We start from the raw sequence: 500,043 nt of genomic DNA, 5'->3' as shown, positions 1-500,043 counted from the left end.
TTAGATGACAGGTAATTCCTGGGTGGCACATCAAAACACCTAAAAAGTCAGAGGAGAGAAAGAGGTCAAATATCTTATCCGTTATTTTTGTTCCTTTTAGAATAATTAGATCCAGTACACTACAACTCAGCTGTTTCCTATGGGGAAAATATTGCATTTAAACATCCATTCATTCTTTTAATATAAAGAAATGTAATACTGCAGGATCAAAATGTACCTAAAACATTAAGGGGGAGTTGTGAATTTAGAGTTCTCAATTCATTATGATTAAATTAATACACTGGAGTTTCTATACTTTTTTCTTGGTAGATTATCTGGTCTCCTTTTACTACAACTCAATTAAAATCAAAATTCTCATTAAGAATTTGAAACCCTATGGACAGTTTTGTAGGTGATATTAACCATAACATACAATAATTAAAGTTTATACCCTATGGTTATGATCTGCAACTCATTTTACAAGCATGCATCAACTGCCCAATCATCACAGACATTTGAAAATCTCTAAAATTTTTGTAGCTTAAAATTTTCTTCCAAAAAATACTCTCATCATGGACACACTAATTCCCAAATTTCAGTTTTTTAAGAAACCCCACACCTCTCAGTTGTAAAACCACAAAAAAAATCACATTTAAGTTATTTCAAATAGAAACAATGGTTTCATGACACAAGACATATTTTGCAGATTAACACCTCATGTCTAAAAGACTCATAGCTAAATATACATATATTTGGTTAACTATAGTTAAGCTATAGAAAGTTAAGCTATAGAAACCACTACTCATGATGTAGTTATTCAACTAGTATAAATCACTATGCTGGAAGTTTACTACAGTGGAATATTTGGTGGTAAGGATTTTAATTGCCATTTTTATTCCAGTTCATTTTACATTTAATTCCTAAGAGGCCAATTATTTTTTATGTCAAATATTTAGCATGAAATGAAAAAAACCTACTTCAGAAATAAAGTCAATAAATATAGGACAAGTAAGGAATAGTATATACATATTAACTACTATGTTCCTAGTGAATGTTGCTATAATATTTAAAGAACATAAAATTATATTTTGACTGATTTTAATTATATAATGATTATTCTTCTTAAATCAAATAATGTTTTTATCAGCTTTCTGATTCTCATATTTAAATGAAAGCTGCTTATTTTCAATTTGTAAGTGATCTCAAGTTTAAAATGTAACCTTAAACACACGCAGATCTCATGGTTCACTCCTTGGAGGTGATCCTTAGCAAGACAAAATAGGCAGCATTTCCCTCTCATTCCCACTCCGTGCTCTCCTAGTATCTGTTCACTATTACCCATTTCATTCACTTGCCCTCCCTGACTTACCATTGCCACTTGACCAGGTTTTCTTAAGATCTTTCTTTTCTGAAGCATCTATCCAAGAAAATCTGTAAGGCTATGCCTACACTGTAGTCTTCTTCCGGAAAAGCTCATGCAAATGAAGCGCAGGGTGGACTATCGCTGGGATTCATTTGCATAATTAATTAGCAGCTGTTTTTGCGCAAGAGGCTTTTGTGTAAAAAGGAGCTGTGTAGAAGGCTCCTTTTTGCGCAAAAACTCCCTCTTGTGCAAGAGCTGTTCTTCTTGAAAAAATGAGGAAGAACGGCTCTTGCGCAAGAGGGGGTTTTTGCACAAAAAGGAGCCACCTACAAAGCTCCTTTTTGCGCAAAAGCCTCTTGCATAAAAATGGCTGCTAATTAATTATGCAAATGAAGCACAGTGATATTCCACTCCGTGCTTCATTTGCATAAGTTTTTCCGGAAGAAGGCTACAGTGTAGATGTAGCTTAAGAGTGTTTAATCTATGCTGACAACTGTCTGGTTTTATGGAGTCAGAATGATCGTAGATAACCCCTTTTTTTAACCTCAGAAATGACACATTGTCCCCGCACCAACCACATTTTCCTCCTTGGCAACCTCTTCAGTTCAGCATATGCCTGGAACACTCCCCTGAAGCCCTGCTTCCCACAGTCCTCCCCACATACCTCTTACATGCCTCTGACTCCTCAGTTTCCTGGCCTGCTCCCATGCTCTGCTGCCCTCAGTATGAGTCACAGCATCTCTGCATTTTCTGTCCCTTGCTTAGCCCTTACTCTGTAAAAGAGGGATCCTGGCTGAGGTAGGCTTGGCATCAGGCTCACTTTTACCTATAAAGCCAATGGGAAATGGCAACCATCTTGTTAAGGGCAGCCAGTCACTTAAGTGCCACTGATGACACAGTCAGAGTGGCCATTTGGGATGAGAGAAAAACTAGAATTTAAAGGCAAAAATCAGAAAGCCGAGAGAACTCTTGAAAAGCCCCAAATACCACAAACTTGTGATGAAGTCCAAGAGTCAGTCCTAATACATACAGCAGCCCTCAGTGGGTTCCCACAAACACATGGTGAGTACGACATAATTACTTTTATTGGGGCTGCCAGAAAAAAAAGGGCAATCTCTGAAGGTCCAATTACTACTCTAAAAATCAAAAAAAAATTCCAAATCAAGTCGAGACAGACAAATGGAGGTTTATACAGATAGCCTCAGCCTCTCCCACTGCCCTATATCCTCTTCCTGCAGTGATTGCTCACTCCCTGCCAGCAACAGGCTGCTTCTGGCTCGCTCTCAGCTTTCCAGCCAGTCTTCTTTCCACAGCCAACTCCCATGCTCTTGTCTCCAACCTGCAGCTCCTGTTCACCAGCAGTCTCATAGTCTCTCTCTTTCTCTTGAACCAGGTTTCTCTGGCCCCACGATGACACTTCCCTTTCAGAACCCTCTACTGGCTACATATTAAATTAGATAATGTAGCTCATTAGCCTTAGCCCTGCCCACATCCCCAGCGTATTCTGTTGCATAAAAAAGCCGCCACCTGAGCTTACTTGATTTATATACAGGCAGTCCCTGGGTTACGTACAAGATAGGGACTGTAGGTTTGTTCTTAAGTTGAATTTGTACGTAAGTCGGAACTGGCGTCCAGATTCAGCCGCTGCTGAAACTGACCAGCGGCTGACTACAGGAAGCCGGAGGCAGAGTTTCTCTGCCCCGGGCTTCCTGGAATCAGCCGCTGATCAGTTTCAACAGCGGCTGAATCTGGACGCCTGGAACAGAGCAGCTGGGGTGCTGCCGGGTTGGTCCCCACAGAGCCGAGGTGCAGCGCTGCAGGGACCAATCCGGCAGCACCCCAGCTGCTCTGTTCCAGGTGTCCCCAAGTCAGCTGCTGCTGAAACTGATCAGCGGATGATTCTAGGAAGCAACTCTGCCTCCGGCTTCCTGTAGTCAGCCGCTGGTCAGTTTCAGCAGCGGCTGACTTGGGGATGCCTGGGGCAGAGCAGCTGGGGTGCTGTTGGACTGGTCCAGTAGTGCCGCTCCTCGGCGCTACTGGACCAACCTGGCAGCACCCCAGCTGCTCTGCCCCAGGCGTCCTGATTCAGCCACTTCTGAAACTGACCAGCAGCGGCTGAATCAGGACGCCTGGGGCGGAGCAGCTGGTGTGCTGCCGGTTTGGTCCAGTAGCGCCGAGGAGCGGCGTTGCGGGACCAACCCAGCAGCGCCCCAGCTGCTCTACCCCAGGCATCCGCGAGAAAAGCCTGGTCTGCTGGGGGGGGGGGTGCACTAGCTGCGCCCCCCCTCCCCCAGCAGACCAGGGAGATGCGGAGCAAAGCCGTGGAGGATGTGGGCGGCGGGACCACCCAGACGTGCCACGGTCCCGCTGCCCGCATCCTCCGTGGCTTTGCTCCGCATCTCCATGGTCTGCTGGGGGGCCCCCGTGTCCCACCACCCGCGTCCTCCGGGGCGAGAAAAGCCCCGTTCGTAAGTATGGATCCGACATAAGTCGGATCCGCGTAACTCGGGGACTGCCTGTACATGGATTTTCTAAAGCTACACCAAACCGTAAGGTCTAAGGTTTTAAACTGCAACTCATTGTGATCTTCGTCAAATTTTGTAATCTGTGTAACTCTCAAATTTACTGTAAGCTGCAACTTTGTAATCTTTTTAACTCTCTGCCACCTTGCTTGTAACTTTCTCTAAGATGCATTCTCCCCTAAGTGAATGGAGAGTGTGAGTGTGAGAGTGTGTTTGAAGAAGACTGGGAACAATGGAGCACATTTCAATTAGTCATCACAGTCTGGGCATGCTCCCTGATGAAGAGGTGAATGAGTCACAGGAGCCATTCAGACACTATATAAAGAGAGGAAGCACATGTGAGACTTTATTTTTCCTTCCTCTGCTCCTGAGAAGCTCCTCTCCAGTCTCTCTCCTCCTGATCAGCTTCACCAGCCATGATGAGCAGACAGACCCTCCAGGATCCACATGCCTTGGCTCCTTCTGCAACCCATATGTCTGTGTAAGAGTGTGTGTGTGTATGAGAGAGAGACAGAGAGAGAGATCTATCTTCTTTAGTTAAAACCTTTGGTGGCTGCTTTCTCCTCTTTAATTTTACCTAGAGGAAATAAACCTATACTAGTGTAACCCTGGGTGGTCTCAAGTGAGAATATTTTTGGGGTAACATATTCCATCTACTGCCTCCCAGACTCCTTTCTGTGCTTGCTCACAGGAGGAAACTTTAGTCCTGAGAGAACCCAGCCAGAAAACTACTACTCTCCCTGGCTGCAATGGAGTCAAGTTTCGCAACCACAAGCAGTAATAGCGAAAGGGGCACTGACTATCTGCAGCAGTGCCCTCTGCCCCAGCACTACAACCCTAATCCTGGCCCTGCTCCTCACTCCAGGCATTGTGACATGGCACGCCAAGACTGGGGAGCCGGGCAAAGCCATGTAGAACTGGAGCTGCCACTGCTGTGGAAGCACAGAGCAGACTCGCATTCCAGCCCTTGTGGATCACTGAGGAGGTGCTACAGACATAAATGCGGGGTGGCCTGGAAAGTTGCGTGATACACACATCTTCAGGAAACAGTGGTCTGTACAGGAGGCTGCATGCTACGACTTTCTTTCTAGACCGTAATATTACAGTGGGGGGATGTAGAAATGCCCATAGTGATCCTAGGCGATGTGGCTTACCCCTTGCAGGCATGGCTCATGAAGCCTTACATTGGCTTCCCAACTACACATACAAATAATCCCAACTATACATACAAAATGATGGGGACTAATTTAGCTATAACCACTCAAAGGAGAGCTCTTGGAGTCATTGTCGATAGTTCTCTGAAAACATCCACCAATGTACAGAGGCAGTCAAAAAAAGCAAACAGAATGTTAGGAATAATTTAAAAAGGGATAGAGAATAAGACAGAGAATATCCTATTGCCTCTATCTAAATGCATGATACACCCACATCTTGAATACTGAATCTAAATGTGGTAGTCTCATCTCAAAAAAGATACATTCTCATTAGAAAAGGTTCAGAAAAGTGCAACGAAAATGATTAGGGGTGTGGAATTGGTGTCATCTGAAGAGAGATTAAAAAGACTGGGACTTTTCAGATTAGAAGAAAGGAGACTAAGGGGCGATATGCTGGATAAAATCATGACAGATATGGAGACAGTTAATAAGGAAAAGTTATTTACTTGTTTCCATAACATAAAAACTGCATGAGCTCTAGCATGCACTCACCAAATGAAATTAATAGGTAGCAGGTTTAAAACAAACAAGAGGAAGTTTTTCTTTATGCAGCAGTTTTTCTTTATGCCTGTGGAACTCCTTGCCAGAGGATGTTGTGGAGACAAGGACTTTAACAGGATTCAAAAAAGAACTAGATAAATTCATGGAGATTAAGAACATCAATACTTATTGGCTGGGATAGGTAGGAATGTTGTCCCAAGCCTCTGATTGTCAGAGGCTGGAAATGGATGACAGGAGAGGGATCACTTGATGATTACCTGTTCTGTTCACTCTCCGTGGAGCATCTGGCATTGGTCACTATTGGAAGACAGGATACTGGGCCAGATGGACCTTTGGTCTGATCTAGTATGGTCGTTCTTACGTTCTGGCACCTGGACAGCAGTAAGGAGTAGTTGAACAACAGGCTAAACTGCTGCCAAATGGCTGTTGAATGTGCCTTTGGCAGACTGAAAGGGAGAAGGAGGAATCTCTATTGCAGACTGGACCTTTCGGAGGATCATATCCCCAAGGTGGTGGCCATATGCTGTTGCTTATATAACTTCTGTGCGAGTGAGGGTTCAGTTTTTGCCCAAGAGTGGAGCACTGAGGCACGGTGCTTAGGCTCTCACTTTGAACAGCCAGACATTCATGCTCTCAGAGGAGCACATAGGGTGGCCATCGATATCAGGGAAGCTCTGAGGAACCACTTTGACTATAAGGGAGCCTGACATTTCTGTGTGTTGGGGTTGCTTCCCTGCCTCTAAGTGAGGCATTCCCATGGAATCAAAGGGTTTAGGCCAGATCCATTGGTTTGTGTTGTTTAACCCAGAATAAATCCTGATGGAAACATGCATGACATTTGCCTTTCTTGATGTCTTGTGGCAGCGGATGGTAAGCGTTCTTCGAAAACCACACAACTGTGAGAGCTAACATTCAGCTCTCACAGCTGCTTTCACTGGGGCGTGGAGCATAGGGGGGAAAAACCATCACTAGACTGTGAGTGTGGGGGTGTAGTGGAAGGGTTGCTGGATAAAGAATTGCACCTCTGCAGCCATGAATGGTGATGTTGCAAGGGGCGGAGTAAAGAACTCTGCCTGGGAGGCCTTTGGTTCTGTTCTTATGTCATTTTGGTCCTGCATGAGCTCTAGCATATACTCAGAGGTCTCATTTCTGTGTTCTCTGGCCCTAGTTTGCCTCTGCTCCCTGTTCCTAGCTCATCTCAGCTTTCTCAGCTCTCTTTGCAGCTCTTTATTTTCCTGACTTGTTGAGTGATCCCACAAATCCTTCACCGGGTACATGTATTGTCACATGTGTGCACCTGTGTGAATGAATTTTGCAGCCTACGCTTTTACTTTTTTATTCCTTTTGCTAGCTTGTGCACACAAAAACATTGATGATATAAAATATGCGAGTATTCATCTCATAACAATTTTTAAAAGTGAAGGGAACTCTAAAAGAAATGTATTATATTTTAAAAAGTGAATATTGACCATTAACTGCAGAAGAGCCAATGCATCATACATTTCTTGCCAGCCTGTCTAGCCATAATATAAACTCTTTGTTGCAGACCCTTTCTTTTTATGTGTATGTCAGCCCCCTGGACCCCAATCTTAGCTGGTGGTTCTAGGCACCGTGACAGACTGCTGGCTAAGCCAGAGCTCTGCCACTACAGCCTGGCTGAAAAGTGAATTAGAACCAGCTCAGCAAGCCCAGGCCTGAAGGGCTATTAGAAGTAGATGTGGGCCTCATTAGCCAGAGGGCTAGATAAGACAGCCAGAAGGGAAGTGAAAGGAGTCAGGAGGAGGGAATAAAGGGAGGAGCCAGGGTGTGGCTGAGTGTGTGTCCCAGGTAGGAGGAGAAGCTGGCTGAGTTTGCTGTTATCCAAAAAGCTTTGTAAATAGAATGTGGTGGGAAACTGACAATAAAAGGCACGGGTGACTGCGCCAGAGAGGGTCTCTGACTGATTTGTGGACCAGAAGGTGTCCCAGGGCAAGGGGCCTGAGTGAGGACTTTGCCATAGCACTAAACAACAAGGCTACGTCTACACTGGCAGCTTCTTGCGCAAGAACTTTTTTGTGGAAGAGTTCTTGTGCAAAAACTCTTCCACAAGAGAGCATCTACACTGCCATGTGCTTTTGTGCAAGAGCATCCATGCCAGTGTCGATGCTCTCTTCTGAAAGAAAGCTCTGATGGCCATTTTAACCATAGAGGCTTCTTGTGCAAGAAATTCATGTTGCCTGTCTACACTGGCCTCTTCTGGAAGAACTCTTGCACAAGAGGGCTCATTCCTCGTGGGGAGAGGAATAACTCTTCCGGAAGAAGCCCTGTTTTACAACGCTAGACTGTAAATTTACTTCTGGAAGAACTCTCGTGCAGTGTAGACAGCCAGCAAGTTTTTGCGGAAGAACAGCTGTTCTTCCACAAGAAGCTGCCAGTGTAGACGTAGCCCCATTGTAATAATACATAGGATGGTTTGGAGCAGCTGCATTGGGCCCTGTGCTTTGGGAGGCTTCATGGTATCCAGGGAGGCATGGGTGATTACGGGGGTGGCATATGACTAGCAACAGAGGCCAGGCCTACTCTCACACTTACCGGCAGTGGTGGGACATGTGGGAAGTGGAGCAACCTAGCCCCAGCCCCAGCTCACTATGCTCCGCTTCTCCAAACAAGATGGCTGGAAGCCAGGCTTGGGGGAGCAGAGTGGTTTGGAGACAGATAGCCCTGCTTCCTGTCCTCTGGTAGCTCCCTTGGGGAGGGGGCTTGAGGAGAAGGGATGCAATGGGCCAGGAAGGGGCAGGGCAGAGCAGGGACTGGGGCTGTTCTGGGCCTCACATCTGCCTAAGGATGGCTCTGAGTGTACACGTTAGTGGGTGCTAGATGTGTACGCATCAATACACGTGTGTATCTGTATGTAGGTGTGGGAGTCTATTTCTACATATTGATTATATAGGTCTCTGGAAAGGTGCATTTCTGTGGTTGTGCTCTGCGGATTTGGATTTGGGCTCAGGAAGGCAGACAGTCTTGCCCCTGGGCAAGGTGGGGAGGGGCAGTCTCTGTGCTCTTGGCACATGGGCCTCAGGCAGAATGAGCAGGACTGGGGCAGCTGGCCCTCAGCGCTGCCGGAGTGTGGTGTGGCCCCTCCCCACAGCTGGTCCTTAGTGCTGCCTGGAGCGCTATGCTCGGGAGCCAACTGATAGGCCCTAGGGCTCTGGCCACTGGCAGCAGCCGAGAGCCTCAGGTCCTTTTGAATTGCCAGGTGCTGGGGCAACCTCCTCCCCCATCCCCCATCGTCGGTGGGACAGTTGGCCTCAGGAGTGGGCCTTTAATGGACCAATTCCCGCATGATAATGTGTGCAGGGGCAGGGCCTGAGAAAGGGCAGGAATCTCAGAGAAGGGGCAGGCCGTGGGTGGAGCAAAGATGTTGGCAACCCTACTAGGGTGGCTTTGCTCCCTCCTCTGCACTGTAACTAATAGTGCCTCTGTTCCTCTCCCTACACTGCATCCAGCCTCGGGAGGGGAATAGAAGAGGGACAAAAAGCCCTAGGAGGATCTTGGGTGAGTCTAGGGAGCAGAAGTGATGGGGGTACTGTAATTATCATAAAGTGTACCCCTTATTGTAAATTTAAATGTCAGATGAATGTCTAAGTTCCTGAGGTGTGAAGGAAAGTTGTTTATAACATTAATTTTATAACAAATTCAACAGAACCAGACAAGGAAGCCAGATTAGTCTAAACCAAAAAGGCCATGTTGATACAATCCAAGGACTGTTGAAATTATGCTAGGTAAAAATAGAAGATATGGTGCCAGAAATTAATAAAAGAAAAATCAGTGCAACACATTGAGCCCAATTGGTGGACAAAATAACAAAGGAATAAACTATTCTGCTATGTTTGTGTTTTATAAAAAGAGATTGAAAAAACATGATCATGTCAGGTCTTCTCATTTCCTACCCAACCTTGCTTCCTAGCTTGCCTTGAGGTATCAGATCAAAAATACACTTTTGATACTTTCTACACTATCTTTAGTAGAGACAAACAAAAACAAATGAAATCTGCTTACTTTCTCTAACATTCTCTTTGTTGCTGCCATTATCTATTCCATTTTAGTCAAATGTTTTCCAACAAAAATTAAGGCTGTCAAGCAATTAGAAAACTAATTGCAATTATCGATCACAGTGTTAAACAATAAAAGCATACCATTTCTTTAAACATTACGGATTATTTCTCTATTTTAAATTATACTGATTTCAATTAGAACACAGAACACAGTGTAAAGTGCTCTTGTTATATTTATTTTTAATTACAAATGTTTGAATTGTAAAAAACAAGAGCGCTAGCATTTTTCAATTGCCCCATTACAAGTACTATAGGGCAATCTCTATCATGAGAGAGGAACTTACAAATACATAATTATGTACAAAACAACCTCCCTGCATTCAAAAGCAAACTAAAGTCTTTGTGGCTATGTCTAGACTGCCACTTTTTATCAGAAAAAGGTATGCAAATTGTGCTCTGCAATTTGCGTACCTTTTTCCAATAGTTTTGTTGGAAGAGGTTTTTCCGAAATTTGGCCCGTCTATTTTGGGACAAATTTCAGAAAAACCTCCTCTTTCAGAAGCGCCGTTCTTCCTCATGGCATGAGGAAGAAAGGGCTTCCAAAAGAGTGCATATACTCTTACGTAAAAAATATTGAAAGAGCAGACGTGTTCTCTGGATATGGCGGAGTTTTTCCAGGATACCTCCGGTATGCCGGAAAAACTCCATAGTCTAGACGTAGCCAGAGTCTACAGAGTCCATTCAGCCCTACTTCCTGTTCAGCAAATCACTCAGACAAGTTTGTTTACATTCATGAGAGATAATGCTGATGCTTCTTGTTTCAATTGTCATCTGAAAATGAGACAATGGCACAGTTGTAGCCAGCACTGCAAGATATTTAGATGCCAGATGTGTTGAAGATTCATGCCTCCCTTCATGCTTCTTCAACCACCATTCTAGAGAACATGCATCCATGCTGCTGACGGGTTCTGCTCAGTAACAATCCAAAGCAGTGTGGACTGATACATGTTCATTTGCATTATCTGAACAAGATGCCACCAGCAGAAGGTGTGTGGAGTTTTTTTTGTTTCGATTCTGTAGTTTCCACATGGAATGTTGCTCTTTTAACACTTCTGAAAGCATGCTTCCGACCCTCGTCCCTCTTAGATTTTTGAAAGGCACTTCAGTTTCTTAAATCTTAGGCCAAATGGCTGCATCTATCTTTAGAAATCTCACATTGCTACTTTCTTTGCATGTTGTCAAGTCTGCAGTGAAAGTGTTATTAAAACAAACATATGCTAGGTCATCAACATATTGCAGAATGTGGGTAAAACAAAGTAGGAGACATACAATTCTCCCCCAAGGAATTCAGTCACAATGTTAATTAACTTTTTATTAAAATTAACGTCATCAGTATGTAAGCGTGTCCTCTGGGAATGTGGCCGAAGCATGAAGTGGCATATGAAAGTTTACAATGTAGATGCCTTGCAGTGCCGGCAAAAATACCACATGAAAGTCTTCTCATTTTCAGTTGACATTGTAAATAAGATGCAGGCAGCATTATCTCCCATAAATGTAAACAAACTTGTCTGTCTTCTTGGCGATTTGCAGAAAAAGAAGTGAGACTGAGTGGATTTGTAGGCACTAAAGTTTTACATAGTTTTATTTTTTAATGCAGTTATGTAACAATAAGTTGCTACTCTTTACAAAAGAAAGTTGCACACTCACAAATGAGACTGCACTACTGTACTTGTATGAAGTGAATTAAAAAATGCTATTGCTTTTCTAATTTGTACAGTGTAAATATTTGTAATAAAAATACATTGTACACTTTGTATTCTGTGTTGTAATTGAAAAATGATTAATAAATTTAAATTGGTACAGGCAGTCCCCGGGTTACGTACAAGATAGGGTCTGTAGGTTTGTTCTTAAGTTGAATCTGTATGTAAGTCGGAACTGGCGTCAGCCGCTGCTGAAACTGATCAGTTTCAACCGCGGCTGAATCTGGATGCCAGTTCTGACTTACATACAGATTCAACTTAAGAAACCCAGGCGTCCCCAAGTCAGCTGCTGCTGAAACTGATCAGCGGTGATTCCAGGAAGCCCGGGGCAGAGCAACTCTGCCTGGGGCTTCCTGTAGTCAGCCGCTGGTCAGTTTCAGCAGCGGCTGACTTGGGGACGCCTGGGGCAGAGCAGCTGGGGTGCTGCTGGGTTGCTCCAGTAGCGCGGCTCCTTGGCTCTACTGGAGCAACCCAGAAGCACCCCAGCTGCTCTGCCCCAGGCGTCCTGATTCAGCCGCTGCTGAAACTGACCAGCAGCGGCTGAATCAGGACGCCTGTGGCAGAGCAGCTGGGGTGCTGCTGGGTTGGTCCGGAGCGGCACTGCGGGACCAACCCGGCAGCCCCCAGCTGCTCTACCCCAGGGGTAAGCAAGAAAAGCCTGGTCTGCTGGGGGGGGGGCACTAGCTGCACCACCCCCCAGCAGACCAGGGGGACAGGAGCAAAGCCGCGGAGCACGCCCGCAGCGGGACAGCCCAAGCGCGCCTGGGCTGTCCCGCTGCGGGCGTGCTCCGCGGCTTTGCTCCTGTCCCCCTGGTCTGCTGGGGGGGTCCAGCAAAGCCGCTGGACTCCCCCAGCAGACCAGGGACACCAGAGCAAAGCCGCTGCCTGGGCGGCTTTGCTCGTTTGCCCGGGAGTAAAGCCGCCCAAGCGGCAGCTTTGCTCGGGTGTCCCTGGTCTGCTGGGGGGGTCCAGTGGCTTTGCTGGACCCCCGCCAGCAGACCAGGGGGACAGGAGCAAAGCCGCCCAGGCGGGGGGAGTCCCGCCACCTGGGCAGCTTTACTCCGGGACAAACGAGCAAAGCCGCCCAGGCAGCGGGACTCCACCCGCCTGGGCGGCTTTGCTCGGGTGTCCCTGGTCTGCTGGGGGGGTCCAGCGGCTTTGCTGGACCCCCCCAGCAGACCAGGGGGACAGGAGCAAAGCCACCCAGGCGGGGGGAATCCCGCTGCCTGGGCGGCTTTGCTCCGGGGCAAACGAGCAAAGCCGCCCAGGCAGCGGGACTCCTACCGCCTGGACGGCTTTGCTCGGGTGTCCCTGGTCTGCTGGGGGGGTCCAGTGGCTTTGCTGGACCCCCTCCCCAGCAGACCAGGGAGATCGGGAGAAGCTTTTCTCCCCTCGGAGGACACGGGTGGCGATCTGCCGCCCGTGAGCTCCAGGGCGAGAAAAGCCCCGTTCGTAAGTGCGGATCTGACATAAGTCGGATCTGCGTAAGTCGGGGACTGCCTGTATTCTATTGTTTAACAGTGAGATTAGAAACTGCAATTAATCATGGTTAATTTTTTAATTTTGATTTTTTAAAGTTAATTGCTTGAGTTAAGTATGATTGATAGACCTACTAAACCCATAATTTTAACATATGTGATTTTATTCTCTTTTATTAAGAAAGGGAATTTATAAAATTATTTTGGCATTTGTTTATTGATTCCAATCATGTACATGACTCAATATTTAACTCCATCATTGCTATTTGAACTGCATTTATTTCCATGTAAATTTTAGGTTATTTTAGAAATGTAACTAAGAGTACAATTTGAAAATAAGCAACTATTATCTGCCTACTGTTTAAAATTATGCATTTAGCTAATGTTTTTAAAACTGATACTGCTACAGTTACTAGAAGATAAGGTTACGTTTTAGAAGGATACGATTATTTGTGCCACTTTAAATAATGGATGACAAAGCATAAAAGTAATCATGATAATTATTCCACCCAGGATAGGTTAGGCTTTTTAGAATGCACTACTCAAATTTAAATGTAAGCATAGGAGAAAAATACAGTTATGATATGCACAGAGCAATCAAAAAAAATATCAGCACATTGAAAGAATAAAATGACAAAGAATATATGTGCAGCATTGCAGGAACTACCAAGTAACAACTACTACAATAACATGAGTGTGTTTTTGGGAGGGTGTATGTGAAAGAGATGTGGGCTGAGGGAGTGTGTGTAAGAGATTGCGTGCTGCCCCTTTAAGAGAATGGCACTCAGCAGTTTGAAGGAAATCTCCTTCAGACACAGCAGCCACCACCAGCAGTTCCATCCCAGTCCCGGTGAGCCCTATCTCCCTCACCTCGCTCTGCAGAGATGGGATATATGAGAAAGCAGCTACCAAGGGCTCCAAGGCAGGTGCTGTGGGGTTGCAGAAATGCAGATGCCAGAGGAGCAGCAGGGGAAGATGTGTCTCTGCTCTGGAGGTGTGCAACTGTAACTCACACCTAGCATGGTTCACTGTCCCAGGTAGTGGCACTTAGACCACTTACAGCGAAAGAAAAGAACAAGGGAGCTCTACAACATAAGCTGAGAAGCAGCTGGCTGTTAGCTCAAGTGATAGAAGCTCCTACATGGTGCTCCAGAAATCCCAGGTTCAAATTTGCTGTGGTAGTTACAGAGGCACTCCAGGATTTCACCAAGTTTGCACCTAAGGCCAACCCTCAGCTAAAAAGAAAATATCCAATCACACAGCAGGCCTGACCAGATCATAACCAAGCATGTGTTGTGGAAGACTTCCCAGCCAAAGCATACACTCAGAACCTTCCAACAGTGGATTTTAACCAACTCTTCTACCCTTCACCTTCATAACCTTAAACCATCTATTTGTCAAGAACAGGATTAAGTAAATTCCCTCAACACATCAGGAGTGGGAGTAAGATTAACCCTTTTCCTTTTCAAAGTAAGTTCTGAAAAATAAGACTAGTGATTTGCCTCCAGAAGAAGAAAGACTGCACACTCAGCCAGTTTCATTATACAGGCAGTCCCCAGGTTACATACAAGATAGGGACTGTAGGTTTGTTCTTAAGTTGAATTTGTATGTAAGTCGGAACTGGCATCCAGATTCAGCCGCTGTTGAAACTGACCAGCAGCAGCTGAATCGGACACGCCTGGGGCAGAGCAGCTGGGGAGCTGCTAGGTTGGTCCCACAGCATCGCTCCTCGGCGCTACTGGACCAACCCGGCAGCACCCCAGCTGCTCTGCCCCAGGTGTTCCCAAGTCAGCCGCTGCTGAAACTGACCAAAGGCTGACTACAGGAAGCCCGAGGCAGAGCTGCTCTGCCCCCAGCTTCCTGGAATCAGCTGCTGATCAGTTTCAACAGCAGCTGAATCTGGACGCCTGGGACAGAGCAGCTGGGGCACTGCCGGGTGCCAATAGGTTGGGCCAAGCAACAGACTAGTAATTATTCCATCAGCAGGGCATGTGTGTGTGTGTATGTGTATGTGTGTGTAAAGGCAAATGCTACTTTGTTATATTATCAATAAATGTGGCATGTTGCCTTATCCCGCGGAAAAAGACCCCGTGTGCTTCTTTTAAGCATAACTCTCACACTAGGAGACTTGTACCAGCTGAAGGATCAAGACTGGGAGGTTGTGGACCAGTCTCTCAGAGGGGATTGCTCGGCCCATGGTCATACCCATCTCAGGGACCAGCAACAAGGCTCACAGTTCCTGTCCTCCAACTGATCCTGGGAACTATAACATCACCCCAGCAATTCACAAAGTTGGTCCTGACATTCATGCCTGGTGGAGCACCTCTCTAAGGAGCTCTCGCAGGTAGCTGGCAGTCTGTCTCAACTCCCTCTGCTGGCACCCAGAATTTGGTGACCAGAGAGGGTTCCACTGAACCAGCCTCCCCATGTGGGCACCAATGACAGGACAACCCCCCCACGATGAGGAGTGGTGTGACTGGAGTGAGGAAGGACAGTATGGTCTCAAGGCAAGCTTACTCCTGGGACTGGGTGGCACCAGAATTGGCAGGAGGGCTTCAGAAGTCTACTACACCTGAAGTTAATGGAGGCCTTCCTCCGTGTATAGGCTTCCAGCAAGGAATGAGATGGGCTGCACCGCTCAGCATAAGTGATTCCTGAATGAGATGAAATGTCCAGCATGGGTCTTAGCTGGGCCCCAGCCCTATTCTTCCTCTTACAGGGAGTCCAACCCCTACAGGTCTTCTTGGTTGGATCTGAAGATAGGAACTGGTGCCGGCTAATAGACAGTGCAGGCAGGGCACTGAGCACTGATGGGTGCTGCTGCTTCAGCACTGAAGAGAGCACCAACTCCATTAGTCATGCTCTACATCTGGTTTCTCACTCCATTTTAATCCTTGCCTTAAAGGAAAGGTGGTTGAAGAAACAATAGGTAGGATTCAGCCAACTTACTAGGGCATTGTTCAGAATGGTAATTTTTGCCTTTCCACTGCCCCCGAGTGCTTAGTGGATCTGGGTTGGGCTGGTGGTTGAGAGGAAGAAGGACTGCAATGTGTAAACATGGTGTCCCTGCTTTTCACAGATACCTGTGAGGCTTCCCAAGGCCTGAACAGTGACTGAGGCAAGAATTGCTTTCTGGCAGACTGAAGGGCATACATGCCCAACGAGTCATGGATAGCCATCGGCTACGTCTACACTGGCCCCTTTTCCGGAAGGGGCATGTTAATTTCAGCTATCGTAGTAGGGAAATCCGCGGGGGATTTAAATATCCCCCGCGGCATTTAAATAAAAATGTCCGCCGCTTTTTTCCGGCTTTTAGAAGTAGGACTTTGAAGTAGGAATAAGAGCCTCCAGAAAAGGGCGCTTTTTCCGGAGGATCGGGGCCAGTGTAGACGCTCTTTTCCGGCTTTTCTAAAAGCCGGAAAAAAGCGGCGGACATTTTTATTTAAATGCCGCGGGGGATATTTAAATCCCCCGCGGATTTCCCTACTACGATAGCTGAAATTAACATGCCCCTTCCGGAAAAGGGGCCAGTGTAGACGAGCCCTTAGTGTCCTTCGATCTGTGTAGCCTGGCATCTGTTTGATCAGACAAGAGCCAAACTCCATCAAAGGGGAGATCGTGAATAGAGACCTACATCCCCTGGGAAAGGTCCACTGCTTGGAAACAGGAGCTGTGACATATCAATACTCTTGCTGCTGAGTCCCATGCCATTGCAGGGAGCATCTGGCTGATGCAGTCCCTTTCTCTACCAGGGTACCACACTTCTGAGCCTGACCCCGAGGATGTGAGTCCTAGAACTTTTGGAAGAGATTAAAATTGTATTGGCCCAGCAGGGCATGATGGCTTGTCACCTGGAATTGTAAACTGGCTGTGGAATAATTTTGCTACCAAATAAATCACATTTCTCGGCTTTTCTGTTCTCTTGCGTAGAGGCAATGACGAACTGTTAATCCTTCTTGTTGGCCTCTACCACCAACAGAGAGCCTGGAAAAAAGGTGAATATGAAAGATCCAAAAACCTTTGGCTGGGACAAAGCTTTTTTTCTTGGCCTGTTTCAAGGTGGATGACCCAGCGGATAGGGTCTTGAAGACCCCATTGTGTACAGGGAGACGAACCTGGGATGGTGCATGGAGACCAAGGAGAGATTGAAACTGGTGTCTTCCTGCTCAGCCATTTGCTGCACTTCCAGCCCCACATCTGCCTGAGAAGGATTTGATGTTCTTTAAAGTCAGCTGGGTGCTAGCCAGGGAAGGCCCTGCAACCATGTCATCTGGAGAAGATGAGGCAGCTGTCGCTGCCAGTGGAAGCACTGAGGGCTCAGCAGCTGCTGGAGAAGGAGGTTTGAGAGTGGGGACTGAATCTTCCACTCTGACCTTAGAGCATGCTTCCCGTACTGAGCTCAGTGCCAGTAAAGCTGTTGATATTTGCTCTAATGTAGACACCGATAGCCATGGCGAAAGGGGCATTGTCACCACTTGTGGAATGAGGTTTCCAGATTTCGAAACAAGCCATCTGTTATTTCAAAATAACGGAATTGCTGTGTAGATGCTTGCATTATTTTGAAATAATAGCCATTAAAAAATAAAACTGCTGTGTAGACACACCCATAATGGACCAGAATCTAAATAGGAGTCAACAGTGAGACACTCCTGCAGGAAAAGCAAACATGATTCTGGGATGCATTAACAGGAGTGATGTGAGCAAGACACAAGAAGTCATTCTTCCACTTTATTCTGCACAGATTAGGCCTCAGCTAGAGTACTGTGTCCAGTTCTGGGCACCACATTTCAAGAAAGATGTGGAGAAATTGGAGAAGGTCCAGAGAAGAGCAACAAAAATGATTAAACATATAGAAAACATGACCTGTGAGGGAAGACTGAAAGAACCGGGCTTGCTTGATTTGGAAAAAAGAGGGGACATGAGAGCCATTTTCAAGTACCTAAAAGGGTATCACAGGGAGGAGGGAGAAAAATAGTTCTCCTTGGCCTCTGATGATAGGACAAAAAGCAATGGGCTTAAATTGCAGCAGGGGAGGCTTAGGTTGAACATTTGGAAAAACTTTATAACCTCCCAGACAGTAACACCAGAATAAATTGCCTAGGGAGACTGTAGAATCTCCATCATTGGAGATGTTTAAGAGCCAGTTAGATAGGCATCTATCAGGGATAATGTAGACGGTGCTTGGTCCTGCTTTGAGGGAAGGGGATTGGACTCTGTGATCTCTTGAGGTCCCTTCCAGTTCTACTATTTTAGGCTCCTAAGCTCTCCAATATGGCCAAAATGTCAGTCATTGGCTGTGCTGCCATTACGGTGCCATGGAAGGCAGAGAAGTTTCTAGTGCTCAGTCTCATCATAGAGACTGGGGTAATGTGCTGAATTGGATCTCCCTACATGGGGGAACCACCCTCTCATAACCAGGGAGAAGCTGCCAATGCCTGGGCCTGTCTACTGGTGAATGCTGACTAGACATGACTGATTGGCAGACAACAGGGAGAACAGTGGCAGTACTGCAGAGGAGAAGAGGGGAATTGGCATGGGGGCAATCCCTAAAGCAAAAATCGCCAATGCTGCGCATGTGGGTATATACACACCTAAAATGGAACAGACATGAGCAAGCTCTTGAAGAAAGCACTGTTATCTTTTAAAAGGCAGTCACACGGTAGCAGTTCAAAGCACCAATCAAAATGCCAATGTGCATACAGTGAGTTTCTGCCCCAAAATGCTAAACAAACGAGACAAAATGTGATAGTTGAAGATATGGTAGTAAAATAGTTTTCAGCATTAAAGCTAGCTTCCACCAGAAAAGCCAGCCGAATTTCTAGAAGAACAATTACTATTTTACAGATTGAAAAAAAATCTCATAGCACATGCATTGATATATCTGGCCCAGTCTGAAGAAATGTAATGTACCATATTCAGACAGTTGCTATGATTTAAAAAGTTATGAAACTACTGTGTTATTTTTGAATATATGCACTACTTGTAAGCTCCTTCTCAAACGATGTTATCTTTAATCCATTCACATATTTTAGGACTCTGCCTTCTTGAAAAAAATCACATTTTTAGAGAATATAGATATGAAATCAGATATTGTGACTGCATCTTAATTTGTACCTCTCAACATCTGAAACTCTTTCCACATACGTTCTTATTGTGTTACTCAATTATTATACTAACTTTGAGGAGGGATTTGAAGTCTCATTGTGGTTTGAGGCCACCGAAGGCACACAGAACTTGGTGATCCATACTAAGTCTTACTGAAGACCCTGGGGAGCTCCAAAAGCTCATATACAGGCAGTCCCCGGGTTACATGGATCCGACTTACATCGGATCCCTACTTACAAACAGGGTGAGGCAACCCCGCACTAGCTGCTTCCCCCCAGCAGACCAGGGAGACGCGAAGCTAGCGCCCCCCCCAGCAGACCAGGGAGACGTGGAGCGGCTTCTCTCAGCAGACACCTCAGCTTGAGAATAAAGGACTGAGGGAAGTGAGGTGTGGGAGAATAAAACTGAGCTCTGGAGAAATGTTTGGCTAGAGTTTCCCCTACAATATGTACCAGTTCAGACTTACATACAAATTCAACTTAAGAACAAACCTACAGTCCCTATCTTGTACGTAACCCGGGGACTGCCTGTACTCTTCCTCACTGGACAAAGCAGTGGAGCATTAATGCTAAATTGAAACTAGTTTCCCCCATAAAAGCCAGTCCAATCCTGTATTGTCAGATGAATACGCTGCCTTCAACATGTCAAGATTTAATATTTTAAAAGCAAAGGCAAGCAGGAAAAATTTAAAATTACACTTAAGAATTTGAGGCAGCTGCTATAGATCATCAAGTTTTTTTTTCTTCACCCAATACCTCCAAGGGTATCGTGTTTAAATGGGAAAGGTGTTGTATTGCATTTCTGTATTGTGTTTAAATGAGAAGGATTCAGGCTCCACTATAAATATAGATATCTGATAGTTACTCCATTCGTTAGAATGATATGCTGGAAACAGATTTATAAAGCCACCATATGTGAATGGCAAAATAAGAGAAGTCAAATACATGACATGAAAAATAAAGACACAATGCGTCCTAAGAAAATGTTTAATTTTAATTTTATGGAAATACATTTTTTGTCTTTATTTCCATGATACAAAAATGTTAAATATCAAAGTTTCTGAAATCTACCAAAGCAGATCTTTATAATGAATAAAGGGCTGGTGCAGTTTGCAGGTTTGTCACAGGTTCCAAAAACATTTTTACAAATACACAAACCATGGAAAACCAGATCAAGACTTAAGAGTGGAAACAGCAAAGAAAACCCATTTCCCCCCAACATTAATTTTTTTTCGTAATTTTTTCCCAAGAGGACACAAGGATAGTATAGGTGTAGGACTAGTTTCCAGACAGATACTGGCTGAAGTCTTCCTCCTAGGCAGAAAGGGCAACACTGTAAGGTTTCCAGGGTAACTGGTAGGAAGCAGTAACCAATAGTGAGGTTTATCTGTTCAGGACTGCTGATAGCATACTGATATTCCCCGAACATATGATGAGAAGACTTGTGTGATAACTCCCCTCAAATACAGGACACAACCTAACAAAATTCATAATAGTGCTGATTCTTTATGTACATTTCACAGCGAACATGCCATAATAGTAACCAAAAGACATTTAGTCTTGTTTCTTAATCTAACATTATTTACGACAACAAAGATTTCACATGATCAGACAGAATTGTAATCTGGTTAATACATGAATAAAACTGACAGTGATTGTTCAGTCAACAGTTTAAAAAATTAAATTCATTTCCAGGAGACATACTTCTTTTTTCACACCACTTTTTATTTAAATAAAGTATGGCTTCCAAGTGGTATACTCTTGCAAATGCTTTGAATCAGATTCAAATTTTTATTAATACAGATGCTGGCTACCATGTGTCGGGAACTTCAAAGAGTTCTGTAGACCCACTTGTGATGCTTCCTAAGAGAAGAAAGAGATATTTACGACATTAAAAAGTATCATCTCAAAATATTTAAGTGGACTAAGCCACCTACAAATACAACAAGTTGTAGCTTTATACTTGCAATTCAGGGTAAATCCTCAAAGCAAAAATCTATATTCATACCATTATATTTCCACAGTCAATCCTAAATCAATCAAGGCTGACGCCTCCCACTGCCTTGTGGGTTAGCCCAGGAGGGTGGAAGGCTAAAGGAAGAAACCCGTGAAAGAAAATCCCTCACTGCTTTACAAGTAGTTTCAGGAGAATCAAAGGCTATGGGAGTAAACCCAAACAGAAAATCAGGAGCGGAGGCCCTAAGGTGGTTAGCAGGAAGGATGTGTCTAATCTGTTTTCCCGCATCTTCTACAATCAGTCCAGTTCCAAGCATATAGACTTTTGCCTTTCCTTTGGGCTTAACTGGAAGGATCGAGAGGGAGATAGTGTCCTTGGGCAATGCATGATCTCCATATTATCTGCCCAGGCAATGCAGCAGAAGACAAGATGGAGAGGACATCCATCCTTGCTATCAAGCATGGTCATAACAGAGAAAGCGGCAGATACCGGTTATAAGCCTTCCTAAATTAGGGATGAGGGTCACTTTCGATGGTGGGAGGAGTCATCGCACTCCACTAGTGCAGGCAGTCCCCGGACAGTTAGGTGCTGACCCACCTGAGACACGCTGGTCATTGGGAGCATGGGACTAGACCAAAATTCAAAAAGCAGATGAAATCACGTGCCTAGGAGTAACAGAAAAACTTCAAATTTCAGACTGAGAACGTGGAACTTAAGAACCATGTGTCCTGGACTTAGTAATAATTCCGACAATAAGACCATAATCATCAGAAAATCTGCGCTAATAGATCAACAACTCGTCAGGTTGAGCATCGATGTTGCTGCCCTTCAAGAGACTAGACTTGCCGATTACGGATCCATTAGAGAGCCCCACTACATTTTTTTTGGCAAGGAAAAAAATGATGAGAAACGCCTGCATGGAGTTGGTTTTGCCATTCGCAACTCGCTGCTCAAGTCTACAGACATGCCTAGTGCTGAATCTGAGTGCATTATGACTCTTCGACTGTTCACTGAATCAGTCAACATCATCAGTGCTTACGCACCAAATCTGACAACAAATAGCACAAATAAAGATCACTTTTATGACAGCTTGCAGAAAGTCTTTGATACTATCGCATCAGGTGAACAACTTTTCATCCTGGGAGACTTCAGAGTGGGCACTGATACTTCATCATGGCCTATTTGCCTGGGACATCATGGCATTGGAAAAATGAATGAGAATGGCCAAAGGCTACTTGAATTTTGTTCTATTAATGAACTCTGCATTACACACACCTTCTTTCCTGGAAAAGGCGGCCAGAAAGTTTCTTGGTGCCACTCATGGTTAGGCTACTGGCATCAACTAGATTTTGTCTTAGTGCGAAGAAAGGACCTAAACTGCGTAAAGTCCACATGTACCTATCATAGTGCTGACTGTGACACAGACCATTCCCCTCATTGTTAGTAAAACAAAACTGAAAGCAAAAAAAATCAATTGAAATACACTGAACAAAAAGCCAAAAATTAACTGCGTGAACACAAGGAATAGTGCTAAATGTAAAGCCTTTGCGAAAGCCTTTGCAAAAAAGTGGGAAGAGAATGCACATGCAGAATCAGTTGAAGAAACATGGCAAACTCTTTGCAGCGCTATTTATGAAGCAGCCCGTGAAGCTTTTGGCAAAAAAGTCATCCAATAAGGACTGGCTTGAGGAAAATGCTGACAGATTGAAGCCCCTCATAAAGCAGAAGAACGAAGCATATCTTGAATACATCAAGAATCCACCTGACAGCACGAAGGCCAAACTACAGCATGCAAAAGGCCTACTCCAGAGAGAGATCAGGTGCTGCATAAATCAGTACTGGATAGATATTTGCAACAACATCCAGGTTGCCTCCGATACAGAAAATGCAAGAATCATGTATGAAGGCCTTAGGAGAGATTTAGGTCCCAACATTACTAAGATTGCTCCCCTAAAAACTAAGGAGGGTATCTCAATTACAAACAAGAGCAATCAAATGGCCAAGACTGACTGAGCACTATTCAGAGCCGTATTCAGAGGAACGAAACATGTCAGAAACTGGAGACTTGATTCCCACTATGGAACAAATGCAAGAACTTGATGCCATGCCAAGCAAGCAGGAACTGATAGATGCTACAGACGCACTGTCAAGAGGAAAAGCACCAGGCATAGATTGCATTCCTAATGAAGTACTCAAGCACAACAAAGACTGTCTCATTCCCCCTCTTTATGACCTCCTTCTGAATTGCTGGATAAAGGGGGAAATACCACAAGATATGAAAGATGCAAATATTGTTCCCTCATACAAGAACAAAGCAGACAAGGGAGATTGTAACAACTATCGTGGCATCTCTCTCCTTAGCATCACAGGTAAAGCTTTTGTAAGAGTCATCTTAAGACACCTCCAACTGTTGGCTAATCACATACATCTAGAGTCATAGTGTGGTTTTTGTACAGGAAGATCGACCATCAATATTATCTTCTCCCTTTGCCAACTACAGGAGAAGTGCTGTGAGCAAAATATGCCACTTTATATCTCTTTAGTGGACCTCACAAAGGCATTCGACACTGTTAATCGACAAGGACTTTACCTTCTAGTTGAGAGAATAGGCTGCCCACCAAAACTATTGCAGCTGATTATAGCTTTTCATGAGGATATGAGAGCTACTATCCAGTTTGATGGATATACATCAGATAGCTTTCAGGTGAACACAGGAGTAAAGCAGAGCTGTGTTCTTGCTCCAATTCTATTTGGAATATTCTTCTCAGTCCTCCTAAGTTGTGCATTCAAGAACTCACATGGCAGCATCTACCTCCATACAAGATCTGATGGATCACTTTTCAATCTAGCTAGACTGCAGGCGAAAAGCAAGATAAAGAAAATGCTTATCAGAGAACTGCTCTTTGCTGCTGCTGCTGCTATTATAGCTCATAATGAAACAAAACTCCAGGATCTTATGGCCCAATTGTCAAGAACCTGTCAACAATTTGCTCTTACCATTAGTGTTAAGAAAACTGGTCCTTGCACAAGGTAACATGTATTATGCTAAATAACCATTTGGAAGTAGTTTTGAAGTTTTCCTACTTAGGTTCAACCATAACTTGTAACTTGTCATTAGATGCAGAAATTAACATTTGTATTGGAAAGGTGGCTACTACTTTCAGAAGACTAACAAAATGTGCATGGGCAAACTCAAAGCTCACAATTAGAACAAAGATACTTATCTACCAAGAATGTGTGCTGAGTGTTCTTCTCTATGGATCAGAAACATGGACAACCTATGCAAGCCAAGAAAAACAACTTAGCTCTTTCCATCTTTGTTGCTTACACAAAATTTTGAACATCAAATGTCAAGATAAAGTCCTGAATGAGAAAGTATTAGAAAGAACTGGAATATCAAGCATGGGAGCCATTCTGCATAATAGAAGGCTACGGTGACTGGGTCACGGGAAGAGAATGGACGATAACTGCATCCCAAAGAACATTTTGTACAGAGAACTAGCAGAGGGAACTAGACCAAAAGGATGCCCTAAACTCCATTTCAAGGACGGCTGCAAAGCTGCTTTGGTAAAGTTTTGGATAGACACAGATAGCTGGGAAAACCTGGCAATGGACAGAAATACTTGGCATCAACAACTCTGCGAAAGACAAAGCACTACGACAAGATTTTGACAGAAAACCAGAACAAGAAAAGAATGAAGAGGAAAGCACAGATGACAACAACTAACACTACTACAGCATGGAGCTGTACCTACTGCAGCCGAACATGCCTTTCTCGCATTGGTATATTGAGCCATACAAAACATTGCAAAAAGCGACCAGTTTAATGCTGCATCCCCACCATCTTTCGAGACATATGGAGGCCATACATACACAATCCTAAGTATGCAGGAACTATGAAAAGTACAATTTACAAACAAATGAGGCTTTGATGATGGAAAAATTATTAAATTACAGTCTTAACTTTTTTTGGGGGGGAGGGACATTTATGGGTTTTACAACTGCAGCACACACAACATGCATCACCAATCAAAAAATTCTGATTGTTTACGTGGCAATCAGACAAAACGTTCTCAAGAACAGTTTCTTAACATGTGATGGTTTTTGGTTAAAGTTTACTACATTTTTTAAATTGGGATTTTAAAAGACTCTGTAAGGTACCAGTTTAGACCAACAGTCAGAGACCCTGAGTCATACTATTTCACATTATGCAAAGGTATTTTACTTCAGAATGAGTTTACACAGCTGGATTTAGCAAGTCAGAAAATAATTTTAAACAGGAATCTTAACAGACCCTGCCTTGATTGCCTGGGTGCTCACAAGTACTAAAATAAGACAAGATGGAAGACAAGTGGAAACCCTTCTCACTAGATGCATTAAGCTAAAGCGATGATCCTGGCAAACATCAAGTGACATTTAAGTAGTAAAAGGAATTCATATTTTTATACATTTTGCAAATCAGTTCTAATTTTATTAGAACAGATGTAGCAGCATATTCAACAACAGCATTTAAATTATAATGAATAAAAATGTCAGTAGTGCTATTCTACCTCTTAGGAGCTGTACTACAACATGTGCTGTTCAATATTTGCATAAATGATCTGGAAACAAGGATCAAGAACGAGGTGGCAAAGTTTGCAAATGGTATTAAATTACCCAAAATAGTTAGGTACAGGGCTGACTTTGAAGAGTTTCAAAGGACTCTAACAAATCAGGATGATGGGCAACACAAGGGCAAGTGAAATTCAATGTTGATGAGTGCCAAATAGTGCACATTGGAAATTATTACTCCAACTATACGCAGAAAATAAGTTCTAAATTATCTGTTATCACTCAAGAAATATCTTTGAATCATTGTGTATAGTTCTCTGAAAACATATGCTAAGTGTGTAGTAGCAGTCAGTAAAACTAACAATGCTAGGAACCATTAGGAGAAGGACAAACACACAGCAGAAAATAACAGAATGCTACTTTTATAAATCCATGGTACTCCTATATCTTCAATAGTGTGAAGTTCTAGTAATTAACAACATAAAAATGAATGAATGAATGAATGAATGAATGAATGAATGAATGAATGAATGAATGAATGAATGAGAACTGGAAAAAAGCATAGAAGAGGGCAACACAAATTATTAGGGATATGCAACAACATTAAAAAGAATATTCTTAGAAAAGAAATTACTACCGCAGGGTAGCGGGTAATTATGAATGATTTGCAGAAAGTGAAGAGAGAAACATTATTTATTCCTTCTCATAATACAAGAACTGGGTGTCACCCAATTAAATTAATAGACAGCAGGTTTAAAAAAATCCACAAGAAAATACTTCTTCATACAAGACAGTGTCAATCTGTGGAACTTAACAGACGTTGTGAGAGCCAAAAGTATAACCGACTTAAAAAATTAGATAAACTAATGGAGAATAGGGTCCAGACATGGCAAAGGGGATTTCTACACTACAAGATAATGTTGAATTTATTAAAGCAGATTTTTAACACCCCACTTTGTAAAGCTGAATCTGCATGCTCTCATTGGACACGAGGTCAATTGAATGCATCTCCATTAGCAGGGTTCAACAAATCACTGAATCTACTCGCCCCATGGTGAGCAGATTTCAGCTGGTCGCCCCGTTTACCGACAGTGCGCACATGTGCAATGCGGGTCTTGCACATGCGCAGTGCAGGGCTGGCAAGAAGATTTCACCACCGTTTGTCAAGCTCTGTCCATTAGCATAGCTACCTTCGACTGACAACAATACAGTGTCGGTAGCCATCCCACATTTCCTGTGGCCCCTTTGCATTCTTGCTTAGGGGCCTAGTGCCTGATGGGACAAAAACATTGCAGTAGATGGTTCTGGGCTTTTTTCCCCATCAGCGTCCCATAATGCACTTATCTTGTTCTTTCTTCCTGCTTGAAAGTAATTGCAAACAATTTTTTTGCACCCTTTTCCCCTTGGTTATCTGTGCAGCTGCCATAGCAGGGCAAGCATGGATCCTGCTCAGGTTCAAACTGCCTTGGCAAGCATTGCAAACAACTCACACATTATGCTGTGGTAAATCCAGAGCCTAGCCAGGAGCTGCCAGAATGAGGAAGAATGTGAGGAAACTATGAACACAGACATGCATGAAGCTGCCGAGTGGAGCAATTGGCATATTCTGGCAGCAGTTGATCCTGTTGACAGTAGAACGCTGATCTGATCCTGCAAGACAAGCACAGTCTAGTGGGACCATATAGTTATGCAGCTATGGGACAATCATTGTTGGCTGCAAAACTTCACATGTGTAAGGCCCCTTTCACTGAACTTTGTGAATTGCTTTCCCCCATGTTGAAGCACAGCAATACTAGAATGTGACCTGCTCTGACAGCTGAGAAGTGCATAGCTCTGTAGAAACTTGCAATACCAGACTGCTACCAGTCAGCTGGGAATTAATTTAGAATGGGGAAATCTACAGTGGGGGCTGCTGTGATCCAAGCAGCCAGGGCAATTGATACCTTCTGCTAGGTAGAATAGTGACTCTGGGAAACCTGCAGGACATAACGGATGACTTTGCTGTGATAGGGTGATAGACAGAATGCACATCCCTATCTTGGCACCTGACCACCGTGCCAAAAAGTACATAAACAGCAATGGATACCTGTCAATTGTATTGCATGTGCTGGTGCATCACAAGGGCCATTTCATTGACATCAACGTGGGATGGCTGGGGAAAGTGCATGAAGTGCACATCTTCAGGAATTCCTTCAAAAAGTTGCAAGCTGGAATTTCCTTCTCAGGCCAGAAAATTAACATCAGAGGTGTTGAAATGTGAATAGGGATCCTCGGAGACCCAGTCTACCCTTTGCTCCTGTGGCTCATGAAACCTTACACTGGCAGCCTGAACCACAGTAAGGAGCAGTTCAACTCCAGGCTGAGCAGAGCATTGCAGAATGTACAAAATGTGCTTCTGTATATTTAAAAGCAAGGTTTCACAGTTTATTGAGTAGGTTAGATCTCAGCAAAAGCAACATTGCTATTATTGTAACAGCCATAATATCAGTGAAATAACAGGAAAAGTTTATTCCAGGGTGGCAGGGCTGAAACAGTGCCTAGCCACTAATTATGATCAGCCAGACACCAGGGCTACGTCTACACTACAAGGTTTTTTTGGCAGAAAATATGCTAATGAGGGACTTGTGAACAGGAGCTGTTAACAGGGAGTTTGGAGAGGAAGTTCTCAAGATAAAGGAGGAAGCTAATATAGGACCCTTAAGGGAGGCACTGAATAACAACTGAGGAATCTCTCAAAAGGAAGGCAGGTATGGATGGTGATAGCTCTGTTGTTACCTGCAAACATGTGCCATGTTTGTCTTCCCTCCCAGAAGAAAGAAGGTATTTCATCTGCACTAAGTGCAACCTGCTCACCATTTTGGAAGAAAAAATTAGAGGACTGGACGCCCAAGTATCGACCCTATGTTCTATCAGAGAGAATGAAGAATACCTCGATAGAATAGTAATAGAAAAGTAGCCGTGTTAGTTTTTCCTTTTGTTTTTGCAAGATCCGACTATTTAGCACTTTAAAGACTAACAAGATGGTTTATACGGTGATGAGCTTTCGTGGGCCAGACCCACTTCCTCAGATCACATTCTGGAAGAGAACTGCCATGACCATATATACCAAAGGAATACAATGAAAAAAGTAAACACATTATTCAACTGACAAATCAGATTTGTACTAAATTTGTACTGTACTAAATCTGATTTGTCAGTTTAAATGTTCACTTTTTTCATTGTATTCCTTTGGAATATATGGTCATGGCAATTCTCTTCCAGAATGTGATCTGAGGAAGTGGGTCTGGCCCACGAAAGCTCATCACCGTATAAACCATCTTGTTAGTATTTAAAGTGCTACATGGTTTCTCCTTTTGTTTTTCCTCGATAGAAGGCAGCATTTAATCCTGCAGCCACAGCAGGCTAAAGAGCCAGTCAGGGCAGTACAGGACAAGGAAGAAAATTGGCAGCATGTAACATCTAGAAGGAGAAGGCGGCCAACTCATGTATCCCCCATTCCTGCTTTCAGGCTCTCTCCACAGGCACTGCAGTGGAGAACGCTTTGGCAGGGACCTCTCAGGGAATAAACCAGGAGGGAACACCATCTACCAGAAGGCATGGGATGCACAGTCCTAGTAATGGGGGTTCCACAACCACCACCCCCAAAAAGAAGACGGATGGTGGTGGTCGGGGACTCCCTCTTAAGAGGTGTACTGTCTCCGTGGTATCAGTTCCATAGCTTCCCCTGCTTCATCCAGGTTGCCATGCACAATATCATTTTTTTCCGAATCATAGAGCATGACAGGGAGCAGGTGCTGACTGAATGTGCCCAGAAACTGGGACCTTATGCTACAATGATGCAAGATCACTTGGCTGCTGGCTTGGCATAGAAAGGTGTCTTCCTATAGAGGACAGAATAAGGCAGCCCTCCCCAAAAACCTTGTGCAAAGGATGAAAGAGTTCCTCTATGAGAGACCTGTAGAGATGTGCAGGGAGGATTCCTGCTCTATCTCCAGACACATTAAACTGTTCTGGGGAGCCCCATCTGTGTAAACAGAGTGATTGCTACAGATCAAATCTAGTTATCTTAACCCACTTGTGGCAGGATTAAAAATGTGAACTCACCAGAATTGCCCTCCCTGTCATCAGGGTACAACAGCAGTATGTCCTGGGAGGAGGAGGAGTGGCTCCCAATGCTGAAAAATGGTCTTGTCGGTGAGATTGGATGCTTCGCTTGCCTGCTGAGCATTTTTTCCCCTTCTCATCTACCATGTCCTCCTCATTGCTGTCTAAGGCTGCCTGAAGAGTCACATGGGTGGTATTCATAGACAGCTTTGGGACACTGGGAGGGTGCTCAGAGAAACAGCATGTTTGCAGCTTTGACCTAGACTGTCTGGCTGTCTTTTGTTTTCTGGTAGGCCTGCCTGAGCTCCTTTAATTTCATGTGACACTGCTGTATTCTTTTTCCACCACGATTTTGGAACAGATATCAGCATTTCTTTTGCTGCTTTGTAGTTCTGCCTCCACAGATTCCTCTCCCCACACAGCGATCTCATCCAGTATCTCCTACATGCTCCCTGCTGGAGCTTGTCTTCAACCATGGGCATTCGTAGTCAGGTGTGCTCGCCGTGCTGGCCAAAAAGGAAACAAGTTTCAGATTTTCCTGTGTACCTGGGAAAGCAGCAGAGTTGAAAGCTGGGGGCACTGTGGGTCACTTCCTAGAATCCAAGAACATTGACTTTCACAGTGCTGCTTCTGAACTACCCCAAAGTCAACAACACAAGGTCGAATTTAATGTTACTCATCTCAAGGAGTACCACCAGAAATTGACTTTAACCACTCAAAGTCAGTAAAACAGGTTCGGTGATGTATACTTGTTTAGAAAATTGAACTAACATGGCTAAGTTTGACAAACTCCCAGAGTACACGAGGCCTAAGATGATCAGGGACAACTCCATAATCTAGATGTCTCTAAATTTGCCATCCAGAAGCTGCACTGGATGACTGAGAATGGGGATCACTTGAAATTGCCTTATTCTGTTCATTCCCTCTGAAAAATCATGTGCTGGTCACTGTCAAAAGATGAGATACTGCACTACATGGTTCACTGGTCTTATCTTCTGGTACTAAGTTCTTACCTACCAACTGTGACTGTCCAATTCTGGTTCAAGGCAGTTGACAAGAGTTAAATGCTGAAAACTATAAAGCATTTCAGTTTCAAATTAATTTTGGAAAGAGAAATTATTGTTTTTACTGGTGGTCTTCATTTCCAAATAACTATTAGTGCCAAATGTAGCAGAGGGATTTTTTACACAATGGAGGGAATTCTTTTAACACGTTTCTGTGGGCAGAATGATCTAACATTATTCCATGTTTGCACAATATTGTTTTTTTGTGTCATGTCTGGAAGGAAGGGTGGCACTAAGAAAAATCTTAAAAGCTTGAGAGTTAGAGTAAATAATTTTATAAACTGATCAACTATTTGTCACTATCTCAGAATTTGAGGAGCACCATTGTAGGATGTGTCACCTACTCTAACATGTAAATTAACTTGATTCTGTTTAAGGACTGTCATTCACAATTTAAGAAACAGGAAAGTCCTTTTAGAAAAAACGTAAATGATTTATTAAAGAACAAAAACTGTCAAAAATGTACATGTTATTACTTTTTCCACTGGTATCCATATCATTAATGGTACAGCCAATATTTTTTAACAAAAGATAGGTTACAGCACTCCAAGTTAACAGCATTTACATCTATTTAGAATAGTAAGAAATGTTACGAATAAGAATTAGACATATGTATGATTTAGCACATTTTGGTAGCTTCCATTAATCTTTTCAGCTATAAAGTGCTGTGTTAAAGCCACTACAACAGTACTTATTTGGAAGTAACTTAGAGTGGACTTTTTTGACCTTGCTTTACACATTGACAGTAACTTCAGAACTTATTTCATACTTTAATGAAACCCTGAAACTATTTTGACGTGATCGCTGCTTTAAGTTAATTCTAAACTTTTATATTTTAACCCTAAACACTTAAGATTTAATAATTCAGTAGCTTTTGTAAGGCTAATAAAATTCAATTTTTGCCAAACATTAAGGTCTTGTTAATATTGCTTTGATGGAAAACAAGCCCAGAAAACTTTGGAACTTTTTTCTGTGTTTACATTTTTTTTTAAAGAGAGTAATACATACAATATTTTAATTCATTTTAAAGACTTTGAAACTGTAATGGGGAAAGTCTCCAAACTACATTCAGGAGATACTAAGTGACCATTGCTGTGACCTTGTAACAGCAAGTCCTGTCAGGCCCAACAGTCTCACTACACCTAACATATTGCTGTCACAGTATACGTATAAAGAACGTTGTGTAAGGTATCAAATGAAAGCTTATATCATACTGGTCATCAGGAATACTGTACAATGTGTATATGGGTGTTATTCAAGAAATTGTGTACACATTAAATTATGTAACCCTATGCAGGGTTCAGAAACCATTTTTCTCCAGATACAGCCTAGATTTCTTCTGTAAATTAAGCAGGATAAGCCTGATACAATGCAAGTTCATTTGCATCTGATGTAAACAGGAAGACTCAGGAGGATGAGAAAGCTACATAGAGTCAGCACACTGGAGCACAAGTAGTAAGTGACACTTCCAAAGGTTACATTTCATTAGTTTGCTGGACTATAAGAAGGGAGAATAAACCCTTTATTTAGCCATCACTGCGGAAGAGAAAAAAAAAAGCACAGTACTTTCTGCATGAAAACAGTCGGATTATGGCTCCAGGGGCTAGTGACACTGGGAGGTTTCTTCATGTCAAAAACTTTAGTCTAGACACACCCTCACAGTAGTTCTCAGGGCTAGGAAACTATTGTACTTCTAATAAGTAAGTGGCTTTTATATAAAATCTCAAAGGATAACCTGGAGTATCAATGGAACCTCAATGTTGAGTTTCTCATATGAATTAGAATGCAAATGAGATTTTACGTAGAAATTCTGGAGCTTAGTGCTCTTGAGATACAGTATTACCCTCTGGATAAGAATAATTAAAGTAAGAATTAAAGTGACATTTAATTAATACATTCTGTTGACTTTCAGAACACGAACAGGAAATTTAGCTTCTGATTTATAATTTATTATTTACTACAGGAATTAGATATAAAATAGAGCAGCTCTCTCAGAACCTCTTAGGAAACTGTAGATAACGTTAAGGTATCCCACTCTTAAATACAAATATAAAATTCATAGATTCTTAAATTGCAAGTCCAGAAGGGACCACTGTGAACATCTAATCTGATCTACAACATAACAGTTTATAAAACTCCCCCCACCACCAAAAAACAAATATTTCCAAGAACACATCCAATCTTGATTTAAAAATCTTCAGTGATGGAGGATCCACGACTACCCATGGTAAACTGGTCTGATGTTAAATTATCCACATTTTAAAATGTATGGTTAATGTCCAGTCTGAATCTGGCTTTCTTAGACTTTCAACCATTGGATTATGTTACATGGATCTTTGCTGCACTGAAAAGTCCTTTATTAAATATTTGTGGCCCATGTGGGTAATTATAGATTAATCAATTTTCTCTTTAACCACCTCTTCATTAAGCAACCAGACTTAGCTACTTGATTCTATTATTATATGGCAGGTTTGCTTTTCTAATCCTTTAATTGCTCTTGTGGCTTTTCTCTGAACCCTCTCCAGTTTATCCACATTGGATATAGTATTCCAGGAATGGTCACACCAGTGTTGAATACAGAGGTAAAATAATCACTCTTCTGCTACATCAAATTTTGTTTTAAGCACCCAAAAATCATGTTCATTCTTTTGAGCTCCCTGACACTATGGCCATGTTTAGCAGATTATACCCCATGACTCCCAAATCATTTTCAGAATCACTGTGTCCTAAGCAAAATGCAGGACAATGTAGCACTTTAAAGACTAACAAGATGGTTTATAAGATAATGAGCTTTCGTGGGCCAGACCCACTTCCTCAGATCAAATAGTGGAAGAAAATAGTCACAACCATATATACCAAAGGATACAATTTAAAAAAATGAACACATGAAAAGGACAAATCACATTTCAGAGCAGGAGGGGGATGCGGGGGGGGGGGGGAGGAAGGAAGGAAGGTAAGTGTCTGTGAATTGATATTAGAGGTGGGGAGAGTGGGATGTCTGTGAGCTAATGGTATTAGAGATGATAATTGGGGAAGCTATCTTGGTAATGGGTAAGATAGTTTGAGTATTTCTTCATTCCTTCCCGGAGAGTGTCAAATTTTAACATGAATGTGTCCTAAGAATGTGTCCTAAGAAAGCCCCCACAGCCTTTATACTTTATTCCTTGTCCTATACATGTACATTTAACTGTAACAGAGTGCATAATGGTTTTTTGGGTCCAGCTTGCCAAGTGATGTGCCTTCTTCATTAATGTACCACTTTTCCATTTTTTGTGTTCGCTGCAAACTATGTTTTCTTCCAGATTACTGATTAAGTTGTTAAAATACAGTGGGGCCAACAAAGGATGCCTATGGAGCCCCACTAAAAACTCTTTGATTATTCCCTGTTTACAAACTACATTTTGAGACCTGTTAGACAGCTTTTAATTCATTTAAAGTGTGCCATGTTAATTTTATATTATTCTAGTTTTTTTGAATCACAATAGCATGCAGTACCAAGTGACAGAAGTTTTAAGTATATTACATGAACACTTTTGCCTTATCACCTAAGCTTACAGTCTCATTAAAGATATCAAGTTATTTGACAGGATATTTCTTCCATAAACCCCTGTTGATTGACATTATATTACTCTCCTTCATTTATTAATTACATCCCAGAACAGCTACTCTATTACCAGGCATGGGGTCAATGTCAGACTGAGACCTATAATTACTTGGGTCCTCCTATTTACCTTTTAAAAATATTATTCCAACATTAACTTCTTTACAGTCTTCTGGAATGTCCCAGCATTCCAAAACGTATGAAAAATGAACATTAACAATCCAGTGAGCTCTTAGCTAGCTCTTAAAATCTTGCATGTAATCTAGACATATTACAATCAGCAGATTTGACTCACTTTAGTTTAACACTTTAGTTTTTCTGGAGTATTGTGTCCAGTTCTGGGCCCCCCAACTACAGAAAGGATATGGACGCATTGGAGAGGGTCCAGAGGGGGGCAACCAAAATAATTAGGGGGCTGGAGCACATGACCTATGAGGTGAGGGATTTGGGCATATGTAGTCTGCAAAAGAGAAGAGAGTGGGGGGGGGGGGGATTTGATAGCAGCCTTCAACTTCCTGAAGGGAGGTTCCAAGGTCTGATCTCTGACCTAGCCAGTCTGATTGATCTGAGAAATCCAGATACCTGAAAGTTCTGTGAAAGAACTAGAGGATCCTATGAATAGTACAATACTTAGAGCTGATAACTGAGGTGCAATCATACTGGGTTAGAGGTTCCATTTGCAGCTTTCTAAAGGAAATCCTGAATAGCAAGAATCCTAGGATCTCTTGGGTCTGTGCTGAGCTCTTGGACCAAACTCAGTCCATGTGGAGGAATAGGCTTTTAGCATGGAAACTTCCCCAGATGAAAATAGAATCCTGATAACTTTAAAAGATAGTTGCACTCAGCCTATCACTTTCCTTTCAACAGCTATGCTGTCAGATGAAGAGTATCTGGAACTGGATAGAGAGGTCATTGGAATCTGCAATTATCAGCTGTCAGTCACCCTTTCTTCTTCTTCTTGGATCACCTTCTCTAGGAGATGACATGGCAAGAATATGTGGCAAACCAATAGGCTACCTATGTAATAAGAGCATTTGTCCCATGGACTTGGAGTCAGCTTCACAGGTGAAGAATATTGGCCATTTTTCATTCTTGGAACTGGAAAACTAGTAAAATGAGGGGAAGACTGAACATCCATGAGTTCAGAGTGAAAGCTTCCTGGGTTCAGACATCACTTCAAGTAGCTGACTAACCTAATCTCATCTGTCTTTTGGTTCAGCTCTTTTCATGCCTATCACTTTCAGTGAAGGGAAAGTCTTGTCTGACCATTCTTTTGTCTTCACTGCTTCTGCAAGTACAGTTATGTTCCTTGTTCCTGTTTGGTTTAGTATGCAACCATGGTCATGTTTTCCTGTTGGATCCAAATAGGTCTGCCTTCTAGGTAGTTCTGGAATCCCAAAGTTAATTTAACAACTTAGAGAACTAAGATTTTGATGTTGTGATTCCCTTCTCTGGCCCAAGTGTGCCGCATCCTTTCACAAGCGGTGTCTGGAAGATATATGGGAAGACCCTTGTAGATGTTCTCTGGGAAAGTCCATCATCTTAGAAGATCTAGCATCTAATTGGGAACCAGTGACTGATCTTGCATTTGGTCCAGGGAATGCTCCCATCTTACCCCTGCTATGTGACCTCACCCATGGAGAGACCCATATGCAGAAGACCAAATGACTAGAGACACTGTGCTAAAGTTGGCCTGCATGCATTGTCAAACATAGATCCTAGATAAAGAAGTTACTCATGTCAAAGAACAATCGTTACTGCGAGATGTGTGTCCTCGTGTGTGGTCTACAGTTGGTGTGGTGCCCATCCTGGCACCACAGATTGTAGACTTTGAGAGCAGTGATCAGGTGGGCTGCGCATGCGCAAGGGACACAAACACTCCTGCCTTTGAAGTAGCCCGCTTCTCCTGTTTCTTCTTTGATGCCTTCATGGGCTGCTATAATTGCCTGAAGAAGTGGGGAGGAGGTGGGTAGTGGAGCACCAACGGGGACACACATCTCGAAGAAGAATAGTTACTGAACAAAGTGAGTAACTTCTCTTTCTTCAAGTGTCCTCGGGGGTAGTCCACAGTTGGTGACTGTGTAGCAGTGCCCATTCAGATGGACAGTGGGCTTCAATCAATTGCTACAGATTGTGGCAAGAACCAAGGTGGCTACTGCGGTATTTGTTGTGGAGCATGATAGAATAACGTAATGCTTTATGAAGGTGTGATTAGATGACCATGTTGCTGGCCTGTGTATTCCCTGGAGTGAGACTCCCTTTGGGATAGCAGCTGAGGTTGCCATAGCACTGGTAGTGTGGGCCTCGGGATTTGCTGGTAATGCCCTATTCTGGAGCAAGTAGCATGTAGTAATACATGATGTTATCAGCTTAGATATGCACTGGGAAGACAGTGGTTTTCCCTTGGACCTTTCAGCCAGGGATACCAACAATCTCTGGGGTGTTCAAAAGGACTGAGTCATATCCAGATAGAAGGCAACTACCCTTCTGATGTCCAAGGTGTGTAATATGCCTTCTTCTCTGGACAATATGGGTTTGGATAGAAAGTGGAAAGGATTATCAGTTCATTGATATGGAATTCTGAGGTCACTTTGGGTAAGAAGGATGGGTGTAGCTGCAGGATGACCTTGTGCTTGTGAAAAGTCATGTATGGAGGCCAGGACATGAGAGCTGCGAGTTTGCTGACCCTCCTTGCAGAAGTGATTGCCAGAAGGAACAATGCCTTCATGGTAAGAAAGGTAAGTGGTGCAGTTGCCAGTGGTTCAAAGAGTGGTCTTGTGAGTGAGTGTAGGACCAATTCTATGTCCTACCGGGAGGGGGGGTGGGGAGAATGGGTTTTCGAATCTTTTAGAGATGAGGTATGCAAATATGGAGAACCCAGCAATGGGTGAGTGGAAGGCTGTAATGATGGCCATGTGCACCTGGAGTGAGGAAACTGACAAATTTTGTTGTTTCAGGTACATGATGTATTCCAGTATTTGGTAGAGTGGCACCCTGGATGGTTCAATTGCTCTGTGTGCTCACCACTGTGTAAACCAGTGCCACTTTTATAGGTAAGTCTTGCATGTTGTTTGTCTCCTGCTATGCAGTAGAACATTTTTCACTTGTTGGGAGCACTGTTGCTCCGCTTCTGAGAACCAGATACGTACTAAGCCGTCAGGTACAGCGTTTGTGGTTGTGGATGAAGTACTGACTTCAGGTTCTGGGAGAGCAGATCTGGGCAGTTTGGAAGTGAGTAGGGAGGTTGTAGAGACAGGTGATAAAGACATGTGAACCATGTCTGTCAAGGCCAGACTGGGGCTATCAAGATAATTTGGGCCCATCCGTCTATCTTCCTGCGGACTCAGGGAACAAGCGGAATGGGTGGAAAGGTGCATAATAGGTGGGACCCTCAAGTGACAAGTATGACATTGCCAAGGGAGCCATATGCTATACCTGCTCTTGAGAAGTACTGGGAACATTTGGAGTTCTATCTGTGGTCACCCCTATCGGTGGAATGGCCTGTGGGCGATGTGGTCGCGTAGTTCCCACTCGTGTTCTGTGAGGAAGTTGTAGCTGAGGGTATCTGCCATAATGTTCTTGTCTCCAGGCAGGTATTCTGCTGAGAGGATAATTTTGTGGCGGATGCACCAATTCCAAAGCTTGATCGCCTCTGCACATACCGACTGGGATCTTGCAGCTCCTTGGAGGTTGATGTAAAAAAATCGCCATATTGTTGGTGAGGATACGCATGGAAGAGTCTTGGATGTAAGGGAGGAAGTGCTTGCATGTGTTCAGGACTGCTCAAAGCTCAAGAAGATTTATGTGCAGTTTTGACTCATCTTTGGACCATTTCCCTTGAGCAAACTGTTGTTGGTTGCAAACAACAACCAAACTGTTGTTACCATCCCATCAGTGAGGCATCCATCATAATTTGCTTGGACGGGTGGTCCCAATGGAAAGGCACCTCATTGCAGAGGTTGTGTGCCTGTGTTCACCACTGTAGGGAGTTGAGGACTTTTGGGGGAGGCAAAACATGCCTGGGGATCTGACGGCTGGCTGATGTGTACACTGAAGAAATCCACTGTTTCCAACACTGGAAACGCAGCCTTGTATACGGGACCACATATGTGGTAGCTGCCATATGCCCCATATATTTGAAGCAAATTATGATGGTTACTGTTTGCCTGGTGGTAACGATCGTAACGAGGTTTCTTATATTGTCGAAACAGTGGTTGGAGAGATAGGCTCGAGCTCTTGTGGAGTCTATACGACCCCCTATGAATTCCAAAGATTGTATGGGGCATACTATGGATTTCTGCTCATTGATAATGAAGCCTAGCGACTGAAGTGTAGTCTTTGTGAATGTGATCATATCTCTGATGGTCCATTGTGAGGGACCTTGGCTAAGACAATCATCTAGATAAGGGAATGTTGTGATCTCATTACGCCTTAGATATGCCACAGCCATCGTAAGGGTCTTGGAAAGATTCTGGGGGCAGAGGAGAGTCTGAACGGGAAGACTCTATTGCAAGTGGTCTGAGGCTACCATGAATCGTAGGAAGCACCTCTGTGTGGACGGATTGTGATGTGAAAATAAGCATCTTGAAGGTCGAGAGCTGCAAACCAATCCCCCCCGTCCAGTGCTGGAATTATTGTGGCAAGTGTGTCCATTTTGAAGCATTGCCTGCAAAGATTTGTTTAATTGGCACAGGTCCAAGATAGGTCTCCAACCTCCTATTCTCTTTTCAGTGAGAAAGTAGTTTGAATAAAACCCTCTCCCTTTGCATTTCTCAGGGACCTATTCTACAGCTCCTACTTTGAGAAGGTGTAGAACCTCCCGGTGGAGCAGCGTCTCGTGAGAGATCCCTCAAGGGGGAGGGAGAGGATGGGTGAGGTTGGAGGAATTGCCGTGAAGAAGATAGAATAACCACAGCTAATGATTTCTAGGACCCACCGATCTGTAATGATTGCTGCTCACTAATTGTAGAAATATATTATACTTGCCTGGTACTGTAATTGGGGGTAGGTCAGGCAGACCCTCAACCAAATCTTCAAACGTGCTGCCTCAAGGCCTGAGTTGCAGAAGAGTGGTTGTTTGGGGCTCTTTCGTTGGTTTCGAGGTCTGAAGTGGTTTTGCTCAAAGAGTCGGTATTGGTGTTGTCTAGCGAAGGTTGTGTCTATGTCATTGATACAGTGTGTAACATTTTCTTTGGTAAGGGGGCATATACATCCCCAATATGCAACGGGTAGTGCATGAATCTTTGCTGGAATGCAGTGCTTATCTGTACCTACAGCAAACAATTTTGCTTTGACGAATGGCAGGTCCTCTAGTTTGGCCAGGAGATCCTTAGGGACTCCCGTTGCTTGCAGTCAAGATGAACGTCTCATCACCATGGACACTGAGGTGAACCTAGCCACAGTGTCTGTGACATCCAGGGCCATTTGCAGCGCCATACGGGATATATTGTGATCCTCTTTAATGACTGCCTTGAGGATAGGTCTTTTATTCTTTGCAATATTGTGCATGAGTTGTTAATTTCGTGTAATTGTCAAAATCTTGATTTGCAAGCAGTGCTGTATAGTTAACTATATGTAGCTGGAGGGTTGATGAAGACTACACTTTTCTCCCAAACACATCCAGGTGTTTGTGGTCCTTGTCCTGTGTATGTGTTTTGTGTTGTGGGTTCTCGGACCTTTGGTTGGCAGTGTCAACCACTAAGGAGTTTGTTTGAGGGTGCAGGTAGAGAAAGTCCATTCTTTTAGATTAAACAAAATACTTCCTATTGGCCCTTTTATTAGTTGGAGGGGCCACAGCAGGTTTTTGCCAGACTTCATCGGCTGCCTCGAGGATTGCTTCATCTAAAGGCAGTGCAATTTTGGACTTTGCAGAAGGCTGTATATTCTTTAGGGGTTTGTGTTATTTCTCCTGAACCTCTGATAAAACTACCTCCTGACTGGTAGCCACCCTTTTAAATAGTCCTGGAATTGCTTGATATCATCAGTGGGTTCTGGGTTATTTGGAATAACCACTTCATCAGGAGCGGAGCATGAATTATCATTCGGTGCTATATCAGACCAGTGCACAGTAGGGTCATCCTCTAGATCCTTCCTCTAGATCTGAGCCCTCAGATGGGGAATGTGATGCATTTGAGTGCATGGAGGGCAGTGACCTTTTTGTGGATGTAGGCAGTGCAGTGGAGATGTATTGTGGTGCCCAATAACAATGGGGGGGGGGGGAACCATCGGCTGCGATGAGTGTCATAATGCCAATCAGTGTGCCACGGAGGATATTGATAATGTGGTGGTCTGTATCGTCCATAACATGTGCATGCCCTATCTGGGGAAGAGTGCTGCAAGGAGAACATGCTCCCTGCATCCCCGTGGTAGGCACTGAATTGTGATAAGGATGCTGACCATGGTGAGCCCCTTGTTCATAGCGGGGATGGAGAACAGTGTCGTGGTGAAAGCTCAAGAGGGGGCAGGGTCCTAGTCTCCCTGTCATGTCCTGGTGGTGCTTGTGTTTTGCGACCTGAGGAATGGCGGTGGAATGCAGACTTGTGACCCATTGCCGTGGTGGTGGCATGGGCGTAGCCGTGACCCCAAGGGATCTAGAGTTAGTGTAGAATGCTAGGGGGCAGCTGGAGCTAGCCCTGCTGGTTTTCTGTGCTACGGGCAAATGTGCTGTAGGTTGGCAATGTGCCGGGGATCTTGAGAGTGACCGTGGAGAGCCAGGTGCCATTAATGCCAGTGGTGCCTCTGTCACCACTGGGCTCTTGCTGGGTGCCCTTTTTGTGGTAGCTGGTTTTGAGGGCTGTTTCAAGGGCGTCTGAGCCCTTTATTGAGGAGGCTCAAGATTTTGCCGTGCCTGAAGTGCCTGGCTCTTCTCCTTTGCTAATTCTTGAGGGGAGAGAACAGGCTGGTGAGGGTCTAGTTTCTGAACATGTCCTCTGAGGTGAAGGGCTTGGAGGTTTGCTCTGAGGAGAAATTGTGCTCGAGCCCTCATTGCCCCCTTCATAATTATGGGGGTGTAGGGCTCTATCCATAGACTGCGTGTGCACTGTGAGCTCCCTTTCTTTGTGAGTTCTTGTTATGAGGCTACGGCAATAGACACATTTCTGAGGTACATGTGTGTCCCCCAAACAGCGTACACATTTGCTGTGGGCATCAGAGGCAGGCATAAATTCTCAGCATTTGCCATATCTCTTGTCCTTAGGAAAGTCTGGCATGTCTCCCAGAAGCTAGATGTAATTGTACAAGCAGCGCTGACTGCTTGCACTGGTGGCGGCAGCTTGTTTTGTTTTCTGTGTAAAGAGAAGGGAGTCCGGAGTGCCTCAGGAGTATCTATACTTATAAAGTGGCTCTGCTTTGTCTTGCAGAACGAGCTAAGGAGGAGAGAATTGAACTCCATCTCTGTCCAAGGGCGGTGAAGAAGGAACTGAGGAGAAGTGGTGCCGGGTCGAGCCTGACACCAACTGTGGAGCACCCATGGAGACATCACTCAAAGAAGAACTTGGATCTGTCTAGTGATGGGTAGCTCTTCAACCACTGGTCCCCACTCAGAGGTGAATTATGTTGGTCAAAGGAATCAGAGCTTTCCTGATATTATTGTGAAGCCATGCACATGGAGGTGATCCAGAGTCCAGGCTGCAAAACTGGTATGGTGACTGAGGCTATCAGCCACTTAAGACTCTTGGTGCAGAATATGGATCAGAAGGACATGCAGGCTTTTGCTGTTTAAGATGATACTTTATCTAGCTTTCCTTGGAAATTTTCCAAGATTCCCCATTCTTGGAAACAGTGCAACCAGGGTAATAGTGCAACCAAAACATTACTGTTCTGGTTTTGACAGAAAGGTTTGAAGCCTTTCTTCAATCTCAGCCACTAATATATCTTCAGTTTCCTCCCCTCCCCCCAATAGCTCCTCACTGGTAAGTTTGAATGTACAAGATATCCTCTTACAACATGTTATGACTATTCAGGGGCATAAAATGATAACTTTGTAGCCAATGGATTAGAATCCATTGCTTGTCATAAATCCCATCAAGTGTTTTAACAAGACTGGACCTGAGATGTCTTACTTCAAGAGCGATCATATCCCTAAAAGATAAGCCACTCTACCTCAAAGTAAACTTTCCTTATTAAGCACAAGAGAAAACTTTGATCTAAACAACTACAGCTGATGTTTTAAAATGGCTGTGCCCCATGTCATGACTTGTATGGTCTGTAGGGCCATTTGGACCCTTCTGAAGGGCTGTGACCATTGCAATGCACTCAGATGCCAAGCCAGGAAAAGTGAGTAGGCTTGAAAATATTCTTTAACCACCCCCAAAGCACTTAACAACAAATCAAGAATAGGATGAGAGTGAAGCCAATTGATACTTAACTGAAGCTGTGAAAGTAGAACACGTGGCAAGAAGGAAAAGGGGTGTAGCTAGAATAAGCTATGTTGCAGCTTTGAACTGCTTCCAGAAACTTGGATAAGAAGAATAGTCAATAAGTATCAAAATTGTGGGAGAAGTTGAGCATCAAGAACACTTTAATACTGTTACTTTTCCATGGAAAAATAAATGGTCAGATGGACATCAAGATTCTTAAAATGTGCCTTACTATTCTGAGTCTCACTGGGAGCATGAAAGAATGAGGCTCCATTTACAGATACACTCTACCAAACAACAAGAACTTATCCTGTGAAGTTGACAAAGAGATATTATTAGCTAAATACATTGCAGTTAACCATTTCTTCAAAGCACACACCAAGCCTGCAGGGTCAGCTGGGGAAGAATATGAAGTATAGTATGACAATATTATACCTCACATTCAGAACTCATCTCACGAAGAGGCTTTATTCAACATGGGATGCTTGATTTAATCACGAATTGATTCATACATTAAATCTATATGGGTATTTTTCACACTTAACCTACCAAGTTTCTCAGATCACTGAAATTAAAAAAAATTGTTTGACATTGTCAATCAAAAAAGGTTAATCCTATACACATTTATAGTGTATAAATTCACTTGAGGTAAGAGTCTGCACCATTTGTCATGCCACACTTTTCAGTGCTCATTCAATTTCAAAAGCTCGAGAAAAACCATGAGATCTCTTACTGGGATCTCTCCAAGAAAGGTATTTCCCCAATGATTTTAAAAATCAATTGCTTACACAATCAAAGTTAAGTTCTGAAAACCTTAAATGCCAAGATGGTTCTCTGTTTTACAGCTCCCAGAGTACATCTCAAGACAATATTTAGCTCTTCCATGTTTTTCAAACTTATCACCATCAGTTAGCCAAAGGAGATGAAAAATTCAACCTACACATTTTCTGCTTTTGTGAATTTGAGAAGCCCGATGTTTGAACATGTTTATGATTTAAATTCAAAATAACCCTATAAATGGAAATTGAGTTTTGCGGCCTCAGTTTGAAAATCTGAGGTCTGTACTACATTACATGGACACTAATAGGATTGGGAATGTTTACACAAGATCAAGTTAATAGGATCTATTAAACTACCTTATTTGCATGGCTGAAAGACTTGAGTGTTTCTGGTAATCTGAGAGGATACAAGTTCCTTGATTTAATTAAAAAATGAAATAAATAATGCTCGTAGATCTTACACAATTACTTTGAACACTTTAAAAAATAGAATTAAGGTTTTTTTAAATTATATTTAAGGTTAAATGCTTTATTGAAATATAGAAATGTTAATTGTCTAGCTGGACACTGCTGCCTTATTTCCTGTCAGACAATATTTGCACAGCACGTAATACAACAGAGCTTTGAGCGTGCCAGCCTCTGGATGATATCAGAGTATAAATGTTGTTAGATATAAAAAAAACTAAATTAAAGGAACAAAGATTGTAAAGTTACATGCTCAAAAGTTAAGAAATTCCAGAATTAAAAATTATTTCTGTAACCTTAATTTTGCCTCCTTTTCTCTATGCATAATGGAGTCTCCAATGATACAAATACATATTTTTTCCACAGGATTTCTGACATATACTGTGCCCAAGATGGACCTGCTCTGGATAAGAACCAGGGCTAGTAAAAAAGACTTGTCTGTAGAACCCTTGCCTCTTATGTGGCAAAAGCCAGGAGATGTCTATGAATAACGCAAAGGTGTGAAGGAATAAGGGAAGGTCTCATGGATAAGGCCAAAAAGGTGAATGGAATATTAGGCTGCCTTAGGAGGAGCACTGCCAGCAGATCTAAAGCAGTGATTATTCCCTTTTATTCGGCTCCGGTGAACCTACACCTGGATTATTGCATCCAGTTCTGGGCCCCCCACTATAGAAAAGATGTGGATGCATTGAAAAGGGTCTAGCAGAGGGCTACCAAAATGATTAGGAGGCCGGAGTGCGTGACCCATGAGGAGAGGCTGAGGGATTTGGGCTTATTTAGTCTGCAGAAGAGAAGAGTGAGGGGGTATTTGATAGCAGCCTTCAACTTCTGCCACATAAGAGGTTCCAAAGAGGATGGAGAGCGGCTGTTCACAGTAGTGACAGATGGCAGAACAAGGAGCAACAGTCTCAAGTTTCAATGGAAGAGGTCTAGCTTGGATATTAGGAAAAACTATTTCACTAGGAGGGTACTGAAGTATTGGAATGGGTTACCTAGGGAGGTGGGGGAATCTCCATCCCTAGAGGCGTTTAAGTCTCGGCTTGACAAAGCCCTGGCTGGGTTGATTTAGTTGGGATTGGTCCTGCCTTGGGGGCAGGGGGCTGGACTTGATGACCTCCTGAGGTCCCTTCTAGTTCTATGATTCTATGAAATTGGGTAGCCAAAATCAGTGCACAATTCTGACAATCTTTCTATACCTCAGTTGCCCATCTGCAAAAATGAAGATACCACCACCTCCATGGGGTGTTGTGAATTCATTAATATTTGTGATGCATTCATATACTACAATAATGAGGGTCACAGGAAAGTCTAAAGGAAATAATTCTGTATTCAGGTTAGAATTTGACTAGTGTGCAGTAAATAAGGTACAGTACATATGAGGCTAAAACAAAATAGCTGCTCATAGTGAGCACTGTCCATGCTGGACATTGATGAGGCATGGGTCCTATGGGAAAAAAAAAATCCTGTAATATTTCAAGGCAAATGTACAGAGGTGTCAAATTCAGGTTGCAAAGGCAACTGCAATTCTGATATTTTCTAAAGCGAAGTTACTGCACCCAAGGTGAGTAACTGTTGTTCTTTGAGGTGGTGTCCCCGCGGGTGCTCAACTATGGGTGCTGGGCTTGCTCCAGCACCCCACACGGAAGCTTGTAATGAGCAGTGTTCAGCCGGACCGCGCATGTGCCGCGGGCTCGCAGCTTTTGCGCTCTTTTCTGTCTCGCGCGGTCTGGCCCCCACCAGTTCCTTGAGACCGCCTCGTAGTCTGTAAGAGACAAAAGCAGAGAGAGAGAGAGGACTCTGAAGCGGGGAGGTGGGCGGGTAGTGGAGCACCCGCGGGGACACCAACTCGAAGAATGACAGTTACTGCACTGAAGGTGGGTAACTTCGCTTTCTTCTTCGGGGATGTCCCCACGAGTGCTCCACTATGGGTGACTGCGTAGCAGTAGTCGCCAGAATGGAAGGAGAGCAAGGAGTCCCTATTTATCTGCTGTGGAGAACACCGCAGTCACCACTGCCCCATCTGAACGAGTGATTAGAGAAATAGAAAAGTGTTTGGTGAAGGTCTCATGTGAGGACCAGGTCGCCGTCCTGCAGATGTCCTTCGGAGATACCCCTCTATGAAACGCTATAGATGTGGCCATGGCTCTAGTGGAGTGGGCGCGTGATTGGGATGGAAGGGGTAAGTCTTTCACTGCGTACGATTGCATTATGCATGAGGTTACGAGATTGGAAATCCTCTGGGAAGATAGGTGTTGACCCTTTGACCTCTGTGCCAAGGAGACGAATAAGTGGTCCGTACGCCTGAAAGGTTTAGTGGGATCTATGTAGAATGCTAAGGCCCTGTGGGTGTCCAAGGAGTGTAGGGCCGCTTCTCGTGGTGAGACGTGGGGCTTCGGGAAAAAGGTTGGCAGGATCACTGGTTGGTTGACATGGAAATATGAGACGATTTTGGGTATGAATCTTGCATGTAGTCTCAAGACTACTCCATCCTTACGGAAAATTGTATATGGTGGTGTGGCCATCATGGCGGAAAGCTCGCTCACTCTGCGTGACGACGTTAGGGCAAGCAGGAAAATGGTTTTCAAAGTGAGGAAATGCAAGGATACAGTCACCAGAGGCTCGAACGGCGGCCTCATTAGGGCATCGAGGACTACATCCAGGCTCCATACCGGTGGGACTGGGTCATGCGGTGGGGCCATGTTGGTAAGGCCCTTGAGAAATCTCTTAGTAGTAGGATGGGTGAAGACAGAAACGCCATCTATCCGTGATGTGAATGCCGAAATTGCTGCAAGGTGCACCCTGATGGAGGCTAACGCGAGGCCTTTGTTCTTTAGGTGCAATGCGTAGTCAGGAGGGGATCGACGGACATGTTGGATCGTGGTGGTTTGAGGTACACCAGGTGGAGAATCTGCGCCACTTGTGAAGGTAAGTTTTTCTCATGGTTTGTCATCCGTGTACTAGGACGTGCTAGACTGGAATGGAGCAGAGGGATTCGAATGGAGTCAGCCAGTTAGGAACCATGCTGTTAGGTTCATCATTTGTATCTGGAGGTGTTTCAGGCGTCCTCGGTCTTGTGTGAGGAGATTGTGGAGAGGCGGAAGGTGGATTGGTATCCGCGCGGAGAGACGGTGGAGGAAGGGAAACCAGTGCTGGCGAGGCCAGCCAGGAGCTATGAGGATTAGTGTTGCCCTGTCTGCCTTCAGCTTCTGAAGGACTTTGGGGGATCAGAGGTATGGAGGGAAAATGCTTACAGAAGGGGTCTCCCTGGGATGCGCGGCCTAAGCCCGCCCTGGTGCAGTACTTGCATCATTTTGTATTTGCGGGAGTTGCAAAGAGGTCCACTCAGGGAGTACCCCAACGTTGGAAGATCACGTGTAGGACGCCATCTTGCATTTCCCATTCATGCTTCACATGGAAGTGTTTGCTCAGGAAATCTGCCGTCACACGTTTGTGGTGCCAGGTAAGTAGGATGCCGTAGGTGTTATTCCGTGGCGAATGCACCAGTTCCTAAAGCGGATGGCTTCCATGCATAGGGAATGGCAGCGAGCGCTGCCTTGGGGATTCACGTAATATATGGCTGTGATGTTGTCCGTGAGTATCCTCACCGTGGTGTTTCGATGAGGAAGGATTTGCATGCGTTGAAAACGGTGCGTAGCTCTAGAAGGTTTATGTGTAGCCGTGCTTCTTGTGGGGACCATTGGCCTTGGACAGAGAGAGCCCATGTGAGCCCCCCCAGCCTAGCAGGGAGGCATCCATTGTGATTTCGTGGAGTGGCTCCTGCCAATGGAAAGGTATACCTGACAGTAGGTTTGTGTGGCTGGTCCACCATAGGAGTGATTGGAGAATGCCAGGTGGCGGCGTTACCAGCCTGTGGAGATCGTATCTGGTGTGGTCGTATACGAGAGTCAGCCAGTACTGAAGGGCGCACAGATGTAGTCTGGCGTATTTCACCATGTATGTTGTGGCGGCCATATGGCCCATCAGTCTGAGGCATGTGATGAGTGGAACGGTAGGGCTGACGGTGATGGTATGAATGAGGTCTTGGATGGCTTGAAACCTCTGTAAGAATAGGTACGCTCTGCCGGCAAGTGAGTCCAGGCAGGCCCCAATGAACTCGATGTTCTGAGTGGGGCACAAAACGGACTTTTGCTCGTTGAAAAGGAGTCTGAGCGACTGAAAGACTTGCCTCATGAGGTGAACCATGTGGGAAACCTCGTGTTCAGAAGGGCCCTTGAGTAGGCAATCGTCCAGGTAAGGGAAGAGGAGTACCCCTTGGCGTCTGAGGAAGGCCGTGACCACAGATAAAACCTTTGAAAACACTCTGGGGGCTGACAATAGCCCGAAGGGGAGGACCTTGTATTGAAAGCGGTCCTTTGCCACAACGAAGCGCAAGAACCTCGTGTGAGCTGGATGGATAGGGACGGGATGGGAGGGGTGGTTGGTGGGATGGCTATGAAAGGGACAGGGTAGCCAGATTGAACAAATCTCGAGGACCCATCTGTCCATAGTGATTTTTGCCCATTGATGTAGAAAGGGCCTCAGCCGGTGGTGAAAGAGCTGGGTTGTACAATTCATGATGCTGCCTGTGATTGTCTGCTCGCCCCGACCAACGCATCAAACCTGTTGCTTGTTGTTGGGAGGCATGTTCATCCTGCCATTTGGGTTTTGGCGTCGCTGAGGCCTCTGGCGAGAGCGTTGGATGTCGAAGGGCCTCTGTTGCTGGTGGTGTTGCTGCCACTGATGTAAGAGTAGTCATATCTGCACTGGTATGGGGAGTACCAGTGTCTCTTAAAGGGGGGGCATGTACATCCCCAGAGTTCGCAAGGTTGTTCGGGAGTCTTTAGAGGAGTGTAAGATTGAGTCAGTGGTCTCTGCAAAGAGCTTATCCTTGTCGAAGGATAAGTCCTCGACTTTGGCCTGTAGTTCCTTTGGAACTCCTGCCGCTTGAAGGAAAGAAGCTCTGCGCATAATAATGGCAGTAGCAGTGGAGCGAGCAACGGTATCAGCGACGTCTATGGCTATTTGGAGGGACGTTCTCGCTGATGTGTAGCCCTCTTGGATTACTGATCTCAGGATCGATTTCTTAGAATCAGGGAGATGATCCATGAAGGGGGTGAGGTGTGAAAACGTATCAACGGTGTGATTGGAGAGATGCACCGAGTAATTGGTGATTTTAAGGAGTAGCATTGCTGAAGTGTAGCCCAGGAAGTCAAGTCTCTTTACATCCCTGTCGGAGCCCTGTTGTTTGAGGTGTGGGGCTCTAGACCTCTGTTGAGCTGCGTCGACGACTAAGGAGTTGGCCTGTGGATGGGCAAAGAGGAATTCCATGCCCTTCGGTGGTACGAAATATTTCCTGTTGGCCTGTTTGTTGGTCGGAAGAGCCGATGCTGGAGCATGCCACACTTCATCAGCCAGTTCCAGGATGCCTTCATCAAGAGGAATGGCCAGAAGTGACCTATGCTGCGGTTGGAGATTCCTGAAAAGCTTGTGTTGCTTGTCTTTGAGTTCCTGCAGCAGGATCTCTTGTGTGCAAGAGTTGGAATTGACAGAGGTCATCTGGTGGAGAGCTGTCACCGAGCGTGACTGCCTCATCTTGCGGGGACGAGTCTGGGATGGAAGTCTCCAAAAGTTGGTCCGCGAAGGGGGTATGTACTGGCTCTGATGGATGGTGAGATGGTAATGGTGAATGGTGTGGAGGAGTAAGGGGAGCCGTAGTTGGAGAGCGCCTGCGTGAAGCATAGTCAAAGGCGGATCGCGATCGGCAAGAATACCCGCTGCGTGAATCTCGGGAGTAGCGGTTGCCATGCTGGTATGTGCCATGTCGCGGTGAACAGTGGTCATGGTAGGTAGAGTGGCTGAAATATCGATAGTGGTACGGGGAGCAGGGCGAACAGGAGCCGATGTGTGATGCTGGAGGAAGCAGGAGAAGCAGAGAGCTGCCTGTAGTAGTGCCTGCGATGAGAAGATGCAGCAGCTAGAAACGGAGAAGGCAGTCTGGAGGCGGCATGGGAAGACCCATGCCAGTGAGTGGACAGGCGTGGAGATCGCAGTGCCGGCAGAGGAGAGGATGGTGCTGGGGAGAGGAGGTGGGAGCAAGAGCAGCTGCAGCACGGAGACAGGAGAGGAGCAGGGCTCCGCAGTGGTTGTCTGGCGGCATGCGCTGAAGCGCTAGCCGCTGCATTGCTCTGCTCCAGTGGCTCAAGGGCAGGAGCAATCGGCGCCACAGCGGCAGCGGAACGAGTCGGCGCCATGTACTCCGGCACCGCGCTGGCAGTGGAGCGGGTCGGTGCCGTGTAGTCCGGCGCCATGCGGTGACTCAGAGGAGGTGCCAGTGCCATGATGGTCAGATCCGAGGCTGCTCTCGGAGCCAGCTCAGCACTCTGCGCCGGAGTGAAGGGAAGCGGCTGAGCTGGTGCTGTCTGGGGAGCCAGTGTTTGGGAAGCCTCCCATGGCCGCTTAGGCTTCGGAGCCGCTGAAGCAGAGGGACGTGGCTTTACATTGCCAGACGTCCCAGGTGTGTCTGCTTGATTTTCCCTGCCATTAAAGGCAGCTGGCAGGGATCTCGCTGGGGACAGCCTTGCCTTCTTTTGGAGTCCCGTAGTGGGGGAGGAAGCCCGGCATTGTGTGGCTGCTGATCAGAGTCAGCTTGCTGTGGTTGCAGGGCTTAGTCAAAGAGGAGCATGCGAAGGCACCTCTCTATCTTTTCTAGCCCTGGAGGTGAGTCTTGTACAATGGTACACTTCTGGGGGGATGCGAGATTCCCCCAGGCAACGGATGCACTCTGAATGGTTGTTGGAAGCTGGAGTTACATTTTTTAAAGCCGGTTGCAGACATTTTGCTGGCAGCCTGAGGCAACGTTGTGGGTGTGTGGTTTTTTTTGTTTGTTTTTTTGAAGCAGGAGAGAGACAGCTAGTTATTCAAATGTTGGTAACTTGGTGATAATGTCTCTGTTCTGTTGTCTTTGTTCCTTTTCTCTTTTTACTTTTTTTTTTAGGTGAACGCAACTATGTACAACGGGAAAACAGCTGAGAGGCGGGAGGTAAGAGCGGTATGCAGTTTCTGTTCTTACTCTCGATAGTTCTGTCTCCCCCCCCCCTTTTTTTTTTAAATAAGGAGAAAAAAGGATTGTATGTACAAGGGGGAACTAGAAGGAGTCTAGTTCAGCGAGTGAGCTAAGGAGCGCGGTACCAAGCGTCTGTAGCCTGAGGCAGTGAAGAGGAACTGGCGGGGGTCCGGACCACGCGAGACAGGAAAGAGCGCGAAAGCTGCGAGCCCGCGGCACATGCGTGGTCCGGCCAAACACTGCTCATCACAAGCTTCAGTCTGCGGTGCTGGGGCAAGCCCAGCACCCATAGTGGAGCACACACGGGGACATCCCCGAAGAAGAACAAAAGGTTTCAAATTCAAGCAGTCTAAAGTTCTTTGAACAGCTTTGGTGTGTGTCAAGTCCCAGGTTTTTAAAAGAGCGAACTGAAGAAAACTATTTCCATTCTGTGAAATTATACTGTCCTCTTTATGGGTTACCAACAGGATTGTAACTTTTGGTCAGTGATACACAGATATTTGGGTTTGGGAACTATTAGTTGGCTCTTCAGTGTGTCTCCTACAGCTCTCTGCTGCACATCATATTAAAACACTGCATGATTTAATTATCAACCCATTAAATTATTAACCAATCAAGATGCTTACACTATATTAACCAAATGTAGAACACTTGGCTATTCATTTTGAATTCAGAATTCAACATCTAAAAAATAGCAAACGAAGAACCGGTTACCAATCTCTCATAACCATTCTTCAAGATGGGTTGATCATGTCCATCTGGATATGTGTATGTGCACACCCCATGAACGACTGTCAATTTTTTTGACAATCTGATCAGCTGTTGAGACCCCTGGAGTGGTGCTGGTATGGTGGTGTACATATGCCCTTGCCGACCTGCCTCCTGCTCAGTTCCTTTTTGCTGGATTACTATGAAAGGAAAGCATTTCTACTACGGTGAGTGGCTATGGTGCAGGTTTCCAGGATCTCTCTTACTGGGTCTGAACACTGGAGTTCGATGGGGCTCAAGCATGGAATTTTCAGGCTGTGAGATGGAGGGACCTCAGTTTAGGGGTGCTGGGAGCCTGGTATAATCCTGACTGAGAAGGATTGGGCAATGAAGGGTCCAGCAGCTTCGTGAATCAATGCTGGTGCAGTCACGCCAGTGCTAGCAGGATTAACATTGCCCTGTACTGGTGGATCTTTAGGAGAACGGTGTGGATGAGTGGAAAGGGCAAGGAGGTATAAAGGAGATGGCTTAACCATCAGAGGTGAAAGGTGTCTGCCATGGAAATGAGGCTGTGGTTTATGAATGAGCAGAACATTGACAGTTGCTATTGTTCTGTGTGGGAAAGAGGTCCCAATGGGGAAACCCCCCACCTCTGGCTTGAAGGACCATTTGAGGCTGAGGAAAGAGCGGCTAATGTTCGTTTGCTCGCTTATCCTGCAGCCCTGGAGAGCAATGCCTGTAGGGCAGTGGTTCTTAAAGTGTGGTCTGTGGGCTCATAGCTCCCCCCACACCTGCAAGGGGATATCTGTGGCAGTGCTCCAGCCCTGTGCCCCTGCCTGTGAGGTTGGATCGCCAGTGCCAGCTTCCTGCTGGGGGGCGGGGGGGGAGGGCTAGGAAGGGGAGGGCAAGCATCACAGTATAGATCAAGCTTGCAGGTGGAAGGAAGTGGCTCTGCACGCTGCTATCATTTCAATGAGATTGCATGCAACCTTGAATGTGTCAAGCATGGAGGGAAGATCAAGGACATCCTCCAAGCCACCCTGATGGGTAAGTCCACTAGCACTGGGCTTGACACACTCATTCATGGAGCCAGAGTTGATGTGCCAGGGAGCGGTGTTGGTGCCTATGAGAAAAATACAACTTTAGCACCAAGAGATATTGTACCAATTCCGGTGCGATGTTGAATGTCATTGATGCCGGTTCTGCTGGTTCAGGCCACAGTGCTGCCTCCATGAAAAGGACCTTGAGAGAATTGTTTCTCTCCTTTTTGCTTCTGGGTCTGAAGCTCCAACAAATGGGACACTTGAGGCAAGTTTGGGTGGATCTCCCTTGGGCATAAACTTCACAAGCTTGCACAGGACATAAACTTCTGCAACTGTGACATGTCCCAGCCCAGGAAATAAAATGTGAGGGGAAACTCCCAAGTTCAAAAAGTAACTAACAGTAACTGCACTACTTATAACTAACCATAACAAGAACAAAAACTATCTGGGAAAAAGACCACTCGGCTAGCACTTGCACTGCAAAAGGGAGTCGCTCAAATGACTGTCACTGGAAGTAAGAAGGAAATGAGCGGGCATACCGGCACCACTCCAGGGGGCTACACACAGCTCACCCGACAGATACTGCTAGGGAAATCTTTCCGATAATGGTGCACACACACACACCTAGTGGAATGGACATGAGCAAGCACTCAAAAAAGAGCAATGAATTCATGCTATTTTGGCTCCCCTAGGTAATGCTGATCACTAATCTGGCACTTGAACCACTGAGTTCAGAGTATCACTGCTTTAGGTATACAGCATAAGCCTCTATCACTTGAATTAAAAAAGTAAATGATAGTAGATTATCTTCTACATGAACCAGCTACTAGAGTGGAACAAGAAGCTTTGCCAGTGAGTACCCCCTATAACTGCATGTAATATGCAATAATATGAGACTACATCACCATCAGCAGAGAAAGACCCACTCACTCCAAATTACTAATAATCAAATTATAATTGTGACTAGCTCAAAAATGAACCTGCAAATATATCTAAATAACTCACAAGATGTTTGAAAAGCCAAAAATCTGTTCTCTAGCAAGCTAATTCAAACCTTTACTTCAAAACACTCAAATTGTGGAAATCATAAAGCATTAATATGCAAAACAAATGAAAGAACACCCATATAAAGGGCTGGTCTATACGAGCATAGCTTCATTCCTTGGGGTAGGAAAAATCCACACCCTCATAAGACATAATTAAGTCGACTAACACCAAGTATAGGCAACACTAGGTTGATAGAAGAAATCTGATTGATATATACGTAATAGGCAACTGGAGAGGTGGATTACCTACTGGAAACTGTGGCATTCAATATATATACACCAGTGTTGTCTTCAAGTCATCATTGTCAAGTCCAAGTCGAATCTCAAGTCACTACAGTTTAAGTCTCAAGTCGAGTCTCGAGTCCCTAAAGTCACTTTCGAGTCAAGTCTCAAGTCGAGTCTCAAGTCTTAATTTAAAAAATGTCAAGTCACTTTTGTACAAGCCATCAATATCGGCATTGACAATTTTTTTAAAAAGTCCATTTAACAAAATTAGCGAGTCTCAAGTCACACACCATGAATCCGAGTTGAGTCTCAAGTCGAGTCGCCTAGGCGACTTAAGTCGGACTCAAGTCAACAACTCTGATATACACTGAAGCAAACATCTGCAGCACTGCAGTTCTTCAACTATAATGTTTTAAGAGCAGACACAGCCTAAGTTACCTTGTGCTATAGAGTGTGAGATGCAAATTAGAATAAAAACTAGTTGTAACAGAGCCCATATGGAAGATGCAGACAGATCACAAGATATGTTCATTTAAACAGAGCACTAGGCTTATTTTAGAGGCATGGAAAGGTTGATTTTGATTTATTTTTGTCTTTTTTCACAAATACAATTGACTTTCAATTTACACTTCTTCATATCAAGACAAGGAAGACATACATACCTACATTACATGGTAAAACAAAGTGCTCTTTTACGGTTTCAACACATCCAGAATTTGGCAGTATATAACCAAAAAGATTTTGTGCAACCTACAATTAAGTGGATTTTCTAAAATGTTCTACTCATCCTCTACTTTCCAACAGATATGAGAGCATCATAACACTGGTAACTTACATTTAGTTCCTTTAGCAATCAAGGGTGGTATTTAATATGGTACTGGCCCCTAAAAGCTTTTTGATACACTGTACATACAACCTAAAGATTTGTTTAAACTGTAGGTCATTTGCACAAAGCTACTCACTAAGCAAAGTGATTAATATGCAAAGCTTGAACCTCTGATGATGTGAAAATTTTGGCATGCCATCTGTGACTAAAATTGTACAGTTATTGAATAAACTCATTAGCAGTGTTCTCTTAACTAAGAAAATAGTATTTCCTTTCCACGACTATATTTCATTTTACTTTCATCCAGTATACTCATAATAGTGCACTCTGCCTTTCAAGTGTGTAATGATGTGACACCTGCATAAAAGTTAAGCAAAAATGTGTGCACATCACGACTGTTAAGGTTCCAGCTAAGTTTAGATCTGACATGTTTACCACGGTTAAATTATGTCCATAGATTCTACCAGTTCAGATGATTGTCCAGTACTAATATGGAAAACAAAGCAATAGTGGCTTAGTTAGGTTTCAAACTAAGTAATTCTGATAGGATGAATATGGAAAAAAGTCTTTATTACTTCTTACATTTAACAATTATATTTTATATGCTGCAAACATATCTATAAAAAGAAAAAAGTACAATGGATGACACCAAGGCTGTATAGGAAGGTTCTGTCACAATTCCTAATTTTTCTAACTTTACTGCTTCATCTAGATTCATCTGCTGGATTTGTTCCTTAAAGCACAAAAGTAACAATATCGCTATAAGCTTACGATATACCTTCCTTTGTAAGAGGTACATGCAAACAAACACACTCATTACCTGCTATTAATATCCAAACTTTGCAAGTCAGTTCAGCAGCCCTACTGCCTTTGAAAGAAGTACTCTTGTTCCCTTAATTAACAAAAGGTAAGTGCACACAACGAATGAGGAGGTCATCTAGTATTGATCCTATTTGTGAACAGGCTCTTAAGCCTTCATGAAGTGCCCAACACTACATTAATCCCAGAGACTATCAAATAAATCCATAATTGATTGCAAATACCTAAAAACAGAAGTTACTTAAACATGTTTATTACGAGACAGAGAAAGAGGAATATTTTTAATAAGGCACATTTTTACTCCAAATTAAAGTGCTGCAGCTTTGTAACAAATTTACCATTTAATATTTTACTGGGCTCTAAATTTTTATTCAGAGTAATAAGAAAAAAGTTTATAACATAACACCCACTTCACTATGCTCAAAATGTGAAGAGGTCTTCTACCTGCTGACAGAGAGGAAAGATGCTTCTTTAAGCCAGTTTCTGAGTTTGCTTATATTAAATCAGCACTGCCATTTTAGGAAATAGGGAGGGAACATGTAGTATCTTTATGGATGACCTGGTTCAAATTATGGGAAACTAAACATGATCAACAATGTGTACCCACGTGCTCCAATTGAAGGATATTTTGTGAGGTGGACAATATGGTGTGGAATATAGAGTTCAAGGTTGGAGATTCAGAAAACCTCAAGTTCAGATGACTGACCTGATGTGAAAAAACAACTAGGAGTGCTATACCACCTTAGAGACTAACAAATACATTATATATCATAAGCTTTTATGAGACATTATGAAAGTCCCTTCATTTATCTAACTCAGTTTTCACATCTGTAACATGCTATTTTTTTTAACCTACCTTCCATGCTATTTTAAGAAATCAGTTAACATTTGTGCAGTGCTTTGAACATTTAAAACTGTATTTAAGCGCTAAATAATATTTTAAAATAGTTCATGAACGTAACCAGAGAAGCTGGCAGATTTATTAAAAGCTGAGAATATTTTCAATCAATATAGAAGACCAGCTAACAAAAGGCAGCCAATGATGTGTCAACCTATATTGTGTCAATGCAACAAATAAGAGTTCATCCTCTCAAGCCAAGAACCTAGAACAAGAGGTTTGCATAACTAGTAAGTCTTACAATATGCACAGAAGATTTCCTGGACCGACTAGGGAAAAACTGAAGAATCATGCTTCAAGTACCAGAATTTTCAAATTCTGATACCATAACAAAAAGGGTGCTAAGATGACCATAGCTGTCAAGAAAGTGCAAGGGTCACACTAGGCCTCAAAATGACCAAAATTATCCCCTCAGAGGCCTTTATTTTATAACGGCAAGTTATCCTAGTAAATGACCAACTCTACTTCTCCAGTTCTTTCAGGCCCCAAAATCTAGGTGACAGATATTTCAGGTTTCTATCTTGTGGCATTTTTTTTTTCCAACATTGATCAATGCAATCCCACAGTCTGCAATTCAAAATGGGCTTTAAATTAAAACACTACCTTAAGATATATATGGAATATATATGTAAGGAATGTTTAACACTCAAAAGACAACTTGTACCCTGTTTAGGGTTAAGGTGGGTCTAACTGGAAAAAGGATAGAAATGAACTCTTAGCTTCAGAGTTCTTACCTGTTGGATCTTGCTCTTCCTTGACTTTTTTGAACTTTTTGGCTCTCTTCCTTCCCTCTGGAACACACTCTGCATAGCAATCTGTTTCATCAAGCTCTGTGCCTTGGATTTCTCTCTCTTCCATATCATCAGAGCAAGCTTCCTCTTGAATAGGGCTCATACTTCTTTTTCCCATTGTGCTGGTAGTTGTAAAACTAGCATTAAAAAAGCAAGACAACATGATCTGATAGAATGAATACAAAACGAGTATTTAATAAAGCAGGTGTTGCATATTAAAATTAGAAAGATTCATGGATCAACCATAAATTTTAGTAATCATCACAGTTCACCACATCAACTGCATAAATTGTCTGGAAAATAATGAAGTCTTAAAATAGAAAACGTGTCCACTTGCAATGTTCCATAAAACTTATATTCACAATTTCATCTTTTTAGATCTGTTCTTTTTACAGGAATATTTTATATTTTCCCCCTTCTTAAGATCAGGACATTTTTAGCTCCATAAAAACACTGATTGAAACTAGTTTCAAAGAGAACTGTATTTTATGAAGACACTGATAGTTTAACGCATCTTCAGACTCAGCTACAAAAGCAATCCCAGGGCACCACCAACAGATATTGAAAACTGAACTAGTTATTATAGCTCTGAGATGTATTTGAAATTAACACATTCTATATGCTCACTTTTTCATGTTTTCTTTGGATAAGTAATCTGAATAATATTTGTTAGGTAAAAGAGATGAAACCATCATCCATTTAAATCAAGTCTTAGGGCGTAAAGATTACCTGCATATAAAAATCTATACATCAAAATAAAACTGTACTTTCTCTTGTACCTCTATAGACTACTTACCCATAATATAATCTACATTCATCAAGACTTGATTAAAAACTAAGGTCTGAACAGAATAATTCCAACCATTTTATTCAGAATGCAGTGAAATTACACTGCACAAGACAGTTTCACCTTTTAATTCCACTGTAATTCGCCATTAGAGCAAAAAAGTGTAATATCATTAAAGTTACCTAGATCAAAGAATAATTTTGTAATGCAATTACTGTGCATCTGATTATTAGATGCTTACTCAAAATTACTTTTTAAATAAGCCATTTGACGATTATACTAAATTTATGCTTATGAAGCTTCAAGTTTCCTGTTAATTTAAAGTGACATCTCACGTTGCAGTATATACCAATTCCTAAATAAAAACCCTTACATAAACCAAAATGTTACATATTTGTTAAACATTAAAAAGCCTGATATCATATGTCTATTTTACACTTAATGACAAAGAAATATGGCTCCCCCACAATCCTTTAAAGGAATGTGTGTTTGGTTGTATTTTTTGGCTTCAAGGTGAAAAACATTTTGGCAGTGGATTCAGCAGAACTTCTCTTTAATTGAAAATGTCTTCTTTTTGGGATACCCAATGGTACTGAAATATAAAATATGACTAAACATCATGCTCTTAATTCTACTTCAGGATAATACACACGCTGCCTAGACTCAATTAATAGCTGGATTCTCCTCTCAATAGTCAGAGACAAGAGGCCTCCCTTAGGGTCTCTTAAAAGATCTCATGAAGTCGTACCATGACTACCATTGACAAGCACTTCAAGGCTAGTTAGCTACCACAGTTCAGTTTGAAACTTCATTCCAGCTCAAATGCCAAAGTCAACAATCCTCTAATTTCTAATCAGGCTTCTGGATCACGCATATATAACAAGACAACCAGCATACAAAGTTATTGAGTTTTCTAATCTAGAAGGCATTTTGAAAATAATGGCCAGACCTGTCTTGTATCCCCGTACAATTAATTTCCCAACCCAAATTTTCCAAAATCTGTCTATGGTACATTCAAGTCCAGCCAAAGGCTTTCAGCATTACCAGGGTTGGTACGGGTGCTGACTCTGCATGCATCATCGGTACCAGTCTGGTGATAGTGTGCACCATGAGTTCTGCAGGTACCGATGATGTGGTGTATTGCATCACCATTGGTTCAGCCAGTGCCTTGTTGGTCCTTTAGCCTTAAAAGGTTGAGGCTACCACAGCGCAAGACAGTTTTGAAGTCTAAGCTCCCTGGAACTTATCTATACCGGACGTGCCCAGAACCTGCCAGTCCAATGAGGATGGTGCTGTTGATACCAATGCAGGCTTATGAGTTGAAGGCCCCCTTTTTTAAGGGCAATTGGTGCCTGACAAAGTAAGGTTCTCTTGCTTGGCAATTTTTTTTTTTTTGGCAGGAAGGTCCTGAGGTGGTAAACAGGAATCTTGTTCCAAGGCCACAGTTGAAGATCTCTGGGAAGGTGGTGAATGGGACTCCGGCTCTGAAGCTGGTCTGACCAACTTTTCCATCAAGAGGAGCTTCACTTGGCAGTCCCATTCCTTCAGAGATCTTGCAGATAGGGTTTTTTGGGTTTTTTTGTGGTGGTGGCATTTCTGCAGTATATGATCCTCCCCCATGTATCTAATGCATTGAGCATGGCTTTAAGAAATTAGGGATAGAAAGCTTGCATGTGAGGGCATCTTTTGAAACCAGGGCAGTCCAGCATGCCGGAGGTCTGGTACAGAGGATTAAGTACAAGAACAAAAAGAAAGGCTTTTTTTTAAGGTTAAAATAAAGGTGGAGGGAGGAGGGCAGGTAAGTAAAATAATTGAGAGGAAATAGGAAAACTCACATCTGAGGTCCATAGTTGAAGAGAGCTGTTGGGTTCGAACCCAAGCCTAGGGTGGTAGAGAAGAAACTGAGATGGCTGACAACGCGCATGCCTGTATGCTTGCTATGCAGTGAGACAGCCCTATGCATGTGTGTCAGCACCCAGGGTACTGCTGCTAAAAGTATTCGACAATAAGTGCAGGGCACAGAAACACCTACAGCGGTGCACCCATGGGGACATTCCTCAAAGAAGAATAGTTCTCAATGATTGTTAACTTCAATTTGAGTATATTGGTTTCAGATCTTCAATTTTTTCACACATCTGTCAGATCCTCAGTTCAGGGACCTTTCTTTCTGTTTAACATGCAGCTGAGAACACAGACCATGCATGATCGTGTCAAATATATGTGCCTTATACAGGCCCTAGATTTCATTATTATAGGCAATTATATTATTCTATAAAATAGCTGAACCCAGCCAGTTCTTATTATGCACAGCATTTGTGCATAATCTCATACAATATTAACAAAGAAATTCTGAACTGCTAACTTGATGCAGCGTTTCAGCTCAAGAATAAATTTTTAAGGGAGAGCTGAATTTTCAGGTTAAGAATTTCAATTACAGGCAGTCCCCGACTGCGGGACCTCGCGGTCCTGCCGCCCATGTACTCCGGGGCTTTCTCCGCGTCTCCCTGGTCTGCAGACCAGAAAGACGCGGAGCAAAGCCGCGTAGGGGCTCGGGCAGTGAGGCAGCCCAGGCACGCCTGGGCTGCTCCGCTGCCGGCTTCCCCCGAGGCTTTGCCAGACCAGGGAGACTGGGAGCAAAGCCGCGGAGGACCCAGGCGGCGGGACCGCGGTGCGTCTTGGTCCACCGCCCGCGTCTTCCTGGTAGTACGGCTCCCTCCTCCCCCCCAGCAGACTAGGCTTTTCTCCAGACGCCTGTGGCAGAGCAGCTGGGGCACTGCCGGTTGGTCCCGCAGCGCCGCTCTGGGCGCTACTGGACCAACCCGGCAGCACCCCAGCTGCTCTGCCCCAGGAGTCCTGATTCAGCCGCTGCTGGTCAGTTTCAGCAGCGGCTGAATGAGGACGCCTGGGGTAGAGCAGATGGGGTGCTGCTGGGTTGGTCCAGCAGCGCTGAGGAGCGGCGCTACTGGAGCAATCTAGCAGCACCCCAGCTGCTCTGCCCCAGGCGTCTCCAAGTCAGCTGCTGCTGAAACTGACCAGCGCTGACTACGGGAAGCCCGAGGCAGAGTTGCTCTGCCCCGGGCTTCCTGGAATCAGCTGCTGATCAGTTTCATCAGCAGCTGACTTGGGGACGCTTGGGGTTCTTAAGTTGATTCTGTATGTAAGTCAGAACTGGCGGTCAGTTTCAGCAGCGGCTGAATCTGGACGCCAGTTCCGACTTACATACAGATTCAACTTAAGAACAAACCTACAGTCCCTATCTTGTACGTAACCCGGGGACTGCCTGTATAGGTTCTAAACAGCATCAGCCTCCTAGAATAAATTTGTACATAATTTTTAAAATACCACAAAAATTTCAGTTTGTTTCAAAATGTACATATACAGGGCTCAACAAATAATACAATCTACTTGCCCATGGTGAGTAGATTGTAACCCGGAAGAGCCGGGTTCGGGCAATCTGTGCATGCGCAGATCACCAGACAGCATGGCTGGCAAGTGGGGCTTGCTGCGGTTCGGCGAGCCCTGTACATATATACCTGTCATCTAAGCTAAGAATAGAAATTATAGTCAGAAGCCATCTGAAGAGGATTTTTTTAAATGTCTATTCCTTTATATATTGGTAAATCATTTTTGGTTCTCTTGTGTTTTTCTTATAAAACCACAAGCCAAGTTAAAGAAAAGAAAAACCTATTGGCAGGACAATGCTAGTCATCAAGACCCCAGTTTTGGGAATAGACTATTCCTTCCAGATCAGTGCTGATGAAAGTGTGCACGGCGGGTGAAATTCTCAGTCTCTTCAGTGAATGCAATTCCTTCCTCTTCCAGCTTTCACAGTGCATTGATCCACATTCAAGCAGTTTTATCAACCCTGAAAGAAGCTGAACAGATGAGAGCCAGTGGTACAAAGTGAAGAGATTAATATTAACTTCTAGCCAATTAAGCTGATCTCAATTCACAAAACTAGGAACATTTAGGGCCACTGTTAAATTCCAACAGTATCTCTAGTAACAACAAACAGAATTACTCAAGTTAAGTAACAGAATATGCTGGTTCTATAGTGCCAGATGATTAAAAAAAACAAAAATATCACCTTAGCAATACCATTTCAGATACTGAACAGGAAAAGTCTACTCGCTGTTGGCTGCCACAATTACTTTCCAAGGGACAGGGAAGGAGGACAACAATTTTGCAAGGTACAAAGATATTCTGACTAACTTCTTGGCTACTGTTTATGTGCACCAAAACTAAGAATTTGAACTTTACTGGCATTTCAGTCTGAATATTTTAGTTTAAACAGAATTGCTGTTGTGGGACGGAAACCATATACTCAAATACATCCTTCCTGTTCTTACTACGGCACCTTTTTATTTTTTAAAAACTGGTGGAAATTATAATGGTTGTCATTAATCTCATTTGAGTCAGACTAGGAACCTGGGAAATAAACCCTAAAGAATTAAGGCTACGCTACAAATCCTGAAATGGCATTGCATTGTTGACTTAGCCAAACAGAGCAAGAGGCACTTTTTAGTATAAAAATATTAAAATGTCTCAATTTTTATCCTATGGCTTAGCACTATTTTGCAAAGATGTGAAATGGTGCATTTAACATGAACATCAACTGGCAATTTATAATTTGCTAAGCACAATGTGCTCGGCACTGTGCAAAGCACAACAGGTCAGAATCAATCCTGCAGTTTACAATCTAAACAATGGCACTGAAACAAGGAAAGCTGATTTAGTGATAAACTATTAATGCTATCAAATACAACACTGAAGAGTATTTTCTCCAACTTTTCACTTATCTTTGTATTAATAGAAAACAACTTTTCCAGTGTGAAGCATTTGTTTTTTAAGTCCATATTATCCTTTTAACTTCATTCCTTTTGTATTATGTAGAAGGGTGTATTTTTAATATGGACAGCTTTCATTATAAGTGTAAGTACCACCATTAGTGTTAATGGGCATTAATGTGTGACTTTAGATCTACAGATGGGCTTTAGAATCCAGCCCCAAACACAAAAGCTCACATGTCAATTTTTACAACACTCAAAAAAAGAGATGCACTTGTGGGACAGAAGGTAAGTTATTTTCAACATTTTTCTTATATCGCATTAAGAGGCGAGATCCTTAAAGTCAAACCAGAAAAACAATTATATGACAACCAGTCACACATTGGAAAATGTCAAACTATATGAAAATATATTAATATTTTATACAATTGGATCAATAATTCATATGAAAGGCTTTGGGAAAATTTAAGTCCCTAGTAAGGAACATTTTGATATTAGCACAACTATATTACAAACAAAGTTGCTGCTTTTGGTGATGAACTGTAGCCAATTATCAAGTATTACTTAACCTGCTAATTTTATATGTACATATGTACATATGTAGAGGCAGGTATGTACAGGAAAAACTAATCACAATTGATACTTTATATATTTGCATTAGAATTAAAGTTTAACAGGTTGATAACATAAATCTACTTTTAAAAATATTGTTGTAAAAATTATTTCTGGGCTAACTCCTTGCTTCCCATATTTAATTCTGGGCAGAGTTTATCAGGTTCAGTCGTAAACCCCTGATAAATTGATATTTATAATGGAAATGCTGATAAATGATTATAGCAGCATGAACAATACCTAAATAACACTTCTAACAAACAGTAGAATCAAAATACGTGCAAAGAGAAACCACAAAGCAAAAAATAAAACAAAAATTTCAGTGGAATTAACCATTCAAGTTCACTAACAAATCTGAATTAGTAGCTTTTTAATATGCCAGCCAGATCCATAGTTAGATTTTTAATACATACACTCTTCCTACTACTGTAATTTTCCTATGATCAAGTTTTAAGTACACATTTCTCCTATCTACCAATTAAAATATATTAACCAAACATTAATTTGTGTAGTTGCCTCACAATGAGAAATTCTAAGTGCAGCTAGGCAGAATAAGTGACTTGGATTAAGAAGGTTTAATATACAAAACATGTAGATCTGAAGTATGAAGAAGTGGGCTGTGCCCAGGACAGCTCATGATACCATCTACATGTTTTGTTAGTCTATAAAGTGCTACCAGACTATTTGTTGTTTTGTTCTAGATTGATGCGTCATTAGAAGTGGTTTATGAACAAGTTGATAAATTAAACAACAATAAATCACAGGACCAGAAGAAAGAATGAAAAGTGAAACTACAGAGCTACTTTGGTTTGTAACTTATCCCTTTAAAATCAGGTGTGGGGAACCTAAGGCCTAGGGGGCTGGATATGGCCCCTACATTTCCTGGATCCAGGCCCTGAGGCTTGAGACTCCCCCCCAGCTTTGGGAAGCCCACTCTAGTGCTCCAGACTCCTTGCCATCCCCCCATGGGGCTGGAGCACACAAAATCTACTAGCCTGGGCCCTCTTAGGCTCTGATGTGCGAGGGGAATGTGAAGAGCATCGGTCTCCTTCTCAGTTGGGAGCCACATCAATGTGGGTTTGGGCTTTCTTTTCTTTGCTTCTCACTTGCGTGTAGCTCCTAACTGCTTTTTTTGTAGATCTCCCATACCCCCGGATACCAAAATGGTTCTCTTCCCCTGCTTTAAATCATCTTCTGTAACAAATGACTGGTGGATAGCTAATGTGAAATCAATTTTTAAAAAGGGTTCCAGAGGTGATCCAGGCACTTACAGGCCGGTAAATTGAATTTCGGTACTGGGCAAATTGGTTGAAACTACAGTAAAGCACGGAATTGTCAGACACATAAGTTGAACATAATTTGTTGAGAAAAAGTCAACATAACTCTTTGTAAAGAGAAATCATGTCTCACCAATATACTAGAATTCTTTGAGGCAGACAACAAGCATGTGGGTTAATGGGGATCCAATGGATATCATGTACTTAGATTTCCAGATAGCCTTTGACAATGTTCTATACCAAAAGCTTTTAAGCAAAGTAGGCTGTTATGGGATAAGAGGGAAGGTCTCCTCATGGACTGGTAACTGGTTAAAAAACAGTGGTGGTTGCCTGCAGCCCTGTGGTCACATGCAACCCATCAGGGTTCTACGCATGGCCTACAAGACATTTTGTTTTCCTAACAGTATTACTAAAGTGACATGCATGTGAATGGAGACACATGCTGATTGCACACAATGTGTCTAAATTAACTGTTAACATTCAAGAAAGAGATCTTGGAGTAATTATGGATAGTTCTCTGAAAACATCCACTCAATGTGCAGCATCAGTCAAAAAAGCAAACAGAACGTTGAGAATTATTAAGAAAGGGACAGAGAATATCTTTTGCCTCTATATAAATTCATGGTACACTCTCTTCTTGAGTACAGATTGCAGATTTGGTCACTTCATCTACAAAAAGATCTTGGCATTGGAAAAGCTGAGAAAAGAGTAACAAAAAAGATTAGGGGTATGGAATAGGGATGTCATCAAAAGTGTTTTTTGGTAAATGTGTAACTGCCCAATTTTTCAGTGGTTACTTGTTTACATATAGGGGAGGCTGGGGGGAGCCCCTTCTGCTGCCTGCAGCGAGGGGGAGAGAAGGTAGATGGCTCCGTAGGAGTCGATACACACAGGGAGCTACCTCGCCCTCCACACTACTGACTCTATCAGAGGCAGCAGCGGGTGGAGGTGGGAGGGCAGCCAGGGGTAGGATTAACCAATAAGCCCTGGCTTATCAATTAATCATGTAAATGACTACATACTAACATCCCAAGCATGGAATGCTGCCATATGAAGACAGATTAATAAAACTAGGACACTCCAGCTTGGAAAAGATGAGGGGATACAACAGAGGTCTATACATGGTAGGAAAAAGTGAAGAAGAATTATTTACTCCTTCTCATAACACAAGAACTAGGCGTCACCAAATTAAGTTAATAGGTAGCAGATTTAAAAACAAACAAAAGGAAGTATTTTATATCACAATGAACAACCTGTGGAACTCCTTTCCAAGACCAATACTAAAACAGGGTTAAAAAAAGCGCTAGATAAATTCATGGAGGATAGGTCCATCAATGGCTATTATCCAGGATGGGTAGGAATGGTGTCCCTCACCTCTGTTTGTCAGAAGTTGGGAATGGATGACAGGGGATGGCTCATTTGACAATCACCTGTTCTGTTCATTCCCTCTAGAGTTCCTGGCATTGCTAGACAGGATACTGGGCTAGATGGACTTTTTGTCTGATCCAGTATGGCTGTTATGATATTTTGCTCTATAAAAGAATGTATGTACCCATGAAGAAGTCACATCTGTAGTCTTCCTTGCTAGACAGCCCACTATCAACTCTTCAAGCCAGTAGACTTTAATTTGGGACATGGATTCTACTAATACGTGACTATGCAATACATTCTGCCCTTTAAAGATCAAAATACAAAAAATGCTATAAATCTGTCATTATGGGACTCATGACCCAGTCCAGCAGATCTTCAATGACAGAAGCTCAGCTGCAATAATGAAGTCCTAAACCATCTAGATACTCATGGTAAACAGGGCTAGGGATGTAAGCAACTAATCTACTGAGCGACACACTAGTCGACTAGTTGCTCCCCCCCACCTTGCTGCCTCTATCAGAAAGAGGCAGGGGGGAGGGAGGGGACAGGAGGCTAGGGGGAGCCAGCTTAAAAGCTGGTTCCCCCCAGCTCCGTGGGAGGGGATAGGGGTGTAGTGGTGGTGTTCCACGTTTGAAATGTACAAGAGTCCCTGCTGGGGCTCTTGCACATGTCAAAGCGGAAGTGCCGCATGGAGCCTCAGAGAGTCCCCCACTGGCAAAGGCTCTACGCGGTGTTACAATCATTTCAAAGGCAGAATGCCACATGACACTTCTGCCTTTGAAATGTAGCAACAGCCAGGCAGGCTCTTGCTGCATTTAAAAGTGAAAGCACCCTTATCGACAAATCAAACAGTCAATGGAAATTCCGTCAACTTTTCAACTAGTTGATTAATCTAACTTTAACATCCTTAAACAAGGCAGTATCAAAGTACCTCAAAAGCCTTCCAATATTATCTAAACTTATAGGAACTATAAACTGTGTGAAGATGTGTTACAGCAATTCAGTGTATTTTATTGTAGTAATTCTATTCCTAGATCAATTAATTTCACAGAAAGTAACTGAGGACTCAACCTTTAAAAGTCCTATAGTAAATCAACGTAACAAGCCTCTCTCATTATTCATGCTCTCTTATACTAAAGAAGACCTAACTACGGAACACAATTTTTTGGGTTAACTCCTTATGCCAACTCCCCCAAAGACTCTCTTGTGTTCTTCCATCTCTCCTAAACATTCCTCTCAAACTTTCCAATTCCAAGTGTGACAAGCAGCCAAAACACAACACACCTCTGTTGTGTTTATACTAAATATAATCACTCACCATAAGTATAAAACCTGTTTTTAAGGATGTTTTCATTGTGGAAAAAGAAGCCAGTTTTTCATATTGCAAAATCCAGCACATTCACGGATGGAGATGATGTGAGCTAGAAGTCACAACATTATTCATACAAAAGGAGAAAGAATCAGAAAAAGCCCAGTACCTCATGCTCCCTATTCATCCCCTTCCCATCCAGTAAACATGTCAGGTCAGCAGCTCCCTGAGATTTTTACAAAGTTTAAGAGGGAATCTACAAAATCGTGCAGCAGAGACTTTCAAGGAAAATACATCGATGATGTATAACAGTACAGTACACAATACAGTAACACCTAGAAGCCTCACGCCTACCCTAAAAAGTAGATGATCAATGAAGGAGTCTCATACAGAATTTCTTCCATTCTTCCTCACCACTTAGCTATACAGAAGCATTTGTCATTAAAATTGTTCAGTTGGCTGTTTCCCAGTGAATGAGAGATTATGTATTGCCCTGGGTAAGCACCTTGCAAAGTCAGCCACAAAACACAGACTACTGCACAAGAGAAAGCACCTAAGTTTCCAAATCCAAAGAATAGCCATCCAGAGCTGTTGAAATTAAAGATAAAATTTCTTTCCAATGTCCTATTATTATTACAGGCAGTCCCCAGGTTACATGGATCCGACTTACATCGGATCCCTACTTACAAACGGGGTGAAGCAACCCCGCACTAGCTGCTTCCCCCCAGCAGACCAGGGAGACACGAAGCTAGCGACCCCCCCGCCCCCCCCCTCCCGCCCCTCAGCAGACCAGGGAAACACGGAGCGGCTTTTGGGAGAATAAAACTGAGCTCTGGAGAAATGTTTGGCTCGAGTTTCCCCTACAATATGTACCAGTTCCGACTTACATACAAATTCAACTTAAGAACAAACCTACAGTCCCTATATCTTGTACGTAACCCGGGGCCTGCCTGTATTACTACTACTTATGAAAAGTTCTCACCTGTTAGCACAGTAATACCGACTGTGGGGAACGTATGATGTGTATTGCGTTTTTAATCGCTTTCTCTCCATCTCCTTCCAACTATCTTCTGTCCACTTCCTTTTTGCCTGATTCTCTTCATGCTTTTTCTCAACATATTCTGCATAGGTCTGGATCCTATAACTTTCAGCATACCTGCTGGTGTTTACAGCTATGGGGAAGAAAAGTGTTGGATATTATATACAGAACAGCCTTAAATATAGCCTCCCCTCCCCTGAAATAACTTTAAGAAGATGGAATGAACAGCTTGATCCACGAATGTATATAATTCAAAGATCAACTGTTAGTGGTAAAATGCAATAAGCTCCTTCTAATTTTATGATAAACACTTCAGGAATGAGAATGCACAAGAAACATTACAAGAAATATTATGAAACTGTAAAGGAGAACTTCCAAGTAAGGATGCCCACAATTTGCTGTCATCTCTCTAGGACAGGGAAGATGCAATTTTAGTTTGGAAGAATGGAGATTTCCACCCTTATCCCCAGGAGATTGAAGTTCAAACACGACACTCAGGGACACAACAGCCTACAGTACAGTAGAAGAACTTGCTCCATTCACATCCAAAGTGTGTGGGTTTTTTTTTTTTTTTTTTTAATAGCTGGACCCTATGGCAACTGCCCTTTCCCCTCCTCCCGCCCCGCCTTCTGCCTCCCATCAGCAAGCCTGAACACCCATCCTCCTTTGATGAAGAAAACAAACTGTTTCGCGCCTTCTTAATTCACATTGTTGCACATGAGAGAAGCATCAGGGGGTAGTCTGAAAAAACTGAACACACAAAAACAGTCTGGTAGCACTTTATAGTCTAACAAAACATGTAGATGGTATCATGAGCTTTTGTGGGCACAGCCCACTTCTTCACATGACCAGAGTGTTGGATGTCTAGGACCAACGTAAATAGGTGAGACCGGGGTGCAGGTGGAAGAAGGGAAAATGGGCAGAGGGGGAGAAGAGAACAAGAAAAGGCAGTGGGTAAAAAATATATCAAGGAAAAGTACTATTTGCACTGCTTAAAAAAATAGGCCTCACAAAAGGCTTAATTGGGTTCAAGTTTTTGTTTTGTTTTTTTTTTAAATGAGAAACCACCAAATCTTCAGTCATTATCCTTTCCAGAGTGTTCATTGGCAAGAAAAAGTCTTCCTGGATTTTTTCCTTTAAGTCTCATTACTTAACCCAGCAGGTTTATTTTGCAAGTTTGCCAGGAAAAGTCTACATTTACAGAACTTTTGATGAAACCTTGTTTTGATTGCTGCACAATACAACTTTAGTTGGGTTGCATTTTTTAGTATGCAAAATATTCATTAAAGAGGCACACAGTCACTCCTACTATCATAGCCATCTACTGCTGGGACTCCATTTCACTGAAACATGACTATCGATTTATGATGGAAAGATTTCTCTCAACACATGCAGAATTAGGATCACTTAAAAAACTATCCACTTTCATTGGCTGCCTTCACTCAGCAACAATTTACCAACGTTCTTTTGAGTCCCAATAGTTTTATAGCTCTGTCTTTAATCTGTAAACCCAGTTCTGGCCTGGAGCCATCACAATAATGGATGAATCAGCAAAATGAATTGACTGTAAACTGGAAACAGCAGAGAACACCAGTTTAACTGTTTAAAAGAAAGTATGTAGGAAGATCAGTTATAGACTACTTAAAATGTAATGTAAGTTATTCACGCACTTTGTGTAACTCAAATTCAATGAAGTTTATCACTGTTTTCAATAAACATGCAGGAAGATTACTGCTAGTCCATGTATTGAAACTGGCATGCATGCCTTAATCTCACAGTTACATATAGGCTGGGAAGCAGTATCAATGATGTAAAAGAAAAATAAATTTCAACAACTGAAGTTTGTATCCAATAGATATATTTAAAGTGCTCTGTAATTAATGATCCTTGTGCCACAAGTGGCATATATTAGTGCTGTTGATAGAACATGAATCTTTTACTACATGCATCGATAGCCCAACTAAAGCATATACTTATGTTATAGACTTTACACAGTGAACAGTTGAGATTCATATATAGAAAGTTTTAAGAACTGAAACAGCTAAAACTTTCTTCTATGATTTTCAGAAATGTCTGTGGTAAAGAAACAATTTTTAACTCTATTTGCAGCTATATTAGTAACAAAGCTTTGAGAATAGTATTCTGCATGCCACAATAGCACCAACATGCTACACATACTGCTGTCTCATTTTGCAACTTCTGCCTAATGGCATGTGTTTCCAAAAAGCTCAATCTCCCTGTAACACAGTAAGCTCTTTAAAAAAAGTTTTGCACTATTTCATTAGCTGAAAATGCTATACTCTCCCTTTCTAGATCTGAGTTGGTGAGTCTGGTTTAAGGCTATCAAGAGCAAGCAGTTAAGTTATACACCAAATTAAATCCATTAAATGATTATTTTAAAAAATCTAATTGCAAACACAACACTATGTTCTGAAGAACATTTTTAAACCAAAGCATCGCCCCCAGTTACTAGGCAGATTATTAAATAGACTGACTGAGCCTGAGTGATCTAAAAGGAATGTGCACAAACACAAAGATTTTCTCTTATTAAGTCATTGCCGTAGTACAAAACTAAAATCATGCCAGACAGCCACTGAAAATAGTGAGAATATGAAATACGCAAAGTGGTCTCAGCGCTAAATATACAATTAAATTTGTAGATATAAAAACTACACATAGTTTATATTACACACACAGAACTAAATTAAAGATTAAGGTTAGAAAAAGCAAGCACTGAAAAATTGGGAAACTGTAGAATAAGGATTACCAGAGGAACCTTAATTTGGCATCTTTTATGTATGCATTATGATGCTGTCATTAATTACATGCTCCTCCCCCTCCCCCCCACAAAACCCTAGACTCATTTACTGCACAGAATGTACACCATTCAACTAATGAGCAACTATTCAATATTTTGTATTACCCTCACTGAGCAATATGTAGCTAGCTGTAGGAGTTATTTGCTGCACACTATTCAAATCTTGTTCTGAACAAAGAATTATTTCCCCCTGGGCTTTCTATTGCACTCATCACTATGGTATCCAAATAATTTACAAATAGATTATTTGCACAAAACCTCTGCAAGGTGAAAGATGCATTTTACAGATGGAGATTTGAGGCAGAAACACAGAGTGTGTGTAAGGTCAACAGAAACTACAAATGTAGTTCAGGGCACTCAGCAGCAGGATGCTAGCTCTTTCAATATGCTGCAAAGCAGACTAACTCTTGGCAGCATCCACAGTACCTCTCACCTGCATACATCCGTCTTCTTCCCCTCCTCCCTGCAGCTCACACCTGACTCTAGCTCTGAGTGCCCAGTATCTATCATCCACTTCCCCTGCACACCACTGGCCCTCACCATCTGGGCACAGCAACTATCCCTCCATCTTCGCTGCACTCTGGCTCTAACCCTCAATATCACAATGTTCTTATAAACAATACATATCCAAAAACTGCGGAATAGCTTTGAAAATCCAAAATTACTATTTTGTTGTCTGTAAACAATCACCTCTGTCTGAAATCAAGCATTTGTAGAGGAATTTTTAAGCTTTCATGACACACTTCAGGCCTACATGCACCTCACTAGCCTTTGATCCGAGATTTTTGGTAGCAGCATCCATTTGCCCTGTACCAAAGAGGATCACACAAGTGAACTGTACTCAATTTCTTCACCACCACAAAATCCCTCAACAGAAACATTAACAGAGAGAATGAAGGGTGGGCAGCAGAGCACACCTCAAACAACTCCAGTTACTGTACCAGTCAGTAACCCTCCTTCTAGTATCAGAGGGGTAGCTGTGTTAGTCTTCTGAATGGGTGCTTCACTTCGGGCATCTACTGAACAGTACCCTCTTTTGAAGGGAGGAGCTTTGGTGCAGAATCCACAACTCAAAACAAGACTACAGTCCAAAAGGAAGCATGTATGCCTGAAGTGGAGCACCCACAAGGGGAGACCGCTCAAATAACTTCTTTGTAATTGGAATAAACATGGCACAGTGCCTTGCGAGTTGCGCAAATTTCTTTGCAAGCAATTTTTTATTTCATAACAAGTTTTGATGTTTCCGAAGATTGATACTATAACTGCAGGTTCAACAAACTTTTAATTTAAATGTCATAATGAAAATTAAGCTAATATGCTATGCTTCCTATTCTGACCTTTATTAAGCATTAGAAATCAACTCTGAGCCTATAAAAGAATGGACCACCAAAATGTGTGGAAAAGGTATTATTGAAGGTATTATCTGAAGCCTTGTAAATATCCGTAATTGGAACCTGCTTAAGCAACACATCCAAAGGACAAAGAAAGCTTGTAGACTGGCTAACTTAGAAAAAGGCTGTATATTTGTAGATTCATGACAAAAAATAATGCACCCAGAAATTCACCTCTAAAATCTGTGTGGAGACGGTAGACCCTTTGGATGTATCAGCAATTGAAATGGACCCTCTGGAAAACTTCCTAAATGGCTTGCTTGAGAATGTCACCATTCTACAGATATCCAAGATACCAAAGTAATATCCTCCCTGGTCTTTGTGGAACATGTGCACACATGAGAGATGGATGAATTTGATGATATGAAATTCAGATGACTAATTAGGTAACAATTTAGGATGAGAGTATAACAAAGCCTTATTGAGAAAAAAAATGTAAAAGAGGATCCAGCCTTTAAAATCCCAATTTCCCCAAATCTTTGTTTTCAAGGTAGGCCATCTGATCTTATTGATGTGTTCCTAGATGTGCCCCCAACGTAACAAAGATGTACCCGTTGTAGTAATGACTGGAAATGATGGAAAAAGGGGAGACCTGCACAGACCTTTCAAAAGTTCTTCAACCAATTGACAGTCTCATACTTCATGAGAGAGAACTGATAGGGTAGGATAAGAAAAGAAAAAGTTCAAGAGAGATCTTGTAAGATACTTCAGTACTAAGTTTAGATCCCCCCATAGAGGGGGATCTAAGAAAAACGGTTTCTCACTCTTGATGAATCTTAGTATCATAAGATGGGTAAAGACTGAGAATCCCTCAAGTAAGGAACAGAGGCCATTATAGCCAGTAATTGAACTCCATCAGAACTCATAGATAATCCTGATTTTATTTTTTAATTCCCATAATGTTTGTTGAGGGTGTGAACTATTCTGAATCACCCCTGGATATAGCAAAGACATAATTTTGCATGGTGTAGTACAAAGGCATAAGCTGCCTTATGTCCCAGAAATTGAGAATAATTTCTTGTTGAATCCTGGAATTATTGGTCCACTAGAAGCCAAAACATTTCATGAGATGGGTGAATTGCAATGTGAAAATATATATCCTGCAGATCCACGGCCAAAAACCTGTGCCCAAAGGTGGAATTATAGCAGCTTTTACAACATTGTGCAGAAGTTTTAAATCTACAATTCTCCATCCTGTTTTCCTTTGGGACCAAAAAATCTTTGGGAAGTAAAATTGCTCCACCTGTGCTGAGTAGGAGCTGGTTCTATAGTTCCTCAGCTTAGAAGGGAGGGGATTTCCTGTCTCAACAAGTGTTCCTGTGATAGGCCTAGGAAGAGAGACGGGGAAATGGGATGGCAGGGGGCAGGTAAAATAAGTAGAGTAACCACAACTTATGAACTCTAATACTCATTAGTTGGATGTAATATGCTCGCATGCACATAGAAAGTGAGAGAGTTGGCCCCCAAAGAAAGGGAAATTTGTAAAATGGTGTAGCTGGGGATGAGAGGCAGGTCTGTGAATGGCCTCAACCAGACTGTCAAAATAGATGTTTTGACTACGTGGATATCTGAGCAGCTCAATCAGATATGGCATGTGGTCTCTTTCTTTGAAACCTTGATTTCTTTCTTAGAGGCTCAGTAAGTCTCTAAATATCAGAAAACTGAAGTGAGTAGGATCTCTATGGTATCTGGGATCAACTAAACTGGTTTATTTTCAGGGGTAGGCCCATTGCAAGGTGCCATGCTATAAAACCCGTAAGCTTTCCCAGGCAGCCATCTAGCTATACACTTCATTGTGAAGCTACGCAAACTTCTTAACCATCTTCAACCACCTCACAAAGATGGTCTGCACCTGGTTCTCCTCTTCCAAGGCAACTATCCAAAAATAGGTAAACTAAGTTATCTGTCTCCATGGACAACTAACATAAGCAAGTGAAAGTCGGACAGTCCCATCACTAACATAAAAGGTATCTTATGCATAAAGAAGTTACATGACTAATGATGTAGAGTACAGTAGATACGTCTCCTAATATCCTCATCTCAGTAAACCTAATAGCTCAGCTATTTCATCTGTACAGAAATCTTGAGTTTGAAAACCTAGTAAGATTGCTCTACACATATGCAAAGCCACAAACGAACAAGATCAAGAAAATTGCTTGAAAAAGCAATTTTCTACTTTACTCCCAAGCATCATGAGTTAACTACCTCTTCAACTACTAGGCACAAACTGTGCTTTACATTCACCAGCTGATAGCTGTTTTATTCTAGTTGCCAAGCAATATGTCATTCTACTAGGGTACTGTAATAAACAGTCTTCAAACACAGTATGGCTCAGAGTGCTGAGTAGTTGTTCCATCAAGTGGCTATTTAGAGGCTGCAACTTCATAGTATGTATATTAATAGAATGTTTCCTATAAAAATACAAATTTGTTTTTTACAAGACCCACAAACTGATATACTAGAATATGAGAAAATATTAGAAAGTCAGCTCACTGAATTATTGGTGCTTATTTTTTGGTCATTCTCTTTTTACGGTTAACAATTTAGAATCTATTTCTGAAGATTTAGCAATTTAGGCAGTGACTGTTTAACTTTCTGAAGTTCTTGGGTATTTTAAAGCTCTTGCCTCCCAGCTCACTCTCAATCTATCGGCAGGAAGTTAAGACATCCCCACATTCCTTTAAATACTTAAGGTAAATAAGAAAAACTTGATTTATATAAAAGAATACGGATACGAAATAGCATTCTGAAAGATCAAAAAGGTGCACAGTGGGTTATACAGAGGCATGTTATATCTAAGTGAAACTGGAAATAATTATGAGAAACATTTGTGTGTTCTTTTAATACAGATGTTTGGGATTTAAACCATCCAGTTCTTTGGCTAGGTCACTGATTTTTATGTCCTCTGAATTATCCAGATGTAGTGACTCTTCCAGACTGATAACTTAGAGGGATGGTGGGGAAGAAAGTACAACAGTAGAGAGTTTACATATTTTTTTATTGGAACTTTATCTACACGAACAAGACTGAAAGCCCAAAGTTATTTTTATTTGTTCTTCTCGCCCTATCAGAAACAGAAGTTTCCAGTAATTTAAAAAAAGATTACTTACTTTTGTAAATCTTTTTCTGAGATGCATTGCTCAGATCTATTCCATACCCACTCTCCTTCACCTCTATCGGAGTAGCCAGCAAGAAGGAACTTAGGGGCTGACAGGTCAGTAGGGTCACAGGACACCACACCAGCATCATTCCAGGGGGTTTCACGTCAGACCCAATGGGTAGCCATGAAGGCAAAAGCTTCTGATAATCACGCACTCAGCATGCATACACTTGAATGGAATATATATGAGCAAGCACTTGAAGAGCAAAAAGAAAGTCTGACAAAGGCAACCTGTCAGTCAAATGTTGTATTTCTGCTCTGAAGCATGATGATGTGGGGAGGAGGCAACCAAGATGTTTCAATGGACTAAGGTAAGAATTCAACATAGAAAAATTTTATTTGTCCTGAATCATCTTCTCTATATGGCTAATTCGTCTTTGCTGAATCCATTTTAAGGTAAATATTAAGTATAGAAAATTCAAGCCCAAACTGTTATAATTTGGCAAAGTTATTAGCACAGTCTTATAACTGGAAGCGCTAGACAACCTAGAATCAAAGAATCCTAGAACTGGAAGGGACCTCAAGAGGCCATCGAGTCCAATCCCCTTAACTGTAAGCGCTACTACTAGCTATGCCAATAAGCAATATCCTAAGTTTCACTTGGAAACAGAATGGAGTAGGTCTGCTGGCACAAGCATGAGCCTGCCCTCTCCAACACAAAACTAAAAACAGGTGGCAACACTATCTAGAGCGGGCAACTGAGCTGAAAACACAACTGGCTCTGGTTCAGATGGAGTTACAGCTAGAAATAAAGATGTACTTCAAAGCTTTAACTGCTAATAATGATTTAAGCAAATTACAATAACGTTTAGATATACCAACACTAAGATGTGACAGATTAATAAATTATCTGGTAAGCATCACCCTCAATGGGTAATGCTCACAGGTTCTGGCTAGCCGGTAAGTGTTGGAAAGTGGAGCAGCTCCCCACCCGCCTGCCAAGGGCAGGATCTGCTCCAGCCACAGGATGCCCATGTACTAGGGGCTGCTCCAGCTGGGCTGGAGCAGGCTTAAGCACAGATCCCGCTTTAATTGGTCAGTTCATTAAACATTAGGTCAACCTAATGTTTAACCAGTTAACTGATTAACTGGGATTTGACAACTCTAACCAACACAGTTTTCCTTTTTTTAATTCCCAGATAAGCAGTGACAAATATCCTTCTGTTAAGTCAACTGTCGGCACAAAGTATTCCCTCCACTCTCACAGAATTAATGTAACAGACTTTTCTTCTGCCTTAAAGCATCCGAGCCAAGTTTGAAATGTGAACATTAACTCAGAGAAAACCACACCTATCAACTCTACATCTTTCCATCTTCCCCTCTCACTGTTTCAAAAAAGGTCTTCAGATTTCTCTTTAGTTAAAAAGGCCATTGTCCAATTTCCTTAATTCAGAGATAAAACTAGCTCAAAATCAGAAACTTGGAGTAATCTTTGAACAAATAAGGGTACAAATTAAAAATAGGCCCAAACCTTAGTCTCTGTTAAAAATAACTCAGGAAAGAATGCTGGGTTGCTGAATCTAATAACTCAAAAACCAGAGACTACTACTTTAGTCTCAAGTGCTAAAAAGGTAAGCTATTGGTTGCTCCTGGCAAACATCTATTTTTTGACTAATGGCTCAAGTTCCCAGGTTTTTTTCTTCCTGTTCTTCAACCTTTCATCAGTGGCATTTCAGAATTACCAACAAAGTCTCTGCATCTCTCACAAGAGCACACTGAACCCCTTCTTTCATTGTGCTTCAGAAATATTTATACATTTTAACTTGTTTTCATTTTATAAATCTTTAACAGTAGTTTAACTGTATAGAGTACACTATACATGCTGAGTAGAAATTTATATTTGAGAGTGTGTGTGCATGTCTGTGCATCTAAGAACTCCTAAACTATAAGAGCTAGGACCACCAAACTTTGGTATGCGATGTTCCTCTTAACATAACTTCAACCAAGGTAAAGGTTTGGTTGTGCCAGGAAATCAGGATGTGCCCAGAATGAGATTGTGTCTCATAAGAGAGAGACAATCATCAGGCAGGTGAAAGGGGCTAGCAGGCCCCCCCATCATCAAAGACTGCCCCAGTACTGAGCCTCCCAATCCCCAGGTGTACTTTAGTGAGGACAGGGAGGGGCCTAACACTCCGCTTCCCCATAGGTATGGGAACATTGCTAGCTGTTCCCCTTCATCAGAGAACAAGCAGAAAGTGCACAGTTGGCTGCATTCCTTACTCTGGATGGGGAAAGCCGGAGGCAGATGAACGTGCCCAACTGGGGAACCTGCATCCCTGGCCTGGCTGTGTCCACGAGAGCTGTAGTAGCCATAGAGAAATGTTCTGAGCTGGCCCCAAGCTGCTGCAGTGAGAGAGGACCAGAGTAGTCCTTTCTCCCCATGCGGTCTGCATACTGAACCATCATTCTCAGCCCCACTCCACAGCAATGAATCAAATCAAGAAAAACAAAAATTGATTTAAGGACCCCAGCAATACCAGGTAAATCTTTAGTATTCAAATAACTGATTATTTGGTTGTCTGACAACTCTGAAAAAGGAAAGATTTTCTGATTGACTCAAAAAACAACGTGAAAAAATTGTAAACAAAATATTGTTTAGATTTCAAGCTGGTTTTTTAAACCAAATTTAAGAACATTTTAAAATATTCGAGTTGAGAAGTGGAAATATTTTATTTTGGATTTGTTAGATTTGTTTTTTCCTTTTTTTGAGGGGGGGGGGAGGAAAGAAGGGTTTCCAACAGATTGAATTTAGTGAATTCCATACAGCAAGTTTTAGTTGATCCAATTCTGTGTCAATTCTGAAAATCAGTTCAGTTAAAATATTCCGAGATCTATCACAGATATAACTTAGATAAATCACAGATAACTTAGTTATATCATAGATATAGCTTACTGCTCAGAAGATTTTATAATTTAAGTAGAGTAAATCATACCCATTGTATCAGGAATACTTCACAAAACGGAGAATTTCTGACCAATTTTTCTTCAACAGCATTCTCCCATAATTCTTAAACTCATGGGCTATTCCTCTCTTGTCAGCTGTTTCTGGAAGCAGTTCAAAGCTGCAGCATCGCCTGTGCTACCCACACCTTCTCCTGCTTGGGGTTGTCAGATGACTCATTCCAAGTTTGTGAAACAAACTCTTGGAAAATTATTAGTAACAACTTCATCATACAATTAACTATATATGATGTGCCACTGCCCACACAATGATCCAAATAAAATTATGATCCTTGGCTTTAAAGCCATCCAGCATGGACAGAACTATGGGAGATGCTGCTAGCCTAAAGAAATGACTGAACATGAAATTCTCTGTGCTGCAGTCCAGCCCAGCACCATGCAGCTCACACATGCAGGAAGTAGTGACCAGTGACTGGAAGGGATTGACAACTGAACATACAAAAATAGGAAACACAACCTTGCCATTAGAGCAACTTAAGTTAAGGGGAGGTTATAGGTGGACTGCCACCTGAAACACCTTCTAGTCATAGGAGGCCTCTGTGGAGACAAGTGTGACCTTATAGCATTTGATAGAAATAATATGGGAAGACACAGTTAAGTGGTTGCTTTATAGGTCTCTGCAGTGCACGTGCACACTGTTATGGCCCATGAATCTTGTAGAATGTGCCTTGATTCTTTCCAGGCATGCCAGATGTCATTATGCCTCAACAATGCACAATCTGATCCACCTTCTCACTAGTCTGGCCAATCTCATTGCTCTGAAAAATCTGTATTCAAAATAACTGTTTTCAAAAAGCATGTCCACACTACAGGGAAGCCTCAAAATTAGTCTGAGGCAGGCTCCCTTAATGTGGAAGGCAACTTGACTTAGAGCCACAGGAAGCACTGGGGAATAATTACTCTGGGGAGTAGTTATTTCAGAATAGCAGTAGTGGAGTGTCCACACTACTGCTATTTCAAAATAAGCATTATTCCTCATGAAAAGCAGTAGTAATTTCAAAATAACCAGCCTCTCATTTTGAAGTAATGGATTTGGTAGTGTGGACTCTCCACTTGTTATTTTGAAATAAGAGGAGTTACTTCAAAATAATTCCCTAGTGTAGACCAGGGTTAAGAGACAGTAGGGTAGTAATGCATAAAACAGGTGCTGAGGCCAACTATGCAGCAGAGTATCTGTCCCCATGAACTTGAGGTCTGCTTCGAAGGTTAAGAATTTTGTCCTTTTTGTGTTCTAGCAATTAGCAAACAGTTTGACTGAGAGACACCAAAAAGTTACAATATCAAAGTGAAGACTTGCTGGCTATAGCCCCCAGCTTAAACTCCTCCAGCACATCACTGAATCTACAACCTATCCTGGAAAACAATCCTTCACTCTCAAAGGCCTGGGGAGACAGGCCAATCCTTGCCTACAGACAACCCCCTAAGCTGAAGTAAATCCATTCCAGAAGCCACATATCACACCTCAGATACACTGAGGAACCTACACCTGCAAAAAACCCTATTGACAACTCTCTCCACACATCTATACAAGCAACACCATCACAGGACCTAACAACATAAGCCACAACATCACGGACTCATATTATATTATAGGATGTGCAGTTGTATATGCCATCAAGTGCCAACAATGCCCCTTTGCAATGCATATTGACCAAACCGGACAGTCTCTACGACAAAGGATAAATGGATACAATCAGACATTAGAAATGATAGCACATAAAGGACGGGAACATTTTCACCTGCCTGGGCACTCAATCATGGATTTAAAAGTAGCAATTCTTCTACAAAGAAATTTCACCAGCCAATTACAGAGAAAGTGCAGAATTGGTATTCATCTCCAAATCTGACAATGTTTTCCTGGGCTTTAACAAAGATATTAACTGGATGTCACATTATAAAGCGAGTCTTCCCTGCATTTAACACCTGATTTTTCATCAAAAGCTAAGTATGGGACACTTCGAGCACACTTCAGTAGCCTCATTAACACCAGTCCTACAATTAACAGGTTTCTCCCCCTTCCCACCACTTCTTTTTCTGTTCTAAAATACGGGTTTATTTTTTTCCAGCTGATCTGATTAAGTGGGTTTTGCTCATGAAAGCTCATGATACTACATATATTTGTGTTAGTCTCTAAGGCACCACAGGACTACTTGTTCTTTTTAGAGAACAGATTTATTGGTCTACTTCTTTAAAACTCTGTTAATTTTTCTTAGTTTAAAATCAAACACAGGATCAAGAATTACTTGAATTCAATTAATAAATCAATAAAAGATCCAACAATTCCAGGACTGTCAAATAGAAATACCAACAAAAAAAATTGGCTCATGGCAGCTTCTCTTAGAAAGGTAAAACAGGAAACCTTTGAACCAATAATCTATTAGGGGAAGTTTAAAAACTTCATAAAAACGACGAAAGAGATGGGCTCACTTTCCCAGACAGGGTGAGGAAATGTGCTATTCTGAAGATCCTCAAAGCAGATCTGATACTTTGGTCAAGAGGAGCCAGCTGAAGTTGTTCAGGCCGTTATAATGATGCCTCCTGGGAGGCTTCTTTTGGAATTCTACCAGGCAAGTCCCACTTGGAGGAGGCCCCAAGACCAGGACATGCTGGAGAGATTATCTCTCATGGATGGCCTGGGAATGCTAAGGAGTTCCCCAGGAGCTGAAACTTGTTGGAGGAAAGGGAGGACTGATCCTCCCTACCACCCGTGCTGCCATCATGATCTTTGCTAGAAAAAGTGGCATAAAAGAAAAAAAGATAATTTTTCATTTACAAGTATATTTGTGAAGTCTCAATTTACTGGCCATAAGGTTAGGCAATATCTTTTTTTGTATTGTACCATGATTTATTAGGTAATTTCATGGCTGACACAAATACTGAGCAGCATTAGTTACATCTAGCCAAATATCTACATTTATGCACAGTCAGCATTTCTTTAAAACTATGAAGCCTTCTTTTCAAAGGCTGGGTGCATTCTTGGTTTCATTCAGTATGGGTTTGTGATTTTTCTCAAACAAAAAAATCATGTTCAGATAAGTCACTTGCTGATACAGTATGCCTTACCTAATGTTCACATTTATAGCTTTTAAGACTCAAGATCTAACTTGAAAACTAGTATTTTTATAATAAGGAAAATATAGGTCAAATATTAGCACTGAATCAGCCTGATGAATGCAAATATGTATACCAATAAAGGTGAGAAAAAGACACTATGTACCCTTCACATTGTACACACTTTCACATACTGAATATAAATATTTTGATATTCCTAAGAAACTTCTGAAAAAATTTCCTCTTGGCAATGAAAGCAGATGAATGATAGTACAAGCCATTAAATATTTCATACTGTGCATCTGATATGTAGAGTTTATTCCAAAATGGTTTCAATTCTTAAAAGATCCAGGTTTCTTAATTATTGAAAGGAATTCAACACATTTGACCTTTCACACTGTTTAAATACTTCAGGGATTGAAACAGAAGCTGAGAAATAAATGAATCTATTCCAAAAACAGCCACAAATCGGCCAGTTATAACATGTAAGATTGCCATTAAGATTACAGGCAGTCTCCGGGTTACGTACAAGATAGGGACTGTAGGTTTGTTCTTAAGTTGAATTTGTATGTAAGTCGGAACTGGTTCATATTGTAGGGGAGACTCTAGCCAAACATTTCTCCAGAGCTCAGTTTTATTCTCCCACACCTCACTTCCCTCAGTCCTTTATTCTCAAGCTGAGGTGTCTGCTGAGAAAAGCCGCTCCGCGTCTCCCTGGTCTGCTTGGGGGGGGCGCTAGCTTCGTGTCTCCCTGGTCTGCTGGGGGGAAGCAGCTAGTGCGGGGTTGCCTCACCCCGTTTGTAAGTAGGGATCCGATGTAAGTCGGATCCATGTAACCCGGGGACTGCCTGTACATGTTTTCAATAAATGCCAGGGACTTATATTTAAAGTTATCAGTCAAGCAACTGTATTTTGTGTACAATGTATATCAAACTGATGTGTTTAATTAACGTGAGTTGATAGCTGTGAATCTACAGCCAAAACAGGGTATTTTTTAAACAGAGAATTATAGAAATCTGCACCTGTGTATTCTCAAAGTGAGTCTACAACAGGAAAAATCAGATCTGTAATTCTCCACTAATGATAGCAATACTAGAAGCTGTAAAATAGACAGGGCACTGGCATTTTAGCAGTCTTCTAACCAGAGCAGCATTAGATAATGATAAATGTCTGGTGTCTGCCTACACTCCAGTTCCACTCTTGAGGAATGATAGGTCCAACTTATCCCTAGGATCGACTGACCCTGATTCAGTAAGCAAATCAGTTCATAGTTACAGTCAAGTACTCTTGATTAGGAGTGTAAATGGAAAAAGTATTCCATCTCATATCCAGTGTTTACTGGCACAGAAATGCTCTTGAAACAAAACACCAACCATTTACAGCAGTCCCCGAGTTACGTGGATCCGGCTTATGTCGGATCCCTATTTACGAACGGGGCTTTTCTCGCCGCGGAGGACGCGGGCGGCAGGACCACGTGGTCCCGCCGCCCGCGTCCTCCGCGGCTAGAAAAGCCGCTCTGCGTCTCCCTGGTCTGCTGAGGAGGTCCCTCCAGCAGACCAGGGAGACGCGGAGCAAAGCCGCGGAGGACGCAGGCGGTGGGACCGCGGCGCATCTGGGCGGTCCCACCGCCCGCGTCCTCCGCGGCAAGAAAAGCCTGGTCTGCTGGGGGAGGGGGGGGTGCAGCTAGTGCACCCCACCCCCCCAAGCAGACCAGGCTTTTCTCGCCGATGCCTGGGGTAGAGCAGCTGGGGGGCTGCCGGGTTGATGCCACAGCGCCGAGGTGCGGTGCTACTGGGCCAACCCAGCTGCTCTGCCCCAGGCGTCCCCAAGTCAGCCGCTGCTGAAACTGACCAGCGGCTGACTACAGGAAACTCGAGGCACAGCTGCTCTGCCCCGGGCTTCCTGGAATCAGCCGCTGATCTGTTTCAGCAGGAGCTGACTTGGGGACACCTGGGGTAGAGCAGCTGGGGTGCTGCCGGGTTGGTCCCGCCGCGCCAAGGGTCGGCGCTACCAGACCAACCCAGCAGCACTCCAGCTGCTCTGCCCCAGACGTGTCCGATTCAGCCGCTTCTGGTCAGTTTCAACAGCGGCTGAATCTGGACGCCTGGGACAGAGCAGCTGGGGTGCTGCCGGGTTGGTCCCGCCGTGCCAAGGGTCGGCGCTACCAGACCAACCCAGCAGCACCCCAGCTGCTCTACCCCAGGTGTCCCCAAGTCAGCTGCTGCTGAAACTGATCAGCGGCTGATTCCAGGAACCCTGGGGCAAAGCAGCTCTGCCTCGGGCTTCCTGTAGTCAGCCACTGGTCAGTTTCAGCAGCGGCTGAATCAGGGACACCTGGGGTACAATATGTACCAGTTCCAACTTACATACAAATTCAACTTAAGAACAAACCTACAGTCCCTATCTTGTACGTAACCCAGGGACTGCCTGTAGAACATTTCTTACCTCCCCAAGAAATAATTTAAATTAGTATAGATTTAAATGCTAAATTAAAATACTGTTAAAATCTTGGAGCTAAAAGCCTTTAAAATATTTTACAATGCATGTGTAATCAGACAAGATCCCCCAGCCTTTATTACTACTAGAAGCAATAATTAGCACATATATATTGCTTACCTTTAAGGCAGTTTACAAAAAGTGGCTGAGAATCACATCACTAAGTTCAGTAAATATCCTAAGAAACCCTTTGCTGTCACTCTAGAAGCTCAACTGTCTGCAGAGTCAACTTATGCTGCAGAATTTGATCATTTGATCTATTTTTTTTAAAAAAGCTTGCAATTATAAAGCTTAGAAATGAACCTTCATATTATGAACTTATGCAGTATCTCTGCCTGACTGCACAAATGGTTTCAAACAATAATTCTGAAGTACACAAAACACCTTGCATTCACTGTAATAGGAATAGAATTAAATCAACTCTATTAATATTAAAATTATTTCACTTCTAATCACTGTAGCAGAAATACCCAGCTAACACATTTGCTGACTATAGGATATCAGGGTGGTTGGTTGGCTCCTCGGGTTAGGTAAGGAATAATAATAATAATCAGGTAAGGAAGAAGAGTCACAAGACTGAAGTTCACTAGAACCATTGCTCTCCAGATTTAAATTTTCTCATAAGTGGTAAAGTTAGACTGAAAGATGGAAATGGAAACAACAAAATAGAGAAATTCCACCTAATACCCAATTCAGCCATCTCCATCCCATTCAGTTCTCAGCACTTAACAAGTGCAGGAGAATTAATAACTGAAGTGTGAATAGTGCAAAAAAATATTTCACAACTTGAGCTGTTGTACCTGCTCTAGCTAACTGTCCTCTTGCTGTCTAAATAAATTGAACTATTTAAAGCCCAAATGGGGAGAAAAAAATCTGATACTATAAATCCTATGTGATATCATGTATAAGGATACCAACAACAGGACAATGTAACATTACTCTTCACTTGGTATAGGTCCCTCAAACTGACATTTGAAAACAATACTAAAAAACCTGTCCAAACTAGGAAAATTCAGAGGTTTAAACTACCTTTAAACTAAGATGTTGTCTTTAAACTAAGATGTTGTCTTTAAAATGTTAAGACAATTGTCCAGATACAGTAGATACTCTAGAATACGGCTTTCATTAAATTGCAATCAAGTCTTAAAGAATCACACACTTCAGAAAAACTCTTGGAGTAAACAGCATCTCTAAACCAGGAATGGGCAATAATTTTTTGAGAGGAGGCCACTTAAATTTCGGAAGCAGTCACAGGCCAAGCAGGAAGGGGCAGGGTTTCAAGCGGAAGGATGGAGTTGAGAGCTACCCTACCAGGAGTTTTGCTGAGCTTGGGGGTCCCTGTACCCTGACTTCTGGCCAATGGAAGGGACCTGGAGCAGAAGGGGAGGTGCCAGGGCTAGCCTCCTCCCAGAGTTGTCTGGGTGGAAGCTTAAAATTCACATAACAGGACTCTCAGCTCCTGGCCCTGCTGCTAACCTATTGCCTGGCAACCTCCTGGCAGGCGCAAGCCCTTTGAATAGAAGCAGCTGAAAGGGGTCGCACAGCCCGGCTCCCAGGCAACACACTAGCAATAGGACCATGAACTGCCACGTGGGCTGGATCAAAGACCTAGGCAGGTGGAATCCAGCCCACTGACAGGCTTTTGCCCACCCCTAATATAAACTAATCTTAAAAGGAAGAGCACTGTAACCAGATATATTCTTGAATGTAAATCTCTGATTAAATAAAACAAAGTATTTGCAGATCATATTGCCTTACATCAGGGCCGTCCTTCGGATTTATGGTGACCTAGGCAGGATTATTAAACTGGTGCCCCTATGCCTGACTTGTTCTTCCACCTCTACTCCCTCCCCTTCACAGAGACCCCAGCAGCCAATCTCCTCCCTCAGACTATGCTGCAGGCAGCGCATTCAGCCCTCTCTAGGACCCAGCCCTGCTGTTACATGTGTAACCCTTCCACTGAGTAGGCCCAGCAGCAACCAGGGCCGGGTTCAATATCTAGGGGTCCATCTCACACAGAACCAGCTCAAGCTCCCACCCAGTAGCCTGGGAAATTCACACACCTCTGGGAACCTCTGCAAAGCAATGCTTCCCCACTCGCAAGCACAGAGTCTGAGTGAAGAAAAGAAACTTTTAATGAAATGGGAAAATACCACAACAGAGTTTAACTTACCCAAACTTTCTCCATATCCCACTTCAGACACCCCACTTACAGCTCTGTCCAGTCAATGCAGACCCTGACAAATCATCCAGATGACTCTCCTCCTTGAGCCTGAGGCTTGGCCACCTTTGTGCTGCTCCTGTAGTTCGCTGGCCACTCCGCCGGCTGCCTGCCGGTCATTCCCACCAGCCGCTCCACTGGCTACAATGGGTCTGGCTCCAGGCCAAACCAGTGATTTCAGCTCTTTAGCCACCACCTAGGCTGCCAAAAGATTCCAGCTTCCACTGGACTAGCAAAAAGACTCCTCATGGAGTCTGCTTTAGGTCTGTCCTTAAAACCAGGGGGAAAGGGGCAGGTTGAGCCAGTCTTACAATTCACACCTGGCAGGCATGAAGCAGGCTGATTGCACCCTCAAAAGCCCTTCCCCCCTGTGAAAGGCCACTTCAGTGTTTTAAAGGGGCAGTGCCACACTGCTTATCCTAGTCTCAGCTGTTCAGTGCTGCCCCCTTTGAAACACGGCACAGAATTTCAAAGGGACAGCACTGTGGAGCTCGGGTCAGTGGGGGACTCCCCAGCTGATCCCGGGCTCCGTGCAGCATTTCAGTGGAACCCGGGATCAGCTGCGGAGTCCTCAGCTGATCCCAGGTTCTGGGGAAATGCCACTAGGAACCCAGGGTCAGCAGGAGACTCCCAGCTGATCCCGGGCTCCACAGCACTTCGATGTTTCAAAGAGGCAGCACCACACAGCTGATCGCCGGCTCAGCTGTGCAGTGCTGCTGCTTTGAAGTACCTCTTCTCCCCCCGACCCCTTTTGCTGCCTCAACTAGTCAACTGACTAATCTATAAGCATTTACTAATTGGATAAATCAACTAGTCCTTAACATCCTTAGATAAGATAGCAATAGAGTTAGAGTAGAAGACAGGACAGAGTTAGAGTAATTGTAGAGTAGCAGTAGAGTAAGAATAATTGTTCTTTTTATGCAGGCAAATACTTGAAAATTGTTTTTGTGGGTGTTTCTAGAGGAGATCTTAAACTATTTAACTATCATACTTTTGCATCTACAACAATTCAACAATACAAAAATTCAACAATTTTTAAATCAGTGGCCTGGGAAGCCATATACAACTACTACTAAGTCAGCAGATTACCCAGAAATGGGAATGGTAGATGATGAAAAATGAGAAGTCACTAATATTATATGATTTAGATCTCTCTTTGTTAGGCACAGCAATATACATTTCAGTACAGCTAAAGGTAATGTTATACATCTACGAGCAAAGAATGCAGGCCATTCTTACAGAGGACTATCTTTGGAAGTAGCAACAATGAAAAAGATTTGGGATATTGACTATTTGGTACTGATTAAACTGCTACTGGAATATTGAATCCAGTTCTGGTGTCCACAATTCAAGAATTTGAAAAACTGCACAAGGCTGAGAGAAGAGCCACAAAATCTTAAAGGGATTAGAAAATACGCCTTATAGTGAAAAACTCCTTGCTCTCTATTTTGCTTATCAAAGATAATATTAAAGGAATACTTGATTAGAAGCTGAAGCTAGAGAAATTCAGACTGGAAACATCATCCACATTTTCAACAATGGAGGTAATTAACCACTGGAACAATTTACTATGGGTTGTATTGGATTTTCCATCAGTGGAAATGTTTATAGTCAAGACTGTATGTTTTCTGGGAAGATACGCTATAATTTAACAGGAAATAATTAGCCTGTGTTATACAGGAAGACAGACTAAAAGACCAGAATTGTCCCTTCTGGACTTACTTATTAAATCATGTGGCAGATTCAAGTTCAGAGTTACCTTTATTCAATTAAAACTACTAAAATACTTCAAGTAAGTTATATTAAATTAGTACTTTCACTTACCACTCAATTCTAAACTCAGAGACCTGTACTGAAGCGATGCTAATTTTATATGGCTGTTTTATAACCTCTCAATTTATATTCATTTCCATTACAATGATGCATGTATTTTACCTACTCTTGATAAAGCCATCCAATAGGTTGACAGCTCCTACTTAAGCATGACACTTCTGCACTTAAATGTACAGTTGGATGAGCTCTTTGCTGTTTTATTTATTTAAATTTAGATTTTTTTTGCGGTTTTATCTCTAGACATTAATGACCTATATTAAGAAGTTATCAAAAGCTTTTAGCTATGCATTTAATTTTCTATGATGAAGCCAATTACTACAAAAACTTAAACTTTCTAGAACTGAACCTGGCTGACCTATTAGAAACCAATAATGTTTCTCAACCAGCCAAACACCTGAGATTTTCATTGTTTTATTCTTAAAACATAAAAAAGTGGTTAGTAATGTTCCCTGTTCAGTGAGCACTGATTGCCACAGAACATATATGTAGGCACCTACTCAAACTGTACAAGATTAAATTATTTAAAAAAGGATCTGTTTAATGGATCTTAAATGGTGAATATACTAAAAATGTATTTCTTACCCACCACTTGCATCATAGAGTTACCGAACACCCATTTTCCGAAGAACAAAAAAAAATTTCTTACCCAATAATTTTCTTTCTACTAGCATCATCTCCAGCAATTGTGCTAAGTATGACTGGTGTCCTCCCATCCCCCTAAAGTTCTTGGAATCAATTCAAAAGTGTAGCACAGTGCTGGCCATACGAATGAATTATTCCAAAGTTGTGTAAAACTTGTAGCAAAAATATTCGTGACCACACTATTATGCCAGCTCATTAATTATATACTGTAAATGACTGTAATAATCAGTAATGGTAACAATCCACATACAGGAGACCCTCCTCCCCCCACACTTACCACCTAATTGGTTCCTGGAGAACCGTCGTAAGTCAAGCTGTCATTAAGTCAAACCCTTATTTCCCATAGGCACAATGTTATAAATGGGATTTCCATTCCTGGACTGCTTTGCCTCTTGGGAGTTTTAGTCCCCAGTGTGCCAGGCTTGAGAGGCCACGCTAGGCCAGAGCAGGGCGGTCATTAGGGACAGGCCACACAAATATCCCAGGCCCGCAGTGGCACTGATCATGGCCTGGGGCAAGGCCCCAACCTGGCGGGACACTAGTTCGAACACTGTCTGCTTTGCCTCCTGGGAGTTGTAGTCCCCAGGGCACCAGGCTGGAGAGGACACGCTGGGACAGAGCAGGGCAATCATAAATTGGGGGGGGGGAAGAGTTCGTAAGCCAGGCCATTGGCTGTGAAGCCATCCACTGTGAACGAGACTGTGGGAGATACCTAATCTTTTACTTTCTGCAGCCCAGAGTTTCCCACAATTACAGAACATGTGGGAAGTAGCAAGCAGTGAACTGGAGAGAGGAGAGAGGAAAAAAAAAATAGAACAAAATGAGACAGCACCCTCAGGATGTTACTGAATTACCACCTGACAGGAAGGTGCTGCAAAGGAGGGCTCTGGAGAAAAACAAAAGTTCATATTATGGTGTCTTAAGTTGTTAGCCAGTGACCAAGTGGCCAGTCTCCATCTTTCTCCAATAGAAACACAACTCACTTGAGACACAAAGTCACTATCACTCTTGTGGACTGTGCCTTGATTCGTTCTGACCCCCTCATTGAGCCTGTACACAATGTAAATCTTCATTGATCTTCTAATGTCTAGGACATGCCACAGTATCTATGCCGGGGTCTGACCTCCATTAGAATGAAGGAAGAAACGTGTTCTGTGATGTAACTCTTTCTTCCACACACTTTGGGGAGAAAGCACTGAAATTTTCAGCATCACCGTGTCATTGTAAAACATGCAGAGAGGTTCCACCACAGATAAAGCTTGCAGATCTAAAACTCACTACCAGACATAATGGCAAGGAGGAAACAGGTTTGATGGAGACACAGAACACTGATATTCAAGTCAGAAACTCAAGTAAATGAGTGGTAAAGGCCACATATGGGGAAGACTAATACGACTGATAACCTGCCCAACTTGACTACTCTGACAAATCTCAATTGGTGGGTTTCCTCAACCAATGAACATGAGGTCTCCTTTTTAGCCCCTTCAGGTTAAGGGTGATTGACTTCCCGCACCAACCCACCATAGTGCTCCTCTGATCGATAAAGAAGATAGAGAACAACAGTGAGAGCCTTTGTTCTAAAGGAATTCTTTCTATCAGTCCTATATTCAAGAGATAGGAAATGTCCTTCTAGAGAAGTTCATGCTTGGCAGCGTTTACTGATAGGCAACTGAATGAAAAAGATATGAGACTGAGTACATAACTCAAAGGAGTTTCTTTGATTCACTCTGTCTCTTACCCACTTGTCTGTGGTGAATGCAGATTGATTCACCGAAAAGTGAGAAATTCTGACTTCTGGAAACACATTTTGCTTGTTGCCAGGTCTTGGGGCCTGCAAGGCAACTTGTTCTCAGTGTATCCATCCTCTGTTACTTCTTTCACCCATCTTGCCCACCGGAGTGTCTGTCTAAAAGCAAACACTCAAAACACCCTTCTTTGAGGGCTCAGCAAAGAAGCAAGCACCTGCTTAGCTTTACCTGCATTTTTGGCCACTATCTTATTTAGTTTTTTCCCCAAAGAGGAGAGATATAAGGTTAACACAGGATTCCTTGTAGTGAACATCTACCTTCCAGACACAGAGCCATATAGGTTGCCTATCCTGGCCAAATTTTTCTTTAAAATGGTGGTGAAGTGAGGGTGATTTATGTGCTTCAGAGCACCCAGGACACCATAGCTCTCATGAAACAAAGCAAGTGCTTTGAGGATAGGGTCATAATTCAAAATGATCTGGACAAACCAGGGAAGTGTTCTGAAGTAAACAGGATAAAGTTTAATAAGGACCAAAGGCAAAAGTACTCCACTTAGGAAAGTTTCACATACAGTATGGGAAATGACGGTCTAGGAAGGAGCACTACAGTCAGGACCGCAAACTAAATTTAAGTCAACAGTGTGACACTGTTGCAAAAAAAGCAAACATGAATCTGGGATGCATTAACAGGAGTGTTATGAGCAACACAAGTAGTAATTCTTCCACTGTACTCTCCACTGATTAGGCCTCTATTGAAGTACGGTGTCCAGTTCTGGGCATCACATTTCAAGAAAGACGGAGAAATTGGAGAGGGTTGAGTGAAGAGCAAAAAAATACAATTAAAGGTCTAGAAAACATGCACTGAAAGAACTGGGTTTGTTTAGTTTGGAAAAGAGAAGACAGAGGGGACACAATAGCAGCTCTCAAATACCTAAAAGGGTGTCACGGGGAGGAGGGAGAAAAATTACTCTCCCTCACTTTTGATGATAGGATAAGCAGCAAAATGATTAAATTGAAGGGGGGGTTACGTTTGGATATTAGGAACAACTTCCTAACTATCATGGTTATATTTAAGAACAGGTTAAACAGACATATATCAGGTATGATCTGGATGGTGCTTGGGCCTGCAGTGAAGGCAGGAGACTGGAGTTCATGACATCTTGAGGTTCCTTCCAATTCTAGTATTCTGTGATGTGAGATTATCAGAGGGATAGCCGTGTTTGTCTCAATCTGCAAAAGCGGCGAGGAGTCCTGTGGCACCTTATAGACTAACTGAAGTGTTGGAGCATAAGCTTTCGTGGGCAAAGACCCACTTCATCAGATGCATGTAGTGGAAATTTCCAGAGGCAGGTATACATATGCAGGCCAGAATCAGGCTGGAGATAACAAGATGGATCCAATCAGGGAGGATGATGTGATGTGAGAGATTTTCCTAATATGGCCCAGGAACCTTAAAAATCCCTTATGGGGGGAGGGGGGGCTTCTGTTTTCCTGTCTATTGAATTCAAGAATCCCATTTCTGACAGGACAATCACATCCTCTGTGAAAGATGCAATTGCAGTATCAACCTTTGGAATATCAGTATAGTATGCTGGCTCCTACAGCTTATAATATCTACCATCATATTTGATAAGCATTCACACTTGTTAGGTTTCTCCCGCTGCTCTCTGATCACATGCTTGAAAGAGTGCAGGAGAATTGTGGCTTCGGGAAAACTTTGAAGAAAAAAGTTTGCCTTTAGGTTTAGCTAGAGAAGAAGAATTGAATCTGGATTTTGGATGCAACTTTTTAGCAGATGACCGCACATTTACTGGGGCATAAGTACTGTTATTTCGAATTCCCATCCCCCAAGTTCTGCTTGCATTCAACCTGAATGCATTCCTTCAGTAGAGAAGGAGTCTGCCTTCAATATTCCCTTTCAATTTATTTTTTTAATGTACATGAGCTTTGAGGGCTCTGTTGTCCTGCTGTGGTCAGAGTCCTCCCCCACCCCCAGCTTGTCTATACATGAACTCGGGGTCCCAATCTGACGAGAGGGAAGATGGGATCTCGGACTCAGATTGTGAAGAAGGGAAACTGTTTACGAGTCTTATTTTTCTCCCCAAAGAGCTCAGACCTTTTTTAGGATTGGTGGCTGTGGAAGGAAGAACACAAGGATCTTATTTTTGTAGTACTACTGTGTTATCCCAGGTTTTATCCCCTGGGCCACATGAATGGAATCCTCCTCCTTAGAGCCTTTCCCTGTTCTGCTCTGTCACCATCGTGATGTCCTCCCTGCCCCTCCATGGGAGATGGAGTTTCTTGGGGCAGCAGAGGACCCAGCATGCCTGACCAATGAAGAGCCCCATCCCCTACCAGAGGTAGGATTCGTGGACTGGGATCAGGTATGGCATTGACTGCAGAGCCTCAGAAAGCTGCCTCGCATATTTAAAACACCTTTCGATTTTGCCCACTTCTTCTATGGCTTCTCTGACATGCTTGAATGGGAAAACAGGTGAAAATAAGAGCTTGACTACCATTTGACTGTTGCCACCAGATCTTAAAGGAGAAGGGAACATGGCCAGCAGATCACAGAATCATAGATCCATAGAGCTGGAAGAGACCTCAGAAGGTCATCAAGTCCAGCCCCCTGCTCTAGGCAGGACCAATCCCAACTAACTCAACCCGGCCAGGGCTTTGTCAAGCCAAGACTTAAACACTTCTAGGGATTGAGACTCCACTACTTCCCTAGGTAACCCATTCCAGTGCTTCACCACTCTCCTAGTGAAATAGTTTTTCCTAATATCCAACCTGGACCTCTCCCACCACAACTTGAGACCATTCCTCCTTGTTCTGCCATCTGTCACTACTGAGAACAGCCTTTCTCCATCCTCTTTGGACCTCCCTTCAGGAAGTTGAAGGCTGCTATCAAATCCCTCCTCACTCTTCACTTCCGCAGACTAAACAGACCCAACTCCCTCAGCCTCTCCTCATAAGTCATATGCTCCAGCCCCCTAATCATTTTGGTTGACCTCCGCTGGACCCTCTCCAATGCATCTACATCCTTTTTGTAGTGGAGGGTCCCAGAACTGGACACAATACTCCAGATGTGGCCTCACCAGAGCCGAATAAAGGGGAATAATGACATCTCTGGATCTGCTGGCAATGCTCCTCTTAATGCAACCTAATATGCCATTAGCCTTCTTGGCTACAAGGGCACACTGTTGACTCATATCCAGCTTCTCATCCACTGTAACCCCCAGGTCCTTTTCTGCAGAACTACTACTTAGCTGGTTGGTCCCCAGCCTGTAACAATGCTTGGGATTCTTCTGTCCCAAGTGCAGGACTCTGCACTTGTCCTTGTTGAACCTCATCAGATTTCTTTTGGCCCAATCCTCCAATTTGTCTAAGTCACTCTGGAACCTATCTTTGTCCTCAACCATATCTACCTCTCCCCCTAGCTTAGTGTCATCTGCAAACTTGCAGAGGGTGCAATCCATCCCCTCATTCAGGTCATTAATAAAGATATTGAACAAAACCGGTCCTAGAACCGAACCTTGGGGCACTCCGCTAGAAACCTACCGCCATCCTGACATCGAGCCGTTGATCACTACCCACTGGGCCCGGCCTTCTATCCATCTTTCTATCCATCTTACCGTTCATTATCCAATCCACATTCCCTTAACTTGCTGGCAAGAATATTATGGGAGACCGTATCAAAAGCCTTGCTAAAGTTAACCATCCACTCATTTTCCCATGTCCACAGAGCCAGTTACCTCATCATAGATGCTAATCAGATTGGTCAGGCACGACTTTCCCTTTGTGAATCCATGCTGCCTATTCCTAATCACATTCCTCTCTTCCAAATGCCTCAAAATGAATTCCCTAAGGATCCCTTCCATGATTTTTCCAGGAACCAAGGTAAGACTGACCAGCCTATAGTTCCCTAGATCTTCCTTCTTCCCTTTTTTGAAGATGGGCACTACATTTGCCCTTTTCCAATCATCCGGGATTTCTCCCGATCTTCACGACTTTTCAAAGGTAACTGCCAAAGGCTCCACAATGACATTTGCCAACTCCCTCAGTATCCTCGGATGCATTAAGTCCGAACCCAAGGATTTGTGTACGGTTAGCTTTTCTAAATAGTTCCTAACCTGTTCTTTATCCACCAATGGCTGTCCATCTTCATCCCATCTTGCATCACTTAGCGCATTAGTCCAGGAGTCCATCTTGTCCATGAATACAGAATACTTCAGCTTTCCCCTCATCATCTGTCACTAGGTTACCTCCTTCATCCAGTAGGGGCCCCACTCTGATCACCTTCTTCTTGTTAACATGCCTGTAGAAACCTTTCTTGTTATCCTTCACATCCTTAGCCAGTCACAATTCCATTTGCGCTTTCACCTTCCTGATAACCCTCCAGCATTCTCGAGCTATACATTTAAACCCCTTCCTGGTCATTTGTCCAAGTTTCCACTTTTTGTAAGCTTCCTTTTTGTGCTTAAGTTCACCAAGGATTTCCCCCATAAGCCAATCCGGTCTCCTACCATATTTGCCTCTCTTGCTACGCATTGGGATGGTTTCTTTCTGTGCCTTCAATAAGGCTTCTTTAAAATACTACCAGTTGTCCTGAACTCCTTTCCCCTTCATATTAGCATCCCAGGGGATTCTGCCCATCAGATCTCTGAGGGAGTCAAAATCTGCTTTTTTTAAGTCCAAGGTGTGTATTTTACTACTCTCTTTTCTTCCTTTGGTCAGGATCCTGAAATCTACCATCTCATGATCACTGCTTCCCAGGTTGTCACCCACCTCTACTTCCCCTATTAGTTCCTCCTTGTTTGTGAGCAGAAAGTCAAGCTGCGCACGGCCCCTGGTCGGATCCTTCAGCACTTTTACCAAGAAGTTATCCTCAACATTGTCCAAAAACTTCCTGGATTGCCTGTGTACTGCCGTATTGGTTTCCCAACAGATGTCAGATGCTATGCTGTAGCTTTGAACTGCATCCAGAACTGCAGAAACAAACAACCCATGCATAGCAGAATTGTGGGGAATACTGGGCTGTCGACTGAATAAAATACAAGCTGACAGACACAAAGTACCCAGGAACTAATGAATAGCTCAGACAGGTTATTTACTTTTTTTATTTCTTACACTTAAAGCTTAATTAAAGTGGATATAATAGACTTTGCTTTGAAGCTATCCCAAGGGCTTTTCTCTCTCTCCTCAACTATTCACAGGCCATCTGAATATAGTCTAAACATACAACTAAAATTCCTACAAAGAAAAACGCACTCAAATTCTCTAGCAAAACTTATTTACATGTGAACGTCTGGAGATGAGAAACCAGCTTCATAAACAGATGAGGCTGGCAACCATCCATAAACAGAATAATCTAATCCGACTGGTTGGAAAGCTGAAGAGCCTAATATTACATGCCAAGAATTTGTTATGAAGGTTTTTTTTTATATTCTCTACTGATGTACAAGTTAATAGGACGGGCCACATTTATACTGGTTTGTCCTTTTAACCAAGTGTTCAAATAGTAAAAAACGTGAACTTAATATTTGATGGAAATATCTGCAAAAGCAAATGGCGCAGTAGGTAATCTTATAAGATGCCACAGGACTGCTCACTGTTATTACAGTTACAGACTAATACAACTATCCCTCAGACTTTTCGGCAAAGTACTTTCCCTTCCTATATCATATAAAAAGTCTCCCATATACACAGTGAAAGTAGCAATGACCACTGAACAACCAAAGTACTTTACAATTAAATATATGCCTCTAACTAAGGGTTTCAGATGGTAATTTACTATATTTATAGACTGAATGCTTCAAGGAGAAGGAAAAGTTACATAATGAGATAGATCTCATTCTCCAGAGAGCACCTGTAACTCCAGGAATAATTTGTATTATAACATGTATAAGGCAGATTAAAGAGATCTGATCACTGTCTTTTAGAAATACGTTTATTGTTATTAATTTGACAGTGTAATGAAGTAACACCAAATAGTTTCAGACAAAATTTATGAGCTAGCTAGAATCCAGAATTGATGAAAAAATATCTTCTAGTTAGATTTAATGTGAACTAAGTAATCAAACAATGTCATGTGACCAGTTTAACAGAAGAGGTCCATAAGGCAGATAAAAGGGCAGGCCTTCAATCAAGACTACCCAAGATATTAAGTGCCCTTTCTGGTAACTGTTGTTGCAGAGAAAACCTCTGCATTACAAAAAGCTACTCTGAAAACAATGAATTTGGCTTGTTCCACTACATTACACTACAGAATTATGTCAAGAATTAGGTCACTTGAATGATTTCGTTGGTTGAATATTCTTGGGTACGTTAGCATAATAATACTATTCAGAAGCAAATGATTTTGTACTTTGAAACATTAAGAATGTGGTAATGCTATACACATTTCAAAATAGGTTCATATACTGCCTATAAAAATAGTGCCCCCTCCTGTTGGCTTTCCATCAAAATACTTCAACATGTAAATATTTGTCAGTCTTTGGAGATAAACAGAAATAATTAAAAATTAACATGCTTTTTATGAACCACATAGATTTGAAAGTAAATTTTACATGTTTAAAAAGATAGAGTTCAAAAGCTCTCCCACTGATCAAGTATTTTTTTACTTTGCACTACATTTCTTTCAGAAACGTATCAGTAGTTTATAGATCAACTGGCTTCACAGATACAAAAGCGTTTTTGCTTCACATTTTTACAGTGGATTTTATTGTGTATTAGACTGCCGCACCTGAAGCTAAAACACTCCCAGCATGAAGATAAATAAGCTTTCAGTTCATCTGACACCCTCAAATCTACAGTTAACAGACTTACAAGTGACAGAAACAGCACAAAGATGAAAGAAAATTTCACATTAAGAAAAATCTTTTTAAAGCACTTGTTAATTAAGTTTGTCTTTGTATTAGTCTATCAATAGTAAATAGACACCTGAAATTAATTTTAAATAATCTAAATGTATTAGAATGTGAAGACTTGAAAAATTAGAAAAAACCTTTAGTTTAATCTTCTCTAAGAGCTCATTCCTGCAACTTAATTTGTAGTCTTCAGTGAAGATCCAAAGCAGCAAAGGTCCACTTGTTAAGAGCCAATTACAATCCTAGAGTTTAAAATACTAACCAGACTCTTCTTTAAAATCTGTTACAGATTGTGTTGCTCACCAATGCTGCCTGTAGTACTGATTGGCTACGTCTACACTGGCCCCTTTTCCAAAAGGGGCATGCTAATTTTCAACTTCAGAATAGGGAAATCCGCGGGGGATTTAAATATCCCCCGCGGGATTTAAATAAAGATGTCTGCCGCTTTTGTGCGTGCACACGCTATCATAACGAGACCAGTGAAAACTGACATTTCCTTAATTTGTAGCATATTCAGGTTTTTTACTTAACTAGATATCCACAGTATTCCCAGTGTTATTCTGAAATGAGGCTGTTGGACTATATCTCCATTTTACGCAAGAACAAAATCTTCAGTTTTTAATATGGCATAGAATTATATATTGGCAATACATAACTGTACTCAATATATTGGGGTAAGTGAATTCTGAAACTGATTAAGAGCTATTTAGAGCCTTCACCTACCAATGAAGAGTAAACATGTTCAAGGTGTGTCCTCCTGGAAGTGGATGAACTTCTCCCAGCCCTTCCTGGTAGTAATGGAAGAGACCTAAATTTTGGAGTTATAACTCTTACTTTTCCAACCCAGCAATGCCCGAGAGGAATTAGTCATCCACAGTAATAAGCAGCACATAAGATGTATTTTTACATGAAGATCACAAGCAATTAAATTATTAATATTGACATTGAGATTGATTTAAGTGAGTGGGGCAGATTTACACTTCTGGGCAATTACTCAAGATGTCTTCCTGAGGCTACGGACAATACTTCAATTTTGAGAATAAATTTCATTTTTTATTCTTTTGAAAGTGCTTCACTTCATGCAAATCTACTTTTAAAATAACAGCTTAGATTTTGCACCAATTAATAAAAATAGGATCAACTGTAAATAAGATTGAGCAAGTCAGTAAATCAAATACTAGCTACTTTCCCTTGAATACGACGGCACAAAATACACTGAGCAGCTAATGTATTAATGCCACAGTTTATGTTGTAATCTGCCACTAAGTAGTGCACACTTCTTGAACTAGGAAGTGGCAAAATACACTAAAATTCTACAATTCTGCAAGTTATTACGTCCTTCCCAGCCACCACACATATGACAATCACATTCTTGTACATAACTGAACTCTCTCTAAAGTATTTTTCAACTTGATCAGCGCATTTCACTGTAGAGTGAATTCAAGTTATGTATCAACACAAAAATGTGTCACACTTAATTTTTCACAAGACATTTAAACACTTTTGAGAACTTTAATTTTAAAGTTAAATAAGTTCTAAAAATCAATCTAAAAATCTGAAGTTTGACAACCATTCTATATCACAGTATTAGAGCTCTGATATTATTAAAGTATTTAATAATGGTTATATTAAGATGTTAATGCTCTGAGTAAGAACTCATCAGTTACAAATATTAATTGATGAAATACATTTAAATTAATTATCTATTTTCCTCTCCAATATAAAAGCCTTAAGAAAGTGATGATCATGTATGATAGCCATACAAAGCAAGAAATACTAAAATAAATACAACTAACTAGCTAATAATCTTAAAATATTAAAAATCTACCCAGTGTGCATTTAGACCAAGAACTGTTGCAGGTTCATTCCACCACAACTACAGTTCACAAAAAGTGTGAAATTCTTAGCTTTGTGACTCAACAGAGAAAATAAGGTAACCATCTTGACCATTACCTCCGATACTAGTTTTTTATAATTACCCATGTTCAAGTTTTAAAAGTGACTAAATCCAATCAATCAAAATGAGAAATACAAAAGTTCTAAGAATTCCAGGTTATGTAAATTCTAACTTCTGATATTTAAGATAACTAAAGTTTCTATAGTTTAAAAAAAGTAAGAAGTACTGTAATAAAATTAAGGAAGATCAGATTTAACAATCAGCCCAATGAAGCTGATATTGTTCTTTAACATTACATTAAAGATGTAAACAGTAATTAATCCCCACCTTATGTACAGTCTCACACAAAAATGTTTCTCATCCCTAAATAGCCTGGGGGCAGGGGAGCACAGGAAGCCTCCTCCGCTCTGCCCCCACTCTGCAAGTAGCAGACGACACTTAAAAGCACTACCTGCTGCTGGCAGGATGGGGGAGGCTTTTACCCCGGGGTCCTTCTCCTGCTTCCCTCTGGTACCAGGCTGCACTGCCCTGGGAGAGGACGAGCCCGGGGAGGAGGGTCCTGGCCAGACAGATCGCCAGCATGGAGAAAGGGGCCCAGCTGCACACAGGCTTTGCATGTAGGGAGGGCTGGACCACAGAGCTCTGCACAGCAACAGATGCAAACTTGCACATCTGGCTACAGAGTGATTCTCTGCCCTGGTTGTCCTGATTCATAAGAACCGCCACGCCTCCAGTGCTGCTGCCCCCCTTGCCCCACACAGGGGCTCCCCAGAGAATGAGTCACCCTGGGGCATGGGGCATTTGTGGGGCACCTTTGTGTCTGGTGCGGGGGTAAATATGTAAAGCTGGACAAGGAGTAAGACCGACGATGTCCCACCCTGTATATGTGCAGCCTCTTCCACTCGGGACGTTGCTGGGGTGCTAAGTATTCACAAACCAGATGCAAAAGACCTTAGGTCCTCTAGTGCAAAGTCTTATACTGAGCACAGGCTTGATCAAGCCCCATTGCTTGATACACTCCGCAGACCGGGGAACCACTATACCCAGGGACCTTCCCGTTTCCTGAAGGGATAGCCCCATGTTTCTTGCGGGCTGCTTGGTAGTGGTTGTTGAGGTGGTTTTTTTTTTTTTTTTTAAACTCTTTCTAGGTTGAGCAGGGAGTGTATGTGACATGGGACTGCCATGACAGACCTCGGTTCTGTTTGAACATGTCCCTCCTTACCAAGTAGGCTGATGTTCACTGAGCTAAAGGTTCTTAGCAAACTGCTGCCAGGACACACATTTGGTTCTGTGGCAGCATAAAGAACTAACAAGATTATAGGACAGATGCATCAGAAAACCCATTAATCAGAGAATCTCTTAGCCTAGAAGAGAAGCTGATGGGATAGAAAAGTGTGGGGGTGGGGGTGGGGGGGTAGTAAGTGGCTTATGGCATAGAACAAAGACAGCTGAAGATTTAAGACAACGCAAGAGTCCCTATGGCATTAGGAAGACTGGTGAGGAAGAGATCAGTGTAGGTCCACTGGTCACCTCCCTGATGGGATTTATTTTGTCAAGACCCTACAACCCAGTTCTACTGTTATTGCCAGTGAGTTCACTCTCTCCCTTGTTGGGACCTTGTACAATAACCAGACTGTTATATAATATGGAGCTGTATGGCTGGTCGCAGGTGTGTTTTCAAGCTGTCCAGTGCCCTGACACAAAGCTGCCTGGAAAGGGAGGGTGAAGTTGTGGCAAAGATAGGAAAGCAGTGTCATTAGTGCAAGCACCTAGACCAGGGGTGGGCAAAAGAGCCTCCGCAGGCGAGATGCAGCCCGCCTAGCGGATGGATCCGGCCCACAAGGCCCTGCCGCTCCCCCATCGCCAGGCCCTAATTGGGCTAGGGAGCACGCACGAAGCCTCCCCCCGTCCTGCCAGGAGCACGTGGCGCCTTTAAGCACCGTGTGCTGCTTGCAGGGCAGGGGCAGAGTGGAAGAGGCTTCGCATGCTCCCCCACCCCCAGGCCCTAATTAGCCTGGGGCAGGGGAGCACAGGAAGTCTCCTCCCACGCCAGGGGCATGGGCACCTAGGGAGAATGTGGGGGAGCAAAGGCACTGCCACATGCCCAGACCAATCATTGTCTGGGGGAGAGGAACCCAAAAGTATCTTTGCCCCACCCCTTCTGCTTGATGCCCTGCCCCTTCCTGTGCGGCCTGGAGCTATTTGAAAAATTTCCAAAGCAGCCCTGGCAAAAAATTATTGTCCACCTCTACTATAGAGACTACTAGTAGATAGGCTTAGTGAGGAAGAGAACAGAAAGAAAAGAAATAGAAAGCCATGAATATATGCATGTAGTCACGTGGATAGGAAAGACTGGAGGTTTTACTATAAGAATTACTCAGCTAACAACAGTAAAGGCCATAAACCCAACACGTGCTAGAGCTACAATGGTCTGGTCCTCCTCCGCATAATACTGCATGGCTTCATAGTGCTTTGCCCCTTGGAGCCTACCCACTCAGCTAGCTTTTATATAATACTCAGGAAACAAACTGGACAGGAGAACAAATAAGTTCTGAATTCCTGTTTATCTCAACTGGTTCTAATAGCTCAAAAGAAATCCCATATCTGTTGCATTGCTGAGATAGCTATGATACTCACACACAAAAAGAAATAATTGATACAAAGTGACAGCAGCTTATTAAGAGAAACACAGTGGCAAATTAAATTCCTACTTTGCCAGGCAGAAGGAAATTATGGACTGAAGAATTTTAGAAAAAAGCAATCATTTTTATGTCCATTTATTCTGCCAACATGTGAATCTTACAATGAGGTGAATCCAATAACACTTACCTATTTGTACTTGCTCTGGCTGGCTAAGTGACACAAATGCTGATGTATCATCAATCCAAGATACCTGAATATTACCTAAAATGCAGATAAAAAGAATCACTGCAATAGTTATGACATTTCACAGTTTAACAGGTTTACTCCATGTATAATGTGCCATGTGATGTATGAAGTCACATTCCTTATAGCAACTAGAGTCTGAGATGATTATGTCCATTTGAATCTTATTATAGTATATACACACCTCTTATGCACAAGACCCTTTTTTTTTTTAAATCACAAGAGCACGAAGCACTGAACATTCTCAAACGCTACTCATTTCCTTCATCAATACAGGCATTCAGGTGACAATGACAAGTGGGGAAGGAAGGTGAGTCACATATCTTTAAGTACAAAAGCTCCACTAAATCACTCCACATGCAGAAATTACTTAACTTACAGTAAGCATTTGCCCACAGGTATACCAAAAAGCTAACGAGTTGGGTGACTCCTATCTTAAAAAAACTACAGAGTAGTGATTGCTAAATGTCGGCACAAAACTCCAAGTAACTGGTCTACTTCTCAGAAATAGAGATTCCTTTTAAAATGAGCCATAGGAGCAAATGCCCTAGCTTGAAAAGGGAGAATTAATTTGCTTAATATGCAAGAAACCTTAATACAATCCAAAACCCATTTTGAGAGTGCCTAGATCGCAACAGACCGATTTTTTGAATTTATAACCAAAACCTACATCAAGCCTGCATAAGTTTCAGAATGACGGTTTATGAATAATGAGCAATCCTGTGGCACCTTGTAAACTAACAAATGTATTAGATCATGAGCTTTTGTGGGTAAAACCCACTTCATTAGATGAGTGGTTTGTTTTTAAAGTTACAGACTAATCATTATGACTCCAACTCATCTAAGGAAGTGGGTTTTACTCACAAAAGTTCATGACCTATTAAATTTGTTACTCTGTAAGGTGCCACAGGACAGCTTGTTTCTTTAAATTTACAGACTAACACTGCTATTCCTCAGACTATTCTTAATAATGTAATTAGAGTCTTGTCCTCATATTTATGTGTATAAAAAATAGTCTGTGGGAGATACAGGAGGCTTGGGAAAAATACTGGAGTGTATAAATTGACTTAAATGATAAACTGAAACTTGCGTAAAAACTACAGGTACAGCCTCAGTATCACAGTTATGGAACACAGCACATGGGAGGCCACCACCAAAGCCTGCATTTTATTCACTGTGAGCTGAAGTGACAGCTACTAAAAACGTAATTTACAGAGATTATAGCAAATACAATGAAAGATTCAAAAGAAGTTTCCTTTAAAAACAGCAGCAGCACATTAAAATCCCAAATTAGAAAGATTCTAACTATAAGTCAGTCTTGTTAAGAAATATGGATAGAGTGGTGCAGGCAAAAACAGAATGCTCCTCAGTCTGTGGATGATGCAAAGAAACAGCTGTCAAATGCACTCTAATAGAACTGTTGGGAATCCTGAGTATTTTAGGGACATTAAAGACAGTAAGAGGTGAGTATACCTCTGAATGGACTACAGTGAAAAACACTTAGCTGTATAGGTTAGGCTTGGTAAAGGCCTTTCTCCTCTGAATCAAAATCTGAAACGGCCATCAAATGCCTTTTATCAAAAATTAATCTCAATAATGTCAGTTCTAAGAAGATGAGTTCTAGATGCACAAAACCATGATTCTTTGAAATGATGTGTAGAAGATTTTCAAGTGGAAGAAGTAGCTGTATTGAACGGGTCAGCATGTCAGAAATAAAACTGATGTGCCCAATAGGATATTGCATTATCTGTGCCTTGTACCATGACACATTCCTGAGCACTGTGGAAATTAGTCGATTGTGGGTAGTACATACATGCTCCTTTTCCCACTGACTCAGAAATGCTGCGGTTAAGAGACTTCCCTCCACCACCACAATCACCCTGAGTTGTGGAATACTTTATCTAAAACAGGCATGTCCAAAGTCCGGCCCGCGGGCCAATTACGGCCCGTGTTCCGGTTTAATACGGCCCCACAGGTAATTTGGCAATATCTATCTTTTATGGCCCCCAACAAATCCATATGTATTGAGATGAAAACACTGTAAAATCTCAGTTAATGTCAGTTGGTCTAAATCAGTTATAAATATATTTGGACACAACATGTATACTTGGTGTTATGTTCCTGTTCATATTTTTTTAACTTAAAAGTTGACAGACAACCTTTATTACCAATAATATGTAATGTACTTTACAATGTTCCTGACATATATTTCAGCTTCCTGGATTTTTTTTTCATCTGGCCTTCAGATATGAAAGGCAGAGTGATTTAACACCTGTTTAGATTTGTCACCCATGAGACGAAATGAAAAGTATGCCGTTTGCAATAAACTTTGCATAAAATAGTTAATTTGCATTTAATTTTAATGGTTCAAAGAATGTCAGAGATTTGGGCTTATTTAGTCTACAGAAGAGAAGAGTGTGTGTGTGTGGGGGGGGGGGGAGCGGGATTTGATAGCAGCCTTAAACTTCCTGAAGGGAGGTTCCAAAGAGGATGGAAAGAGGATGTTCTCAGTAGTCCTAGATGGCAAAACAAGGAGCAATGGTCTCAAGCTACTGTGGGAGAGGTCTAGGTTGGATATTATGAAAAACTATTTCACCAGGAGGGTGGTGAAGCACTGGAATGGGTTACCTAGGAAGGTGGTGGAATCTCTATCCCTGGAGGTTTTTAAGTCTCAGCTTGACAAAGCCCTGGCTGGGATGATTTATTCATAGACTTTAAGGTCAGAAGGGATCATTATGATCATCTAGTCTGACCCCCTGCACAGTGCAGGCCACAGAATCTCACCCACCCCTCTTAGAATAATCCTCTCACCTATATCTCCGATATTGAAGCCTTCAAATACTTTGAAGGTCCCAAGATGCAGAGAGTCCTACAGCTGTGATCTGCGCCCCTTCTACAGAGGAAGGCGAAAAACCTCCAGGGTCTCTGCCAATCTACCCTGGAGGAAAATTCCTTCCCAACCCCAAATATGGCGATCAGCTAAACCCTAAGCATGTGGGCAAGACTCACCAGCCAGACACCCAGAAATTCTCTATAGTAACTCCTCTCATCCCTCCATTGACATATTTCCCACTGAAAATGAATGGTCAATTAGTTACCAAGATCATATTCTCTCATCAACCCATCCCCTTATCATAGAATCATAGAACTGGAAGAGATCTCAGAAAGTCATCAAGTCCAGCCCCCTGCTCTAGGCAGGACCAATCCCATCTAAATCAACCCGGCCAGGGATTTGTCAAGCCGAGACTTAAACACCTCTAGGGATGGAGACTCCACTACTTCCCTAGGTAACCCATTCCAGTGCTTCACCACCCTCCTAGTGAAATAGTTTTTCCTAATATCCAACCTGGACCTCTCCCACCACACCTTGAGACCATTGCTCCTTGTTCTGCCATCTGTCACTACTGAGAACAGCCTTTCTCCATCCTCTTTGGAACCTCCCTTAAGGAAGTTGAAGGCTGCTATCAAATCGCCCCTCACTCTTCGCTTCTGCAGACTAAACAGACCCAACTCCCTCAGCCTCTCCTCGTAGGTCATATGCTCCAGCCCCCTAATCATTTTGGTTGCCCTCCGCTGGACCCTCTCCAATGCGTCCGCATCTTTTTTGTAGTGGGGGCCCAGAACTGGACACAATACTCCAGATGTGGCCTTACCAACGCCGAATAAAGGGGAATAATGACATCTCTGGATCTGCTGGCAATGCTCCTCTTAATGCAACCTAATATGCCATTAGCCTTCTTGGCTACAAGGGCACACTGCTGACTCATATCCAGCTTCTCATCCACTGTAACCCCCAGATCCTTTTCTGCAGAACTACTACTTAGCTGGTTGGTCCCCAGCTTGTAACTATGCTTGGGATTCTTCCGTCCCAAGTGCAGGACTCTACATTTGTCCTTGTTGAATTTAGCTGAAATTGATCCTGGTTGGGGCAGAGGGCTGGACTTGATGACCTTCTGAGGTCTTTTCCAGGCCTATGATTTACATAATGCATTACCATCATATTGTCTCTATTGGGATCTTGGTAGTAGTTTGCCTAGTCTTCCCCTGAAAGAGGGGTAAGAAAGCTTTGCAGACTAGATTAACAGCTCTGAGTAGAAAAGTACATTTAATGTAACTGATTTGGTCTAAGATCACAGGGCCTTTACTACCCTAGAACATTTTTGCTGGTATAGCTGTGACGCTGAGCCTCCATTTTTTATGGAAATGTGTTTTATAATATGAATTTACATAACTCACATATGCTTTATGTAAAATGTGGCATGCAACCTCTCACTGAAAAGCTTGTAATCCACTTAATGTGTATTCGATTTGTGGGCATGTAACATTCTTGTATGGGATGTTAGATATAGAAAGCGTATACCTGTTTACTAATCTAGGTCTTCTAGTGAAAGCCATTAGTGGTACTTAAGAAAATTAACGGCCCAGGGCAATGATCTGTAAATCATCTTTTTCCTGTAAGTCTGTACTATGGTTGGTCCTGTCAAGATGTGTAGTTAGGTCACCTGATGCTGGAAGCCATTCTGAATGTAGTATTTTTCCATGTGTGTGTGAAAGGGTTGAAATTCAATGCAAAGGGTTCCCACTTTAGACAAAATCCAGAGAACCAAACAATAAAGGAGTTGGTAATTGGAACACATCCCCTGCTTACACCAAGATGACTACTGGAAAAATCTGAAGTTGAACAGAGGAAAGATCAAGCCTAAGCTACAAGGCTGCCTAGGTTTATGGGAAAAGAATTAAACCTGTTACATGCAATTCTTTATCCTAACAGTAGATTTAATTCTTTTCCCATAAACTAGGCAACCTCCTAGCCTGGGCTCAATCTTACCCCTGTTCAATTTCAGATTTGGCAGCCACTTAAATTTCTAGTTTTTATATTTAATAAAATCACTTTTTACTTATTAATGAACACAGTGTAAATAATTGTTATTTGGAGAGAACAACAGCTATGCATCTCTATTTCATTGATAAAAGGGAACAAACTTATGAGCTTTCTCTGTGTGAAACTTTTATGAAGAGTATGATGGATTTATCTGAGGTTTACTCCCAATGGGGCTCTACACAGGTTGTTGTGTTAAGGTCCTGTAACTGAGACGTCCCAGAGCAGAGCTGTTGTCAGTGTCTTTGTTACTTTGCTATGCCCTTAACTCCATTCCTCTGAAGAAGTGGGTTGTGCCCATGAATTCTCATGATACTTTTAGTCTCTAAGGTGCTACAGGACTATTTGTTTAAGTTTTTTCTGCTGTGCACTATTATCCCAATTCTGTGCCTTGCTGGGGGAGTCGGGGAGGGGCTAGTGCTTCTGGCTCAGAAGGACAGCATGACGGGGTGCTCCAGAGGACAGGTATGTGGACTCTGTGGTATTAGCAACCCATCAAGTGACAGTTTCAAGAGGATCTCTGTGACCCAACCCATCACAATAGCTATGTCAGAAAACCCTCATACTGTAGACACCATTTATACTGGTGTAAGAGTGCTTCTCCAGCCTACCTCAATTTACTACAAATCCAATTCCAAGGTAGGTCTCGAGGCACATGACTACAAACAGAAAAAAAGCAGCATACCCCAACAGACACGCTTTGTCTCAATTAATTAAAATTCAAATACAGCCGTTCTTGCTATAAGTCCAAAATACATTCCAAAAAACTTAGACATAAAATGAAACAACTTAAAGCAGGTAATTTTTTCCCCCACAGTTGACTTCCATTTGTACAAATTGGGGATTTTTTTTTGAGCCACTTAAGAGCAGGGAATTGGAGGACTTATGACATCAATTCCTACAAGTGTCAATGTATACTGGAGCGACTTATAATGAGGATGCCTTGTACAAATTAATCTTTTCAGATCACTACTGATGGAAATTCTGGAGTTTGATAACTTCAGCTTTCTAATCTATTCAAATAAGTTACAGAAAGCTTTTAGAAGCTCAGTCAGATAAATGGATGCTCTTTTTGCTGTGATTACATCTGACTGAGTTTATTATTCTTTAGTTTGCAAGTTAAGTACCATATCTTTGAGTGGTTAGCTGTTCAGGATGTAAATTACAATAATCTGAAGACACTCCTCACACACACACAAGAAATACAATTGATTCAGTATGTTTTCTGACATCCCGAAACTACATAACTGTTTAGGACTTTCATAGAAATTAGGTTAACCATCCTCTAAACAAAGTTTATCACTTAAGTGCATGTTCTTTGATATTTATACTACATGGCATTTCAAGAGGTTCTCTCTTCATTATTCTAATAATTCAGAATGCTTCAGAAATATGGATCTCTGCTCTCTTGTGGGCACAAGATACAGCAAAGTGGGGGAAATTATTCTACTAACTACTACTCTATTCTACTACTAACAGTTCTTTGAGTATAAAGATTAAGAATCAGGAAAAAGAGTTGAGTGCATAATATCCACATGTAATACAAGTTGGACTTCACTGGTCTGGCACCTTTGGGACCTGACTGGTCCGGGGTGAGGGACTTTTCCGGACGAGGGGAGATCATTTCAGGGTCCCCACCCCAACACCCCTCTCCCTGCCTCTCCGAGCAGCCTAGCTGAGCTATACGCCAGCTCCTGGTCCCTCTCCAGCCCAGCTAAGCTGTGCGCCCGCTCCTGGAGCTCCCTGGAGCCAGACATGAACCCCCCTGTAACATCCATCTTTCTTTGCCTGGAAGCATACAGGGCACACAGAGCAGTAAGATCAACATAGTCTTTGAAGCCTTGACAGGAGGCCCAGATATGCCAGCTCACAAGTGACCCTAGACAACTGTAAGCAGAGATAAGAGGGTGGTCGAACTAATCACTGGCGAAGAGGCTGCCGAGGAGTGCCCTTGACTGAAACCCATATTGATACGGTCACACACTCGTCTGGGGGGAGGAGGGGAAGAATCTCTCGCCCAGCAAAAAATGTCCAATACTCCTAATTTAGTTCTCTCTCTCTTACAAGTGTAAATTATTTGAAACTCCCTTATAAGAACTGGCGCCACAAAGACAGACCAGTACAATTTGGCATCTTAGAGAAGAAAGAGGATACGGACCCCTAGGGGTATAAAGATGGGTCCAGCAGCACACCCACTCTGAGCGTTAATCTGCCATCTACCTGCTGGCCAGGTTAGGTGTCTGACCTCCCGAGGTTCCATGGGGACACCCACCTCGTATTCGTCTTTCCGAGGAATTGAGGGACCGACCCTGGCCTGACCCGCTGGAGTCGAGAGGCACAGAAGGGGGTAAAAATTGTACCTGTATGTGTCCTTTGTTTAAGTATATACATAGTATTAGAGCTCTTTAAAGATTAAGCTGTCACTTGGTACCATTATTTTCTATCTTCCTTTTTCCTTTCTAACCATTTTAAGATCTGTATTTGCTAGCAGTTAAGAAGTAGAGCAATAGCCATTGTAACCACACGCTTTATAAGCCTTCTTAATAATCCTGTAACTGATTAAGTTTTAACCTGACTCCTTCAGTTGCTGTGACAGAATCAAGCACAGTTTAAAAGAACTCCAGCCGGTCATAAGGGACAGATATAGGGAGAGCTGGGGCGTCTGGATCATGTCGCTTCCAGAGAACAGATCCATGGGGCATCTCTCAACCTTCCCTAGGCTGCCTGCTGCGAAGGGATCCTGTATTCTAGCAGTCAAAGTCTGAGATGTAATAAGCTCTTCCTATAAACTTTGGGGTATCTGTCAGCCTGTTGCCTGCCTGCTGCGAAGGGACCCGGTCCTAGCGGTCAAAAACACAGACATTAAACTTCTCAGGGGCGCCCGTCAGTCTTCTCTAAGGCCACCCGCTGCGACAGGACCTTGTGTCCCAGCAGTTGAAGACTCGGGTGTCTCTCTCTCACACACACACACACACACACACACACACACACACACACACACAGTGCCCTAACCATCGGCTGACACTCCCCCACAGCCCAGCTGAGCCAGGCGCCCTCTCCTGCAGCCCAGCTGAGCCATGTGCCAGCTCCCCTCCCTCCCCCCCACACAAAGTGCATGAGGGACACTCTGGTCCTAGAACATACATGGTCATACCGGACCACGGATGTTGCCGGACAAGAGAACCCAGATTTTAGAGGTGTAATCTGTAAACATCACACTAGACAGAAGAAACCTTTTCCTGGCCAATTTAACCCTGCTCCAAATATATCTTATAACAGTTTATTGCACTCATGATCAAATGTCTCAGGGCGGTAGCTATGTCAGCCTATAACTTTAAAAACTAGTAGTTCTGTGGAACCACGGATATATCAGTCATGAGCCTTCGTGGGCACAATCCACTTCTTCAGATGACCATGAGTGGAGAAATGATAAATTCATATTAATTTTTTTCATTGGAATCCAGTTGGATGTTCATGTCTTACTTTTCAAGTCTTCTATTTGCATCCAATGCATTCTACAGTTCTACCCTTCATTACTGGATTCTAACACAACAGGTATTCATGTTCCCTAATATTTGTTCATTTCATCCCCTTTAATCCATCAGTACCAGGGATGTTAATAGATACTACTAGGTTAAATATTATTCAGGAATGAACATAAAACCCTACAATTTGAAGTGAGTGAACCCCAAAAGGAATTCTTATGCAATTACTCATGCTGATCAGCGACTCCATGAAAAGAAGTTTGCTAATGTTTTAACATACACTTAATCAAAGATCAGCTAACTGAAAATAAATAGACTCATAGAAGCAAAAGCAGCAGCAGCTAGGTCATCCAGCAAATCTGGTAAACATTTTTGATAAATGTTGTAAATATTGTGTGTTGCATGAGTATGGTGAAAGGATAATAGATGTCTGAAAAATAAGACACATCTGTGCTGCAAGTACAGAATCTAGCAAAAAACATAGCAGGTTGCCAACTTACATACAACAACACTAAGCCAAATATTTGACATTCAATAGAGTACAGAACACTAGCAGGAGGGCAGTGAGTCAATAGGAGTCCTCAGTTCTGAGACATTTAAACTGGCCAACTCTCTTCTACAATCTGAAAACTGATATAGTAATAGAGATGTAGCCGTGTTAGTCTAGTCTAGCTGAAACAAAAAATGAAGAAATTAGGCATGACCATATATACCAAAGGGATACTATCAAAAAAAGTGAACACATATAAAAAGGACAAATCAAATTTCAGAACGGGGGGGGGGGGGGGAGGGGGGGGAGTGAATGTCTGTGAGCTAGTGATATTAGAGGTGATAATTGGGAAAGCTATCTTTGTAATGGGTAAGATAATTGGAGTCTTTGTTAAGACCCAGGCGTAAAGTGTCAAATTTAAGCATGAATGGCAGTTCAGAGGTTTCTCTTTCAAGTCTGGTGTTAAAATGCCTTTGAAGCAGTATGCAGGTAATCAAGTCGTTGAGACAATGCCCTTTCTGGTTGAAATGGCAAGAAACTGTTTTTTGTTTTTGATACTGTCTGATATCCGTTTTGTGTGCACTGATTCTTTGGCAAAGCGTCTGAGAGGTTTGTCCAATGTACACAGCAGACAGACACTGTTGGCACATGACAAATTATATTTCTGGATGAGCAGGAATACGTGTTATTGATCTTATAACTGAATTGGTTAGGTCCAATAATGGTGTCAGCAGAGTAAATATGTGGACAAATCTGGCAACGGGGTTTGTTGCAAGAAAAAGTTCCAGGGTTGGTATTCGTGTGGTATGTCCTGTGGTTGTTGGTAAGAATCATCCTGAGGTTAGGTGGTTGTCTGTAGGAGACTATGGGTCTGTCTCCCAGAGCCTCTCGGAGCGTGGTATCCTGTTCTAGTATTGGTTGTAGTTTATTGATAATGTGTTGGATGGGTTTAAGTTGGGGGCTATAAGTGATGACAAGTGGTGTTCTATTGTTGGAAACCACAAAGATGCTAATTATCTTACTCATTACAAAGATAGCTTCCCCAATTATTACCTCTAATCTCATTAGCTCTCAGACATTCACTCCTCCCCCCCCATCTCCCCTCTGTTCTGAAATTTTATTTGTCCTTTTTATGTGTTCACTTTTTTTGATTGTATCCCTTTGGTATATATGGTCATGCCTATTTTCTTCCACAATTTGATCTGAGGAAGTGGGTCTGGCCCACGAAAGCTCATCACCTAATAAATCATCTTGTTAGTCTTTAAAGTGCTACATAGTCCTGTTTTGAAAACAGGACTATGTTAGCTTACCCTACAAATTACAAGTTATCCAACAGATTTCTCTCTCATTAAAAGTTTACACCCTTACTTTTAAGGGAAATGTATATTTGTTATTAAAATTAATTTTATCCAAATGGCAACAGATGAGACTTACACTTCTGAGAAAAATCTGCCATGTTAATACTTGGTCCCAATATTTAAGTTTTTAAGCTTCTTTTCCTTAATTAACATTATGAGACAACCCAAAACATAGGAATTTATCTTTTTGCACTATAACCCCTAAGTGAATTATACATTATCCACATATTATATATGGGAAGATGTGGCTAAGAGTCTCCACATTTTTCTATTAAAGATGGTTTCAAGTGCAGTTGGTGCAGCTGTGGCTGGGAGGGCAGGCCCCTAGCCCTACCCCCTGTGCTGAGGCTCTGCCTCCAAGGGAAGGTTAAGAGGTGGGGTAGCACACTGAGCATGCCTCCCCCAGGTGAAGGAAATGGGGCAGCATGCCAACCATATCCCAGCCTCCCCAGAGCACCAGGGAGGACAGAGAAGCAGGACAGAACACTGAGTGGTCCCCAACCTCCCTGGAGCACCAGGGAGGGGCAGAAAGAAGAGGGGAGCATGTGTGCAGCATAAGTCCCAGAGCATCATAGAAGGGAGGAGGCATGGCAGCATGCCGAGTGCTCCCCAGCTTTCCTCAAAGCACTGGAGAGGGGCAGAGGTGCGAGGGAAGTGTGAACACAGTGCAGCTTCTAGAGCACCAGGGGAGGAGAGGTGGTTGAGTGGTTCCAGCCTCCCCAGCCAAGAGCACGGGGGAGGGCAGGTGCTGGAGACAGCAACACTCCATCTCCAAAACACCTATTGGATGTGTTCTGGGTAGGGCTGTGGGTAGGGCAGGTTGGCAGTTTGGGAAGACAAAGCCTTCCCTCGCCTAAGTTAACGGATGCCCATATCTGGCTGACTACCATACAGGTCACACTGAAGCTGCAACCAACTTCTGGACATGAGCTCCAGGACAGCAGAAACAGTTTAAATCTTCATTTTGTGAGTACAGAGTTAGTGCAGGTTCTAGTACAAGGGTGGGCAAGAGGCTGCCAGTGGGCTGGATCCAGCCCGCTACGCCACTGAATCCAGCCCATGGCTGCCTCACTAGGACTCTTAATTACAGTGCAGCGGCAGCTGCTTTAAATGTGGCTGCTCTATTCTGGGAGCGAGGAGGGAGGCTTTGTGCATTGCTCCACCCCTCAGCAAAATCTCCGTTCCCACTGACAAATTTTCAACCAATAGCAGTTGAGATGTTGCAGGCAGCAGAGGCAGCCAATGAAGCCTCCTCCTTTCCTCCCCCCACTCTTTCACCCTGCCCAGAGCAGTGTGACATGGAGCAGGAACAGAATGGGAAAATGTATAATGACTTGTTCAACCTGTCCTAACATTTTTTTAATACATGCTGAATTCCTCCAGAGCATAAACCTATTTAAAAGTCTTAAAATACCAATTTTATTTTTGAAATGCAAAAGTTATAAAATTAAATTAAATATTTAGGACAAACATTAAAACACTTGCATAATTAATAAAGCTTGAAAACTTATGTTCAAGCATCAATGATGAATATCAATGATGAAAATATGAAGTACAGATGTGCAGAAATACATACTTTTTTCAATATATAAGAACATAACAACGGCCGTACTGGGTCAGACCAAAGGTCCATCTAGCCCAGTATCCTGTCTACCGACAGTGGCCAGCACCAGCTGCCCCAGAGAGGGTGGACCGAAGACAATGATCAAGCGATTTGTCTCCTGCCATCTCTCTCCAGCCTCTGACAGACAGAGGCCCAGGACACCATTTTATCCCCTGGCTAATAGCCTTTTATGGACCTAACCTCCATATTATTATCTAGCTTCTCTTTAAACTCTATTATAGTCCTAGCCTTCACAGCCTCCTCTGGCAAGGAGTTCCACAGGTTGACTACACGCTGTGTGAAGAAGAACTTTCTTTTATTAGTTTTGAACCTGCTCCCCATTAATTTCATTTGGTGTCCTCTAGTTCTTCTATTTAGGGAACTAATAAATAACTTTTCTTTATCGGCCCTTTCCACACCACTCATGATTTTATAGACCTTTATCATATCCCCCCTCAGTCTCCTCTTTTCTAAACTGAAAAGTCCCATTCTCTTTAACCTCTCCTCATATGGGACCCGTTCCAAACCCCTAATCATTTTAGTTGCCCTTTTCTGTACCCTTTCCAAGGCCAAAATATCTTTGAGGTGAGGAGACCACATCTGTACACAGTATTCAAGATGTGGGCGTACCATAGTTTTATACAGGGGCAGTAAGATATTCTGGGTCTTATTTTCTATCCCTTTCCTAATAATTCCTAGCATCCTATTTGCCTTTTTGACCGCCGCTGCACACTGCGTGGAAGTTTTCAGAGAACTGTCCACGATAACTCCACGATCTCTTTCATGATTTGTCGTAGCCAAATTAGCCCCCATCATACAGTACGTACAGTTGGGGTTATCCACATTAAATTTCATTTGCCATTTTGTTGCCCAATCACTCAGTTTGGTGAGATCTTCTTGGAGTCCCTCACAGTCTGCTTCTGTCTTGACTATCCTAAGCAGTTTGGTATCATCTGCAAACTTTACTACCTCACTGCTTTACCCCTTTTCTCCAGATCATTTATGAATAAGTTGAAAAGGATTGGTCCCAGGACTGACTCTTGTGGTACACCATTAGTTACCCCTCTCCAATCTGAAAATTTACCATTTATTCCTACCCTTTATATGTCTCAAATTTTGCTTCAAAGTGACTTTAAGAAGTTAAAGTCTTAGCTATATAATGCCTGAATTATTGAAATTGTATTTGTAAAAAATCTAATGTTATTTGTGCATTTCACATTTTGAACGTAACCAAACTTACACCATGGAAAAAGATTAACACTTTCCTCCCTCACTAAATAATTGTCTTACACTGGCAAAATGCTAGGTTTAGTCTGATTAAGTCCAACTCACTCAATCTAATTAGCAAGAACTAAACAAAGACTACCATAAAACATTGGTTAAGTATTATCAAGTGACACTGTTGAATCTATAATACCATTTCAATAGTTTAAAGAGAGAGATTTCTTTAGGCTCTGACCAACACTCATTATAGAAGTTTTAAAAATGTCATTCAGCCAGGGTTTATTTAAAAACAAAGGTAGCTGAAACATTTTAAAACCATGATAGCAAAACAGGGCAAATGGTAAACAATGAAGAGGACTGGTCACTGATACAGAGCAATCTAGATTGCTAAGGAAACTGGACAAAAGCAGACAATACATATTTTAATATAACTAAACAGAAAAGCATATACAGGCAGTCCCCGGGTTACATGAATCCGACTTACATCAGATCCCTACTTACAAACGGGGTGAGGCAACCCCGCACTAGCTGCTTCCCCCCAGCAGACCAGGGAGATGCGGAGCAGCTTTTCTCAGCAGACACCTCAGCTTGAGAATAAAGGACTGAGGGAAGGGAGGTGTGGGAGAATAAAACTGAGCTCTGGAGAAATGTTTGGCTAGAGTTTCCCCTACAATATGTACCAGTTCCGACTTACATACAAATTCAACTTAAGAACAAACCTACAGTCCCTATCTTGTACGTAACCCGGGGACTGCCTGTACATCCAGGAAGCAATGACTCAGAGATTTGGGGGACGGAGCAAACAATCACCCGAATAAGTTCCCAGTCTGATGTGATCAAAAGAACTAACCGTATATAGTCAAATATAAACCCATTCGTTTATAAGTCGACCCCCCCCCCAAACTTAGAAAAAAATGGTAAAAAGTCACTGACCCATTTATATACTGAATTCAGAGAACAGACATCCAAGTCCCAGATCCTCAGAGTCACTGACAGGCCCATAAGCAGGTGTGGTACAAAGGGTGCAAAAGCCCCCTAGCCCCCACAATTCCCTAAGTAAGCATGCTTCAGGTGGCCAGAGGAAGGCAGAAGCAGCATGCTGCCCAAGCCTCCCTCCCCCATACTCTAGCCAGTCAGAGAAAGACTGGGGCTGAATTCCCCACTTACTGGGAGTACTATGGAGGATACATTCACATACTTGTGGTCCACATTTACAAAACAATCGCGCACACACACACCGCAGAAATTGCTGCATATGGGCCTGACTCAGTTTTTAACATTTCCTGAGCAATGGGAAGTAATGCAGGCTGAAGGATTTGCTCATTGTTAAAGTGTTAAGTGTTATCAGTGCTATCAGTTAAGAGTCTCTCAACTGAGAGGCTCTGAGCTAGCAGCTAGCAAGAGATTCAGAGGGGTAGACTTGTTAGTCTGTAACTGGGGAAACTTAAATACAATAACTTCAGGGGATAGCCCACTTAAGTCTGTTACAGAAAAGAACAACAAATGGTCTGGTAGCACTTTAGACTAACAAAATATGTAGAGGATATCATGAGCTTTTGTGGGCACAAGCATCTGGTCTATAAAGTGCTACCAGACCATTTGTTGTTAAAACAATGAATAGTCTAGCAGCACCTTAGATTGGTCAGCTACTGATTTTCAACTCATGGTATAACTGCCATAAGTTTTATGCTTATGATACTTCAATAGACACAATTTATTGCAAAGAAAACTACTGTCTAAGAGAGATTTGAGAGAAAACTTTAGTAGCAAGGGAAATAATTTAATTTAGACTCAAATTATAAAAAAGGCATACATTCCCTAGTTAGGAGTGTTTCAAAACACTAGTACAAAGACTGATGCTAAAGAGCATGAGTAATCAAACATTTTTCAGAAGGATATTTCTAGAGAACTTCATTTTTAAAATGCAAGAAATAGCAAAGCAAAAAACTCTAGATTATACAAGTATTACAGGAAGACAAAACAGATCATCCAAGATCTAATTTCTTATGAAATATGTAATAATTTTACATATTTGTTTATAGCATTCTACTGAAAGTATGTGAATGCTCATCGTAAAAGGAAATGATTTTTTGAAAGAGAATCAAGCATGTTTATATGCAAAGAAATTAACATTTAACAAATAGAAATATTTGGAGAAATGGAGCAGTAAAAAAGTTTCTAAAATTTGTTTATAAGACCAAGTATTTTTTTTGGAAGCTTCACCTCACTTTTAGCACTTTATACAGAACTAGAGCACAACACATATTAACCAGAGATTAGATATTACCTCCAGAAACTGCAACAGAAGCAGCATCCTTGTTATGCTCTGAGAACAAAAAACTTGTAACACAGCTCTGTTGCCAATACAGTGGTAGACCTGCCACTGTGCACTAGGGGCTAAACTCAGATCCCATACCATCACCAGAACTGTGTAGTACCATAAAGATCCCTGAAACTACAGGAGGGGAGCTGCAAAGAGAGTCCTGAAAAAAAATGACACTCAGAATTAAAAACTAGAAGTTTAGGTGAAGCTGACCGTTACTTGATTGTGTTTGTTATATGAAAACTGAATGACTTCCAGCAAAATATTGTTGGTGCTTTTAAAGGCACAATATCACAAAATGAAATACTACTAAGTCAAATCAGATGGAAGAATTCATTTCAAAAGAAAAAAACACAAACAACAGGGAACTCTTTAAGATCATTTTATCAGATGTCCAAAAAGTCACAATTAAGATACAAAGCACATGGGCTTAAAGTGGAAGCGAAAGTACCTATAAAAATGGTAACTAAATAAATTAAAAAAGGAGAAGCTGGTAGCAATGGATATAAATTAGAAGCTAGCAATTGTAGAAAACTTATATGGAAAGTAAAAGGACAAAAATCTACATTCAGCAAAATTAAGGATAATAAGGAGCTATTCAAGCATGTTAGAAACTAAATGAGCCCTAACAATGGCACAGTCCATAACTAGATGAAAATGTAAGAAAAGACTGAAGTGTTAAACTACATGTTGTACTTAGGATGGGGTGGGGAAGTTGTATTCTTATACGAAGCAGCTATAATTTCCATTCCAAGGGCTTATCTAGTCTACACAAAAGTGTCGAAAGGTACTCCCCCTTTTTTGAAAAGCTGCTTTTCCTCAAAAAATTAGGTTTATGCAACTTTTCCAAAAAGGGGGGTTCGCTGAAAAAGCCGAGTCCAAACTACTTTCCTGCAGAATTTGCATATCCTCTTTCGACACTTGCATAAACTAGATAGGCCCCAAAAGTAACTTAGGTGCATATTAAACAAGAGTCTCTGAAGTTAAATACTTTCATGTCAGCAGGTTTGGATACCTTTCATCCAACAGTTTTAGGCGCTAGTCACGGAGTTCCCTGGACCATTAATGCTTCTTTTCAGTAAGTCTTCAAACATTACGGAAGTTCCAGAGGACTGACAAAGCAAATGTTCTAACAATATTTTTAAAAGATAAATGGGATGACCGGCAATAATAGGTCTGTCAGCTAACATTGACCTTGGCCAAACAAACAATAAGGAGCGAGAAGAATTAATAGTTAATAATGTTACTAAAAAAGAAAAAAAGATTAAATAAATAATGCCAATCATCAGAGGTTTACGAAAAACAGATTGTGTAACTTGACATGTTTTTGATTAAATTAAAAGTTCAATTGATGAAGGTAACAGTATTGTATTGATCTAATAAACTTCTATAAGACATTTGACTTGGTACTGCGCCTGACATTTTTATTAAAAACTAAAATGACTCAAAATAAATATCAGCATAAACTAAATAGATTAGAAACTGGCTACCAGGTCTCAAAATTTTAAAAGGGGGAAATCATGGTTATTTTGATGGGTTTTCAAGAGTGTCCTGTAAGGACTGGTTCTTGCCCTTATGCTATTTAACATTTTTTGCACAGCGACTTAGAATTAAAAGCCATACTTGATAAAGTTGCCAGATGACTGGAGAAGTAGTAAATAACAAAGAGTGGTCTGTGTCAGAGACCTGTTATCTGGATTGCTTGGTAAAATGGGCATAAACCATCAGTGTACATTTAAATATAACCAAATCTAAGACCATATATTTAGGAACAAAGAATGCAAGCCATCTCTAAAGGATGAGGGACTCTTATCTTGGGAAGCAGCAACTTTGAAATGAGACTCATGGGAGATAGTCAGCTGAAGGATAGTTCCCTCTGCAACTCTGTGGCCAAAAGAGCTAATGTGATCCCACTGATGTACAAAGAAGGGAATATCAAGTAAGAATAAATTATCAATACTGTATTTTGTACTGGTGCAAGTAGTACTAGAATTCTGTGTCCTGTTATGGTGTCCACAATTCAAGAAAGATGTTGGAAAATGGATAAAGGTTCAGAGAAAAGCCACAATGAACAGAGTGGAAAAAACACATGGGGGGGAGGGGGTCAATCTAATTTTCTTATCAAAGAGAAGGTTTAAGAGTAATGTGATCAATCTATAAATACCTACTCGAGGAACAGAAATTTGACACTGAAGAGATTGTCCAAATAATGGGCAGATTTAGATTGGAAATAAGGTACTTTTTTAAAAAATGGTGGAAGCAATTAAAGTACTGGAATATACCTAGGGCTGCGTGGTCCTTTTAAGAACATAAGAACTGCTATACTGGGTCAGACCAAAGGTCTATCTAGCCCAGTATCCTGTCTGCCAACAGTGGACACACTTTACATAGTCGATCTAAAGGTAGTAAAATGGATGTTCCCATTCTCCCTGTTCCCAGTTTCACAAATAGCAAGACTCTCAGATGTAGAATATGCTGCTCTTTGACTTTTCAAAACTCAGGAATGGCCAGGAGCCCATGGATAAGACCACCAACAGGAGTGGAATATGAGCTCCACTGAACAGAACACTGCTGAGCAGTTGCTAATAAGCCTACTGATTAATGTCTACTTCCTACCTCACCAGATTTGGTCATCTCTCACCATAACTTATCTTCACTCCTTTCCCAACTACATCTTGCCCTTTTTGTCCAAAACTACTCTATTTTTATTCTTCTTGCAACAAAACAAGTAGCCCTCCCTGCCTTCAGCAGAAGTTTTGATTTCTGATTTGCCATTTCCTTTTATCCAACTCCTGAACTTCTATCTATTTCAGCTTCCAAATTTAGGAGTTCTGCAACTCTCTCTACTGCTCATTTCCTTATTCAGTCTTATCACTCTCTATCCTAGCAGCTGATCAGTCTAGAGCTAGGATTGAATGTATAGACAGATCTGTTTAGATTGCCATTATAAAAGCAGGACAGTTTCCAAAGTCAGAAAGACTCAGCTCAATTACTTACCGAAGGCACTGAAAAGCTGGTAAAGATCACTAGTCTTCCACTCTTTTGGAAATGTAACATGAAGAACATGGTCTCGTTTTGGCTGCACTGCAAAATAAGAATGCATTTAAAAATGCAATCAGGTATTCATATAAGTTTGAATTGTTCATTTCAGAAAAAACAAACGTATGCTCTAACAATTTTTCATAGAAAACTGATACGTGATGTTCAAAATTATATGCAGTTAATGACGGGAGTACCATTACTGTCATTCTGAATGAAAATTTCAGCTTAAATCAAACTGGCCCATTTGTGATGCATTTGAAATAACTGTGTATGCAGCAGTAAATGCTCACAAATCATGTATGTGCATTTTTTGCCCAGAATTGCTCTTATGTAATTATGAAAATCCAGTCTCTTACATCTTTTCCACCAACTTCAAGGGAAACTAAACTTACTCTAAAACAGTTTTTAATTGTGTTTTCACACTGTACCAAAAATACAAATTAGAACATAAAACAATCCTCCTCATGTAATTTATCCCATTTAAGTTAAAATTGCAAAACCAAAGACCTGTTCCTTTATATTAACAATAAAAGTGGAGGAACACTGTAGGATGGAAATGATAATTATACCAGGACCCCTACCCATGCCAGGAAAATTATCTGGCTATTAGTAAATTAAATACCGAAATAGCAAGTGCAGGCTTTGACTGAACATACACCTTTCACAGGACTCTTGCCGTACATTTACTGAGTTTGTGCATGATTGTGACAAAAGCAGCTTTGTTTCATTTTCAGACACTCACATTTGGTAATTTCCTCATCCCAATAAAAGAAAAAAGAATAGGATATCAATACTTTAAAGAGGCAGATAATTTATACAATTTGCCATTTTATATATAAAAATCCAGAATATATTCTATTTGGCATATATCCTTGATGAAGAATTACTGAACATTGCCTGTTTTACTTTATTGATCTCTCCTTGCCAATTTCAAGGTCTACTCTCACAAAGAGTAGGGAATTGGTCTGGAAAGACTATTATTGGGATAACCTCAAGTGGCAAATATAATCCAGTGATGCCAACTTTCTGATTACTATCTGCTACTTCCTTCCAAATCTATAACATTCAAAGATTTAATCTAATGTATTATTTTGGGTTGGTTAAGTCGAACTCGGGTGGAAAGCCTTGCACGTTGGAGCTGGATGTGGCCTCCAGCTTGCCTGGATCCAACACCTCAAGGCTCAGAGCTCCCCTCAGCATTGGGGAGCCCACACTGGCACTCCAGTCACCTTCCCCTTACCCTGGAGCTAGAATACACAAAATACTACTAGCCTGTCGTCCCGTCCCCCGGCTCTGGTGTGTGAGGGGAATGCAAGGAATGCCTTTCTCCTTCTCAGTCGTGGGCCATGTCAGTGAGGATTTGTTTTTTATTTTTTGTTTCTCACTTATATGTAGCCCCTGACTGATTTTTCTGTGGGTCAGTGACCCCCAACCCAAAAAAGGTTTTCCACCCCTTGTCTAACTCTGCTCCAAGTTGTTCAGGAGAACACACATGAGTTAACATTACAGACTCTGTGCTATAAACCAGGAGTGTGAAGTTGAGTGCAACTGCCACCACTGCAAAATTGTGCTAAGGCAACATCTTAGCATTTCTGGTATCCTCTCCATGAGGATCCTATTAAGAATTCCTTATAAATCTGAGATTTTAAAAAATAAGAGCGAGTACCTTAATTTAAAAATTTAACTTTACTTTGGTCTGTACAGTACAGAAATGTACAGTTGTATATTTTAAGCTTTTGTTCGTCAACTTTCAGAACTGCTGATTATAAATATGTATTTTAATCTTAAATATATATTTTTTTAATTTTAGCACTATTTTACATTAAATATATTACTTGCTAGTTTCTGATCATTTTGGCTCCCGCTACACTGAATCCTGTACAATATAAGCCTTGTCCCTGACATAAGAAATTTAATCAAAAGATTTTCTACGAGGACAAGTAAATGCTATGTGCACTGATTTTAGTGTGCTCTATTAGACACTAAAATTGGCCCGGCCATTTTGAGCTAAAGGTTGGACCTCCCTAGTCTGGTACCCCTGGGAGCTGAGTAGTCCCGAAGAAAGGAGTTTGCCAGACCAGGGGAGATCAGGCCTGGGGCTTTCCCAGGACTTACCTCTTGTCCCTCAGCCCAATCAGTATGCCACCCCAGGCCAGCTGCTGGAGCTCTTATCAGGGTCAACAGCCCCCCTCTGGCTGGCAGGACTCCCTGTTCCTAGCAGTCAGCCCTGCTCTGACCCAGGGGGCTTGCTGCCCTTGCTGGCAGTGCTCAACTCCTGGCCAGAGGGGCACTCCTTCCACCTGCAGCCAGTCTGCTACACCAAGTAGAGCTCAGCTCCTAGCCAGTGGAATGCCCTTCCCCCTCGCCCTGCCCCATCCCGAAGGCTCCACTTTTCTGGCCAGCGTGGTTTCCTGCCCCAAGCCCTGCTCCTAATGGCCACTGCCATCAGCAGGGCTCTGCACCTCCAGTTACCAGCCCCACTCCATCTTCAAGCATACTGGCCTGGCTCCTTGCCCTCAGGCCATTGGCCCTGCAGGCTGCCAGGCTAGATGAGCTCCTAGCCGCTGGCAACCTCTGTGGCTTGCAGCTCTCTGGTCCAGTAACCTACCAGACCACAGATGTTGCTGGACCAAGAGAGTTCTGGACCACAGAGGTTCAACTTGTACTATAAGCATAAGGTATTAAAAATCCTAGCACAACCCAGAGAAGTCACTACATATGGCACAAAGGCTAGCTAGTTCTGGAAAATACACTTATACTGACAATTTAACTTCCCCTTCATAATGCAGTGCTAATGGAAACTACAGACCCATATAACAAGCAAGTCAATCTGGAGTGAAAAGAACAGGCTTAAGCACAAAGTATCAACATAACACTGATCAATGAAAAGTACAGATTGTGAAGTGTGGATACTAAGGTATATCTGAAAAACATGTTCATCTAATTAATTCATGTACAACAACTTTTCTCTTTTATGATAAGATATACAGAATTAAAATGAGGGGAATTTACAGGTAACATTGGATCGTGGCAACAAAAATCCTTCTACACCTTATATTGGCTGTATATTGGTTATTGCTTTTTCTATATTTTTGTAATTAAGATGGCCACCAAAATCCACAATTAGCACCTTTGAACTGATCCTTCTAATCTGCATTTAAATCTAGCCGTACACTTCCTAGAATAGAGCCAAGGCTCCGTAACTCATGTTCTTCAAGATGTGTTGCTCATGTCCACTCAACATAGGTGTGCGTGCTCACCACATGCACTAGTGCTGGAAGTTTTTCCTTAAGCACTATCTGTAGGAGCCAAGGTCCCCTAAGTGGCACACACATGCCACACTATATAGGGCACTCCCTAGCCTCTCCCACCTCAGTTCCTTCTTGCCAGAACTTCAGAAAGGAAGAGGGTGGGAAGCTGAATGGACATAAGCAAAGATGAAATAAAGGGGATGCACCCTGGTGCACTGCTCAGGTAAGAGCGGGCTGCAATCCAGCAACAGTCTGGGCGCTTGATCTGGAGCAGGCAATTTAAAGATGCCTGATGAGAGCACATTGTAAGGGAGGTGCCCACACTCCCAGCTTGCTTATTGTGTGGTCATGGTGGCCCAGCCCCACTCCAAGAGGGGGAGCAGCAACAGCCCCTGTGCGGTTACAGCAGCCCAGCCAAAGTCCAAAGGCAGGCCCTGGGTCTGGCCACAAGAGGGGCTGGGGGCAGCTCTGCTTTGACTTCACTCCTGCAGAGGGCAGAACAGACTCCTGTCTTGCTGTGGCTGCGGTGGCCCGATCCTGGCCACAGTCTAGCCTCCATCTTCCATGGAAGGGGCTGGCGACAGCTCCACTCCTACCTCAGTGGGGTAAAGGGCAGAATTGGCTCCTGTCCCGCCACAGCTGCAACAGACCAGCTATAGCGCCAATCCTGGGGCATGCCCTCCATGTGGCCTCACTCCTGCCACAGTGTGGGGGGTGGGGAAGCAAATTAGCTCCTACCCAGTTGAGGCAGCCCGGGCTTGACCCAAACCCTGGACAAGGCCCTGTGGTCTGGCCCCATCTGCCAGGGGAACGGCTGGCGGCAGCCCCATCCCGCCATGGTGGCCTGGCCCCGCACCTGCTGACACACATAGGAGAGAAGGGGTAATTGGCCATAGTGATCCTGGCTTGGCCCCTGTCCAGCTGCAGCAGCCTAGTAAGTTAGCCTGACTCCAGCCCCTCCCCCCCCCACACACACTTCCTCCAATCCCCAGTCCTCTGCCCTGCCTTATGCAAACTCCCCCCCCCACAGCCTCAAACCCCCTGCCCTGTGCCCCTCGTACACCCTGTGACGGCGCGTTGGGAGTCCCCTGTCTCCTGCACCCCGAAATGGCACAAACAGACTGCACCAGCCGGTGAAATAGAGAAAGTTTATTGCCTCTCCAGGATACAGCACAGCACAGATGTAATCTGGTCACAGAGCTGGGCTAGGATGCCTCAGGCCCCCTTGAGATGGGGGAGACTGGGCCCCTAAACTCCAGCCCCTTTCCCTAGGCTGTCTCCTCCATGCTCCCAGACAGCAACTAACTCTCACTCTTCCAGCCCTGCCCCCCCAGCCAGGGCAGCATTCCACCTTCCTTTGTTCCTCTCCATGGGGGGTGTCTGGCCATACCGATTGAGAGGTCCCTTTGCATAGTGACTCATCCTGTTTTGCTGGGTTGTGGTACCCACGGCAGCCAGTGGGGGTTACCCCAGAGCCAGCAGCATAGAAACCAGCTAGGTACCCCCACTACATCACACACCCCAACCCTGACTTCTGCACAAACGTCCACAGCCCATCCCGCTGCCCTGAGCTCCCTACACTCCAATTTCTTACAGTTATGGTTGTATTACACCCTTCCTGCCCTGAGCTCACCCTCCGCAAGTGGAGGCAGATTGTGACAGGACAGTACCTGTAAAAAATGTAAGTTACTTTCACCCCTGCATGTAAGCAACACTTCTCAAAGAACACCAGTTATGGAACAGGTAACAGTCTTTTCTTCTTCGAGTGCCTGCTCGCTTCCATTTAACATAAGTGACTGCAAGCCATGTCTGCCAAAGTGGGTAGGAGTTGAGGACATGCAGACTGCAGTATAGCTCTGCCGAGTGCTGCATCCTCCCTAGCTTGTTGTGCGATGGTGTAGCATGACGTAAATATGGATGACCATTTCGCTGCTCAACAGATATCTTGGATCGCAATAGGAGTGAGAAAGGCTTGCGAAGAAGTTTAAGCCCTAGTGGAGTGGTCCCTGATCAACATGGAGGGCTGGACCCTTGCCAACTTGTAGTATGTACAGATACAAGAGGTAATCCATTTGGAGAGCCTCTGGGAAAATGTCATATTCTCCCCTCCCTCCCCCATTCAGGCCACGAAGAGCACAGAACCACTGAAACAGGAAGGCATCTGGCAAAGAGCCCCCGCTTGAGACTGAACTGGGAGCAAAATGTTGCCTCTCACATGCTCCTTCATCTCAAACAGGTCCACTGGGGGGAGCCCCACTCATGGAAGAGAGAGATGACTATATCAGGGTGAAGAGCCCACTTGTGGTAAGAAGAGAATTCTCTGCTGAGACCATCCATGACCACATTCCGCACCTCAGGAAAGTGACATGCCTCCAACATGAAGTTGTGGAGAGCACCAAAATCTCAGCGGCACATTGCTTCCTTGACAACCTCTAGGGAACAGGCACCTCCTTGCCTGTTGAACTAGTACATGATGGCTGTATTTTCAGTGAAGACACACACCACCCTGCCTAAGAGATGAGGAACACATGCCACGCACACATTTCTGATCACCCTGAGCTTCTTGAGGTTTATGTACAACGTCACCTCTATGGACCACTCTCACTGGGTCCAAACAGTACCCATGAGCCCTCCCCACAATCAGAAGTGTTGGCTCCTAGCTCTCTCGAGTGCAGCTGCTGGTGAAGGGGTTTCCAGACATGATGTATTCTGATGGTCCACTACCCGAGGGTTTGCAGGATGTGATGCAGAACCATCACCACCCTTGTCAGTGAATGTCTGGCTGGATGCCTGCCACAGGTGGAGGGGCCTCATCTTGAGCCTGGCAAAGGGTTCAAAATAAGTGCAAGCTGTCACGTGCCCCAGAATTTGCTGACACACCTGCACTGTAGTCATCGGTATGTGAGCAAGTTTTGAACCTCTCTGAGGGAGTGATGCCCTGGCTTGAGTGGAATCCAAAAAAGCACCAATGAACTCTAACCTTTTAGTCTGCACTAACACTGGTTTATTTTCATTCATCAGGAGGCTGAGTCTGGAAGAAAAGAAATGGGGAGGATCCATTGAGTCTGGTGTGCTGTCCTTGGGCACATCCTCAAAGGGCTGGGGGAGGACCTTGGCTGGGGGCTTAGGCTGGCTGGTAGACTGCTGGCTAGAATGAGAATGTTGGCCCTGCTTTTTCCTGAAAGCCTGTAGGTGGGAGGAGGCAGTATCATGCTGAAAATAGGGCCCTTTTGACAGTGAGGACTGAGGCTTGAACTTCTTCCTCTGTCCCTGGGATATACAGGCCCAGGATCTTTAGGATAGTTCAGGATTCCTTAAGCTTGAGCAGTTTATTGTCTGTTTGAGCTACAAACAGAGCACCCATGTCAAAGGGTAGGTCCTGGACAGGAGTTCTGTGCCTACAGGAAAAGGGCTGAGAGGAGGAGCCAAGCTGCCTTCCCACATGGAGATGGCTGATGCCATGGAGTGAGCTACTGAGTCTGCTGCAGCAGAAGCCACCTGCAGCACTGCCATGGCCACAGAAGAACCCTCCTCCAGCAGGGCTCTGAACTCTTTTTGTAGGCCTTCTGGAAGGGAAGTCTCAAGCTCCGCCATTGCCTGCCACATGTTCACGTTGTAGATGGCAAATAAAGCCTGGTGGTTCGCCACCCTGAGCTGGAAGCTGGCCAAGGAATAATGTTTTCAAGCAACCAAGTCCAAGTGTATTAAGTCTATTCCTGGAAGTAGGGGCAGGCTGGCCCTGGCATTCCTCATGATTCACCAATTCCACCACTAGCGAACTAGGAGGTGGGTGGGTATACAAGTACTCCTTGCCTTGGCAGGAACAAAGTACCTCCACTCCAGCAACTCTGAGATCAGCAGAATAGACAAAAGCATCTGCCACATGACCTTGGCAATCTTGGCTATCACCCTGAGGTAGAGCCACTCCCAGGATGCTCTCCTGCACCTCCTCCGCAGGAAGGCCCAAGCCAACTGCCATCCTTCTCAGGAGGTCCTGATGGGTCCTCATATCCTCTAAGGGTACTACTGGAGGAGAAGCCATTATCACTTCATGTAGCTAGGAGGAAGAGGAGGCTTGATCAAACCAATTTTCCTCTGGAGAGAAGGGGTTGGTCGCTTGCCAAGTCCCCCATCCGTAAGATGGTTGTTGCCACTGCTTCAGCTGGATGCGCACAAGAAGCTGAAGGAACCAAGGGAGCTTGCAATGTTCCAGTCACCAAGCAAGTAACTTGGAATCCCCAGGGGGTCCCTGGGCACCACTGAGCCTGCCATTGCAACTGAGGCCATCATGGGGCCTGCCATTGCAACTGAGGCTTCCAGGCTCTCTCCTCTGCAGAAGAGAGTGGGAGCTTGCTGTGCTTATCAACTGAAGGCCAGACAGCAGCTTTTCTCTATGCTGAGAACCAGTCAGTGCCGGGGGTGGTGGTACCAGCATGGCCTGGAAGACCTGTCATATGGAGGAAAGACGAACCTACAGTAACAGGGACAGGAGCTTGGTGCTGCCTGGGCCTTCTCTTGGGAGTTATCAGCTGACTGAGTGCCCGTCTTGCCCTTGTCCTTGCGAAGGCCCTGGGCCTTCTCCACCCAATTTCTTTGGGTGCCTGGCTAGAGCCAGTGACAAAAAATGGTGCTCAGTTGTTGACACTGGAGGAGCACTGTGCACCAATGCCCCAGTGCCAAGTCCAAACACTGGTCCTGTGGAGCTAGCATAGACTCCATTAGTAAGGCCTGGAGTCAAATTCCCCATTCTTTAATAGTTCTGGAATGGAAGGATCTGCAGACGCAGCGCCTTCCCAATACATGTCCTTCCTCCAGACAGTGAAGGCATTCAGCATGCAGATCGCTTACTGCCATAGGCCCACAGCAGGGGTGGCCAGATAAAGAGCCACAATAGCAGTGGAGAGAGTGAAGAGCCGGAGAAAAGTTGTTGAGACAACAAAACAGAAAACACGCCACACTGGGGGAAAAATAGGTGCTGGTACATCCGTCCCAGGGCATGGCCCTTTTTGGGAGGGGAGGGGGGGGGCTCAACAACTTTGTCCTGGCTCTTCACACGATCTCCACTGCTACTGTGGCTCACAAAAAAGCACTGGGAAGTGGTGAGAGGTGCAAGCTCTGGGAGGGAAGTAGAGAAGAGGATGGTGGGTCAGGGAGGGGGCTCCAGGCTGGAAACTGTTGGGGTCAGGGGGAGGGTGGGGTGCTGAGCAAGCCACAGGCTTGTGGCTGTGAGGGTGAAGGAGTTTGGGCTGGGGTGCATAAGGGGCTCAGGGCAGGAAGGCTGGGAGTATGATGGGCTCAGGACACAGATTTGCAGGAGTGTTGTGGCAGAAGACTGGGGGTGTGGGGTGCAGGAGTTCAGGGATGAGAGAGGCTCAGGACAGGGGGTTCCAGTGTATGATAGGCTCAGGTTTGGGATCTGGGGTGGTGCAGGAGTGTTATGATGCTGAGGCCAGATGGAGACTTGGCCCCAATTGGGGGCTTGTTGGCCAGGCTTCATTTTTAAATAAAATATGATGTCAAACACAAAATATTCCAGCGTTGTCTTTATTTATGAGGGGGGCGGCAAACCTTTTTTGAGTTAGGGGTGACTGACCCACAGTCAGTCGGGGCCACACAACTGAGATGCAAAAAAACAACCCTTCCAAAACCCCACAAGCCTTACTAATGTGCCCCCAACTGTGCTGGTGGGGGCAGGGGACAGGGTGCTGGGACAGGGTGCTGGGGCAGGGTACGCATGGGGGGGGGTCTAGCCAGGGGGAGGGGACAGAGACAGCTGGGGCCAGTACCTGGGGATCCTGGGTCTCAGGAAGCGCGCTGGCTGCTCTTCCCTCCCCCCACCCCGCTCTAACCCAATCCCCCTCCCCTTCCTCAGAGCTAGGCACACCCCCCCCCAACCCAATCTCCCTCCCCAGAGCCAGGTGCCGGCCCCCCTCTATAACAATCCCACTCCCCTCCCACCCCAACCTAATTCTCAGGTCCCGGAGGTGGAGCCACCAGTACAGCCATACGCGTCTCCCTCCAGGCGCTGGGGCACATGCGCTGAGCAGCTGGCCTTGAGACATGCTGGCTGGGATGCCATGTGCACATTCCCCCGTCCCCGAACTCAACCCCCCTTCTTCTCCCTCCCCCCAACCTAATTCTCAGGTCCCAGAGCCACCGCCACTACAGCTGCACGTCTCCATCCAGGTGCGTGCACCGAGCGGCTAGCACACCATGCGCACCCCCCCCACCAACTCAATCCCCCTCCCGTCCCCTTCCCCAGAGCCAGACACCTCCTCTCCCCACTCTAACCCAATCCCCCTCCCCCACTAACCTTATACCCAGGTCCTGGAGCCGCCGCTAGTGCTGCCGCCACAGCACCCAGAGCCGCTGCCTGTGCTCAGCAGCCAGCTGCTAGCACATGCAGGCTGGGATGCTGTGTGCGACCCGGCCTACACATGCAGGATATGATGTAGTGCACTAGGGGACGTGAGCAGAATGGCCTGGGCCGTGATTACGCATGCGGCTCACAGCAGCCCAGCCGTGAGAGAAGCGGACCTAAGCGGTTCCAGGTTCCATCTCAGTTCTGTCAGGAGCCGCAATTTTTTCTTCGCAAGACAGTTGGCCATCCCTGGCGTACAGCATTTGGCGCAAGCTTTGAAGCCAGGGAAGCAGGGTATGCCCCATCTCAACGGTTCTCAACTTTTTTTTTTTTTTTTTTATAAAGCACACCCTTTTTCAAAAAAAGTTGTACCCCCAGTATACCTACAGTTTTCAGACACACAATTTTTTTCTACCATTGCAACACATTTGTTTTGGCAATCTAATTGTAGCTAGGTAGGCGATGAAATTTTTGGGTGTAAAAAGTACAAAAAATAATAAAGCACTATAAAACAAACAAATTCAGTTTTCTCCAAATTTCAGTTGTGTTGATGTACCCCCTACACTTCTCTTGAGTACGCCTTAAGGGTACTTGTACCACTGGTTGAGAAACACTGCCCCATCCCGCAGGAAAAGTGTCTAAGAGAATCAACAACATTAACTGAACTATTTACAGGTACTTAACTAATGGAGATAATCATCTACAACACAATAGGAGGAGAGGGGACAGGGAGTATCAGAATGTCATATGCGCAGCACTCCACAGGGCACTGGGACCCCAGTCATGATGGGTACTGAGTTAGGGAAAAAACTTCTAGCACCATGCATGTTGCAAGCACACTTATTTTGAATGGACATGAGCAAGCATTCAAAGAACTAATTTATGACAGTTAAATTAGATAGACTGTAAATCTATTACTTTGAACATCAAAACTAAACAGTGTGTTAGGTAGTGTTTCATGATATAAGTAGCATCAGCAGTTTCAATTTGTGATATGCTCATCTTAACCTAAAATTTGTATGAAAACAGTTTTGCATAAAAACATTAATCTATTCTATGGAAATCACTGAGATTATGATAGCTTCAGGTAGAACATAAATTGGCCTGACAGGTATGGCTCTACTGTAAGGAAAAGCATAACATTGTACACCTATTAATTTTACTGCTGAAAACAGCCACACCTGAAGTACAGTACAAACTAAAGCTAAGACACGCACACACCACCAACTTAAGGAAGATCTATTCCTTACTGTGCAATACAGTTGAGAGTGAGTATTTCAAAGAGTTTTATTTAATCTTTGCAACCCAAATAGTCTACCGTTAGGACTCTAAATTACCCTGTTCAAAATAAAGGTTTTAATAGCATATGTTCCCAAATTAGATTCCTATGTTCCATTCCACAGAGACAAAGGCACAAGGCTTCATAACTGAAGAGGGTGCACTCAGATCAGAGGTGCTGTTAGCTCTACATTTTGGTATCAAGGTAACACCTATAACTGTATTTTCAGCTAGCCTAATGCTATAAAAGTTATAATGTAGAGGATTCAATAACTCATCCTCAATCTTAACAAGTGATGAATATGAAGAGGCTTTCAAAGCAGTTATGCTTCATTATTTTTGTATTAAGAATACTCTATAAAAATAACTGCTTGTGAAATGACACAAATTTCTCTCACGGCTAGGCACTGGAGTTCATATCAGCAATAGGTTGCAATATGAGGGGTTAAATTTAAGAAATGAAAATATGGCAATGTTATTCTACTCCTAGAATATCTCTAGGGCCAGAACAATCCATGGATCAACTGTGCTAACTTAGAAGACCCAAGTGGTTTAAGCACCTGAAAGTCCTCCCTACAGAGACCAGTACAGGCAGTCCCCGGGTTACGTACAAGATAAGGACTGTAGGTTTGTGCTTAAGTTGAATCTGTATGTAAGTCGGAACTGGCCTCCAGATTCAGCCGCTGCTGAAACTGATCAGCAGCTGATTCCAGGAAGCCCCAGGGCAGGGGCTTCCTGTAGTCAGCCACTGGTCAGTTTCAGCAGCGGCTGACTTGGGGACGCCTGGGGCAGAGCAGCTGGGGTGCTGCTGGGTTGGTCCAGTAGCGCCGCCGCTCCTTGGCGCTACTGGACCAACCCAGCAGCACCCCAGCTGCTCTGCCCCAGGTTTCCTGATTCAGCCGCTGCTGAAACTGATCAGGTGCTGCCGGGTTGGTCCAGTAGCACCAAGGAGCGGTGCTGCAGAACCAACAGGCAGCGCCCCACCTGCTCTACCACAGGCCCGGGGCTTTTCTCCATGTGTCCCTGGTCTGCTGGGGGGGGGGGGGGGGGCGCGCGCCACTAGCTGCGCCCCACCCCCCAGCAGACCAGGGACACGGGGAGCTAAGCCGCAGTGGCGGCGGAGTCCCGCGCCTCCCCGGCTTTGCCAGAGCAAAGCCTCAGAGGCACGGGACCCCTCGCCTCCAGCAGACCCAGGGACACCTGGAGCAAAGCCGGGGAGACGGAGGGGTCCCGCGCCTCTGAGGCTTTGCTCTCGCAAAGCCTCAGAGGCGTGGGACTCCGCTGCCGCTGCCGCTTTGCTCCCGGTGCCTCTGGTCTGCTGGGGACCGTCTCCAGCAGACCAGGGACACCAGGAGCAAAGCGGCAGCGGAGTCCCGCGCCTCTGAGGCTTTGCCAGAGCAAGGCCTCAGAGGCGCGGGACCCCTCCGTCTCCCCAGCTTTGCTCCAGGTGTCCCTGGTCTGCTGGAGACGGTCCCCAGCAGACCAGGGGCACCCCGAGCAGCTTTTCTCGCCCCGGAGGTCGAGGTGGCAGGACCGCTGCGCTCTGGGCGGTCCCGCTGCCTGTGAGTTCCAGGGCAAGAAAGCCCCGTTTGTAAGTGCGGATCCGACATAAGTCAGATCCGCGTAACTCGGGGACTGCCTGTGGATATTACAGGAGATTAATTTTCATATAGCAAAGTATTGTTAAATCCCAGAATAAAGCCAGTCTACCCACCAAAGGTTGCCACAACACTGAAGTATAAGGCCAGATCCTCCAGTCAGTCAGTTTATTTCCTCTGAAAGGATCTAACTGCCTTCTGCACTAGAGAGTAGGTGCATCTACACAGCAGCTGGCTGATGCAATTCCCAATGCAAGTAGACATATACATCCTAGCTCTAATCACACTAGAGTACTAAAAATGACATTGCAGCAGTGGCAGTCAAGTGGTAGCCTGAATACAATCCCACCTGACACTCCAGTTAAGTTCATGGGCAACTAGTTTGAATTGTTGGTTACACAATAAATCGATAAGTGGTTCTGCTAAAGGAGCTTGAGAGCCAGCAGGCAGGCACGCCGGCTCAAACCCAGCTCACACTGGATCCAAGCAGCTACGCCGCTGTGGCTCTGCGTTTAAAGGAGCCAGCATACCTGTCCACCAGCTCCTAAAGTCCTTTAAATGTAGAGCAGCAGCAGGGGTAGCTGCCAGGACCCAGCCCACCAGCTCTCAAAATACTTTAAATGTAGAGCTGTGGGAGGAGGGGGTTGTATGTTGCTGATAGCGTAAATCAGTAAGCAGCCGCTTATGGGTTAACAGTTTAACCAGCTACGCTATTACATCCCTAGACTGACCCACTATTGGTGGCACCAGAGCCATGCTGCTCTTTTTAACGTGCAAGTATGAGCAGAGTTAGAATGTGCATGTCTACTCACTTTGGGAATCATAACACTCAGCTGCTGTGCAGATACAACCTTTCTGGTCCTTTTGATCTTTTAGTCTCTTTTTTGAGGAGTAACGTTAGCTCGAATCAAGGGGTTTGGTTTGAACTAACGCGTCCCAGCGCACACTTTCACTTTCAAAACAGCTGTTGATCGGAGTAACATGCCAGCGAGATCGTGCTAATAAAGCGTGGGATACTTAAATCCCCGCTTCATTGACTATTTCGAATGCCTACATTTTCATACCTAGTTCAAACTACTTAGTTTTGTCATTAGCAACTTCACAGCTTAGTACTCAGGTGTTGTCTCTTCATGATTCTAAGAGTTTACATTGATGTTGCTTATTTTCCAACTGCCTACTATTATACTAATATGACATGTGCATACTGTAATCGTATCAATAAAGCCATACAGTAAACTATCCCAATAACTAGGTCACATACTATATTCATATATGGTGACTGATCTTCCCTACAACCCTCTCAAACTAACCTTCTCTCTGAAATACTTAATTCCCTCCAGTCAGTGAAGTTAATGATGTTGCCACTGAAAGGTTCCAAGTGACAAAAGGTTATTTTTAGTCAGAATTATTCCATGCACAGAAAAAACTATTTTAAAGAAGGAGAGATGGCTATTATCAGTAAGATTTATTTTGAGAACAAAAGCAAGTGTTTTTCTTTTGAATGATATTCTTCCAAGTCACTAAGAATATTTGTTCTTCTAAAAAACTAAAAAAGATATGAGCAATCATATCAAGCTTTCCTACGTTAAAAAAAATATACTAATTTCATGTGAAAACTAGAATTTTTAACTCTGCTACTTTTATTGTGGATTATATATTTACTACTGCTGTAGCGCATATTAAGGCTATAACAGAATTGTGTTTTCAAGTGTCTGAAGAAAGGTGTAGGGCTCCAATGGTTTTTAAAGAAAACTTTAATCAGAGAGATGAAGAATTTTTAAGCTTCTATCAAATCAAGGATCAAAATCTTCCAATTCTTTTAACCAAATACATCAAGTCATGAAAGGTTCAGATCCCTAATGTATGCAAATATGATACAATGGCTTCCTTCAAAGTTACAACCTTGTATGAAAATGAACACAGCTACTTAATGAGCCCCTCTCCCAGAGGCTTAGAGCTGCCACACAGAGAGCTTCCTAGCTGGGGAGGAGCTTTCCCCACTAGAAGTTTCCTGCTTCAGACAAATGAACATGATGGTAGGAAAGGGGATATAAGGAGAGGGAGGGAGAAAATACATGATTGGGGTAGGTGGAGTGATTGGTTACTGTGTTACTGTTGGGGAGGTGGAGGTGGGGAGTTTGTTTATGGTGTGTTCTCCTGTACTGACTCCCACCTGCGATGCAGCTGCTGATGCCTGTAACTCTGAGAGGCAAGTTTCTACCCCAGCCAAGCTGGAGCTAGTTTAAGCAGATTGCACGGGCATACATAGGGAAAAGAAGGGGTACGTAGGTGGATGCTGACTTCTGTGCAGTGAGGTGGGGAAAAAGTGGAGTGTGCTTGGGGTGTCTTAACTTGCTCCCCTCTGGGCTGCAGGCAGCAATAGTCAGACCCTGTCTCAGTACAGCAGCCCTAGCTGGCTTGCAGACATAAGACTCTCTCCTGGGCTGCATTGGGGGGGGAGCAGATTGCGTGGGGGTAGGTCGGAGGAAGAAGAGGAGGTGGAGGAAGTAGGTGGGTGCAGGTGTCTGTGCAGTGAGGAGGTGGAGGGGAGTTTGGCATAACTTGCTTTCATCTGGGCTGCATCACATCTCAGCCCAGCAGCTCTAGCTGGGTTGCAGACATAGGACTCTCTTGAACTGAGGCAGAATGTTTGGGGTGGTGCCAAAATTTCAGATGGGTTAAAAGGTTTTAGGCTGCTCTTGAATACTGGAGGCAAAAGGCCTACCTTATGACATTTGCATGATTACATTTCAAACAAAGTTTACATTGGTGTTAATAGCTTAACGTAAGAAAGAAAAAATTCTTTTCGCAGAATTTTTTTGAGTGTTGCAGATTTCTGCAAACTCATCTAAATGATTTTTTTAAATTTTGTGTTACTAGTGAATACACAATAAATTGTTAAAACTGGAAGAACTTTACCACGAATTCAGTTTAGTTTGTTTGCCTTTTCTATTAGAGTTGGATTCCAGACAAGTATTCTGGGGCTTCTATTCTTTGAGACACACAAGATGAAAGATTCAAAACATAACATTTATCTGTTTTTATTGGTCTGTTTCACTTGCACAACATGGATGCTAAACACTCCCCAGAGAAAGTGTATAAGCCTCAGTGAATGCCTTTTATTCTCCTTTCCAGTCTCAGTAAATTCTATATTAATATCTTCTAGAGTAGGAGGACTATTTCTAGTTGAATCAGATTTGTTTAGCATCTTTAAGTAAAAACATAAAAATATGTACAGCTTTATGGCCATGTCTGATTTATTTATATGACCATTTTCAGTATGTCCCATCCTGGTGTGTTTACTAACATGAGTTATTAGAAAGGACGATAATACATGTACTCCAAGGGTAGTGTTAATTTTCTTTTTATTTCATTTCATATTAAACATTTTAAACATTGCTCCTTGTTAATTATCTCTTATTCTAAGATGAGATAACATGACGTTGGTAACTAATTGACCATTCATTATCAGTGGTAAATAGATCAATGGAGGGATGATAGGAATTACTACAGGCAGTCGCTGACTTACCCGGATCCGACTTATGTCGGATCCGCACTTACAAACGGGGCTTTTCTCACCCCGGAGCTCACGGGCGGCGGATCACCACCCGTGTCCTCCGGGGCGAGAAAAGCTTCTCCCGGTCTCCCTGGTCTGCTGGGGGGGGTCCAGCAAAGCCGCTCGACGCCCCCAGCAGACCAGGGACACCCGAGCAAAGCCGCCCAGGCGGGGGGAATACCGCTGCCTGGGCGGCTTTGCTCGTTTGCCCCGGAGCAAAGCCGCCCAGGCAGCGGGACTCCCCCCCCGGGCGGCTTTGCTCCTAATCCCCTGGTCTGCTGGGGGGGTCCAGCAAAGCCACTGGACCCCCCCAGCAGACCAGGGACACCCAAGCAAAGCCGCCGCCTGGGCGGCTTTGCTCCCGGGCAAACGAGCAAAGCCGCCCAGGCGGCGGCTTTGCTCTGGTGTCCCTGGTCTGCTGGGGGGGGGGGGTCCAGCGGCTTTGCTGGACCCCCCCTCCCCCCAGCAGACCAGGGCGACAGGAGCAAAGCCACGGAGCACGCCCGCAGCGGGACAGCCCGGGTGCGCTTGGGCTGTCCCGCTGCGGGCGTGCTCTGCGGCTTTGCTCCTGTCCCCCTAGTCTGCTGGGGGGGGGGCAGCTAGTGCCCCCCCAGCAGACCAGGCTTTTCTTGCCTACCCCTGGGGTAGAGCAGCTGGGGGCTGCCGGGTTGGTCCCGCAGCGCCGCTCCAGACCAACCCGGCAGCACCCCAGCTGCTCTGCCCCAGGCGTCCCCAAGTCAGCCGCTGCTGAAACTGACAAGCGGCTGACTACAGGAAGCCCGAGGCAGAGTTGCTCTGCCCCAAGCTTCCTGAAATCAGCCGCTGATCAGTTTCAGCAGCAGCTGACTTGGGGACGCCTGGGTTTCTTAAGTTGAATCTGTAAGTAAGTCAGAACTGGCATCCAGATTCAGCCACGGTTGAAACTGATTAGTTTCAGCAGCAGCTGACGCCAGTTCTGACTTACATACAGATTCAACTTAAGTACAAACCTACAGTCCCTATCTCGTATGTAACCCGGGGACTGCCTGTATAGAGAACTTTCTGGGTGTCTGGCTGGTGAGTCTTGCCCACATGCTCAGGGTTTAGCTGATCGCCATATTTGGGGTTGGGAAGGAATTTTCCTCCAGGGTAGATTGGCAAAGGCCCTGGAGGTTTTTTGCCTTCCTCTGTAGCATGGGGTACAGACACAGCTGGAGGATTCTCTGCATCTTGGGGTCTTCAAAGTATTTGTAGGCTTCAATATCTGAGATATAGGTGAGAGGATTATTCTAGGAGGGGGTGGGTGAGATTCTGTGGCCTGCACTGTTTAGGGGGTCAGACTAGATGATCATAATGGTCCCTTCTGACCTTAAAGTCTATGAGTCTATATGGTCTTCCATACCTATGGACTTTTAAAAATATAGTTATACCTAATTTTGTGCTTGTAGTGGGACACACTGCACATCTACCGACAACCTCAATATTGGTCGTGCACACAAGAAATTTCAACCTGCTTAAAATTTAACCCATCCAAGAATGGAAAATGTTAGAGGGAACACTGTTGTTCAACCTTTACTTACTGTAAGAGATGAGACAAAAAGGCTATTTTAAGACTAGACACTTTAAGATGGGCTACTTCACTTAAGCAAACATTAAATGATATAATATGACTGAAGCTGTTATCTTCAAATATCTTAAACTTGGTGCCACAAAGAGTTCACACTGATCTAGTCAAAACCCTTCTTAAACAGTATTTACTGTGTTTTGCGAATCCTCCAAAGTAACAATGATGATTAAGTTTTGTTTTATTTTTATAAAATGGACAAGCAGTATATTAATGTTCTTTTAAAGAATTCTGAATAGAGCTCAGATGTAATTTAAATCTCAAATTCTACCCATCAGATAATACAGTCTTACATTTGCTTCTACAGAGGACATATTTAACCAGTACAGTAGCAAGATAAAGGCAAAAGGAAAACATTACTTACAGTCTGGTCCTTCCAAATTGAGATATGGTATGTCCATTACCCTCATAAGAAATAACCTGAGGCAGAAAGGAGAAGTGTCACTTGCAAAGTTACACCACACAGCTCTCTTTAAAAGACTGTAATAAAGCTTAACAACACTCTGCGGTAGCCAGGAGTAGTATTAATCACCCTAAGCAGTGTAAACTACACATACTTGCAAAGCTTTAGTTCCAATAAATTTAAAAAAAGTGAAAAACTAACAGGTTCTCCAAGTTTAACACTGGCTTTATTTTCACTGTATGAAAACATATTAATCCATTCTGGACTTCAGAGCTGTACAGGCTGAAATCTGGTTATCTTAAACTCTAAAATGTAGCTATGTTCTTTTATTTTTATTCAACTATCACACAAGCAAATCATAAATCCACTAGGAAAGTGATTTCAGATATCACAATGCTGTAACGTTGAAGTGCTCAACCTGTAAGTCATGACCACACTCTCCTGTAGTCTGCAATTGAGTGGGCTAGAAAGAGCTCACACCAGTCGTCATGTCTGATCTTGGTTTTCCTCTGAAGTTATTCTCTTCACAAGGGGAGTAACCTTCTCTTCTTTGAAGAGTGTCACAGTGAGTGCTCCGCCTTAGGTGATTATGAAGCAGCAGAGGGAGGAAGGTTGTGTGGGTTAACTGTAGATAATACAACAATGGTCCCGTAGCACCTTAGAGACAAACCAAAAAAAATATATAGATGCTATGTCTATATATTTTTGGTTAGTCTCTAAGATGTTACAGGACTATTGTTTAATTTTTTTAAATTACAGACTAATATGGCTACCCCTCAGACTTATAGATAATACAGTGCATCTGAACTGTGTGTCGGCAGGGTCTCTATGGCCTAACACTTAGTGAAAATATGTGCTGACACCCAGGTGGACAAGCCATGGATGCTACCATTGCCCAGGTTGAGTGGGCCCAGGCTGCTGTGGCTCCTAATGGAAAATGACATGTGCTAGATGTTTGCATCCAGAGATCCTTTTGGACAGTCTATTCCAAAATGGGCATGCCTGAAATCTTCCTGTGGAGACAAAGAGTCTCAGAGACCTCCAGAAAGGTCTTGTCCTTTGTAAGTAAAAGGCAATTGCCCTACAGACATGTGAAGCATGGAAAGCTACCTCCCCATTATTAGTATGAGGCTTGGGAAGAAAAGGGTTAAGTATACAGATGTTCATTACAATGGGAAGAATTTGGGGTGCAGTGGAGGAGGACCATATCTTTGTGGAAGACAACATAAGGAAGGTGCGTCATGAGGGTCCCACGCTCACCCATTCTATGTGCTGAGGTGCTGGCCACTAAAAAGGACATTTTCATAGACAGGTGTAGCAGTGAGCAAGTGGCTGATCAGGGGTTCATAGGATTTGCATGTTATTGCCCTTAGTACTAGATTTAGGTTCCAAGCAGGAGGTGGGTCCTTCACTGGCCAGAAATTTTTTTAATCCCTTAACAAGCGTTTCTATACTAGGGTGAGCAAACACAGAGTAATCTCCAGCAGGGGTAGGATGGAGTCGAGTACTTTAATTGCAGCAAGGTGCACCCTCTTAAAGCTAAGGGATAGCCCTCATGTTCTTAAGGAGAATAAGGTATTGAAGAATTTGTGAAAAGTCAGCTGATGTGGGTGAGATGCTGCTTGTCACACCAAGCGAAATGGGGCCATTTATGTAAATATACTTTTCTTGTAGATATCTGCAACTGTTGTAGACTGATCTCTTGCACTGGTGTGGTGCATGCTGCTTCGAGTGGATTTAACCAACAAGGAGCCACATTCGGAGCTGTAGGGTTGGGCACTGGGACGAAGCAGTCCTCTGTTCTCAGTGAGGAGGCAGGGAACAGGTGGAAAGCATCAAGGAAGCACCAACCTCATGTGAAGGAGGTAAGGGAATCAGGTCTATCTGGGTCAGTGGCATGCCATTAGAATCACCCTTGCTCCGTCCTGTTTAATTTTGATTATTACTTATTGCAGTAGCAGGAAGGTTGGAAATGCACACAGTTGGGGCGCAACCCACTTTATTGTGAATGTGTCCCCCAAGAAATGAGGACCAACACCTGCTCTGAAGTAATATAAGGGGAATTTGGTATTTGAGATGTTCACAAATAAGTCTACAGTGGGATACCCCCAGCGTTTGAATTCAGTATCTAGCATGCTGGAATTGAGTTTCCACTCATGGTTGAGTGCAAAAATGTCTACTGAATTTGTCAGCAACGATACTGTCTGCCCGGGAGATAGGCTGTTATTAGATGGATGCTGCATGGAATGCACCATTCCCATAGCTGAGCCACTTCTAGACACAGAAGATAAGAGCATGCTTTGCTGTAATGGTTTATGTAAAACAGCGTTGCAAGATTGTCCATCAGTATCTGTACTGTTTTGTTTTGAATCAATGGAAGAAAGTGTTGGCATGCATTACGGACTGCTCCAAGTTCAAAGAGGTTGATGTGTAGCCTGAATTCCTCTTGAAACTATCGTGCTTGTATAGAGTGGTGGGTGATATGGGCTCCCCATCCAATTAGAGATGTGTCTGTAGTAATATTCATGCACAGAGGTGTCAGATCAAAGTTACTCCTCTGCAGGAGTTGTCCTGGATCGTCCACCAGAATGACAACTCCTTTATCTTGAAAGGCATGGAGAGATGTGTATATGGTGAACATGTGGTCTGTATATTGTGCATAGCCAAGACTGTAATGGTCTTGTGCAGAGAAATGCTTGTGGGACCACAAAGATAGCTGAAGCCATATGGCTTAAGAGTTAGAGGCAATGTTTTGCTGTAACCCATGGGCTGCTCTGTACTAAGGAAATCAGAAATTTACAACCATTGTAGACTTGAAGTGGAAGTGATGCTGTCACTGATGTGTAATTTAGATGAGTGCCTAGGGACTTCAAGAGGTGAGTGGGAGCCAGAGTGCACTTCTGGAGGTTTAGCTGAACAGGGCTCTGGTGATGGTGACAGCTCCTTCTGTCTCATTGTAAATAGGGCTTTTTAGTAGACAATTGTCCAGGTATGGGAAGATGACAATTCCCATTCTGCACAGATGTGCCGCCACCACTGCTAGGACCTCGGAGAAGACTCGAGGGGCCGGGGAGAGCCTGAACAGGAGCGCACTGTATTGAACTGGTAATTGTGAAAAACTAACGTAAGGTAACATCTGTGTTCAGGGTATGTAAAAATATGAAAGCATGGGGTCTGTAGGTCCAGATTAGAAAAACCAGTCTTTTTCCAAGGCAGGGATCATAGTGGCTAGAGCCACCATCTTGAAATGTTGCATGCAAATGAACCAGTTGAGAGTGACTTCATGAGAGGAGAGGGGTCCCTGAAGAGGGATGGGTAGGGGACTAATTGAAAAGGGGATACAGTAACCAGTTCACACTATTTTTAGCACCCATCTCTCCATGGTAATTTTCTGTGCTTGATAATAAGGAGGCTAGCCTGTTCCCAAATGGTGTGGGAAACTTAAATGATGCCTTGGAAAATTTGGGGTTGTCTGACCCTCAACCAACCCTTCCGAAGGTGAGACACAAAGTTGAGAGGCCGATGACTTTCAGCCTATTGCCTTTGTCTACATAGATGCTGTCTGCACTTATAATGCCTCTGTGGCTGCGTGAATGGTGTTGGTTTGTATCTCTGGCTGAAAAATCAACCTTATTTTCTTCTCGTCACAGGCAAGTGGATTTTCAGAGTTTTAAAAGTGGATCAGGACTCTTTATAGAGTATGGAGGGAGTCATCAGTGGAATCTGTGAAACACTTTGACCCTTCAAAGGGCAAGCCTTCATCACTGGCCTGGGCCTCCCTGGAAAACCCAGACAGTTGCAGCCAACATACCCGTCACATGACACGAAGTAGAAATGGACTGAATTGCTACGTCTGCTGAATTAAGCGCAGCTTCTAGAGCATCCGAGAGATAAGCACTCCCTTGTCAATATTAGACTTAAATTGCTCACGTTTATTGTCCAGAAAGTGCTCAATAAAAAATATAATTTGCTAAAATACTTTGTGGGTGTATTGAGCCAGCAGCACTGCATAATTAGCAGTCTGCAGTTGGAGAGCAGCTGAGGAGCATGATTTTAGATGGAGAAAATCCAACGTCTTCCAATCTCTGTCGTAAGGTGTTGTAGATACTGTGAACCAGAGGGCCAAACAACAAGCAGCACAAACAACTATGGATTTTGGGATAGGATATGAAAATAAAAAATTTGTTGCCTTGTGGTGCCACATCGGACTTTTTGTCCAACCTTTTACAAGATAGAGATATAATGACAAGGATTTGACATACAGTTTTTGCCAGATCCAGGAATGTAGGGTTTATGGGCAGGGTTAACTTGGCATTGGGAGAGACATGGAGAATACCTGTTAGCCTATGTTGGTTCTACAGTAAGTTTACCACTGGGATTTCCAAGGATTCTACTACTCTTGCATACAACTCCTGAAAGGACTTAAAATCATCTCTGACATAAGGGGTGGATACCTGATGGTGTCGTCGGGTGAGAAGGAAGATATAGATATTGGTGGAGGAGATTCAGGTGTTTGTTCCCCCTCTACTATGTCAGGGTCCCCCTTAAGAACATAATGGCCATACTGGGTCAGATCAAAGGTCCATCTAGTCTAGTATCCTGTCTTCCAACAGTACCCAATGCCAGATTCCCCAGAGGGAGAGAACACAACAGATAACCATCAAGTGATCCCTTTCCTGTCATCCATTTCCAACCTCTGACAGAGACTACAGAATTCTAAAAACCCCCAAAAATTCAAAAACCACTTATCTTGTCCTTATCACAAAAAATTCAAGCACCTAGAAGCAAGGAGTTAATCAGAACGTTCAATCTTACTGTCCACATAATGTACAAATCATACCAAGTACAGAGAAGTATGGACCATGCTATAACAATCTTGTGATCCAAATTCTATCTTTATCGCTAATCTCATGTCAATGATTCTAGATAACTTACTGGTGGTTTGGTGTGGGAAGCATCCTACATAGTGGATGGAATAAGATTACAGAAACCTTGTAAGAAAGATCAAAGTTCCTATCTGAGAGCTTCTTGAAGCAGCGCAGGAAGGACTCCTGCTCCATCTCCAGACATAACAAGCTATTCTGCCCCTCCCCCTCGCTGTACAGGCACAGAGCACACTGCATTAATCTGCTAATAGTAAGAAAAAAAACTGTGACAGGTCATGCTGGTAAGGGAGTGGCAATAGACATGAAATAAAATGTAGAATCCAAAGAAGTAAAAATAAATAAACCAAAACATTCCATAGAACCTCTAGAGGTAGTAATTCCATACTCCCCTCTATATAGCAGTAGGGATATATTATCGACCACCTGACCAGGATAGAGACAGGGACTATGAAATGCAAAGAGAGATTAGAAAAGCTATCAAAATAAAAAACTCAGTAATAGTTGGGGATTTCAACTATCCCCATATTGACTCGGTATGCATTACCTCAGGACAGGATGCAGACATTAAATTTCTTGATACCTTAAAATGACTGCTTCTTAGAGCAGTTGTTTCTGGAACCAACAAGAGGGGAGGCAATTCTAGATTTAGTCCCAAGTGGAGCACAGGATCTGCTCCAAGTGATAAAGATAACTGGATCACTTAGAAATAGGGACCATAATGTAATAAAATTTAAAAACCCTGTGGTGGGAAAAACACCTCCGCAGCCTAACACTGTAGAATATAATTTCAGTAAGGGAAAATAAACTACCCTTCTCATTTTTTGTGTAACAGAATGTGACGGCGCGTTGGGGGTCCCCTATCTCCTGCACCCCGAAATGGCACAAACAGACCGCACCAGCCGGTGGAATAGAGGAAGTTTATTGCCTCTCCAGGATACAGCACAGCACAGATGTAATCTGGTCACAGAGCTGGGCTAGGATGCCTCAGGCCCCCTTGAGTTGGGGGGAGACTGGGCCCCTAAACTCCAGCTCCTCTCCCTAGGCTGTCTCCTCCATGCTCACAGACAGCCAGCCACCAACTCACTAACTTCCAGCCCTGCCCCCCAGCCAGGGCAGCCTTCCACCTTCCTTTGTTCCTCTCCATGGGGGGTGTCTGGCCACTGGTTCAACAAGTTTGGCATTAGCTTTGCATAATGAGGTTTTCCCTGCTGGGTCTTGCTCCAGACAGCAGGGGTCACCACAGCCCAGCAAGTACACCCACTACGTCACACAGAAATTAAAATTATAGTGACTAAAGTAAAATCCCTGCAAGCTGCATGGAAACTTTTAAAAGACACCATAATAGAAGCCCAACTTAAATGTATACCACAAATTGGAAAAAAAAAAAACAGAGAACCAAAAAAGTGCCACCGTGTAAAAGAGGAAGTCAGAGATAAAAACTCATTTTTTAAAAAGTGGAAGTCAAATTAAGTATAAAAATATAATAAGTATAAATGTATTATACAAATTAAGTAGACAAATATAGTAAGACAAGCCAAAAAGGACAGCTAACCAAAAAAAAAAAGTACTTAAAAATATTTTGCTATTACATCAGAAGCAGGAATACTGCTACCAGTTGGACCCCAAACTAAATTCCGTATTGGTAACTCAATAAAAGTCAAGTGCTCACAAACTGCTCAGGCTTCCACCAGAAGTGTAGAACAGCAAGTGTTAAACAACTTCTCTGATGGCAAACACTGGAGAAAACTCTTACTATACAAGCAGCCTCAACACCAGTTAGCTAAGAATTATCCAGTTCATTCATTTACTCTTAGTAGACAGTTGTCAGTAAGTTAATTGTAGCAGATGCAAGCTTACTAAAATGCAGGAGAAAAGTTTAAACTAGAGTATTACAAATAGCTATTTAATATTAAGGCTACCCTCCCATAAATTCATTTTAAAAGCATATTTAGAAAGACAAATGGTAGCTGACAGCAATACTGAGGTGTCAAAAATTATGTATTCCCCAGAAATTCCTGAAGGCAAGAACCTGTATTCTTGAAAAAGCATTACTCTTAGAATTGAGACAGTCACACTAATATTTTTTTATAATACATTTCAAAATACAGCGTTAGTTAATATAAATCAATACAGTAAACTTCTGATAATCCGGCACCTTTAGGACCCAGGGGGTGCCGGATTATCAAACATGCCGGACTATCAGTCGTAGGGGGCTATGAGGAATCTGGGGTGGGGTGGGGGAGATGCAGGTGCAGCGCTGTGGGACCAATCCGGCAGCACCCCAGCTGCTCTGCCCCGGGCGTCCCCAAGTCAGCCGCTGCTGAAACTGACCAGCGACTGACTCAGGGAAGCCCAGGGCAGAGCAGCTCCAATTGTCCAGCTGCCTGGAGCACTTCCGGGTTCCAGGTGGTGCCAGACTATCAGGAGTGCCGGACCACTGGATGCTGGACAACTGGAGTTTTACTGTACTTGCATTTACACTTAAAATGCAGTTACATCAGCAGGAATGTGGTGCAACAAATGCTATCTGCTACACCTCTATTTTCACTTATATGCTTATAGTAGGAATGCAGAGTCAGTATCTTTTAGCCACAATTTGAAATTTCCTTGTCTGTTTCAGTGGCTTTCAGCATGGCCTATGAACATCTTGCAGGTGGGCCACGAGCTCACAGCTCACAAACACACACACACCCCTCACAGCAGAGAGCCTATGCTGGTGCTTCGGCCCCACGCCTCCCCGTGAAGTTGAAGCACTAGTGCCAGCTTCCCAATATGTAGGGAGAGGAGCCTCATAGGCTGGATGCAGCTCACAGAGAGAGGAAGCTGCTCTGACTGGGGGGAAATGGCAACACAGAAAACTGCTCCCCGGGCGGCTTTCCCCACTGCTTCCATAGGCTGAAATCACAGCCAATGGGAGCAACAGGAGGCGGTGCCAGGGAACAGCAGGGGGCACAGAGACAGATAAGCATCCCTCATCCCACTCATGCCATATCCCACAATTCTACCCTGCACCTATATCCTCCCTCTGAGACCACCCCTCAGCCCGCTCCTGCACTCTCTCTCCCGCACTTCCCGGCCAGACTGTGCACCTCTACTCCCTCCTGTACCTATTTTGTCATCACAGTTGGCTGGTGCACCATGGAAAGGTCTTCACTGAGTGAGAAGGGCCATGGGCCAAAAAGTTTAAGAACCACTGGTTGATTTGAAACTTCTTCAAACAAATAGGCATGCAAGAGTGTCACCTTATAATATAAAATAAATAAGTGGCCCCTGTGCTAAATTAACTAGATTCATGTAAACATGGATAAATAGAAATTTGCTTTCACTATATAACTCAAACTTGTTTATTTCAACTTTACCAGTAGAACTCGAACTTTTTTCCTATTAAGCATTTACAGTGTATAGCTAATGCAGGAACTTAAAAAGAAATAATGTCCCCTCTATACATCCATGGCCCCCACCCAGTTGATCACAAGGCTTTCGGGGATGCCCTCACTCCACCCCTCACTCCTCCCCAGCCCCAAGAAGCCCGTGCTGACAGTACCTCCAGCACGCTGCCTGAGCTATTGGAGCTGGTGCAGTCCCGGGACTCCTCCCCCGCCCCCTCTTCCCCAGCAGAAAGGCAGCTGGGGGAAGGAAGTCCCCATGAGCACCTTTCAGGTACCAAGCTAGCTGATGGGGGGCGGGGGGGAGGAGGAAATATCAGCCCGTGCACTTCCTGGATCCCCAGTTACTGACCAGAGCTGTCCCCTCCCCCGCCCAGAGCCCCACAAGTACCCTGCCTCAGCCCCCACCAACACACTGCCTCAGCCTGCCGCAACCTCCACCAGCGCCCTACCTTAGCACCCTGCCTCAATCCCCACCAGCATCCTGCCTTAGCACCCTGCCTCAACCCCCACCAGCAGCCTCAACCAGCACCCTGCCTCCTGACCAGGTCCTCACCAGAACCCTGCTCCTGCCCCCAGTCAGACCCCACCAGCACTTTGCCTCCTGGTCAGACTCCCTGCAACCCTGCCCAAACCCCCACCAACACCTTGCCCCTGCCCCCTGGCCAGACTCCCATCAGCATCCTGCCTCCTGGCCAGACCCCCACAAGCACCCTGCTCCTGCCCCCTCCCTCCTGGTCAGACACCTACCCCCAGCTTGCTCCTATACCCTATTTTCTACCCAGATTCTGTACACCATTCCTTTCCCAACTCACTGGCAGCCCTGTCCCATACATTGGTTCCCTCATTTTTGGCCCCACCACAGATTGTAAAGGGGTCCAGAAGAGTTAATCTGGCCTGGGGCTGGAGTGCCAGGGGAGTGAGTTGTCTCAGCTGGGGCCACATTAGTGAGGCTTGGGGGGTTTTAGAGGGGTTGTTTTTTGCATCTCACTTGTATGGCCCCAACTGACTTTTCTGGTGGTCAGTGATCCCCGACTCAAAACAGCTTCCCCACCCCCTCTCAAATAAAAACAATGCTGAAACACTGTTTGACTTTTTTTACTGAGAAATTGAGCCTGGCCCACAAGCCCCCCATGTGGCTGCAGCATCCTAACACTCCTGCACTTCCCCCAGACCTCAAATCTGGGCCTCTCATCCCCAAACTCCTGTACCCCCACATCCTCAGTCTTGTGCCACAACAGTCCTGCACCATTCACATGCTGCAATTCTGTGTCCTGAGCCCATCATACTCTCAGCCTCCCTGCCCTAAGCCCCTTACACATCCCAGCCCAAATTCCTGCACCCTCACATCCACAAGCCTGTGGCTTGTTCAACACCCCAACCCTCCATCTGACCCCAACACTCCCAACCTGAAGCCTCCTTCCTGAGCTAGCATCCCCTTCTCCACCTCCTCCGACATCAAAATTCCCTCCCAGAGCTTGCACCTCTCACCTCTTCCCACACCCGAATCCATCATTCCCAGCCCAGAGCCTGCACCTCCGGTCTCAACTCAGTGAGAGTGTATAAGGGCTGGGGATGAAGAGGACGGGAACAGAGAGGGCGGGGCCTCAAGGAAGAGGTGGGGTCTTGGGGGAAGGGATGGGATAGATCTTGGCTTCTCCTGACATTTAAAAAGTTATCTTAGGTTTAAAAAGTTTGGAGACCACTGCTATACATCATACTGGGTATATCCTAGTCTTTTTTGCATTTGACAGCAGCCATCTTTTAAGATCTTTGAATAAAAATGTCAATAGAAGTAATAAATCTTATTTCTGGGAAGAGTGTGTTAAAGTATCTCAACATCTCTATAATATTCCTATCTTACAAATAGAAAACAGACAAATCAGTGGTAGAACCAATAACCCATCATCTCCAATCCCACTCTGGCTCTAATTACTGAAGTAATACATAACATTTGCATCTAAATTTTCTAAAAATGGATTTTTTTAAATATCTGGAAAAATTCACAAACAGCGAAACAGGTTTACAATCTATATGGATTCTCAGTCTAACATTCATCAGCATGTTTGCTTTGAGCCCCGTATTTCAGTAATTTTAGATTTGCAGAGTCTTTTCAAGACTTTAAAAAGCCTCTCTAATAATTATATTTTATCTTTAAATGTTTAAATTTCATTTCTATTACTGACTTAAAATTCTTTCAATCCAGATATTTGCTGCAGAGCTCTCCAAGTCTCAAAAGACCCAAGATTTTTTAATCAGTTTCTGCATATTATGAAGAATATAACGACCCTCTTGAAATTTCTGTAAAAATGTATTTTAAATGTACAGCTACTGGGAGTGAGTGAATGTGCTAATGGCATATTGAATAATCTCTCAAAGTTTGGAGTGAGGTGTATGACCAGATTAAGTGATATTAGACTGATCGACACTGCAGCTAGCTCTCATTTACTTAGCTGAATGTATGCAGTAAGAGTGGTGTTCAATTCCAGTTAATCACTGATCTGCATTTTGTAGCCATTAGTATATCATAGATAATGGAAGAACTCAGAAAATGATCTGATTTATGGTCATTTTGAAATGGTAAAGAATTGAACGTAAGGGGAAATTCAAAAGTCTACTTAATGGGCTACAGCCACAAAAGGCCATAAGCAGCTGTCACTTGAGAAAAATACTGTAATTAAATTTCACAAAACCACTCAGCTTTTGCCAAATCCTGTAGACACCTAAATTTTTTCAGTAAAAGTTCTGTGTATGCCAGGCAACCATACATGTGAGCTCAAGTGCCAAGCACAAAACAGGAGAAGAGAGGGGTTCTTCAAGTGATGTTCCTGTAGGTGCTCCACTCTAAGTGTCATGTCACCTGACACCACAGATCAGAATTTTCAGTAGCACTAGCCAGTTGGGCCACCCATGTGCACTAAAAGCCTTGTGCTGTTCGTGCCCTGTGCTGCGTGCATGAGTCCTCACCCCTCCTCAGCACCTTCACTGCCACCCTCGGATTCAGACGGAACTCACCTCTCTCCTAGGAGACTTTACCTCAGAACTATTCAGTTAATTAGTGAGCTTTAATATCAGTTTTTAAAGTTAACTGTTACTAGTTATCATTGTAGTAGTTAGTTAATTGGTACCATTAAAAAAAACTCAGAGCCACATGGCATTTAAAAGAGAGAAGAAAATGAGAACAACTAAACGAGTTTCAACACAGACAGGAGGTATTTACTACTCCTGCCATGCTGGGCTGACCAGATTTTAACAAGTACAACAGCTGTTGTGAACCTATGCCCGCCTCGGAGGACACCCATCATGTATCAGGTGCCTCGGTGAGGCACACATTCCTCAAAAATGCCCTCAATGCACCAAACTCACATCCCGGGCTCATCAAGACAGGAAGATGCAGCTCCACATGCTCCTCGGACAAAGGTCTCCAGCCTTCTGACACTAGGGATTATGGCTCTCATTCCGAGCCTCCCAGAGCCGAAAAAAGACTGGGGGGAGGAAGGGGAATGTCTCCCACACCAAAGGCGGTGCCAAAAAAGAGTGTGTTTCTAATGCACTCTTTGCCAGCCTCTTCATCATAGATCAGCACCAGTGACAAATCGACAAAATCCACAGAACTGAAGCCCCAGCATGGGATATCGCGGGCACTGGTATCTGAACACCTGCCTACTATCCTAGCATCAGCAAAAATGCGAGACCCAGACAAGTCTTTCACACCATCTGCACTGCCACCACCAAGTGACTCACCAGAGCTGATGAAGGCTCAGTCTAAATCCCTGCATGTCTGCCACGCCAGAGAGCCCAGAACCAGCTTTCTCGCTGGCACCATTATCACTAGCATTGGCACTATGCTTACCAGCACCAATAGCGTGTCACTTCTGATCATTGAACATGCTTACCAGCACCAATAGCGTGTCACTTCTGATCATCGAACATGCTCACAACTTCCCAGACTAGCGAGGTGTACTTTCCCTTTGCTGCCCTCCATCTCGGGACTCCACCAGATCTCTGAGGTCCCCAGTACCATCAGTGTGGAGTGCTTTTGAAGAGGCCCAAATGAGTGTCTTCTCTTTGAGACACTCTTCACCAACCATATTGTGTTGTGACAAGTACGGACACGGCCATTCCTATGATCACCATCCTCCATGGATAATGGAATGGAAGTATCCGCCTTGATACTATAGGCACTGGACATCCTGCTGACAGAAATCAGTATCCAGGCATCATTCCAGTGCCCCACCTATGCCTTCTTCCAGGCAACTACCTTGTTCTCCCCACAGATGTACCCCAATGGATGTGGATCAGCAAGACACAGATTAGTGGAAGGTAACAGACTATAACACCCCAACCCTGATACTTCACCCATTGATGAGTCTTCCCCAGATGAGGCAATCATCCTGGGGGACGTTTCCCCCACTGATGACCTCAGCAGTTTCAAGAACTGTTCAAAAGATGGCCTCAATTCAACAGGTGAAGCTCACAGAGGTCCAAGAAAAACACACCACCTCCTGAAGCAACTCTAGCCTACTCAGAGGAAAAATTGCACTCCATATAGACGAGACTATTATGGAGGTGGCAGATGACATTTGGCAAACGCCCGCATCTGTCCCTCTCACTAACAAGCAAGCAAAGTATTTTATGCCTGGCAAAGGGCTAGGCTTTCTATTTATTCACCCACAACCCAACTCATTGGTGGCTGATGCTGCCCAATAGAGGTCCAAGTTGTCCCAATATCAAAATACTTCCCAAGATAAACGTTTGGACCTCTTTGGAAGAAAGATGTACTTGTCTTCCATACTCCAACGACGCATAGTGAACAATGCCACCCTCCTGGCTAACCATGATTTCAATAATTATTCCAGGTTAACTGACTTGATGGAACACTTGCCAGACAATAAAAGATAGGTGCTGAAGTCAATAGTTCAGGAGGGATACACCACGGCTCTCACAGACTTACAAATGGCCTTGGATGTGGCAGACTGCAAAGTCGATCACAACCTCCATCATCAAGAAGAGAGCCTCTTGGCTTCAATCTGCAGGAGTCCCCAAAGAGCTCCCAGGAAAGGTAGAAGACCTTCCCTTTGATAGGAGAAAACTTTTTGCCACAAAAACAGATGAGGTCCTTCATACCAGTAAAGATTCTCTGACAACACTGTGAACTTTAGGGATATATGCTCCTTCCTACTGACGAAAGAGATTCATGCCTTATCAACATCAGTGTGATTCCTCATACTGGAGAAACCAACACAGGCCTTTTGACCAGTCTCATCCTAGATCTCGTGTTCAGAGCAAGTGCCAGAATAACAACCGCTCCTCCACTTCCCTGTCCAACAAGCAGCAGGTTTGAAACCTAGGTCAGGGATCTGCATGACCTTTCCCGCCTCCATATTCAGGAACACACTGCTATCTTTCACCATCACTTGCGCCCATTCTACCATCACTGGGCTGCCATCACCACAGACCACTGGTCCTGGCAATAGTCATATCCAGCTACTCCATCCAATTCACTTCTCTCCCTTACACCCTCTTCCCCCTCCTTCCCATCCCTCTTGAGGGACCCCTCTCATGAGGGACACTTCCAAGGAAGGAGGTTCATCAGCTCCTCACAATAGGAGCAGTAGAGAGAGTTCCCGATCAGTTCATAGGCAAGGGGTTCTACGCCAACACTTCCTCACAGAGAAGTGCATGGGAAGATGGAGACCCACCCTAGATCTACGAAAGCTCAACACACACCTATGAAAACAGCAGTTCATGATAGCAACTCTAATGTTGATCATCCCAGCACTGGACAACTGGTAGGTCAAAGGGTGCAAACAAGATGCCTACTTCCACCCATCTCACAGATGATTCCTCCATTTTTTGTAGCATCGGAACATTTTCAGTACCAAGTCCTACCTTTTCGCCTCTCTTCAGCATGCAGGATATTTTCGAAGCCCCTGGCAGTTGTGGCTGCATACCTATGTCATCAGAGAGTGATAATCTTCCCTTATCTCGATGACTGCTTTATAAAAGGTTCATCCCAAGCAGAAACTCTTCACATGATATCTACCACCAGAAATGTGTTCAGTTCCCTAGATCTCATTATCAACAATCTAAAGTCACTCTTCAGCCATCTCAGTGTTTAGAGTTAATAAGCACTCACTTGATTCTCCCACTACTCAGGCCTACCTGCCAGTGCAGATTCCAGACAATACAGGACTTGGTCGCCACAGTTGTCAAAAGCCCTTTAGTAACAGTTCTGACATGTTTACAACTGATGGGCCATATGGCCACCATGACATACGTAGTGCAGCATGCTCATTTACATCTTCTCTGCCTCCCGCACTGGCTGGCATCTGTCTATGCCCCTTCAAAACACTGCATTCACAAACAAGTCTCTCCCCATCCACATGTCCTAACCTCCCTCAAATGGTGGACCATCCCAACCAATCTGCTGACAGGGGTTCTGTTTCAACGAGGCCAAATATCGACCCAGATCACAACCAACAACTCCAGGATTGGTTGGGGAGCAAAGCTGGATAATCTTTTTACTCATGGTCAATGGTGTGAGCACAAATCATCTCTAAAATATCAATATGCTAGAGCTCCACACTGTTGCCATTGCCTGCAAACACTTCCAATCATGCATAACCAGTTCTACTGTCAGAATACCGACAATGTAACAACCACGTACTATATCAATCACCAAGGCAGGGCTCGATCCCCTTTGTTATGCACGAAGGCATTCCACCTCTGGAGCGGATACATCACCAACTATACAACCCTAACTGTGTCGTGCCTGCCTGGAATCAACATTGCAGCAGACACCCTCAGCAGGATTTTCACCATAGACCACGAATACGAAATAGATCGATAGGTAATCAGGTCCATATTTCAAGACTGGGGATCTCCCCAGATACATCTTCATCTCTCGCACCAATGCCAAATGCCTGCAGTACTTCTCCAGAGCAGATATAGAACAGGGTTCCCTGGGTGATCTTTTCCTGATACTCTGGGAGGTTTACCTATTTTATGCCTTGCCCTCAATCCCACTTCTGAGATTCATCAGAAACATCAAAAGGGACCATGCCTGAGTAATTCTCATAGCCCGCTCCTGGTCCAGACAGATCTGGTTTCCCTAACTCTCTCAGATGTCTTTTCAACCTCTCTATCCCCTCCCCTGCCGGCCAAACCTACTTACCCAGAATGGGTAACTGCTGCACCATCATCCACAACACCATTGTGGAACTTGGAGTTGGTGTTGGATACATTATCTCAACCTCCTTTTGAACCCTTAGTGACTTGCTCATTGTGTCTCATGACCTCCAAAGTAGTTTTTCTTTTAGCAATGTCTGCTGGCAGGTTCAGTAACCTTGCAGCCCTTACAGCACTGCTATGGTACACGGTTTTTACTAAAGACAGCATTATGTTACATGCTCATCCATCTTTTTTAAACTAAAGTTGTGTTCGGACTTTCATATCAAAGAACCAATCATTGTACCTACCTTCTAACCAAAATCGCATTCATCCGCACAGGAAGCTCTCCTCCACACTTCAGATGTTAGGACGACTCTTTTTATAATAAAAAAAGAGCCTTCCGCACTTCTCAGCAACTCTGTGTCAACAGCCGAGTGATGCAAAGGCAGTCCACTCATCGCAATGCATATCTAACAGTCTCCTGTATCACACAGTGCTACACTCTACATCAACCTATCCAACCCAAAGCACACTCTACTAAGGTAGTAGCTACCTCCATGGCTTTCCTACAATGAGTTCTGCTCCGAGTTATTTGCCGTGCAGCCACATGGTCGTTGGACCATAACTTTATGAAACATTACACTATACTCCAGCATATTTCCAATAATGAGGCAGTGACCACAGCAGTGCTTTCCATTGTTAACGAAGGGTGACTCCAAAGCCAGCCATCCTTGCTTCAACTGATCACTGCTACGAAGTCACCTACAGTGAAGCACCCACAGGGACATCACTCAAAGAAGAAAAGGAAGTTATTCACCTTCTGCAGTAACAATGGTTCTTCGAGATGTGCCTCCGTGGGTGCTCCATTATCCACATTCCTCCCCTCTTCTTCAGCGGATTTCTCTTTGCTTCTCCTTTTTCAGACACTCGGCTATCCACGAAGGAATTGAGGAGGGGTCAGGCCATGCACATGAAGCACAGGGCATGAACGGCACAAGGCACCTCATGTACATGCAGAGCTCAACCAGCTAGTGCTACAGAAAACCCCCATCTTAGGCACCTCCAGTGAAGCACCCACGGGGATACACATCTCGAAGTATCATTGTTATTACATAAAAAGAGGAACTTCCTTTTCCACCTCCTAACTTGTCAGTGAGGCTGATCTGGTAAGAACGCAAAACCTTGCATAGCAGATCAGGACACTATAGATGAGCTTACACAAAACAGCTGAGATGGAATGACTACCTTCCTCAATCCTCATGTACTTACATGGGATGAAGGACAGTCCTAATTCAAGGGCACCTACCTACTCCCTCTAATGCTGGGGAGGGCAGGGGAGGCACTTGAATTATGAGAAACATCAATACGGATATACCGCCTCTCTACTAAACATTTATTTATTTAAATATTTTTATCCCGCCTTTCTATTTAAAATATTCAAAGTGGCTTACAAAAAAAACCCACAATACAAATATATATAAAATTTAAAATATGAGACCCCCAAAGGGACATAACCAGCTAAAAACATAGAGAGGAGGAACACACACATACAAACTCAAACATTAATAAAAGCATGAATAAAAAGGGTGGCTTTAGCCTGACGCCGAAACAACGCTAACATTGGCGCTGTTGCCTGTCAATTGTAAATCAAGATCTGGGACATTATAATTATAAAGGACATAAGATTTCAAAATGGAGTTTATGGACTGAAGGACATTTAAAATGGAACCCAAAGGAGCTGAGAGACTTTTGCCGCCAAAACTTAACAGCTGCACACAGCACATGGCTGTGCACACTGCACCACAGCGTTGCACACAGTGCGAAGATCTGCACTCGGCACCGATTTGTTTGCACCCAATATCATTTTGTGCACTAGAGACACTCAAGCGGTTTTCCCGCCTTGGGACCTTTATAAACTCAAGCCCCAGAGGAGATCAGGCTCTATTCCATCTCCACTCACTTGGTTTGATTCGTTCACCTGCCTGACCACTACAGCAGCCTGCCATTCCTGAGACCGTGGTGAAGGCCCAGGATATACTGTGGGACGGATCACCATCTCCAGTTGCTCTCAGGGTGCTTCGGCCCACCACTGTGGCAAATGCCCAGTACGGTGGACCCCAGCTACCTGTGTCCACAGTGTAACGCCTTTGGACTCCTCAGTGTTCCTCCCTTGAGGCTGCCAAGCAGCCAACAGGTAGCAGGTCCTGAGCCTCGGCTGTCACCTCAATCCTAGACAGACTGAGTATAGTTTATGTTCTCTTGTTAACTGTGCTATCCCCTATTATTTCAGAGGGTAAGAGGTTGGTTTTCTTTTACAGTGTTGTGTTCTGGGTTTATTCTTATGCTGTTATCTGTTGCATACAATATATTTCTTTTAAATTGGATATTGGAGTCTGCTTATTTTGGACTGGAGAAATCCATTGGTGACAGATATGGTGGTTTCCAGGTTAGACCACCTTCTGGGACAAAGGCATTTACCATCTAGTTGGCCCCTCACCAAATTTAGCTTACTAGTGCACCTTTGCTAGTAACACCATGTGAATATCCCGATGAAGAGAATTCCACAGCCTGGGAGCAAAAGCTGAGAATGCCCTGTTCCACGTAAATGTTAATCTTATTTCCACAAGTGGGGGGAACACGAAGCAAAGCCCCCCCACCTGACCTCAATCCCCAGGCAGGTTCATATGGGAGAAGATGGTACTTCAGATACCCCGGACCCAACTCATTTACGGCTTTATAGGTCATAACTAAAACCTTAAATTGTGTCCAGAAACACACCAGAAACCCAGTGCAGCTGCCGAAGCACTGGCATAATGTGCTCCGTATAACTATTGTTATAGTTAGAACTCGAACAGCCGCATTCTGGACCAGGTGAAGTTTCTGAAGGCTTTTTAGAAGCAACCCCACATAAAGTGCATTACAGTAATCCAGTCGGGACGTAACAAGAGCATGGATGACTGTGGCTAAGTCATGCTTGTTCAGTAAGGGTCGCAGCTCGCGGATCAAATGATGTTGCCCAAAGGCACTCCTGGCCACTGAAGAAATCTGATTTTCAAATGTTAAAGAAGGGTCCAGGAGGACTCCCAAGCTATGTACCTGTTCTTTCAGGGGAAGAGTGACCCCATCTAGATCAGGTGCCATGCCACATTCCCGAACAGATGGCCTCCTGATCCACATCCTAACCATTCGGCTGTAGCATATTCTGTTGCAGAGCTCCTTCTGTCCTTCCTAATGAACCTGTTCTGCTACGGAAAAGTAAAATAATTGAAGCAGGTCTCCTGCCTCTCAGGTGAGGGCTCTAGCCACTAGGACACTTAATGGCTTATTCTTGATCTCAATGACACTTATTATTTATTCAGTGGAAGATCTTCAGAGAGACTGAGGAAGCCCCACATCACAATATCATATTACCCAATGGTTATTTACTCACAAGACAAGCGTCATATCCTTGTTCAAATCCCATCTTCCCCTCAGGTACGCGGTGGGGACGGGTCTTGACCCAGGAGTCTCCCATATCCCCATTGAGTATTCTAATCACTGGGCTAAAAGTAATAATGGAGGTCCTCCTTCTCCCCCTCCTTTCCAGCTTCTTGATAAAATGCATAGATGCCTCAAGTCAAGCAAATGTTTGTGCTGCTGAGTGTCCCAATATAGGAGGGCACATCCCTACAGCCCAAATGTACGTATGCCTAACTCCGAAAGCTTAGAATGCAAACCTCATCCTGGCACCTCCCATGGACTAGTTTAGGCAAAGAGCTACCTAACATGCTGCCTTTCGTGAAACCCCTTCATAGGAGCCTCTCCACTCCTCACTGTATACAGAAACTAGGTTCCAAAATTAAGCTTTGTGAATTTCAGTCATTTTCTGAGTGCCAAAAAATCAGCTTTGATGATGCCCCATCACAATTCCCAAATTTATGACTCTCTCAACATGCCTCCAATATTCATTCCAATAAGGTGACTATTTGCAGATTTGGCTATTGCTTTCCAAAATGTGGTATCTTTCTGTTTACAACTCTCCCTAAGCTTCTGTAAAGAGATTCCTCATCACAACTTTACCAATTCACAAGCCATTAGAAGCACGAGAAGGAAGAACTACAGATAAAATAAGCAAAGCATCAGAAACGCACAAAATAACCTTTATTTCTAAAACATTCAATTAAATCTTTAAGATCTTCATGAACATCTAATCCAGAAATAAAAAATGCTGTGAATTAAAGATCCTATATATTTACTCTGAAAATTCAATGTACCTTGAAAAATATAGCCTGATACCTTAAATATTCAAAGATTTTGGTCCAGGTAAAGCAAAAGCTACATCAAAAACCTGCTCTGGATCCTATGGACATATTTCTAAGCTCCGCTATATCTATTTTTTAAGATCAGTGCAACAGTAAGCTTAATTAATTCCTCAGACTAATTCTTTGGTACCTAACTTAGAAGCTATTTTCATCACTTTGATTATTCCATAGAACCAGGTGAACATTTGCTATCTTAATATTCAGATGAATTACAGAATTACTTTTGCTCTCTTGTGCAAACTGTCAAGCATCTCCCCCTGTTCAGAAGAAATATTTAATGAATATATGGGTGTTTTTACCTTCTAATACCAACACGTTATAAAATTCTTAACACAAATGAGATGTCAATACTGAATTTTAAACGTTAAAAGTGCAAGTAATTAGTTTAAACAAAGGCTAGAGTTTTCAGCTCTACCTTCAGATTATAGGTTTTGTAATGTACATTGATTACTTACTTGTTAAAAAAAGGTTCAATGAGTTTTGATCTAGCAGATACATGACTTTTTGGAGGACTGAGAAATGAACCTAGTAAACAAAAAAGAAATTCAGCATATTATATACAGTGAAACAAGAGTGTAAAGGAATTGTTTTGAGGGGGAAAAAATATAGTACCTAGGTAGTTAGCCATGGAGATGAAACACAGTCCTGTTATGTAAGCATCATAGCCTGCTTCATGAAGTTGTTCAGAAGCTGTGTCATAACTTGGAAACCCTTCTGCACTTTCTGAGGAAGGAAAGTAATGTTTACCTAAGGATATCATGGCAGTGAAACAAAAGACCAGACTAACACGGCTACATCTCTATTACTATGACAGTGAAAGTTATACCTAACCAGAAACTCATGTTTGCTTTAAGTTTATAATGCACTATAGATCATTCTAGTCAGTTTTACAAAATACAAGCAATTTACAACTTTACTGACAGGAGCATACTTCTGGGAATCATTCCAATCCCACCAAATCAAAGATTGTACCACCAGACTCCCATATAGCCTTTTTCATCCAGAGATGCTCTGGACTGTTTTGTGACTTAAGATGCCAAATTTCCATTAAAACAACAGGAATAAGGTTAATCATCACCCAATTTTTTCTGATTTTCTGCAACATGACATATATAGTATGTAATTATTTCTCCATTGGTAGCAAACACACTATCTATGCCTTTTCAAAAATGCCTACCTGACATCAACATCTCCGAACATAATTAGGGCCAAATTTTAAAATATACATAAATGCCTAAATATACAAATAAATCACGTGGCATTCTGAACCTAAGTCAATTTTTAAGCACCTCAAATACATTTTAAAAGTTTAGCCTTGAAAGACTTACAAAGCCTATGTCCCAGTGGAAGCCAATCGGACTTAAAACTTTTCAAAATTATGCCAGAATAGTAGAGAAATGTGTGTCATTTAATTCGACCCTCACAAGCCCCCAACAATTGGGTAGTCTTTAAAACTTAACTTCTCAGTCTATAAAGACATCTAAACAGTTCAAGCAGGTTTTTTTGGCTGGGAAATTGGACTGGAAGGAGAGAAACAGCTGTTTAACACACCAATCAAGTGTGCTCAGACTAGCACAGTGGAAACTGAAGTCAAGCTTAATTATATTCACATTATTACAATTAAGGAATCTTTTTCACCACAAAAGTTATCAATTAACATGTGAGTACACTGCAGTATTTACAATATGGACATAAACAAGCGTAATAATATAATATGGCTAAAATATGTAAAGGAAGACTGTATGTAATATAATGAGCTGACTAACTGCCTTATGTAATATTTTCTCAGCATCTAACAAGGACACAAAATTCTTAGCATATTTAAATTTACCATCTACAAAAATGTTCCACCATATCGTAAGTATGCCAACGTTCCACAGACAAAACCAGTCCTTCCTTGAAAGAGTAGATTTCTAAGGAAAAATGTTAATACTACCTCACCAAAAGACACAGCTGACCTGTCTGAACAAGTTTAAATCAACAGTTAGCCTTTTATAGGTCTCACTGCATACCCATCAACATATTTTTACACATATCTAACAACTAACCTAAGTATTGCAATAATTTAAAACCATTTTGGCCTTGGAAACTCTGACCCAGGTCTACATCAACATCAAACTTTACAGTAGACATTTACTAAAAGTGAACCATAACATATCCACCAAACTTTGATGTAGAACACAAAATTTCATACAATCATTTGGTACTATATCAGCTAAAAGAACTCATCTAAGAGCCCATGTTGTGTAATCCCCAGGTTTGAAGAGCCTATAGTGAATACACTATGAAAGGTATATATGTGGAAATAGGAAACCATTTCATTTGGAGGGTGAAGCACTGGAATGGGTACCTGAGGTGGTGGTGGAATCTCCATCCCTAGAAGTTTTTAAGTCCCAGGTGGACAAAGTCCTGGCTGAGATGATTTAGTTGGGATTGCTCCTGCTTTCAGGAGGGAGTTGGATTCAACCTCCTGAGGTCTCTCCCAGACCTGTGATTCTATAATTAAATGTGGTGTACACCAGCACCTCCCTCTGCTTGGTTAATAGAATGATTATTACAGAAGGAAGTTCGAAAGCCTCTGGATTTCTGTTTTTCTTGAAGCCACCCAAATGCATTAAACTAAGTGCATTTGCTGTGCATATTTATAATGCTCTAACACCCAGTGACAGGGTGTATCAACCCTACACTGGGGCCAAAGGGGTTAAACTGACCTAGCTGGCTAGGAAGGCCCGACCCCCACAACCCTGCCAGGCATACTCCAACTGAAGGCTGGCTATAAAGGCCTCTGGAGCTGCTCAGTGAGGGCTGACTACTGCAGTGAAAGGAGGTGCCACAGGACCTCGGGGAAAGCACAGCCGGACCAAACAGCAGCAGAGGGACAGCAATAGAAGCCTCCAGATCAGTGTGTGAAGATGGAGAGGACTTCCTACAGAATATGTTTGTCAGAGGCTTGAAATGGATGGCACAAGACAAATCGCTTGATCATTGTCTTTGGTCCACCCTCTCTAGGTACTTGGTGCTGGCCACTGTTAGCAGACAGGCTACTAGGCTAGATGGACCTTTGGTCTGGCCCAGTATGGCCATTCTTATGTTCTTAGCTCAGCAAGGAGAATTGCTCCCCCAGAGCACAGCATACTGCGGTAGGATTCCCCATGGAGCTAGCAGTGGACCGCGCCACTGCTAACAGGGCCATGGACTGGGACCCAGGTCCCCCTAACAGCTCCTCAGATATCCCACAGACAGTGAAGCTTTGTTTATGATATATGGACTCTGTGGCTGCTGGGCCGTACCACCCTAACCCCAGGGCACTGTGTATTTCTGTGGCCATTAGCCATGTTACCCTGAACACAGGGGAATGTTTAGACTCTGTGGCCACTAGGCCTTATTACTGTACTGCAACCTGCATTCACATGGACTTTGTGGCTGATAGGCCACTCTTATCCTGAGCAGGAGTCCGAGAAGCCACAGAGGACCAGCTGCCAATCTCTCTGGCAGGTAGACAAGGTGCCCCTGAACACACCCATATAGCTTAAGGTAAAAGACACTCTCCTGCCTTTCAACGTTATGCTGTTGAATATTCCCCCCCCCCCCCCATATCAGCAGTTCATGCGTTCCATTCCAAAAAGCTAAAACCAGTCTGTGCCTTCTGATCATTTAACAGTACTTCTTTCATGCCACTGCCTTAGCCAAAACAATGCAGCTCCACAGTACTGAATGACATAGTAAGTTAGCATGAGTTCCAGTTATTACTGTATTTTTTCAAAGAGCCCAGCTAAGTACTACTTGTAATTAATTAAATAAGAGCATTTAGACTAATACACTTTAACCTTCTCTTTGAGTCACAGTACAAATTATTCACAGAAACCCAAGTTGCAGAACTAATGCCATCAGTAGAATGACAGAACAGCTGTTCACTGAAAAATTACTTTTTTAGTTTCCTCAAAATAAAGCTGAAGTATAATGTCTAAAACAACAACGAATAATGATTAACAAAAAGTATTATCATAGAATCATGAGAGGTAGGGTTGCCAGGTGTCCAGTATTCACCCGGACAGGAGTGAAAATTATTCTTTTTAACTTCTGAGGAAAGTAGAAGAAACAATGAGTTTAAATTGCATCAAGGGAGGTTTAGGTTGGATGTACGGAAGAACTTGCTAACTGTAAGGGTGATTTAACACTGGAATAAATTGCCTTAGGAGCTTTTTAAGAGCAGTGAGAAACACTTTTCAGGAATGGTATTTTCAGCTCCTGTCCACCTAAAATGTCCGGTATTTTCTGAAATTTTCCCCAGCCAGGAGGCGAAAATGCCAGGCACCTAGCAACCCTACAAACATTCAGCGCCATTTTGGGTTACTTGTAGTCTTTTTTTTTTTGCTCAACAACTTTGGTCCCCCCCCCCTTTTTTTTCCCCCTCCAACAGAATTTTTTTCCTTTTTGGGGGGGGAGGGGGTCAGTATTTTTGTTTCAACCATCTGGCAACCCTAACGAGAGGTCACGTCCTGTCCCTTGCACTCATAGAAAGACCAAGCACCAGCTAGACCACGGGTAGGCAAGATACCTCTCGTGGGCTGGATCTGGCCTGCCAAGCCACCAGATCCAGCCCATATATTCCCTTGCTGGGACCCTCAAGCATGCAGTAGCCGCTGATTTAAGCACAAGGCTGCTCTGTGCGCCCCTCTGCTCTGGAGGGAGGGAGAGGCTTCATGTGATCTGCCCGCTCCCAGCATATTCATCAGCTACTATTGGACAAAAACAGTCAGGCAGGCTGCACAAGCATTTCCTCCCTCCTGGAGCTGAGAGCCACATGGAGGGAGAAGCCTGCAGTTCTAAACATGAAGCCCAGCCTGCCTTGGAGGTGCTGCAGGAATGCTGGCCGAGAGATGCTTAGGTATCCCAGCCAGAGCCTGCCTCTGGCACTAAGGCCCCTCCTGTACCCTAACTCCCTTCCACCGGTCACCCTCCAAACCCTCAGCACCCCTCTGCACCAGGTCACAACTCCCTCCCAGTCCCTGTACCCTCTCCTACATTCCTCCCCCAGTCCAGAATCCTCTCCTGCACTTCAGTTTGTCCAAATCAATTTGAATTTACATCTTATCCTCCATGATCTAAATCACTGATGAAAATATTTAACAGAACCAGTCCCAAAACAGACCCCATGCGGAACCCCAATTCTTATGCCCTTCCAGGATTGTGAAACTACTCTGAGAATGGTTATCCAACCAGTTATCCATCCACCTTATGGTAGCCCCATCTAAGTTGTATTTACCTAGTTTATTGATAAGAATATCATGTGAGACCATATCAAATACCTTACTAAATTCTAGGTATAGCACGTCCACTGCTTCTCCCTTATCCACAAGATTCTTTATCCTATCAAAGAAAGCTATCCGATTGGTTTGACATGATTTGTTATTTACAAATCCATGCTGGCTGTTACCTATCACCTTATTATCTTCCAGGTGTTTGCAGAGTAAATCCTTAATTACTTGCTCCATTATCTTTCCTGGCACAGAAGTTAAACTGACTGGTCAATAGTTCCCTGGGTTGTTCTTATTTCCCTTTTTATAGATAGGCACTATATTTGTTCTTTTCCAGTGTTCCAGAATGTCTCCTGTCTTCCATGGTTTTTCAAAGATGATAGCTAAAGGGTCAGATACCACCTCTATCAGTTCCTTGAGTATTCTAGGATGCGTTTCATCAAGCCCTGGTGACTTGCAGACATCTAACTTTTCTAAGTGATTTTTAACTTGCTCTTTTTTTATTTTATCTTCTAAATCTACACCATTACGTATGTTAGTCAGTACCCATTATGTAAGACATTCCTTCATCAGCAGACTTCTTAGTGAAGACCGAAGCAAATAAGTCATTAAGCACCTTTGCCATTTCCAAGTTTCCTGTTACTGTTTCTCCCTCCTCACTGAGCAATGAGCGTACCCTGGCCTTAGTCTTCATCTTGCTTCTAACGTTTATAGAAAGTCATCTTGTTTCCTTTTGTGTCTAACTAGTTTGAGCTTATTTTGTGCCTTTGCCTTTCTAATCTGCCCCTGCATACCTGTATTGTTTGCATATATTTATCTTTCATAATTTGTCCTACTTTCCACTTTTTATATGACTCCTTTTTTATTTTTAGATCATGCAAAAAAAAAGTATGCCATATTGTCTGTCTTTCCTATGCAGTGGAATAGACTATTCTTTTGCACTTGGTGTCTTTCTAAAAACCTTTTTCCAACTGTTTTTCCTCTTAGATTTCAAGAAGGAAGATTTTAGCAAGCTCAGGGAGTTCGTAAGTAAGACCCCAAGGGAAGAAAGTCTATTACCTTTATATTGCTATTTTTACTTCTACCATTTCTTAGAATCATGATTATTATTTCATGATCACTTTCACCCAAGCTGCCTTCCACTTTCACATTTTCATCAAGTTTCTCCTCATATTTGTCAAAATAAAATCTAGAAGAGCATCTCCCATTGTAGCATTCTGCATCTTCTGGAATAAAAAATTGCCTCCAATACAGTCCAAGAATTTGTTGCATAATCTGGCTTTGCTATATTTTTCCCCAACTGTGTAGTTCAAGTCCTCCATCAACACCAAGTCCTGTGTTATGCATACAACACTGCATATATGTAACTCACTGACAATAACCAACTGGAGTTTAAAAACTCCATTTATTTAGAAATAAAGCATTTTACAAAACCAACTAAGGAATTAGCATACCAATCTGTTCTGTAAAAAGAAATCTAGCTCATGATTTAGGGCCATAGGGCAAATGTTTTCATGCATCCTTACCAACTTCTGGAGGATTGAATGGAATCTCTTTTAAACGTTTTTCCAGTTCCGCAAGGGATGTGTTGTTAATAATTTCCTAGAAACACAAGACAACATTGCATATGAGGACATCAGTGTCAAATGCATTTCCCCACATATCGAGATCAGATGGATTAGAGGTAATATTTGGGATTTAGTACTGCCATCTTGGTGTTCTCTACGGAGCTATACACAATCCAGTTCTACATACTAAGGGCCTAGAAAGAACAGTGTGCTCACATTCAAGTTTAAAGTTAACATACAAACAATTGTTACAATTATGCAATTCCTATCAAAACCCCTTTAGTTCTGACCAACGTAGAAACAACAGCAAACGTCAATAGTGAAGCACAATTTCTATCTAAAATCTGGCCCCTGCTGAAAAAGGAGCACAAACAGCAATACACAGAAATCAAGGTTTATAGCAGCATCAGGGAAGGTTATGCAATTACTACTGTGCATCTCTTGGACAGAAAGGATATAACGGACTGAAAATACTGGTACTAGAACTACTGAATTGTTTTTAAACCGATACACCCAGTAAAGAATGTACAGCAAGCTGAACAGTTACTTAATGGAGCAGCCAAGCAATAGAAATAGACTAAATGTACTTACCCTGGTGTATTGTGTTAGATTTATTAATTAGTTAGGCTAATCTTATACAGGTTGTACCACCCTTAACCAGGACTCCCTGGTCCAGCACAGACTACGGATGTTACTGGACCACACAGCCCAGAAAAAGGGAGGTCTGGCAGCAGGGCAGAAACACCCTAGGGGGGCACCAGCTACTCAATTGTGGGGGGGGGGAGGAGGGAGAATAGAGGCCCCACAAAGAGTTCTGTCTTCAAAAGAGGCCAGGGAGCTCCGGCCCCAGCTGCAGAGCTCCAGCCCCAGCACCAAGTGACTGCACAGCTCCGCCCCAGCTGCAGAGCTCCAGCCCTGCAGTAGCAGGACCACTGACATTGAGAGAGGCCGGGGCCAGGGGCAGCAGCAGGTACAGACTGGCACCCTAACCTGACAGCAGCATAGGCCAGGAGGGAGGAACCTTCCCTGGTCCAACAAATCCCCTCATTGAGGACCAGCAAGGTCCAACCAGTTCATTAGCTTACTTGACTGGCGTTGTAGAACACAACTAACTAGAAGATTTACCCAGTGTTGCTCGAATCCTTAACTTAATTTTTTTTCCCATTTAAATCATTGCTCTTAGGTGAGGCTAGGGATGAAGGATTCAATATGCAGGCTGCTCTAGGATAAGAGGACTATTACAGACCTCTCCACAGAAGGTTGGTGCAAGGTGATAAGCACCTCTCAAGGGGTACTGCAGTTCCGCAGGGCATAGCCGGGGGGGGAAGGGGAGAGTGCATGGCCCCTGTTGGGGCAAGACCGGGTTTGTTTGCCCCTATACTCCCCCAGAGTGAAAAATGCAGAAAACTGTGCACTCTCTCGTCAATCTCTCATGAAAACAAACATCCAGTAATACTCCCGTAAAAAGGGAGGAGGGCCTTCAGCCCCCATTGCCCTCCCTAAAGGAAGCCTGGGAGTGGGGCATGACCCACAGCCAGCCTCTTTCACCTGCCTGGTGATTCTGTCTTTTCTGTATGGTTTTATAAGAAGCAATCCCATTCCAGGCACATCCCATGTACCTAGCACAACCAAATCCTTACCTTACTTTTAGTTATGAGAAGAGGAAGCTGTATATAGATTTTGGTGGTCCTAGCTCTTACAATTTATGAGTTCTTGAACAGATATAGACACAGACAAACTCTCTCAAATATACAGAAGTAGTCACTGACACGTTACATAAAGATTCTCAAATCTGAAATGAAAAGACAATCCAGTCTAATTCATTAGATGGGTCACTAAATACTTTTTATTTATAATACTAGTCTCTCCATTGTACAAAGAAAAAAGCAGAAACTTGCTCAAGGTGATAACCACTGGCAGTCAGTAGAACTTAAATATACCTATTCAGCTCCATTATCATGTTACAACTTCAGCTATCCAGAAGATGCATACAAATTTTATGATTTTCATTTAACTCCTATGTTTCAAGACAATCATGGGAAGAACCAAAATGGACACAGAGAATGGAACGTTCTTGCTCAGAGAGACCATCCATCCATTGAAAAAGCAGGTGGCTATCATTGGGTGGGAAAGATTGCACTAGAACTACCTCAGACAAAAGCATTTCAAGAACAAAGTTTAGCCACCAGAGCTAAAAAGTATGACAAACAAGTTCTGCTATCTTGAAAACAATTTGGTAGGTTATTAATGTTTTTTTAAACACAGTTGTCAAAGCTTGAACTCATTTCTTGTACTGGCCCTCAAAAACCCTCATTAGGAACATGGGGCATATACACAAGTTATAGCATTGTTTCTATCCCTCCTTTACCTTCCCGCCCCCCCCCCCCCCGCCAACACAAAAACAACACACGCACGTGTAAAAATACAAAAGCAAATCTTACTGAAATATCTTAGCTAAATACAAAATCAACACATATTATCAAAGAATTAGTTTTCAAGTCACAAAGGCCTCCACATATATTTGGATTCAAACTGTAACTGCTCAAAAGGCTGAAATTCCTGCTACATTGTTTTGGTTTTGCTTGGGGGGGTAGGTGTTGTTTGGTTTTTTTAAATGCATTCAGAACTGGCGCCTCTCCCCCCCACAAAAAAATTCTGTAGTTACTATGGCAAAATATGCTGCACCTCCAGAAGCACCTGCTTCATCAGACCATTATTCACATTTAAAATGCACTCAGCCCTGGATAGGGTGGATTGATGTAAATCAAGTTAATTTAAATCTCTAAGAGAAAAATCAGTGATTTAAATCAGATTTCCCACTGACACTTCTTCACATTTCTTGAACAATGGTGCAAATCTGATCATAAGAATGGCCATACTGGTCAGACCAAAGGTCCACCTAGCCAAATATCCTTTCTTCCAAAAGTGGCCAATGCCATATGCCCAAAAGGAAGTGAACAGAACAGGTAATCAAGTGATCCCTCTCCAGTCATCTATTTCCAGCTTCTGACAAACAGAGCCTAGGGACACCTTTCTTACCCATCCTAGCAAACAGCCATTGCTTGACATAACTAAATGCATGCATGGAGGTTCTTTTTTAAACCTTGTTAGAAGTCCTGGTCTTCACAAACTCCTCTGGCAAGGAGTTCCACAGGCCAAACTTTCACTGTGTGAAGAAAAAATTCCTTTTGTTTGTTTTAAACTCTCTACCTATTAATTTTATTTAGTGGCCCCTAATTCTTATATTACGGGAACAAATAAGTAACTTTTCTTTATTCACATCAGTCAAGATTTTATAGACCTCTATCATATCCCCCCTGAGTCTCCTCTTTTCTAACCCGAACAGTCCCAGTCTTTTTAAGCTCTCTTCATATGGGACCCATTCCCAATCATTTTTGTTGCCTTTTTCTGAACCGTTGAGATGAGGCAACTACATCTGTATGCAGTATTCAAGTTGTGGGCACACCATGGATTTATATAGAGGCAGTAAGATGGCCTCTATCTTACTCTCTATCCCTTTTTAAACGATTACTAACATTCTGTTTTTTGACTGCCACTGCATATTGAATGGATGTTTTCAGGGAACTATCCACAATGACTCCAAGATCTCTCTCTTGAGTAGTTATAGCTAAATTAGTCCCCATCATTTTGAATATGTATTTGGGATTCTTTTCCCCCGGTGTGCATTAGTTTACATTTATCAATGTTACATTTCATTTGCCATTTTGTTGCCCAATCACTTAGTTTAGTGAGATCTTTTTGAAGCTCTTCACCATCTGCTTCACTCAACTATCTTGAGCAGTTTATAAATTACTGCACAGTGTCTATCTCCTAGAACTGGAAGGGACCTTGAAAGGTCATTGAGTCCAGTCCCCTGCCTTCACAGCAGGACCAAGTACCATCCCTGACAAATTTTTGCCCCAAATCCCTACATGGCATCCGCAAGGATTGAACTCACAACTCTGGTTTAGCAGGCCAATGCTCAAACCACTGAGCTATCCCTCCCCCCATTTTAGTATCATCTGCAAATTTTGCCGCCTCACCATTTACCCCTTTCTCCAGATCATTTATAAATAGGTTAAATATCATTTGTCTTAGAACAGACCCTTGGGGGATACCATAAGTTACTTCTCTCCATTCTCAAAACTTACCATTTATTACTACCCTTTGTTTCCTGTCTTTTAACCAGTTATCAATCCATGAGAGAATCTTCACTCTTATCCCACTATAACATGTTCATTTACAACTCAAGACAGCATTTTACAGCATCCAGGAGGGTTTAAACTTTGCATAATTTTTTAGATTAATTTTTATTACTTTAGGAAGTAGTACAAAATACTCATTACATGTGTCAAGCTGCAGATGCAACAGCAGTATATTAGGAACGGCAAGAACTCACATGCAAACACAACGGCACATTTTATTGAGCTAAATTTTAAATGTTATATAAAAAATTCACATTTGCAATTGCAGAAGTCTCCTGAGTTATCCACTTTTTTAATTTTAAAATTGTATTAACAATTGTGATTGTCAAGTCATCACAACACGAAATATATGGTGTCCTTAAAATGTCCATAACTAGCTTTCATCTTCCCCACTCTCATTGACATTTTGATTCACGGACAGAAACAGAAGTGTGAATTTTTCTGCTTTTTCAATTCCCAGGTAATTTCTTAGGTCTGAGTGAATAATACCAAACAATGAAAAACTTCTCTCTATGCCTGAACAGCAAGCTATTGCTGTGAAAATTTGGCTTAGCAACTGAAGAATCTCTGTTTCAAGGTGCCAGACGAATCATTTCCACCAAATCAGGGGAGTGACTGTGTTCAAATCATCATCTGTACAGATGTACTGATTAAACGGCTTTGCTTCAGCCCTGAAACGTATTATTACTGGTAAAACTGAGGAGTGATTTGGAGATGCCCATGCCATGGCAGCAACATCTTCTTCAGGAGTTAGGCATCTACCTTTGTATCTTTGGTTGAGAATGTTCACAAGAAAATAAAGTGGAATTAGTGCTTGAGCCATTCGTTTCTTTATTGCATGCAGTTTAACATTCTGCTGTGGTATTTCTTTCAACGATGTTTCTTGAAGTGCTTTCCAAATTTGAACAGCATAGGCAATGCAGGAGCAATTTCTCTGAAGTTTAAGGCTATGGATATAGGCTTCAGTATACTGAGCATATCCTCTACATTCCTCTTTAATCCAATGTTAGATACTTTGGATGAGACTTCTATTTTACCACAATTTTCTTCACCAGGGATGTTAAAATTGTTTGGTAAATGTGTACCTGCTGACATTTTCAGTGGGTACATGTTTATGGAGGGAGGGAGATAGAAGCATATGCTAACACACGCACACACAAAGGGTTGCTTTGCTTATTTTATGTATATAAATCAGAGAAAGTAATACTTATAACTATGCCTAAAAAATAAATAAATATATAGACACACACACACACACACACACACACACGCACGCACTCCTATACAGACAGAATGAGGCCATGAAGAAAACTTACAAAATTACTGGTTGCAATGTATTACCACAAATAAAATCCAGCAACAACTGTGATACAACACAGTATTAAACTGAACTCTACTGAACACTCAATTCAGCTGACATTTTAAAAGTCTCATGGTAAAATTATGTTTGAAAAAATCAAATGAGAAAAATGATGCACATGAAACTCAAAGCCCCCAAGCTATGTCTACACAGCAGCATTATCTCAGAATAACAGACACTATTCTGAAATAATGAAGAGTGCATCTATACAGAAAGCCTTTATTTCAAACAATGTCAAGCTGGAGGACTTGTTTCTCTGACTCATGGTAACCCTCACTTCATGAGGAGTAACAAAGTCAAAGGAAGAGTTCTTCCTTTGACTTCCTGCTGTGTAGACAGCACCGAAAGCCAAATTAAGCTATTTTGACTTCAGCTATATCAATTCAAACAACTGAAGTTGCATAGCTTAATTTGACTTAAGCCCTGCCATGAGGACTCTGGGGGTTTGTCTACTTCAGGCAAAAAGACCTGTTGTTGAAAGTATAGTTATCTAAGTAAGGACTGCAGGAACATGGTTCCCAAAGTTAAAGGACAATCATGATGATAATTTACAAGACATTTTCTTGTATTAACTCACAGTAGAAACCCTAGACCATTTTGGCAGAGTTAACTCAGGGTACGTCTACATTGCACAGCTATTTCGGGATACACCAGCGGTTTCCCGAAATAGCTACCCTGAGTCTACACAAACCACCTGTTATTTCAAAATAGTTTCTGAAATAATAGGCGCACTATTTCATCATCCTGGTAAATCTCACTGCATGAGGGATAAGGGATGGCTTGAAATAGCACATTATTTCAAAATTTGGCACTGTGCAGGCACACCAAATTTCAAAATAAGTTATTTTTCAATAGATTCAAAATAAGATACACAATTTGCAAAGCGCAAATTGCACATCTTATTTCGAGTTTAGGGTGCTGTGTAGACTCACCCTCAGAAGTTTACATCTGTCCAGGATCCAAAGCTAACTGCCCCAAACCAGCCGTTTGATAGAGTTTTTACCATGGAAGAATGGACTTTAAAATGTATCATAATGGGGTTTTTTAAAGCTCATTTTCTGTAGTTTTAGAAGAGCTAGATGACAGTTTTTACAAAGTATCAAGTCATCTTGCTACAGAGGTGATATTTATAAATGAAATATTCTAACAACTGTTGTACTATACCAAAATAATATTTTTATTTCAGTATTCAATACACACAAAAAAGACATAACTGTAGTAATTTACATTAGTAAGTTACCTTAAAAGGTTGCGTACTTGCCATCAGTTTAGTATCCAATAGTCTAAAAATGAAAATTAAGAGGTAAGAATAAAGTGTTTTGCTTTTATAAACAATATCGCCCATCACTCAAGAATATTTTGTTTTATTCACTGGTGAACAACATTAAGATGCTCAAAGTCAACAGACTAAGCCTGATAAAACAGTGAAACTACTAACATTAATAGCAAATAAACCTTGTTCTCTATTCAGTCAAGGTTCCCAACAATAATTTTCATACAAAGAAAAAATAATTTGTAAAGGCTTCTCTTTAATTAAGGAATATTCTGACAAGAGCAATGCAATCAGCAACATCATAAATATGAATTAAAATGCAGGCAGTAAAATTATTTTAAGATAAATTGTTCTATATCACTGTAAAGTGTGATTCAAGTCACAACCATAATTTTATGCTTAATTTAGCCAAAACATAGCTGGAATTTGACAGTTGGCAGCAGTGGAATAAACTGCTCAATTATAATCTGAAGATGAGCCTACCTGGGAAAGACACATGCCGCTAACTCCTTAAACTCACTTAGGTCCTAAAATTTAAAACAAAGTTGTGTTACTATCAAACCTAAACATTATATAAATTCTTATGGTAATCTACTATCCTGAAACAGATATTGATCCAGAGATTCCAACCCTATTATCCACTCAGATGTCTAAATTAAGGTCTAATGGCTATACTCTTTTCTATTTAATACTGAAGTGTACTTGGTTAATGCCTGCCCTTTTAATGCCTGCTGACACTGTTTTTATAGCATTATCTTTTAACTTTAGGTGTTTTTTACCTAAACCTCTACTCATCTCCAATATTTTGCTATGCAAAGGTAACTGAAAAGGTTGCTACAGAAGATGAGCAGAAACTTTTAACCATAAAGCTGAGTACAACCAAAATCTCACTTTCCATTAGAAGTGCTTTTCCCATCCCAATTTATCATACTAATAATGGCAGATATTACCAGTATTTGTCTGATATTAGATCCGATCAGCTACAGAAAAATTAAGAATTTAGGAAATATTTCTTAAATATATTATAGTAAATAATTAACTGAATGTTCATTTTCAGGAAATATTTTATTAGTGAAACGCTTATTAATTAACTGGCCATTTCTTAGAAGGGGACTGTATATGTCAACTCATTCTCTTCAACAGTGAGCCAATAAAGTCCATGAGCAAATGGTTATCTTGGGAAGGTTGAGAAAACCTATCTTCTGCATTCACACGGAAATGGTAGCAAACATGCTAGGACAGGTCCACTCTCTGCAGTCCACTCTCTGCAGTCCACTCTCTGCAGTCCACTCTCTGCAGAAGAGATGTACACAAGAACCGCATTCTATGTCCAATGAGGAAGGGAATAACAACGACACCTAAAACCCTATGAGGGGGCAGAACAGGCAACATCACTGCAATGTTCTGGAGAGCATCCCGACAAGTAAGAGGTTCTATTGCTGCCTGCCCTGCAGCCATAGTGTGCCTTCATGCTTTGCTGCTATGGCTCAGAGACCTGGCGCTAACACACAGCTCCAGCAAATTCAGGAAGGGGATGTGTCAGTCAGAGCTCACGCACTCCAAGCAGACAATAGGGAGTCTCAATCCACAGGTTGTATGCAATTCTACTGTATACAAATATATGTTGAGCAAGGTCTTTCATGAAAGCTTGTAATGTTCTGAACCTTCCAGCATGTATACGGGTGGATTACAAATATGCATACAGAATACTATGCTCATGAACTGTATTAAAACTTTGAATACACCTCACAGCCGACAAGTCGCCACCCATGGTGCAACCTAGGGATGTTAAATTTAGTTTAATCGACTAGTCGATTACTCCATAAGCAAGGGAGATGCAGCAGGGTTAGCTCTCGGTCCAGGAGCTAATCCCACTGTGGCTCTGCCTTTTAAATACATTAAGAGACTTTCAGTACTTACTACATTTAAAAAGCAGAGGCACAGCATCTGAGACTGGGTGCAAGCCAGCAATCAGCTGATTCCCAGCTCACTCCCAGTCCCCATTACCCTCCTGCCTCCCTTGCCCCCCCACCCGCCCCCTGAGACACTGCTGGAGGGAACCTGCTTAAAGCCGCTGATAGAGGCAGCAAAGGAGGGAAGGAGAGACAACTAGTCAAGGGACTAGTCAAGTGTCCGATAATAATCCGATTAGTCGCTTACATCCCTAGTACAACCCAAGAAGACAAATAATGGACCCTTGCAATTAATGGGAAGACAGATTTCCCAGTTACCCAGTAAAAGGAAATTTTCCTTGCTCTGAGAAACAATGAATTACCATAGCTAAGGGGGGAAATGGGAAGAGGGTAAGCAGAAGCAAGGAGCACTGAACTGTAGGAGTGTTTCAATAGCAGAAGGGATCGTAGCAGAAGGTGCTGCCTATGAATATGGCATCTCATCCCTTTGGCTAGGGGGAAATATGGGAAACTGTACCAAGGCAGCAGGCAATGTGCATTTGAAAAAGCAATGTATCCAATATAGAAAAGGAAAGCATGAAGTTGCATCTTTAAATGTATAGTCTGTAATTAGTTCGCTTCATCCTTACTATTTATCTTGGAATCTGTGGTTACTTTATTAAATACATTTTGTTAATTTTTATACCAAGGTCTCTGGTGTGCAAACTGTGCGCTGATAACGAAAGGCTTTTTTTCACACATTTAGGGGTGACAAACTAGAAGGGAAGAGTCCCTGTGTCTGGTCCTTAAGAACTTAAGTTAAACAGCAGTGGGGAGGCTCAGGATAAAAAAAGGCTGTTGAAGTCACCCTACAACAAGTTATGAAACTTGTAGAATCCAGGCTGAGCTTTGTTTGTTGGCTGGCTAATAGTGGCAGGGCTCTGAACCATAACAGTATAGCATTACGGCACCTAAAGTTACCACAGAGGTTGGTCTGATACCCAGAATATTAGACTACTAATTATTCCAAGTGCCTGAGAATCCCCACCACAAATACGAGTCCTAATTGACTCTATCCTTCTCTTTCAGGTGCCAAGTTGCTTCCATACCACAAGACAAAATAGCTCTAATGATGCTATTGGATTCTAGATCTCCTTATTTCCACAGGGAAAAAGAGGGCTAACCCAAGCTGCAAGTCATTTTGAAATTGTCACTTATCAGCATTAAAAGATGCAGACCCCTTTGGTCATTTGTAGGAGGTAGAAAAAAGCCTATACCATAATATAGTCATAATGAACAAAATCTGAGAACTTCAGAAATAACAGCCTCACTTGCACTTTAGTAACTAAAAAGGCCAAGTTATACCACTGTCTAAATATGATTTCTTCAGCAAGTCTTATGTGCCAACGTAATTCAAAAAGGGCACCACCCACTTCTCCCACATGTAATAACCCAATCCCATACACAGCACCCTACCAAAAGCCTCAAAGTTTATGATGCCTGTACTAGGCACAGGTGACCAATCTAAAACCAGATCTCTTGCTTCCTCAAAGACTAGTACTGTACCCTTACTCACCTACCACAAAGGCCATCTTAATAGATTAGGACTTAAATCATCAGAAAAAGGTGCTCTCCCACCTTACATATTCCAGTACAACAATTCCTATTCTTATAATCAATTTGATTTTATCCCCAACTTCTGCCATTATATTTCATAACACCATCTCCGTATCATAACTCTATTTCTACCTAGTATCACAGAAGATAACTTGCTTTTTAAAAAGCAACAGAAGAAAGTAAAACATTTCCATTAACACTAGAGGCCCTGTTAAGACAGAAAAAGCAAGGAATTTGAAAAGAAACAGTATAAAGAACCTAATTACCCACTCACTTACTGAAGTAGCATTGAGTGCCAAAAGCTCCAAGTACACAGTAAACTTCCTAGTTTAGTTTTATCAGAAACTAAACTTAAAATTTGATTTTCTACTACTTAAAACTATCAACTGCCATAGATCACAATAGCTCATCACTGAAAACAATTCTGCATTTAAACAATTACACTCTTCTACATACTCATTAATCATGCTCTATAGGAAAGTGACATTTCCAATTAGCTTTCTTGCACTGTAGATACTTAATGATATAGGATTCATAACTCAAAAGGGTCAATGTAATATATCTTTAGTCAGACTACAGTATACAGTTAGAGTGATTTCATAAGTATAGTTTTATACTCGGGTCTCTACATTAAAAATAGCTCAAGGACAATAAGGATATATGGTTGAAATTTTAGTGCTCTCAGGACAGACTTTAAAAAGTGGTTGAGGTATACAGTTAAGATGCTATAAAAATCACATACGAGAGTTGATTTTTATTTGCACTCAACTTGCATGTTTCAAGAACATATATCCTGAATTCTAACCACTTGAACTCTTGCTCCATAAACAGATGTTTTCAGAGAATTATCCACAATGTTTCCAAAATCTTTTTGCTGAGTGACAACAGCTACTTTAGAGCTCATCATTTTGTATGTCTAGTTGGGATTATGTTTTCTAATATACATTTTGCATTTGTCAACATTGCATTCCATCTACCATTTTGTTGCCCAGTCACCCAATTTTGTGAAGTCCTTTTGTAACACTTCACAGTCAGCTTTCAACTTAAACTTCTTGAGTAATTTAGTATCATCTGTAAATTTTGCCACCACATTGTTCACCTCTTCTTTCAGATCATTCATGACTATACTAAATAGCATTTGTCCCAGTATATATCCTTGGAAGACCCTACTATTGACCTCTCTCCATTGTGAAATCTATCTATTCCTACCTCGTTTCCCATCTTTTAACCTCCTACTTATCAAATTACAAGCTCTTTCCTCTCATTCCCTGATTGCTTACTTTGCTTAAAAGTCTTTGACCAGAGACCACTATATACACTGGATCCTTGTCCATGTGTCCAATGTTATGGAGACAGTCCTGATATTCTGGACTTGGTCTCATACAAGTGCCTCTTACCTCCACTTGCATCCCAATTTTTTCCACAGTTACTATCTGGTCACCCTAGCTGCCCCCTGCTCCCAAATGGATTCAAATAGATTGAGGCATTTCCCCCCCCCCCCTTACAAAAGCCATGTTGACTCATCATTCTATTCTTTATTATAATTTCAACCAACCCTCATAGGACTGAAATTAGGTTTATAGGCTTGTAACTGGTATGATGGCCTCTGGAGACTTCTTTAAAAATCAACACTATATGAGTTATCCAGACTTCTAGACTAAGTTAATTTAAGCAATATGTTATATATCACAGCAAGCAGTGCTGCAATTTCGTGTTTGAGTTTCTTCAGAATTCTTAAAATAAATACCATGTGGTCTTAAGATTTCATGTAACTGCTGTTCCACATCTCTTTTATTGACATCTCAAATCTGGGAGGGTTTCTCCGATCTGTCACTTAAAAAGACGGGTTCAGGTGTGGGAACTTCCCCTCCATTGCACCTCTATACTGTGGCACTTCATGCAAAGATACCTATTTACTAAATAGATGATGAAGATAATTGCAGCCCTAATGGCAAACTCAGTTTAAGATAACAATGAATCATGGGCTAGTATCTCCAGACAGCACACAGATTTCTAATTGCATATTAAGGATTCTACTTTATTTTGCTCAATTCATCCTAGTAAGCTCCCAGCCAGGATAGATTTCAGATTAATTACTTCAAATTTCAGAGACTGACAAGGGCACTTACTTCAGGTAGAGGACAGTAAAACTGGTGGATAGTGTGCATGACATCCAGTAGCATGTTGTGTCCAACAACAAGTTTGCCCTGAAGAAAGAGCCAATTATGTGTGAATGACTTTTCAAACTACTTTATAACAAAACAGGTTACAGAAAAGGCCCTGATACAGTTTTACTCGGTTTTCAATTCATTACATTTTAACTTCAACTAACATATTGAATCACAAGTATATTCTTTACAGTTCAATTATGTGATAATTATTTGGACAGTAGTGCTAATAGGTGGCAGCGGTATTTTGGCAGGCACCATGACTCCTAGAGTTTTGGTAAGCATAGCAAAACCATTTAAAATCTATTTTAAAAATGTAGGTAGAAAGTAATCAGTCTATCTTGACTGCTCCTTCTGTGGTTATGCTTTTTATCTTGTTAGAACCAAAACAAGAGCTACATCCTTTTTGAAAAAAAAGGAAATAACCCGTTGGAGGAGAGCCCGCACCAAAGGTCCAGAGTGCTCGGAAAAGATAGATGAGGAAGAGTGGAACAATGGTAGGGCAGCAGTAGAGCAATGCAGAAGGGGGGCAGTACTCCCCTGCCATTCTTCACTATACATCACCGCTGACTTAGAATCTCATTAACTGACACAGCAAATTGGCAGTATCCACTTTTTAAGATATTAATGAAGAGTTGTAGCAAAATCTCATATTAAAAGACATTTTAAAAATTAGATTACACTACATAAGGGGAAGTGAGGGCCCAATTCGGACTACCAAAGGCTTTTGGACCAACTTTGAAACCTTTTTATTTACTTTTTTTAATTTATTTTCTCTGGCCTAGACCTTGACTGCACCTTGACCAAGAAATCTGGACCTTGACAAAAAAATAATAGACTACTCCCAAACTACACTATTGTATATCAAAGCATTGCCACAACCAAAAACTTAAAGTTGTTAGCATGAGTTAAGTAGAGGCCTATACAGACACAAAATTTTTGTCCACAGATGCATACACCCGCAAAGCTGCAGGGCTCTAGTACGAACTGCAGCAGTGAAAACAGCAGCACGCTGGGCCACCACTCACAAGAGCCAACACCCAATCCAGGTAACTTCTTCAGTGCATATTTACCTGCCCCAGATCTGCACCCTGGATGTGCACCATACTTACTGAATGCTGCTTGAGGTCACAACATCTGCAAGCAACCCACATGCTCCCAGACACCAGACCAACATGCTGCTGGTTTTGACACTGGTTCATGGTAGAACCTAGCAGCTCCACAGATAAGCACTTTATATCCAAGCATACAAATTGTGTATCTATGCAGAGCTTTAAAGTTACATATATATGAGTCATAAGTCATTTTATTTGCTTAGCTGTATAATTTAACAGTAAAGAACCTCACACTCTTTGTGCATTAACAACTTTTTACCATAATAACATAGGGACTCCCTCTGAGACCTTTTCTACTCTGCTTATCCAGAATACTTCTAATTCTCTGGGATCTAAAATACTCAATTCAACTCAGATTTCATCACTAAGGTTCGTTTACTTGGCATATAGCAAAGCTACACTGAGCTTAGCAAACAAGAACAGAGGTTGGATGCAGGATGTATCACACCTCCAAATATTCATGGAAACCTTCATGTGTGCGCCCACACGTACATGTACACATACACACACTTGCATTTACTATACATCACATTTTTGTATTGGATTACTTGGCAAGAATGCTCTGTACATACATTATTGATGCTCAATCTCGTCTCGGCATTCCTAATCTATCTTGTTTATTGCTAATAAATGATTCCCTGAATGTGCTCCTCCTTATCTGAGCTGGCTCAGACACTGTCTCTTATCTTAGAGACCTATTATTTTAATTTAGGACAGAAGCTGTTTTCAGCCCGATGATCTATTTCTCTCTCTCTAACTCTGTCCTCCCAAGTAATTAGGACTCGCTCTAGGCTTTAATTACTTAGATCAGGCCAGGCCAGGCCTTAGCTATAAACTAAATGTGCATATGATAAAAAAAGTATTGGTTTAACTTACAGAATTAGCAATGGCATGAATGACCCTGGAAAATCCCACTGCATCGCTGAGTTCTTCCTGTAAGCAAAATTTCAGGTATAATTATGTGATGTATAAATGCAACTAACTGACAACACTGTCTGTATATTGTGACAAGATAATTTCCTTGCAACTCCATCTCAAATTAAGGTTCCCCGTTCTGTATTCTCCATTAGAGGATAATCAAATCAGATTCTAGGAAATGCAAATATTTGTGGAAATATTGTGGTCAAAGTAGGGCACTGGTCTCAGCTGTATCCTTAACGGTATAAATGAAGACAAGACAACTAGTGCCACAGATCGTCAACTACAAAATAAGCATGAACTGGCCTGAATGCTCTTGGAAATATCTAAGTCATGTGATATAAACTTTTCATAGCATTGCACACAATGGATCTAAAAATAAAACTGTTTTGTTGTATCAAATGTTTGTTTATTTCCATTTGAAAAAACTTTGTTTTTGCTATTAAGGCAAAAGTGAAACAAAACTTCAATGCCTACATTGTCAGGGAAAAACAATAGATTTTTTTAAACACTTCACTATTGCTTTAATTCTACTCTCACTGAAGTCAGTAAGACTTTTATAATTGTCTTCAATAAAAGCAGAATTAAGCCTCCATAGAATGCTTTTCAAAATTTCCCTGTAGTGGTATAAGTTACCAGAAAGCAAGCAGCAAAGAGTTGGCAGAGGATAAAAGAAGTTCCACAGAAAGTGTGTTGAGCTGAGTCAGAAAGGAGTGTTCAATATCAAGCCAAAGAGGCCCTTCACTTATAAGCAAATACTGAATGCTCAAATTATCTTGAATTTTTCAGTAATGGTTGCCTGATATCTTTCTACTAAGCACTAAAAAGTCAGACCCCAAAACCATCACCAAGACACAGACACTCATGACACAACCATTTGATATTTTAGATCTCATTCTAAGCTATCTGGAAGTGTTACAAAACCTATATACCAGTGGCCCCCAACCATTTGAAGCTGCTGGGCGCTAGGGGGCGTGGCCATTTGACTGCTGGGCACCAGGAGGAAGGGACACTTGCGCACCCAGGGGCGGGGCCACGTATACGCCACACCCCCATGAGCCACATGCCTGGGGCCAGCAACCCTATGTGCCATGTGGCCACGGGTGGGGCCACCCATTCACAGCAAGTTTGGGGCTAGCGTCCTCCAGAGCTGCGCGCCCAGGACCGGCACTCCCCCATAGTCGCACACCCAAAGCCAGCACTCCCCCCCAGTATCTACATGCCTGGGGGCAGGGAGGCCAATTTGCCGCGCCCCCGGGGGCCAGAGCACCCACTTCGCCACGTGCCCAGGGGCCGGCGCTCCCCATGCTCCATGCGCCCGGGTGGGGCCAGCCCTGGGCACTTGGCAAGTGCACACAAATGCAATGTGTTGGGGATCACTGCTATATACCATTCGTTCAAAACACGTATCTGTAAGTTACATGCTGTAACAATAAGATACTAAATTATTCTAAAATCAGCAAAACTGAATTAGGTATCTCTTTGGGTTGGAGGAAAGGACAACAGGACTTCACTATGTGTCCCTGATATCACAAGGGAGAAAAAGGGGACAACCTGACCAGAGCTAAGGTGGGAAACTACTGTACATGAAAGCTCTGATTGACCATGTATACCAGGGAAGGGAGGTAATTATACCCCATGCATACCAGAAGGAGAACACACACTCAGTCTGTCAGCAGGACCCATCTTCCTACTCATGGGATCAAAGTAGAACAAGTTTCATGATCTGCTGCTTGTACTGATTGCTTTTTTTCTATTTTGAATTGGAAAGGAATCTGACATCACCTTCTCACCTTGGTCAGAGACCAAGAGATGTAAGTAAGTAAATTACATGAAGATGTTGCAACTTAGGTAACACATGCAACAGGTGTCCAGTGCAGATACTCACTGGAGGTAATATGATTGCCTGAGAAAAAAAAGAGTTGGAAGTGGATTTCAGGGAATGAATCCCCTAAAGAAAGCTGGAAAAAGGAAGACGGGGTTCCAAACATCTGGTACCACTCCCCCCTTTTTCCTCAAGCCCTCTTTAATCCTTGTACAGTTTAATGGTGAGGTCCCAGCAACGGGTAGGGCTAATGGCAACCCTCCAAAGTGTTAATGATTAAGGAAAGAATCAATCTGCACTGCATGACTTATTGCCAGATTTATTAGAAGAATAAAATTGCAGCCTAAAGGAGTCAAATACATTACAGTTTGTTTTTCTTCCTATGTCATCAGAACCAAGGTAGTAGCCCTCTGACTGCTCTTAGAGCAAAACATTTTTACTGGACTAGTGTACAATAAGCAGTATTTTCACATTAACAGTATTACTTTAACAATGTACTGCTGCACAAGTTTGGTGCAGCAAATTTTACTTACAAGCATCCTAAGACTTACAATTACGGAGTACTTATATGTAAATGGAAGTATGCTTTTAAGTGTTTCGTATATGTAGAATCTTGAGATCTGGTAGACAAGGTTCACATAAGGATACCGATGTCTAAGCACTGGAATCCCAGTACAGGTTAAACCTCTATTAACTGGGACTGTCTGGTCTGCCGACATCTGTGGCATGGCATGGATATTGCAGGACCAGAGGTCTGGTGGAGAGCTGGTGGCCAGGAGTCCTTCAGTCTATGAAGCCCAGCACACAGCAGCAGGAGGGAAGCTCGCCTCCTGCTGGTAGCAAAGCCAGGGCTGGGAGGGGCTGGTGGCAGTGGGAGGGATAGGAAGACCTCCACAGTCCGGCAAAATCCCTCACTCTGGACCAATCAGGTCCTGAGGGTGCCAGACCAGGGAGGTCCAACCTGTAGTTGTGCTCATTCTAATGGCAGGAGGATCTCTTACTTTATCACTTATTAAACTTGAGAGCTATTAAGAACACTCTTTTCAACCTCAGCTTCTGAAGCTGCGGCTAGATAGGCTCTACTGTGACTAGCATTTGATGTCCTAAAGAAAAGAAATTACAAGCGCTAATAATCTATTAAAGCAGGCAATTAGGTATTTCAAGTCATATCTGGAATTCAAGTATCAGAGGGGTACCCGTGTTAGTCTGAAACTGCAAAAACAACGAGGAGTCCTGTGGTACCTTATAGACTAACAAATTTATTGGAGCATAAGTTTTCGAGGGCAAAGACCTACTTCGTCAGATGCACATAGTGGAAATTCCAGAGGCAGGTATAAGTATAAAGTATAAAGGGTATAAAGTATAAAGAGTACCAATCAAGAATAAGGCTAGAGATAACGAGGTCAATTCAGTCAGGGAGGATGAGGCCCACTTGTAGCAGCTGATGTGGAGGTGTGAAAACCAAGGGAGGAGAAACTGCTTTTGTAGTTGGCTAGCCATTCACAGTCTTTGTTTAATCCTAAACTGATGGTATCATATTTGCAGATGAACTATCGCTCAGCAGTTTCTCTTTGAAGTCTGCTCTTGAAATTATTTTGTTGCAGGATGGCTACCTTTAAATCAGCTACTGTGCGTCCAGGGAGATTGAAGTGTTCTACAGGTTTTTGTATATCACCATTCCTGATATCTGATTTGTGTCCGTTTATTCTCTTATTAGGGACTATCCAGTTTGGCCTACATATATAGCAGAGGGGCATTGTGGCACATGATGGCGTATATTACATTGGTAGACGTGCAGGTGAATGAACCCGTGATGGTGTCACTGGTGTAGATGTGGGCAGAGTTGGCACCAAGATTTGTTGCAGGGATTAGTTCCTGAGTTAGAATTACTGTGGTGTGGTGTATAGTTGCTGGTGAGAATTTGCTTCAGGTTGGTGGGTTGTCTGTGGGCGAGGACTGTCTTACCTCCCAAGGCCTGTGAAAGTGAGGGATCGTTGGTCAGGATGGGTTGTAGATCACTGATGATGCGTTGGAGAGGTTTTAGCTGAGGCCTGTAGGTGATGGCCAGTGGTGTTCTGTTGGTTTCTTTGTTGGGCTTGTCTTGTAGTAGGAGGCTTCTGGGTACACGTCTGTCTCTGTTAATCTGTTTCCTCACTTCTTTGGGTGGGTATTGTAGTTTCAAAGAATGCTTGGTGAAGATCTTGTAGGTGTTTGTCTCTGTCTGAGGGTTTGGAGCAAATGCTGTTGTACCTTAGTGGTTGGCTATAGACAATGGATCATGTGGTGTGTCCGGGATGGAAGCTGGAGGCATGAAGGTAGGTATAGCTGTCACTTTTTCAGTATAGGGTGTTGTTTATGTGAATGTCATTTATTTCCACTGCAGTGTCCAGGAAGTGGATATTTTGTGTAGACTGGTCCAGGCTGAGTTTGATGGTGGAGTGGAAATTGTTGAAATCAATTGTTAATATCTGGAACTGTATGCCCAGTTTGAGGACTATCATGAAAAGTGCTATTGAAGTCCTCTCTAATTCTCATTACAGAGAATAACTAAGGTAAATTAATGTTATGAGGGGTACAGTTTAAAAAAAAATTCAATCCATCCTTTCTTTTGACACCAACTCTATAAAAAAACAAGCTGTAACTTTAGTTTTTCACATCTCTGCTCTGAAAAGTGTTTCCTTTTATAATTTTCAAACTAGTCAACTATCCAATAAGCAAATGTTAGTCACTTTGCTCCGCCCCTCATGCTGCCCCTATCTGATAGAGGCAGTGGGGGGGGGAGGGGAAGGAGGAGAGGCAGAGGCAGAGGCAGGAAGAGGGGTAGTTCAAAGCAGCAGCACCGTTTGAAGCCTGGGGCTAGACCCTGGGCTCCACATGACACTGCTGCTTTGAAACACTGTGTGCAGCCCAGGTTGTTATACTTCAAAGGTGGAGGTGCCCTATCGACTTATCAAATAGTCAATGAAAAATGTATCGACTATTCGATCAATCAGTTACCCGATACTTACCATCCTTATTTCAGAATGCAGTTAGCTACTACTGAAGGTTTCCAAATCCTGTGGTGAGATTTTAAGAAATGAGTAGTGTAAACATCTTCTAGCTATGCTTGCTAAGATAAAAGTAACTTAATATACTTCATGGCAACAGCAGAGAGCCACAATGAGCCAGTACAAATATTATCCCACTGCCACAACACTGCTATTTAGTCAAGTGGATCCCTACTTTTTCCTTCCTCTGAAAGATCAGATATCACCAAAGCAAGAAACAAGATAGTGGGGCTTTGAAGTGGGGAAATTTCAGTGTCATAAGCGTGTGGAATTCAAGTTAGTCAGGTCTCTTCCCAAATTTCAACATTTTGAATAAAACCAACAGCATTTTCTTCAACTTAAGAACACGGACAGTAAAATTACCTGTTCTTTTGCTAGTTTCTGCTGTTCTCTTCTTCTGCGCTCTTCTTCATCTACCTTGCTAATGATAATGTATCTTTCCTTCTGAAAGTAGTAAGGTCAAAAGTAAATTATTTCAAGAACAGCTTGAAAAAAAGAAAGGTGAAAAGTTATAACAGTATCCCAACACGAATACAATCATGATTTTCTATCTACATTTCCAACGTAAAACTAAATTGCGTCCATTATATTCAGAGTTTAGCTGCAACAGTTTACTGTGTTTACCCCTTATTTTGTTCTAGGAGCTTATAATTTTAATAAGATTATCTAAGCTGAACGTTACATAACAAAGCCTAAGGGAAACGGTTTCAGTGGGTTTTTTTAATCCAGTATTTTCCGATGATCTGGGGGTTGCCTAGCTTTTTGGGGAGAAACATAATGCTTAACGCCTGCTGCAATTATTGTTCTATCATCAAACCGCTCAGATGACTAAGGATTCATGCTTGCACTGATACTCTCAATGTACTGAATGTAAGATTGATTAAGTATTTAAAATAACCATTACAGACTCCACTCACACACTTAATATATAAATAAGCTACATATTTGTATGCATACCTCATGAGTTTTGAAATCTGGCCACTAAGGCTGTTCAAAAATATTTTCTTAGTTTAATCAAAGTTTAAAAGTTTGCATAACAGTTTCAGCAGGCAAATTCAGAGCTGAAGCAGCATGTAATTTCATTAGGATGGAGATTTTGCTTACACAACACACACATTTAGGACAGTATGTTGTTAGTTAATTACCTTCTCTGTCTCCAGAGTTTCGACATGGATACCTTTTGGATACCTACAGCAAACAGTGAAACGTCAACTACAGTTTAGGACTAATTTTGTAGTTTGTATACTGAAACTCCACCTTCAAACAGACTAACATTTATACCTGCACAACTTATAGGAAGGATACAGATAGGCTAAATATTAAATACAAAAAATTGTTCAAGGCAGTTTTTAACCAAAATGAAGTGGGGAAATTCAAAGTACCACTATTCAATAATACAGCCTTCTTGTGTGTGTCAAGACTTCCAACAATTAGTATTATTTTTAGTTTCTAAATATTCTATGCCGATAGAGTTCTCACAGCTACAATTGTTCATCTAACTGAACTGCCTGACTTCAGTGCAATTAAATTAATCTGATGTTGGGTTAAGATGTTGCTTCTTATGCATTTTTTTTTCCCCCCAGAAAAAGCTTATTAAAAAAAATTACTAAGCTACCCATTCAGGAATGCATATCCACTGAAATTCCACAGGGAGCCCTCACTGTGCAGTATGGGTGCAGTCCAAACAGTTAAAAAGAAAAAAAAATCAGTCACAACAATGATAAAAATATTTTATCTGTAGATGCAGATATCCAAACACATATTTTAGAGTAACTTCCTCAGATACAATGAAAATGGTATGGAAAACATCGCGAAAAATGAGGAAGAATGGCTCTTGCGCAAGAGGGGGTTTTGTGCGAAAAGGAGCCGTCTACACAGCTTTTTGCGCAAAAGCCTCTTGCGCAAAAACAGCTGCTAATTATACAAATGAAGTGCGGCAATATTCTACTCCACGGTTCATTTGCATAAGCTTTTGCAGAAGAAGGCTGCAGTGTAGACATAACCTAAGTGTTTAGAGTAATATACTGTTACATCATTATAATCACTAATCTGCTATACTGTACTGTTCAATTTACATCTATTTAATAATTCTGAAGTGACAATAGAAATATGCTCGGTTTTTACAAAAAAATTCTAATGAACCATAAAAAACTTCAGTTTAGTCATATTAAAAGACTGCTTAAGAAAAGAAACTGAGTATGAGATAAATCACAGAACAGTTTTTCATCCTGATTTTTTTCAATGTTAAAAACAGCACAGATATAAAGTAAGGTAAGGATATACAGACGTGAAGACTACTAACTTACTTCCAGCTCAAGGTCTGATAAATTAATTTCCTCTGAAACCTTTAAAAACAGAAAAGAATAATGAGTATTTCAAAACTAACGACAAGTGTATATTCACTGCATGAACTTTTAACATAAAACAGTTCATGGTGTTATCACATTGTATCTTAAAGGACATTTAAAAGGCTAAAAACTAGTTAAAATTTCCAGATAAATTGATTTATACCTTATTGTTCACACACCTGCCCTTCTGATGAGAATGACATGACAAAAATTAATAGCTGACAGAACCAAGCAAAAATGTGTTTAAGTATTATTCACTCATGTCTATTTATGTGGAATAACTATTTCCTTTTTCATTTTTGTTAGTTAAGAAATAACTGTAATTCCAACGGTAGTGGGCCTAATACAATATTGCAATGTGTTTAATACCTCACATCAATCACCCCATATCACCAGCAACACACACAAAAAATATGTGAACACATGAAGAACACTGATTCCAGTGGAAAAAGCAGTTTAAAGAGCCATCTTGATAATCAATAGGAAGGGCACTTGAAGTTAAATAATTTAACTTAAATTCTAATTAAAGCATAATTTATGAAGAACACCTCTGTGATTCATAACATTTCACGATATATGTACATTTACAGTTATCTATTTCAAGTAATGCCAGATGCATACTGGTATGTGCTAATACCACCGCAGAATTTCAGGATTAACATTTGGAAGTTTAGACCTTTTAAACAAGAAAAGGTACCATAACTCCACAACAGCAAGCGTTTACTTCCAGCGCTCAAACAGTTTTTGCTACTGCTACTGAGGCATACATTTGTTAAGACACTGTGTGAAGACCTACAGAAAGAGGCTTTTCCTATACAGGTCAAACTGAATTTCTTATGGGGAAGACAGTTCAGAGTTCTGTTTGCCAGAGAGCTAGTGTTTCTTTTAAAAAACTGACCCTGTGCATGGATCCAACTGCAAATTACTGTTTTCTTCATTTTGTATTAAATCTTCTATTTGCTCCCTGGAGGAAATAGAGTAAGCAGATGATTTTTTGCATTTATTAGTACAACAGTATTTTCACAGAAGCATTTTGTGATACATAGCTATAGACAGACAGACACAGAAAAAGACAAGGCAAATCTTTTATAGGAGGGATTAACGAAATATTTAATAAATGTTTATTACATGTCTATATATTCTTTCATCTTTACACAGACAGTATAGTGATAAATACTAAATCTTGTGTAATTAAGAAATAAAAAACCCCAAAAATTAAGCATAGCAGACTTAAATGGCTTTGTATTTAAGGGCCAGAAAACACACAGCCATTGTTTTCCAACTAAGATCATAAACTGAAAACTGAATTATACTTTAGCTGTGATTATGAAAAACTGCCAAGCTCTTCTGAAAATCATCAAAAGCAGTGTTCCCTGTAAACTGAGCGCTTGGACAGCCACCCAGGAGAAATTCAAACACTACTTAGCTGATTAGCAGAACGCCCACAGATGGTAGTGTGTGTTTCTATTAGTGGGGCACATCTCCACTGCTTTGGTGCATGTAACAAAATTGATTCCACACAGAGATGGAAAAAATGAGGGGGAACATTGATCAAGAGGCTAACAAATGTAACCAACAATTCAAGCACTCTTGATGAAGTTAAAGATAAGCAGCAAAAAAGCCCGATGAAAAGGAACAGAAGTTTCCCAGACTTAAACCCCTTAATTCAAAGGAACATTTTGTTGAGATTTACAAATTGAGAATCAGAACACTGGTAACCTTCAAGTTTTTAGGCAACTTCAGAATGGAAGATTTCCACATAAATAACGTGTGCACACATTAGGATAACATGACTTCATTGTGATATTTCTACTTACACCACTCTATCGATGAATTTTTTCTGATCCTCAGGAATAGTCACAGGACACTTTGTGGCATTAGGAGAAATGTATGAAAGGGTCCCTGCACCATTAGACTGCGAACGTTTTTCATCATACTGCTCCCGTAACTGTCTTTCCTCTTCCTGATTTAAATATGGGATTCCTAAGAAAAACATTTTACAGCTTTAAAAGCAATATTGCACATCTCAGAGAGGATTAGTAACTATTCCTATCATGTTATACTCTTAAAAATTGGGAGCAATGCATCTGTACCCTTCAAATATCTTTCCTAAGTTTCTCTTTCCTAATCTCTAGTTGCTATGGATTCCTTTTGAGAAGGCACTGGAAAAGCTGGCACCTCCACGAGTCTCAAGCATGGTAGGCTCTGCTCCTGCAATCTGATCTTCACAGGCAGACCCTATTTCTGCATAAAGCCTCACTGAATTTGGTGGATGCTCAGATTGTTGATCCATGACTGGGTATCCTAAATACTACAACAAAGCAAATAAATAAGGAATAAGGATCTATCAATATGCATATAGCTCAACATCAGGGCTGCAGATTGCTATGGATGTCAAGAAGCTTGAAGTATCAGAGGGGTAGCCATGTTAGTCTGAATCTGCTAAATCGACGAGGAGTCCTGTGGCTCCTTATAGACTTAACAGGTTTATTGGAGCATAAGCTTTCGTGGGTAAAGACCGACTTCGTCTTTGCCCTGACAAAGTGGGTCTTTGCCCATGAAAGCTTAAGCTCCAATAAATCTGTTAGTCTATAAGAAGCTTGGAATAGTTGCTATGTCCCTTGCAGAAAAGATTTCCAACACATCTGGGCCCTGCAGATTCTAATAACTTAAGAAACATGCCACAAAAAGGAAAGGGTTGAGCATAGGAGTAGCTGTAACTGGGACCTAAATTGAGAAAAAAGTCAAAGATTGGCACATGGTTATAGTAAGTATCACAATTATCCAATCAGTGTGAAGACATAGCAAATATAGTACTTACTACAAGAAAGTCCTTTCAGAAAGATTACAACTTTGCTTTGTGTTCAACCGCTGAAAAACAATCACTTAAACAAGTAGGCATTTTCCATGAAATAGCCAAGCAAAGCTGGATGAAGTCCAGTGGTAGGCAACCTGAGGCCCCTGGGCTACATGCTACCCAGGCACACCCTTTACTCCTCTTTTCCCCATATGCACAGGGGCACTTACTCCTCTCCCTACTTCCCAGCAATTTCAGAGGGCTGTGAACTGCCTGATTCATGGCACTCAAGCTGTCAATCAGCTAATTCACGACACTCCAAAAGTGCTGGGAGGGAAGGGAAGAAGTAGGTAAGTGGGGATCTCCAAAGTCCAAGTGCACAAGAAGCTTGGGGAAAAGAGGTGGGAAGGGGAGAGGCAGGGCAGTGAGCAGGCTGCCCACAGGTGGAGCCTCAGTGGAACTTCAATCTTGAGGCCCACTGACAAGTCTTAGTTGCCCATTGCTGATACAGTCACCCTACCCCAAACATTCCCCACAAATACTGCATAGAACAGTGTTTCTTAAACTGTGTTCCACAGCACACCGGTGTGTCACAAGGCCATCAGAGGTGTGCCGCAGAGAACAGAATTCAAAATGGCCACCCTTAAAGGGGCAGGCAACCTTTTTTGTTGTTGTTTTTGATCAATAACTTCCCCCCAACCTCCCCCACCCCCAACAAAAAAATCTTTGGTGTTTCCCATAAAAAAAATTGTTTGGTGTTCCTTGGTCTTAAAAAGTTTAAGAAACACTGGCATAGAATGTTATCTGCATTATTAAAACACCAAATAAGCTACAACCTTAACACAATTTTACCAAAAGCTTAAAATGGAGGTTTTGCCTTTTGTTTTAACAGGAAATGGATGAAAATATAGTACATTAAAAGTATGCTGTACAACCAAAAAAGCTTACCATTGCGAAAAACTTTATTAAAATCAAATCCTTGGTTTGCTAAAAAGTCTATACTTGAACTCTAGGAAAAAAAGAAACAACTTTGAAACTGATTATACACCACTGAACATTAAGTTAGTGAAGTCAAGATAGTGCAATGAAAAAGTTTATTAAAAGCAAGTTTAATAAGGAGTAGAACAAGTCATTCATAATTAAATCTCTCCATCAGTATTTTGTCCTTGCTTGTTCTGAAGAGGAGATCCACAGCTTGCACAATATGGATAAAAATACATCCCAAAACCTTGCCATCAAATCCACCATAACACCAATTAACATGTAGCATAGTGTTTAAATCATCATGAAAACACTGAAGTATGTACCATTTCTGATGTAAGTTAGAAAATAGAATTATTATTTTAGTTTGCTCAATGAGTTAAGTGTAGCTCAAGATTGTTTTAAAGTGTAATTATAATATTATGGGAATTTAAGGAATGAATAATAGGCAGGGCTTGACAAATCATGTAATCTACTCGCCCGTGGCTCTCAGAACCGCGCGGCTGGCGAGCAGGGCTCACTGCCACTTGGCGAGCCCTGATAATAGATATATAGAAACAGATATATTGATATGCAACGTTCTGTAACAACAAAAGAAGTAAAGAACATTGACATTCTGTACTCAACCAAGCTATACATGATTTTTTATCACTTGTGGTACAAAGGTGTAACAAGTGTTGGAATCAAGTCTTGTGGACAGGGCATGACTCTCTACATTACTTTTGCTGGAGTTCCATTAGTGTTTAGCACTGACCATGACATACTGATCATATTTTTAATGAGGTAAGGATGAGAAACAGGAGAAGAATAAAAACGTAAGGAGAGAAGTTGTGTGGAGACCAGGAGGAGGAGAGGGACCACATGAAGGAACTGGTGTGGTAAAATCCCATGAGTTCAAAAATTTTGGAAACAGTTTTGAGAAGCAAGGAAAGAAGAAGAGATAGGGAAAAAAAAACAAGGGAAAAAAGCTAGATAAGAAAATACTTTATAATGTCGTAACTTTCACTGTCAGCATCAAATAGTCAACTTTGTCTCCAGAAAAAAAAATTAAGGGGCATGACCGTCACAGCTTTTTTCACCCAAGTGTCCTTCATTTACAGAATATGGTCCCATTAGGTTTGTTTCTTTTGGTTTAAGGAAAACTTGATTTCCTTCCCACTGCACTGGGGAAAAAAATCCACGAAGGGTGAATTATACATAAGCGAAAATACTTAGACTAATAAAAGTTGAAACCATACAGAATTTTCAAAAATCATTTTGAAAAGTTTTCTAGTAGCAATATAAATAAACCTGGTTTTCTACTAACCTGACAGACAAACTTGACATCTGGTGAACTTCTATTGAAGGGTTTTGGAAAAATATAGAAGTTAAATGACTTCATTATGTATCTGTGAAAATTAAGAGTTACAAGTCAAAACAGAGCTTATCAATATTACCCAGTATTTTAAAAATTAGCAATAAGTCAAGGAAACCACATACTTAGCTTCTGTGTGGTTATATTTAAAACTACAAAGGCCAAACTGAAAAAGCAAGAAATCCATGGAATGCTGAAAAAGAAAAGAAAAAAAACTGAGAATAATGGTTTCAACACATTTTAAAATATAACAGGCATTCTGGGGAAGTTATCTAAGTGTCTCTGATAAATATAGGAATCACTGGGTTAGCTTTAAAGCGAAAAATGTTTTGGCATAAGTTTAAATCTTAGTTTAAAAGGACATGTGGCTAGGTAAAGTCATGTTTTTAAAAAAATTATTCACTAACATTCTATTTTTCTTTTGAAATTTAGCATTTCATTTTTACCTTTTTTTTTCTTCCCCCCATTTTTGGAATTTTTTCAGCATTTCACTCAACTTGGACAGTGAAAAAATTCACTTTGTTTCTCATGCAGTAGGGCTATATTGTTCCAGCTTCCATTACTGCAGAGGAATGAACTAACTCCAGCTTTTTTAAATAAAGTCCTTTACTATTTATATTAAAGGGACCCCATTGACTTGATCAATTTAAAGTGTGTTCAAATAGTCTGAAGTGATGAACACACCTCAAGTACCTCCTGACATCTTTTCTAACCTAACAATCACCTTTCCAAAAGTTGTTTCTTCTCCACTGCTGTACACACAACCCACAAGAGGTGAACCAGACAGACTATTCAGGGGGAGACAGTGGAACTGTACACAAAAAACTAAAAAAGCCACAAAGAAAATAAAATGAAAAATAGAACCATTCTTCTAATGTCTTGAATTCTAATAATCTTAATTATAAATCTCTAACAATAGCAGATACAATTTATAGATACGTGATTTAAATTTGGTAAACCCTTGTTTTAAAAATCTACTGTTGGGGCCAACAATACTTTTAAAGCAGTGGTTCTCAAACTTTTTGGCCTGCAGCCCACCCTGCTCAATGCAGACCTTTCTGTGTACCACCAGCCAACCACCAAAGATGACAAAATGGGTGCAGGAAGAAGTGGAAGTGCAGGGTCTTGCCGGCAGGTAGGGTGCAGGAGCTAGTTGGGTGTGGAAGTCTGGCCAGAAGGTTGGCTGCAGGTGCAGGCTAAGGGTGGGCAGAAGGAAGGGTGCAGGAGCAAGTTTGGGGTGTGGCAGCAGGGGATGCATGAGGGTACAGGTTCAAGGCATTAGGGGGAAGGAGGGCGCTTAGCTGGCCCTATGCCTCCCAACACTCCCAAGCCCTGCCCCCCACTACTCCCACTGGCGGTGATTTCAACCAACCGAAGCAGCAGGGAGAGCCTCTAAATGAGCCATTTCCCACGCTGCCATTCCCCTAGCCAATGATTATTAGAGCGCCCACAGCTAGGTTTTTGTTTCTACTGGTGGTGCACATTTGCACATGCCTCGGTGCACAGAGAAAAATCTCTTATGCACTTGGATGGAAAAAACCTGCACATAAATGGAAAAGAGTAGAGAGAACACTGATTTACGCTCCAAGCTTGCTGCATCCTAACTATTCATCTAGTACAGAGGTGGGCAATAATTTTTCAAAGGGGGACACTTCACAAATTTCAGAAGCGATCACAGACTGACCAAGAAGGGGTGGGGTTGAGAGCTACCCTACCTGGAGCTTTGCTCGGCCTGGGGTCCCTGACCCCTGACTTCTGGCGAACGAAAGGGACCCGGAGCAGAGGGGAGGGTACCAGGGGCTAGCCTCCCTCCCACAGTTGTCTGGGGTGGAGGCTTAGAATTCACATCATAGGCTCGCAACGCCTAGCCCCACTGCTAACTTGTTGCCTGGCAGCCACTCTGCAGGTGCAAGCCCTTGGAATAGAACTAGTTGAAAGGACTCACGCGTCCTGGGCAGCTCCCAACCAATGAGCTAGTGTGGGGCCAGGAGCCCTTTCAAGTGCTTCTATTTAAAGGGCTTGCACCTGACTTGGGGCAGGCACCAGCCCTTTAAATAGAAGCAGTTAAAGGGCTCCCAGCACTGCTAGCGCATTGCCAGGGAGCTGGGACATGTGATCCCTTTCAACTGCTTCTATTTAAAGGGCTTGCACCTTCCCTGTGGCTACTAGGCAACATGTTCCCTCACAGGAACGGAGAACATGTGAGCCCTTTAAATAGAAGCAGTTAAAAGAGCTTGCACATCTCCGGCCCCCCGGCAATGCACTCAGGGTGGGCCTGGGAACTGCCATGCGGGCTGGACCAAGACCTAGGCAGGCCAGATCCAGCCCACTGAGAGCCTTTTGCCCATCCCAATCTAGTACATGTTCATAAGTACATACCACCACACAGCTCTGAGAGCAGAGTGGACACCAGAGGCTGCTAGCTGGGTGCCCAGCTCTGGAGACAGCACAGAAGTAAGGATGTTATCATTCATCAATATCGCTTTTCACAGCAGATTTAGCAACCCCCCCCCCCCCCCCACACACACACACACACACACACACACAGTCACCCTTAATAAAGCTGCTGCTACCTTGGGGCATGAGTAATTTGGAGGGGCAAGCGAAGGAGAGACAGAACCTGGGCTGCCTCCTGGGGAGGGAATGAAGTGATGGGGAGGAGAGCATGACCCACCTCTCAATGAACATCACAGAATCATAGAACACTAGAACTGGAAGAGAACTCAAGAGGTCTGGGTGTCTGGCTGATGAGTCTTGCCCACATGCTCAGGGTTTAGCTGATCACCATATTTGGGGTCAGGAAGGAATTTTCCTCCAGGGTAGATTGGCAGAGGCCCTGGAGGTTTTTCGCCTTCCTCTGTAGCATGGGGTACAGATCACAGCTAGAGGATTCTCTGCATCTTGGGGTCTTCAAAGTATTTGAAGGCTTCAATATCTGAGACATAGGTGAGAGGATTATTCTAGGAGGGGTGGGTAAGATTTTGTGGCCTGCACTGTGCAGGGGGTCAGACTAGATGATCATAATGGTCCCTTCTGACCTTGGAGTCTATGAGTCTATGAGGTCATCAAGTACAGTCCCCTGCCCTTGTGGCAGGACCCAGTACCATCTAGACCATCCCCGAGAGAGGTCTATCTAACCTGCTCTTAAATATCTCCACAGATGGAGATTCCACAACCTCTCTAGGAAACTTATTCCAGTGTTTATAACCTCCCTGACAGTTAGGAAGTTTTTCCTAATGTCCAGCCTAAACCTCCCTTAAGCCCATTGCTTCTTGTCCTATCCTCAGAGGCTAAGGAGAACAATTTTCTCCCTCCTCCTCATGACACCCTTTTAGATACTTGAAAACTGTTATCTCCCCTCTCAGTTTTCTCCTTTCTAAACTAAACAAGCCCAGTACTTTCAGTCTTCCTTCATATGTTCTCTAGACCTTTAATCATTCGTGTTGCTCCTCTGGACCTTCTCCAATTTCTCCACATCTTTCTTAAAATGTGGTGCCCAGAACTGAACACAATACTCCAATTGAGGCCTAATCAGCATAAAGTAGAGCGGAAGAATGACTTCTCGTGTCTTGTTCACAACACTCCTGTTAATGCATCCTAGAATCATGTTTGCTTTTTTGGCAACAGCGTCATATACTGTTGACTCATTTAGCTTGTGGGCCACCATGACCCTTAGATCCCTTTCTGCCATTCTCCTTCCTAAACAGTCGCTTCCCATTCTGTGTGTGTGAAACTGAGTGTTCCTTCCTAAGTGGAGTACTTTGCATTTGTCCTTATTAAATTTCATCCTTTTTACCTCAGACCATTTCTCCAGTTTGTCCAGATCATTTTGAATTACGACCCTATCCTCCAAAGCAGTCGCAACACCTTCCAGCTTGGAATCATCTGCAAACTTAATAAGCGTACTCTCTATGCCAATACCTAAATCATTGATGAAGATATTGAACAGAACCCATCCCAAAACAGACCCCTGCAGAATCCCACTTGTTATGCCTTTCCAGCAGGATTGTGAAAAGTTAATAACTATGCTCTGAGAATGGTTATCCAGTCAGTTATCCACCACCTTATAGTAGCCCCATCTAAGATGTATTTACCTAGTTTATTGATAAGAATATCATGCAAGACCATATCAAATACCTTACTAAAGGCTAGGTATACCACATCCACAACTTCTCCCTTATCCACAAGACTCTTTATCCTATCAAAGAAAGCTATCCGATTGGTTTGACATGATTTGTTATTTACAAATCCATGCTGGCTGTTACCTATCACCTTATTATCTTCCAGGTGTTTGCAGAGTAAATCCTTAATTACTTGCTCCATGATCTTTCCTGGCACAGAAGTTAAACTGACTGGTCAATAGTTTCCTGGGTTGTTCTTATTTCCCTTTTTATAGATGGGTACTGTATTTGCCCTTTTCCAGTCTTCTGGAATCTCCCCCATCTTCCATGATTTTTCAAAGATGATAGCTAAAGGCTCAGATACCTCCTCTATCAGCTTTTTGAGTATTCTAGGATGCATTTCATCAGGCTCTGGTGACTTGCAGACAGCTTTTCTAAGAGATTTTTAACTTGCTCTTTTTTTATTTTATCTTCTAAACCTACCCCCTTCCTACTAACATTCACAATGTTAGGCATTCCTTCATCAGACTTCTTGGTGAAGACTGAAACAAAGAAGTCACTAAGCATCTCTACCATTTCTAAGTTTCCTATTATTATTTCTCCCTCCTCACTGAGCAATGGGTCTACCCTGTCCTTGGTCTTCCTCTTGCTTCTAATACATTTACAGAAGGTTTTCTTGTTTCCCTTTATGTCTGTAGCTAGTTTGAGCTTGTTTTGTGCTTTTGCCTTTCTAATATTGCCCCTGCATATTGTTTGCTTAAATTCATCCTTTGTAATTTGTCCCAGTTTCCACTTTTTATATGACTCCTTTTTAATTTTTAGATCATGCAAGTTCTCCTGGTTAAGCCAAGGCGGTCTTCTGCCATACTTTCTATCTTTCCTATGCAGTGGAATAGCTTGCTTTTGGGCCCTTATTAATGTCCCTTTGAAAAACTGCCAACTCCCTTCAGTTATTTTTCCCCTTAGTCTTGTTTCCCATGGGACCTTACCTACCAGCCCTCTGAACTTACCAAAATCTGCCTTCCTGAAATCCATTGTCTCTATTTTGCTGTTCTCCCTTCTACCATTCCTTCGAATCATGAACTCTAGGATTTCATCATCACTTTCACCCAAGCTGCCTTCCGCTTTCAAATTCTCAATCAGCTCCTCCCTATTTATTAAAATCAAATCTGGAACAGCTTCCCCCAAATAGCTTTTTCAACCTTCTGAAGTAAAAAGTTCTCTTCAATGCAGCCCAAGAACTTATTGGATAGTCTGTGCCACGCTGTGTTAGTTTCCCAACATATGTCTGAATAGCTGAAGTCCCCCATCACCACCAAATCCTGAACTTTGGATGATTTTGTTAGTTGTTTAAAAAAAAAGACTCACGCACTTCTTCCACCTGGGTAGGCAGCCTGTAGTAGACCCCTAGCATGACATAAGCCTTGTTTTTTTAGCCCTTTTAGCCTAACCCAGAGACTCAACACATCTGTCTCCTACACCCATCTCCACCTCAGTGTAAGTGTGTACATAAGACAACACCTCCTCCCTTTTTTCCCCTGCCTGTCCTTTCTGAGTAAGCTGTACGCTTCTATACCAGTATTCCAATCTTGTGTATTATCCCACTAAGTCTCTGTGATATCAACAATATCACAGTTGTGTTTATTAGCACATCAAGTTCTTCTTGCTTATTACCCATACTTTTTGCATTTGTACATAGGCATCTAAGAAACTGATTTTATCATGCCTCGCAGTTCTGCCTTGTCCCTCTTCTTTCTCTACTATTATAGCCCGCATTCCCTGCCATTTCCAACCCATCTCCCAAGTCTCCATGCTCTTCATTTACACCACTGCCAATCTGATAGACCTATGTAACTTTGTTCTCACCCACAATTATTTCTAGTTTGAGAACAACTTATACCTCCGTATCAGCAGCACAGCCATGGGTACACACATGGCCCCACAGTATGCTAATATCTTTATGGCTGACCTAGAACAATGTTCCCTCAACTCCCGTCCCCTTTTACCCCTTCTCTACTTATGCTACATCGATGACATCTTTATGATCTGGACGCATGGTCCAGAAACACTGGAAACATTCCACAGAGATTTTAACAACCTATACCCCACCATCAATCTCAGCCTGGACCATTCTACACGAGAGATCCATTTCCCATCCAGCTTCCAGCTCCCATCCAGAACACACCATACGATCCATCATCTATAGCCAAGCCCTTCGATACAACCACATGTGCTCTAATCCCACTGACAGAGACCAGAAACTTCAAGATCTCTACCAAGCATTTATAAACCTCAACTACCCACCCGGAGAAATAAAAAAGCAAATTGAAAGAGCCAGACAAATACCTAGAAACCATCTACTTCAAGACAGACCCAAGAAAACCAACAATAGAACACCATTTGTCATCACCTACAGCCCCCAACTTAAACCTGTCCAACACATTATCAATAAACTACAGCCTATACTGGAACAGGATACCATACTCAAAGAGGCTCTGGGAGACAGACCCATAGTCTCCTATAGACAACCACCTAACCTCAAGATGATTCTTAACCACAGGACATACCACACGAATACCAACCCTGGTACCTTCCCTTGCAACAAACCCCATTGCCAGCTTTGTCCACATATTCACTCTGCTGATACCATTATTGGATCTAACCAAGTGAGTTATAAGATCAAGAACACACATTCCTGCACATCCAGAAATATAATTTATGCTATCATGTGCCGAAAGTGTCCGTCTGCTATGTACATTGGACAAACGTCTCAGACACTTCACCAAAGGATCAATGCCCATAAAACAGATATTAGACAGGATCACAAAGAAAAAACAGTTTCTTGCCATTTCAACCAGAAAGGACATTGTCTCAACGACTTGATTACCTGCATCCTGCTTCAAAGGCATTTTAAGACTACACTTGAAAGAGAATCCTCTGAACTGTCATTCATGCTTAAATTCCACACTTTACACTCAAATTTGAATAAAGACACTAATTATCTTACCCATTACAAAGATAGCTTGCCCAATTATCACCTCTAATATCATTAGCTCACAGACATTTACCCCCCACCACCACCATCCCCCTTCTGTTCTGAAATTTGATTTGTCCTTTTCATATGTGTTCATTTTTTTAATTGTATCCTTTGGTATATATGGTTGTGACAATTTTCTTCTACTATTTGAACTGAGGAAGTGGGTCTGGCCCACCTAATAAGCCATCTTGTTAGTCTTTAAAGTGCTACATAGTCCTGTTTTTTTGCTTCATTTACCTGTGGGCTTCATTTACCTGTGTGCCACAGGACTCCTCGTCGCTTCTGTGGGCTTTGGTCACCTGTCCCTGTCAAACCTAGTTTAAAGCCCTCCTTACTAGGTTAGCCAGTCTGTATCCAAATACGGTCTTCCCCTTCCTCGAAAGGTGAACCCCATCCCTGCTTAGCAGTCCTTCCTGGAATAGCATCCTGTGGTCGAGAAAGCCAAAACCCTCCTGGCAACACCATCTTCGCAGCCAGGCATTCACCTCCAGGATGCACCTGTCTCTGCCTGGGCCCCTACCTTTGACAGAAAGGACTGGAGAGAATACCACCTGTGCTCCAAACTCCTTCATCCATACTCCCAGAGTCCTGTAGTCATTCTTGATCCGCTCAGTGTCACACCCTGCAGTATCATTAGGGCCCACACGGATGAGTAGCATGGGGTAGTAGTCAGAGGGCCGGATACTCTTCAACAATGCCTCCATAACGTCTCAGATACAGGCCACCAGCAGGCAGCATACCTCCCAAGATGACGTCAGGGTGACAGATGGGCGTCTCCGTCCCCCTCAGAAGAGAGTCTCTGACCACCACTATCCTACATTTCCTCCTTGCAGTGGAGATGAGAGGGAAGGGCAAGTGGCCTTTATCCCTGCCTCTCCCACACAGCCCTTCTGCACAAGCTCCAACCAACCAGGGTGAGAGCCAAAGCTCTCTTTAAAAAGGTGGGGGCACTTAGCTTGCACTTCCTTTGATACATTCCTCCATCTCCTATGGGAGGTCTGCCCCATAGTTTGAGAACTGCTGGTCTAGCATCAATGATCGACAAAAGAACTGGTGTAAATGGACACAGGCACCTTACCACCATGATATATTGCACTTTCCCACTGTTAGACCAATGCTATAGATCCTCAAGACATCACAGATATTGCTAGACTCATGCTTAACAGGATAAACAAGGCCTTACGTAAGAGTAAACAGATCCAAAGTAGATTTTCTCTCAATGTATTGATGTACACTACGAACATATGTAAATTTGCTCTAATCACAGAAATGCAGTACATTGTACCTAGGATGGCAAGATACTTAAGAATTAAAACAAAACTATTGAAGTTTTACATTTACCTTTTTAAGTTTTTGATACCTTTCTTCTGGTGTGTCAAAGCCATTGGTTAATGTGCTAACAGATGGCCCATCACTGATTCCTAAAATACAGAAAATATTACATAAAAAGAAAGCTATTTAAAGACACTAGGTTAGGAGCAGCGAAGGACAATTGTTTAAATTTCTGCCACAATGAAACTTACATAATACTACATATACATAAGTTATCATACATGAAAAAGATCTTCCATTATAGAGGAAGGTCCCTCTACAAACAAAAGCCAATTAAACAATGGCATTCTGATGAGTTTAGAAAAAAAATGTGTTGGTAGCAAAGCCATATTTCAGGAAAAGCTATAAATGTATCTTTCACCAGTTACATAAATAATCCTGATTGCATGTCATATGGTACCAATAATACCAGGTTGACAGGCCCCAAGTTGGAGCTTGAATCAATGAAGTGACAAACCAACAGTAGTGTGAAGAGTACTGTCAAATGAATGTTGGCCTTTCTTATGCACTACATACCCCAAATGTAGTTTTAACATTTGATCTAATTGTTATTTTAAATATTTCAGTTCCCTGTTCAGGCATCTTGGAAAACAGAAAATTCTCAAGACAGCGATTGCATCTACCACTCTCAATAACTGCAAGGAGAAACCCATAAGCAAAGTGGCTACGGAATCATTACAGCAGAGGACAGTTAAATAATGTGTTCATAATCCACATTCACCAGGGGTGCCCAAACCATTTTTATAGGGGGGATGCTGCGAGCCCTTGAACCAAATTGTAAACTGTACATAAGACAAACCACTTCAAACCAGAGAGTGCACTATCTATGACGTTCACAAATAATCTTAACAGTACCTGAAAATTCGCCATCAATAGCCAAAAAGTCTGCTTCCTCGATGGCTTCATACACTTTATTTAGGTTATCTTTAAAATCTATAAAGCAATAAAAAACAAACCCCCTGAGAACCGGGCGGTTTCCAGTACGGGAACTGCCAGCCCGCTCCGTTTGCGTGCGGGACCAGCGCTGCTGACCTACCGCCGAGAAGCTGCTAGACTGCAGGCCCCTGAGAACCATCCTACGTTTCGCCGCCTTTTTAAGAGGCGCCGTGTCCAGCCGCCAGGACCCGCCAGCCTGGGGCCTGCAGAGGGAAGGGCCAAGTGCAGCTCGCCAAACGGCTCGGCGGGGTCCTCAGAACCGCGCCGGCCAGGGCTGGCCTCAGCACGAGAGCCGGGCCCTGCAGACAGCGGGCGGGGGGGTCACAGCTCAGCAGCTCTCGCAGCACCGGCCGCTCCCCGGGGCGGCTGAACCAGCCCCGCCTGGCGCTCTCGCGCGCGGCCCCCCGGGCGAGGAGTCGCCAGACGGGACACGTGCCGCTCCCGGGCACGGCTGAGCCCCGGCTCCCGCCAACGGGCGGCTCACGGCACCGCGGACGCTGTCAGGGCCCGGCGAGCGGCCCAGGAAGAGGGCAGCGGGGCCAGGCCCCGCGAACCCGGCGCGCGCTGCCCGCACTCACTGCTCCTGACAATCTCCATCCCCGCAGCCCGCACCAGCCCGGCCGGAGCCCCGCTCCGCAGCGCCCTACGCCCGGCTCTGCGCACGCCGAGACACTTCCGGAAACAATCCCCCTCGTCGCCGGGCACGTGAGCGCTCACGTGGGCTCCCCGACTGGAGGGGGGCGGGGCCAGTCTGGCGCGGGAGTTGTAGGCTCCACCCCGGGCAGAAAGTGGATGTGACCCGCTGGCGGCCCAGCGCGAGCCAAGGGGGTCCTGCTGGGGTATTGCTGTTCACAGCGGCATCTCGCCGCTTCCCGCAGCCGGGGCGGCCTCGCTAGGCTCCTTCCCTCCCGCCCCTAGTTAAGTCAATGTCATTTTTTCCTGAAGCGTTTGCCCTGCCACTCAACAGCCCATGCAGGAATGTGCGTTGGTTGCATGATCCCATTACTTTTTGGTAAATGCGGGGTTTGCTATGAGACTATTTTAGGTTATTTCAGGGTTGCTAGATGGTTTCCAAAAAAATACCAGATAAAAATTTGTGGAGCAAAAAAAAGCACCTGGGAGTAACCAGGGAGCCCTGGGGGCAGGATTCGGGAGGTCAGGCCAAAAAGCAGTCATAGCCCCTTTAATTGTGTGTCCCCCGAGCGGGCTTCCAGTGGACACTAAGCCGGCCCGGAAAGCAGAAAAACTTACTTATTTAGAAAATACCAGACATTCATATGTCTCAATTTGTTTACTGGACACAAAGTAACGGTCTGTCTGGTTCAATAATGGACACCTGGCAACCCTGCTACTGGCTGTACCTAGTGAGGTACAGTAATGGAACTATGCCCAAAAGTAACCAAGGCTCACTTGGCAGCTCTTGCCACCACACAGCACTGTGCAATATAGCAATAAAAATGGGAGACTGGAGCCATGTCTACACTGGCAGATGTAAAGTGCTGGCACTTACATCGTCACTCAGCACAGCAAGGAAAATGCTGTTGGTGTCCACACTGTCAGCCATCAGTGCAACAGAGTGACCATGCATGCAATGCCTTTCGGAGCAGTGCGGCGCCTCTTCCCTTTCTGCCACACATATTTGTGGAAAGTTGTAATGGAGAGGTATCCCGGGTCCTGTTCAAATGCCCCAGAATGTGAAGTGATGGTTCTGTCCACATGTGACCCCGTCTTTCAACAGTTTCAGTGCTGCATGCTCTGTCTCCTCAGTCTGCAGGACTGGATCCCTAGCTGTTCATGAAAATGCTGATAGGTCTTACTAACGCATTGTAAATGGCAATCAAGTTTTTCCTGAAGGTGCAAAGTGCTGATGAAGAGTCTGTGCAACATTCAAATGACACGAGATTTCTTGTGGCATTCACGGAGGTGCCACGCCCTGAATGGTGGGATCACACCATCATGCAAGCCTGGGATGATGAACAGTAGCTGCAGAACTTTACACAGAGAAAAGCCACTTCCTTGGGGCTGTCTGCTGAGCTTATCCCCATTCTGTGGTGCAAGGTCATGCAAATGAGAGTTGCCTTGCTGGTGGAGAAACGACTGGTGTTCGCATTGTGGAAGCTGGCTGTTCCAGACAGCTTTACCTCAGTCACCAGTTTAGAGTGGGAAAGTCAACCGTTTGACTCGTGCTGATTAAAGTGTGCAGAGCCATCAGTCAATGGCAACATGCTTCTCTATTCTAATGAGCAGCTCTCATTCAGATGTCTTTGTGCAGCAAATCAGGGCCAGCTCAGTACACAGTTCTAGGAAGGTTGCTTTACACATCTGAAAGTTCTGTAGCTTCTCTTCATCCCTCACCCACATGACAATGCAATCGCAGCATTCAGTACTGGTCTCCCTAGCACAAAAGCAATGCTCTACTCTGCACAACTACTCTGTGACAGCCCAAAGCAATGCCACTATGCTGCTGTCCTTGTCACTCATATTGTCATCTGCATCCATCCAAATCTTCTTCCTGAGATACTAAGTGCATAAGTAGCTTTGCTACAATGCATTATATATGTTTGAATACAGGATGGGAGAGAAGTCTAGGATCTATGATTTCTCACAGCAGATGCTGGCATGTGCGGCAAGATGGGTCAGTTTCAAATGCTATGAAAATAAAATGGAAGCCTTGGGTGGGCTGTGAAGAGTCTGACGAGATGTTTTTTACATTCTCAAAATATGTAATGTGCTACTTTGCACATTTCTACAGTGCCTAGTGACTGAAAGTGTCACCCTGCACTATGGGATGCATACTGCCATTGCTTTGCACTTTCTGTCACTGCGGGAGCCAACAATGTGGCCATCATATGTCAATAGAGCGTGGCAGCATAAACATGATTTGCCTACTTTTTTTTTGGCAACATGCTAATGTTAACAGTATTTTTGTTGCCAAATCTTTCCAGTGCAGGCATAGCCGTTGATGATCTGACCTTTGTAATCTGTTCAGTGTACACAAGAATGGATCACTTTAAATAGTCATTCTTTGTTTTTATAGCAATAAGAACTGCATATGTGTCTCTCCTTCCCTCTGGCTTATGATAGTTTCTTCTAGATTACTTCTAGGAACTTGCTCAATTTTTGTTAGGAGCAGTAAGAATTCTTCTGGAATTATGGGTAATTTCTTCCTTTAACATGGAATAAATATGCTTTATTTTATTGTCTAGTATGTATAAAATAACATTATATAATGTTTGGAACCGATGCCCCCTACTTCCTACATAAGACACACCTTCATTTAATCACCAGTCATTCAATTAAAGTAGACATTCTCAAACTTTTCTGTGTGATATGACCCAGTATGGTCTATCTTCTCTCCCACACTGATAACTACATCATTTGGTACCTTTGGAAAGTAATATTAAATAGAGACTTGTAATTCTCGTCAGTGCCATGCTTTATCTTTGGGGGTGGAGGAGAGGCAGGGATTCCTATTGCTCTTCATTTTCTCTCTCTCTTTCTTGCTCCTTTTTCTCTCATTGACTTAGCCACATGATTGTCTGCCACCTGATGCTTTTCCCCCCTCTATTTTCATGGGTATGCTTTACTGCAAGTTGGTCTCAGGTAAATGCATCTTTGTTGTTTGGGCCTCTGCTCTGCTGCTTGTTTTTTTGCTATCTAAGAAGGTGTGCAAATTTGCAGAATTACATGCACTTTAACACAAATAATGTCTGTGGTTGCTGGACATGGTGGTGAAAAGCACCAGGAAACTACTTGTTATTTACAGAACTAGCCCAAATAATCTTCAGCTATGTTTTATACTTAGTCTTGATCTAGTTTGGGCAATTTAAATATCATTTGAACTTGATTTGCAACCTAATGTTAGGTGCTTTTAGCTGTTCAGTTCTCATTCATTTTGTAGAAGCTAAAATATTTTTAAATCCATTAATGGCTGACTTTAGGTGTGGCTACTTGCATATGTCACCTGTATCTGTATATAACAATTAAATGAAAGAATAAAATGTTGTTCATTTCTACTGACTGCATATGTTTTTAAATTTTCCCCATGATTTTTTAGGTAATTTTTTTATTATGTATTTGTGTAAAACAAAGTTGGTCCAAGATATTACTCCCCTTTATCTGAGGGGTTAGACAAAAAAGGTGGAATTAACAGAATCTCTTTCTTGCACTACTGATCAGTTTGAGCACCTGGTAGGATATATCACAGGCAAAGGGGTTAAGTTTGGTGGGAAGCAAGTGTCACAAGGGGGCGCTGTGATCTGGTTGATCAAGCTGTGTCACACTACCCATTTCAGTTTGGCATTCACAGAACAAGAGTCTTTCATAGTATCTTAAACATACATTTAACAAGTTTTATTGCAGGCAATTCAGGAGCAATTTAAAAAGCACTATATGTATATGTATATTTAGTTCTAAGCAATTAAAACAACGTTAAAAGGTATCACAAGCATTAAAAGGCATTAAAAGCAATATTTAAATGGAATAATTAATAATCTACATCTAAACCTTAACCCAATTTAGCAGCCTAATTCTTAATTCAATTGAATACACACACACACACACTCACCCTCTGGGGCTGGCCAAACCCTAGGTAATGTTGGTTAATTTGTTTGAGGTGGAAGTCCGATGTGCACGTCACCCCGATATGCTGAGTCGATGGACTCCAACTCGTGGGGGAAAATGGTGCAGTATATATCCCCTCAGCAAGGGCCAGTTTGGTGAGATGCCATCCACTCGTTACTCACAGTCCAGGTGGGGTGATGTCCGCTGGTGAAACCCCTTTCTTCTTACTGGTGTGTCCACGACTGATCCAGAAATATCCAGTTTTTGCACTGCTTGTCTCACCGTAAGTGAGAAACAATGGTCTGTCCTTGGTTAGATTCTTCCCTTGTTACTTTTTCTTACCTGGCAATGCTGGGAACGCTGCCTCCGCATGCATACACAGTTCTTTTATCTCATACAGTTCTCTTTCTTAAAGTTGTAAACAAGTCCATAATCTTCCAGAGTTTTTGCCTGAACCAAACAAGTCAATAATCCTCTGGAGCCCATGCCTGGACCTCAGCATAGCCTCTCTTCAGCTCATTTACTGTAGATTCACTCATGTTAACCATTCACACTGCCCATGATTCATGACATAAGCTCCCCACTTTACCTGTCAGGAGAAGGAGGGTGGACAGAAGGCAGAGAATTCTCCCCAAGTTCTCGCCACTGTTACTTGTCCCAAGTCTCCTACACAGACAGAGGAGCCCAAAAGGTATTATCATTGTAATTCTACTGAGCACCTGAGGAACAAATGTCCAATACTGATTTGGAACAAGCAGGAGGTAACTCATGGAAATGCTGCTCCCCAGAGCCCAGGTGCACCCCAAGCAGTGGCCACTTATCACATAGGGTTTGTAAAGGTGGCCACTGCACAAACCGTGAACACCTACATGCTATCAGAATTAATGACAGAGAACTCCAAGGCTGTGTCTACCTTGGCATAATCTTGCGCAAATACTCTTTAATGCAAGAGTTCTTGCGTTAAAGTATTTGCGCAAGAGAGTGTCTACACTGGCATGTGCCTTTGTGCAGAGATGTGCTTTTGCGCAAGAGCATCCGTGCCAGTGTAGACGCTCTCTTGCGCAAGAAAGCTCCGATGGCTATTTTAGCCATCGGGCTTTCTTGCGCAAGATGGCACAAGATCACACCAATGTAGACACAGCCCAAGGGTGGATGGATATTGGTGCAGAGATTTCTGTGATCAAGTGAGATCTGATTAATGAGGAGAATATTCTCCCTGAGAAAATTGTAGAACTAGAATTGGGTGGAGTTCATAAGATTCTTGTACCATTTAGCTAAGGTGCAGATGGAACAGAAACAAACTGAGGTGAATGTTGCTGTTGTTTCACAGAATTTTACTCCATTTATTTTAGGAAATTACTTTTTTGATATGGCTGAATCTGTCCCAAGAGTTGTTAGCAGCAAGAAGGAATCTTCTGCTGAAATGTAGTGAGGAAGGGCAAAGTTACAGAAGCTGTTGAGGAAACAGGAAAGGGTTGTTTTTTAAGTCCTTTCTAGGACTGGCAGGCAATTTACAACAAAGGGTAGCAGTGCCATTTGTTCCTTTCCTTGGGGGAAGGAGAGCTTTTGTTTAGTAACAGGGAGCTGCCCAAACTGCTAAATGCCTAAGTAGCAAATCAGCAGAGTGCAAGGCCAGCCCTCCAGTGCACAGAGACATATATAGGAAGGAGGTATTTAGGAAGAGGTGAGGGTCCAAGAAGCCAGTACGGTGGATGAGGAAACTGTAGGCTTGGTGACTGGAGGTGAGCCCAATTCTATGGGGGAGAAGAGTACAGGGCCTACCAGGAAAGGGTCTATCATGGCTGTGAGCGATGTACTTACAACTGAACAGGGGACTTATCTCCTGGAGGTGATAGTGCAGAAGTATCTTCCCAATGCAGGGGGCCATTGGCCATGGAGGAGGGTGCTGCATCTGCATCTGTAATCCCAGGCTGTTCAGTTGTCATTCAGGTTTTAGAACCAGGCTACGTCTACACTGGCCCCTTCTTCGGAAGGGGCATGCTAATTTTGAAAGTCAGAATAGGGAAATCCGCAGGGGGATTTAAATATCCCCCGCGGGATTTAAATAAACATGTCCGCCGGTTTTTTTCCGGCTTTTCCCCAAGCCGGAAAAAAAGCGGCGGCCATGTTTATTTAAATCCCGCAGGGGATATTTAAATCCCCCGCGGATTTCCCTATTCTGACTTTCAAAATTAGCATGCCCCTTCCGAAGAAGGGGCCAGTGTAGACGTAGCCCCAGTGTTCTAAGTTAACACCTGTAAACAAGCTAAGAGCTTGACACAGCAGAAAGAACATAACAAACCTGCACTGCTGTGTGGAAGGGGAAATTGAGGCACTCTTCCTTATGTCATTGATAGAATCATTGAATCATAGAGTTGGAAGACACCTCAGAAGGTCATCAAGTCCAACTCCCTTCCCAAAGCAGGACCAACCCAAACTAAATCATCCCAGCCAGGGCTTTGTCAAGCTGGTACATAAAAACTTATAGGAGTGGAGATTCCACCACCTCCCTAGATAACCCATTCCAGTGCTTTACTATCCTACTAGTAAAATAGTTTTTCCTAATATCCAAGCTAGACCTCCCCCACTGCAACTTGAGACCACTGCTCCTCATCCTGTCATCTGTCACTATTGAGAACAGCCTCTCTCCATCCTCTTTGGACTCTCCCCCTCTTTCAGGTAGTTGATGGCTACTATCAAATCCCCCCTCACTATTATTTCAGTAGACTAAATAAGCCCAAATCCCTCAGCCTTTCCTCATAAGTCAAGTGCTCCAGCCCTCTAATAATTTTTTTGTTGCCCTCCACTGGACTCTCTCCAATGCATCCACATTCTTTCTCAAATGGGGGCCCCAGAATTGAATGCAATACTCCAGATGTAGCCCCACCTGTGCCGAATAAAGGGGAATAATCACTTCTCTAGATCTGCTGGCAATGCTCCTCTTAATGCACCCTAATATATCATTAGCCTTCTTGGCTACGAGGGCACTCTGTTGACTCATATCCAGCTTCTCATCCACTATAATCCCCAGGTCTTTTTCTGGCAGCTAAAGGCCAAGACACCTATACTTTAAAACAGTGATTCTCAATTTTTTTGCCCTGCAGCCCACCCTGCTCAAAGCAGACCTTTCTGCAGACCATCAATCAGCCAACCATTCATGATGACAAAATGGGTGCAAGAGTGGGCTAAGGGTGGGAAGATCTGGGTGGGAGAGATTGGGTGCAGGAGCAGGCTGGGGGTGAGGAGGGTCTGACTGGGTGGTTGGGTGCAGGAGTAGGGAGGGGATGTGGCATCTTGTCAGGAGGGAGGTGCATGAGGAGGATGAGGGCTGTGTAAGTGGCTCTGTGTGTTAGGTTTGAAAGTTTTATTCTTTTTTATATTTGTATTTTAGGTTTAGTAATGTAAGGTAATATATATAATCATATTTAATATTGTAGTAAGTCAAATCCTTTAGTTAAGTATATATCTCCTATATTTCTTTGTTCTAAAGTTTAGTAAGTAAAGAGACAGGATCTCATATTGTGTCTGTGTTAATGAGATTAGAAATATTGAAGGTCCAGGCCTTCGATGTGAATTGTTTTGATTTTGATTTTGCTTAATATAAAACAGTACTGTTTACTTTTGAAGGATTTTGTGAAAGACTGTTTGTATGAATGAGATACCGTGTGAAGGTCATCATTAGAGCCAGGTGGTCAAGAGAAAAGGGGGAGAATGCGGGGTGAAGACAAACTGTAAAAGCCAGACTACGAAAAGAAACATATTGGCGTCAGAAAAACCATCAGTACGTACCCAAGATCAAGAATTGATCAGATTGGCAGAATTGACGGCTCTAAAGGTGAAAAGCGGGCACCCCTGAAAACAACAGATTAAATCCAGGACAGAATGAGATGTTTGGGAACGAATGACATCAACAAGATAACATTCTGATCACAGGCTGACAGAGCGGAATCCATTGATTTCAACAGAGAAAAGGATTATAAAAGTAGGGTGCTTTGCTATGGAACTTTGGGTTCGTCTTGCCACCAACTCCAGAGGAACATTGGATCAATCAACCGACAAAGGCCCTGCTCTCCCTCTGTGTTCAATCTAGCTGGCCACTAGACTGATACAGAATATGGACTGGTAACTATAACATCATCTGGCGGGACTGTGTGTGTGTGTATGGTGTTTGTTTGTGTGAGTGATTGCAAAGCATATGCAACTGTTGTATTCTCAATAAATGCGGCATACTGTCTTTTCCCCTATAAAAGATCTCGTGTGCTTTGTTTAAGCAGATAACATGTGCCTCCCTCTGCTCCCATTGGCCATGATTCTGGCCAATGGGAGTAGCGGGAAAACCATACAGGCGAGTTGTTTCCTATGCTCCTATCCTCCAACCAGGAGGAGGGGAAGCAGCAGCATACAGAGCTGCTTCCTTCCCCCTCTAGCTGGATCCAGCCTGTGACACTCCCCATTCAGCGGAAAGCTGGCTCTGGCGTTCCAACTTTGTAGGGGCAGGGAACATGGGGCTGGAGCACCATTGCAGGCTCCCTGCTGCAGCTAGGAGGCAAGCCCCAAGCCTGCAGCTAATATTCAAGACTGTCATGAACTGCTAGTGGTCCGCAGATCACAATTTGAGAACCACAGCTTTAAAAGACATTGCTATCTGCACTCTGGGGGTACTGCTACACCCTGAAATATTTTCAGGCACCTGCAGAACAGGAACCCAACCTTGCAAAAACACCCATGAATGTAACTGTGTAACCAAAGCCTGAAACCTATCAGACACAACCCCCTTCCCTCCTCTTCACTGGTGTCTAGCTGATCAGACACACTCCTCTGCTTTTTCCTTCTTCCCTGACCTTGGCTTTCTTAGTTATAATTTGTTAAGCTTTTTATCATGCCTTTGGTATGTTATCTGTAGTACAATGCAATTTCTTGTATTCAAGGCCACGAGGCCCCACTTTGCTTAGAAACCATATTGCTTATGAATATGTATGTAACCTGTGGAATGTGCATGAGGTGTGAATGAGAAATACCCAATCAAAAAGGCAGTTTAGGATCCGTGTACTTTTAAGGCAGAGAAAGACCTTTCAAGCAGATAAATTAACTGAGAAGCAGCCAGAATATTTCTCTTTTGGACAAGATGCAGAAACCTGGGACCAGCCCTGAGAAGGGAAAGCCTCCTGCATATCCAAAGGGATCTCCCAAGGAACATCATGATCAAGTCTCCCAAAAGCTCACGGCTGGTCAGCACTCCAGCCACCAGCGAAATAAAAAATAATCTACACTGCACTTGTAGCCTGCCTCCAGACTGCCAGCATGAATGTGATGTATGTGTGTATCACTTTACTCTTAAGAATCTGTGCCAATGAACAGTCCCAAAAGCAATACTGCTCTAGCCAACCCTTTGTCCAGGTTTGTTCCTCAACAGGTCTGAGGAAGTGAAACAAAACCAAACAGATTTTATGCACACTAGATAATGTCCGACCCTCTAGCAGTGATCTCATGAGAGAAGTGTGACATTGTACCACCATATTCTTTATGAAAATATGTTTTTGAGTAAGAATATTCCTAATTTTAATAGGTTACATGCAATATTTTGTATAAAACACATATTTGGAAAGTTTGTAATCTACTGAATATATCTAGTCAATTTGTGGGCATGTATCATGATTATTTTCCTTTATTGGGCACTGATGAAGCCATATCTGGAGCACTGGGTCCAATTCTGGGCCCCCCATTAAAAAAGGGTGTGGCTGTTCTCAGTAGTGACAGATGGCAGAGTGAGAAGCAATGGTTTTAAGTTACAGTGGGGGAGGTTTGAGTTGGATGTTAGAAAAAAACCTATTTCACTAGGAGGGTGGTGAAGCACTGGAATGGGCTATCTAGGGAGGTGGTGAAATCTCCATCCCTAGAGGTTTTTAAGTCCTGGCTTGACAAAGCCCTGGCTGGGCTGATTTAGTTGGGGTTAGTCCTGCTTTGGGCAGGGGATTGGACTGGAAGACGTCCTGAGGTCACTTCCAACCCTATGAATCTAAGGTTTGGGTCCAAGCTGGGAGCCTGTAAGAAAAGGTCATTTAGAATGTTATGGTAAGAAATTACAGGTAACAAATGTCTTAGTGTTTTAGGCTTAGCTGGCGAGTTTTGATTTGCTTTGTAACTTACTTCGATCTGTCTGCTATTACTTACAATTCCTTGCATTCTACTTTCTATAGTTGATAATCACTTCTGTTTATTAATAAACCCAACCTAATAATTGTTAGGGGCACAACAGCAGTGCACCTCTTTCGCTCTCTTCCCGTGAGACAGGGGTACCTAGTCGTTCCCACGTAAATCAGTGGGAGTGGGGAGCGAGCACTGAGTCCCCGGGGATCTCCCGCCATATCCGGGATTAGAACCTGGCGCTCCCCGTTCTTTCTCTCCCGCCCCACTCTCGTGAGAGACAGTGCGCAGGCGCGACCTCTTCTTGCCCTCTGTTCTAAAGGCTCTCTAGGCAGAGCTCTCCGCTCTACTCTATGGTTGGGAGCTCACCAATAGGGTCGTTCTGCGTGTATGCGGAAGTGCTGGGGCCCGGCGAGGTGAGGCTGAGGGGACATGTCGCCGTCACTAGTTAGCGGCGGGAGGGGGCGCCCGGGGTGAGTAGAGATCGGGGGTGGGGGACGCGCTTTTGCTCCCTCGCGTCCGACTGCCCTGGGCCGCGTGTGCTCGCCTTGCTGGCCCCGGGGGGCGAGGCGCCCGGAGAGTTTCAGCCTGGGGCTGACGCGGCTAATGGCCCGCGGGGCGGGGAGAGGCGCTGGCGGTGTCAGGCTCCCAGACAATGCGAAACAAGCCCGAAGCTCCGTCCCCGAGGCGCCTCCCGCGCCCAGGGACTAACACGGGGGCCGCCGCCCCCCGCCGGGCCTGAGTGCCGAGGGGTTGGCTCTTGTCTGGCGGCCGGGCCGGAGACTCAGGTTTTGACAGCCCCGTTCTCCCCCGCCCCCAGTGCTGCCGTCAGGCCTGGAGCGCCAGTTGTTTTGGGGTCAGAAGGAAACTAGGAGCAGGTAGGGTAGAGCGGGCTGGAGGAAAGGAACGAGTGTGGCCCCTGACTGGTTTGTGAAGAAAGGATTTGTAGTTCTGCCAGTGAATGGTGAAACAATGTGTCCTACTGAATTTCTGTAAAGGCGTTTCTGCTTTCCAAGATAAACGGGAGAATGCTTTGTAGTGTGAAAACATTTGTCAAAACCTATAAACTCTTCCTATATAAGTAATATTTCAGGTTGTCTTTCATAGAAAGCCAACGTTCTCTGCCTCACTGGGACCAAAATTGTTTCTGAACAAGGTGAATATCCTGGCTGTGTGGCAGGTATGTGTTTTGTGTAATGTTTGTGAGTTTTGTGCATATTTCCTCCTGACCAACTCATTTTGTGTCTGATCTTGGCATAAGAAAGAAGAATGTAACTTGGTAATAAACATGAGCCAAATATTTGAGAGAGCAGAAATGTTTGCAGCTACTAACATAGCAAATGAAGAAAAATAGAAGAGCCCTGTTTTATATTACACACCTGAAAAAATAAAATGACTAGTAATCTGATCAATCTAGCGTTTGTTTGGAGAAGGGGAATAATCTGACCATTTCATTTTCCCTCTAAATTTTTTCAGCACATCAGGATTAGGGTCTTCTCAATTGGTGAGACAGTAGAAAATTAAGATAACTATTTTTGCTGGGAAGATTTGTGCTTGTTGTATTTGACCATCTAATCATTGTTAGGGAAGCTAATTGGACCCCCATCATGCCTTGAAGTCTGTGCTTGTCAGCTCTTGTACAGATCTACATTTTTTGAATGGAGTTTTCCTCTGTTGGATGGTGGGGACTCTACTTGGAAATTTGCAAGTCAAGAATAGGCAAAGGGACTTAGATCACAGAATATATACCACATGTCCAGTATTTTTAGATTAAACTTTTACAATGATATTTTGCATAGTGACTTGGTATTGTGATCAAAAGAATTTTCATCAATATATAGTTTGCTAAAATAAAAAAAAAGCTAGATGCTTTCTGGTTTTTTGGTGTGGTGGTGTTTTGTGCCTTAAGGTAAAGAACAAGAAAATGTCAGGAAGCTAAGGTTCTAACTATTTTAGATGGGTACATCCAGAGTCTGCTTTTATAATACATCCTGTACAGGATACAATCAATTGAGACCAGTTAGCATCTGGTGCTGTCTGCTAGAATTGGTACTTTTTAGTAAAATTATTTTTTTCCTGGGGTGAATTTGAGCTAAAACATTGAGAATATAACACTGTATGCCACATGATAAATTTGATTGTTGTATTAATGCTCTTTCTAATACTTAATTTCTGTAGGCTTTTGTTAATGAAAAGTGTAACTATCTTCTTGTTTTGCAGAACTAATAATGACTCACATGATTTAAAGACTTTAGCCTGCTTTCTAGTGATCTGATGCACAAAGGGAAAATGCAGGAAGATGTGAAGTTACCAGGAGACAATGAGAAATTTAAAGTTAAAGCAGATACTGCTACTGAGAACAGCTGCCTGATTTCAGTTAGTGAGTTCTCTTGCCACTGCTGTTATGATATTCTGATCAATCCCACAACCTTGAATTGTGGTCACAGTTTCTGTAGACACTGCTTAGCCTTATGGTGGGTTTCCTCTAAGAAGAATGAGTGTCCAGAATGCAGAGAAAAGTGGGAAGGATTCCCTAAGGTCAACATCCTCCTCAGGTGATTGTAATGTATCTATATGATATTCCTAAAAGCAAACACCCATACAAAAATGGTTGCTTATTACTTGCTATATACTTTTGAAACCTCTCAGTAATCAGAGCTTTCTTGCACAATTTAAGGCAGGGGTGGGGCAATAATTTTTTACCAGGGGCCACTTCAAACCCCAGAAGGGGCGGGGCCAGGACACTTCTGTCCTTCCCCAACCACACTCCCTGATTGCACTCCAGAGAGACCAGCCAGGTGTTCTGAACAGCTGGGGGTTCCCTCCAGGAGCCTATGCCCCTGGTGATGGGAGGAGAGTTTGTGTGCTCTCCCCTATGCCCCCAGGTCAGTCAGGGCCTGGGGGGAAGGGGAGCACAAGAAGTCTCTCGCTCCCTGTCCCTGCCCTGCAAGGGGGCACTGCACTTAGTTTACTGCCTGCTGAGCAGTTGACTTGAAGTGACAATCCCCTTGCAGGGTGGGGGGAGCATGCAAAGTTTCCTCCTGCCCTGCCCGGAGTGTGCCTGGAGGTGGCGGAGTGGCAGGGCCTCCGCGGGCCAGATCGACCTGCTTGGTGGGTCGATTCTGGGGCCTGGAGGCCCTTTTGCCCATTCCTGCTTTAAGGCTTATACTCTCATATGTAATTGTACTGAACTGTTCAAGTAATTACACTTATTTCTGAGTAGATCTTTATTTTTAAAATGCCCCTATTTTAAAGGTTCTTAACGGTATCATACCTAGAAATAATTCTAGTTTTGAATGATCAGTGGTATTAATGCCCCTATTTTAAAGGTTCTTAACAGTATCACACCTAGAAATAATTCTAGTTTTGAATGATCAGTGGTATTAATGTGAGTACTGGTTTAGATTCGTGGGATACATTCTAATGTCACTACGGCATAATACTAGAAGTATTCATTAAGTATTTGCTGTTTTTCTGAGTTGCATACAAGTGCTGTTACTGCAATTTTAAGAGAACAGTTTTCTGAGCTGTATAAACAATATTCAATTACATAGTCTACACTGTTGTTGTGGGGCTTTACAGTTGGACTTGGCCAGTGCTATTGAATAACAATGTTAGTTGTCTTTGAGAAGAACTAAGGTGTGTCCTGACCTTTTAAAATTAGAGTAGTCGTTTTATTGCATAAACTTGTTATTCTAGTCATATATTTCTTTATAGTGAACCTTAGATTGAACATCTGAGTGCAAAACTTCGTATTCAACTTTTAACTAATATCGATTGTCAAAATCTCCTTTCACTCAAAATTTAATATGTAACTAATAAGCTATAAAATACACTTTCCAACAAAGAGTCCTAGTTTTCAATGCTGTATATTTGGATAGACTCACTGAAATATTGTAAAGTGACTGATGTTTGCCTAGGGATGCTATTGAAAAGCTATTTCCTGATGCCATTGAACAGAGAAGAGAAGACATTCAGCAAAACAATGACATAGCTCACAGCCTTGCAGCCTTCCAAAAATATGGAAATGATCAGATTTCTGCACCTCCGAATGTGAGAAGAATTAATCCTCGAGGAGGGGGGTTTTTCTCTGGAGTTCTGACAGCCCTAACTTGTGTGGCAGTAAGTTCCATCTCCATCCATTATCCAGAACACAGAAAACCAATTTCATTGTCTTAAATCAGTGTGGTCCACAGACCACTAGTAGTGCGCATCCGCTTCCAAGGTGGTCCATGATGGGAGCTCAGTTGCCCTCCTCTTCTTCCATGCACCAGGGAGCCCATGCTGCTGCTGAAGTCTTGCGGCCAGCATTCAGCCGTGGGGCTGCAGCACTAGCTCTGGCCAGTAGGCCAGACACCCTATCCTACCTTCTGGCCAGACACCCTCCCCCCAGTCCGCTCCTGGAGTCTTTCTCCTGGCCACACACTGCACCTTCCCTTGCTTCTGCTCCCTCTTCCTGGGCAGATACCGTACTCCCAGCCTGCTTCTGCAGCCCCTCTCCCTCCCAGATCCTGCATCCTTATCCCAGTCAAGCTGGGAGCCCTATCCCGCACACTGAACCCCTCATTTTTGGCCCCACCCCAGAGCCTGAAGGGGTCCATAAAATCCACTAACTCGGGAACCCCAGGAAAGTAAATCTGGCCTATGGGCAGCCCTGAACCTTAGTCCTCCCTGTCCCTTCCCCTTGCCCTGTGGGATTGGAGGACCACATGAGTGAGGGTTGGAGGGCCACATCAGAGAGGGTTGGGGGGATTTTGGAGTAGTTTCTTTTCTCACTTTTGTGATTCCCCAACTGATTTTTTTTTCTGTGGGTCAATGGCCCCCAACACAAAAAGGTTCCCCACGTTTGCCATGAATAAATAAAACATTGAAAGCATTTGTGTTGGACATAAATTAATATTTTACTTTATTTAAAATGAAGTTTGATAAACTAACATGAGAGAGTTAAAACACTTAATCTGTTTAATAATGTAATTAAACCATTCTCCCTAGCTGCAGCACTACCAAATGGCTCTATCATAATTATGTAATCAACAGCGAGTTTTCATTAGCAACTGGTGGTCTGCGAAAAGGTTTATATTGAATGAGGTAGGCCTGGGGCCAAAAAGTTTGAGAACCACTGTTTTAAATCATTGACAACACCATCAGCATTTAATTTAAGCTCAAAAAATGACACTTTTTGGGGGTGATGGGTAAGGTTGGTATTTACAGTGTATTTGAGAGAGTTCATCTGTCTGTCTGTTTGTTCAACAACCCCTCCTAAATGGACCACCAAATTTGGTATACAACTTCCTCTTATGACAATATAAAGCAATGTAAGAGTTCTTGGATGTGCCTGGAATTGGGATTGCTTCTCACAAAACCATACAGAAAAGAGGCAGGTGAAAAGGCCTGGCTGAGGGTATGTCCTTCCCCTTCCCCCCCCCCCCCCACCCGCCAGTTTGGGACTGTCACAACTCCGACCCTGCCATCCTCCAGGTGCCCTTTAGGAAAGGCTGAAACTCACCCCCCATATTCGTAGGGGGACGTTGCTGGCTGTTCCCCTTCATCAAGGAACAAGGGGAAAGTGCAGTTTGCTGCATTCCTCACTCTGGGGAGCACAGGGGCCAGATGAGCTGTGCACTTTGCTCTTATGCCCTGACAGGGATAGGATGGGGAAGAGCAAGCTGCTCTGGTATGAATTTTTTTGGGGGGGGGTGGATCACCCTCCCACACACACTCTCTTTCTCTCAGCACCTCCTCACCTCAACCCTGACTCTTGCACTCACATGCCTCCTGCAGGCCTTACCCCGTGCCCTGAGCTGCCCCTACACTCCCCCACACCCTCTGCTTTGAGTCCCCAAATTCTACCCCACGCTTACATTTCTTAGAGGTACTGTTATATCATAATCTTTTCCAACCTCCAGCCCTGAGGGAGGGAGAGTTGTGATTAGGGATGTTAAATATTAGTTAATTGAGTTGTCAATTAACTTAATGAATTATCAATTACTTGACTATTCTATAGTCCAGGGGTGGGGCTGTCAGTTAGTGCGCTCTGGCCCCACTCCTGAGGAGATCCCTGCCAGTCCACGCTGCTGCCTCTATATCAGAGGCAGCAACACAGGATGCCAGGTAGGAGCTGATCCACAATGGGAGCCAATTCAAAAAAACAGCTCCCTTCGCGGTCTCGCTGCCTGTTGCCCTGCGCTGCTTCCTCTACCAGAGGCAGTAGAGAGGACAGGGGCTGCTGCCACCCCAGGGAGGGGTCTGAGGTCCCAGACCCAGTGCAAGCCAGGACTAAGCTGGACTACTGGGCAGCCCACTAAAAAATTTACTGGTGGGTGGTGATAGTGGGGGAAGTGCATGCAGTTGATAGCATTAACCTATAAACTTTTGCTTAGTTAATTGACTACACTATTATATCCCAAGTTGTGATATGACTGTACCTGTAAGAAATGTAGTAGTGATGGACTGCAGAACAAGTAATGATGATGGCAAAACAATTTTCAGAATGGAGAGGGGTAACTAGTGGTGTCCCCCAAGGGTCTGTCCTGGGACCAATCCTATTCAACTTATTCAAAAATGATCTAGAGAAAGGGGCAAGCAGTGAGGTGGTAAAGATTGCAGATGATACCAGACTGTTCAAGATAGTCAAGACAGAAGCAGAAGGAAGAACTTCAAAAAGATCTCCCAAAACTAAGTGATTGGGCAACAGAATGGCAAATGAAGTTTAATTTAGATAAGTGTAAAGTAATGCACGTTGGAAAAAATAACCCCAACTATACATATAGTATGATGGGGGCTAATTTGGCTACGACAAATCAGGAAAGAGATCTGGGAGTTACCATGGATAGTAATCTGAAAACGTCCACACAGTGTGCTGCGGCGGTCAAAAAGGATGCTAGGAATTATTAAGAAAGAGATAGAAAATAAGACACAGAATATCTTACCGGCCCTGTATAAAACTATGGTACGCCCACATCTTGAGTACTGTTTACAGATGTAGTCTCCTCACCTCAAAAAAGATATTTTGGCCTTGGAAAGAGTTCAGAAAAGGGCAATTAAAATTATTAGGGGTTTGGAACGGGTCCCATATGAAGAAAGGCAAAAGTGACTGGGACTTTTCAGTTTGGAAACGAGGAGACTGAGGGGATATATGATAGGTATATAAAATCATGAGTGGTATGGAGAGGGTGAATAAAGAAAAGTTATTCATTAGTTCCCATAATATAAGGACTAGAGAACAGCAAATGAAATTAATGGGTAGCAGGTTTAAAACTAATAAAAGAAAGTTCTTCACGCAGCGTGTAGTCAACCTGTGGAACTCCTTGCCAGAGGAGGCTGTGAAGGCTAGAGCTGTAACAGAGTTTAAAGAGAAGCTAGATAAATTCATGGAGGTTAGGCCTATAAAAGGCTGTTAGCCAGGGGGCAGGAAGGGTGTCCCTGGCCTCTGTTTGTCAGAGGCTGGAGATGGACAGCATGAGACAAATCACTTGATGATTATCTTCGGTCCTCCCCCTCTGGGGCACTTCATGCTGGCCACTGTTGGCAGACAGGCTACTGGGCTAGATGGACCTTTGGTCTGACCCAGTACAGCGATTCTTATGTAACAAGGAGCAAGTAGTTTCAGTAGTGAAGGATGGCAGAAAAGGAGCAATGGTCTCAAGTTACAATGGGGGTGGTGTAGGTTGGATATTAGGAAAAACTATTTCACCAGGAGGGTCGTGAAGTACTGGAATGGATTCCCTAGAGAGATGGTGGAATCTCCATCCCTAGAAGTTTAAGTCCCAGCTTGATAAAGCCCTGGCTGGGATGGTTTAGTTCGGGTTAGTCCTGCTTTGGGCAGGGGGCTGGACTCAATGACCTTCTGAGGTCTCTCCCAGTCCTAGGATTCTATGATTCTAAGTTTAAGTTATTTTCATCTCTTGACTGAACCAAGATGAGCCAGAAAAATAGGATGAACATGCAATAGGATTGCTTCTCAATAAACCTTAGAGAAAAAAGAAGAAATGGATAACTTTGGAGGGGTATCTATTGGCACACTTAAGTCAATGCTTAAGGTTTTAAAACTTGAAGAAAATGACTATAGCTGGATGCTCATCTATCGTGAACAAGCAGGAGGAGGAATTAAAACAAATCTGTAAATCAGTAGAAGCAGAGTCTGCCTGGGCTGTGCCCCATTACCATTACTGCAACCACCAAGACCCCTTATTTAACCCTTACCCACTGCAATACAAATTATAAGAAAAAATATACTTGATGGAAATACCATTTTAAAAATATACTAAAACAGAAAATTTGTAAGTCTCTTTAAAGTAATCTGAGTTAAAAATTAATTTTATAAAAATAACACTTTTTGAAAAACAGTCATTTGAAGTGTGTACGTTTTCCTTTTATTTAAAAAAATCAATTAAGAACCCAAGCAACATTGGGTAAATGTGCTTAGCTAAATATACATCTGAATGCCCAATGTGGATGGACAACAATGAGTGGTGGGAGATACTGGAGAGAACTTGTCGATCTTACTAAAATTTGTATTTGTTGTGATATTTGTATGTGCTCCCTCAAACCTGCAATGCTTTTAAGTATTTGATATAAACATTTATTTATCACTGATGTTTGCATTACATTTCAAAAGGATCTCTTGGCTGTTTTGTAGGTGGTTCTACTTGGGTATCATTGGAGCTGCAGAGAATCTGAAGATGATCTTCTTGTCCACAAACCCGTTGCTAAATGGACTACTGAAGAGGTGATTCTTTGGCTAGAACAGCTGGGCCCTTGGGCTTCCCTGTATAGAGAGAGATTTTTATTAGAGAGAGTGAATGGAAGGTGAGGAAAATAAAATATCACTGACAAGAGCAGCCATAATAGAACCATTTCATTGGGTAGACTTACTTTTGTACATCATATGCTATGAAATATTTGATCACTTGGGGAACAAGATATTGACGTTCTGGTACGAAGAGCATTTTAATCCTCAGTTTAATTGACATAATTGTAATAAGGGGTATTAATACCAAGAATGTGACTTCCTTTGTTCTTTTATAGTTTTGATACGTAGTCTTTCCTGACTATATAAGCTAAAATGTTACTATGTGTTTATCACAGAGATTTGAGATTGAGTGGCTCTATACCTTTTGTCTGCTCCCAGCTTCTGGATTTAGAGCAGGGGTGGGGAACCTATGGCCTGGGGCCGGATGCAGTCCCCTGCTTGTCTGGATCCAGCCCCCAAGGCTCAGGTCTCCCCGCTCCCAGCACTGGAGAGCTTGCACTAGCATTCCAGCCCTCTTCCCTTCCCACCCCATGGGGCTGGAGCACACTCAATCTACTAGCCTGAGCCCCTCCTAGGCTCTGGTGTGCGAGAAGAATGTGGGGGTATCTTTCTGCTTCTCAGTCGGGGGATATGTAAGTGAGGGTGTGTTTTTTGTTTAGCCTTCTTACTTGTGTGCAGTCCTTGACTAATTTTTCTGTGGGTCAGCGGCCCCTGACCCAAGAAAGGTTCCTCACCAGTGTTCCCTCTTAGATTTTTCCGTGACTGTAGTAAATTTTGTCTTGTGCACCAGTATTGGAGTCATGTACACTTCTTCGGATGTGTGTCACCGTGGTAACCACCAGTGACTAACAAATCTTATACTATACAGCCGCTCCCCGACTTACGACCACCTCCACTTAAGACCATCCGCACTTATGACCAAAGCGGTCATAAATGCGGATCTGAGTTACGAACGGTAATCCGTGCTTACGAACAGCGCGGTCGCCATGTAACTCTATGGGATCCGAGTTATGGACCCAGTGTTGGTCCATAACTTGTTCGTAACTTGGGGAATGGCGTATTAGGATTTTCCTGTGGGATGACGGTGATGCCATGCGTCCCTCTGGGGAGAGGTTGAGTGGCTGCCCTACATTGTCCCCTCTCCCCGCCCCCATGATCCCCTATCAGCTCTGCACTGCACAGGCTGGAGGCTAACCCCTCCTCACACGCCGTGGGCCCCTGAGCATCCCTCTGGCAGCTGCCGAGGCAGCTGCCCAAATTTAAATTGAACTGCGTGGCTCTTCCACTGTCTGGGGTGGGGACGGAGAGGACAGTGGGAGCTGGGGGGAGAGGGGAGTGCATGGGAGCCACGGGGGTTGGAGTGGGGGGAGGGGGTGAGTGGGAGTCATGTGACTTTGGAAGCTGAAGTAGAGGGAGCGGGGGGATGTGCAGGAGCTGCATGGAATCAGGTGTGGGGAGGGGGCACGGGAGCCACGTGACCTCTTGGGGGTTGTGGTGGGAGGAGGTGACATGCAGGAGCCATGGGGGCACACAGGAGCTGTGTGGCATTGTGAGGGCTGGGGCAGCACACAGAAGCCACAGAACCTAGTGAGGGTTGGGTGGGGGAAAGGGGATTGCGCAGGACATGTGCGGCATCACCAGGTGTGAGGGGCTGCGCAGTCATGCCCCTCGCTGGCTGGGGGCTGGAGCTGTGTGGCCTCCCCCCTCACAGCAGGAGGGAAAAGGCTGGGTGCTGCGCCCCCTTTACTTTCCCCGCCAGAGGGAAGAGAACTGGGCCAGCATCGGTCTAGCCCAATCCCCCCTCCCAGCAGCTGGAGGAGAGTTGGGCCAGCTGTGACCTTGGTTCGGCCCATCCTGCCAGCCGCCTACTGCAGCCAGAGGTGGGAAAGCCAGGGCTGCTTATGCTTCGACCTAGCCCTCCCTGATTGCCAGGGTGAAAGCTAGGGCTGCTTACCCCCAGAGAGGGGTGTTGGCAAGTGTAGTAAACAGGGTGGGTTGCCACTCCCTCGTATCTTTTCTATATTTTTAAGTGTTATGAAAGAAAAAATACTAAAACAAGGGATAATTAACAAATCAAATAAATAAGGTTAATACTGCAAAATTTTCAGTATCCATGAAGGAAACTAGATGTCTGCCAAACAATGGGAATTACAAATCTGTTTAGTCTGAAGTGTTAATTATATTGTTTCCTGATAATGTGACACAAAATCATACAAATAAAAACACATTGGGGCTTCTTCACTTTCAGCATTAAAGAAGCTATAATTATGAATCAAGGAAGATACTCCAGCTATTGCTCTCCTGAGCAGTTCATTGCTTGATATGCATGTTTGTTTACTGCCCTCATACTCACTCTAAGGATGTTATGTTCAGGTGATAGACTAATTGAATAGTCGGTGCATCAACTATTTGATTAGTCAATAGGGCACTTCCACTTCAAAGGTGAAAGTGCCAAAGCCTGGGGTCAGCTGGGGACTCCTCTGCTGACTCCGGCTCCACCACTTCTTTGAAATGCCACAAGGAGCCTGACGCCATGCTCCCCGCAGCATTCAAAGCAGCAGTGCCACACAGAGCAGCTGACCCTTCGCATCCCTACCACACACTACTTCATCTCTCTCTCTTTTTCTCTCTCACATACTCTCACTCACACACACCCCTCCACCTCCATCCTTTATTCATTGAATTTTGTGCTGGGGATAGAATTTGCATCTCTGAGTCATGTTTCAGTGATTATAGCTGATATTGTAAGCAAGTAATTTTTAAACTTGTAGTACACAAGATAAATTAGATTCCTGAGAGGTTGAGAGTCACTGCTTTAATAATAGTTCATTTTGGGCTCTTAAATTTTTGAATTACATTCTTGATGGTTTTATTCTAATATCTTCAGCTATTGTATCTTGGACAACCCTGACATCAGTTATATTTGCCTTGCTCTATACTATGTCTTTCTCATGCTGTGATGAGTCAGTATCTTAACTTTTTGAATTACATTCTTGATGGTTTTATTCTAATATCTCTCAAAAGAAGATTACTGTACTCAAGGTGTGGGCTTACCATGGATTTACATATTGGCATTATATTTTCAGTCTTCTGATCTATCCGTTCCCTAATGGCTCCTACCATTGTGATCTTTTTTGACTGTTGCTGCACGCTGGCTTGCTCCTCACCAATTTATCTTGTAGTATTCCTCAGTTTGGAGGTCTTTTCTCTTCCCTAGGTTCCTCTCCCCTCCCCCACTCTTTCTATTAACTTGATGCTCCAACTCAGGATGGACGACTTAGCAGCCACTGGTGTGCACCTGGTTAAAATTACAGAACAGAGCCCTTTTCATGATTTAAAACATAAGGTCCCATGGCTTAACTTATAGTGTGATGTAAGGTAAATATGATTGAATGAATACAGTTTGAAGAATAAAAGGCAAGCTGTGTTGACTTAATTTGTTTATTTATGCTTTACTCATTTTGTCCCCACATTTGGCAGTCTTAATTTAAGTTTCTCAATGATAAGACAATAGAATGTATTTAATAGGTTTTGGCAGCTTTCTGTGTGTTTTAAAACCATAAGTTATGGGACAGGATTTAAAAAGGTGCTATCTTGGTGATTCAGGATCTAGCTATTATGTTGGAATTAAAATAGTGTCTGTTACAAAAATGGTAAGCTGTCAGTATTTACATTTCTGAAATTCTTTATTTTGTAGGCTTCTATTAACAATAACAGATGAAGAAGATTTCACAAAAACTCCTTACCATATAGAGAATAGTAGCCATAGAAAAGCCATTATTATGGAACTGGAACGTGTGAAAACATTGGGAGTTAAACCACCACAGAACCTTTGGGAATACAAGGTAAATGTTATAAAGTAGTGAACCCTGTTACTTGGAATAGGTATTCTAAAGACTATTTAGATAACTATGATGAAAACTCTTAATTCTTTATACTGAGACCAATAAGTGTCTGATTAGAATGCTAGGGATAACATGTAAATTAAAATCTCCAGAAAAGTGAATGAAAAACAGGATTCATGTTACTGGTCCAGCAATGGATGCATAGGTAAAAGTACTGTTGTATATTGCACAACAAAAGCCCAAAAAATCATAAAGTACTTCCCTGCTTTGCTCTGCTTTGAAGTAGCATTGTAAAATGTGAAGATTAAGAACTGATACAATTGTAAATGCTAAAATTTATATTTTTTCAGTGATTGTATAATACATATTTTTCATCATATGTCTTGTTGTTGAATCTTCTGATTCATTTTAGGCAGTAAACCCAGGAAAGTCATTGTTCCTGCTGTATGCACTAAAGAGCTCTCCAAGACTCAGTATGTTGTATCTATACTTGTTTGATTACACAGAAATATTTTTACCATTCATCTACACAATATGTCCTGTGCAAGAAGATGAACATGAAGCTATTGTCACAAAACTACTAGTAGGTGTTGAAAATATTTATTTATCATTATGCCAATTTCTTTAAATTGAAGTGTTTGTATTTAAAATTTGCTCCTCAAGTATGCATAGCACATTGCTTACCATTCTTAACATACAGTAAAATCTTTTATTTAAAAAAAAAATAAATAAAAAACAACCCTTCCTTGACAACAAGTAAGCTTCAGCTTATATTGTAGATGGTGTAGGTAGCATAACAGTTCAGCATTTCCACTTCATAATTCCTTGTTCTTAATTGGTTACAGTTTGGCAGTTATAAACATCCAGGTAAAAATTTTCCTGCTTCATCTTTGCTCAGGTTGACTTGGAAAAAACCCCAAACTCAATAAAATAGCAGTCTGATGCGGGAGGGCGGGTGGTGAGGTAATTACAGTTTCATCACATTTGAGGGGGCAACAATTGAAGCTGCATGGGCAACTCCCGCAACCTGATTTTGCAATCTAAACGTTTTTTTCTTTTATCATTAATTACACACAAACAAATGTTAAAGGAGACTAGACATAGCAAGTAATTCCTCTCCCAGAACTGGAAAGGCACTGCATGTGTTAATGTGGACATTTAAGAGCAAATCTTCTGAAAATACATGCAGGCACAGCGTCTAGTTAAATATCTATTGCTAATTATATTTTAAAAGTGCAATACTTTATAATCTCTTCATATGACTTTTTTTGCATTTGACATGTTACACAACTTAAAGCAGTTGTTAATTGCTTCAGTGCTTTGGGTGTCTTTTTTTTTTTCAAATGAATGTCTGTTTTTAAAACTTAATGAAAAACATTCTACTGGTCTTAAAATACATATAAACTTGTCTTTTATCAAATAAATTTTAGTCTGAATTAGTGATGTGAACATGTACCCCTATTCATGATTAACTGATGACCCTGAGCTCATGGGTTAATGTGCTTGGCAATATGCAGGCCCCCATGGCGGCATTGGAGGAGGCGGGAGCCAGTACCTGAGAGGATGGGGAGCTTGGCTCCCTGTGCATACCGGCTCCCTTGGAGCCGCCACCTCCTCCCCCACTCCGTGTGTAAACCTGTAACTGCTGAAAACTTCAGCAGTTACGTGTTTACATAAATACATTTTACCATCCCTAGTCTGAATTGGCATAATCATTGTAATTGGAGTTCATTACATTACAAAACTGATTTTTAAATACATGCATTGGTGAACTATACTCTCTTCTTTTAACACATCTGGCTTGCACTTTGAAACAAATCACTTCTAACAGTTCCTGTGTATTTTTCCAAATAGCTGTTAACTTTGAAAACATGGGATGTTTACCTAGCACACTAGATGGATAAAATCAGAACTGGAGGAATGAGTTGTAGCCTTCACGTTTGTTATCTAGAACCACTTTATTTATAGGAAAGACTGGGGTCAACAACCACCACTTCTTAGGCTACATCTAGACTACAAGCCTCTTTCGAAAGAGAGTGTCTAGACTGCAACAACTTTTCGAAAGGTAGTCTGGATGCTCTCTTTAGGAAAAGCCCTGTTTGCATTCCAAGAATGCCTTTTTTCAACAGATGCTGTGCACCTACAGCGCCCAATGATTTGGATTGCAGTTATGGGTACTCATCTTTGCAAATCACTTGTTTTATTACCCTAAATATTTATTTGTGCCCAGTTGTAAGCATCTATATTGGAAAACATATGGGACTAAAGGTTAATGGATGGAAAATAGATTTCACAGAGAAACAGTGATCAAAACTCTGCTAAGGCACAAGTCACTGTGCAACTTTTAACTGTCTTCAATTTCTGAAAAACTGTAAGATTGTAAACAATGCCGGTCCTTAAGTCTAAATCAATACAGCCAATAAAGTATGCATAAACAAAGGAGGCTCACAGGGGCAAAATTGAGGGTTGTATTAAGAGTTCATACTGTTATGAATAATGAGAATGTTTAAGCAATATTAAACCCTCATGTTTCAGGAAATAAATCAATGTCTGGTACTAGTTATGGGAAAATTCTTTATGGGCAAGTTTACTTTTGTAACTTCCCGTCACAGACTTTCTTTCTCCTTTCATTGAAACATCAAGGCTACGTCTACACTGGCGCGTTTTCCGCAAAAGAGTTTTTGCGTGAGGAGTTCTTGTGCAAAAACTCTTCCAGAAAAGAGCATCTACACTGGCATGTGCTTTTCCACAAGAGATGTGCTTTTGCGCAAAACCATCCAGGCCAGTGTAGATGCTCTCTTGCACAAGAAAGCTCTGATGGCCATTTTAACCATAGGGCTTTCCTCTGCAAGAAATTCATGTTGCCTGTCTACACTGGCCTTTTGCGCAAGAACAGTTGCGCAAAAGGGCTTATTCCTGAGCGGGAGCATCAGAGTTCTGGCGCAAGAAGCCCTGATTTCATACATTAGAACGTCAGTTTACTTGCACAAGAACACTCAGCCAGTGTAAACAGGCAGCAAGTTTTTGTGCAAGAGCGGCCGCTTTTGCACAAGATCGCACCAGTGTAGACACAGACCAATTGTTGGCTGATAGTGGAAACTGGACAATGGAAAAGATGGATCATTTGTCACATCTTGTATGGCATTTCTGGATTTAAAAATGTCCATCTTTATAAAAAAAAAATCCAGAAATCACTGTCTTCTATAAGATTGTTTTTGGCTTTTTTTTCCACTCTAATTGGTGATATATGTACTCAATCATGAATTCTAATACAACGAAGCCTATTTTTTTTTTAATTTCTAAAACACTTTGGTGATTATTGTTCACTAACAGGAATCCCGTTCATTTGGTACTTTGTTTGTAGAATATGCTTGCTTATTTGCATCCTTAATTAAAAATGTGTGTGATGGAAACTTTAGTTTTAGTTTAACTACCTAGTGTAACATTAGTGAAGATTTTTCCTTTAATGAAGGGAAAGCCATAAAGCAATGAAGGGTAAACTAAACTAGTGTGTAATTAACGTGGCCATCAATTTTTTAAAATTTTTTCCGCCTTAGGAACTTAAAGATCCTACTTGGAAACAGTGGAGAGAATTCATTGTTAAGTACTCATTTTTGCCATATCAGCTAATAGCTGAATTTGCTTGGGATTGGTTGGAGATACACTACTGGACATCACGATTTATAATTGTTAATGCCATGCTGCTTTCTGTTCTGGAGTTCTTCTCCTTTTGGAGGCTCTGGTCAAGAAGAGAATTAAAGTAAGTCTCACTCAACTTATTTAATTTTTTTATGGTTACTGTTGAAGATGTCTGTGTAGCCAGGACAAAAACTTTAAGTGTCTTTTATGCAGTCTTGGTGTATGGAATATGCTGCTAATCCTGTGTAAATAAGGTCATCTAATTGTCTTAAATTCAGTTAGTACTGTAGTTCTTGGAAGATGTTTACAACAAATTGCTATTTTTCTTAATTTTAGATTACTGTTTTTTATTAAGGCTTCATTTAAGTTCAATACCTGTTTCAAATATAGAGAAGTATGAACAATTACTAATTATCAAGCACTATTCAGTTTCTTTGAAAATGAATGACATCACTATTGGTTTATTAGAATTGAAACAAGCAATTTTTAACTTCTGCTTCCATGCTGTGCTTGGAAGGGAAGGGCAAAAGAGAGTGAGTGAGTGTGTGTAATATATTTTGTTACCTTTCTGCTACTGGAGGGCAGACTAGACTTTGTGGAGAATCATCTACAGGCAGTCCCCGGGTTACGTACAAGATAGGGACTGTAGGTTTGTTCTTAAGTTGAATCTGTATGTAAGTCGGAACTGGCGTCCAGATTCAGACACTGCTGAAACTGACCGCCAGTTCTGACTTACATACAGAATCAACTTAAGAACCCCAGGCGTCCCCAAGTCAGCTGCTGCTGAAACTGATCAGCAGCTGATTCCAGGAAGCCCAGGGCAGAGCAACTCTGCCTGGGGCTTCCTGTAGTCAGCGCTGGTCAGTTTCAGCAGAAGCTGACTTGGGGACGCCTGGGGCAGAGCAGCTGGGGTGCTACTGGACCAACCCAGCAGCACCCCATCTGCTCTGCCCCAGACATCCTGATTCAGCCGCTGCTGAAACTGACCAGCAGCGGCTGAATCAGGACGTCTGGGGCAGAGCAGATGGGGTGCTGCCGGGTTGGTCCAGTAGTGCCCACGGGCGCTGCAGGACCAATCGGCAGCGCCCCAGCTGCTCTGCCCCAGAGTCCAAAACAAAAGCCTGGTCTGCTGGGGGGGGGGGAGCACACTAGCTGCGTCCCCCCCCCCCCCCCCAGCAGACCAGGGACACGGGGAGCAGAGCCGCAGCGGCAGCGGGGTGCCGCGCCTCTGAGGCTTTGCTCTGGCAAAGCCTCTGAGGCGCGGGACCCCCGCGGCTGCGGCTTCAGTCAGGGTGCCTGTGGTCTGCTGGAGACGGTCTCCAGCAGACCAGGGGCACCGGAGCAGCTTACAAACGGGGCTTTCTCGCCCCGACTTCCGGGGCGAGAAAGCTCCGTTCGTAAGTGCGGATCCGACATAAGTCGGGGACTGCCTGTACATATTTTTTTTTCATTCAAGCAATTATCTTGTGACAAATTATTAAATTCAACTTGCATTTCAATTCTGAGTATGCCAGAATAGGAGCTCCGCTGGCAAGGGTCTGTTGGAATCATAGGATGCGATTGGTGAGAATGCAGTAGAGTAAGTGGAATCTCACAGATTGAATGACTATTGTAACTACCACTCATGGGGGGTATTTTTTTTTTTTTTTAACTAGCAAAGTCTCTAGAATACTTCCTTGTGAAAAAATGATTGTCTTGCTCTCTTTTCTCAGGACTATTCCTCAGAGAATGTGGAGCCATTTCTGGAAAGTGTCAACCCAGGGTCTTTTTGTTGCTATCTTTTGGCCCATTATTCCTCAATTTGTCTGTAACTGTTTGTTTTATTGGGGTTTGTACTTTAACCCAATTATAAATATTGATCTTGTGGTAAAAGAAGTAAGACGTCTGGAAACACAAGTGCTGTGATTGCTATTCAGCCTTCTCCTAAGAATTGAATATCTATGCTGTCCAAATGTTTGAAGTCAGACATCCGGTAAGACAACATTGCTTTCTTTGATTGCTTCCTTTGTGGTGATTAAAAAATTGCCTTGAGGTGAGTCCATTTTGAAGCAGCAAGTACCATAACCCCAAAGCTTGGCTTTATTTTATGTAGTATTGCCATAGATAAGGAGGATACAGTTTTCTTGAAGGAGTCTTGTGAAGTTGCTATAATCATGCTGTTCAGTTTTTGGGTAACAACAACAATCTGACTATAATAGTATTCTGTGAAATCTGATGAATGCCAAGTTGTTAGGGCCTCTACATTCAATATCTTCTAAACAATCAAAACTGAGTGTGGTGCTATTTTGTAATGTTTCCGGACATTTGTATGTTGTTCAAAACTTGCCTGAGGGAGCTTTTGGACAGTGTCTTCAGTTGGTTTGATACTGAAAATATTTGAGGCTTTTTCACTCATCTTGACATGCTAGGATGCTACAGTCAAACCATACGTTGGCCAGTAGAGCTCATGTTTAAAATTCCATTTATTCCAACTGTATAACACCTAGTTTACGTTGTATCCCACACCTTTTATAATTGGCAAATATGATAGGAAAGTCTTAAAGCCTTTATTGGGGTCTGTTAATTTTTATCAGTAAGAGCTGATTTAATGCTTCCTTTCCTAAATCAATCTTTATTTGCTAATTTCATAAATGAATTCAGATACCTCTCAAAGTATTAATTTGGTGAAGGGACCTGATACTGTAATTCCCTATTGTAGTCTGATGTGTGTAGCAAGACCTGAATCTGTAAATACTGAATGAAAGTGATTTTGTATAAAAATAACCATGTTGCCATTTTGTTTGTGATGTCTGAGTAAACAAAAGGTTAACTTTTGTTTTAAATCCTTGTACTTGTAAGCCTCGTCATCTTGAGTTTGTATCATACTATTAATGGAGTCTAGATTTGCATATGAACTCTTTTTTTAAAAAAAATAAAGATTTTTTTTCTAAATGTTTGTCTTTTAAAGAATCCATTTTAACTTTAAATTGTTTTAAATTTAAATCAAAGCTCTTGACCTTTTACCTTGTACTGTAATTAATACATTTTAGTGACTCTTCTGGCTTAAAATTAGATGGATTACAATGGACATATTATTTTTCAGATAATGTGGATGTTCACAATTAGTTAAAATTTATTGTACAGTACTCATTAATTTGAAGCATTTCTGAAGAAGAGGCCAAAAGCTTGAATTTTCCTTGCTAACAGTGCCACACCTTTGTATCCCAGTAAAGCAAAACCGCTCTTCTGAATATTGTAGTGTATACTCATGGGGATATGCCTGCTCCCTACATATTGGCTGTGTCTACATTGGCATGATTTTGCGCAAAAGCATGTGCATTTGTGCAAAAACTTGCTGCCTGTCTACACCGGTGGGGAGTTCTTGTGCAAGAACACTAACGTTCTAATGTGTGAAGTCAGGGCTTCTTGTGCAGGAACTATGATGCTCCCGCTCAGGAATAAGCCCTCTTGCGCAACTGTTCTTGCGCAAGAGGCCAGTGTAGACAGGCCCTATGGTTAAAATGGCCATCAAAGCTTTCTTGCGCAAGAGAGTGTCTACAATGGCACGGATGCTCTTCCGCAAAAGCACATCTTTTGCGCAAAGGCACATGCCAGTGTAGACGCTCTCTTGCGCAAATACTCTAATGCAAAAACTCTTGCGTTAAAGAGTATTTGCGCAAAATCTTGCCAATGTAGATGTAGCCATTGAGTCTGGACCCTTCTTTGTGTAAAGGAGGAGACACAAGTGGAAATCCATGTTATGGTGCTGTGGGTCTTTGCAGACATCATCTGATTGAACATACTTACGGGTAGAGAGATGGGTCCCAGTGACTGACTCATCACATCTGCTGTGGAGTAAGGCTGCATCATGCAACCAGGGAGTTACTGCAGCCCAGAGGCCACACTAATGGTCACTGATCCATGTTGCTGCTCTATTTCTGGAAAGAGGGGGGAGCAGGTAGGATTTCTTTTCCCTGATGTCCCTAGGATTTCCACTCAAGTAGGGGTCAAATCATGGTCCTCTTGAACATCTTAACTGTCAGTGCCTTACTGAAGCATTTAAATAGAGACATTATCATAAATACAGGCCTAAGTGTGCAAGTGACTCAAGACAGTGATGTTAAACAATTTAAGAGTGAAATTCACAAACTTATTTGTGAATAGTAAACTACTATTGGTCAAAGTCTTACTAATAAGAGAAGGTAAAAGTCCTTTAATCTGACAGTTACCTTTCCCTTGGCTAAGGCTAATAACACTAACTTCAGATTTCAAATTAAGTTTTAAAATAGAGGTTTTCACTCCATCCATACGTGCTGTTCTGCATTTGGCTGATACAAGAAAATGAGCGGTTTGCAGTAAACATGGTGAAATCTGATGTTTTAGAGGCTTTTTCCAGAGTTAATGTACTATTGCTACTTATGATAAAGGTTCACAGACCATAAGAGGTTTGATAAAATCATTCTTTATAGTCAGTCCATGAAAACTGCTACAGTGTACTAGCTGCTTAGAACCACTAAACTTGTTTTTAGAGTATGCATTATGAAAACTAGGCATACACACATTGTTGGAAAAAATCTGCTATAATAAAAACTCTTTTAAAATTAAAATAGTTCTTTACAGCTATTAGTGTAGTATTGCCCTGTCTCATTAAAACTTACACTGTGGATGACTCTCACCACATAAAAAATCTGGCCAGAAAATGTATCTTGGCTGGTAAGGGGCTTTAGCCAAACACTTGGAAGCTTTACGGTCACATTCACACACTATTTTTTGGCATTTGTCTTCTAGTGAATCTGTAAAAGAAAAAGAAAACGAAAACCAAGTACAAATGGTTCCTAAAGTAATTAGAGGTCAAAGGATAACAGTAAGCAGTAAATGTAGTAGTCAGAAAACTGTCCAGAATGTTGATTCCTTATAAATTGTAATGTCTTAATCCAAAGCCAGCCTTTTACTTTACCCAACAATGCTTTTTCTCCTCTACTGTTCAAAGTTTCAAAATACGTACTATACTAAACTAGAATTCTCTAGGCTAGACTTAATATAGAGAAATATCAACTTCCAGCAGATGGAGAGAGTGGAAGGAGAGGGGATTTGTGAGCAATCTCAAGTGCAGAACTTACGTTAGCTGAAAAAATATTTTTGCTAACTGAGTTGGAAAGAGCAAACATCTCAGTGAAGAGTCCATCTTTAATCCTCTTATGCTTACAAAACGGAAGGATTTTATTAGTTTAGCTCCTCTTCAGACAGGAGTAATGGTAATTGTTCTTTTTCTGTTCTGGTCAGAGCTGTGAGAAGTGGCTGTTAATATTGCATCCTTTAAAATGGTATTAACGTGATTTATACTATAAAATTGAGTTGTAAAGGTGTTACTGTAGAAGTCTTATTAGCTCATCCATTTATACGACTACTTACTAAATAGACCACAGAATATTGTGTGTGAGGTGCAAATTAACCGTACAAAAACTTATTTTCCTATGTCTTTCACTTAGCTTTTGTTTGTGTAATTTTTAATAATCGTGTTTCAGTAACAAGGTATTTATATTTCCTCCAAATCTGGAAATAAAGTGTAGTATACAGTGACTTGTGAGTAACAAGTGTCTTGGAGAACCCACTTAAATCAGGCAGCTTCTGACCCTGTTAAAATTGAATTGAGAAGCCTAAACTGGATCTTAAATTGTAATTGAATCACTCCCATGTTAGCACAATAACAGCATAGTCTTGTGGACCATGGTGAACATCTAGTCCTGGTATGAAATGTAACTGTACTTGAAACATGGCCATGTTGTAACCTGCTTTGATCTATCTGTAGGACAGACAAGATCTTAAAAAAGAATATAGAACAGCACTCTTTCCCTCACCTGCTGGAAACGGTTTCCTCTTGAGCATGCCACCCACCTTACTTTTAACATGGATTCCCACTAACACAGCTCAATGGTCAGCAATTAACTTGTTCTGGCTATTACTCACAGCCTGCCTTTTGACTAGAGTAGGAAAACAGCTCACATTTTTTTAAAATGGTTTAAAAAAATGTTGAACATGGTAGCACATTTTTAAAAGTGATCAGTGCATGGACACCTACAATTGATCAAACATTAATCCCTTAACTTTAAAATATCTTGTCTTAAATATGACCTGTTGTCATAATCTAGACAAGAAATGGGCAACCAAAACTGGACACAGGAATGACCGCCCCCCTCGTATCCTCCCCTCACCACAGTGAGTCACAGCAGCCTGCAGCCTACTGGGTTCAACCTGCAGCCCCGTGACCTTTTCACAAACTAAGGTACCAGAGCAGGAGCCCCACTAACAGCTGATTAGTGGCATTCCAGCTCTGGGAGGGAGGAACAAGAGCAGGGATGGAGCATGAACCAGGCAATTTATGGCTTCTCTAAATGTGGTAGGAGAGAAGAGCAGGAACTGCAGGGCTCCGGTACCTCAGTACGAGACATGGGGGATAGCCAGTGGGTCCATAAGCCACAGATTGCCTACCACTGATCTAGACCTATCTCCCAATGCAGCATTAAATGCATTTTTAGATATGCTAGACTCAACTAATTCTCAAATGCACCTGGACAAAACAAAGGATATTCAAAGTGTGCCTTTCCTATTGGCTAAATGCTAGTAAGAAACCTACTGGTGACAGATGTGCTAATGTCCACTTTGAGTAGTCAGAAGTGGAGAAGCATTTCTTGCTATATAAGTTTTAAGATGCATATGAAAAATTTTTTTTTGTCTATTAGTGGCAGTGGCCAGCTTGAGGAAGATTGCATTTGTGACAATGGTAGTGTACCATAGCGTGGCTCTAGTAACCTGACAGAATGAAAATTGTATGTAGTTGGTGTTAACTTCCTAAAATTCTTGTATTGCTATATGTAAGACTGGATATGTGTGTCTTCTCAGAAAACTCATCTGCATGTGATCTTTCTCTTTAAAGCTATGATTATTTTGAGGTTCACTGAAACTAAAACTTTAGAGATGAACCAGTTTAGGAGCATATGGGGTGTTAATATAAATGGTGCAAAGGAGGAAGGTTCAAAAAGCAAAGGAAGGGGGGACGAAGAATGGATGTTACAAGTGGTAGACTAGCATTGTGGTGGTCTTGTATGAACATGCACCAGAAAGGGAATAGAGCGGATTCATTACTTACCACACACAGCAGCATTATCTTCACATTCCCAGTTGTAGCTCTCCATCTTGGGCTGACAGCCTGCTTGCTCTGCCTTACTGTAGCAGCAGTCATGCTTAAAGCAGCACCTGACAGCAAGGCAAAGATGGATTTTTCTCATATAATATTAATATGGGCTTGTAATACTTGTGTTGGCACCCTTTCCTATAATTCAGTACACTTGCTTCCTCAAACCTATTGTAATGCATGCCTTTTTATATACCCCGTGGGTTGTTATAGCAAAAGGACACTCAAAACGAATGAAAAATTGCTGGAGTAAGTTAACCAAGTCACCTTAAAAGACGGCATTGGCTTAATTTAAATAATGATACTTAAGGTAAGGAAGTGTTCACAGAAGAGGATTTCAGGTGACTTCTGAATCTTCAGCTTTGATAGTCTACTCCCGTCCCCTTCCGCAGCAAGGCTTCAGCCCAAGGATTCTGGGGCTATGTCTGCAATGTGGGGTTTTTTTTCAAGAAAAAGATACACAAATTGTGAACCTATCTACGAGGGGCCAAATGTGGGAAAAACCTCCTCCTTTTGGAAGACCCCTTATTCCTCAAAATGAAAAAATACATGGATGCCGAAAGAACGCACCTGCTTTTTCAGAAACTGTTCTGAAAAAGTGGACGTGTTCCCTGGACGTGGCAGAGTTTTTCTACGGTCTAGACAGCCTGGATGTGTGTATGCTCCTTGATTTTTGCCCTTGGAGTTAACATATGACACCGAACAAAAATCGTGCACATGTGCACTATAGCTGGGCTCTAGGGATAAGGTCCATTCTAGCCAAGGGTTTATTATAATGGACATTATACAGGCTGTGCAATTACAGAACACTAAGTGTCTCTGAATAAATTCTTCTAAATCTAGTCTAGATTCTTAATGAGAGAATAAACTGGCTGTAAATGTACTTGGACAACATTCTTTTGTTGCATTTATTCATATTCTAATCAGAATTGAAAATAAGAGTAGTTCATGTGGATCTTAGACATTCTGTTCTAACTGCATGTGTACATTTGTGTTCTGAAATGATCCAATCATATTTTGTCAGCACTGTATTCTCTTATCAGTGAGCTTTGTGTCTGAAAGAACTGCTCAGTGAGGATGTCTCAACACTGCACCCTTAGTTAGAAATAAGTTACACAATTTGAGCTATGCAAATTGTGTAGTTTATTTTGAGTTAATGACAAAATAAGCTTTTTTGAAATTTGGTGCTGTCTATACAGTGCCAAATTTCAGAATACTGCTTTCTTTCAAAGTGTCCCTTAATCCTCACGGAATGAGGTTTACAGGGCTGTTGGAATAGTGAGACTTATTTCTAAAGCTATTTCGAAATAACGGGCACACTGTCAAGACATGGCTATGCTATTTCAGGATACCAGAAGCATTCGGAAATAGCGCTGCAGTGTAGACGTACCCTGACAGGGCCCAATCGCTGCAGTTACATCTATACTACACCCCCCCCCCCTTTTGGTGGCACATATATGCACTAGGTGCATATATGTAGCTCCCTTCTTCTGCAGCATTTCCCTGTGGTGACAGAAGAGTCCAGAATGAGGCTGCTTAAAATATGCCTTCCAAGTAGATTCAAAGTGCATGCATAAGGGGTATGCACACCCAGGGTGGAATTCATTCTGACCCACAAACGTATAATTTGCAAATATACTTCTTTTGGTGACTTAGTCTAGTTGAACAAGTTCTTTGTCTCAGCCCAAGAGTAAGTAATACCCTTCAACCTCTTCACAGTACAAGAGGCAAGAAGGATGCATTTTATCCTTGTGGGAAAATTGTCTGATATTCAGAACTCAAAATGGAATGAGCTTTAAAACTGTCAGAGAAAATGGCTTTTAAAATGAAGTCTGGGACACTCAGCCAAACAATAACAGTAGCAAAGTGGTGAACACGCCCTGTAAAGGAAGTACAGCGCACTGAGGCGAGTTCAAAGCCAAGACTAATGTAAAAATTTCATTGCATTGAAATTTCAGCACTGTGAAACTATACCTTGCCCACTGAGCCAGACACTACACCCATTTACAAACTCCACTAGCATTAAATAGGCTACATGTTTACCTGATTTATAGCCTATTTTATTCCCTTATCCTTTTTGTGCTAGGTCCAACATTTTGGTTAAATAGAAATGTGTTCTCTTACCAGTCGACTTTATCCTTAGGCCAGCCTTGCCCTCCGAGACCACAGTAGCATCCATAGCGTAGATAGGCCAAAGGAGTGCGTCCTGTACTGCATTTGATGGCTCCAGCCAATTCAAGGATTCCTCTTGGATTCCTCGAATGTTTTTTTTCCAAAGCACCTTTAGAGGCTAAAGAAAAGCCAACACACTTCACTCAGTATTTGAATAATCTTTCTGAGAACGTTCGCTATGCGCTTACTGAAACTGATGATGTTGTCTTTTACTTTATTAGAGGTTTTCTTTTTTAATTGCTTGTGTTTATCATATTGCTATGAGCCTGGGCAAGTAAAACTCAGGGTTGCTATAAGGCAGGCCTTGTGTTAACGTTTTGCACAGACTCTGGTCACGTCTGGGTTGATGTTGGGCACGTAAGGCTTGTTTATACAAGTGGCAGGCTAGCACAAGGTTACATTTACACCTCCACCTGGCACAAACTAAGTGTTCTCATGGATGAGCCCATACCATCTTTGCCTCAGTTCTCTCCTAGTGTGAGGATACATTAACTGAATGTTTGTGAGATGCTTAGATATAGGGTAAGAGGCCCAGTATATGAAATTAGATGGTAAGGGGCTATTATCCAGATTACTTAACCCTTTCCTAATTTTAAAGCTTAGACAAGGTTTGGTGGGAACCGGAAACTCCTGCTGCCAGGGAGCCTGGCCAGCACCTGAATGCCATGCCTATTCCAGGCTGTGGTGGCAACTCCTTTGCAGTAATCAGTTGCAGAGGAGGAACAGGGCTGGATGTGGGGCCAGGAGTGTTTCCTTCACGGATTTATAACTCTTCTTATGATCATAATTGTATGTTTAGCTCAGTGTAATTTGCTGTGTTACTACAATGGTGTCATGCACTCTGAAAAGCTCTTGCATAATCTATCTCATATAGCACCTACAGTTATAGAAAGTGTGAATTAGTTCAGTGTAAGATGACACATGATTTTTGTCTGACTACATAGTAAAGATTTCACAGATGATTTGTGTCCTTTAATTAAAGTGAAATTTGTGGTGGAAATTCCTTGGAGGATACAAGGTTGGCCCCTCCCAGCCTTTGGGAAGGGCAATGATCCCACCAGGCTGGCTGGCTGGTCCCACTTATTATTGTTTCAAAAACAGACTACTACAGTACATCTAGATCTTGTCATTATATCTGAGTGGTCTGTCGAGTTTGTAAGTAACAAGAGCTCACTGGAGTAGAGTCCTCTTCGTTATGAAATGAAATGTGGTTAAGCAGTGGAGAAGATACAATGGAATATAAAGCCAATCTATCATCTATGCCAATTTATCACTCCTAATGACTAAAGTAATAGTAGCCATACTTAGACTTCAAAGGAAAACTATACATGACCCTTAGATGAAGAGACTGAAATAGAGTTTGACTGGCAGAATACGTAACAGCTCTGTGAGTGGTATCCTTCTTGTCTTAGCATTTATCTATTTACTTTGATCTGCTTAGGTTTAAGTACCCATTCTCCAGATACTTAATGATGCCCTGTCTTACACACCCCCTTCCTTTTTCTCTCCTCTCTCTTTATTTCAAGTTTTCATATCCCCTACTCATAACTCTGGTCATCTGAAGAAGTGGGCTGTACCCACAAAAGCTCATGATACCATTTACATGTTTTGTTAGTCTATAAAGTGCTACCAGACCCTTTGTTTTTTTCTATAACAGAAGAGACCGACACACAAGGCAAGGAACTGTAACTATCAGTTTTAGCCTGCCTAACTTGGTTTTTACCTCTTCTTTATACACGGTAATTCATCTATTTGATTGACTAGTGCACTGGAAAACTTCCAAACCTGAGTAGTGTGAAAACCAGTGTGCCAGTTGCAATGCCGAGCAAGGGGAGCCAGCCCCAGACCCAAAAGGTAGGAATTGCTGCTGCAGAGTGAAAGGCAGTCCTGCCTCTCTCTCTGGCCTCCTCTCAGCATCATGCTGCAGTTAGGGTTGTGCTGGGGCAGAAGATGCTGCTGCAGATGGTCTGTGTCCCTCTGCAGTGTGAGGAGGAGGTGGTGACAATAAGTTCATCCATTGAACCAGAAGGCTTCATCTGCTACAGGAAATAATTTTTATACCGAGCTTTAACTTCATAAAATTTGTGATGCACGATTAAAGAAATTACAGTAACCCCACTACCTGTTACTAAGGGTGCTTGACACTTCCTATTCTAAGACCCTATTTTCAACTGCTTAGAACTTTTGCCAAATTTTAACCCTTTTGGCTGAAATTTTCCATATTCAGTGTTGGATTCACACGTTGATTTTAAACGTTTGAGCCACAACAGTTGAGCCACTTCAGAGATCAAGGCTACAGGAAAATGTTTTCTTAAAATTCTAATTAAAATCTCTGAGATCCCCTTAAATTAGAGCAGGGATTTTGTAATTTGAAGGAGATGGCCTTTGTGTCAGGAATGTGCCTTTTTACCTTCCTATCAAAATCTCCAAATTGGCCACTTTACACTCTGCTAACAAATCTGTTTGCACATGTCCAGTAAACACGCTGTAGCCTTTTAGCAGTTCTACTTTTTTTGAGATTCCATGCATGCTCAAGCTTCACAGCTCCTTGTACTGACCAGATTGTGCACGTGCTCTTGCTGTAGTGATAGAAGTCCCTCTAGCCTGGGACTTCTGGAGCAGGCAGACTTTAATTTTCAGCCATGTTAGTCTGTAACTTTAAAAACGAGATGTCCTGAGGAAGCGATCTGAATGCAGAGGGGACAAGAGTCAGACTTAGAGATGAGTGTTGGGAAGGCAGATTGGAACATGGAGCCTAGAAGAACCTTCACTGAGCCCTATAGTACATTTGCAGGACATGTGATCATGTACTTAGTCTTTTTCTTCCTGCTGATTGACTACATACCTTCCAGCTTCTGCAACAAATGGATCCTACACACAATCTCTTCCATTGTGACTCTATATTACCAACTCCAGCCTTTAGGAAAACTAATAGTTCTGGCAGCTGTTTTCCTGGAAAACTGGATTTTATCCCTCCTGTCACGGAGTTCCTAGGCTCGGGACTTAAGTGAAACTTCTTATAGGTTGTCATCAATTGTTCCTTATTTTATGGGTGCCCAACTTGATACCCTTGGTCCTCTTTGCAGAAGTGCTGAGCAGTCAGTTGCAACTAAAGTTAATGGCAACTGTGCTATGAACAGAAATGCTTATGTAATGCTACCTACCCTGGAAATATCTCGAAGTGTGGCATGTAAACCCATGGATCCTTTTTCTAGCTCCACTCCCCATGTGTGAAAGGAGGAGAAGACACTCACCTCATGAAGTCTGGTAAAAATAATGTTTGTAAAACACTGTTGCTATATTAAAGAACAACACAGAAAACCCCAGGACAAAAGAAAATAAGAGTTGTTAGAGCAGGGCTTGAATAATGGTCAATAAATAAAGGAGTATGCTTTTTATTTGCTCTGTAACTGCTCAATAAGTCAGTACAGTTGCTTTTGGACAATAAACATAGGAAGGGGTCTATCAAAAATAATTTAATTAAAACACTATATCAGAAGGGGGCTGAGTGTTTTGACTTTGCAGTCTGAGTATTTTTAGTGGCCATCTGAGTTATGGATAAATATGGAGACTTGCAAAGCATATATTACTTTGCTGGGACTGGCAAGCTAAAGCACAGATTTTTTTATAGTCCTTTACAAATGCAAAACCTACTTCATATTGCCACTATTAAGGTTACAGCCACCCACAAGTCAAGAAACTGAAAGCTCTGTCAGGCATTACAAATATTTCCTATGAAGTTGTTGATCTGAATGCGTGTGTATCACCTGGACTCTCAATTTCTCATGTGGCTGTTACGTTGCCCAAATGTTTTATCCCTCTCCGCCGGGGTTACTTTTTGGAAGTAGCACAATTACCGCGGTTTTCCCTCCCATCCGCTAACTAATCCCAACAGGCAACGCATCCTGGCCCAGATTAACACACAGCGAATATAACCGCGCAGCAAAGGGCGCAGGCCGGTACCCCAAGGAATGAGGCGGCACAGGAATACCCCGCGCACCCACTTTGGTTTGGGGCGATGTCCGAAGAGCCCGTGGCGCTGTGTGTGGATGGACGGGATTTCTCACTCGCTTTCCACCCCGGCTTCCCTCTCAGCCCCGGGGAACCGCCCCTTACCCCACTTGGGTCTGGCAAAGGAGGCAACGGGGGTGCAACTGGGTCCAGGCAAAGCAGCCCCGGGCAGGGGTCGGCGCCGCAGCCTCTCCACTCACCGCTCTGGAGCAGCAGCAGCAGCACGAGCGCCAGGCGCGGGGGCCCCATGCGTCGCGCGGGGGCCGGCAGCCGGGATGAGCCGCTGCGGGAGCTGGAGCGCAGCGCTGGGCAGCGGCGCAGGGCGAGGGGCCGCTGGGGCGAGGGCGCAGCCGCTGCCGCCTATAAGGGGTTGCCCCCCGCCCTTCACGTGCCGAGGGCGCGAAGCTTGAGGGGGCGCCGCGGTGCAGGGGAGGAACTGCGGGGAGCTTGGCGCTCTGGAGATCTCCCCCACCTGCCAAGTACGACGCCCAGGGGAAGAGCGTAAAATGGAGAGTCCCGAGTGCAGCGGGCAAGTATCAAAGCAACAGCTCCGTGCGCAGTCACAGCCTCTGCTCGCTGCGTGGGCTCCTGCTTCTCCACGGTTGCTCGCCAGCCCCCAGAAGGGATCTAGGGCTGAGGGAGAAGGGGGAACCAAATATATTGTAAAGAGTCTACCGGGGCAGTGCCCCACGTCCATAAACAGGGATTGCGCCTCTTTATACGCAGCACCGAATAAAGCAAGAATGCAACTTCCACAGAGCACTAGAACGGCAGGATTTAGACAATATGCAACAAGTGAACAGTATGTTCCAAACAGAAAAGCTTATTCCAGATTCATCAAGTTTTAAGGCAGAAGGGTTCATTACAGTGATCTAATCTGACCTCTTAATAGACTTCACTGAGATTGCCCTTCATCAATCTCACTAGAATGCCTTTTCTCAGACCTCAAATCATTGTACTTATTTTCTGAAGCTTTTCCAATTTTTCATTGCTTTTTTTTCTAACGTGGACACCCCAATGGAATTCCATATTCCAGTTCAGTGGGTACAAAACCAAACCAAACTTGTTAAGGCAAAGTTCAGGTTGCGTGATGGTTTGCCATTAACTTGAAGCAGGAGTTGGGCAAAACTGCTTTCTTTCATCAGTGCCTCAGTATGTCCCCCTTAACCCATCTATCTGCCAACATTACAGCCACTGAAATGCATAAGCTCTTTGCTACTTATTGCAATCACTCACTTTCCCCCATACGCTCTCTAACACTATTAAAGAACAAAAGTGAGGATGGGGGGGAGCAAAGCTGCTTTCACAATCTTCCTTCTTCCAGCAATGCTTCAAAGTGCATATAGATTTTTCTCAAATATCCAGTCCAAGGCTTGTCTCCCACCTGTCCTTATTTTACATCCTTTCCATAGCTGTTCCCCTTTCTTCCATGTCCCTTCTGCCTGTTCTGTCCACCCCAGAGTCATCTGGATCTGTCCCAAAAGATATCATACATTTTGGTTAGATCAGCTACAGCAGGGGTGGGCAAAAGCCTCTCAGCTGGCCGGATCTGGCCCAGGAGGCAATTATGAGGGGGAGGAGCTCAGCCCCACTCCTCTACCCGCAAGCTGAGGCTTAGGTGCCTCAACAGGGCTGGGCCCAGAGGAGCAGCTCCGTGGCTACAGGGTCTGGGGCTACAGTAGTGGCACCTCTGGGCCAGCCCTGGGCTGCCTGGCCATGGCCGTAGCACCTCTAGGCCAGCATTGGATCACCTGGCCATGGTAGCGTCGCCTCAAGGGCTGGCCCCAGGCCGTGGTAGCAGCACCACTGGGGTTGGCAGTGCCTCTGGAGTATCCTGGGGCCATGTGGCTGAGATGCCTCTGGGGCCAGCTCCAAGCTGCGGCCCCTCGGGGCCTCCCTCTGAGGCATCCAGAATCTTGTGGCTGTAGCTGTTGCTGGAAGGGAGCACAAAGGTTTTCCCTCATGTCCATACCCCCCACCCCATCAATTACCTGCCCCTCACGACCCAGCATCCCCAGCTTGCTCTGACACCCTCTCTTGTTCTTGCACCCTCTCTCCTGGCCACATACTGCACCCTTGCTTGTTCCTGCTTCCTCCACCTGGTCAGACACCCTATTCCCAGTCTGCTTCTGCATCCCAACTCCTTCCCAGATCCTGTACCCCATCACTATCCTACTTGCTGGCAGCCCTGTCTCACACTGTACCCCTCATTCTTGTCCCTACCTCAGAGCCTAAGGAGGTTCCATAAAATCCACTAACTCCACAACCCCAGAAAAGTAAATTTGATCTATGGGAAGCCTTGAACCTCAGTTTCCCCATTTCCTTCCCCTCACCCTGTGAGGTTGGGGCACCAGAGGAGTGAGGTGTCTCAGTTGGGGCCACATCTGTGAGTGTTGGGGGTTTTTGGAGGAGTTTTTTTGCTTCTCACTTCTGTGGTCTCCAACTGATTTTTTTTTTTTTGTGGGTCAGTGACCTCAGACCCAAAAAGGTTCCCCACCCCTCCCATAAATAAAGAAAACATTGAAATCTTTTGTGTTGGACATATTTTACTTTATTTAAAATGAAATTTGATAAACTAACATGAGAAAGTTAAAAATCTGTTTCATAATTTAAATTAAACAGTTCTTACTAGGTGCAGCTAGTTCAGAAAATAAAGTCACTGTACCCAGCAAAGTAGTTATCAGCCCTGCCCTTCCACCCAAGGCACCACTCCTTCCGGGTTGGCCCACGGCCACTTCCAAAATTTTTGAAGTGCCCCCCCCTCCAAAATTATTGCCCACTCTTGAGCTATAAACTATTCTGATGTGTTTGCACTAAGCCGGAACTGAGAACTTGGAGGAAGCACTATTAATTATTGCTGCATGCATATTCCAGGCTACAAAGCAGTTAACATATTCTTAAATATCATTCCCAGTTTGAGCACATCAGATATTTAGTGGGTGTCATGTGCTAACTGGGGTAAAACTCAGCTCCTCGAGGTCATTTTGACCTTCAGCACATTAACAGATTTCTAATTCTGTGAGAAAATCCCTACTTAGAAAATTTTGTGGAAACAGTTTTCCCTCCAGAATTTACATATTCACAACCCCTATCACATTATCCAAATTAATGGTGAGATAGAACTTCTGACTATGGACCAGAAAACTAAGAAAGACATAACACAACACTGACCAGTATGTTGCATAGGTCTGGCCTTATCTATCTATAAAGTCCAGTCACCCAGAGTTCAACAAATCTTTTGATATGGTCCCCCACAGTATTCTTATCAGCAAATTAAAGAAGTATGGATTGGATAAATGGACTGTACAGTGGAAAGATAGCTGGCTAGATTGTCAGGCTCAACGAGTAGCGATCAACAGCTCGATGTCTGGCTGGTGGTCCATATCAAGCAGTGTGCCCCAAGGATCGGTTCTAGGACTGGTTTTGTTCAACATCTTTATTAATGACCTGGGTGAGAGGGTGGATTGCACCCTCAGCAAGTTTGTAAATGACAGTAAGCTAGGAGGAGAGGTAGATATAGTGGAGGGGTAGGGACAGGGTTCAGTGTGACCTAGGCAAACTGGAGGATTGGGCCAAAAGAAATCTGATGAGCTTCAACAAGGACAAGCACTGCTACAGGCTGGGGGCCGACTAAGCAGCAGTTGGACAGAAAAGGACCTGGGAATTACAGTGGATGAGAAGCTGGATATGAGTGAACAGTGTGCCCTTGCAAAGGATAATGACTATTAGGAGGAGCATTGCCAGCAGATCTAGAGAAGTGATTATTCCCCTTAATTCAGCAGTTGTGAGTCCACATCTGTAGTATTGCATCAATTCTGGACCCCCATTACAGAAAGGATGTGGACGTACTGGAAAGGGTCCAGCTGAGGGTAATGAAAATTATTAGGGGGCTGGAGCACGTGACTTACAAGGAGAGGCTGAAACATTTTAGAGGGGTAGACATATTAGTCTGTAACAGGCAAAACTTAAACAATGAATAGTCTTGCAGCACCTTATAGACTAACAAAAAATGTAGATGGTATCATGAGCTGTCGTGGGCACAACCCATTTCAGATGAATGAGGAGAAGATGAGGGATTTGGGTTTGTTTAGTCCGAAGAGAACAGTGGGGAGGAGGAAGGATTTGATAGCAGCCTTTAACTACATGAAGGGGGGTTACAAAGAGGATGGAGAGAGGCTGTTCTCAGTGGTGACAGATGTCAGAATGAGGAGCAATGGTCTCAAGTTGCAGTGAGGGAGATCTAGGTTGGATACTAGGAAAAACTTTTACTAGGAGGGTGATGAAGCACTGGAATGGAGATTCTACCACTTCCCTAGGTAACCCATCACTAGAGGTTTTTAAGTTCCGGCTTGTCCAAAGGGTTGTGACCTGGGGCAGGGGACTGGGGTATAGGAGGGGGTGCAAGGGTGTGGGCTGTGACCTTGGGCAGGGGATTAGGGTGTAAGGTCTGGGAGGAGGTAGAGATTCAGGAGGCAGACAGAGGGTTTGGCTTATGTAGGGTAGAGGAGCAGGAGCTGGGGGGTGTAGATGGTTGAGAGGAGGAAGGGGCTGGGATGCCACATGCAGGCTTTGACTGGGAGGCTTATCTGGGTGATTCCCAGCCAGCAGCCCAGCACCTTTCTCAGGCAGCTTCCCTGTCTGCCCCGCCCCCACACAGGATGCAGGGGCCATGTGCATTGGTGAATAAGAGCCTGAGGAGAGGGGAGAATGGTTCTTCATGCTCTGCCTGTTATTCAAATAGGCAGCTCCCATTGTTCAGAAAGAGAAATGGGTGTGGTAGCTGCTTTTCTGAGCGGTTTTGGGAGGGACACGCAGGGAGTCTGCTTGAGGCTCCCCACTGCGTCTGCAGGACATAATAGCTGATCATTTGTACAATTGATATTCTTTACCCATTTGATTTAATCAGAGACACTATTAGTTTTTTTGCTATTAGAATCCGTAAAAATATTAAGGATGTGAATGAGTAGTTGACTATCTGATAAGCAAATGCTTATTGGATAGTCGACATGCTAGTTGACTAGTTGCTTCCCCCTCCCTTGCTGCCTCTATCAGAAAGAAGCAGCAAGGAGGGGGAAGAGGGAGGGGTGCTTCAAGAAGTAGCCCCATGGGGAGCCCAGGGTCAACTGGGGCCTGCCCCGCTGGTCCCGGGTTCCATGTGGCACTGCTGCTTTGAAATGCCATGGGGAGCCTCATGCTTGATCAGCTTGCAGTCAGTAACAGGGATGTGGAATGACTAGTCAACAAATGCTTATCGGCTAGTCACACACTAGTCGACTAATCGCTCTTCCCTCACCTCCCTCCCCCCCCAGCCCTTCTTGTTTCAAAGCAGCAGTGCTGTGTGGAGCCTGGGGTCTGCTGCTTTGAAACACTGGCATGGAGCCCAGGGCCAGCTGGAAACTCCTGCACTGACCCTGGGCTCCATGTGGCGATGCCACTTTGAAACACTGCAGGAAGCACAGAGCCAGTGGGGGACTGCTTGAATCAGTTACTGGCCCGTGCAGCCCACACTTTTGAAGTGTAGCAACAGTTGAGGCAACCTTATCAACTATTAAATTAGCTAATTAATCAATTTTACATCCCTAATAAATACTGCTATTTAAATGATGCACTACATAGTAAACTACATGAGCTAAGGTTGTGTTTTTAAATGGTTTTAAGAACTCTTGCACATTTGTCAGTGTATTTCACACACTTGATGATTGGAACAATATTTAATTTATATTAAACATCACTGTAAATTCAGTTTCCTTCTAAACAAATTAACTCTGAAAAGTGATCTGACCGTTTAAAGAACACTTTATTTGTTTCATTCAAAGTAATTGCACTTTGCATAACAAGGTGCGGTTACAGTTTAACTATAAAAAGAGGTTCCCTGACCCTATGTACAATAAGATGAAATTGCAATAAGATGAAAATTAAAACTGATTACTAGTGAAACTTTTAGACATGAGTGAATAGATAGAATACACCTTAGGGCAGATTCTTCCCTTAGCTAAACCAGTACTGTGTTGTTGAACTGAAGGGAAATGCTGTAAAATTACCTAATCAAAAGCCTAAGATGCAAGATTTTATAGAGCAATTGCATTTTACTTTACATGAAAATAAATCAATTCTCGCTACATGCCTGTGAGGTAGGAAAGCATTCAGAGTTCTATTTTACAGAAGTGGAAACCCAGGCATGGAACAGTTGAAACCACAAAGGACGACTGCTGGGCAAAGCAGCAATAAGTTCTTAGCTCTCAATTCTGCATTTTCAGGCCCTTAGAGCACGTTGCCTTTCAGCTGCTTATACAGAGAATAAAGCTGTAATCTTTTAAAGAAATGCTCTATCAAAGCTGACAGCCCCAAAATAGAATGGAGTCTGCACCACAAGCCAACACCCAAACAACTTGTATTCTATATGTCCTGTTATTAAGAAAACTCCATAAATACCACTGCCCCAGGAAAAGGTCTGCATAGTCCGAAACTGCCTTCAAGCCTTGTGTTCGTTTGGCTCTTAAATACAGAGCTGGCAGAAAGGGAGACTATGGAAGTCCTAATATCACATTTTGTTTCTTAAATACAAGTTGCAGCAAAAGCCTAGCATCTTAGGTTTGTTCTCAATCATGTGGCTGAATGGCCAAAAGTTTAAGGACCACATTCTTCCTCAGGTAGCACATATGTGCTCTCATTTTAATATCTTTTAAATATCTTGTTAACTATCTATGTTCATTTAGCTCCTATTGGACTGCAGTCTTCATTATGAAATACATAATTTCTTCATCATCAGTTGGGGAACATCCTGAAACTCAGTGTAAAGAAAAAAAAAGTGGTGAGAGAAAAGGAGAGACTATTATATTTCAGGTCTAGCAATCTCTGTGGTGTCTCTAAATAAAGGTATATGTACTATATTTCCATATCTATCTAAGGAAAGGTCTGAAGGGTTCAAAGTGGCTCTTTGTTTGTTTGCTTTTAAACAAACAAAGATCAGCCACTTGGTTTTTGTACTGCTCAGAAAATGCTATTTTCTTCTCTTCTGCACACCCAACCTATTCCTTGGGGAATATATTTAATATAGAACTTACAGTAGCACTTCAAGCAGCTTCAAGAACTTACTTGTCTAGTAATAGTTGAAAGATGACAGACATTTCAAATGCATTTTAGATAATGCATCTGATATCTTTCTGATACAAAACTCCTATACTCTAGCTCCCATCCACAGTGAACTCGATTGTAATTACCCTAGTTAACATCTCTTTATAGCAATACAAGTGCTTAGGCTCTCAAGACTGGTTTTGTAAAGTCGGTGAAAGAACACAGAGGCCTGAGAAACAGCAAGACTACCCCAGTTGGAGTAACTTTTATGTTAAGAGTTGTATTCAGTGCAAAATCTCCTAAGAACACTTGCTCCAAAACATCGTAGATCTTGTATCCTTCCTTGCAATCCAGGATACCCATCAGTGCTAAATTGGTTTCAAAAAGTCTCGGTATTCCTTCAGTGCCATTGTTCATAACTGCTACTGCAAACTGTCCATTGACCAGGATTCTCTTCCATACTTCAAAATGATGGCTCTGTCAAAATAGAAGTATATTGTGGGGATTCATGTTCATTGTCTTTACATCATCATTTCTGAAACTGGAGGGCTATGGAACTTAAACATCCCTTTGTATTTACAATACTATTAATAGAAACTGTCACCACTATATAATTAATTTACATGTAAACTAGTAGTAGTACTACTTTTAAGCTGTGTGAAATCCCTGTGAGATAGATGTGATGGGAATACAGACCTGATGCAGGTGAGCAAAATATGGGCCATCTCTCTTAGCTATTAATTCCTTCAGAAAATAGAAGCAAGAGGTGCTGCTGTAGGGATTCTCTGGATTCCAGATGTTACTTATGCTGAGACTAAAAGTACCTAAGGGTATGTCTACTAGAGATATGGACGGCTAACCAGTTAACTGGTTACTGGGTAAGGATCACCCTTAATGGGAGTCGACACCTTAGAGTCGGCAGCGACAGATGCGGCAGGGCAGAGGTAGGAGGGCTGCTGGCTCCCAGACCATGTGGGCTGACAGGCTGGGAATCCACAGCCTTGTGGGAGAGAGGGGAGCTGCTGGCTCCTCTGTGCAGGCTCATGGCTGGGAGTCAGCAGACTTGCATGGGGCGGAAGCCCTCCTCCACCCTCGTGTGAGGCTGCTAACTCCCAGCCCATGTGGCTGGGAGCTGGCAGTCCAGCACAGGGTGTGAAGAAGCTGGGCTGGAGCAGCCCTTCTTCTAGTACAGGGGCTGCTCCAGCCCCACAGGCTGGAAGGTCCCTACTGCCCAGCCCCATTTAATCAGAGTCAGGCTCACAGGACTACAAAATTGCAAGGTAGATGCTTGGGCTAGAATACAGGTTCTGGATCCCTCCTCCGTCATGGGGGACACAGAGCCCAGGTTCCAGCCTAAGTCCAAATGTTTATACTGCAATTGTATAGCCCTGGAGCCTGAACTCTGCAAGCCCAAGTCAGCTGACAAGGGCCAGAGGCTGGTGTGTTATTGCAGTGTAGATATACCCTTAGGTACTGAACACAGGTTCCTGACCTGAACATCTTGGTTTAAGAGGCCTACTACAGCCAGATGTAACTGTCTTAAGAAAAAACTACCTTTGTATGCTGTGTTTGGCAGCATATATCCACTCACATTTTTACATTACAACATGTGACGGGGAAGAAGCTCCCCGCACTGCCATCTGCGCCGCCGCCGAGGTGCCGGGCGGCGCGGCCGGGCAGGGCCCTGGGGAAAGCGCTCGGCGGGAGCCGAGCCCGCTGAACAGGGAGGCAAACGGGCGGGTGTGCACGGCGGTAGGCACGCCGCCCGCGGCAGGCGGCAGGACCCAGGGGGAGGGGGACGGCAGACGGGGTGGAGCTGCACCTCCCTGGCGTGCCGGTTCAAAAGGGGGAGGGGCCGGAAGAGCGGGGAGCTGGTGGCATTCCCTCTACTCCCGCAGGCAACCCCGGGAGGCATGCCGGAGGGCCGGAGGAGGAGCGCCGGACCCCCGCAGCCCAGACCCATCACGGGACGACCCACCCCAGGGACCCGAGGACGGGGGCAGGCGGCGGACGACTCCGACCCCCCCCACCCGAGGAGTGCAGAGGGCCGAGCCCGCTGGAGGGCAAACCCCCGTCGCCGGCCCGTGAGTGGGGCCGAGGGTGGAGAGCCCTCTCCGCCCCCGGGCTGAGAGTAAGTCAGGGCGCAGCGGCAGCTGCCGCAGGGGCAGAGACATAGGGGCAGAGACCCAGGGGAAGAGACGGGGTAGAGGCGCAGGTGAGCAGAGAAGCGAGGCGACCCCGCACGCTAGCCCGCTCGACCTCGCCACACAACATTGGAAAATATGCAGAGATCAGATCAAAATGGTGTCCTTTCCAGTTTTTTTTTTTTTATAAAAATGTAAGCAAGCTATTGTATACCTTTTATAATCTTATGAATTTTTTCCATGATGGACACTTGCGATGATTAATAAATAACATTTTTGTTTGTTTTGAGGGGACTAATCTAAAATTTTCTCCCAGAGGAGGTGAAGGTGCAATGTGTTAAAATGAGTAAATGATCTCTGACTGACGTGTCTTAAAAAAACTTAAATCAGTGTCCAGACAGATTTATGAAACAAGAACTGAATGGCACACACTGCTCTTAATATGTTCAGGTTGACTCAAATGTTCTCTCAATCAGCAGCTGATGATGCTGGATGAATGCATGTTGCAATTTACATTGCTAGTAGGGCACTTGATTAATCAAGAATTAACTCATGCAATTAACTCAAAATTTGTGATTACAAACCTGGTTAACCACAGGTTCAATAATCAATGTATTAAATATTTTGGAAAATTTAATTATTTAATTAAATATTTTGGATGTTTTTCTACATTTTCAAATTGATGTCAATTACCAACACAAAATACGAAGTGTGCAGTGCAAATAATTGTAATACAGTTCATCTCCTAAAAGTACTGTAGTGCTTTATCATGAAAGTGCAACTTGCAAATGTAGGATTTTTTGTTACATACCTTTTCTGGGAGGGGGGAGGGGGAAGTAAACCGTTAGAGCCTAAAAGTCCACTCAGTCCTTCTTCTTATTCACACAATCACCAAGACAAACAAGTTTGCTTATATTTATGGTATATAATGCTGCCCACTTCATATTCATGTCCCCTGAAAGTGGAAACAGGCATATGCATGGTACTTTTGTAGCCAGCATTGCAAGGTATTTATGTGCCGGATATGCTAAAGATTTTTATGTCTTTCCTTTCCAGGGAACATGCTTCCATGCTCATAATATTTGTTTAAAAAAAAAGTGTTAATTAAATTTGTGACTGAGTTCCTTGAGAGACAATTGTATGTCTTCAGCTCTGTTTTTCCTGCATTCTGCAGGATGATGACCTTACACATGTTGTTTTAAGAACGCTTTCACTGCAGCTTTGACAAAACACAAAGAAGGCATCAATGTGATGTTGCTAAAATTAGCTACAGCCCTCAACCCAAGATTTAAAAATCTGAAGTGACTTTCAAAATCTGAGAGGGACATGGTATGAAGCATACTTAAGGAAGTCTTAAAAGTACAACACTCTAATGCAAAAATTACAGAAAAAAAACTATCACCAAAGAAGAAAATCAACCTTCTGCTACTAGAATCTGACTTAGATGATGAAAATGACATGTATCAGTCCATGCTACTTTAGATCGTTATTAAGCAGCACCCCTCATTAGCATGGATATGTCCCTTCGTGGTTGAAGTTTGAAGGGACATTATCTTTGGCACATAAGTATCTTGTGATGCTGGCTACCACAATGCTATGCAAACAGCTGTTCTCACTTTCAGGTGATACTGTAGACAGCATCACCTTGTTTGAATGAAGTTCTTTTTTATATATAATTGTACATTTACAAGTTCATTTTTCACGATAAAGATTGTACTGCAGTACTTAGCATTTTTCAATTCACCTCATTTCTTTACAATGAAAATATTTTAATCAAAGATAGTACTGTACACTTTGCATTTTTAATTTAAATAAATATTTGTAAAATATAGAAAACATCCAAAATATTTAAATTGGTATTCTATTGTATAAGAGCTTGACTAACCACAGTTAACTTTTTAATTGCCTGACTGCCCTAATAGCTAGTGTTGTTGTTGGTTTTGTGCATTTATTATGTTATGCAATAGTATTACTGCAAAAACAGGGAAGATAGATTACGTCAGTTTGTGTACTAGAGTTTTACCAGGCAGAAAAAAAATTCCATTACCCTGTATCTATCCAATGCTGTTTTTAAAAAAAAACAAAAAAAAAAAAAAAAAAACCAACTCTGACCTTTTTTAAGTTTTTGAAGGACTGTATGGCTGGAACAGAAGAAAAATGGAACAACTAGAAGACTGAAGTAGTAGTATGCACTGCAGAACCAGTTGACTATGAGGCTCACATTAACAGTTCACTCTCTCTCCTGTTTCTTCTATCAAAATGTGTGTTATTTGAAAGGAAACTGTCAACATTAAAAATCCTGTAAATAGAACTTTATTTAAATTGGCTTCTGGTTTTGTTTTTATGGGCACACTGTGTAGCCTGTTATGAGCTTGTGTACTGCTGCATTCTTTTGGCAGACAGGTTACTGAAATGATTATCATGTTTCACTATTCAGCCTGTTGGAACCTGAAGGCACAGCAGGGGGAAACAGTACAAAGTTCATTTATTCTTTCATGGAAAAATTAAAATTGCTGTACCCTGAGATGTGATGACAACTCTTTCAGTAGAGAAGTTTGAATTAATAGTATACTTAGCTTCTATATTGTGGAGTCCTAATCATAAACCAAAATCCCAGTGTCCTGGTACTGGATTAGGACCCCAAGCAGCTAATGCAAATGTCACTCTTCTAACAGAATGATAATGTAGAATCCAAACTAATTACATGTTAACGTATGGTCCTGCAAGCACTCTGTATGCAGAAATCTTATTTAAATTAATAGCTGAAAGCTGCACAACTGGACTGTTAATGTTGTCTTTTATAGAGCATTTCCCCAAAATGCTTACAACATTAATTTGTTTATAAGAATAAGCTATATCTTCTCCTTCACGACAAAATTCTGTTTCAATAATGCCAATTCAGCAGTACACAAACAAGCCGCATGCTCCTAGGTGGCAGGCAGTGTGCATGTGAGAGCTCCTTCCCTCCCTCCTGAGTTCCTTCTCTATGCTGGAATGATATCAGGGAGGAGACCAGAATTCCAAAGTAGAGGGGAGAAAGGGAGGGTAGTGGAGCAACCAAGGGGACACTCATCTCAAAGAACATCCATTACTGTCGAGGTGAGTAACCTCCTCTTCCTCGAGCGATGTCCCCATGGGTGCTCCACATTAGGTGACTGCAAAGCTATTCCGACTCTCTCAAGTCCACGAGCACTAAGCAAGTATTATGATCAACCTATAGATCTAGAGAAAAGTCAAACAAATAAGGAAAAAGTAACTCTGAAGCAGAGTTAGTAAACTGCCACCTGAATTACATTCTTCTTTAATCCAAGTTGACACTGGATCAAGTGACATTCTCCTTAAAAGGAAAATATTATATGGAGCCTAAACTGCTATATATTTCAGCACAGAAATTGCTAAGTTTTTTTCATTCTAACAAAATCCAAAGTCCAAACTGTAAGGGTGTGTCTAGACTACATGCCTCCGTCGACGGAGGCATGTAGATTAGCCAGATCGGCAGAGGGAAATGAAGCCGCGATTAAAATAATCGCGGCTTCATTTAAATTGAAATGGCTGCCCCGCTCTGCCGATCAGCTGTTTGTCGGCAGATCGGGGCAGTCTGGACGCGACGCGCCGACAAAGAAGCCTTTCTTGATCGGCACAGGTATGCCTCGTGAAACCAGGTTTACCTGTGCCGATCAAGAAAGGCTTCTTTGTCGGCGCGTCGCGTCCAGACTGCCCCGATCTGCCGACAAACAGCTGATCGGCAGAGCGGGGCAGCCATTTCAATTTAAATGAAGCCGCGATTATTTTAATCGCGGCTTCATTTCCCTCTGCCGATCTGGCTAATCTACATGCCTCCGTCGACGGAGGCATGTAGTCTAGACACACCCTAAGATGGTACAACTCCTGTGGAAGTGTGTTGGCCAAATTCACTGGTGATGTGAATGCCAGTGTAAGTTACTTATGTGTAAACAGGTCAAAAATGGATGTCCATTCCATTCATTTGTATCCAATCAATGTGTAAACTATTTATGCAGAAAGTGAAAGGGAGGACAGTATGGCAGGAAAAATAATTGAAGGGAGAGTGTAAAATAACACATCTTTCCTCTACCTTTCCAGCTACATTAAATGATTAAAACAAATCATACAACACAAGTTTATTACCAAAAGACTGGAAAAGCTGTCTTAAAAAAAAGGAATTCTGAAGCTTCCTTTCTTGGGGGAAAAAAAATAAGATCAAGCCCATATTGCCAAGTGTGAGTTCCTGGCAGAGCATGGTGATGAGATATAGCAGAACCATAATTTTAAACCCAAAACAAAAATACAGAGAGCAGACAACTAGCAAATCGGGTACCTGCATAATACGCTGTCCCTGAATTCCCAGAGAATCTTGATTTATATAAATTAGCAGCTGGTTTTGCAAGATGTACTTGGTATCCTCAGAGATTGTCCTTAAATCACTGGATATAAAGAGAGGGGCTGCCATGATTGCCCACAATGCCATCTGCACTTTTGACTGCTCATAACTCAGGCCAAAGTTACCAATAATCAGCTGAAATAAATCAGATACTGTTAAATGAAATTGTCTATATTGTGGAGTCCTAATCATAAACCAAAATCCCAGTGTCCTGGTACAGGATTAGGACCCCAAGCAGCTAATGCAAATGTCACTCTTCTAAAAGAATGATAATGTAGAATCCAAACTACATTACATGTTAGCGAATGGTCCTGCAAGCACTCTGTATGCAGAAATCTTATTTAAATTAATAGTTGAAAGCTGCACAACTGGACTGTTAATGTTGTCTTTTATAGAGCATTTCCCCAAAATGCTTACAACATTAATTTGTTTATAGAATAAACTATATCTTCTCCTCCATGACAAAATTCTGTTTCAATAATGCCTCTGCAGACTTGGAAAATTATCTTAAATTTACCAGCTCATCAACAAAATGTACTCTTCTCTCTTTACACCACCAGGATCAGTGAGCAATTCAGGTTTTGAAAGGTTATTTTAATTGCTCCCCTTTTACTGTAATATTTGTTCAAATGTTTACCAGCATTTTTCAACTAAGCTATTTTGTAGAGGAATTTTAGGTAATAAATTGTGCATCTATCTTCAAGCGTAATCCCAGCCAGGTTCACTAATGGCTCCATTTTGCCACCCTTCCTCTTAAATATATTTGTGTCACAACTTCACGAGATTGTGAAGCATTTTGGACTTTTAGGCTATTAACTTGCTGATTATAATGAAGGGTATGATTCTGTCACCGAGGTCAAGGATTCCGTTACTTTTTGGGACCTCCATAATTTCTTTCAGGTTAATATTGGAGCAGCTGTCAGCCTCAAGGCTTCTGGAGTCATGGGTGTTGATACAGATGACCAGCGGTCAGCCCCAAGGCTGCCAAAGCAGCAGTCCTGCCCCTGCCATAAAAGTGGGTGTGGTTGGGTCTCTTCTTGACTTATAGTTAAAAATGTTTTGGCTTGATCCATGTGCAATTCCTAGCTGATTTTTTTCCCCGAGACCATTAAATGTGAACATAGTTTACATCAATTTAAATGCAAACACAGTGCAACCTTAATGACTGAGTAGCCACTGCTTCTTTTATGCTAACTCTAACCCTATATTCATCTTATGCTATAAATACTCTCTAATTGTATTGTACCATTTTGCAGACTGTTAAGTTGAGGTAAAAATAATGATGCAGTGAGTTGGTGATGGAGGCAGAAGTAGAACCCAAGAGTTCTAACTCTGTCCTCTGCTCTAACTGCTAGACATGGTTTATTATACACTTGTGCATAGTATCAATCTTCTTGGTTGGCTGTTCACAGCTGTCTTTTTGAAAGTCTTACTGAATTATCTTTTTATTAGGCTCTAGTTAAAATTTCAACAGACTACAAAATATTTAAAAAGACAACATCACCATATCTGGATCGTTCCATCTTCCTGGGCCAGCTGCAGGTTGCAGTTTATCCTGGTTATTTCCATACCACTCAATAATATTTAGAACACTCTCCCAGGAATCCTGGATGTCAATAAAATTTCTCCAGAGGTTACAAATTTCACCAAGTATGGTATAATTTACCTTAATAAAAACAAGGAATATTTATAGGTATGCTACATACGTGATCATCACAACCATGTAATAAATTACTATGTTTCTATAGCCACTGAATAAATTACATTTACACTACACTACTACATTTACACTACACTAAATTACATTTAGATTGCTACTGCCATTATAGATCTCTGAGGAACTTGGACAGCTCTGATTTTCAGCTGCCTCTGTTCTAACTGTTCCCTTCTTCCCTCCTCTCCCTTGTTCTGCTTCTGCTGCTTTTCTACCAACACTACTTGCTAAGTGGTGGGTCTAATCACCCCTCACCTTTATGACACCATCAAATTAAGTGGATCACTAGGCTTCAGAGCTGGAACTAACAGGCTGTTAAAAATTATTATATAAACTCTCGGACAAAAAAGTAGATGGGGAAAACAATGTACATAAATACTGTTTTGTTAGAGTTTATAATATATAAGTAGTATTGTCCATCACCAAATTCACAAAAAGTATTGATATAAAATATTTTAAAAAACAATAAGCTGAACTGTTCTCCAGAAAATCAAATAAGGCTTTTTAAAATTTCTAAAGGAGTAAAATATTCCTTAGAATAAAACATATATCTGTTGTTAAATGTGTTTTTCCCCCAAAGGAAAACAACTGATTTTAAGGCAGTGGTTTAGTTGCTATTTGTAAACTGAGAAGATTAGACACCGTTAACAGGCTAGTTTATTTTCAGATGTCATATTCATTATCTGAATGGTGACTCTGGTATCTACAGTACACAGCTTTCTCCTAGATACAGCTGAAAAGCAGAAGACTTTGATGTTTCCTTAGTGGAGTGAGTTTGTACATCTAACGAGGTGGTGCCAGTATGCAGGAATGAATGAAACCTATTAGGAGTAATGTGGGTGCAGTTAATTCAAATAAGTTCCAGCCATTTTATCAAGAGGTTCTTGTTAGCTAAATACTCTCAGCTAAAGAGGAATAAAATAAAAACAGACAGTAGAGATACCTTTGGGGGAAGCCCTCCTTCATAGGCTGGCCAGCTACATGAATAAGCAATAGGTCTTCCTGTTTTATTCAGAGCAATGCTCATCTTTGGGTAGCCTAAATAAAACAGAGTATTCGATAGTAAAGCAAGGTAATATTAACAAGTTAAATAATAATAATAGCAATAGTGTTCTAGTTTTTTACTTGTTCTTGTTTTACAAAAATAAGAGTGGAAACGCTCCATGGAGAATTACATACGGAACATGAATTATATATGGAACAAGGCTAATTAAAGGCTTCCTTTACAAAGAGTTTATGCAATTTATGATCATGCCTGCCCAAAATTGACTGTTTCTGCGGAAGTAACAAAACCATTTTTGTACATTTCTATTTTCAAGTTATTCGGCAAGAGGAAGATTTTTTTTTCCCCAAAATACATGTGTGATTGGAATAATCTTATACTTCTGAACCAGTGTTTATGAAAAGAGCTGAATGGCACAATAGCATTATAGTATGCTGCCATTAAGGAAGTCTGGTTTTGGGAAAGAACCAAGGACTCTAATTTAGATCAGCAGAAAATGGAACATCCTGAAGAGATTATATTCCTGAAAACCCTTATGCAGATAGACTCATAGACTTTAAGGTCAGAAGGGACCATTATGATCATCTAGTCTGACCCCCTGCACAGTGCAGGCCACAGAATCCCACCCACCCCTCCCAGAATAATCCTCTCACCTATATCTCAGATATTGAAGCCTTCAAATACTTTGAAGACCCCAAGATGCAGAGAATCCTCTAGCTGTGATCTGTACCCCATGCTACAGAGGAAGGCGAAAAACCTCCAGGGCCTCTGCCAATCTACCCTGGAGGAAAATTCCTTCCCGACCCCAAATATGGCGATCAGCTAAACCCTGAGCATATGGGCAAGACTCATCAGCCAGACACCCAAAAAGTTCTCTAGTAATTCCTATCATCCCTCCATTGACATATTTCCCAGATGAATAAGTTTTTGAGAAAAGAGGTGCTGCAAGCACAGGATCTTGTCCCCCTCAGTAACTTTCCTTTCTAAGCACTTACTATAACAGTCTGGGAACATAGTCCTAATTACCCTATCTGAGATTCACCTATTAAAACAAATCATAAACCATCTCTATTGGCACTTGTTCTATACACACAGAACTTAGGTTTCAAAACAGTTGACTTAGTAATACTTATTTTCTTGTACTTGAATAAGTTTATAAAAAGGTACTCTACTAATTATTGGGCCTCCAAAATTACTCTAATTGTGAGATCAATTATAAAAAGTTCATAATGTCACAACAACATAGAGTAGAACCTGAGACTATCAAGAGACTTACAAACTGACCAGTCAACCACACACCTCATTTGGAGCTGATTGTACACAGACGAAGCAGAGACGAAAAAAACTAAAAAGAGTAGAGTACTGTGTTAAATGTAGACTACTACTAAAAAAAGAAAAGCAGCATTTTTCTTCTGTATGGTAAAATGTTAAAGTGTATTAAGTCAGTGCTGAGTTGTAAACTTTTGAATGAATATCCATAACTTGTGTTCAGAGCTTTGAACATATCAGAGTACAGAACAACCAGTCCCAAGGATCATAATTCTGAAGTTCTAGTGTAATAATTAATGGTGACAGAAAAAGGTGCAAAAGGAAGACAAACTATGTTAGTCAAAACAGAAATGATATAATCCAAAGATTGTTGAGAATGTGCCTCAAACAAGAGTAGCATGGAACTGGAATTCAATGGTCTATAGCTGGTATGTCAGAAATTATGCTTGACTGCAGGATAAAATAATGAGGGGATAGGTTGTTTCACCTTCCTTTTCAAAATAAGACTTTGGGGGAAAATCTGCCTGCAGGCTAACAATCACTGCTGATTAGGAGATAAGGAGACTGGAAGAAGTGAACTTTACCATCAAGGCTATCTCCTGGACCCTGGAATTCATTGTTACACCGCTGGCCCTTTATTTGTCCTTATTCTGAGGAAGATCTTGATGAGGCAGGACCAGAGAGAGGGACCAAAAGGAAATCAGCATCTCCACTAACTAAACCCTGAATATCACCGAGGATGTGAAGCTTTGTCACTCAGGCCATAGTCCGTGTTTCTTCTCTTTCCTATCCTCCTACTTTTGCCCTCTGACTATTACAATTCTGGGTTGGCTGGACAAGACCATATATTTTGCCACACTGCTATAAGCCTGTAAGCAAAGAGGCAGTTGAAAGCAATATCATAAAACAGGCTGATGCTGGTACAAGCTTGTCAGCTCACAAAGTGACTGACTAGACATTTGTCATGTCTATGTTTCTCTAGGAAGGAGGTAGCAAGTAGGAGTCAACACCATCAGCAGGAGCTGCTTTTTTCTCTCCTTTTGTGTATGTTTTTGTTCTGCTTTTTAGAAAATGGGATCTGAGCTTAACAACAAAAGCTGCAGCCCATCTCAACCAACTTTTTCTTGTTTCCTAAAAGGCCAATTTTACGATCTTAGAACCGACTAAAAGACTATCAAACTGTTTTGTTGTTGTTTTGCCTTTTAATAACTACAACTAAAGAGAAAGGGACTAAGGGATATTGTTTAAAAGATTTAATAGTTTATGTAAGCGTGTTCCCTTTTTTAACCTTTAATAAAAGATTTAAAAGATTTTACTGGTGTATTTGTTATGCTCCTCGGCAGGCTGAGGTCTCTGTTAGGGATGTTAATAATCATGTATTGGTGTAAATGTGTAACTGCTGAAATTTATAGCAGAAACATGTTTACACACAGAGGGCCAGGCAGGAGCCGGTGGTCATGAGGAGCTGGTTTAAAAGCTGCCTGCCCCCTCCCTGCCTCTGACAGAGAGGCAGCAGTGCAGGGGGTAGGGAGGCAGGCAAGAGCCAATACATGCAGGAAGACAGCTTTCAAGCATGTGCATACAGACTCCCATGGAGCTGCCTACCCACCCCTTCCCCCCATGCTGCTGCCTCTCTATCAGAGGTGGGGGAGGAAGGGAGCAGGCAGAAGCCAGTGCTTGGGGGGAGCAGGCGTAAAAGCTGGCTCCCTGCGAGCACTGGCTCCTGCCTGTCCCCCTGCGTGTAAATGCATAATTGCTAAAAATGTCAGCAGTTACACAAATACATGATTATCAGCATCCCTAGCATGCACACTTGCATACAAAACCAAAAAATGTGAATTCAACAAAAATTTATTTTTCAAATATAAATATTAAACTGTCACACCCAAAGAAAATGATCCCCATCATGAACACACTTAAAGTGTATGGATCAAACTGTCCCATCAATAGGATTCACCACCACAGAACAAATCTGCAGTCCATCAAGTTTGCTTTATATTTTGGACAGTGATGAATCCTTCAGAAGACTGCAACTGCTTCATTAAATCTTCTCCTCTTGCAAATTATGGAATCTCCACACATGCAAGCTCTGATAGAGGCAGCATTATGGGGTACAGGCAGCTCTGTGGGAGCCAGTGCTCATGGAGAGCTGGCTTTTAAGCTGTCTTCCCCCCAGCACCGGCTCTCACCTGCCCCTCTGTGCTGCTGCCTCTGTGGGAGGCAGTGCAGGTGGGGAGAGATGCAGCTCCACAGGAGCCTGCACGCATGGAGAGCTGGCTTAAAAGCCGGCTCTCCACATGTACCAATTACCATCTGCCCCCCTGCGCTGTTGCCTCTGATAGGCTGGTGCAGGGATGGGCAATAATTTTTGGTGAGGGGCCACTCCAAAGTTTTGGTAAGTGGCCAACGGCCACACTTTTCTGAGGAGGTGGTGCAGAGTCTAGGTTGGAGGTTGAGTGCAGAAGGACACACTGGGTAAGGAACTGGGGTGCAGGAGATGGTGTGAGGTCTGAGAGTCTTTGGGTGGAGGAAGGGGTTGTGACCTGGGTCAGGGGAATTGGGGTGCAGGAGAGGATTCTGGCCTGGGGGAGGGATGTAGGAGGAGGTACAGGGTCTGAGAGGAAGTTGTCACCTGGGGCAGGGGGTGCAGAGGGTTTGGATGATGATCTGGGGAGGGAGTTGGGATGCAGGAGGGGTTGGGGTGCCAGAGGCAGGTGCTGGCTGGGAGGAGTTTACCTAAGTGTCTCATAGCCAGCAAGCTAGACTCTGCAGCCCCAGCCCACTTGAAACTGCAGCTGCTCCCTTCACATGCATCTCAACTCCAGCTGCCCCAGTCTCTCAGGCCAATCTCTCAACTCCAAGTGGCTGGCTGTTTCTAGCCAATAGGAGCTGAGGATTGGGCTGGAAGCAGGGAGATCACGTGAAGCCTCCCCCTCCTTGCAGAGCAGAGAAGCACAGGGACTGGGTTTTAAACTGTGGCAGCTGAGTGCCTGACAGTCCTGGCATAGTGGTCCACAGGCTGGATCCTGTGGCTTGGCAGGCCGGATCCAGCCCCTGAGCCATATTTTGCCCAGGCCTGGGCTGGTGGGTTCTCAGCACAGTGCAAGCAGAGCAAGACGGGGCCCCTCTGAGCATAGGCCCGGCTCCATGGCACTACTGACACCATTGTCAACCCAGCCCTGGTTGAGGATGCTCAGGATCTATCACGTGGAGTTCACAAAATTTTTCACTTGAAGCATCATTTATTAATTGCAATTTGAGGCAAGATACTAGATGGGATGAGCAAACATGACCCATATTTCTATTAAAATGTTATATTGAAAACTTGAAGGGGACTGAGAGAAGAGATGGGCGGGAGTAGAAAGTAGACCCAGAAAGAGAGAGGCATGATCCTCTTGACTTAGCTGAACTTTGAGTGCTCAAGGAATGCAAAACAAAGGCCCTATTTCAAATCTTGTTTCTACTTAAAATGAGCTAAAACTGCATTATGAATGGGATGGGAAGAAGCATCCTTCAGATCAAGAACATGAGAGATCACAATTTGATACTGAGCTTTACAAATATCAATGGTTAGTCACACAAAATAAATAGAAATTATTTGGGGATTAAAAACAGGGATGAAGAGCAAGCCTACTACTTAACAGAAATTGAAGACTGTACAGGCTTTTTTATGAACCTGAATAATCCAAGTGTAATTAGCTTAATTTATAAACAAAACAAAACTCTTGATCCATCTTTTCCCTTGTTCAAAAGTTAATCCTAAGAAACAAACCTATCGCTTTAACAGATGAGTTGGAATAGCAGCCATCGAGCTTCAGCATATCAACTTCCCATTCTGCAAATGTTTTGGCATCTGTATCAATGGTGTCCAGTGTGGTGCCAGGGTAGCCACTGCAGGTGTAGTTACCCAGGTCACTATAAATTCCAAATTTCAGCCCTTTGGAATGAACCTGTAAAGCCAATCAAAGGGATTCTAGTTAATGTATGATTCCAGGTTACTCGTCTTCTAATACCTACAGAATCCCTCTTTCGTTTGTAAAATATCTCCATTACTATTCCACAGTTGGTTTTTTCTTGGCTACTTGCTAGTGAGGTCTCTGCCTATTATGGCAGTGATTTTCTGACAGCCTTTGCATACCAGAGTCCTAAAAAACCGATTGTTGTTCAATAATGGCTGCCTTGTATTCATAGTGAAAAATATAGTTAAAGGTTAATTACTGCTCCTCTTCATGCCTGGATCTCAAAATACTTCAAGAGTTAAGATGTAGGTAAGCATTCTTATATACACTGGGTAGAAACAAAAGAAAACAGTGATTTACCCTAGGTCACACAGTAAGGGGCAGAAGTAAGACTAGAAACCAAGAAGTGTGGGTCCTGGTTCTCTATGTCAGTGGTTACCAACTGCCCGTCTGCAGACTGGTGCTGGTCTGTGAACTGCTGGTTGCCAGGACGCAGTGGTTACTGGAGCTCAAGCTGGCTGTTCATGACGTCTCAGCTCCGGCAGCCATGGTAGCTGATCTTGCCTGGGGCTGGGGCTGGGGCTGGGGCTGGGGCTGGGGGGGGAGGAGGAGGAGCAGGAGGTGCCTCCCTCCCTCTTTTCCCCTCCCACCCAGGTAAGATGGTGGCCTGGCCGGAGCTCCACACTCTCCTCCTCGGCTCTACCCGTGGGGGTGCAAGACACTTGGGGAAGGTGGGCGTGCAAAGGAGGAGGGAGTGCGCGTGCCACCAACGAATGCTCCCCCTGCCCATGCGGCCAATTTTGGCTGGTGGTGGTGCTAGGGCTGAGGCAATGGCAGGAGGAGGCAGAGCAGGAGGCGCTTCCCCCCCCTCCTTCTTACCAGGTGAGGGCTCTCCCCACCCCTACCCATGGGGGAGTGAAGGAGGAGAGAGCGTGCGCGCCACCAACAGCTGTTCCCCCTGCCTGTGCGGCAGTAACAGCCACATTCCCTAGAGGAGGCAGCCTGGCTCTGGAGAGTGCGAGGGTGGGGTCAAAGGGCACAAGGCGGAGAGGTGGGGATCAAAGGGTGTTAGGCACTGAGAAGCAAGGAATAATGCTGATTAACCCTAAGTGTCCACTGATCATCATCTATCTGTGCAGGCACAATGAAAATCCAGTTTGTATTTCCCTTAGAGATATGTAAACAATCATTTATACATATTATAATTAAGCCATTCCCTGTCATTTTTTCAGACAAATAGGTTGACGTTTTAGTTGACATTTAACTGAGTTCTGCAGTATATTATGCATATTTTTTCTAATTAGTTTATTTAAATAACTATGTTCACAAGAAAATTCTATTTTTAACACCTACACATGAGATAGCATAGTGAGAAAGTAGTATGTAAGTACATGTATTTTACTTAACTTACATAATCAGCAAGGGCTTTAATACCACTTGGAAACCTGTCTGGGTCTGGCTGAAGCCTACCCTGTGAATCCCTTTCCTTTGCAGACCAGCAATCATCAAGGTTCACATATTCATAACCCAGCTCCTTCCATCCATCTTCTGCCATCTTGTCTGCCATACTTTTGATCAAGTGCTCGCTGGAAACAAACAGAAGATTGCATTAACAAAAGTACTGAAATTCTACATTTTACTTACCTGTATTTGATTGCAGGGACCTCAGAGTCAGGACAAAAATTTTATATTTCTTTAGAAAAATGGCAATTACACCTAAAAAATGCCACCTTATGCCTTGCTGGCTGGCCACTGAGTCATAGGGAAAATGGCTAGTTCCTCCAGCTCCTGAACTTTTCTTTAAAGAAATCTCTTCTAGGTATGTAGTAGATTTGTCCCTCCTTAGTCTAAAAGATCTGAAAATCTCAGTCTGTAGTTATGTAGCTAAAATGTAGCTTCATGTAATATAAAGTGCCTCCGTGTATCCTGCCAGCCAGCCTTTCTGAAAGCAGAAAGGACCTTACCTTACCATTGGTAAAGGTGCACCAGCCAGAATTTTGTATCTGAAGCTGATTCCAAGGCAGGAATAGATTTTTACAGTTTTAAGTTTTAGAATGAGTATTGTGAAATAAGTAAAAGGGATGATTGTTTGCCTTAAATTATAAGTTGATGTTCCTGCTTAAATATTCATATTGTGTCTGTGTAACAAAGAAATCAACCCTGTTGTGTGTGTGTGAGAATGAGGAATGTGTGTGTGAGAAGATAAGTGTGAAGGCCATCACCGGACCAGATGTTCTAGGGAGAAGCCGAGAACAGATGTAAAAGGTCCAGGAGATGTCTGTATACCCCTCTTGAGATGCAGATGAAGGGCAGATTCATGACTCTACAACCATGGTGTCCAACACTCTAGCCAGTAGTCACATACGGCTATTTGGCTGTTTCAGTGTAGCTAGTTCGCTATAGTGGCTACTGCTTCAGAACTGGTTAGAAACCACAGCTCTCAAAGAAGATGCAAACACCTATCAGTTGGGACAAGATAGTTGTGATCAAAACTAGCATGAGGAAACAACAGATAAGGGATGAGAAGAACAACTTAAAACAAGCACTCGTTAAACAGCAATTGATTGTAGCATGAGGGTACGAAACTCACTGATCCCAATGAAGGGAAACTACTATAAAAAGGAGTGGGGGCAGGCAGCAGCGCAGAGATGGGACTGAGGGGGGGGGGGAGAAAAGGGCTTTTAAGCTGGCTCCCTGCAGCACCAGCTCCTGCCTGCCCCCACCCTGCTGCCAACTCAGGTGGTTCCACGGGAGCCAAAACGCATGGGGAACTGGCTTGAAAGTCAGCTCCTGCCTGTCCTCCTCACCCTTCACACTGCTGCCTCACTATTGGAGGCAGCAGCATGGGAGAGAGGTGGGGCAGGTGGATTTGGCGCTTGTGGGGTGCCTGCTTAATGCCAGCTCCTCAAACACTGGCTCTGCTCTAGGGGTGGGGAAAAGTGCATGTAGTTGATAGGATTAACAGATGACCCTAGGCTTATTGGTTAATCATTTACTCTACTATACGCTAACCTTCCTACCCATTACTGCAGCTCCGGATGGAACCCAGAACCGCTCTCGCGGCCCGCTCTCACGGCCGGCCCGCTGTGAGCTGCATGCATGCTCACGGCCCATGCTGTTCTGCTCACAGCCGCCAGTGCACTGTGTCATATCCTGCAGGTGCAGGCCGGGTCTCACACAGCATGCCAGCCTGCATGTGCTAGCAGCTAGCTGCTGAGCCCAGGCCCTGGAAAGGTCTCAGGGGGTGGTGGCGGCTCCAGGACCTGGGCATAAGGTTACTGGGGGAGGGGACTGGGTTAGAATGAGGAGGGGAAGTGTCTGGCTCTGGGGAGCGGGAAGAAGGGGGGGTGCGCCTGTCGCTCAGCGTATGCACCTGGAGGGAGACGCGCAATGATAGTGGCTCCAGGACCCGAGAATTAGGTTAGATCGGGGGGGGGGGGGTGCCTGGCTCTAGTCTGGGGAAGGAGAGGGGAGGGGAAGGGAGAAGGATGGAGGGGGGAAGAGGGGGTGCGCACGGCGTCCCAGTGAGAATGTCATGGCTTTAGCGGCAGCAGCTCTGTCTCTGGGACCCGAGAATTAGATTAGAGCGAGAGAGGGGGATTGGGTTAGAGGGAGGGCAGTGCCTTGCTCCAGGGAGGGGAGGGGGGAGTGGTGCCTGGTTCTGGGGAAGGTGAGGGGGATTGGGTTAGAGCAGGAGGGGTGATGGGGGAGGCGAGAGGAGGGGAAGGGAAGAGCAGCCAGCATGCTTCCTGAGACCCGGGATCCCCAGGTACTGGCCCCAGCTGTCTCTGTCAGCTCCCCCTGGCCAGATTCCCCCATGAGTATCCTTCCCCAGCACCCACAAGCACCCTGCCCCAGCACCCTGTCCCCGGCGCCCACCAGCACAGTTGGGGGCACATTAGTGAGGCTTTCGGGGTTTTGGAAGGGTTGTTTTTTTGCATCTCACTTGTGTCACCCTGACTGACTTTTCTGTGGGTCAGTCACCCCTGACTCAAAACAGGTTCCCCGCTCCTCTCATAAATAAAGACAACGCTGAAACATTTTGTGTTTGACATAATATTTTATTTAAAAAAGAAGCCTGGCCAACAAGCCCCCAATTGGGGCCAAACCCCCATCTCGCCTCAGCATCATAACACTCCTGCACTGCCCCGACCCCAAATCTGAGCCTATCATACACTGGAACTCCCTGTCCCGAGCCTCTCACATCCCCAAATGTCTGCACCTCCAAATCCCCAATCTTCTGCCACAACACTCCTGCACCATCCATACACTGCAAATCTGTGTCCTGAGCCCGTCATACACCCAGCCTCCCTGCCCTTAGCCTCTCATACACCCCAGCCCAAACTCCTTCACCCTCACAGCCACAAACCTGTGTCTTGCTCAGCACCCCAACAGTCTCCAGCCTGGAGCCCCCTCCCTGAGCCAGCATCTTCTTCTCTACTTCCTCCTGCACCCAAATTCCCTCCCAGAGCTTACACCTCTCTCCCCCACCCCACCGGTACGTGGCTCTTCACACTCTATCCACCCCTATTTTGGCTCTTTGTCTCCAACGGATTGGCCATCCCTGCTTTACTGGGTTGTGGAATGTCAAGCACTGGGTCTCATTGCTGCAGGGGGATCAGGTGACCTGTGTGGGTGCTAAGGCAGGCTATCTGCCTGCACTGAGATGGCACTGTGCCTCAGATGTGGCCGGCAACAGGCCTGGCTCTTAGGTGTGTGTGTCGGGGAAGAGCGCACTGCCCCTGTCCTGAGCACTGGCTCTGCACTCCCACTGGCTGAGAACCTGCTACTGGCTGCTTTTGGGGCACAGCATGGGCTGCAGTGCCAAGAGAAACAGAAAGCCTGCCTTAGCACCTCGGCTACATCCCTGATTGGGAGTCGCTCAAGATAAACCCCTCCTCCTACTGCCATGACTCCCCCTCCCAAAACTGGGGCCACTCCTACACTCCAAAGCTCTCATCCTCAGTCCAACTCCAGAGCTCAAACTCTAGTCAAATTATGTTAGGTTGAGGAAAAAAATGTTTTAAAATCACTGATCTAGGAAGTCTATGAAGGCTTCCACAAGTGAGATTTTAAGATAAAAGGATAAAAATTGGCATGTAAAATAGGGACAATAATATAAACATTTCTTCATAAGAGAATGGGAAAGGGGGAAAACCTTCCTGAATTTTACAAGAATTCTTTGAACAAAAGACTCAGGTCAAAAAAGGGAAAACACATAAAAACACTTTCAGTAAATGGTGTAGGACTAGAATTATTATAAGGTAGCCTCAGGGACAACTGCTATACACCATTCTTCTCCTTGGAGTAGTAAAATAAAACATTTCTTTCATAAATAAGCTCTTTAAAATAAATTGAGAATTTTTTATTCAAAATCTTCTTCCAGTCTACTGTATCTGACTTAATCTGGGTTTATTCTTATCCTAAAATCTTACCTAAATCTATGTAAGCATTTATACTACCTCTATTCCCATGGCATCTCACCACCAGCATTCTGTTGTACTTTAACATGAGAGCTATGTCTACACTGCCCCCGTTTTGCGCAAAAAATATTTAAATGAGGCAAAGTGTGGAATATCGCTGCACCTCATTTGCATAATTAATGAGGCTCCGTTTTTGCACAAGAGGCTTTTCTGCAAAAACCCCCTCTAGCGCAAGAGCCATTCTTCCTGAAAAAAATGTGGAAGAACGGCTCTTGTGCAAGAGTAGTGTTTTGCCCAAAAACGGAGCCTCCTTAATTATTCCATGCTTCACCTCATTTGCATATTTTTGCGCAAAATGGGAGCAGTGTAGGCATAGCACTATAGAAGTGTTACTAAGGAAGCTCTACTCTCACAAACATTGTACTAACAGTATATTTGTACCAACACAATGCATTCACTCTTTGTCTTTTTATAGAGACTAATACAGACAAAACCTCAAAAGTTTGTTCAACATTCTCTTATCTCTAGAACAGGGGCCAGCAACTTTTCCTAAGCGGTGTGCCAAGATTTAACCCTCTTGCCCTGGGCCGTGCCACTTTCCTGGGAGGGGGAAGGACTCTCCATCGTGCACCCGATGGACTCCCTGGGTCAAAGAAAACCTTTCTGCGAACTACCAGTTGCTGATGGAAACTCACTATTAATTATGTAATTCCATCCGAGCCATTTTACTAGTGCTGCAACTGGGGAGAATAGTTTAATTTAAATTGTTAAACATTAATCTCTTCAAATTTTAAATTTCTAATAATATGAGAAATTACAATATTTTACTTCCAATATTTTTGCTGAAAGTAAAATATTATGTCCAATAAAAATGTTTCAATGTTTACTTTATTTATCGCAGGGGTGGGGCTCACTGACCCACAGAATCAGTTGGGGACCACACAAGTGAGAAGCAAAAAAACTCCTCCAAAACCCCCAACTTTCATTGATGTGGCCCTCAACTGAGACACCCCATTCTTCTGGCACTCCAGCCCCATGTGGTGAGGTGAAGGAACAGGGAGGACTGAGGTTCAGGGCTTCCCATAGGCCACATTTATTTTTCTGGGGTTCCAGAGTTAATGGATTTTGTGGACCGCCCCCCCATTAGGCTCTGGGGTGGGAACGAGAGGTTCAATGTGTGGGACAGGGCTACCAGAGAGTGGAATAGGGATGCAGGATGAAGTGAGGAGCACAGGGTCAGGGGAGTTTGGTAGCAGGAGAGGGTGTGGGGTGGGGGTATGAGAGGGAGTCTGGGGGTGGGAGGGGCTTGGGGGAGTAACACATAAAAAGTGAGAAGGTGCGAATGCAGCCAAATAGCTTTTTGAGGAGGGAGACAAAGAAGTGGGGAGTAAAGGAAAGTGCAGCTTCTGTAAAGTAAAACTGTATCCCCCCTCACAACATCCCTTTGCTCCAACCTCGCTCCTCTTAGTCCCATGATCCCCACCAGCCTGATCCCCTGCCTCACCCCATGCCGCTCAGTGTAACCCCAGTTCCCTCCCATGCTGCCCCCACAGCCTGATTCCCTGCATCACCCCATGCCCCCTCCCATCCTGCGCCCGCATCTTCCTTCACCCCCCCTCCGGCCCCACATCCCTGTACCCCCAGTGCACTCACCAGCGAGCACACTTCCCTGCCAGGACCAGTCCTTTGCTTGTAGGCTGCAGCTCCGAGGCTGGGGCAGGCAAAGTCCATGGCTGGCTCTAGCCCATTTGGGCAAGGGGCTCCCTGACCCCGCACACAGCCTATGGGGAGCAGCTCTGCATGCCGCATGTGCCAGCCACCCACCCCCAGCTCTACAGAGCAGGCCCAGGTCCTGCAGGCAAGAAGCCTGTAGGCAGCAAGGAAGGAGGTGGGTTAATCCTTTAGCTCCTGGGAGCTGCATGCCCAGGCTGGGCAGGGGCAGGCCCAGAAATGTGCATGCACCTCTCCCACCCCCTGCCTCCCAGCAGGAAGCCAGAGCTAGTGCTCCAGCCTGCAGCTGCGCGACTGAGGCTGGAGTCACAGCATAAGCTCCCTGCTGGGGGGGGGGGGGGGGGGGGGAGGGGTTTGAACGCCCACCCGTGTACCATGGTAAGTCGGCTCACATGCCACTTGTGGCACATGTGCTGGGGGTTGCCAACCCCTGTTCTAGAACAAACTTTGAGAAGTTTCCTAACTTGGTCATAATTAGAACACAGACATTCTTGATCAATTACCTCACCTGATGCAGTTTTCAGGATCAGTTTTGCAATCAGTATTGCATCTAAAATGTTCCCAAGACAGCCAGCCCATTGGTGGCGTCCTCAGTAAACCATTATCTAAAGATGAACAGTAGGCAGCCAATCCAAACAGGATGCTCAGAGGAGGCAGCAACATGATTTACTGGACAGCTATGAAACAAAAGAATGCATCCAATTAATATTTTCACTTTTAGCATATCTGATGTTCAAAAACAGTCCTACAATTTGATTTGATCTTACTTGCGAGGTACTTCTGGGGCTGCTAGCATCCAGGTATCTGAGGACGCAAAAGGCATAGAAATTAAAAGGATTTCAAACATGAACAAAGCTAGACATACAGTGGGACATTTCCAAATCTTTGAACAATGACTTATTTGTCTCTTTAATTTTCAATAGAAGATTTGCATCTAAAATCCAGTGATAACTTTGAGAATACATCATCTATCTACTAGAAATGTACACCTGCCTGTCTGTGAGTCTGTTCAAGAACTCCTCCTAAACAGTAAGAGCTAGGACCACCAAATTTGGTATGCACCTTCCACTTAACCTAACTTAAAGCATGGTCAGGGTTTGGTTGTGCCAGGAAAATGGGATCTGTCTGGAATGAGATTGTTTTCCATAATATGGAAAGGGAGGGGGGCTGACCGGAGGACAGTGGTATTGCAGAGTGGTCACTGAATGCAACCATACTACCCTCAGGCTATGTCTACACTGGCGTGATCTTGCACCAGAGCTATGCAAATGAGGCTAAGCATGGAATATCACCGAGCCTCATTTGCATATCTAATGAGCAGCCATTTTGCAGAAGAGGCTCTTGTGCAAGAAGAAGCTGTCTACACTGCCCCTTCTTGTGCAAGAAAAACCCTCTTGCACAATGCTGTTACGCTGATTATTTTCAGCAGTGTAGACAGCTCCTTCTTGCGCAAGAGCCTCTTCCGCAAAATGGCCGCTCATTAGCTATGCAAATGAGGCTCGGCGATATTCCACGCTTCGCCTCATTTGCATAGCTGTGGCGCAAGATCGTGCCAGTGTAGACATAGCTTCAGAGTGGCCTGGTGGGGTCGGGGATCTCTACACTGCTAGACACTGGATCAGGTAACTGGCCTCCTGCCTCAAACGCCTCCTATCTCACATCTCCAATGCCCTGCCCTGACTCCTGCAACCCCATACCACTAGCTCCCTGCGCTGAAGGACCTGGGCAATGCTGGATAAGTCTTATAGTTATAAATATAATTCCACACGTCAAAGTTTGAATATTCCTTTTGCCATTTGTTTTCCATAAAAGTGCATATAAAGATTTCATGAATTGCTTTTTTTCCCTACTAGCTTCTTAAAAATATATATCTACATATAACATTTAATTTGGGCTGGTGGATCTCTCTTTCACTTTACCATTCAAAGGCTGACCTGGGGTGATGACTTTAGTACAAGGTAAAGATGCAAAAATGCAACTCCTTTGGTGTAAACTACTTTCAGTACCAAATTCATTTTAATGTAAATGACATCAGGCTGCAGAAAAGGATTGGTTACAATATCTCACACTTCTCACCTGGTCCCAGATCTTCACTGCTTTTGCTTTTTCTAGTTTAGCTGTTACGTAATGAAATCCTACTCACAATAGGAATGTTAAGAAGGGTGTAATACTTTAACTATGTAATTGACAAACATTTTGTTGACTACATGATTAATTGATATGGATTAGCATTGCTACCACTCAGTCCCAGCTTGTGTCAGATCCCGGCATCAACCCCTACCATTAACTCACAAACATCCCACTCTCCCCACCTCTAATATCGTCAATTCACAGACACTTACCTTCCTTCCTCCCCCCCCCCCCCCCGCATCCCCCTCCTGTTCTGAAATGTGATTTGTCCTTTTCATATGTGTTCATTTTTTTTAATTGTATCCTTTGGTATATATGGTTGTGACTATTTTCTTCCACTATTTGATCTGAGGAAGTGGGTCTGGCCCCGAAAGCTCATCACTAATAAACCATCTTGTTAGTCTTTAAAGTGCTACATTGTCCTGCATTTTGCCAGAGCTGCAGCAGGGGTTGATGCCTGGATCTGGCGCAAGCTGGGAATGAGCAAATCTGTTGGCCAGCCCACTAAAAAATGTACTTGCAGAGCTGCAGAAGAGTGGGGAGTGGATGCATGTAACTGATAGTGTTAACCAATAAGCACCCACTTACCGGTTAATCGTTTAGTTGACTACACTATTACATCCCTAACTCACAATGATGTTAGACTTAGGGATGTTAAATTTCGATTAATTAGCTAATTGAGTAGTTGATGGAATTTCCATCGACTACTCGATTAGCTAATAAGGGGAGGTGGGACGCTCGCTATCCTGGCTGCATCTCTGCCTTTTAAATGTAGTAAGTGGCATCTATGGCTCTTAATATATTTAAAAGGCAGAAGTGCAGAGGGGAACATGGGGCGAGCAGGGATTCAAGCAGTCCCCACTCGCCCTGTGTTCCAACTACAGCGCCTCTGCCTTTGAAATGTAGGAAAAGGATCTTGGAGGATCATGCTACATTTCAAAGGCAGAGGCACAGCAGTTGGGACCCAGAGCAAGTGGGGACTGCTTCAGTCCTCGCTCACACTGTTTCCCTGCTGTGCTTCAGCCTCCCCACACCTACCCTGCAGAGACAGTGCTGGGGGGAACTGGCTTTTAAGCTGGATTTTCTGCCCCCCCCCCCAGCAGTGGCTCCTGCTCACCCCCACTTGCTGGCTATGTCTAATAGAGGCAGTAAGGGGGGAGGGTAAGTGACTAGACAAGTCACTACTCAACAACCCAATAAGCAATAAGTCAACTAGTCGCTTACATCCCTAGCTAGAGCACAAATAGAACTATTGTAAAAACAGAGGGATAGTCATGGATAATCCCTGGGACTCTGCTTGTAACAGAACCCTTGCTTTCCTGGCAAAATGGTTGATAAAGAAAAAAATAATTAATTGCAAGGGTAATAGACTTCCTTTACTTCCCAGTGTTGTGTTTCTGTTAGTCTCTGTCTGGTACTATCAAAACTACATTTCAGAATTAATTGGATGAGCACTTAAAAACAGATTTTCTTCTCTATGAGGATATTAAAGGTCTTTACACAACAACACGTTACTCCCAATATTCTTGACCAAAATTTTCCTTGCTTCTTTGCTATTGTGGAGTGTGCTAAACTGACTGATTGAAAGGTACAGTAGAACCTCATCGAGTAATGAGCACCAGAATCATAAACTGACCAATCAACCACATATTTCATTCAGAACCGGATGTATGCAACTAGGGAGCAGCAGAGACACCCTCACCACCTTCAAATGCAAATACAGTACAGTACTGTGTTACATTTAAACAAATAAAGGTAAAGACTTTTTTTTAAGATTTGACAAGATAAGGAAACTATTTCAGTGCTTGTTGCATTTAAATTAAGACAGTTATAATAAGTATCATTTTTCTTCTGCATTGTGAAGTTTCAAAGTTGTATCAAGTCATTGTTCAGTTGGAAGCTTTCAATAGAACAACCATTCAGTTACAAACATTCAGAGTTACAGACAGCCTCTATTCCTGAAGTATTTGTAACTTTGAGGTTCTACTTGTAGCTGCATTTCAGTCTGCAGAGTGCTTTGGAAACCTTTTGTATACACATAAAAACATACTACTTTATCAGATAAATATAGCAAAGTTTTATTCATTAATTAGTTACATTGAAGAGCAAGAACTTGTAATAGAAGCAGGCAGATTTCAACTATGTATAGCTGAAACTTCCTCATTTTGTATCAAAAACAATTCATTGCAACATTTTTTCTTAACTGTGAAAGTTACTCATGAACTATAATTACACAAGAAGCAATGTAGATACATCAAAAATAAGAAAAAATATAATTATCCAAACATTAAAGAAAAGTTAATGATCAAATATCTCACCTATATCGAAAGCAGGCAGGCTGACTTATCTGTTCCTGGGGAGATCTTCATTAACAAAAGAAGACACATGTGATCCCTCTTCTTTTAAATGAAGATTTAAAACAAAATTAATTCATACATTTGTCTTCTATAATTTATATTTTTATTTCAGCTAGGTCACTTATCTCCTGTTACTGGGCTGAGCTACATTTAGATTTCCCCCTCTCTTTAAAGGTACAATAGAACATTCCAACAGCTTCCCATCTGACACATTTGCTCTCCTAGGGGGAAGCAGAAGAGGAAATATGTCTTTATTGATCTTGGGGGATTCTACAATATCCATCAGTACAGTATCTAAGTGCATAAGTAGTAAAATATTCTATTGTGCTAGCAAGTTTGTTTGCCCCAACTGTCTCTGAAATGGAAACTATTACTAAGGACAATAATCTAATTCCAGTCCTCATATCTTCATTAATTCTCTTTTATGGCTGCAATTATTTTGGCTTAATTGTATCACTAAGAACTAGGGTCTAAGTCTTAAGAGCTGAATGCTAACCCACTTCTGGAGGAAAGGAAATCCTTAAACACAACTATTGCCCTCATTCACTGGGGTAGTTCAACAAGGTAAGTTGGACTATTCAGTGCCTTGCTGTTGTATTCAAAATCATTAAGTAAGGGAATCAGACCAAGGTTCTAACTACTGCTATTTCTGCCCCTTATTTCAGTTTCTTGCCCACGCACTCTCTTTTCTGTTTCTCTCTCTTCCCTCTTTGTGTCTCCTCCTGTGTGCATTCCCACTCAAAAAGCTCTCATTTTCCATTCCTCCTTGTAGATTTTATTTTCTTCTCCCTTACATGTGCTAAAACAACAAGTAATGAAATAATTCCTACATTTAACCCATCCTAGTTAATTTTAAGCACTGACACACAATGATAGTAATCCTTAAAATAATTGGTTTTAGATGCCTGCACATTCAAAAAACAGTCTTGTGATGGATAATGCTTGTCTGTCCACGCTATCGGATTTTTACTGGTGTATCTATAATGATGGAGTTATGCTAGTGCAACTCTCTTCACTGGGATTACAGCAATATATTAGTGCAGGTGTGGGCAATAAAACAGTAATGGGTACAAGCAAGCATAGCTCTCATTGACTGGGAATGGCAACCCACAGCCAACGGGAGCTATGATCTCCCATGCCTGCGGAGGGAGAGGTAAGTATGATGGAGTGGGGGCCCATCAGGGGCAAACCCTACAGACTGGATGCAGCCTGCAAGCCAGTATTTCCCCATCCCTGTACTGCTGTCAGCCCCAGTTTGTGCTGGTGTTAGATGCCTAGATTAGGGACTTGTAGCACTATGACTATAGTGAAGTGAATTTCCTTAATGCAGACAGGAACTCAGTTTGCAAGTACAAGATATATCTTTATTATTTGGGATGAGCTTCAGTTGATATGCTTTACTTGCATTTTGATTTTCAAAACAAAATCAGAAATAGGAAGATATAACAGTAGTCATTGGAGTTAGTAGTGATGTGCTATCACACTAGAGTATAACCCTGACCTATTGTATATGTCTGGGGCTACGAAATAAAAAAATATCCTTGCAACATCACAGTTACTACTCTCAGGACCAGAGCCAGTAGTATCAAAGAAGCACTGGCCTAATTAGTGCTCTCAGCACTCTGCTTATTATAATTAACTGCTCAGAGTGTAGGGGAGTGAGATCAAGAAAGAGCAAATGGCATAAAGGGCAAAAAGCATCTCTATTTTTATAATGGACTGCTATAAGGAAGGTGTACAATTTTCTGGCATCCCTCATGCATATTAGTAGCCATTCTTATGGAACCATGTGTAAAATAAAACACAGTTAAAGCTCCAGAAACACAGAAGGGAAAAAAATTACTGACTCAAAAAGAGTAAAACTGGAATTTTCCTATACCAGCTCCAACTATTTGTCCATTAAGTCAGACATTCCACACCCAGCAGTTTTCAAAGCAATGCTTCAGAGGATGCAAAATTCCCTTATGGATCAGTCCATTCTACAATGCTATGGAATCCTTTCTGAGTGCAGCAGGCAATCACTCTGTGCCCCAAAAGGTGATGTGAGCTGGTTCAATTGCAAGGGGAGCCAGTGTGTGTGTGTGTGTGTGTGTGTGTGTGTGTGTGTATGTGTAGTCCTCACTGTACTGCTGTAGGTAACAAGAAAGGGAATCATGCAGGACACTGTCCCAAACCAGTGAGTGTGAGAGCTACTGGCTTTGTAAGATAAAGAACTACACTTTCCCTCACTTTAACCTGTTCGCATACAGCTGAGGGTGATCATGTAGGACTATTTGTGAAATGAAGACAGGGCAGGGCAGGCTGCCCAGTTCAAGCCATGGAGTGTCACTAGTGTGGGAGAGGCCAGTTTGATGTTTTTGCCTGCAGCTGTACCTATCTGGCTGCAGGGCTTGTTGTAAATCCAACGTTGTACAGTCGCTGTCCCCAGGACAAAGCACGGCCCATGGCAAAAGGAGCCAGCGCCACTTGGAGGGTGCGATGCGGAGGCCACGTGCCGACCACATTCCGCTCGTGACGGGGGACAGGCCCGCACTCAGTCTGACGGCACCGTCATGCCGCCCCACGAGGGAACCTCTTCCCCGCTCGCGGAGGTTCAGACAGGGGCGTGTGCAAGCACCATCCCCGTGTTTTCCGGCCTCACCCAGGGTCACGTGATCAAATAGCGCGCGCCCTGTGGGAAATAGCGAGAACCCGCGAAGGCGGAAGGAAATCCTGCGCACGCGCGGTGCTGTTAAACTGCCCAGCGACCGGCTACCCCCCCCACATCGCAACAACAGTTTGAGGGTTGGCACCAGGCCGGAAACAGGACCTAGAAGCCGGCCCGCCCAAGCCATAGTAGCCAGTGCTAATTACCGTGCGGACAGCCGGGCCTCCGCCTGCTTTCAGAGAGGGCGTTGTGATAGTGAGCCTGAGCCAATGGGAGGCGCTGAGATTGCTGGCTTCCGCCTATGAGGACTGACGTGTCTCCAGAGTGGCAGTGGAGGGGTCAATCGGAGGTGGAGCTGTTGCCCGCTCCTGCCAGTCAGTCGAAAGAACATGTAGAGCCAATGGGAAGCAAAGAATGTGTCGTCTTCAGCCAATCAAAAGAGTCGGTCCTGTCCTCGGATTGGTGGAGCCAATAGGAGAAGCAGAAATATACTCCCGGCCGCTAATCGGCTGGGGCTGCTCAGTTTGAGGCGGCTGATTATGGCGCTGGCCTCCCATCAGCAGGGGGCGCACGTAGAAGCGGACGAGTTTAATCGGCGCCGCCGCTGAGGCAGGACTGGCGCGGAGAGGGCGGTGTTGTGTTGTTGTCCGGTGATCTCACTGTCCCCCGCCCCCCTTCTCAGCTGCGCCGCCGGACCTGGGAGTAGGTAGGTGGGCTAGGGGGGTACCGATCAGGGCGGGGGTGGCGGCTAGATCCCGCACACCGCCGGGCGGGCTGCCCGTCCCTCCCCGGGGACCGGGGCGCGTCCACTCCTCGCCGCCCCGGTGGGGGCGTCTCTCGGCCCACTTCCCTCGCCAGGCAGGTTGCTCCCACCCCGCAGAGCCGGGTTGGGCGTGTCCCTCCCACCCTCGCGAATGGGGCTACCTGGGCGCCTCCCTCCTCAGCTCGGATTACTCTTCTGGTTGGGGAAGTCCGGTTCTGCTGGGGGGACGTACGCAGGGCTAGTGCCCGGTGCTAAGTACGGGCCGGGACCGTGGCACCGGCTCGGCCGCCTTTGGGTGTGAGCCTGCTACGGGCGTCGTGTGTCCTGAAACCCCTGGCAAGCCCTGGAGAGGCTGGAGGACTCGGTTCGGAATCCCGAGGGAGGTGCTGGCGGACAGGCCGCCCGGCCTATCCCTTCTCCGAGTCTAATTGTGACTTGATAACATTTCAAGAGCCCTTATCCACTCGGTCTGGTCAATTTTAAACAGTGATTTACAGTAAGGTCAGGTGCTACACCTGCTCCCGGGTGCATCTTCTAATGTTTGTGGGTTTATAACGGTTAATTCCTATTGCTTTTAAAATGGTAGTTTTCTATATCTGTTGTGATGAGAGTGAAAGAAGAAAAAATAAACCAGCGAAGGAGGGAAGTTGACTATAAAAAAACTAATTATTCAGAGCCTAATTCTGTACACAGTATTAAAACAGTATTTTAATCTTCAGATACATATCAAACGGTAGTAATGAACACAGTGACTGGTGTTACGCACTCAGTGTGGCATGAGTCACCTTTTCCTTTAGTATATGATTTTCTTTTCTGTATGTTACAAATGATTTAATTTTTTTCCAGATGGCCCAGATTTAGTTTCTACAAAGTTAAGAAAAACACCTTAATATATGCAAAGTGCTATCACATTTATAAATTGAGCAATCAAGATAAATGTAGAAATTTTTTAAATCCTTCATTTGTAGTAAATATTACTTGGAAAGTAGTTGCCCAATAAGTTAATAAAATAGGGACATGATTTTATATTTGATGGAGTCTCTGCCACAACTACTACTCCTGTGTATTTATAGTCTATCTCTGCCAAAACAACAAGGATATCTGTGGTAACGAACAGATTTATTAGGGCATGTCAAGGCTCCTTCCTCACTCTAGCATGATAAATGCAGAAGTGGGGGCCTGCAAAAGTACCCCAAAACCATATCTTTCCAGGCTTTGGTATAAAACTTCCCCCCAAAATCTTAAAAACCTAGATTTTGGGAATAAAATCTGCTGTCACCACCCAAGTAATGATGAGAACTCAGGAGGGAGATCACTTGAGAAATCTCACCCCTAAAGTGAAAACCAGGACACCCATATTAACCCATACCGAGTTAATAAAAGAAAAGAGAACTTTTATTATCACCACAATATTCCTGTTGCAAGCATAATAACTAGATGGAAGAGTCACAAATTAATAAACTCATGGAGGAACTCCACCATGGGCCAAGACTTAATTTCAAAGGAGAGCAAAACCCATTTTTAAAAATGCACAGACATCAGATCCCATTTCCTAAACAATAAAACCTAACGGATTTATCTAAATCTTACCCAACTTACACATAGTGAAGAGTCTTTTCCTGGAGGGAGATATTTTGTCTGACCCTCTCACTAGCTGCAGAGCAGCTGCCCCAGAGACAAAGGAGGGAGAAACCAAAAATTCCTTTGTCCCAGTTTGAAATTCCTACCTGCATTCCTATTGGCCAACTCCACCTGGCTTAGGTATAGTTAACTCCTTAGTCCCCAGGCTGCTGGCTAACCCTCATGATCATGACAGGGCATAAGCTTTCCTGGGCAAAATCTACTTAATCGGATAACTGGAGAAGAAATTACAGAGGCAAATGTGAATCTCCCCTAAAGTACAACTGAAAAGGAAGTGACTTGTTAATTGTAGGAATCACATTTAATTAGCTGTTATCTTGGTGAAACTTCTATCAATATGGTTTCCTTTATTGATACTTGTTTTTTCTAAATAAATATTTTAAGCATCTTCCTTTATTAAAAACAAATCTCAACTCCTACCCCTCTAAAACAGCCTGAAGTTCTTGGGGGTGAGAGGGAACGTTGCAGTATTACTATCTTCTGTTTTAAGTTTCCAAAGAAGTATTAAAAATAATGGGGGAGGTGTGACAGCTAAAGCAAAACAAAACCTGCTTAGTGCTTGCTCAGTCATGAGTGGGAAGAAGCTAAACATGCTGTTACAAAATGATGCTGATATATAACTTCGAAAACTAGTGAGTTAGTCAGTGGTTGACCTTTAGCTTATTTTTTGTTTTGCTTTAGATGTGTTGACTCAAACACAGTTCTGTTTAGTTTCAATTTACGTAGAAACTCTTGCAAACATAGTAGGGGTGTTAAGATCAGTGTTCACTCTAACACAGTGTTTCTCAGTGTGGTCTGTAGATGCACTCTGAGAAACCTGCTAACTGGCTGCTCCAGTTCGTTTTATTTACTGGTTCCACAGCCACTGAGCCTTGCGGCTCCCATTACCTTCGGTTCGCCGTTTGCAGCCAAGGGGAGCTGTGGAAAGTGGTGTGGACCTGGCCACTTTGAGAAACACTGCTCTAATATTTTCAGTCATTAGGTGAGTTGAATTTTCTTATGTGGAACACCAGTACTGAGATTGTTTGGATGTGCACCACTAGTACCAACAAAAAAAATCTCGATCTATATCTATGGATGTGCACCACTAGTACCAACAAAAAAAATCTCTATATATGTAAAACTGTTTATCATATATATAGTAGCCCAATGTCTGTGACTCTGTAGCGCTGTAGCATTACGTGTTGCCTCCCACCGTGGAGCTTGGCTGACTTCTGCACTGCTCAGCCAGGCCGCCGCGGGGGAGCAAGTGGCTATTTGGGCCCCACGGACCCCGTGAAGCACTCCCGTGTATGTCACCGCCCCACCCCACTTTGTACCGTCCTTCTCCTCCCGCTGTGGCGCTTGGCTGAGTTCTGCGCCGCTCAGCCGGGCCGCCGTGGGGGAGCAAGTGGCTGTTTGGGCTCCCCCGTGGCGGCCTGGCTGAGCGGTGTACAACTCAGCCGAGCGCCACGGCGGGAGGCGAAGGGGGGTGGGGCAGTGACGTACACAGCCAGCCCCTTCGTCCCCTCCTCCCCCCAGGCCGTGAACAGACCCTGGCTGGGGGGAGGGCAGGGGAATGAGGGGGAGGCGGAGGACAACTGGGATGCTGCAGGATCAATGCTGGGGTGGAGGGAAATGGTGCAGGGGGGCAGCTGGAGCCCATAGGCAGCTGCTCAGCCAGGCTGCTGTGCGGGAGTAAGTGGTGCAAACAGCCGTTTGGGCTCCGCACTCCCCATGCAGGAGCGGGAGGAGAAGAGAAAGAGAGTGAGAGGCAGGAGATGGAGGAGAGCTGAGAGAGGGGCAGGCAGGAGGAGGAGGGGGGAGAGAGAAAGACGAAGCGAGAGACCGGAGGCTCAGGAGAGAAGACTGAGATAGAAAGGGAATAGGATGTGGAGGAGAGACCTGAAAATCCCATTTTATAACGGGCTAATTGGCTAGTTAGGGATGTTTATAGTCATTTAAATGAACAGAGGCATCAAGGGGAAGGTAGGAGCTGGTGCTCATGGGTAGCTGGCTTTTAAACCGGCTCCTTGCGTGTGCTGGTTACAGCAGAGCTGCTCCCTCCACACCCCCGCCTCTGCTGCCTCCTACAGAGGCAGCAGCGCTGGGAGCAGGCAAGGAGCCTGTACTCAGTTCCCCTGAGCACCAGATCCTGCGGAGGATGAAGGGGGCAGATGGGAGCTGTATCAGAGGCAGCACTGTGGGAGGGAGGAAGAGGCGGGAGCCGATATGCTGTTCGCATGTGCCAAAGCCAGGAGTGCACTGACCTTTGGTTCTGGCCCTGCCCTTGAGGGAGCATTTTTAGTAACAATGTAATTGCTAAAAATTGTTGCAGCTATACGATTACTAAAATTAATTATATCGAACAAAAATACTGTTTATAGGTATGGAAGAAAAATATTATAATAGAGGATAATTAGGAAGGAGAATTGCTTAAGATGTTTGTTTAATATGAAATCAAATAAAAAGAAAATAATGCTACCTTTAAAGTAACTGTACTTTGTCATCCTTTCTAACAACTTAAACTAGTAAACACACCAAAATGGGGTATACTGAAAATGGCTATATAAATAAATCAAAGACATGGCTGTTAAATAAAAGCATAAAAAATATGTGCAGAGCCCCAATTTAACAACCTACTCCCACAGGCCACTAAATCATCAGAAACTCCACTAAAGCTACTTTCAAAAAATAAAACATCTGCAGAATTTTGCAGTTCACAAAACTATCCCTCTTGCATACATATTATCTGCACATAAGCTCAGCTCTAAGATGCTAAACAAATCTAAGTAAATGAGAAACCGTCATGCTTTCCTTGCAATTGTTAATGCAATATTTACTGGAACTGGAAAGGAGAGTAAAAGGCATTCACTCAGTCTTACAAAGTTTTTCTGGGATGTCAGCTCTTGATAGTGCACAAACTTTCCCTGCTAATACTAAGTGAAAAAAATTTTGGTCTAGAACTTCAGAGGCTTCGCCGTTTTGTGTTTGCTCTGTAAGTCTAACAGTGGAAAATAGCAGGGTGCCGCAGTATTCTTTCCCTCATTATATTTTTCCTGGCATAATCTTTTAACTATGTCAAAACTATGTTGGTTGGTAACTATGTTGGTTGGTAATTTGTACCACTTCCTCCTCATTCCAGATTCAACAAAAAAAAAAAAAAATGGAAGGTGTACTTGAACTAAACTCCCTCTGATGCATTAATGAAATGGGGTGCTGGGGAAACCGCCATCTCCTAGCATGACCCACCTGAAATTTTGGCACCTCCCCATGCAGCCTGCTTTTATTGCCCCCGCCTCGGAGAGAGTCCTGTGTCTTTCCTGTGCTTTGGCAGCTGCAGCCTAGCTAGTCTGTAAGGTGTAAGAATTATTCCCATTTTAAATATGCCTACAGCATAGCACAGAGTTGAAAAAGTTCTTGGATGAAAGGCATTGGAAAAATGCATGGTATGAACAGTAAATGCTTTAAGGTTACTTCTAGATTTTAAATGAAAAGTTGCTCATCTGGAAAATCTACCTTTTGGTTGAAGTATCTTAGTAGGGAGATTTCTCAGCCTACAGGTGGGTGGGTGTGTGTGTGTGTGTGTGTGTTTGTTTTTGTTTTTAAATTTTGAACAAAGTCTCTTCACCTGTGCCAAGGTTTGGTTTATAGCTTGAGCAGGATAATGGTCAAAAGTGCATAAATGTCAGCTGACTTTTATTTAGGACTGTTGCTATTTTTGAGAACTTCATCAGAGAACAAAATGTTACTCTTGGTTGCTTCCTCATTTTTCTGAACAGTCAACATTTGTTTAGAATAGGAATCCATTTCAGTAGTCTTCATTTTCTATAGAATAAATCTTTAAATGTCAGTGTGGACAGTTAGAGGCTTTGAGATAAAAGCTTTGAATTGTCTCTAAATTTTTCAATTGAACAGATTGTTAGAGCTCCACTAATACATTTACCCAGTGTTGCTCTGGTCCTTAACTCACTTAAATGGGAAAAAAAATTAAATCATTGCGTTGGGGTGGGGTTGGGGATGAGGGGTTCAGTATGTAGGCTTCCCTGAGGAGAGAGGATTACCCCAGGCCTCTCTCACTGCAGCACCTTGAAGCTGGGTGAGAAGTGTCTCTACATGGCTGCTGCAGCTACAGCAGGCACAGACTGAGGAGGAGTGCATGTCCATCAGCTGGGGCAGGTCCAGGTTTGTCTGCCCCTGCAGTCTCCAGACATACTGAAGAATGGAGTACACTGCATTTTCCCCTCATTCCCTGAGGAAGGGGAACAGGTAGCAACGTTCCCGTATTTTTAGGAAGGGGGTGCTGCAGCCTCTTTACCTTGAAGGGTGCCTGGAGGATAGGAGGCTTGGGACTGTGGCTATCACTTGCTTGGTGATCAGTGTTGCTTGTAAGTTTAGTGTTTAGGCGGCCACCCAGGAGAGATTGAAATGCTGCGCAGCTGATTAGCAGAGTGCCCACAGCAGGCAGCATGTGTTTCTACTGGTGGTGTACACCCTCACATGCCTCAATGCACATAACAAAATTTATTCTGCATGTGGGTAGAAAAAATTAGAGGGAAAAAATTAGCTGGTGATACTCTCTCTCTTTTCTATATGGTTTTGTGTGTCCCTATATGATCTGGGGGTGGGTGGGGAGCAGCAGCCAAACCTTACACAACCAAACCTTTACCTTGCATTAAGTTATGATAGGAGAAAGCTGTATATGGTATTTGGGAGGAGTTCTTGAACAGACAAACTTGCTCTGTCATCGACAGACACTCTCTCAAATATATAGTAAATGGTAGTCTTATTGGCCGAGTCTGGGAAGGTTGCTCTTATCAGACCAGTGGTCCATCTAGCCCAGTATCCTGTCTTACAGTGGACAGTGCCAAAATTGAATAGAAACGGACAATTATTGTGTGCTCGAGGGATGTAAATATACCTAAAACAGGGCTACTCAACTTTGGAAGCCCTGGGGCCACAATGATACTCGCAGCACATGCTGAGGGCTGCAACTTAAGTGTGGTTGCATATACATGCAAATATATATGCAAATAGCTTTTCACACTGATGTACATGATAAAAGCACTTCCACAATTGCGGCGCTCCTGGCACCACCTCCCTGAAGGCTAGGAATGCCAGCACCCTCTACCCATCTGTTCCAGACAGCCTGTCCACTTCCATCTTTCAGTGATCATCCCTCCTGGGAGATGCCTCATCATTGTGGAGCATGTACCCAGTGGAGGCCATGTTCAAAGGATCCTACCTGTGGGCTCCATGTTGAGCCCCATGTAAACCCAAACTGCATTGTGAGACACAAATAAATGGACTGCGGGCCGCATGCGGCCCCCGCATGTTTAGTGGCCCTATCTTAAAATGTTAACTGGTTAAACAATATTTTAATAATTGCCTGTGGGGCGGGCAGTGGCACTCCTCTGGTCTGGCTTGGGGTCCTCCTGTGGGGCCTGGAGTAAGACTAGAACCTTCTGGTATAGAGGTAAATACGCTAGCAAGTGGAGCATGTTAAAAGCCTTTCTTTGTTCTTTCAGAAATCGTAGAATTAAAAAGTGGATGTGCGGGGTAACATGTCCAGTGTGCTTGAAGACAGAAGTATCAGACAGCAGGAGATCAAGAAGGGATTGCGATTTATACAGTAAGATCTTATGACAGATGTTCTTACAGTGTGTGTATGTGTGTGCGATCCTACTTAGTGTGGTTAATCTTTTATTTATATGGTCTCTTTTTAAAGAGTGAGATACGGATGAGCAGTTGGTCAATTCAGACTTCATTATATTTGCACATTTAAACATACTGTCGAAGCAAAAACACGCTTCTTTGTGTTTAGGCAGCTAACAAACAGCTTTATTAATTAATAAAGCACAGCATGAGCTAAACGTGGTTACAGCAGAGCCGGGCCCAGTAAGGCTGCTAATACAATCAATTTTAGTATCTTTATACCTTTAGCTAAACAGTCTGACGTCAGGGCATTTAATTACAGAAATCCTCAATTAAATTTGGAAAAACAAAGCTTTATCAACAAGATGGCGGACAGGTAGGAGGGAGTACATCTCCTGTCCCAACCAGCCCAATTAACACATACTAATAGCCTATCCTGTAGGCATCTTCTCACGGGGTGACAGAAAGTTCACTCTGGTCTATGTGCTTGAGAGAAAAGCTGAAATGGGTTCTGATATACAAGATGGCTTCTAGCTAAATATGAAAATGGTTTCTACAGCTTTTATAACTCCCCCCTTTTAGCCTTTTAAAGGCTAACCTTGAAACTATTTTATACCTCCATTTTCCATTAAAGTATTTATGTACATTTTTTGTTCTTTTTTCTGCTTATCCTATTTTAACATTATGTACAATACTCTAGTTTTAAATGCTTAGGAGCTCCAAACTGACCCTTCTATTTGCTTTAACACAAATGGGAGGTGTATCTCCAGTTTTCATATGGCTTCTGGTATCATTGGGGTAAGCTTGGTGCAGTGCTCTGTCTGAAAAGCAAAGACTGTTACTTGAAAAACCAGCTGCTCAATATGGGGAGAGAAAACCACACCTATATGTTTTGGGGAAGCCATAGAGCCGTTGTCGCCAACCAGTAGATCGTGAGCTACTGGTAGATCTCAGGGGTTCTAAGAGTAGCTCTTGAGCCCCTCTCTGAACTGCGCATCTGCGCAGTACATTTACATTAGATTTCCTCATTCGAGGAGCAGCTACTCACTGAGCAACAGCACAGCCAGCTGGCCATGGCGCTCAGCCAGGGTGCACCACGCTCCACGTGGGCTGGTGCAGAGGAGAAACTGCCTGGCCTGCTGGCTGTGGTGTTCAGCCCAGAGGAGGCTGAACCGCGCTCCAGCTGATTGGGTGGCTTCCCCTCTGCGCCTGCCTACTGGAGCTTGGTGGCACCATGGCCAGCTGGCCGGGCAGCTGCTTTTCTTCGCTCCAGCCCGGCTGCCCTGCGGTTAGTCCGGAGGGAGCGCGGGTCGGAGGCTTCCCTCCATAGCTGGTGTAGGGAACTCCCTGCCCCCAACCTTGTTCCCTCTCCTCTGCCCCAAACTTGTTCCCCACCCTCCTTGCCCCCCGACCCCGCTGCAGAAACCTGCCCCCCCTGCAGAAACTTTTCCCCCAGCACCCTGCCCCCCCCGCGGAAACCAGTTCCTTCTGGCACCCTGTCTCCTACTACAGAAACCTGTCCCCCTGCTCCCCTCTGCAGAAACCTGTCCCCTCCCCCCCCCAGCACCCTGTCCCCTGATGCAGAAACCTGTCCTGGCACCCTGCTGCCTCTCCCCTGCCTCCACTGGCACCCTGTTCCCTGCTCCAGAACCCACTAGCACTGCTCCCCAGTACTGTGTCCCCTGCTCCCAAATGACTTTTCTATGGGTCAGTGACCCCTGACTCAAGGCAGGTTCCCTGCCAGTCTCATAAATAAAGACAATGCAGAAACTTTTTGTGTTTAACATAGTATTCTATTTAAAAATGAAGCCTGGCCAACACACCCCCAATTGGGGCAAAGCCCCCATCTGGCCACAACCACTCCTGCATTCCCCCTTCCCCAGACCCTAGATCTGAGCCTATCAAACACTGGAACCTCATGCCCTCAGCCCCTCACATACCCAACCCAAATTCCTGCACCCTCACGTCCGCGAGCCTGTGGCTTGCTTAGTATCCCAACACTGCCCAGCCTGGAGCCCCCTCCCCGAGCCAGTGTCCCCTTCTCCACCTCCTCCTGCATCCAGATTTACTTCCAGAGCTTTCACCTCTCACCCATTCCCACACCCAAATCCCTCATTCCCACCCCAGAGCCTACACATCCTGTCTCAACACAGCAAGGGTCCAGCTAGACTGCAGGAGTTTTTCAGGATTCTGGAGATATCCCAGAAAAATTCTTCTGCATCCAGGGTTGTGTTTGTTCTTCCGCTTTTTTAGTGGAAGAGCAAACAGGCTCTTTTGGTCACCCCTATATTCCTCTTTCCACAAGGAATAAGGTGGCTTCCAAAAGAAGGGTTTTTTTTTTCTGACATTTGGTCCAGTGTAGACAGGCCAAATGTTGGAAAAACCTCTTCCTACAGAAGAATAAAAAAAAATAAGCAGCAGTATAAGGATTGGGGATAGCAAGTGATGGAGAGGAGGAGAATAGAGGGGGCGGGGCTTCAAAGAAGGGGCGGGGCAGTAGATCTTGGCTTGGTCTGTCATTTAAAAAGTGATCTTGGGTGTAAAAAGGTTGGAGACCACTGCTGTAGAGGTAGTGCAGGAAATCAAAAGTGTGCTCCAGAGGAACTCAGAGGGCTAATTGCAGTAACATCTACTGACCTTGAATGTAGAATAAACTTAAAAAACAACAAATGGTCTGGTTGCATTTATAGACTAACAAAACATGTAGATGGTATCATGAGCTTTTGTGGGCACAGCTCACTTCTTTAAATGAAGTACAGAGTAACTCGGCTACCCTCTGCAGCTTCTTGAATGTAGAGTACATTGTCTGTCTATGTGCCTAACAGCTCTTTTAATGTAATAATGGAGGAGGAAATGGTGTAGGCCTGTGTGTTCCCTTCATACACAACCCCTGCTCTGAGCAGTGTATTTGCCTACTCCAGCATGGAAATGGAGTGGGAGAAGGGGCCGTGGAGAGCAGAAGACTCCCAAGGCCTCCTCTTTTATTGTCCCAACATAAGTAGTTAAAAAAGACTGCTGGGATGAAGAATACCTCTTGAAACTTCAGTGGGAGGAATGAGTTGCTTCAACATTGAAGACTTGTTTTCTTGCAGTTGGCCCACTGAGATCTTTTGTCCACACCCAGTTATTTCTTATTTTCAGGGGAAGGGAAATTATTCCCTTACCCATTTATAGGCTGCCCCAGATTCTTGTTGTAACAAAAGTATGTGATCCTTTCTGTGTTCCTTTGCCTCCAATTATTGCTTGGTTATTGCAGTTAGAAGCAGAAATGGTCTCATCTCTCTTAAAGCAGCTAGTGCTGTCTTAGGAACTGGATCAGTTGTTATCCATCCTCTGCTGACGTTCGGAATGTCTCTGATCAGGGTGTCAGAGTTCTATGCTGACAGAATTACAAAAATAGGAAGGGGTCATTTAGGGCCCCCAAACATTTTTTTCTTTTTCTCTGTCCCCCTCACCCATGTATGTAGGGATGCATTTTCAAAGAGAACTTTAAGTTTGCTAAGTCAAGCACTTGGAAGTTAGGGAATGCCAGAAGTAAGGCTGACCATGCATTGTTTTTTGTAGGATCCATGCCTCATTAGTGTACAAAATGGATGGTGCTTAGGGAATGTAATTAGTATTGTCTGTAGCATGCAGGATTGTTAAGTTTAATATTCGTTTTTAACAATCTATTAATTTATAAATTTCATTATCTTTAATTCCTAGGTCTACTTTGCCCTATCCAGGGACACACAAACAGTATGAGGTAATAATGAAGTTATTCTCTGAAATTTGTTACAAATATGTGATTCTGTAATAGGTGGAAATCTCTTCTTTGTGGTTTAAAAATGTCAATGTTTTTGAGTGTCTAAATGATATTTTTAATAGTTTTTAATACTAATAAATTACAGTGGTATTTGCCTTTCATTATCTTGCCCTGCCCTGTGATATATGTAATCAAATATTTGAATGCACGAAATAAATTTTGTAGAAGCTCAGTGAGAGAATTTTTAAACTACCACTTAATCTTAGCTAAAAATGTAGATCTTTACAATTTCAGAAATTAAGATCTTGTTCTATTTTCATACAAATTAGTTGGACACTGCATTCGCTAGTCTAGAGGAGGTAGCTTCACCATGTGACACTACCAGGCATCTTTCTGCGGTTGTAGATAACTGGCAAATGGTTTTGCAGCTCTCTTTCTATGGATATTAAAAACTCTCCTTTTTCAGTTGTTTGAATTACAAATGTGAAAGTGTAAAAATGTACATGGTTAACCAATGAGCCTGGGCTCATCAATTAACGTTCATGGTTACATGCAGTCTCCTAGTATGGTGGGAGGTGGGAGCTGATACATGCAGGGAGCCTCCCCGTGTGTAACCCCTGACATTTTTCAGGGGCTATAGAGCTACTTAATTACACACATTTTAATATCCCTAGTTTGAATCCTAGCCAGATAGTAGTACAATCATGAATGGGCAATTGGTTGGATCCAAACATATCCCTTCTGAGACTTCAGTGTGAAATATCAGACTTTAGTTTTGTGGGGGCTTTTTCCAGTAAAAAGTAACTGTTTCACACAGGTGTCTAAGCTCTTCCATAAGCTGCTTTGTCAACAGTTGATGCCATTCATTTATGCCTAGGTTCTTTGATAATGGGTACCTTAGAAATGTCTAGATAATACTTTTCTGTAGGACTTTAAATATTGGTTAATGGAATAGTCAATTAACTTCTTAAATTTTTATCTGTGAATTATCAGGGACAGCAGCAAGAGCAGCAAGGGGTGCCAGGCGGTAATTGGTCTGTGAGGGAGCCAGTTTAAAAACCAGCTCCCCTTATGGACTGGCTGCCTGTCGCCCCATGCAGCTGCCTCGGATAGAGACAGCAATGGAGGGTGGCAGCAGTCCCTGTGCTGGTGAGGGCTGAGCTCCTAGGCCCAGTGTGAGCTGGAACTGAGCTGGGCTGCTTGCCTACCTGGCTCCTAATACACTAAAAATGCAGAGGTGCAGCAGGGGTAGGTCCCAGACCCGGTGCAAGCCAGGGCTGAGCCAGGCTGCTGGCCAGCCTGCTAAAAAAATTATTGTAGGTGGGGAAAAGAGGTGGTGACTTTGTGTAATCTATAGCATTAACCTATAAGCATTTGTTTATCGGTTAATTGACTACACTGTTCTAGCACTACTTCTCTTGCTACTTTCTTGTAGTGTATTTTCTTTTAACTTGGAAACCAAATCTTTGCATTTAATTTTTTCCAATTAATTTGTTGCACGAAAATTGCAAGTTAATATGTATTCAGAAATATGGACTATTTGCCCAGAGTTCTTCAGTTCATGAGTGTTTCTTTGTTTCAGTTATTCATACGAGGGCTAGTTAGAAATCTCTTTAATGAAGGGAATGATGCATACCGAGAAGGTGACTGGAAAAGATCAGTGAGCCACTATACAGAAGCTTTAAACATATCAGATTATGCAGATTCTGAAGAAATCCACCTTTCCAATGAAATACTGGAGAAGCTACATGTAAACCGGATAGCATGTTATTCAAATTTGGTAAGTGGTTTTTTTTTTTTTTCCTCCTTTAAGCTTTGTGGCTTTCAGGGAAAGTATATTAACAAAACATGAGTTGCCTTAGGGAGGTTGTGGAATCTCCATCATTGGAGATTTTTAAGAGCAGGTTAGACAGACATCAGTCAGGGATGGTCTAGAACAGTGTTTCCCAATTTTATTTGGCCAAGGAACCCTTTTCAGCTTTTCAGAATTTCAAGGAACGCCTAGGTTTGTCAAGCCAAAAAAAAAAAAGGGGAGGGGGAGGCGGGGGCCCACCAATTCATGAAAATCACATTCCTTCCCCAAGACACCCCCCATCTCCCTTCTGTGAGGCCTCATCCGCTCTGTTCCCCTCCTCTCCATCACTTGCTATACCCAGACCTTATACCTGTCTCAACCTTGTGAGAGTGAGGTGTGGGGTGGGAATGAGGGATTTGGGTTTGGGAAGGGGTGAGAAGTACAAGCTCTGGGAGGGAATTTGGATGCAGAAGAAGGGGCTGTTGACTCAGGGAGGGGGCTCTAGGCTGGGGAGTGTTGGGTTCAGATGGAAGGTTGGGGTGCTGAGCAAGCCAGGGCTTGTGGATGTGAGGGTGCAGGAGTTTGGGCTGGATATGTGAGGGACTCAGGGCAAGAAGTTTGTGAGTATGAAGGGCTCAGGACACAGATTTGTGATGTGTGGCTGGTGGAGGAATGTTGTGGCAGAAGACTGAAGGATGTGGGGATGCAGGAGTTTGGGGATGTAAGAGGCTCAGGACACGGGGTTCCAGTGTATGATAGGCTCAGATTTGGGGTCAGGTGGTGCAGGAGTGTTATGATGCTGCAGTGAAATGGGGGTTTGGTCCCAACTGGGGGCTTGTTGGCCTGGCTTCATTTTTAAATAAAATATTATGTCAAAATCAAAAGGTTTTAGCATTGTCTTTATATATGAGAGGGGTGAGGAACCTGTTTTGAGTCAAAGGTCACTGATCCACAGAAAAGTCAGTTGGGGCCACACAAGTGAGATGCAAAAAAACAAAAAAAAAAGCTCCTCCAAAACCCCCCAGGCCTCACTAATGTGGTCCCAAATGTGCTGGTGGGGGTAAGGGACAGAGTGCTAGTGGGTGCTGGGGCTGGGGAGAGGGTGCTGCTGGGTGGAAGGATGCTGGCTCAGGTGGCAGGGTGCTGGGGCAAGGTGCTGCGACAGGCAGGTGGCAGGGTGCTGGGGTCAGGGACATGGTCCTGCTGGGCACTAGGGTGACTGGCAGGGTGCTGGGACAAGGAACAGGGTGCTGCTGGGTGCTAGCGTGGATGGCAGGGTGCTGGGGCCAGGGCTAGGGCCAGAGCCAGGGTGGTGCTGAGTCCTGGGGTGTGAGGCAAGGTGCTGGGGCCAGGGCGGTGCTAGGGTGGATGGCAGGGCTGCCAAGGAATGGGATAGGGATGGGGTGCAGGATCTGGGAGGGAGCTGGGGGGCGGAAGGGGACAAAGTCTGGGTGGTAGGTAGGGTGCAGAAGCAGGCTGGATGTAGGGTGTCTGGCTACGAGGGAGGGAGCGAGGAGCGGACTTGGGTAGGAGTTGAACCTCTCTGATCTGGCACCCTCTAGACCTGACTGGTCCCAGATGAGGAATTTTTGGACCAGGGGAGGTCATTTCAGGGCTCCTGGTTTCTCCCCCCCTCCTTCCCCACTAGGCTTCTTTGCACCTCTATCCCCTGCAACCGAACTAAGCTGCCCACCCCTGCTGGTTCCCTGCACTTCCCCCAAAAACATCCCTCACAATCCAAGGGAGTGCAGCACCAGTTCCCTGCAGCCCCTCACAGCCCATCTGAGCTCCCCTGGTGCCTGCTGCCCCCCTACTCCTCACGTTCCTCTGCTGTCCTGACTCCTGCTCTTCTCACTGTCCTCAGCCCTCCTGCAACCTGCCCCCCTCCACCAGCCCTTCTCTCCTCCCTGTGCCCACTTCTCCAGTAGCCCCACTCTGATCATGTGAGCTACCCCTCCTCATCCCCTCTTCTAACACCTCCCTCTACAAACCTGCCCTGCCTCTCTCCTCTGGTGGTGGTCCCTCCACTGCAGGTGTCTGCCCTTCTGCTTCACCCCCAGAATCCCCTGGCACCTGCACCTTCTCTTACCCCTGGACCCTCCTGGTGCCTCCCCCTTCCCTCACTTCCCCTGCCCCCTTTGCTCCATTTTTCCCTGATGCCCACCCCTCACCACCCTCTGCCCTCATGCCCCTGTGCTCTCTCACATGACTTGCTCCATCCCAGCCTTCCTCATGCCCACCCCTTCTTTCAAGCCTTCTCCCAGCACCTCCCCTCACCCCTCTAGCCCCCAATGCCCTTACTTTCTCCCCTCCCAGCATCACTCTGTCCCCCTCCCACTGACACCTCTCCTGCCTTTTTCCTCATTGTCTGCACTTGGCCCCCTGCCATTTGTTTCTCCTCCACCCCTGTCCCTTTGATGCCTTCCCCTTTGCACAAGCACCTCCCTCTCCCTCTCCCTTCCACTTTGTGGGGCTGGAGTCTGTGCTCTGTCCCCGGACTCCGAACCCACAACTCAGCCATGCGGTGCATCACAGCACCCAGCAAGTTTAAAATCCCAGGCCATGACGTTACGTCACGTCACGTCCGGGCGACTCCCCACCCACTGGTTTGAGCATGCTGCGCAGGGCAGCAGCAGCCAGCGAGGGGGAGCTCAGGGAAGGTTGTGCACGGCGGTGATGGAGGAGAGACGCTCTCGGGCCGGGGTGGGAGGACGTGCGTGGGGGGAAGGAGGGTCGGGACCAGCTCCAGCTCCAAATATTGCTGGAGCATGGGCACCACGAGCCCACACAACTTGCCACCCACGCCTCTGCTGGCTAGCCGTCTCTCTCTCTCTCTCTCTCTCTTTCAGGGGGAGCGCCGGCTCCTCGCAGAACCCCTCGTTTTGCTCTGCGGAACCCCAGGGTTCTGCGGAGCATCAGTTGGGAAACACTGGTCTAGAAGATGGTGCTTGGTCCTGTCATGAGCGTAGAAGGCTAGATTTGATGGCCCTTGAGGTTCCTTCCAGTTCCATGATGCTATGAAGTCATAGAAAATTCACTAGTAGACAAAGAGCTTTTGGTTATGGTTTAAGAATTGTCAAAATGTTTCAAAATTGTTGAAGATTGTTTATTGTCTCTAAACATGTTTAGATATTTCTAGACAATAATACTAGCAGTATCGTACTGTCTTTTAAATGGGCATACTAAGCTCACATGCTGATAAAGTGGGAAGGCTGTTGTGGCTCTCTTCCCCATCCAGCTGGGAGGGAGACCATTCTCCCTTACTATAGGGTTTCTGGAGCAACTCGATTCCAGAGAAAATTAGCTGACATTAATAGGCCCAAGTCTGCAGTTCAGTCTGAGTAGCAGCTGGGCCTGTTAATCCTGGAGCCCTCAGTCAGGACAGATCAGCACACAGTCAGGTAAAGTAGCAGTGAGCGTATAGGAATCAGGTCTGTAGAGCGACAGAAAGCAAAACTGTCTGGCGTCCTTGGTTGGGTGGGAGACAAACCAATGCAGGCCTCTTGGCTGAAAGATGGGATGGCAGGGGGTAGGGAGACATAGACCCACCTGTCTCCGCTGTATCCAAGTCCCAGCCCAGGACCCTAACAATGGCAGAGGGGTCTGCCCCTGGGTCATCAAAGAAATCCAACTGCAGTATGTTGGCCTACTTGCACTCGGTAATAAGGATGTGAATCACTAGTCGACAAATGCTTAGCAGATAGTTGACACACTAGTCACTATCTCCCCGCCTCCACTTGTTTCAAAGTGGCAGTGCAGCGTGGAGTCTGGGGTTTGCCGCTTTGAAATGCCACGTGGAGCCTGGGCTGCATGCAGTGTTTCAAAGTGGCAGCGCACATGGAGTCTGGAGCAGCAGGGGACTCCCACGCTGACCCCGGGCTCCATGTGGCACTGCTGCTTTGGAAAACCACAGGAAGCACGGAGCCAGCGGGGGACTACTTCAGTGCCTCACTGGCCCCATGCTCCCCACAGCACTTTTGTCTTTGAAGTGTAGCAATGCCCTGGGGCTGTTGTTACACTTCAAAGGTGGGGGTGCACTTATCGACTAATCAAAGAGTTGATGCAAATTACATTGATTATTCGGTTAAGCCAGTTAATCTCAATTTAATATCCCTCGTCAGTAATAGAGCCAAACCCTCCTTGGTATCCCTGGGATCCTTCCTACATTCTCATTCTGGGGATACTTGGGTTTTAGGGTTGTCATTTGTCTCATTGGGATAAATGGATAGTCACAGCCCCAGCAGCTCCTTGTTGTACCAGGTGCCTGGCAGCTCCGGCAGTCCCTCTGGGTTTCTGGGTTTCATAATGGTAACTCCAATAGAGGGTTTGTCTTTAATGTTTCTGGTTCTTGTCTCTTCCTGCTCCTCCCCCGCCTCCCCACCTTTGTATTGGAGGCAGCAGGGGAGGGAGCAGGCAGGAGCCAGTGCTTGCAGGGAGCCAACTTTTAAGCAAGGTCTCCTTGAGCATTGGCTCTCATGGGGTGGCCTGCCCTTCTGTGCTGCTGCTTCGGATACAGAGGCAGCAGCGTGGGGGAGCAGGCAGGAGCTGGCACAGGTGGGGAGACAGCTTTTAAGCCAGCTATCCATGTGTACTGGCTCCTGGAGGAGGAGCAGGTACCAGCTCTTGCGGGGGCAGGGGCGGGAAGGAGCAGCTCTGTGGGACCCAGCTTAAAAGCTGGCTCCTCATGAGCACAGCTCCTGCTCCACGACACTGATACAGAGCCAGCAGTGCGGGGTAACAGGTAGCTCTGCAGGAGCCATCTTGAAAGCTGGCTCCCTTTGCGCACCGGCTCCTGTGGTGCTGCCTCCCTCATGTATGTAAACACTGAAAATTTCAATGGTTACACATTTACACCCCCCCTCCCCAAAATGCTTTTCAACATCCCTAGTCATTTACCGTTATATCTGTTTACTGGTATATCCACAGCTTTTAAGTACAAAGAATTAATGAATCAAAGGCATTATTATTCCCTTCCTTTCTATCTATATAAATAAAACTCGTCTTACTTCCAGAATGAATAAGAAATAAAATCTTAAAAGCTTTTACTATTTCTACCTTTGATTCCTCTAGAACTGAAGTATTCAAAATCTGTCCAAGTATTGTAATAGAGCTGTTTGTCTTTGTGAGAGCCAGATACACTGCACTTCTGTCAAATACTATAGACTAGGATTATGATGTTTGGTATGACCAGGCTTTAATACTGTTGCTGCTTTGTGCTTCGCTCACTTTGTAAGATAAATAGTCTGCTGTGTTACTTCAGTGATGATTTTTTGTTTTTGTTAAAACATAGTAAATGGTATCATTACCTTTTTATTATATGAAGGTGTAACAAAGTGTTAGCTGGACTAAATGAGGGTTCTAGAATATTTTGCTGAAGTATTGTCTCCCTATGCAATCTGTCTACAAAGCATTCCATGCTAACAGTAAGAACAATAAACAGCTGGTGAATTTTGATTCGGCGTTGATTCAGCACTTCTATCCAGAAGTAAAACATTAGGAAGGAATAATATCCTAAGAAGAAAGCCTACTTGGGAATTGTAGTTGCTCAGCACTTTCTGATTTAATTGTAGGCTATTTGAATTGTCTCCTCTAGCAACAAAATGTTTATTGAAAAAGCACTTAAACTTTTTTCCTTTCTCAGCGATTGCATGAAAAAGTTCTAGAAGATTGTGAGAGAGCTTTAAGATTAAATGAAAACAATTTCAGAGCTTTGTATCGGCAATCCAAAGCCTTAAATGAATTGGGAAGGTATAAGAAGGCTTATGATGCTGTAGCAAAATGCTCTCTGGCTGTACCCCAGGTAAGTAAATTATACAGAGTTAACTATACTTTTGCAATAATATCTTGGAAAGAGCTGGTATTTTATGTAGGACTGTGCTTTATTGATTATTTATTCATTGTATCTGTTTTCAGTGTGGAAGCTAAGAAATATCTGAAATATTTTTGTATTTGGTAGTGAAAACTAGGGCCCTCAAACCAAGTAGAATTGACATAGTTGCGTGTTTTTTTTTTTTAAAGCAGGAGAAATTGTGTTGTGGTGGTGGTCTGGCTGGCAGGGGTGAAAGTGTGACTTTTTAGCCAGTATGTATGGATGTCACCAATGAGGTTCTTTTAGAGCAGTGATACTCACACGTTGGTGGTTCAGGAGCCAGATTAGCAATCTGTGTTACCCAAAAGAGCTGCAGTAGTGTGAATTAATTATTCAGTTTACTATAATGCTAGATATCCATGTTTAAACAGTATGATGGGAAATATTTAGCTTTCATTTACATTTTCTCATATATTATATATTGATCAACTACAGTTGGTTAATAATGTAGTACAAGAATGCTGATTGGTTTAAAAAAATTAAATCAGTGTTTCATTATCATCTGTTGCAAAGAGCAACAGGAGATGCATTAAAGAACTACTTGTGGCATGGAAGCCTCAGTCTGAGTATCCTGATAGTAATACTTACACTTTAAAACAAATGAATTAGGTACATGTTAAAATTTCAGCATAGTCAGTGAATGGGTTTTGCTTCTCCAGTTGGACAGTGGCCCATAACATCTACACATGATTTAGAGCCGTGGTCCTCAAACTTTTTTTCCCATGGCCCACCTGGCTCAGTACAAACTTTTCCGTGGACCACCAGTTGCTAATGGGAACTTGCTGTTAATCACATAATCAGGGCTTGCTGAAACGTGGCAAGCCCCGCTTGCCAGCCGCGCTGTCCAGCAATCTGCGCATGCACAGATCGCCCGAACCCAGCTCTTCTGGGTTACAATCTGTTCTCCCATGGCGAGTAGATTGTATTATTTGTTGAGCCCTGCACATAATTATGCCCAAGCCATTATGCTAGTGCTGCAGTTAGGGAGAATGGTTTAATTTAAATTATTAAACAGATTAAACATGAGAGAGTTTAAATGTTTATCAAACTTAAACTAAGTAAAATATTAATTTATTTAAAATTATGTCCAAGACAAAAGTCTTCAATATTTTCTTTATGGCAGGGATGGGGAACCTTTTTGGGATCTGGGCCACCCACAGAAAAATCAGTTGTGTACTACACAAGTGAGAAGCAAAAAAAACTCCTCCAAAACTCCCCATCCCTCACTGATGTGGCCCTCAACTGAAACACCTCACTCCTCTGGCATTCCAGCCCTATGGGCGAGAGGAAGGGACCGGGAGGACTGAGGTTCAGAGGTTCTCATAGGCCCTGAGTTAGTGTATTTTGTGGACCTCCTTCGGCTCTGGTGTGGGGACAAAAATGAGGGGTTCAGTGTGTGGGACAGGGCTGTCAGTGAGTGGGATATGAATGGGGGGGTGCAGAATTGAGCGAGAGGTGAGATGCAGGAGGGAGTGAGGGTGGGAGGTAGGGAGCAGAAGCGGGCTGGGAGTAGGGTGTCTGGCCAGAGTGGTGAGAGCAAGGGCGAGTGTAGTATGTGGCCAGGAGGGAGGGTGCAGGAGCTGGCTGGGGGATAGGGCAGGGATGGGCAAGAGCCTGTCAGTGGGCTGAATCTGGCTCACCCAGCTCTTTCATCAGTCCTGTGAGGCAGTTGCTGGTCCTGCCCCCTAACGAGTTGCCTGGGAGCCGGGGATGTGTGAGCCCTTTCACCTGCTTCTATTTAAAGGGCTTGCACCTTCCCGGAAGCTGACAAGTCATAAGCAGTGTTCCCTGTAAGCCAGGGGTGGGCAGTAATTTTTGATGGGCCACTCCAAGTTTATGGAAAGTGGTCGAGGGCCGCACTCTTCCATGATATTAATGGAGATGTGGGGTCTGGAGTGGAGGTTGGGTGCAGAAGGGAGCTTGGGGTAAGAGTCTGGGGCGCAGGAAGGAGACTGGAGTCTGGGAGGGAGTTGGGATGAAGCAGGCGGTTGTGACCTAGGACAGGGGACTGGAGTGCAGGGGTTTAGGATGTGACCTAGGGTAGGAGGGGATTGTGACTTGAGGCAGGAAATTGGGGTGCCAAATTGGGAGAGGGTATGGGTGTCAGAGAGGGACAGAGGGTTTGGTTATGTTGAGTGTGGGGGGGGGGTGAGAGGGCTAGAGAGTTGGGGCAGGAAAGGGCTGGGGTTTCAGAAGAAGGCTTACTTGTCAACTGCAAAACAAACCTGTCTGCCTGGCCATGTGCTTCATGAATAACTGAGTCCAGGAGAAGGGGCATGATTCTTCTTAGCTACCTAAATTCTAACTAGCGGCTCCCATTGGCTGATATCTGCTAGAAACCAGCCAATGGAAATGTGGTGGGGGCAGGGCAGGGCAGCTCCTAAAACTTCTTCCCTCCCCTCCAGTTTTAAAACTGAAATGGAGCCCTGCAGCTGAGTTTCTGCATGGTGCGCAGGGTTGCTGGGCAAGTCAGGGAGCATGCCTGGGGCTCCCTGCTGCCTCCGCAGGCCAGATCCAGTGGCTTGGTGGGCCGGATGCGGCCCGTGGGCTGTGTTTTGCCTTGGCCTGTTCTAAGCTGCCGGAAAGCACAACTTCACAAATGATGAATCAGCCCCGCCCAGTCAGGGGCTCAGGGTTCCATTCACAGAGCTGACTGACTGGGTGGAGCTGAATAATCTATCCTCTCTGAAGCAGTGCTGCTGCCTAGCTTAGAGGGAACACTGAGCGTGAACCCTTTAAATAGAAACAATTGAAAGGGGTCACCGATTCCCACCCTGCCACATTGCCTGGAAGCCACATGGAAGGTGAGAGCCCTTTCTCTTGCTTCTGGTTAAGGGCCCCACTACTTCTGGGGTGTCCTGCAACTATTTTGAAAATTTTTGAAGTAGTCTCCCTTGAAAATTTTTCCCACCCTTGGGGTAGCGTGTCTGGCCAGGAAGGGAGGGTGCAAGAGGAAGGGAGGGTTTACGAAGAAGCTGAGGGTGCTGGGTCTTTGAGGGGAGTGAGGGAGGGGGAATAGTGTGCGGCGGTCTGGTCTTGGGGGGGTGGTGCTTACTTGTTTTTGTGCACCCACTGCTCCCATTGGATGAGCAATGAGAACAATGGGGAAAGCCCCTGGAAAGTGCTTCGCAGCACTGCTGTTCACCCCCAGTGAGGTGGGAGGGGGGCTTAGTCCCTTGCGCTCCGCAGCACGCAGCCCCTTGCTTTGCCTCTCTCTGCAAGCCAAGTGTGGGAGGAAAGGTTGGTGCTTTCACACCTCCCCACGCTCTTCGCGCCATCTGAGCAGAAAGCCGGAGTCGGTGCTCAAGCTGCACATGGCTGGAGTGGCAGCACTGGCTTCCTGCTGCAGGGGATGACAGAGGATCTGAGCTTGAGCCGCAGACCACCTATAAGGTGGCCGCAGACTACTAGTGGTCCACAGGCTGCAATTTAAGAGCCACAGATTTAGAGGCTTATAATATAAAATATAACTTTTTAATGGAAAATAATTTTGTAAACTGGGAAACTAACAAACTGCTTGGTTCACATCCAGCATAGCATTCGCTGTACAATTAGTTAATTTGAAAGTGTTCAGCCTGAATTGAAAACAAAAGCAAATAATTAAAATGAAAAAAAGTTCTAGCATGCCTCAAAAAATCCCTGTTTGTAAATAGTAAGAAATGTCTTATCTGAATAGTTAACAAAAGGGCCGTTATGAATCTCCAGGTCAAATATACACGTGTACATGTATCAGTACTGCTGTGATCAATGAAGCAGCGTCAATTTAGCGGGTCAGGTGAAGAAGACCCACTAAGTTGATAGGAGAGTGCTCTTCTGTTGTGTCTGGTATTCCATCTTTCTTAGAGTAAGATAAGTTGGTGGGAGAGCATCTCCTATTGACAAAGCACAGTCTAGACACTGCAGTAAGTCAGCCTACACTCTGGTCACTTCAGTTATATGAATAATGTAACTGAAGTAGCATAACTTAAGTCAACTTACCAGGGTAATGTAGATAAGGCTGAAGTGAAAACTGCCACTATGGAGTATCGTGTGTAGTGTATCTGTTTTTCGGCCTCCTAGGTGAGGGGGACAATTTGGTAATGTAATGAACACTTCCATTTTGTGATATGCGGGGGTTAGGGGAGCCAGCGGGGAGCCACTCAGGGTGCAATGTCTGAAGCCTATCCCTAAAGCTGATGGTAATTCCAATATTTATATTTACCAAGCCAGCACAAAACAGCTTCTGCATTATCTTATTAGCCAAATCAGCAATCCAAACCACTCAGTTCCCTTAAAGTACCCAGACTCAAGCTTCCATCCTGACTTCCCAGTCAAATAAAGTTCTAACAGTCCAAAGGATAAGACAAGACACATTATCTTCCAGATCAATAAATGTCAGATGTAGCCCAAATACATGCTTTTATAGCCAATTCTTATTAATAAACTATTTTTTTAAAGAAAAAAGTGTAAAGAGATCAGTATACATGCAGACAGTTCAGTTCTTCAGGTTCATTTACATAGCAGAGATGGTGATCTTGTAATTGCAAAAATTCGTTTAAAATTTAGTCCATGGTTATAGTCCAGAATCTATATCCAGAGTGATTCCAGCCAATGTCTGGGATCTCAATCCTTATGGCTTATGGTCTCAGATCAGCTTGAAGTTTTCTTCTGGATGAAACAAAGTCAGTGCACCTTAAAGAGACACAAGGATATTCTAGGATCACATTTCTTTGGCTTGCAGCTTTCCCCAAGAGCATTCAAGCCAGGGAATTGCTTCTAGTTTATTTCCCATCCCTGGCTTGGATGCTCCTGGGGAAAGCTGCAAGCTTGGGAGAATTTAATAGTTTTTTGATTAACCCCATGGTAATCAAACATGAAGTAATTAACATAACGTAACTTATCCATTAAGCAGTTTATCACAGACTTTGAAGAGATAACAATGACACTATATTAACCTAGGTTCATCTAATTGTTAATGTTCCCTTTTGGTCTCCTTATCAGCAGTTAATAGTGATAGAAGCTAGCATGTCTAAGATATGTGTATTTACTTGTAACTGGTACATTTACTTGGCATTGCTCGGGTCCTTAATTCTATTTTTTTTTTGAAGATAAAAGGAAAATTCATGCCAAGGCTGCTAGCTCTTCCTTTTCCTGTCCCTGTTAGGGAGTGAGAGCAAAGTGCACAGCTTGTCTTCCCAGCAGAGTGAGGAATGCAGCAAGCTGTTCTACTTCCCCCACCCCCCGCCCCTTGCTCCCTGATGTAGGGGAACAACCAGCAATGTGCCCATAGGAATTGGAGAGGTGGGGCGCTTCAGCCCCCTCCTTCCTTACAGGGCAACTCAGGTGGTGGTGGTGGTAAGCTTGGGGCTGGAACAGTTGTGAATGAGGGAGGAAAGGGGTGTGTCCCCAGCCAGCCAGCCTCTGTCCCTTTCACCTACTTGGTGATTCTGTCTCTTCCTTCTGTATGGTTTTATGAGAAACAAGCCCATTCCTGGCATATTCCATTTTCTTGACACAACCAACTCCTTACTTTGCTTTTAGTTAGTTAGTTTATGTTAGGAGGAAGCAGTATACCAAATTTAGTGGTGGTACTAGTTCTTGGTTAGGAGGTGTGGATGAACAAAACAAACTCAAATATATAGTGGATTACCTCTAATTTCTAACAATACAGGTTTGCATTTCAAAGTTCTAGAATCTAGTCTGTCTAGCATTGAATGATCTAAATTACCATTTATATGCTTTTCTCACATGTGTAAGTTGACTCTGGATCATTTGGCCTGGGACTGTTTAACCATTTTTGGTAGTGTGTCATTGGCGCAGATTGTGTTGCAGCTATTTAACAGTGGTTACATCTATAATGTATGGACACATTTTAATCAGATAATGCCAGATTAGTCAGGGGTAACTGGTAAGTAGGATTCCAGAGGGGATACTGGCCAAGTGATATCCCCAAGCCCAGTGAAAGGCTTGAACACCCCACCCTGCTTTGCTCTGCCCCCTCCTGTATCCAGGGCAGCCCAGGAGACTAGCAAGGCTGATTGGCCGGTGCCAGCAGCTGTAGTCTGCCTTCCTTTAATCACTTCTGCATTCACAGGCAGTGGGGTGGAGGAAAATGGAGCAAGGTGGCCCCAGCTCACGCTGCTCTCAGTCTGCACTCCACCACTTCTGGGGTGGTCCTGCCTTGTTCCCCAGAGAAGTGCCTCTGCTCCAGTCTGACACCACCTTCCAGAGCCAGCATTCCCTTCTGCATTCCAAGCCCTAGGCCTGTGCCTTCTCCCAGAGCCAGCACTGCATGCCTCCACCTTGACCCTCCTCTCATATCCAGCAGCCCTGCCTGCATTTCACTCCTCTGCCCCAAACCTGATTCCCCTCCCAGAGCCAGCACACATGCTCAGTCCAGTAAAAGTGAGTGAGAGCAAGTGCTGGAAGAGAACAGGATGGGGCTTTAGGGGAAGGGGCTGGGTAGATCCTGGTTTGCCCTTAAATTCTGAAAGTCATCTTGGGCATAAAGGTTGGGTATTACTGTTCTAAACCTAGTTAAATAATTAAGCAAGCAATAAGGTTTATGGCTAAAAGGTAAACTTTTTTTTTCTAGCAACATCCAACATAGCAAAAAATGTGGAAATGGTAATACACATTGTTCTTCAGACATACCCACATTAGGGATGTAAAATTTCAATTATTTGGCTAATTGAATGCAATTTGCATTGCAATTCAGTTAGTCAACAAGGGTGCTTCTGCCTTTGAATTGTAGCAATAGTCACCACACCTCAAAGGTGAAAATGCTGCGGGGAGCATGGGACTCAATCAGTCCCCCACTTACCCCAGGCTCTGCGCGGTGCTTCTGCTTTGAAATGCCGTGTGCAGCCTGGGCCAGCTGGGGACTCCCAGCCGGCCCCAGGCTGTATGCGGCATTTTGTAGCAGCAGCACAGTGTGGAGGCTGGGGTCTGGCCCCAGGCTCCACATGGAGCTGCTGCTTTAAAGCAACCTCCCCTCCCCCATTGCCTCTTTCTGATATAGAGGCAGCAAGGGTGGGGGAAGCGACTAGTTGACTAGCTTGTATACCAAATTTTGTGGTCCTATTTCTTTCTGTTTAGGAGGAGTTCTTGAATAAACAGATAAACTCTCTCAAATATATAGTAGATATATTATATATATATGTGAGTGATTTATTTATTTATTTATTTATTTTAGGATGAAAATGTGATAAAGCTGACTCAAGAACTTGCTCAGAAACTAGGATTAAAAATAAGAAAAGCATATGTCAGAGCCAGGGTAAGAGATTTTTTTTTTTTTTTAAATCTCATGAGTGTTTAATGTTCACTAAATACTTAAAATTCTGTGTTTTAATTGCAGCCAACTTCCTCAAACTCTGTTTCTGGAGAAGAGACAATAAAGGTAAATTTCCACATGTTCATAATAGAAATTGATTTTCTTACAGTGAAGTGAAAATGTCCTGTTAACTTGGTTAAAATTCCTGCACTGATATGGATTCCTGTCTAATCTTGGGCTTGGTTTTGCCATGAGTATATCTTACTCAGTCACTTGTACAAAGAGAACTTAGATACAAGTCTTCCTCGAATAAAAGATAGTTAAAATGTTGTCCTTCTGTGTTTGGCCTTATTGCTAATTTGTAAGGAAAGGATACAATTAACTATTGCTTTTTGTACTTAATGACAGCTTAAGTACTAAAGATAGTCCAGTGAGTACTCAGGTACTTAGGAATATTCAACTATCTACCCTTAACATATAGTCCAGTGAGTACTCAGGTACTTAGGAATATTCAACTATCTACCCTTAACATATATATATATCTAAGTCACTAATAAGTACTGAGAGACCTGTCCAGGTGTCTTAGATGCATAAAGTCCACCTAAATTGTAAAAGGGTTTTGTTAGTTAGAATTGCTAATAACACATTGCCTGAGTAAATACGAATACTTTAAAGCAGTTTATTTACACCAAACAGTAAATGAAGAAGCTTATTTTAGGAAATGAAATTCTATTAAATTAGTCTCACTGTTCGTTTCAGTTTCTTAGGGTTGCAATGATTGTTTCACATACTGTTTGAAAAGCCATTTTTTGTGTGTCAATCTTCTGAATTCTCAGATTTTACAGAAACTAAATTTTAAGTCAAACTTGGATTGATAAGACCAACTTTAAATGCATGCTTGAAGGGTGCTGTTACTCTTCAAGTTGATTGATTGATATTTTACTTATTTACAGAATTCAGATTCTTCTGTGGAGGATATTGAATCTGGTGAGTCTGCCTTCATGGAAGGAGCTAGCTATATAGTGCAGAGCCAATGTGTTTGTAACTATAATGATTCTCTTATCTGAATCATGAATTAAGCAGATTGAAAAAGTTTCAAGTCAGTCCAAGAAATAACTTCACATATGACTTCTTACTAGAATAGTTTTTTTATTTTGCCAGCAAAGTAAACTTAATAAGATGGTGTGACAGATGTGTGGGGTTTTGAGGGATTTGGATGAAGCGTGCGTGCATAAGAGAATACAGGTTAAGGTGGCTGTGCAAACTGTCTCCTGGCTATTATTGTTGCCGCCTCTTTTGATGTTGTGGCATTCTGATATAACTTCTGTAACTAGAAATAAATAGTTGTGGCTGTCGGGAGGCAGAATAAAGCATAGTATGTGATAACTTAAGCTACAAGTTTCTTACTGTGCCTGTTCACTAGGTATATCAGAATATGCAAACACTCCAATATACACATCTGCATATTTTTTCTGAAGTGAATTAATGAATACGAATGGTTGGTATGCTTTTCTTCAGTATCTCTTTCTATTCTAAAATTAAATTTCTTTAAGACAAAATATTTTTTTTCCATATTAAAAGTGGTGAAAATTGTTTTTTTCACAACAATGACTAGAAATTTTGTTTTTCTGAAATTTCCCGTTTCAGATTTATCAGAAGAGAAACAAGAGATCCTTTCTACTGTTTCCTCAAACTTTGCCCTGGACGTGTCGAGTGATTTGGCCTCTGTATCTGTGCAGGCCATATCTTCTGTCATGCCTCTTCAAGTGGAAAAGAAATCCCTGCCTTCTTCAGTACTGGCAAATGGAAACATTACTTTCTCTGTAACAGAAGCATGTGTAGATAGTGGAGATGGAGATGATATTAGTATTGGAGAAGAACTTGATGAATTACTTGATTCTGTACCTGACTCGGATGAAAATGTAATGGTAAACTTTTGTTTTTTTTCCTTCTGGAAAGCAATCATTTAAAAAAGAAATTGTTTTTGGGAGGGTTTTTTTAGTAAACAGGCTTATAATTAAGTGTGCTATCTGTAGTAATACCTAGTCTATCAAATGCCACTCTATCTTTTTAATATGAACTTCCTAGAAATGTCATGTTTTCAGTTTCTTCTTAGAATAGTGACAGCATTAACAGATCAGTTCTTATCAGGTAATAAAGATATATCAGTATTAGAAATAGAATTGTGTAAAGGGTGGAATAGATAGAGATATTGAATAATAGGTCACTAGGATCAGATGGAGTATATCTGACACTGCTAAAATAATTAAAAAGTGAAGTGCTGAACTGCTGACAAAAATATGCAGTCTTTCCATAAAATTGGTTATTCTCTGGTGTCCACTTGAGTGGCTTGGTGGGTGGGAGGGGGAAGAAACCCAATACCTCCCTGTGTGTAAAAAAACAAACAAAAAAAACCCCCAACAACGGTATGTTCATGTGTTAACTTCAGTATATAGCACTATTATTGACAAAGCAAGAATTTTTTAAAATTCAGGAGTACGGAAATATGTCAGTTCTCAAACAGATTGTAAAAGTGAATAATAGTTCCCTTTAAAATAGCACAAACATAATCCAAATTATACTATTAGTATAATTTACTAATAAGGCAGTAGTAAATAGATTCGTCATGCAGGTTTAGTGGATACAACTGAGAATAGGTCAGTTTTTCTTCAAGGGGTGTCCCTGTGAGTGCTCCATATTAGCTGTCTTAGTGCCTTGTATTTAGTTGGAGATTTGTAGCAGGAATATTTGGATGGCGGCACATACATGGTTAACTGTAAACAGTTAACTGATGTGCGTTACCAACCATTTCTCCAGTTCCTTCCTTCTCTACTGCATTAGGCTTAGGTCAGAATGCACAGCAACTCGTGCCTACTGTTCACAACTGATTATATAAGTTTCCCCCTTTTTATTTAAACCTTCATACTTGTTATTTCTCTCCTTTTTTAATTCTCTCTCTCAAAAAAAATTATTTTTGTCTCCATTCCCATTCCCACCCCTTTGGCACAGAACTGGACCCAGACAAAATTTTCCTTTCCCATGGATTCAAATGTTGCCTCACTTGTAGGCTATCAATTCCAATATCAGATGGTTATGCCTAATATATCCACTGTTTGGATGAAACACATACCCCACAGAAATTTCTGCACTACGAAAAGTTGTCAGCCAGAGACTTCTGATTCATGCTTTTTTCTTACAGAGCAATCACTCAGACCATCTTTGGACCCTGAGATAAGGTCTTCACTTGCCAGCGTTTTCTGTCAGCAGCCTCAGACTAGGGATCCCTTCTACTTTTGCTGAAGGACCCTGTTCCCAAAAAGGCAACCAAACACAGACTGCAATAATTAACTTAGTATCTTTTTGGGTTTGTCTTTCTATCTCCACTGAAAACATCTGCCTGGTACTGATGGCACTGACCATCTTGGACCAAAAAGTGATGGGTATGTCTGTTATGGAGATGTCCCAAGGGGCAAAGGCAACAGTACAGTCAGGCCCTAACTTGGGCCCATGAGCTAAGAAAACATCCTCTTGCTCGTCTTCTGCAGTACTGAAAAAAGTGGTGACAGTCTCCATCATTCAGGTGTCACCTGTTGTCCAAACACAGCCTGGCATGATCCCAGCACAGTTTGTTCTAGTACAGACCAATGCTGAGCTTCACAGTACTGCAGGCACTTAACAGTCAGACAGACCTAGCTCTTCCTCGGTACCTGGAACTCTGCTTTTTGGTGTCCTGGGTCCGGTACCTCAATCCAACCAGATCCAGGTTAGATAGTGACTCCAGTGAGCTCCACACTACTTTTTTCTGGTGATGAAGAGAAGGCTGTGATTGTGGATGCCTCTCGTCATTCCTCCCTACAGAAACATCAGCAACAACCACCATTGCTACCGGAGCATGCCAAGTCGGAGGAACTTGCAGAAAGGAGAGATTAAAAAAACTGGGACTTTTCATCTTAGAAAATAGTATACTAAGGGGGGATATGACAGAGGTCTATCATGACTAGTGTGGAGAAAGTAAATAAGGAAAAGTTATTTACTTGTTCTCAATACTCACAAACTAGTCGTCACCAAATGAATAGGTAGCAGGTTTAAAACAAACAAAGGGGAGATTTTTTTTTTCATACCGTGCACAGTCGACCTGTGGAACTCGTTGCCAAAGGTTGTTGTGAAGATCAGGACTTCTAACAGGGTTAAAAAAAACTAGATAAATTCATCGAGGATAGGTCTATCAATGGCTATTGGCCAGCATGATCAGGAATGGTGTCCCTAGCCTCTGTTTGTCAGAGGCTGGGAATGGGTGAAAGGGGAGGGATCACTTGATTACCTGTTCTGGTCATTCCATCTGGGACAACTGGCATTGGCCATTATTGGAAGACAGGATACTGGATTACATGGAACTTTTGGTCTGACCCAGTATGGCTGTTCTTATGTGCTACACACGCTCATTTCATCCTCTTCTCTTCATCTCATGAGACAGTCATGCCTCCACCACTAACTGCTGGGGAGAATTTAAAGTCATTTCAAGATCTCTTTAAGAGAGTGTCGATTTCTCTGGACATGTCTATGGTGGAATTACCAGAGACCTCAGCATCAACTGATGGACATACTGCCGATATCCTCGTCAGCCAAGATTGGCCTACCAATTAACCCTGATATTATGAAACCTGTAAAAATAATATGGCATATGCCAGCCACCTTTCTGCCTTCTTCCAAATGAGCAGATAAGAAATATGATGTGCTTGCTAAAGGTGCAGAATTTTTTTTCATACGCACACAACTCCAAACTCCTTAGTGATGGAGGGAGTACGTTACAGTTGGAAAACCTATCCAGTTCAAACTACCCCATCTGATAAGGGCAGGAAAAGACTGGATATGTTTGGACAGAAATCTTATTCATCAGCTTACCTACAGTTTTGCATTGCCAACTACTGCATGCTCCTGGAAAATTACACGTACAACTTGTTTGACTGAAACTCTTTATTGAATAATTACCAGATGAAGTGTACAAACAATACAAAGCAAACATCATGGAAGGCTCCCTCAGAGCTAGGACAGCACTACAGGCATCCCTTGACTTTGGTGACACAGCAGGCAGATAGTTAAGCGATGCTGGTTATGTGTTGCATTTCTTGGCGTCTCTTGGGATTTCTTAAAGTACTACTGAATACAGATGGGGATCTGCCTTTTTGTGCCAGAAACTGTAGAGAACACAGATGCTTCGCTGTATACCCTGAAAAAACAGGGTCACTTCATATGCAACGCTTCTGTCTGTCAACATACTCACAATTCCAATGTGTTTCTGACCAATGGCACAAGCAGGCAAATACAAGGTAAGCCCCCAGCGTCTCAGCCATTTATGTCATGGCATTCATTTTGAAACACTGATCAAGGGTTTGACATCTGTCCCTTCTCTAGAATGCCAGACAATGCACAGACACATGGCTTGCCTCTCACTATCCTTTCTGGCAAAACATTACATCAGACAAGCTGGTACTGGAAATAGTCTGCAATGGTTACTCTAGCCCATTTAATGTCCTTCTACCCCCCGTCCCCATCCCTGTCCCTCTGCAGGGATCCCTCCCAGGAGGCCCTGCTACAACAGGAAATCTGTATTTGAGAGAAGTGAAAAGTGCCATTTGCTCACAAGGGAACAGAGTTTTATTCCCACTAATTTGTGCTATCAAAAAAGAGCAGAAAATGGAGACCTATCCTGGACTTGCCCCAGTTCAACAATTTCATACGAAAATCATGTTTCAAAATGGTAACCGTAGAAATGATTACTTGAGAGTTACAAAAAGCTATCGTGCCGTGACCTTCAGAATGCATGTTTTTTTATTACATCACCACAGATGCTCCTGGAGCAGAGCGCACGGGAGCCTAAGGGCAGGCGGGCCAGCCGGGTGGGACATCGGAGTCGGCAGCCCAATTGGGAGCAGCTGGGGACCAGATCCAAAGTCCTCTAGCAGCCCCTAGAAGTGCGGGGCTGGGTCCAGAGCCCCGCAGCTTCACCTGGCTAACTGCCATTAGCGGGTGACGGACTTGGGGGCCAGTGGCAGGAGATCTCCCCTGGTCTGGCAAATTCACTTGTTTGGGACCAATCAGGTCCTGATGATGCCAGACCAGAGAGGTCCAACCTGTAACAAACCCATGAATGAGTGATGGATTCTTACATACTCACCACCATATTTCAACATTGGGGATATCCACTTATAGACCTATTTGTGGCAGCTTGCAGTTCCACGTGTCTCAAGTACTGTGCTCAAGTGAGACTATGGCATTTCTACTGGGGGATGCCCTCCTTATCAAATGGACTTACCTCTCATGTTTGTGCTTCCCCCGCCATTCCACTAATGAGTCATGTGCTACAAATATATACAAACAAGATAGGGTCCGGGTTATATTGATAGTTGAGATAAATGTTTCCTTAACTTGCTCAAATGGCAATGGCACCCCCACTGCCTCTTCCAAAAATTCCTCATCTTTTGACCCAGGATGGGTCCTCCATATACCCATTGCAGTTCTCCAGTTTATGGTGTGGCGGCTTCTTGGCTAATACCGCTTGATCAGGATTACTCTGAGGTGGTCAAAATGATCCTTGTCAATAGTCTCAAGCCTAGCACATGCAAAGCTTATAATCAGAAGTGGCTTTTAGTTATGCACAAGGTTTGGGGGAAAAATGCCTATCATTCCATTCGGCACCTCTGCCCAGAATTCTGGACTACATACTAGACCTTGCCAATGGTTCCATCAAGGTGCATGTAGTCATAATTTCAACAATTCACAACCTGGACAGAAATACTATCTGCACATCCATAGAATCCTAGAACTGGAGGGAACCTCAAGAGATCATCAAGTCCATGGTAGAACCAGGCACCATCTAGACCATCTCTGACAGATATTTGTCTAACCTGCTCTTAAAAATCTCCAATGATGGAAATTCGCAACCTTCCTGGGCAATTTATTCCATTGTTTAATGACCCTGACAGTAAAGAAGCTTTTCTTTATGTCCACCCTAAACCTCCCTTACTGCAATTTAAACCCTTGCTTCTTGTCCTATCATCAGAGGTTAGAGAGAATAATTTTATTCCCTTTTCCATGTAACAACCTTTTAGGTACTTGAAAGCTATCACGTCCCCTTTGTCTTCTCTCCAAACAAAGCAACCCTCCCTCCCCTTTTAAGTCTTCCCTCATAAGTCATGTTTTTCTAGACCTTTTATCTAGACCTTTGTTGCTCTTCTCTGGTCCTTCTCCAATTTGTCAACATCTTTCCTGAAATGTGGATCCCAGAACTGGACACAGTACTTCAATTGAGGCCTAATCAGTGTGAAGTAGAGTGGAAGAATTACTACAGCACTCCTGTTAATGCATCCCAGAATTATGTTTCCGTGTGTGTGTTTGTGTGGTGTTTTTTTTTTTTTGCTATAGTGTCTCACTGTTGACTCATATTAAGTTCATGGTCCTCTATTACCCCTACATTCTTTTCTGCAGGACTACTTCCTAGATGGTCATTTCACATTTTGTATGTGAGAAGCTGTTTGTTCCTCCTAAGTGTAGTACTTTGCATTTGTCCTTGCTGAATTTCATCCTATTTCTCTCAGACCATTTCTCCAGTTATTTTGAATGATAACCCTATTCTCCAAAGCACTTGCAAGCCCTTCCAGCTTAGTATCATCCAGAGACTTTGTAAGTGCACTCTGTGCTATTATCTAAATCATTGATGAAGATATTAAACAGAACCACTCCCAAAATTGATCCCTGTGGAACTTCAGTTATGTCCATCTAGCATGATGATGATAACTACTCTCTGGGAATGGTTATCCAACCAGTTATATATACATCTTCTAGTAGCTCCATCTAGGTTGTATTAATGAGATGGTCATATGAGACTGTATCAAATGCCTTACTGAAGTCAAGGTGTATCACATCTACCACTTTCCTCTAATAAACAGGCTTGTTATCCTATCAAAGTTATCATGGTGGTTTGACGTGACTTGTTCTTTACAAATCCACAATGACTATTATTTAACACTTCATTATCTTCTAGATGTTTGCAAATTGAGTTTTTAATTATTTGCTCAGCTATCTTTCATGGCACAGAAGTTAAGTAAACTGTTCTGTAGTTTCCTGGGTCGTTTTTATTTCACTTTTTGTAGATGGGTACTATATTTGCCCTTTTCCAGTCTTCTGGAATCTCTGCCATCTTCCACAACTTTACAAAGATAACTAATGGCTCCTACATCTCAATCAACTCTTTTAAAATAATATAGGATTCATTTAATCAGGCCCTGGTGATTTGAATACCTTTAACTTGTCTAAGTAATTTTTAACTTGTTGTTTTCTTATTTTAGCTTCTGAACTTAGCTTATTTTTACTAAAATCCAACCACCAAATGATTCTTAAAGGGAGCAAATAATATCTTCCCCTTCCTATGAAACAACCTGTGCCAGTATGGAACTTTAACATCATGCACCACATACTCAAGGGGAAATTATTGAATCCATGGCAGTCTGCTCATTACTACAGCTCTCCATGCAAGTCTTCTTCCTTACTGCAATCACTACCTCCAGGAGAGTAGGTGAACTAGCCACCCTAATGGCAGACTTTCCCTATACAACATTTCAGAAAGATAAGGTCACTCTAAGACCCTATTCAAAATTTCTACCAGAAGTTGTCTCTTCCTTCACCTGAATTAAGCTTGTTATTTTCCTGAAACCCAACATTGATGCCAGGGCTTCTTTCATCCATACTCAATAGCCACAGAGCTCTCCTATTTTACCTGGAAAGAACAGATCTTTAGAAAATATTGCTTTTTCCTGTCAATTGCCAAACAATCCAAAGGTTGAAACCATCTCTGATTAGAGACTAAGTGAATTTTGCAATATATTCATCTCTGTTGTGACCAGTGCAATATTCCAACTCCTCCCACTGGCTGCACTCACTGGACGAGAGCTGTATCTACATTTCTGGTCTTCCTCAACAATGTTCCCATTGCAGATCTTTGCACAGCAGCTACATGAGCTTCTGTCCCATACATTTACCAAATGTTATGCACTAGAACAACATCTTTTGGTAGATACTGTTTGGGCATTCCATACATTGTACTATGCAACAAGGTCCAAAGCCCCTCCTTTCCATACAGCGGTACTGTTCCATAGTTATCTAACATGAAACACTCACAGGGTTATTCCTCAAAGATTATTCACCTGGTGCAGTAATTGAGATTGATTGTTTGAAATGGTTGTCTCTCTGGGTGCTCCACAACCCAAGCTCACTCCCTCCCCTTAGCTTCAGAATCTGGGCTAGAGAAGGAATGGTTGGCAGCCTGTGCTGAATAGCTGCTCGCAGGAACACAAAGAAGTACTGCTGCTACAAATCACAAGCACAAGACACCAAGATATCTAATGTGGAGCACCCACAGGGACAACCATCTCAAAACTCCAGTTACTGCACCAATTGAATAACCTTCTCTTTTGAAAAGTGTGATTATTCAAATATACTTACAGTACAAATACAATGTTAGAGAGAGATGACTTAAAATTCCACTAGATTTTTGGGGGAGGGGAGCTCTAGTTTCTGCTGCCTCTTGTCTGTGTATTTAAATGTATTCAGAAAATAAACTCTCGGGGTCTTATCCTACAAAGGTTTTAAACCTGTACTTAACTTTATATATTGTGGTAACTTCTGTTAAGTTAACGGAACTATTCATCACTTTATATAACGTTTAAACATGGGGTAAGTCTCTTCAGTGTACAGGCAGTCCCCGAGTTACGCGGATCCGAGTTATGTCTGATCCGCAGTTACGAACGGGGTTTGCTGCCCGTCTCCCTGGTCTGCTGGAGAGACGGGCAGGGAGACCAGGGAGACGGGAAGCAAAGCCTCTGAGGACGCCGGCCGTGGGACAGCCGCGGCGCGTCTGGGCTGTCCGCTGCCCGCGTGCTCCCCGGCTTTGCTCCACGTCTCCCCAGACCAGGGAGATGGGGAGCAAAGCCGGGGAGCACGCGGGCAGCGGACAGCCCAGACGCACCGCGGCTGTCCCGCTGCCGGCGTGTTCCGCGGCTTTGTTCCCCGTCTCCCTGGTCTGCTGGTCTCCAGCAGACCAGGGGGACGCCTGTGGTAGAGTAGCTGGGGCGCTGCTGGTTGAATCAGGACGCCTGGGGCAGAGCAGCTGGGGTGCTGCTGGGTTGCTCCAGTAGCGCTGAGGAGCTGCGCTACTGGAGCAACCCAGCAGCACCCCAGCTACTCTGCCTCAGGCGTCCCCAAGTCAGCTGCTGCTGAAACTGACCAGCGGCTGACTACAGGAAGCCCGAGGCAGAGTTGCTCTGCTCCAGGCTTCTTGGAATCAGCCGCTGATCAGTTTCAGCAGCAGCTGACTTGGGGACGCCTGGGTTTCTTAAGTTGAATCTGTATGTAAGTCAGAACTGGTGTCCAGATTCAGCTGCGGTTGAAACTGATCAGTTTCAGCAGCGGCTGACGCCAGTTCCAACTTACATACAGATTCAACTTAGGAACAAAACTGCAGTCCCTATCTTGTACATAACCCGGGGACTGCCTGTAATTCAGACTGAAGTTCAAGATATTCTTCATTTGAACTGTGTAGAGAGAGGTTTTGATACAAAAACAAAGCAATTACTAAAAACTATGCTGTAGCAGACCGTGTCATCTTTTGGAATTTTTTTCCTGAATATTTTGTAAAAATATTTCTTTTTTTTTCCCCCCCAGCAAACTGCAGTTGTCAGAGGATCCATTCCATCAGCTAGTGTAGCTCCTAATATAGCATTTTCCACAACTTTGTTAGGAACTTTACCAGTTGGCGCAGGATTTGTTCCAGCATCCTCATTTTCAGAAATGTATTCACAGCCTCTGGCTTCTTCTTTGGAGAATTTTTGTTCCTCTTTAAATACCTTTTCAGTCAGTGACTCAAAAAGAGGTAAGGAATGAGTCTGAAGTTATACCCTGTTTAATCTTACTTTAATAGAGAGTGGGAGAAGTCTGTATATGACAGCTGACTTCTCATCAGTTAATTTAAACAAAAAATGGTTTGTGGTGAAATGTTCAGGCAGTTCGACTTGCCTGTGTTTTTAATAGTCAGTACAGTAAAACTCCAATAGCGTGGCATCCAATTGTCTCGCACTCCCGATAGGCCGATATCAAAATGGCAAGAGCCTAGTGCAGGGGTGGCCAACCTGAGGCTCCTGATTGGAAAAAATTGTGGCTACTGACGGAACCGGGATGGAACCCAGAACCGCTCAGGTCAGCCACTCTCACGGCCGGGCAGCTGTGAGCCGCATACGTGCTCACGGCCCACGCCGTTCCGCTCATGGCCCCCAGCATACTGCGTCATACCTTGCACATGTATGCCGGGTTGCACACAGCATCCCAGCCTGCACATGCTAGCAGCCGGCTGCTGAGTGCAGGCAGCTGCTTCGGGGCCCGGACATAAGATTGGCGGGGGGGGGGAAAGATGCCTGGCTCTGGAGAAGTGGAAGGGGATTGGGGGGGGAGAAGGGGAGGGAGTGGGAAGGGGGGGGCACATGGAGTCCCAGATGCGGCGCAGTGGCTCTGGTTCTGGGATCCGAGCATAAGGTTGCAGGGAGGGGGATTGGGGTACATCAGGGAGGGGAGGTGATTGGCTCTGGGAAAGGGGAGGGAGGGGGAGGGGAGATTGGGTTGCGCACAGCATCCCAGCCAGCTCATGCTCAAAGCTGGCCGCTCAGTGCACATGTCCCAGCACCTGGAGGGAGATGCGCAGCTGTAGCGGTGGCTCTGGGACCCAAGAATTAGGTTAGAGTGGGGGGAGGAGGATTGGATTGGGAGTATGACCCTTTATAGTACTTCCTGATAGTCTGGCATATCCGATAATCTGGCACCACCTAGGTCCCAAAGGTGCCAGATTATTGGAAGTCTACTGTATAAACCGTCACCAAGAATTAAATTTAAAGCATCTGTTCGTGTGATATCTACATAAACATGTTCTAGGCACCTCTGTTGGAGCTGCATTAACTATTAGGTTTTCCTAAAGTTGTTTTGATGCTGGGCATATAACATAAATTAACCTGAGGGAAATTAATTTTACTGAGTGGGATTGGGGATTTATTATGTGCCTGAATGAAATGGGAGTAAATAAATCAGGCTTTTTTTTTTTTTTTTTTTTTTTTTAATTCCAAGGTTCTAAAAGGATTATACCATGGAGAGTACACACTTAAAAAAATATCTAAGACCTTTTTTTAAAAAAAATTGCTTAACACTTAATTAAATAGGTATAATTAATGGTGAATACTGAGATGCTAAATAAATAGGAAATATGCAATAAACTACAGTTTAAAAATACTCTCTATCAGACAATTATATAATTTGTACTTGGTAGTAGACTGGCTATTGCAAAATTTTGGTAGGTTCTCTTCCCTTACCATGTCTACAAACAGGGATTTGACAGTGACTAGTTGCCTGTTTGCCCACTTTTTTTATTTTCTGGACCTCTCTCTTCAGTCTGTACTTACAATGGCTGCCTCAACACATGTTCTGTGAGGCTGCTATTGAAGGTAATCCATTGGCTGACTAACTCAACATAATTTACGTTGTTTTTCTGTCCCAGAGACCACAAGGCACTTGCATGTAGTGGGAAAAGACATTGTTCCCTGTCACCTATATAGCAAGTGCATATTCTTACCTGAATAAAATGTGCTGGGAGGGGAAATAACTGAAAAATTGTTTCTTAATCACTGTCCAGATTTGTCCAGTTCAGTTTCTAGAGATGGAAAACCAACACTTAACAGCAATAATTCCTCTCTTTTACTTGTGAGTATCTTTCACATTTTCTTTCATGTGGATTAACATTTTACATGTCGTAAGAACTGAAGGAAATTTCTGGGTTTTTTTTAATTAATTAAAAAAATGCACAGATAACTTCATCTACCATGAAAATGTACAAACTGGAGTGGGGAATAGTAAACAGCGTCATTCTAAGACAGAAAATAAAACAAAACCCCCAGTTTCTGAAACTCCAGGGGAAATTGTATTTACTACTGTCCTAGCCAGTTTTTGAATTTGGTAAACTTTTTTGCAGCATGGAAGCTTATTTGATAGTCGACTAGTCGCTTACATCCCTAGTCCACAACAAAACTTTTTGTATGCAGTCCAGCTAGGATAAGAGACATTATGATACTGTAGTGGTCCACAAACAGGGCAGTAACCATATTGTGATGAAGACTCAATCTGATCTCTATTGTACCTGCATCATATATCTTGTCTTTCCCAAATGCCTACTCAGTAGTGGCTGATCTATAGGTGGGACTAGTGATTTGCATACTTGGCCCACCAGCAACTAACTGCATTTCTCAGTCTCATTGTGGGATTTGGCAATGCATGTAGCCTGTAAAGGGGATGTAGGCTTCTTACCTCCCTTATTGTCCTGTATGGATATGCAGATAGACTGACAATTAAACCCTATTTGAAGACTCTGATCTTTTGAGGAAGACTTTCCGTAAGTTCTAGTTATGGAGATATTTAAATGATGTTGATAGATCAAGTTACCGTAATTTAGCGAATATACCCTGCTGCTTTTTCTATTTGAGTAAAAATATTGTATACCCCGTGCACGACTATAACCCGCGGGGTATACAAGACTTTTCTGTGCCGGGGGTATATTTGCTGGGGGTATATGTATATGGAGGTGAGGGGGGGGAGAGGAATTAGCCAGTCACCGCCCCAGGTTCCAGCGCAGCCGCCAGCCTCCGGGCCAGGGAGCGCTCATCGCACAGGTTCCTCTGCAGGCGCAGAAAGGGGCAGGGGGAGTAGGACCCACCAGTCTCCAGGCAGGGGAGTGCTCACCTCCTGATTCCTGCACAGCTGCAGGAAGGAGCAGGGGGATGAGAGATCCCCCACCCCTTCCTGTGGCTGCGCAGGAACCGGGGGGTGAGCGCTTCCCCGCTCAGAGGCTAGAGGCTGGCGGCCAGGAACTGGGGGATGAGTGTTCCCCTGCCCCTTCCTGTGGCTGTGCAGGAACTGGGGAGTGAGTGCTCCCCTGCCCGGAGGCTGGCGATTGCGCAGCCACAGGAAGAAGCGATTCACCACCAGGTGAGTAAAAAGAATTCTGTATACCCCGTACCCGAGTATACCCCACGGGGGTGTGTGTGTGTGGGGTTTGTGAAAATTAATATAACCTGTGGGTTATATTTGCTAAATTACAGTAATTCTCCTCTTTCCCCCCCCCCCGCCCCCCCTGCTCTTGCAGATAAATGGCCCCAATACTTTGTTTGGAACTGAGGACTACGTGGGAATTGCAGGTCAAACTAGGAATGACTTTTCACATGTTTTTAGCAGTGGACCTGCTAATGTATCTGTGTCTTCATCACTTGTTGCAAGAAACCCATTGGAAGGTACACATGAACTAAGACAGGCCTGCCAATTATGTTTCATCAAAACAGGTAGGATGTACAGGAAATAAGTTTGATAAACAGTTAAATACATTGTTACTGTATCAGTGTTGTAAATTAAAATATTACTGGTTTCTAGAAGTGCTGAGTTCTGGCTTGTGTGTCATTAACAAAGAGAATATGGATCTGCATATTGAGTCTCAAAAAATATTGCGCCATTTTTCTATCTTTCCTTGATTTGGTGTTCTTGCCCTAATGGGGTCTTAATTTCTAAAATTATCCTCAGTCACTACATGCTTTCTCCAATCTGAAGTCTTACTGTGTGAAGTCATTCACATTCTGTATTCACTTTCCTCCCAAACCTCAGGGTACTCTGAAGAATGACTCCTTTGCTCAAGACTTAAAAACTTGCAATAGACACTCTGATTGGTCATGGGGAATTGAACTGCAATTCAAAGTGCCTGGTAACCTTCACATCCCATCTGTTTTATTCTTTCAAACTAATTCTAAATCATTATTGTGATACTACCAAACTTTAGCAATAATTATTAACTTCACTTTATTGACACGAGGGTCTTAACCTATTTTGGGCTGTTTGGTCAACTAATCTTTGAGACTTGAGCTATTGCTGTTACACAGCTGTATTTTAGAAGCAACCTTTTTTTCATCAAGACTGATATTAAAATCAAACACTATTCTTCAGGTTTAATATAAATATTCTGGAATATAATTGGAGCAATAAAATATATTTAATATTCTTAAAATTGCAGTGGCATATCTAGGTAATGTTTTTTGTTCGTAATTTACTGATCTGTAGTTTAGTTTAAAATGACTTCTGATATCTTGTAAGGAGGCTCAACAAGGTGATTTTGAAATGTCACTTATACATGGTATTTAATAAAAAGCAGCAGTTAGAAAATGCCTAAAGGATGAACTTCAGGATATGTTGACCTTTAACAAAGCATCAGTTTCTTCCCTTGTTTCTTTGCATCCATGCTTTCCTTACTCATTTCTGAAACCACACCGTTCCACCATGAACTTTTTATTCAGAGAGGACCAGACAGGAATGCACCAAACTCTATTCTTAGTAGGTTATTGTAACTCCTTTATTCACTCAGCATTGGAAACTTGACAATCTGCTCTCTGCTGTACATGCATTCTTAGTATTTATGGCTTTGGAAGAAAAAATAGATGTAGTTTTGAACCCAGCTAAAACCATAAGCAACTAGACCATAGGGCTGGCATTGTATTGTTACAGAATGCAAAAGTTGACTTCACTTGTGTTATATCTTTGAAAGTTCAAGTTTAATAAAAAAAAATATTTAGTTGACTGAGTATGGGATTTTAGTTGCATGGATCTCAATGATCTTAATATTAGAGATGAAAAATTAAAGGTCCCAACCAAATTTATGAAAATGCACCCATTGGGGCCAGTTTCCAAAAAAATAAAAATAAAGCTGGTGGTTCCAATGCAGAAGCAGAGGAAGATTGTAAAATCTTCTTGAATGACCTATTTTTCTTGAGTTTGTAAGTATTTGCGGGTTCCTTCTACTCTTCCTTTCCACCCTCTTTATTTGAGATTATTTTGTCTCTTCAGATTTATTGGTGCAAGTAAGAATTGTTAAATCTGTTCATGCATTTCATATTGGAACGTATACCTGAATATAAATTCACAGCTACTTATATAAATAATAAGCAACTTTTCTATTATTTCAGGGCCTAAGTTATTGGATTTCACTTATCACCCCAATTTAGAGCATAAGTGTAAAAAGGATATCTTCATTGGTAAAATAAAAAATTCTGAAGATAAATCATGGAAAAAAATACGCCCAAGACCAACAAAGACTCAATATGTGGGACCATATTATATATGTAAAGGTATGTTTAAAATTGGGAAGTTGCATAGTTTTAACCGAAACCCCATCATGAAAACTAATATTAGTTAGAGCATATTCTTCCTCCTAATTATAATTGTTTATTTTTAAAACATGAACACTTACTGGGCTATTTCCAAGAAGTTACTAATAACCCAGTGACTTGGAGGTTTTGGACACAACATAAAAGTGAACATTGCTTCATAGATTGATGGTATGAACCTCTGCTTATAACTCTAGCTGTGTATAATATCAGTGATAGAAGAGAGCAGGTATCTGTGGAAATACTATTTTTCTGGGTTTTTTGGCTTGAAATACAGATGGGCAGCTGGAAGGATAATTGGGGTACGCAAGTTCTAATGGACACTCCACATCTTCTGAGGGTTCTAAATGTCAGCTGTACTGAAAGGAGAACAGGAGACTCCTGACATGGATTTAATTGGGCTGCAATTTTATTATTCAGTGTCTAGGACTACCCTGCAGATAAGTGTATAGCTCAGACAATTCCCATGTTTATCCAAATAACTATCCAGGGCTTCCCCCCAACTTTCTCCCATTTCCGTCTAGGTTCCCCAGTCAACCTATGGCTTGGACCTTCCCATTGACACCTGCTTGTAGATTAGTTAAGGTGGGCTATAGGAAAGTGGGATTGGTTCCCTGCCAGACCAGTCATAGGAGTCGCATTCTATTCCTTTAACCAGCCTCTCCTTTTAAGTCCCTTATCAGGCAATGTATGTGGTCACTTAGGGTACATCTAAACTACATCCCTCTTTCGAAAGAATGATGTAAATTAGACACCTCAAAATTGCAAATGAAGCTGAGATTTGAATTCCCTGCGCTTCATTTACATAATAACGTCACTGTGTTCTTTCAAAAAATGCTATTTCAAAAGTGAAACCGCGGTCTAGACGCGGTTCTTTCGAAAAGAAAAGCCTTTTTCGAAAGTTCCTGTAAACCTCATTTTTAGAGGAGTACAGGATCTTTCAAAAATGGCTTTTATTTTTGAAAGAATTGCGTCTAGACTACGGTTTCACTTTCGAAATAGCATTTTTCAAAAACTCCATGATGAGATTGTGCAAATGAAGTGCGGGAAATTCAAATCTCAGCTTCATTTGCAATTTTGAGGTGTCTAATTCACATCCCTCTTTCGAAAGAGGGATGTAGTCTAGACATAACCTGAATGTCTTCCCTATGGAGTATCTGCACTGGACATCCACCCCACACTTAAAAATGAGTTGCATATAGCCTAACTACCTTTTTCTCCTCATCAGAAAAGTATCACCCTGACATCCACTGTGGGAGAGACGGGGGGTGGAGGGGAAACCTCTCACTCCACTGAAGCCAGTAGGTGGTGAAGGAAAAATTCCTTCCTCCGTCCCTAAGTCCTCCTCCTAAAAAGAAGCGAGTAGCACAATGGTTACAGCAGATCCTAACCCATCTCTAGGAGAGGGAAGGTGGCTGCTGCCTTGCCTAATGGGTGAAGAAAGGGCTTCCCATGTCCAGGGTTTGCGTGTTTTAAAGTTATCTCCCCCCTTACGTTCCCTGGGATTCAGTCAGCACCACAAAGCTGACCACTACCCACTTTTTGCTGCAGTTTCTGACCAACTACCCCCTGTCATAAAGTCCAGGTGTCATAGAATCATAGAACCATAGAGCTGGAAGAGATCTCACAAGGTCATCAAGTCCAGCCCTCTGCTCTAGGCAGGACCAATCCCAACTAAATCAACCCGGCCAGGGATTTGTCAAGCCGAGACTTAATCACTTCTAGGAATGGAGACTCCACTATTTCCCTAGGTAACCCATTCCAGTGCTTCCCTCCCAGTGAAAAAGTTTTTCCTAATATCCAACCTGGATCTCTCCTACCACAACTTGAGACCATTGCTCCTTGTTCTGCCATCTGTCACTACTGAGAACAGCCTTTCTCCATCCTCTTTGGAACCTCCCTTCAGGAAGTTGAAGGCTGCTATCAAATCCCCCCTCACTCTTTGCTTCTGCAGACTAAACAGACCCAACTCCCTCAGCCTCTCCTCATATGCTCCAGCCCCCTAATCATTTTGGTTGCCCTCCGCTGGACCCTCTCCAATGCATCCACATCCTTTTTGTAGTGGGGGGCCCAGAACTGGACACAATACTCTAGATGTGGCCTCACCAGAACCGAATAAAGGGGAATAATGACATCTCTGGATCTGCTGGCAATGCTCCTCTTAATGCAACCTAATATGCCGTTAGCCTTCTTGGCTACAAGGGCACACTGTTGACTCATATCCAGCTTCTCATCCACTGTAACCCCCAGGTCCTTTTCTGCAGAAATACTACTTAGCTGGTTGGTCCCCAGCCTGTAACAATGCTTGGGATTCTTCCGTCCCAAGTGCAGGACTCTGCACTTGTCCTTGTGGAACCGTATCAGATTTCTTGTGGCCCAATCCTCCAATTTGTCTAAGTCACTCTGGACCCTATCTCTGCCCTCAAGCGTATCTACCTCTCCCCGTAGCTTAGTGTCATCCGCAAACTTGCTGAGGGTGCAATCCATCCCTTCATCCAGGTCATTAATAAAGATATTGAACAAAACTGGTCCTAGAACCGAACCTTGGGGCACTCCGCTAGAAACCGACCGCCATCCTGACATCGAGCCATTGATCACTACCCGCTGGGCCCGGCCTTCTAGCCAAGTGTCTTAGATGTGGACAACATTCTTCTCTCTCTCCACCCTCCCCACCCAAACACACACTTTAAAAGTGAGGTGAAGTTTTGCAGAAAGGAGTAAGATGGGAAGCGTAGATTAATTTACAATAGAAGTGGCTCTTGACTTCCTGAAATGCAGAGATCTAATAATGATAAATGTGTCTGTGTAAAAGCTAGGTCAGATTGAACTTTTATTTAATGTCATTTTAGATGTTGCTGCTGAAGAGGAATGTAGGTATCCTGGCCACTGCACATTTGCATATTGCCAGGAGGAGATAGATGTGTGGACTCTAGAGCGCAAGGGAGCCTTTAATCGAGAAGCTCTCTTTGGAGGAAATGGAAAAGTCAACTTCACTGTATCCCAGCTCCTTCAAGAACACCATGGATTATTTATGTTTCTTTGTGAGGTGCTTCTTTAAAGACATTTCGCTGCTTTTTTAAAGATATGAAATAATTTAAACAGTTTTCATTTGACAGCGTTGCTAGATAGTAAGTAAACTGCTTATGAAATGATTTGGTTCATGACTAACTTGTAAGCATGGAGATGCGTATTGAATAATAGTTTGCACAGCCTCTGTGTCTAGTAAGATTTTGTTTTTTACAGTGTTGTCACACATGAAACATTCAACTTTTCTTTAATCCTTTGTTTTTTTATTTCAGAAATGCTTTGATCACAAACCTAGAATAATAAGCAAAAGGAACAAGGATAATTCTTCTTGTTCTCACCCTGCCATGCATGACTTCGAAGATAACAAGTATGTCTGAAATATTCTCAATATAAGTTTAACATTAAAAGTACAGGGATGTCTCCGAGTCACGGAGGTTGTTTGTAACTCTGAACAAAACATTTTTTCCCAAAAGTTTACATCTGAGTGATGATGAAATACAGCTTTGAATCTTTACTACGCAGAAGAAAAGTCCTGCATTTAACCATCTTAATTTTAAATGAAACGAGAACAGAAATAGTTATTTTACCTCACATTTGGAGCAGGAGGTTGGGTGCAGGAGGAGGTTCAGGGCTGGGACAAGCGTTCAGGAGGCAGGCTCTGGCTGGGCACCCTTTAACTAAGACTGCTTCCAGGTGGTGGAGCAGTGAGGTTAAGGCAGGCTTACTCCTGCCCTGGCTCTGCTGTTCCTTAAGAAATGAGGTTTATGCGGTTTTTTTCGAAAGGGGGCTTTTCTTGAAAAACCCCCGCATCCAGACTACATTCACTTTCAAAAGAGAGTTTGGAATTTGCATATCCTTTTTTGGGAAAAAAAAAGTAGTTTAGACGTGCCCTGTGTGTTTGTGAGTGAGTGAGTGACTGACACACACACACACACACACACACACACACACACACACACACACACACACACACACTGTGTGTGTGTGTGTGTGTGTGTGTGTGTGTGTGTGTGTGTGTGTGTGTGTGTGTGTGTGTGTGTGTGTGTGTGTGTGTGTGTGTGTGCGCGCGCGCGCCAGCGATTTGTATTGCCAAGCTTCCTCCATCCCATTCCCTCTGTGTGGAGATGGGGTACAGGAGTGGGGGCAGAGGGGATACCCTGACATCAGTGGCCTCTCTTCTCCCTCCCACACCCTGCACAGCAAGCAGGAGGCTCCTGGGGCAGGGCAGCTCCAAGGTAAAGGGCAGGAGCAGCATGACAGTGGATGGAGGGGCAAATGAAGTGCCAGATAAGCTTATTGAGAGCATTTTGTGCTTGTAGTACCTAAGACAGTGGTCTGTAAATGGGAGATTCAAGGAGCTACTGGAGTATGAATAACCATCGGAACAGCTTTCTTAGTAAAGTGATTGCTTCATCACTTGTAGGCATGCCTTTAAAGCCTTCAACAAGCAAAAATGTGGTTACTAAAGTGCATTGATGTGTCTGTGTAGATCCTGCTGGCATGAACTAAAAGTTCTCTGGAGTGCGTATCAACAGCTTTGAAATAGTACTATGTTAAAGGCACACCAGGGAACTTTTAGTCTATGCGGACATGCTGGTGTGCTTTAGAAATTATTACCCCTATTGTGCTCTCTGTAGACAAGCCCAACGTAGTTTCTGCTTGATACAGGGGTTACTGGAGTAAAATCCAGTGACCTATATTTTATGCAGGAAGTTGGATTAGATGACCATTGTGGTATCTTCTGGCCTTAAAAATCTGTTCTTAACAAATGCTGTTCTTGGCTGTACATAATCTTTTCGCTGACTTCTTCAGGAGTTGTGTGTACACATACCTCAGAGGAAGGAGAATGGAAGTCCATGTAATTCCAAGAGAGTAGAATCCAGGAGCACCAAGGGCTCTGAATACTGCATATTCGTTATTTTAAAGCTCAAATGTACTAATTTATGGTGCATGCTAACCCACAGGCTTCCAAAGTTTTAATAATTCCTTAAGTGGCAATACCTCAGTTGCACAGAGAATTTGCTTGTAAATATTACATGAACAATAGTGATATAGGATTAGTCTGCCTACCAGTATATAAAAACTGTTTTAAAGAGCTACTAAGGGGCAGTGCCTTTGCTATGCTTGCCAAAACCCCTATCTCTGGGGGTAGGCAGGCCCGGCTCCCCTCCACCCTCTGATCAGTCCTGGCCTCTTGCAGGGGACTGCTGGGATCATGCCGTTCATGGCCTCTCAGCCCGCCGCTCTGGACACAGCCAGCTCTGGCCTCTTGGCTCTCCCCGCCCCTCCCCAGGTGCTAGGACCCTGTTAGCTCTGGTCTCTTGGCTCTCCTGTCCCCGCACCACCCCCTCCAGTCACAGCCCTGGCCTATCGGCGGCCCCCCCTTTTCCCAGTCACAGCCCCGGTCTCTTGGCCCCCCTCTGGCCACTGGAAGAGGGCCGGGGCTGAGCCAGGGGATGGTGGCAGTGGCTCTTCACTGCCTCTGGGGTTCCATTACTCTGGGACGCAGCAGGGAACTGCTGCCTTGGCCTGGCCTGCGTTTGGGCCACCAAACTCCAGCCTTGAACCTCGACCCCCGCAAGATTATAGTGCTAGCACTGGATTCCTGTAGGGGAGGGGCGGAGAGGAGAGAGCCCTGAGATTCCATGGTGGATTTGGCTCGTGGGGAAGCACGCGCACTGCTCTTCCTGTCCCCACAGCAGCACTTGCGCTTCCCCACAAGCCAAATCCACCATGGAATCTTGGAGCTTTCTCCTCCCCCGCAGGAATCCAGTGCTGGCTGTGTAAACTTTCAGGGGGCAGGGTTCAAGGCTAGAGTGCTAGCCAGGCGGGTCCCAGAGCATTGGGGCCCTGGACCTCAGTGAGGAGACACTGCCACCACCCCCTGGTTCTTCTGCAGGGGCAATCCTATGAGGGGTCAACTTCCCCTTCTGGGGACTTTGTTCAGGCTGGGATGTGAGGTGATGCAGAGTAGCGATGATGTCATCGTGTCGCTCTGCAGGACACAGAATTAAAATAAAATATGAAGCGGAAAGAATAGTCACGTTTTCCATATGCACAAAGAAAGTCAGACTGTTTAAAATACCAATTTCTTTTCAAAAACAGGTGCCTCGTCCACATTTTGAGAGAAACTACAGTAAAGTATTCCAAGATCCGTTCTTTTCATGTTCAGTGTCAGCTTGATCTGTGCAGACATGAGGTGCGTTATGGTTGTTTAAGAGAAGATGAGTGTTTTTATGCACACAGTCTTATAGAGCTGAAAGTCTGGATAATGCAGAATGAGACAGGTATGTTTTTAAATACTACCTACCCACAAAAAGATAAAAGAAATACAATTAATTGACGCATTAGTGAGTGTCTTCTGCTTACATCCTTCTGTAGTTTTCTGTATATCTAGTAAACATTGGTCAGTTTACCTGCTAGCAAATTGGTTTTGAGTAAGATTGCTAGACCTATACAATTAGAAAACTTCAGCTTTATCTAAAAGCAAATAATTTCTGACCCATAGAAGTGTCCTGCATTCATGGGAGGACTAAGTATCTACTACAGGTTGGACCTTGCTATTCTGGCATCCTGGGAACTCGACTGGCCCCAAATGAGGGGATTTGCCAGACCAGGGAAGGTTCCTCCTCCTCATGGCCACTTTGCCACCTGATTAGGGCTCCAGTCTGCCCCTGCTGCTGCCTGGCTCTCTCCCTGGCCCCGCTGCTGCCAGGGCTGGAGCGCCATGGCCAGAGTTCCGCAGCCAGGGTAGAAGTGCGCAGCTGCCTGGCTTTGCAACTGGGGCAGAACTCCACAGCCACTTGGCTCTGAAGCCACAGTGCAGGGACAGGGCTGGAGCTCCCTGGCTGCCACTGGAGTTGGGGCTGGAGTTTCCCAGCCGCTGGACCCAGATTGCGGTTGCCGCTTTGCGGCCAGGGCCAGAGCTCCCTGGCTGGGGCTGAAGGCCCACCACCATGGCCAGGCTAGAGCTCCCCAGCCACTGGGGCCAAGGAGCTCCGCTGGGGCCATAACTCTCCACCATGCTGCACCCCCCCCCTCCCCCCCGCCCCCCCCCCCCCCCAAACCGCGCACGCGCTCTCCCTCTCCCTCTCCCTGCTGAGTCGCTGGCTCCCTTTAGAGTGCTCCTGCCCTGTAGCCAGACCTCCCTCTTCCTGGGCTCTGTGGTCCAGGAACATCCGCGGTCCGTAGACACCACAGATGTTGCTGGACTAGGGAGTCCTGGTTAAGGGAGGTACAACCTGTATATATTTTAGAGAATCCCGTGTGACTGTCTGTTCAAGAATTCCTTCTAAATGGTAAGAAGGCCTGAAATCAGTATACAGGTTCCTTTTGTAAGTTAAAGCAAGGAAACGGTTTGGATATGCCTGGAATGGGATTGCTCTTCATGAACCATACAGAAACAAGACAAAATCACCAGGCAAGAGGAAGGGGCTGGCTGGGGGTGTTTTTCCCCACTCCCTCATCCGGGACTGCCTGAGCCTCCCACTCCTACAAGCATACTTTAAGAAGGGCTATGGAGTGGGAGGCATCTGAAGCTTCCCCCCCAATTCATATGAGAATATTGCTGGCTGTTCCCCTTCATCAGGAGGTGAAAGGAAAGTGCTCAGTTTTCTGCATTCCTCACTCCAGCTGTGAAGCGCAGGGGGGCAGATGAACCTGGCCCTGCCCACAATGGAGCTGCAGTGGTCATGGAGAGGCACTTCTCATCAGGCTCCATGCTTCTGCAGTGAGACGGGGCTGGAGTAGTCTTCTCCCTTTGGAGCAGCTTGCATTCTGAACCCCTCATCCCCACCCAGAGCAATGATTTAAATGAAGCATGTAAATTTTCACTTTATTTTCAAAAAATAAAAAAATTAAGCATTGAGCAGTGCTGGGTAAATCTTCTAGTGGTCTATTTTTTATTAGTGTTTAAGCTTAAGGTCTCAAATGTGTTTTAGTTTTATTACAAAATTGCTTTGACTAGAAATTGAAATTTATTTTGAAGGTAAGAGAATGTTTCTGCAGAGTAAGAGAGACCTTTATCGGGCTTATCTTTTTATTACAGGTCATTTACCCAGTTTTGAATTTGTACTCATCTAGGGTGTGTCCAAACTACATGGCTGATCAGCTGTTGGTCGGCTCAGCGCGCGCTAGTCTGGATGCTCCCGCGCCGACCTGAAAGCCCTTTATCGATCTCCCCGTTATGCCTCGTAGGATGAGGTTTACCAGGGAGGTCGATAAAGGGCTTTCATGTCGGCAGGGGAGCATCCAGACTTCCCCAATCTGCCGACAAACAGCTGATCGGCAGAGTGGGGCAGCCATTTAAATTTCATTTCCCTTTGCCAAACAAACAAATCTACATCCGTCGACAGAGCCATGTAGTCTAGACGTACCCTTAGTGTTTTTGTTTCTGTAGCTCAAATTTGCTAAATGTTGCTACAAAACTTTCTTGTTAAATCTCTTCCTTTCTTCACCTTCTTGATATGGTATTGATGCTCCTTCCCACCAACTTGCAGTGGACCTTAGTTCTAGCGGTGTTCCTGTGGGTGCTCCACTGATGTCTTGGCGCACCTTCGTGCTGCTGATTGGAGATTTTGCCTAGCAGTGCCTTCCTGCACCACACATGTGCAGTTGCTGTCTCGCACTGTTTTAGTCCATTAGATGCATGCATAGCGCGATCCTCCCTAAGTTCCTTTTCTACCATCCTCAGCTGAAGATGGAGTCACAGCAGTGCTATCCTTCTGACAGAATGTTAAAAAAAAAAGTACAGTTAGTTTACAAATTGTAAATAGTTTTATTCAGTTTATACCCTAAAATCCTGACTATAATGCATACCTATGCATAATGCACACCTACCTTTTAAAAATGAGAATTCCAGCATAAACTGAACTCCTGTCTATAATGCGCACCCCGACTTTGCTGTATTTTGTCTTGCCTTTTTGTATTGCTGGGTAATCACACGTGAGCGCACGAGTATACAGTGCGCGGCGTTTCCATGCTGTCTTTGGGATGCCATGAGTTGTTGGCGATCTTACATGATTGCTGAAAAACTTAAAGTTGTTAGCTATGCTGAGGCTCATGGCTACAGAGCTGCCAGCCATGAATTTGATGGCAGAGCAGAGTCTAACATTTGGCTTTGGAGACTGCAGAAAGAGCACCTACAAGCGCTGCCTCAGATGAAGATGGCTGAGCGAGGTTAAAGTGCTGCATATCCTGAATTGGAGGCCAAGCTGGTTGAATGGATTGCTGAGTGTAGACAGCAAGGCGGTGGTGTTAGCATTGCGGAAGTTAGAATGAAGGCTTTGACCATGGCCAAAACGTACGCTAATACAGCCGGGTTTAAAGCTTTGCATAGCTGGGGCAATCGGTTCATGAATCGCCATGGCCTATTGGTCCGATGCCAAACAACAGTCAAACAGAAGCTACCCATGGACTCAGACGCCAAGGTACTACAGTTCCAAAAGTTTATCATAAAACTACGCAAGCAGCACTGCTACGACCTTTCATTAATTGGTAACGCAGATCAGACACCATTAAATTTCGATAATCCCTACAACAGAACGCTTGTGTGAAAGGTGCCAAGACCGTCTCCATTGCTACCACAAGCCATGAAAAGTCTAGGTTTACCATAATGCTTGCTTGCTTGCATGGCCGACGGAATGAAGCTGCCTCCTTATATTGTGTTCAAGCACAAGACAATGCCAAAGAATATTATATTCCCGAACACCGTTCACATGCGTGTTCACCCTAAAGTCTGGATTGATGAAGCTTTAATGCTTGATTGGCTACAGACGGTTTGGGCGAAGCGGCCGGGTGGACTTATGAGAAAGCGGTCTCTAATAGTTTTGAATGCATTTTGGTGTCAGCATAGGCCATCCGTCAAGAAAAGGCTTCAGCAGGACAAAACAGTCTTAGCAATTATTCCTGGTGAAATGACCAAAATGTTGCAGCCGCTTGATGTGACAGTTAACAAGCCAATGAAAGATGCACTACGTAGGAAATGGAACACCTGGTTCTTGGAAGGTGAACATACATTTATTGCAGGTAGAGGTATGCGAATACCGACGCTGCAAGATGTTACCCAGTGGATAGCGGATGTCTGGGTTGAACTTGATCCCGCTATCGTAAGGAAGGGGTTTCTGAAATGCAGCATCTCGAATCCTATGGATGGCAGCGAGGATGATGCCCTGTTGATGGATCCGAGCGACGATGAATTGTCCGAGGGCAAACTGCCGGTATGCGAAGATGACAACGATTTGTATTACCTGGATGAAGATGTCGAGAAGATACCCCGGAAGATATTGCTCGTCTGTTTGAGGAAGATTCTAACAAATGTGAATTCGAGGGCTTTGAAGATGAGTAGAAGATCAATTAACATATGGTATTTGCTTGTTTGTGCTGCAGTGTTGATTTCATTTGTTTAACTTACTTTTTTGAAACTGTGTGTATAGTTGCTTGTCGATGCTAATAAAAATCAACTTAACCTCTGGTGTCCAGCGATTAAGTGCCGCGGAACCGCCAAATGAAAACTTAGGGGGAAAAAAACTCGTATAGATAATGCGCACCCCGACTTTGATGTTAAACAAAAGGGGAGAAAAAGTGTGCACTATACTTGCGACTTTACGGTAAGTAGTTTCACCTAGTTCCTTATTTCAAAACCAAAAAAACCTGTTTCCCAGGAGTTTCTCTCTCTTCTCCCCCCCACCCCCCATTACTTTGTTTCTCTCCAAGTTCTGTATCTTCACGTTTGTTCAGCATGCCAGGCTCTCCTAGCTTCAAGAAATGTGATTCATGTAGGGACTCAGTGCCGATGATATGTGTCCTGTATTTAAATGCCTGGGAGAAAGCCATGTAGTGCAGAAGTGCTCGCATTGTCAAAACATGATGGCCAGAGTGAGGAAAGACCACAAAATGAGGCTGAAGAATCCTCTGGGAGAAATCCCTCTAACCACCGGAGGATAAGCCCCCAGACAGATGGGCGCACACAGCGCCCGGTGAGAGGGCTAGTTCATTGCCCCACCGAGGCTCTGGAGTGCCACAGGCTTTACTGGCACAATCACTGCCCACTCCATGGTGCTGTCTACTTCCAGCACCGGGGAGAAGTGAAAACTGGCCTCAGCGAAGAGATCGGAGTTGGAACCGAAATGCTTGGCACCCGCTGATGTCATGCTGCTGCCAGGGCACCCACAGGCATCCTGGCACCAACTGAACAAGCCAGTTCCTGGCAGACGGAATTAAAGCATGGTCTGGTACCGGAGCATAAGACAGCGGTTCCCAAGACCTGCCACTTACAAAAAGCCCCACATTTGGGGGCCCCATCTCCACTGGTGCAGGAAGTACCTTCATCACACTCCCCAACATTACCTCACTCCAGCTCTGTCACGTATCTCTCCCCACTCGGGGCTTAGTTCTCCCACTGGGGCTCCCCTTGCAGGTGCTGCCACCTCCTTCCCGCCGTAAAAGCCGGGTTTGCACATCTGGCGCCGGTCGTGAGCGGAGGGGGACCTGGGCCCTCCCTCTCTCCAGGTCCCAGCCCAGGACTCTTAAGAACAGGTGTCGTGGACACCCTGCCCAACCGGGGGGGGCTATAGCAGCAACTCATTGGTCCCCGGGTTCTCCCTGATCCCGTCCTGGGCTGCTACCTCCTCTCCGGCCGGTCACCGGCTGTCTCCGCCAGGTCCGGTGGTTATCCTCACCCCGTCCTGGCGAGCCGATCCTCCAGCTCCGGTGGTCCGGTCTGGTCCCAGCTGGTCCAGAGCGGCTACCTCCCTCCTTCCCTGCTCACAGCTGGGAGCTGCCTTTTGAAGCTGGCGCCCCTTTCCGGGGACTCCGGTGCATGCCTTCCGGGCCCTCTGCCCCTACCCCGGGGCAACCGCCAGGGAACCGCCTGCGCTGGCGGCCGCCGCTGAATAGGTGCGGCAGAGCCGCTAGGGCTTCCCGGCACCTGTGCCTTCTGGCGCCCGAGTGCAGGGCGCGGGGCTAGCCTCTGCAGTCCCGTCACAAGCTCATGTAGACAAAGTATAGAAATATTTTCTAACTCTCCTACACCATTGTCACTGCGAACTGAACATGGCAGCAGGCAGGGGAGAAGATTTTCATCACATCACTAATCCCCAATGGGATTAGTGGTTCGTGGAACTAAACTTGACACCATCTTTTTCAATAGCCTCCACACCTTCTGTGGCTTGCTGTGGATCCGGGTATGAGTGGGTAACAGCTTTGACCTCAGTGGCCTCTCTGGGAGTCATGGCACCAATATCACCCCTGCTTCTCCCATTGCCACCACTTACGAGATGCACCAGCCTCTACCCCTGTGCATTCAGCCACACAGTCTTTGACTCTCAGAGCACATTCCATTTATTGTGCCCATCTTTCAGTAATAACCCAGGCAGATCCAGCACATGATGATGATAACTTACCTCAATCCAATTCAGAGTTCTTCACAGGCCTTGCAGTTTTCTGCTGTTCCAGACGAGGCAGTTTTCCAAGTATCGCCCTCCACTGGCAGATGACCTAAAAAAATTCCAAGATTATTCAAATGAGTGGCTCAGTCTGGGGACATTACACTCCAAGAAGTGCAAGACTAACAATATAAATTACTTAAAATACTCCAACCTGCTACATCCTCAGAGAGCATTACCCATCAATGAGGATATCATAGAACCATCGTATATACTCTGGCAGACACAGGCCTTTATCCCCTCGACCAACCAGAGAGCTGATAGAAAATACTTTGTCCCAGCAAAAGAGATGGATACTCTTTTCTCAAATCCCTACCCAAATTCATTAGTCATAGATTCAGTTCTTCATAAATAAAATACAACTCTACAACCCCCGATACAACTCTACGACTCGAGAGAACACAAACAACTAGATCTCTTTGGCTGGAAAGTATACTCCTCTGCCACCTTCCAGTTCAGAATATTGATTTACACTGCCCTTCTGGCTCATTATGATTATACCAATTATTCCAGATTACAAGATATTTTACAGGATCTTCCTGAAAACAAGAGACCCTATGTCCAGTCCATCATCAAAGAGGGCCAATCCATAGCAAAAACAGCTCTCTGGATATGATGGATTCAACATCTAGGCAATAGTAATGCTCAGGGCATCCTCGTTTATACTCAGTGGGAGTTCTAAAAGAATTACAGAAAAGGTGGAGGGACCTCTCCTTTGATAGGAACCAACTGTTCGCTACAAAAACAGAGGGGGTGTTACACTCAATCAAAGATTCTCTGCTCCACACTGGGTACTTTAGGCATGTACACCTTGCCTAATAAAAAATGCAGACACGCCCCACACCAAAGACCAAGAGACTTGAACTATCATAGGCAACAGCAGAGGCCATATGACAACAGGCTGGAGCAACATCCCAATAGGAGGACCCAACACAACCAGTCCTCCAATACTCGGTCTGAGTGACCATTCCAAAGATCCAGTGCATCCAAACACAATCTTCCATCACCATCTGAGACCCTTTAACCAACAATGGGCCCTTATTACTATGGACAGATGGGTTCTCAAGATCATCAAATCAGGCTACACAATCCCTTTTACGTCTGTACCCCCTACCCAACCCTCTACCCCGTCCCTCTTCAGGGAGCCCTCTCACAAGCTCGTTACAAGCAAAAGTACAAAAGCTGCTCAGCCTAGGGGCAGTAGAACCAGTTCCCACAGAATATTAGGGAAGAGGGTTCTATTCTAACTATTTTCTAACTGCCAAGAAAACGGGGCTAGAAGCCAATTTTAGATCTCAGAAAGCTCAACAAGTTTGTCTGCAACAGCAAATTCTGAGTGGAGATTCTTGCAACCATTTATACCAGCACTGGACAAAGGGGACTGGTTCTCAGCCCTTGACCTTGTAGACGCAGATCTTCATATAACCATACATCCTGGCCACAGGTTCATGGTAGAACAAGAACGCTACCTATATAGAGAGCTTCCTTTTGGTCTGTCCATAGCCCCTCAAGTATTTTCCAAGCCTTCAGCCATGGTCATGGCCTTCCTCAGGAGGCAGAGCATCATTATTTTTTCCCTATCTTGATGACTACCTAATCAAGGGGCCCACGAGTCAACAAACAATAGCCATGACAAACACTACCAAAGATTGCTTCTCCCAACTGGGCTTCCTTATAAATATCCACAAATCTACCTTACAGCCTACCCAGAAGATAGAATTCATTGGGGCACTTTTAAATGCAGTGACAGCAAAAGCCTACCTCCCACTGCAACAACCAAACGTTACGCAACCTTTCAGGGGAGTCAAACATGCTCCCTTCACCACAGCACACGTCTTCAAATGTTGGGACACATGGCAGGCACAACCTTTGTCGTCTTATTCATGAGACTACGTATGGACTGCCTACAGTCCTGGTTCGTGACCATCTACATCCCCAAGTGACACAGCCTTGCAAAGCGCCTCACACTCCCACCAGTAGTCGTACAATCTCTCGACTGGTGTAACTCTCCAAGCAGTATCTTAGCTGGCATGCTTTTCCATTGCCCAGACCTATCAGTAATGATCACATCTGATGCATCACTTCTGGGCTGCGGTGTCTACTGTGGCACGAGAAGGGTACAGGGAAGATGGTCTCAACTCAAGATGCACCTCCATATCAACATCCTGGAACTCAGGGCCATCTGCAAAGTGTGTGCTCACTTCATTCCCCTTATAAAGGGCAGAACTATTCGTGTCTTTATGGACAACACATCCTTTCTGTTCTGCATTAATCTACAGGAGGTTGCCTGATCAATCTCTCACTGTGTAGAAGCAATCAGTTTGGAACTGGTGCAGCAAGAACCAGATAACCCCAACAACCACTTACATTCCAAGCCAGCAGAATACCAGGGCCGACAAACTGAGCAGACGCTTCTCTGAACACGAATGGGAACTCAATCTCAATGTTCTCCTTCCAGTTTTCTGAAAATGGGGATTCCCAATCATAGATCTGTTTGCCACAACAACCAAACACAAATCTGTTCCTGAGCAGGTCACGGCAAGAGATCAGAGGGAAACGCCTTCACCATTTGCTGTATCGCTCCTCTACTCTATTTTTTCCCACCAATTCCCTTACTCTCCAGAGTAATCAACAAGATCCATTCCGACTGAGCTGCAATAATTCTGATCACTCCCTGTGGGCTGAGACAACCTTGGTTCTCTTACCTACATCACCTATCAGTAAGTCAACCAATTCCTCTCCCCATGAGTCCCCACTTGCTAACCTAACTCTGGGGCAAGACCCACCAACCCAAACATGAAAACCCTGAAACTCACAGCATGGCTTCTTCATGGTTCCAAAATGAAGAACTTAACTGCTCAGAGAGAAATAAGCAGATCCTACTAAATAGTTGACATTCCTCCACAAGATACACCTGCCAAAACAAATGGAAATGCTTTTTGGAGTGGTGTAGGCGTTCATCAAATTACAACCAAACACCGCCCTAACACCTACCATACTGGCGTACTTGATGGACCTCAGTGAGGCAGGCCTCTCCATCAGCTCGGTTCGCATCCATCTCTATTACAGCTTTCCGCAAACAAGTTGATGATCTCTCACTCTTTGCACACTTGATGACAAAACGCTTCTTAACAGGCTTGCGGAAAACACATCCACATTTACATTCACCTGTACCACCTTGGGACCTAAATCTTGTACTTGACACACTCACCACTAGCCACGGCCCCACCATAATACCTATCCATGAAACTGGCTTTCATAATGGCAATAACAGCTGCAAGATGAGTGGGCAAAATTGCAGTCTTCATGGCTCACCCCACTGTACAGTACCTTTACTAAGGATAAGGTCACCCTTGGGCCTTATCCCAAGTTCCTCCCCAAAGTAATATCAGAATTTCACCTGAATGAACCCACATACTTATCCATGTATATCTCCTAAACCTCACAGCTCTCCAAGAGAGTCCATCTTGAACACTCTAGATGCCAGACTAGCCCTCACATTCTACCTAGGGAGAACCAAGGAGACCAGGAAATCAGACACACTCTTCATCTGTTTTTCTCATCCCCACAAGGGAACAGCCATCTTTGCACAACGCATTTCCAAGTGGATTGCGAGCTGCATATACACAGCTTACCAGCTTCCTGGAAAAGAACCACTACAGACCATTAGGACATACTCCACACATGCGATAGCTATATCAGTTGCTTTTCTACATAATGTGCCACTAGTGGACAGTTGTAGAGCAGCGACACGGTCTTCCCATCATACTTTTGCACAATATTATGGCCTACAGAAAGGACCCATACCTACCATCACTTTAGTAGATGCAGTCCTTGCTTCTTCACATAATGGCTCCAACACCCACCACCACATGGCAGGTACTGCTACTTAGTCACCTTAGTGGAGCACCTACGGGGACACCACTCGAAGGAGAAAAAGTTACTCACCCTGTGCAGTGACAGTGATTCTTCGAGATGTGTGCCCCTGTGGGTGCTCAATTACCCTCCTTTTCTCCCCTTTATAGGATTTCTGGTAGAAAAGGAACATAGGGAGGATAGTGCTGCATGCGCATCTAATGGACTAAAACAGTGTGAGATTGTGCATGCGTGGCATGGGAAGGCACTGCTAGGCAAAATCTCTGATCAGCGGTGCACAGGCACACTGAGACCTGTGTGGAGCACCCACAAGGACACACATCTTGAAGAACCACCGTCACTGCACAGGGTGAATAATTTTTACTCTCTTTACCTTGCAGTCTGAGGGAACACTGCTTGAATTATTGAGTTTACCATCATGGATGGCAGTGATGCCCAGAAAAAGGGCAGTGTGGAAGTGACAAGGTTTCCCATAGTTGGGTCCCATTTTTGCCCAGACTGTGATTCTGAATGTGCTCCTTCCTTGGAAAGGAACATCAGGTCAGCTCTTCTGTCAGGAAGTATAGTGGCCAACTTAGGATGACCCCAGGCCAAGAAAAATTTCAGAGGAAGACAGTCATGTGGTGGTATACAGAGTTCTCCGTCACTCAGTCCATTTATCTCTGCGTGGCCTTTGAGGATTTCGTTGGAAGGAAGGGCATCTGGTCTCCCTTCTTTTCTTGTCCCCAAAATGTCTAAGTTCAAGGTTAGCTGCAATTCCCTTTTAACTCAAACTTTTTTTTTAAAGTGTTAGGCCATTGCACAAATACGAATGTACATGTGTGTGCTTTTCACCTAGAGTACATCTACATAGCAACATTATTTTGAAATAATGCTAATAAAACTTCGTTCATGTCTACACAGCAAGCAGTTATTTCAAAATAATGTCAAAATACTGTCAAGCTAGAGGACAACTTACTCCAATTCCTGTAACCCTCATTGTATGAGTAAGGAAAATCGGAGGAAGAGTGCTCTATTTTGAAATAAGTGCTGTGTAGACGCGTCCAATTTCAAAATAAGCTATATTGAAATAAGGTACACAATTGACGTAGCTCAATTTGTGTAGCTTATTTCTAGTTAAGCCCTACTGTATAGACACACACCTACACATGTGAAAGCTCAGCTTCACATTTTCTAGAAAGCCAATTGATCTCTTCAGATTCTGAGAGAGGACTGTGAAGAAGGGTAACGCTCCGCTGAATGGAAATTCTCTTCCTGCTCCAATTTTAGGCACAGAACTTATTTTTCAAGGACTCTTAAAGTATGATAGAGTTGATTTGTCTTTAGTCTTCAGCCTCTCCATTGGCATGTGGAGAAGAAACCTTGGTGAAGCTTTAATTACATAGAAGGGTGTGCAGTAAAAGTCAGTCTCTGAGGACATAGGGATTATTAAAGAGTCTGAGAGAAAAGTGGTTGCAAGAATGGCTATCTTTTAAGGGCGATGTGACAGCCTTTTACTTCCTGCCTATATGATGATGCAAGTTGGGGGGAGGGGGAGTGAAGCAGGAGGAGTTACTATTCTGAGTAACATTGTTCCGTACAGGAGGAGTGTTTTTGAAGGAGCCTTGTGAACATAAACTGGAGTCTAAATTTTAGAAAAACAGGTGGTTTTCAAGAGGATTTCGGCTAGCTAATCTATGGTCATTTGTACCAGGGCCTTCGGTATCTGGCTTCAAAATTTGAAAACAGGCTCTTTGGAAGATCCAGACAGAAAACTTAGGTGATATTTTGCTCCATCTATGAATGTATTTGTGTTATGTTGGGCAGTATAGCATTTTAGGATGTCCTTCACTTGTTTAACTGCTTGTTTTTTTTTGAAATGTTATGGTAGGTAACACTAATGTCTGTCAACCTCAGCTTTCTTTTGTGGCGGTTGGAGTATTCAGTAGCAATTGAACATGTATATGTATACAACTTCCAAATATTCATAATGGTTTAAGATCTTTGTTTTCTCCTGCAGGTATGTCACATGATACTATTGTTCAAGAATCAAAGAAATATTGGCAAAATATGGAAGTAAATGCACATGGATCACAGGTATTTCCACTTATATCTTTCACAGGAAGCAAATTTGCATGGGATTAGTATGATTGGTGATGTGCTGGTTTTGATGTCAATGTTTTTACATGATCTAATTGTCAGTTTATCAGAAAATGGTTCATCTGAGTATATGCTCTAATGATTCTCTCTCCCCTCGCCCTTCCCCCATTCAATTAAGCTTTCTGGATACTTCATATAGTCTGATTTTTTCCTAATGCCACATTTCTCATTACAAATGTGCAGTAACCTTTTTCCTGCTTTATTTACTTTATCATTAAGGCTACATCTAGACTGCAAGCCTTTTTCGAAAGTATCCTTCGAAAAAGCCTCTTTCAAAAATGAGTGTCTAGACTACAACCAGTTCTTTCAAAAAAGCAAGTCGCTTTTTTGAAAGAGAGCAGCCAGGCAGTCTGGATGCTATCTTTCGAAAAAGCACAGTTTGCATTACATAGCGCCTTTTTATGAAAAAGCACTTTTGAAAAAAGGCGTTATATCTCATAAAATGAGGTTTACCGTGGTCAAAAAAACTGCTGTGTTCTTTCGATTTATTGTCAACAGAACGCGGTGGTAGTCTAGATGCAGGTAAAGATTTTTTCGAAAAAAGGCCACTTTTTTCGAAAAATCCCTGACACACACTTAACAGAATATGAACCTTCAGAAATATCTTATTTCAAATTCTGCCTTCTTCAGCTGAGGGCCTAGTAAAAAAATCCTTTCCTTTTCTAGGAGTTCCCATTTTTATTTTGTTTAAACAGCACATTGCACACCCATTGCCACAACCTTTGCGTGGATTTTATATGATCTAAACCAGTGGTTCCCAAACTTTTTGGCATCACGGCCCCTTTTTTATTTTTGAGAAACCCTCATGCCACCTCCCCCCCTCCCCCAAAAATAGCTGCAAAACTAGTTGAGGAAAAAAAATAAACACACACAGCAGACACCCGAGCCAGGAAAACTCATTCTCCAGTATTTTTCTGAATTTTTTTACGGGACAGATCAGGCTTTTTCTTGGGAGGAGGGGGGCTGGGTTGCCTCCCCTCCTCCTCCCTCCCCCCCTCAGATTTCCTTCATGCCCACCAGTTTGGGAACCTATGATCTAAACAAAATTAGCATGTTGTCATTAAGAAAAACTTTTACTTTAAGATTGCAAATCTATGTTTTCTGATGCATTTAGAAGCTGTCTAGTATGTAACATTTTATAACCCTTTATCTTAGGAGGTATGTAGTGATTTATGTATGGATTTCTCTGCTGATGCAGATAGTCATTTAAAATTTTTTATTTTAAGATTCTTGGCAACCAAATGAAGCATGGATCTCTAAATTTGAAAATGAAGTTTGTGTGTGCCCAGTGCTGGAGAAATGGTCAAGTTAGCGAGCCAGACAAAAACAAAAAATATTGTAGTGCAAAAGCAAGACACCCGTGAGTAACATGGATTAACTTCAAATGCATAATGTGTCTCATTAAACTATTTTGTAAAAATCTTTTGGATGAGGAAATAAGACTCTTCAAGGGGAGGCAACAAAGCCAAGCATGGTTGAAGTAGATTAAAGTCTTCAACCTTTCAAGTGTATTAATAATCAGGAGTAAGAAATTAATGTTACATACTTTACTTGGCAGTTTATACTGACTTTATTTTTCCTTTAATTCACAAACATGACAAGTGTTTGAGATTTATTAATTGCATTAAAATTAATGGTTTGAGGACGCTTTAGGATCAATCGTTCTTTACCTCTACATACTGTACTATTTGTCAATGGTATTGTATACATTTGAATGCTTCCATGTTCTTTAGGTGGACCAAAGATCGTCGTGTGGTGCTGGTGATGTCTAATGAGCGTAAGAAGTGGATGACCATTCGCCCTCTTCCCACGAAGAAACAAGTGCCTTCACAATTTGATGTATATGTTTATTTGAAAACTACCTTTTAAATAAGACACCTAAATAACTGGAAAATATTAGTAAAGGGCCAAATGTGTGTGTGATGTCCATTGAAATCAGTGGGAGTTCTTGGAGTGGCAGCAGAGCCAGGTGTTACAAAGGATAGCTCTTTTTTTTTTTTTTTTAAATTGTTGAAGTGCCTCCAAATCAGTGAAATCTCAGTAATAAAAATATAGAAGGTATTAATTACTAATTAATTATTCACATTTGAAGCCTGCAAAATATTTATATAGTTCTCATAAAATTGTATTAAAAATGCAGAATATTTTGAGGGTGAGACACTCCAAACAATATTGGAAGAGATCTGGAATTTCATTTCTTGTGCAGTTGTCGAGATGAGTTTGCAAAACTGTGCTTCCTGGGTTCTGACAACTTGTTACTTTAAAAAGGTTCTGTTTTCAAGGAGCATTGTGTGATTTGTTATAGTGAATGGGAGGCATCCAGCTATAATAATATATACATTTGCCTTACATTTTTAATACTGTCAAATAATTTGAATTCCTGGAAACACAAAATGTTTTAATCATGGTGTGACTTCTAAGTTACAACTGACTGCATTCAATTTCTGTATTTTCTACTGTTGTTGAAGACTCATGAGCCCTTGTGCGCCTAGTGCTTCATAGGGCTTTTTTTTAGGACTAGACAAGATCAGTGTGTTATGTGGGCTATATCCAATACTACCTGGATGGCCTTGAGAAAGTCACATAGACCTCAGCTGTATACTGACTGGGCCACAAGTGGCTTGTAGGCCACAGGTTGAGAACCAAATAAGCTGTTAGAGCCGTGGAACTCAACTATTTATTTGAGTTATAGTAATAATAGCTTGTCTGCTTACAGAATGTTAATGGGCATGAAGCAAAGCTACAACAACCTTTTATCACCCATGTAACAATATATGGCTAAAAGTGTTTTGTTTTGGTTTTTTTATTCTTATCTAGTTGTGCAATCATATTGCTTCAGGAAAGAAATGTCAGTATGTTGGAAACTGCTCCTTTGCTCACAGTCCTGAGGAGAGAGAGATGTGGACGTATATGAAAGAGACTAGTAGTAAGTAAAGAGTGTATGAAAGGTATTAAACACATGTCATAAATATTGGCATTTCTGTCTTTTTTTTTAATCTTTCTCTTACATTAAGTATCTCTTAATCAGTTTTCCTGTAGCCTTCCCAAGGCAATCTGGTGGGTAGATTTTTCTTTGAGTAAACCTACCCCACCTCTGATAATACAAAATTAGGGTTTGATACATTGTAACAGCATTTTAATAGATATTAATATTAATAGCAGGTGACCCATTTTGACAGAAATTAGTAATTACTAATAGTGCAGTTTTTAGCTTGATGTGTAAGTAGAAGAGTTGGTTGAACCATGTAAAATAGCATTTGTAGTCATTTATAAGAGCACCAAATTCCTGTATCATTTTTGGAAATGGAGTTAATTTGTATGTTGGGGGTCTGAGTGACTGCAAAAATACCTGTGTTAACATGTGAACAAGAATATTCACTGTTCATTCTTAGGGTTTAAGTTTGTTGTCTAGTTAGGTATATTGTGAGGGAGAAATAATGGATTTTGTGTGATTGCAAAGAACAAACACTGAATAACTGACGTGACACTAACATTTGCATTGCAGATGAGGAAGCGGGATAAATATCAGAAAATTTATTTACAAAACATTTGATTAGCTCTGATATCAGGATTAATGGATATTTCCATCACAGATGAGCACAATGGGGCCCAGCTGCAACTGGGACCTTTGGGTAATATCTAATAAAACTGTGCTTGCTACTCATATTAGGTAAATCTTAATTTCCCCTGCCTAGGTGTCTTGGAAGAGACTGGTCAGGTTCAGAAGCCAGAGTTTCACAGAGCTGTCATTATTAGCTACTGTCTCTCTCTCCTCCCCTCATACAATGGTCTATAGTTTGTCCTTCCTTTTCTACCTACACTAGATGGGGCCTAAAGATATCCATGCCTGATTGCAGACAATTTGGCAAACTCAGCTACATATTGGACTCTTGCCTTTAATTGCTGAATACTTATTTTAGCTTCTGCTCTTGTTAGTTCAAGATATGGAGCAGTTGTATGAAATGTGGCTAAAGAGTCAAAAACCAGAAAAAGAAGATACAACAACTCAAGCAAACAAAGAAAACGGGAAGCAAATTCATATGCCAACTGACTATGCTGAAGTTACAGTAAGTATTGCAGGTGTAGTAATTGTCCTAAACTCTTAACTTTTTTTGCATTTAATACAGAATACTGTGTTCCTTGCTCATAAAACACTCATTAAATGCTTGTATGCAGTGTTCTTGTGGCCATGTCAGTTCCAGGATATTAGAGATAAGACGAGTGAGATCTTTTATTGGACCAACTTTTGTTGGTGAGAGAAATTAAGTTTTGAGCTTGCGCAGAGCTCTTTCTGCTCCTGAAGATGAGCTCTGTGTAAGCACAAAAGCTAGTCTCTCTCAACAGAAGTTGGTCCAATGAATGATATTACCACACACATCTTGTTCTCTGAAATCCTTGCAGTTAGTTAAAAGTGAAGTCATACTGCAGACTCTGCAGAGAATTAGTGCTGCTCTTCAGAATTGGGGGAGATGGAAACTTCAGATGATGACTTTGTATAGAATCATAGACTACTAGAACTGGAAGGGACCTCGAGAGGTCATTGAGTCCAGCCAGTCCCCTGCTCTCACAGCAGGACTAAGCACCATCTAAACCATCCCTGATAGAGGTCTATATAACCTGCTCTTAAATGTCTCCACAGATGGAGATTCCATAACCTTCCCAAGGCAACTTATTCCAGTGTTTAACTACCCTGACAGGAAGTTTTTCTTAATGTCCAACCTAAACCTCTCTTGCTACAGTTTAAGCCCATTGCTGTTTGTCCTATCCTCAGAGGCCAAGGAGAATAATTTTTCTCCCTCCTCGTGACACCCTTTTAGATACTTGAAAACCGCTATCATGTCCCCTCTGTTTTCTCCTTTCAAAACTAAACATGCCCAATTCTTTCAGTCTTCCCTCATGTTCTTTAGGCCTTTAATCATTCTTTTTGCTCTTCTCTGGACCTTCTCCAATTTCTTGACATCTTTCTTGAAATGTGCTCAGAACTGGACACAGTACTCCAGTTGAGGCCTAATTAGTGCAGAGTAGAGGGGAAGAATGACGTCTCATGTCTTGCTCACAATCCTGTTTATGCATCCCAGAACAGATATATAAACACATTTAAAATTATTACTGGAAATATTAAACTGTTAAGCAGCTCCTTGCATGCAATTTTTCTTTAATTTTTGAAATGTGTGTAAACCAGGTGGACTTTCACTGCTGGATGTGTGGAAAGAACTGTAATAGTGAGAAACAATGGCAAGGTCACATATCTTCAGAAAAGCATAAAGAAAAGGTATTCCACACGGAAGATGATCAAAACTGTTGGCAGCATCGGTTTCCAACTGGATATTTTAATATTTGTGATAGGTATGTAGCTTTTAAATTTGAGATATCAAAGTTGCTCATGCATGAATGTGGTACCGCAAACGTAGACAGATACTATCGTTATTGCAGCTACCTGAGATGGTAATATTGATATTGTTTTAATAATGTCCACTCTATTAGTATAAATTGTTGATATGGTATGCAAAACAAATGGTTAAATAGCAATATTTTAACATGAACACCTGAGTGACTAATCGTGTATTTTAATGTGTGGTGGTGAGGTTTGTGTCAGAAGTGACACTGTGGAAAGGTTCAAGTCGTCTTGTGCTAGGATGAAATTTAGTTTAAATAACAGCATTGGTATATCACAGCTATTGCTATAAATATGCCCAGTTCTTAGAACTGCATACAGGGAATTATCCACTCTTCTTATGTAACACATTATCTTGAATTTATGGGGTGTTCTTTGCAAAGCAGATAGCCTTTGGTGACAGAAAACACTGTCATTGGAAACTATCCAAGAAATGTAGGTATGTTCTAGTGACTCAACACACCAACCTGTGCTGGTTAATATACTCTATTTTGTGTCCTCCAACAATGGAATAGACCAGTTAACATACTTTGAATCTCTGGAGACAACCTTGTTGGTTTTGGAGTCTGGGATCCTGTGTTAGAGGTCTAAAGTGCAGGAGCTCTCTGTGGCAGTATTTAAAAACTATATTTTATGGATTTGAGAAAATGAATGGCTGTGACAGGATGGGATTCTGATGATTTTTGGAACTTTGAATTTAATGACTAAATTAACATCTTAAACTGTATGAAAATCTCTCTGAAAAAAGAATTTGTGCTTCTTTAATAAAGATCTAATTGTATGAAACATAGTAGAAAATATTTAAGACTTTTTAAAACCAGATATTTAATGATACTCTTGTGAAAACTATAACATACCAATTTGTTTTAATAGATATATGGCTGGTTCTTGCACTGAAGGAAACAAATGTAAATTTGCACATGGAAATGCTGAGCTTCATGAATGGGAAGAAAGAAGAGATGTTCTAAGAATGAAGCTCAGCAAAGCAAGAAAAGATCACTTGATTGCTCCAAATGATAATGACTTTGGAAAATATAATTTTTTGTTTAAAGACTTAAACTAATACTAAAATGATGCATTCATGTTACCTTATGGAAGCATAAACCAGAAAATTTGACAGAATCCAAAGCACGTGACAGAAAAGCAGCAGATTTTCTGCCTTTATTGGTGCATATTGTTCCTCCTGAACAGCAAAAATAGTAGATGTAGGGGGATTCAGAAGACTTGTCTGTGCTCTCATGAAATGGAATGGTGAAGTAATAAAAAAGTAAGATATAACGTATTACATGCTTATTCGCCTTCTGTTGGACATAATGTTAGAAAAGAGGAGGAGGAGAAGGAAGAGGTTATATCTAGGAAGCCTCCCTAGAGTTGGTCCTTCAGAGGAAAACTTTATGGTAAAATTACAAAACACACTGGGTGTTTTGAGCTAAGAAGAAAATTATGGATGAAAATTCTTTAAATGTTTTAATGGAGAGGATTTGTTAAATAAAACTTTGCTATTTATCTCTATATAGGTTGCTAAAGAGGATTTTCTTATTAAAAAGGATTTTAAGCAGAATAACCATTTAACAATATATGCTGAATGGTGTATTTTTTTCTCTATTTGTATATTTCAATATAATTTACTGAAATTGGGAGAAAAATGTATTGATTTTTCTTTTTTCAAAATCAAGTAGTTTAAATTCTATCTCTTGGTCTTTGTTTAAATGATGATTTTTGAAAGATTACACTTGTATGTCAGTATTGTGTATTGTATGAATCAATGTTGCCTATAATAAAGTAACTTTACATGAAGCTCCTTTCTGCATGTAGCTTCTGATTGACTTATATTTTGCACAAAACAGTTACTTAGCCATTAGAGAAAAGTTTCCTTTTGGGCTGCTGCTTACAACCCAAAAAGGGCAAATATCCATCCAGGACATACATGCTGGGTGTTTTGAGCGAAGAAGAAAATTATGGATGAAAACTTCTAACGGGTAAGAGGTAGGGTATGCAGCTTCCTCTTTCCCCAACTTAAAGAAAGGTCAGGATTTGGTTGTGCTAAGAAAACGAGAGGTGCCGGTAATGGGTGTTTGTGCCAGTACATGGAAAGGGAGGGGACAGGAAGAAGAGGGATATGATATACTCAGTCACCACTGGAGGCAGCAAGTGCAGGAGACAGGGATATGCAGAATAACCACTGGGGCAGCTTCACCAATGAGACTAGTTAGCTGGGGGAAGGGGCTTTGCAACAGAGCAGGTAAGTGGTCCCTAACACAATGCCAGAAGGAGGCCCCCCAAGAAAGGCCAGAAACCATGGCCCAGGCCTGGATAGGCTGCATGCTGTAGAGGGGAGCACTGTAGGGCCAAGGGCAGCCCTTGGAGCCTCCCCCACTCCAGTCAGCTGCAGGGGCCAGTTGTAAAGCTTTGCCCCCCTTTCCTCCCATGGACAGGTTGCAGGCCAGGAGAAAGCAGCTCAAGTCAAGGCCCAGCCACAAGAGTGCCACCACACTTCCCTGGACAGGCTGAAGGGCAGAGGGAGGCTGAGAATAGCCAGTGGAGGCACTCCTCCAATCCCTGGACAAGCTGCAGGCTAGGGCTGTCCTGCACAGCTCTGACCCTCCTGGATCTGCTGGCCAAAGAACACAGCTTCGGTCCTCCAGAAAGCTGCTGCCACAGCAGCAGTGTCCTCATTGCCCAAGTGAGCTTTCCTTCCTCCCTCCACTCAGCCTGGGCTTTGTGCCCTCACTCCTGCACCACCACTCAATGCTATGAGCCAGGAATAGTGTCTCTAGCCTCAGTCAGAAATTGGATATGTGCAGTTGGTTGGATCACTTGATTACCTGTTCTGTTCATTCCCTCTGGGACACCAGTGACACAAGACAGGATATTGGGTTAGATGGACCTTTGGTCTGACCTAGGATAGTGGCTGTTCTGTTCTTACAGATTTTCTGCAGTGGTAAGTAATGTGGTCATTTATTTTGCACAGTGAGCAACACTGAGTAGGCAAGAAACTACATTTTAAAAATAAAGCTTGCTTTAGGTTTTTAACTGACTACTCCAGACATGTGTGTTATGATTTGAGGAATTGGACAAAATGCTATCAAGTTTTGTATTGAACACATATGGTTTCTAGCCTCTAGGTTTTGGAAGTATTTTCCCCCTCTTCTACTTTGCAGCTGAAATGCACTTCGCAAGCCACTCCAGAGAAATTCCTTTCAGCAGTAGAAGACCAAAAGAGTTGTGCTTTAATCTGAAATGTCACTTCTGAACAAGGTTATCCTCCGGATCACAGCTATGAGCTCTTTTCTTTCTACATTTTGTCTTTACTTCTAGGGATGTTAGCATATATTAGTTCAAAGGATTAACCAATATGCCTGCTCTTATCAGTTAATCATAATGACTACATGCAACTCCCCTCCCTGCCCCTGCACTCACTGTTCATGCAGCAGTTATAATAGGATACATATGTTATGTATACTATTTGAGTTGTCCTACTGGTTGTTGAAAGATGAAGAAAAGTGTAATGAAGATTAGCTTTAGTAAACTTTTAAGATTGAAACAGGACTTCTCTACTTGTACTCAGGGCTGGATTAAGGCATGGGCTAGCCGGGCAGTCAACCTATAGGGGGCACCTGACAGCAGCTGTAAGGGGCATACAGTGCCCCTTATAGCTGCCATCAGGTGCCGTGCGCCTGGCTCCCAGATCACGGGCTGCAGCAGCTCCTAGCGACCACCTACAGCGGCCGCCTATGGCGGGGGCTGCATTAACCCCCCGCTGGGCCGGCCAGCCATGCCCTTCCCCCCACAGCCAGGGGGCCCTGCATGGCCAGGCTCTGCCCACCCCGGGCTGTGCGCCAGCGGCGGTAGCTGGGCAGGGCTGGGCCTGGCAGGTGCCTCCTGCTACTATCAGCTTCATGTGCCCTCCCCTATGCACCCTCCCCCAACCCAGGGCACAATTAAACTGTCTGGCAGGGGCACCGGAATGGCTGGGTCCGTCCCTGCTTGTACTGTTCTGTCTGCTAAATATATTCCTATCTTTCTCCTTTCAGTTAACTTATCACCCACAGAAACAAGTTATTTTTTTCATTGTAAATTACCTCAGACTAGCGAAATCACCCCAGACCTTTTTTTCTGTTAACCCCCCTCGCCGCCCAGTTTTCTGACGGGGCTTGAGTTGATTTGTATGGCCGCTACTCAAAAAGCCGTAAACACTTCAGCGACGGTCGGTGCCCTGCTTTTCGCCTGCGTTTATTCAGCCTGGAACTTGCCTTTGTTTGAAACATTCGCTCAATGATACTTACAAGAGTGAACCAGAAAAGAGGGTTTCAAAGTTCAGCGAACACCCACGGTGCGGAGACCAATCCCGAACGCGGCCTCTGCTTTCCCCCATGGCTGCACTGCGGCCCAGGGAGAGCGACATCGCGGCCGTGGCCCGGCTCGGGCTGAGGACACTCGCCTCGGTCCGTTTCCCAACGGGCAGGTGAGACGCGAACACAGGGAGTTGTGAGGCGATGCGGGGGCCGCGCTGGTGTTTGACCATCGTTAACGGGGAGGCGGCGTTTTTCGCCTACTGCGCGTAGGCCCCTGGGGCTTGGCGACGGCCGACCCTCACCCTTCCCCCCATTTCCGAGCGAGCAGGCCGCTGGGAGCCGCCCGTATGCCCCGCGCTCTAGCGCTGCAGTGGCGGCCGCGTGGCTCCAGGTCCCTGCCAGGCGCGGCGACGTGGGGCCGGGCCTGTGTGCGCCTGCTCCGCGGGCCCGGCTGGCGGCGCCCGGGCCGGGCCGGACCGGGCGAGGAGACGTGGCGGCGTTGGGTTCGCTCGTGAGCCGTAGCCGCCCCCAGCCGTCCCGCCCAGGAGGCCTTGACAGGCCGGGGGTAGGGAGACGTGTGCGAGCGCCAGCGGCCCGTCCGCCCCTCCCCGCCCCGGGCTGGGAGGTGATGTCGTTATGCGGAGGCTCCGACCACTCCGCTGCCCCCCGGCCTCGGCCCCGTGCTGCCCAGATGGCCCGGAGACCCGAGCTGCTGTGCGGAGCGGCGGTCGTGCTGGTCTGCGCCCTCCTGGTCACCCTCAAAGTCACCTGCAGGTAACGGGGCCTGCGAGCTGCCCGGCCGAGGCGGCGCACGAGGGGCTTCCTGGGGTGGGCCGGAGGCGAGGGCGAGGGCGAGGGCTGGGCGCTGCCACGCTACTAGGGAGGCTCAGCGCGAGAGCACGGCGGTGCTGAGTCTCCCCGTCACTGGCACGCAGCCCGGGGAGCCTTGCTGTGAGAGTGCGTGGGGAAGCGCGCTCCCCCTTCCCGGGCATTGACACCCGTCCCCGGGAACTGTGCTTGGAGCACATGGAGACGGGCGGAGCTCTCTCTGGACACTGGCATGCACCCCAGGGGGCTCTGTGGAAAGTTTGAAGGCCCTGAGCTGTTTTTATGACACCAATGTACCTGAAGAGCTCTTAAATCAGGTGTAGGGAACCTTTTGTGGGTTGGGGGCTTGTGGCCCACAGAAAAATCAGTTGGGGACTGCACATAAGTGAGAAGCACCCCCCCCAAAAGAAAAAGAGAAACTGCTCACTGATGTGGCCCCCTGACTGAGGAGAAAGAGACACTCCAAATTCCTCTTCAATACCAGAGCCTAAGGGGGCCCAGGCTCGGAGATTTTATGTGCCTCAGCCCTGTGGTGGGGGGCTGGTTCTCCAGCGCAGGCTCCCCAGTGCTGGGGAAGAGAGCTCTGAGCTTCAGGGGCTGCTTTCAGCCCCCAGGCCTTAAGTTTCCCACCCCTGCCTTAAATGGCATATACCTACTCTGACCCCAGGACAGTGTTGATTTTAAATGCGCAGTCTGGTTGTACCCATAAAGCGCTGAAATGTCCTGGAAATTCCAGTATTTTGGCAGGGGAGAGGAGAGGCTTTGCAGGGAGGAAGCGAGCCAGAAATGGCTCCACACTCTGCCCTTTCCTTTCCCCTGCCTGGGGGAAAAGCCTCACAAAGACGCACTGCCTAGAGACTTTCCCCTTTGCTCCCATGGGATATCATCTGGCCCATGGAAGCCAAATGGAAAGCCTCTAGGAAGTTGGTCCCTGAAAAGATGTTCCTGCAGCTAGGGGAAGGGACAGGGCAGTGTGCATAATCTGGCCAATGGGAGCAGTGGAAAGCCATGCATGTCTGAAAGGGGTGTGAAAACAAGTAAGTGGTCCTCTCCACCTCCCACGCAGAGATCTCGCATCTTCAGCCTGCTCACGCACCACCCTGCTGACCCCTTGTGCCCCAGCCTGCTTGCTTACCACTTTCTCACACGCCCACCTTGCTCATTCACTGCCTTGCTGAATGGGCTCTTTTGTGCTGTGATGGGATAATCCTTTGTGTCCCAAACCCCTCCCGATTAGTAGAGGGGGGGAAGGAGCAGTTCTTAGAGGAGTCACACAACCTGCTTCCAGACTGCTCACTAGGGATGTTAAATAACTATTCAATTAACCGATGAGTAACCTCATGAATTATTATTGGTTACTCGACTATTCTATAGTCCCGGGGACGTGGCTGGCAGTCAGTGCACTCTGGCCCCACTCCCGACAAGCCCCCTGCCACTATGCATGGAGTGCTAAGTGGGAGCTGGCCCACAAGGAAAGCCAGTTTAAGAACCAGCTCCCCTCATGGCCTGGCTGCCTGTTGCCCTGTGCTACTGTCTCTGATACAGTGGTGACAGCAGCCCCTTTCCAGGGAGAGAGGACAATCTCAGCTCCTGGACCCGGTGTGAGCCAGAACTGTGCCGGGCTGCCTGCCTACCTCCTAATAACATTTTAAATGCAGAGCCACAGCGGTGGTAGGTCCTGGACTTGTCACAAGCCAGGACTAAAAGAGGCTGTTGGCTAGCCTGCTAAAAAATTTATGAGCAGGGAGAGGGGGAATTGTGTGTAGGCTATGGCATTAACCTATTAGCTTTTGCTTATTGGTTATTTGGTTAATTGACTGCTCAATTACATCCCTTCCGCTCACCCCGCCCTGGCACTCTCTCCTGATTGGTCAAATCTGCTCTCGGGGTGGTTCTATGGGGCCTAAACCTATCCTTATTGGTAGAGGGTAGTGGGAGGTGTTCTTAGAGGGGTCATGTGACACACTTTACTTCCAGTCATGAGCCCATCTTGACCTTGGAAGTACTATCCCAGGGATGGGACTTCCTGTGGCAGGTGGGCAGGGCCTTAGGGCTATGGGGGCATAGCTAACTGGGTCAGGGGTGTGGCTAACACTAGATATGTCCCCATTTTTAATGGTGGGCCTGGATTGTCATTCAGATCTTGCATTGGAAGGACATTGAAGTTAACTGTACTAGATTGCTGAAAGTCACCCAGGTTTCTCTAGTGTAGGGATTCTCAAATGTTTTCACATCGTGCAGCATAAATAAAGAATTGTATTAGGAACATATGTCTCTCCAATTTACAACTGTGTAGATCTCCTTCCAATTTGTTGACAAATAACATCACTATGGCAACTATAGCAATGTATTTTTTTGGAAAAATATTAGGAAAGAATTTATAGGTTTGGTGATTTAACAACTGGAGATAGGTTAGGGATGCCAGCCAACACTGTGTGACCATCCACTTCTCTGCAGATCACCACCAGTTTCTGCTTTAATGGATGATGTTGGAGTGAGAAGTAGGTATGTGTGATGAATATATTAGGTTGCCATAATTGGATGATATATGGGTGTAATTACCAGTATCTTGATCGTCATCCCAAGCTCTGTTAGCCAGTTGATTTTTAAGGTGAGGGTGAGAGGACAAAATGGGTTAACCCTCTGAATACATACTAATTTATGGATCAAGCTGCCATAAAAGGGAGCTTCTTTTCTTCTCTGTATAATGAGCACCAACCTGATTAGTAGTTCTGCTATCCATAAGGACTCAGTGAGTTCATTTAGTCAAAATGAGTTTTAATAGCTCTGTCACGTAGGAGCAGCTCTTTGAGAATAGTTCAGTGGCTCTCAAAGGGTGGGCCAAATGCTTGGGGCTCACTCCCCCTACCAGCGGGAGCCTGCACTGGTGCTCCAGCCCCTCAGCCCTCCCTCCGCTCCTTGCAAACAGAGTCTGCTTCTATGGGGCTGGAGCAGCCTCTGTCGATGGTGGGCCTACGTCCCCTGCAGACGAGGCTTAAAAAACAACTAATAGTCTGCAGCACTTTTAGAGATAACAAAAAATGTAGAGCAGCTGGTCTCCAACCTTTTTAAGCATGAGATCACTTTTTGCATTTAAGTGCAATCCAAGATTTACCTCAAACCCAAATACCCTTGCTCTGTCTCCTTTGTGCCCCTTCTCCAAGGCCCTGCCCCTGCTCACTGCATTCTCTCTCCCCCACCCTCCCTCACTTTCACCAGGCAGGGGCAGCGGGTTGGGGTGCAGGCTCTGGTCTTGGATAAAGGATTTGGAGTGTGAGAGGGGCTCTGAGCTGATCCTGGGGCAGGTAGTTGGGGTACTAGAGGAGGTTTTAGGTGGAGGCTGTGGGCGGGCGTTTGGATGCAGGGGTGCTTAGGACTAGGGCGGAGGCTTGGAGTTTAGGAGGGGGTTCATGACTGGGGTCGGGTTTCGGGATATGGGCACCAGCTGGGCACTCCTTACCTCAGGTGGCTCTTGGTGGGTGGTGCAATGTGGCTAAGGCAGGCTCACCCCTGTCCTTACCGTGTACCACTCCCAAAAGCAACCAGCAAATTTCATGCCAAATCCTGCTGTGACCCCTCTCTGCTCTGTAGAGATAGAATACAGGGTGGGAGAGGGAGCACCATGACATTAGTGCCCCCTCCTCTGCTTCCCCTGCCCTGCACAGAAAGCAGAGTCTCTTGAGGGGACTGCTCCAAGACAAAGGGTAGGAGTTGCGCAGCAATGAGGGGAAAGGCAGTTGAAGTGGTGGGCCTGGTAACCTCTTGACCAAACCAGTTAAGGACAACCTTTCAGAGGCTCCAAGATCTACTGGTTTTATTTGCATGATCCCGGGTTTTATTTGCATGTTCCCGTCCGGTCGCCATTTTTAAATGCCACTAGTATGGACTAACTGCCCGCGGCTACACATGGCAGTTAAAAGGTAATTCGGACTAAGGACTTAGTTCGAATTACCGTTTAACTGCCGCGTGTAGCCGCGGGCAGTTAGTCCGGACTAGTGGCATTTAAAAATGGTGACCGGACGGGAACATGCAAATAAAGCCTGGGATATTTAAATCCCGGGCTTCATTTGCAAGTTCAAATGCCTACATTAGCCTCCCTAGTTCGAACTAGGGGGGCTAGTGTAGACATACCCTTAGTTATTTAAGTTTTTTCTATTACAGACTAACACGGCTACCCCTCTGAAACTGTGGGCAAGGTCTGCTCCAGCCTGACCAGAGAAGTCACTGCCTGCGGAGAAGGAGGCAGAGATGGGCTGTTCTGACTGGCTGAAGCAGCCCCTGCCTCTGGTGAAAGGGTCTGCTCCCCCTTTAATGGGATAACCAATTAAATGGGATTTTACATCCCTATTATTAAAATAATTTTAAAAAACAGCTTTGGAGCAGTTTTGTAAAAGTAAGATGACCTTTTACACTGTTCACCCAGATTAGCAACTGGCTGACAGTTCTGTAATCTTTTACTTTGTTTTGTGAGGACCTTTGTTACAGTGAGGAAATGTGAACATGAGATGTGTGAATGTGTAAGGTAGGGATGTTTAAGTATCAATTAATTCATATCAGACAATATGAATTCTTATCGGCTACTCGATTATTCTATAGAGCCTAGGAGCAGGGCTGGCAGCCAGTGCTCTCTGGCTCCACTCCTGAGGAACCCTCTGCCACTCTGTGCTGCTGAGGCAGCTGCGTGGGGTGCCAAGCAGGAACTGATCCGTGAAGGGAGCCAGTGTAAAAACCAGCTCCCCTTGTGGATTGGCTGCCTGTTGCCCCGTGCTGCTATCTGTGATAGAGGCAGCAGCTCAGGGTGACAGCAGTCCCTTTCTGGGGTTGGGACTGAGCTCCTGGATTTCTAGCGCGAGCTAGAACTGAGCTGGACTGCCTGCTTGCCTGCCTTCTAATACTCTTGAACTGCAGAGTTACAGTGAGGGTAGGTCCCGGACCCAGTGTGAGCCAGGACGAAGCCAGGCTGCTGGCCAGCTTGCTAAAAATTTACTGGCAAGGGGGAGAAGGGAGAGGTTAATCTATAAGCTTTTGCTAATTGGTTATTACCCCTTTTTTTCTTGGGCTGATCCCAAGGAGACAGGAAATAAAGACCAGACTGCTGTAATGCCTCTTAACATAAGATAGTTGATCCAGAAGACCCAAACTGGGTTCTCCAAACTGCATTTCCTGAGTGCAGGAGCTAAAAGAGGAGGCAGCTAGGGACGTTCTATAGACCAAACAAACTTAAGAGGAGAACCTTTTTATTTTTAAACATTTTTCTCTTTTGAATTCTTTTCTTAGATAATTGTGGGGTTGTTTGCAATTATTTGTGTGTATATGTGTTTTAAGTAATAGCACATGCTGATAAATCCATGTTAGGAAGTTGTAACATGATTAATCCCAGCCTAAATCCTACCTCATGACAACTTGTGACATCCTGGTCTGAAATGAGTTAATACAAACCACTTGGCCTAACAGCAATCTGAACTGCTGATCACCTTTCATTGAAAGTAGAAGGATTAGCCATGGTGAGGAAACAGAGTAAATCATTTAGGTTTTGCTGTCACAAAGGACAAACTAGTATGTTTTAGGGTTAAAGAGAGATGCTCTTCTTCCTTACGAGAATGTAAGGGGTTGTATGTATCAGGATTCATTCTGGGTATCAGTTTCGAAGATTTTTGTCATTGCATAACCTTTTCTAGGCCTCAGTAAGCGAGTGTTTAAATACATTTTGCTGCTGAATTATGTTTTCTAAATGCTTTTTTTTTTCCTTTCGCTTAGCCGAGCAAAAGATGTAACAATGGCAGCGAAGGCACCAGTTAATTTCTTCTCCTCAAGATCCCCGGTCTTTGATCTTTTTCGGGGGCAGCTGGACTATGCAGATCATATTCGCCAAGATTCTGAAGTTGTATTGTATTTTTTCTATGCTCCATGGTGTGGACAGTCTATTGCTGCAAGGGAAGAAATTGAACAAGTATCAAGAAGATTGGCAGACCAGGTAATTCCGGTTAAGATGTTGTTTTAAAAATGGCTTAAATGGCCTTGGTTGATTTCCAAACTCTGTCTTTCTCTGAGAATAGATAGTTCCCATGGGAAGTCATTGAGACTTGGATGCTCGCATGTAGCTTGTCCTCTTAATTTTTAAATTAAATGCTGAAAATCCATGGCTCCTGGATGTGTTATTCTCACATCTAAAAGGGAAATTTGTGAACTGCAATTAGTAGAATTTTCTCATAATTCTTCAGAGAGGGACAGGGTTGCCTTTGTGTAGAAGTGACAGCTTCAAACTTACAAATACTTGACTCCTAGGGGACACATTGAAGTAATAGACATTTATGTGGAGGCTCCTCTGTCTTTACTCCGCTGCCCTGCTCTTGGACATTTCATGCCACACATTAGGAGATAAGTGTAAATTACTGTATGCTTTGTCTTCAGTAGTACTTTTGTCAGCAAAACTTTTGTTGGTTCGGGTGTGAGAACACCCCCCTCCAATCAACATAAGTTTCACTAACAAAAGTGGACAGTATGCTATTAGTAAGAAACTCGCTACAATGTATATATTTGAGTGTATCTTCCCAATCAGTGAGTGGGGACTAACAGATGCAATTATTGTTGGGGCACATCTTCCCTTGCTGTGCTGGAGATCCACATTCTGGCATCCAATTTAGCGGGTCTATCAGACCTTCTAAATTGAACGCTGAGGGCAACTCTGGCCTGTGTTTGTACTCCTTGCAGTCGTGAGGATTAAGGGAAGCTGACAGGAGCATTTGCTCCCATTGGCCACTGCAGTGGAGATGGGCACCAAACTTGACTTTAGGGTAAGTCTCCAGCTACATATTCTATTCTACATATTCTATGTAGCTGGAGTTGCATACCTTAAGCCCACCTCCCTGGCCTTAGTTGCATATTTTTTCTATACTTTGTTTGGAGAGTAGCCCATTTTGCATATTCATTTTAGACACCAGTTGTGTATGGCACTATGTTAATCTTTGCAAATATTGGATTTGCCTCTATAATTGTGTCAAATAACCTGACTCTTTAAAAGAAGTAGAAAACTAGAGCACAGCCTTCTCCAGAAAGAAACAAGAAATCATATACCACAAATTATATACCACATCCATCTTGGATTATGGCAGCTATGTTTGTAATATTAATTTGATATAGTTTATTAATCATCTTTATTACAGTATAGTGCCTAAAGACCAGTCAAGAATGGGGTAACGTACACACAGAATGAACAGTTTTTGCCCTGAAGAACTTACCATCTAAAGAGACAAAAGGCAGAGACAGGATGGGAGAAGGGATGTAATAATGAACAGTGTGAACCAAGTGATGGCACTAAATGTTATTTCAGTCCCTTGATTTTGCGTATGGGTGTGTGGAGGAGGTGTTAGTTAAGAGAGAACAAAATAAATTAAAAGAAAAGTGAAGTGAGAAGGGACGCTGAGAGAAAAGGAGGAGGAGTTAAGGGAGCAGAGAACAGGGTAAGAGGCAGTTGTAGAGTGAAGCTGAGGTGAAGGGACTTCGGTGGGCAGTGGAGATTGACTCCAACACTCTATCAGCACAGGCTAGAGAAAGTCATGGTTATATGTTTTGTACCTTTGGTCTGTTCTGCAGGTTCTGTTTGTGGCAATTAACTGCTGGTGGAACCAAGGGAAGTGCAGGAAACAGAAACACTTCTTCTATTTTCCTGTGATATATTTGTACCATCGGAGGTAAGAGTTTCACAAATGTGATTTGTCTGCATTTTAGATGTCCGATAGACAGAACATCATAGAAATATCAGGAATGCCGTTTGCAATTCATTGACATGTTGGAGGGGCTGTGAGCTTATGTTCACCCCTGTGCAGTGACCCAGCAGAGAGAGAACCTGAGAACCATTTAAATCCCACTTGCACTTCCACTGAGCCTTAGTGGAGCTTGCCTGGCACTGCCTCCTGTGAATAGTCAGTTACGGTATGTCTAGACTACATGCCTCTACCAACAGAGGCAGGTAAAATAGGCTACCTGACATAGTGAACGAAGCGGGGATTTAAATATCCCCGGCTTCATTAAAATAAAAATGGCGGCCACGCTGTGCCAGCACAGCGCGTGAGTCAAGACGCGGATCGATCGACAGGGGAAGCCTTTGTCAACCGCTCCCTTATGCCTCGTTATGGGAGCGGTCGACAAAGGCTTCCCCTGTCGACCGATCTGCGTCTTGACTCACGCGCTGTGCCGACGATCAGCTGAGCCAGCACAGCGCGACCACCATTTTTATTTTAATGAAGCCGGGGATATTTAAATCTCTGCTTCGTTCACTATATTGGGTAGCCTATTTTACAAGTTGCTGTCGGTAGAGGCATGTAGTCTAGACATACCCTTAGAGTACGTCTACAGAGCAGTGTTGTTTTGGAATAACCTAGTCCTCATCTACACTACAAACAGTTATTTTCGACATAATGTCAAAATAACGTCAAGCTGGAGGACTTCTTACTCTGACTCCTGTAACCTTTGTTTTGCGTGGAGTAAGGGAAGTCAGAGGAAGAATGCTCTTTCTCGGACTTCTTGCTGCATAGACAGTGCCAAAAGCTGAAATAATCTATTTCAACTTGAGCTATGCAATTGACATAGCTCAAGTTGTGTAGCTTTTTTCGGCTTTAGCCCTGCTGTCTAGATGTGCCCTTAGGTTAAAACCTGTCCATTGCTTTGTCCTTAGGCAAAATTCCCAATGACTTCAATGGGAAGTTGTCTCCAATGACGATTCAAGACTTTGGACCTATATCATTTATTTTCTTTTTGATATTTCCTGCTTGCTTTGGGGGTAGGTAACATCACTTGGACTCAGTCTAGGAAAGCACCCCTACTGAAGACAGAATTTAGATGCTTAGGTCTTTTGCAGAATTGGGGCCTCTACCAATGTTAGGGTGTGAAACTTGGGCATCTCTAGTGTCCTTTAATACCTTTTCTTTTTTGTATTTTGCCTGTACTTGAAAATAAGGTTCTGAACACATTGCCTGACAATAGTTTCAGTGGAGGCAGATGCTGTATAGTCTCCCATGTACATTTCTATTTGTGCAACTTAGTACTTCATTGTGGCTTTTCCAGCTCATTATTTCTTCCTTGACTGCTCAACTAATCATGTTAAACTATGCAACATTGTTTTATTCATGTAAGTTAACTAATGTTTCAATTTTCAACAAATTTTATGTTAATCGGGGGAAATGCTGAAATTTGCTTTTGGGTAAAATAAGAATTGATTTAGTTAAATCCGTGCAACTCTGAAATAGACACATATTATTGATTTGTCTTGAGTCTGTAAATTAATCAGTACAAAATAAATCTCTGTAAGCCAAGATTAAATTGATATGAGCGCCCACATAGAAAGTTGCACCATAATAATAAAAAGGTTTCCGTTAGAACGTGTTAACTTATTTCAGTTTGTTTGTATTTACCAGCCCTCAGAACATGCTAAGCTCTACAGCAGGGCTACTCAAGTTTGAAAGCCCCAGGGGTCACAGTGATACTCACAGCACATGTTGAGGGCCACAACTTAATTGTGGTTGCATACACATGCAAATGTATATGCAAATTGCTTCTTTCACACTGACGGGCATAAATACAAAGATTAAGCTTTAAGCCGCAGTGCCGGACCCAAACATGGCCAGTGTGAGCCAGTCAGCACCTCTCAGGTTCTGCCCACAAGGCTAAGCAGCCAGCACTTCCCACAGTGCTCCTGGCACCTACTGCCTGGGAGTTAGAAATGCTGATGCCCTGTACCTGTCTGTGCCAGCCAAGTCCGTCTGCTTGCGCCTTTCAGTGCTCACCCCGCCCGGAAGACATCTTGCCATTGTGCAGCGTGTTCCCAGTGGAAGCCATGTTCAAAGGATCCTACCCACGTAAACCCAAATTACACCACGGGCTGCAAACAAATGGGCCATGGGTTGCATGTGGCCCATGGACCTCGTGTTGAGTAGCCCTGCTCTACAGCATATTTTTCTGCCAGTATGTTTTGGATTAGTGTGGTCTTTGTAGTTCAGAGGACACTGCATTAATTAGTGTAGCAGGTGTTTGTTTAAATTCTTCTTTTTAGGTGTAACCTTTTGTTTGTTTGGGGATTTATTTTTTAAACACAGCACACCATTTTATAGGTCATATGTGGATCAATCCCTCTCCCAAGATGTTAAACTTCCAAAATTGTGTGTTGTGCATGCAGAATAATATTTTTGCACCCATTTTTCTACCCTAAGCATTGTGTATTATGTTCCTGCGTTTTGATATAATACATGTTGCTAACCATCTAAAGAGCTGTAATAATACCAGTTGACATGATCCAGTGCAATGCCTCTGGACCAATTCAGTCTGTGTGAATACATTGTATGTTTTAATGCAGATGTAATATTTTTCTTGTAATAGTGTATATGTATTACATATAGTTATGTGCAAAACTGTATAAAAATTCTAAGTGAATTCCATTGAGATAATGCCATATGGGTATGTCTACACTACCACCCTAGTTCGAACTAGGGTGGTTAATGTAGTCATACGAACTTGCAAATGAAGCCCGGGATTTGAATTTCCCGGGCTTCATTTGCATGTTGCCAGGTGCCGCCATTTTTAAATGTCCACTAATGCGGACTCCGTGCCCGCGGCTACACGCGGCACAAACTAGGTAGTTCGGACTAGGCTTCCTACTCCGAATTACCTGTACGCCTTGTTCCATGCCTCAGAATAGGAAGCCTAGTCCGAACTACCTAGTTCGTGCCGCGTGTAGCCGCGGGCACGGAGTCCGCACTAGCGGACATTTAAAAATGGTGGTGCCCGGCAACATGCAAATAAAGCCTGGGAAATTTAAATCCCGGGCTTCATTTGCAAGTTCATATGACTACATTAACCACCCTAGTTCGAACTAGGGTGGTAGTGTAGACATACCCATAGAGAGTTAAAACTACATTTTATGGTTTTAATTTGATATTATGTATTCCTAAATTTCTTTTGATAATTTATTAAATTGTGCAGTGTGGTGGTAAATCTAATCAAATGGTTGCTAACAGCCACTTTTGAAAATGTATTTCATTCTTGCATCCTCCATTGGTAATGGAGCAGCAGTATTTGCACGTGTCTAGTTTAATTCTTTTTTTTTTTTTAATTTTCAAGAATTTTTTAAACCTCTATTTTTGCTGTTATGTGTCTGCTGAGGTGTGGGGATGTGGACGACTAGTCGACTATCTGATAAGCAAGTGCTTATTGGATAGTTGACAGGGAAGTCAATTAGTTGCTCCCCCCGCTCCTTGCTGCCTCTATCAGAAAGAGGCAGCAAGTGGGAGAGGGAGAGGAAGAGGTGCTTCAAAGCGGCAGCATCGTGTGGAGCCTAGGGCCAGACCCCAGGCTTCACGTGGCACTGCTGCTTTGAAACACGGTGTGCAGCCTGGGGCCAGCTGGGGTGTCCCCAGTCTGCACCCAGCGTTTTAAAGCGGCAGTGCCATGTGGAGTCTGGAATCGGCTGGGGACTCCCCTGCTTTGAAACACTGTGGGGGACCTAGGGTCAGGCTCCAAGCAGCGTTTCAAAGCAGCGGCACTGCATGGAGTCCAGGGTCAGTGGGGGAGTCCCCAGCCGACCCCAGGCTCCATGCGGCGTTGCCACTTTGAAATGCTGCGGGGAGCACAGGGCCAGTGGGGAAGTGCTTGAGTTCCCTGCTGACCCCATGCTCCCCGAAGCACTTTTGCCTTTGAAGTGTAGCAACAGCCCTAGGGATGTTGCTATACTTCAAAGGCAGAGGCACCCTATGGAGTAATTGAATAGTTGATGCAATTTAATTGACTATTTTATTAATCAGTTAATCAAAATTTGTTCATACACCTCAGTAGAGATATTTAAGTAGAATGGCCTATTCATCTACATGCTAATTAGAATATTTTTTTAATTTATCTGTCTTTTATCACCTTTTAAAAATAAAACTCAGAAGTTGTCTTAATCCCCAGATCCTTACCATCGTACATAATAATAGGCTCTTTTTTGGAATCTGTTTTTTCAGGAGGTAAATTCTGAATGGGACTCCCTTCTAGTCCCTAAACACGGCTACTCTATCAGTTACAGAAGTTACTCTTAATCTGCACTAGAAACTATCTGCTGCTCTCTAGGGACTGTGCATGGTGTCTGTGTATTACTCTCAGCATCTGCCATCCCAGCCAGGGACTGTATTGTTAATGTTACAGCTTAATCGTCAAGTCTTAATGTATTATTATTTTTTGTGCTAGTTTTGGACCAATTGAATACAAGGGCCCTATGAGTGCTGTTTATATAGAAAAGTTTGTTCGCCGGGTGATGACACCGCTACATTACATCTCGTCTCGATCAAAATTACTAGATTTCCTCTCAGATTATGAGGTACTTGTCTCTCTTGTCTGGTTTTACCATTTGTGGTTCTGAAAGGGTTTGTTTTGTTTCAGGATTAAATCTGACCTTATCCAAATCAGTAATTTCTTTCTTTCAGTGCATTCAAATGTTGTGACAGTTACAATACATGTGAAATGATAGGCCTGTAATCTGAGTCCTGCTGCCCAGGACAAAAGCCTAAGGGTAACTGCTGGAAACTTACACAAACTCATAGCGTTTTCTAGTTGTGTCCTATTAATAGGACACATTTCCATAAAGAATATGTCATGCCATGTCACAAGGTGCACAAAGGAGATGTACAGTGGACGGTTTTGCTCTTTTCACTTTTCTTGGCCTGTATGCAGCGGAAATCTTAAGTCTTCAGTTGATCTTCCAGCCCTTAATCTGTACTGTGACTGATTTGAAGAAAATGAAATGCAACTATTACCTTTCATCAAAATTAAGAACACAATCTATCTGGAGCACAAGAACCCAACAAAGAGCACCTAAGTGAGACTTGAACAAGGTACAGCCAACAAGCAGATGCAAGATCATTACTGGATCAAGCTCTGTAAAGAGATGCAGACAGCCTCAGAAACTGGAAACCTCAAACTTGTATGTGAGAGCCTGAAGATAGCTCTGTCTCAACGTCAACAAGGTTGCCTCCCTCAAATTGCACAGTGCAGTTTGAAGGCAGGAACCTTCTTTTGGTTTGAACACTATTCAGCATATAGGCACAAGAAAGAAACAGCACCAGCTAATCACTGGACCAAATACTAAGTCTACAGGTCATGTCAGTTATGGAGCCCACTGGAGACAAGCTAAGCAAGGCCATTGATTTGCTATCAAGTGGTGAGGATCCTGAAAAAGATGGCATACCAGCAGAAATCCTCAAGTATGGAAAAGACAGCCTATTACCATATCTCTATCAGCTGCTACTTAAATACTGGAAAGAGGTGACCTCAAGAGATGTGTGACACAAACATCATGACTTTATATAAATATAAGGGTGAAAAGGGTAACTGCCACAACTACAGGGTATCTTGTTACTCAGTTTGGAAGGAAAAGCTTTCACAGAAATCAGCTTAGTGCACCTACAACACACTGAGATGTCTACCCTGAAGGTACATAAAGCAGTTGCATTTCTTCATGCAAGCCTGTGTAATCCTTAGGATTTCGTAGTACTCAGCAGATCAAGAGATAATCTTAATTTGTGATGCTTGATTCTTCTTTTGCTTTTTGAGGCTATAATTGGCAAACTTTAGCTTTTTGTGTGGGGGCACCGAACATCCTCTTTAACTAGGGATGTTCATGGGTAACTGGTTAACTGGTTACCTGGTATGCATCACTTTAACAACTGATGCTTACTGGTAATGGTTAGCAGTTTTCTGGGAAGAGTCTTCCATGGGTGGGGTTTCTGGCTCTTAGCCTACAGGAGCTCATGGCCTGGGAACTGGCAGCCCTCCCACCCTGCTGCCACTTAAGCCCCAACAGCCCTCACCACTTCCAACCCCCCACTCCCCATGCAAGGCTGCTGACTTCCAGCCCCTCCCCTGTTTAACTAGTTATGAGATTTAATTAACATATGTCAGGTGCTTTGATATCTTTCAGTGGAAGAAGCCATAGAAAATATTTTTTTAAAATAATATTTGACAGTTAAACATAATGTATATATTTTCAGTGAAAATTCAGACTCTTTGCTCTCCTACTTTCAAAGCTCTCACCTTGAAAGCTTTCAGTGTCTTTGCAAACTGACTGTGTATTTTAGATCTGGCACATTCTCTTACTCTGTTTTTATAGACAGACGTTATAACAGAGAAAACATATTGTTGTTAGTTCCCATGTAAAGTGGACTAAGAAATGTCTACTTTGTCTCCAGCTGAATATTCTCCAGCTGCTGTGTCATCTGGCCAATGACTCCTGCCAGTACTAAGACAACTTTAATAGTAAATAGGAGGCAGAGAGAGAAACAGGAGCCAACTGCAGCAGCTAGAGCATTGGTGAGATTTAAGCTGCCAGCCACAAGTGGGAGAGCCAAGGGAATTGGGCAACGATGGCAAATGTTTAGTTAGTGAGGAGAGAGCAAGTGTTAAAGCAGAGGGTGAGAGGAACAGATCAGTTAGAAGGGGAAGATGAGTTTAAAAGCAAAAGTAAATGTTGTGATTCAAATTTTGTTACATTAAAAGCAGTAAAATATATCTAATTTTCTAAAATTGCTTTTCTGTGTAAAGCCAGGAACAATGTGCATTATGAATGGGAGAACATGAAATTATGGGTCCCTGAAATTATTTGAATTGAGATGATGATCCCTCTGTCCTGAGGCCTCCGTGTTTTGGATTGAAAATCAGGAAACGTGCAGAAAATAAACTACTGGTGATTTCTATAGACTTCCCCTACAGCAGTTTATTTTTGACTAACCTTTTGTATTGAACCTCATCTTTTACATGAAGAAATGTTAGTTTATAATAATTAAAAAAACCTAAATATTTATCATGACTGATCAGCAGTCATTCTGATTTTCAGCTTTTTATAGCTAGAACTCAACCCCTGCAATGTGCGTCTTGTAACAAGAAGTCTGAAAAGACAATTTGCTGTTAGTTATTCTTTCACTTATCTCATTGATCTTACTTTATGAGAAACATAGGACAATTCTCAGAATGCCATTTCATTTCTCATATGACAAAACAAAAAAGATTTAAACTGTTTCTGAGCAGAATACTTGTATTTTTTCCTATTGTGCTAGGGGACACATTTTTGTAAGGGACTGAACTGGTATAAAGAACATCAGAAGTGAAATTCTTCAAAATTAAATGTACAAAACATTTTTGATTTAACATGTTGGAAAGGACGTAGAAAACTTTGATGATGATATCATTTCATTTTGACATTTACCTCTTTCCGCTTCTTTTAACTATTGATGAGTAGAATGCTTCTTCAAATCATGTGACTGTATGGAAATTTAAGATAAAAATGGCAAGTGGTTGGGAAAGTGACATAGTACTGTATAACAAAAATAGATATTAATAGATTGAAAAGTTATACTTAATGCCACAAGAGGGCATACAAACCCTGTGATAAAATATCTGGTGAGAAAATAATAAATTTTCCCAAGTTTGAATGTGCTGATTCTGCTTTCCTTAACACTAGTATTAAACTGTTGAGGGTAGCAGCAGAGTTACATTATTGTAAAAGTATCTTGAGATCAGAATTGGAATTGTTTGCAAATTAAAATTCTCAAAAAACAAGAAAACAAATCTAGTAAAACAAAGCATAATGAGCTGAAATATTTTCCAGTATCTTAAGTCCAAGCTGTTTATGCCCCTTCATTTGACCTTTATTGTGATTGGTGAGTGTGTAGTTCATGAACATCACAAATGACAGCGTGCCAGAATTTTTACACACTTCAAAAGAATGGTAGGGAGCTGCACCCCCTGCTCACTATGTTGGCCACCCCTCCATCTATCCACCACATCTGGATCATGCCCTCCCCTCCTATCCGTGCCGCAACAGAAAGGGGGCTGCCACTAGCTGTTCTTGCAGCCAGATGGGGGCTGGACCATGGGGACTGCCCCAGGATTGGAGCCGGGGACAGAATGCTGTGGCCAGATGGGGGTTGGGCCCTGATGGGGCAGGGTGTATGGTTGAAGAGAGGGGTCAGGAGCAGGCTGGGCGCAGGGTGTCTGTTCAGGAGGGAAGGGGGCAGGAGCGAGCTAGGGGCAAAGTGTCTGGCCAGCCCAGAAGAGGAGAGAGCCAGTGCCCAGGGAGCACACGTGGATTGCTTGAGTCTGGTGGCATCTGCATGTGGGCAGGTGAAGGGGGGGCAATAGCTGCCTGTGGCAGACTATCTCCCTTCTCAATGGGGAAGATGGGGCTGGCCCCTTCTAGGGGCAGTGAATGCAGGGGCGCCTAAGGCCATAGAGACTCGTCGCTCGGGAGAAAACTTTCCCTTTTGGCTCCCATCAGTTAGCATTGTGATCTCCACCCCATGTGTGGGGGCTACTCGTTATCCTGTCTCTCCAATGCTCCCCCCACTGCAGCCACTGGGTCACGGAGTGTCGGGGCCCCAGACCTGGAAGTAGAAGTGGGGCCGGAGGCAGCTACTGCCACAGCCTTCTGACCTATTGCAGGGAAGCTTGGGGCCAGCGCAGATTCCGAGGAAGGGTCGGGGGGGAACCCAGAGCCATGGCCACCGCTTCCTCTTCTGAGTCTGTAGGGGGGGGTTACATGATTATGTGTCTGTTGTCCCACCAGAAAAAAAAATTATATATAGAGATAAAACTTCTGCTTTCTTCCCAAAGTGGGAGCAGCATGACTTATTTTGTTTAAAGGAACAGCTGTCCTTGTAGGCTGTTTATTCTTAAACTAGCTTCCAGCTTTTTTCCTTAGTTTAAGATTTTGTTTTGAAGCCTCCTTTGACTATCTGTACCTTCTGGGTACTTTTCCAGAACCATTCTTGTCTTTATAGATTATGTAGTTTGTTGGTAATATCTCACAAACAGTATCTAAGAAGGATCACAAGTAGGGAATACTTTATGGGTTTTAAATGTGGGAGTTAAAGTCCTCAAGGGAAGCCTCAGTGTCTGGGCAATCATGTGTAAATAGCCTTTTGTCCTTAAGTCTTATCAGTCGTTGGTCTGGAGAAGTCACATATCCACCCCTAGTGGCCAGGTGTCTGCCCATGCAAAAAGGGAATCTTTAAAAACAATAGGAAAGTAGGAGTCTTTTGTCTGGCTTGTGTGTCATACCCAAGGGAGGGAACCACAGACTCCAGGGAAAAGGTAACTTCCCTGGTTTGGCTGGGAAAGAAACAGTTTTAGGATGAGTTTGTAGTAAGTTTGTACTGGAGTTTTAGTGTAGAAGTCACTAAGCATTTTCTGTTATTTTGAATTTGTACTCTACTTTGCTCTGTCTGTTCTCACCTAATACCACTTAAATCCTATGACTTGTACTTAATAAAATCACTTTTGTTTTCTATCAAGGTCAGTGTTAATAGTTATTACCTGGGGGAGCAATCTGTGTACATTACCCCTTTCATTGTTAGAGGGGGCTTATCCAAATAATTCATGGGGGTTTTGATCTCATTTGGGGAATGGCATCCCAGGAAGCTGGGCCCAAAACTGCATTTTCCTTGGACTTAAAGAGAATCAGTGTCTGTATTGCTTCTGGGAGGAGGGTGTGTTCTCAGCTCTGTACCTTAGCTGAGTGGAGACCAGGGAGCTGGCCCAGCAGGACAAGGTGGCACCTAGGCCACTCTAGCCACGCCTTTGGGATCCCAGTTAAGCAGTTAATCAGGATATTACATCCCTATTTCCAATGTGCATTACTTTGCATTTGTCAGCATTGAATTTCATCTGCCATTTTCTTACCCAGTCACCCAGTTTTGTGAAATCTCTTTGTAACTCTTCACAGTTTGCTTTGGACTTGAAAGTGCTTTTCCAGTCATGGGCCTTGTTTGCCTGTCAGGCATGCCAGCTTGTCTTGCGTGAGTGTGTACGAGAGAGAGAGAGGGAGATGGACAACCTTTGTGTTTTTGGGACGTGGACAAGATTACTTAACTCGTTTTCAGCTGTACTTTAAGGCAGAATTTGAAATGTGACATCTGATTTTTTTTCGCTTAAAAGTTATTTCACTATGAAAAGTGGATTCACAGAAATCTTAATGTATCCTATGACAGTGAAATGAATAGTGATAACCACCCACATGTAGAACATATAAGTTAATATTTCACATTAATGTTAACAAGATGCATATAGTGTTCATTTTTAAAAAGGTAACTTTTAAACTTGCTTTGTAGCTTTTTGTTTAGATAGTGTAGTTATCAATCAAAGTGTGAACTAGAATCCTACATTTTAGGTCAATTTCTGTATAAGTGTGATGAATTGCTTGTTTTATCTGAAAATGCAAATATAAATAAGTTCGAGGACATCTATATTACATTCTCAGCTGTCTTCTCTCGTACCTAAGTTCTAAGAATCGCTCCTACACTATTATCACATATTGAAAGTCTGACAAACCAGTACAAGTCTTATTAATGTAAAATATCCCCAAGTAATATTTTTTAATTCTCTAGCCATCTCAGTAAAAATGCAGGGTTTCTCTTCATTTTTAATTGAAGAAACCTGAGAATTTTGAGCTTACTTCTTACACACCTATCATTAATATATTTTTATTGGGCTACCATTCATGCTTCATATCTCCAGCAAAGGCAGTGTGATCTGCAGTCTTTGCCTATGCTGATGTGATAGTATTCTTCCCACCCTCAACCCAGTTTCTATTTAAAAAAATTTCTCTCTCTTTTCTGGAGATCACAAATCCTTTTTATCTCCAATTATCTGGTTGCCCAATGAAATAATATATTTCCTTTTTGTGAAAATGCAAATAGAATCTGGATTTCTCACTTTTGTTTTTGATAAATCAGTCTCTCACTGGTTTCTGTAGCAACTCATGAAAATCTCACATGACTGATAGCTTCCCAGTGTGAAAGAGACTGGCAATCATACAGAAGATTCATTTATGGATGTGAATCATGCATAGTATAGTAAAAACTTAAAGAAAACCAAGAATTTTTTGTTGAAAAAGGGTTACTGTTGGCTTCATTGTACAGGATCACATTACATTTCAAATCTCAATTTCAAAAGAACCCAGTATGGTGTAATGTAGATAATCAAGTATTCTATCAACATGATGGTGATGAAGCTTGACTCCTGCAGTTATTTTAAATTACTGCCATTTGCATAGAGACTAATATAACAACTAACGTGGAAATTATGCAACTGTGAAATTATAATGTTTCTGCATGTACATGAGCTTTGTCTTGTGCACATTTTCCAAATTTTAGCATTGAATGATGTTTTTTTCTTTTCTTAAAATTCCGTTTTCTTGCATAGTAAAATGGCTAATTTGCCTTTCTAAAAAATAACGAAAATAAACCATCAATGTTTAATCTGTTATGGTTTTTACTATAGTGTACTTTGTAATAGTTTAGCTAACTCTAATTCTTATTCTTGTAGCCTGGAGTTCTGGGATATTTTGAGTTCAATGCTTCACCTCAGCCTCCTGGTTATATGACATTCTTCACATCAGCATTATATTCATTAAAGAAAGGTAAAAGCTTTATTTTCAGATTTTTAAGAGATCTTTGCAAATAGTTTACATAAGTTAACTTCAGTCCTTATCTGAAATACTTTTGTAATTTGAGCATTACAGCCCTTAGCATTGGTCTGACAACTAAGTCATGTATTGCTTTGTTAACCATCAGTCAATGAGTTAACGAGAAATACAAAAATATTTGGACAGACAGAATGGAACAAAATACATAGTGTATTTATCCTTGGTCACATTTTCATAACACAATAAATATGTAATCTTCATTATGTATACAGTTTACTCAATATAACAAGCAAGTCTTGTTTGCCAAGTCTCTCCCCATTATTAAAGGAACTGCAATTCATGTTTCATATCACGTTTCCTTGTCTAGTATTTGGGTACAGAAGTACTCAAAAATAATATAACTGTTGTGTGATTTTTGCTTAATTTCACTACAAGTACATAAGAACGGCCCTACTGTGTTAGACCAAATGTCCATCTAGCCCAGTATCCTGTCTTCTAACAGTGGCCAATGCCCAGATGCCCCAGAAGGAGTGAACAGAAGAGGTAATCAGCAGGTGATTCCCTCTCCTGTCATCCATTTCCTATCTCTGACAAAACAGAGGCTTGGGACACCATTCTTTCCCATTTGATGGAACGCCATGAATCTATTCAGCTCTCTTTTGAACCCTTTTAAAGTATGTAAAGTCATAGTCTTCACAACAGCCGCTGGCAAAGTATTCCATAAATCGAAGCAGTAAAATTATTTGGTGCATTTTTTATTTTAGTATCTGAAGATTATTTTAAATGTTATTCTGTTCCTGTTAAAGCTTTTTAAGTACTGAACATTTTTGCCACATTTCCTAAGAGCAGAAGCAATAATGTCACAATGAGCTGGCCTCCACAGTTGAACCACTAGTCTCTTATTTCTGTGTACATTGTAGAGAAAAATTCGCAGAACATTCTCACATTTAAAATGCTTCATCTCTGACACAAGTAATCCTATACTAAGAATAAATAGTGTAAAATATAATTACAGAATATCTTAAAGATTATTCTTTGTTTTCATGTTTGCAGACTGAAAATGTCATAGTGGTTTTTTTTTTTAAGATGTAGCAAACATGGTATCTGGATAATTTCTTGTCAAATATTGTGGTAATGCTAAATACAACTTACATAGATGCTTATCTAGTTTGTTACAGACATTACATTACACTTTTCATGAGAGTGTTGGGAGAATTAAATAATATTGATCCCACTTCATATGTTGGGGACCTGTGGCATAAAGAAATGGAATAGCTTGTCCCCTGGATTTGCTCGTCCTGAATTGCTGAATAAGCAGTTCAGTGGCAAAACTTGTCATAACAGAGTAGTCCCAGTTTTGAGTTTGACATACTATTAATTAGTCATGCTTTGAGACCCAATCCTTATTTTATATTTTTAGTTTTCCTCAATAATGCACATCAATAATTTGTGTTTTAAAATGCTGAGGAAGACAGATTGTCTTATTTTTGCAGGTTGAGTAATTATTTTGTTAACTATCTTGTGATGGGTTTGATCACAGCAGTCCCCTTGGGATTGTCACCGTCACCTCACCTGGTGTGTTGATTAAGCCCCTGAGCCTGCCTTCCTGCCTTGTGGGGCTCCCTACCACTCTGTTTTTGCTGGGCCAGGAGCTCTGGTCTCCCCCAGCCAAGGCAGAGTTAGGGTTACTGCCCTCTTGCAGAGCAACATGGACATTGACCAACTCAGGTCTGGAAGGACTCAGCCATAAGGTCGCTGATACGACCCAGGAAACCAACCCCCAAAAGGGACCAAAACCTCAAATAAATCTGTGTTACCCTGTGTAAGAGTTTTACACAGATCAAGCTATAAGTTCAGCTACCTTAATCAGTGAAAGAGAACTATACACAGAGCTTGCTCCCCCCCCCCCCCCCGTAACAATTATTTATAATGGGCTTGATAATAAACAAGTGCTTTTATTAAGTACAAATAGGATTTAAGTGGTTGCAAATGAAAATAGTCAGATCAAAGTAAGTTACCACATTAAAAGAAACTAAAGATACTAGCTAATTCTAATACACTAAGAAACTTGATATGTGCTCATTATTACCCTAAATAGTTGTTCTTATCTCAGATAAAATGCTTCAAGTCAGAGTTGATCTTTATTCTGACCTGGGTCTACAGCTTTTCAGAGTCCTTTGTTTTCAGGTTTCTTCATGTCTATCCTCTTAGGGTGGGCAGGCAGTTATAAAGGCCTGATTGCTTGCCATTCCTTGAATAGGCTTTCCCTCAATAAGGGAAACCTTTATTCAGTCTCTCCATCAGCATGGAAAATTACTAGATTCAAAATGGATTTCAGTACAAGGTGGCATGGTCACATGTCTTTCTAGGACCAACCACAGTTTAGGCTTACAGAAAAAACAAAACCATTCACAGGTTATTGATTTGATCACCGAGCTGTTAAGTTTCTAAAGTATTACTGACGGCCCTCCTTAGTACATTTAGAATTAAAACCGCATTCACACTTCGTATTCCTAACTTTACATACCAAAATTCATGAACAAAAATAGGATATATAGATTCTGCAGATTGTAACTTTTGAAATTGTTACACGATCTGTTTTGCATAAAGCATCTTTAAGTTAGGCATATTCATTTTCATCAACCAATTTTCATAAAGCATGGCGGGGAGGGTAACACATTGTATGTGTTTTGTCATAAAATGCATGCAAACCCAGGTACCTTATGGTTTTCACTAGTCAGATGTGTACAGGGCAGCTAGTGCACCACACTTCAGAGCACTTTTTAGATTATATCTCTTTATTCTCTCAGATTGTTCAGAAGAATCATGCTGCCATCTTTAGCACACATTATCACAGTAAGGTTTAATCTATAAGGTATTATGGTGGGATAGCATTGTGGGAGGAAGAAGCTGATGGTTGCTCTATAGCATGTAATCCTACTTGAGCTGATTCTACAAAGTACAGAGGATGCCATCTTGTAGGATCAGATCATTAATGAGTTAATTATGGACAACTGCTTTGTTGTAACATCACATTTTTGTTCAACTGAAAAATTAGTGTTATGAATATTTTTTTATTATCCAAATGTATAATTATAAAATTATGTTGTGTGTCATTCAGCCTGATTCTTTTGGCCACCAGTGTGTGTTCAGGCCGTGCCTACAGTCTACTACCTTGCCACAGCCACACCGAAGGCAGTACAAATGGAATGGGCCCTGCCATTCCTCAGTTTCTTCGTATTGATTATGCCAATGAGACCAAACTCATGCAGTGTTTCCTTTTCTGTGTGTACTGTGCTACTGATATTAGTTCGTAATCTTACCATTTAGGTGGCTGTTAGTTAATTCATTCTTCTAGTTACTTAGATTAAGAAGATTTTTCCTAAAAAATAAATAGATTTCAGCTTTGGTTTCCTCAATACAAAGTGCCTTGGTGAATTGGAGCTTTGGTACCTACCATCTCTGTACCCCTGATGGATAATTATCAGTTTGTTTAATTGGATCCATCCTTTGCACTATGTGCCTGAAAGCAGGTTGGATCTGAGCAGTATTCAGTTACTATTCCCAATTCTGGTCCTTCAAGGAACACATTTTGATGCAGGCCTCCTGTGTGGTCACTTGTCAGCCCTCCACATTTGCTTTTGTATGTTTCTTCCAAAATCCATCTCAGATTAGATCTATGCTGGTGGAGAAAATCAATGCAAGATACGCAACTCCAGCTATGTGAATTGCTTAGCTGGAGCCGAAGTACCTTGCACAGATTTTCTGGGGCAGCCCCACAGTGGGATGTCAGTGGGAGAAATGTTTCTGTCAACTTCTCTTACTTCTTGCCACAGTGAGGAGTTCTTGCACTGACAGGAGTGCCCTCATGGTTTGATTTAGTGGATATTTACTAGACCCGCTAAATCAAACCCTAGAGGATTGATCGCTAGAGTGTCAATCCTCCGGCAAGTGGAGATATGGCTATAGTAGGAATTCTGCTTTATAGTTGAACTCTTTTGGAGGACCACATGGTAGGTGAAGCAAGGAACATAGGCTTTGCTCAGGGCTTTATAAAATCACAAGAACAAAGCATACAAGAGTTACAGATCTTTAGGCAAATCAATAAAAGCCTGTGTGGTGTTCCCCTGGGATCACCGCTTCTGGTGAGTTCTTATCTAGTCTGTATAGTAGGTAGATTAGCCCTTTCAGAACTCTGCCCCATGTGTTCCCTTTTTATTTGTCTGCTGAGAGAGTTGGGACACTGGGTAAGCCTTGCTCTTAAAGTTTCCATTCCCTCTCTCATGCTGACTTCCTGACCAGCTTCATAGCCCCCAACTCATATTTAAAGTCTTACTTTCACCCGAAGACAAACTGGAACAACTAGTTTCCTTTAGTTTGGCCACACTTTTTGCTCGTTTGTTCTGACTGTCTCTTTGGCAATTCTTGTGTTAGTAGCTTCATGGAAATGTGATGCATTAAAATAATCTGCCTCGGTCTATTCTTGTCATTTCTAGGCAATCACAGCTACACACTCAAAATTCAAGTCATGTTCTTCATAATAGTGGTTACAATGTCAAGGAAAGGTCAGAGTTGATACAGACATATCACTACATCTCACTGACCTCTCCTCCCCCCCCCACCCCACCCCGAGACAAGACAGTACAGACAGAATGGTCCATCCCTTAGAGGACATTTGCTCCTATTCATCCCCATCTAGACACATCAGGAAGTCATCTTCCATTCACCTCCCCCTCCTGGTGCTGTACAACGGAATCAGGAAGAGACTGTTAGGGAAAATTCTAGAACTTTTCCTATTACTACTTATGGGACTCAGGGAGAACACCCCCCGATAGACTCCTCATGTGTTCTGTACTTCAGTACTCATATTCCTACTCACGGGACACTGTCCTTTGTATGTGGGAACATCACAACATAACATGTGTTCTTGTGCCTGTGAGTAGCAAGGAGGGCAGCTGTGAGGAGCTCAGTCCATACCTTTAAAAGACACTTTCTTTGGTAGGTTTCCAGACCAGATCTCTCTTTTGGTCAGGGGCAATGAGTGCAAATGCCCCAAAACACATTGATGGGAGGGACTGTCCAGTAGCTGGATGGGTCACTGGTGACAGGAAGGGGGCCCCCCAGCGACCGCTTGAGGGTATGGCCCCTCCACACTCACCAGCAGTAGCAGAGGAAGCAGTGCAAGGTGGTTCTTCTGCTTTGTTTTCCTGGCTGCCACTGCACTCCCTGGTGGGAATGGAGCAACACAGCAGCCAAGGGAGCAAAGTAGTGGACCCGCCTTGTTCTGCTTGTCCCATGGCTACCAGTGAATGTGGGGTGAGGGGAGACGGTGGACCACAGGTGCCAGTGCTGCTAGTTCCACAGGCTGCCTCAGTTGGGGGAAGAGACGGGATGGGGGTGGATCAGAGTTGGGGAGTGGCAGGGCCTGGGTGGAAGTGGATTTTCCTTGCCCTTCCCTTACCCAGGCTGGGGTGGGGAGCGAGGGTCACTTGTCTGGTAGCCCCTGAGGTTCCCTCTAACCAGTCACCTCTGCTTTTGTTAGAGCTTATGACAGGTTGGGTCACAGAGATCCCCTTGAGATTGTCACCTGATGGGCTGATCAAACCACTGAGTCCACCTACCTCTGTCCTCGGAGGTGCCCCACCACTCCCCCAGCAAAGGCACAGGTCTGGGGTTAGGGATGTTCAGTTGCAATTAATTAGCTGATTAAGTAGTTGATGGAAATTCCATCAACTACTCAAATAGATGTTGGGGGCGAGCTCACTACCCCCACTGTGGCTCTGCAGTTTACATGTAGTAGGAGCTGGGCACACAGGCAGCTCAGCTCTTATTACTTTTAAACTGAAGAGCCGCAGTGGGGTTAGCTCCTGGGGCTGGCCGTCTTGCGCCGGCTCCGGGACCACTGTGGCTCTGCCTCTCCTACTAGCCCCCTCGCCACGGAGGTGGTGCTGGGGGGAACCGGCTTTAAAGCTGTCTTACCCCAGCACTGGCTTCTGCTTCCCTGCCATGCCTCCCCCTACTGCCTCTGACGCAGAGGCAGCGGGGTAGGGGGAAGTGTGTAGTCGAATAGTCGACTACTTCCACAACTACGGATTTAAGGAAATAGACTTCTAGCAGAGTAACATAGATACTTATAACAGCTCAGCTCTGGGAGTGCTCAGTTACAAGAACTTGACAGCATCCAAGAGCACAGCCCCAAAGGGAACAAAGCCACAAATAAATCCATCTTACTCTGTATAAAAGTTTTTTAAACAGAAAGCTCATAAAATTCACTCCCTTTATCAATGAAAGAAAGATATGCTCATCTGTTTTCTTCCCACGCCTAGGTAACAGTTATTTACATTGGATTTGATAATATACAGAAGTGATTTTATTAAGTATAAAAAGTGAGATTCAAGTGATTGTAAGTTATAGATGAAAATAAGTTACTAAACTAAAACAAAACAAAACAAGCCAGCTAAAATTAATACAATAAGAGAAATTGTTAGAAATTATAGTTTCTCTCCCTAGTTTTCATTTCAGGTGAAGTCTTTTTAGGCCAGAGCTGTTCTTTCTGACTTGGGTTCAGCAACTTATCTCCATCCCTGTTGTTAGAGTACTTTTTTTTCCAAATGCTTTCATGTATTCTCTTGGGGCACAATCTGTGAAGGCAGCTGAAGACCTTCATCGTTTGCTTTCCTTAAATAGAATTTCCCGAGAGCAGGATGTCTTTTTTTTCCCATTCCCCCATTTGGAAAAATACCAAATTCAAGATGGATTCAAGCATCAGATGGCCTGGTCACATGTCTTTGTAGGACCACAGTTTAGGCTTACAGGAAAAACAAGACTATTCACAGATCATTTTCTTGAGCATAGGAGCCATTAAGTTCCATAAGTACCACTAATGGCTTTCACTAGACAACCTAGATTAATAAACAAAGGCTTGTACTTTGTATTTCTAACTTCACATAGAAGAAAGATACATGCTCACAAATAGAATGTACGCATTCAGGGGATTACAAGCTCCATTACTTGACCCATTTTGCATAAAGTATGCATATTCATATTCAGGACCATATTTCTGTGAAAGTATTGGGGTTGTATCACATAGTTGTCCTGCAGACATTGTTTGAGAAGGACTCCTACTACCCACCCACAAATAAAACTGTGAGTTCTAGATACTCACTTGAAGAAGAAAGAATGGTTGTATACTCTGCAATAAATGGTGTTTTTTGGAGACGTGTTGCTCGGACAGATTGCACAGCCTACCCTCTTCCCTTGCTCCTTTGGAATGCTACTCCTCCAGGAATCTTTACTGATGAAAGTGCTAAGACACGATTGGATTCACTCCACCATTTATGCCTTCAGGTGGGGGGAGGAGAAGGACAAGGAGCTAGGCTAGATAATCTGATGATTACTCATGACCATAAAATCAGTTATGTCCCCAGTAGAATCAGCTGGCCAAAAGAATCTGATCTGCACATGGGGCACATATGCACCATGTGTAATTGTGTGGACCACACATTTTTGAAGAAAATTATTGTTGGTTAAGTAATCATTTTATTTTGTATTAAATAAAAAGCCAGCTACTTTGTAAAAAGGATAACTGGCTTTATATCTGAAACAAAATACAGGACTATGTAGCACTTTAAAGACTAACAAGATGGTTTATTAGGTGATGAGCTTTCATGGGCCAGACCCACTTCCTCAGATCAAATTGTGGAAGAAAATAGGCATGACCATATATACCAAAGGGATACAATCAAAAAAAGTGAACACATGTAGCATGAGAGTATGGTACCTTCCATAACTCCCAGTGCCTCCGCCACAGAGGCACCAAGCGCATCTTCATTGCAATCGGCACCAAGGCATAATCCAACACCTCACATAGCATCAGTGCCATCTACTATGGCACCATCTCAGCACAGCAATACACATAATATAGAGATTTCACTTTCCTCCACATTCAGTTCACCATTTCTCAGTACCAGTCATTCTCCTGCTATGTTAACATCACAAATAACATTTTTTCATGAAAGATTTTCATCCGAATCTGAAGTTGACCTTGATATGGAGTTTTCTCCAGAAAACTTTCTCGACACAGATAAGTCTATTACTCTTCCAGATCACATTCTAAATATGGCAATCCCTGGGTACCTCCACCTATGCCAGACCCACACTGGTAATACTGGAATAACTGGCAACCTTGGCACAAACACCAGCATGGCCAGAAATGACATTTAGTGCAATATTTCCCTCCACCACACTCCCCACTTACAAAGCAAGCACAGGAAGGGGACCCACCCAGCCAACTTGCGGATGTAAGGTTGAGCCAAATGAACCCACCCCACCAGGGGAAGTGGCTGTGCCTTCAGTTCCAACAACCTCAGATGACTCTGCACATTTTCAAGACCTTTTTAAATGTGTGGCTGCTGAATTAAACAATCCCCTCCAGGAGGTCATCAAAACCCAACATGAATGAACATATTGCACTCAGTAAACAATCGAAAATAGCACTACTAATTAATCCTGCAATAATGGAACCTGCAAAGATGGTATGGCAAATGCCTCCATCAACCATTCCTACCTTTAAGAGAGCCAGGGCTCGACAATATATGTAATCTACTCGCCCGTGGCAAGTAGATTACATCCCAGAAGAGCCGGGTTCGGGCGATCTGCACATGCGCAGAATGCCGGACAGTGCAACTGGCGAGCCCTAAAGAGAGCAGATAGGAAAATATTACATTCCACCCAAGGACTCTGAGTTTCTTTTCACTTACCCAGGACCTAACTCTTTGGTGGTGGAAGCTACACGCCAGAAAAGCAAGCAGGCAATAATTTCGGTCTATCCCATCAAACCATGTTGGCAAGAGACTTGATTTATGCAGGCTCAAAGTTTGCACGTCTTCCACCTTACAATTTCGTATTTCCAAATATGCTGCTCTATTGAGTGAATATGTCTATAGAAACTACACCAAGCGCAATGATTTTATTGCAGATATTCCTGAGGCAAGAAGACAACAGTTCAAAGACCTGATAAGAGTCACAAGATTGCCAGAACAGCCTTGCAGACTGCATTAGATGCTGCTGATGCAGACTACATTAGATGGTGCTGATACAGCTGCACGATCTACAGCAACAGCAGTAGTGATGAGAAGGGCTTCATGGTTTAACACTACTCCTTTTCTTAGAGAAATCCAAGCTACGGTGGAGGATCTTCCGTTTGATGGCCAGAAACTGTTTGCAACCAATACCAATGAAATTCTTCACTCGGTGAAGGATTCCAGAGCAAAGCTCTGCTGTTTAGGGATCCTCAACTCGGCACCTAGAAAGAGACAATACAGGTATCAGCCCTACCCTAGGCCTTGATACCATCTGTACACTCAACATTACAACAGACAAGGCCAACATCAACAGAACAGGGGTAGAGTCAGAAACCAGTGACAACGCCCTCCTACCAACTCGTAACAGTCACAGCAAATTTTAACTTCAGGTTGAGGGTCGTGAGAACCACAAGAGATCAACTTCCTTGACACTACAATACAATTACATGACGGACACATTTTCACCACCTTATACCAGAAACTTTCTGACCACTACATTTACTTTCATGCTTGTAGTTTCCATCCCCTTCACATTTCTCAATCTATAGTTTACAGCCAAGCCCTAAGATGCAACTGGATTTGTTCCAATGCCACAGACAGAGACAAACACCTACAGGATCTATATAGAGCATTCTTAAAACTGAAATACCCACCCAGAGAAGTGAAAAAACAGATTGACAGAGCCAGAAGAGTACCCAGACATGAACTACTTCAAGACGGGCCAGGAAGAGAAAACAACAGAATTCCACTTGTCATCCTCTAGGGTGTGTCTAAACTACATGGCTCCATCAATGGAGCCATGTAGATTAGGCTGATCAGCAGAGGGAAATGAAGCTGCAATTTAAATAATCGCGGCTTCATTTAAATTTAAATGGCTGCTGCACTCTGCCGATCAGCTGTTTGTCGGCAGATCAGGGCAGTCTGGACGCGCCGCTGTCGACAAGGAAGTCTTTGTTGACTGGCGCAGGTAAACCTCGTTTCACGAGGCATGTAGTTTAGACACACCCTTATAGTCCAGAACTTAAACCCCTCCAATCCATTATCAACAATCTACAACCTATTGTGGAAAATGACCCCTCACTCTCACAGGCCTTGGGGGAAAGGCCTATTCTCGCTTACAGACAACCCCCTAACCTCAAATAAGTTCTTTGCAGTAATCATGCAACACACCTCCATCATAATCATCCAGGAATCCATCCGTGTGATCAGCCCTGGTACCAACTCTGTCCACACATCTACACAAGCGATTTCATCACTGGATCCAACAACATCAGCTGCTACATCAGGGGCTCCTTTAACTTCACATGTGATCTGTGCCAGCAATGCCCCACTGCCATGTATATTGGGCAAATTGGACAGTCTTTATGGGTTAGAATTAATGGACACAAATCAGATATCCAAAAAGGCAACACAGAGAAATCTGTTGGAGAACACTTTTACCTGCCCAGGTACTTGTTAATAGATCTCAGAGTCAGAGTGTTGTTTCAGGCCAATTCCACAAGCCAAATACACAGGGAAGGGTTGGAAGTTAACTTCATTTACAAGTTTGATTCCTATCAGGGAGGAATGAATAAAGTTATCGGCTGGTTCACATACTATCTTCCACATCCTAATGACTTAACCAACCAGTAGGCCAATGGATACTCATAGAGGTGAAATTATTCATATCAGCCTCTTGTAACTTGAATAATCCAATTCACTATTTTTTCTTTTCCCCCTCTTTCCATGCCTCCTCCGCCTTCCCTTATTTATTCTTGGATCTGGACTTTCAATACTCCAGTCATCTGAAGAAGTGGGTTATACCCATGAAAGCTCATATTACCATCTACATGTTTTGTTAATCTTTAAGGTGCTGGTAGACTATTCGTTGTTTAAGTTTTTCCAGTTACAGACTAACTCAGCTACCCCTCTGAACCTATTCCAACATTGCTTTTACAAGCTAAATTATATCACCGCTGTCTGCTATCATTCTTGACAAAACTAACAGCATATAATCTCTGACAGATGGGTCTTCCAGATAATTGAAAAAGGCTATCTTATTCCTTTCATGTCTCTACCCCATTTCCATCCCCCATCCCAGTCCTTCTTCAGGGAACACTCTCATGAGAATTGGCTTCAACAAGAACACCTTTTGCACATACGGGTAGTTGAACCTGCCCTGCACAATCTAGAGGGAAAGGTTTTTATTCGCATTTTTTCCTCATGGAAAAACGTTCCTGAGGTTGGAGACCCATCTTAGTCCTGCAACAAATTCGTTTAGAAACAGAAATTCAAGATGGTGATACTTAGACATTTTCTCTGATTTGTTGTAGGTTCACAACACTACCAATACAAAGTACTCCCCTTTGGACTTTCTGCGGCCCCGAGAGTCTTCTCAAAGATTCTGGTGGTCATCACAGCATACCAGAGGAAGCTAAACGTCATCATAGTCCCTTAGCTAGATGATTGCCTTTTGAAGGCACACACACACACAATGACTCCTGCCACTCGCTGTGAATCACAACATACCTATTCCAACAAATAAATGCAGCCAAATCAACACTCTCCCCCACAGAAAAGATTCAATTTATAGAAGCATGTCTCAGCTCAACAAGGGATACTGCATCCCTTCCTAAAGACCGTTTCCAAAAAATTGTGGCCTTGGTAAACACCTTACAATCCAGTCCCCAAGCAACAGCACACAAATGCCTTCAGCTTCTGGGGCACATGGCGGCATGCAATTTTGTTGCCAGCAATGCTTGCCTCCACATGAGATGTTTGCAGGGATGGCTGGGACAGATCTACAAACCTAATATCCACCTACTATCCAAATCCCTCATCCTCCCAGTCCTGGTAAAGAAATCCCTGCAACGGTGGACCAGTCCCCAGAATCTTTGTTCCAGAGTCCCTTTCCACCTATCTGAACCGTTTGTCTCCAGGATGACGGATGCATTTCTTACAGGATGCAGTGCTTATCTATGACATCACATGTCCCAGGGTCTGTGGTTCAGCAGCGACAATAACCCGACATATCAACATCTTAAAACTAGATGCAGTCAGACACGTTTGTGTGATATTCCTTCCATTCGTTGTCAACAATCATGTGAGACTGTATATAGACAATACTGCAGCAATGTTTTATATGAATCATCAGGGCGAGGCCTGATCTTAACTACTTTGCACAGAAGCCATAGCACTTTGGAACTGGTGCCTCAAATATAGCATAAACATTACTGCAGTGCACCCTCTGGGCACCCTAAACACTACGGCAGATGCACTCGGCAGAGCTCTCCCTGCCTAGTACAAGTAGCAAATAAACCTGCACAGATTGTCACAAATCTTTCGACAGTGTGTTCACCCTATCATAGATCTATTTGCCACACAATCCAACAGAAAATGTCACCTATTCTGCTCCAGGGCAGTCATCGGGTCCATGGGAGATGCCTTCCTCATCAACTGGTCATGCCACTTCCTGTATGCGTTTCCTCCCCATCCTCCTGTTAAACAAGGTGGTCTAAAAGGCAAAGAGAGACAAAGCACACTGTGATGGACACCCGCCCCCCATGCTTTATGAAATGGACTTATGGACATGAATATACATAACTCAAAGGTGGTTTGAGCAAATTATTTAGTGTAACCCACTAATCTTCATGTCATGATCTGCTGGTTCTGTTTATCTTACTTTGATGTATGTATCATTTTTGGATGTAAAATTAGACATATGGAATGGGGAATACTTTGTGAGTTTCAAATGTGTGAATGGGAGACATGGAGGGTGTTACCCGCAGCTTCTTGATGAGCCACTGTTAAACAATCTTTTGTCCTTAAATCTGAGCAGTGGTTGGTAGGGAGTGGTCTCACGGCCTTAACAAAAAGAATAGGAAAGCAGAAGCCTAGGTCTTTTGGTGGGGCTGCACCTGAAGGAAGGAGCCAAAGACCTCAGGGTCTGGGAAACAGCCCTGGTTTGGAGCTGAAGGTGGAAAAGAGGCTTTAGGGTGAATTTGAAGAGTTTATGCTTAGGTTTCAGTGTAGAATTAGCCAAGTGTTTTCATTTTTTGATTTGTAACCTACTTTGCTCTGCCTCTTCTTGCTTATTACTACTTAAATCCTACTGCTTCCACTTAATAAAATCATTTTTAATTTATATCAATCCCAGTGTAAATAATTGTTACCTGGGGGGGGCAACCAGTGTACACATTTCCCCTTTCATTGTTAAAGAGGGCTTACCTAATTCTTTGGGGTTTGATCTCATCTGGGCAGTGGTCTCTCAGAAGGCTGGGCCACTCTCCTTGGACCTGAAGTGGTGCAGTATCTGTACTGCTTCTCGGTGGGGGCAGAGACTTCAGCTCAGGGCCTTGGCTGGGGGTGACCAGCGGAGCTGGCCCAGCAGGACTGGGTGGTGAGGAGCCCCAGAGAGCGGGAAGGTGAGTGGCAGTGACTGTGTCAGCACCCCAGCAGGCACCCCCGAGGGGTCATCTGTGACTGCACCCTGTCACACACAACTAATTCTTATAGCTCCATCATGGCCATGTGAACCATAGTTTTCCTTTCTGATGAGGGTGTCCTGTGTGCCACCGATCCACTTACCATACAGCCACGATCTCCTTCCCCCAGGATCCCACGCCACCCAACTGAACCTTGACTCGCTACACCTAAAGGTGTTGCTCCTCCATGGTTCTGACTTGCTCACAGCAAGTACAAACAGTCCTCCTACACAGTAAGTCGCAGAGCACCCATAAGACTTACCTTCAAAAACGGAAAAGATTCACCACGTGGTGCGTTTGCCACCAGATGGCACCCTCAACATCTTTCTTACCTGCCATCCTCGATTAACTTCTGCACCTTAAACAAGCGGGCTTTTCAATAAGTTCCTTTAGAGTTCACCGTGCTGCTATTACTACCTTGCACCGTAAGATAGATGACTTGTTGATATTGGCGCACATCCACTCACTGAGAGGTTTTTAAAGGACCTTCAGACACTTTATCCTGATATCACCCCACCAACACAACCGTGGGACCTGCATCTCATACTGGATGCTTTAACCCGGCCACCCTTTGAACCAATGGCTACTAACTCTCTCCTGCACTTATCCAGAAAGACCACCTTTCTTGTAGCCATTGCCTTGGTGAGATGGGTGGGAGAGATCACAACCCTAGCTATGGGTCCCCCATACACAACCTTTTTTAAAGACAAGGTCACTTTACATTCCCACTCCAAATTCCTCCCTGTAAGAGCCCACCACGTCTCATGTTCCTCCATGGGCATTCCCCCACAGCTTGGGCCCTGGCTTTCCCCAGGGGCTACGGATGGTACTGAGAACCCTCACCAAACTGGGTGGTAGTTTCCACCTCTCCCTCCACACTTGCGTACAGCAAAGTGGTGCTGTGTGAGCATACGGGTCTCACAAGACAGTACCCTCTCCCCAGACCGGGCCGCACCCTGCTGAAGTGTGCGGCCCAGTCGATGGGCAGCCAGCCATAAAAGGAGTCCTCGGTAGCCAGATAACAATGTTGCGTGCCCTGCAGCAGCGCGCACAGACCGGGTAGGTCCCCTTTACAGCAGGTGCAGTGCAGGGTCAGGAGCTCCTCGCTTGAGAATCCTACCTCCGGGCCAACTCCCAGCTACATGGTGACTCCGAACACAGAGAATGAGATGAGGCGGGCAGCCAAGCCCCCGTGAGAGCCCCCTGCATCCCATGTTGCATGGGGGTGGCTGAGCTAGGGCCACGGTCCACCTCGGAGATGGCTGCAGACCACTAGTAGTCTATGAATCGCACTTTGAGAACAACTGGTCTAAACCTTTCTTATTTACTCTAGTTTTGACAGTTTACCTCTGTATTTCTGTAGCTTCCAACTTGTGTTCAGCTCTCATTCAGTGACTCTTTTCTTATTGGAAATGGGCATTAGACAGCTCCCTGAAGGACTGTGGTTAGTGCCAAACTAATATATGCAGACTATAATATATACCAACAACAAAGTCACTGATTATGGGGCTACTGTTTACAGGCTTCAGAGGAATTAAGTCATTAATATTTGTGTCTTCACATCTTGCATGGAACACATTTTTAGAAGCTTAAAATCATTATTCATTCTTATTTCTTTATTACTTATTTGTATGATAGTATGTAAAGTTTGAGGCCCGATTGTGCTAAGCACTGTGCAAACTGAATACAAGCCATCTTTGCCTGAACAGCTTACAATTTAAAAGACAAGGCAGAAAAAAAGATACAGATAAGCAATATATTATTTACATTCTTACCATTAAATATTTACCTGCTTATCTCTTCAAAGACATGAGCATCATTTTTTCCTTGAAGTATTCTGGTAGGCTCTCCAGTAGTTTCTACTACATCAGGATGCAGTTCTGTAGAAGGTATTCAAACCTTTTGATTTCAAAAGATTCAAGCTTTTTTAAAAAATGATGATGAAAGCAAGAGAGTCTGGGTGGGATTTTGTTGAATAATGGCTGAATTGCTACACGTATATTCTTTTTCGAAATAAATAAAGGCAGACATCTCTTTGTCTCCATGACAACAAAAGCAGCCTCCTCACATACTGGTGAGAAAAGGGATAGACTTCTGTAGAAACAGGTTAGAACATACTTGTGATAATTTGTAACTTTCTATATCTGTCAGTTTGTATGGAATCTATTTAATGTTCTAGGTACTATAAACCAGCAAATACAAATATATAAGTACATATATATTAATGCACATTGACAATAAAAAAAAAACTTGATTTTTTTTTAATTGACAAGAACATCATTTTCTAAAACAGCATTCTTTAAATAATGCATCTGATTTTTAAAAAATGTTCAGCATTTTTAATAAATATTGTTCTTCTTTCGTGTGGATACTTAACTATTTTCAATAAGGGAGAAACTGACTTATCAGGAGAAATGATGACACTAATTGTACATAAAGTACTATCAGATGAACAGAGTAAACAGATTGGAAAAATACATATTTTTGGTCCCACCTCTGTTACAGTAATCCTGGGTATTACCTTGAGCTGTATTATGCACAAACTTTTCAGACAGAAATGTGATTTTGAAGTTTTGTCCTCTTTAAAAACAAACAGAACTTGCTTATGTCTGCTCAGTACTTGCTCTATAAAATAAAACCCTTGGATAATGATATTAGGAATTGTAATTTAGATTCTCTACCCTTCACCCATCAACCCAGCATTTAAGATGATCATACTGATTCTGTTTAAATGTTTTGGTGAAACACATGCTGAATTTGAACTTCAACCATTTATTTCAACACTTTGAGTCAAATGTTCTGCACTGTTAGCAATGCTGCTGATCCCACTGGATAAAAGAGAAGGATTCTGCAGTTGGATTTGTGATCTGTGGAGGTAAAACCTTACCTCAGCGGAAACAGTTTAGCTAAACCAAAACTTTAAGTTGGTAGGTACAGATGGAGCTCAAAACTGAAAATCTCAGTGAACACTGAAGGGAAGCAGAGAAAGTGAGACATCAAATCATTATGACAAAATTTGTAAGAGTAGGCACATGGAATGTATGAATTTTTTGTAGAATGGGAAAGCTGGCACAAGCTACACAAACTATAAAAAACCAAATAAACCACTTGAATATACTTGGGCTCTATGCATCGAGAAGGGCAGGGAATGACAAGATGCTGTCTGATGGTGAACAAAAGAAGTGTAGGAATTATGCTAGATGACATTTCAGCAAAGACCCCGTTGGCTTGAGAGCCAGTGAGCAGCAGAAAAACAGTCAATCTGCACACAAGCAATATCAAGTGTACAATAATTGTACCAACAAATTCAGCAAGTGACCCTGAAGTGTATACGTTCTTTGAGCAGGTACAGCTGGATGTCAGTGTTCCCTATAAGCTGACCGCTTGGGCAGCCACCCAAGAGAGACTGCAGTGCCACCCAGCTGGTTAGCAGAGTGCCTACAGTGCTCACAGCCAGCAGCATGGTGGTGCATATCTGCATATGGTTACGTGCACATAACAAAATTAATTCTACATGTGGTTGGAAAAAATTAGAGGGAATATTGGCTGATGTGCCTAAACATGCCATTTCGTGCACAGCAGTGGAAGGCACCTTTTTGATAATAGCAAACAGGTTTTGAGTCTCTGGCACAGAGCCTCTTAAATTAGGAGTCAGTCTTTTCCAGCATAAGAGAATTCACAAACTCACATGGAGATCACCAGAGAATGCAACTATCAATCAGGCCATGTGTCTATACTTCAGGAGTGAGTATCTTCTTTGAGGAATGACCGAGCCATTAGAAGAGCAAATGTTAGCTTTGGATCATTATCTTTTAGTGACCATAATAGAACATAAACTTTAAAAGATCATAAAGATGGACAAAAAGTGTTACAGCAATCGAGAATTTCAAGGACAAAGAAATACAGATCAGATTGCTTTTAGCAACAGTTCTGGTATTATAGGACCAGGCTGAGTAAAGTCTGGAAGACAGATGGACAAACTTGAAAACTTGTAGGTAAATCTGAGCCTCCAGAAAGGGTGGAAGAAAGATGCATGGATTACATCTGGAACCCGAACAACAATTAACAAACAGAAACTTATGAAGGCAAAAAAGGACAGAGCAAGAATCAGGCCTAACTTTTACATGCAGATTCAAGATGTAAATAAAAGGATAAAGAAGAGAAGCAGGAAAGCTGTAAATGCCTGGGCTCAGGAGATGTCTGCAGAGGCAGAAATATCTCTGATTGAAACTTCAAACAGCTCTACTGAATAATGAAATACCTTTCAGGAAGAACCTGACCATCATGGGTGATGTCTGTCACTACTGTTATGGACAGGTGTTGAAATAACACAAAGAACAAGTCAGAGGAAGAGAACAAAAATTCCATTCCATATAAAACTGTTCAGAGCGTTGTCATGTACAGATTCTAGAGAAATGCCTATACAGGCAGTCCCCGGGTTACGTACAAGATAGGGACTGTAGATTTGTTCTTAAGTTGAATTTGTATGTAAGTCAGAACTGGTACATATTGTAGGGGAAACTCTAGCCAAACATTTCTCCAGAGCTCAGTTTTATTCTCCCACACCTCACTTCCCTCTGGGTATGTCTACACTACCCCCCTAGTTCGAACTATGGGGGTAATATATGCATACCGAACTTGCTAATGAAGCCCGGGATTTGAATTTCCCGGGCTTCATTAGCATAAAGCCGGCGCCGCCATTTTTAAAAGCCGGCTAGTGGAACGAGGTGTACAGATAGTTCGGATTAGGAAGCCTAATCCGAACTATCTAGTCCGTGCTGCGTGTAGCCGCGCGGCACAGGGTTCGCACTAGCCGGCTTTTAAAAATGGCGGCGCCGGCTTTATGCTAATGAAGCCCGGGAAATTCAAATCCCGGGCTTCATTAGCAAGTTCGGTATGCATACATTACCCCCCTAGTTCGAACTAGGGGGGTAGTGTAGACATACCCTCAGTCCTTTATTCTCAAGCTGAGGTGTCTGCTGAGAAAAGCCGCTCCACGTCTCCCTGGTCTGCTGGGGGCGGTGCTAGCTTCGCGTCTCCCTGGTCTGCTGAGGGGAAGCAGCTAGTGCGGGGTTGCCTCACCCCGTTTGTAAGTAGGGATCCGATGTAAGTCGGATCCATGTAACCCGGGGACTGCCTGTATTCAGTTAGAAATAGAAGATGCACCAGTGAATAATACCCAGTGAAATTAAAGCTGCTGTCAAAGGTCTCAAACAGATGAAAGCTTTTGGAGCTGACAGAATTCAATCAGAAGTACAGTGGCAAAAGGATATTAAATGTGCTGGCATTATGTAGGAAATAATACCATTAGTGAACACCTATAATTAAAGCAGGAACTGGACTGGCCAATATGCCAGCAGCGCAGGAAGGTCTAAAGCAGGCCTGGGAAAAATACGGCCCGCGGGATGGATGCTGCTCACCCAACCACTGGATCCAGTCCTCACAGTCAGCGGGGAGCCCCAGGTAGGCTCCCCAGCTTGCCCCGTGCACCATGCAGAAAAGCGACTGCAGGGCTCCATTTCTGTTTTGAAACTGGTGGGGAGGGGAGAAGTTTTAGGAGCAGCCGATGTGAGCTGCTTGTTAGAATTACAGGCAGCCAAGAAGAATCACGCCCCCTCTCCTGGGCTCAGTTATTCATGAAGCACATGGCCAGGCAAGCAGGCTGGCTGGCTGGGAAACATTTTTAGCTGTGCAGGCAGTTAGGCAAGTTTGGCAGCTGACAAGTCTCTTGGCCCCAGCCTGCTTGTGGCACCCCAGCCCTTTCTTGCCCCAACTCTCTGCCCTCCCCCCACTCAACATACCCAAACCCTCTGTTCCTCTCTTACACCCGTACCCCCTCCCAGATCTGGCACCCCAATCTTCTATCTCAGATCACAATCTCCTCCTACCTTAGGTCACATTCCAAACTCCTGAACTACAGTCCCCTGCCCTAGGTCACATCCCAACTCCCTCCTAGACTCCAGTCTCTTACCCCAATCTCCATTCCAGACCCCACATTTCCATTAATATCATGGAAGAGTGCAGCTCATGACCACTTTCCAAAATCTTGGAGTGCCCCCCCCCCATTAAAAATTATTGCCCACTCCTGGTCTAACGTCTGTCACATGCTTGAATGGGACAAAACTCTTACTAAATATTTTAGAAACTTTGTGTGTCTGTCTATCCATCTGTGAGTACTTTTGTTCAAGAACCTCCTCCTAAACAATAAGAGCTAGGACAACTAAATTTGGGATATATCTTCCTCTTATAATTGAATGCAAAATAAGGGTTTGGTTGTGCCAGGACAATGGGATGTGCTTGTTTCTCATAAAATGGAAAGGGACTAGTCTGGTAGGAGGAACTGTTATACTGTAGAATGGTAACAGCAGGGCAGCAAGGGGCCAGAGGTGAGGACTGGGATAGCTAGGGCAGGGATGGAGAAAGGGACAACTATTTACTCTATATTTCAGTGTGCCTGCCTGCCTGCCTGTCTGACCCCCAGCTAGGTGACATGCACCATCTCCTTGCTGTGCCCACTGCACCTGCCGCATCCATGGAAAAATGGTTCTCACCTGGCCCCAAGCTACAACTGTGGTGAGAGAGAGCTGGGGTTGTCCTTTCTCCCTGAAGCAGCCTGCATATTGAAACCCTCATACCCAACCCCACTCCAAAATAGGGATGTAATAGTATAGTTGGTTAACTGATAAGCAAAAGCTTATGGATTAATGCTATAGACTACACGCATTTCCCCCCATTCCCTTGCCAGAAATTTTTTTAGCAGGCTGTCCAGTAGTCCGGCTTAGTTCTGGCGGCACTGGGTCTAGGACTTACCTCTCCTGTGGCTCTGCATTTAAAGTGTATTAGTAGCCAGGCTTGTGCCGGGTTTGGGAGCTCAGACGCTCCCCTGAACAGGGATTGTTGTCACTCCATGCTGCTGCCTCTGTATCAGAGGCAGTGGGAGCGACAGGCAGCCAGTCCTCAAGGGGAGCTGGTTTTTAACTGGTTCCTCTCGTGGACCACCTTCTGCCTGACACCCCGGGCTGCTGCCTTTGATACAGATGGAGCAGTGTGGAGTGGCAGGGGGCTTCTTGGGAGTGGGACTGGATTGCACTGGCTGCCGGCCCCACCTCTGGGGACTATAGAATAGTTGAGTAACCAATAAGAATTAATGAGGTTAATTGACTATTCAGTTAACCAATATTTAACATCCCTACTCCAGAACAATGATTTACATGAAGAAAAAAAATATTTGGCTTAAGGACTCCAGCAATTCTGGGTAAATCTTCTAGTGCTAGTATAAAATAACTTGATAAGCAGTTTTTATTTCCTGTTTATTTTGCATTAAGAATCCAAAATGGAAAAGGCTGTTACAATGATTAAATAATGTAATGTTTATAAGATTGATAAGTTAAGATTTGTGTTACTTATACCAGTTACATTCTGTTTGCTGAAGTTGGCTCTGTTGCCTTATTTTATTCCTTTTATATTTTGCTTGTAATGAGCAAATACAGAATGTTGAACATTGGGAAATATCTTTCTTTCACTGCTGTTACATTATAAAGTAAAGTATTTCTTATAAGCAGCATATGATAATGTTTTCACAGTCTCGGTGCACAGATTCTTTCTTATAAAATATGTTACCTTAAGGTAAAGGGGGTGTTGTATGTGCAAAATCCCCTTGAATTTGGTGTTAATTTTTGATGCACATAAGAATTTTCATGGCTTACCTCTTTTGAATAGATTTATTTAGCCTTTTAAAGGCTAAGGTCATGCCAGTGCTTTGTACTCAAGATTCTATTTGAGGACTAAAAGTGCTCTACAAACATTATCTAAGCCCAAAAACATCCTGGTGAGAGATCATTGTATAGGTTTGACCTCCAAAAACCAGGACTCCCTCGTCTGGCAGCGGACCAGGGAGTCCTAGCTGGGAGCCCCAGTGGCAAGAGGGCACCTGTGGCTCAGAGCCCAGTGGTGCTGGGGCTGGGACCAGGGTTGGAGCCCCAGTAGCACAGTGGGGGTCATGGCAGCCCCAGTAGTGGGGACTCAGCAGCCCCGGTAGCGGGGATGGGGACGTGGCAGCTGCCTCAGCCTTGGTGACAGGACAGGGGACGTGGCAGTCCATGCTGCCAGGGCCGCATCAGCCTGGCAGCAGGAAAGGGAGGCCCCTGATCTGGCAAATTCCCTTGTTCAGGACCAGTCAGGTCCCAAAGGTGCTGAACCAGAGAGGTCCAAACTGTACTCATTTTACAGATTAATAAACTGAGAAATAGATCCAGTAGGTTTACTTGAACATAATTTATTTAGGAGCAGCTTTTCGCTGCAGTAATGGTTGTAAAATCCTTTTGTATACAAGTGGGCAGGCAAGTAAGCAATCTGGAAATAAATGATTTGACATTCACTTTTTCCCAAAAGGCAGGCTGGAGTAGATTAACAAATTCAGTTGTTTGTTTGATTATCTTTGGACTTTACTGATGTATTAAGGCTGTGACTGGATTTTTTTTAAAGTTACAGAATAATTGATTACAACAAGATGGCAGTAGCTATAATGGTATTGTTTGTTTCCACCAAGATTTTGATGATCAGTGTAACATTCCTGAAAGGCATACCAATTCTCTTGTCTTTCTGCCACTTGATTTCCGGTAGAATTTATGTGTTTTGCTGTTGTAAGTAGCTAACTGTGTGAAATTTGATCTTTGTTTATCTTGAATGCTTGTAATGTATTGCTCTTTTATTTTGTTAAGAGAAATTGACATTGGAGAGTTGCCTATAGTTCTTGTCTATTTCTTTGCCTGTAAAAAGCATTTTTAAATTGAGTTTAAGTTCTGTTGCCTATTAGGTTTTTTATTCTTCTCTTGGAGGGGGAAGGAAGACAAGTCTGCTTATATATTGCTGCCTTGCTTGTTCCAAACATTTCATCAGAACATTAATATAAACGTAGAAATGTCATATGCATTATTTGTAAAGTATTATTTGTCAAATAGAATTGTTTAGGTACTGTTTAGCATTCTTGTCTTTAAATTTTTCACTGTAAATTTCTGTCATCTGTAATTTTAAATTTCAGTGCCTTTACTTACAGGCCTAATACTGATCCCATTAAAGTCAGGTCCTTAATCTGGCCCTTTATATTTATGGAAATGAAACATTGAAGGGGAAATATATGCCACAGGGACTTGTCATATGTATTTCATTTGTCAGTTTATCACAAAGAATAAGTATCAGAAAAGAGCTGTAAATCTCCCTTCTGGTAGAGTCCACATGCAGCTTGAACTCCCATAAAAGTAGGTGCTGTTGCTGGCAAGGAGGGACCTAATTCAGCACCTCCCCTTTGTTGCTTTCACTAGCAGAACTTTGTCCTGGCTAAAAGTAAAGCTGTGCTCTGAAAGCAGCGCCTTCTAGTATGAATTCTCTGGGAACACAGAAGGGTCTGTCTGGTTCACGGAAATGCATTTTGCAGGATGACTCCAGTCTATGGCTGTTGATTTGAATTAATCTGAATTTCAGTTTTTTCCTACAGTGTTTACTAAGTGTTTCACTAAGGTGAACAATAAAATGATAAATCTGTGTTCTAAACGTCTGAGTAAACAGATACATGATGAAATTATTTGTACCTAGCAATATTTGTAATCTTGTAGATAATCGAGAGAGCTTGTTTTGTTTCATATAAATTGCAGTGTGAAAGATAAGTCAAAACAAACATTTGGAACTGAACAAATGTTAATGTTATTACTGAACAGATTGTTAACATTCTTTCAACAGTGTACAGTACTTGTTTGATATGGTCCAAGTTTTGACTGATTTGTCTGTTTGAAAAATGTGTAATTTAAAAGGTTGTCTTGGAGATTAGGTATATCTTATTATGCAGGTTGGACCAGCTGCTCAGCAAGGTGACAGCCCTGCTTGGTCTTCAGCCTCGCTTGGAGGCACCACTGCCTCCCAGCTTCACCAAGCAGGTTCGCTGGGCAGTAGCGGGGCTGTCAGGTTCTTTGCTCTACCACTGGACAGCAGCTGTTTGCTCTGCAGCAGGGCAGCAACCTGCTGCCCCCCCGGTCTCGCCGGGCAGTTTCTCTGCTGTGCTCCAGCCCTGCTGCCTCCTGCCCTCCTCCACCCCCCACTCGCTGCAGCCCTACTGCTGAGCTCCTGGTTTTGCTCACGGGTTATCCTCACTACTACTGGGCTTTAGCCCCTCTTCAGGGCTTCCAGCAATTAGCTTTCCACTGGGACTCTCTGGTCCTAGGAAATTTGTGGTCCTGCCAAACCAGGGATGTTTCTGGAGCAGAGTGTCCTGGTTAAGAGAGGTTCAACCTGTATTAGATTCTTTAAATCATGCTCTTGCATTGTCTGTGAATTCAGACTGTTTAATCTTCTGAAACTAGCACACATTAGTGCAAAAAAGTCATATTTTACCCTAGAACAGATCAAATTATATATTTTCTCTCTCATTGCTTTTACTCTTAAAATTTACACTAAATTTTGCTGAGATAGTAATTAGAAATTTTCTTTCTCCAAATCATAAAGTACAGATTTTTTTTTTGAGTTCACAGTAAAATAATCTATACTTGTGGCTCTCAGACATTATTGGTTAACATATTGCTTTCTTCAAAAATTGTGAATGGAAGGGATGGAACATTAAGCTCATGTACCACAATTAGGGAACCTCTAATCTAAACTGTAATGATGTACTTACCTAAAGGTTGAAATTTCCATCTAAGAGAATGCAATAGAATAGAAATGTATCATAAGTATCTAGCACTGGGGTGGGCAATAATTTTTTTTAAGGGGGACCACTTCATAAATTTCTGAAATGACCTCGGGCCATCCCAGAAGGGGTGGGGTCTCTGGAAGGGGCAGGGCCAGGGGACTTCTTTCTCTCCCCTCCTCCGCCTGAGCCTGATTGGCGTGGGGTGGGGGAGCATGTGAAGTCTTTCCCCCTCCCCAGAGAGATTTACCAGCTGATTTAAAATAGCTGGCAGTTCCCTCTAGGTGCCGCAATGGGAAGAGCCCTTGTGGCTTCTCCCACCCTTAGGCCAATCAGGCCCCCCTGCCTCCTGTCCCCATCCTGCCAGAGTCACACAGAAGCTCGAGAGAACTGTTGGCTGTTTTAAAACAGCTAGCGGTTCCCTCTGATGCCACGCACCCCCGATTGGGAGAGGAGACTTCACATGCTCCCCCCGCCAGGCCAGTCAGGGCTTGGGGGCAGAGGAGTGCACGATGTCTCTCGCCTCCTGCTCCCCGCTGACAGGGGCATGTGATGACTAGTGAGAAATACCGGCTGTTTTAAATACTTGGGTGTGGGGGAGGAGACTTCATGTGCTCCCCCATCCCCACGTCTCCATTGGCTTGGGGGTGGGGAAAGTGGCAGGGTGGCAATGGGCCAGATTCAGCCTCCAGAGGCCCCTTTGCCCACCCCGATTTAGCAGGTCACAAGGGTTAACATGGCTTTTAACTGAGATTTAATCAGGAAAAATTCTACTGAAAAACACAAGACTCTCTTCTGCCTTTGGGAAGACCTCGTAACTCAGTGGAAGCTTATGAATCAAAGTTTTTCATCGTGGAGTGTGATCTCTGGCATTCCTAGGTTGATTTCATAGTCTGAGAAAGCTATAAGGACACTGGAGACCTACTATGTTGGTTTGCTGTTCTTTTGTTAAGTGTGCTCTGGCTTATTTTCCTTCTTATAAAATAAATCTTTACACTTTTTTTTTCAAATCATCCCATCACTACTTTTATTAATGCACTATAATGTTTAGTCCATTGAGTCAGTTTGTCTCTTTTTTGGCTTTGAATTACTTATTTTTTTGCTTTTTTCCTTTTAGCTTGTTTTTGTTAGTCACCTGCAATGAATTTTTCGTTGTTGTTGTATAAAATTGTGTAATTTAAATCAGATAACTCTTTTTATTTTTATCATCAATCTAGCATAATATAATTGAAACTACAGTAAAACCTTGAAGTTACAGACACCAGTGTTATTAACTGACCAGTCAATCACACATTTCATTTGGAACCAGAAGTATGTAAACCAGAGGTATCCCACCTTTTTAAACCCAAGATCACTTTTTAAATGTCACGGCAAACCAGGATCTACCCCATTCCTTCCTTCAGGACCCGCCTCTACAAACCTTTCTGCAGACTACTCGTTGCTAATGGAAACTAATAGTTAATTACATAATTACACCCGAGCCATTTTGCTAGTGCTGCAGCTGGGGAGAATGTGGTTTAATTTAAATTATTAACTAGATTAAGTGTTTTAACTTTCTCATGTTAGTTGATCAAACTTCATTTTAAATAAAGTAAAACATTATGTACAACACACAAGTTTTTGATGTTTTCTTTATTTATGGCAGGGGTAGGGAAACTTTTTTGTGTTGGGGGCCATTGTCCCACAGAAAAATCAGTTGGGGACTACACAAATGAGAAGCAAAAAAACTCCTCCCAAAACCCCCAGTCCTCATTGATGTGGCCCCCAACTGAGAGACCTCACTCTTCTGGTGCTCCAGCCCCCACAAGGGGAGGGGAAGGGGCAGGAAGGATTGAGGTTCAGAGCTTCCCATAGGCCAGATTTACTTTTCTGGGGTTCCAAAGCTAGTGTATTTTGTAGACCCCCTTAGGCTCTGTGATGGGAACAAAGATGTGGGGCTCAATGTGTGGGACAGGGCTGATAGGGATAGGGATGCAGGATCTGGGTGGGAGAAGGGCTGCAGGGTCTGGAAGGGAGTTTGGCAGCAGGAGAGGGGGCACAAGACAGAGTTTGGGGAAGAGATGGGGTTAGGGGAGTAACGCAGAAAAAGGTGAGAGGGTGAGAATACAGCCAAATAACTAGTTGGGGAAGGAGGCAAAGAAGTGGAAAGTAAAGGCAAGTGCAGCTTCTGCAAAATAAAATTGTATCCCCCCCTCACATCTTCCCTCTGCTCTAGTCTTGCTCCCCTCAGCCTGATCCCCCTGCATCACTCCATGCCCCTTGTGCAACCCCTGGCCCCTCCCATCCTTCACCCCCATCATCCTTCACCCCCCTTCTCGCCCTCCAATCCCTGTACCCCCAGCACACTCACCAGCAGCACAGCAGCTCCAGGACTCGCAGCCTCCAGGGAGCAGCGCTGGGGCAAGGGGAGAGAGGGGGCAGAGTCTCTTTCCTGCCTGGCCCAGTGGCTCTGGGCCTGGGGTTGCCCAGGGATAGCTTCAGCTGGGCCAGACACAGTGGGGTGCTGGGGAAGGGGCTCCCGGAATCCACACACAGACCAGCCACGTGCAGTGGGGCTGTAGGGAAAGGGCTCTCCAAGCCTGCACACAGCCTGTGGTGATCAGTGTGGGATAGCCCTTTTCCCCAGCATGCCATGTTTGCCAGCCACCCATCCCCTTCCCGGAGCAGGAGGCAAGAGCAGGGATGCACCGCGTGCCTCTTCCCAGCCAGCAAGTTAGCAAAGAGGGACAGCTTCCTGTGTAGCTGCCCCTCATTTGATCTAGTCCAGCTGGAGTGCAGTGCAGCTTTCAGCCTGCTGAGGCTGTGCCATGCTCCAGCTGGCCTGGATCAAAGAGGGGCAGCTGCCTGGCTAGCTGGCGCCACGATTGACCAGTCAATCACAGTTGACTGGTTGGTGACCACGGATGTAAACTACCAAAATAAATAAAGGGAAAGCAGATTTTTTTTTCTTCTGCAGACTGAAGTTTCAAAGCTGTATTAAGTCACTATTCAGTTGTAAACATTTGAAAGAACAACCATAATATTTTCTTCACTGTTCCGAAAAACTTCCATTTCAGTGGTGTTCGTATTTCTGAGGTTCTACTGTATTGAAAACTGCATCCAGTAAGAGAACTGTTTTAAATAAGTGTGCAAGAGACAAGCAAAAATTCAAAATTGAAGAGGTCATCTTACTCAGTTTATGCGCAATATAATTCTGAAACATGAACTGTAACTAATGGCAGAGATGAGTGAGACAGAGGAGCCATGGGAAAGCTATTAAGTTGCAGCTCAGTTGACACTTAAGGCTGCCTCAAAAATGTAACCCATATCTTCAGTCTCTGCTTTAAAGTTTCCTCAGGGTCACTAATAAAATTTTACATGATAAAATTTTGCATTAAATATCAGCGCTACTAGCTATTTTTTCCTGATCACTCGAATTGCTGCTAATGATGTTTTGTTGTATAAAAACTAAAAAAGAATGTGAGAAGGAGTGAAATATCATCCTATTTGAGTTGGTTTATTGTTTTTTTGTTTCTGCAAGATTGTATAGGTGGCCACAGAAAAATACATATATGGTAGATTTCTCGAATAACTTTCCAAATAACTACAATTAATGTTTGTTTTTCATTCTTATATTCTTCAGAGCTGTTCCTCATTACCTACAGTACTTATATTTTAGAGAGGTAAAATGGATTTACTTCCTTTGACCCAGCTATAACTACATAGCTCTAGGGAACTATAGGCCAGTCAGTCTTACCTCGGTTCCTGGAAAAATCATGAAAGGGATCCTTAAGGAATCCATTTTGAGGCACTTGGATTAGAGGAAAGTGATTAGGAATAGTCAGCATGGATTCACAAAGGGCAAATTGTGCCTGACCAATCTGATTAGCTTCTATGATGAGGTAACTGGCTCGGTGGACATGGGAAAGTCAGTGGATGTTATATACCTTGACTTTAGCAAGGCTTTTGATACGGTCTCCCACAATATTCTTGCAATATTCAGAGCAGAGGTCTAGCACATTACTCAGAATTTTAAGTGTCAGTCTCTCACTGATTGAGAGAGAGGTTGATGTTTATGATTCTGATTAATATAGATTTTATGTGGGAAATATTATTAAACTGAGAGTTGGGAGTTATTGTGTTTGAAACAGAAATCTCTAATGTAGATTTGGTCAGTCTGTGCAGGGTAGTCTGTGATTTGGTCAGTCTGTACAGGACAAGCAGCAGAATGTGATACTGCTTTTGCTTTTGAATAGATTCTAAACATTTCTACTTTAAAACTTGAAAATTGACTTTTACATTAAGTATTTTAGAAGGAGCACACTTGATTCATTTTTAAAATTTTAATAAAACAAGAAACTCAAATACAACAAATGTGACTAAACACAGTAGAGTTATGATGATTGAAATAATTAACATTGATGTAAGTTCACTTAGTTGAATAGAGTTTTCAGTATTGTAGAAACAGGACTAAGTTTCACATAGGTAAAGTAATAGATAAGTGATAATTAAAGTCATGGCAGATATTAAAACCCTATGCAGTATTTTTCAGGACAATTGTATGTATGACTGTGTTCTGTTCTATGTGGGTGGATTACCACCGCTCCCCCAGGAAATAAAACCAAAGACAGGAGATGTAAGATGGAGCAGTTGAGACTGTAAACAGCTCCAGAGAGTTGCTACACCATGGAGGAATTTGCATATACTGATTCAAACTGAGTTTGCAGAAACGGAGTGAACTTGGGGTATATAAAGACTGAGTGAGCAAATGAATATGACTCTTTGTCCCAAGTAGGATTGCCAGCTCTTCCTAAAGGGTTGGAGAGTCTTTGTGCCTGCCTGGCTCTTCATGTAGAAGATGGGTCATTACTGGTATATATTATGTGCATTTAAATCTGTTAATTGTTTTTATATGTTTTCTTTGTGATGGGTTGTCCTTAAAATAAATATACTCTTCTGAGACAGATGTGTGGTAACTTGTAACTGCTGACATACAGCCTTTGGAGAGAAAGCACAGTGCAGCCCTGGAGGCAGACTGGCTTCTTACGGATGTCATAGCAGGAGGTTGTGCCGCCTTAAAACTTGAGGTCAGAGGCCATGGAATGTAAGTCCCTGCTGGTAGAGAGGTGATGGCCGAAGGCCTGAGACCTGACTGGGCATTGCAGGTGTGGACTGTGGAGTGTGAATACTATATTTACCTAGATAACTGTGTGTGAATATTAGTTGTCATAGTCTCAGCAATTTACTCAGTAATTGCATACACATTGCTTGCAAGTAACAGGTTTTATTTAAATGTTAATTACCAAGTTAAACTATGCAGCATATTTTACTTCAGCTGTGGTCACTGATTTAAGTATTAATTTTGTGGTGTTGCCACCAAAAATATTCATTAGTGTCTTTCCATGAGTTATCCAAAATACTAAGTATACTTAGTTGAGGTGAAAAATCAATTATTGGGTTTAATAAAGAGGCCAGAGGATAAAAATATTCAGTTTCAGTTCAAAATTGTTTTTCCTTAATGCATTAAAATAAAGTTAGAAGCACAGCTTATTGAGTCTTAGTAGCATTACAGGACTAGCATTAATCAGAATCTCTCCAACTGGTTTTTTGCGTCTTGGCCTGAATTCAAAGGGTTGTGAATGACAGTACAGTCTCCCAGAAAGAGGAAATAAAACCTCATGGCTGTTCGGTGCTGATGATGTAATGTATCCAAAAATCTAGTTATGTTTATTTCATGGTTGAAAAGTTGGTTTTACAGTGCGATTCAAGTTGTGCACTCATCTGACTCTTCGGCCTAGTATGGGTCTGCTCCTGAGTAGCATTTTCAGATTTCATGTTTTTAAGTGGCTATTAGGGATGTTAAAATGTGTTTAATTTTGTAAACGTGTAACTACTATAAATTTCAGCAGTTACACGAGCCAGTGCTGTGGGGAGTGGGGATGTCATCATGTAGCCTGGGCTTATCAGTTAATCTTGTCAACTACATACATTTTTCCCCCTCCCCTGTTGCCTCTGTATCAGAGGCAGCAGGGCAAGGGGGAGCAGGAGCTGATGCCCAGGAGGAGCTGGCTTTAAGCAGGCTCCCCACAAGCACTGGATCCATCTGCCTTTCCTACCCCCTGTGCTGATGCCTCTGGTAGAGAGGCAGCAGCCCAGAAGGTGAGGGGGCAGGCTGGAGCCAATACATATGGGGAGCTGGCTTTCAAGCTGGCTCCTTGTGTGTATTGGCTTTCGCATACCTGCCTGCCCCCCTTGCTGCCTTCTACAGAGGCAGCACGGGGGGACGGATGGACAGGCAGTTGCTGGTGCTGGTGCTTGGCAGTTGCTGGTGCTGGTGCTGGGGGGAGCCATCTTAAAAGGCAACAGGGGCCGGGGCGGGGGGGGCTGCCATGATGCAGTCTCTGTCCACAGCAGGCCCGACCTACTTGTGAACAGAGGCTACTCCGCATCTCACGGAACAGCTTCTGTCTATGGTGAGTTTGGGCCCACCGTGGTCAGAAGCTGTTCCCTGGTCGCAGGGAGCTCAGACTCCCTGCGAAGAGGGGCTCCTATCACTCTGCACTTCTGCCTGTGTGTGAGAGGTAGCAGCTCAGGGCTGCAAGCCACAGGCCTTCATAGGGAGCTGTTTCAAGCTGGCTCCCCTTACGGACCCGCTCCTGCCTACCACCTCATTCTGCTTCTGAAACAGAAGCAGCAGCGTGGGTTGGCGGAGGCTCCCTGGAAGCTGCTGGCCTCACCCCTGGGGACTATCAAATAGTCATGTAACTGCTAAGATTTCATACAGTTACATGACTATTCAATACACAGGCAAATTCCCTATCCCCTAAGCCACTCCAGGACCCACCTCACCTCACCTCCCAATTTTCCGCATGTCCCTTATTCTGCCTTCCTCATGCAGGAGCAGGCTCCAGTTCTGTCTGTCTGCGCCTGGGTTTGGGCCGGGGAGCATTAGAGCCCACCACTCTGTGCTCCCCAGGCAAATGCCCTATCCGCTAGGCCACTCCAGGACCCCACCCCACTTTCCACATGTCCCTTGTCCTGCCTTCCCCATGCGGGAGCGGGCTCCAGTTCTGGGGCAGCCAGTGATGACAGTCCTGCTGCTCCTGGGTTGGGGGACTTGAGCCCACCACCCTGTGCTCCCCAGGTGAATGCTCTATCTGCTAAGCCACCCCAGGGCCCACCCCATCTTCTTATATTCAAGGTGTCCCTTATCTTGTCTCCCTCATGCAGGCGCCTGCTCCAGTTCTCCCCAGGCAGATGGCCTATCCCCTAGGCCACTCCAGAACTCACCCTACCTCCCTACCATTGGGATGTCCCTTCTCCTGCCTTCCTAGTGCCTGAGCCAGGTCCATCCAGGGGGCATGGCATGCATTATTTCTCTGCACAGCTCTGCTGGTGCACTCAGTCATGACCCACAACCTCCGTTGCTCTTTCAAACAGAGTCTCCCCCCTGTAAGCACCCAGCCCTGACCTTCTAGCCTCCCACTACTCCTGTCCTGGACCTCATACATCCCTAATGGGAAGCCAGATTTAGCTCCCTGCAAGCACTGGCTCCTGCCTGCCCTCTATTTCCTCCTCCTCCTCCCCCCCTCCCACCACCCATGCTGCTGCCTCTGTGGGAGGCAGCAGCAGGGTAGGGTGGGAGGCAGCTCCGTGGGAGCCAGCTCCCCGTGCACACTGTTTCCTGCCTGCCCACCCCTCCTGCCTCTGTGGGAGGCAGCATGGGGGACAGGGTTGTAGGCAGCTCTGCAGGAGCCAGCATCCATGGAAAGTTGGCTTTAAGCTAGCTCCCTGCACATATGCCTGCCACCCATCCCCCTGTTCTGCCTCTGTGTTACAGAGGCAGCGGGGAGGGAAGTGGGGGGGAGGGGGACTGCATGTAACCGTTAGGATTAACCAGTGAGCCTAGGCTTATCAGTTAATTGCGTAAACGGTTACATGTTCATATCCATAGTGGATATAATGTAATAAGAAGCTACAGTTACAAACAGATTATTTTAGTAAATCCTATGTATGAATAGTGGTTATCTATCTTGTAAATTGTGTTTGTGTGCTGTTTAGCAAAATAGGTATTCTACATTAAACAATGATTTATAGTTTAGTAATTATTTTTTAAAAGTAATCCTTTCATATAATCTAATATTTTCTTAATGGGAAGTACTTAATTGCGTTCAGTGAAGGGTCACCAATGTGCTAAGATATTTGGCTGCATGTATCTGTTCTTTCTGCATGCTGCGCTGGCTTTAGCCAGATAATCCACACAGCAGGCTCTGATCAAACTGACCAATAAGAGCATGAGATTTGGTTTAGTAGTAAAGGCACCCAGCCAGGTTTGTTGTTGACAAAGCACGGTAATAACACGTGGCAATCTCTATGAGATTATTAAGACATGTATGCCTGTGAAAACAGACAAAACCTGGTCAGTGGCGGGACTTGCCACTTCCCACGAGACTGGACAAGACTACCTCTGAGATGCATATTTATATACCAATACAAACAAGTTACATGTTGCTCCTGATGTATCATGGTGCCACCCTCTGACATATCCCTGGGTCACCCACTACCTTGTACATATTTATTTGATAAAACATCTTTATGCATCATACTATCATCCTGACATTTTCCTTAAGATGGGTCAGTGTCTTCCTGTTATCTTTAGGGATGTATTTGGTGTGAAGGTGTTCTGGTCTCACTTTTCTGGAATGTGTTCGCATGTAGATTTTTATTCCTAGCACTACGTAGGAATGTATGTTTCTGCAATATCAGCCCGATTCTTGCTAGATTCCATAAGAAGGGCCTGTTTCTTCCTCACACCGTAACTTTGCTTTGTATCAGCAAAGTTTTGACCACTTTAGACCAAGCCTCTGATGTAAGGCTTATGTTTCAAGTTATCTTTCTACTACATTTTATATCCAGAGCTGTTCTTGAAGTTTTAAGAACACGTTGTATCACTCAACATCCCATCATTTTTCAGGGTATCCCCATATATCTCATGCAATACAATATTCTGAAGAGTAAAGCAGGTGCAATTTAATGTGTTTGATTATTATACTACATAGTACATAATATGGCATCCTAATTTACATAATTAGCAAAATGACAAGGTCCCAATCTCTGTTTGAAATCCAGATGCCCCAAGGGCTTCTTACTTAGCCCCTAAAAATTGCTGCTTTCATTAGTTACAACCATAATATATGCTTTTCAGATATGTATAGTATCTTTATATTAGCCCAAAAATCCACTCTATGACATCTGAGGCTTCATCACCCAAATGCCACATGATTCCTACATTATATGAACGCTTAACACTGATTCTGTTCAGTGGGCTGGTAAAGTTTCAGGAACAAAGTCCTGAAAACCATTTTGATGAAAGCATTTTATGCACATATGTGCTTGTGTGTAAGAGTATTTGGTATGTTACATTTTATGCATTTGTGTTTGTTTTTCAATATTTCAAGTAAATTTTTACATATAAATATTATGCCAACTAACTTTTATATCATCTTATAAAATATTATTATCTTCCTACCCTTGCTCTGATGTGGCTTAGCAATCCTAATGCCCTGCTCAAATTTAAGATTCTAAAGTATATAGGTTATTCTTTGAGAGATTACTCATGTACATTCCAATATGTGAGTGCACATGCATGGCCATCTGGAGATATTCCCTAGTGGTACCTGTCATGTCAGCTGTGGAACCTCCTGTAGTGGTACTTTCATAGCTGCTTATATATATCACTGCTGGCCCAACACCTGCTCAGTTCCTTCTTTCTGCTACTGACCGTCATTGTAGCTTCTGCCCTCTTGCTTTGCAAGTTGTCAGTCCCTGGCGTTTATAGTTCCTCATAGTCGTGGTAGTATAGATTAGCTTTGTTTGTGTTGTAGTTGGTTACTTTGTGGGAGTTTCCCACTCCACTTATCTACTTGGGTTTTTGGGGCATGCAGCAGCCCTAGGACTTCAAACAGTGCGCCAAGTACGGGAAGTATATGCCTAGAGGCGACCAGCATGCTCCTGCCTGAAGTGCCTTGGAGAAGGTCATCTGAAAAGTAAGTGCAGCATTTGCAGGGGATTTAAGATGAGAACTAAAAGGGAGAGAGATCAGTGGCTTAATCTCCTCCTGATAGAGTTGGCACTTCAGCCCCAGCCCCAGGACATGGCCTCCACATTGGTGTGCAGCACTCTGGCCTTGGTGCAGGAGACGTCGATGCTGCACCAGGATGAGTGAAGGGTTCACTGGCACAGATCCCCTTCGTGTAAGACAGGCTAGTCCACATGGCATCAGTCGCACACCCTGGTACTGAAGAAGACGACCTCCAAGAGGTCTGTCATGTTCCAGAGGCAGCCCTCACTGTGCTGAGCCTGCTCAGGCTGGGCCCCAGCACTGTCGACTCTGGCACTGTGGGCAGGGCCATTGAGTCCAGTCAGTGTTGGTGGAATCTCTGGAGCCAGTGGTGGTGGAAAAGGACTTGGATCTTCCCTCCACACCAGATACTTTTGAGGCCACTCAGGATCTCATTGAGTTTATGGTGTCTGCTCAGTTTGAGTCGCAGCTGTCGTCGCCAGCAGCACCACCTCATAGGCTGGCTTTGGCACCGCCTTTTGTTTCTTCTGCCCTGTCCCCTGCATCACCACCAGAAATGATACCTCCGGCACTGGTGCCTGTACCCGCGGCACTGTTTATGGCATACCATGTTCCTCTTCCTATTGCAATGGCACTGGGAATGTCTTTAGTGCTGTTGGCACCATGGTACCCGGGGAAAGCTATTGACTATGAGCCAGCATGGAAACTACCATCAAGTCTGATCATCTGCATTGTTAGGCTTTGCTCCCCTTTGGTCAGTACTGGAGTATGTGTGTGAATCTGACACTTAAGTCTTTTGTGTCTAGGAGCTCTTGGTACAACTCCTGGCACACCTTCCTGCACCACTCCCAGAAATGGCATTCGGATTCATCAGTGGCTCCGGTGCAGTCCTTGCCTCACCTGCAGCAGGTGCCTATGTATTGTCCCTTCTGGATTTTGTGGGCATGCTATCACAGCTAGGGCAAGGGCCACCTTCCAGGGCTGTGTGGCACCTTTCACCCAAGCATTGTCTATGTATTTCTCAGTAGCCCCAGCTGGAGGTATCTGTGGGTGACAGTGAGCAAGTACCTGTGGGACCCCTTATCCCTAATGATCCTCCTTGACCAGCCACAAGAGGTAGCTCTTGGAAGACCCTCTGGGACAGGAAGATACTGTTCTCCCTGTGGTGTTGTCCTCCTCGCCCCGGGATGAGGTGGTGGCTCAGGCACCTCTTTTTTTCCTTCCGTCTATGGATTAACAGGGCCCATCAAGATCTGTTTCAGCATGTGCCCAGAGCCTCAACCTCCAGGCCAGTGGAGGAATCTGACCTCATAGTGGACGTACTCTTGCCTGAGCATCTGGCAGTGGTTGCCCTACTTATTGTTAAATCAATTCAAATCACCATTGTGGTGTTATGACAGAGCCCAGCATCGATTATGCCCACAGCTAAGGGGCATAAGCGCTATTTCGTGCCACCTCTTCACTTACCCACTACCGGGGTCACTGGTGATTGAGGCTGTCAACCACAGAGAGCACAAAGGTTGTTTACACTTGACAGATTGTTTTGGCAAGAAGGAACTGAGTGGGCATTGGATCAGTGTGCATATGCAGCCATGAAGGTGCTACTCCAATGGTGTCCACAGTTGACCTGATGGGTACCGCGAGGGAAAATCTGATGGCCATGCATGTGTGTGCGCACACATGTATTGGAATGGACATGGGCAACACATCTCGAAGAACACATTTTTTTTCAATTCTTTATGTAATTTGGATAGATTGTATGTGCCTGTGCAATTCTTTCATAAGATGACCTTTTAAAGAGTCTTTAACTCCAGTTTGACAGCTGATTTTCTAAATTGCTTTTAGTGACTAATAACTCGTGACCCTCATAGTTCCAAATTTGGATTATATAAGATGCTTAACTGGGACTTTTTCTCTTCCTCTTCCCTGCTCTCCCCCCAAATTACATCCGACTCGTACAGATATCTTCAAATATTTTTAAATAAAGATATGCTCCTGTCAAGGCTGTTCCTCACTCTGGTATGACAAATGCAGAAGTGGGGGCTTGCAAAAAGCACCCCAAAACCTGGTCTCTACAGGCTTTGGTACAACCCCCCCCCCCCCAAAATCCTAATACCCGAACTTTGGAGAAATCCGCTGCCACCACTCAAGCAATTTCCACAAAAAACAGGGAAGAGATCAATTTGGAAAAGTCCCTAAGATAAAACTCTCCCCCTGCTCTAATCTCCGTTTTACTTGGAGTTGGGAAAAACCAGAGGGGATTCACAGACAGTAATGGACTCTGCCCTTATAACTAGGCACCGAGTCACAAGACAGAACAATCAACTAATACCGGTTAATTAGAAAAAGAAAACAAACTTTTATTATCAAAACAAAACTACAGTTGCAAGCATAATAAAGTGGCTAGATAGAAAGGGCCACCAATTGATATACTCGGGAATCCTTGGTTTCAAGATTGTAATTATGAAAGAGAAAAAAAACCACACTTAACAAGCTCAGACTTCCCAGACCAAATTCCCAGACCAGGAAAACAATAAAACATGATGGACTGTCTAAACTTTGCCCTACTTACAGACTGTAAGAAGTCTTTTCTCAGAGAGAGACGGGCCTCCCATCTCCTTCAGTCTTGGAAGAAACCTCTCTGACCTGGATAAAGGATGGAAAAGATAAAAATTCCTTTGTCCCAGTTTGAAATCCCTACCTGCATTGCTATTGGCTGACCAGATACCTGGCTAGGGAGAGGAGACATGGTTAACCACTTAGTCCTCGGATGCTGGTCAGCACTCCTGATTATGACAGTTCCTTTCCTGACTGTTTGCTTAGAAATGAAGTCTATTGTACTGCTTCTGATTTTCAGTTTTGGCTCTTTTGAACTAAAGTCCTAGAAGATTTACAGGCAGTCCCCGGGTTATGTACAAGATAAGGACTGTAGGTTTGTTCTTAAGTTGAATCTGTATGTAAGTCGGAACTGGCGTCAGCCGCTGCTGAAACTGATCAATTTCAACCGCGGCTGAATCTGGATGCCAGTTCTGACTTACATACAGATTCAACTTAAGAAACCCAGGCGTCCCCAAGTCAGCTGCTGCTGAAACTGATCAGCAGCTGATTCCAGGAAGCCTGGGGCAGAGCGGGCTTCCTGTAGTCAGCCGCTGGTCAGTTTCAGCAGCAGCTGACTTGGGAACGCCTGGGGCAGAGCAGCTGGGGTGCTGCTGGGTTGCTCCAGTAGCGCGGCTCCTCGGCGCTACTAGAGCAACCCAGCAGCACCCCAGCTGCTCTGCCCCAGGCGTCTTGATTCAGCCGCTGCTGAAACTGACCAGCAGCGGCTGAATCAGGATGCCTGAGGCAGAGCAGCTGGGGTTCTGCCGGGTTGGTCCAGTAGTGCCCAGAGCGGCGCTGCGGGACCAACCTGGCAGCCCCCAGCTGCTCTACCCCAGGGGTAGACAAGAAAAGCCTGGTCTGCTGGGGGGGGGAGCACTAGCTGCACCCCCCCCCCAGCAGACCAGGGGGACAGGAGCAAAGCCTTGGAGCACGCCTGCAGCGGGACAGCCCAAGCGCGCCCGGGCTGTCCCGCTGTGGGCGTGCTCAAGGCTTTGCTCCCCGTCTCCCTGCCGACCAGGCGGCGGCTTTGCTCAGGTGTCCCTGGTCTGCTGGGGGGGTGTCCAGTGGCTTTGCTGGACCCCCCCCCCAGCAGACCAGGGGGACAGGAGCAAAGCCGCCCAGGCGGCGGGAGTCCCGCTGCCTGGGCGGATTTGCTCCGGGGCAAACGAGCAAAGCCGCCCAGGCAGCGGGACTACTGCCGCCTGGGCAGCTTTGCTCGGGTGTCCCTGGTCTGCTGGGGGGGGGGGTCCAGCGGCTTTGCTGGACCCCCCCAGCAGACCAGGGGGACAGGAGCAAAGCTGCCCAGGCGGCAGGAGTCCTGCTGCCTGGGCGGCTTTGCTCCGGGGCAAACGAGCAAAGCCGCCCAGGCGGCGGGACTCCCGCCGCCTGGGCGGATTTGCTTGGGTGTCCCTGGTCTGCTGGGGGGGGGGGGGGTCCAGCGGCTTTGCTGGACCCCCCCAGCAGGCCAGGTAGACCAGGAGAAGCTTTTCTCGCCCCGGAGGACACGGGTGGCGACTCGCCGCCCGTGAGCTCCGGGGCGAGAAAAGCCCTGTTCGTAAGTGCGGATCCGATGTAAGTCGGATCCGCGTAAGTCGGGGACTGCCTGTATTGTTTTTGTAAATTGCAGATGTCTTTTTCATCTTCCAGTAAATCATAAATCTTGTGAATTATGTTATAGTCAGATCTGTTCACTTCAGTGATCCTAGCAGGCCAATAGAGGTTTTTGCTGTGTAAAGTATTACTTTACTGGGGAACCTCCCAGAATTCTTTTCTTAAGCTGAATTTTTAGCCTTGTCATCCTGAGATTTGCCTTGGACACGTTGTTCTCTTCCCTTTGGGTGTGACTGCAGCACTCATCTCATAGACTCTACTGTGTTTGCTAACTTCCTCTCTATTGTTTACACTGACAGATTGTTCTGTACAATGTAATTCTACAGACATTTCTAGTGTATACTGCGTTGTGTTGCTTCATCACTTGAGTCATCATATTTCCTGAGAATTCTTAAAAGGAACAGAGATCCAAAATGTTAGAATATTAAATTGTATTTGTGTAAGGCAGTTGCAAATTCTTAAGTAACTTTATAAGAGTCCCCAGAATAAGTACTGTAATAGGAGTTACGTTCAGTGTCTTGTGTATGGTTCGATATGGCTTCATTTGGAAAAATGGGGTGATATTCATATAGGTGCAGAGTACTGGTGCAAGGCACTCTAACATTTAAGTTCTGCATAAAATTGCTTAAAAGAAGCTTGCTGGCTAGGCAGCTGCACAGAATACAGTACATGCAAATTAAAAAGATCTGCACACTGGCCCAAAATAGGCCAGTATGCAAGGCTATACTGGACATGAACTATCGTAGGGATTGCAAATCTGAATTTTTGCGTGGATTCAGTAACCAAGACAACAGACACAGGAATTGCTGTTGTCATACTCTAGCCCATAAACTGGGATATCAACCTGGTTTTCTGTTGGAGTGGATTTTGCTTAGACTTTGTGCTCACAAAGTGGACTTTATTCAGAGATCTTGATCCTAACCCAGTTGATTCCAGTAGTTCTTGGAGTCCATAGCCAATGATGTGTTAAGAGCCTTACTCTAGAATGGTAAAGCCACTTGTAAGTTTTGTGGAGCATTTCAGATGAGCTCCTGAATCTTCATACATAATTATGCTATTATGTATTTCATAGACATCACAGAACAACAATTTTAGAAATGTTTTAGAGTTAAAAAAATATTTAATTGGTACACTTTTTCATATCCCTTCACCCAATAAAATCAGTTTGCCTTACTTAGCAGTCTTGCTGTACAAACCACAGGAGAGAGAAATTATAACGAATATATCATATTAGTGCAAGGAAGGGAAAGAGAAATAAGGAAATGTTTCTCTGGCAGATTTATTTGTTGTTGCATTTGTTGGTTTTAAATGGGATTTGTTTGAAATTGCTGGAAGCTTTGGAATATGGAAAGTAACCGCTGCAATGAATTTGGTGTTTGTTACTGTGACTTTGGCAATTGATTCCAGTCATGGCCTACCTTGGGGTGTATCTAGACTACGCTAGACTTTCGAAAGAGGAAATGCAAATTCTGCAGGAATTTGCATATATTCTTTCGAGCTCACTTTCGAAAGTGGCACTTTCGAAAGTGGAAGTAATGAAGACGCGGTTTTGTCAGCGAACCCTCCCGTTTGTTGACAAGCTGCTTTTCCTGAAAACGTGAGGTTTACGCGGCTTGTCGATAAATGGGAGGGTTCACTGACAAAACCACGTCTCAATTACGTTCACTTTCATAAGTGCCACTTTCAAAGTGAGCTCGAAAGAAGATATGCAAATTCACGGGGAATTTGCATATCCTTTTGAAAATCTAGCGTAGTCTAGATACACCTCCAGGGAAAGTCTGTTAGATGAAGGTGGTGGAGTGATGTGTTATTGATAGACATGTAGCCCACAGTTCAGTGTGGTTCACCAGTAGCCCTGGAAGTTACAAGGTGTAGACTACAAATTGGCATGTTGAGAGAATTTCCTGGTGTCTGCAAGGGTGTACTCTACCCCCTCCTTCCAGCAGGAGAATTCAGCACTAATTGAGTTGGGGACACGAAGCAAGCAAGCAGAGAGGAGTCTGCTGAACTGTAATCCTGTTCTGTGCCCTTTAGGCTTAAGGGCTTAAAGAGTACCTTGAGAGGAGTTTAAATGACACAAAAGAGACCAAGAGTTTGGCAGTTTTTAAGGTTAATTATTGTGGGAGTTAGAACATTTACACAAGTGTTAACACTTCTCAGAACAGCATAGAAAACACACGTCTCACTTCGCTGTCAGGATGGAATGAATCTGTCATTGAGAGACTGGTTGAAACTGAGCTAGGGTAATAAAAGGGTTAGAGAAACAATGGAAGCCCTGAAGACTGAACAGTCTATGCTCAATAGAGGGAGGCTCTGGCAGGTGCAGTTGTGAACACAACATGGTCCTGACTGGAGACAAAGATCTGGGAATGGTCTTCTGGCAGAGGCTGGCTGCTCTTGCCTGGGACTGACTGAGGTCAGACTAGATGGGAATCTGCTACAGTTTGGCTGGAGAATTATGCTGACTTGGCCAAAGGGACTATGTTTTAGATTTTATTTCCTTGTGCTAGCATAACGACTTCCAGTGCTAGGCTCAAATTGTCAAATAAACCCTGCTCTGTTTTGAAAATGCTGTTTGGTGGCATTTCATATGCTTGTTGAGTGCATTAGTTCCTGAAGAGTGAGTAGACAGTTCTCTGACCAGCAGTCTGTCTTAATGTGAACTCGTAGGGGAGAATTGATAGCATGAAACAGGAGCAGTGAAGCCTGTTTCAGAGGTGGTGAGGTTGTGTAGTCCTGAGATTCCTCATGGATCTGGCATGTTACAGGGTTTCCTCCAAGAGACTGTTAAAATATAATAGCACTGATCCTGTGGATTAGGGATGTGAATAGGTAACTGGTTAACTGGTTATGATAAGCATAGACAGACAGATAGAAAGGCAGGCAGGCACTTAGAGACCCATTCTTAGTCTCTACCATCTCAACCAATTTATTCAGACTGAAGTTTCACATGGTCATGGTAGCATCTATTGTAATTCCATCCCTGGAAAAAGACATGTAGTTTACAGCTGTCAACATGGATGTCTGTTTTCACATGGACATTTACCCCACTCACTGATATTTCCTCAGATTCATAATTAGCCCTGACCACTTTCAGTAGACTACTCGGTATAGGCATTGTTGCCACTCCCAGGGTCTTTAAAAAGGTGTTCTCTGTTGTAGCAACCTCGGTCAGAAGTTGTGGACTTCCTGTACCATGATGATGAGGTAAGAGAGAGAGAGAGCTTGTGACACACTGTCATGTGGGTTATAATCTAGTCCATGATACCGTTCACAACGTTATCCTTGATGATGGAGCTGGTGTGTCAGCAATGAGATTGCCCAGGTGGCAGTATACCCCAAGCTCAATTTTGTCAGCATGCAACTGTCTCTTTGAGAGTCCATCTGTCTGTGCATCTGTGAGTCTGTTTGTAGGAGCCATAGGAGCTAGGACCATCAAATTTTGGTATGCAGTTTCCTCTTACCCTGACTAAAACCATGGTCAGGGATTGGTTGTGCCCAGAAAATTTGAGTGCCGGGAATGGGACCATATTTCATAACATGGAAAGGGAAGGAGTAGGGTGGAGAGGGTGCAAAAGGGACGGGGACAGACAGGAGGATGCAATGCTGAGAGTGTCCACTGGGGGCAGCTGCAGCACAAAGAGAGTGGCCTTCACCAAGATGGGGCTTCATCATCTTGCTTTCCAGTACACTGGTATGGAGCTTCCCCTCCCCCTGGTATGGAGCCTTCCCTGCAAACTGTGTGGGGATCATTGGAAGGGGGAAACAGCTCCCAGAGCCTGCCCCCCCTGTGAAGAGCCTGCAGGCTGTGGGGGGCGTTGGAGGAGAGACTGCCCTCCAGACAGCCTGCAGGCTATGGAAGGACAGCTGCAGGGGGGAGCAGCCCCTTGAGCTTGGCCCCTTCCCAGACAACTTTCAGGATGTGGGGGGGGGCACCCACTGGAGGAGGAGGTAGTGCCCCCAGCTTCGCCCTCCCCAAACAGGCAGCAGGCTATCCCTTTCTTCAATGCTCCTCACAGCCTGCAAGAGGGCTCCACCCCCGTCTTGAGCCTACCCACACCTCCCAACTCTCTGCCCTAAGCCACCCACTTCCTGCCTCTCCTTACTCCCAAACCCTCCCTCCAGCCTTCATTTAAAAAAAATACAATTATTTAAATAAAATGTACATTTTTCATCTATTTTTAAAAAAATCTTCAGTTAAAGACCTGAGCAACACTGGGTAAATCTTCCAGTACTTCATATTTCTGACTTCAAATACTGGAAAGATACATGCACATAAATAATGTATAGACATTCAGCAGATTACAAGCTTTCCAATGGTACCTTAAATAATTATTTTGCATACAGCATATTCCAGTTATGTCATATTTTATTCAGCAACATATTTTCATAAAGAACATGGGGTGCCTTTAGACATCTTGCTATTCACCAATCTCCATTGTGAAAACTGACTGTTCTTACCTTTTTCCCTGTCGTTTAACCAGTTATTGATCAATCACATGATCTTTCCTCTTATCCCATGACTCCCTATTTAATTTAAGAGCTTTTGGCGTGGGATCTTTTCTAAGTTTTTTTTTTTAATCCAAATAGTATATGATTGAGTGCATTGCCCTTATCCACATGCCTGCTGACTGTGCCAAAGGTTGATGAGGCAAAAGCCCCATGTTGACTCTCTTTCAGCCTATGATGTTCACCTATGTGTCTGCTTATAAACAAATGCAGAAAGCCAATATCATTTTCCTGTTTCTTGTTTTGTTATGTATTGCTCTTTGGCATTATATTAGCTTTCTGCCTTTGTTTCCTTGTCTGTTCAATGGGCATAATAATAGTGACCCTCCTTGGGAAAGTTCTTGAAGGTCTCCAGCTGAAAAGCACTACATGATTGCTAAGTATTATTATGATAAAATCATTGTTGTTTAAAGCAAGATAAAAGCGTTAACCCATTCTTCAGTTTTTCAGAATTTTACTAAAACTAGAAATTTATCCTTTCAGATTACCTTGGGACAATACGCTTCGGAGTGATCACGGATAAACAAATTGCAAAGGAAATTTCGTTGACGCGCTCGGGAAGTGTATACCTTCATAGACACGTCAATACTTCACTTGTGAGTACTATTATTATTAGTTAACATTTATATTTCAGTAGCAACCAGAGACAAACTAGGTTGGACTGAATGTGCTGGGCACTATATGAACATAGAATATATGACAGTGCTTTAAAGAGCACTCATAAAGCTGTCACGTTTTCTTATCCAGTCACCCAGTTTTGTGAGATCTCTTTTGAGCACTAGACAATCACATGGATTTAACTATTTTGAGTAATTTTGTATCATCCTCAGATTTTGCCACCTCACAATTAACTCCCTTTTCCACATTATTTATGAATTTGTTGAACAGCACATGTCCCAGTACAGATTCTTAAGAGCATCCTGCTTTTTACCTCTCTCCATTATGAAAACTGACTATTCTGACCCTTTGTATCCTATTGTTTAACCAATTACTGATCAATGACCGTATCTTTCCTCTTCTATTATGACTGCCTACTTAGCTTTAGAACTTTTGTGTGATCATTCTATTCTTACGGTAGGTTCAACCAATTTGCCTACCACTGAAGTCAGGCTTACCAGCCTTTAATTGTAAAGGTCATCTATAGAGTCTTTTTTTTAAAATCAGCTTTACATTGACTATCCTCCAGTCATCTGATACAGAAATTGATTTAGACAATAGATTACATACCACAGTTGGTAGTTCTGGAATTTCGTATTTTTGTTCTTTCAGAAGTCTTGGGTCCTGGTCTCAGTGACTTAATTCTGTTTGTTTGATTAGTTTGTCCCAATCTCTTCTACTAACACCTCAGTCTGGGATAGTTCCTTAGATTTGTCATCTAGAAAGAATGGCTTAACTGTGGGAAATACCTCTCATATCTTTTGCAGTGAAGACCTATGTAAAGAATACACATAGCTTCTTCATTATGGCCTTTTCTTCCTTGAGTATTCCTTTGGCACCTCAGTTGCCCAGTGACCCTGTGATTGATTGATTGATTGTTTGGTAGGCTTTTTACTTCTGATGTACTTAAAAAAGAATTTGCCATTTAGGTTTTTTTGCCTTTTGCTAGTTGCTCTTTTTGTTGTTGTTTTGGCCTGCCTAATTATACTTGCTAGAGTTTTTCCTTTTATGACAGGATACTGATTGTGGAATCACTGTGTCCCCTAAACTCTTCAGCCTGGGCTGCCTCTCACAATGGTTTACAAGTGACCAGCAGCAAACCTCTCCAGGAGCTGTTGTAACACAGCACAACTGAATGTGGGGCCCCATACCCAGCTATATTTTATGAATGCTCCCAGAGCTGCTCATGAATCACAGAGAAAGGCACCAGCCATATCCCCTCAGCTCTCAGCCTTGCACTGCCCAGGATGATGTATTAATGTATTAATTAGCTCACAGCTTAATCAATGGAAATTAGATATACACCAGCCTTTGACACGTGAGCCATTTAACAGACACTTCAGGCAAACTCACTAGTAAAGATAAACAGTCAAACAAATTTATTAATTACAAAAGATAGATGTTAAGTGACTAAGTGTTGAGCAAAAAGAGTTAATTACCAAAAGACAATAAAATATCATCATGCTGTCTAAACTCTCAAGCCTATTAAACTGGGCAGCATCTAAATTAAGTAGTTTTTTCTCACCCTACTAGATATTGTAATTCACAATGTACAGATTTGTCCCTTAAACTAGGAACAGCCTTCTGCTGAAGCCTTCAATCTTCTTCTCAGTGTCCTTGTTGCTTACAGCATAGGTGGGAGAAGAAAGACGAGGCAAAGCATGGGCCTGCTGTGTTTGGTTTTATACCCTTAGTTCATGTTCTTGCAGAACACAAGTCCAGGCATGTTTCATGGGTATTGCTGAGTCCCAGGCAAGGTGAAGCAATTCCCCTGATATGGCTCTCTTTCTCAACAGTGGTTGTTGAGGGCTGTTTAATACCCTGCCTGGGCATTGGTTACTTTCCACGCTGTTGTCTGTAGGGAGCTAAATAGCTGGCTGATTTGTCCAATGTATATCATGTTTTAGTGCCAACCATGCAACATTGTCAGTCCCCATAATACACGAGGTTCGAAGGGATGCCGGAAAGAATGAGACCACAACTGGGGGCTTAAAAAACAAAGATTGATTTTATTTTGATGAGGACTCTGGCGCCTAATGACTGTAAACTTAGTCACATGCACGGTCGCCAGACAATCATCAGAATGAAAAACAAACAAATCACCAAACAATATAAAACAATTCCCTGAGGCTTTTCTAAATCATAATAATTCCCAATAACTGCCCAGGGGTTAGAAACAGTCGAACTCACACTGATATTGTTCATAAATCTAACCATTTACACTATATTACACAAAGAACAGTTAAAACCCTTAACAACCACTATTTAAAAACTAACACAATAACTCTTAAACTACTGTTACTAAATAAACAATGAGGGGAAATGAAAATCAATTGGGATAGGGATAATTGCGGGGAAGAGGCGTCATACCGGTTCTGGAGACAGCAGGAACACGAGTACCAGCCACATGCTCACAAACTTTCTCCACTCAGGTCGACCCACTCGAGGTATGCTCAATGAGACACGAGGGGGGGGGGGGGCGCAAGGCGACTGGGTGATCAGGCCAGATGTTCACTCCATGTGATTCCCCGCGTGAGAGGGTTCGGCTGCCTGTTTTATTGCCTGTGGACTTATCACCCCATAGGTTGGGTTTTGCCGCAGTGCGTGGAGTAAGCAGGCCTGACCACCAGTCAGTCCATTGGCTGATCTTTTACTGCAGTGGGTGGAGCGAGCAGGGGAAGATAATTAATTTATATGCCCTTATATGGGAAGCGCTCCGCCTCATAGACAGAGCCCCCTATACCAGCCTTTGAGGTATAACAGGCTGTGGCTCACCTGCGACGGGCAGCCAATGTTGATGTTCTGTCTCGGACAAACATAATCTCATAACAGTGGGTTTCAGCAGATTCATTTCCCCAGATAACTCATATGCCATGGTCCATATGCAAGATCACCATTTTATATGTATAAAAATATGAGGACTATGGGAGTTGCAAGAATTTCACTCTTGTGACTGTTCCTTCTAATTTTGGTTTAACTAGCTTTCTCATTTTTGTGCAGTTACCATTTTTGAAGTTAAATTCTACTATGATAGATTTCTTTTATATTTTCTCCCCTAGAAAGTAAAAAGTTAAATTTACTTTTTTTATGGTCCCTTTTATTGGGAGGGTCAGCTATATTCTCCTTTTGGACCAGATCCAGTGTGCCACTTAGGACTAACTCAAGTCTAGCCAGTGATCAGAACCAAAATCAGGAGACAGGCTAGGAAGACCAGTGGTGGAGTCTGAATCAGTGAATGAGAGCGAGGAACTACCTCCATGCTTTAATAATTTGCCTGGGTTTATAGTCTTCAAGGTTTATAGTGCTCTTCCTTGGCTGCTGAATGGCAGCCTGAATGTGCCAGTCATCCTCTTATCATAACTAAAAGCCAGGTAAGGGTTTGATTGTGCCAGGAAAACGGGGTGTGCCTGAAGTGGGATTGCTTCTCATAAAACCATACAGAAAAGAGACAGAATCACCAGGAAGTAAGGGGAAAGTACATAGTTTGCTGCATTCCTCAATCTGGCTGGGAGCAAAGGGGGCAGCGAATTAACCTGGAGCTGCCCCAGCCAGGGACATTCACCCCTCCCCCAGCTGTGCCCTCTGGAACTGCAGCAGCCATGGAGAAGCGCTTCTCACATGACTCCAAACTGCTGTGGTGAGAGAGGGCTATGGTGTCCTCTCTCCGCAGGACAGCCTGCATACTGAATCCTTCATCCCCAGCCATACCCTAGAACAGTGATTCAAATGAAGAAAAACAAAAGTTGATTTAAGGATCTGAGGAATGACGGGTAAATCTTCTAGTCAGATCATAAATGAGAAATCCACTCTGGGGTGTACCCTTCCATATTCTTTACATCCCTTTTCATAGATTCCTAGATTAGAAGGCCAGAAGGGATCATTGTGATCAGCTACCTCTTTTATAACAAAGGCCATAGAACTTCCCTAAAATAATTCCTAGGGTGTATCTTTTAAAACAGGGGTGGTGAATCTCAGACCTGGGGGCCGGATGTGGCCTCTATCTTGACTGGATCCGGCTCCCGAGGCTCAGCATTAGGGAACATGCACTGGCACTCCAGCCACTTACTCACAGGGCTGGAGCACACTAAGTCTACTAGCCTGGGCCCCCTAGGCTCTGGTGTGCGAGGGGAATGTGGAGAGCGTCTTTCTCCGTCTCAGTCAGGGGCGTCTCACTTTGCTTTTCACTTGTGTGTGGCCCCTGGATGATTTTTCTCTGGGTCAGCAGCCCCCAACCCAAAAAAGGTTCCCTGCCTCTGTTTTAGAAAAACATCCAGTTTTGGTTTTAAAATTGACAGCGATGGAGAGAGAATACATTACAACTTTTGGTAAATTGTTCTAATGGTTAATTATTCTCACTGTTAGAACATTTACACCTTATTTCTAGTCTGAATTTGTCTAGCTTAGACTTCTAGACTTCCTGCCCCTCCGCTAGACCTCCCTCTTCCTGGGCGCTCTAGTCCAGGAACACCCGTGGTCCAACATCTGGACCACAGATGGTGCCAGACCAGGCAGTCCGGGTTAAGGGAAATACAACCTATAGCAGCAAAACATAAACCTCAGCCTATGCTAACTCTGTCATTTCTCTTTTCTGATTAAAAACTGGAAATCCCAGTGAAGTGGAGAATTTCCATCAGAAAAAAATGAGAAGTAGTCAGAAGAGATTAGTAAATTTCCCAAAGAGAGATGGGTGCATCCTAAAAAGTGGTTCTCCAGAAGATGAGAGCACCAAGAACAGTTTCTTAATAATGCAGAACTTCGATAAATTGCCTCGCCTTTCCTCCATCATTTTGAGTTAACTTCTGCTGAGCATGATTTTGTTTGAATGATGGTGAATGTTATCTTGAAAGTTTTGATCCTGAAAAGTCATGTAACAATTTCTAGGAAGAAATTCAACAGACATTCTAATTCTAAAATAAAATATGAAATCTTCACACTTCTAAACGGGAAAAAATAAGTAACATTCTTTATCTTTCTGGTATGTTTACATTTGTAATTAGCGGTTATCATTATTTTAATATAATTGTGTTAAATCAAATTTTAGTGACCCAGATTTTGATAACATTATTTGTACAAACATCCTGTATGCATTTCATCAGTTTACAATGCAGATAGGAGAAAGAGAGTATAATTAGAAAAATGCAGATTTTAATAAGTTTCTAATTACAAGAGAAGTAAATGATTATTCTGTCATCTTTGATTATAATAATCTGTTCATATGCTGTGATGATTTAGCTGGGCAAAAGTGGTTGCTGCTATATATAGGCATGCTCTTATTTTCTTTAATAATAAACAAACATGTTGTGGTGTTCAATTGCTTTGATTTGCAGATGTTCACTGGGAGCCTCAGAACTATGCACAGTCTATAAAGTGAGAGGAATTCTAAATAAAGGCAGATTAAATTGTTTTTTAACAGTGTTCAAGGTCAAAGTTATTTTCTGAACTGAATTGCCAAAACAGTGTTCATCTCTTTTGCCAAATAATTGTTTTAATACTTCATAGTAACCCAGAAGGAAACATTATAATATATGTTGCCATCAAATTTAAGATAAACTAACTTTTGGTTACCTAGGAGTGTGAGGGAAGATACAAAATGTAGACAGTTTTGCAACTTTCAGTATTAAGAAATGTCTCATGGATTGGTAATAGCTGTCAATAGAAATATTAATTGTGTATAATGTATTTTTCCTTGGTTCAAAGCTAACATGTGGTGCACATTGAGTTCTAAAGATACCTGATCTATTACACTCTTAGAAAAATTACTTAAATGAGTTAACTCAAAAACACTAATCCTAGTGTCAGCTATGTTCATGGAGGCCTGGTAGCTGGGAATGTTAATTTTAGTTGAAATTTGAGGCTGGGGAAGCAATTAAGGACCTGAAATACAACTTTCAGAATAGCCATTCTGTGTGAAGGCCTTATCTCTGTATATGTCCTCGTTAACTGTGGAAATGATATGGAGATAAGGAAGGTATTTCTGGTTTATTCTACTCAAATTATGAAGAAAGATTTTCATGTATCACCTGAAACAGTAATTGGTGTCTGTGCAAACCTGTGATAATGGTGCATGATAAACAGCATGCTTTAATTCATGAAAGTGACTCCACAATTTAAATTCTTTTTTTAGAACATTGAATTAGTTAATCACACACAGTGATACCAAAGCTATTGAATTGCAGTCCCAGCTACATCAGGATCTTAAAGGAGATGCATTTAAAGGGAGTCAATGTGATGAAATTAGAGACATAGTGGGGAGGTTTTTCTGGTATCCCACCATAATGTATCAAGGTGAGTGGCACTATTAATCTGGAAACTGGGGTCTTTCACATTAGTGAAAATAAACATCAGAAGAGATTTGTAGCAGGTGTAGTGGAGAAATACAAAATTCCAAAGTCACTTGAAAACATTTTGGAAATTTTTTTGAAATGGATGCATGTTGATGGTTCAGAGTTTCCACACACTTTTATAGAAATGTTCACAAACCTCTAGTTGGTAGCACATTTGTTGACAAGACTAATGTGATACTTATACAGGTAACTTTCTGAAGTCAAAATTCTTTTTGCTTGTAAATAAAATCAAACATACTAAAGGATTATAATACGATGGTTTATTTCTAGTCTAGTGTATCTATTTTAGTCTGTCAAACATATTGTGAAAAAAGGCAGATGGCATTAATTTGTTCAGCCCCAAACCAAAGTTTAAGAATCATTGCTTTAGGCAGGGCCCTTGTTCTTTTCATTTCATTATCAGCATTCAGCAAAGAAGTAATAATAGAACAAGATTGAGGGAGTGCAGAGAGCATTAATTCAAGTTGTAATCAGAGCTACTAGATACAGAGATAAAAGCATTTACCAACATTGAGACAGCTTGACTGGAAAACAGAAGAATAAACGGAAACAATAAATTACTTTACAATTTGTTTTTGACTACCATTTGATAAATCTTAATTGAGAATTGGAAATACAGTGCACGAAACTTCAGAGTGAGATTCTACTCATGGTACTACTCATTGGGGAGGCACAAGGAAGAGTATCTAGGGAAGTATACGTGGAATGATGACTAGCATGAGAATGGTTCTTGAATAATGTCAGTAAGTCAGAGCTGTAATAGTGCCAACATATATATAACAATATATGTATATGTACATTTTATGTACCTCATTCATTAGTAAACAGTGTATTTAAATAAATGAGGAGGATTAATTATGATTTTTCCCTTTCAAGATTTATCCAAGTGAAGTCATGAACTACACAGCTGAGAATATTTGCAAGTGGGCTTTAGAAAATCGAGAGACACTTATACGTTGGTTGAGACCACATGGAGGAAAAAGCCTTCTACTAAACAATGAACTGAAGAAGGGACCAGCATTTTTCTTATTTATACCCTTCAATCCCTTAGCAGAAAGTCACCCTCTTTTAGATGAAGTGAGTGAAATATATTATTTTTATTGTGATAGATCATGCAGGCCTCAGTCACAGATCAGAATCCCATTGTTCCGGCACTATGCAAACAAAAAAAGGTCTGTTTGAGTGGGTTTACTTCTACTTTTTGTTCCATAAAGATCTAACTTGAAATTGTATGTATTGATACAGATTGGGTGCCAACTATGTGTTACTTGATGCAGGGCCCGATTAAGTTCTTTGTAGGCCCTAGGCACTCTCATAATCATAGGTCTTTAAATTAGAGAAATGCTCTATCGCCTATACACCTAAAAGTTAATTGTATGTTATACATGTATGTTTTTTGTTGACTAAAGCTAACAAATTATTAAGTTTGATTTAGCTGTTTTCTTTTCTTATTTTCAATTCAATTATTAATTTTTGTAGGCCCTAAAGGTTTTTCTTGGGCTCTATGCACTGTGCCTATTGTGCTTAATGGGTAATGTGGCCCTGACTTGATGTTCCAGAAAAATGTAAAATGCTTATACTGGGTCTGATTTTTCTTCCCACCATGCACCACCCAAAGCTTGTGGTTTGTGAATGCTAATGGAAACTGTTATAGATCCTAATGATCATGAAGGACAGAGAGAGGGGAATGGTTATTATGTACTAGGTACTATGTTATGGTTGAATACTGCATACAGATGTGGTTGCCTCATCTGAAAAAAGATATATTGGCATTGGAAAAGGTTCAGAAAAGGGCAACAAAAAAGCTTAGGGGTTTGGAACAGGTCCCATATGAAGAGAGATTAAAAAGACTAGAACTTTTCAACTTAGAAAAGAGGAGACTAAGGTCTATAAAATCATGACTGGTGTGACAAAAGTGAATAAGGAAAAGTTATTTACTTGTTTCCATAACATAAGAACTAGGGGTCACCAAATGAAATTAATAGGTAGCAGGTTTAAAACAAACAAAAAGAAGTTTTTCTTCATGCAGCACACAGTCAACCTGTGGAACTCTTTGCCAGAAGAGGTTGTGAGGACCAGGACTTTAACTGGGTTCAAGAAAGAACTAGATAAATTCGTGGAGGCTAGGTACATCAATGGCTGTTTGCCAGGATGAGGAGGACTGGTGTCCCTAGCCTCTGTCAGAGGCTGGGAATGAGTGACATGAGAGGGATTGCTTGAAGAGTCCCTGTTCTGTTCACTCCCTCTGGGGCACCTGGCATTGGCCACTGTCACAAGACAGGATACTGGGCTAGATGGACCTTTGGTCTGACTCAGTATGGCCATTCTTATGTTCTTATTCAATTGATTTTTACTTATTGAATTAATTAAGTCAACCTAATGTGGCCATTGAGAAATTGAAAGGATTTATTATAGTTCCTTCCAGTAGAAAATATAATAATTTACGAACATTTAACCCTATAAATTCCAGGGTGGTCCTTGCTATTATATTGGAAAAAGCAATATCAGATTATAAAGAAAGATTGAAGCTATATTTTGTGTTTGTAATTCATATCCATCTTGCACACTTTTTTTCTTGCAGCCTTTTTAAAGGGGGCATTTCTGGTCCTTGGAGTGTTTTTTCAGTAGACTGAATGGCATGCCTTTTTATTTATGAAATAATCTTCATTGTAATGTCACTTTTGTATTTAAGATATGTTGCTATCTTTGTACTGTTCAGCATCTTTAAGGCATTGTTTCATTTGCTTGAATCTGGTTAAAATCAAATTAGTATGTGTACACAGGATTAAGTGGCACTTCTATAGAATTATTGTAAATTACCAGTTTCAGTTTCAATAATATCTAATCTCAAAGTGGGCATATGAGACTCAAAATTGCTTGGTTTATAATCCAGAAATGTGTCCTTGAGTTGGCAGAGCATGTTTCTTAGTCAAATTTCCTCTTTCCCTTCTCTCAGCTAAGGAAATTAAACCAATAACATTCCAAGATTCTTGCTGTGATTAGTGGTCTGAGCATAGGATTGGGAACTTGGAATGGATCAGCATTAGTTTTAATTTTGGTTTTAGTTTTCCTAATGTAAATAATTTGCAGTAATCAAAGGTTGGTGTTTCAGATTTGTGTGGGGAGATGTAAATTTAAATTGAAAACAATTACAATTCTCATAATATTTCATTACATAAATAGACATTCATGAAGTGCTGGGTATCCGTGTGAAACTACATCAAAACTGTTAAAAACGAGTAGTCCTGTGACACCTTAGAGACTAATACATTTATTAGGTCATGAGCTTTCATGGGTAAAGCCTTCAGCAGATGAGTTAGAGTGGATACTGTGAGTTATCAGGTGTGTTATCTATACTTTCACAGACAAATCCAACTTTGGGGGACATATCAGTAGTATAGCTGAAACAAGAACTCGTGATCTTTTTACCAATACAATGTTACTGTTGTTATTGTGAGCATACCCAAGACCTAGACATGACAGGTTCCACTCCCGAAAGTCTTGCATTTACTGGCACACATCTCTGCATACATCTTTCTAGTTTATACGTTTTATAGTAGCATATTCTGTTTGCACACACAGTTATTGATAACCTTGTAATTCCTTATGTTTATTACAGACTGCAGGGTTGTTGTAAAGGGGCATTTGAGCCAGCAATTTAAAGTTGTAGCATATTTTCCAGTTCTGCTGGTACTATTTGTTTTGTGGGGTGATAGACTGTGGGAAGCATAATATTATGGCAAGTAATGGGTAAAAGTTTGGTTCTGGATCCAAACTTCGTCAAAGTTTAGTGGACTTCAGTTCTGAGGTTCTTGTTTGGGCCATTGAGAAGAGGAGGAAGGTTCACGTTGCAAAGTTCATGGTTTTCAGATACAGAACTCATTACAAAAAGGGATCTGAACTGAGAAGTTTTGCTCTGGATCCCATCGTTTACAACTGGGGACGATTTAGACCCACCATTTTTATTTGGCTCCTTTTCTAGTTGTGCGCTTCTGGGATTTCTTCAGGTCACAAAATACCTTATCTTTGAACTAATTAGCTTTTGCAGTATCTGTTTCTAGTTTTGTCTCTAGTGAAGTCAGCAATTTCCATAGTTTCCTTATTGCATATGGCACTGTACCAGTCAGTTTTCCTACAAAATCATTTGCAAGACTGAAAAAGAAGATTGGAAGGGAATTGAAGTGATTCCTGTAACAAACTACCCTCAGCATAAAGCAAGCTGAATTCAGCCTTTTTTGGCACAAATAATACACTCTAGTAATATTTAGGGATGTGAACATGAACCCGTGTGCACAGTTTACCAATGAGCTTGGGCTCATCGATTAAAGTGCATGGTTATATGCAGCCCTCCATCCCACACTGCTGCTTCTGGGAGGGAGAGGACAGTGGGAGCTGATGCTCATGGGGAGCCTACAGAGTCATCAGCGCAGAGGGTGGACAGCTCCATGGGAGCCTTCTTCCCCCACATATAAACCTTTAACAGTTGAAATTTTCAGTAGTTCCACCTTTTATCTAAATGAATTTTAACATACCCAGTAATATTAGACATAATCTATTTCAATAAAGTAAGAGTAGTACACCACGTCAATTATCTACTTTCTGATATAATGAATTTTAATTTAAGAGAAAATATTTATTTATGTCAAAGCATTAAATGAGATACCGGGCCTCTAGATTGCTGTAACATGACAGTGCAATAAAGGGGGCATAAGAAGCTACAGTATATTATGCAACTTGTTTACCACAAAGAGAAATTGTTACTGCAGCCAGCAGCCTTTGTGAATTTCATCTCTCTCTGAATCTGCCTGTAGGGCATTCACATAGCATGAAGCTGTCAATTTGTTGTATGTTAGCTCTGTTCAAAGAACTACAGATTTGTCTTATTAGAACTGATTGAAATAAGATTTTATAATGCAACTATGCTTTTCAGTTCAGAAAAATAATCAGTCTTCTCCTACATCTGTTCACATTCTTTAGTTATGATACAGCATTAAGGAATGAGCCTGTACAGAACTTAATCTGATGTTTTTTAGTATATACTAATAAAAGGTTGTACCGATGATTTCTCCAGTCTCCGAGGGATAGCCGTGTTAGTCTGTAACTTTAAAAACAAAAAGTCATCCTGTGGCACCTTAGAGATGAATAAATATATAGGATCATAAGCTTTAGTGCATAAAACCCACTTCATCAGATGAATTGGAGTGTGTCATGCCACGACCCTAGGCAGGGAGGCAGCTCCTTTTATCAACGAAAAAGCACAAACAAAAATATGGCCCACCCAGCTGAAGTTCCCATTTGGGGCCAGTTATAAATGTAAGTATGGCCTGCTTGGCCAAGGTTTACAGTTCAAGTTCCTCTATAAGTGGACATACAGCCTGCACGGTCCAAGTTCACAGTTCAGGGCTTCTCTACCCACAAAGGTAGACACAACTCCTGGTCCTAATTATGGAGGGAGGCGAAGTCCAACAAAGGAAAAGGAGTTGGGGGGAACGGGCCTTCGCTCCCCACCAGGTCCCAACCCAGGGCCCTAAGAGCAGGGAAGCAATCCACTGCCCAGTTGGTGGGGTCACCGCCTGTAACACACCAACCCACGGGGCCTTTGAGAGCAACCCCTGCCCTGGGCCACTTCCTGCCCACTTCTGACGTCTTCTGTGGATGATTTGACCATCCACAGAGTACGAGGTGTCTTCAGTGTCTCTTGGGCTCGCTTCTGTCTACGGCAGGTCGTGGGAACTCTGGGTTTGTAGCTGTAGTCGCCACGGCCCAGATGGCTGGGGGAGGTGAGCTCTTGCCCTGAAGCCACAGTGAATGTAGCGGTTGAGGATCCGTGTCTCCTGATTGCTCGGCCCCTACCTACAGTCTGGAAGCCTGGGCCATGGTAGCTCAGCGCGGGCTGGTAGCCCCTCTGGGGGCTGGTGGAGTCGGCATGCCAGCCCTCCTTCCCCTGGAGCTGTCCAGGGTGGCTCCAGCCTCGGCATTTTTGCCTTTGCCTCTTCTGCTGCTCCGCTCCTTCCGGCCCTGCCTTCCTCTGTCTGTGCCGGCCCAGGGCTGTTTATGCTGCCGGCTGGCCGGGAGCTTGAACGGCAGAGCAGCGGTGTCGGAGCCTTCTCACTCCACAATGCCTGAGTTCCCTCAGCCTCAGTGCGGGGTGTGGATGCCCCACCACTGAATGGAAAAAGCAGTTACCTGTCAATTGTAGGACCCATGTTTATGAAGCTAATTAAGTAGGCTGGATGTGTCCCATTCATAGCTTTTGATGCGAAAATGTGAATGTTGAAGGCAGGGGAAATTGCTTTTGTAATGCATTAAACAGTTAATATCTTTATTCAAGCCCAAGTTGACAGTGTAACATTTGTAAATGAATTCCAGTTCAGCAGTCTTTCTCCATAATTGGGTGGTAAAATTCCTTTGTAGAAGAATGACTACTCATAAATCCATTATTGAATGTCCAGTTAGGTTAAAATGTTCCTCTACACAGGTTTATGTTTGTTACCATTCCTAATGTCTGATTTGTGTCCATTTACCTTTTTCGCAGAAATTGTCTGGTTTTTCCAAAATACGTGGCATAGGGGCATTGCTGACACTTGATGGCATACAGTCCATTAGAAGATGTGCAGTTGTATGAGCCCCTGATGTTGTGACTTACATGTTTGGGTCCTTGTGTTGCTTGTATAAATATGCGGACAGTGTTGACAGTGGGGTTTGTTGCAATAATAGGTTCCTGGGTGAGTGTGTCACAGGTGTGATGGGTAGCTGCTGGTAAGGATTTGCTTCACATTTGGGGTTGTCTATAGGCAAGGATTCGCCTGTCTCCCAACGTCTGTGAAAGTGAGGGATTGTTTTCCAGGACAGGTTGTAAATTATCAGTGATGCACTGGAGGAGTTTAAACTGGGTTCTGTAGGTGATCACCAGTAGTGTTCTATTATTTTCCTTGTTGTGCCTGTGTTGAAGTAGGTGACTTTTGGGTACTTGTACAGCTCTGTCAGTCTGTTTCTTTACTTCCTCAGGTGGGTAGTTTAGTTTTAAGAATGCCTGATAAAGATCTTGGGAGTTGAGGAACTGTTGTGGGTTTTCCCACAAAAGCTCATGTTCCTATATATTTGTTAGTCTCTAAGGTGCCACAGGTCTACACATTGTTTTTAATATATATTTAACTGTTAAATGCACTACTATATAGAGAAAAGTTATCATACGCTCCTTATTGCTGTTCATTTTATCTCTCCATTCTATCTGTCCTGCTACAATAAACTCATAAGAAATTTAAGAATATTCCAATTTGCAGATATTTTCAGAATGTATTCAGTTACACGAAAGCCAAAGAGAGTAGGTGGAAAAAGCCCCCCCAGTAACTACTGTAAATGAGGCATGGCTACTATATATTTTCTTAGTTCCTGCCAAATTCCTACTAGAATTTTCATAATTGGGAAGTTTAGTATCATAATGAGTATCGCAAACTCTGAAGAAAAGTATAAAACCCCTTGAGAAACTAACAAAAACAAACCTTCACCTATTCTAGGGAAATGAACATCTTGACTTTTAGTATAAACTTAGTACAGGCAGTCCCCGGGTTACGTACAAGATAGGGACTGTAGGTTTGTTCTTAAGTTGAATTTGTATGTAAGTTGGAACTGGTACATATTGTAGAGGAAACTCTAGCCAAACATTTCTCCAGAGCTCAGTTTTATTCTCCCACACCTCACTTCCCTCAGTCCTTTATTCTCAAGCTTTATTCTCAAGACCCTCCTTCCAGCCGACAGTGGGGGGTGTTGGAGCTGCCCAGAGGCGTCCGCGGGGCCAATGGACCCAAAGCTGGCGGGGGCGGGGTGCCTCCCCCATTGTCGCCGCCTCCCGCGGTGCGGGGGGCACTTCCCCTGCAGCGCTTGGGGCAGCGCCGGCTGAACCTCCTGTCAGGCAGCACGTCTCGGAACAGGACCAGGTACCTACCCAAAATAAACCCAAGGACAGGGAATAGCAACACAAGTGAGGGATATCTACAGGGTGAAAAACTGCAACGAGCATTTCTCCGCTGAGGTCTGCGGATAGACATGGCTCTGGGATACCTTAAATTTCAAGCTGCTGCCTTTAAAGGCAAGCAAGGGCCTCTACTGCTGCTCTTTGTACAGCCGTGCGGGAGCCCAGCTGGCGGTGCACAGGAAAGAGCCGTGCATACAGCACTCCCCTTCCAACACCCCACCCCACCCCCGGAGGCTCTTCCATGGAGCTGTGCAGAAGCGGGGGTGGGGAGCACGGACGATCTCCCTTACACACGAAATTATTAGCAGGAAAAGCACGGAGGAAGGGGGGGAACAGGTAAAATGTCAGCAGGAGCAGAGTTAACCCTTCGCTGCAAGCAGAGGTGCCAGGGCGGCCTTTGGAGGCGAAGCGCCGCAGCCGCCCCCCATTGCCGCCGCCGCAGCCCCGGGGAGGGGGTGGAATGTTCCCCGCGTGCGGCGCGCGCCAGGCTCCCCGGCCAGGGGACTCTATGGCGTGGGGCCCCAGCGGCAACAAAAATGTTGGCGGGTGAAAAATTTAACCCATCGCCTGCCGGCCTCGGCGCGGGGAGTTTTTTAAAGTGGCCCTGGCGGCGCTTCGCATCCACTTCCCCCGCCCCCCCCCGCAGCCGGGCTCTGGGGCTGGGGCCAAGTGTGCCCCGTGCACCCCGACCGGCCGCTGCAGCGCCTGGAGGCCGCAGCCCGGCGCAGGGTTGGGTGTTTAATGGCGGAGGTGGATTCCCCTTTAAATCTCCCCACCTGCCCCCCCCCTTCCCAGGTCTCCCTCTTACCGGCTCGCTCCTCGCCCTCCCTCCGCCTCCTCCCGCGAACGGGACTCCCATCCCAGTCCCACAATGCACCGGGCGCGCCGGGCTCCCTCAGCACCGCCTGAATGGAAATGCCGCCGCCGGGGCGCAGTTAGTGCGGGGTGCCTCCCCCACTGTCACCGCCTCCGGCGGCGCGGGGGGCGCTTCCCTCCAGCAGACCAGGGAGACGTGGAGCTAGCGTCCCCCCTCCTCCCCAGCAGACCAGGGAGACGCGGAGCGGCTTTTCTCGCCGCGGAGGACACAGGTGGTGGGACCGTGGCGCGTCTCGGCGATCCCGCTGCCCGCGTCCTCCGCGGCGAGAAAAGCCGCTCCGTGTCTCCCTGGTCTACTGGGGGGGGGCGCGCTAGCTCCGCGTCTCCCTGGTCTGCTGGGGGGAAGCGCCCCCCACGCCGCCAGAGGCGGCAACAGTGGGGGAGGCACCCTGCACTAGCTGTGCCCCGCCACCCCCCCGTTTGTAACTAGGGGTCCGACGTAAGTCAGATTGATGTAACCCAGGGACTTCATGTATGTAGCAAATATTTATTTTTGTAAACGTATAACTGCTGAATTTTTCAGCAGTTACACATTTACATGCAGAGGGGGTAGGTGGGAGTCGGTTTTCACAGGTAACTGGCTCTCCACAAGCACCACCTGATACAGAGGCAGCAGCGTGGGAGGTGGGGGGTCAGGTTGCTCTATAGAACCGGTATGCACAGGGATCCAGCTTGAAAGCCAGCTTCCCACATGTACTGCCTGCCTTCCCCCCCACCCCAGCTTTTTTTGTTGGCTCCCCCCGAACACAGGTTCCCACCTGCCCCTCCCTCGCCATGTAGCTGCCTCTTTGGGAGGCAGCAAGGCAAGGACTGGCAGCTCTGTGGGAGCTGGTATGTGCAGGGAGCTGGCTTAAAAGCCAGCTTCCCATACATACTGGCTCTCGTCTGCCCCCCTCCGGCCCTGCACATCTGCCTCTTAGAAAAGCCAGCTCTGCAGGAGTTGGTGCTCATGGGGATCTGGCTTTTTTAAGATGGCTCTCCCCAAGCACCAGTTCCCACCTGTCCCCTCACGCTGCTATCTCTGTGGGAAGCAGTGGGGAGGGGGGAAGAAGTGGACAGGGGGCTACCCATGGGCACCGGCTCTTGCCTCCCCCTCCCTGCCCTTGCTGCCTCTGATACAGACTAGGGATATAATAATGTAGTTGATTAACCAATGATCAAAAGCTTATAGGTTAATCCTATAGACTACATGCTTTTCCCCTCCCCTCCCCCATTCCTTGCCAGTACATTTTTTAGAAGGCTGGCCAGCAGCCTAGCTTAGTCCCAGCTTACACTGGGTCTGGGACCTAGCTCTGCTGTGGTTCTGCATTTAAAGTGTATTAAGAACCAGGTGGGCAGGCAGCCCAGCTCAATTCTAGCTTGCGCCAGGTCTGGGAGCTCAGACCCATCCTGGACAGGGGCTGATGCCACCTTGTGCTGCTGCCTCTGTATCAGAGGCAGCAGTGCAGAGCGACAGGCAGCTGGTCTCTGAGGAGAGCTGTTTTTTTAAATTGGCTTCCCTTGCAGACCAGCTCCCACCTGGCACTCCTTGCTGCTGCCTTTGATACAGAGGCAGCAAGGAGGGCTGTGTGCGTGAAGTCATTAGGATTAACTGATAAACCCAGGCTTTTTGGTTGATTGTGTAAATGATTACATGCTAACAGTATTAGAATTATGTTTGTGAAGGAGAGAACCTCCATGCCCATATATTTTCAATTAAGTGGCAAAATTCATATTGTTAGTGAAATGAGGACCCAGTTTAATGATCAAATCCAGAAATCTCTTATTCAAGCAAAACTTCTGTTGACATCAGGAGCAGATAATTTTGCCACTGAAATAAATGGTAGTTCTGCCCACAGAAGGACAGGAAGATTTGGCCTTATATCAATAGTTGATTTGACTGGATAACAATTGTTATGTTCAGAATGAGATGTTCGGAATGTACTGAGCAGTGTACATTTCACTTAATTTATTTTTTATCTTCTATATGGAAAACAAACAATTTGGAAAAATGCATATATTGGATTATGCATCAACAGGATTTAGCATCACAGTATAACATTATTAAAACCTAACAAATATGATATAAAAGAGGGTTCTGAGGTGAGTATGTATGAACAGAAGATCTTTGCAGTTTGGCTTGTTGTCAGTCATCACTGTTCTTAACCACATACTATATTTGGAGATTTTTTTTAAATTTAAATTCATCATAAACTAACAGTGCATCCTATGCCTTTTGGTAAGAAACTAAAATTGAAGGATAAGAGTTGGCCCTGTGTCTGAAATTCCAGAATTGTACATCTAAAACTTAATATATTGTATTTATTTCAAAAAAATTGGGCCAAGTATTGTCTGTGTTGATATGTGAACAATATATATCTGATCATGTTTCTTTGTCATTTGTTTTTTCTATAGATTACCAAAGTGGCCTTGGAATACAACAACTGTAATAAAAGCCAAGCAGCTGAACCTGTTCCTCAGCACCTGAGAGATTTAAATCCACCAGCTATTGAGTCCATTGTAGCCCATGCCCATACACAACTGGCAGACGCATACTCCATAACAAAGTATCCATGCTGCAACACGGTGCTGCTCCCTCAGTGGCACTCCATCTCTAGGACTCACAATGTCTGTGAGCTTTGTGTAAACCAGACCCTTGGAGTCAAACCAAGTAAAGTTAATGTACCGCAGTGTAACTTTTTAGAGATAGAAGCAGCTTTGGACTCTTTCTACCTCAAGGAACATACTTTTTTCCAATTTGTATCAAATACCATAGAATGCAGCAATTTCCTAAGTTTCTATAGTCCTTTTAGCTACTATTCTGCATGTTGCAGGAAAGTAAATAGGGGTCTGATAAATTTAATTAGTTCTGAAAAGACCATACTTCAGACCCCTAATGTAGCATTTTCTTCCCATGGGAAAGAAGATAAGGATGATACTCAACATTCTATTCCTCACATTGAGGAGAGGAATTGTTTTACTCCTGACCTTCATGTTAATGGTACTAACATTACTGGCTTGAGCTGCAGGACCAACAAGACCTTGAATCTCTATCTACTGGATTCAAATCTGTTTTGGATGTATGCAGAGAGGCTAGGAGCATCAAGATCTAATCATTTGAAGGAATTTGCTACTATCGTTGACCTGAAGGAAGAGACCCACTATATCCTGGATCAGAATCAAACACTTACAAAATCTACGATAGGTATGGTATGCAGCAATCTTGTATTCAAAATTTAAAATAAGCGAATACATTAAATGAAAATAGGATGGATTTGGCAAGGAATAGTAACTTTGGAGAACTTGTGTAATTGACAAAAGCAGTTCACTTTATAAAGTGAGGGTTGAAAGCATTGTGCATCTTTGTCTGCTTAATAATTAAACGGTAGATGATTTTTTAGGATATGATAAAGAAATATTTTCACAAACCAGTAATAACTTAGTTGAAATAGAAATTTTGACAACCTCAACCTCTTAGTATTTGTCAGTGCATTGACAATAGCTAGGTCATCAGACTTTTAGAATTTAGTGGTCAATCCATGAAACCAGATTGCCAACAGATTTTAAGAAGTGTCTCATAAGCTCAAATTACATAATTGCTGATGCGTCAGAGAAAATATCTATAATGCATTTTATTCCTAAAATCATGTACTTACAAAATGATGCATTTGATACACTCACATCATTTTATATTACAGAAGACATTTTCTGTGGAATTAGTATTGTTTGAATTCAGCAATGCCAGCTGTTGGTTAATGTCTTTCAGAATGCTAAGTAGGTAGTGAGCTGCTGTTAGTTACTAGGATCACAAGTGGGGTACGTGAATCTAAAAAGTACAAAATAGCAGTTTGGAGAAGTGACTTTTGTGAAAACTGACCATTTATTTCTATCCTTTACTCCCTATCTTTTACCAATTACTGATCTATGGGTACGTCTACACTACAGCGCTAATTCGAACTAACTTAGTTCGAATTAGTTAATTCGAACTAAGCTAATTCGAACTAACGCGTCTAGAACTAAAAACTAGTTCGAATTAGCGTTTTGCTAATTCAAACTAGCATGTCCACATTAAGTGGACCCTGAACCGGGCTTAAGGATGGCCAGAAGCAGTGCTGGCAGGGCATCAGAGGAGATGCTGTCTCAGGCTAGCCGAGGGCTGCGCTTAAAGGGACCCGACCCCCACCCCGGACAGACAGTTCTCAGGGGTGCCCTGCTTGCAAACCAGTCCTGGCTTGGAGTGCCTGGAGTGCCCACACTGGGCACATCACAGCACTCGGCCATCAGACCGGCTGCACTTGCCGCAGGCTGCCATCTGGGGAGAGGGGGCAATTGGGGGGCTGCAGGAGAGCTTCCACCCCCAGAAGCCCGCAGAGCCAGCCCAGTCCTCCCCATCGGGAGCTCGTGCCCCATTCCTCCCTCACCTCTTTCCACTTACCCTTCCCTAGCCCCCCTTCCTAATGTACAAATAAAGAAAATGTGTGGTCAAAAATGGAATCTGTCTTTATTGAACAAAACTCGGGGAGACTGGGAAAAGGAGGTGGGAGAGGGGAAGAGAGAGGGTGGGAGAGGGGAGGGCAACTACAATGATCAGGGGTTGGGAACAGGTCCCATATGAAGAGAGGCTAAAGAGACTGGGACTTTTCAGCTTAGAAAAGAGGAGACGGAGGGGGGACAGGATAGAGGTCTATAAAAGCAGGAGTTGGGTGGAGAGGGTGTGTACAGAAAAGTTCTTCATTAGTTCCCATAAAGAAGGACTAGAGGACACCAAAGGAAAGGAATGGGTAGCAGGCTTCAAACTAGTAACAGAAAGTTGTTCTTCACAAAGCAAAGAGTCATCCTGTGGCACTCCTTGCTGCAGGAGGATGTGAAGGCTAGAACTAGAACAGAGTTTAAAGGGACGTGAGATCAAGTCATGGAGGTTGGGTCCATGGAGTGCTATTAGCCAGGGGGTAGGAGTGGTGTCCCTGCCCAAGGTTTGTGGAAGGCTGGAGAGGGATGGCACGAGACAAATAGCTTGGTCACTGTCTTCGGTCCATCCCCTCCAAGGTCCCTAGTGTTGGCCACTGTCGGCAGACAGGCTACTGGGCTAGATGGACCTTTGGTCTGACCCAGGACGGCCATTGTAAGCTCAGGGTCGGGGGTCTCAGTGGACCCCCTTGATTTTCATGCACACCTGCTCCTGGGTGGCCAGGCTGGCAGCTCTCCTGTCCTAGACGGCCACTTTCCTGTGCCTAGTGCGGCGATCGTGGACAAGGTCCACGATGTCCGCACTAGCCCAGGCGAGTGCCCGCCTTTTACGGTCCCAGGCAAGCTCCTGGGAGCCGCCAGCCTGGTCCCAGGAAGAGGGGGAGAGCTGGGGGGCATCAGGTGGCTGGCTCGAGCCGTGCCAGGTGCAGGGTCTGCTGGCTGGGTGCTGGCAGGCTTGCACCTGGCACGGGCACTGTAGCCAGCCCGTGCCCCTTTAAGGGGTCTGGGGCCGGGAGGGGGGCAATAGAGTTTCCCTGGTGTTGGCCAGAGTGGCCACCAGGGAAACCTGGGGAGGGCTAGCCTCCCACTAGTTCGAATTAAGGGTCTACACACCCCTTAATTCGAACTAGCTAGTTCGAACTAGACTTAATCCTCGTAAAATGAGGTTTTCCTAGTTTGAACTAAGCGCTCCAGGTTCGAACTAACGGAGCGCTAGTGTAGCGCCTATGAAAGTTAGTTCGAACTAACGTCCGTTAGTTCGAACTAACTCTGTAGTGTAGACATACCCTAAGAGAGGAACTTCTCATGACTAATTTCCTTAAGAAATTATGTTTTCTGTGTGTTTGATATTTCTGCCTGATTCTGGCTCCAAGCCCCCTGCTAGCTCCCTGGGCCAGCATAGTGCCCCCCAAGCCCAAGTCTCACACCTATGGGGCAGCCTAGTGTCCCCCACACAGAACATTGCACACTGCAGCACAATATGCCGAAAGCATGGGGCCCAGCGCCATCATCCCGAGTCACCATATACAAGAGACAGCTCTGCTTAGATATTATGGGTACATGAAGCTGGAATAATGTTCTCGATGTCTCTCTTTCATTTTAGAGAACTTCATTCAAAACTTCAGCATTCTCTACAGTCCCTTGAAAAGGCATCTTGTTGGTGACTCCTCAGTCCATTTTCATGCCCAGCACGTAATCACTGAAGTGACTACTAATACCTTTCATGATGTGGTGTTTTTGAATGAAAAGGTACAGCTCATCACTGCAATTACATTGAGGGATTAATCGCATTTTGAAGAACAGGATTGTAGAGTTCATTCTTTTGAATTTTCATTGTTTAAAACTAAATCTCATATCCATACAGTTACATTGATTGTGTACATAATTTTAAACAAGGGTATTCCTTGAAAGCCATACTTCACAGCAGTTTAAATTTAGGCGACCACTATGATACAAAGCAGCCAGAAAATCAGCCAAACCAGCTAAAGACCCACCCCCTGCCTTCCTGTTCTGTGTGTATCTTTCCTGTAGCTGAGATTTTAGCCTTTTGTATTCTTACTTGATAACTATTTTTAAAAATACAGATATAATTGTGGGGATGGAGAATGCCTGTTTGCTCTTTTCATAGTTGCAACTCACAACAAATTACATTTGAGATCCAAGATCAAGAACATGTTCAAAGTCTCAGGTCCCAAACCTGCACAGACTCTAAAGGAGATATATATGATGAACATTGCTTTTATGAACTAGTTAAGAGTATAGTGATTTTACTGGCTGCAGATGGAGCCATTTGTTTTCTGTCCTAGAAATAACTTACAAAATACAGCCAGGAATTAGGCAGGTGGTACCTAGGGGCTGTGTGAGGTTAAGGCAGTGGTTCTCAAACTGCAGTCTGTGGACCACTAGTGGGTCCATGGCTAACTTCCATGTGGTCTGCAACTCAAGCTCAGCCTCCTCCTTCTCCGGCAGCAGGGAGCACACGTTGGTGCTCTAGCCTTGCCCTCCCTTTCCTACATGGTTGGCACACTGGCGCTGGCTTCCCACTGAGGTTGGAGAGAGAGAAAGCTCTGAGCCTCACTGTGCAATTGGGCTCACAGGGAAGAAGTGCTCCCCCTCCCCGGGTGGGGGCAAAGCAGCACACTGGCCCGCTCCCGGGAAGCTTTCCCTGCTGTTCCCATTGGCCAGAATCTAGCCAATGGGAACAGTGGGAGGTGGTTCCTGGGACTGGTGCAGGGCGTGAAGGCAAATAAGTGTCCCCCCCATGCTCAGACCCCTGCACACTCAGACCCCTCATGCACCACCGCCACCACCTCCTGTTGAGACCCCATAGCCCCATCCCACTCCTACACCCTCTTCACTGGCCAGACACCTACCCATAGCCTGCTCCTGCACTGTCCCTCGTGGCCAGACACTCTACTCCCAGCATGCTCCTGTACCCTCCCTCTGGCCAGACCTTGCACCCTCACCCCCTCCTGTATCCCACCTCCCACCCAGATCTTGCATCCTCACCCCCTCCTACATCCCACCTGCTGCCCAGATCCTGCACCCCCATCCCTCTTGCTGGCAGCCATGCTCTGCACACTGAACCTTTCATTTTTGTCCCAACTCCAGAGGCTAGGAGGGTCCACAAAATCCACTAACCCTGGAATCCCTATGGGAAGCCCTGAACCTCAGTCCTCCCTTCCCCCTTCCCTTCCCCCCGGTGGGGCAAGAGTGCCAGAGGAGTGAGTGTCAGTTGGAGGCCACATCAGTGAGGGTTGGGGATTTGTGTTTGTTTTTTGTTTTGGTTTGGGGTTTTTTGGGGTTGTTTTTGTTTCTCACTTCTGTGGTCCCCAAATAATTTTTTTTTCTGTAGGTCAGTGGCCCCTGACACAAAAAAGGTTCCCCACCCCTACCATAAATAAAGAGAACATTGAAACCTTTTGTGTTGGATATAAATTAATATTTTACTTTATTTAAAATGAAGTTTGATCAACTAACATGAGAAGTTCAAGTGCTTAATTTGTTTAATAATTTAAATTAATATATCCTTTCTTACTGGTTAAATTAAACCATTCTCTGTTGCTGCAGCACTAGCAAGATGGCTTGTGTAATTATGTAATTAATGGTGACTTTCCATTAGCAACTGGTGGTTCACGGAAAGGTTTCCATTGAGCCAGGTGGGCCATGGGCCAAAAGGTTTGAAAAACACTGGGCTAGGGTATAGCCCAGAAGTTAGGCAGGGTGTAACTAAGTACTGTGTGAGAGCAGGGAGGTAGCTCAGGGTACAGGCAGAGGGTAGTTAAGGGCTGCATGTGGCTCAGTGTGCAGGGAGCAGGTAGCTGTGTATGATCAGGGGATAGTAAGGTAGTAACTAGAGGCCGTGAAGACAGTGGGTAGCTCAAGGGACAGGGAGGGCATAGCTAGGGGTTGTATGCAAGCTGTGGGGGGTAGCTTTGTGCAGGCAGGGGGTAGCTAGGAGCTGTGGCTGTGAACAAAGGGGGCTGGGAGGCAGCTTTAACCCCCAGCACCAGCAGTAGAGGAGAGAGCACCAGCCTGCCTGCGCCATGGCATCAGTCAGAGAAGTGGCTGCCCTGTGGCTCAGGCTCCTGCCTCTGACCTGGGCAGGGAGAGAGCGAGCCATTGAACTGTCCCCTGGACTGCACTGCACTTGCTAGAGAGACCCACAGCTCTGTCCACACGCTCTGGAGGCTTCTCTCCCACAGGGAGCACTGGTCATGCAGGACTCAGCCCTGCCACTCCCACCACTCGGATGGGAGGGGGGCAGGGATTGGGGTTTCAGTAGGGTGTGTGTGTGCTGAGGATTTATGGGGGCACTGCTGATCAGTGTTTCAGCTTGGAGGGGTGCTGGGGATTTGGGAGGCACTGTGGTTCAGGGCACTGTGGTTCAGGCCTAACAGTCTAAGGGGTGTTAGGAATTCATTAGGGGGTGGCCCTAGGTATTGGGGTTTCAGCCTGAGGTGGTGCTGGGAATTAAGTGCAGGAGGGACTACCTGGGATCAGGGCTTCAGACCCATGGCCTAAAAGGGCTGGCAGATCCCTCCTTGAGAAATCCTGTTTTCGTTTTCACATGACACACACTCCTCACTCATTCTTGCACACCCTTGCCCCTCTATCACTCACGGGGTTGCTTGTCCTCCTACCTGGCTTCGTGTCTTTCTCCCCTTCACCCTGCCTGAGACTACTATATGCTGGCCACTACATGCCCACATTCACCTGCCAGCCACAAACAAGAAGCTACTGTGGCTGTGCTAACTGTGGACTGACTGACCAGCATTGGGAGCAAAAATATTGGACAGTTGGCCCATTTTTTTAAAAGGAAAGGTTGGGACACCTGCAAAAGGGTTTAAATAAGGACTGTCCTGTTAAAAATGGGATGGAGGGTCTCCCAAATTAAAGATGTTTCATGTCACTTTTGCACCTCCCCTATGATGGGGCCATCATGGGTTGGTTGAACTCCAGACAGAAAGTATATTCCCAAAGGCTTGCATCTGCCTGCGAGTTGCAGCTGAGGCATCAAAATGTTACAAACATATCTCCTTTTCCCAGGCTATGCTTTCAACATGCCCTCTGCATCACCGCTCCTGCTGGAGGATACACCTCTTGTTGGGAATTTCTTTTCTTTTTGCTTTGGGAGCCACAGGGCACCATTGCATAATGGACAGGGTGTAAAAAGATGAGATTACATTTTCTTTTGTCTTTAAATAGCTTCGATGTTTTGTTTAACACATTGATTACTATTTCTGCTTATGTAAATAAACCCCAGATGCTAACTGAACTTTTCTTCTCTCCCCTCCCCCAACCCACCTCCAGGATGTCTTGCTGCTCTATTATGCACAATGGTGTGGATTCTGTGCTTCTCTTAATCACATCTTTATCCAGCTAGCTCGACTTCTGCCTCCAAACAACTTCACTGTGGCAAGGTAAAAATTTTTTTTTATTTTCCACACTATTTTTAACCACTTAGACTTCCAGACATGCATATATGTACATTATGTAGCTTGTAAAGTTAATATGATGCCATTAATCTCCACTAATTTATGTTGAATTGAAAATTAAGATTGAATGCCTATCAGATTAGACACAGGTCCTATGAATTCATTATAAGCCATGTATTATACCATTACTAATAAGTTTAGAATATTACTCTTTCATTCTATTTTAGTCTGTTTACTCAAAATTGAGTGATATGAACTCATCAGCTCAAAGGAAAAAAATTTAAACCGTATTTAGTGTAGATTCTGTTTCTCTTCTCTTTGTTATATACCTTTTGTTTTCATGTAAATAGTGACTATTATACTAACAGATCCCCTTCTTTGTGCCTGTTGTTGTTACACACACATCCCCTCTCACAAGATCATCCTACCACCTAGCTCTGAGGGCAGAGTGGAGAGCAATGGCTGCTGACTGGGCATCCAGCTCTGAAGGCAGTGTTATACCAGTAAGCACAGAAATAAGGGTGCCAATGTGAAAAGTGATATTTGAGGTTGCAGGGCTCCAGCTGCCTCTCTTATCCCTGCCTCCTGGATGTGCGTGGCCCTTCTGCATGAGCTCCAGCCACCCAGTGTTCCAGCCAAAGCACTTAAAAGCACACAACTCGTGTCTCCTTTGACACATTGCTATGCCTGCCCCATACATTGAGAACCACTGGTCTGTATAATACTTCATTCCAAGTTTTGCCATTCCTTTTTCCTGATAATATTTAGCTTATTGCACCATACTCTGCATAGACTAATAATGATGCAAGAATGTCTGAAATGGTTTGATAAACAGTTACGTAATTCTTATATTATTAGGGAAAAAATTAAAAACTTTTAATTTAAAAAATGGCACATTTATCTCCTTTATTTGATTTTAATGAGCTGTTAATACAGTCCTAAAACCTGCTTTTCTAAGTCAGTTCAAAATTCTACTCTCAGTTCTGGCACCAGCAACCCTTGTGCTTTGATTGCTGAATTTCAGTTTTATTGCAGGGCTGATTCTGTGTCTGTTCCCATCTTCTTTTTATTCCAGGGGTGGGTAAATACCGGCTTACTGACCCAATCCAGTTCCCCAGAGTTAGTCCCTGGTAGGTCGCCACCGGGGCTAATCCTGGTGAACCGCCACACTTTTATTGTCCACCCTTGCTCTATTTCCAGACGCAGTAGAGTGGGGTTACTTGTGCTATTCTCCAAATTATTTTTTTCTTTTCCTACACAAGAGTCAGATAATTATGAATAATTTTATTTAAGCAGACTCCATCTTCTACTGGGCACAACAGGGACAGCATAATATAAATATAATATTCCACTGTTGTTAAAGTGCAAGCACATAGAAACAAGCAAGGAAGATTTTAGCAAGGGAAATAAAGGGGTTGGACAGATTTAATTGAGAATCCACTTTGTAGGACCCATTGCCACAAAAACGATCTCATGCCTCCTTCTGTTTCCCATCAGTCAGTAGAAGGACTGGTGTACCTCAAAATATCAGTTTCTAAATCATTGTAGTTAAAGCAGTACAAAAACTGCATGGATAGGCCCCAAGGCTCAATGACTAAGTCTTCAGTGTAGGCAGAGCTAATGCAGATAAGATACTTAAAAAAGCACTGTTAATTTAAAGTCAACCTGCTGTAATTAAAAAAAAATCTACAGATTGACATTCTGTACCCATCAGTAAAACAGTGGTCTCCTGTTGTAGTGGATGAACCTCAAAAGTTTCAGTGTTGTCCAAAGCACACTAAATTTGTGGTATCCTGGAATAAGCACAGCTGAATGAATGCATTCTGTGATGAGCCGTCTGAGATCTGAAAATCTCTCTCTTCTGGTGGTAGTGTTTATAGTAGGAAGTCTGGTTTTCTGCGAATCAAGTTAAAAGTTTTTAAATTAATTGTTGTGTTAGTATTTTATTTTATGAACAGTGAGAGTATAACAAATAGCTTTCCAGATTTTTCCCAAGACAGAATGCAGCTGACACTGTACATTCTGCACCAGCTGCCCCCAATCAGTCATTCGTGATCGACTGGTTGATCGTGGAGGCACTGACAGTTGAACTTGGTCAGTCTCACATCTCCTTCCTCCCTCCATTGTTTTCATGTAGCAGAGGGTGCCTTAACAAAGCACTAGCTGAACTAGTCTCACTCTGCCTTCCCCACAGGCTATGATGCTACTGTAGCCTCAGGCTGATTTGCTGGGGAGCTGTTGCCTTTACCTTGAAAGGTGTTTAATGGGACAGGGAGATGTTTAGGGGGGCATGGGCTGGGCTCACTGCTTTGAATTGCTGCTTGATTCACTTCTCTGATCCTGAAAAGGAAACAGCAGAAAACTGCCCATCATCCACCTCCTAACCTTGGCAAAAGTTGTGTCTGCAACATAGAGCAAATTCCAGCAATGCCCAGTGGATATGGGAGCTTCCTTTCCACACAGAAGGGAGTACATGGGTGAGGGGGAGAGAATCACCCTCAGCCCTCCAGTCGTTTCAGGCAGCAGTGAGTGGGATTGGGAATTCTCTGCAGCTCCCCATCCCTGTCAGTAAGGGAGAGAATCCACAGCAGCTCAACAGTGGCTGCAGGCTGTGGGGAGGAAACAGAGGAAGGAATCAATGTTGCCAGTCAAAGGAAGCCCCAGCTTGAGAACATCCTTGATTAAACAAACAGTCCCAGTCAGGACTGCAAGACACATACCCCCCCCATCCCAAACAGAGAGCAGCCTGTGTGTGACACAGGCAGCAGAATGTTAATAACAGCCGCCACTTTGGTAACTGCCACTGCATGTCATAAATTACTCCTGTCACCTGACTGGGGCTTTGAAATGCCATTAATGGAAAAGAGCTTGTTGCCAGCACAGAGCCTGGAAACCCCTGCCAGAACCGGCCTCCTCCGCTGCTTCCTGCACCTCAACACACTGCCACAGCAGACCAGGCTTTTCTCGCCGACACCTGGGGTAGAGCAGCGGGGGGGCTGCCGGGTTGGTCCCACAGCACCGAGGTGCGGCGCTACTGGACCAACCCAGCAGCACCCCAGCTGCTCTGTCCCAGGCTTCCTGGAATCAGCCACTGATCAGTTTCAGCAGCGGCTGACTTGGGGACACCTGGGGTAGAGCAGCTGGGGTGCTGCCGGGTTAGTCGCCGCAGGCGTCCAGATTCAGCCGCTGTTGAAACTGATCAGCGGCTGATTCCAGGAAGCCCGGGGCAGAGCAGCTCTGCCTCCAGCTTCCTGTAGTCAGCCGCTGGTCAGTTTCAGCAGCGGCTGACTTGGGAACACCTGGGGCAGAGCAGCTGGGGTGCTGCCGGTCGGTGCTACCAACGTCGGCGCTACCAGACCAACCCAGCAGCACTCCAGCTGCTCTGCCCCAGGCGTGTCCGATTCAGCCGCTGCTGGTCAGTTTCAACAGCGGCTGAATCTGGACGCCAGTTCCGACTTACATACAAATTCAACTTAAGAACAAACTTATGGTCCCTATCTTGTACGTAACCCGGGGACTGCCTGTAGATGGTATCGTGAGCTTTCATGGGCACAGCCCACTTCTTCAGATGACTAGTGTGTTGGATGTCCATTTTTGGTTCTGGACATCCAACACTCTGGTCATCTGAAGAAGTGGGCTTGCCCGCGAAAGCTCATGAATACTATCTACATGTTTTGTTAGTCTGTAGAGTCCTACCAGACTATTTGTTGTTTTTTAAGTTTATCTACTAGGTGTCATATATATTAGGGGTTCTCACACTTATTTGATTTGGGTCCTCTTTCTTTGTGCCGCTAGTAATTTCTTGTGACAGAATATGTTTAGGCATATTTTCTCCAGATTATGCATCCTCTAATCCCCATCCAAAACAATAATAAAATAAGATATTTCAGAAGCATAAGTAATGGAATGTTCAGCTCAGTTCATGAGTTTATTTTTTCTTTTTGTTTTGTTTTTTTTACAGAATTGATGTCACTCGAAATGACCTTCCTTGGGAATTTATGACAGATCGTCTCCCTACCATTTTGTTTTTTCCTTATAAAAGGTAATTTTTTTCTTCCATTTCTTGGAGCTTGAAGATTGAGTCTGGTTGTTAGCCTCACAGGAGAGGAAAGTCAAAGAATTGCTCATTTCTAAGTATTTATCTTTAATACCAATGCACTTTCTGAAATAGATTTTTGTGGACAAATGATTTGCTGAAAGTGAATTGTCTTCCAAGTTTCATTATTTCATAGTTTGTCAGTATTTATTTGTAAATAGCAAATTATTAACCTTATTTCCTAATTAATTTTCCCCCTCGGTTGTGCAACAGTTCTTTTGGCATTTTCAAAATTGACTAGTGAGTGAGACCTGGGGGGAAGAGAATGATAGAAAAAGAGGCAGGATTAAAAAAAGAGATAGAGAGATGTCAAAGGATCATACAATGGATTCTTGCAGTAAGATGCAAGACTTATTGCAGTTTTCTTTCAGAAAAAACGTTAGAATAGGCATACACCGAGACAAAGGTTAAACTAATCCATATCTTTTGTCTCTTAAGAGAATTTAAAAAAAAAAAAACAATTGAAGTTAAGAATTTAAAAACGAAATGAAAATAGAAAGTTGTCTGGAATTTATTTTTTTAAAATGGTAATAGGCAAGAATAAGCAGGGGGAGATCCGGGACTGCTTACCCCCAGAAACAGGGGGTTGGTGAGCCTAGCAGGTAGGGGGTACCACCCCCTAGTTCTCGTGATTAAAATTACACATGATGAAGTGTTTGAAGGGTAAGGAACTGATTTTTTTTTCTGTGTGAACCATTGTCTGCTTAGGTGTGGGCAGTTTCATATTCTTTCTCTTTGTATGAGGAATTTTCACACTAGAGCAAGCTTCAGTAGAGAGAGAATATGTACACCAGTTTTTCTGAACTGGTGGTATGCATACCCTTAGGGGTACGCGAGAGAAGTCTGGCTGCCCAACACAAGTGAAATTTGGCAAAAAATGTCCGGGATTTTGTCCTGCGAAGGGGATCCAGGGAGGGGGCAGTGGCACCCACTTATCAAATTGAATGTTCGGAGCCGAGCGCCCAGACGTTAACAGCCGCTCTGCACACGCGCCCCAGCACTGGGCTGTGCTGCGGCATGTGGCAGCTCTGGTGAGACCCAGGGCAGTTTCAAGTTGGGGGGCAGGTGAGAGTGGGGAGAAAAAAAAATCAGTTCCACGGCCTCCTTTCCTAGTTCGTTTCCTGTCTCGCAGCCTTCCCAGGGTGCTTCAGCGGGGAGGGCCACTGAACCTGGAGATGTGCATTACCCCCATCCTCACCAGCAGCTCAGTACAACGCATCCCCATCGCCCCTTCCCCGTGGCGCTGTGGAGAGGAGTTAAAAGGCTGTGAGGTGGCACAATAAGCTTTGCTCCAAAAGAACACCCCCCCCTCCCCCGCATCAGCAGCGTAGCGAAGAGGGAGTTGGGGGGGGGGGGGGCAGTTGCCTCTGGGCACTACGCTAGGGGGGTGCGGGCTGGGGTGGGAGTGCACAGCCCCATGCAGCGAGCCTGGCACTGGCAGGCCACTTGCTTCGAGGCAGGGCAGGCACTTCAAAGGTAGGGTTACTGCCTGGCTGGGGGGGGAGGGGCATTGGCTGCGGGTCTGGGGGAGACCTGGGGGGTGCTTATAATTTTTTTAAAGGGGTACTTTATAAAAAAAAACCTTGAGACGCTGATTTACACCATTTACTTAATCTGCTAGGTTCTCTCTATTGGTGTTTAAGTTGGATCTTATTTTCTTCTTGTTTCTTGCTCCATTAGTGAAGTTGTTAATCCTGATTTGTGACATCAGTTATGTTGCCAAAATGTATCTGAAGTCATAAATGCAACATGATGGTTTTACTTCAGGATCAAGGAGAAAGAGAATATGGTGTGAATAGGAGAAAATAGGTACAGGTTGAACCTCTCTCATCCGGCAACATCCCTGGTCTGGCAGGACCAAAAGTGTTGCTAGACCAGAGAGCCCTGACCCCAGAGCTTGTGTGGGGCTGGGAGTGGAGCCGGTCTGGTCAGCGACAGCTTGCATTGTCAGTGACTGGGGGGCAGGGAGCCCTTGGAACAGGTGCCGCTGTGCTGGGAGCAGGGCACCCCAGGAGCACAGCCAGGCAGGTGAGCCAGAGAAGGTCAAGCCTCCAGGTACTCCCGGAGCAGCAGCCAGGAGGGGAGCCCCAGGAGAGCCCGAACACCTGACCTCCCTTTGTCCCGCAAATTCCCTTGTTTGGGACCACTCCCATCCCGAGGGTGCTGGACTAGTGAGGTTCAACCTGTAGCCTGAAAAAACACATATTTGAAATATAAGAGAGGAAGGAGGTACATTTATTATCAAAAGTCTCCTTGAGCAAGAAACTGTTAAAATGTTTTAAAATTGTATTGGTTTGAGTGTGTCATGTCTGCATATGATGAGTCAAACTGCAAACATAATCTTTTGTAAACACTAACTTTTCTTACAGTGTTCTTCTGTACTGTTTGTTAAAGCTGTTTTATTTCAACCTATGAATATATCAAACACTCTGCTCCAGCGTTCAGACGAAAGCCACACACATTAACCAAGTTACATCATGTAAGAATTTCCTGTGTGAACTGTCGCTGTGGTTGTTGAAATGCAAGCTGCATTTAATATTTCACAAAACATGAGTTTTAGATATTTTTAGGAAATATGACAGTTCTTTCATCAGCCATGATCGGGGTCTTTAATGTTATTGACTCTGTTTTATAGTAACGATGATCAGTCACAGTGCAGTGCTCTAACTTACATTGCAGAGAATGTTAGTATTGCAAAGCACTTTTTTTCAGTCTGACTCATTAGCAAATCATCAACCTTTCATAAGGGAAGAGCTAGCTTCTGCATTAAATGTAACACAGTAGACGTGGAGAGTTTGCTGGTACTTTTTTATTTAAAAATAAATCTTTAGTAGATTAATATCTACTATGAGATAAGGGATCTTTCGGAAAAGGCTTTATTTTCCGAAAGGTCCGCGTCTAGACTGGCGCTTTTTTCCGGCAAAGCTCCGTGCCGAAAAAAAGCGGCAGTCATTTTTATGCTAATGAAGCAGAGGAGATTTAAATCCCCGCTTTATTAGCAATTGCGATACGTCTAATTTGCATCCCTTTTACGAAAAAAGGATGCAATCTAGACGTAGCCTCTGGGTTTGGAAGGGTTTCTATTTGGGTTAATTATCAAAATAATAAACCTTTCACTTTTAGAAAGCTTTATTCTCTCTCATTTTCAAATATAAAATTGGGAATCTAAAAAACTGTAATGTACCATGTACTCTGAAATGTACATGTATATATTTTTCTGAGCTTCTGAATTCAGTAAAATTAAACAATATATGTGTAGGCAGTGTGTAAAGATACCTTTAATTACAATAAAAATTAACCAAAGAGTCAGTGAAGTAGATAGTCATCTACCAGGATTCCTGATTTTTGGCCATAATGAATTGTTTTTGTGCTCCATCTCCACCATACTCCTCAAAATTCTCAATTAATTTAGGCAGGGAAACTAGGTTGCCTTTGTTTTTAAAGAGAAGTCTGCCTTTCTCACCAACTTGCATGATCTTGGTGTTAAGAGCAATGAATTTGTTGTACTTCACTGTTGAGCTTTTACTTTAGGGAATCTGTGGATATAGGAAAGGTGGTGGATGTGATATACCTTGACTTTAGCAAGACATTCGATATGGTCTCCCAAAGTGATCTTGCCAGCAAGCTAAGGAAGTACAGATTGGATAAATGGACTGTAAGGTGGAAAGAAAGTTGGCTAGATTGTCGGGCTCAGTAGGTAGTGATCAACAGTCTGGCTGGAAGTGGGTATCAAGCAGAGTGCCTCAGGAGTCAGTACTGGGTCTGGTTTTGTTCAACATTTTTATTAATGACTTGGATGAGGGGATGAATTGCACCCTCAACAAGTTCACAGATGACACTAAGCTGGTGGGAGGGATAGGTAGATACTTAGGAGGGCAGGGTCCAGAGTGACCAAGACAAATTGGAGGATTGGGCCAAAAGAAATCTGATGAGGTTCAACAAGGACAAGTGCAGAGTCCTGCACTTGGGACAGAAGAATCCCAAGCACTGCTACAGGCTGGGGACCGAATGGCTAAGTAGTAGTTCTGCAGAAAAGGACCTGGGGATTACAGTAGATGACAAGCTGGATATGAGTCAACAGTAGGCCCTTGTAGCCAAGAAGGCTAATGGCATATTGGGGTGCATTACGAGGACTGTGAGAAGATCTAGGGAAATGATTATTCCCCTTTATTTGGCACTGCTGAGGCAACATCCGGAGTATTGAATCCAATTCTGGGCTCCCCATTACAGAAGGGATATGGATGCATTAGAGCAGCGGTTCCCAACCGCCATCTGCAGTCCGCTGCCAGGCCACAAACTGCTGGCTGCCAGGCCATGGTGGCTGTCGGACTTCAAGCCAGATGTTCCCAGCAGCTCACCTCTAGCAGCTGTGGTGGCTCGGGGGTGGCAGCAAGAGGCTTCCTCCCCACTCTGCGCTTGGGGAAACGCACTTGGGGAGGGAAAGGGCTCAAAGAAGGAGGGAGGCGGAGCAAGAGATGCTTTCCCAAGGCTTCCTTCTCCCTCCTACTCGGGTGGCTGCTTTTGCCAGCAGCAGCACTGGGGCTGAGGTGGTAGCAGGAGGAGGCGGAGCAGGAGGCACTGGCTGGTGCTCCATGCTTCTCCCCCTCTCCCCAACCCATGTGGGTGCAAGACGCGCTGGGGAGGAAAGGGGTGCTAAGGAGGAGGGCCGCTCTCCCTGCCCACATGGCAGTAACAGCTATGCTCCGTCCGGTGAGTGCGGGGGTGGGTAGGGTGGAAGTAAATGGGGGGATGGGAGTCACAGGGGAAGAGGGTGTTGGCATGGACTATAGGGGTCAGAGGTTAAAGGGTCAAAGAGCATAGAAGTGGGGAGTCAAAGGGTGGTATTAGGCAGTTGGAGCTAGGAGGACTGGCAACATTTTATTTGCATTTTTATTATTTGCAAAATCAATAGGCAAATATGTAAATAAATGTTACTAGTCCACCAAATGTTTGTGAATGGGTTTGACAGTCTGCGCCATAAAAAGGGGTGGGAACCACTGCATTGGAGAAAGTCCAGTGGAGGGCAACCAAAATGATTAGGGGGCTGCAGCACTTGACTTATGAGGTGAGGCTGAGGGATTTGAGCTTACCGAAGAGAAGAGTGAGGGGGGATTTGATAGCAGCCTTTAACTACCTGTAGGGGTTTTCAAAGAGAATGGTGTGAGGCTGTTCTTAGTGGTGGCTGATGACAGAACAAGGAGCAATGGTCTCAAGTTGCAATAGGGGAGGTCTAGGTTGGATATTTTACTAGGAGAGTGGTGAAGTACTGGAATGGGTTACCTAGGGAAGCTGTGGACTCTCCATCCCTAGAGGTTTTAAGTCCCATTTTGACAAAGCCCTGACTAGGATGATTTTTTTGGGATTGGTCCTGCTTTGGGCAGGGGGTTGGACTCAATGATCTCCTGAGGTCTCTCCCAATTGTTTGATTCTGTGATCTGAAGCTTCTAACTTTTGTATTTTATGGTAATAAGACTTTTATCCTTAGTTCAGCAAAACTTACTAAGCATGATAAACATTCTGGTTTATCTGTTCCTTTCATGGAACAGGCAGCTAAATAGAATTAGGAGTTTTTTACTGTTTTGGTTTAGGGAGCTGTATAAGGTATAGCACGCCTATCATTTAGACATCTTTGAAACATCCACGTCTGTTTTGGGGTTTGGTTTTGTTTTTAACTTCCTGGTCTGAACATAGATTGTGCTGATTGATTCAATACTAGGACTGGGCTAGTGTTCTTTTTTCTGAATAGTAAGTACATTTTGGTTGTATTCCACATAAAGTGCTTTTATCCATCTTACTTTGATTAATTTACAGCCAGGCTACCCGCTCAGTACTTACTGGGAGTGATCAATATGAGTTTATCCAATGTGATGGATCACACTGTGTACATCAGTGTTTCTTAAACCTTTTAAGACCAAGGAACACCAAACAATATTTTTTTTTTTTTACGAGGAACACCAAGGATTTTTTTGTTAAGCAAAAAGAAAAAAAAGGTTAGGGGAAAAAGGGTCGGGGGAAAGTTACTGATGGGGGGGGGGGGAAGGGTCAGGGGAAAGTTATTGAGAAAAAAAAATTGCCTGCCCCTTTAAGAGCAGCCATTTTGAATTCTGTTGTTCTCCGCTGCACATCTCCGATTGCCTGTCGGCACACCAGTGTGCCACAGAACACAGTTTAAGAAACACTGGTGTACATATTACCTGCTGTGAATCTGGTTACTGATTTGGCAAAAAAGGGATTTTGTAGAAAAGAGTGTAGCAAGTGTTTTTTTATAAATCCCTGAACTTGGGTGGAAGGATTATAATCAGGGTGCGACAATTAGGGCAATCTACTTGCCTGTGGTGAGTAGATTTTAGCCCAGCACGGCACTGCAGAGTGATCAGCGCATGCACAGCACGGTCTGCGCATGCGCAGCGTGCCAAACCGCGCGGCTGGCGAGCGAGGCTCACCCCCACTTGTCAAACCCTGATTATAATCGTGGTTGGAGTTATTTGCTGAGTATACACAAGTTTTTTCTTTGCTCTGCGAAGTTCTGTAGCATAAGATAGCGAGTCCCATGTTCAGTTCTCCTTACCACCTTTAACATTGTTTGATTCAAACCTGAGATTAGTTGAGGCTGACAGGATTTTGCTAGTTAATACATAAAAGTGTACATCATGTTCAATACTTGTTTTAAGTACAGGTTTCCTGATTAGAATTGTGGAAATATGATAGCTTTGCACTAATTTCCAGTAGGTAGTGATAAGTTAATTTTTATCTGGAAACTTCATAGTATGATATCTATTATAAGGGAAACAGTACACATTATACTGGATAAAGTTTTTATTTTGTTACCACCATAATGGTTGAATTAGGGCAGACTCATATAAAATTAATTGCATCTATCCAGAAAAATCATTGTTCTGTAGTGAAAGATTGTTTTATTTTCATATCAAAAGTGAAAAAAGCTAAATTGGAGGGGGTGGAGGCAGAAAGGTGTATTGTATATTATTTTTCCATTCAAAAATGTTTCTTTAGACACTAAAACCCACTAATTACTTCTGCATTTGATTTAACTTTGTAAAAATGTACGTTTTGTGAAGCCCTTTATATTGGTCTCAGAGGGATAGCCATGTTAGTCTGTAACTTAAAAAACAATAATGGTCCCGTAGCACCTGAGAGACTAATGAAATTTATTTATATTACTATTTATATGTTTTTGTTAGCCTTTAAGGTGCTACAAGACCATTGTCATTGGTTTTTAAGTTCCCTTATATTGGGTCTATTTTGAAATCTAAATGTGCTATTTTGTGGGGAGCCCTCAGTTTAAAAACCCATCTGAAAGAGTGCAATATGACGATGATTGTTGTTGAGCATTTTTGATTGAAATGATGTACGGGGACTGAGTACTGCATATTCCAGTAATTTGTTTAGGGCAAGGACAGGAGTAGGAAAGAATCTTTCTCTTCAGCTGAGAAATATATTCTTAAGAGCATTTATTCTTAAGAGGATGCTTTCTCTACTCATTAATACTGTGTAATATACAGAGTAAGGCCTTTCATACCTTTTGCTTTAAAATAGAAAGTATGAGTGGTAGCTTCTCTAAATCTATGGCTTCAAAACTAAACTAAAAAAGACAGTCTTCTGTCACTAATACTGCCCCACAACAGGACTCTGGCCGTCATCATCAATGCTTTGGACACCTAGCTCTTAAATCTCAGATTCTTACAAAGCAGAAAGGAAAGGTCTGATTTTCTTTAGCGGGGCCTTTCATCTGGTTTCTGTTATAGTATGTAAGGGTCAGTATTTTATGACTGAAGATTAACTGGTTACTTAACACATAAGAGTAACTAAATTTTCTGTAGAAACCCTTCATTATTCTCTAAATAAAAGGAAAGCTTTATTCTTCCTGACATTTAACCTGTTTTCTTATGGCTCCATATATATTTATTTAGTATCCACCAGGACTATTACACAACTCTTTCCTGTACGTAAGCTGGTTTAGCATTTTGTTCCTTTTCATGACTCTAAAAGTGAGGCAGGGGCTAGTTACTTGCGATCTGTTCTAGAGGTATGGAAAAGAGTAGCTTTTAAAAGCTGTTTTATCTCTTGGATTTAATAAACTGTTCAACCAGGAGAAAAGATGATTGGTGTAAACCCTGGTCCATATTCTGTTCTTTTACCCTCTAATGCAGGCAGATTCCCTAGATTTGGAATGTATGCTTCTGGGGCTCAAGTTCTGCTCAGTTATACTGTGCTTAAAGCACTGTACTTAAAAATACGAGGTATTGAGGGAAATGTGACCTCCGGCAGTTAGGACGGTTCCCTAGCTCAGCTTAAGGTACCTGGACTCCAGCTACATTATCTCTGTAGCCAGAATTGGACATGTTAAGCTGACTTTCCTTGTAGCGCAGACCTGTATTGAGAGGTAAAATATTATCTCTGTTCCTTAAACTTGTTGTAGTACCACTGCAGGGTGAATGTGTGGGGGAAACTTATCAAATGGAGTAAGTTTGAATAGTTTAAACTTAGCAGTAATGCACACTGAAAAGGGGTATGTCTGATGCACTTGAACCTGTTTGTCGTGCCATGTGTCTACAATTTCATTCACTGGTTAAATGTTTGCTTTAGTAGTGTCCAGGCTTCAAAATGAAGTTATGGCTTGTACTTCACAGTAGGGTATCATAAAGTAAGCCCAAGCTCTGTGTAGGAGCAGGTTTACCTCTGTCACTGAATGAAAGAGCAATAATTCTTCCCTAGGAATACTTGCTTCAGAAATAAGGTGTAGAAGTTTTCTGGTAGCATACAAACTTTACTTAGTGATTTGGCAAACTAATATACGCTTTTATGATGCAATGTCTTTTTCCCCAAGACCAAATTTTCAAATGGGTATTTCTATGACAGGAAATTCTATGACCGGAAACTTTAACAAACTACAGATCTTATGCTTCAAAAGCATTTAAGCAGAAAGTTGCCTTTAGATGCAAGACTCACGGTCAGCTCATGGACACTAAATTTTTTAAAAATTGGTATTGCAAATTAAAGATGTCAACACCCTGTATAGTCTAGTAGCACCTTAAAAACTAACAAAACATATAGATTGTATCATGAGCTTTCGTGGTCCAGATCCAAAAATAAATAAGGGAAGGGGGTGGGGAGGAACTTTTAATACTCCAGTCATCTGGAGAAGTGGGTTATGCCCATGAAAGCTCATGATACCATCAACATGTTTTGATAGTCTTTAACGTGCTACCAGACTATTTGTTGTTTTTTAAGTTTATCCTGTACAGACTAACTTGGCTACCTCTCTGAAGTAATTTAAATGTGTATTTTTATAGGAAGGACAAAAGTGTGAAGTTTCCTGAAGATTTTTCAGTTACTCTTCCTAATCTGCTTAAGTTCATTTTGCATTACTCACGTTTACCATCAGCTGCACTTGACTCAGAACCCTGCACTAAAGAATGTCCACAGAGAGAGAGAAAATTACAAGAGCATATCTCCCACTTAAAGAGTGAGATTCAGAAATTGAGATCAGAAGTCAGTGCACTACATCAGGCTCAAGATCAGCTGAAAGCCCAACTTTCTGAAGCCAGAAGAGAAGAACATAAACTACAGCAGCAGAAGCTTACACTGGAAAAGCAACACAGTATCCTTCAGCTCCACAGTGAACAGTTACAGGCACTGTATGAACAGAAGAACAGAGAATTAGAAGAAATGGCTGAAAAGCTTCAAGAATTAGCAGATGCATCAGAAAATCTCCTTACGGAGAATGCTTTACTAAAAGTCCTGGTAGCATCAATAAAGGGGAAGCTAGAGAACAAAGATGAAACTAAGAAATCCATTCAGTCAGACGAGATTCTTCCCAACCACAATACTGGTCCTGTTCTAACTGCTATAGACGGATTACATGAAAGAGAAAGGCTTGATATTTCCAACATTGATTCCACAGTGACTGAGCATAAAGAAAACAGGACAGAATAAGTGCTTATGCTATAAGGAAGTGGGCATGGGAAATCAGGAATGACACTGTATTGGGAAGGTATTTATGCAAATTTTATTTGTTGTAAATAAAATCTTTTCCAATTGTCTAGAAAAAAAATCAAACCAGAACATTTCCATAATACTTCAAACAATTTACCAGATCTTGAAACCTAAATGGAGATATGGAAAACACTTTCTATTTTACTATTGCACTAATGTGATAGCCATTGTATTAATTTAACTTAGGTTAAAAATAGTAAATTCCCAGGGGCAGCAAAACAAAGCATCTTCTACAAAAGGACCAATTTTTGCACTGGCTTCCTCCCAAGTCTCCCAGAGGAAGAGTTCATTTAGGAACAGTGACAATTTATACTTTTTTAAGAAACAGCTGAAGTTAGCCATCTTCACCTGCATGTTGCCTTTGTTTACAGAATTGACTGGAAATGCTGAATGTGTCTTTAGTAAACTTGAATGAAATGTCAAATGGTTAAAATATTCTGTCATTCCAGTTGAAGGAGTTCAGCAACTTTGCGTAACACTTTTACATGCTCCACAATTAACCATTAACTGCCTTTAAATTCTAAGTAAAGGAACAGTTTTTCATAGATATTTCATTATTGGTAAAAAAGTAGATAGAAAAATCTTATTCATTCTCCTTATACATCCCGTTAGCCTTCCCCCACACAAAAAACAGGGAGAGGAGAATAAGGTTTGGCATCCCAAACAGTCTATTAACTGCCACCTTGGGTGCAGTTAAGAATTATGTGTGCATGAACAGGCCAGTGTCTCAAATAGACTGAAAACCACTGAACTACCAAGTTTATAGCTTCCTACAGGATGCTAATTTTCATTTTTCAAACTATGGGTCACATAATGTCAGACACTGGGCTACCTTGTTGTAGGATGACCCAGTGACTAGTGGCGGTTATAAGGCAGGCTTCCTGTCTGTCCTGATGCTGCAAACTATGCTGCATCCTAGAAGTGGCCAACAGCAGGTCAGGCTCCTGGGGGACAGGAGACAAGGGGCTCCATACACTGCCCCCACCCTGAGCACTGGCGTCCTACTCTCATTGGCCAATTCCTGATCTGTGTCTGCAGGCAAAAGTAGTGTGCAGAGCTGCTTGTATGCCTCCACCTGGGAACCAGACCTGCTTCTGGCTGCTTCCAAGGCAGTGTGGTCTGTGGTGCCAAGAGAGGCAGCAAGCAATAGCACCCCCACTTCACCTTTGACCAGGATCCACTGGAAGTAGGCCCATACCCAACCAAGAGCATGATCCCCTCCTGTACCCTCGATCTCTCATTCCAGCCCCTCCACTGGGTCAAAAGATATAATTATGTTGGGGCATGCGCATCAATTTTTTTCAACGAGGTTTTGAGAAAAAAATGCTTGAAAGCTTAGTTCATGAGTGAACTATCATTTGTTTGCACACCGCTATGGCCAGCTAAGAATAAATAGTGTAGTTATTCCCAATGTAATTCACACCACTGTTTAGCGTAACTGTTGCCCCACACAGATGGTGGTGGGTGAACTTTCACATAATCTACACTGTGGTTCTCAATTTTTTGTGCTGGTGATCCCTTTCACATAGCAAGCCTTAGAGTGCAATTCCCTCCTCCCCTAAAATTAAAAACACATTCTTTATATTTCGCACTATATTACAACTGTTGGTGGTATAGCAGGATTTCGGGTGGAGGCTGACAGCTTGTGACCCCCCCCCCCCCCCCCAAAGGCAGTGTTTGTCAAACTGTACTTCGCAGAGTTTTCTCCAGGGGCTCCACAAGGTTGACAAACTGGAAACATCTATAGATACAACACATACAATCAGTGGAACGCTAGGGCTCTGCATAAATATTTACACATGTAAAGGGCTCCAGTGCCCAAAAAGTTTGAGAACCGCTGCCCTAAGGAATCAACTGTCAACCTGAGAACCCCTTACCATTTATTTAGACACCCCCATCCACCCTCCCTCTGTTTGCAGGAGAGTTTAGTTTAAGTTAAAGGAATTTCTTAGCTCCGTGTGAACTGGATCTGGCAAATGCTGGTAGTTAGGGAAATATGCAGCCCTAAAAATAGGAAATCTAGAACATTTTAACCACAGCTAAATGATTGTTCAGAACCAGTGGTATTGTTTACAGTCTGTCATTTTTCCACTGAAAGTACCTGTTACAGGGTTTTCTGTAGTAAAGACAAGGGAAAGGCTGAAAAAGGAGGGGCCCTTGATGTGAAGGTACTTTAGTTTGCACTAAATGTTGTTTAAAAACCCTCCCCCAGCCCCAAATGAACTTTTCATCTCCCTCTACCCCTTCCCCAAAATGTAGTTAGCTGTTACAAGACAGATTTCAGCCTGCCCTGTAAGTTAAGAAATGGAGAAAAAACCCTATCTACAAAATACATTACTGTAGACAAGCTGGTATCTAGACTAAAAAGTTTGTACAGTTGGCTATTTAGTTTCATGTTTACATATGCCCTAGCTGATAGGTACACATGTAAAACAGTGGTTATGGGGAAATAAAGAGGAAGAGTTACATTAATGCCAGTTCTAGTGAAAACACCACATGCTTACTAACAGGAGGGAAAGATCTGCTCTACTGCTATTTTTAATTCCATTGGAAACCTTCTGGACCACACATGAAGTAGCCATCATTAGTTTCCGGACTGGAAGCTGTTAAAATGGCAGTTTCCTTGCAGTTAGCTACATGGCTAGGGCAATCACAGTATTTGCTGCTCACAGCATATCTACACCCTAAAGGAAGAGAGGTACTGTTCCTTCCTTATAACCCCTATCCTTTCTGCCTCGGTCATCTTACTGAGATTATATTATACACCTGCATTTAAGAACACTGATTTAAAAAACAAACAAACAAAAACCACCATTGTCTATTGTTGTGCACTCAAAGCTTGTTTCTGCTATGATGTTCTAGCTGCAGGTTTGGTTTTGAAGGTCTGGCATCCCATCCATCATCATGTGACTCAGAAGTTGCAATGTGTGTTACTAAGAATAACTTCATACCACTTCCATATGCTGGATAACAAAAAGAGAACTCCTGGCAGCCTATTTACAGTTCACAGTTAGGTAGTTCACATTACAGTAGTAGTTCCATCAAAATAGGCTCAGCTAAACATTCAAGTAACAAAAATGCTATTAGTCTTTTCATGCCAGCATATCCCTTTGTGTCCATTGCCAGCAATGGACTTTATACCAGAGAAGTCACCTCTTAGTACTAAGGAGTTACAATACAGAATTGGTGGATAGTGTAGTTTCTCAGTGCATGCAGTGGGCAAACCAACAAAATCATAACTTAAGTTTTATCTCAAGATGTTTTCAGAGAGCAGAATGTATGTCATTCCTTCACAGTATCAGTTCTGCTATTTAGACAAATGTAGTCCAAATACTCATCTGTGCTTCCAGAAGTTAGCTATGAACTTCTGCGCCATTAGGCGTCAACTTTGCTTTTCTCTCTACACATGGTCCTTTAGCAGAATACTGCACCAAAAGGAAAGGCTCTTTGGTTTCTCCTTCTCCCACAATGCTCTCTTCGTCTTCAGACTGGCTGATCCGTTGCAGACGCAGGTAACACCAGCAGCCCAATATCAAGGCACCAAGAGCAGCTATAGCAATCAGAATGACTATTACAGTCACCACTCCAGTGGTGGGGCTGTGATCCATAATAGACATGGTCAGTATTCAGATCAATTTTCAGATCTTAAAGATGGTTCTTCAGTCCTTAATAAGAGTTTTGAGATATCTGAATCTGCATCTTGGAACTCTGAAATACAGAAATAAGACATGTAATGTAATTGCACAGGGATATTACAATTTTACCTTGTTCAGTAACTAGCTTTACAGATTTAAACCACCCTACCCTCTTACCCATTTTTTGGTTTTGTTCATTTGTTTGTTTGGAAAAAAGTCAGCTTTTATACAAAAGCCTTTCAACTTGAAAACTTTGCCCCATCATTTTGCTTTAGCTTTGATTTGTAGGTTACAGAATGATGCATTTCCTACTGTACCAAAGTTTATGTACGACTCAAAAGAACATTATCCTGAATTTATGTATCAGTGTTGAAAGCACAAGGTGAGGTATTAGTGGTGTTTGCTACACATCAGCAAGTCTCAAGAGCGAACAAGAGGATTGCCTTCTGATGTGCCTATGGACAATGAGTGGGGGGGGGGGGGGAAGACTGATCCTGGAGTACCTCAACGTGACTGATATTTGCTTGAAGCCTCATGCCATCAGTAGTGAAACATCCTTGGAATTTCTAAATGTTGTAATTTCTAAACTGAAAGGTTTGCAGCCCAGATGGAGGGAAATTCCACATTAGACCTTGTCATAGCAGAGGAACTGATCACACAACTGCCATTCTACCCTGCATTAAAGAACCTCAAACGCTCTGACAGTCTGAGCCTCGGTCCATTGACTCTGGCTTTCCGAGCTAAGAGCAGTGCAGATGCTTGATTGCAGGCTCTAGCCTGAGTTCTGAGACTCAGACCCATGTAATGCAGAGAGCCCAGAACAGCTACACTACAATTATTAGCCCCGAGCCAACCAAATAATAAAAAGCACAAGCTGTAGATTCAGCACAATCAGATTATTTATACTGAGTCTACCCAGCACACTATGGCTGTATCTACACTGCCTGCTTCTTGCGCAAGAACTCTTGTGCAACATCACGTCCACACTGCCATGTGCGAGATGTGCTTTTGTGCAAGAGCATACATGGTAGTGTGGACACTGTCTTGCGCAAGAAAGCTCTGATGGCCATTGTAGCCATAGGGGTTTCTTGCACATCCACACTGCCCTCTTGCGCAAGAGTTCTTGCACAAGAGAGCTTACACCTGTTAGAAAAGAGCGTAGCTCTTGTGCAAGAAGCCCTCCCCTACCACGCTTTACTGTAAATCTTCTTGCGCAAGAGCGGGTAGGCAGTGTGGACGCTCTGTGGAAGAATGGCCATTCTTGCACAATAACTCACTAGTGTAGACATAGCCTACGTGTTTTAATCTGGCTGCACATAAGTGCCTATCTGGGAACACAGAAGGAAAGCCAGACTTTAACAGCAGGTGGCACAAAGTCAGCGAGTATGAAAATCGTGCACAACAGCCTCTACAGTTTGGTTACGTGGGCAGAAGGATGACACTACTACCCAGCTGCTAAATAAAATGTCTTACTTGTCAAATTACTTCATTCCTTCAAACTAGGGTGCCCCACTGCAGTACCAACAGAAACTTTGTTTACCTCTGCCACAGCTGGTCAGTCCCCACTGGGGACTCTCTTGTGCATTTCAAAGGAGGCACCCGCGTGCAGTCCAGAATAAGTGGGACTTCCCTACTGGTCCCGAGCTGTACCCAGAGTTCTGCATTCCTCCTTCAAAATGTACAAGAGCCCCAACAGGTGCCTATCGACTAGCTGACTAGTCAAAGGAGATTCCATCAACTAATCAATTAACTGCATTTTAACATCCTTACTGCAGTCTGGCAAAAATGGAAGAGGGTCTTTACTTCAAGCTTCCCTCCCTGTTGCTCTAGAGGAGCAAAATAGAGAGTTAAAACTAAAGCTGAAGAGTTTATAAGGGACGGATGAAACATGGATTAGAGGTTTTTTTGGGTATTGCTCTTAAACCTACCCAGACTAATCAGCAGTAGCAAAGAGAAAAATGTCTATCCTGACACACGTCAGGACACCTTATTTAAGAGAATGCCCTTTGAAGATTTTTAAATAAGTTTCCATTCATTTGCTATACCATAGATCTTTTGTCCCAGCTGATGGATAACCATTTATTTAGGCTTCTCATGCTCTGCAGCTGTCAGATCAGAAAAAAAAAATCCAACAAGGACTCATGAATTTAGAGGTAAGGCTGAGGCTTTTTGGATATGTCCGCACTGTTGTAGAAGCAAGTCTCCCAACCTGGGTAGACAGATTAGTACTTGCTTTACTCAAGCTACAGACCTCAGATATTGGCCAATATCCATGCTGCTGGAGGAAGCTACTAGCTCAGGGCTCAGCAAGGTGTAAAGGCTGGTAGGAGGAAAGGGAGAAGCTAACATTCCAAAGTCACTGGAAAGCATCAAGGGCTGAAGCTGTCAGGAGAGCAAGTCTCTACCCTTCACCAGAGAAAGCTGGTCCCTAGAATACCACTTGGTGGGGAGAAGCATGTAGATTGCCTGGCTGCTTCATAGAGCTCCGCTTTAAGCAGAACATGTTACACGCATAGACTCTCTGGCTCCTGAGACAAGATTTCCCCACCTAAAAACTTTCCCTCCTCCCCCCATTGTCTCCCTGATCATCTAGAACAGGAGCTTCACCACAAACCCAATGACTGAGCTGGTTAAAAGTCAGACCATCATGGGCACATCAGTAGGAATCATTGCCCAAAATTATCCACAAGCCACTCTTTAGACAAGCCTGGGCACATACAGAACAACCACTGTTCACTATGTTGTAACTCGTGTAGTGACACAGGAAATAAAGCAATTAAATACAGAAGTGATGTTGGGCTCCATGTGTCAATTCCTGTATCAAATGTACTTTATTTACAAATAAAGAGCTTGTTTTTAAGTACAAACCCTACTAGCATGAGAGGGAGTTAAAGTCAAAAGGGACTCTTTTTTGAAGCAGTCACCAATAATACAAGTTGTGCTAGCTGAATTCTGCTCTCAGGTACTCCTGTGTAACTCAACAGCCATTACATTTTGTACAACCCAACATTTGGATTTGCAACTGGAATTTAGGAAATAATTGTTAATGATGCATAATAGAAAATAGCATAATCATAGCTCTGTGGGTTCTGCAGAGCCAATGGAAATCAAACTTATGTCATTGACATGGACAGCTGATTATGAATAAGGTAGTAATTTTTAGTCACATTCCTCACTGAAGTCTTCAAGTTATCTAGACTGAAGTCGGAATAGCCATTTTTTGTTTGTACACAATGTAATAATAATGGCACCTGCAATCCCGTCTGATTTCTGTGTTCTACCTTACTATGGGAGTAGTCATACAGTGAAGATTGTAACATTTAAGCCAGTTTTGAAGTAAGGTGATTGGAAGGGCCTACATGCTATATCAGATTCAGTAAGTGCTTGTTAAAACTGCAAATCTATCTACAGCACCAAATAGTTGCATTGAACTAAACTGCAATTAGAGCAAACACCCTGATCCTACAAGCTGACGCATTCAGGAAGACACTTGAACCACATAGATCAGCGTCTAGGACTGTGGCCTAGGTTTCTATTTGTGATAATTCTCTCCTGCTTAAAAGGGAGACTGTTCTTCCTTATTTTCTAGGGAAAAAGATGCTTCCATCAAGATTTACAGCAGAGGATGAGATTTCTTGCCAAGCCATTTGACAGAAGCAGCTGAGTTGGACTGAGAGCTCCATATCTTATCCCTCCAAAGGCATGGGAGGGTTTTTTTCCTCCAGTAACTGGCTCTTTTATGTGCTGTGCACAGGAGATATGGATTGGACGTGAAAGGAAAAAAAAAAACGTTAACTACTTTTCTAAAAATTAAAACCAGAAAAACCTCTACAGTGTTCTCAATTCTTCCCATAAAATTATTTCTTTACCTTTTTATAAGAGATGACTTAAGAGGTACAATCATGCTGCAACTCAAGTGAAGTGAGAAGGGGAAAATTAATATCTTGTACTATATTATTTTTCTTCCATTTTTGTTTTTAACTACATAGGGACTAGGTATATAATGACCGTGATAGGGACTTACGTTGGCAGGCATTTCTTGGCTACTAGTGGATATCAGAGAGAACTCTGTTAACCCAGCTGTCTCAGAGTATAAATTGCAGCCGCTATGGGCCCATCCATGCCTTAGGAGAATTGGCTTATGAATATGCATAACTCAAAGATGCCTTATGCAAAACAGGTCTGTAAAATACCAATTTTACAGTTACACGCTGCTGAATCTGTATATCCTGTTTTTGTGCATGTATCATTCTTGTATATGAAAAGTTAGCAATGTGAAGTGTGAATCTATTCATAGCTCTAAATGTGCTAATGAGGGCTGTTAGTGATACTTCAGGTACCTAATGACACAGTACTCAAACTTATGGTCATTGGTGGATGGGTGTGTGTCCTGGAAGACCAAACTGTGGTTGGTTCTAGAAAGACATGTGACCATGCCACCTGGTACTGGAATCCATTCTCAACTTCGTATTTTTGAATGGTGATGTAAAATCCCTTTTAATTGGTTATACATTAACTAGTTAACCAATTAAAAGGGAGGTAGGGGGAGGGGTGCTCCAGCCCTCACTAGTTAACATTAACAGTGAGGCTTACCAAGTAAGTAGTTAAACATTCACATTCTTAAAGGGACAAAAGACAGGACTATGCAGCACTTTAAAGACTAACAAGATGGTTAGTAATAATAAACCATCTTGTTAGTCTTTAAAGTGCTGCATAGTCCTGTCTTTTGTTTCAGCAAGACCAGACTAACAGGACTACATCTCTATTACTATTCTTAAAGGGGGAGCGGTACCACTGAACAAAGGGTTCCCATTCTGGGGAAAGTCCATTTAAGTAGTGGGAAGCAATCAAACGTTTGTCTTCAGCTGTCCTTTGAAACTGCCTGGGCTACCCAAAGAATACCTGACAACAAAGAACTCTGTCAAGCTATAGACCCAAGCCAGAGTAAAGATCAACTGACTTGAAGCTTTTTACCTGAGATAAGAACAACTGTGTAAGGTTAGAACTAGCTAAGCATTTTGTTCATTTTAATTGAATAACTCAGTTTGACCTGTTTTCACTTGTAACCACTCACATTCTATTTTTGTACTTAATAAACACACTTGTCTTATCAAGTCCTGAGTAAATAATTGTTACAGGGGAGGGGGAGCAACCAGTGTGCATCTCTCTTTCAGTGATAAAGGGGGCTGACCTTATAAGTTTTATAACTTTTACACGGGATGAGATGGATTTACTTGGAGTTTTGGTCCCTGTTAGGGGGTGGTTTCCTTATAGCCAAGCCCTCCCAGATCTGACCAGGTTCAATGGATGTGAATGGGAGTAGTAATTCCAACTCTGTGCCCTGTCTTGGGAGACCAGAGCTTCTGACCCAGTGGGACAGGATGCTAGGGAGCCCCAGAGGGCAGGAAGGAAGGTATCAGTGGCATGATCAGCACAACAGGGGACAACCCTAAGGGGACTTCTGAGATTCATCCCATCACAACAGCTGCAGAAACTCCCATTTGAGATGGTGCTTCTGAGATGCCAGCATCAGGGAATAATGAGAAATGTCAATGAAGATTGATACAGTACATGTAGTATTGTCCATTCTAACAACTCAAGCCTCATGTCCCTCCCTCATGTCCCCTTCCCTACCAGCATGCTCATTGTTTGGAGCAGGAAGCTGTTGCCGAGGGAGTGCCTCTCCCCAGCCAGGAAGCTCTCTGTGCAGCAGCCCTAAATCTATAGGCAGGGTTCAATTAGCAGCTCCACAGCCACCCTGCCACGCAGCTTACAGGGAAAATAGTGAATGATGGCCTAAGTTAAGTCAACAAGAGCCTAACTTAGTTACTACTAACTAAAGGAATTGTATGTTACTTAAAGGACCACTAAGCCCTGGCCTAAACTAGGGAGTTATTTCAAAACAAGCAGAGCATCCACATTACCAAGCCTGTAATTTTAAAATAACTGGCTGGTTACTTTGAAATAACTCCAGCTTTTCATGAGGAATAATGCTTATTTTGAAATTATTTCAAAATAGCAGTAGTGTGGACACTCAGCTGCTAATGTGTCAAAATAACTGGCCTCCAGCAGCCTATCTGGTCATACCTTATAGCTCCAATGCTCCTCTTCTCCTGCAGAGCTTAAAGCTGCAGGCAGAAGGAAAAGAGTTTGCAGCATGAGGAGAGCTTTGCTAGTCCCATGCTACACAGCACCTATTGCCATGACTGACCCCAGTGCTCCCTTGAAGCCCCCCTCCCCCACTCAAGCATTCCCACAACAACCGTGACTACCACTGGCCAGGGGCAAAAGGCGGCACTAGCCTAGACTGGTGTGGAGATTCTGGACCTCATCAAGCTGTGGGGGGAGACCACCAACCTCCAGGATCTCTGCACCAGGAGGAAGAAGGCCCCTGTCTATGGCTGGATGGCCACCAGCCTTGTGGAAAAAGGATACAAGTGGACCCTCAACCAGGCCTGCATGAAGATGAAAGTGCTCTGGCAGGTTTACACTAAGGCCAGGGAGCAGAGTGCACACTCTGGAGCAGCTCCTCACACTGACCGCTTTGAGTGGCTGGATTCCATCTTGGGATGGGAGCCAGTCACCTCTCCTACCCATTGTCATTGAGTTTGGCCACAACATGCCCAGCGTCAGCCTCCACAAGGGCAAGGTTGTGGAGGACAAGGAGGAGCACACCAGCCAGGAACTGTTACCCTGGAACCAGTCCTTCTCTCCCTCTCCCCTCCTCTTCCTCTCCCCTTTCCCCTGCACCCGCCGTCTCCCAGGCCTTAGACAATCCTGGTGAAGACATTTCACATGAGTTCCTTAACTTTCCCTACGCACACATGCAGATGCCAGGCTGAAAGGGGCTCCTTTTTGGCCTGGTGGTTTCATGACAGTCTGTGTACATGGGTGCACATGGAGTGCCAATCTGGAGCATTCACCCCCATGACGCTCTCTCAGAAACCCCTCGCTCCTTCTTACAAGGTTCTTGGAAAGGCCTGCCTTACTCTGGACTCTGTGGTGGGACACCTTTCCACAACAAGCCACCACTAAGGAAGCTGTGGTCATGGAACCACACAGACAGTGCACAGGATCATGCCTGCACTCTGGTAGCATCTGCTCCTGGTCAAGCATGGTGATGCAGAGATTTATCCTCAGCATGGGAACCTGCCAGAGGAAGGAAGAGGAGGAGATGCTAGTAACACTCTTTGGCAAGTGGCCTCTGCGGCTCACACACACACCTCTCCCATCGGGCAGGGATAGAAGTCTGCTTTCTGCAGGATGCTGCCAGTCCTGGACCCAGCCTGTGCAGGACACAGAAGGAAGCCAAGTTACCCTGTCCTGTCCCCGTCCCCCCCCGGCTCATGGCCTCGCTGGTAAATTCCCATGCCTGATTGTCCTGTGGGGCTAGCAAAACACCCCAGGCTATCTGTGCCCCTGCAAGAAAGTGCCTGCTGTCTAGGCAACAGATGGCTTTGATCAAAGCACATCATCTGCCAAGATCTTTGGTGTCAGTACAGAGATCAGGGCTAGACTTCATACAGTGGCTCCTGGGATGATTGCCCTTGTAACTTTTCTTCACAGTTGGGCCAGCTGTGAGCGTGCCATGTCGTCCACCTTCCACGCCATCTACCTGATTGAGTGGGATCCGCCAGAGAAAGTGAACTCATGAAGACCTGCTGCAGGATCAGATGGCCTGCCTCCAATCCCTATCTGAGGTTTGACAAGGAACACTGGGAGCAGGCTGCCAAGTGGGAGGAGCACCAGGCTAAGTAGGAGCAATGGAAGGCCATGTGGGACCAGCTGGCACGCCACCACAATGCCACATGTGCCTCCATAATCTCTGCTGGAGCACATAGCTGAGCTCATGGAGCAGGCCAGCAGCCACCTTCCCACTCCTACTTCCCCCAACTCCCGGCACCCACACCCATGGCTTCTCCTCCTAGCCCCCTCGAACACATGGTGGTGGGGCCTCTTGGGCAGCTGAAGCCTCCAGCACTACCCAAGGCAGGTGCCAGTCCCAGCCCTCTCTCTCCCCTGTTGTATATCTCCCAAATAAACTGAACTGTTTTCCAAACAAAAATACTTTATTTGCTCTGCAGAGGGTGGGGAAGGAAAGGCACACAGGAGCAATGCTGGAGCCCCTTGTGGCAAGGCCTAGGGGAAGAGTCACAGGTGGCCTTGGCTGAAACTCTCCCTCAAAGCCTTCCAGATGAGCACAGTCCCCTGATGTGCTTGCCGTATGGCACTGGTGTCCAGCAGAACAGCCTCTGACCTCACCCAGCAGAAAAGTCTCCCCCTTGCTCTTACACAGGAAGTGGAGCACACAGCAGGCCACCACTTCATAGGGCAGTGTTTATTAAACTTTGAGACCACAGCACACCACACAATATTATTTTTATTATGTGGAACACTTATGAAAAATTTTTTTTTTAATTGACAGAAAAACAAAGAAGCAACAGAAACAAGGAAGAAGTCGCGGTACACCTGCGAGTTGTTCACGGAACACCAGTGTTCCACAGAACAATTTCAGGAACACTGTCAGAGGATGTTGTGCTCGCTGAGGCCCAGATGGGTGAAGAGACTCCTGAACCTACCCTTTAAACAGCTGAAGCCACATTCCACCACCATGCAGCACCTGCTCAGCCAGGGGTTGAAGTACTTCTTGGTGGGGTCCAGGCTGCCTGTGGAGGGCTTCATCAGCCACAGGAGCAAGGGATAGGCTGTTTCGCCCAGGATACATATGGGCATTGGCATATCCCTGACAGCGCAGTTGGGGGGGGGGGGGGGGAGAGAAGATGGGGAGTGCCAATGTGCATCTTCTGAAACAGGCTTGAGTTCCAGAATAGAAGGGTGTTGTGCACCTTTCCAACGTTAATGTGAGTGTACAGTCTCTAGAGGCCCACCAGGGGCTGCAGCACCAAAGAGAAGTACCCCTTCCTGTTTATGTAGTCCAAGGCATGGTAGTCAGGGGTCCATTGGGTGATAGTGACACGTCTGCAGGAGAATGGTGGGTCTCAGCCATATGTCCTGTTGTCCGAGGGCAGAGGTGAGCCACTTGCAGAGCTCCAAGAAATTGGCCTTCTGCCTACGCAAGTTCTGGATCCACTGCTGGTTATCCCATCACTTCAGGATAACAGTCCCACCAGTTGGACCTGGTCTCACCCTGCCAGAAAGGGAGTTCCATGGTGTGTAGGGGAGTGAGGAACATTTGCTGCATCAGAAGCGTCAGGGGCTGGGTGGAGGTTGGGGCTGGTTGTACTGAAGCAGCACATGGGCAGTTTGAATGAACTGCGCCATAAGGTGCAGCAGGAGGCCTGTGAGCCTGGCACTGCTTTGCAGCGGTTCCAGCTCCATGTTGGAAGTGTGATAGTGTCTGCAAGGGCAACTAGAGCACATGGTGTGAGTTTGGTGTCCTGCAAGGAGGGAGGCAGTGTAGAAGTGGCATAAGATGCAGCCTGAGAGGAGACCCTGTAAGCACAAGTCTCAGCTAGCCTCAGCAAGGAGCCACAGAAGTGTCCACCCTCCTGGTGCCCTCCCCAGAGTGCTTCCAGGGGCTTTAAAGCCGATGGAGGCTCCAATCAGTGTGAAAGCACCATTCTGAAATTACTATTTGGGGTGTTATTTTGAAATAATTTCCTAGTGTAGACATGTCCTCAGATACTGTGATCCACATAGTGCACTGAGTCACAAGGCTCCTAGTTATAAAACACTACAGGATATGATCCTCTCTCATTGAGGTCACAAAGTTGTTAGTGGCCTCCTGTGACGGCAGGATCAGGCTCTTGCAACTTTAAGGTCTTGAAGTTTGAGAGTGAGAAACTTGGTTTCTGAACTCAAATTTAGGTCTCGTCTCTCCTAGAAGTTTGCACAGAGTAACAGTTAAACAAAAGGTCCCAAGGAGGAGGATTTTTATTCCAGTTTCTCCTATGGATTCAAGTTTTTTTTTTTTTTAAAGTATTTTGATGCTCTGTAAAGACTCCATGCATCATAAAGACAAAAAGAAAAAAACCAACCAGTCTCGTGCCCCTTGGCTGGTCACCTTAAAAGCTTTACAGCAAGCTGATTGGTGCTTTAAGAGGTTTCGTCTCTGACATGACAGCTTAACTTCTCAGCAAGGAGTTATTCATAGTCAAAAACTAATGCAAGAAAAAGGCCTGGGGGGCTACCATTGAGGTATGCCTTTTTGACCTGTATTGCTTAATTTCCTCATGGTTTAAGTACCCAAGTTTGTCATTAAGACTAAGTATAATGGGAAACAATTGGCAGGAGTGTGGTGTTTGTGAAACTTAATCTGGATAGTGTATGATCCTGATATGAAGGTTTCGTCCACAGGGTGACTGAACTGCTAAAGGCAATAGAGCCAGCCATACCTGGATCATGTTTAATTAGCTCGTTCCAAGCCTGAGGGGGTGGAATTAAGGAGGGTCAGGTGATAGCTTCAAGGTCATCTGGGCCTTAAATGACAGCTCAGTGTTGGGGATTGTACCTGGAGTGAAAGGGAAGGGGCTGAGCCAGAGTCCGCAGGAGCCAGCCTAGAAGCCCAGTGTCCTATAAACAGGCCCTGGAAGAACAGAGCCCAGCAGGGGCTGAGAACAATACTCCAAGGAATCCAGCTTGGGCCCTGGAGGCTCCATCCCAGAACCCTAAAGACTCACAGGTAGTCCAAGGAGGTACGGGGGCAGTGGAATCTTTTGGGTTTAGGATTTTTAGGTTGCTTTTCCTACCTGCAAATGGATTAAGTTTACTTGACCAGAAGGCTTAGCCATGCCTCCAGTTGTGTGTGGAACCTCAGAGTGCCAGGCCAGCAGAGGGCCATGCAGCTCTAGAGTGGCAATGAGGGAATGATTTCCAAACGGTTTATGCTCCACCCCTGCAAACTCCACAGGAGGTGGCGGAGTTATGGCTGTAGCCAGCAGCAGCCTGGAGGTGTTAGCTGCATAGGTAGGTAGGAACAAGCTGTTGTCAGCCACAAGGGCAGGAGAGAGAGAAGTGAGCTCTGCAAAGTCATGAGCCAGATCATCCCTCCTACCATTGTCCCCCACCCCACACAGCTGGAAGCTGCTCACATCCCTTCCCTCCTGCACCATGCCAAAATGGCTGCTACTGGCCACATTCTAGTGTGAACCATGACAAATCTGGGGGGAGGGGGAAGAGAGGGAATAGGATCCTGTGAAAGTACCAGCCCAAATCACCGCCCATGTGTTGCCTCAGGACGGCGTGGTGCCCGATACCAGCAGAGGTGGATCCAATCCAGGAAACCAGTCAAGCAGGCATGGAGAACAAATGTCAAGCAAGGAGGGTAGGGTCTGTTGGTTACCAACCTTGCAGGGGAGGGGAGGGAAGGCATCTGTGTGACCACCCCTTTGTGTGAACACTAAAGCCTCAAAGATAAATAAAATGAATCCAACTATGCAGCATTTCTTTTTAGCAGGCTCAGTTCATCAACTTCATAATTTGAATGTTTGTACTGCATGGTGCTGATTGCCATTGAACGCACGCTAATAAGAGTAGTTTTACCAGGTGTTCTCTAGTCAGTACAGGGAAATATGGTCATCCTAATCCTCACTTTAATTTGAGTAAGATGACAGACAGAAAAGGCTTTATATGTCTAGTCACATGCCACTATTATCCTAATCATGAATTAGTAATGGTATTGAAAGTAGCACTGTGATGTAGTAACGTAGTTGAGGAGTACTCAGCGCACTTCTGCTCTTTATTTAGAAAATACTCATATAAAGCTACCAAGAAAATGGGTTCTAGGTCGCCTGCCAGTACCTCTAGAGGATTCTTCCCTTTCAAGTTCCATCTCATGTTTCTCGAGATTCCATTCCCACTCTGCACCTGCAGCAAACTGAAAGGTTTAAAATCTAGTTTCCGGAGACAGTATTTTATATGGGGGATCTGAAGTTATCTTTTCCCACCTTCTCTATAAGATATTGGTGCATCACCTTCCTCAACAAACCAAATTTTCAGTAGCTTGGGCTCGCTTTTACAGTAGCTTCTGACTAGTTCATTCTTAGGGTTTCTTGGAATCTAGAAGAAAGATATATGCTGGAATAGTCATACATATGCTGATTTAATGTTTGCTTCACAAGATGTTAAATTCTAGTAGTTCCAAAAAAAAAATGAATGATTAGTTTAAATGCTGGCCAGATTTCCCTCCTCCCCCAGTAACACTCAATTGAAGGAAAGATTTAAATTCAGCAAGTCTCTATGCAAACATACTTCATCTTTCCACCTATCTTAAATATTTGGAATAAGTAACTATCAAAAAGATTACCAAGTGAGAGATTTTGGATATGCTAGACAGATGGGACTTTGTACAGTTTTAAAATGTAATATCTTCCACATGGAGGAGGGAAGAGAGTTGGAAGAGCAGGGAAAGTAAATGACCCAGAAGGAGTACAGTATGTCATCCAAGGAGGGGGACAGGACTTTTCTTATTCTGTAGGATAACCATGCCTTAAAAGCAGGAAAGTGTGACTGCAGCTCATGTAGGCACATACCTGAGCTAACTTTGACCTAGCTAAAAATTAAGCCTCCAGGTAGATCAAAGCTAGCTAGTGCATAGCAGTGTGGTTGTGGCAGCAGCATGTGCTGGCCTCCCTAGTACAATTCCACCCGGGACCCTGGGTACATACTCAACTAGCCAACTTCACAGCTACACTGCATTTATTACTGGAGTATAAATCTAACTGGCTCAAAGGTAGCTCACTCATATGCCTGCATGAGCTGCAGTCACGCCTCCTGGCTACACTAGTGTCATTCTTAGTCATGGCAAGTAGACCTGGGCCTCCCTGACAAAACTCTAGGAGACTGTTCATACCTCCCCATACTAGAAGAATATATATTTCTACGAATGTTGTTTCTAAATATTCTGGTCACACTAACAAATCAATTTCAGAAGTAAGCTGGGTTGGCTACACACTGTAGTAATGGCAGTCACTACCCTTAGTAGGGATGTACAGAATAAATTTTAAAGGACTAAGTTAAGTGCACTGTTCCAGGCTATAGCATTTAGCTACATTTGTAATATTTCAGCTTAGTCCGCAACACACACTTGTTCAGGATTGTCATGATCATGAGAGATGGCCAGCAGCCTGGGAACTAAGGGGTTAACTATACCTAAGCCAGGTAGAGTTGGCCAATAGGAATGTAGGTAGGAATTTCAAACTGGGACAAAGGAATTTTTGGTTTTTCCCTGGGGCAGTTTCTCTCCAGCTACTGAGGGAGCCAAGAACAGACTCTTCCTATCTGTAAGTAGGGAAAGGTTTAGATAAATCTGTTATGTTTTATTGTTTTATGGTTCGGAAAATGGGATTTGATGTCTGTGCATTTGTAAAAATGGGTTTTGCTCACCTTTGTAAGTAAGTCTTGGCCCTTGGTTGGGTTTCCCCCATGAGTATATTAATTTGTGACTTTTCCATCTAGTCATTAAGCTTGCAGCGGGACTATTGTGGTGATAATAAGTTCCCTTTTCTTTTTATTAACCTGGTATTGGTTAATTTGTGTGTCCTGGTTTTACTTAGGGGCTGAGATTTCCCAAGTGGTCTCTCGCTGGTTTCCTTATTACTTGGGTGGTGGAAGCTGATTTTTATCCCCAAATCTAGGATTACGATTTTGGGGGGGAAGTTTTATACCAAAGTCTGGAAAGAGGGCTTTGGGGTACTTGTGGGCCCCCACTTCTGCATTTATCATGCCAGAGTGGGAGAAAGCCTTGACAAGGATGTAGCATACTTAAAATCAGAGGTAATCAATTTTGTCAAGGACCACAATTCTTGGTCAGGGTAAGTCAAGGTCCAGACTCCAGAGAAAATACAAACCAGTAAAGACTTCATGCTTCATTCAAAAGCATCTGGATTTGGCTCAGTCTGCCTGTTGATTACTCCTAGTTAAGACCCTACACAACACATCTATCTTTGAAGCCACTGGCCATATTATTCTTGAAATGTAATTATCTCAAGCCCAAGATTCCATCCAAACTGAAACATGCATAATGTCTCTACTTTGAGTGAATACATAAATTTCAAGTGGACACACCAAGGATCTTCAGTTTCCTTAACACTTGAGTCCTCAACATTCTTCATCAAAGAAAAGTTTGTGTCTGCCATCTGTGACTGCTGATGTGAGTTCACTGATTTAACCTACATATTCAGAGCGGTTTCAAAGGCCTTGCTTTATTTTTAATTTTATTTCATTGTAGCAGCCAGGCAATGCTTGCGATGCCACTAGCCAGAAAGGGCTTTTTTTATTGGCTGGTTGTGTCAGCTTTAACACAAGCCAATCTGTTTGCACCCGGCACATATCCCTGATTATAATTAAGGGAAAGGTATGGAGAGGCAAGCAAAAAGAAACAAGTCTGACTTGATAAAGATGAATAGAAACAGACCATGTTTTTAGAGACTAAAATTTCTTGTCAAGAAGGACATACCAGATTTCTGAACCTTCTGCTGTTAAACAGGAGTACCTGTTAGTACTAAATCATGCATGAACATCAGGGCTGTAAAAAAGCTTCTAAAGAAATTTAGATCTACATTTAAATGTGACACTCAAGTAGTATACTCATTACTCACTAAAGAAAAGTGAGTGAGATTTAAAGTCAATATGTTGACTAATTGTGCTCCTTCCATACTACAGTTTTAAAGAATTTTGAAAGATAGGCTTATGCTTCTTAAATAGGACTACTTTGGTATTTTAACATTTGGTTTGGCTATTAACCAAATTGATGGAATTGAGATTAAATCCATTATTAAGGCAACTGCAAAATAAACTTTGCAAATCTCTTAAGATGAGTGAGTTTTAGTGCAGAGAGTCATCTTCAGTGGCAGCAAGAAGGCAAACTAAAGCCTGTTTTGAACATTGAATTTTTCTTGTTAGTCACACTTATAGCAAGTGGCCCGTATTGCATTATAAGTGCAGTATGCATTTGCAACACCAGCGGCAGACTTAGGGCAGGGCGAGCAGGGCGGCTGCCCCAGGCCCTGCGCTTCCCAAGGCCCTGCTCATGCGCCGTGTCAAAAGGGGGGCCCTGCGAAATTTTGCTGCCCGGGGCCCTGCGGCATTCTCATCCGCCCCTGTGCAACACCGTTCAAGACTCAACACCAGTACAAGACAAGTGATGTTCAGTGGAGAATCCAGAAAAAGACTACGAAGAAAATCTATTAGAGCAGCAAGTGTCAATTGGACACTAATAAGTACAGGCAGTCCCCGGGTTACATGGATCCGACTTACATCGGATCCCTACTTACAAACGGGGTGAGGCAACCCCACACTAGCTGCTTCCCCCCAGCAGACCAGGGAGACGTGGAGCGGCTTCTCAGCAGACACCTCAGCTTGAGAATAAAGGACTGAGGGAAGTGAGGTGTGGGAGAATAAAACTGAGCTCTGGAGAAATGTTTGGCTAGAGTTTCCCCCTACAGTATGTACCAGTTCCGACTTACATACAAATTCAACTTAAGAACAAACATACAGTCCCTATCTTGTACGTAACCCGGGGACTGCCTGTACTGGCATCTTCACTACCCAACCTTCATTGTCTGCGTTATATAGAAATGAAGAAGCCATTTGTGTCATGCATCAACTATAATCAAATACATGTTTGTGCCAATACAAACCATAATTAGACGAGGATCCACTATTCTCAGCAGCCAGGATATTTAATCCAAAGGTAATTCTGCACAAAACTTAAAACCCAGCACTCTTAAAATTCTGTTTAACATAATAATCAGAGAGGCTCCAGCATGTCCATGAGGAGCATACAGGCCACTGGCTGCATAGACCACTCGGCAGCACCATTATCCTCCCCACAGGATACAGACTCCACAGGGATGACTAACATCACAAGGGCTAGTCTAGGCACACCAAGATAATGGGGGGGGGGGGGGAGAAGGGAGGGGGGGAGAGAAGAGAAGAAGGCTCACACATGCTTAGCCCTTGTCCCCAGATCTGGATGTGGGCTCAATTGTGGAGGGGATCCAGGTGGGGGTGAGATGTTTCTGGTGGGGTAAGCTGGGTGCAGATGGCTCAGTGGGGGGGGGGGTGCCGAGAGAAGGTCTAGGAAAAGTTGGTTGGGGCTCATTAGGGTGGTCTGGGGTGCTCAGTGGAGCTTGGTGCTTAGGCCCTTGTCCTAGTGGTACAGGGGGATGATGCTAGTCAGGGTGGGGGTTTGAGTGCAAGAGTCTCAGTGCTTGAGCCACATGAAGGGGTGACATGGCAGATAGGTGAGCAGTTCCATGTACAGTGACCTCCCAGAGAGAAGAGCAATGCGACAGGAAGTAGGGATGGAGAGGTATATGGCACTTCCTGCAGCTGGGGAAGCTTCTGGGGGTGAACCTAATCTAGTCCCAAGAAAGGAGATCCCTTGTCAGCTAGGACTAGCAGCTGAGCCTGGTGCAGAGTAGGAGACACCAGCCAGCATTCTGGGTGCCAAAGGTGCTGGGGAGGGATGACTGCTTTTGCAGCTTCCTTGTAAGAAATCCATTTTTCAAAGGGAAGCAAAGAAATCTGTAGGGAGACATGAATTCTGCATGCATGCAGTGGTGCAGAATTCTCCCAGAACTAACTATTACTTTCCATTTAAACAGAATCCTCATTTTCCTGGTCTTTGTATCATGTATCAAACAGAGGTGCATGTTAAACTAATAATTTTGACAGATTACCATTATATATCCATTTAGCCACAAACTGGGCTCATTTGCTGTTAGTTCTTTAAATGCAGATATTCTCAGAGGCAACTTTCTGCCAGGAAAATTCCCTCCCCATAACTAAGCTCTTTACTGTTGGATAACTTTCAAAAGGAAACAAGCTTAGCTTTCAAATAGGTTAAACTTTGTTAATAACCTTGAACTTAAAATACTTCATAACTGCTATTCCTACTGAACACATTTGTCAAGTGTAGCACATAGGACTGTAACTGCATGCAGATATCTATCCATGTTGAGTGGATTAAATAAGTTAAATTTGACAGGATTTTATATTTTTGTGATCAATAGACAACAGGTAGGTGATTGGAGGCCTGAATAGTTCTCATTGACAGTTCTCAGTTACTATCCTCATTTTAAGCATACTTATGGTACTAGATTGCAAACTAAAGGGGAATTTGCATGAGAAAGGCCTGCTCCTACTGACATCTAATCAAGTTTATATTGATTTCAGCAGCAGGAACCCAATTTTTAGCTAGCCAATACATAGGGCATTTATTTGCAGTTACTTTTGTTTAGACAACATCCCTATCAAAATTTGAGGTCCTTTTTAGCGCCCATTTCATCTTTATGGAGTGTCAATAAGAGACATACTAAAATTACAATGTCTCAGTACACTATCATAGAAAGAAAAAATACCAGTGTTCAACTTTGTCCTTTAATATATACTGTTAGTCAAGCCTTGATTTATTGTTCTGAACTGAAGTAAGGTTAATACCAATTGCATGTTTCAGTAGACTATTGAATCCATCCCCACAACTAAACAAGGCACTCAGCATCTCTGAGTGCCTATACTACAAGTGCTGCAACAGTTACACTACTCTAGTGTCAAGTAGTAGAGGGGTAGCCGTGTTAGTCTGAATCTGCAAAAGCAGCGAGGAGTCCTGTGGCACCTTATAGACTAACTGAAGTGTAGGAGCATAAGCTTTCGTGGGCAAAGACCCATGCATCTGACGAAGTGGGTCTTTGCCCACAAAAGCTTATGCTCCTACACTTCAGTTAGTCTATAAGGTGCCACAGGACTTCGCCGCTTTTGCACTACTCTAGTGGTGACACTGCCTATGGTGAAGGAAGTTATTCCCTCCCCACCATAATAAATCCATCCCCTTGAGGCAGTAGCTAATTCTTCTGTCAACCTTACTGCATCCACAGTGGGAGCTGCATGGGGGGAGGGGGCAGGACAGGACTAAGGATTTCACACAGGATGCAATTCTCCCACACACATCCCTGAGCAATGCTGCTAGTTCAACCTAAGTTCTAGAGATAGACCAAGCCCTGCCTGGCACTAGACCCTCATTTCTGAAGAACTGACTTGGCAAGATGCTTCATTGCGATCAGACCCTCTAATCCCCATTTCTTAAGGGGGGTTGAGACCTATATAATTTCACCAACAAAAGCTTGATACCTGTTTGATGGATTTAAGCAGTTGAAAATGTTTACACTCTGAAAGCTACAAAAAATGAAATGCACAGAGAGGCAGTAATTTAATAGCCTGATCCACCCAGTTAGCCAAATGCAATTGGTTGCAGCAGTTGAAGACTAGAGAAGACCCTCATCAACATAGTTCTGCCTCTTAGGGAGCTGGATTACTTACTCTCTTAAAGGCACTTCCTGTTGGCATAAGCAGCCTCTTCACTGAAGCATTACAGCATGCAGTAGTGCCACTGCAGCATTTAAGCACAGACCAAGCATAGGGCATAAATCCTCTCTGCCAATGTCCCTCAACTACTCTGGGTTACACTGCATTAGTCTCTAAACATGGTGATGCATCAAAGATTCATTTTTGCCCTTTGCTTTTCTGTCCTTTGCCTGCTGATATAATTACATAACTATATCTGCACACAGATAGTCCTTGGTGTAGAAAGGGCAAAGCTTGTCTGCTAGTTTGTGCTATCTGCAAGCAGGTTACAAAGGAGTCAAGTGGGAAGTGGACTAGGGGGTTACTAGCTGCATTCTTCACAGACTAACATTCAAAAGCTGTATGGTCTGTTTACAGACAGGTCTGCACCTGCATTGCTGCCAGGAAGAAAGTGTGCTATATCGTACATACAGCGCACACACACTGCAGGTGTATACAGAGACTTATTTTTGGAATGTGTAGTCATTTTGACAGTATTTAACAGCTAAGATGTCCAGACAAGTTAGGTTTAATATCAAGACAGTCCAATGACATTATAACCATAACTCAAATATGTTTCCAGGTGATCTGGCAGGGGTTTGGTCATTTCTTCAACAATGGAAGACAAAACTTCTTAGAAACTAACCCCCAATCAAATTTAGCAGCCCTAAATATGTTTTAAACTCAGAGGGTTTTATAAATATCTACTCCTCTATACACTACATTTCACCCTAAAGAGTACCCTATATACAGGTATCTTTTTAAAAAAACGGCAGGCCACAAGGCTGAGGCAATCAGGAGAAGATACAACATGGCAACTGTAGTTTTAATATGAGTCTAAGATTTCTCACCTCACACCAAATGGGGCGAGGAGGTGAAAATTTGAATCCCCTTTGCCTCCTGAATTTTGCAGCTTGTTTAAAGATGCAACCTTTCTTCTACAAGAGTCTGGAAAGCAAGGGTGCTACGTTTGTCAGACAGCAATGTGCATTTGCTACAAACCACCTCCACAAGGTGAGACTGCGTATGGGCTCGGAGGGGGGCGGAGCTGGGGGCACATGGAGAAAAGCATGATGTATCCAGACAGCGCAGGGAAACGGATCTGGGGCTCAGCGGCTGGGAATCCGTGCCAGGGCTTCAGTGACTCAATCACCCCAACTATTTCCACAGCAGACGAGCCCGTGAGCCAGGAGAGGCAGCTGACTCGCACAGCGGGGGTGGCTCGCAATGCTACCTGTCCGGACGGTGCCGAGCACTGCAGAACCGGGCATTAGGGACAGGCGGGGCAGTGTTAGTGGCCCAGCGGGGTCGATGGCAGCAAGCAGGCCGGGACGCTAAGCTGCGATACGGGGGAGCTCGCCGCTTCTTGCGAGTGGGGGAGGGGGCTTCCCGTCTCTGCTCCCACGGGAAGGGGCGCGACGAGCTCCGCCGCCGGCAAGCGCCAGAGCCAGCCCCGACAGCGCGAGGGAAGCTCCAGCTTCAAGGCCGCCTCCCCCTCCCCTTTGTTTGTAGGTTGCGCTCGGAGCGGATATCCCCGCCCTCCCGGGCCGGGTGGGGGAAACGCAGGGGCGAGCCAGCCAGCTGGACCCGCAGCAGACACAAAGAGCCGCAGGAAAGCAGCCTGCGTGCAGGGCCACGGCTCCCGGGGGGCGGGCTGCAGTTCCAGGGGCTGGGCTGCCGCGCCGGGCGGGAGACGGGACTAGAAATGGCTGAACCGACTAAAGGACTTCGCGAGGACGGCAGCGCCCCACCCCCCCAGCCCGGGACAAAGCGCCCCGCCGCCCCGCCACAGCCCCGGCGCCCGCCACCCGGCCCGTGAGCGCTGCCTGCAGGGGAGCGACCCGGCCCGCCCCCCGTGGGGCCAGCAGGCAGGCACCCGCCTCCCCGGCAGCACGCACCGGCCCGGCCCCCTGGCGTCGGGGGCAGCGGCCCCGCCCCACTCACCCTGGCTCACGGGCGCTCCGTGGCCGGCCCCCGGCGCAGGCGGCTCGGTGCCCCGGTGCACGGCCGGCCCCGCACCATCCCGCGCGCAGCCACCAGACGCGACCCGGGCAGCAACGGCTCGTGCCCCAGCAGCTCCGCCTTATATAGGGGCAGGGGCGGCGCGGGGCGGCGGCCAATCGGCGCGCGGGGCCCGGGCCCTGGCTAGCAACAGCTGACGGGGCGGAGCGGAGGGCGGGGGACTCGGTGACAGCGGCGAATGGAAGGAGTCCAGCCGCCCGCGACGCGCAGGGGGGGCTGGCACAGGGCGAGGCGGCGCCCCCCCCCCCACGAACCTCCTGCGAGACAGCGCGACCCCTCCCCGGCTGTCGAGCGAACACGCACCGTCCGGACCCCTCCCCCCGCCTCTGCCTCGACCCCCAGATCCCGCAAACGAGCCTCCCCGCAGGGATCTGAGCCCGCGAGCCGACCCCTCCCTGCGAGCTCCCGCTTCCGCAACCGACCCCTCTCGCCCACCTTCCCTTCCGGGCAGACCTGCCTGGACCTTGGGGGGCAGGGGGGCGTCCTGCTGCTAGTAGGACATAGACACAGAGCAGGGCCCCCCAATGGCACACTCACTCCAGCCAGCTTTTAAGAAATGGGGGTGGGGAATAGACCTGGTCCTTTGCTCCCTCCCTCCCACCGCAAATGACCGGGGTCCCAGACCTGTCAGGCTTTCTAGGTCTGTCACAGCAGCTTGAGACTGAAAAGAGATAGGACATGCACAAAAATCCCACCTTCAGCCCTGCCTAGTCACACAAGCAGTGCAGTAAGAACCCCAACTGGTTTAGTATTCATCATCATTCTAGCTAAGTATACTGTACAAGCTTCTGAGTGATTATCTAATCTACACATTGCAACATAGATTCTATGATAGATTAAACTCCTAGTTTTCTCTAATGAAACTAGTGTAACAAAATACATGAATATTTGCCAAGGCCTAGTCAATACTCACAACACCCGAGGTTCTTGCCAGCTTCCAGTGTAATTTAACCTATACAGACAGTTCAGAGTATTTTAAAAATACATATATTTATGCTGAATCCCATATAGTTCATATAAGGAAGGGGGAAAATGACATCTGAAATAATTTATTTAGTGGTCTGTGTATTACTTATATTCTAGTCACACCACAGTCATAATCAGGCCCCCATTGTGATAGACCAGTGGTCCCCAACCTTTTGGGGCTGCCGGGTGCCCAGGGTCTGGGCCGCTCACACACCAGGCACCCAGGGGCGGGGCCACCCATACACTGCATGCCTGGAGCTGGCGCCACCAATGCGCCACACTCCTGGAGCTGGCGCCGAAACTGTGCCGCACGCCCAGGAGTGGAGCTGCCGTAACAGCCCATGTCCCATACGCCCGGGGGCGGGGCCACCACTACCCATGCGCTGCGTGCCCGGAGCCGAAGCCAGCGCCTGTGTCAAGCACCCAGGAGCCAGCAACGCCCATGCGCCGCGCGCCTGGTGGCAGGGCCACCTATGTGCTGCGCGCCCAGGGTTGGTGCCACCCCTATGCTGCGCGCCCGGGTCGGCGCTGCCCATACGCTGCAAGCACAGGGCCGGCACAGCCCTCGTGCCGCTCACCTGGGGGCGGGGCCACCCCTGTGCCACGCACCTGGACTGGCACCGCCCATACGCCGCACGCCCGGGGCCAGCACAGACCTCACACCGCGCACCCGGGAGTGGGGCCACATAACCGCCGCGCGCCCGGGGCCGGCACTGATCATGTGCTGCGCACCTGGGGCCGGTGCCGCCTATGAGCCACGTGCCCGGGGGCAGGGCCAGCCCTGATCACTCGGCGGGCACACAGAAATGGCCTGGCGGATGCCATGGTGCCTGCCGGCACTACGTTGGGGACCACTGTGATAGACATTGTATAAAAGATTCCTAAATTCTTCAGAACCTTCTGGTATCAATTTGTGCTGTGGTAGTACCTTGAGGGCCAAGCCCCAGCAGGCCCAACACTGCATGCACAGACATAACTAAGTACCTGCTTTGAAGAGTTTTACAATTTATGTAACGCTAAGGGAGGATGTCTAACTGGGGATGTCTATTTCCAGACCTATGTTTAATATTAGTTATTGCCTCACTTTTTTTTTTTTTTTTGAGATCTTGTGCTCCAGCCTGTAGGTAAGCAGATGAAGGGGTTTCTTTCAACGTTCTATGAAGCATCTGGTACTACTTACTGTCAAAGGATACTAGAGTCAAGCAGTCACTGTTTGCACAGTGGCAGTTCTCAACAATACAGAAACCAGATTGTTCCAGAAATTGCCCTTGAAAAGTTAAAGGCTGATAAAATTCCCTAGAGAACCCTTCCTCAAGAAAAGGTACAGCATTTTCAGAAAAACTTAGCCTGCTTTACTATCTCTCATCTTTTGTTTGTTCCCCTGAAGTTGCATAACTCCTTGCCTGCTTTTTAAGAGCTGCACTTTACTTGTAGTTTACTTTTAAAGAGTTCAATAAAACATCTGTTAGTCATGTGTTCATAATCAGCTGTGAAGAAAGACTAAAAAACTAATCACTAAGCATTTCTGCAAGTTTAAAAATTGCACATATTTAATAGTGCAAGATCAACTAACTGGTTGTTTTCCTAGCTAAGAGCAAGTGATCTTATTGTTCTGACAATGCAGTCTTCATCATCATGGTATTCCAGCTATTCTTTTTATCAACTGACAGATACAGTGGTTCAGGCCACTCCATATAAAAGTGGGTACCTTATTAAGATGTCTGCATCCCACATTTAAGTGGGAATCAATGCCCAATGCAGAGGTGGGTAAATGCCTGTTTTTAAAAACCTAATTGTCAGTGCAATGCAAATGCTTGTGAGGCAAGGTGAGAGAGGACCAACTTGTATTGGAAGAGGGAGCAGCTTTTGAGACACATTGAGCTCTTCTTCAGGGCTGAGTGTCTCAAAAGCGGTTTCTCATAAATAGAAGTTGGTCCAATAAAAGTTATTACCTATCCCGCCTTGTCTCTCAGGTATCCTTGGACCCTTATAGGTACAACTACATTGCAGTGTAAGTATTCTAACGTAGGATATGGGTGTGTCCTCATAGTAAAGCACCTACTTTTATCAGAGCTGTTATATCCTTTTGTATGGATATATTTATGACATAGCTGACCAGTAAGAAAAGTCTCTTCAGTGTGTTAGAAAAAAAAAATCCCACTTCAGTAATAGCACCTTTCTGATCCTCAGAAAAGTCTAACCGTTTATTTTGAAACATTTTGAAAACCTGTTCCATTTTGTTTTTAAAAAAAATTAGTGTATTTTGCAAAATGTATTCAATAAATTACAGAGGGTCAACATTGTTCATATCAATATCTCATAGTTGCTAATGGATTTGTTTTCAATATCCTAGGGGGCACTTCTCTAATAAAAAGATAGGCCTTCCCAGATGGAGAGCACAAGGTACAACCTTCACCATCACACTGGAGGAAGAACCAGTGGAAGGACACTGGTTACACTCAGTAGAAACAAACTAAAATATGCCCTGTAGCTACGTAGCAGATGAGGAACTATTGATAATGCTTCCTTCATTGTGACAGATTGGCTAGTTAATACAGAGAATATTCATACTTTCTCTTTCCAGCAACCAATACTGAGGGCATGGTTACATGGGAATTTTTTTTCATTACAGCTGAAGCATTTTTTTCCCTCTCAACTTTACACTGCAGCAGCATCCTCCTCTCCTCTTTCAAAACCTTCCTCTTTAGCATTAAGTGCTCCCAGTTCATCTGCATGCTTCAGTGAAGTTTATGAAGTTCTTCTGCACACAACAGCCTCTAATAATAGAATTTAGAGATGGCCAAGACCCATCCTCTTTGCTAGTTCAGGATTGAACCGTAAAGTGAGTTTCGCAGAGTTTTATACAGTATGGCTACGTCTAGACTGGCATGATTTTCTGCAAATGCTTTTAACAGAAAAGCTTTTCCGTTAAAAGCATTTGCGGAAAAGAGCGTCTAGATTGGCACGGATGCTTTTGCGCAAAAGCATCCGTAGCCAATCTAGATGCACTTTTGCACAAAAAAGCCCCGATCGTCATTTTCGCAATCTAGGCTATTTTGTGCAAAACAAATCTGAGCTGTCTACACTGGCTCTTTTGCGCAAAAGCTTTTGCGCAAAAGGACTTTTGCCCGAACGGGAGCAGCATAGTATTTCCGCAAGAAGCACTGATTTCTTACATGAGATCATCAGGGTTCTTGTGGAAATTCAAGCGGCCAGTGTAGACAGCTGGCAAGTTTTTCCTCAAAAGCAATTGCTTTTGTGGAAAAACTTGCCAGTCTAGACATAGCCTATAATTTTAAATGTTTTTAGCAGTGGAAATGCCATAACTTTCCTTTGGAGATTGCGCCACAGGACAGTAAATAGCGCTGCCAAAGGAGATTTATGTTCAAATTACAATTTGACTTTTCTTAATTTTTTCCCCATCCAGGGGCATCAGCTTTGTATACATTTTTGTGATACCCACAACTGGTTCAAGTCCCGCCCACCTCCACATACCTAATGTATAAAATATGGGGACTGGGGTTCTGGCTTTGTGGATGGGAATGTGGATGAGGTTTGGGGTGTGGGAATTGTTCAGAGCTAGCGCAGAGAGTTGTGGTCAGTGTTTCCTCTAAACTGTGAGGTAGCCCAGCTTCACAGATGACTAATCAGCCCTGCCCAGTCAGAGGATCAGGGCTCCCTGCAGGGAGCTGACTGACTGGGCAGGGCTGATTAATCACCTGTGAATCTGTGCTTCCCCTCAGTTTAGAGGGAACAGTGGTTGTGGTACAGGCTAGGGATGTTAGCAAGTAGTCAACTGGAGTATCAACTACTTGTTCGCCCCTTCATAGACGCAGTGTGTGTGTGTGTGTGTGGGAGTAATTAGGGTTATCAGGTAGTCTAAAAAAAAATACCGGACACACTTGATGGGGGGGGATGGACCGGCTGGGAGGGGAGCGGGGCTGGCCGGGAGAAAGTGGGGGGGATGGGAAGCAGAGCTAGCGGGGGGGGGGGGGGTTGGGTGCAGTGGGGCTGGCCGGGGAGGGGTGGGTCTGGGGCAGCGGGGCTGGCCGGGGGAGATCGGGGGAAGGAGGCCGGTGGGAGCAGGGCTGGCCGGGGAGGGGTGGGTCGGGGGCAGCGGTGCTGGCCAGGTGAGATCGGGGGAGGGACGGCCGGTTGGAGCAGGGCTGGCTGGGGGGGGAGGGGGGAGCGAATCAGCTGGCAGGGAGCGGGACTGACCCGGGCATGTGCAGATTCCAGGGCGCTGCCTGTCCCGCGCATGGTCCTGGCAAAGTGAGTCTGGCTGCGGCTCCACCATGCGCTTGACCAGCGTTCAGGAGCAGGGACAGGGCTTCCCCTCCTCCTCAGACACAACCAGAGGCTCCCAGCACCAATCGCTGACCCACCTCCCAGCCACTCCCCTCGCCCCCTCAGGCTTCCAAAACCAGAAAATACTGGACATTGCACATGTCCAGTGTTTTCTAATTTTTTTTACCAGACAGAGGGCCCAAAAACCAGACTGTCCAGTAAAATGCCGGACACCTGGCAACCCTAGTGCTATGTCTAGACTGGCCCCTTCTTCGGAAGAGGCATGCTAATTTCTAACTATGGAATAGGGAAATCCGCGGGGGATTTAAATATCCCCCGCGGGATTTAAATAAACATGGCCGCCGCTTTTTTTCCGGCTTGGGGAAAAGCCGGAAAAGAGCGTCCAGACTGGCGCGATCCTCCAGAATAAAGTAGGAAGTAGGAATAAGAGATCCTCTGGAAAAGGGCTTTATTCCGGAGGATCGCACCAGTCTGGACGCTCTTTTCCGGCTTTTCCCCAAGCCGGAAAAAAAGCGGCGGCCATGTTTATTTAAATCCCGCGGGGGATATTTAAATCCCCCGTGGATTTCCCTATTCCATAGTTAGAAATTAGCATGCCTCTTCCGAAGAAGGGGCCAATCTAGATGTAGCCTAGGAGTAACAGGAGCTAGTGCTGGGTGGGGAGTTGGCTTAAAAGCCAGTTCCCTCAGCACTATTTCCATGCTGCCACCTGGTCCTCCCCCCCACCTCCAGGCAGCGGGAGAGGATAGGGGAAGCTGCTGTGAAGCAGCCTATCCCTGCAGTGGGCCCTGGCAGTTCTTACTACATTTAAAATGCAGAGAAACAGCACAGGTGGCTCCTGCAGCCAGCATGAGCTGGGACTGCTCAGTTCCGGCTTGAGCCAGCTCCTGGAGAGCTCTGTAGAGCGTCCTTGTCAACTCATTGTGTAGAATAGTCAATACAAATTATATCAGCTACATGATTAGTCAGATAACCTCAGTTTAACATCCCTAGTACAGGTTTCAGTGTAGGGATGAGGGGTTTGGAGTATGAGCAGAGGGTTGGGTATCAGGCCTGAAGGCTCGGGCTGGGAATGAGAGCTCTGGGGTGGGGCTGGGCCAGGGATGAGGAAGTCAAACTTTGGGCTGCAGCAGACAGGCTGTCCTAGGGCTGGGGTCAGAAAAGAGGACTCCTCTAGCCGTCCCCCTACCAGAACTCACCCAACCACACAAGGAGTCTGCTCCGAGTTACCTGCCGAGGGGAGGGAGCTTCCATGTGCCTCCTCTCCTTCTCCCTCCACAGATGCTGCAGTCAGCCTGCCACCAGCCCTGCTCCCTTATAGTCAGGCTGCAGAAGCAGCAGCCAACAAAGGAGTGCAGGGGGCTTTGGGGCAGCCATAGGGCACAAGTCAGTGAGGCTGGGGGAGGCGCATGAGGGCTGGCAGGCAGGGCTGGGGGAAACTCTAGGGGAAACATGCGGGGCAGGAAGCGGGACAGGTGAGAGACCTGGCCCACGCATTGGTGGAGCCCAAGCACCACTGGCCCATACAGCTTGCCACCTCTTTTCCTGCTGTCATCAGTCCAAACTCCTCCCTTGGAATGTCCCAAATAGTCTCTATCCTTGTTTGATATTTACATCCACTTATTGTTCATGATAGCCAAACTGCACCTCTATTTTGGAGTTTCATCATGTCAGCCCTCCCAATCCCCTGATAACTGTTATTATTTTCCTATGAACTCAAACTCTCCAATTTATCAGTGTCTTGTGTATTGTCATAATATATATGTAGATATTTATATATGCATTATTACATATATATATATGTATATGATTCAGATCTGGTTTATATGATGGATGTGAAAAATTCATGCTCATGAAAGACATAATTAAGGTGACCTAAGCCCTATGTCAGAAGACATGATACTGGGCTGATGGATCTTTGGTTTTACCCACCTTTGGTTTTACCAATATGGCCATTCCTATGTTATGGTATAGACACCGCCATGTTGACAGAACAATCATTTCTTTGAGCTGATCCTTGCCAGGGGCTGGATTAATTAAAAAGATGAAAAATCTCCTTCCATTACTGTAGAAAGCATCTACTGTACTATCCTGTATTGTAGTGTCTGCAGTTTAGCTTTAATCCAGCATCTAAAAGCTCCCCAGAGTTATTAACAATCTAGTACTGCCAGGTTAATTGTAGACAGCTCCATGGCTGCCACTCCCAAGCCATGGGTGGACAATTTTCCTTCTTACCTCAAGACCAATCTTCAGGACTGGATGTGCAGAGACTATCTGACCCTATGTCCTACCAAATTCACTGCCATGAAAAATGGCTCATGGGCATTCTTTAGTCATATTGCTCTATGTAGAGCTTTTATTGACACAGTGTCAATGCAGCTTTATTTTACAAGCCAATAACCAGATTCCTGCATGGATAAACTATGAGACTGAAGGTTAAATCATAGTGAGGGAACCTGTTTAAAGCTAAGGAAACGAGAGGGGTGATAGCAAAATAAGCATAATTAATGAAGCAATTTTAATTTTCCGTCAGGTTTAGGGAGAGTAGTGTGTTTATCATTAACTATCTGGAGCGTTAGGCAATTGAGGCTTTTAGCAATGGTCAGGAAGTTGAGTATGTCTGTTGTTTTATTGTGAATTGATTAAAGACATGTCTATATTTTGGCCAAATACCTGCAGTTGGCCTATGACAGCTGACTCAAACTCACATGTGACTGCATCTACACTGGCATGATTTTGCTCAAATACTTTTAACGGAAAAGTTTTTCCATTAAAAGTATTTGCGTAAGAGAACGTCTATACTGGCATGTGCCTTTGCGCAAAAGATTTGCATTTGCGCAAAAGCATCCGTGCCAGTGTAGACACTCTCTTGCACAAGAAAGCTCCGATAGCCATTTTAGCCATTGGGCTTTCTTGCGCAAGAAATTGATGTTACGTGTCTACACTGGCATCTTGTACAAGAACACTTGCTCAAGAGGACTTATCCCTGAGCAGGAGCGTCAGAGTGTTTGCGCAAGAAGCACTGATTTCATACAGTAGAACATCAGTGTTCTTGCGCAAATACTCGCGGCCACTGTAGACAGGTGGCAAGATTTTGTGCAAAAGCAGTTGCTTTTGCACAAAATCTTGCCAATGTAAACACAGCCACAGAGCTTAGAGCCAGGCTAGATATTTGGACTTGGAGTGCAGCCTGAGCTCTGGGACGTTCCCCTTATGTGTCCAGCCACAGCCCATATTGTCCACTGCAATTAAATAGGTCCTTAGCATACAGAGCCTAGAGACCACAAGTTAGTTGTCATGGGCCAGTGGTGGGTGTTTAACTGCAGTGTAGACATATCCAAAGTGACCAGAATAATCAAAATGACAACATTAGCTACTCCTCTTTGTCACCCTGGACATTTGTTAACATTTAAATATCACATACCCAAAATCACACTGTATCTTATTTTCATTTTGTTATAATCACCTAAAATAGCAGTGCAAAAGCAGTTTTTAGACTTTAATGGAAAAGGCAAAGTATCCCATGGTAGTGGAGTTGTTGGAGGTAACTGATTTTGTTGTTGGTTTTTTGTTATTGTTAATTCCTCCTTCACTCACACTTTAAAATTTTTTACTGAAATAAAACAAAATGGCAGTTCTTACCCACCACCAGAAATTTCAAGGCTGAGTCCTCTTGCCCTATTCAGTATAGAAGGTACTACGGACTGTCCTTGCCATAAGTCCAAGATATGTTCCAGAAAACTTGGACTTATAGCAAAACAACTTACAGTGGGGAATATTTTTCCTGCAGCTGACTTCCATTTGTGCAAAAAAAAAAAAAAAAAATGTTTTGCACGACTTAAGAGTGGGGAATGGAAGGACTTATAACCCATCAGTTCCTACAAGTGTCAACAACTTTAGTGCAGAATGGATATATATACTGGGGCAACTTACAGTGCGGACACCCTGTACTGCATGATGGCAGCAGGAAATATATGTAAGACAGCCAAAGCAGGTATGGCTAAAACTAGAGTGACCACATCTCCCTATCGTGAATATGGGAAATCAGGTAAAATAGCTCAAATTCAAGCAAGTTCAGTGTCAATCAATCAGAACTATGCAGGAACCACCTCCCCAACATGCTATACAAACTCCAGGGCCCAGTGGGGGAAAGGGCACCATGGGGGTCTGAGCTGGGTATGTGTGCTCAAGCATAGGTGTAGTATTTTGGGTGAAGGACCAGCAGGCTTAAGCCAGCTCCACCTTGATTCACCCCAACAGGCCACCCTGTCTTGGTAGTGGCGGGGAGCACAGCCTCTAAGAGAGGGGCCCAGATCAAAACGTTTGAAAAAGCTCAAGGTGCAGGAGGGGGTAGCTACAAGCTGTGTGCGCTCAGACATAGCTCTGGGTGCAGGGAAGGAGTAGCTAGGGGCTGTGTAAAGATATGCAGCTAGCTCAGGGTGCCTAGCTGGCAGCCAGCAACCTAGCTAGCAGCTAGCTCAGGTGGAAAGTAGTTCAGGGGGTAGGGAGTGAGTTGCTAAGGGCTGTGTGTAGCCAGAGAGTAGCCCAAGGGGCAGGGAGGGAGCAGCTAGAGGCTGTGTGTGAGAAGGTGGATAGCTTGGGGTGCAGCTTAGGATATCCCAAGGTGGATCGCTTAGGAGGTAACTAGGGGCTGTGCAAGCAGGGGATTACCCAGGAGGGCAGGGACCGGGTAGCTAGAGGCTGTGTGTGGCAGGCAGGTAGTTCAGGGTGCAGGGAGGGGTTGTGTGGCCAGGGAGTAACTAGATGCTGTGTGTCGAGGTCTTCCCTGAGGCCCCTGTTCCCTGAGGGCTCTACCAGCCATAGGTCTGGGTGTGCCACCCTGGCACCTGGTACCAGCTGTCTGAGAAAAGGGGGCTGGGAGCTGCGGGGCAGCTTCAACCCTCTGAAGCAGCAGGAGAAGAGAGAAATCCACCCTGCCAGTTCCATGGCACCAGCCAGAGGAACAGCTGCCCCACACTGCCCAGCTCTGGCTTCCCACCTCCAAACTGGTCAGATTCTGGGAAGTGGGGGAGGGGGTCTGTGCCCAGAACTGCCCTGCATGTCCACTGAAGTTTGGGGGGGCAACATCCCCAGCGTCCCCCAGCTCTGCCCATGGGCTCGGGGTTTTTTGTTGCATGGTGAGCACTGGGGATCTGGGATTCAGCCCTGATGCTCTCGGCCTCAGTGTGGGGAACAGGGGGCTGGGGATCAGGACTTCAGCCTCTTGGCTCCTGCTTTCAGCCCCGCAGTTCCCAGCTTCATTGGCTGGAGGGAACACCAGAGATCAGGACTTCAGCCTCGTGTGTGTGTGGGATGGGTGCATGACGAAGGTTTTGGGCTTCCACCTGGGGGGTGCATGCGAAGATAGGGGCTTCTGTCCTTCATCTCCTGTCCTGAGCCCCCTGGGAGATCCCAGGGCTTGGGCAATCAGCCTTGCAGCTCCCAGCTTCAGTGAGGGACAGGAGACACCAGGGATTGGGGCTTCAGCCCAGTGAGGGGAGTGCTGGGATCAGCCCTTGGGAGGGAGGTGCACTGGGTATTGATGCTTCAGCACTGTAGCGCCTACCTCAGCCTTGCTGGGAGCGAAGGGGTTCGGGCACAAAAATCTTGTGCAATCCCATTGAGAACCCTACTTTAGGTGACACCATCCTACCCCCGTACCCAGGACTGCTTCTCCTCCTACCTGACTTTGCCTCTTCCTGCCTCTCCACCCAGCCTAACACCAACACATGTGACCAGCCACTGCCTGCCCGCCTGCCCGCCCTTACGGGCTGTGTGAGCAAAAGGGGCAGAGAATTCAGAGGCAGTTTCAACCCCCAGCACCAGCAGCAGAGGAGAGAGCACCAGCCTGCCTGCGCCATGGCACCAGCCAGAGGAGCAGTTGCCCCGTGGCTCAGACTCCTGCCTCTGACCTGGCCAGGGGGCAGGGAGAGAGCGAGCCATTGAACTGTCCCCTGGACTGCACTGCACTTGCTAGAGAGACCCACAGTTCTGCCCACACGCTCTGGAGGCTTCTCCCCTACAGGGCACAATGGTTATGCAGGACTCAGCCCTGCCACTCCCACCACTCATGGCTTGGAGAGTGGAAGGGAGCAGGGAGGCCTCAACAGTGTGTGTGTGTGTGTGTGTGTGTGTGAGAGAGAGGGGGGGGGGATTCAGGAGACACCACAAATCAGTTTGAATGGGGTGTGTATGTGCTGAGAATTCAAGGGGGCACATTGAATCAGGGCTTCAGCCTGGAGGGTGCTGGGAATTTAGTGTGGGAAGGGCTGCTGGGATCGAGATTTCAGCCATGTAGCAGGTGCTGGGGACCAAAAGGGCGGCAAACATCCCCATCCCCCATTGAGAAACCTTGCTTTAGGGGGAGGAGTGAAACATACCCCACTCACCTTCCCACACCCTTAGCCCTCTGTCCCCTACCTGATAAAAGTGAGTGAGTAGGGGCAGGGCCTCGGAGAAGGGCCAGGGAGAAGGCGGACAAGGGTGTTTGGGTTTGAAGTTGATCCTGGGTTGCACTTCAGTTCAAAAAGTGATCTCATGTAACCTCGTTCCACGAAGGCTTAGGGACATTTTGGAATAGCAGTTTATTTTGAAATTTCAAAATAAGCTATTTCAAAATTAGTATATCAAAATAAGATATGCAATTTGCGTAACTCAAATTTGAGCATAATTTCAGCTGTAGCTGTTGGGAATTAAAGCCCCTTCTGGCTTGCAGGCTCAGCTGGGAAGGGGAGTATCATCTGGGCTTGCATGCCATGGCTTCTGACCTGAAAAAGAACTTCTTGGCTACGTCTACACTGGCAAGATTTTCCGGAAATGCTTTTAACGGAAAACTTTTCCGTTAAAAGCATTTTCGGAAAAGCGCGTCTAGATTGGCAGGACGCTTTTCCGGAAAAGCAGTTTTTCCGGAAAAATGTCCGTAGCCAATCTAGATGCGCTTTTCCGCAAAAAAACCCCGATCGTCATTTTCGCCATCGGGGCTTTTTTGCGGCAAACACTACTGTGCTGTCTACACCGGCCCTTTTCCGGAACAGTTTTCCGGAAAAAGACTTTTGCCCAAACAGAAGCAGCATAGTTTTTCCGTAAAAGCACTGATGATATTACATTAGATCGTCAGTGCTTTTCCGAAAATTCAAGTGGCCAGTTGTAGCCAGACACAAAAACCCCATCTTGTTTTTCCACGAGCCCCATCTTGTTTTTCCCCCCCCAAGAGAGCAAGAGAAAGGCAGTCAGCCTTTGATGCCCTGGGAACACAGGTTTGCTGCCTGTCCCTGACTCTACCATAAACAGAAACCAGACAGTAAATGGGCTAGCTGACGACCCGGGGCCTCCCGTCGCCCTGATGGCTAGTACCAGTAATTGACACACCTGCACTGTCCCAGGAGAGGAATCTTCGCCCAGAGGTGCCCATTGTCTGCATTTTCCCAGGTGTAAATTATGCTTTGCACCCTTCGTGGGAAACTTGGCATTCAAAGCCATTTTTCCTAATTGGCCACTTGAAACCAGGAAGAAGCCTACATGACCCAAGGGGTATAAAAAGAGGTTCAGCTGCCAACCCCATTTGAGCTCCAATCATCTATACCTGCTGGCAGGTATTGATTGTCTCCCGAGGTCTGTGGGACGCCCAACCTCGCCCTACTTCTTCCCAAGGGATTGAGAGAAAGACGCTGGCCACGCCAAGTCTGGAACGCAGGGGTGAGAATATATACCTGCTATGTGTCTATTTTGCATGCATTTAATAAGAGCTCAGAGAACCAAAGGGTTTCATGGTACCTGTAAGTGACTTATTAGTGTAATTTCTGTCCTGTCCTTTGTAGTGTCTGTGTTATCTGTAACACAGTAGTAGCATTTAACAACTAAGTTTACCCTGTAACAATAAATAGTAACTGTTTAAGCTTTAACCTGACTCCTTCAGTTGCTGTAACAGAACCAAGCACAATTTAAAAGAACTTCAGCCGGTCATAAGGGACTCACTGCCCTGACCGTCGGCTGACACCAGTGTAGATAGCTGGCAAGTTTTTCCGGAAAATCAGATGATTTTCCAGAAAAACCTTGCCAGTGTAGACACAGCCCTTGTGTATGGTTACAACTATGCTATTTAGAAATATGGATAGAGTACTGTACCTTTTATTGGGGGAAGAATCAGATCACAAGAGGCTAGTCAGACTTCTCATTTTTGTCTGATTGCAACACAACTGTCTGGCTCTCATTTTACATCTAACTCCACAAACCTGGTGTTCTCATTGTTTCACTTACACCGTGACATCACAAAGCCCAAATGTTTGGAAAACAAGATGTATGTTAAAGAAACAGTACCAAGCTTGTCTTTTTCTTTCTCCTTATTTTTGGTGGCATCTGTGTCCCAAACTTTAGAGCAGAGGTGGGGAACCTAAGGCCTGGGGGCCAGATGTAGCTCCTGGTCTGCCTGGATCTGGCCCCTGAGGCTCGGAGCTTCCCACAGGAGCTTCCCCACACCAATGAGGAACCCATGCTGATACTCCAACCGTCCTATGGGGCTGGAGCACACAGAATCTACTAGTTTGGGCCCCCTAGGCTCTGGTGTGTGAAGGCAATGTGGGGAGTGTCTTTATTCTCAGTCTGGGGCCATGTCAGTGAGGATTTGGTTTTTCTTTTTTGCTACTCACTTGTGTGCGGCTACTGACTGATTTTTCTGTGTGTCACTGGCCCCAACCCAAAAAGGTTCCCCACCCCTGCTGTACAGGCCCTTGACTTGCTGCAACATTCATATAACCTCTCTGTGTACCTCATTTTCCCCTTCATAGCTCCAAAATGGATACAGTAATATGTACTTCACAGAAGTTATCCCAACTTCAGACTTTGACAAACCAAGGGTTTTGTCTTTTACAAGCTTCCTCCGTTTCCTGCAATTTTTTTTGTGCCAGAGGTGCTCTGTAGGTATGCATCCCAGCTCTTATGAGCGTTTTTCTACTTTCTCAGACTCCTGTATCCCTCAAGACTTCCCCATTAAAGTTAATTAAAAAAAACCATAAATCACTTGAATTTTAAACTTCCGATTTCATTTTCTATGTGAATAGGAATTGCTGCAGGAAGTGTCTGTAGCAGAGCAGGGAGACTGCAGCAAGATTTGTTCATATAGTGCTACTGTTTTTGTAAAATACATGATTTAAGTTAGTATTATAAATGACTAAATTTTATTGCATATGAGTGTTTAAAAAAACAACTTTGAAGATTGGCCCAAAACTGAAATTTTGTGACTGGAGACAATCTCTGTAACAGCCTGAACCAGAACATTAAATATTCCCTCAGTTGTGGGGAAGTACATATTTTTAGTCCTCTTTCAAATGTCGTGAACTAGATCCTATTTCTGACACTTTTCTGTCCTGTGAAGTATAATAATGATTTTGCAAAGCTGTGATTGAGTATCTATTGATGGGAATTCTTAAGTAGGTTTTTTAGTGTTGCTATGATTAGACTGTATCCTATGGTCATTTTAGTATTTGTGGAGACTCATGATTAGGATTTCTGGATGATGGTCCTGGTTCTGCCATTGACTTGCTGCATATTACACTTCACATGTATCCCAAAACCTCTGGCTATGTCTACACCGCAAAGCTATTTTGGGATACCAGAAGTATTCCAAAATAGCTATTCTGCATCTATTGAAGCAGTCTGTTATTTTGAAATAGATTTCAAAATAATGGGCAGCTTATTCCAACGTCCTGGTAACCCTCGTTCCACGAGGGTTAAGGGGCATTTCGGAATAGCAAGTTATTTCTAAATTACCTCAAAATAAGGTAATTTGTGTAGTGCAAATTGCATAGCTTATTTCAAGGTAAGAGTGCAGTGTAGATGCATGGTTTCTGTCCCTCAGTTCTCCCTTCACAGCTGCAAAATGGATACAGTAATGTCAACTTCACAGTGGTTATAAAGATTAACCTACTGTTTTAAAAGTGTATTGAGATCCTTAAATGAAAGGTGCTATTAAAGAGATCATGTGGGTGAGGTAATATCTTTTATTACAGTGGTTTTCAAACTCTGGGCCACCGCTTGTAAGGACATGCCGCTAATGAGACGCGTCCACTGAAAACCTCTGTTTTATTAGATCAGCTTCTGTTGGTGAGAGACAAGCTTTCCACGGACTCAGAGCTCTTCAAGTCTAAAAGTGGTATTACAATACAGACTATGGAGGAGGGGAGGAGGACTACATTTTGTTTAACTTTAAAACTGCGCTGTGAGTGATGTCCCAGACAAAGGCATGCAAATCCCTAATGATTCATGGTTGTATTGCTTTTGAACTATGCACATTAGGTTTTGCAGGACCAGATCCTAGACATCGCTTATTATGAACACCACAGATTAACAACAGTGAAATGTTTCTAAAATTAATTTTCTGCTTTCTGTTTGCATAATCTTTGTACCTGTCTCATCTTGAGTAATGAAAGACAGGCCAGTTACTTTCTATTCAGAGTCACTTTGTGATTCTTATGCAGTAGCAGCAGTGCTACAATGGTTTAGGTTCTGCAAGGCCCGCTCAGCCTAGATGTACCGGGGAATGAGAAGCAGACAACAACTGTCTCTGTCTTGTTTATTTCACTACCTCTTCTGTCCCTGCAGTACTGAAGCAAACTGAGTACTGTACTTACTAGAACTTCCTTCCTCTCCTCTGCATCAGGTTTGCCAAAGCTGGAGTGCCACATCTAGACAGCTCAGGAGTCAAAAAGAGGAAGTGATTTACCATACCACCAGATCTTCCTGCTGCCTGTCCCCATCCTATTTCTCATCTGGCTCTTTGTCCTCAGGATTTATCCCAGTGACCTTTGACTTCAGCTTCCACAAAAGTATCCAGGAGGCTTTTGGTGGTGAAGGTGGGATCACCTCCAAGGAGGGCATGCAGCTTCTTGCATAAACAGCATGCCTGCGGCTCAGTAGCAGAGCCTCTGTTTGCCTCCCTTGCCTTCTGGTACAGCTGCTGCAGCTTCTGGGGATTTTACTTGCGGCATTGCTGTGTGTCACAGCGATAGCCATTCTCCACCATGCCCAGCACGATCTGGCTATAGAGTCTAAGCTCCTGCCATTGGAGCAGAGCTGAGCCTGCACAGCCTCTTCTCCTGTCAGGCCCAGAAGATCCGTCGCCTCCAGTATGCTCCAGGCAGGAGCAAATTTGCTGCATGGAGCCTACAGGGTCAGCTGGGAAGTTTCTATGTTAGTTTTCCGCACCGAGCAAACAGGAAAACATTTATGATCATGTCCAGTCCCTGGGCACCAAGGCAGCTGAGTAAATATGCTCAGCTCTGCAAGCTTGGGACAGCCGCATACCTCACCTGCGGCCACAGTTATTTTTCATTCACCCTGTGACTTTCACACTTAACATTGGAACAGAAGGAAAAAAGACAGGAGGCCAGTGTGAGGCCTTTCTCTTGCTTGCCATCCCATTTGGCTAGGCCATTGTCCTCACACTCTCAGCCACAGGATTTCCCTTTGTGACTGCAGCATGCCCTAACAGGCAGGTCTCGAAGCTGGGCCCCATGGCAGAATGCACCATAAACAGTGGCAGTGGTTGGGAACCTCAGGCCCTCTTGAGTCACTGGGCCTTGGTGTAGTCACTTGCTTTACTCCCTTTATCCCGGTTGGTGGGTCTGCCCTGACACTGCTTTGAGACCAGGGTTCTTACTAGATTTAGGACACTGTGAAACCTCCCAAGCATTCCTCTTTATAAACTTGGAAAGTAATGTAAATAGATCATTCTTACAGAGCTAGTTCCTGGCTTTTGGGTTAGTTCAAAGGATCTTCCAAGAATAAATCTGACATCTAGGCTGTCACTTGCAGACATTTTTATTTACATCTGTGGGAAGAATGGTACGGTGGTTGTTTGTTCCACCATAATAGGACAAGGGAGTTAGTGCGTATAAAATCCCAGATTATTAGATCGGTTAGGTATGAATTACCTGTGCTCCATGAGGGCTCTCAGTGAGGAAGAGGGTATGTGGCATATGGGCTGCTATTATTTATCCCCATCAGTATCTCTAGGATGCTGTACTTGTGGCAGTGGACCCTGTGAATGTCAGAGTAGCTAGTCCCTCTTTTCTCATTATTGATAAACTGTACCTCTTCCCACTTCACATAATGGCTTTTCTGGGCATGTTCACTCAGGGAAGGGAAGATGAATTAACTACAGGTGTGAAGTTAAAGCAGATTAAGCCCCTGTGTGCACAGCTCATTTAGAAATAAAGAGGCTTTCATTTACTTTAACTCAATCCTCCTTTCATAAGCATTCTTGTGTCAGGAGCAGTGGGAGTTCCCTAAAAGATGAGGGGCCACAGGCACCTGAACTCTGGTTCCAAGTCTCTGCCCTCTTACCCTTTCTTCCCCAAGGCCTGCTTCTTTCCCCAAAGACCCCCCCCCCGACTTGCTCCTCTCCACTTCCTCCCCTCATCACTTGCACTTACAGCTTGTAAAAAGTAGGGGTCATGCTCTCCTGGTCCTCTTGTTCCAGTGCCCCCTGCTGTGTAAATAAGAGCAGAGTGGCAGTGGCAGTGGGAAAGGGGGAGTTATTTCTACTCTAAGCAGTAGGACTGCAAGATACAGATCTTAGCCGCCAATTAGAACTGAGTGGCTACGTCTACACTGGCACCTTTTTCCGGAAATGCTTAAAACGGAATAGTTTTCGTTATAAGTTTTTCCGGAAAAAGAGCGTCTACATTGGCCCCAGAGTTATCGTCGTAACGAAGCGCTTTTCCGGAAAAGCGAGTCTACATAGGCAGCGCGCTTTTCTGGAAAAGCAGAAGCCCAGAGCCATTTTGAAGAGGGCAAAGGCCACCAGACCTTTCCGGAGGCGGGGCCAGAGCGCCGTTCAGACACGCGGTTAAAGGGGTCTCGCCAGGCAGCCGTTGGTCTCCTGCTCCCGTGCCTTGGGGCCTCTGCTAGGGACTGACACCCTTCACAGGGTCTGTGGTTCCCTCTGACTTTTGGGGACACCACCCTTTGGCCCCCAACTGCTTTTGCCTGTGGTTTTTTTTTTCTGCCCTGCTCTGTCTGCTATGGAGCCAGGGGTGGCCATGTGCCTGGTCGGGCCCCTCTTGGGGCTGTTCAGGTGGCTGCAGCTTGTGCTGGAGGCCGGTGCCATGCTGTTCATGGACCAGGAGGCAGAGATCGCCTTGGACTCCCTCACCAGGGAGGCCGTGGCAACCGCGTGGCATCAGCACCCGACCGTAGACCGGCCCGTCTGGAGTTTGGACATCAGCACCGACTGGTGGGACCGGGTGGTCCGGGGACGATGGGACGACCACCAGTGGATCCGGAATTTCTGAATGAGAAAGCGGACCTTCCTGCAGCTGTGCCCTGGCTCACCCCCGCGCTGCAGAGAGCCACCACCCGGCTGCGGGCACCCATCCCCGTGAAGAAGAGGGTCACCATCGCGCTCTGGAAGCTGGCCACACTGGACAGCTACCGCTCGGTGGCCCAGCAGTTCGGGGTGGGAAGATCAACCGTCAGAGTGATCGTCGTGGAGGTAAGTCCCAGGGGGAGTGGAATGGGGGGAGGGTGCTGCACTCCAGGCCCAGGGACAGCCAAGACTCCTGGCTGGGTTGCCCAGGGGTTTGGGCCGCCCCTCCCTTGCACAGGCCCAGTGGGGGGGGGGCGTGCGGCGAGGGGGGCCTTCGGGTGTGTGTGTGTGTGTGTGTGTGTGTGTGTGTGTGTGTGTGTGTGAGGACAGAGGGAATCAAGGGGGGGGCCCAAGGGAGCACACACTCACCCCTGCCATATGTGATGTGTTCCCTTGTGTTTCTCTGCACCCTTCTGCAGGTTGTCCACGCCATCAACGACGTCCTGCTCCCGCGAATCATCCGCCTGCGTGACGTGGATGATACCATGGCCGGCTTCGCTGCCCTCGGGTTCCCCAACTGCGGGGGAGCCCTGGACGCCACCCACATCCCCATCCGGGCCCCGGAGCATCGAGCGGGCCATTTCATGAACCTCAAGGGGTACTCCTCCATCGTTCTGCAGGCCCTCGTGGACCACCGGGGCCGCTTCGTGGACATTTACGGGGGCTGGTCCGGCCGGGCACACGACGCCTGCATCCTCCGGAACTCTGGACTGTATCGCAGGTTGGAGGCGGGCACCTACTTCCCCCAGCGGGACTTGACTGTCGGGGATGTGCCTATGCCCATCTGCGTCGTCGGGGACGCGGCCTACCCCCTGATGCCCTGGCTAATGCGGCCCTACATGGGGCAGCCGGACCAGAACTGGGCCCGGTTCAACGACCGCCTCAACCGGGCCCGAAACCCAGTGGAGCTGGCCTTCGGACGTTTAAAGACCCGCTTCCGTTGCTTGCTCACCTGTCTCGAGATGGGTGAGCAGAATGCAACGGAGGTCCTGGCCGTGTGCTGCAGGCTCCACCACATTGTGGAGCGCAGTGGGGAGGCCTTCCTCCCTGCATGGGTGGCAGCCGAGGCACAGACCTGGGAACAGCCCGACACAGCTGCTGTCTGCCAGGCACGCCAGGATGCGCTGCGCATCAGAGAGGCCCTGGTGGACATGTTTGCCCAAGCCCTGTAGTAGGGTCGCCTGGGTCTCCCCAGACTACTCCCACCCGTCCCCTACCCTTCCCCACCCCCTCCCCTTACCTCCTCCCCAATTGTAAAGCGTCGGGTCAAAGCACGTCGGCCGTCATCGAGACTGTTCGTCGGGTGCGTCGGGCTTAGTTAGGGTTTTTCTTTTTAGCTTAGGCTAGGGGTTAGGCCACCATCGCCTGTCCCGAAGAACAGCCACGAGGATGCGGGGTTCATGCGGAAGGCTGAAGTCAGCGTACCTGATTCCAGTCATCTTCCGTTGAGGGATCTCCTGGCTGTTCCTCTCCTGAGGCCCGGAAGGACCAAAGGATTGAGGTGGCCAGCAACACCACCAATCGTCCTCCCTGCGCCTAGACTATGTTTAATTATCTGTTGTGTGCATCTTGTAACCGTTCTTGCTAGTTTGTTATCAATGTAAATATAGTTTGTGGTTTACATTTTACTGAAAAGTGTCAGCATTTATTTCTGCGCCACAAACCACTGACCACTTACAAAGGGCCCCTCCAGAGACAGAGTACAGATTTCGTTCTCCACAGTTTGCCACCATGTTAAATTTAAGTGGCTACTTGGCATCTCACATCATTTCGTACACTACCTAGAGTTACACAATACCCAACACAGGAATGAACAGCAAAATAGAGAACTGTTTATTTACAAGGGGGGGGGGGGAGACCTTCAACTGGGACAGGGTGGGGGGGAGACCTTCAACTGGGACAGGAAGGGGGGGAGACCTTCAACTGGGACAGGAAGGGGGGGCAGTTACTGGGACGGGCGGTCCCTGCGAGCGCTCCTCCGGGGGCCAGCCTGTCCACGCTGGGCAGACCGCGTTGGGGCAGGCTGCACGCGGAGGTGGCCAGGGGCAGGGGCAGGGGCAGGAACAGGGGCAGGAGCTGGGATGGGAGGAGGCATGAGCTGTGCTACGGGAGGGATGGCGCGAGCCCGGGCTCCGCCCATGCCATAGTGAATGGCATGCACAATATGTGCCGTCAGCGTGTCCATTGTGGTGCGCATCCCTCGGCATTCGTCCAGGAAGGCAGCCCAGCCATCCTGCCGCCACTGCAGGTCCCCCTGCACCCACTCCGCGATGGAGGCCTGGATTGCCTCCACGGCATTGACATGCTGGCGAAGCAGCTGGTCCCTCTGCCGGAGCCTGTGCCTCCGGGGTTGGCCTGCTGGGGGTGCCGCTGCTGCCGCAGTGGAGGGTCTGGTGCTGGGTCCCGCTGCAGGGAACAGAAGAAAGGATGGGTCAGTCAGGCAGGCCGTTTACTATCCCCACACCGCATGCCCTCCACCCCTGAGCCCAGGTGGCCCCACAGTTGTGTGGCTTGGGCCCACTCGGTTCCCCTCCTGCCCCCGTGTTGTATGTTTGCAAGGAGGACTGCCCCTGGAGTAGGGTCCCCCCTCCAGTACTGTAAGCACAGGTCTGTATCCTGGCCCCGTGGAGGGCGGGAGGGTGCTTGTGCTGCGTTCACTTGTGGAACTCCCTGCCGGTGGAGACTGTGAAAAGCTTTGGGCTAATCACTGGTGTTAGACAGGGAGCGACATGCATCCCCACGCAGTGCCTGGGAGCACATCTGGCAGAGGCGGTCTGGGCTCTCAGATCCCCTCATGTAGGATAGCTCCTGGACGGAACCAGAAGAGTGACTGGGTGGGGGGGATGTTCCATCCTTGCAGCAACACTCAGGGGCCCTTCCCCCTCTCACTATCCCTCCCGCAAGCCCGGTAGCCCAGGGACATATGTGGCCACAGTGGGGACTTCCCTCGGGGAGGCAGCCAAGGCACCGGGAGCAGGCAAGGGGCTCAGTGGGGGTCCACAGTCACAGGACCGTGACGCTGCGGTGTACCCAATAGCAGCTGGCTGTGCCTCACAGCGAGGCATGGGACAGTGTGCCGTTCTCCGTGCTGCACCCTTGGCGGAGCTGTGGGCTCTGGGCTGAGTCCCTGGGGCCCTGGCCGGTTCCAGCCGGCATCCACCCTTCCCCCTGGTCCCGCTGAATATGTGTGAGCAGCACGGTCCCAGGCATGCCCTGCAGCTGCCTGCCGCGGCCACGTGCCGCTCGGTCACCAGGCTGCACGTGGTTGCACGTGCTGCTTGCTGCCTCATGCCACGCAGCGTGCAGCTCACGTGGCCTGAGTGACATGCTCTCCCCCTCCTCCCTCCGGGCACCTGGCCCCCCCCCGCCCTCCGCCCCCCGCCTGTTGGGAGTGCAAACTGCACAAACTCACCAGTGGGTTCCTCCCTGGCCTCAGCCTCGGAGGAGCTGCTGGAGGGGGCCTGCTGGGCGGTGGCAACGCTGGCCTCCTCACCGCCAAACGCGCTGGCGCTGTCTTCTCCCTCCCCTGGCTCGGTGGGACGGTTGATGGGGGGGGTGCTGGCAGGTGTCCACAGGGACATTTGGGACAGGCTGGCCCAGAAATGCATGGAGCCGGTCGTAATAGGGGCAGGCATCGGGTCCTGCCCCCCTTCCGTTGGTGGCCCGCACATACCCCAGCCGCAGCTCTTTGACTTTGGACCGCAGCTGCTCGCAGTTGCGGCCGGGGTGTCCCTGCTGCGCCAGGTTCTGCGCCAGCCGTGTATAGAGGTCTGCATTGCGGCGGCGGGACTGCAGGTCGTGGAGACCCTCCTCCTCCTGCCAGAGGTCCAGGAGGGTCTCCAGCCCGGTGTTTCCGGCCCCTGGGGGCTTCCTCCCCCTGCGGGTGCAGGTGGCTCACCACTCGGAGCTGCCATGCTGGGCTCAGAGGTGGCTGTTGGGCAGCACAGCGCCACGTGCCAGAGCTCAAGCTGCACACTCTCCGGCAGGCTCCTGCCACGGGCGCCCAGCAGCCTCCAAGGGTATGTCTACACTACAGAGTTAGTTCAAACTAACTTAGTTCGAATTAGTTAATTCGAACTAAGCTAATTCGAACTAACGCATCTAGAACTAAAAACTAGTTCGAATTAGCATTTTGCTAATTCAAACTAGCATGTCCACATTAAGTGGACCCTGAACAGGGCTTAAGGATGGCCGGAAGCAGTGCCGGCAGGGCATCAGAGGAGGACTCAGAGCGTGGAGATGCTGTCTCGGGCTAGCCGAGGGCTGTGCTTAAAGGGACCCGACCCCCACCCCGGACAGACAGTTCTCAGGGGTGCCCCGCTCTAAAACCAGTCCTGGCTTGGAGTGCCCGGAGTGCCCACACTGGGCACATCACACCACTCGGCCATCAGCCCGGCTGCACTTGCCGCAGGCTGCCATCTGGGGAGAGGGGGCAATTAGAGGGCTGCAGGAGAGCTTGCACCCCCAGAAGCCCGCAGAGCCAGCCCAGTCCTCCCCATCGGGGGCTTGTACCCCATTCCTCCCTCAGCTCCTTCCACTTACCCTTCCCTAGCCCCTTTTCTTGATGTACAAAATAAAGGACAATTGTGTTCAAAAATGGAATCTGTCTTTATTGAACAAAACTGGGGGAGACTGGGAAAAGGAGGTGGGAGAGGGGAAGAGAGAGGGTGGGCGAGGGGAGGGCAACTACAATGATCAGGGGTTGGGAACAGGTCCCATATGAAGGGAGGCTAAAGAGACTGGGACTTCTCAGCTTAGAAAAGAGGAGGCGGAGGGGGGACAGGATAGAGGTCTCTAAAAGCAGGAGTTGGGTGGAGAGGGTGCATACAGAAAAGTTCTTCATTAGTTCCCATAAAGAAGGACTAGAGGACACCAAAGGAAAGGAATGGGTAGCAGGCTTCAAACTAGTAACAGAAAGTTCTTCTTCACAAAGCAAAGAGTCAACCTGTGGAACTCCTTGCTGCAGGAGGCTGTGAAGGCTAGAACTAGAACAGAGTTTAAACGGAAGTGAGATCAAGTCATGGAGGTTGGGTCCATGGAGTGGTATTAGCCAGGGGGTAGGAGTGGTGTCCCTGCCCAAGGTTTGTGGAAGGCTGGAGAGGGATGGCACGAGACAAATGGCTTGGTCACTGTCTTCAGTCCATCCCCTCCAGGGTCCCTAGGGTTGGCCACTGTCGGCAGACAGGCTACTGGGCTAGATGGACCTTTGGTCTGACCCAGGACGGCCATTGTAAGCTCAGGACTCAGGGTCGGGGGTCTCAGTGGAC

The 500,043-nt window shown here is 44.0% G+C and overlaps 7 protein-coding genes and 2 long non-coding RNA genes across 30 annotated transcripts; 3 read left to right on the top strand and 6 right to left on the bottom strand.

Moving 5' to 3' along the window:
* Nucleotides 1–19,928: 19,928 nt before the first annotated feature.
* PARN (poly(A)-specific ribonuclease) lies at nucleotides 19,929–202,496 on the bottom strand. 3 transcript variants are annotated; one of them, XR_012896124.2, is made up of 25 exons: nucleotides 202,337–202,486; nucleotides 201,678–201,755; nucleotides 200,832–200,911; nucleotides 192,458–192,525; nucleotides 192,285–192,366; nucleotides 190,946–191,006; nucleotides 189,018–189,183; nucleotides 188,099–188,164; nucleotides 187,159–187,197; nucleotides 185,998–186,040; nucleotides 185,216–185,296; nucleotides 179,939–179,995; nucleotides 177,909–177,986; nucleotides 172,754–172,797; nucleotides 172,238–172,280; nucleotides 165,391–165,466; nucleotides 159,219–159,329; nucleotides 159,062–159,131; nucleotides 138,822–138,877; nucleotides 120,766–120,852; nucleotides 102,350–102,424; nucleotides 68,378–68,567; nucleotides 57,196–57,389; nucleotides 29,568–30,073; nucleotides 19,929–20,818 (listed from the first exon to the last, which is right to left on the bottom strand). XR_012896124.2 is itself a non-coding variant. In XM_006134132.5 (24 exons), exons 1-24 carry the CDS (start codon nucleotides 202,353–202,355, stop codon nucleotides 20,766–20,768), a joined length of 1,917 nt encoding a protein of 638 aa, XP_006134194.2. In that variant the 5' UTR covers nucleotides 202,356–202,496; the 3' UTR covers nucleotides 19,929–20,765. The 3 variants fall into 3 exon arrangements, 2 of the variants coding, with proteins under 2 accessions (XP_006134194.2, XP_025045925.1); XM_006134132.5 differs by lacking the exon at nucleotides 29,568–30,073 and having other exon boundaries at nucleotides 202,337–202,496; XM_025190140.3 differs by lacking the exons at nucleotides 19,929–20,818; nucleotides 29,568–30,073; nucleotides 57,196–57,389 and adding an exon at nucleotides 61,309–61,914.
* A 10,315-nt stretch (nucleotides 202,497–212,811) lies between these two features.
* BFAR (bifunctional apoptosis regulator) lies at nucleotides 212,812–231,632 on the top strand. Of its 3 annotated transcripts, none has more exons than XM_014579019.4 (9): nucleotides 212,812–212,881; nucleotides 213,573–213,645; nucleotides 214,686–215,020; nucleotides 216,386–216,587; nucleotides 221,104–221,273; nucleotides 224,915–225,062; nucleotides 225,475–225,645; nucleotides 228,620–228,822; nucleotides 230,414–231,632. In XM_014579019.4, exons 3-9 carry the CDS (start codon nucleotides 214,740–214,742, stop codon nucleotides 230,604–230,606), a joined length of 1,368 nt encoding a protein of 455 aa, XP_014434505.1. In that variant the 5' UTR covers nucleotides 212,812–212,881; nucleotides 213,573–213,645; nucleotides 214,686–214,739; the 3' UTR covers nucleotides 230,607–231,632. The 3 variants fall into 3 exon arrangements, with proteins under 3 accessions (XP_014434505.1, XP_006134192.1, XP_025045930.1); XM_006134130.4 differs by having other exon boundaries at nucleotides 212,824–212,938; XM_025190145.3 differs by lacking the exon at nucleotides 212,812–212,881 and having other exon boundaries at nucleotides 212,947–213,645.
* PLA2G10 (phospholipase A2 group X) lies at nucleotides 221,093–242,752 on the bottom strand. 2 transcript variants are annotated; one of them, XM_075899328.2, is made up of 5 exons: nucleotides 242,256–242,752; nucleotides 237,997–238,162; nucleotides 235,828–235,934; nucleotides 233,339–233,473; nucleotides 221,093–221,232 (listed from the first exon to the last, which is right to left on the bottom strand). In XM_075899328.2, the coding sequence occupies exons 1-5, from the start codon at nucleotides 242,302–242,304 to the stop codon at nucleotides 221,183–221,185; spliced, it is 507 nt and encodes a 168-aa protein (XP_075755443.1). In that variant the 5' UTR covers nucleotides 242,305–242,752; the 3' UTR covers nucleotides 221,093–221,182. The 2 variants fall into 2 exon arrangements, with proteins under 2 accessions (XP_075755443.1, XP_025045932.3); XM_025190147.3 differs by lacking the exon at nucleotides 221,093–221,232 and having other exon boundaries at nucleotides 233,126–233,473; nucleotides 242,256–242,723.
* A 5,081-nt stretch (nucleotides 242,753–247,833) lies between these two features.
* Nucleotides 247,834–278,247, bottom strand: LOC102457826 (alpha-N-acetylgalactosaminidase-like). 4 transcript variants are annotated; one of them, XM_006134122.5, is made up of 10 exons: nucleotides 278,112–278,247; nucleotides 275,220–275,300; nucleotides 271,539–271,575; nucleotides 271,280–271,448; nucleotides 265,029–265,203; nucleotides 263,431–263,608; nucleotides 258,330–258,424; nucleotides 257,177–257,338; nucleotides 255,610–255,807; nucleotides 247,834–249,606 (listed from the first exon to the last, which is right to left on the bottom strand). In XM_006134122.5, the coding sequence occupies exons 4-10, from the start codon at nucleotides 271,432–271,434 to the stop codon at nucleotides 249,310–249,312; spliced, it is 1,260 nt and encodes a 419-aa protein (XP_006134184.3). In that variant the 5' UTR covers nucleotides 271,435–271,448; nucleotides 271,539–271,575; nucleotides 275,220–275,300; nucleotides 278,112–278,247; the 3' UTR covers nucleotides 247,834–249,309. The 4 variants fall into 4 exon arrangements, with proteins under 4 accessions (XP_006134184.3, XP_006134187.3, XP_006134185.3 ...); XM_006134125.5 differs by having other exon boundaries at nucleotides 275,220–275,264; nucleotides 278,112–278,239; XM_006134123.5 differs by lacking the exon at nucleotides 271,539–271,575.
* A 212-nt stretch (nucleotides 278,248–278,459) lies between these two features.
* On the top strand, nucleotides 278,460–346,567 carry ZC3H7A (zinc finger CCCH-type containing 7A). Of its 5 annotated transcripts, none has more exons than XM_075899325.2 (23): nucleotides 278,462–278,611; nucleotides 285,817–285,920; nucleotides 289,649–289,688; nucleotides 291,271–291,468; nucleotides 297,125–297,283; nucleotides 304,527–304,607; nucleotides 304,689–304,730; nucleotides 305,558–305,591; nucleotides 306,252–306,526; nucleotides 315,321–315,528; nucleotides 317,329–317,396; nucleotides 318,832–319,024; nucleotides 320,690–320,851; nucleotides 323,740–323,936; nucleotides 324,190–324,284; nucleotides 327,023–327,204; nucleotides 339,236–339,312; nucleotides 340,602–340,735; nucleotides 341,109–341,214; nucleotides 342,193–342,301; nucleotides 343,312–343,442; nucleotides 344,558–344,721; nucleotides 345,644–346,567. In XM_075899325.2, the coding sequence occupies exons 2-23, from the start codon at nucleotides 285,853–285,855 to the stop codon at nucleotides 345,831–345,833; spliced, it is 2,913 nt and encodes a 970-aa protein (XP_075755440.1). In that variant the 5' UTR covers nucleotides 278,462–278,611; nucleotides 285,817–285,852; the 3' UTR covers nucleotides 345,834–346,567. The 5 variants fall into 5 exon arrangements, 4 of the variants coding, with proteins under 4 accessions (XP_089638416.1, XP_075755440.1, XP_075755438.1 ...); XM_075899323.2 differs by having other exon boundaries at nucleotides 306,252–306,532; XM_075899324.2 differs by lacking the exon at nucleotides 278,462–278,611 and adding an exon at nucleotides 278,842–279,169 and having other exon boundaries at nucleotides 306,252–306,532.
* LOC102459272 (uncharacterized) lies at nucleotides 328,737–349,194 on the bottom strand. Its single transcript, XR_332785.5, has 3 exons — nucleotides 349,057–349,194; nucleotides 333,319–333,412; nucleotides 328,737–329,640 (listed from the first exon to the last, which is right to left on the bottom strand). It is a non-coding gene; the product is annotated as an uncharacterized LOC102459272 (long non-coding RNA).
* On the top strand, nucleotides 349,104–452,497 carry TXNDC11 (thioredoxin domain containing 11). 2 transcript variants are annotated; one of them, XM_025190141.3, is made up of 12 exons: nucleotides 349,104–349,235; nucleotides 355,651–355,867; nucleotides 357,487–357,584; nucleotides 362,107–362,236; nucleotides 369,235–369,328; nucleotides 412,817–412,929; nucleotides 420,211–420,411; nucleotides 430,580–431,369; nucleotides 434,235–434,380; nucleotides 437,945–438,054; nucleotides 442,031–442,111; nucleotides 451,477–452,497. In XM_025190141.3, the coding sequence occupies exons 1-12, from the start codon at nucleotides 349,144–349,146 to the stop codon at nucleotides 452,117–452,119; spliced, it is 2,715 nt and encodes a 904-aa protein (XP_025045926.3). In that variant the 5' UTR covers nucleotides 349,104–349,143; the 3' UTR covers nucleotides 452,120–452,497. The 2 variants fall into 2 exon arrangements, with proteins under 2 accessions (XP_025045926.3, XP_006134183.4); XM_006134121.4 differs by lacking the exon at nucleotides 349,104–349,235 and adding an exon at nucleotides 349,694–349,839.
* On the bottom strand, nucleotides 378,284–396,308 carry LOC112547583 (uncharacterized). 6 transcript variants are annotated; one of them, XR_016350713.1, is made up of 4 exons: nucleotides 395,906–396,305; nucleotides 384,670–384,760; nucleotides 379,588–381,910; nucleotides 378,284–378,638 (listed from the first exon to the last, which is right to left on the bottom strand). It is a non-coding gene; the product is annotated as an uncharacterized LOC112547583 (long non-coding RNA). The 6 variants fall into 6 exon arrangements; XR_016350714.1 differs by lacking the exon at nucleotides 395,906–396,305 and having other exon boundaries at nucleotides 379,588–379,970; nucleotides 381,800–381,910; nucleotides 384,670–387,494; XR_012896123.2 differs by having other exon boundaries at nucleotides 379,588–384,760; nucleotides 395,906–396,308.
* On the bottom strand, nucleotides 452,170–489,653 carry SNN (stannin). Of its 4 annotated transcripts, none has more exons than XM_089782293.1 (3): nucleotides 489,538–489,624; nucleotides 477,053–477,091; nucleotides 452,170–455,887 (listed from the first exon to the last, which is right to left on the bottom strand). In XM_089782293.1, exon 3 carries the CDS (start codon nucleotides 455,794–455,796, stop codon nucleotides 455,533–455,535), a length of 264 nt encoding a protein of 87 aa, XP_089638419.1. In that variant the 5' UTR covers nucleotides 455,797–455,887; nucleotides 477,053–477,091; nucleotides 489,538–489,624; the 3' UTR covers nucleotides 452,170–455,532. The 4 variants fall into 4 exon arrangements, with proteins under 4 accessions (XP_089638419.1, XP_089638417.1, XP_089638418.1 ...); XM_089782291.1 differs by lacking the exons at nucleotides 477,053–477,091; nucleotides 489,538–489,624 and adding exons at nucleotides 474,969–475,065; nucleotides 476,062–476,209; XM_089782292.1 differs by lacking the exon at nucleotides 477,053–477,091 and having other exon boundaries at nucleotides 489,538–489,653.
* Nucleotides 489,654–500,043: the final 10,390 nt, after the last annotated feature.

The sequence above is a fragment of the Pelodiscus sinensis genome, chromosome 15, assembly GCF_052426305.1.
Source record: "Pelodiscus sinensis isolate ZL-2025 chromosome 15, ASM5242630v1, whole genome shotgun sequence".
Lineage (NCBI taxonomy): Eukaryota > Metazoa > Chordata > Testudines > Trionychidae > Pelodiscus > Pelodiscus sinensis.
The sequence above is the reverse complement of the archived record's forward strand: the minus strand, read 5'-3'. Positions and strand labels throughout refer to the sequence as shown.

Coding starts and splice junctions, on each gene's coding strand:
- LOC102457826 (XM_006134122.5), bottom strand. CDS start 271,434: ATGTTGCTGCCTCCTCTGAGCATCCTGTTTGGATTGGCTGCCTACTGT. Junction 265,204..271,279: donor GATCCTGAAAACTGCATCAG/GTGAGGTAATTG, acceptor GTTTGTTTCCAG/CGAGCACTTGATCAAAAGTA. Junction 249,607..255,609: donor AGGGACAGCGTATTATGCAG/GTACCCGATTTG, acceptor CTATTTTGACAG/AGCCATCATTTTGAAGTATG.
- BFAR (XM_014579019.4), top strand. CDS start 214,740: ATGCACAAAGGGAAAATGCAGGAAGATGTGAAGTTACCAGGAGACAAT. Junction 225,646..228,619: donor CTATTGTCACAAAACTACTA/GTAGGTGTTGAA, acceptor TTTCCGCCTTAG/GAACTTAAAGATCCTACTTG. Junction 228,823..230,413: donor TGGTCAAGAAGAGAATTAAA/GTAAGTCTCACT, acceptor CTCTTTTCTCAG/GACTATTCCTCAGAGAATGT.
- SNN (XM_089782292.1), bottom strand. CDS start 455,796: ATGTCTATTATGGATCACAGCCCCACCACTGGAGTGGTGACTGTAATA.
- ZC3H7A (XM_075899323.2), top strand. CDS start 285,853: ATGTCCAGTGTGCTTGAAGACAGAAGTATCAGACAGCAGGAGATCAAG. Junction 291,469..297,124: donor TAGCATGTTATTCAAATTTG/GTAAGTGGTTTT, acceptor TTCCTTTCTCAG/CGATTGCATGAAAAAGTTCT. Junction 317,397..318,831: donor ATAATTCCTCTCTTTTACTT/GTGAGTATCTTT, acceptor CTGCTCTTGCAG/ATAAATGGCCCCAATACTTT.
- PLA2G10 (XM_075899328.2), bottom strand. CDS start 242,304: ATGGGGCCCCCGCGCCTGGCGCTCGTGCTGCTGCTGCTGCTCCAGAGC. Junction 233,474..235,827: donor AGATAATGCTGCTGTGTGTG/GTAAGTAATGAA, acceptor TTTCTTTTACAG/ATTCACTAGAAGACAAATGC. Junction 221,233..233,338: donor TGGTGAGAGTCATCCACAGT/GTAAGTTTTAAT, acceptor CTCTCTATACAG/GGAAGCCCAAGGGCCCAGCT.
- PARN (XM_006134132.5), bottom strand. Junction 192,367..192,457: donor TATAACCACACAGAAGCTAA/GTATGTGGTTTC, acceptor TAATTTTCACAG/ATACATAATGAAGTCATTTA. Junction 68,568..102,349: donor GCCAGAGCAAGTACAAATAG/GTAAGTGTTATT, acceptor TCTTCCCCATAG/CTGTAAACACCAGCAGGTAT.
- TXNDC11 (XM_006134121.4), top strand. CDS start 349,694: ATGTCGTTATGCGGAGGCTCCGACCACTCCGCTGCCCCCCGGCCTCGG. Junction 412,930..420,210: donor GACACGTCAATACTTCACTT/GTGAGTACTATT, acceptor TTCCCTTTCAAG/ATTTATCCAAGTGAAGTCAT. Junction 434,381..437,944: donor TGGTGTTTTTGAATGAAAAG/GTACAGCTCATC, acceptor ACCCACCTCCAG/GATGTCTTGCTGCTCTATTA.